We start from the raw sequence: 576,716 nt of genomic DNA on the forward strand, positions 1-576,716 counted from the left end.
GTATTAGAACAGGTAAGCGATATCAATATGTTTTATAGATGACATGCATTTACATGTGAAAATATGCACTTTCTTTGTAGATTTAAATTATATCATACATGTAAAAGTCTCCATTCACTTGGAAGACTAATCCGAAAGGGGATGAGTTGGAGCTGCAATTACAGGTAACACGAACCTTCCCTGTGGTGTAAATTTAAATCTTAAAGTTAAGATATAAAAATAATGATTTCGTGCGCATGGGTATAAAAGCTTGAAGTTATATTGGTAGCACTGAAAAAGAATATCAATTTTCACATTGTTCACAGAATTTACGTTTAAAATAAGAAATCTACCAAGACCTAGTTTTTCGAAAATCCATTAGCTGTATATTATAAAGATTAAAAAAGTACAATTTTAAAGGAGTGCAAGTTTTAGTAAATGTTAGCTTTACAGTCAATATATGCTTTTAGAAATTTCTGAGACGAATTCCGTAAGAAATCACTTATGAAACCAGTCCTTATCTAGAATTGTAGACACATGCCATTCTCTATAAAAGGGTTCACCAATATTTTAAAATCGCTTTATCTAATTGAGACACTTTCGTCTATAATGGTTCATACAAATAAAGTATTATTAGTTGTCGATTTCGATTCAAAACTGCCTATTCATTTCTACCAACATAAAATATAAACTAAGCTAAGATCCACACAACCGAGAAATTTTGAGGTACATACTGATAATATTGATTTAATCAAAGTGATGGACGATAGCCATCATCGATACCCAAGGGGTAACTATCACCGACTTTCATGGGTGGATATAACGACAGTGATAGTAACCTTTGGAGGGTCGAGGATGAAGAATAGTAAGAATTAACGATTACATTTACAAAGAAGTTTTCTGTCGAAAGTGAGGATTACAATTTACTGTTCATATTATTTACTTCAATTCACGAAAGATTGATTTAAACCATCCACTCTCGCTTCATATTATGAATCTTGTGTACCAGTTATTAAAGTCTGTGTCTAATCACAATCTAAAATTCATAGGTTTTAAGTCCGTGTTTTTTTATCACAGTCAAACTTGCCATTCCTTAAAGGTCACAGTAAAGAGCAAAGTACAAAACAATACTTGGTTCACTACACGGCTTGATCTTGTGGATAACAGTTTGACAATGGTCTATAAATAGCACCATGTGCATGATGTTTTAGTGTACACGTCTGAACGTATTTGCAATTAAATTCGATGATATTATCACTTTACCTATGATCCTAATTACCAGTTGAAACTTAGTACTGTGTGTTGCTAAGTACAATAGCTTCAACTTTTCCTCTCCGTCTTCAACATGATCAGGTAGTCAACTTGGCTCGAATCAATAAACCATTACATGAATGAGTACCTATGTGACCTTTGACCCCAAACCTATATACACAACGTACAATATAAAGGTATATATGACCACTAATACTTAAGTACGATACTTTATAATAAAATAAGCTTCCATATTTGTTGTTGTATTTTCATCAAATTATAAAATTCTAAAATTAAAATACCAGACATGCATTCTAAAGTAATCTGAACAGGATAACATATTATACACAATGTGTAATGTTTCAAACAAGATCACTAACGATCAGCTGGAATTTAAGCTTCTGTCACGTTAACATGGGGTTTTAGTGTACTACATTGTATTGTATTTATTGTATGACTGAAACCAAATATTCAAAATTAATGCAAATTTTAAAACAAGACTTACCAAAATTAGAACGATGTTTCACACAGAACATTCATCCGGACACTTCTGCTGTATGCATTGATCTTATATTAATTAATAATATCCATTAGCGATAGGTACGCGTGGTGATTAACCAACTAAATGAATACCAATAACGGACCAGTATATCCGGACAAATATCCTTTGAAATGCTGCAGGGTGGATCACTGGTGTGCATATTTAAAAAAAAAATAAAACAGGAGGCGACAAAACATATTGTTTTAGTATACTGCAATTGTATTTCTAAAATGTTAAATAAAAATATTTGCTTATTCAGAAACAATTCAACATTGATATTAATAAGACACAAGAAACACCCAAATCTTTGATTTGTACGAAATATTATTAACAACAAAAATAAACAGAACCAGGAATTCCAACATCATTCAAGACATTTTTTTTAAAAAGCATATTTTTTAAAGTATATGGTTTTTTTTTAATTATTTCACTGTTAGTAGCAATCATACACAAACAGCAGGGATTTGTATTAAATAGGGAAAGTTACATTACATCTTTGCTTTTCCGGTATGGAAAACCCTGGAAGTCACAAATATGCATATAATTTCTCTCACCGTGCAAGACCTTCCGCGGTAGGGCGTTAGAAGTGTATCTATTGCCCCTATTACATGATCGTATAAGGCGACTAAATGTAGGATCCTTATTTTTTACTTTTAACTTACTTTCTTCTTTCTAACCCATTAGCACCACCTCACCTTTGGCCTTCAGTTGAGCGCTCGCTCATATATATGGGTTTTGTCTCTCGGTTGAGAAACACAATACTCTATAAAAGTGGTAGTTTCTGATCCTGCTAAGCGTTCAGCATAAAGGTTGGAACGACTGGTCTGACTATTGTTAGCATAATGTGACCGGTTGAGGTGTGCTGCTTGGTGTTTTCGGCTGCATGCTTCAGTAATATATAGCGCTATGAAAGGCAAGAGTCCCACTGTACAAGAAGACACAACACGATTATATCGCAGTGTCCCAAAACACACACCACACACTACATATTACCTTTTCCTACTATAAAGTCGGAATTATGCAGTGTTTTTAACATAATTTGTACCAACAAACGCAACCAACATTTTGGAAATTGCAATACTTACAATGCATAGGTTTAATTTCACCCATATAAATAAGAGCTCAAAATCAAAATGGATTTTGGCAGTACTGTAAAAACAATTTACGTCCACAGTGCAATGAAATAAGTATATGTGGTCAGACAATGCTCTACAATATCATTTAACTATTTTACAGTGTTATTTGTAACTCTAAAGTGACTTCTGCAGATATGTAGTAATTATCTGAGCATTAAAACTTAAAACCATTTAATGTCAAAAATTGTGTGTTATAATTAACGTTTATCAGGCACCATGCATATTTTATTAGAGCTTCATATTTCGCCCTAAATGACTATGGCTGTCGATAGGCCAAACAAAAGATTTGAGCTTCACAACTTAATGCAATTCATCAAAATATTTCACTTAAAATGTTTGCCTAGGAATGGCAAAGATAACTTTAAACAGTTTTAACGAATTCTGGAGGCATTGAGCAAATAACATTAATATTTGATGCTATCACTTATAAATCACATCACATTATACAGATACTCTCCTTTTCTATTCACTATAGTGAAGAGGAAGGCAAGGTATCGTCTCTCAAAAAAACAACAAACAAAGTCTACTAAATTAAACAAAATGCATCTAATATTTATGTTGATTTCTACCATACCGTAATTACCCCGTAGTCATTACCGATGATAAGATGTGTCAGAATTGTGTCTGTCCTTTTTTTAAATAGTCTAGAATTAGAGAGTTTATCTAGGTCTTCAAGATAAAGAACACACTGATACTTTTTTGTTTAGCCCCGAGATAAAGCGTTACAGAATACTTTATAAGCTTATGTTAGTCCTAGCTGTGACATTTTAAAGAGTGTGAACTGTTTTTAAATTTTTATAGCATTTTATAATAAAATGAAGTACAGCTTGTAAAACATAATTTAAATAATATTACAAGATTTCTATGATAGGGTTTATATTATTTTTTTATTATCCTCTAATTGTGGGATGTTATGTTAATTAAATCTCTCAAACTTCATGGCACCAATATCAAATTTATCGTCTTCAGTTTCGGATTTTTCTATCTTCAACTGAAAATATCCACTAATTTTATTTACACCATGTTACAGTTTTGTTAATTTAGTCTCAATGTATATTATCCACATAATTATTGTGTATTGTGGAGCACACAACATGTTTCATGAAATGATTCGGTTGAAGCCTGCACGTTCATATTCTGTTTCACGCTAACTACAACTGCTTGTGTCGAGTAACACTTGCAAAAAACAAATATGGAGTTTGTTATTGTGTTGTATATATACAGCCACGTGTACAGAACCAATGCATTATTTTCTCAGACTAAAATCCATTTGGGGATTCAATTGGATACTCGCATAGTCTTAAAGTTGTATTTTGCAGTGAAACAATGAAGATACTAATCTCATTTTAAAATGTCAGATTCTTTGTTGCTTTCTCACTTACCAATACCAGCTCGTTTTTGTGATTTCGTTCGATACATTTTCGAGTGTTGCTTTAAAGTCCCCTTCTAACTACACTTAGTTAGATCTTTGTCTTCATGGTCGAGTAATAACTGTACAGAACAATGTCAATTAACTTTGGTTCTATAAGCATGAACTTTGGTTCAGAATGGCAGTCGCATTGAACACGCTTGACTGCACCCTATGTCTAGTTTACATTAAAATTTAGTCGATAATCGTACGAGTTACCTCCCTTACAACAGAAAAAAAGCAAGTGTAATTGCATGTGATAAGGTATCATGAGTTCAAATTGATGATAGCAATGTACATATTTAATGTTATAACGTCATTTACACACTGTGGGAGTTTAAGTGCAATTCCAAAAATCTGCATGTTTGGCCCAAATACAGCAGTTGAACATTTTTTTCTCAAAACTAATCTTGGTTTCATTTTCAGTGTATCTAAAAGTATATAATAGGGGTATTTGAAATTATTGAAATACCTTCTTATATGCTATATCTGTATTATGAAATTTTGCATGACAAAGTAAGAAGAACTCGATATGTATGTTTTGCAAACTCGAATCCGGTCAAATCAGCACTCCTACTACATGTTATAGACACTAATAAATAACATGGCTATTATACTGAACCTTGTGGGCTTACTAAACTGAAATGTACATTTTTGCATATTTTGCCAAAATTTACAAGCAACACAATAATAGATGAGTCAATAGTAATAACTAAGGTTAGACCAGATGCATGCACACTTTTTATGAACTTAGCTCTGTTCAAGCACATATAAAGTGATATATAGGATAAGATATTAATATTTTAAACAGGGACCTGAATGCTGCGACCTTTAACATTATATTTATGTTCATCGTACATTAATTTGCCCCGGGTAAAAATTAGGTCGAGTTTAGAACAAAAATGTAATGTATGGGATTGAAATGATAGATGCATAAAACTAAAGTAAATATTTCCATGATATAAAAAACAAAGATGGAACCATCTTTTTGAGCAATTACTTAATGTGAAGTACAAAGGGTTAAACATGTGCAAACATTCAAGAACAAATAGTTACATGTGCCGTAACTGGGCGAAACTTAAGGCATATTATTTTTTCTTCAGTAATCTATTGAAAATCATCAAGTTTGATTTTTTAAGATGCGAAAGTCACTTAAATGGACAAACAAACATGGTTCCTTATAAACATTAGTTTCATCATAGAATTTTGCACTATAAATATCTTGTTTATGTATTATGTATGTTAAAATGGTAACTCACCAAGAGAAATCACTTTAGAATTACTTATAACACTGTAAAAATGTGAAATGAAATTGTAGACCACAACTTGGCTTCATGGTCTGGTAGCAAGCGCTCATTTAATTGAGGTGTAGATGTAAATATATTGATTTTAGCAATATTACTAAAAATCATTTCGGTTCTTATCTGTACTTGTAAAATTAAAACCTATGCATTGTAAGTATTGTAATTCTCAGAATGTTGGTAATGTTTGGTGGTGAATTAAATATTAAAAGCTGATGGAAAATGCATCACAAAGAATAACGTATTCCTAAAAAAATAAAACAAATAAGCAATACAAATCGACAAATGAATAATATGGGCCAACATGTTTTCCAAGATTTTTCACCGCGATTTCTTTTCGCGATAGACACAGGCAATATGTCTTCAGGTATTATCAGGGCAATTTCAGGTGACATTTTTAGGGCAAATTTACCTGAATAGAGCAAAACAGTTCTTTCATGTCAAAAACTTGACCTGAAATGGACTTGATATTCATATGAAATTGACCTGGAATTAATATGGAGAACTATGGAGAACTTTTCACGTGAAATTTGATTTGATATGAAATTGCCTGAATTTCACACAAAAAATATTTCAGGTGAAATTTACCTGAAATTCATATGAAGATTTTGACCTGAATTCACATGAAGATTTTTTTCAGGTCAATTTTATCTGAAATTGGCCTGATATTGACCTGAAAAAATTGACCTCAATTTCAGGTGAATTCATGTCAATTTCAGGTCAGGATTTTTTCAGATCAAATTGACATGAAGCCATATTGCCTGTGTACAGTTTGAATGTTCCATTACATATACAGTTTGACGTTTTCGCGGCGAGTATTTTTCGCGATTTATAACGAATCCGCAAATGGAACGCACGATATAAAAATATTTTAAATGTCTGAATTATCAATAGGAGACAGAAAAAAAACTATTGAAAAAAACAGTGATTTTTTGTCTTTTCAATTTTTATTATTTTATCACATTGACATTAGCTGTTCAGGTTAAATAGTTAAAGCGGGAAATTAAAATGTTCACTCGCATTTGAATTATACTTAGAAAACAAGATGTAATATATAACAATTAAAGGATTGTTAGATTACATTTATTGGAGATATAAATACAATCTAGGTGGCAGATAAATAAAACAGCGCCCATGAAATGCAATCTAACAATCCTTTAAATTTTATTGTTAAATAAGTTGAATTACAGTATAATGTATCATATAAAAACATTATATACACACTGTAGACAACGACTTATGCTATAAGCAAAACACGAGATCTAAATTATCCTTTAACCATTCGGCATTCACTTCATTGGACGTCAACCAGTCACAACAGTTAATTGGAACATTTTTGTATCATTAACATTGAGAGAAGAAATTCTTTGTTGTTCCTCATCCTTTTATCACATTGGACAAGGTATAATAAACACATGTTTTATAATTAGAAATTGATAGGTCTAAGGTGTGATACATCCGTGTAGTGGCACGCTATTGTTTTTACGTTGTATATAAAATTAAGATGGAGGTTGTCAAAAGTAACAATATATACAATGTAAAAAGCCAAATGAAAAATGTATTTACATGCATTATTTTTATAAAATAAATACTGATGGAATTCGAAATTAAACCTACAAAACATTCAGAGCTAGATTGAGTTATTATTTTAGGGGTCACGATATTCGGGTTCATAGGCTGGTGGGAAAGGGAGCACTAGGTTGGACTAGAGTAGCTTCATAATGCTTATTATCAAATGTTTGTCGGCGGAAACGTAAGTAAATACAAAATATTTATATATCCAGGGCTATTCTACAAAAAGGTTTGTTTCCTATCATAACATTCATCCATAGCCATGATATATTGATATTAGGTATTAATTTTACTTTGAGAAAGAAAACCTTTTATCGTAGAGTAGCCCTTGATATAATACATTGTTGTTGGGGTATGCAGTTACCAACAAGGAATAAGATATTGAATTCAACATGTTTATCATACTGTTTAGTAATTTGCTTTATTTTTGTACATCAATTTCATAGAAATTTATTTTAAAATCGAAAAAAGATAAAACAACATGCATTGCGTATTTGTTTTCTTCGTGTAACAAAGAGTATAATACAAGATTTAACAAAATACTGGTTTCAAACTTATTCCCAAGAAAAAAAATTGTTTAGGTATTATTGATTAATATTTAGATATTAAAGATGCTCCACCGCCGACAGAACATAAATTAATTTCATCATTTGAACAATAATTGGTGTTTAATCGTGTATATATATATGTCTAATTAACAAAAAATAATACAAAATAATTCATTTTGCCTTTGGTGCATGCGCAATCAGTAATTCATTCCATATAGGATATAGTGTCATGGAATTTTTTCGGAATGCAATTAATCTATTTTTTATATTTTTAACTTTAAGTAAAATTAGAAGCTCAAACATTTCAATGGTGGTAAGTAACTTTTGTAACTGAGGTAAAATACTAAATCGTCTGTTCCTGTTTTTATAGTGAAAAGTTACCATTTGTCAGCGGAGGAGCATCTTTAAGGACAAAAGTACAGATTTTTTACTTTGATGGTAGGTTTATATTACTGTATTTTATAGATTAGAGAATAAAACACATATGACTGTTGATTCTGTTTAGAAATAATATCGATTGGTTGAATGTCCTTTGTTTCCAATTTCTATGAAATTCTTGTTGAATTAATGTGAATGGAATTGTCGATAGATAGAAATGTTACCTGAGAGACAAAACATGGACAATATACTTTCAGGTAAAACAATGTTCAATACTACAGACTCCTGTTGCGATCAGTTTTACGTGAATTCATTTAGTATAAGAATAATTATTCGACTTACTCAGGTACCGATAGGAAAGCTTCTGAAAAAGACAAACAAAATTAAATAAATCAATTGTTAAAGTTATATAATATAAAAGGTGAAATATGATACATGACAACGGAATGCTTAAAATCGTTCAAAATACAATGTATGTTTCTACTTTGTCGTAATCATCGTCCGGTGACTGCACAATATTATAACGTTTTCCATCGTTTTATATACAAAAACGTGTTAATTAGAAATATATGGAAAAATTAAAAACCCTTCTTAACGAAGATATCGAATTCATTTTAGCATCTTCCGAATTCCTTAACGAATGGTCTCGTTTAGATATTTCGTTCCCTTTATACGTATAAACATTGACCGTTGGTCCCATGTGTGCTTTGTAATAATTCGATTTCGAGATACATGTACAGCGTAGTGTCGATTAGTCCCACCTTCCAATGATTGAGACGTCACATTTGAAGTGCATTTTTTGACGACACAATCACCGGAAGCTGGAACTATTCGACGGTCAATCGTACTTTACCAACTTCGTTTATGTATCAAGAAACACTCGTATTGATATTGGAGATACCAAATAGCCCCCCCTTCCACGTCTAAAATACTGATTTTCTTCACAATTAATACTGTGTTGTGTTTCCTTTCAAGTGTCTCCTTGCCATTTATCCACTCATGAGTCTGAATTTCATTTCCAATCAAAACTAATTCAATCTAATTTAGCAGAATATACGGCTTTGTTATCTTTGTTTTAGTTTTTTCTTCAAATTAAATCACTTTTTGCATCAAGAAAATTATGTAGATTTAGTAAACGATGTCAAACTATGCCCTTTCGTTTGAATATGGACAATCGTGGACATAAAGGTCTCTTCCCCTTTGTGTAGCGCTTTTCCTGTTTTCGTAGGTTACTTGCATTTCTTTGCTGCATACCGTATTCTTAAGTCGCTGCAAAATACAGATGTAATAAAAACAGGTATTTGTACAAATCATTGTATGGAATATTATAGTATACTGTTTGTCAATTAACCATGGCAGCAGTACAATAGTTGTTGAGAAGCCAACTTTTTTCAAGATAACATTGATGTTATTATTAATACCACTGAAGGATATAGATTTCAAACGACCATGCCATTCATCTTTTCCAAATTCGTTCTCGTCAGACGAGGTCTTTCTGTTAGGTTACACCTCGTTTGCCAATTTGTCTGTATCCGTGATTCACGATTTGTCCTATCAATCATTTGTCAAAAGTTGGTATATTGCCGAATTTGCCGGGGATTAGATGATACTTGACAAAAAGTACGCGTGCTTGTCAAGGAAAGAGACACATCACTTCAATGGTCTTTCATCTAAACATAGAAGCCACTTTATAGATCCTCAGACGACAGGCGGATAGCTTATATCCGGAGCAGACGACAATTGCCCTGAGCTAACAGACGTGGCGGGAAAATGGCGTGTTTTGTAATATATATATCCAACAGCGATCCTTCATAGTTGTATCGATTCCGAATGGCGTCTGGCTTCAAACGGGGGACTCCGAGGGGAAAAGACAAAAATAAATAAAATATTGAAAGCACAAATTACGTATAGTAAGTCGCGTCTGCTTTTCAATTAAAAATGTCTTGAGGGACGACAGATTGTTTTATTCTAGATTAAAATTCACGATTTGTTCATTTACCTGGTACTGGAAATTATTTAGAAACTCGATAGGGAAATATATTTGAATTTATGCCTCAATTTTGTCACGGCTGCCTTCAGAAGAAGTGGTATTAAAGTCAAAAGTCGGGGCAGCTACTGCTTTTTGTGGACAAATGACACACCATTGGGAAAAGCTGGAGACATCTATATGCAGACGAGCTGGAAACAGTGCAATTTATAACTCCGTTGTGGCAAATAAAGTCTGTATTATTTTTCCACTGCCTAAAGATATAAATTCTAAATCTGTTTGGTTATATACAATCCTAAACCCATTGAAGGTTACAAAAAAAATGTTATTTCAAAACTACGCCTCAGCTGGTCCGAAGCCTGTGTAAAGAAAGGGAGATGGGTTCACTAAAGGTAGAAGCATACAACTGACTGAGTATAGATAAAAATTGTAACAGAACCGATCGTCCAATGTGTTTCAATACGAATCAATTTCTGGTTTAATTTTTGCAGTGTGAGATAGAACTTTAAGGATTTCGTTTGATTTCGCATGAGAGCACGAACGCGAATTCAGATATACACAGGCAATATTTCTTCGCGCGAACTTCACGTCACGTGACATTAACGTGAAAAATTATCGCCTGTGTATGACTGCAGGATTCTCAGTAAGTTCGTGTATTAGCGAATATGTTGAAAATAAGAAAAACGTGAAATATTGAAAATGCGAAAATATTCCGTCTTTGCATAGTACAGAGTTAGCTCCCTTGCAGGTAGGTATCGATTGTTACGATATAATATTGTAAGCAATTCACGTCGTAAACACATGACGTCACAATCAATACAGTGTACCTTCCCGAAAGGGAAGATAACTCTGTAATATACAAATACAGAATAAGTCGTTTACTGAACTAAAACCATGTAGTAAAGGCGCTTGCAAATAAGAGGTCATGTTCGCAGGATCTGCATGTTAGTCAATTGAATTGGAACCTATGATTTTTTAAAGGGACACTGACTCACGACACTCCTTTTGAGAATAGGAGAATAGAATTGATGGCATGAACTTCAACATGCTATCAATGTATCGGTCACCGTTAGATCTTCATCGCCGTAGTGTAAAATGATGATGTGTCATCAGAGTTTGCACGTATATACCAATCACGAAGCATGGAAGTCTGTCCTTTAAACCGACTTTAGCCTTTAAGGGAAAAAAAGAGAAAAGACATTGGTACATGTATGATGATAAGCATAATCCAGCCAAACTTAGCACTCCTTTTTCACTTTCTGAACATTCTTTACACCAAGTATTTATTAAATGCTATTAAATTTATTTCCAAGTGTAGTAGGTGTAAATTATATAGGAACCAAATACGTTGCATATCCAACTATTGATAGGAGGTTACACAACATCCACACAACTGACTTCAGCTTCAGTTTCTGAGCATTCAAACCTTCTGTTCACTGCTTTCGAGGGTTGTTGTTAATATGTTAATACGGACAATGGATGTCCCAAAGGTGGATTTCTATTTTTAAGGAATCAACCAGAAAATGTTCTATAAACACGACAACAAACAGGGGGTAGTTTCTAGCCAAGTTGGGTTATTACTTTATATAATTAAACTCTAGGATTGTACCTACTGCCTTTCATCATGGTATTATACAATATAATCACACTACTGCCAATTAATGAGAGCGAGACACGTAACTGACTGATATTTGTCAGAGAGCAGACGGATTGTGTATCTGTTGCAGGATTGTATGCCAAGTGCAGAAAGGTCAATTTCTTAATAGAAAGATATTGAGACTTGCACGTGCAGCCACTTTAGGACGGATCGGTATTAAGAGCGTCATTCAATCATCCCAGGGACAAATGGACAAAAACGATCTGTCGTCAAGAGTACAGAATTGGAATCGGTCATTAACGTATATAATTGTGAAATATGTTTACAATAAGTTACCACAGAATAACCGAAATTAATGACTTGTTGATTATCTTAATCGACCAAATCGCCTTTTTTAAGAATGAAAATAGAGAGAACATTTGCTGTAAATAGCCTCCAAATGAGGAGGATGGATTGGGTTGGGTGAGGAAAGATATGGGGATTTGTTGGTTTTGTTTCATATGTTTGTTTGCTGTTTTGTTTTGTATGTTTGTTTGTTGTTTTGTTTGTTTTTTTTTTTAATTTTCATGGTTTTTTTTTATCGGAAGGGGATGTTAGTTTGGAATGAAGTGATTTTTGTTCACATGTGGTCAAAATAAAGTCAAATGGACATCATTTCTCTATGTTTGGTGGGTCAGAATTGACTTCGATGGGAGTTCTCACTTGCTCAGTGTTTTATATCGTTGTATTTCGGTTAACATTGGTACATTTAATGGACGGTTAACATTGGTACATATAATGGACGGTTAACATTGGTACATATAATGGACGGTTAACATTGGTACATATAATGGACGGTTAACATTGGTACATGTAATGGACGGTTAACATTAGTACATATAATGGACGGTTAACATTAGTACATATAATGGACGGTTAACATTGGTACATATAATGGACGGTTAACATTGGTACATATAATGGACGATTAACATTGGTACATATAATGGACGGTTAACATTGGTACATATAATGGACGGTTAACATTGGTACATATAATGGACGGTTAACATTGGTACATATAATGGACGGTTAACATTGGTACATATAATTGACGGTTAATATAAGTACATATGATGGACGGTTAAAATTGGTACATGTAATGGACGGTTAACATTGGTACATATAATGGACGGTTAACATTAGTACATATAATGGACGGTTAACATTGGTACATATAATGGACGGTTAACATTGGTACATATAATGGACGGTTAACATTGGTACATATAATGGACGGTTAACATTGGTACATATAATTGACGGTTAATATTAGTACATATAATGGACGGTTAAAATTGGTACATGTAATGGACGGTTAACATTGGTACATATAATGGACTGTTAACATTAGTGCATATAATGGACGGTTAACATTGGTACATGTTATGGACGGTTAACATTGGTACATATAATGGACGGTTAACATTGGTACATGTAATGGACGGTTAACATTGGTACATATAATGGACGGTTAACATTGGTACATGTAATGGACGGTTAACATTGGTACATATAATGGACGGTTAACATTGGTACATATAATGGACGGTTAACATTGGTACATATAATGGACGGTTAACATTAGTACATATAATGGACGGTTAACATTGGTACATATAATGGACGGTTAACATTGGTACACGTATAATGGACGGTTAACATTGGTACATATAATGGACGGTTAACATTGTACATATAAACGGTTAAATTAGTACAATATGACGGTTAACATTGTACATATAATGGTACATATAATGACGGTTAACATTGGTACATATAATGGACGGTTAACATTGGTACATATAATGGACGGTTAACATTGGTACATATAATGGACGGTTAACATTGGTACATATAATGGACGGTTAACATTGGTACATATAATGGACGGTTAACATTGGTACATATAATGGACGGTTAACATTGGTACATATAATGGACGGTTAACATTGGTACATATAATGGACGGTTAACATTGGTACATGTAATGGACGGTTAACATTGGTACATGTAATGGACGGTTAACATTGGTACATATAATGGACGAGGGGAAAGCGCATTGAAAGCACTCCAGTTACGGTTCCCATAGTTACAATATATCGTTACTAATTTTAGATGACATTGGGAAGCGCTGGTGATAACCATAAAACAATAAGTGCCCATATCAAAGTGATTTTAAAAAAATGTGTTAGGTAAAATGACAGCAGAGCGAACTAATTATAAAGCTTAGGACTGCGTCGGCCTTTCATTCTTTGAGGAATTTCCTATCCATATCCGTCGATCAAAATCTCTTTTGTCAGCTTGGAAATGCATTTTGTAACATATTACGTCATTTGTATCAGAGGGTCGGAATGATTTAAATAATCAATATAATTTAACCTATCTGCACCGACTTTCCTTATCGATTTAATAGATTGGAACATATCACGTAGAAAAGTCGTTATTCAGATTAAATATGGCGACTGGCATTTCACTTACGATCACTGCACACATATATGCATCTTTCATCGAGCTGCAATAGATGTTTCGCTGCAATATGAATATTTATGACTGCTGTCCGAAGGCTGTCTGCCTATGTTGCTTCTTTATGATCCCAGACGTTGGGTTCGATAATCAAGGAAATGATGCTACTGCTATTAGATCACCGTTATCGTTTTAGACACACATTTTACTTTAAGATAATATATTATGTGGTCTTGTATTCTCCGTAAACTTTCGTCTCCCAGCGTCTTTTTTAAAATCCGTTTGAATCCTGTGCAATGTTCGACCTGTTGCTCGTCAGTCTCCTCAGCACTGGGCGATTATGCCACAGATCGGATACTTGTGTACGACGCTGCTTTGATGTATAGCTAGCGTGATTCATGATAAACTTATTGACTTTTTTTTAAAATCTAGTTTATCGGCTTCCTACCACTGCTACTGTGAACGACACCCAGTTGGTATTGCTGTACTTGGGCAATGTTGATCAATTGTAAACGATCGCTTGTAATATCTATCAAAGATATTGCAATTAGAATCAAAATGTCGGAGTTGCTATGTTGTTATAATTAGTCAGACATTCTCCAGTTGTCATACACTTTGCTAGTTTTATGTCTAATTATTTTAGTTTAAACATATTGTTTTTTTGTGTCAGAATTTAACAACGAGTATTAGGCACAAATTTTCACAACTTAGAAAGCCGTCTTCAAATCTTCTAAGGAAATCGCTATAGTCTCTGATCGTACTTTGGGTGATGTTTTTTACTTGAGCATCGCCGGATTTTTTCACAAAAAACTTTCATGTCCCGATATGTCGACAACACATTACATATGCATGTTGATACTGAATCATAGAGCATAAAATGGATGTATTATGATATCTCCACATACATAACTAATGATTGGTTTCCCCCTGTTTCTTAAAGTAAAGGTTTACAAATGTAACTTGAATCGTTTTTTATGTTATGGAGATATAAAACAAAATCTGTGTTTACTCTAAATAAACTGGGAAGCGATTTATGATGAGTGTGCACTCAGACTTTTGTTTTTCTGGGATTAGAAATAGAAAACTAGAAAGAGAAAAGAGCATTTAACTGTAAAACGTGTAAATAAATCGTAGTGAAAAAGATTTTAAAGTATGAAAACGCGAGATGAAGTAATTGCGAAAATATTTTGTTTTACAGTGCATGGAGTAGCACGATCTCGTCGTTTAAAAACTTTTTTTCAGTCCAATTTCTTATTGGCCAGACAGATATTTCAGTGTTAGTTGGGTTAAATAATGAGTTTTTGTTTGCATGAACGAATGATGAAACGACACCCGGAATCTAGCCAGACCTTGTTATGGAGTTTACGTCAGATTTGTCTTGACTGTCTGTATACATACAGAAAAAAACACATCTATCTTATCTAGTCTTAATAAATATCATACTTCCTTCTTATTGATGTGAAAATGTGACAAAACATAGACACTAATGAATTTATTAGTTTTATACAAACACATAGAGCAAGTTCTTGGTAAAAAGGTGGCCAAGCAATTTTAAAAGAGATATCAAACATCCTATCTTAAGCACATATTCAGACCTTTCGCTTCCCCAACATCTAGACAACAAGATTGGTATGGTCGCACTGTAGATCGTTTATTTTTCCTCCGGGGAAATCGTCTTTTCTCCATGGTTACAACTGAAAGGGGCGCAGACGAAAATAAAACTTACGTACACTAATTTTCTTTCGCGGCCACAAAATGTCGCGATTTTGACCTTTAAACAAATTCGCGAATATTAACTTGAATTTGAAAATTTAATTCAAATATGCATTCGCGGAAATACACATTTGCAAATTAGGTCTACGAATTAATTGTGATTACGAAATTCGCAAAAGTAAAAAGTAGGTTAAAATCATTCTCTACATGGTGTATGATATGAGAATGGTGGAAAACTAACCGAAACGAAAAATCTATTTCATCTTGCTTTTTTAAAATCATATTACTTTCAAAATCACTCTACACAACTTAATATAAACCATGCCGTCACTAAAACGATAACAATTCCGTTTCCAATCGAATTTTGGATTTTTTTTGGGTGTCCCTGGCGTTTCGGTTATGCCAACGAAATATAACGATGTGTCCCGAAATTTGCAGTCAGCCAATGAGATTAAAGTGATTACCTCATATCTATGAACACTCTGGTGTGTCGATGGCCATGGAGACCTTGTACATAATACACTGTCATGTGACATGCGACCATGCTGACCTTGACTACAAACCGCGGTATAATCAACCGAATTAGGTACAGTTCATTAAATGATCAGACAATAATGTAGTATCGTGTCTAACCACAATTTACAGCTTACCACGAGTTCACTTTAGACTGTCGTCTGCCGATTGATTTGGGTGATCAGTAGTGCGCTGTAATGTTATATCGACTACAAGATGTTCTCATTTCCACGACCAGTGTTCAATCAAACAAAGAAAATAAAAGTGTGATACCTGAGAGATGAAAGGAGAAACAAACACGTATGGTAGGTAAATATACAATATCATGGTCTCGAAAAGACTTTACGCAAGTAATGACTATGCATACAGTAATAAGACATCATTTCATTTTGTCAAATTATGATGACATCGGTGTCTGTTTTAACCAGTAGACATTTACATACAGAAACACCATGATTTGGTATGTGAATTCTTAACATCATATTAAAAGCTATGATCATTTGAAGCCGGTCGTGAATTTTTTGTGTGTGAATGTGTATGTTTTAGGAGCAGCATAAAGTGGAGCTCTTGCCCTTTCTCACTGGAAGCGTGCCGCCGAAGACTCCGCCAACTGGCAAACCAGTCGTCCTACTCCTTTTACGCTGAACGTTAAACAGAAGCAGAAACTATCCCTTTTAAAGATTATGGCGTGCCATTGCATGGAACAGAACCAAGCGTCTCCCTTGAAAAGGTACAAATGAGAGACACAAAGAGGTTTACATCTAACCTACCCAAAAAGATGATAAAACTTGGTCTGCTGCCTTATAGTATAGACGAATAGAAATGATATGAATGAAACTTATAAAATATTCAATGATATGGATTTGGTAGACAAAGATAACTTTTCTCACTCTCCACAATCAAACACACTAGAGGTAATAGCAATAAGTTGTATGAGACGGGGACCCTATAAGACACGGAGCAGGACCCGACTAACTCCAGGCACCTTTGCCAGAGTGTGCTTTCTCTTTTGCTCCATTTGAATATTTGTTATTTTTCAGTACATGTATTTTAGAGTAAAAATAAAAGTGCTCAAATTATCATTAAATGTAAACATAAAGTGACAAAAGTGTATCATGTCACAAATTAATGCTCAATATCTTAATAACCACGAACCCATTTAAAAATTTACAGCAAAAATCAGCTCGATTCAGTTAAAAATTCTGGCGCAGTATTATATTAAAAACAATTTCAGGAAAAATTGGTAAAACTGTGGTTCTACTCAATGCGAAAAAATACACAATTTCAAAATGCCCACCAAATGGGCGATTTCCTAAAATCCTCGTATAAGAAATCTATTAAAAATAGAAACGTAATTTTTGGAAAAAATTTCCAACTGGCAACTTGCTACAGATATTGATAGATTTTATTTGAAAATCTCATAACATTTTTTATCTATGTTGCAACGAGACTTCAAGGGGACTGAAACCTCAGAAGAACACATCCTTAAATTCACGTGATCAAAATTCACCAAAATTAGCGAATAGCTAATAAAATGAAAAAAAAAAAAATCATGCTAATCAGAACACGGATTCAAAACACTAATGAAATGTGGTCGTATGTGACTTGAGCTAAAACATTATACTGCCTGCTAGTCCTTCATTCCAGAGGCCAATTTGCACCTGTGGCATTTGCTAGTGATAGGTTGTCGTTGACATGTCTGGATACTTTGGTTTCTTTCAGAACCTCGCCCATCTTTATAATGACCATCATATTTTTACAAAATCACGTAAATGTAGAACCAACTAAAGGAATCCGACTAAACCCTAATTAGTCCAGATCGTCTCGTTCGTGTTGTCATGGATACAGATATAAACGTCAAACTCCTTAAAATAAAAATGGAAACAAATTGCCTGGAATTATGTGCATACAGATTCCATTTGGAATCTTAGGGGATTTAAAAAAAATCTATTTTTGTTTGAAATATTGATTAAAACTTCAGTCTGTATCAGGACCACATGCACCACTCGATCCCATCCAGACTGTTTTTACTTCCGCCGGATCATAAACTCCTCATATAGACGTCCTTATAGAACCGTTTTAATTTCCCCACGCTATCTAAATACGAGTTTTACGGATTAAAGCCTATCACTAGTCACGTCCGCGAACGCAGAACCTAGACACCTATATCGGATTTAACATGTGTACTTTTCTGGTTACACAATTTTGCCGGCTTCTGGTAGATCTAGAGGAGTTGTGTGCTGCTCAGCTTCAAACCATTGCCATGATTGACAATTACAAACATTGAGGTATTTCTGTATGCCACAAAGGCGCGTGTAATCGACATATCGACAGATATATAATCGACACGTTCATTTATTTTCCTAAAGTGCTTATGAATATTAAGACAGGAATACAGAGAATAATTTGTAAAGATTTTCCTTCACTTCCGGTTTTACTTCCGATCCGGAAGTGGTTGTCACGTGACCAAACTACGTTCCACATCAGATGAATCAGCCTCAGACGTGTTGAGGACTTTGATCGTCTGTTTTCGTCTGGGTGATAGTTATTGAAGAAGTCAAGCCCTATTACTCTTGTCGAACGTAAACTGTCAAGGCGCGTGCGTGCGAGCGGTTTTCTTTCTTAATACGAATTAGACTCTATTGACTAATTCATAACATGTTTCGTCAAATGCGTCCCGACATGCAATTTGATAGTTCCTTTCCGTTATCTAGTTATCCCGCGCAACCACGTGATATGTAAGTAATAAAACATCATCCTTTGTGTTGTGAATTTATCGTAAACAATAGAGGTAAATCATGTTCTTCCATGATCTAAGCTGCTGTGATATCAGTGTATCATACGCCATAACTGTCGTCTGCTGTACGTATGGCAATTTGTATGAATTACTGTATGAGTTATTCTATTCTGATGTGTGTCCGGCTAAATAACTTGTCCACTGGTTTACAGCTCCTCCTTGCCATAACATGATTCACTAACATCAGAATAAGTATTTTCGGAAGCGCGACAATAGTTATAAAGGTTCCATGGCGTTGCCATGTCCATATGTTTCTTAGATCTCTATATCATTCCCGGTGCATGCATCTCCGTATTTCATAACATTGGCACGCTGGCAGTTTAGTTGGCGTTATCAGGATAATCTCTTAAAGATGATCCAAACTGTTGATTTGTGGTGAAACTTAACTACGTAAATAAATAATCTACCAATCAATGAATGTTGTCAATTCCAGAACTTTGAAAAGATTCGCCGCTCCTGCGAAATTCACGTGTCCCAATGGATGCTTGCAATTGTAATGCCATTTTTACAGGGAATGCTGGGTCGGACGTGATAACTAGGATTTACTGTCGTTAAATCTCGCATCATTAAAATGGAAGAGACAGAATTTGTCTGGACATCACACACACAAATAATCTTTTAGACACACCTATAGATACGACGTCCACTCAAGCTCTTACATAATATACATGTAATTGTTAATTAGAAATACCTCGACTACAGTTTCTTGTATGGCTTCCGTTCAATCCCTTTAGTGCGGGATATAGGCACATAAACCGATGTATCTTCGGCCATTATCAATTATTTACATGTGAATAAAAACACCATAATTACATTAAAGCTGTATAGAATGTCTGTAAGACGATCTCTTGTCGAATAGTGCCCTCTGTGGTCTCGTAAAGCACTTAGAGAAACACAAACCGGCGCGGCTATCAATCCTAATTTTAACTCGGGAAAGACCGTTACATGTCTGGGAATAAACGACACGAAGCTCAGTCGGAAATTCTAAATTCTATTTCAAACTTGATACTGGGAATATCGAAACTGAATTATTGGCCACATGGCGAATGATTTCCTAGCTTGAGGGCTAGAAAATCACTCCTCGTAGCCCCGACGTCCCGATACCCTTCCGCCATATATTCTCATTTACATCGCGTAGGAAAACAACATTAAACTGTTTTTTCATAGTTAAGTTAATCGGAATGGTTTGGTGTAGAATTCCCTACTGAGTTAAAAAGATTTTAGACTGGTGTAAGCTATGTAGATAAAGATCCCTATCAGATGGATACTGGGGCTCTAGGAGACCTCGTCTTGAGAATGTGATTGTACAGTTGAATGTAGATGGGAGATTTTTTGGATTGTGTAAAAAGGCATCTTCGATCCGTTCTTTCTTCGAAATTTGCTTCTTGTATTTCAAAATGATAAATCATATTAGTGTGTGTTATTGCAATCTTGGATAGGCGGACGAAAGTCGCCATGCATCCGATTGAGTCCCACTAAATTCGGCTGTTTCCGACAGTCACAAAGAATGTTCGATTCGGATTGCTGTTGAGTAGTAGCCGGTGACTACCTCTCTTAACAGTTACAAAGTATTATAAATTGAGAATGTAGAACATCTAGAATGGTATTAAATACAAACATGAAAGACACGTACATGCATATTCGTGATTTCATCAGCAGAACAGGCCTTTTTAACCAATTTAATTAACTAGTTGTATATAAAAGGCAAGACATTTTTATGTTAAAATGCTTTCATTGTTATCATGACGAGTTAAGGTGTAAGACTACTGTATCTTGTTAAAATGCAGTATACATAATACATATAACTTCGGTCAACGTTTTCCCCCCTTAAAAGCTTTAAATTATATTCGATTACAGAAATTGGCATTGCATAAAACACTTGTAATCGATGAGCAGAACATGCTTTACTTAAAACATTTTTAGTGCTTTTACGTTAACTGTTCGGGAAAATCGATACAAATATAGCGCCGAGTCTAGTCGTTCATCAAACTGGGAAACAGCTCTGGTCTCTATCAAATAAGTTAGTCTGTCTGTGGCCCAGCTGATAACTAAACTAGACAAATAAACTGGAAATTTGTGTCAAACGAAATCTAAAAGTGAATAGATGTCGTTGTACTATATGAATGCAGAGACAAGAAAGGTCTCCGATAGGTGGCGGCTTAATCGCTATTGTAGAGTCCGCATTTGGCTGATAGGGCGTCTAGACAATTCTCAATACAAGCACAAGTCCCGTGAACTGTTTGTCCTAAATAGCACAATAACCAGTACAAAACACCAGAGGGTCAACTGGACATTATAAATGATGCATGAGAGCACAGGATCCATAAATTGGTATACTTAGTATGAACATGTATATGCAAATACACTGCATACTATTCTAGTCAAGTGTGCATGTTGTGGTAATTTTATTTTGGCAGTTTATTTTTACGATAACGATGATACAACAGTAAATTGTTTCTAAACTGTACATTTGTTTTTTAAAGATGTTCCACCGCCGATGGAGAATAACGATACTCTTCATTTGAACAATAATTGGGGTGTTTTCATTTAAACGTATGTATAATTAACACAGAAAATAATGCAAATTAATTTATTTTGCTTTCGAGTAAGTAACTTCAGTACTTCATAACATATAAGGCATAGTGCCACGGATTTTTTTATAGGGACGCGATTAATTATTTTTAATATATTTATCTTGAAGTAAGATAAGAAGCTCAAACTTTTTCAACGGTTATTTTGCTTTCGAGTAAGTAACTTTTGTTATTGAGAAAAAAAAATCTTCTGTTCCTGTTATTGGTAGAGAAAAAAATACCATTCGCCCGCGGTGTTGTATCTTTCAATGTTATTTTCAATGTATCCGCCAATGTGCAGAAGTACATACATGTAAATATAAACATTTAAAGGTTATCTGTGAAGTTAAGAGGTGCGCTCTATCATATGTAACTATAACGGCTAGACCTTTTATTTTCGATGAACCACTTTAAAGCAAAGCTCTCTCCATTAGGGGATGCGAACCTGAAACTGGACAATTTCCTGAATAGTAATTGACTTTGAATTGGATAACGCCAACACAATGGCGTAGAACTTCTGATATGTAAAGTGCACCAAAGTGATTCAAACGCCTTACTCCGATACAAATGGTAGATGTCAACGTTTCCGCCATTGTTATCGATAGAAAGCCTCTATTTAATAAATAGTTTATGAAATATTGAGATATTCAGTAAATTATTCATATTAAAAATACACGATTATAGTACCGCTTTCATCTCTATTATGCATTGCTTAAAGGGGTTTTTGAGACACCAAAACGACGTGAGTAGAGTACGATTTACTGTCGATTAGTCACACCTTTCGGTGTTTGTGACGTTACAAAAATCACGTTAAAATATGTCCTCACAATCTCCGTAAGGTGGACTAATTGACGGTAAATCGGATTTTTTCAACGTCGTTAAAATACAAATATAATAAATATTGCCACACCAATTTGGTTTCTCGTTCGTTGTTTTTTCTGACAAGGAATACAAATGTTATTCACCACTAGAGTTCAAACAACCCGGATGTTTTTTCAAAGGATTCAATTGGTGTTATCGCCCATTCTTGGTCACTCGTACGTTTGAATTGTGCGTCTTCAAGTGCACAAGCGTCTTCTGAACCATTGCAACAACAGAAGTAGACTGGCTCCCGCCCAAGTTGCATGTACCTCCGGGAGAGAACAAGAGTGGAGAAGGAGCTGTTACACTTACCATTGAATTTTGCCCACGAACCAATTTAACAAAACCCAGGTGCATTTTGTAGTACTATGACAGAGAACCTGTAAGATACCTTTAAAAAATTCAAAAGGCCCCAAACACAAATTCTTCGGAGCTGATGTTCATTATTAACACATTCAACAATAAATAAAGTTTCTTGTATCTTGTATTGTCTTGATCTTGTATCTTTGACTTCTCTACTTTTTTCACACACAACACTTCTGTTCACGGTGTCTGGATATGGATAAACTAACCTTTGAGATTTGATCTCTATCAGAATCGATGTGGTTCTGCTGCCTTGTAGACGAACAGGTCCAGAAAAGCATTGTTAATGGACTGGACCAGAAAAGCATTCTCACGGACAGAAAAGTCGAAAATCGGTACAGGGAAATGATGGCGCACTACGAGGAACGTATATTTTGGACTGCCGAAGTAGACTCGAGTGATTAATTAATTTAAGACCAATCGTGAAATGTCGGAAATAAAAACCAATTGATCGTATCGGAAATCAAGGACAGAAAACATCAGGAAAACAACTTAGTGTTATTCAGAGTCTCGGATGGCAGAAAATGTATGGAAGCCTACAAAACGGGATCAGAAAAGCGAAAAAGCCAAGTTATTCTCAGCTGTTTGGAATCTCCGGAAATCAAAAACAAAATTTACAGGAATATCATAAAATTCAAGGGTAACACGTAACTTCTCGAAAATTCAATTTCGTCGGTTGAACGTCAAAGGGTCAGAGTTCGATTCCTTTCGGAGGCAGTGATTATGTATATGTAAAAACTATGCTCTCTGTTACACAGTCAGGCGAACAAAGGGACGGACGCATGCACGTGGCAACACATTGTCAAAGTCCTTGGTACAGTTTATCCTTAAATTGCCATTCTTTGTCTGATCAGTTGAACACAATCATTGATATTTTTAGTCCATTTGTTTGTCTTCAATGTTCTGCATGTTTTGCACGTGCATGCATTTATCAGTCTCCTTTTAACGTGCATTCAGTTACCAATTCCTTTTAAGTACCTGTACATAGGACCAATAGCCCCTCTTTTCGCGTTCCATTATGAGTCTATTACACGAGAAGACTTAAATATGTACCAATGCGATGGTTTTGAGTAATGACAAATACCATATTATGTTAAAAACTAAAATTCTGAAGTATTACTGCAGGCGTATGTCGTTTTAACATTTCATATCATGATAAACTACAATTTGTCATCGTATCCGCACGAGCGCACGCGGCGCCTGTTGTGCAGTTATTTCGTAATTAGTAAGCAATCTGTGAGCGCTCTTGTTCGTGCGTAAGAAATGCACACGGCAAAAGTGGCAAATCCGTGTCTCTGAATTATCGGTATATCTGTTATTTCATCAGCGTCAATAGTTTCATTTGAACAAACATATCATTAAGTTTCCCACGCGTAAAATTCACCCGGAGCGCCGGTTTGAGAGTTGGATTATGACTTTTGTATCCGGCGGATAAATCAATGCAATATCGGAGAAAAGTACTGCACATCGACCAGGCGCTCATAGTCTGTGTACCGATATTAAACTATGCTTTGGTCACAACCCCTTCCGATCAGGCTGTACTTCCGATTTTTGCCATTTTGACAATAGTGGCGTATAGTATTGTATAAGATTTAAACTCTTTGGGCACCTCTCGCGGTAGTCGGCGCCCACTATTGTATATAATCTGATTGATATTTAACAACGAAAAACTAATTATTTTTACATTGAAGTAAACAGCTGAACTTATTCAGAGGTAAATCCAGTGACTTTCTTACACCATAATTTCAGGCGCAAGTACCTTAATTGGAAAAAACTACATGTACATTTCATCATTCTTGAAACCTATATGTTTTAGAGAGTTTTTTTTGTTTATATGGGAAAATATTTGGAAAAAAAAAGTAATACAGATTTCTTTTTTTTTTTTTTTTTTTTTTTTGGGGGGGGGGGGGGGGGAAGGGCCTTTGTTCGGCCCTAAATGTACCTAAAATCACTGACACCCGTACACTCGTGTATTATTTAGCAGCAATTATTCATAGTTAAACTTTCATGGTGTCTGTTTCAAATTCACGAAATGAAGATAAAATAATAGCTTAACGTCGACAACTAGACTTTGACATCGAACAATTTGATGGGCTTTTCACCTTAAAGAATTATGGTCAAGGTCATTCATATTAACAAAGTTGATAGTCCTACATGTCCAACATCAGGTCTCTAGGCTTTTCAGAACTAGACAGGAAGTAATTTAAAGATTTAAAGATTTTTTTTTAATTACACTTTCGAACTTTGACCCTTATTTCCAACCGGATGTTGACATTTTGCATATCCAAAAACAAAAGAAATACGCCAAGCCGTCGACGAGACATAAGTTCAAAACCAGAAGTGAAGTGATAGCGGCAATATTGGATTTTTGACCAACATAAAATGCCTTTGTCACACCTTCAACTCATGTCCTACAATATGGTGACTCGTTCATTGGCATATCTCTTACCATTTCGAAGATCCTTTGTATATCACATTCTGTGTTGAAGAATAATAAAAAACAGAACAAAAACAACATGTAATTTCATCCAAAGGTAAATAGTCCTAATTGCAAGCGTGTACTTATAATCCACAAAGCTTTGTTAATAAGTTTTTTCCAATTGAGCTTAAGTTAGCCTCATGTGTAATGGCCTATACTGCAGGTATCTGTTGATGATAGTCTGGTCCGCCAACATCCGCTATCGGCCAGGCAGCTGAATGGTGAAGTATTTGGTTTGCAGAAATGAGGCAACATTGATGAATTGATGATCAAATTTGTATTCGGTTATTCATTTTGATAAGCTTAGCATTAGTTCCATTCTAAAGAGCATTATTTTAATAAAACTCTTTAAATTGAATAATTATCGTCTCTCTTGAACCAATCTATACGTGGTTTTGATTTTTCAGTATGTCTAAGCTGTACGGTGACTGAGACCAAACTTTCATTTTTAACATCATGGATGACTGGACAATATTATATTTCCTTGTCACAGTTTAAAGCTTGATATGTTAGAACCCCATTGATGATACTGGTGACGAGGGTAACAACCTATACAGCTCGATCTCATTTAAAACTGGGATTAGGGTCGGACCCGACATCGAAACACCGGTACATGTAATAGAGGAAACGATGCTCAACGTAAGTATATATGTTTTCAATTTTATTCATGCACATCTATGTATGATCATACTCGATATTCCAGGAGTAACTATCATCCTTGGAATACATAGTCAAACTGAGGACATTTCATGAGAAAACAAGAGATTCCAGAGGGATAATAGCGCCCACCAAATAAGGATCTATGTCTGACAATGGAAAGAGGGATCTTTTATTTGCTTTTCAAACTTTTTTAAAACTTACTACATATTAAATTTGAGACAGATGACTGTAGTACTTTCTGAGAAATACACGTGTAGCGGTAACAAACTTAAAATTATCAATATCCAAGATGGCGGCCTGTTGGCCATTGTGGTCTCCGTTCGGTCCCAAATTGCAATATGCAAAACTAAGGCCCTTGGGGAACCTGGATATGAAATTTGAGAATAATCCATTCGGTACTTTCTAAGAAATAGCGATAACGAACTTTAACTATCAAAATCCAAGATGGCTGCCTGGTGGCTATCTTGTTGACCGATCGGTTCTTAAATTCAATATGCACATCTAGGACGGACGACGCACCACGAACGAAAGGCGATTTGAATAGCCCACCATCTGATGAAGGCCAATCAAAGGAGAGACATCTCTTGAGGATTACGTAGTGAGCGACGCCTAACTACACACTCAACCGCTGTGTACCTCCTATCTACCTGGTTCATCTGCTGTCACACACAAGGCCTTCGGGTTTGCTGTGACATAATGCAGTTGTGGATATTATGACAGTGATAGTAACTCCTGAACTATTGAGGATGATCCATAATTCATAATCTATTTTTAGTGTATTTTTGTATTGTAGTACATTTTGTATATATGTTTTTACTGCACATTCAAGAAATAACAAGAAATTATCGTGCATGTTGTGGTTAATATTTTCAAAGTTTTTTTTATGTGTATTGCATATGGAAATGTGTTTGCTATAGTGTACAAGACAAAATCAAATTGTTTTTATCGTGGTTTCACAGCACCCGAGAAAACAACGACGGTTTTCTACAAAACAGATATACAGTTTGTCTAAATTTTCTGTTGTCTTAGTCTAAATGGTATACCTGGTAGTTATTGTCTTGCAGGGCTATATTCTGACTTATTGAGTATAAACCTCAGTCAATTTTTATTATTATTTAACTTTTTATGTTATGGAGTAATCCCACTCTCATCATACAACACTTAAAGTCCCATTATGCTTTCACCATACTTTGCTAAAATATACATTAACATCCCTTATGAAAGGTTCTTCATTTGGTTTGTTTCCAATGAAGATAATTACGCAATTATCAATTAGTAAAGAATTCTTAAAATAGAACGGGTTGATTTGCATAGTTAAAAATACCTCGTGTATACGTATGTTCGGTACCCGGATAGTAAACAAAAACACGCATGGCCGAGAGAGAGGGCAGTTTTGAGCAAACGGTGAGCAATACAATGTTCTTTAATTGTTTTAGTATATGATACATATCAGATTTCACAAATTATAAATGTGTCCTGTCAAAGGTTACTTATAGTTTATATAAAGCTTAATACAGAATACGTATTAATCGAAAAATAGTGGATGTAAATAGTGAAATGCGTACATGGGGCACCGTATGGGGTATTTTATCGTACCAATATAAACACGTGGCCGTGTCAATTTTGGTAATGATCGGTTGATTTTAACTTTCCTCTCGTGTAATAATTTGAGATAAATACAGTATTTATCCCAAACTATATATTGATAAGTAAATATCATGATACTACTAATCTATTCATAATTTGAGAGTTAGGAGAGCACAGTATATCTAAAATACTTAGAACATACGTAAAGAGGTGGACCAATAGCTTACTATATACATGTATAACTGCTTTCTATTTCTTCTTTGGGTATCTTATAACGATATTCTTATGTATATGAAATATGTGATAGTACATGTAGATGAAAGATTACTGGAATCGGTGCTAGTCGAGATACGTCAATCTGTATGTTGAGACATGTCTGTATTATATATATTACTTTGCTCGTTATCAACACGGTTACTGCACATACATGTATACAGGGTGTACCAAAAAACACGTCCCGACTTTGACGGGTAATAAATTTTGGAATTCTAAACTTTTTTTGAAAATTTAAAATAATCTGGAAAGCAGGAGTATCCAAATTTAACTTAATTGGGTAAAAATGTACAGATTACATTGTCATTATGTGTGATGACGTCATAATTGAAATGACATCATCGATGATGTCACATTTTGATGACTTTCTAGCACCATGAAAATTCAGGCTGAAGTTATTAAAATCACATAGGCCTACATGTGGTTTATTCACAGGTGTTTGGCTCTATAGACATTTTTCTCTCTTTATATACTGACACAGTATCACACACATATATAAATATATATATGTGTGTAGAAAAAATAGAGCCAAACACCTGTGGTTCATATACATGTATCTTTACATGTAACATAAACATAATTATGTTTCTGCATGTAGTAATTTTAAAGTTCATACTAATAATTTTATGCTGCAATGTGGATTGTACTCAGTTAGTAATTCATGTTCATGATCACTTGTCATGGATATATCTGATAATGCCGATACACTGGTCTAAGTTTATGTTCGGTCTTCGATGGGGTAGAACATGTGGGCTTACCAGATGTATACATCGCTGTATTGTTAGACAAAGAACCAAAGTGTAAGATCTATATAGCAGGTAACGACATGGCGTGTTTGTGTTTACTTTCATTTGTTTACCAGTTTTGTCGAGCCACCCCATGGGAGGCCTCATCAGGTAACACAAACGTGTGTTCGGTTTCGATGTACATTTCAATAAAGCCAGATTAGGTCATATAGGCATCTATAAATCGTTAATACAAAATACATAAGATCAGCAAATAAAATAGTAATTATAATTTTGTTAATTGCTTGCTTTCCATTCAAGAACAAACACTTTTTAAATAGTTTTAGCCTAGTTTTATATAGAAACTACATGTAAATACATAAGTTACATGTACAACATGAATTTTAGGTCCACGCGTGGAATGCGTGGGTTCGTAACGTGCAGTCGATCGCGATCGAGCAACTTGACCGCTAAATTGTCGTTGTTTGAAGAATTGGTCTCCCTCTTCACCACGTTCCAACAGACGCATGTGTGTTCGCTGACACGTATAAGTTTGGCGAGTTGCGTTCGCCATGCATGATGTTGAAGTTTGTTAGGGAAATCCCACTTTTTATGTGCCTACGCATGCGTACTAGATATTTTTGGCTCTGGGGCCGAACTACGGATTTCCCCCTCCGAAGAGGGGTTTTCTATTGTTTTTGAAAAACATGGAAATGTTGGGCATTTTTTATTAGCGGATATTTTCATAAGGATATATGCTCTAATATTCAGCAAAGTTTGGTACTTTATGACGATATTTTTTTCACACCAAAACATAATGGGGCTTTAAAATCTATTCAAATTAATCCTTATAATCCTAATACTACAGATAATGGCTTCAATATTCCAAATTCATTTTAAGACTCTTTTATTTCTAAGAAATGATGATGCCGTTTTATCAGCCAATCAGAAGCGACGTTACAAATGACGACGGAACTTTTCCTTTTTGGGCTGATAAGGTATTTTTTTAGCCGTTGAAAATACTGTTGTTTTTTTTCGTTTTCGCGGCCATCAGATTTAATGTTCAAATGAAAGACGTTTTTTTCATTTTTTCATTCCATCTAGAATACCAGGCAGTTGAATAGGATCATCTCTAATTATATACGTATAGAAGAACATGTTTGAGAAGATCTCTATGGTTTTGATGGACAAAGAAATTTCGTAAGGCACTGTCAATCATAGTGATCAAGTATCATCAGAATCACAAGTGTCATCATGTTTTACCAGAGAGAGGAAATATGTCTGACGTTTTATGTCACGATTTACCCTATATATGTAACAAACAGTCGTACGACAAAGTATGCAATAATGCAAATGGGTCTCAGTTTTGTTTTTTTTGTTTATATTGTTTTTTTTTTTTTATTTCTGAAAACATACCACAATATATCCTCCACATCTATGATGTGCTTGTAGTCTTCCGGACGCTTGGTGTTCTGAAGCATCTGGTTTTTAGTAACATATTTGGTCGATTGTGTTCGCGCAAAGCCATTATTTGGTTATTGATATTTATTATTTGTTCTCATTTAATTATTTTAAGGTCACTTGAAACGAGGTCTCAAGTGACCTATTATAATCGCCTTTTGTCCGTCGTCGTGCGTTGTGCATCGTGCATACTGTGTTCGTAAACAATTTACATTATCGACTTCTTCTCCAAAACTGCTGAAGCAAAGTCAATGAAATTTTGCACAAGTCGTCTAAGGCATAAGGCCAATCAAAATTGTGAATTATATGGTCCTCACCTCCCAAGGGGGCTGTGGGAGGGGCCAAAAGGGGTAAAAATGGCTAAATTTTCAAAAATCTTCTTCTCCACTCGCAGATGTAATAGAATCAAATACACTTCATGGATTGAAATGTCTCGAGGCCCTCTACCAAAACTAAATTTTATGACCTGGGGTTTCAGATTTTCCCCTGAGGAGGAAGTCAAAGGTCTTAACAATAGTTTATATAGGGAAAAACATTAATGAATATTATTTGCTCAATATTGATAGGAAATGAGTCAAACATGGTTAGAATTATTAGTCTGAGATAGCATTTTAACATCATATCCATATAGGTTCCGGCTGACCCCCAGGGACCAGAGGGAAGGGGCCAAAAAAGGTCGAAATGGCTAAAATTTAAAAAATCACAGATTTGGAACCAAATACTCTTCATAGATTGAAAGGTCTTAAGCCCCTCTCCAAAATTTGTGAATTTCTGGGTCTCAGATTTACTATAGTTTAGGAAAAACACATTTATGGGCATTATTTGCTATTTTTTCATTAGAAATGTATCAGATGTAATGTAATCGAATACTCTTCATACAAAATGTAGATTCCGAACTCAAGTGACCGTTCAGGCCCATGGGCCTCTTGTTATATTTTTTTCTTTTCATGTGATTTCGACAACTATTGTTTATATTTGATCTATTTAATCTTCTGTTTTCAGATTTCTGAGGTAATGAATGCATTCAAACCCAATTACAATCGATTATAAGGTAAGTTTAGATTTTTTTTATTGAATTTGTTTCTGATAAATAAAGCTTGAATACTGCAAACTCGGTTAGGACAAATTTTCGTGCGTAATGAGATTAAATCTAATCCCAGACTAGAAATACTAAATAACATTACTAATATGTCCATATATAAAACGTTATATAATGAAATTTTGTTCATAACTAACTCGTTCTTGCGACTGTTCATCACATTGAATTTGATTTCCATGTCCTTTTTAATTCGAACTCTCTGATTTCCTACTTTCTATTTTTCCCATTCCTTTCCTTTCATTATAACGTTCATAGGTCATATCACCAGGGAACATAAAATTTTGACCCTATTTGTTTTACTCCTTTTTGTCTACCATATTTGTATTTACAGGAATAGATATACCAGTTATGTTAATTCAAAGCAATGTGATGGGCAAGAACGCTCACGCGACCGAAGGATTTGGTTCGTTATATTTTTTTCAAAATCATTCTCTAAAGCTTAGTTTTACTGACGAAAACAAGTAACTTAAGCAATAACAAATAAATCATTCCCAAAACATTTGAGATTTCAGAAGCACCATAATACAAACTGTCTGAATTCTGAATTATTTTTCATTTTCTTATTATTTTGAAATTATTGATACTAATATAAAGAGTATATTTTCTACATAAGTATTTCGGTAGAGACGTAAATATGTGTTGCGTTGTGTATCTGTGTTGAAGATATTTTGATGAAGAACAATTGTGATCCTTTGAGGTATTTTTCTTTTAGCGCGACCTCTACCGACAACTTCAGTTGGAGAGAAAGCTCTCGCATGACCTTGTGTCAACCTTGGTGAGTTTAAATATAGTAGTGTGATCAGAAATGTGTTTGATGTATGGGAAGTTTTAACACAATGATTGAAGTATTTTGAAAAATATTTTATTGACTACGTACTTAAACTTTTTAAAAGAACGAAAAGGAATATCCTTAACCAAAAATACCTATTTACAATAGATTTAACAAAAAAATCATAAACAATTGCGTCTTTCTTTATAAACAAAACTAGACATTTCACCACATTTATTCATAAATAAACAAATTTATGAGTTACACTCATTTCCACGGAAATAACTGGAAGACATCTTTGGCATATAATGATATAAACAACTTTGGTGAGTTTTTCTACGTCTTTTCTTCTTTAAAATGTCAAACCTTTTGCGGGCGGCGGGAAAATAATAACCGCGCACCGCGCTATGCTAGCTGGCTGACGGCCATTTTGAAAGTGTGCAAGACTACACAACTGCATGCTGGGACAGTAGAGCTGATTGGTTGTCAGGCTAACCTGGAAAGAGATTAGTTGACGGGAAGAAGCAGCAAAGCTGCAGTGATGTTACAAGCCCAGTCTAGCGCAGCTGTTCATCCACCGCGATCTTCCAACAAAAACTACCAAGTATTTATAGCAAAGAACGTGGTCAGTATATATATATACCGCGATCTCGATTTTTATCTTTAACCTCAGTGATCAGATCTCATGCAGTGATTGCAATATGACAGATCCTCTCTTCTTCCAAAATCATTGTACTACGTTACACATGTATCTAAAAAGTATACGATATCCATTATTACCATTACAATTGTATTGATGACTTATAATAAACTTGTATGTTTCAGATCATTGGAAATTGTTCATTTTTATCAAACAATATGTATATATAAAATATCAAAAATAATAATATTATTACATTTACGTTCGTACTTGTGAAATAACAAGGGATTAGTAAGCCTATTATCATAAAATAAAAAAAAAAGATTTAAATTTTTTAACTAATGTAAGAATATGCCATTACACTGGGTTCACTGTAACGTTAATCAGAGCACTGAGGTTATAGATTTTGGGTTTTGTTCTATCATCCTTCCTTCATCTCCATTGGCACATAGGAAATAGTTTGGGAAATAACTAGACCAAATTACTCCTAAAAATATTGAGATCAAAAGTGGGGGGCAAAATTGTCATAACAAATGCATGCTGGTTTCTTTTAATAAAAGAGGAAACATCGTAAGATATAATAGGGTCTGGAAAGAAAAAAGTATGGTAAATATTATGCTAATTTATAGTTTTGTTGTTCAGTTTGTAATTAATGAAGAAGAATAAAAAAACATAATTAAAATGAAAGTTATTGAATAATTGTTAAATTTTCGGTGGGATGAAAACAAACATTGATTAGCACCATAAGAATCATGCATTATTATTTCAAGAGATTTTTTTATGAATTAAAAAAATGTTAACATTAAAGTATCTTTGAATTAATTCAAAACGAAAAAAACACAAATTTAACAAAGGCAACTAATGCCGATCTAAGAAAACAAAATCTAATGAAAAACAAAAACGTACACTACTTATAATTAATTACCTGCGTTAATTAAAGCACCTGTAAAGCCACTTAGTGATCGGAATATAATAATAGCCAGCAGATTTTTAACAAGCAATCTCCCAAAGTACCTCCTAGTGCCAGAGGACAGACCAGCGACCTTCACGAATCAAGATTTTATTATCAAACTATTAAAACACCAGTGCAGGTATCAAATTGAAACAAAAAGAAGAAAACAATATTAGTAATGTCAAAACAATCTTTGACTCAATTTTGGAAAAAAATCAAAACGTTCGTGATTGGTGTTTTAAAGAAGATATGTCTTCTATAGTAACTTTGGTTACGAAACTGTACTGGTGTTTCAAGATTTGATGATAAAAGCGAGACCTCTGTTGCAAGAACACGAGCCCTTCTTCACTATCCTGTTTTTATGTGCTGCAATTTCGTAATCTGCTGATTCTGACCATTTCATTCTTCTTATCAAAGAAATATCTTTCTGTTGTTATTTTCATTATCTGCAAAGACTTTTAAGGATACATTTAATGTTACTTAAAGATCAAATATTAGATTGAAATTCACCAGAACCAGCAGTGTTAAGGCTACCTGTAGGATTCATAGCGTACGGCCCTCGATATACATAAAACACCACAAATATCTGATTATATGCAAAGTGTAAATGCGATAAGAAAAATTCGGGCGATGGTGAGCAATTTTCTGATGGTTTGAATCTTTTGAAGATTCGTAGTACTACAGTTAAGGATAAATAAATGCATGAAAATGTTTGTAATATTAAAAGTATGATATTCGACAACATTTTGGAAAACCCAATAGTATCATTCCTGATTAAAGGTGATCTTTTTATGAATGGCGTATATGCACTTCATCAAATCATGCCGTTTTATTTATTTCATTGGAATTGTTCGCTGTTCGGTTAATCAACCAACGGATTATATAAGTTTCGGAACATTTTTCTTTATAATCACTATCTATTTTTAGAATGACAAAAACTATTTATACCTAACTAAATATCTTCCATTTACCACGGAGAGTAATACGGACATGATCATGTAAATCAGTAAGATAAGGATGAGCTTGGCTCGGTTGTAAAGGTTTATAGCACCTAAGTTTATAATGCAATGTAAGATGTTTCAAAACGAAATGATGGCGCACAGCTAATCAATCTTATTGATGTTGTGTGCAGTAACATTACTGAAATGTCCTTGACCTTTCCCAGCACCATAGTTACCGTTTTCTACTTCCTTATATGGAACATTGTTCATCTGCTCTGCGTTGAGTCCACATTGCGTGTATAACATTGTTTGTTTATGCCAAATGCGTTAATGTTAACTTACAATTATTGTTCAATATCAAAGTGAAAATATATTAAGTTAGCAATTAAATTTCAGTTTATGAAATTATCTACTTTTTGCTCAAGGAAAGCAGTATACCAATATAATTGGTGTAATGAAATGTATGTAAAGGAACAAGCACAGGAGTTAATGTAAGTTAGTTCTGAGACTATCGCGAAAGTTCTGAGACTATCGCGAACTTGTGCTATATAAAAAGTGGTTATTGTGCATCGGTCAATTGGGATTTGATGTAAGGCAATAGCCAGCTCCGCCAATTTCTGAAGCTTATTATGCTAAATGCAGTTGCAATACCATCTCTGAAAAAGCTTATTCTTATAATTCTAATACGACAAATAACAAGACCTGTACAATAAATCATTAATTGGTAAGAAAAAAAGGTGAACTATTTTGGACGGTTCCTTGTAGAAAGATGTATTTTATCTCCTTAAATAGCAATGGCAAGATGGTTTATACATAACGTTTAGAGGTCAAATCAATGACCTTGACACATATTAATTGTACAGACATACTATGGTACAATATTGCTAATGTGAACATGACTCCCTTCTCTCTAAATGCTTGTGTCGGTACATATACATATGGCTGGCAGAACGTGTGTAAAACAGGTGACCTCAACCCTGTATTCAAAGGTCAAGGTCACACTGAAAGTTGAAAGGTCAAAGGAGAAGTGAGATCATGCAAGGACAAATAAGCACAACACATTTGTTTTACAATTATGTATATTGGATTATACTCCGAGGTTGTGTTTATTGGGCGTCTCTTAAAGAGTCAGAAGCGGAGGCAGACATGACACAAATATAAGCATGGTTGGACGACTTTATAATGTCGTCTGGCGAAAAGCACAAGCAAATCTACTATAAAGATATATAGGAGGCGATTTCAGTGTAAGGTCATTTCAACCATTGAAAATCTACATTGAATGTATATATTTCTATAAAACGAATCTGCTAGTCTCTGTTGCTTATAAAGACCTTCACCGGAGAATATGGTTTTGGAACCATGGTTACTAATGAAAAAATTTACAACAGGTGAGAACTAACCATACTGTTTTTGACAATTTATATCAATGTTAAACACAAAAAATGAAAAAAAGAATATGTATCATACAATAAAATCCCAAAAATAACAATGTTTCCCAATCATTTTAAGAATGATTCTGTCAATTCTTAGCAAGAACTTAAATATTCCATCATTTTCAATAAATCAATATTTCCAATCTTTCTTTTGAACAATCTTTTCTTTCGTTTTTTTTCTGATCTTAAACCACCATGACCTCGCTAATGCAGTTTTAAACTGCTTTCAAAATAAACGTAATTTGAGTTCAGCTTTTATGAAAATGTTAATTCTAAAAGCTACAATCCGGTATAAAAAGTTTGTGTCGCGCTCGCATGTTTTATATAAAACAAATCCAATAGTACTGAGCAAAGCAAAAATCAATTTTACCTTTACAATCTTGTTGTAAAAAAATTGCTTTTAAACATTTTTTTGTCATAAACTATGGACAACAGGGATTGGACACAAGTTATCCCAACTTAGTGACGTCCACTTCCTTACCAAAGGTAATAGAAAATGAGTTCATCTTAGTAGATATTCAGGTACAAGTTTTAAATGCTGAAAGCATGACACAGACTTCCTATACTCGATTATAGTTAAGAAATCAGCTGTTTTAAACTCAGCAATCCGCATATGGCATTTTGGGCACTTTGCTCAGGGTTGTTAGACAACCCCTTTGGTTACTAATTGACGGCTCACACAAAAGCTTACAAAGCGAAAAATGGGTGTCATATTATCCCCAGTCACCATTACAATCCACACACATGTGTGACATGTGTGTGTCGCCCACACGTGTCACATGTTATCACATATGTGACGTCCACACAATCATCATACAACTAAGATATATCTCGCCCTTCCCCCGGGCATAACATAAACAGCATCTACTTCTATCGTAACATTCTATATATAGTAACAGGATCGTTTATCGTACTTTTTTGTGACTCCGATATCATTCTGACTAAAATAGCTGTGACAACATCAGATATCGTCACGACTCAATATCTAGACTTTAAAACTGAACGCTTTAACTAATAACCAATATATCTAATACAAGAAATACTATCATTCAAGATTTGAACCATTCCAAAAGAAAATGACATAATCAATAAAAAATGTTTCTTTTTCGTCAAAGGACATCAACCATTTCACACACAGTAACGTGTCACTATTTAAACAACAACAATACAACAGAATATGTGACTATGTGATAGACCAATCGTTGTGTTTGACACAAAGACTGTTCGGGTTTTGTGATGGACAAATCACTGTATCTGACACAAACACTGTTGGTTAGTGTAATGGACCAATCATTATGTCTGGCATGAAAAGTGATTGGATTCATGAACCAATCACTGTGCACGACTCAAAACAAGTTGGACCAATTGGTGACCTAACACACAAACAAATCTGGTTATTCGTGTGTTGAACCAATCGATGTGCCGGACACAAAGGCTCTTGGGAGTAAGAACTCTCTCATCACAGCCCTCTGGCATGAAACCACAAGCAATACATACTATTTTTATACAAAAAGTCATCAAACACATATAACATGTTCTTAATAGATGTCTAGTTTATAGTATCCTCTGCCCAAAGGTCAATCATTAAATGTCAAAAGGTCAAATATTGAATAATATTTACACTCACACGCATACATACACATATAATATAATCTTTTAGCACTTAAAATATGGCGTCTTATACCAAGAAGTAATAGTATAAGTTTCAATATGGCAAAATGGATTTCATGCAAAACATCAATGTGAAGCACTTCCAACTGACTTTGTATAAGTTTTGTAGTTTTTGTGTAAAGGGGTGGCACTAGTTGTTTTAAGAAAATTTACTTTCCACAAAAGAAATTTCCTTTTAAAACGTGTTAGTAGTACAGTAAGACATATGGCACTTCATGACTGAAAAAAAATTCGATGCAATAGAATTGTAGTCGACCTCTCGTTACTGGATTTCTTGAACACATTTCTAACTGGAGATTATTTTTAGAACAGGGGCTGAATCCAGCTTTAAGAGTGATTCGAAAAATCAAAAAGAATTTGTCCGTTGTTTTTTACCGCACCTAAACAATCAGTATGGCACTTCAACATACAGAAAAATCTTCCCAATCTTCATCGTAATCTAACCATCACCTTATTTCATCTTATCTTGTCACTAGTTTAAAACCTAACAAAAAACTAAAATCTACATAACATTAGTATCTACTATATACCGTCGTATCCATAGTAACAACCTCATTACATGTTTTTTTCTATACAACGTAAATTCAAAACTTTGATAAAACTAGCACACTTAAACTATCTTCTATAGAACAACCTTATAGAGTGTATTTGAAAGAACAAATATTATTTGATGAAATCATTAATATTAGGCCCATCCCTCAAAAATGTAACAAGTTACAATCATGCTATTGTCTTTTCTTGTCAACTGACAATAAAAATAGTTGCACTCTCGAATTAAAAACGAAATAATTATTCCGAAATAGTAAGATATTTAAAAAATGTCTGGGGCTATTTTCATCTGGCGATAAGAAATATCACAATTATATGCACGTTTGGGCAGAAGGTACTACAAAACAAGAGATAAAGAATGTGATTCCACAGAAAATAGTATTCTGTAAAATCATGTTGATATACTACAGATATAATAGTTTTGTAACATACATAACAAGATATTATATCACAAAACCACACCGATAAAATGAAGTAATGAACACGCCGCATGTGGGCTTGAGTGCCTTTCATAAAAACACCGCCTATCGCTGCAAACACTGAATTTAGTTGACAAGAGAGACAAATCAAGGTAATTAGAGAACAAAATCAATTAAGTAAAATATTTCTCAAAAACACCTTTTCCAATAAAAGGATTCTATTTAAGAGAACGATAGCGAAACTGATTGGGTAATCTGGACAATTCCATATGGTACTGTGACTGCGACATAGTAATAACCGTGCGTAGCTGTGGACGAGCCGAAAATGCTATTATGCTATGTAATCGTCTATCAAACAATATATATAGAACGAAATGAGAAAATACAAATCGCATATCAAAATCCACTGAGTAAAAGAAATGAAAAATAAAAGAGATAAAAATAGCCCAAATGGCGAGAATTTAATTCTCAAAAATTTGAAAAATTTGTTGGAAAAAATAGTCTTTCTTGCATATTTAATTATTGAATTTAATCACATTTTGGAAGAAATGATGGGTTCAATATTTTCAATGCTACCAGCAGATGGAAACCTATAACCGAATGGGAAAGGTCAAAGATTTTATTTGTTTTGTAATTTTCGTTAAAATTAAGATTAATATGAGAATAAATGTGGTAAATATTTCAACAACTTCTAAAATTACTAATATTTTGCTGAATTTTTAAGACATGAAGAAAAATGATTTAATAACGAGAAGTCGGACCAATTTTAGTAATGCTGATAATTATATTGTTTGTTGATCAGTGTATTTGACCTGTGCATGACCTTTCCCACCGTCTCTTGCAAAGGTCTAAACTTCTCCTACGAAATCATCGCCCGTTTCGGGTAACGACTCGATAAATGACAGTGATATGTAGACAATCAATCAGATGAATTAAACATATTTGGTTTTTCTTCAATTTGAGACATGTAAAATATATATACACAAATTCTATAACAGTCCACATTCTCCGATCCATCCAACACGCATCTCACTCCAAATATGGTATGATAATCCACCAAAAATGACATTTGTACTAAATGGATATAATCAGTCACATGGCATGCTTAATTGGCCAATCAAAATGGCTGTAACAACATGTCTAATTCAAAATCACATACATAACAGTTAAGGCTACATCGTTTGTCTCTCAAAAACAAAATTGAAAATGGCCGCCACCCTGTCTAACCCCAGCTTTCCTTATTAGTTCCTCCCAATTAGTGGAATGGAGGATTTCTAGTAGGGGAGCTGGGTCGACAGGGTCGTACCATTATGTAAGTGGGGAAGAAAGGTTAAATACTACTTATATAACTACCACCGATAATGATCCTCTAATATATAAGAAAAATATTGTACATGTAAGGAATTGTATGAACAAAAAGCCTTTGTCTAGTCATATATAGTGAATAGTTTAGTAACACTTTATGTTTTGTAACATGGATTTGTGACAATTTCTCCATCGACGACCTTACTATAATAAATATAGCCATCAGTAAAATAGTTAACAAAGTTTATCTGAATTTGTATTCATCAACTATCACTCACAATCGATAAATTTAGAATATGAACCTTAAATGTCTGGAACACGTGACCTTGGTTTAGGTCTTTTTATACATACAAATCTTCAATTGGTTAAAACATTGGAACAGAGTTGGTTACAACCTTCAATACAGAAGGATATACATACATCTCCCTACCACAATCAGCAGAGAAAACTTTATGGCACAGGTTTGGAAAAAAAATACAAAGAAAAAAAACAAACAAACAGTTGTTCATCATAACAAATTAGTTTAGTGTGCACCTTGTAGAAGAAATTGCACCTTTTTCATCAAAATATATAATTTACAACAGTATCTTTAACTAAAAAATTACACTCATATAACGAACATCATGTACACAGGATATATTCCTGTGTAGATGGGGGAGGGTACTTCAAGTCAAAAATTTGCCTAATATTTGGCATTTGAATTATTTCAATATAACCCATACACTAGTCTAGGTGGTGATGCCGGATGATGTCAAGTTCCAGAGGGATATTTCAAATATCCGGATCAATCTACAACTGGACAATATAGATTTTTAGGCCGAACATAAACGCCTATAGTGAAACAACTAGGACCATCTCCCCTCTACACAGGTTAAGTTTACCGAGTACCATGTTGAAGTGATAAAGGGACATTACTCTGTTGTCTAACTGTGTCGCAACGTTCCACTGTTCCTGTAACAGTCATGCATTAAATGTAAAACATGTGTAATCTATACATATCAAACGCAGTATTTTCTTGTCGTGTGTGCAACGTGCATCTCCATAAAAGGTACAAAATAAACACTTCAAAAATCGTAGCTGCTAAAACTCTTGAAGGCTAGCAGGGTTTCACTCCGGGTCGCCATATTGAATATAGCATTATGGGGGGAAAAAACAGCAAGGAAGTGGCAGGCTAAGCAAGGATTAAAAAAACAACTCAATCCGTTACTAATGCCCAAATTTCAAAAATTAAAATTAGGCTAAAAGTTAGTTGCGTAGTTGTATAAAGGTTTCTTTTTCGCCTAGCAACTAGGGCAATTACTTTTAAAAACTTATTGATGTTATTAAATAACAATACTCATCAATAGGGTTTTATCTTTGAATTAAAGGAGTAATACAACAAAATAAATTGAGCAATATTCAATATTGTGGAGAATATCGTTTACAAGTAAAACTGTTTTTAAATATTTTTTTGTATAACCTACCACTTAAATGTTAACAAAATTGAAAATTTTGAAACCTGGAAAATGTATTATCGTTTTATCGGCGACTTTTTCATCTCCTCTGCTGCAAAGACCGTCTTGCCACAAAACTCCTTGAAGATGTTGTTCTAAACTTGACAACAGGCCTTCCACAATTCTAACATAATCACTTAACTATGATTCTTTCACATTTTATACACAAGTCAAGGTTATTGTCAAAGTCAGAGAAAAGGTCATCACCGGATTCCTTTCACGGATTCATTTCCATAGCACCATGATTCCTTGGACAGGAATCATTTGTAGAAACATCCATTGGCAAGGAAGAATACAAGGTCAAGTTCACGATTTCAAGATCACTGTGTTATATCAGTATATTAAATCGTCCCAGCGACTGCACGATTATCCTACAAAAACTTTGTGGAATACAAATACTTAAAATCCATTTGTATTAAAACAAACATATAGAAAACGCATTGACCCACTTTTTTTCCTCCTGGTTGTCATGGCAACTAAATGAAAAAGAATCATAATGCAATGTGGCCCTGGTTACTTGGAAGGAGGAAGTGGTATTGGGATGTGGTAATATTTACACATCGCACGCGTACACTTTCCACGGACTGCATCACGACACACGGCGGCTCGTCCGTCTTTCACTTCAACATAATCTGAAAGACATTGCATCGAAGAAATAATAAACAGATATACACCTTGTCTGAGGTATTGATTAAATCAAATCTCATGCTAATGAATAACCATGGAAGTTCGTAAGATTTCAGCATTTCACAGTCAATGTTGTAATTATTCAACAATCATTCTTGACAATACTTACCCTCCATAATATGCACACTCTTGCATTCAGGCCTGTTACACCGGCCTAATTTAAAATCGCGGCAAACTGGGAGGGTGTCCAGCAACTGGAAGTGCAATAACCAATCAAATCAGATCAATTTAGTGCAGGGTAAAAGGAGAAATCATGAAAATAGTACATATAATTTGATAAATTCCTTTTAATGAAACATTTAATGCGTCATAAACGCCTAGTACTTGTTAAACTGCTACCTTTATTGCAGAAAGACTTTAAATGAAACAGAGATATTACAATAAAGCTTACAATGAGAAGGGTAGAGTGGCACATTACGGGTTTCATTTAGACGACTAGCTCTAGACAGCTTTATCAGTATCGTGATTTAGTTACAAGCATTAACTGATAAATCTACAATGTATTAGTAGTATATAGCTATGTTAGACGTTTACTTTAATGTATATGTTGGTATAATTTCTTCTTAAAATGCCTGTTTGTTTTAACTTAATTTGATCAAAGCGGGATAAGCAACAAGAAACTTTGCTTTCTAGCCATATCTTCCAAAATGCTGCCCAGGTGCGGATGCATGAACTTCCATGAATGATACAAATGAAATCGTAAATACAAATCCACTCAATAACGAATCACAGCTTCTATTGACATGAAATAATAGCAGACCCACAGTCAATCGCTTCTCTCTGTCTACTGATGGAAAACACCAAAAGAGCAATGGTTTCTTGCCAAATAGTATCCTTGCTACGTTTAGTCCTGATGAATTACCTCTCTATATCAATGACAGACTAACGTTAAATGTGGTTAAATATATACCACTTCATTCATTATTGTCTGGATCAAACAACTCCTTTTCCTAACAACTCGAAAACTAAAATAACACATCTACCTTTTCAAACCTAGAGAAAGCCAATACATATACGTTTTAAAGGATTTCAACTTCAAAATTCAAATCAAAGATTCTTTATTTGTCAGCAAATGATCCCATCAGATTTTCATCAACCACCTATTAAAAGACTATATAGTTCTTGAACAATGGGACTAGATAGTTTATATGAACGATTTCAGCATAACCAAATATAGACGTGAGACAAGTTTAATGTGAACAGCACAAGACGTTTCCTTAGAATATCGTTTGTTTCAATGATTATACTCGATACAGACCAGTACAGACGGTATCTACAACATCCACAGAATGACTGATCAAGGCTTGACAAAACAAATGCTTCCAACCGATTTCTGTCCTAGAATGAGTCGTAGCGTAACACATTGCATTTAAAGACATATTACTTGAAATAACAAGTACAGTTTGGTACGTTTAATTTTGGTAAGATATCATTATCTGGGTGCTATTTTCATTCGTTAAGATGTTTAGTTTCAGGGGTATGACCTGCTGATTAAGAAAGCTTCTGGCTGACAGAGAGGAAAGATATCCGTTAACTACAAGGTGCACTGGGATGAGTGTGAACTAGCTGTTAAATCTGCCTCTAAGCTGGACCGGCCTTAATACCTCACCCTATACAGGAACAGGGGCATAAACCAAAACATTTAAGTCCTGATTCGGTCTCTGCTTGTCAAAGAAACGCATTAATGATTTATTTTTTAAATGAAAGTTTGATTATTAAAGGTATTATATAACAGAATTGGTGTTATTTTTTTCACATTACGTACATTCCTGTCAAAATTCTTTCAAATTTCATGCCGATGTTATTCCCCTTAAAAACTAATCTATCGTATTCTTATTTCATGTTTTGATTGTATATAAACGTAAATGCGTATTTTTACACATGTACAAACTAATGAAAACAGTAGCTAAATTACAGCGCTTTATTTTAATTAACATCTGTTTGCTATCACACGTTTCATCTACCATGTATCTAAGATACAATATCTAAATAACACATTAGCAGTTGTCATAGTAACCATGGAGCACTCTACCTGTTGGTTGCTGTCAAAGTAATTTACGGTATAGGCGTTATTAGATGGTACGCCTAGTGGCGCCGTCACCATAGCTGTGGATGCAGCGGCTTCAGGGGAGACAACCAATGGCACTGCTGGCATTGAGTTGTCATGGCAACAGTAAGGGGACCAGTTATTGTGCAGATGTTGTCGAAGCATTCGAACACCACATGCAGGTGACCAAAGCATATTAAAAGCACACAGGAGTTAGAGCATGAAAGAAATAAGACAACAAAAAGTTTTAAAAAATACAAATTAATAATGGGTTAATTGTGCTGAAAAGGCAAAAAATGATATAGATGTTTGTTAATAATGTATTTGACCTAATGAACAAGTAACCGTGACCTACTGGAAATTATTGTCCTTCCTATTTTGTATAAAAAGCAATTTGTAGGAATGGACCCAATTGATTACCCAGACAGTCCATCACCCGATTTGCTACTACAATGTACTTAGAACTATCGTTTTCTCTGTTCATGACATAGATCAATGATTTCCTTAGAAAACTTTTGTGATATTAATGCAGTATGACAAAATTAAGTCTAAATTATTGAAATAACTCTGATACCCTACCCCCCCCCCAAAAAAAAAAAAAAAAAAAAAAAAAAAACACCTACCAAACGACTACAGAGATGATAAATGTAGGTCACTGTATGTTAATAAGGTCAAACACGTGTTATACAACTACAAAAATAAAACATACGCAAACCAGATACAAATTATATGTGATGCAATCTAACAAACAACAAAAATAAACCCAAGCAACCAAAATTATAAATTGCATTACCAATAACTGTTAAGGGAAGATAAAATATGTTAATATCATGTATAAATACAGTGACAGTAAGCCAGTACCAGCCATTAACCGTGTATAATACAATATCATGCCATGATGCCGTAAATTTATCAGACCCGCGACCCGCCTCTGTCAGTGTGCTCCACCACGTGGGAATCTTCAGAATATATATCCGTCATCATGGAGCACAATTTCCATTCACTGCCTCCACAGAAAAAACGTTTAACAAACTTGTTTATTCTTTTGTTTTCTGACTTCACGATAATTTCAGATTTGACCATCTTTTTTCGGATCTTTAAGCAGAATTATTTCTCGCAAATTTTTGATCGTTATACATAATACGCTTTGGTCATTTTCAACATTATCCACATTACCGTATTTTTTGTTTGTTGTTTTTTGGTTTCCTTAACCGCCATGTAATTGTCGGATTCCTTTCATGACCTTTGAACGACGAATATACAAGTGATAAATTGTCGATCATTTTAATTATTTGTAATTGGATAATACTGTAAATTTGAATAATATTTATAAATATATGTTCTTCCCCGTCCTTTTTTATTTCTTTACCTAGTGTCGATTGGCTTCTTTATAATCTGCAAACAATCTAACATTTGAACAAACATTGAGGTAGACCATATCTATCATCTTCGCCGATAACTCGATAACACACCAACAGAGGCAGGGATATACAATCACAATATAGAATATTAACACTGAAGCATTCTAAAACATTCAAAATATAAATCAACCACCAATATTCAAATTTATACAATATTCTTGCATAACAACTTTAAATGTGTTGGATTTAAAAAATAACATGCAAAAAGAAATAGATATAATGATTTTTTTTCTCAAAGAAAAAGAATATTTAGCTCCATGTAGTAAAGTAAGTTTTATTTCAGTGCTTGAAAGTCTACAAATGTGGATTTGTGAAGATTGTTTAGGGTAATTAACACAACCTGTCATCCTACAAACTCCAATGGGATGCACCATTTCTTTCATCATATAGACAACCCATTGTTGACCATAGGGAAAGCAGGTTAGGAAAAGCTATGTGCAAGAATATGAAGTTTTACCGTAGCAACAATTTAAGACTTCTTACTAGGGTAAAACTTGTGTATTAGTACTTAACGCTGAAAAAGCATTATTTTAACCATATTTTCATGAGATACGCCCAGAACACATTTTCTTGAAAAAAGTAAATTGATTCTTCTTTAATTCCAATTTGCATTTAGAGGATGTGATCGGGGCATATCCCATACCAAATACAGCCATTTCCCAAAATGTTAATTTTTTTCTTTTCTATAATTTCAATTTACACCAATCCTTCCCCATCTACACAATGATGTTATTTTACAGGAGTGATTAAGAAAGAGAAGATCTAAGGGAGATAACTGTGGCCTAATTCACTCACGTGTTACTGGTACTAGATGTTGCTGGGGAATCTGCATGGTCTGCGGCAGGGGACTTGACTGGGAAATCTGGGTAGGAACTGGAATGCCACTTTTATTTGTATCTGAGGAATCAAAAGTGGCCATATTCATTCTCTCTTACAACATATATAAATTTCAATATGATTTTCCTTAGGTGTATATTCTATTCTGTGTTTGCATGTTACAGAGTTATCTGTCCTTGCGGGTAGTTATTGATTGTGACCTCATGTGTTTGCGAGCGTAACTTATACTTTTCAGAGAAAACTATGTGGCTTTTGCTCGCAATATAATGACGTTGCAATAAATATCTACCAGCAAGGGAGTTGACTCTGTAATATGCAAAGACGGATTATGTGACATATAATATCAAGATCAGTTGGAGAGTAATTGCCACTAGTTTCAAAAAACAATCCATTGAATACTTTATGGATTTAAATTCTGAAATTCAACTGTCATTTCAAGTTGTATTTTTTTTTCGAAACGACTACAATGAAATGATTAAATTGATTTCTGTTTGGGAATTAATGGGTTTTATCAGACTTCATAGCAAGCTACATCCCAGAATTATCCTCTTAATTACTTGTCATCGTATTTTATGTTTATACAGAACAAATAAAAATACAAATACATATGAAAGATCAAAGACAAAGACTTCATTCATAATATCCCAGGATTGAAATGTACACTACTAAAACTAGACTTCTTATTTTTTTTTTCAAAAGTACTTATTTGACATATAATGACGATAAAAAATGAAATAGTTAAAAATTAGCAGCCAAATACTTGATGATCAAATGCAATGACGTTTTCATAAAAAATATATTTCCCTATAAACAAACAAAATATATGTTTTTGATTTATCATATATTATTCGATAATTTTAAACAAGTATTTCAGTGTACCTTCATAATCCATAGATATCTGAAATCATTGTTAAAAACATTGACCTTCAAGTCTGGATGTTTACATAATAATATGTTTTGACCAGTTGTCTGAATCAGGCTTACTTTAAGTAATAACCAAAGAAGCCAACGGTTACTTTTTCTTAAATAGTTTTTTTGTCACGTATTTGCTTTTCTTCGATGATAAAAGTTTTATGAGAGTAATTTCTGGGATTATAGCTTAGACATGAATGTTTATCTTCAAAATTAATAAAAACTAATCAGTCAACCAACATGAACTTAAAAAAACGTATCAGACAGTCTAACAAAATGTTCTACTAAAGCAAAAGCAACGCATGCTCTATGTAATGCACTGACTGTCCAACATATAAGCAAAGTACCAATCATTGAAACTGTGGAACATTTCCATTGTTTTATTGTATAACTTATAATCATCTCTTTCAACGATATTGCTAATACTCTAAATAGAGTAATAAAGTAAACTATAGATACAATGTCTATTTAATCTAAAGAAATCTAGAATGGAGGAAATATTTATTATTCTAATCGATGTTGTAATAATTTACTCAAACACATTCATCCTGATAGGAAAAAAGGTTTAAATTAGAAATAAAATGTTTTTGAGGTTTTGTAAACTTTTTGTCATCGAATTTTGAAAAGAAATTTTATTATATTTGAATTTTATTTTGTACTTATTGTGTCATGACAGTTTCGTTTTTGATTATTTAAAGTTGTAATAAATGGTTTCTACAGATCATTATAGTAATTCAATTTAATACCAATTAGTTAAACTTGTTCCATTTCGGAGCGTTTGCAATTAATTCACATCTTATTAGCAAAAATGAAAATGAAATCGAAACATAGCACTTGGAAATAATATAATGTAATACATTTGGAATTAATGTGAAGCTATATGAATCAAATTAATAAAATATTAAAAGTAAAACTGAACCAGGAAATGAAAATGATCCACAAACTCAAAATTGGTCTTTTTATCGCAATCATGTGTGTCAACAATAACATAAACTCTACATAACATATAGATTCAGCTGTAATATAATGTCATTTATTAATGCGCTGTAAACAATGTTAAATCATAAAACAAATCTCATAACAATGCAGATAGTGTATGCATCAAATAGAAAGCGAAGGAGTAGCCAACAGACATACAGTCATAATAAGATGCTATTACAAGCACGTACATGGTAATAGTTTACTTGACAGACCTACAGGGCAAGAAGTGGTCTGCAGAAGGGTGGGGCTTTCCATACAATAGAAGGGGCTTTAGATATAGAGAAGGGTTGAGAAGTGTGATGTTAATATTTGAGGGTGGCAAACAGGAGGTTAACTCGTCAAACAAGAGAGGAATTGATGAACTAACATTAAAAGTCATTTAAAGACACTAGGAAAGTATTCCTGAAACCAGAGTGTCAAACGCATAACCATGTTACCTGGGCGGATTTCAAACAAATCAGACAATGACGATAACATAATATTTTCCGTATAACCAGAGCTAATTTTCAGCACAAAGCAGAAAATAATAACAATACATTTCCTTCAATAAACAAGGAGATTATGAAATGAAAAAGTGTCAATAGATCTTTTTTAAAAGAGAATGAGAACAATGAATAAATAAAGCTATGGTTAGAAGAAAATAGACGAATTGAACATTGTTCAAGCCGTTAAATACAAATGCGACACAAGACAGGTATACAGGCAATATGTAGAACGTCAGTCAAGCTTTAGCTTGAAGCAGAATTGCTTGGAAGCTATACTTTCAACCAGTGACGTTTTACTTTGAAAGGATGCAATCAACCTCTTATTTGAAGGAGACTTGTACAGGGTATTAAAGATCATTATCAAATTGCAAATCCTACTAAATGTCTATATATTTCATTGATACTTGTTTCTTGCAAAATTCTTTCTGATCATTTCTTATAATATTAGTCCAGGTGTATCCTTTACTATTCACTTATTGCTCGTTGTAATTTTTTATTTGAAAACCTGCTAAACGTAATTGGTGATAATGTGCAATATGAATAAATAAATTAGTGAAATACTATGTATGATTTATGTATTCTAGCATTCGGTGACATTGTAACCATGTTAACAATGAAGCAGTTTTTTTTTCTATGAATGAATTTGTGAAAAAGATCATTTACACGATTTGCTTTCGAAAGGGTTTACATGTATTGTAAAGGGTTCATAATATTTCTGATTATTTCACAGGTATACATTCTATATCTTGTAATTTGAATAATGATGATATTACGTGTATGAGACATTTTTTAAATTACGTAGAGATAACACAATTTTTGAAAAATATATGTTGTCGGATACAAATTAATATTGCAACTACCTGATTATAATTCAAATTTCCATTAATTAATCTCAACTTAAGAATGGAGCACAAGTTACATAAATAGCAGATGTTTATACTCGCAAGCTGCAACAGTGGCATTCACCCTTCATTTTCCTTGACGGTTCGCAATAAATAAAAAAGAAAATGAAGGGTAATCAACTGAACAGAAGCAAGAAACTCAGGCAACACATTGTTTCTACAAGATAAGAATATGTACCAAATTGTTGATAAATAGCCAGTACTTATCCTAAGAATTTACATTGTATTGATCTTGAAATAGTTATATTGAAAATAGTGTACCAGTTCACTTTTTGCTTTAAAATATCTTATTGTTCTATATTTTGAAAAAAATACATCAAGACCTCAATGTCTTCAGTCAATGTTTTAGAAGAAGAACTGAACATATTTTATTATAAGTCTAAATTAGTTTGATTTCTTGAGAAGTTTGAATGATAGAACTTGATCTCTGAATTATAGCACTATTAGCAAACAAAAAGCTTTCCCAGTGACCGCTGTTTGATTTGAATATGCCATTTTTGCGATAAAATTTCACAAAACATATAAGGAAATTTAATAAGAACGATACTTGATTAAACACCATATTATCTCCCCAATCAATTTTAGCAAAAGCTGTACATTTTAGACTTATTTTCTACAGTTGGAATGCTTAAATTGTCATATTTTATGAGGAGATAATAAAGATCAACTTACCTGAAACATAAACTAAAACAACAAAAATTACAGAAATTTGAAAGAAAGCAATAAAAATGATGGCAAATTTTGGAAGCAGGTGGATGAACGAGATATAAATTACTCCGACATATTGCTACATGTATTCGACAAATGTTTTTTTTACGCTTTTTGTATAGTTTCATAGAGCTTTACATATTTGAAGCATGCTTTCAATACATTGTGCTGAAAGTTAGTACTTTAGGTACTTTGATCTATCTGATAATGTGAAAAGTACTTTCAGTACTTTGATTTATACTGTCAGCACTTTGATCTGCCTGATAGTGGGGAAAAGTATTTTCAGTACTTTGATCTATCCCCGATCGTGAAAAATCTCTTATTTTTATATTATCTTTGAGTTCACTAATATTGCTGCCATAATTTCATTTCATAAATAAATGTTGATTTAGAAATAAAAAATAACATCAAAGAAAAATGATGTGTTGAATGAGATATAAGATCTAAAATGTCAAAGTACCTTGGGCATTTGAACGTGATTTTATAGTAATACCAAGATCAGTTCAGTTCTTTATTTCCTTAAACCATTCGGTTTATCAACACAGTGCATATATATATATATAGTTAATTTTATGTTACATGTATCTTGTTTAAATATCACTTAGTAATTAGTAAATATATTCTCGATTCCTAATTATTAAAGAATTGCTTAATATAGACACTTATGTCAAGACAAGACATTAGTATTTGGACATGTACATATGAAACGCGTGAGATTGATTCCACTGATTAGGTTACCCTGTACAAATGTATTTGCTTGTATATGAAGCAATCATCTGTTTATTACAAACAAGCCTTCTATTCCTTTCTATACAAGCCGACCATTACATGCTTTTGACTCCGAGAAGGGAGGGATGGATAGTAAGAAAAAATATAGAAACTTTGGATGCAGGACACAATACCATACTTACTGCTAAATTGTAAAGGAGTCATATCCTTGAACTGTGACCTTGAAATCAAACAAATGAACAAGAGACGAAATGTTTGTATACTTACAACTAGTTGCAGGCATGTATTGCTGTTGTAACTGCATGGCTGTTAGTGCCTGTTGGTAGGCAAAGTTAGCGCCTGGATGATACATAGGTAATCCGCTCTTTCCATCAGCAACCGCAACACGTTTGTATGGGATCACCCCTGGTAATGCACCCTGCTAGAGGAAATCAGGAAAAAACTGCCTTGTAAGAAAGGGCTGCTGGATTAGGGCTGGTGCAATGAAGATTAAGCATGTGAAAATTGAAACCAAAAATAGGATAAAAGTTTTTGTTTTGACTTTTCAGCCAATATCATGCCAATTATAAGAAATCATTTGTTTAGATATAGAGAAAATTTGCAAAAAAATAGCAAAAAAAAATATAATCAAAAACCAAAAATATCCCCTGGCCAAAGAAAAACTGCATTCAAAATATTTTTTTTGTGTGTGAATATTTTTTGTCAAACCAAATGGTTAACTGTCTATACAATCCCCATTCCCATGATGCATTTTTCAGAAGTAGACAATCACCAGAAGTGATGTAAGAACTACATATCTACAGAGTTGACAAGCAAATCTAAATAAGAGTTTATATACACTCTACAAGACTGACAGTTTTGTGAGACACAAGCTTCATACAAGACATTTAGATACTGAATATATAGTTTTGTATTGAATTACACCAAGGATTAAGTGTATAATGTATGTAGATATAGTCCGAAAGGTCCTGATAATTCCGAAAAATGTATTAAATATAATAAAGTTTTCTTTATCTTTATCATTTTTGTTTAATTTTGGTAACTTGCAGAATCACATGACATGAAGTTGACCTAATTTACATCACAGAAAGTCCAAACAAGCATTTTAGTGATTTTGGAAAGCAAAACCAACAGAATTTCTGCAGTTTCACATGTTATTTTTGTCCTAGGTCAGGCAAATTTCCCACACTAATAGAAGTAGTAGATATATGTACCATACAAACATGCACTGCACAGCAGTAAGTGAGGCCAAAACAAAGTGTTGGAAAGAAATCCGTTCAGAGTTCAACAGATATTCAAATTTGCACAAATAGACATCATCCAAATTTGACACGTGTTGAACGCGTTATTATAAACATAGAAAAAACAAATCCAATAGTGTCACAAACAGGCTTTAGAGCACAGACCCTGTAAATAGTTACAATACTGGAAATAGGGGTGTGGGCCGTCATTGTCATGTGACATGGTCAAGTGACAAGGTCATGTGACTGTCATGTGACTGTGCAAAGTTTGTCCTTAAGCAGACTACAGCTACATGCAAAGCTTTATGGGATATAGTACCAGAACGAGGTCATCGGCATGGTCACGAGGTCGCTTCTTGCCTGGAATGACCTCAACCACTTGCGGCTAATTAGTATGCAGAGCACATGGCGATCGGCCAATGAAATGGCGGCATGGCAGGGATGGCAGCACATGACAACAGCAAGCAGCAACAAGGCATGATGGGAGATGAAAATAAAAAAGAAATAGCACCATCGGTAAAAAGTTCAATCAACATGCATCAATATATTTTGATCTTTACAGACTAGTTGTGAATTAATGGTGATAGTAGTAGTTATAGTAAATAATAAATAAAAAAACATAAAAATAAAAATAAATAAAAAATAAAGAAACAAAAAATAATAAAAGTTGTATTAGAAAACAAAATAGAAAGCTGAGTTTTGTTTAGATTCATGCATTTTAAATGCATAAATATATGTATATTTTTAGAGTAAAAATATATTATACAAATATTAAAAGTAGATAAATATTAGTTACTGTCACACCAGAGCTGTGATTAGATATATATACAATATACAGTAAATCCTTTATTAGAAGCACAAAGAAAGTGCAAAAGATTTTACTAGGCTATGTGAGCGTATCTATATTTTTTTCATTTGATCACTCCAAAACTCTAATGTCTATAATTTAATATTGATAGTTTTAGTAATAAAATAAATTTGAATACAGGAAAGACCACATGCAAAATATTCACATCATCTTCATTTTTCAATATTTATGGTTTTTATAACAATGATTTGATATTTCGATTTTCAATAAACACATATAAATCATGAAAAAATAATTTTAAGATAATGTTAGGTGTTAATAAAAAATAAATGAAAATAAATAGAAAATAAAAAAATATAATGTAACAAATATTTTCTACATAAATAAAAAATCTATGTATATCTTTTCAAAACCATAACCAAAAACTGCACAAGTTATTTTATTTTTGAACTTGAAAAAAAAAATATGCACAAGTTATTCTATTTTTGAGCTTGAAAAATTTATGTTCTATATTTAAAAAAAGGGATATGGGGGAGGTTTGCTGTTGAGATGTGTTAAGCCATTGGCAGTCTCCACAAGAGTATTCAAGGAGTAATAGGAGTAAACTATAATGCTGAAACAAACAGAAATAATACGAAAATGTGAGTTGATTTGTTTGACTAAATATGTATATAATCTTGAGGAGCTGAAACGTAAAGACCATGTAGGTAGGTATACTGGTGGTAGTGATACAGGCTGCAAAATAAAACATATGTGCGTTTAGTACTGTCTACACATATAATAATTGTCTACACAGTTCTACCATTCACATAGCCTAGCTTACATGGAATCATGCTTTTGTCCCAGTCGACCGTCACATATTCCCCTCACAGGCGTCCAAATTAAAATATATCTCTATATATTTACAAGGGGCATGCGACACAGTATCTCTATACACTAGCCCTGACCATCAAATTCTACCATATAAATGCTAGCTTAGGTACTGTTTCTTTATTAACAAGAAACGCCTTGCCACATTTTCTTCATGAACTTCCTTTAAGCCTTCTTCAGTTTCCCTTCACGTAAAATCACTACTATTGCAATGAAAGGAAAAAAAGAGACTTCTTTAATCTAAGTAGTGATTTTTCTGTTTCCAGCAAAGGAAGGTTCATAAACATAGTGGCATTATATACATTTTCTTTTTAAACTTTATTAAAGTTAAAATTTCCAAAGACATCCAATACCAATTGTAAGTCATGACTTTAATTGGATGAAGATATTTTTTGTTTTAATTTCTACATGAAATAATAAAGTTTCTTAAATAAAACAACGAGAATGTTACATGTAGTATTGTTTCTCAAATTTCGCCATGGAAACCAATTTAAAATTGATTTTTTTTTTTGTGAGTTTAACACAAGTTTCCTGGTCTGCTATAAACTTCTGCTTTATGTCAAGGTTAGATAAACAAAGCCACAAGAAGAACTCATTTTCACCACAAATGTTTCTCAGTGTCAAAACATTTCTGCAATAAGCCTGTATCTTTGTAACACATACAACACTCCAATTTCATCAGAACATAAATTAATGTCAGATTATTGACTTCCAAACTAAAATAATCAAAACTTGCCCAACATTTCAAAAAACATCATCTGAAAAGACAACATGGTGACGATTTAGGAGAATTTATGAAGTTTTGTGTTAGAAGGATAAGGCTTGTTGTAGAAGACATATGAAACACCAGTAAAGTTGCTTCTCTGATAAAAAAAAACCCGACAAAACGTCCACTGTAACTAGAAATTCACTGTGTTTAAAATTTAATTTCTCTAAAATTCATACTAGATGAAAGAATTTCAAGTGGAATCGTATGAAAGTGTGAGTTTATGGTAAAAACGGTGAAGATAGGAAGACAATAGTGAGAATTTGATGTACCGTTCAGGTACATGGTGAAAGTGAATAACAATATCAGTGATTTATGACAACATCAACAAAGATTAGCCAAATCCATCTGAAAGACAAAGGGGCTCATATCGCTCTTCAACTTGGTCTTTAAAATAAAGTTTATGCCATTGCTTTAATGTTTCTGTACCAAAATCTACTTTAAACATTTGCTCGTTTTTTTAAAACAAACTTTTCCTGTAAAAAAATCAACATCAAGCTCAATGATTAAATTCACTGATTTTATCAGAAAAGCAGATGGTATCATTACAAGTAAACAAACTTTTTTTTATTCAAATAAATTTTGATTTTCATATTGAGTCCACGAAAATGATACAAAACATTTATCATAGTGATCCGTCATTGCTTTATATCAAATTTGAATTAAACAAATTATTACTTATTTATCTATTTCACTTCAAGTTAGATTGTCATGAATCTTTGTAAAATGTTTTGCTGAAATTTGATTTCATAAAAAAAAAAAGAAAAAAAAAGAAAAAAACCATTTTGCCAATTTTTGATCTCAGAAAAGCATCTTTACCCAAATCACATTTCGCATAATAAAAAAATAACAAGGCAATTAAAAAGTATAAATATATAGAACACATTATTGTACATACAAGTCGTCACGAGCCTCAGGGTATCTCCACAGTCGGGTACGACCAACCTCTAAGCACATACCCGCGTTGACCTTTTCGTCATATAAGTAAAACCAGGCAATAACCAATCAACCGTCAGACATGCGATATGGTGTGAGTCACTGACTTGACCCCCCTGGTACAAACCAATATTGGACTAAGAGCGGTCTGTAACAGTCGAGATTTGCATATGTCAATCATGGCTTTCGTATTTTCCAGTATTGACAGAAGAATCAATTTTTTTTTAAATTTTTCCCCGCTGTATTTACTTGGATTTTCAGGATATTTTTTTCTTTTCCCTTCTAAAATTCCAAAATCTGCATATCATATCATATGTTCAGTTTTCTTCCTCAGAAATTCAGAACATACAACAGATCACTGTAGAATGTACACGTGTTTCGTGGTGTGAAAATTGCAAAGGGTTTCGCAAGGAATACAGTGAAAAGCAATAAGGGCAGATAACTCTAGGAGGCTGTTTCTGTAGTTACATCTGAACAGAAATTTCTGTTAAAATGGCAGCATTATGAAGCAAAGAATTTTGAATATAGAGAATCAGAAAGTTATAAATTGATATATAACGCTACTATTTAGTTAGAGTTTACACAAAGAAGCGAAAGAGAAATCTACTTTGCTACAACAGCGCGACTAAATGGGAGCGCAATGACTTGTACTCATCCCTTGACCTACAGAGGTCAAGGTCAAAGGACAAAGAAAAGTATTATGAAGCAAGGTGTTGTATTTCTCAAATCTCTTTTTTGAATTTATAGTGAAATTAGGAAGCATAAGAATAGCATCTGAAAGGGAGGGAAGAAATTTGGCAGAATATTAAGAAATTAAGATATTGTAGGATTTTGAAATACTTCCAAACATGGAGGAACAGGTTGACTTACAAGGGAAAGATTTTCAGCAAGGACTTCACGTGGGGTTACAGAGGGCAAGTGGAAGTGACCCGCTATATCATGTTAATATTGGCTGAAATATTGAGGCAGAGTTAAAAACAATCTACTAAGGCAAAACAATACATGATCATGCCAAAATATTTACTGTATATACAGTGAAATGACCAATGGCACAGTTGTGCTGGACAATGGTCAATTCACTGTCCATGTCTAGTAGTGTCAGCAGGAACTAAACACACCAAAAAAAGGAAAAATCCTAAAAGTTTATCTCAATTGCAGAACTTCTCAAAAAGAGAAACTGAATGGTTTGATATAAAAGAGTGTTTGTTTGGTTTTGGTTGTTGTTGTTGTTGTTGTTATAATGAAATAAAAACATATTGCTTTTAATTTTGATTTCGTAAATCCTGATATACTAGACATGTCTATTATAGGTAATAATTCTCTTAGAATCAGTTTTACTTGTAAATGGATCAATCAAAGTTTGGAAACAAGTCTTTGAAAATATAAATCAATACATATATAATTCAATTATTTTACACAACAAAGATAATTGTTCACTTTCGAACATAGATGTTTTTTTTAAATTTTTTTTTTCAAACAGGTTCTAATAAATATCATTTTATGATTGATAAAATAATCCTAGAAGGAAACTCCAATTTTTTTTATAAAATAAAGAGGCAGATATAAATTGAAGTTAAATGTTTTCTCATTTGAAAAAAAAATCATAAAATTAAAAAAATAAATATAGTAGTAGTATTTTTTTTAAATTTTCATTTTTTCAATTTTTGCTTTATTTTGTATTTCAAAACCTTCTAAAATGTACTTAATTTCTCTTACAAATTTTACCAATATAAATATTGCATATATAAAATAAATATTTCCTTCTTGGTTATTTTACTATTTTTTTTCTGGCATGATCATAGATAGAAAGGAAAAAGTTATGTGAGGAATTCAAACCAAGGTGAGGCACTATAATTATACAAAGGAATAGCACAACAGAAAAGAAACATCTAGCAATATGCAAGTTTTACAGGAAAAATAATAATCTAAATAGATTTTCAAATAATTGTAGGATATTTTTGATAAAATATTTTAGAATTTAAAAAAGAAAGATTTTATTAAAAGACTACAAGAGAAATAAAAGAAATGAATAATGAAATAAATGAAAATAAAAAAAAATAAGTAAATAAAGAAATAAATGAAAATAATGAAATAGAAAGATTAAATAGAAAAAAAAACAAAACAAAAAAAGACTTTTCTAATATTTTCATTCAATTCCATTGTTGGAATGAACCAAAAAAAAATCCTTGATATTTTTATACAAGTGTACAAAAGAATAAGGATATTTTTCAATTTTTTTTTTCTTCAACTTTAAACAAAAATTAGTAAAACATAACAAAATTAAAAAAAAAAAGCAGAAAAGGTCCAAAATAACAATAATCAAGCAAAAAAAATAGTCAGTTTGAACAATCATCAAAAAAGAAGAAAGAATTGTTAAATAATAAACAAATCAAGCAGGAAAATTTGTTATTTTAAGTAAAACAAAATAAACATAAAATGTTTCAAGGTATTATATTGAAATAGAAAACTAAGCAGAATTAGAGAGAGGTAGCGAAGAGGAGAAGTAGACACCCTACCAGAGCTTGAGCTGCAGTGGTGTTAGACCGCTGTTGGGTGGCTTTGATGAGAGCCTGGAGGTGAGCAGGTGGGTGGAAATATTTACACGAATCCCGTGTACACTTCCCTTTTACAAAGTCCATACAAACAGTGACCTGATTCTCGGCTGTGTCGACTGTTACATTATCGGGTGGGTGTGCATAGCGACACTCACTAGGTTGTCGCGTGCAAGTACCTCTTTGATATTCACGACAAACCTGAAACCAATCAGAGTATGACAGAAAAAAAGGGAAGAGGAAAAAAAAGAAAGAAAAAAGGAAAAGAAAAAAAAGAAAAAGTGCGAGCAACGCTGATTTTGTTAGATTTGGAGTAGTGACTCAAATGATTTTTCAAAGAAAACTTGTTAAGTAAAGATATGATTGAGAGATGATTTTTTTCTTCAAATTTTCTGAAACTTTTATATAATAATGCATTTTTTCAATAACTTTCCAAAAACTGAAAAAAATGATGTTTAAATATCTTAATATTTTAAATACTTGATGACTGTTAATGGAAATTCTATCCTCTCTTGAAGCACAAAATCACAATTGTCTTTGGGGGGACAAACCTTTAGTTTTAACAATGGATACAGTTTAAACCATTTTAATAAAAAAAAAATTCAACTTGTTCAAAGCTTGGCAAATTTCAAAACATGATTTGCTATTCAGATAAGAAGAACTGTTGATTTCCACAGCTGTTAACAATACCAGTATCAGGAGCAGACAACTCTGTATATTCTCGCAAAATTGTAATCCACTTAATGCTTCAAATATTAAAACAAATGTCAGAAAAACACTGTTGCTTCAGTGGCCGTTTGTCAGCAAATAACCTGAAAAAATGTTTTTATTGTGAAATTTAGTGCATAATCCCAAATATCTGCTGCAAGTGTGCTTTCTCTTCTCAACAGGTAGTGCTTTATATAGTTTGCTGCACTGTATATAGCAAAAGTACCAAACTGGTGATCATTATTTTCTTCATTTGACAACAGGATTTAGACTATTATAGCATTTACCAGTGGAACTATTTAAAATCACATTTCAAGAGGTGTAAAATTTAAGGATGATAATATAATTTGTGGCTGTTTTTTTAATCTTTTGTTATTAATCTATCATATGATTATATTTGCAAAAGAAAATAAACAAAAAAATAACAGAATAAATAAATATATAAATATAAGCCTTTGTGACGGTCTCTGAAATAAGATGAATTAGATGAATGTGTGGCACAACTCAGCGTTGGTTTTCACAACCGACTCCACATGCAGCCTACAGAAAAACAACACGGTCATTATAAGATATTTGCAAGGACGGCAGGACAAATCTGTGTATATAAGAAGCTTTCAAGCCTCTAGACGACAGTGATCAGGCAATAATTCTGATTTTGGGAGCTGGTGTATAGTTGCCATGTAAATATAAAATATTAGGTTGCGTTGTACACTAATGAAAGCTTCTAACAAATCGTCGGCCAAGAGCAGCTAGAAGCTGCCGACAGCGGATCTGTGAATCAGCCTCGCTCTGAAGCTAAAACTCGCAGAGTAAACGAACATGTTATATAGCGTTCTTGGATTAAAATTTTAGCTTCATGACCACATCACACATTCTGGAATCTGGTGAAAAATTCCAATAAAAATTCCTTTGTTAAGATTATAAAAGCTATCTACCAATATTTTTGGCCATTTGTAAACATAAGAGTTTTAGTTTCGCTAGTACTGGCTGCATACAGATTTGCTGGTGACAGCTTTTGGCCTGGTAATCTGCTAATAAATTCAAAGATTTGAAACAAACCAATAAAGTGAAAAATCTGATAAAATTCCAAATACTAACATTATTCTTCAATTTAAAGCAAATATTTTATAATTTAGTCTGCAGTACAATTAAAGCAGATTACCGTTATGGCCATCATTTTACAAAAATATATTTCATCTCTTGTATGAGTTCAAAGAGAGAAATGAATAGATGTAATCATCTGTCTATTCACCTCCTCCGATGAAATCATCCAATAGATGTTACTATATATAGATGTAAAAGTGAAAGCTGACCTCGGCGACATACACTCATTATGTTGTGTCAAAAAAGCAGCACCCCTTCAAGCCTACTAAAAACTGTATATTATACATACGTGGCTCAAATATCACTACTGCAAGAACCTGTGTAGCTAGTCTCTAATTATAAGCCTCACTTCCAGCTTTTCTGGGTGATGAAAAATGTCAAAATTTAAATCAAACATTTATCATTCGCTCGTTTTCCATCCCCCAAAAGTTCAAATTACAACTTATCATCCACATTTTCACTCCCCCAAGATTAAATTACATCATTGTATTAAGCAAATTCACATTAAAAGTATTTTATTGTGAATTTTTCCATTAAACTACATATTTCATAATGTTGTGTGCAACAGTAAGGTAGTGCTTCTATAGGAGTTTTACTGTTAATGTTTAAGTTACATTGGGTTAGGAGGAGTTACTTCCCCTACGTCATATGTTGATGCAGTCTTTGGCAGGGTTAGATGGGGTGCTGTATATATGTCACTGATTGGTCAATGTTGAAAATTGGGAATTTTGGGAAATGGTGTCGGGACGCGGGCTTAATGATAAACAAATTAAAGTCTATAATAGCTGTTTATCTAACAGCAACAGAAATAAAAATGATAAATACCTACCACATACATGACATATCAACTCTCAAGTAAGTAATCATTTGTATAAACGTATAACACAAATATCACAGGCTAACCTATACACAAGCAAATAATAAAAAAATAATCACTTCTTAATTCAAAGCTGATGTAATTCATCGGCTGTTTATGGAATTTATAATTCTATCGTAGAAATTTGACATTTTTTGAAACAAATATGCAATTTCACGAAAGCAAATACTTACACATTGAAAGTGTGAACAACCATAGCTATATAGAACAAATTGGATATAATGAAGATCACTCTTATAGCAAGATTTAAAAAAAAAAGATATTCATAAGCCACCTCATCATCATAATAGAAGTCCAAAACAGTAAAATATTAATAAAAAGATAGTTTTACGCAGGCTTAACAATGATATGCAGACTTGTAACCCTTCGACCCCTGGTTTTCCACAGTGGACTAATCCTCCAGTGTCCTGGTAGAGTCGACTGTAGTTGGCGGGGGTGAGAGGGTTAAAAGATATAAGACATTAGAAATATAGGAGTGTGTAATATAGGTTGAAAAAATTGTGAGTGAAAAATGGAGCCAATCCTTTCACGAAAATATAAATGAAAGAGGGAGAGATGTCATTTGGTAAGAGTTTGGTGTTAAAGGATCTCTTCCTACCTCAAGCCTGTCTGGCCGGGACGAAGCCAACTTCTGTTGGCTGGATGGTAGCGTCTGGATGACTCCTTGGAGTGGACTGGTCACCATGGTAGCATCCCCACCCCCGGGCACAGCCACGGTCTGAACGTTGCCTTGGTTTATTGTGGCGTAAGGGTTGAAGGCCACGGACGTTGGTATTGATCCCAAATAGGGGTGTGCCTAAAAAGGTCAAGGTCATTTCATTATATACTCTTGAAACAAAGCACAGCAATATACATCAAGAGTATTTATAGGTTTCTATAAGAAAGTCTGTCTTTAAAGATTCCGAAAAAAAAAAATAAAAAATTCCCCTCTAATTCTATGGTAACATTGATTTTTTTTTTTTTTTTTTTAAACTTGAATTTAACCTCCAGTTTAAGCCATCAATTTAGCAGGGTAAAAAATCACAGTAAGGTAAATCACAGAGTGTTTACCTCTCTCTCGTGTGTACAGACACATTGTCTTTTTATAGACCGTAAACCTACATATCTCTACAACTATTTACTTCTTTAGGAATTCTAAATCCCTGAAATAGTCAGGGTTACTTGAGGACGCGACTGCTTTTATCGAAAACCTCAAAGCTTAGAACAGGAGGATAAGGCCCTGCTTTACCAAAAATCTCAAAGCCACGAACAGATTGATTTATCTTGTTTGTAATAGAATGTTACCCTTAAATATTTTCAAAATTCAAATAAGTTTCAAAATCTACTTTAATGTGATTGTAGGCAGCTTTGACAAATCTCGATATTGTGAAGTACAGTATAACCTGTGTAAACCGAACATTGTCTTATTCAGATCTAGCTAACTGTCTATTCTAGCCAATTATGCTGGTCCCGACCAGTGACATCCGATTAGACAAGTTATACTGTATTCTTAAAATCATTGAGACAAGTTCAACATATAGATGGCCAAAAGCAAGCTTGACCAGGTTACATCTGAACATTTGAGATTTATCATTAAAGCAGGGTTTATATATTGAGTATTCAAACATTTTATATAATTGTGAACTGATCACTTGGTATATCAGTAATGTTTTGTGACATTAAATATAAGAAAACAAGACTTATTATAATATTGCTCTAAGCCAGGGGAGCAAGCCTTGGGTAGATGGAATAGAGATTTAAAACACAAAACATTTATATTTTTAAAAAAATGTATTTCACAAATAACGTGATTGTACAAGAGTCTTCCAGCTTTACGAAACTTTGAAAGCTACCATTGTAATATCAAATCACAGAGTAACAGGATTTTTTGTCACATATATCAGATAAGAAATGCAGCCATCAACATTTTTTACCCCATTAAATATTGAGTCATACAAAGTAATGGACTCAATTAATTAGCTGCGGTAAGATGTTTTGGCACAACACTCGAGTATTAAGCTCTGATGCATCGGTAGTATGTTTTGTTAAACAGCTGTATTCAAATGCAGTCTTAATTCATGTGCCTCAAGTATGCATTTTGTATTTCTCAGTTATGTAACAACAGCCTCAATAGCGCAGCTGTTCCTGAGCCTGCAGAGATGGAAAGGAGACAAAAAGGTCGGGAGTTTGTTAGACAGACAAAAATGTCTTGAAGCTGTGAGCTAGGGGAGACAAAAATACACTAAAGGTGGGAAGGGAGGTAACACATATCAAAATCACAGATAAGTGGACAAGGTTGGGGTTGGGGTCGGGGGTGGTGAAATAGTAAAATTGACAAAAATTTGAGGAGTCAAAAATAGCAATGGAAATAAAATACCCAAAGGCAGAAAAGGAGACAATGATATTTGAGGAGTAGGAAGAGTGACAAAAATATCATGATGCCAGAATTATATTTAAAGATCAAAATGTCCAATAATAATTAATAGACATTACTTTTACTGTTATTGAACTCATTCCTCACTGAAAATTCATAATGGACTGGTCTAGATTTGATTTAGAAGAACCTAAATGTGTGTATAGGGATGAATGAGTTAAATAAAAGGAGCAAATTTATTCCCCCTTAATAATTTGTCCTTGATTAATAATTTAGAAAAAAAGTTAAAGTGACATACAAGTCCTAAAAGAGGATTGAAAAAAAAAAAGATTCATTCACTTTTTGATGCTAAACTTTATGAATGAAAATTCTAGTTGGAGCCAATTTGCTTTTTCTAGGCAATTAGGTTCTGAATTGGCCAATTAAAACATCATTAACATGCATGCTGTAAACTCAAATGTTAATTAATGCTGTGCAGCTAATCTTATGCATCAATTAAAATTTCCTACATATTTGTATCTAATTAAACCAATGTATTCAACATGCAAATGGAAACATTTGGGCATGTCATTTAAATCAGAGTAAATTAGCGAATCAGAACCAATTGTTAGAATAGAGCATATGTTCTTTTCAGATTTAACGCAATTGAGAAATATTACATTCGAATAAAATATTAAATGTTCTGAAAATTAGAAATCATTTAAATGTATCTATAAGGTCAGCTGGTTGCAGCGTAAATGATTAAGTACCGAGGTACGTAGTCTGTTGTGTATTTATTAATGGACAGTTTCACAGTGACATCAAAACATGGTAAAATCTATTTCAGTCAATCAATTCTAATTTAAAATATCTCAAAATAATATCACAATGTCAGAATGATGACAATAAATTCTGGCTCAATTTAAAAGTTTACAAAATAATATCATTGTCACAAAATGACGTTATCATTTTTTTTTCTACAGAATTATCAAATCCATAAATTTTCATAAAATTTCATCTCTTTTTTTTTCATATTTCAAAATCTTTTTTGACTTCCAATGATACTTTGAAAAAAATATCAATTGAAGTATGTGAACAAAGACTAATTTTTTGTTTTTAGAAATTATAACAAATTCAAAAAAAAGGCATGTTCACGACCATCACTGTATGGCATTAGTGTTGAGAGATATGGGAGAAAGACAGGTGCTTTGGGCACGTTAATTATCCTTTACCATTTCTCTCTCTCATTCTTCTAACGAGGTGATTTATAGAAAACTGATCTTATCATTTCTATATGCAAACATAATGACTATGTTGCAGAGAAGAGAATTTTTTTTAGCCGTCCACGATTTTAATGATGCCAATAACTTTAATGTACACGAAATCCTGACAGATCTATAGAGTCAAGCACCCTTGGTTTCATTCCGATAACATGACAACGTCCCTTAATCATTCAGACTATAGTAATCAGGTGCAGGAAAACATTGTTAATTTATCATTTTAGTTTTAGTCTTATTTCAATAATTGAACTTTGAACACCTAGGCTACAGATTTGTAACGGTTATTGTATTTTTCAAAAAATAAGAAATTAAGACAGTTTAGAATTCACAATGATCAAAATTATGAAAGAGCCCAGACAAATAAAAAATTCTCATTGCATGCAGAATCAGAGCTGACTGTTTTTTGGTTTTTTTTAGAGTTGCTATGAAAAAACATTAACACAATCGACTAATTAGGTCCTAAGTGAAAATTGAAAGGATTTTACGATAACAGGGGAGAAGTTCATGATGGCTTGGGCTTTAAATGGAAATTGGAGACGATTCATATAAAGGAGGCAAACACATTAAAAGATTTTTATCAAATAAAAAAAATCAGAAAACTATTCCAATTTCTATGGTGGGTCAGATTATGGGCAGAATAAAAAATAAATTTAATCCATTAAGATTAGTATCGGTTCGGAACCTGCTAATCTGACGGGTGGGCCTAATGAGCTCTGTCTCCAAATGAATCTCGTTAAGGCTAGACATTCTGAGGTTGAGGCAGTGGTTGGGATGTGACATTGATGATCAATTAGCATTTCTGCCTCTAAACAATGACAATAGATAGACATAGATGCATGAACCAAATGACATTTATAACCTATTTATCACATAAGTCTTTTTAAATGAAGATCATTAGCATTTCAGTATCTCAACAAAAGATGGACAAACTAGATTGCATTTATGCACCAATATATCAAATGGGACTTTTTAATGAAGATTATTACCATTTTAGTCTAAACAATAGTTGGATGGACCATATGGCATTCATTCACCTATACATCACACTAGCTTTGTTTTACTTTCTAAATTGTATCCAGATGGAGTATACCTATAAATCACATAAGATTTTTCCCAGACTGATGTTGTTTTTTCTTGATATCCTGCCACAAGGCAGTGGGAAATTCCTTAGCATATCATCCGATCCCTGGAGAATAGCTGGACAATGTTGATTATTGACACATAAGATTTTTTTTTTCTTCTATGTAAATTTCATCTGAATTTTATTTATACAACTAAATATCCCATTAGATTCTCTAGGAAATCCTTAAAGCAGGTGAAACCTATTTACAATAATAAAATATAAAGAACAAAATTTATATTTTGATCACTCACAATTGTCATCAACTTTTTATAAAATTTGTTTTACTTTGTAATTTAAACAATAATATAAAGGGCTTAGTCTGTTTGTTTTTCATGCATCTTGTTGATTGCTAAAGTGCCCTGAGTTTCTGTAGTAAATGGAAGCCAGAGAACCCATGGAAAAACCATCAACCAGCCCAGGATGATCAAGAAGTGCAGGGCTAATAGAAAGATGTCAGAATGAAACAGAGCTACCAGGTATATGCTAACAGTTCTTAGCATTTTTCAAATAACAGTATACAATTTCAGTAAAATAAAGACTTTTTAAATGTATTTTTTCTGCTGAAGGATGCTTTCAAAGCTGCAGGTATCCCATATCCTAATTTTGAATGGAAAATTAAGTTTTAAGGGTAATCACCTGATGAAGGCATTAGGTATAAAGCTGAAATGTATTGGAAAAATAATCTATAACAATTTGTATAGTATCACAAGATCTGCTAACAGGAGTAGGAGATGGTTACAAGTGTGTAAGTCACGTGTGGACGAGACTTGGACGAGATTAGGCCTTCCTTCGCGTTCTGATGACGAGTCCGAACCTAATGTTATCTACAGCTTCACATCTGATGTGTCACATGGACTAACACATAAAAAAACCATTTGTTGTACAATGTTGGCATCAGATCCATTCATCCTGAATGAACCGTGTCGCCATTTAGATGTAATGCTTTGATTCCCGTGGTAACGACCCCGCCAATCACTGATACAATTCTGCTTCAGCAGCCTCAGTGTTTCATCTAGCCTTGTCATCATAGAAATCACAACAAATACACAAAGTCCATTCTTTGCCATTTCAGTGATTTCTCGTCATGTATTCTCTTATTTTATTCACTGATTCAAACAGTCACATTGTGTCTATTGGTCCATAGTGTTCATTGATCTGTCAAAGCTTGTAGAGTTCTCTCCCTTCATTAGCTTTTGTCATTAAATACTAGCACATCTATTCGCTGTAGTTCTTCATAAAAATGTTGTTTCCTATTACGAATGTTCCCTTTAAAAATTTTGTCAAATTCAAAAATTATAAAAGAATTGGGGTTACCATGCATACAATTATTATACATCAATTTAAAATTTATAGTTTAATTTTGAGGTCTTTCCGTTCCAGAAAAAACACTTAGCAGATTTTGGATGATACTGATTTTGATCAGAAAATTGATGGGGCTAGGATTTTTAATGTGACTCCTCCCTTCCCTGGTAACTGTGGATCCATATTTTCTATCTTTCATGTGCCGTTCACATCAATCAGGCCCATCAGGTGTAACATACGACGGAGTTACCTGTAACTTGTAATTAGTAAACTAAATATAGCATGGTCAGACGTTTCTCATCCTCTATAGACGTGATCACTGACCCGTAACACGGCTGGACAGGTGCGACAGATGGTTTTTTTAAGCCCCCAGGCAAGCTGATGAGGTAGTCCCAAGACTAATTGGTTTAATTACAAAGAGATATTCTCCATTACAAAGTGATCCGTGAGAAAGGCCATATATACAGTACCATTGACCAGGATGACTTGTTATGGTCCTATGTACGGAAGCAAGCGTTGATGAAAATGAAATACCAACATCATGACGAGGACTGATCAGTACCGACAACAACAATGTGTGATATCACGTTTCCTTGACTACTAATGTCAACTGCAGTGTATGTGAACATAACTGCCATGAATTCTAGTGCCAGGTAGAAACATTTGATTCCACATTGTTAGGGTATTACTTTCATATGCTGAGGTGCTCAAAGGTTATTTCTTGTTACACATACTGTACAATATTTTCTATTCATACCAGGGGGAAAGCCTGAGTACTTGGAGTTAAACCAGCAACTAAGAACATATACAGTGTATTTTGTGAGCTTGTACACCCAAAAAGTGAATTCAGGGGCAAGTGGTAGAATGTCATATACCTTAACCACTAGGCCACCCCATCTCTCTCCCTATACATGCAGCTCATGTATAAGTATATGGCATTAATTCCTATATCCCTCTCAATGAATTATATTTTTTGTACTGAAATTGTTCTTAAATCACTCTGAGTTCTTTTAACAAATGTCTCTTTAATTTCTAAATTGTGAAGAATTTTTAATTTTTGTTTTTCAGTTTGACGGCAAAACCTATTATTTAGAAAATGGCTAAACATTAATAATTAACACTTTAATGGGCACATGTCCATGTTGTACCATTAATGACCTCATACGTGTTTAATTATTCACAATTAACGGTTTGTATACATGTTCTCTCACCCCCGACATCAGTGTAATATCACATATTACGGCCCAGCTAGGACAGAACACTCGCGGTACGCGGGACGAGGGCTTGGCTTTTATCACTCTATCATTATATCATCTATTGTGTCTGATTCTGTTAAAACACTTAATGTATATTGTGATTGTAAACATAAACTTTCTATGAAACTTATGAATTATTAATTTGTAAAGAGTTGAATGCCATAACTTTCAGCATGCCTGTTTTTATTATAACAATTTACACTTTTAATGCTCTTTTTGAGAGGATATTTAAGTGCTCATGCAGTTACCTATATCAAAACCTTCAAATTTAGAGGAGTCTTGGTTAGCTTTCTATTTGAGAAAAGTATATCATTTTAGATGAAAACTTATTTTTTTATTCTGGAACAATAAATAGATGACAATAAAAGATATTTTTGTCTAAAAATAACACAAAATATCATGATTCGTGGTTGCATGCTCACAAATGGGATAGGCTTAAAATCATATTTTTTTTTTTTTTTTTTATATACAACATTTTTTAATGCTGTAGAAGAATCTACTTAATTGAACCTATCCTAAACATTTTGTTCACAAACCTTTGTAAAAAATATTTCTGTTTTAATTATTCAGAATAATTATAAATATATTCACTGTTTAATTTCTGGTGAAGATTTCATCCATTTACAGATCAATTAAAAGACACCCATATTGGTTTTTTTATGTATACAAAATCATCCCACCAAAAGGACCTACATGTATATTTTACATAAGACCGTTGATTATGTATGATTCTCCATATTTTATCTAAATTTTTATCTTGAAGGACAAGCCTAAATACACAATTCATTTTTGGTGTCAATGGCATGGAGACAGACATGCACTTATAGCATACAAGTATCATTGAAATGGCTTTTAAATTCACTGACATTCAAATCCAATATGGATATGTCTAGATTCAAATTGGCAAACTTAGCTGGTGCAGCCATTTAGGCAAATTATAAAATGAATTTATATCCTAGTTAAATGCTTAATCCTTATCTATTCTAACTTTAAGTGCATTATATACACAAGTACTCTGGTGAAACCAATTTATCCACACACGACGTATCTCATCTTTTGTATAGTATTTGAATAGTGCTATATGTATTAATGTAAAAATATATAATGGAATCAAATAAAAATTGAGTTGAAATTATTTTTAATATAGTTATACTTGACAAGGGCAAAGGGCATAGAGGACTACTAAAAGATTATCAGACACAATAATATACACTGAAATCCTGTTTTCATATGAAAATCTTATGATTTTTTCCAAGTCACCTTTTAAATTACAATGGTCACGGACCAGGTGTTCCTGTGGCATGAGCGTCTCCTGTTTTCTTTGCCCATACTCGTTATCCCTTTTTTTTTTTTTTTATTTATATAGACTTACCTGTGTTTCTAAGACAGAAGCTCTTAGACTCTAAATCAAATAGAACACATGTACACCTTATTAACTCATTCGCCCCTTAAGACACATTTAGACTCTTCTAAATCAAAGATTAGACCGGTCCTTTATGAAATTTCAGGGTTGAATGATTTAAAGTGTAAATCTGGAAGACTCTTGTATCATAAAAATAAAATTCAGTAACATTTTTGACTGACTGAAAATGAGAAAGACAAAATTATTGATAATTCATTTCTATCATGTATTTGAAGAAAAAAAACCATTTTAAGAACAATTTTAATACCAATTTTAATGAAGCAAATAATCAAGAAAAGAAACAGTACATAAAATACTACCCAAGCCCTGGGGTGATGCAGGCGAGCTAGTGTTAAAGCATGGAAAGCAAAGAGGGAGCTCAAGCAATGTCAAATATAATATGAATATACCACTACAATGCTTTGGGGGCGTGGAACAACGACGCAGATTTATCGCTAACAAATCTTGCCATCACAAGCCAAACAACTACATTGCTCTGGGCTCGAAATTAATTCAAAATGCAAAGTAAGGTAAGTATATATCGATTTACAATTTCAAACTGTCCAGGGCATGAAATATAAACATCCAGGTCCTATATTCACCAACTGTTAACCACGTTAATGATTATTCTATCATTCAAAATAAAGAGTTATTTGCAACTGTGTGAAAACAATGGATTGTGATCAATATTTTGCTAGAGAAAATAATATCTCTCTCTTAACTTTTTTTTTAAGTTCTGAATATTTTGCTTTTTGGAGAATCAATCCCACAAGAGCAGATAACTCTATATTTTGAAGACTGTCTGGGAAATCGTAACCCAAATCTATCCTGATAGTGTGTCTGCAGGCTTAAACGGTACTGACCAACGGCTATCATTGAAATGTCATAACAGACAGGACAATAATTGGCCATACCTAAAGAAACCATCTAGTCCAAACCAGACACCACATGCTAACTCTAGAATACCACATGCAGACAATGCTTGCTTCATGGAGCAAGCTAAATGATGAAAGAACATTACAAGAATGAACAACGATTTTCTGTCAAGTTTTCATAATGTTGATAATTAACCGAAAAGTGTGCTGAATGTAATGGGAAACACTTCTGGGAGCCAAGAATGCCAATACAACTGTCTGATGCAGTGTCCAGTCTTTCTTAAGGATTCCACTGTCATATTATCTCAAGCCACATGACCTCTTATAAATGTGAATTGCTCTATAGTTGCATAAGTGATATAGCATCACTTACATCAGACATAACCTTGTCAAGATTTCAAGATTTTGCATGTCCAAGCTTCAAGATTAAAGATCAAAGGTTAAAGGTCAAATATACAAACATCAAATAACTCGTAGTTAAACCCTTAGTAGCTCTATTCTAGGTGACTTTGTTCTGACATTATCTTGACCTTGAACTCTCTGACATTTACTTTGAAAAATAATAACTTTAAAATGTCATAGCAACCTTGACCTTATAATCTTAACCAAGAATTTTGATTTCTTCAGAAACCCAGATGAACTTTGACAACAAAACCATTTGAGAGACTTTGATCATTTTAACCTTGTATATCAATGACTGAAATGAATGTGACCTTGAACTGTACAACTTGGTTGTCCCTAGCGACAGTTTGTTCCACGCCTCATTGTTATTGGTCGACCACTAACCACAATTGGGTATTGTCCCGGCACGAGAGTAGGATATGCCGTCACGGTTGGCTTGTTGCTGCTCGCAGTCTCATACAACAAAAATAAAAAACATGCAAACAAATTAGTATCAATCTCAAACAGTGGTGCACACACAACCAATCAAATGCTTTGTTAGAACTTACACAACCAATCAAATGCTTTGTTAGAACTTAAAATGTAAAGAATATGTCAATAGAAAAACCAGCGCCATCTAGCGAGAAAAAAAGAGTCTAGGGTACATAATATAGTAGGAAGGTACATCTCACAATAGAAAGTATCTTGAGTACTATGTAATATGTGTTTTAGTATAGAAAGAACAGAAATGTGTTTTTACTAGTGGGTATTTTGCTGTAGATTACAACTGTAATCTGTTGTGAGTGCTTGCTTCTTTCTGTATATAATCTAATTACTAACTTGAACTTTTTGCACAGAGGATATACTGCAATTATATACAGAACATATTGTTTCGGGGAAAATTTGAATTGGCAGTATAGTAGCTTGTTACTAATTATTCAGAAAGTAAGGCCTCATGAGGAATATTTGTAATCTACAGCAACACATCTGTGTATGTTTAGTCTACAATTCTATTAGCATGTATTGCTTATAAATGGTATGATTATGCTGTACATTTCAAATGCTTATTACATTTATTGCTTAGTCTGTGTGTTGTTACAAAACGACTAGCAAAAAGCTTGGAGCCTTGTGAGGCAAGATATTCTTAAATTTAATTAAATAATGACATACATGTATCTTAATTAATAAAAAAAAAATTAATAAAAGAACTAAGATGTTTAACTTTTTGGTGGGCAATTCAGGCAATTAAAAAATATTTTTGTATGGAGTTTTTGTTCGAAATAAATTTCTGACCAAAAAAAATACCACAAAAAACAGCAGAAATTTTAAATATCATTAAAATGAAAATGAAATTATTCTTGAAAGTTAAACTTTTTTTGATGAATTCATGTTTTCATTTTTCAATGTGCTAAGTGGCATGATAGTGACAAATCTGAACACGTAAAGAAGTTGTGTAGGCTCAAGTCAAAGCTCCTGTAAGGATATGTTAATGCCCTGAGATAGTTCACAAAACAGGTTTATTTATAACCGTCAAACGCACATAAAACCCGAGCAGGATTTCACGCTGACTTGAAAATAATTCATAGGTTTGAATCACTCATTTAATTGCTATTCACCGAAAGATATAAAAAATCCATAAAGAAAAACTGATTTTTTAATCCAGGGATTGAATTTCAAAGATAATGTTTCAATTTGAATTTTTCTTATCATAGAAAGTTTCGAGCCATATATGGTCATAAATGTTGGCCATTTGCAATATGTTGTGTAACGATGACACGTGTTAGTTTGCATCGATCATTATATATTCTACAGAACTGAATTAATAACAAGATGGTCCGAGATATTTGACAGTGATGTACTGTATAAGATAAACTTAGACATGACTGTAATGGAAATTATTTCTGGTTTTTACACTCATGTAACTATTTTCTTCTAATCAGTGCACATATGAAGGTTGCTGGTTGTAAACACATTCTGAACCCCCAGCTTGCCCAAATTTCACTGAAAGGCCATATTGATGTAATTAAAGCACAAAATATGTAATCTGCTGAAAAATGATGGCTATTAATATTTTTAAAATTACATTATAATCATATCAATTTAGGAACATTACTTTTGACTTCTAAGTTGAATTTCATTAACAATTTCTTATTTTAAAAAAGTAGTTTTTAGAGAGGCTATCAAGAAACCAGACATAGATCTATCAAGATTAAGATCTTCTAAATGTCACTTTTTACTTATAACTCAATTAAATGTAATTTCCCCTATAATGAGTGGTGTTGACACGAACACTTTAGAATTCTAAAAACCTGACTTCCAATCCTATTATGTCTAATTTTACATATCACATTTTTAGAATTTCACTATCACTTTTAATAACCTGTCACCAAATTTTGCTTGTCTCACCAAAATATCATCAGTTTAACTAAAGTGTAATTTTCGTTTTTGATACCTTCATACAGATCAGATAAAATCGGTGATCACTTTCAGCTGCAGTCAGCTGTTGAAATGCATTACAAGACAGTTTAGAGAGCAAACATTACAACACATAGAGCGCATTGAAATGCACATTTCACATTATATAACAATACCCATCAGGTAAGCTTGGGAGATTTCACGATGATTTACAGCCTTGTATACCTCTGTGAAGGTACATATACATGTAAAAAATTCTTATACCTGCATGTGTTTTTTCAAATTCGAGAGATGCTTGATTTAGAATTTTCAAATTTTCCAGACAGAGGCGTTTCTGGTTAGTTTAATGCAGAACACCTGTCATATAAACTTTTCTCTTTTATTCATTTTAAGAAATATTGCATTAAATGTTCATCAATTAAAAACGTTTTCTTACATTTATTTACAATGCAGTTCTTTTGAATTTGCTCTGCTCGTGATATCAATCTTATGTTCGGCGCATTGTAATTTGTTTAAAAAAAATTGTGTCAAAATGATTTCATAACCTGAATATGATAATTTGAATTTCGAAAAGAAAATTTTATTTTGATTAATTGAATCAAGGACAAGAAAAATATATCACAAGGTTGTTCTGTTGAAATTAGCTTGTAAATTTAACGAGATAATAGATCACAGTAGAGTGTTTACACCTGCCATTCTATTTTTAATGAAATAAATTTGCTCATTCAGTATGCACCAAAGCAAAATCATAATATGTATGATGAGTTTGTGATTAAAGTATTATCATGAAGATGTTTTAAAACGCTTTTAACAATTATATCCGACATTATATTATTATTTATTTGTTACAACAAGTTAATCTGGGTTTACAAGAACACAGTAACGGTTTCATCTGCTAAACAGTACGTCACGAGAATGGCTTCCACAAAGTTTGGTAAGTTGCTATGGAAACACATTCTCTAATTTTATGATCATTAGCTAAGCTGCATTTGACAAACACATTGTTTGACACACACAAGGGTAGGTGGCTCGACAGGCAACATTTTTTTAAATATCTCTATAGGTTTCCCTTATGACCATCCGCTCCGAACCTGTCTCCACAGAAACTGCTGTAAGGTCTGTATATTGTTGTGCTGGTAGCCATCTCTACGGCGACGAATCTCTTTCACTAGCCGGTGGGTATTTATAGTTAGATTTCCGTTTTCATTTGCGTTTCTATATTAGATTTGAAGTGTAGGATGATGGAATTAAAGTGTCGTTGTAAACTGTATATGGTGTTTAGCGGGACACTCCCAAGACATCCAAGTGTAATTCAACATACATATGACCAGTTCCTCCAAATTAGAGTCCATCATTTGCCGAGAGAAAGTTAATTATATCTGATCGATTAAACACAATTAGGTAATTATTCCTCCTAACTACCCGCGACATAATGACATTTTCATTTGGCAATTTAAGATGTTATGTAGGATCTTTTGTAATTTGAGTTTTGTATGAGTTCCAGAAAAGATTTGTTTACGTCTATTTTTGCCTTAATTACTGTGTTGCTGTGTATTCTGATTTTTTGTGTAGAGGATAGAAAAAAGGAAAAAGAGTTATAGAAAGAACAAAAAGAGAAATTAAGCCAATATATTTGTGTTACTCTACACCATATATATAAACAGAATGACCCTATCGGCACATGTTGTGTGAAAAATATACAAACTACTAAAACAAAATTACATAATAGTTTCTATGGTTACCAAGTACCAAAAAACTCTCACGTTAGTTTCAACAGTGTCAACATTTAAAGCTTATGAAAATATGCATGTAAATTACAGCCTCAAAATAATTTTACAAAATCATAAATTCACAAATCAGCTTATTCCTAATCTAATATTAAGGCAAAATCTCAGCGAAAACATTAAAAGGTAGGCTGTAAGCTGAAAAATAACTCAAGCTTGTAAGCAGATATATTTATGAGATAGCATCTTGAAATATTTGCAATGAAAATAATTTTTGTGAGAGTGGAGGTTGTCTTCAAGAATTCTTTAGCTTTAAAAAAGTGCTTAAAAAACTTGTTACAGATTAAAGAACAAAGAATTCATTTTACTTAAAACTCAATACAAAGTTTTATTTTTGTCTTATTTAAATCAAATGTCTAATTTTTGTAAATAAAAAAAAATCAAAATATCAGCTAACAAAAATTATAAAGTTATCTCTCCTTCCTCATCACAGGGAGATAACAGGACTCAATTCAATCTGCATTATCTAATCTGAATTATCTCCCTTCCCTTTCATCCTTGAAGACAACCAATCAAAAAATAGCTTCCATCCATCCGTTGATGAGCATCATTACTTTGCATAAATACAAACTGCCATATTCATTAGCGAAGAAAACAAAAACAGCGTAACAAAGGATGAAGGGGATGCGAAGGCAATAGAGGTGACACTTACCATTGTTTGGATAGGCATCAGGGGCTGAAGGGCAGCTTGCTGGGCAGCCTGCATCTGAAGGTTACGTAATATCAGGTTGTTCCTACCATTCTGTAACAACTGTTCCCGAAGGTGTTGTGGAGGGTGTAGATATTTACAAGGAGGGTCCTTCCTTTGGCATTTACCCTGAAAAATACAAAAATATCACAATGGTAAGTGCAATGTTCAAAATTTTCATGTAACATTCAACAAGTATATTCTTTTTACAAACGTAATGTTCTTTTGAAATCGTAGTGTCTAAACCAATGCATGCAGATTTGGAAAGACAATTTAGAACATTTTGTTGTCCTTCCTCCTTTGCAAAATTGATATAAAATTTTAAGTTATCACAAAATAGAAACCTTATGATACTTAATTCAACATCAAGGATTATAGCAAACATGTTTTGTATAATTTGTATAACATTTTGAGTTATAATGATGTTTCGGAAATTGATTTCGCTCAATTCAACATCAACAACTGTAGCAAACATATTTTGCAACAAAAACAGAAAACACCATCTAAATGAGGGATTGAACAACCAACACATTAGTAACTACAACAAAAATTACTCCTAAGAACATATGGTCATTGTTTAACGAGAATTAAGAGAGTAAAATTGGATACGATAGAAAGCCATTGAAACATTGAGTCCTTGTTACGCAGAACAGTAGTGCTTTATCCGATATTCTTTTTTCCAGTTGACCCACTTTCTCATTGATAAAACCATAACTGGATTGATTTTATGCCATATATAGGGACCCTATCTATTTCCAGCTGTATAAATGGCTTCGGCCAAATCACTGATAAATACAAACGATAAATACACCGCTGATTCAATCTTCAAACCATGAACAACATTTCCTGCTTTATGTTTAACTGTACTATTGTAATCAAGAAAGAATTATCGTGATATCTATAATTGTGCGGGATAAACTTTTACAAGCAGAAATATGATCCCTTCTAATTATTAAAAGGAAACTACCCCATTACATTAGTCATGTACAGCTTCTGCCATGTTTTAAATTCATTTGTATTTATAAATAACTAAATCACGATCATTATATATATGTATATCTAGTTTCTATATTATTTAATGACTTGACAATATCAATCCTAGCGTATTATTAAGTTAATTTTCTCTAACTTGATATTTGGTGTTCCCATGAAAGAAAATTTAAGGAATAGAATTTCAAATTAATGATATTTGAATTATTTGAGATTGTTTTATGAAGTAAATTGACTTATAGTTACTATTTTTTTTAACTTTCCAATCACTGGTATCGAATTGTCTGATGACTCGGATGTACCACGTACAATAATGTAAGATTTATTTGCCGACTGCTGACTTCCAATCCCCAGATTTGCCATTTGATCACGGAGATAATTCCGACATAATATGATTTATAGATGTATCCTTATCTAGAAATTCTTTTAGCAAATCACAACGCATGTTCTGCTACGCCAACATCAAAAGCACTAATTTCTACATTGGGGCTTTCAACATTGGCCGTCATTGACTTGTACAATTAATCCGCGACATTCGGTCCCATCTTCACGCCTGTTTTGTTTTAATCCTACAATCAGAACACTTTCGTTACAACATTATGTAACCTCTGAGGACATCTAAAATCTCCAGCTAGTATAATGTCGCCGACATCAAGGGAAAACGGTCGTGGTGAACATATCAGAGTACATTCGATCTAACATATCGTTTATTTATTTTAGTAGTTAAGGTATCTGCATTGGTTTAAATAGTTTGTCTGGGAGATTTTGTATTTTGTTGACAAACTCGGGTATCATCTCCCTCTGCAATCATGCAATCCCGGTATATGCATAAAAAGTTCCCCTAACAAAAGCTTAGTCCCGGTGTCATGCATAAAAAGTACCCCATACCAAAAACTCCTGATACTTTTTATACAGGAGGTGCATTTTATGCATGACACCGGTCACATCACTACAGCACTAAGATGACTTTAGACCTTCTAAAATACCTCTAAACCATGTTTTCTGACATGAGCTATCAGTACATATGCAGTGTGTGTAATTCTGTGTTTCTCTCTTTACATACAAGTGTTACCTATACATGAATTGACTTCTACCAGTGACAAAAAACCACAATAAGATATCTGGTGACACTCATCGCAGTACACAGTGCATCTCCATATAAGGAAATTTCTTTTCTGTCTAGACTCTTTGACCTTTTGACCTTTAGATAACGTCCTTAGTGACATCATTATTTACATACAGTGTATATGTGTGTGCCTCTGTTCGTAATGTAAAGTTGTACTGCCTGCAGGAATCCTCGTTTAAACTTTCACCTCCTTAATCAAGTTAAAAGTGAAACAGAGCGCAATATATTCATCATTGTAGGCCACCTATTGTTTCCCTACTACGCCCTTGTCAAGTTCGTTGATTGGACAAGAAATGGAATAAAAGATTTTCCAACAAAGTGTAGAAAGAAACTGTGCTCTAGACGGCAGATTTAAAGACCAACTAATCTGTAATTCATAGTTTATAACCCCCAATCTTACACCAAAATAGATTTTTCTCGAATTTCTCCAAAAACTCTCTTCTTCTACACAGTACTAATTTTATTTTTTTGTTGTAAAGAAAGCTCCATGAAATCACTTAACAATAACTACAGAAACAGTGAAGGACACCAAAAATGTTAAAGATCAGTACAATTTTTTATGTTTGATGCTATCATTCACATAAGCAGAGGTTGTCCAACTCTACAAAAACGCGACCTTGAGACTAAGTTTTATACAAAGAAAGACAGAACGGCTTGTTACCGTGTCAAGAAGCATGCGTCTTCTCCCGACAGTGATGACAGTCTCGATTGTAACGTTTTGTTGACGGTAACTGTTTCAAGACAGAAATTAAATGTAACGACCACTGTTGGGTTATTCTAAAAGGTCTAGAAACAAAATTACGACAAAACAGTCCTAAATTAAAGACCCCCATAATCTATTACAGTTGCACAATTCTGTACTTCGAGGCAGTAGCCATGGAGTACCTATTTAATATCCGCCCGTATAGCCGCCATCATACCGACCGATCAATATCGAGACAAGGCAACAGCATGCCTTGTCTGGCTCCTATGGTAATCATGTGCTAGGTTTTTTTTGGTTTTTTTTTAGAAGATTCTGCCAATTTCATCTCATGACACTGAATAAAACGACATCCCTACATGTGTGTGACTAGGATGAACTACAGTCGTCTGTATTACTCAACTTAATGGCAAAACAACAGAGCAAGATTTCATTTTAACATTTCCTCTCCCATTTGCAACATTGACCATCGAAAATAATAGACCAGAAAAAGACTACGATGTTTGTCATCAAATTGAGGTGAATTCATTTTCCATAAAATGTAAAAGAGGATTGGAGACTATAGACCAGCTTGTTGGCGCCTCCACATAGCTACACACTTGGAAAGTGTACAGATTGTTTGATAATATTTCTATTCTGTTTATCTAAACTTTAATTTCATTCCGGAAAATGCTACCAGTAAAATCCTCCTTGAAAACTGTAATTGGATTTATAATACAGTGTATACATATTTAAATTAAAACCGAAATCATGGTTGCTGACAATTTTGATAAATCAACATCATTTGTGTGTTTGCTGTTAATGCTGTGGTTATAGCATACTGTTGTTGGCAGGTTGATGTCCTATAAAAAATCTTGACTACTTATGAATTCACAGCATGACAAAGATTAAAATTTTCACAAATAGCTAGGCACTATATGGACAGACTGGCTAATGTTGGTGTTGTTTTGAAAGTCAAATCAGTATGCAGAGTGCATGCAGTCGCAACATAAATCTGTAAAGACATTTATATCCCAATTTCATATTTTGTAAACGTTCTCCATCTGCAGTTTATCTAATTCTTACAAAAGAACTATGTTTATAAATTGCCAAATTTTCTTTTTTTGATAGTTTGAAGTTTCCATTAAACACTTTTTTTTTCATATTTAACCTTTGCATGACCTTGACCTTGGAATTGTATACACAGTCTGACTTTATGCATCATCAATCTATTTGGTGTTTTACAAGGGGCCCTCATAATACAATATTTATTACCTATTTAATAACAGCTACTGGTTAGAATACAGATGAATAAGTATACAGCTATGCTATCATTTATAATTTGTTTTTACGCTTCAAGGATATTTTGTTCATTACACTGTATATTCTTGATTTTTGACATCATCTCAAACTAAATGACATTGTGAACACTGGTGTTATTATTATCACATAAGAAATATTAAACAGTCTAGCGGTTTGCAAAAATAAAACTTGAAAGGTGCATATAAAATAAGGTTCATCAGCAAAGATTCTGAACTTCCTCTTTAATTTCAAAAACACATCATTAGCTCTATAAGTGATTTCTTGTTATCATCAATTTGTTATCACTAGGCATTTGATGACATAAAATATTTTCCTCAAAATTCAGAGTTTCATTGGAATTAAACTGTTGCATCAAACCTGAAATTCAATATGTTCATTGCATGAAATAATTTTTAAATGAAAGCATGCATATATCACATAAGTTGATTAATCAGGAACTTAGAGGGTTCTGTTTCCATAGACAATTTAATAACTATTTATCTGCCTAATATTTTGTGATACTTGCAATTGCAATTCCTTCATATTTTGTACCATCTGTATTTATCTCCCCTTGCCAGCTATAGCTAAAAGCCAGCAAGACCTTTTAAGTGTTAGCATTTTATTAATACACCCTGGTTTGCTCTTTCACTATTAACAGGAAGCTACAGAGAAATGTCTAAAGAAGAAAATAAAAAAAAGAGTGCGCCATTCATGGACCTGGTATAATAGGCGCAGCGCAATCAATAACAACGTCTGTATACACCTTTATCCACAAGTGATTTCCTGGCCTGATCCGTGTCAGACGAAGGCTTTTACTGTGACAGAATCAGAGAGAAGCTTGCAATATCTCGACCTGCTAATGTCAGATCAGCCGAGTACACTTCCAACCATGTCAAATTAAAACCCATACACAAAATGCAATGCATGTTCGTTAAACCAGCAGAAATCGATGGGAACATTTCAATAAGCAAGGATTTAGACATCGACAATGTCAATTACTACAACTCCGAGACGTTCTATTTATTAAGTATTGATCATTTGTCGTCTTCATGCTTGACAGCATCTTGCCAGCGGAAGACACCCAGCCTTTCAGGGTTATATTTTGCAAACAAATCTCTTTTATCAAATTATGCGCGAACTTCCGTTGGTGGATCACTTGAGTATACTGGCTAGGATATTGGTTGTTACAGCATCCCAAGCTATTATGCACTTTGTCCTTTTTTATTTTCTAGTCAGTGAGTTGGCTTCTCTTCAATTTAAAATCATTCATCAACGTTTTCACTCTCCAACGCTTTGGCTGGTCTAACCTGCGATTACTCAGCTCAAATTATTTCAATCCATTTCATTTCTGTCAAAATTGAGCTGTGCCGCTGTCAGATCTTTGGCTGTAGTATCAGACAGCTATCGATTGCCTATCATGCAGATTACACTGTCCAAAGCAAATATGAATATGTAACTACATAATTAAACATGATCTTACACTTCGGATGCAATCGCATGATCTGCTGCTTCAACCGAAACTCATCAAACCCGGCCAAGATCGGGTCATTTTTTTACCTCTGGAGAAAAGAGCCTTGGAACCCGAGAATTTTGAGAACACTCCCAACACTCAAGTGTAAGGAGGAATATTGAGCTTGTCTAATTTTACTTGCATTCCGATAATTGAAATGACAGCTATGTGAACAAAAATGCCAATGAAATTCCAACATAGCACTCAAAGTGATCTTAAATGAACCTAAATATAACAAAGAATATGACAGTAGAGTTTTGTCAGAGGTACTGTAATGCTGTGGTAATTCTGAATCGAGCCGAACCACTACGACAAAGAACCGGAAATGTTTATTTATATTTATAAGAGCAAAATTACAGAAAACATTTTCAAAAAATTATAAACGATTTATACAATTTTTAATTATTTTTATGAAAGAATTTTTACTTAGTCAGAACTTCTGTTCTTAAGAATCTAATTAATCCATATACATGAAAAATAATTGCCATCAATTTAATGGAGTAATGTTATATACAGGCCTTCAAAGGATGCAACCTTATTATGTGCCTCGTGATGTATACATGTTTATAGACATTACAATCATTACACCTTCAGGTAAGATTGTCATATTCACACATCATTACAGATGCTAATAACATAATTATGATATAATTTCCACAAACACCTTCTCGTGTCATTCAATTTATTTTCACCAGGTAGCACACAACCTTCCCTGAAATGTCAAAGTTTGGTCTATAAATATCTATCTCGCTGGAAGCTCGACATAAAAGGTCAAAAACCTAATATTACCACTAATCTATCACACCTTTATAGATAACCTTCCACTACCATATCAAAACTTCTGATGGGAAATTATATTATTAATTAAAATGTGACCGATCTGTCGCCTCTAAATGGGTGAGTTTTGTAACATCTGTTGCTTCTAAAACCTGTGGTGAAATGATAAATATAGAAATGGCACTCATATTTGCTTTTCAATACAGCAGTATCAGATTGATATCCATCCATATTACAGCTGTGTTAATAGTTCTTCTTAGTTATAGAACGATCATTGTATAACCAGTGTTTAGAATTGTATAGTGGTCACCAGGAGGTCCCAGTGGATGACTACGCATAGCTCAGTAGTCTTTCACCAACAGGACGGGAGTTCAATTACTTCCCTTTTTAAAAAGGCATTAGGTCACCTGCCGCCCTATTAAGGTACATGGTGTCACCTAGGACCATGAAATGGTATGGGGTCACCAAGCCATCCCCTCATCTTCAGATTTTTCATCACCTGTCAGCTGTGTTCTCTTCGACAGTGTCCCATGACCACTTAACATATAAACCAATTTGATGATAAAGAACGTTTCTTTTAAAGCTTCCAAACACAATTGGTTCTGCTCATTTTAAGTTAAGTTTTTGTTTCATCAGTATTGACCCTTGCTTATACTCCTAAGTGTTTTTATTTTTTTTCTATTCAATCCTTTCATCTCATAGATATTCCAGTACATACTTGCTTCAACTCACTCCCTCCCCTTGGCCTCCACCCCCTCCCAGTATTTTTCCCCTAACGACCCATCCCATCATCAATTGATTTCCTGAAAGTTTTGCCAACAACATGTGCGTTTAACAAACAAGTATAAAAAGCATGTTGCAGCCTCATTTTCTGCTGTGAGAATGTGGATTGTGCAGCACAACTGTATCGCATGCACATAATTTGCAGCGATGTACATGGGAAGTCTGCATGATCAGAGCGCCGCCTGATTTAGAGTGACATATTGCACAGAAAGGCAAGATAAATTCAATAATACTAAACAATTAGTGCAAATAAGTTAATAACAGATTAGTACACAAACTAAGAACGAAATTGCAAAGTATTTTCTTTTAAATTCAAATTATATTCTCTCCAAATTCCCGAAATGGATTTTCTGAAGACATTTGAAAACAGAAGCCAATATTTCTGCACTGTTCTTGGAATCATCCAATAGAGTTAAGTCTCGCTTGGCGCCCAAATATGCAAATGATATCGCAGTATCCCAGGAGAAGCCTTTAAAGTATCAAAGTTGGAATTTGAGGGACGAAAGCACATATCTCTTTATTCTTCGGGGGACAATTCCGGAACGATTAGCTAATTACATAGGAAACAAAAGACCAGTGCAAAGCAAGCCATTTCGACTCAGACGCTAATTTGCATGTGGAAACGTATTCTGTATCTGACAGCGTGCTTTGTCTTGTTTAAACTAAACGGCTCATCATTTCTGTAAATGTGCTGTCACTTAAACTCAGTCCGTGGCTAGGTATGCAAGTTAAACCCCAGGGAAACATAAACTCAATAAGTTGTGTGGTTTTTACTTCCAAATTATCCTTATATACATTAGCATGAAAGACTGATTTATAAGGATTAGTTAGATAGAGAAATGGACATGCAATTGTAATGAGTTCATTTTTTGTGTTCAAACTAAACTAAAAGATAGTGTAACACACAATGTCAATATACCTGGTAATAATTCCAAAGCCATATTTCAAATTCAGTTATAAGAGTACTTCTGGAAGCTGAAAGTATTTTTGAGCATATGATTATGAAGTGATCCAGTTATTCTGTCCATAGTTGAATATTCTGTTTACATCATACGTTAGGCTTTTTGCTGAGAATTTGTTGCTACAATACCTGGAATAGTTTGAAGCAATGAATATGAAAGGCAAAAAGTTATTTTTTACGTCACTGGTTGCATATATTTCTAATGATAAGGCTATAATTGTTTTTTTTCCCCTTAAACTAAAATTTGTCATTTATTTAAATCAAATCTTCAGAAAAAGAATATTTAAAATCTTCAATATGAAAAAGAAATTCTATTTTTGACCCTATTATTAGGCCCAATCTGAGAAGCACAGCGAATCTGACAGTACCAGATGATACAGGATACACGTCGCCTGCTGTCAAGGGGGATAACTCTATGCTGCCTGGCGGTTAAATCTTGCTAATTAGAAGGTGCAGTCTTGTTACAACACTGTTACGCACAATCAATTTGTGATGTCAATTAGTGCAGGGGAAAGCCGACCAAACCACGGGTGGTAAGTGGGATTTATGTAGTTGAACTCAAACGAGGTGATGCGAAGGTCTCACCCAGAAGGTCTTTATTGTAAACTCGTAAAATGTTTCTTGTAAAAGTTGCTGACATTACTACTCCGCAGTGTAACAAAATCATCACTTCTACTCGTGCAATATCAAACAGCTTTCCTCACTTACTCTCTAAAAGCTGTGCTTTTAAAACGATTGAATTTTTTTTAATCCAAAAGTAGTTTTTATTATGTGAACACTTAGAGCGGTTTGTGTGTATATGTAAGCTCACATCATGTTGAGTTGAACACATTACGTAAGTATTACCACCTTTTTAGGTACAGCAGTAAACTTCATCAGTTTTTTAAATCCTTTAAAAGGTTTCTGGACAGCTTTATAGCATTTGCCGTGATATATATACGTTCTAAGTTTCAGTGATTAATGGATATTAAACAAATAAAGCCGCTTTAATTTGTGAACACAGAATACATCGTTGCAATATGCATATATATCCTAAGTTAATTATCTCGCCTCTCAAAGTGTCCATCAAGTGTAAATTTAGAACTTGATTACCTTTGATTCATTTTAAACTTTTTGAATCAACCCCACATTATCTGTAGTGTTGTATATTGAAATAGCACTTGGTTTATAAAATGAAATGAATCTGTCTTGATATAATGGTGGATATCTTTTCCAAGTTATGATAAAAAAAAAGAATAAAATTGAAACCATGATTTTAAAAATATTTTGAAGACTTGAATGTAACAGGTGTGACTGTAGTTCTTGTCTCCAAAATGAAACGGTGAAATTATTTCTTTTTCAATCTAGTACAGATTGTATTCGTACAATCTTAGTCCAACAGATTTTGAAACATAAAACACTAAATTCATCTTTTTCATCATAATTATGATAACTCCAATATGTAAGCTTATAAGTAAAAAAAAAAAACTTTGCTAGGAGTTAAACTTCATGTTTAATAAATATGAAATGAAAACCCCACCAAAGTCTTTATTAAGTGCACGTCTTTCAAGTGGTTTGTCCTATTATAGATGGACGCCTGTATATAACTTTGCATGCCGTACATGTTTGTGGACAAGTGCTACATACAAATTCAGGGCTAGATGCTATCTTACTGAGAATCTGTCGCTGGACACTTAAACAAACAGTAGCAATTATAACAAATATGCATAAATATTTTATCTTAAAACACAGCCACTGTGTTGAACTAGGCCAATTCAGGGACTTACTGAGCTAGACCATGTCACAAGGACCAGCAGAAACTAAGGCCAAAGCATTTAATTTGTCTGTTATCATACTTTACAGCTTAAGACCAAGAATTCCCAAGCAACTATAATTAACATGTTTGAATTCATTTGAAAACGGTTTTACATGATTCAATGCATTTTAAAGTGATTATAACGAAAGATGAATAAAAAAATTTTGCTTGCATGGCTAAAATTCAACCTCATCATGAACGAAAGAAGTTGTTATGAAATTTGACTTGGAGATCTGCATTTTTATAGATCGAAGCTAGCAAACAGGATGTAGCCCTTGAAAGTCCTTTTTTTTTGTTTTCGTAGTTTGAAACAAAATGCACAGAGCTCCGCCTACTGTGAATTTTTTTTATACTTCTCCGTACACTACACAGACATTTTCAAGCTAGTGATTTCAATTATAACAAAGTGCTTTTAAGCTAACTGCATCTTCTGTAGGCATTATGAAATAGGCTAAATGTTCGGTCTTTATATACCAGACAATGTGGGGAATGTCAAGGTTTGGTAAGGTTTTCTTTGTAAATCATTCGACATGACACGCACAAAACTTTTCCACCAACTTTTTTGGACGTCTGCATCTCGGAGGAAAGTTAACCAAGAAACCTAATTAACCCGCCGCGTTTGTCAGTTTACCTTATTTCACGGAAGGAACTTCTTTCTCGACTTGACAGGAGCTTTTAAATCGGCAATATCAGCAGACTATACAACAACACTATTTACATAAGAGTTCCAACTTCCGCAAGTAACGGATCGCGCTTAATTGATGAATCAAATCAGAAATTCTTCAAGTGGATGAACATTTTTGGTAGAATCTTGATGTACTTTATCAGCATTACATTCAGTCAATTCAAGGCTGTTCTATCACGGGCTACAAGCCAATAACAGAATTCATACAGAGTTTCCAAAGATTATCTCCCCTTAGTTATGAATTGAAATAAAATATAAAGTAAAATCATGTTAATTTAAAGTTGAAGGGAATACTGTGTCATTTTGAATTATACTTAAAATAAGTGTTCAAGTCAAGTTTAGCTTAATATAGAATAGAAAAATTATTATCTTAACATTGAATTAGACTGGATATCTAATTTTCATGAGTTTAAATTAACAAGTTTCAATCATATTTTCAGAGTAAAAAAATCATTACAAAAGTTCTTTCCTTATTCCAGAGGCTACGATTTCCACTAATAAAACCATATACTATCTTGGTGTTCTATTTCCAAACATTTGGTCAGCCTGTATCCCACTGTGTGGAGATATCATGAGACTGACATTATGGCCAACAATTAATTAGTCTAATATCAGCCTAATTTCCAGTATAAACATAGCAACAGCACTAATTTAGTGTAAACATACAAAGTCTGCCATGTGTTCCTGTCTGCCCCCTCCCCCCTCCTATCCCCTCCCCAACATATGTAAACCCTTGTTTGTTAGCAATGAGGAACTACTCAGCCTCTAGTCTGCCTGGAAACCACTTCCTTTGTAGAAAACAAGCATTTTTGCCTCAAATCCCTAATAATCATTTTCTTTGTATGTTTTCCAATGGAAATATAGTTTTGCATTGAAGAGGAATTTCAATCTTGATTATTACATGAAGCATGTTTTTGCTTTGCAGCCTAAATATAAACAAGAAGTGCGCTATACATGCCTGATATTTGGGTTGGTGCAAGGCATTGACCGTGATTGTAAAACTACAAACAGAAGCTGTTTATTAACTAAATAGGCTTCTTGTGTTTACGAGAGGTATGTTCAAAAGAAATTCTGGTTTTGAAAAAAAAAGTTTTGCTCTACGAAAATTCTTACAAAGATTTGTAAAAATACACACATTCTGAATTCATTTATTATCTTTTGGTGCAAGCATTTACTTGGAAGCTCAATCACTATGCTATAAATTTAGCAAGAAGCATTTATTCAATTTACTTAATTGGGTATGGTTTTTAACTACTTGTAAATGAATTAAATTTATATGTTGAAGTTGATCAATTTGATGAAATCAAGAAATCATCACAGTTTGTAACATTCTTTTCCAATTATATCTTTTAGCCAAATTCCACCACTCATTCTTGAAAATATCGTGGACAGAAAATTAAAAGCTTATCCATAAAAGTCATATGACTTTTTAAATTTTGTATAATGTTTTAAATTCTTCATAAAAAATTCTTCCCAAAAACAAATTCTTCCAATAACAGCAGGGAGCTGTACTGATTGAGTGGTTAATACCTTCTGACCTTTTACCAATAGCCCTCCAATTTTATGTTGTTATTTCAAAACTTTGGTAGGCATGAGCAGTTAAATGTTGGTGATCGGAAGGTGCAGTGGTTAAGCCGCTCGCCTTTCACCTAGCCGGCCAGGGTTCAATCCCCGGCATGGACGTGAATAGGTTAGGGGTCACCTGCCCAATCACATGGGTTTTCTCTATGCATTCCGGTTTCCTTCCACACTAAGACCCCTCTCACGCTTACATCCGGGCCATTAGAGTGATTTGCATGAGTTGTATAACTTGTTTTGTAATCGATGTAAAATAAATAAAGTTTAATATTTTTTTTAAGTGTGCAGTTGCCAGGTAATTTATAGAGTGATGGTTTTACTCCAGATACTCTGGCCTACCTCTTCCTCATAAACCTGGCATGCCATGATACATGACCCTGACTATTCATAGATGTAAAGAAAATAGACCCCATAACACATCCAAAGTAGTTTAACAAAGCAGTGACAGTTGGTCAGATGTAGTCCCCATTGTGCCCTATGGTACACATGTGGACAGAAATCATTAGTTGTGGTCAGGAAGTGTGAATGACCTGTGGAGCTGTGTATAATTATTGACTGACCATTGACTGACTATTGTCCACTGTAAGCAGAGTACAACACCAGGATAATCACTGACCACTTAGCATTCAACCTTCACTTAGCTGAAAATCCTTTAAATATTGACTCAAAGTGTGGAAATAAAAATTACAAATATTTATCTTTAATTGGTCAAGGGCTGCCTTAGGGAGTAGACAAATTACTTAACAGGAAAGGTCAGGTCTGGAATATGGCAAATATTGAAGGAAGCACTACAGTTAGACCATGCTGGCAAATATTTCAGAGAGCAGTATGGTAAAATTGTACTATGTGGTAAACTTGGTATTGGCAAATTGTAGTAAATGTAGACTGGCCATCACCCTCCATAATATTGAAAGCATCACTAAAATCTGGCTTCATTATCATTATCACAAGTATATGTCTGATTCTAAATTTCTATGTTTCAAACTAGGGGGAGATCATCGAGTATAGTACCCTACTGAAAAAAAAATCTTTTCAACAATTTAGGACCTGGTGGTCACTCTAGTAAATTTGTATGTGCAAATATTTCAGGGAGCAGTAAGGTAAAACCTGTATGGCAAATATTTCAGGGAGCAGTAAGGTAAAACCTGTATGGCAAATATTTCAGGGAGCAGTAAGGTAAGAGCAGTAAGGTAAAACCTGTATGGCAAATATTTCAGGGAGCAGTAAGGTAAAACCTGTATGGCAAATATTTCAGGGAGCAGTAAGGTAAAACCTGTATGGCAAATATTTCAGCAAATATTTCAGGGAGCAGTAAGGTAAAACCTGTATGGCAAATATTTCAGGGAAAGCTTCCATATTTCTGGCAACAACGTAAAGAAAACTAAGTTAGACAGGCCTGATAAATGTTTCAATTACTGTCCAATCAACTTTGAAACCAGCTCATTAAAATTCTGTCGAGATGGGGAAAGAAGTAACCCACCATTATCTCTCAAGTCTGACACTGGGCTCCTAAACAAGCCAATCATTTTGTTCCTGTTCCTGTATTTTTAGACATATTGATTTTCAGTTATATATATTTTTTTGTCTAGACTCGGGAATATTAGGTCAGAATATGATATATGACCAGGTATTTGTTGTTGGGGGGGGGGGGTTGGGGGGAGGGGAAGGATAGAGATGGGAAGGGAAGCATACATAAGGAATTGGAAAAGAAGGAAGCGAGTGGTGGAGGAGAAAGAGAGGGAAGGTAATCAGGTGGGGAGGAAATACAGGATTAAAGATTAGCGGGGAGAGGGGTAAAATCTACTGTGTATAGACTATAGTGCCTTAATGGATAAACCAATCTAAACCTTGACGAGCTACAGCTACTGTTAAACACTACTGGAGTCTGTCTTTCAACACAATTGTTTGGAGGTCTACATTGAGGAATAGGTATCAGGTTAACAAATACAATGGATTGAGAGAACATGGGAATACATTACATGTAACTTTCATATTTCTATAAATCATAAGTGATAGTTTTAATGAATTCCTAATGTGGTAGAAAATCTATATAATACCTTATGCAGAAGCAACTTCAGACTAGTAAAGTTGACAAGTTTCACTCCAATACAAGACTGGGTGTAGTGACCTTAGTTTGACCTGATGACCTCTGTTTGACCTGTAACAGCTGAGCCATTGGATCTTATCATGTCCTTTTCAGTGTAATTGGACATATCCATGTCATTTCACATTGGTGTTAGATATTCCTGATTTACTCAGCCAAGATAAAGAGTTTTAACAAAGGCAGTATGTTACTATAGACATTCTACACTAGAATGGAAGTTGTCCTGTTGTAGTTGTGTTAGCATCTTGACAACTGTAGTATCTAGGCTACAATAACAATTTGCCTAACTCTGGAATCTTTTAAGGACATAATCTGCCTAACTCATGAGTCAATAAGTTAAGAGTTTAATCTGATTATAACCTAAATAAACCTGCCTAACTAGACAGGAGCCTTAGTAGGGTAAAATTTACCTATATCTTGAAGTTTAGGGACATAATCTGCCTAACACATGAACCAAGCAGAATTAACATCTGTCTAACTTTGGAACTTGAAATGACATAAATTGCCTTACTCAGGAGACTTATAGAGGTAGTTTGTCTAACTCTGGAAGTTAATCTGCCTAACTCATGAACCAACATCAACATGATTCCCCTGTCTGCTTTCAACTTTGTCATTCCCTCCAGGTCATCAGCCTCTTTCCTGCCTGGTGTTCCCTTCACATTACACAATTACCTGCCCCCCCCCTCCCCCTTTAACCTTCATGCACATCCCTTCATAGTAATTTCCTCCTATATTCCCTGACTCCACTAACCCCCCACATACCACCCCATGATTTTCCTCCCCTGGTTTTCCTCCTGTTAATTCCCCCACCTCCTTCCTTTCCCATTAACCTTTCCACACTGACTTTAGCCTGACTGTAACTTGCCTATCATCCCAGCAGGATTTTAATGATATCGTTACTATCCAATTTTTCATAATTAACTTTTACCTCAAAGTACAATTTCAGAGGAATTTTTTTTCAGTGAATTTCAGACATGGCAATAATGGTTTGAAATGTGTGACGGCTCGTCATAACTGAACATTGATAGGCTTCATAGTCTCAACGATCGATATTTTATGTCTGAATCTAAACGCACTGTAGACTTGATTGTTTTTATTGGAATATAGACGAACACGTTGAGCTTGAATAGCCCTGCAGGTTTAAATAAATTCCAAGTCAAAATACATAAATATGCTAATTTAGCTTATATTGCATATTTTGTCAAGATTGTCATCAAAGTTATCTTTTATATATGTCCATTAACATGGATTTATATCTCTAAGAGAAGAATATGAAATTGGAAACATCACTTCCATACATTTAACTATACAGGTGCATGAACATACATCTAGAAATATCAAATACATTATAAACATTTCTATAGCAAAAGAATTTTTAGATGCATTTAAAATCTGAATATGTCTGCTGGCCCCCAGAGGTCTGAATATATATACAAGTTCCATAACAAAATCTATAAATATGTTGCCTTCAGATTTGATTTGAAGTCTTTTCCAGACAAATATCATTACCATATTTTACTTCAGACGTAAAGAATTTCTTTGACCACAGTCAAAGGTTGATGATACGACCTTGGCCATTTCATATGGTAGATTACTTTTGGCTGAGCGGCTATAGAAAGGGTGATGTTTTTAACACAAATATTAACTTCAAAGGTTTCTTATGGCAATGTAAGGTTAGGACTATGTTTGAGTGAAAACTGTGCAATAACCAAACGCTAGTCTGATGATCATTAGCGGCAGTAATAGGCGATGGTTGTGGACAACCACAACACAGTAAGCACGCGAAACATTATTGATGGAAACACATAATATCGGCAGAGATAATTCTCACTTACTGACGATAATCTATCTCAATTTCGGTGATTTACTGGGAATAATTCTCCTGTTCTTATCCAAAATGTCCCATTACTGGTCGCTGAACAATACAATTGGTGCAAAAACAACACCTTCTTTTGGCTGATCCATCACGTGTCTATACCCCCTTGGTTGGCCGATCTGTCACTTGTCTACCCCCTCCCAGTTCAAGATAGCTTTGGATACAACAGCTTCATCTATCAATCTTTTTATTTTACTTTACCTACACTCAAGACATCTCTCAACTTCCAGTATGTATACAGTATAACAATAGATGCCTTGATTACCTGACCACCCCTGAGTAAGCATTTGAACTCCTCTTTTCTAAAAGCTGGATCAATTCATTACGAAGTTTTGAGGGGGTGAATAGATTAAATATTCAGTATTTCTAAATGAAACTTTGTTTTTGACTTCGATGACTCATCACCATAGTCTAAATATACCACACCAAGCCTCTTTGTCATTGCTCAATCATTTGTGTCTTCTTTGAAATTCAATACTTCCAAAAAAAAAATCAAATACTTGCCTCAGATCGATAAATGATTCTTGCGGTCTTGAACACTTATTTGTATTGATAGATGAGTTAATCAAATTCTCTTTAAGTATAGACGGTTACCATGTCATGCTCTATTGGCACTGATGAACAGACGCAATTACATAACCCATGTATACACACAAATGTTCTAACAAAACCATATTCCATTTCAACAGAATTGAACATTGGAATTTTATATGGTACATGTCCTTGGATGAAATTGAATTATGTCATCGTTGGGTGACTGAATGGTAGATGTGTGTCTGTGATTCATGTGCCAAGGTCGTTAAAAGACAACACAGAAGAAAAAGTGTCCATGAGATTTATGAATATATCAATCAACTTGACTCAGATGACAGACCGTACCTAAAGAAAACAAAACTTCGCTATCTTACAACAATCTGGGGAGTCCGAATTACATCCCGAATTACACCCCGAATTACACCCTGTGGCTTTGAATCCAATTAAAACTCTTAATTGCTCTCTGTATCAACCCCAGGACCTTGACCTTCAATAATGATTCCTCTTTTAATTAATTTGTGATGTCACTATATTTTGTTTTACAATACAACTGATCCCGACTATAGTTAACTAAACATGAATAAATGACAATGTCTGAAATTTTCTATCAATCAAAATTCAAAATACATTTTGTGCAGTTTTTTTTACCAATTAATGGCAGTTAGGGTATTCAATACAATTTAAATATGCTCTGTACTTTTTATTTTGTAATCTAAACATTATTCCACAATTAAAAACAACTTCAGACAGGTAGATCTTGTTTAAATTAATATCAGACTGAAATTCATTGATGTTCTAATTAACAATATCTGTCATTGAAATATAAATTATTATAAAATTAAAGTGACAACTTTTATGCATACTTATTTTAACAAGTTTTCTGTAAATGTAATTAGTGTGACTATAGTGAGGTTTTCTGTAAATATAATTCAAATAATGAATAATTGTAACATTCTCAACCTTTGTCATATTGTGCACTCACAAATGTCCCAATTTCAAATTTTACTCAGTTCCAAAAACAAAGACCTCTGCAAATTACGAGAGATTCCAAAGTTGTAAATTTTGAAGAGTTGAAATTTTAATTTCTAGAATTAATGGATTTATATATATAAGTAGCAATTCAAAATGAAGAAAATGTATAAATTTTTATGTTTCAGTACATTGAAATGCTATCTATCTCTATAGTGATCTCTATATGCCATGCTGGAACAATATAATAAATGAATTCTATATATAGTAAATTTGTTGAATTGACCAACATGACAGTGACAGTAACCCCTACATCTAGAAAGGCTCCAGGGTTGCTCTTTGATTCTGTATACATACTACGAAACTATCCAATGACATCCACCGCATCAAACCAAAAAACACAATGGTCATCATTCACTTCACTGAATTTGTGGTCATGCTCTAGAGTTCTCCTTTCATGGACCGTCTGATGGACGATTTCTATACTGAGGGACTGCACTAGTCCACCGTCCTATTGCTGATAGGTTCTGTATATTAGCCTGCCCAGCAGAAAACCACTTCTATCCCTCAGGGACACGAGGATAAAACATCCAGAGCTCTAATTCAATTAAAGCCCTATCATATTTGGAAACCTCCGCACTAGGTCAAGGCTAGGACGGAGCTGTATTAATAATTCATTCTATAGGGGAAAATCTAATGGATTAAAATAGCTGAAGTGGTCATCACTTGGTGGTCAGTTGGGATACAGGTGAGTCCCTATTACACTGGACAGTGACCAGACTTTGACTGGTCAGCGACCTCATTTATAATGACCAATGATGACCATGCATACAAAAATGTCCTTTAGCAGTACTCGGAGAAATGATGGAAAGCCTACAGGGGCCGCTGGCGTATCTTGTGGTTAAAATGTCACTGAACTTTATAAACTGACTTGAGGACTGAAGTTAGTGAACAATGACCGCAGGCATGGGTCAGCGAGCAGGAAAGTAAACACTAATAAGGGAGAGAGTAAATATGTTAGGAATCTCAACATAAAGGATGTATATAATGTTTGACATTACAAAATACATCAGGGTTTGTTTTGTCATCTCAAAGTTCTTAATGCATCAATTACATGAAAAAAGAGTGATCTGAAATGCAATCAAGTGTTTGTTCACTTGATTGAATTCTTTTCAAAAAAATAAACATCAGAGTTCATATTCTGTGTATTTGTTTAGTCTTCAAGACAGACGTTAAGATTTTTACCTGATACCGTAATCATTCTGTTTACGAAATTTGATACGCTTCAATTTTCCAGCTCATATCCTGATTTGATTGGTGTATTAAGTGAACAAACCAACACCAAGTTTTTATTTCAGGGAAGAAAGTTTTTTAAGTTTGCAATAACAAGTTTCTCAGAAATCTTGATAATTTTACATGACCTACACTCTCAATCTTCCTTTCTAAAATGTTACCAGTTAGGCTATATTGTTCCATATAAGGACGAGTGGAGTTGACCTTTCACCCTTGGGAGAAAGAGATGTCAATATTTATTACAATAAACGGGACAGATGTAATCCTTACTTTTTCGGGATACAGATATGTATACCCCATAAGAATTGATAAATGTCAGAGCAGTGCAAAGATGTAGCGCGTGTGTGGCAATTTCTGTCAGCATTCAATCTTGACAAATGAAATCAAAAGAAATAGATGGCTCTTCACCGTGTCTGTGTAATGCAATAAAATGTGCAATATTTTTCATTAATATTATATATAGCTGTACAGCTGTGACTCGACAAACACCAGAGCAGCATGTAATGGCTATCAATATTTTCTCTCTAAAAAAATATTAATAGCATTAAAATAGAGAGTAATATGGTGAAATCCCTTTGGAATTGTACTTGTTCGGAATTTAAAAGTCATACTCATAAAAGCGTTGATAAATTTGTCATGAAATGTTTAGTACATGATGTTTAGGCATCACAGAAGATTTACAAATGATTTTGTAACATCAGAATTTTTTAAAATTATGTATTTGCCCTTTAAAATTCATTTGGAGCTTGATTTACGCAAAATGCTGACACAAATATTCACATAGTACAAGATATAAGATCATTCATTCACCCCCGGAAATTCATAATGGACCCTTCCAGCCTTTTAATTAGAATAGTTCAAATGTGTCTTCAGGGATTAATTGAGTTAATTATATTGCAGCACAAAGAAAATTCATCTTCTAGATTTGTTTTTATGAACAACAGAAAACATGAAGTGGGCTTATTACCAGACATGGCCTAAGATTGATTTATCATAACAAAGAAACAAAATATCTACAAACCTATAATAATTACTCAACATACTGTTTTCATCTCCTAAGTCACAGATAGATCTAGCCGCTGCCAGAAAGCATCAGTGATTTTGTTTATTTATATAAAAACCTCGGAAGCCTATCACCCATTGGTGTTTTCACAGCACCTGGTGTTCCTATCAATGTCAGACAATTATGCCGCCGTTTCAGAATTCTTCACCTTCAGTCAACAAAAGATAAGATCCTAACTCTATACCTGATACCATTCTACCACTTCTTTACACCAAGACATTAACCTGTCAATGTAGAAAGCACTACAGCCATGGAACACGAGAATTCAGACCTAAACTTAGATAACGAAATGTTAGGGATTATAAATATACCTTCACTTTAGGATTTCTGTCACAGCTGCTTCATTTGCCCAGAGAACAAATTCCTTCGGTCTAAAGTAAAACGTATATATATATATATATCTATTTTCGAAAAAAAATAAAATAAAAAAATTTCTGAGTCAGGCAAACGTTTGGAAGTAATGAAAGGATCAGTAACGCACATGGGAGATGTGTTAATTGAATCAGATGTTACCGTCAGTGACCCGATAAATGCTGATAGTATAATCTCTACAATTGATGCTGAAACGAGCCTCACTTTTACCAGCCTCAATTTCACTTTAAAAGTCTATCTGCCACCGCCGGTGATCTTCTGTTCAAATTTGAGAGAGATTGGCCTGTCATCTATTAGATTTAGAGTGTAAATTTCACTATAATACAATAAAATCATGCCATTTCATCATCTGTCTTACCTAGTGTTCGATTAAACTTTTTTTTCTCGTCCTTTCTTTTCCTGTTTTCTAAGAGCCTTAAGATCTGCCAGTGGTTTAAATCACTTTCTGACGGTTCATTCCTTCGTGATACAGTTACCTTAGATATTGAAAAAAAGAACTTTCATTGGAGTTGCCAAGGACAATCTCCGTCTTTGGAAAGGCCACGAAAACATATAAAGTCTATGTGCTTCTTACAGATTTGGTAGCTTCTTTAAGCAGCTTTTTGTACATTTTTTTCATGCATGAAATCACATACAAAATTTTCATATTTTTTCTATCAATTTTTTTTTATTATTTTCAACAAACATACTATTTGTAAAACCTTCACTCAAACTTTTCGAAAGGTTCTGAAATGTGAACAAAATTAGCACAGATTTGGCAATCATTTTCACTGATTACTTTTACCACAAGTTCTAAAAAACAATATAAAACATTTCAGACAAAATATAACCACAAAAATCTGTTGTACATCAGATTGGTGATAGACACTATAAGAGTATATTTTCTTACCCAGCCCGGACTACATATAAATCAATCGCTGTGCCAGTTTCTCTCTCTCTATCTCCCCAGGGGCAACAGATCATATCTGCCATACAATTCTAGACAAACTCTGTAACCAAGCAAGATTACGATTCTTTGTCTTTTTCAATTTCTGGTAATGTCTGTCAGTCTGACTGCTAATGCCACCGGGATCATTTGTCTCCCGCAACTGTCTGCTCCCTCGATGTTACAAATATCATCTAACAATGCTTAACCCGTCTCACTTTCTCTTAAAGTAGAACGCTATTTCAAAACCAAATTATTCTTTTCTTTTTTTTTTACAGTGAATTACCATTTTGCTGAAAAACATATAAGTATGGTATTGGCTAGGTTTATCTTTGAGATTGTTCTCTCATTTAACGATTCAAGTGGGTTTGATAGGTGTTTGTAAGCAAGGCTCCATTCATAATCCATGTGGGCCAGTTGCCAGGTACTGACCAGCACACTGATCAGAGGTTTTTCCACAGGTACTCCGACTTTCACCTATAAACCAGGCACATCCTTAAATGACCATCTGGCTGATGATAGGATGTTAAACTAATGAATCAATTAACCTATCAAAACATATCTTCAAATATCTTTTCTATTTAATTTCTACACATATATATAGTTCACTCTTGCTTACATGTAGCTAAGTCTATTAAAGTAGTTTTGTGATTAAAGCTTTTTAAAGTGTGCTATGCCACTGTAAAATACCCTTTATTAAGACTTAAAAGTCTGCAGCGAAATGAAATCTGTATTTTAAAGTTCATTTTGATCATCAAGGTTTTTAGCAAAGTCCCATAAAAAGGTTGATGCTAAACAGAATGTACGTGCTTTAATCTCTAAATTACGATTTTCTTTTTTTATAGAGTTTTTTCGTGGAAGTCATCAGAAAATCAAACACTTAATGTTGATGCAAAAAGTCTGCTTCAACTACTAAACACCACGTTAGTTTTAAACGTTTTTAGGTCTTTTCTTTGCTCAGTGATTTACGACGCCTTGTTTTCCGTTTAACAGCCTTGATACCCATAACAGGTCATTGTTTATTTAATGCCAGAATGGTAGTTCTAAAGAAAACATGACGAAAATTTTTTTTTGTTGGAGTTTAAAAGTCTGTAGTCTGACTTGAATTTTTTAATCTCGTTTCAACTCGGAAATCATGAAAGACTTTTTTCTATCGGAGTGAAATTGAGACACATATTCCAACTTTAAAAGTACCAGGTCAAACTGATTTAAACAATCAGAGTGATTGTCTGCGGTCTTTTAAATGGAGATGGATTTAAGACTTCCGGACACAAAGCTAACAAGAACAGTTTGATTTGTCAGACTGGGGAACCTTCAGAACATACCACAACTATCGATAGTTAATTAAACGAGCCTTAAATAGGAGAGGCCTAACACAGGGGAATTCGGCAAATATTTCCGAAAATAGATTTATCAAAGAAACAATAACACTCTATGGTGTTCCGATACTAGCTAGATTATGAGATCATAAGGGTGACAAATGACAGTGCTGTATTTATCATTGTCATGAGATCTGTTGACAAAGTTATTAGGGGTGAAATAAATGGTTTTATGTCATGAACACGAAGGGCGTTTTCAGACAACATTACGATAAATGCTCATCATGTTGGCTAAAATCCATTAATTTTTGATTCGGAGAAACAAAGTACAAAGCCATTAGATAATTTACCTGTGAATACCTGTCTGTCACTGTTTTCACTTTCTAGGTCATCTGCACAGACCAATAGCATATATGTCACATGACACAACACACAGTTATAGAAAACGGCTGCATTCAGCATGTGTCATATGAAGAAAAACTACATCTGTCGTAATGAATACTTGATATTTCCTAAAAGGAATACCGAACTATGACACATCACCCTGTGTATTCATTACAAAACCAATCATCACTAGTCATGTTTCAATTGCCTTCACATTTATTATTTCAAAATGACGGGAAATCATCAAAAATTTACGATCACAGTTTTACAGTTTGATAACAGCATGAAAAGTCAAATGATCTAGATCTTATCGTGCGTGAGAGTATGGTTTATTTTAAGGTTTCGGTGATTAGTCGATCAGAGTCTCCGATTGACATGTATAAATACTTCATGCATATTTTGCACGAGTTGTACCTCAATCCATATTTAATTTTTCTGACGCAGACTTTATGGTTTGAAATAAAACATCTTCCATTCATCTTACCCATAAAAGTTAATTAATCATACCTGTAAAAGTTAATTACAAGGATAATTATGACTTAATTTACCTGTAGAGACTTCAGTTTTGAAGGATAGCTATCGATCATACCTGTTTTGTAGCTGAGTATGATAGATTACCACAACTTGAACTTCTCAGTTCCAATCGTCTCTATAGCAGTTTTTTAAAACAATAAAATATTTGGTAATCAATCAATTACATCTAAGGTATATTAATTTTTTTGATGTACATGCCATATTGATAATTGTTATCACAGGATCGCAAATATTTGTGTATAAAACATTTCAATTTTTTTTATAATTTTTTTTTCTTTTTTTGTATGAAATTCCAACAAAATAGCCATGTGACAAAATTCACGCAAAATTGGAAAAAAGTTTTAAAGGGTTAAAACGGAAACAGATGACCTTGACCTTGATGACATTTGTGCATGACATCACTAATGAGACATGCGACCTTGACATTAGTGTTGGGAGGGAAAATACCTATGTTTATTACCTAGCACTTAAGCGTAGAATTAACACAACACTTGATAGTAAGTAGCTAGCTCTTGAGGATTTCCTCAGAAAAGGCTGCAAGTAGGAGTTGCGATAGCACCACAAGACTATACATATGAGCTTCACTCCCTAACCTGTTTCCAGTCCAATTGATGTACTCAAACAGTCTAGAGAGACCAAGAAAATGTCTATCTCTATTCTGTCTTGAACATCACAGTTTCTTAGTACTTAAACAATCTAGAGAGACAAGAAAATGTCTGCCTCTATTCCGTCTTAAATATCACAGAGTTATCTCCCTTGCGGAAACATATGGATTATGACATCATTATTTTGTGAGCAAATCTCATATTTTTTTCTATGAAAATATCATGTTACGCTCACAAATTCATCCTAATTGATACCTATACTACATTGATCCTTGATAAATTTTGCCTTACAACATGTCCAATTCTAGTTGTTACTGTCTAAGTATTAAACTAGATCAATAAAATTATAACATACATGTCCTCAAAAGTCACCACCAACACAATTGCCTGTTAAAGTAATCATTTTGCTCACATCATCACTTATGACAAAAATGTCCACCTTAATTCTATAAACATTTACTAAATCAACAGATATTAGATAGGCTGTCTGTGTTGATCTCCCAGTAATAAACAAGTGAGCAGACATCCCCATCACCTTCCAGCATCTGATGTACATATTTCTATAGACAAGCCAACAGGCTATAAAAACACCTGATTATTTTGGACCTCAGACAAATGGTGATTGCCTTTCTGAGAAGAATTCTACATGCACACTGACAGGGGGAAATCTCAGCCATTTTGTTAGAACATAAGCAAGGTGTTGTTTAGGTAATTAGGTGTCGTTTGTGATGATTCACCTTCACATAGATGGGGATGATAGCTGTCCTCTCTAGATCTACAGTCCCTGCAGCGCTACTCCTACAGTCATAGTTCATAATGGAAATGTACAATATACCTAAATTAATCAGCACTGTTATGGAATATCATTGAATAACAGTGGCAATAAACCTGCTTAATGATAGTTTAGGCAGCCCTCTTTGTTCTACTCTGCATTGCTTATTTAAATGTCATGGTAACATCCATCACTGTAATGTACATAGCACATTGATGTCATATTCAGTGTCACCAATTGCTGTTATGCAAACTATTAATGCTGCAATGTACCATGTCAATGTTATAATAAGATGTTGTCAATAAAATGCAAAATGTCATTGTTACAATGTTTGATGATACTGCCGTAAATGAAATAAGTTTGCAACATTGTTACTGTTGGTCATCATAAGGCAGCATGGTTGCAATGTAAAATATCATTGCTGTAATGTAAAATGTCATTGCTGCAATGTAAGATGTCATTGTTTGGATGTAAAATGTCATTGTGCAATGTGAGATGTCATTGCTGCAATGTAAAATTCATTGCTGTAATGTAAAATGTCATTGCTGCAATGTGAGATGTCATGTGCTGTATGTAAGTAAATGTCATTGCTGCAATGTGAGATGTCATTGCTGCAATGTAAATCATTGCTGTAATGTAAAATGTCATTGCTGCAATGTAAGATGTCATTGTTTGGATGTAAAATGTCATTGCTGCAATGTAAGATGTCATGGATGCAATGTAAAATGTCACTGCTGCAATTTAGGATGTCATTGTTTCAATGTAAGATATCATTGCTGCAATGTAAGATGTCATTGTTTCAATGTAAGGTGTCATTGTTTCAATGTAAGGTGTCATTGTTTCAATGTAAGATATCATTGCTGCAATGTAAGATGTCATTGCTGCAATGTAAGATGTCATTGCTACAATGTAAGATGTCATTGCTACAATGTAAATTGTAATTACTATAATGTAAGATATATTATTGCTGCAATGTAAGATGACTCCATGCTGCAATGTAAAATGTCATTGTATTGGATTTGTTAAATCTGTACTATGTAAGTACATCACCTTGCAATGTTTTACAACATTACTATAACATCATCAGGGGAATGTAAATGTCATCTCTACAATGTTATATGACACTGATATATTCTTGGTGTCATCGCTGCAATGTTGACTACAACGATTCTAATTGTTCTGCCACGTGCACAGCTCTATTTACTGCCAAGGCTTGGGCTAAGTCATCGCACCTTATGCACCAGGAAGGAGATCATAAATAAGCATAGTTGCCATAGTATACCTCTAGATTTACTAGTGCATCTGGATCCTATCCTAACATACCTACCTCCCTACCTACCTACCACGCAATACACACAGTGATAACCAACTTATACCGAAGCCTTGGACCGCAAATATCATTTTCAGAGAAATATAAAAAGTTACATATCTTAACATGTTCATATTTCATTTCCTACATTCTGTATCAGGACCATATCTTTTTTGTTGTTTTATGAGAGAGATAAAGAACTTATTGTCTGATATCAAATTAGACTGTGACAGCGCCAGACTAACCAGGAGCTTACTGACACAGTACCACAGTTAGGCGTTTGAGGAAATATCTCTCCCCACAGTTAGGCGTTTGAGTAGTATCTCCCCCTGCAGTTAGGCGTTTGAGTACTAATCTCCCCGAACTGGTAGTCCTTCTGATTAAATATACATCTATTACAGCGCCAATTCTTCAGCGTCTGCAGTCTGCAACTTCCTCTTACAGCGAACAAAACACCTACTGCATGCCAACTGCAGAAGCGTCCATGTGTTCTAGTCACTCAACAGACATATCCAGTTTTCAAAACACACAAAACTCAAAAAGAGAGAATCCTGCTTGATTAATGAGTCTCCCTGTTCTATCTGGCAGCTAAAGATTTTTATCCTCAAACCCAGGAATTCGGATGGGAAGTTCGCTATTTTTCACTAACATTTCCTTTATTTTCTTTATAGAAAAGAGAACTCTCTATATATAATTACACATTCTGTGCATGTCTAGCTGAAATGGACTTGGCATACAGTAATATTTATTAATTCCTTGTTCCAGCCCAATTTGGCCGAACCCCAGTGTACAGAGATAGCTAGAAGTTGAACTCAGAAACATCAACAAAAATTAATTTGGACTTCTAACATAAACAGTTAAATGACTTTACATGTTCATTAATTTCTGGCATATTTTTGTGTAATAATAATTGCCAAGTTTGTTCCAGGAGTTAAAATATGATAATAACGAGAAATTAATGAAAAGAGGTCAGAATACTTTATAGTAAAAATTATATATATATATTTGAAGATACTTGCCAAACTATAAACAAGTAAGGACTACGTATATATAGCTAGTTACTTCATGCTCGATCTTTAATTTCTTACTTGATAGAGTATTATTCAATTCATGGGTTGTTTTTTTCTTATTCATTTGAAATATTTTATATATAATGGTAAAAATCTTCGCTATTGTTTTACTGATGTCTGGTGTATTGTCTATATGATTGTCTCCAATACACTGACTTCATAGGTGATATTTACTATAGAGGTCATAGGTGATACAAGGTCAGAGGTCATCCAATGTTTACATGGCCCAAATGTGTACACTTCAGTGATAGGATTCATACTGGGCACATAGATAAGCACAACAACAAACATACACACATATGATATCTACCAGTATATAAACACATTGTATTTCTCTTCTCATAAATTTTGCGTAATATATCAGCAAATCGGGACCATTTTTCAATACAACAAAGTCGACTCTTAAAGCCTTTTGTTGCCTCTGATTGCGACAAAATTCTACACAAAGGCGCTGTTCCTCTTGTATTATGTGCCAATCCATTTGACACGTCTGAGACGTATTATCGTATGTGTACATGCAGAAGGACCACATGTTATCGAATGTTGTTCTTCGGAGAAGCTTACTTAACTAGATTTGCTGAGTCGACAAATGGCTACATTGTCTTTTGGTCTTGTTATAACGGCTGAATGCAGTGAGTGACAAAGACAGTTGGGTCATGGAAAAAAACCAAGCGTCTATCTAACACCACCAACACAACAACAACTTGCATCGTTGCTCAGCCGAAACTTAAATTAGATATCCACACAGCATATTGTTCTTATCAAATCTCATTGTGTTTTAAAATTGGGTAGGGAGAAGATTTTTCTGATAACTCGAATCAGATGTACTTTTATCTTTCTCCTGGTTGTCTACTAGATTTCAATTTCATTTTCCAATCAAATACCAAAGAAAACCTAACATTTCTTTGTTCGTGTCAAATCTTGATCAATAAGATGTTTGGGAACACCTTGACTTAGATTGTATATGTTTACACTCATCACACCACTAGTTGAGTTCATAAAATACAAAATATTTGTATATCGCTTCCTGCAAGAGACAAACGGATATGCTAGTACCCCCTTCCGACTCCTTCGCTCAAAAAGGAACAAAAAACAATAGACTAGCCCTCTTCCAAAACCTATAAATAATCCAACAACGAAAAATGTCCAATGGGGGCAGCATTCACCCTAAAAATGATAAAACATTTCTGACAGAAACCTGGGGCTGCCACATAGTTTACAGGCCTCCCATGCCATGGTGATATTTATGAAATACACCAGTTTTTAGGTCATCATGGGTAAATTGTCAATCAAAGTAAGCATCCTGTTACTGGAGGGAAAATTCATGTGAACCAGCATGGTGGGAGAGACTGTGGTGTGAAAGATACAGTGAAAGGGGAGATCAGGTTTACTGATCTCAACATTCCTCATAAACAGAGGGATATAGATACTATATGTATCTAGTGGTGAAATATTGATGAAGTTCTCCATCAAAATCACGACATTCATGGACACAGAAAACAATTTGGAGTGAATGTATATCAGATGTAAAGGAAGACAAACTCATTCTTTTATGTATACAGGTGATCTGGTATTACATAATGTATGTTTTGTACAGCCCAACTGACCATGTTTCTTTACATTGAGGCCAAACACTATGTGTAGTACATTGATAGGGACCAAGGCATAATGCTAAAGGTCGCTGAAGGTCTGAGAATGAAATGAGGGTGCTGACAATTCTGAAGGGAGATTCCTGGGATCTGAAAGAGAGAAGTGAAAGAGACAAGTATCAGGCTGGACAGACCTACAAAGTTTTTAGTGTCAAGTTTGACCTTAGAACGACCTCTGACTGATCCTGATGATAGACATCACCCAGATTCCATCATATAACAAATTACAGTCAAATCCTAGCTTACTTGGTGAATTTCCCTGTATCAAAATGTTCAGTAGTCAGTTGTACTGCAGTACGGCTTTCAAAGCTAACTTTCATAAGAAATAGGATTTGAACACCCCCCAGCCATTCATGTGCTACTTTATTCCATGAGCAATTACAAAAATATTCTTCACAAGATCATAGATACTATATCCTCCATATAGCTCTTAATAATGATACAATTTTCTATGCTGAAATACATCACATCATAGGCCCTTATACACTAACTAGCCAAAGACAAACATGATATAGAAGCAATTTTCATTGAGAAATGTGACTGCACATGTGAATTTGAAAGAGAACATTTTAATATGCAACACATATTATCCTGCAAAGCTTTTGATTGGACTCTTGAACTGAAAGAATCATCTAATTGATGAAAGGGATGTTACATAAAATATGCTGCTGTATGTTGCAATCATAATATGTTATGAAACATAATGACAATTTTCTAATCATCAGCATTTATGGTAAAGATTGGGTGAAACACCATTCTGCATGTACTGAAATAGCGTCTTGTTTTATGGTCACCATTTAGTATCAATGACCATAAAGGAAATGAAGGCGTAAGATAAAAGCCATATAACTGATTATAAATATTGCATAAATGTCATGTTGGTAGGCGTCCCACGGTGATATATCTCACCTGTAACAGGTAGAGTGATACTGACAGAATCTCGTCAGCGACAGGTGAAAAAAAAAAATATCATGCAGTTATAGTAGCAATCAGAATTACAAAACACATGTTGGCAATTTATGAGGAGAGGTGCTGTGGTGACTTCAAGCAGATGATAAAACTTCAAAACAATATCAAAATCTTCAACAATATGTCAAAGAAAATCATAGACCTCTTCAAAAATTACATGAGCAAATATCAAATCGAAGTTCTTAAATGAAGGTGACTCTTGAATTCAAATTTGAAACAAACTCCACAATTTTGACATTGAAAAATATCAATTCCCCTTAGGTACCCCATCTTATAGTTATAATCATAGTTATATTTAATAATTTTATCAAAAAGTTGCCTTTATATCCAGATTGAATTTTTTCATAATTGATTCATATGCCTTTAAATATTTTTTGGTGTAATTTTTGTGGATAAAATTTAAGGATGTTCTTTCAAAAAACAAAAGTTGTAAATGAATTTCAATTCAAATATGAAATGAACTCCTCAACTTTTGTATGCCCCTGTGGGTGCCCCACTCCCATCTTTTTAAGCGACAAAAGCTATAATTTTTTTTCCTGTTGATGATGATGGCCCTTAATGACCAGCTCCAGTCTGAACTTGACCAGACTGTACACACATGTCCAGATGGTGCTGAAGTAGCCATTGACCAGCGGTCACTATAATTACTTTATAATAGGACAGAATAGAACCCATTTACGGACCATAAAGCTTTATTATCATACAATAATATCAAGCTAATTCAGCTGTAGGGAACAGCCTGCCAGCCATCTTAGGACATGTTCGGGGAGACAAACACTATGCTGTGAAAGCATGTAGGCTCAAAAACATCCTAGTCGTTATCAAACATGGCAAAAATATGGATCCATAACAGAGAGAGAAATTTCTGCTGATTCAGCAATATCGGAAGAGTGTCTGAGGCAGAGGACTGATCGATGATTATGTGTAGTTTTGTCTGGTGGATTGTCCCAGACAGTTCACGTTAACAATCATATCAGGGATATGCTGATAAAATGACCCCAAGGTTCCAGCAGTCATTACCCACAATAAAATCGGTAGCTCTGACAAAATGTCTGGAACTATACAGTATAAATCATGCTAACTGACAACTTTCTAATTAAGATCAATATCCGAGGTAATTCATTTGTAACCAATGTTTATGTCATTCAAACCCAGAAAGATGTTCAAATATTCTGACATAGACAGAAAATCATGTAATAGGAGATGTTTTCTATTGGTACTTGTGGAATTTCTGAAATTAAGGAAGCAATATGAACAGATCACCAAATTTATAGACCGAGTGATTTGTCACAAACATTAGACCTTGAGACATTTTAAACTAGAATAGCTTTGTACTATAAACAAAAAATGATGATTAAGCATTTATCTCATTGATGGAGGCTATGACTTTGTAGTTGGTACGAATTGGATGGTTCCAGGAATATGGCAATTATTCCTAATCCTCACCATGGGACAGCTCCAGCTTGGCAATCAAGGGCAATAACTCTGTATATTGTCATCCACTTCCATATTCATTTGTTCACCTCTAATTCTTGAGCGCACAAGCTGAGGAATGTAACTTTATTAAATGATGTGCAACCTATATCTTTGAATTCTCAAAAATTATTCCTGAGCCATATTGGATATGAAATCAAAATAGCCATGGTACCATATGAGGTCAAGACAGTCAGTAATTTGAATTCTGCTGAATTCCCTGTTCTTTGTATCTCTATCGCTGATGAGGTACCGTGTCTTTTAGTGGAAAGTGATTAGTCTGTTGTGTACTTCAGCAACAAGATATTAGAACCATCGACCTATAAATCACCATTACCCATCATCCTTCTGACTAAAGCTAGGTGTTAAAAAAGCTTGTATGCCTAGCAAAGAGAAACAAGATATCCACTTAACAGAAAACATGTTTGAGACCTTGATTTACTAGCAGCACTATCCTGATATACTCCTGGGAAATCTTAGTCAGGTTTTTTTAGGGCAGTCACGAAAATGTTATCCATTGAGTATGTGAAATGTTATGAATAAATTGAACCAGATATTTACTCCTGGTGGTAAAGTCTATTCTATAGAAAATACTATTTCGGTTAATCTATCTTGTAGAGCATTATCATACTGAGGCCTATGCCAGAGCCCAAATTCTATTAACTTGAGTTTGAGACAGTGGAATTTTAGATAAAGATATGAGTAAATAGAGAACTTGGGTCCAATCTTATTAATATTCAAACCATTTGGCTGCCTTGCCAGATTAGCTACATCTTGGTGCAGCACGAAAGTAGAAATTATTTGACAGTTTCCACTGTAAATGTACCGTAAGTGTATCGAGCAAACATTTTGTATGTAAAAATGCAAATAAATATCTATGAATACAAAACTTTGAATTTTACCCATCTGACAAACAAATTGTATTAATTCAGTAAAATGCTAATATCGGAAGATGAAATGTATTCCATTATAGCCTACTCCTCCCATTGATAAACTTTGTGAACTTGATTTTGATCCGAAATTCCGTATTGTATATATATATATGCCTGGCCTGAATCAAATCTCCGCATGAGGAATAATAAATGCTATAAAACTATTCAGATTACACTTTGTGAGAAACCCAAATGTTACTGGAGTGTAAAGGTAGCAGGATTAAGGCAACAGACTTAACAATGGTTGTGGCGGGGACGATCAAACGCGCCCAGATACTCCCCACATGTGACTATAGCAGTAACAGCTCAGAAATACCCGCAAATATGTTCAAATAAAAGTGCATCTGAGCGGCATAATCCTCCATACTACAGCTGTTCGTGATGTTAAAGGCCCGCTATTTTCCACCTCATGTGCAATCAAAACGCGGTAAATCTTTCCTAAAGAATTCTTACGTAAAAACGCCATATTCCACTGGCAGAAATGTAAGTACAATAAATTTCATGCATGCAGCAAATCATTTCCAAAGAATTCTAATTTGAAATACCAGTCTAGCTGGCAGTATGTACATTTATATTAAATATCATGCATTTGCGCCGCTGGGTTAATTTCTGTATTACTTGGTTTTAGATACTGAGCTGGGGCAGAATTGTGTACACAACTTCAGAGCCAACAAGCAGCAAAAAATAATGTCTGGGAAATACAGAGAAAACAGATGCTGAATACCAGTACCTTGGCATTGCTAACATGTATTTTGTATATTTAGAAATCGCATATTTATAAACTCCAGAGATATATATCTTTGGAAATTTAAAATAAAAGTTCCATATGTTTTATTTTAATCATCCGTGTTTTGAATCCCAAAGTCGGGGCTTTAGATATTCACCAGAGCTATAGATCTTTATCTATTTTTATAGAGCAATATTTCAGGGAAAGTTTGTTACTGTAACAGAACAGAATGAAAAAATCAATGAAATGAAATAAATACCTAACAACGAAAGGATGTATTGTACATGAATTACTCATACTTAATAACAAAATATTGACCAGTATATACAATACCTATACAGTTCACTACATAGGGCCATATGGCCATGCAGAGGTTAACGTAGAATCAATGTTCAGTGATAAATCACCCTGTGAATGTAACCCTTCCATGTTTTGTTCAATCAATATGCCTTTAAAACAGTGTTAAACATCGACAGGTTTTACTTACAGAAGGTTCTAGAGAAGGGTCAGACATTTTGACTGTAGTTCCAGTGGATTATCGTCAACGGTCAACAACTACAGGTGGAAAGTCACACTCCAAATTTATAGTCGACAATCGCTTACAATCTTGGGAGAATTCACACACTTCAGAGATATGATAATCAAAATTTTCCTGTACAACAAAATCCAGAAAGATTCTCCCCAATTTTTTTTTTTTTGAGAAATAAAATTTGATGACTTGTGGCCGAAGTGAGTCCACTAATGGCGGGTTGTATAAGTACTGAGGGCTTGATCAAACCCGAGTAGCTGTGCTATAGGTATCTGGCCTTACTCAAACACTTGATAACATTCACCAAGCCACTATGGCTTGGTCACATGTTGACAAGTTTTATGATATGTGTAGATAGCCAATCTCCAACTCTGGGATTATATAATGGTCAAGCAGCACGCATAAACAATAGCTAACGTGATAGCAGGTTAAGTTACCTACATGTTGAGCCGTATCAACACCACATGGTAACAGACTTTGAGATAGTAACTTGGCAAAAATTTACTTTATTTTCCTGCCTTCAAAAATGCTTTGCCAATTTTATACAATTGGTCCTTACATGTTAAACGTCCAGGGGGTTCGATGGTAACATGTACAGACCGGAGTTTGGCAACCACATTGTCAAATGTTTGGTGATATTTAACATCTGACTCAAATTTTTTTTATCATCTACAGCAAAACCTGCCTATAAAGACCAACTCTATTAAGTGTAGATGGATAAATGGTCGTTATAGCCAGGTGGTCTCTATACACAGATCAAATTGTGTTGACGTTGGCTATCTAGGATGTTGGCTATCTAGGACGTTGGCTATCTAGGATGTTGGCTATCTAGGATGTTGGCTATCTAGGACCTGAAGAAAACCATGTCTCATTAAGCAGGTGGTATTTACACAGAGGTTGTCACTATGAGAGGTTTTACTGTAGGATAAACACCATCTCTACCAGAAGTCGCCCACTTGCTTGTGTGAGAATTTCCTGATATATTAACCTTGAAACAGACTTTAAATTATTTTTATAATTTTTTTTTTTATTTTTAAAAGTTTATCTCTGTGAAATGATGCAGCACTGGTCCTGTGCTTTGTCTGCACTGTTGGTTGCCATGGGAACAATAGGAACGGAATCGTGTGTGAAATGATACAGCACTTTTGTGAGAGACTGGCTTTTGATGCTGTTTTTTTCTCCCCTCAATAAAAGAATGAAAAATGGAAATGTCTGCTGCATTCTCTGCATGTGGGATTTGATGAAAACCGATAAAGAATTTTATTTCAGAGGCATATCTCATTACAAGTGTGAAGCCGAGATTGTTTATAGTTCCCTGCTTGTATATTTATGCAATAACTTTTCCCCAAATCTCACTGAACTTTAGTCACAAAATTCAAAATCACACAAAGATAACACAAATATTCCAGACCGAGGTTGTTGGAAAAGCATGTGTTTCCTGTAACGAGTGCATTCAGCTTCAGGTTAATAACACAGGCACACACAAACAGACATGGCTACAGATCTTCTAATTATACGCATCATACACAAAGCTAAACAGTTTTTTTTCTGCAGGAACAGAAGAAATCTTCTTGCATTTTTCCAGAAAATATCGTAATGTTCTGACAATCATTGTAATATTTACTGACTTATCCGTTGCCAGTTATACAGTAGAGCTCTATATAGCTTGGTCTAGTTTTCAGAGAGGAATGTCCTATATTTTTAGAAGGATCTCTAGATTTACCATAGGATAAACTAATACAATGGTGATTGATAGATTCACAATGCTGTGGTTTTCTACATCCCTCCCCCCATCCACAAGAAAACAAAAAGTTTCTGTGAGTTATCTACATATTATTTCATCTGTATTCAAATAAGAACAAAAGTCCTCACTTTGAATATTGATAGAATGCTGGTCGCGATTCTGAAATCGCTCACATTCTGATCTCTAACGAAGCTGATGTACCATGAGAGTAAAACTTCTTAGAGATACAGATCAAGAACAGCACAATCTTAAACGAAGCTGATGTAACATGAGAGTAAAGCTTCTCTGAGATACAGATCTAGGACAGCACGGTATGTGTGTTTTATCTACATAACAACAGAGGAAGGAGGGAAAACAAATGTTCCCGAGAGTGTCTAGATCTGGGAAAAGCTTGTTTCCTAAATCAGAAATATTAACGGGACTCGACTATAGATTCTGACAGGACCTTGTAGATGTCTCGAGACTAATGGTGCAAAACACTACGGGCGACATGGGCAGACATCAAGATCACAAAGATGCTTGAAACTTTATGACATCAAGTGCAATGCGATGGAAGTCTGCCAATGGTATCTGAGGAAGAGATGTCGGTTTGTCAGTGACACAAGAAGTACTATAGCCTAGACTAGAACTATCTGTACATTAGTAAAATAAACATATAAATATATACTCAATCCAACTGCCAGTTAGCCAACTAGTAGAATAGACACATATCACCAGTAAAACGTATTTATATAACTTATCATATCTGGATAAATCATTTGCATAATATTACACTTGTGTATGAATTAAACATAGAGAGATACATAAATTTGCGTACAATATCTATCATAACGTTGTAAATTTACAGTTTTTCTCTATATCAGACTTTTAAACTGAGTGACTATAAATTTGCATACCGTTTCAGTGAACAGAGGTCAACGCGGGGTTAATAGCTTGTTTTGTTTAAAATTGTATATACCTTTACAACAGCTTTTAAATATCACACCATTACATAGAGCTGACAATGACGATTAAGTTTGATCAACTAAGGATCGAAAAACTGGACTACAGTCATGTACCTTGAATTAGCATGTGTGATCGAGGAGTTGGAACTAGACAGACATGCAGTTATTTGTTACCATGACAACATGACAATACAAATAATAAGAACATTGTTTAAGCTGATTTGATACTTTGACCAATTACATGTAATATCCTCTATCTCAAAGTTTCCAGAAGCTTAAAATTAAGTTATCAAAATGCTTAAATAAGAACAGTCCAAAGGTGGTTTCAGGGTTGAATGAGAAAATTTCGATCTTTGAAATGCAAAAAAAAAAAAAAAAAAAAAGAAAAAAAAGAAAAGAAAATGAGATTTTATATAATTTACTAACTTATATATTTTAAATGAAACAGACAGATATATACTCTTCCAACAATACAGTGTTAACAGCTTACATTGATATATATATATATGTAAGGCAAAAGTGAAAATAACAGAGAAAATTGTGAAGGCAGTATGTAATACCACGTCTCTCCTATTATGACAAAGTGTCTATAATGATGTTGGTGAATCATGGTCACGACACACCCCGAATCTGATCACAGATCAACTCTACAGTTCTTGTATGTACCACACATCACCAAAGTAGTATGTCTGACAGTGGTCACGCCCAAATATGGTCAGAGGAGCAGAGTGGATAAGTAGGGTTACAGGGCAGTGTTAAACAGCAGAAAATATATTTAGTTAAAGATTTGTCATCCAGAGGTGTAAAGATTTGTCATCCAGAGGTGTAAAATATAGTCTTAAGTCTAGACTAATGTCATCCAGAGGTGTAAAATATAGTCTTAAGTCTAGACTAATGGTACAATACACTAAAATAATATTATATCGCAGTTTGTTCAAAGGGGAAAATTGTCATCTTGCTCATTTACATAAACTCATTTACTGATGTTTTGATTCATTGATGCTATCTATTTTCTATTTGTATAGTACTGAAAATGATTTAAAAAAGATAAACAATTACAAAATTTGTAATTGTTCACCCCTAAAATTTCAAAATGGACCAGCCTAGTCCTTGATTTAGAAGAGTCTAAATGTGTCTTTGGGGTAATTGATTGAAGGCTATGCTGTACAGGTTTTATCATTATGTCATTATTTTTTGTTGTTTTGCACAAGTTAAGGGTCTATCATGATGCCCTACAGATGCAGAATCATTGGTGTTGTTAAAAAGAAGAAAAAATAACAAATTACAACCAGAATGTGCTTATCTGAATTGAATATATCAGAAATGTCATTTTCAAATGTCTAGTAAAAACCTCTTACTATTCTATTTCTGGAAAATTGTGCAATGAGACAGGAAAAGCTTTAGGGCCTCCATTACGAAGGGAACACCGTTATTATAGAGGGCGCTCAACGACAATCAACAATCAAGTCTAGCCCTATTAAGCCCCCAAGGAAAGTTTGGACTATTTTAGAGATATAGTGTAAGCAATGTTATCGCATTTGTTGCTTTTTACTCCATCTTACTCTTCCGCATCCCAAGAAAGACAAGTCTGTAAAGCCTGGTTAGCATACAAATTCAAATAACATTTTTTATTAAATGTATATATATATTTTGTTCACAAAAACCATACCTTAATCCTCAACAGATGCTGGAGATGAATGAAGAATGTAAATACGATCATTTTTCACAAATTAAAAAGCATATATATTTTTTCCCTGAGTTTTATTCCTGTTTTATTAAAGCTGACCAGATCTAGCGCGGCTGTGTGGGAAGATGATATATAATTTGTGTCAGGTGTTGTAATTGGCTGCCTTGGATGGTAGTCAGGCCAGATTTTTGTCAAGATGTAATCTGTTTTAGGGAACAGATTGATGAGTATCTTCACTCTCTCTGATCCAGTCTTAACTGTCTAGCTGGTTAGGTCTCTGATATGTATCAGTACCCCTCAAAGGCTTCGTACAGTCCCGACATGGCAGGTCTCTCTCCACTACTGATCATATCACCATCATATCATATGCCAAGGTAATTCTATTGTTACCAAGGAAATCTCACAATACTGTAGCCATAAGTAGTGATACGTTATGTAATCACAAACAGTTGAATACATATTGGATTGTTCAATTTTAAGTCGTATTGAACATCAGTTTGTGAGTTAGGTTCATGACTACCTTTAGGGTCTACTTCTAAGGTTCTGAAATTTATTTCATAGAGAATTTGATTCCCTATAATGTTCAACAATATAAGCTCATGTCTGGTAATAAACTCATGTCCAGTAAAAGCCCATGTCTGGTAATATATTTTCCCCTTCACACATGTGAAAAATCATCTATCTGAGAAAAAACAAGAATTTCTAGAAAAAGAAATGAAACAAAAATCACTCATGAAGAATTTCAAACTGGCAACCACAACATCTGGGCTAAATTCTACAAGATAATCTCCCCCTACTTTGTGAGCATGGCCTAATCTATAATTTGAGTGTTGCAGACACAGCAGTTAAGAAAGTAGTCTAGACTGTGAGAGCCTACAGATACCTGCTAATACCATTATTGTTATTAGTGATATATTTATTCTAATCAGACGTACACACAGATAAAGATCTACCTCCTGATGCTGCCGCGGCATATTAATGCATGTTTATCCTGCCACTTATCACCTAACAAAATAGTTCCGAGTCAGTAAAAAGGCTAAAAGCTCCGTGGCAGACCCTAATTCCCAGTCTTATCTTATCATGTGTATACCGACATGTAGGTACTATAATGAAATCATTAAATGAAATCAGATAATTAAGGAAAATTCAGGGGAGGTAAATCTTGTGAGATTTATTTCTATCAAGTTTAATTTCTTTTCACACATGTATTTGATAACTAACTTCTGTATTGTTTTAAAACAGCAAAGCTTTACTGGTAGCTACATTTCCTAAGGTTTCATTCCATTCTGACCACCTCAGCATTCTTCATAAAGTTCTTCAAAATTCACACTCCTATGACTTTACAATTAACTTTTGTGTTACATTTCAGAGCAGCTATTATCAGATGAGTATATATGCCAACTTTCGTCCAAAATTTCAAACTTGTAACAAATATTCAGCTTGCTATGAAATTCTAGCCTAATTTGAAACTATATAAGCTTGCTAAGAAATTTTCCAGATTGCTATTATGTCTAAGTTTTCTCCAGTACTAAGAAACATTTTGCTATGTATTTCTAGACTACGACAGATATGCATGATCCATCACATCATACTCGAGGCGTTTTAAACCTCGACCATCATTCATAACGATCACTGTTATAGCCCCTGGTATTATGTAAGATGTAAATTGTTTCTCCACCACAGGGCAGTTCAACCAAGAGCAAATCTTAAACCAATCAAATTAGAGAAATACAAACACCATCGACCAATCAAAAACTTGAAGTAAATCCCATTTTTTACTTCACTTCACTGTACTAAGAATTTTGTTCACCAGTCCTTACTTTAACATGTTACTTAAGTGCCTGAAGGTGTTTTAAATGTAATTATTCCTATTTTCAAACTGTCATTTTACCATAGTCCAGAGACAAGTTTTGATTTAAATTTGAAATTATGATGTGTGGAATATTGTACGGAACATGCTGACTTGATTTGCTCTGTTGAAAATTATTCACTACAAACTTATGGCATATCATTCAAATCATATGGGGTGCTTCAGTGTAGCCACCAGGTGTTTTGTGTTTGTTTTACAGGAACCCTAAAATAACTTCCTCACAAACTCCATCTTTCCACAATTCAGAAATATTGTTTTTTTTCTTCATTAGTTTAACATCCCATTAAGAGCCAGGGTCATTTAAGAATGTGGCAGGTTTAGATGGTGAAGGAAAGCCAGAGCACCAGGAGAAAAACCACTGACCAGCAGTCAGTACCTGGCAACTGTCCCACATGGGATCCAACCTTGCGACCCAGAGGTGGAGGGCTTGTGCTGATATGTAAGGACATCTAAAACCACTCGGCCACTGAGGCCCCATGAAATAGTGGAGTTGTGCTTTTAATAAGTTAGTATTTCAAAAGTGGTACGGTTTAATAAAGAACTTCAGCTACAGTTTCTTACATCTGTTATTTAAGATACTGCACTGTGTTTTTTTTAACAGAATCTCTCGAGAACCTTGATGCATGAGACAATGAAGAGACAATTAAGGGTCTTGCACATTATATTGAAGGACACTTACACCTTTTTATACAATTTCTAAACCAGCATGATAAAAAAAAACCTGTTTAATCAAAATAAAAAGGATTAATCGTTATTTGAATTGGTCAATTACCTCCGATTTCACTAATTATCACCAAGATCAGCATTCCTAATTCTAAAAGCCCTATATGCAGAAAACTTCTGTTAAAATCCTCCCTAATGATTGTGTTTCAATAATGCTAACAGACGATTCGCTTCCACAACCTAATTATCAGATTTCACAATTATAATTAAACATTAGAGGCCCAATCCCCAATTAAGTAATGTTATTGAAATCTTGATAACCCAATTTATGGTATTACATGACAAAAATCTGTTTCATTTTGAGTATGAATTTGGAGTTACCAATAATCGCTTTCCAAAATTGTTACTGCAGTTTTATAGTTCATATTGAACACCTAATTATTCAAGCTGCCATAGAAAATGTAGTTGTAATCCCTATCGCTGATATAATCCAAGTTACACAAGGGATGCACCTTCCCCTATGGGATTATTCTGATCGCGTGCATCCGAGATTAAAATTCCATTTGCAGACACAAACGTGGAGAACTCTCCTACTGAGCGAGGGAGGATGTGATTGGTTAGGCGAGTTTGAATTAGACCATGCTTGACTTGGTTCTATAATTAGAACTTCTGTCTGCATTAATTATTGATGAAACTCGCCATAAACAATGTACAAAGGTGCCTCTTGCTCTGACATGACGAGACAATTTTTTTTATATCATTGCAAAAAACTGTCTGCCATTGAAGATTGAAGCAGTTCATTGATTAATGTCCTACGTCATTCACAATCTAAAATTGATTATAATTGACTAAAATGCCCCTCCTACACACACAAGGACCCTAAGACTCTATCAGATCAGAAATGCCATCCCCATTTATTATGAATTTGATTTCATCTCATTATCATAATGCCCCAACATATTGCATGCCAGGTTGACCTTTACCAAACAGCTTTTGTTGTATATATCCTCATCATAAATCGTCCATTATGATCTGCATCCATTATGTTCAACAAGACTGATAACCTTTCAGATTAACTCACTCAAAACTTTTTCATGCAAGTAAATAGCTTCAACAAACAAATCATTCTTCTGCAAGCAATATATTGCGCATTCAAATTGGCATATTTTGTTGTTTCATTTTCCACAGATAAACGAGATGGTGTTTATTTTTAGCCTAAAAATGTCGGAGAATTTGAATGAGTGTGCATTCTATGTTTGAAACGAGGGGGTTAGAAGGAAGTGGGCACTTTGTGTTTATGCATTTTGTGTGTGACCATTTGGGTCAAGGCGGAAACAGGTCATCATGGATAGGAAGCCTTAAGTAAGAGTGATAATGAGTCAAGCCACTCGACAACCTAACTATTTTATAAGTACCCACCAGTAAGAGGACAAGAATTCCATCATTTCACACCTCCACTCTCAACAAACAAACCCATTCTCCCTCGAAGTTCATTACTATTTCACCTACAGACAAGGTTTGCACCGATCCACATCAAAGAAAGACTAGTCCATTATTGAACTTTAGGTAAATCCCTTTGCCAACATACAGCTTAGTGTATTTCCTATGGAGATTTAAAAATAAAAGTAATACATATATAATGATATCATGTGCTTTAGAATTCTTATTTAGACCAAAAGAGTTCAACTATACTCTTTGAATTTTAGCACTATCTCGATAGTGCTTTCGGTATACCCTCTAGATTTCTATTTAAATAACATTTGCTGCCTTTTGATATTCTCTAGGATTTTCATACAGTGCTAATAGCTTCAATATTTTTTAAAGTGTTCTAAGGTTTTGGAGGTAGGGGATAAATCACCAACTTATTGTTTTACCTGGAAATTTGTCCCATTGAAGATTCAAACTTATGACCCACAAGTTGTGGACTAGAGACGATATGTATGAAAATTATAGCTCGCAGCAACACTGTTGTTTTATAATGCAGAAGAGAAAATGATTTAAACCCATATATAATAGTTTCCCTTTGGCATTTGTAATAATATGTTATATCAAATTACACACTGGAAAGTTTATGTGTGGGAAAATATTTTATTTCAAACAGACAAATGTGAATGATTAAAACGAAAGGTTGCCATGACATTTATTTCCAACAGGAATGTTTTTTGTCACCCTGGCAACTTATCCTGCTAGGGTCTGATCAGTGTATATTGATTGTATATGTGCATATGTATAGTTACCTACAACAGTTACCTACAAAGTCTATCAATAAATGTTAGAATATATAGTTATCTACAACAGTTACCAACAAAGTCTATCATTAAATGTTAGAATGTATAGTTACCTACAACAGTTACCTACATAAGTCTATCATTAAATGTTATTATGTATAGTTACCTACAACAGTTACCTACATAGTCTATCATTAAATGTTATAATGTATAGTTACCTACAACAGGTGCCTATATAGTCCATTATTAACTTTGAAATGTATAGCAACCTAAAATATTGTTGTCTTCATACCTGGTGCCGATTTCTCGAAACAAAAAAACAGACTTAAGTCAAAACTTAAGTTTTTCTCCTTCTTTATTACCTTATATGAAAAAATATCAATTTTTGACTTAAGTTTGTTTCAAAAAAGAGGAGCCAGTTTATATAGTCTTGTTCAAATTAAAATACAAAAACATTTGGATTGGAATGTAAATGATTATACATAATGAACAGCTGGTGTAAATTGTTTAGTTATAGATTTTATTTTTTATTTTTCCAAAAATTAATGTATTCATTCATTCATTTGATTGATCAGTTCAATCTTGTATCAATGTATAATTAATGCTTCATATGCTTACATTACACCAAACAACACAAATAGAATGTCTATAGGGGCGTGTTGATAAAAAAGATCTTGTCAGTAACTTGTACATATTTATGACAATTTCCAAATTGAATTCCAGATCAGAAGTATATATATTACGTAAGTTAAAATTATTATCAGGTTTGACACACACAAAATTATGTGAGAAATTCCAGTGGAATAATATACTTGTCAGACCGATTCAGACAAGACCATCTATAAAGTACATGATCTATCAATTAATTAGATCTTACACCGATAAATCGTCACACAATGGAAGGTCAAGGTCATGTTTGTACCCCTGTGTAGAACTGATTGTCACCCGCTACTGACAATGGTTCCACAATGGACGCCGGAGGACGGCAGCTTCACACTGTTACACAGACCTATTCAAAATGTCTACTCAAGCTATCTAAAGGGTTTTGATTGGATTTTTAGATTATTTGAAATTCAATTGCAAAGTTAAAATCAACGCCTTAAAACCTAATAACTGTTCGTCCATAGGATCTATTCCGATACGGAACCAATTCAATACATACAGCGTGAATGATTTTAATATAAACCCGTCGCATTGTCGCACTTGTGAATGTAGATTTCTGATTTTGAATAAATTAACATGTTGTCTTTGACAAATGATAACAAGAAAATACATATACATGAAATGTGATCCACTTGAGAAAAGATAGATATAGGTGCTTCATTTTAATTAATTCAATTATACTTTGTATATGATGGTAGCAGAGAACATGTTTTACACTTTTATTGTTTGGAGAAAGTTGACCTCTTTTCTTGAATTTTATATCAAATACCAAATAATATCTGTATAAATATACAATTTTTTTTATTACGAAACGTATGTATGACCAAGGAATAACATCAATTGTGAAAATCTTTGCTGAAATTTGGTGACAAATTCTTGGTAATTGAATTATGAGTGTTGTCCAGGTAGCTATATCATTTACACAGCTGAATTTTTAAGTCTTTTATAAGACTATACGGCGGAACTTACTGCAGAATGACTTGAAGTGTTGAGGATATTACAGGAAGGTGATTATGACAATCACAGTGAGCCATTTTGATTTGAAGTGGCTGCTTTCCTACTTATTCCTATATAGCTACTATAGTGCAGGCCGTCATTAGGACGATAATATTCTGGTAAGGGCCCTAATTTTGCAGGCATTTCTGATGGTTTACTAGAGCTTGCGGAAGTAATGTAATGATGCCTTCATTACACCTATCATAAGGTACTAGACATACTCGGATAATGAAAAACAGTTGTGCCAGCTTGTAACTCCCATATGCTACAAATCGCAGGCTATATGACTTGTAAACTTGCCGTAACCCTGACCGAAATAAGTACACTGCCCGATTTTCGTTTACTAATGAAGTGTCATCAGCAAATCTTTCTGCAATACCTTAGTATGATCATGGGCATTAAAGTAACTAGTTTCTGTGTGGGTGATATGAAGTCCTGTTGTTCCAAACGAGAAGTTTTCCTTAGTAAACAATTATAAAACAAGCTGCTAGGCGATGGTACAGACAGGCTAGATAGTGCTTTCTCTTCATCATATTTACCTTGTATAACCTAATAACTAATTACGAAAACTTCCTAGACAAAATACCAGTCAAACTGAAGAGTTCTCTTTAAAGGGAGATAATCTCTAACTATTTGCCAAGAAATCCTTTTCATCTGAACGTTTTACAGTGTCTAATGACAGTTTAACAGTTATAGCTGCACCGCAGGTTCTGATGCGATTTACTCTCCAATCAACAGATTTCAAATCCATAAATTTAAAACTTGAATGTGATGTACAATTTTAACAGCATATTTCAATTTTAACTAACTTATCGTTTATCTGATCATACACAAACCTTGCAGTATTTCCTATTTTGAGTTATAACACTCATGCCCAGTATTTAATCTTTTCAATTTTAAGTTTATTTAAAGTTAATTCAATAGTAAATATGCCATAATCTTCATTTGAAACATTGGATGATATCTGATTTTCTCTTCCAGTGCAAGTAAACCTAACTTTGAAATCTGTAAATACATTAAGGGAGACAACTTTCTTTATTTTCGCCTAAACTCTCGCAGACAAAACAATATTACCAGAAATGTATGGTGGTCGTAATGTACTAACACAGATTTGTCTGACTTAGTACATTAAACAAACTCTACGTAAATCTACCTGAGTCTTTTATCAAACTACAGACAACCAAGCTTCCTCAGCTAATCTATCTAAACTCTTATCTCTACTAAATAAACAGTCAACCAACCATATTGTAGTCGGCTTAACACTCTGACAAAGTATTTATAGTACAGCTTAACCAGGCCGATATGGTCTGGAGAGTAAGGACACAACAAGTGACTTTCTGTATATAACATGGGGAAATATGCTGGAAATCCCTTCAAATAGGATAAAAGTCTACCACGAGAGGTGACTTTCTGTATATAACACAGGGAATTTATGTTGGAAATCCCCTCTAATAGGATAAGAGCCTATAAAGAAAATACCTTTTCAAAATTAAATATGGATGTTGTGAATTGTAGAGATTAACTCTGATACGTTCAATTTAAATATGATTTGATCCCCTTTTATATACAGTGGTGATTTCTTACATCTAACTATGGCCAGGTGTTACTGATATTTGAATATGGCAGAACTCTTGCTTTAACTTCTACAAGAAAAAACTTGAAAGCGGGAACCATCACCTAGCTAAAGTGAAAGCTCACAATGTACCCATTTGGATCTTCGAGATATGAAATTTCGTTTTTTTAAGTGGACCCTATTGGAAAAGATTTTTTATTTACAACTTTTCATTAAATGTATGATACCAGTTTTAAGTTCCCAGCTGGTTTTTGCTGACAATTCAAGGTTATTAGAATAAGCCAGTAAACTTTGTTAGATGTAGACATGGTGGGTTTTTATTACGTATAAGTGCCATTGCACATTATGTATTGCGGGATGTCACTGTGTGAGTTACTTGATAATGTGTTAAGTTCTAAACACAAAGGGTACAACTACAAAAAGTGTCAACTGGAAATCAAAATCTTGGATACAAAATACACTAATAAACAATGAAAAATTGACCTACCTTTATGGAATCGAAGCAAGCCGTCACACGACCATTTTGGACTTCCACGTGGGGTGGAGGGTGTGCGAATTTGCATTCATTTTCTGTTCGTGAACATTTGTTGCGTTGGTATTCACGACATACTTCAAGAGTAAGCCACCTCGAGTCCTTCACCGCTGACGATAGGTTGAGCATCGTATTCACCATGGCCATAACAAAATCAACTAATACATAGAAAATCCGAGATCTCCCCGATAAAAAAAGCTCCGTAAATATGAAAGACGTTGGTTGAAACTTGTTTGTTACAAATGATACAAAGTTCCTTTTTTTACTCTTCTTTTGAAATATTTCGTAAAAAATATTATCACGAAAAATTCACAAATATCTTCTTGTACCTTCTCCTCAATATAATTAACAAGAATATTAAATCTAAATGAATACAAATATAAACGATTATAACTATATATTAAATGTCCCACTCAAATGCGTATTTGTATATAAACACGCTAGTCCCTTGGTAAATATATGATAACAAAACAACTTCCCTCAGAAGCGAACCATTCCAGGAAATATAACACCAAATTTTTTAAAAAAATCCAAGAACCAATGGAATTGATACGCAGACACTTGGAGATGTGAAAACGAAGAGGAATTTATAATAGGCTCCGATGTTTAGCAGACGTGAACAAAGCTAATTGGTGCTCTGCGGTGTTGTTCTAACTCCCTAAGTTCAAGGACAACCTGAAAAGACAGAAAGAGACACGATTTTGAGTAATCATGAAGTCATTATAATTATATATGGTAGAAATAATGTTCCTAAGAAACAGATTGCCAAAATTTACCAAATCAAAACGATGAAATTCATTTTTTTCAGGTCATATTATAAGTACAAGTTGATTGAAATGAGTATTTGTTGATAAACTGTGTTTTATAACATTTGTTTTCTTTGAAATTTGTTATACCTTTTACTAAGAATATATCTATTTTCTTTCTCAGAAAACAAATTCCATACAATAGATTATCTCCCCTTAATTTATGAAGATTATGAAGGTCAATCTTAATTGGTGAATTTTGTAATCTTATAACTTATGTACCCAGAATGAGATGTCTAACAGACTAAGAATAAAAATAAACATCAGTGATGATAATTAAATAAGATAATTATGTAATCAGTCCATTATTCTTTTAAACATCAGACACTATGAAAAATCATCTCATAAGAAGAATCACAAAACTTACATTAAAGTATACTTTTCATAGATTGATTATTTTCCTAAATCAAAATGTACTTTAAATACCTAGCTGGTAATACGATTAAGCTACAGGTAAATATTGAAAACCAGTAACAAAGGTGTATAATGAAGCAATGACCCTGCATAAGCATTTTTTAATTTTTTTTTGACGAAATATTTTAGTTTCAATTTGGCATCATTCTTTTGTTCTACATCTGTGAAATATGACTTGAGATTTAATGTTTCAAATTTTTCAGACTCCCAATACCTTTATTTTTCCAACATCGATCAACTTAATACTTTATGTACACATAAACTTTAGAGACATCTTATATTTACCCAGAGTATCCAGAAACTGTTTTCATGGCTTCTCATTTTTTATTTCCAAAACTGGATATAAAATTGTTGATTTGTTTCTATGTCTCTCAAAGGCATGCATTGTTTACTTTAACAGATAGATTTCTATAAATCTTTTAAAATTTGAAATCCTCTAAGCTTTTACAGTTCTCGTAAACTGTTCACCAACACCTTAAAGAATTCCTTTCAGCTGATGAAGTATTTTGATATGAAGCATTTGTAAGAACTCTTGTACAGAAAACGAAAGCCTACCAACTAGTGAAGATGCACAAAAGAGTGTTTTATTAGTGGAACAGCATTGTGAACTAGACATCTAATGTAATAAAGAGTGTTTAGGATGTTAGACTCTTCTAGACAATCTGCTAGAGGGACAACTTGGGAGAAGCTTTCTCCGTTCTCAATCCAATCAAGATTTTAGAGGAGTGTGTGCTGTACCCGGTGGGAAAAAAAGGCAAAACCATTTACGAAAACATCAGCACCTTTCCTGGGATTTGATGTAACACCAATGTCTGGGTTATAGGGTGATCGACACAGTTGATAAGATTAGGAAACCTTGGGTTAATTTCTCCTCATAGTGTGAACAAGCAATCTTATTTTCTAAGTACAAACTGGCATAACACATTACAAGTCTTAGACACTTTAGTAGTAACTCTTTCTACAATTAGTGACTCGGAGTTTACACTTAGAGTAGAGAGCAATACACAACCCTTACTAAAATTAGTGACTGAGCACTTCCTGTTCTGAGACAATGTCCAACTTTGTTAATACAAGAATCCGTAACATATCAAGATCAATTAATTCCGATCAATTAATTGATTTTATTTTTTTTTCAACTTTGAAAAACAAATTTTGCAAAAGACGAATTTACACTAAAATATTGTGTAATTTTATCAATATTCTATATAAAATTACAATAACAACAACTACTTTGTGTGTTGTAGAAAACAACAGATTTCTCACCTTAAATTGTGCTGGGAAAGATATATATAAATCCTGAATAGAAATCGGTTCTTATACCAAACACAGAAAAGAGAAAATGAAATAAAATTCACCTCTGATGGCACATATCTGTACACAACCTCTAAAAACTGAACAGTGTGAGATCACAGCACTATAACATATATCCTTGTATATAACCAAGAAACTTGAACATATATCCTTTCTCTAATGTAAACGCTTAACACTTCACAATTAAACTTACTTCATGGCAGCGCAAGCATTGCATGTGGTGACTGTGGGATAGAGCTTACGTGTAATGGCCATTGGAGAGCAGTACAGTCACCGCCAATTGTAGAAAGACTTTTTTCTTCTTGCATACTTATATTGCTATTCAGGCTTCCAGGATGGAAATGAGATGATGGGAGGGGGGAGGGGGGCAGGCGCAGGAATTTCTGATACTTGGCCTCCTACTGGCATAGTTTCGGCAATAAGCAGCCTGTTTTTGTCATTTCTACTTTCCTCACTAGCAAGCATTTATCAGATAAGAAGTGAAACCGACCCCCAGCCTTCCTTTTCATCTGTCAAGTTCCACCAGTAAAACAGTGCAAATGTAAGCTGTGCTTGATTGAGTAAGACAGTGCTAGAGGCACAGACCTTTCTTAGCTTACACTCTCAGACACAAACATTCATATCCACATACTCTTCACTCCCCCCCTTAATTTTAATGAGCCGAGCAAATGCCAGCAGGAAGTATATGGAACAACAAGGAAGGAGGGGGAGGAAGGTACACAAGGGAGCAATGGGGAGGGGGAGTGTGGAGCTCCTGGAAAAACAATAGGGAGGGAGGGGTGCCTTGCTGTGCATATAATTTTTTGGGAGGAATTGGCAACAAGATGGCCAACAGGCAGCCATCTTGGATTTGTCGGCCATTTTGGATTTTGAAGAAAAACGGCTCAAACTGACAGAGAAATAATAATAGGTAAATGGACAACTGTGTTGAGAGGAGGGATTTCTAGCAGAGGAATAAATTCTATATTTAGAATCAGGAAATAAAAGTTATACACACGATAAAAATATATTTTGGTAATACAGTCTTGATGGACATTTTTGGAAATTGCAATAGTCTTTCAGCTTCAATAATACCATCAATGATGTAAATATGATATACATCATGTTTCCATTTCATGAACATTAAAGATTTCAGGAGTCAAGGCAACATTTTATTATTTTAAGTTTGAACAAAATTATCTGTCACATTTTATGATCTCTCTTGAAGACAAACTCAAAGGCATAACGTTTTATTGAACATATGAAAAAAATGGAAAATTCGGAATATTTTCTACAATTTTCGTGTTTGAACAAATTAATGTGACATAGTTATCTCCCCTAGCAGACAAACTTCGAGACGACGCGGTGTGTGTTGTGTTGATTAAGCTTGTTAGTGCCAGGAGAATTACACCAAGACAACGTAATCAATCATACTACGACACAAAAAATACAAATCAAACTTCCCAAGATTTGCCTGTCAATCTCTTAGCCAGGTCAAGAAAACATCCTGGTTGAAACTTAAATAATGTTCAACAAGATTGATAAGAAAATTGAATACCGCATAAACATGCTGATCAACCCAGGACATTATTTGATGTGCATACACACATTACCTGTACAGCGTTAAAAGGACAGGTATACAAAGAGGCAAGTTAACTCCATTCATTTCCAGCAAAACGATCCGCACCGCCCTACTTAGGCAAACAAATCTGAAAGGAATGAACCACTGAACGTGATCTTACATAACATTAAGTGTAGTCCATGGAAAGATCTCAAATCTGTGCATAGAGTAAATATCCTATCTAACTTGACATTCTCCTCAAGTTTGGGGTTTTCTCACTTTCCTAAGGCCCTTTATAGGTGGGACAGACAGACGGAGACACTTGAGTACATGTGCCCAGCGGGAGACACATACAGACATCATGTGACTCACATGACCTCAAGTCAGTACGAAGGTTTAGGACAATGAAGTAGGATGAGAATCTCTTGAAAACACCGAGAAACATTTCATTTGCATAATCTGGTAGAAGACCTAATCTGAACAGACTAGTTTTAATCATCGCTTAATGCCATGATGCAACTTTTAATGGACAGGCCAGCAGTAAACATTGTCTGATCAGACACGGAAAAAACTATATGAACGCAGTCAAAATAAAAAAAATAAAATGTCTTCTGCCCTTATGCAGTATTCAGTTTAGAGAATAACGATCATCGAGCTTGCCAATCAAATCCCTCAAGATGAATTTTCAATTTCAGAATTTGAATATGTGCCCGCATGCATCATGAGTTTTCCAGTTTTTAATGTGTCTTGTATAATGAAGCCTATTAGAACGATATGACGAATATTTTAGGATCCATACATGTACACCATTTCAAAGGATACATTGACTATAATTTGAAAACAATGAAATTTATTTGAATGGCTCCATGTCAGTACCTTCATTATATATAAACACTGGATAAATTAATAGTTATGTAAACATACAGTAAAACCTGCCTTAGTGACCACCTCTGTATAAAGACATCCTGCTTAATATGACCGTCATTTCTCAAGGTTCCAAAATAACATATTTCCCTTCTGTGACCTGTGTATAAACTACTTTATTACAAAGACAATTGTTTTTTTTTCTCTTTATTCCTAAGTGGTCTTCATTTATAGCTACACTTTATAATTATAAAATGTATACAATCTGTCAGCCCTATAGCAAGTTGACAATATACAAATGTCAATAAAAACCAAACAAACTATAAATATAATGACATATTAGAACAACACCCATAAATGAGAGAGCTCTCGTTATTTCAAATCTGTGCACCGGTGACACATGTGTGTGTTATCGAAGTAGAAAAAAACATCTGGTTGGAAGTTTTACTCCCATAAATGTGTTCTACATCAACCTGCAGAATTCCACATGTAAATTCCTGTTACCTAAAACCACAAATCTCTGTAAAAGTCGGCAAGAACATTTTCTCTACAAGTGAAAACAGATTTTTAGCAACAGAATGTTCAGAAATAAGATTATCTAAAGATTTTATATAACGTTGATGTGTTTCATGTTTTAAAGTAAAGAACTACTTTTAATTGTCCTTGTGTGTCTTGGTTTCTAACAATGGTTTGATCTGAATGAGAGTAGAACATGTACAGTGTGTAATGCATTTGTGCCGCCAAAAAACCAAAATGCCTAACACAGTAATCAATTTGTATCTTTTTGGCAGAGAATGTAAGTCACTTTATTTTCCTGAAAGCTTTCTTGCTTACAAAGTTTTAAATCCCCAAGATAAGCTCCTCAAACCATATTCATTACCACCAACCATTTATCAGCAGAAGGCCATGCAAATGGCTGCACGTTACTATGCTTCATCGAAAATATCAATCTTTTGTGGTAACTGTACATAAAATGAACAGCTGATGCAGGCGCTAAGCTCACTCTCTTATATCTGTAATCACTTTCAAAGCCGTTCTAAAGACTTCCTTAGCGACATGATCGACTCCATTGTATGTAGTTGATTAGATATCCCACGCCATAGAGGGTAAAGGGTGACAGGCTTCGCCTCATACAAAGGGGGCGACACTAGCAACTTCTGGGACACAATCCGGCTACTCTAGAGTATGGTACACAGGAAGTGATGACAGGGCATTTACATGTACACTAGAAGTGATGACAGGGTATTCACATGTACACTAGAAGTGATGACAGGGCATTTACATTGTAAATGTACACTAGAAGTGATGACAGGGCATTTACATGTACACTAGAAGTGATGATATGGTGTTCACGTGTACACTAAAAGTGATGACAGGGTATTCACATGTACACTAGAAGTGATGACAGGGCATTCACATGTACACAGGAAGTGATGACAGGGTATTCACATGTACACTAGAAGTGATGATATGGTATTCACATGAAGTGATGATATGGTATTCACATGAAGGATGATATGGTATTCACAAAGTGATGATATGGTATTCACATGAAGTGATGAAGTATACATGAAGTGATGATATGGTATTGACATGTACACAGGAAGTGATAACAGGTTATTCATGTACACTTCAAGTGATGACAGGGTATTCACATGTACACAGGAAGTGATGACAAGGTATATATTCACATGTACACTAGAAGTGATGACAGGGTATTCACATGTACACAGGAAGTGATGACAGGGTATTCACATGTACACTAGAAGTGATGATATGGTATTCACATGTACACTAGAAGTGATGATATGGTATTCACATGTACACTAGAAGTGATGATAGGGTATTCACATGTACACAGGAAGTGATGACAGGGTATTCACATGTACACTAGAAGTGATGACAGGGTATTCACATGTACACTAGAAGTGATGACATGGTATTCACATGTACACTAGAAGTGATGATATGGTATTCACATGTACACTAGAAGTGATGACAGGGTATTCACATGTACACAGGAAGTGATGACAGGGTATTCACATGTACACTAGAAGTGATGACAGGGTATTCACATGTACACTAGAAGTGATGATATGGTATTCACATGTACACTAGAAGTGATGATATGGTATTCACATGTTCACTAGAAGTGATGATAGGGTATTCACATGTTCACTAGAAGTGATGATAGGGTATTCACATGTACACTAGAAGTGATAACAGGTCATTCACATGTACACAAGAAGTGATGACATGGTATTCATATGTACACAAGAAGTGATGACAGGGTATTCACATGTACACAGGAAGTGATGACAGGTTATTCACATGTACACAGGAAGTAACAACAGCTATGGTATTGATATGAACATATGGAGTAATGACGATTGTCTCATATATAAAGGGAATGATCAATAAAAACTAAAATTTTGCAGAAATACAGGAAAAAGAAATATGTTGAATGCAGAAGAAAGGACAAAGAAGACTGAGAACCTGGCAATACTAATTGTTATAGTAAGAGCAGACGATACACACATGAAAGGTTAAACTACTGAAATCAGAAGGATAATCTTGTTGAATCAAAATCAATCCATGCATGGTTTATAGCGATCTATGTATTGGTTGAATGCGACATGACAGGTGTATGGGTCTGTACAGATAGCCGGAGAATTGATGGGTATATGTACCTTTCCAGTCAATGCCCTCACAACCATATTATGGTCTGTGATTACTGATGCATGATGATTTCTGAAATTTCTCCTGAACCCATATATTCATATGATTATGACAAAGAAATGTACCATATGCTCTGGAGATGAAATCCTAACTTTGGGGAGGGGGCAAGACAAGTTCTCATGGGGCTAAAACAATCCTACTATCCCGCGGTTGGGAAATAAATGTGTTAGTGAAACCTGTATTGAAAAGGATGCTGCCTACATTTATGTATGGAGAAAATACTGCATAAAAGTAGAGGGAAGAAAAAGTCGTCAACAGAGAATATTAGCATATCCTCCTCCTGGTAATGACTGCCTTTATACTCCATGTACTCCCTTCCATAGTTTGGGCCTGATCCATCTACCACTTTCTATGCCTGGCAGACATGGCCACACAAGCGTAGCCAAGTTTTATTGTATAAATGCAAATTCAAACTGTTTTACATTTGCAGTAGTTGTGCTGCTATTTTGCATGTCTGCTGATCGGAGGTGATAAAATTGTTTCTCTGCACAACATTGTATATCTTGGCTGTGGTTCCATGGGGGCTGCTAACTAGATCTAACTACCTGGTACTCACTGTACTAAAGTACTGTATAACTTCCCCGTGTTAACACATGTCTGTGGCTCCCTTAGGATTCTAATAGTTCTATCTCTTTAAAACCATTCACAAAAAGTAGTCAAAATAAGGTTGCCTTTAGAAACAGTCAAAGTTGGACCAAGCCCACCTGGTCCTCTAGGGACCCAGTCGTAACAAAAGTGGTACTGTACTATTCACAATGTCCCCTTGAGAATTTCATAGTAACACATGCCCTCTTGCTCTCTAGGGACCTAAAGAGAAAGTACCTGTTCAAAACATCCTCCAAGGACCTTCATAGTACCTATATTCCTGTTCCCTAGGGACCCTCAGAGAAGTACATGTTCCCTAATGTCCCCATGGACCAACCCTCACAGTTGTACCTGCATTCCAGCTCCCTAAGAGACTCCCAATGGTGCCTATAGTGTGGACCCACCTGCCCCAAACTCATTTCCTGGGGTCACCCTCACAGTGATACCAATAGCCCACTTCCTGCCAAGCCCTCTAGGGATTCACATAGCAGTCCCTGATCCACCTTTATCCTTTTTAGCAGTAGGTGTTCTGTGATACCTTGAAGGCTGTAACCATGAACCGATTCCATCCTAAAAAGAGTGGCGACCAATACCTCCATGATGCATCCTATTCAATTCAACATTGCAGACAAATTCAGTCCTATTCTATTTAGCATAGACAGATTAGAGACAGTTTTTCACTTTGTGCAGTAGACAATTCAATTCCGGTTTGACTTTGCAGACAAATTCAGTTCAACCTACACGTCAGACAACTCGATTGAGTCAAGCCTTTTCTGTCACGCAGACAAATTTTCTAGCTTCTTCACACAACCATCAGCAGGTCAGCTGCCCCACCAAGTCTTCCTCGTAAAATGTAATTTTCATTAATGTTATAGCATGGCTAGACTTGCTACCATTATTCAACCACTTTCAGCATTAAGGGTGGCCTATAGCAATTAAACACTTTTTATTCGGTAGTAAAATTTCACCAATACCACGATGGTGTGTATTGTCTCACTGGTCCAGACTGATCCTCTTCCTGATAACTGGCCAATGCCAGGTTATCAAAAATACAGCTCCCCTGGAAATTTCCCCGTTAAATACTGGTGTTTTTCGCTACATGCAATCCTTGTGATGATACTGAACAGATCTGCCGACAATATCCTGAACAATTATAGGCTTGAATATGTGTCATAACACCTGTTGATCTGTTCAGGTTACCAATTGTATCAACTTTCATAAACACAGAATTTTTTTTTCTCACTGGTATTAAATTCTACAAACAATCATACGCATATATATTTGATAGTCCTACCCGGATTAGATGATTTATTACTAGGAAATAAGCCATTTATTTTGTTTTTGTAACAGGAAGCATTTATTTTTATTTGAACATTAAATGAAAACAGGCGATTTGCAATTTTTTTCAGAGTAAAAATGATAATTGGAATTATATAAGCTTTCACCATAACTATTTTATCAGAAAATTCGTACATCAGGTACTTGATAGAAAAAGTAACAATACCGGATAACTAGACATCTATTTTGAGTCCAAAGAAACAAGCTTTCTATTGCACGACTATAAAACGACAAATATGCATGATTTATAATTATGTCAAGCTACATGGAGCAAGACATTCAACAAAACGTATTATCTGATACGGTAATTTATGCACAGAAGAATATTTGATGAGAAATATGAAATAAAGAAAACTGCAATTGGATGTTCTAATGTATGCTGCCCATTAATCCCTGTGATCGTATTCACTATAAGGAAAGACGATTTAAACTCCCCAACTAAAATGAAAAGCCTTTTGTGCGAAACCAAGTACCTGAATAGAAAACTTTCTGCGGCTAATCAATGGCATTTTCACATTTTATGACGGGAAATCGTAAAAGTTCTATCAATTATTCAACAGCCGTGGAATTCTTTCAAATTAATTCAAACGTATTTTCATGTGTTGATGTGATCTCCTAGCCAAGTCACACGTTGTGTCTGCACACTGCTTCGACCCTTAAAACAATACGATATTAATTACAATAAAACACCACAGTACGACCTTCAATTGTAACTGTCTGAAATAATTACGCAAAATTAGACAGCAGCATGCATGATTTATACACTTTGCCACATGGCTGATCGTGAGCCGATTCCACTAGTTGTAAATGATGTACTTTTAACGTAATAATGATATATCTCCAAGCAGACCATGCAGTTTCTGTTATGGAATATCAGCTCAATTAGGATAAGAAAGGAATTCACATATTTACTGTCACATGTTTTTGTTTTTTGAGGTTTTCTTTTTTAAGGTATTTCTTGTTTTCATTTTGAAATAAGACAATTTAGAAATAAAATCTTGTGTATTAAACCTTAAGGCTATGTAGTCGAAAATTTGAAGTAAAGACTGTTTAAATTATACGAATTATAATTTTCTAGTTTCAATACTTTTAAATAAATTTTCTTTTCTTTTTTAATGTTGATATAAATATGATACTGAAATATCATAACACAAGTCACAGAAAACTAAACTACCTGTCTGATTACAATGACAATTACAATGTACGTCAGCTAGTGTATATAATGGATGGGTATTGTTCCCCTTAAAGTCTTTCTACCCTATAACTAGGTCAAGATATGCTGGAACCTCGACATTACTCACCATATTATACCTGTCATTGTATCTCTTAGGTCCCCGTACAGGTGTGAAAATTCAAAAACAGTCCTAACATTAAAATTTAAATTTTGCTGAATGCTATGAATAGGAAGGGCACAACAACAACCCTGGATAGGACTAGAGGGGAAGGAGTAGAGACTATGTTGTACTACAAAGGTAGAGGAAACAGACGTTACGTCATGTCACCTCGTCAGGTGAGGCGACCGACCTCAGGTGTATACCAAACCTATTATGTTACCTGAAACTTTACCTGTACATCTTTACATAACAAGTTTTCATGTGTAACACCTAGTTTATGTTAAATAAGCATTAAATTATCTAGGTAAAATGTGTTGTTATATTTCTGTTATAGATATCAACACCAATAATGATTAACCTGGATACTTTATTACATTGATTTTATGATATAACATAGATTTCAAATGTTTCATAGGAAACATGATCTATTTTTGGAGATTATGATTCACAAAATTTCCATTACATCAGCATTACTTAAAGATGCTGCACTTGTCATATTTTCAAATTGCACAAGCACATCCTGGTGCATGACTATAACATTTACTTATATCATATACGTGTGTTGACAAAATTTACAATTAATTCTTGTTCTACATTCTTACAACAAACAAGATTATACATAAACCCTAGATACAATAACTAACTCATTCACCCCTAAACACACATTTGGACTCTCCTAATTCAAAGTCTGGAACAGTTCATTTTGAATTTTCAGGGGTGAATGAGTGGTCTTATATCGAAATACCGCAACAACAAATCCAAATTTATGTATTCATATAGGATAATTAATGTATAATATTTTATTACATGATGATATTAGTAATTTATCGAAACACTTCTGTTGTTTGTAGCAAAGTCCAAAGGAAATGATATAGCGGAAACACTGTCTCGGCTTTTCTGAATAGAATAAACCTAAATTTTGATATTCAGAAGTAATAAACAGAAATTTGCATGAAATATGTCAGTGATAATTTGGTTTGATTGTAATATAGGAGATAGCGGATTAGTGATATAACGACTGATTTATAAATCATGAAGTTTTAACTAATAAGTCAAACATTATACGGGTATGACTGCATTATATAGCTCATTAATTAGTTTAATATTACACAGATATAATCTTAATTAGTTATATAATAAGCATTTAGAACTAATTTGTAATATTTTTACCCAGAAATATCTTTAACAGTTAAGTTACATTAAAAACATGAATATGACGTATTGCATATTTCACAAATAACACTTATTTGCAAAACTTGCATCTACACAGCATGGTTATTTATAGATTAATGATATGTTACACGTATGAATATGATTATAATCAACAATTTCTCAAACATATGTTGACTTTTTATCCGCTCAGACAAAAAAAGAAATACAGCTGACATTTTTTCTTAACTGATTTCCAGACAGAAGTTGCGCACATTTAAGCGTTCATTATTACAAGTTTCCTGCCGACATAAGCAATGCGTCTATGTTTGTCTAAGTGCAGACATTTACAAGTAACAATAGTATGTAATGCACTTCCACGTCGCCTGTTAAGTGGACGGACAACAGGTATAATCGGCTGTTTCACTTCACTAATGGCTGACTTCATCATAATCCAATAGTGTCTTGATTCCATCAGCGGGTCGCGTCCATGTTCACCACGCCGTATATATCGCTAACTTCTACATCTCACAAGCTCTTAGCTTTTAACACGAGTCAATTGTTGTCGTTTAGATTGTATGCATTATTTATTGACAAACATTAGTTAATATTTATTCGCTACATAGAAAACCTGTTGGGTAATGTTAACTGCGACCTCGACTATCGCCTCCAAGGATGTTCACAGATATCAGATAGCTGGCTGAACGATGAACATTACCACTACACAATATCTACATCCAATATCTATTTCACTTTTAAACGTTTCGTATAATATCTACATTCTATATCATTTTTAAACGTTTATAAACCATCCAATGGCTGAAGTACATTGTATCACAGTCATTTTTCTCACTGCATGCATAAGCTATTATCTGCACGATTAGATCTTAGACCAAATATTTTGTAAATCATTACTTTGATTCGAGAATACCGGTATGTTCTTTAAAATATATCTGCCATTATTTACATCTCAAGGCATAACAAATACTTTCAGCAGGAGAAAATATAAAAGTAGCAAACATCAAGATGTAAAGATGTTATCTCTCATAAAATAAATATTTTGTTCTGATAGCTATATCATTTTTGTCAAACTGATAGCATTTTTAAAACATTTTTTTTTCTAGAATAACTTAGATCTGTTACATTTTCAATATCATCCGCAGTCTTTGAAACAACTGTTTAATTTTCACCTTCCTAAATCTTCATCCTCTACCTTCCTCATCCTTAACCTTCCTCATCTTAAAGCTTCCTCATTCTCCACCTTTTTCATCCTCAACCTTCCTCATTCTCCACCTTTTTCATCCTCCAACTTCCTCAATCAACATTTCTCTGATTCTCTCCCTTCCTCATCCTCACCCAAGCTTTCAACACCCTCCATCGCCTTGATCATACTCATCCTTATATCCTAAAACGCCCTTCAATTCTTTAACCCCCAAATCCTTAATCTTCAACGTTTCAACCCCCTATATCTCCACAATGCCACACTTCACTATTATAATTCAACATCCAGATCCTCGAAATTGAGTATCCTCAAAATCCAATAACATCAGAAAAAATTGCCTCAAAAACCAACATTTTAAAGTTCACTCTCAAACACCACAAACTTTAAGTCCATCATCCTAAAAATCAAATATACATTAGTTGCTAAACCCGCAAAAACCATTATTTTCAAATTTAAACATTTCCTCAAAATCTCATATATCACTTTCTAAAAACTCTTTCTTCAAATTTTTACACAGTTATATTAAAAATCTGACACATCCCACAAATCCCAGCATCATAATGAACGTTTTCCGCAACCTTAAATATGTATATCATTTTCCGCAACCTAAAAAATGTATATAATATCCTCTAATTCTTGATTTGCATTCTAAAATCACCTGTATTTCCTTCTCCACTTAACATCCCTATAAATTTCATATCCGCACGGATTTCCTGTCCTCAAATCCTTATTTCTTACACTATACACTATTCACTTTAAGAATTTTAAAATTTTCAAATTCCTTAATGATATGTTTTTGATGGGTAAAGTATTCCTTACCTTACAGGTCTCCCTGTCGGTTATAATGTGTCTGTCTGCCGGTGAAATGTCTGACTGTTATGTACCTTGTGTGGCAGACCGCGACAGTCAAACCATCATAAAAAATTCATTACGAATAATGTGCTGCTCGTTTCTTTAAAGCTTATATAGGTAAGGAAGATATATATTTTACAGAAGCGAGTCCCCAACAGTACTATCACCAGCACACACAGATATATATATTGATAAGTAGGCCTGCCTAGCCAGATTAATTTCTGTCATTGATTTTTGGTAGCGCAAACTACAGCCATAGATAGAAATACCATAAAACTGAATGACACTATGTTAGGAAAAAACTAATTAGCTCGGGCTCTAGTCTCGATGAACTCAACAGACAATGTTGTGATATCACAATTGTACGGGAGAGGGACAAAGCCCTCCAAACCTCGTCATCTACAGCCGAAACACCTGCCCTAACGAACACTGATAGGCAGGATGAACAGGTAACAACATACATGTGTGAACTTACCTTTACATTTTCTGCAGTGTATTGATATTCCTTACAAAGTGTCACTATATTCCCCGAATCACAATGTGTCATTATTACAAAGCCTGGACGAGTAAAATGTATTTAGTGCGGGGAGTTTGTGTCCACCACCACCAGGCTGTGTAGCTGAGTGCTATAACACGAGGTTAGACTGAGCACAGACACACACCGTCAAACACATGTAGTCTGGTCTACTCGTCACAAACACACTAAGCCCACACTGTACAGCCACGACTTACTCAACCATGCGGTGTGGCAGTGGTATAGTGGTGGTGGCTGTGTCGTTTGTATTCTCAACAAAAAAGTCCCAACATTCTAATTTCAATATGGCTTCCCCCACTGTTTGAGTGTGTGTGTTGGGTCACACATGTGTCTGACTGTGTCTGTCAAATGTGGCCCCAGTTTACCCCGAGAGGCTTCCAAGGCTACCATAAAGTTATCTGTACGACTCTAATCTCAAACTTTCAATTCACGGCCAGCATAACATGTGGACTACACCAGCATACCAGCAAAGACACAGACCTGTATTGGATTATTTATCTTATATTTTTGGCGGATAATTTTCTTTTATCCCCATATGCAGACCATATTGGAAAAGGAGCCTTAGGCATAATAACCCCTATACATGGATACTTTATTCAACGTCTCCCTCTGTATAACAACCACCTGCATTATAAGACCACTTTACTGGTATCCCAAATGTCTGCTACCAATAAACTGTGACCTGTGTATAGAGACCACCTGGCTATCAACACCATTTCTGTCTTTGTCCTTTGGGTGGTCTTTATAGACAGGTTGAACTGTATAATACTTTGCATACTGTTTGGTGGCATCAAAAATTAACGACAATTAGTAAACTAATCTAAACTAGTTTAACTCATAAAATGATGTACCAGGTACACAGATTGTTTGACTTTACTTTAATGCCTTGAAGTAGTCAGTCTAAATCTGCATGGAGGTCTCTTTGACTGGCATGCCTGTAGTTAATTAATGGGGTTTCCAAAACATATTAGACTAGTAGCTACAAAGATTTTACAGAGGTGGTTTTTAGACAGGATGGGCTTTTTACACAGACTGGACTAAACTTTTAGACAGACTGGACTAAAATTTTAGACAAAAACTAAACTAATAGAAAAACTGGACTAAACTTTTAAATATAAGATCTCTATGACAAGTTTCATCATATCAACTTTTTTGCAGGTTTGACTGCGGTTATTTACATTCAGTCTCTGTATCAGTTTTTAATCTATTATTAGACATAGAGAGGGTTTCTCTTAGACAGGTGAACTGCACTTTACCTTTAAAATTCAATTTAAAATATAATGTTTTAGGTAAACCCCACCTGCTTGCCCTCAAAATTTATTGTGTCAATCTATTTATAATTTCATGTTATATAACTTAAATCCCCCAATTAGATTATTTTGTAAGCTTCATATCTGTTGTCCAAGTTAATTGGTTTCAAGCAGGTTTGAATAAAATTTAATCATCTATATTTCTATGACATTTTTTAATTTCTTTACACAACCTGATGAACATTTATCGGTTAGATAAATAACCTGTCTACAGAATTACCTGGAAAGCTAGTGATTCATATAGCTGTTTTGTGATCGGGAATATTTAAATTCAGATTTCTAAATGTTATTGTGCCTTTTGAAATTCAAATTAGATGAAAATGAATAGAAAACGCAGGAAATAAGTGACTCTGGATTTTATATGTATGATAGAGGGAACAAGATATGTAAATTATCTCTAATTTTCTGGGATTTCATAGGCAAGTCTGCCTTGTTGTTTGAATTTCATAATGAAGAGATTTATATGTTGTCGGTATTGATCGGTTTGTCGCTGTGCTCCGCCCCCTTGTAGCTTCTTGTGGCTCACAGGGCAGGCAGATAGACTGATGGTCTAAATTGAACATTGCTGTCCTCTTCTGGAAATGACAACCTTACTGCACTAAAAACTATTTACAACAGGGATTTCAAATGATGAATAAATACATAGCCTGTAAAACAAGATCTGAACCATGACTTTACGGTCTACACTCCTGAAACACGGGTATAATCTTGTATTAAGGAGGTACTGATCATCCCAGTCACAACACAAAGATATAGAATATATTAATTTATAAATAACACACGTCTGCCTTTATTGGTTCAAAATCCTATAGCAACAGCCATGGTCATTTAAAGGATATGTGGCTGATTTTGGCCTTGGAGAAAAGTAAGAGTTCCTGGAAAAATAGTCCAAACACCACTTCCCAATAGTTTATAAGGTAGAATAATAGACACCTTTACCACTACACCACTGTGACACAGAGGTGGAGGTCTAGCGATAGAATGTCAGACACCTTAACCACTTCACAACTGTGACCAAGAGGTGGAGGTCTAGCGGTAGAATTTCATTTCAGACACCTTTACCACTCAGCCAATGTGATACAGAGGTGGAGAGCTAGTGGTAGAATGCCAGACACTTTAACCACTCAGCCACTGTGGCCCAGGGGTGGAAATATAGTGGTAGAATTTCAGACACCTGTACCACTCAGCCACTGGGACCCAGAGGTGGAGGTCTAGTGGTAGAATGTCAGACACCTTTACCACTCAGCTATTGGGACCCAGAGGTGGAGGTCGTGTGGTAGAATACCAGACACTTTCACTACTAAGCCACAAAGCTCAAGGTAATAAACTAATCATGGTGATTTAAAGATAGCCTCCTTTAATTTTACAATAAAGTTCATTATTTAGCTTAATTTGAACCCAATTGGCAGACATATTACATTTGTATTTGAGATAACTATATAATTATTGGATACCTGCAGCATGTAACCAACTAAACTGCCATGTTTGGGTTGTCAACTCTTATTGACAGTGATTTATTTATATTCAGAAACTTTTTAAAAATACCATACTCCGCAATCCCTAAATTGCCCAGGCTATTACACACTTAGATAAGGACAGGTGTACTAAAACCTGACACCACACATAGTACCAGACTTACCAGGATCCATACTGGGTGTCATTAGAAGGTCCTGCTGAGGTTTAACTCAGGAATGGAAAGTTCTGGATTGGAAACTCAGGATTAATGAGTTATTATAGGGGAGGCGAAATAGAGGGGGTGGGGGTTACACTGAACTAGGTCAAATCCTCCCTGGCTGACACCCCCTCCTGTATTGTAAGTGTTGATGTGTGGGAAAGACACAACTGACCAAAACTTGGATCAGCATCATCAGACAAGATCCATAAATCTTCCTCCCCAGGAAACTGTCCATCAACAGGTGTCAGAGTGTTCACCCTTCCTGACCACTACACTAGTTACAGCTTCTGTGGATCATGAGTTATCTCCCCTTTGGCTTTATGACCTGGCTAAATTGTCCCCTGAGGATCACCAGGTAACATAAAAGGGGCTGTGTGTCAACAATCTTATCATCCTCCATATCCTGTCCCCTGACTCACAGGGTGGGATGCTGTAGGTCAGCTTACCTTATACTGGAGTAAAACGTCAACATCATTTGATCACAGGGAGGGATGCTGTATGTCAATATAGCTTATACAGGAGTAAAAAAATCATTTGATCACAAGGAGGGATATGCTGTACCTTAACATATAAAGTTTAAAAAAAAATGTATCCAAAGGAAGGAATACTATACCTCACTATAATCAAAACATGAGAATTGTGTGATTCACAGGGAAGGATGCTATATGGCACTTTTCTAATAAAGGAGTAAAAATATGCATGAGCACAGGATAGGATTTTATACATCTTTTTTATGTCAATTTACCTATGGATCTAATAATCAATTTCATGAGTTAATGGGAAGTATCAACCAATTCAAAATTTACACATTCCTCATTTTGTGTCTTGTTGTAGCAATTAGTATAAACTTCCAAACTTTCCTTTTGTTTGTTTAGAATGTATAACAGCTTTTGAGGGGTGACAATTCCTGCAAGAAGAAATCTAAAATACTCTTGTTGCCAGGATCTGAGGTGTGGGTGTTTAAAAATGACACGACAAGTCTGCTTCGTTAATTTTGATTAAGCGAGAACTGACAATCTCTTACAGGATACAAGAAAAAAAAAGTTGAAAATTTCCAGACAGATGACACGCAGATATGTGGTGAATCGTTGTCAACCTGAGTACAACCTACCAACTAAGGATTACTAGGTATACATATATCTATATATCACCGATACCATCAATATATATCACAGGAGATAACAGACAAGTCATGTCGGTGTTTACTTTTGGAAAGTGTGAGGTTTTCTGCACTTTCTTCTTTTAGCACTATCTGTTCAAGGTCTGAATACGTAATATATCAATCAAGACAGGTAAAACACAGGTAAAAACACAGGTAAAACACTGGTAAAACATAACGTTCAGAGGGCCCATGACAACAGAACCCAGCCAATCCTTCATTCCAGGGAAATCCACATTCGACTATAACACTGTATGCCCTATCTGCCAACTTGGTCATGGTAGGGACACAAAAATGAAAAACCAGGACAGACTAGAGTTAGTAATGAATATCATCCAACATAAAATCTATAGTGAATATCTCCAATGTGGACTTATGAAGAATGTATTGTCATTTTTAACCTGTGGAGAAATGTACTGGTCTATGCTCATGTGGCTCACTAAGTGTACTTTATTGGTAACGCAACAACATACAAAATCAAACAGTGATAATATGTGAAATACTTCCTAGTATAGTGAAATGAAATCACATTGTATCATACAAATTCATCCCAGATAAAATGTAAAGATTGCATGCAAATCCCATTCCACATCAAACTGAGATGGTTGAGGTTGTCCGATTCATCTGATGCATCGTACAGACCATCTATACAAAATGACATATATTACTGATTAAATATGTATGGTTCCTGCGATATGAAATCATGTGACTGAATTTCATCACGAAATAAAAATATCTGATGGTGTTTGGAAACCCTACAATTTGATTGGACGGTGGGAGGTTTACAATCGCGGATGATTGGATACGAATTGATCGGGATCAGAGGCATGGCACTTGATATTATCACTGATGTACCCACATATTGGAACATTGTGATTAATATATTAATGAGCAACATAAAGAACAGATATTCTGCTGAAAACACGAGATTTTGTAACATTTAGGTACATGTTTACAAGTTTTAATCAATATTTTTATTTGAATATATTTGAGGTAAGAACCGTTAAATTAAATAATAATAATGATTAAATATTTGATTGAAAAAATATCAATTTCTAATAACTTTGTTTTTTGATTAAATTCAGTAAAGGTTTTATCTTTATAAAATCGCCTCATTTAAAAACCTTAATAATGCTTATTCTATTTAACAGGGAGACTCCTAACTCAAACCCAGATATCTTCAATCACATATTTGGTAGATTCTTCAATGGCCAGCTACTGTACATGTTCACAACTCTCAAACCCCATTACCCTTTTAGGAATTCTACTACCTCCAATTTATTATACCTTTCCTTGTCCACACTCCCATTCCCATTCTACCACTTTCTATCTATTGTCATTACTCCCCCCTCCCCCCATCCCTATTCTACCATCATTGCTTGCTAAGTAACTTACCTGTGGGCTGACCTCCATGTTTAAGGCATGTTGAAAATGTAATCCATGATAGTACAACCAACACTGACCATTGTCCAAACATATATAGGGCAGAAAATCATCACTGGACATTTTATCTCTAACCTTCACCGACAGAATGGAATGATCTATCTTTTCGGTGGGTTAGTCTATCTCTATATTATGGGGGATTATGGGTTTATTATTTCCGATGTCAGCAGTCAATTGAAATGTGACCTGTGGCCGAAGGTCAAAAATAGAGACTAAAGGAGGGAAATCTAGGAGATAACCCTGTCTGATACCCAACAGTAATTTCCTGGCGTTATGTGTGAATCTCCCTGCACTTATCTCCCTTTGGATAAGACATTATCTCCGGACTGGATAATATTCCAAACAAAATCAACCCCTACACAGCGAACAAGGGATGCATGGACGCAAATGTCCAAAGTTTCAAATGGATGATGTTTTAGTATCTGAATATAACAAAATTGCCCAAAAAAGGCAACTTTTTTAAAGACTACTTTGCAGACTGAATGACTCTGCATGATTTACCTGGTTTTTGAAGATGGGGTAAATCAGGGTCATCTTATAAAGTTCCTGTAGGAAAAGCATTAGCAAATTAAATTTAGATTGGTAAAAGTTGAAAACAGAAAAAATCCTCATCAAATAAGATATAACACAGTTACTGATATATCCTTAATGTTTTCTGATACCCCTCTCCCCCACTCAACGTACATATCCACCACAGCTATCAATCAGGACACACAGATTCAACTGGAGCAGAACAAAAAATCTGGGAGGGGGGCGGAAAAAAGATGGATGGTTGAGTCAGTCTATCCATCAAACACAACCAAATTTTTTCACACCGGAAAACAATTAGATAAACTTTCGAGTAATTTTTTAAAGAACGTGTATTTCTTGAGGATTGAGATAACCTATATGCTCCCAATCAATTATAATAGGACATCAATCAAGGTGCTGGACTACTGGTGTCTCCTCTTCAATAGATGTTACATCATCCCATATCCCAGCCATTTAAATATATCTTGTCACAGACAGACAAATAGACTCGTTTTACGCTTTTGATTACTTGTTTCAAATTCTTCAGGAGTTTTCATTTCCTTTTTTGTTGAACATTTGTATCTTTATCATTTTTTTACTAACATCTTTTCAGATTTGTCATTTATGAAATTTTAAGCTTCATGCCCAGACAGTTGTATTCAGTATAGCCAGCAGACGACAGGGAGGGTTTAACTTAACGAACAAAAGCAGAAAATTTTCAAAATAAAATTTCAGCAATTTATACATTAAATTTCTTGCATTTTAATGAAGTTGACCTGTTTTACTACAAGATTTATTTCATTCATACAAATATAGTTTTATCACTTTTAACAACATCTTCAAAGGAAATGTTTATTATTGTTATCTACAATTTAACCATGTGTGAAAAATCCCGACTTTGACCCTTGACCTCTAATAAATCCTATATAAATGTCATAAGCTTATGTATATAGAGAGTGGGAGTATATAAATTATTAGACTTAGCCATAATACAAAACAATGGAAAGTGTTCACCCAGAAAATAGATGTAGATGATAATAAATACACCTCATGTAAATTTAAAATGGAACATATCTTTATTAATGGATATATAAAGCATCAGTACATGACCATTGGACAGGATCTGGCGGTTATGGGGTAATGAATGTCACTGATGAACAAGCATGGATCGAGTCGGACAAGACAAAACAAAAACAGAACAGTTTGATACCATCAATAGACTGATAGATACAGTGGTACATGCCATACAACAATAAAATCCTTCTTCCTACTAGCCAGGACGTCAGTATTGTCCATGGATATGAAACACCTGTATTGATATGTCAACTTCACCACATTTAAAGGTCAAATTATAACTGACATATGTTTCAGTCAATTTTTTTTTAATACCATGTTGTTGATTTTTCTTTTCGAATGTATTTTTTTTTCTTTTTTTTTCAAACCGCTCTGTGAAATTCTCTTGCTATGATGCACAGGAATTTTTTATAAGACATCAAAGTTCTTTTCCATTTTGAAATCTAGACAGGATGAGAAGAAAAGGATGGGGCAGGAAGGGACAGACATGTACCAATAACACTACATATATGTGTTATCACTTCAATTTCACGGCTGGGGACTATTTTGTTCAATATCCTATTAAAAGCCAGGATCATGCAAGGACATGACAGGTTTATGTGGTGAAGGAAAGCCGGAGTACCCGGAGAAAAATCCTCAACCAGCAGTCATTACCTGGCAACTGCCCCAGTATGGGATTCAAACTCATGACTCAGAAGTGGATAGCTTTAATTGTGGTAACATGTCTGGATAACCACACGACCACCACAACTAAAAGGGCATATAGTGAAAATTTACAAAGTGAAACTAGACATGTTGTTTTTCTTGTTTTGTTTTCTCGGAACCAGAGGTCATATAAGGACAGCTTAGTGTCATGGCGACAGAAGAAAACCATTAAATTACAAAAAGAAATAGCATTAAGACAGTTAAAGGCAGTGATGATGACGTTGGTGAGACCTTTTGTTTGATCTGCAGATCCGAAACACTTGACAAGTCACAGAGTACAAAAGATATATTACCTGGGCGATACCTGACCGATATCTGTAAGGTTGTGTGCAGTCCCACATTTACATACATTCACAACCAGCATGTTATAATGCCTAAAACTTTCCCTGCAATTACAATTCACAGTGGCAGCCCGATGTTAAATATATATGGTCGTTAGTTAGCGGTTAAATACCTGTACATTTAAAACTTAATTGTTTACAGTTGAATATCCTTACTGGCACATTCATCAGTGAATTAAAACATTCCAGGATATGAGAAAAAGAAATTATAAACGTTTTTGTGTGTGTATCAGCAGTAGTGACACATTCATACACAATACAACCTTAAAATGATCTCATGTGTACAGTTACTCATATTAACAGCACTCTCTATTGTCGATTTACACAATGGACAATACTGCTACTGTTTAACGGGTGTTATTATATCGGACATTAAACAATACATCCCTTTACCCCTCCAACTCACAGAGTTCCACCCATACCAGTCAACAACACAAAAGTACTTCATACTTAGATAAACACATGGTTTTCACACCACATGGCGCGCTGCACTGCACAGCAGTCTAAAGTGCATTAAATGCACTATTGAGTACATATAAAAGTCACCTACACTCAATCCCGTTCCAAACCAGACTGTGGTTTAAGCAAGTCACTCAATTTTTTTTTTAAATTCGGTCTCTTTTAAATATACTTTAAATATGATTTTATTTTTAACTTTAACCACAGCAACCTGATCCAATAGTACCTAATTTTTTGTGGTCAAACCAAATTTTAAACTGACCGACTAGGGTAAACTACATCCAGCGAAAGACAAAACCCTGGCCCCGATTTCTTCTCTTAATCAGTAGTTGCTTCAGTTAGTTAAGATCAAACTTTTTAAAAAATTTTTTTATTCAACAAGACCTAATCTAAAGGTATGGCAATCCTATAGCCGAAGTCTTGACGGACATTTTGACAATTCATAAATCTATTTATAGACATGACATAATATGTTGACAGTGGCGCCCCCTGTAGTCAGATTTGGTACAGTCATCATTGTTATATACCAATGTAAGGAGGAAAGGAACCGCAGCAACATGTGCACTTACAAATATTCACAGAATTCTGACCCTTCTCACGCAGTCGATTCACCTAACAACATGTTTCTGGTGCAAACTAGCTATATTATTGACTCAACAAACCATGTAGCACTCAAGTTCCGTTATTTCAAAACCATGATCAAAGGCGAAAACGAAAGGGAAGTTATAGCAGTCACATTAAGGAATTGCTGAAGAGAAACTTATGGACAGAGATTCTAGTGATCATCATGGCTGTCAATATCATATACACATTTGAACCATTTGAAGATGCCCCATAGCAAGAATTTTCACCTAGCTACGAATCAAATTTTTCACTAAGGCAATCTTTAGTTCATATTTTGATGGATCACATACCAGACACAAATTCCCAGGGGCTGTCTTTAATTCATCTCTGTCTATATAGACTGAATATCACAAAATTTCCCCAATGAAAGGGTGGATGAAAGTTGAAATATAAATTGTGTACAATAATTTGTGAGCTCGCTTTTAATGAATCAACATTGACCTTTTTTTTTACCTTCTATCATTTCCAATATTCCACCATTATTCAAATTTTCGAGATTTAATCATTGAAACTATAATCATATTTTATACGGTCAGAATTTCAATCAAAATTGAATCAAATTATCTCCCCTGAATTGACAAAAGTCATGGTGTTCACTTATCATATCCAACCTTCAGTCCCATTAGATGTGAATGTTTTTATGTAATATGAGGATAACATTCAGACAGGCTTTGTTACAGATAAATTGTTCTTTATAGACAAGTTTTGTTATATTGAAATGGTTTTTATAGACAAGTTTCACTATATAGAGCTCAGGTCTTAATTAATTTATTATGGACTTTTTTAGGGATACCATGGATAATCAGTAAAAATTGTCTTCTGGGTAAAAGTATAGGTAGAACAACAGCCATAGCCCAGAATCACATGATGTTTTTTTATTTGCTATAAAATTGGAGTACATTCTACGGGCCATAATTAGCATCCCTCTAAGTATCCGTCCACCTTTCTTTGAAAATATATAAATTACATTAGTTTGAATTCATGACTCACCTTAACGAGGAATATTAATTTTTACCTGCATGGTGTTTACAGTCCTATTAAATGCTGCTTTCAACAAAGTCTTGTAACCTATGCAGTAAATATATTATAGATAACCTATGTTGAAGGTTTTCTAACACAGATGTTTTACAGCAGTTGTGATTTTGGTTATAGACCAATGAAATAAAATAGGAAACAAGATAGTTCATCCCATAACCAACTAGTACATATAAATACACATATCATATTAGATAGATAATAGGCTTTCACAGATTGGAAGCAATGCAATTATACAAAATATTCCTCTAATTAAGAATTCAGTGTTGTAGACTTGGGTGGCCACTAGCTGGATCAGGAGAACTCTTCTCTTTTCCCCAGCCCTGGAGGAGGCCAATTAAGCATCTAATCAACATGGAATACTTTAGAAAATTTTCAATCAGTTTTATTAGCATATTATAGACTTATAGTTTTACATAATGATATGTTTTATATATTGAAATAGTGAGTATATATATCTATACAACTAAAAATGATAGGATCTATGTAGATTCTTGTGTGTTAGCTATTAATACAAAATTCATATTTGAATATTTAAACTCCATTCTGCCAAAAATACCATCAGAAATCTAATTGCTTTTAACTTTACAGGTAATTGGATAGAAACCTGCAGACCTGCATCAGATTCCAAGGATAAAGAAAGTGCTTGGAAATGATAATACATTAATATTTTGTGAGAAACCGCTATGCGGATATGTGCATAGCTGTACTTTGGTTTGGAATTCTTGGAATAGCTTTAGAGTGCAGAAAGGCAAGTCACAATAATAGCTAGATGCAAAGTAAAGGGTGTAGAATGGTAAGAGAGGCAAGCAATGGAAACATAATTAAATTTTACTGGAAATCAAATTTCTGGAAATGTTATGTGATTATTAAGACCATGTAACTTCCAGAAATAACATAGTGAAAATGTCTATAATTGTATTTCACTCATTTTCCAGCTAATAAATCAGGTTCTGAATTCATATTGCTAATAGTATTTTGTCAATGTTGTAATGAAACACATTTTTATGAACAAAATATTATGATAGTTTTCGTTGCAAAATAAATGCAATATCTAATGTTACGTAACATCGGCTGGAAAATATAACGAGGATCCATTTCATTTTATACGTCATTCTTATTCAAATCAATACCACAACCCAAGAAGCTTAACATATCCAATTCCATTTCAATACTTTGTGATAAAGCATACAAAGTGTACTTCTCAGTGAATGTCTTGAAAATTCTCATTACCATCTTTGAAGAAAATACAAAAACAGATTTAATTATCTTATGAAAATAATAATTTTTAAAGTACAACCGTCAGTAGTTTTGATAGAAAATAAACTCAATGCATTAACTTCAATTAAACAGCCGTTCTTTTATATTTCCAAAAATTAAGATATTGTGTAAATGATTTTTTTATAATTATGATGAATTATTGGAAAAATTATCTATATTTCAAACCGGTAAATTTTCCATATTTACATGCTCACAATAACATAAAATTAATTTAACTGAAGCGGAACTCATATATAAGGCATGCTGTATAAATAACAATTTTCAAAAAACAAAAGTTAAAAATAATTAATTAACTTTTATTAAGACTGATTTATAAGTTAATACGTTTAGTAGTGGTTGAAATAGCACATTTAAAATTCCTATTCCTGTGAAAACGTGTAATTTTTTCAGATATTTGTGTGAAAATTCGTCAAAGTGTATGAAAATTTGTCAAGCTTTAAGAGACTAAAACTGCACACCAATCTTACCTTGCAGATCTGCACAAGGCCATTAAGTTTCCTTATCACAAGTTTTATAAAAACGTCTTACACAGACAATATTTCGATGCACCTTTCCTCGCACATGTCTGTCTGTCTTATCAACTGTCCCAGTTCAAATCTCGCTGTTCAGGTGTGGACAAACGATGACGTCACAGTCAATATTCTTTTAAGAGGGTAAACTTTCTTGTAAAAGAACACTCATTTGTGATGTCAGTATGCACAGAGTTATGTAGATCCACTCGTAACCAAGGAATAAATATTGAAACGAAGCAACCGCCAAGCCCTGCAAGAATGATGACAAGGTCCCAAGACGGCCTGATAGCTCCAGACAAAACAGCATGTGACTCAAACGCTCAATAGACTCAGACTATATTTTTTAAAACCATCAGTGACAAGCGCGGCTACAACAGCCTACCTATAGTCATTGCCGTGACTCATGCTGCATATCTATAGCCGCGCACAAATCTAACAGTATATAATAGAAGATAAATATCTAATGCAGGTACCTGTAACTGGTGCTCAGCACAGGTATACATCTGTATCGCTATCTCAACCTCGTCCTGTACGCTTATAAACCGAACATCTTTTATCTCTATGTCAAATATACATATATATACTTATGTTCTGTGTTCCTTGTTTGAAAACATTTCAAGTGGCCTTCGACTCATTTCTGACGACCTCTTGAACATGGCTGTTGATCTGAACTTGTGAGTAATCTATGAAGATTCACATGGAATTATTGGATGATCTAAGGTCTATATCTAGCAGGGTGTATTAAGTATAAAGGGATAATCGGCTGTCTGTGTGTGTTATCATCAAACTTAATTCTGATAGCTACCGTTAGTCTCAATCACCGGTGATTCAACAACTCAGAAATCCCATCTCGTATAATAAACCATTATCAAAGTTGAGTTTTGTCATTTGAAATTCAAAATTTTAAAATTTGTTCTAATAAATACTGATTTTTTATGGTAACATTTTGGTGTATGTATTTAATCCATGAGAAAATGTGATACACTACTGTGTAGGGAAGCTGCTGATACACATAGTAGGAATTAGGGCCAGGAGGCTTCTTATCTACATCTAATAAAGTCATTACAGCACACACACATACAGCAGCCTTTGATACAGAGAAAGTAAGGCCGACACTGGGGTGGGTCTGATTGGCCCCAGGGTGAGAAATGATGGTCCTGAGGAGAGAGGTGAGATGTGGGGTCCTTCAAAGGGCTGTCAAAGGAGCAGGAAGTTATCACTAGGGCCTATATATAAAGACACTTCGAGGAAACACCGGTCTTAATTTACAGGTGTAAAAAGAGGTGGCTACACACAGTACTATATGGTATAGGGACATATAAATTTTCAGTAAAACCTGCCATAGTTACCACCTCTGTAAAATGACTACCTGTATATTAAGACCACTTTATTTTACAAGTTTATGAATACAGTAAAACCTACATTAGTGACAACCTCTATAAAATGACTACCTGTATATTAAGACTACTTTATTTCACAGGTTTATGAATACAGTAAAACCTTCATTAGTGACCACCTCTATAAAATGACTACCTGTATATTAAGACTGCTTTCTTTTACAAGTTTATGAATACAATAAAACCTGCCTTATTGACCACCTCTGTAAAATGACTACCTGTATATTAAGACTGCTTTCTTTTACAAGTTTATGAATACAGTAAAACATACATTAGTGACCACCTCTGTAAAATGACTACCTGTATATTAAGACTGCTTTCTTTTACAAGTTTATGAATACAGTAAAACATACATTAGTGACCACCTCTGTAAAATGACTACCTGTATATTAAGACTACTTTATTAGGGTCCAAAATGGACACTTCCACCAGAACTTGACACATATATGAAGACATTACTTGGCTATATAGACTATACTTGTCCCTTGGGAGGTCCTTATATAGGTTTGACTGTACTCTCTATTATACTATTTCAGTTGTGGTTTTTGCTACTTGAATTTATAAATTTTATCTTAAGGTCAATGACATGGCTATGTTTTGCTGATGAACAAAAAAATCTGAAGGAAAGAAAAAACTTATACATTTTGAAGCATTAATTCATAGATGGGAAATATGGTTATAGGGAAAGGAAAATGAGTTTATTTCATATTTTTTGGTGGAAATGGAGTCAGATTAATGATTTCCAAGGAATCTACGAGGACGGGTGAGCCATAACTTACCTATAGCCTTATTAGGCAGAGTACGGTATGCATGAGAGTGTACTAACCCTATATTTTGGTGTCGGAAAGACTAGACTCCCACGGTGCTATATATCACCGCTAACAAGTCACATGATTATAAAATACAGCCTCACCATGACAAGACAATCTGTCCTTCCTATATGTCATTGTAATCCGTTCTGAACATTAATTGTTACGTTTCTCTCAGAGTTCCTCTCTCTCTCTCTCTTTACCCTTCACTACCTTACGTTCCCTCTCAGTTCCTCTCTCACTCTCTACCCTTCACTTCCATACGTTCCTCTCTCTCTATACCTTTCACTTACCAGTAAGCTGGCCTTATAATTTAACATATTTGAATTTTATCCCCGAATACGGACATACATATTTTTGGAACTTAAAGGAACATGATCCTAAATAAACCATGTAAATTTGAGTAAAATACATATTTACGATGTATCAGATACTTTCCTAAGTAATATATATCAGTTATTGTGCAAATGTGTCAAATAAAATAATTATAATGGAAATTGCATCTTTCTGTATTTTGAACCGGCCCGGTCGAATTTTGTAACGATAGTATAGCAGTGTTGAACTTTAGTGACCTCCCACAATGCACTGCACATATGTAAATATAATGGTGGGTCAAAAACGTGGGTGAAGCGAACACAAACGAATTCTGATAGAAAACAGTGTACGTCAAGAGTCAGTAACGTGCGCGATTGGGAAAGTAGGTAAATATAAATGGATCGCTGAAATGCAAGAGACGGGAGCAACTCCCCACTTTATACTTGCGTGATGTACATATGTGCAATAAATCCTCCCTTCGGGGTGCCCTGTCGAATGAAAAGTCTCGTTTGACTTTTGACTTATCATTCTTATGCTATAAATACAAATAATTTTATAACATATGGCTTAAACTTCATTTTTCAACCATCGTAAATTAGAAAATAATCTTAAAATGTGGAAAACTAATATTCCTTGTCATGTCAGCAAGTTTGTTATTCAGTATAACCTCGCTTTTGACCAGCTTTCGTTTTATGTTCCAAATATAGAATATGACGGTCTATTTTTATCATCTTTGAGGTAGGTATTCCCCATGTTTTTCTGTCGTTTTAGATAACCAATCATTGTAATAAAATATTCAATAAATATCTGAAAACCATATCTAAGCATACAGAACAAATTATTTAAGGTTCATGTCCCTTTAATAACCCCACATGTAAGGTGCATTAAATTGGAATAATTATATCTAAATTAATTGCTAAAAGAGTAGTAGCCGCTAAGAAATGCCAAAATTTATAATGTGAAGTTAATAAACTTCCATTAAATCTTTTTAATTTGTATTGTGTCTTTGTTTTATTGTATAAATTAACAAAATAGAATTTGTGACCCTAGAAAAATGATATTTCAATTGAGTTTCGGGATGAATTAATCAAGTCTAATAAAGTAGAAAGTTTTGTCAATGACACCAAGAACAAAATGCTTTAAATCAAATTGTTTAATGTTCAAAGTTTTATCATTTTAAGTTTTAGGACTCGAAAATTGTATGAATCTAAGTATACAAAGTTAAACTAGAATAAATAAATTTGTTTTAAAAAATTGACTTACGGAAATTTGTTTAATTCTGTTTAGAATGATGAGGTGTTATTATAGATATAATATTGTTAGTTTGGGTGATTGATTTGTACATGATTGAAATGGAACAAAACAAAATGTTGTTTACCGTCTTTCCGTTCAAGAAGGACAACTTTTCTCAAAAATTTACAATAAAATGTTGTTCTTTTGACAGAGTAATGTCTTGCCAACAATGCATAAACAATTTATTTTTAACCCAAGCAGGAAATCTCTTCCAATGCTTTTGTGTAAAGAGAACCAGAATGACCTATAACGGATTTGTGAACAAAAACTGCCAATAAATTTCAAAAGTATGATAAAATGTTTTTTCGTACAAACTATGATTACTAGCTGTACCAATGATGATCTGGTATTGAAATTATTCTTTATGAAACATCAAACATGACTAAGACAGTCATATATTTTGTTTTACACCTTGAATATACAGTGAATAGACTTTTTGGGAACTTTTTACGCAATTCTTCCGTCTTCTAATAAATATCTGCACTTGATGCTTTATTTCCTTAAACACTCCCATTGTGTACTCTACGGCTTGAATTGTAAAGACACGGTATAATGTACTGTTGTATTACGTCCTTCTATCATCTAGTCCAAAGTTATACCACGACATACAATCAGAAAATACGGAGACTATATGTTAGGTCAGAGAGCAGTCCCGCACTTACAATGAAAATATTCATTACATTTAGTCAAAATTTACATGAAAATAAACAGGAAACTGAAATGGAAGGATTCAAATCGGTCGTCATGGTAATAAAGTTTTTTTCTTTGATAGTAAAAGGGAAATAAATGTACTGGGACACAGATCCAATAAAAGTTTGGACAGTGTGATGTTGTGTACACTATTCCATGTGCACTTTAGCGAGAATAGCTAGTACAGAGTGTTTAAGTATTGAATCAGTGTCCCCCGCGAAATAGCCAATTTCATTTCAGAAGTGTTATTTTCTGCTTAAATTACCGACGGTGGCTTGTACTTTCAGTGTGAAACCATTTGCCTGTTTGGAAAAATCTTTCGGCAACCCTACGCATTTTGTAGGACTAAACGTGTACCTTTTTTAACGCCATTAAGTAAAGGTGATCTGTGTTGCTGCTGTTAGCTTCTGTGAGAGATTAGAATTGGAATAAACCCTTCCTATTGCATTGCAAATATGTTACAAAATTATCTGGAATTTCAACAATTTTAATCCATCCGCCTTATCGATTATGCAGCAGTAAAATTATAGATCCATGCAGCTCTAATTAATTAGCTTTCATGATGAATTATTTTTAATATCATTTTTAACTAAGAGTGCTCAGAATAATGTAAACAAACCAATACGCTATTTAAAATTTCACAAACAAAAGATTCAAAACATTTCAGAATGCAAATTTCTTTCATTATAATTGCCTAAAATTTTCCGGCTTCCAAGTATGAAAACTGCAACATACTGTATTTAAAAAGAAAAGAAATTGTCGTTGAATTCAATTAGGCATCATTTTTACTTAAATTACAGTAGTGAAACACTTAAAATATCTCAGATTAATGTTTTAATGAACTTTTACATCTTAAAGTTTCCTAAGAAAATGTAGCTTGTGAGCCGAGCGACTGCCAGCCGGCACATTTTCCACGGAATAAAAGTATTTAGTAATTGGTTGAAATCAATTGCTGACTAATCAGGAAGAGCACTTTGAGTCATTAAACAAACCACACAGATTTCTTAATTACATAATTTACAATACATTTCAAGATTACATTCAATGATCATCATCAAAGGTAGCAGTTCTCATTGATCAGAATCGACTTGTATGACTGAAGTGGGCCATTTTTAAAAGATGGCAGACGTAACGCGGTACCACACGCTAACGTGCCTCTTGGTCATACCTCTAGCATTGATTATGCATGCAAGTTTTTCATGACCTCTCCGTCGTATTTTCACTTGTGAAGTCTGCTTCATTAAACTGGCGCTTAGCGGACAAGCAAGGTTCTTACAGATCTTACATATTCATGATCAATTCAGCACTCAAGTGGTGGGGAATAACTTATTGATTTCATGATAGTCCAAAAATTTACTTCTGTCATATTATTGGCTCAGATCAAGCTGTTACCTGTGCTGGTTTTAGAGTCATTTTATCATATAAACGTATTTAAATACATTTGATAAGATTACTATATGAACATATCCAAGTGAGTTTCTTTGTGGAAATGTTACGGCTCTATAACAACTTCTGGTAAAGCAGGTGTGAATGATACAGGTACACGCCTCGTTACCAGGTGTTAGGAGGGTTCTGAAAAAGGGCTACGGAGGCCTAGTGGTGAAAGTGCTCCAGCATATTAACACTAGCACTTGATCTCTGATGTGCATGTTTGAAATCCTCTTGGGGCAGTTACCTGAGGTACTTGTCATAGACTGGTATTTTTTCTCCGTGTCCTCAACCTTTCCTCCACTCCCTTAACAAGTAGCAAGTCCTTAAATGACCCTAGCTGTTAATAGGACGTAAAACAAAACATACTTTAAATGACCCTAGCTGTTAATAGGACGTAAAATAAAACATACCCATCGCCATATATCATCCCTCTCCAAAGATAATTCAAACACTCTTCAAGCCTCAGGGTCAAAAACTTATGAAGATGACAGATTATCAACTATTGGTGTGGCTGATATTGAACTTTAATAGAAGTAGTCTTTCAGACTGATAAAATTTCAATTAACTAATTACCTGCAAGGACTTATTAAGCCTGGCCATCAGACCCTAAATTGTTGATAATATTCTTGGAGTCAAACTCTAAATACTAGATTATCTCCCCTTAGGCTGAAACTTAGAATCACACATGTTGCAAAAGTTATCAAGAAATTTTTTAGTGATGATTTGAGTTTGATATCCTTGAGACTGCATGGTGGCCAGTCTAGGACTTAATAATGCTAGAGAGCTTTTTTATAGAAGATCTAGAAACAATTTTAGTTAGACCTAATATTAATGGTTATTGACCATTCCTGAAAATTTGGAATCGTTCAACAATTTGTAATGGGAGAGTTGGTAAGGACAACCACCTGAGATTGTTTGCTTGACTTAAGACATATGGTCACACTCTCTAATTAGCTGAGAGTTCCAGGTGAGTTACCTGTCTAAGTCAACGTCTCCTAGTCAGAATATATAAATCAGCAATAATGTCAACATACTTATCTGACCATCATTGGATTAGGTCAATATGTCAGCAGAATATTTCTACTACACATAAGGGTGTTACATCATAAAGATGAATAACACAAGTGTATCTGTTACAAGTACAGGGTGAAAACACCAGCTAGGGCAAAAAACATAAGGTGAAAATAAAGATGAAAGCATGGAGTTGGTTTTTTGATGAAAACAAAAGGGCCGCTTATGGGTGATAACACCAGCTCAGGTGAAAACATCATTTTTGAGCTTGGATAAAAACATAAAATGGTGGATTTTCAGTAGAACGTAGCACAATTATTCATCCAACATATGGCTTATTTTTTAACAAAAACATACAAGTGCCATTATAGGCTAATTAAAGCACAACTTTGAACAAATTCATTGAGTCATTCAAATATGTCTTCAGGTGTGAAAAGGTTGTGTTGTATATGTTTTCAAAACTAACCAGAGGATGTATGTATAAGTTCAGATCAATGACCTCAAGCTTCTGAAGGTCATCACTGGGGTTAAAGGTCAACGTTGGCCATCTAGGTTTCGTTTCTTCACTGCCTTAGGAATGTGGTTTTTATGTGACCACTAAAACCATACTGACCAGAAATTGATACACCGATAGATTCCTAACCCCGGTGATTGTCTGCCTGGACACTCGTTCACCTGTACAGGTATTTAACGAGATTTGGACAATATAAGGATTTAAAAGTCTGCCATATAAAGACATTTAAAAGTCCACTGCCTGCCCTGTAAGGCACGGTTTAAAGTAGCGGTCAGTTTCTTTGATGGATTTGTAAATAAGATTTGTTACATTTATGGGTTTATCAATCATCATCTCAAAATTAGATGATTTAGAAAATCTATTTAGAATCTGCTTTTACAATTCTCAAGATTATAGATTCCAAAACTTAAATTTACAGTCAACAGATGTTGGATCTTCGTATCACATCTGTTAAAGAATGCATGGACATACTTAAATTATTTACTGATTATTCTAATTATTTGAAAGGGCTTTTTAAATTTTAATCATGTACTGTTGTGGTCATCTTTTGAATTATGATTAATATTTTTAAAGGATCACAATTAAACAAGAAAATTTCTACTTGACGATCAAGAAAAATATTGTTCAGAGCATCAATGTGAAATAGCAAAAATATGCATTGTCTTGTGGAAGGGTTTAGTTTAACTTAAATATTATGCTGACATTATGGAATGTTTTGATACATTTTAATGTATGTGTTCAAGAGAAATATCATTCTTTCTAAAATGCAAATGGATGGACATGACCTATAATGGAGGCTGATGATGCAGATAAATAAATATAAGTACTCACCTATTTTCTTTTGGTTATAATGCCATTTCTCTTGGAATCCTGACTCAACTACAGTGGTCTCCTGCAAAACAATAAATAGAAGTTAGGATACGAGGCATACCTGTCATCCTAACGAGGAAGGTAAAGATAAAAGAGTTTCACAAGTTGATTTCCCAGTGTCATTATACAGGTAGAACAAAGTAGCATTTCTGGCTATTAGTCCTTATACAGGGAAGGTTTCGGTTTCTCATTCAAACAAAGAGGATACAAATATGACCTACAACTGATGTTCGGAAGTTTTTTGTCAACGGTGGCAGTTTCCACTTCCTGTTTCAACTGCCATCACCTACACTTGTGGTTTGTTTATGATTACGAGGTCAAAATCAACAGTCACTGTTACTTAAACTCTTGTATCCCATACTGTATACTTGAAAATATTAAGCTGATCGTAACTATCTAGGTCACCTAGACTCTTTATAAGCTGTTGTGCAGATGCATTTTTTCCCATAACGGCAGATGTTACCAATCCAAATTGTATATAAATGAGAAATTAGAATAGACTATCTCAATACTATGTGATTGTTTTTTTTTATTAATTTGATGTGTTAACAGCCAAGGTAATTTTAGGACATTGCCAGATTTAGATGGATCAGGAAAGCCGGAGTACTCAGAGAAATCCACCGACCAGTGGTCAGTCATTGGGATTCAAACTCCCGATACAATATGATTCTTACATCAAAATTAAAAGACATTGTTAATATCACCTGAACTCTTGATTTAAATATGAAACATCTCCATGGTGCTCAGTGAAACAGTGACCCAGACATTAATGTATCACAGAAATATATTCAAAATCGTGCAACTTTATACTGGAAACAGATATTTTTATACTAATTTTGTGATATTTTTATTTATTCTAGTTTTTGAAACAATTTACACATTTTGTGGGGCTTTTTAACTGTTATATGTCACATCAAATAGTTCCAACACGTTGTTTTATAAATTGAGCTCATTGCGATGGATACTGCTGTAGCCATATATAGTTCTATCCGATGACGTTATCAGGTCCCAAATGCCTTTGCTTCTTCAGATGTTCATCGGGATCAGAATGAAAAGACAGCTCGAGGGACCAATACTAGACTGTAGTTTTTATCTTTGACTCTACTGACCATAATTACTACAAAAGGACACGGAGAACTTTGATATTTTTAATAATATATGTTATATTAGTAATAAAACAAAATAGTATCAACTACGAGTGTCCACCGGGATTGAACCTATGACCCCACCGTCATTCCAGGCCAATGCTCGACGACTGCTGATGAGTGTTCAATGCAACTTGCCTCCAGCCAGAGACATACACAGTGTACATATAGTCAATACACATTTTATACATCGATAGGTTTTTATCATTACATTGGGACAGATTGCGCATCGAGAAAAGGTTTAAAATATTCATCCTGTATCTGTTAGAGATACACATTTTACGAGACGAGGATTACAGTCGTAGCTAGGTAGCTATTCTATATTGCAGTACATCTATAATTATCAGACAACGGTGAGACAATCAGAAGGTTTTTTACATTCTTAAAGCACATCATCCTCTATGTTGTTTACGACAGTCAAACCTGCTAAAAAATACATCTGTCTATAAAGGACACCTGTCTATAATGGACACCTGTCTATAATGGACACTTGTATATAAAGGACACCTGTCTATAATGGACACCTGTCTATAATGGACATTTGTATATAAAGGACACCTGTCTATAATGGACATTGTATATAAAGGACACCTGTCTATAATGGACATTGTATATAAAGGACACCTGTCTATAATGGACATTGTATATAAAGGACACCTGTCTATAATGGACATTGTATATAAAGGACACCTGTCTATAATGGACATTGTATATAAAGACACCTGTCTATAATGGACACTTGTATATAAAGGACACCTGTCTATAATGGACATTTGTATATAAAGGACACCTGTCTATAATGGACATTTGTATATAAAGGACACCTGTCTATAATGGACATTTGTATATAAAGGACACCTGTCTATAATGGACATTTGTATATAAAGGACACCTGTCTATAATGGACATTTGTATATAAAGGACACCTGTCTATAATGGACATTTGTATATAAAGGACACCTGTCTATAATGGACACTTGTATATAAAGCACACCTGTCTATAATGGACATTTGTATATAAAGGACACCTGTCTATAATGGACATTTGTATATAAAGGACACCTGTCTATAATGGACATTTGTATATAAAGGACACCTGTCTATATAAGATTACATAAAATTACGTACATGTAACATGAAGGATGTAATTTATTATTTTAGAGAAATATAACACATCAAAGCAATGAAAGCCCAATAATAATTTCATATGTAAAAAATTGTATTATAATATCTGATAATTTTCTCTGGCTTCAAATGTTCGGAAATATTACTGATTCCAGTATTACGGATTATCTTTGTGTAATCCAGCATTACACTCGTCACTATATATATAGCTAAGTCAGATCAATTATCTGTTAACAGGAGCATATTATTATTAATACTTATTAGGCTTATATGTCAGTCCCCAATATTTATTATACACTGTAGATATATATAGGTATTAATTCTCACTTACCAATATTCTGGGACATTACAATACTAATTAGTCCACATATATCTATAATTAGGATACATTGCATTGTCAACCACTGAGCTTTAAACTCATTCACCCCTAACGACACATTTAGACACTTCTAGATCAAAGATTAGACCAGTTCATTATGAAATTTCAGGGGGGAACACTTTTTTATATCAGCCAGAACCATGCATTCTGATGATCCAAATCACTGTCAATCCCTGTACTAGGCCAGACTTTAATTAACTAGAATAAGAAAATCCTGATTATTTCTGCTTCACTGTAACAATTACACTCTTGCTCATGAATAGGGTCACCCTCTATACTGGACATTTCTGGAGAAATCCTTGACCGTAACTATAAAATTCCTAGATATCAACTAATTATTAGCCACAATGGCCTAACTTATCCTTGGTCACCCTATCAATAAACATCTTAGGGTGTGTGTATGTGTATACAGCTCATTATTTATATGACCGCCTCAATAAGTTATCAAATTCAATCAAGTATGACCACATACACAGGTAAGGTACTCATTGACCAGTTAAGTATGACAGGCTTAATACAGAGGTAATACACAATGGGTGTTAAATCATGCATGACAAACCTGATACACAAAACAGATTTAGTATTATTATCCAATCAACAACTGGACCAAATACACAGGTAATGTATTAATTAACCGGTCAAGTGTGAAAGCCTTACTGCACAGGTAATATACAGCTGGTGATCAGCAAAGCATGACTGATCCTGTAAAACAGGTAATACACAGCATTGGCTGGTCAAGCATGTCTAATTACACCTAATCCACAGGTATTCAGTCCAATCATGATTGACCATTATACAGGTATTATCAATAGTGGTCATTCAAGCATGATAATATAGGTAATACACAGTAATCTGATTAGCCAAACATGACTGATCACTCATAGGTGATACACAGTAATGGTCAATAAAGCTTGACCACTCTGCAGTACACAAAAGGTCACCCAAGGACACCAGCATAGAGGTCAAATTGGGTCAGTTAGGAATCCTTTTGATGAACTTGTTTACATGTAACCATTATGGGATAATCAATGTCATTGAATGTGGATAACTTGGTAAAGATTTGACTGGTCATCAGGTAATCTGTGGTATAGATTTGACCAGTGGTCAGATTTGACCTTAGACTGTTTGATGATTGTCCTCATCAGGACACAATTATTGTGGTAATGTGACATAATGACCTAGACAGAGTGACCACTGGGAGTCATTTGAGGACTCAGGACACACTTATTGTGGTAATGTGACATAATGACTTAGACAGAGTGACCACTGGGAGTCATTTGAGGACTCAGGACACACTTATTGTGGTAATGTGACATAATGACCTAGACAGAGTGACCACTAGGAGTCATTTGAGGACTCAGGACACACTTATTGTGGTAATGTGACATAATGACCTAGACAGAGTGACCACTGGGAGTCATTTGAGGACTCAGGACACACTTATTGTGGTAATGTGACATAATGACCTAGACAAGTTACCACTAGGAGTCATTTGAGGACTCAGGACACACTTATTGTGGTAATGTGACATAATGACCTAGACAGAGTGACCACTAGGAGTCATTTGAGGACTCAGGACACACTTATTGTGGTAATGTGACATAATGACCTAGACAGAGTGACCACTAGGAGTCATTTGAGGACTCAGGACACACTTATTGTGGTAATGTGACATAATGACCTAGACAGAGTTACCACTGGGAGTCATTTGAGGACACAGACACTGACCACTCCAGCAAGATCAATACTACTGGCCAGTAGGACCTGTGGCTGTGTGACCTGTTAGTCAATATCAGGATATGATGAAGAGATTCCAATAGAATGTGTGGGTATTACTTGATAGATAGTTAAACCTGCTTATAACGACAAGGAAAAATAGACAACCAGCTAGGTGTCTTTATCTGTTTGTTTGTTATTAAGGTCAAAATGTGTTTATATTTGTGTGTCTAAATTGGACTGCAAGGAAGTGGTCTTATTATTCAAGTGGTCTTTATGCAAAGGTGGTCATTTAGGCATATTTACTGTACTGGTATTATGTCTTTATACAGAGGTGGTCACTAAGGCAGGTTTTCTTGTAGTGGTCTTATTAAGCTGGTGGTCTTTATACAGAGGTGGTCACTAAGGCAGGTTTTACTGTAGTGGTCTTATTAAGCTAGTGGTCTTTATACAGAGGTGGTCACTAAGGCAGGTTTTACTGTAGTGGTCTTATTAAGCTGGTGGTCTTTATACAGAGGTGGTCACTAAGGCAGGTTTTACTGTAGTGGTCTTATTAAGCAGGTTATACAGAGGTTGTCACTATGGCAGATTTTTATTGTAGTGATATTATTAAGAGGGTGGTCTTTATACAGAGGTGGTCACTAAGGTAGGTTTTCCTGTAGACTGGTCTTATTAAGCTGGTGGTCTATATACAGAAGTGGTCACTAAGGCAGGTTTTTATTGTAGTTGTCTTATTAAGCAGGTGGTCTTTATAAAATGGTGGTCACTAAGGCAAATTTTTACGGTACTTTTGTTGTAGTAAATGATCTAGGTTGGCTATAATACAGTATGCATGTCTGATTACTAATCAGATTATTAATATTAATTATTTTGAAAATATTACAATAAAACACATTTATAACAAACATGCTTTCAACGAATTCATGCTTAAGACATTGTAGTTTTCATTCCCTGTCAATGTCCCTGAAAATGTCTCTAATAAGTGTATAATGAACTATGCTTATAATGAAGTGATTTTGTTGGTCGCTCGAGATTCGTTATAACCATGTTTTATTGTGTATTTTTAGAAACTATAAGAAACCTTAAACTTCAGTATTCACTATAAGGCAATCTTTTATTTTTATTCTGATTGTCATTGTTTCTCAAGCATTAATTAAACAGGTCAAATAATAACAAATAATCAACGAAACAGCCTCAATGTGACATTCAATTTCTTTTATTTACGTCGAGCGAAGTAAAGTTGACTTTCAACATTCATTAGCATTTCGTTTCAATTTGGAACAAAAATTAATGAAGCACTCACTTAAATGAAACATCAATGACATCTTGAGATGAAATAAAAATAATACGGAAATATACATCTCCTGAAAATGACAGACTCTCAGAGATGTCACTCACCTACAGGAAGCTACTACAAGTCCTTTTTAGCATTCTGCTGTCACAGAGTACCAGCTACCATAATGCACACAAAATAATCTGTGAAAGTTTAGAATATATAGTACTGCTGAAATATTATTGTTCAATATCCAATGGAGTTATTTTTGATAATTGGTTAATTAATATGTTATATATTCCAACAATTGAAGCACATTTACATTAAGTAATGCCTGATGTTTATATTCCATAAATTAAATGAGGACTTTTTCTATATTATGTAGCCTTCATATTATTTGAGGTAAAAGGAATCCTCTTGTCTGGGACGAAGAGAAATTTTCTTTTCATACATTTATCTTAGAGATAATCTGAGGTCACAGGAATTCCCCATATATATTTAGCCTACATTCAGATTATCTAAGGTTAGCCTACATGTTACCTCCGAGGAATTCCTTTGTCTATTTATAGACTACATATTCTCTGAGGTAAGAGGTATTTCCTTATATATATATAGCTTACAGATTATCTGAGGTAAGGTATTTTCTCGTCTATATAAAGCCTACAGATTATCTGAGGTAGGAGGAAATCCTCTTGTTTATATATATATATATATAGTACAAGCTTTGTTTATTTAAAGATCATCTGGTTTGATTTGACCACTGTTTATTTGCATATCCCCATGCAGGGTCAGGTCAGTCTGAATGAGAAATAGCCAGCAGACATTTTACTACAGTAAGAGAGGTCACCTAAGGACATGGTCTGGACTTCTGGCAGACAGCTCAGCCCTAATAGCTCATACATCACTGACCAGTCTCACACTGACCACTGTCTGACCAATACACATCTGGTGAGAGCTATATTGTAGGTTATTTACCTATCTGAGGTGTACATCTGTTTTACTTTGCAAATTGTAGTTCTAACTTATCATCTCCACCAATGAAATCCATATGCCAATTAGGAAGCAATGATACAGTGTATCTCAATCACACAGGTGTCTGACTAGCAAATAGGCTGTATACGGTTCCCTGTATACCATTCAGGTACCCTGTATACCATTCATAGTACATCTTGCATATCACCTGACAATTTTTGAAAAATGATGAAATAAAAATTCTGACAATTAAACTATTCAATGATTTTTGGACTGTTATTATTGCATAATTAATTATATACAGTTATAGTTATATTTTGACAATAGATGCTTTTACTTTGCAAAATTTTAAAATTTAGAATGCTAACAATGACTGATTAATGCACGCTGTGTTAATGAGGAATCAATCAACACCCTTGTTTGTCTCATAGGGAATAGACATATTAAAGAATGACAATGCATTTGACCTACTTGGAATAAGAATAAATCATTTCTTTGTATTAATCTATACTCCTCCAAAATTCTGGGCCAGCCATGGAAAAAAAATCAAAATGAATTCTCACTCACAACTGTACATGAGCAAGCAGTGACGCTATGGTATAATTTCCAAGACATTGAACTGTACATGGACTCGGTCTGGCCGTGATTAGCTCTAAGCCTCTCGTATGGTGATGAGAATTGACGCACATCATTAATATCTCATAAATATTTGAACTGTTTCATGTTGTCGGAATACGAAGATATGGCCGGTGTTGTACCAAAGTATTGACCAGTCTGGCTGAAGGTCCCACTGAGACCAATCCGTGTTAGGATTCTCACCTGGACGGTTACAGGTGTATACAGGAGTTAACACATCCCTAGACAACACTATATACCTTTAACGAGTTATCTACAGGTATAAATAACACTGTGATACACAGAAAACCTGTTACAGTACCATATAGGGAACACCTGTCTATACTGACACCTCTTACTGAACCACACTGTGAAATCTTGTCTATTCTGACCAATATCAGAAATCTTGTCATTTCTGATTGTCCTTTCTGAACCATACCATGAATTCATTTGATGAATAATTATACACAGCTTATAGTAAACTAAAACTTGCTTTCTTATTTTCCGGTAACTTCATAAATATGCTGATCAGTTTAACTCAATAGATCAATTTCACCAATATTTAGTTAGAAGTAAAGATAAAAAGCTTAGCAATTCCAACATTGATTAAGACAAAAATATTCAAATCAAATTTTTGAAAGATAATATTGAAAATTTCATTACACAAAACTAACACTGCTTTATACTTTCAAAAAGCATATCAGGAACTTTTAAGTATTATTATTATTTTTTTTCATAGGAATGCGACCCCGTTTGCCTCAGTGTTATATAATACTATCAAAATTATATATTCACAAAAGGCAATTAAAATTGGGCTGATGTGTGTTTAGTCATTATATATTCGTGAATTTGACACTTACAAACTTGGACAATAAACATTCAACACCTACGTGAAACTTGTGGTCAGGTGTGGTAGTGAAAAGAAACAAATAAACGAGTGATTCAGCATTATAATTAGATCAGGGGACAAGGAGAAAACAAGAAATACTAGAAAAGTCGGTACAACATTAAGCAGGTAACACAATATTTCTAATTCATCACTAAAAACAGGATGACTGGTGGGTGGGATTTAAGGTGTGGGGTGAACACAAGGTTTCCTAGTTCTTATACATGGAAAAAACTACCTGAGGAATCGGTTGATTAGGTTGAACATCGCAGGCTATTACAGTCATAGGCTTGTACTCATTTTGACCTTGAAAGATTAGTTAAATAGGTCAAAGACCAAGGGTAATAGGTCAAAGACTAAAGGTAATAGGTCAGACACCTTAACCACACTTATGTATACCAAGTTCTTTCAATATCCCAATGCTTTCCTTTGAGATGTTATTTTGTAGGAAATATAATTTTTTTTAATCTAGTACACATTCAAATTCACCAGACACTTAAGGAGGATTTCTATAATGAATTTTGAGATCTAACAGAGTAATCCCCCCTGCAATTATGATCCTCTAACTGTGTTTCAGGAAAGTTACATCTCCTAATAAATACATAGTTACCAAATTAATTATATTATTTTCAGCAGATCCATTATATAACAAATCTTAGTCTAGCCAGCCTGTCACATTCTCTCGCTTGGAATACAGACTTGGGGACTTTAAACTCTAATTGATGGGACCATTATGAGGACTACTTTGTAAAGGAATAAATCCTAGCCTACAGACAACTCTTCTGATTAGGTTTTATTGAATGTGCATAAATCACGGCTGCTTACCAAGACACAGGCTCACAGCCAGAGGAAACATTCAGTTACCACGGTAATCAACATTGGCGACCTCAACATCATTAGAGAGTTCTAAACAAGGGCAGAGAACTGATCCATCACCAAACGCCAATATCACAGATTGACCTACCGGAGATCTTTTGTGTGTAAGGAACAAAAAAGACAATGCTTGCATACGATATATCATCCCAGCTTTACTACATGCCAGCAGTGGCGAGCAACTTTCTAAGGCTAAATCATGTATCATTTCACAATGTCACTTGCGTTCTCGCGCTGGGATGGTTTAGGCTGGATATTTCAGACACTTTCTGGTGTGTAAATTCCAAACTTAAACTAATGATCTGCTTTGAGATATTGATCCCTATTTTCACCAATCTCTACGCCGAGATCCTTTTAGCCTTGTGACAATTGCTGATCAAGTTCCCTTAGGTTTTCAACTTGGACTCCACATAACTCCACTGGTGTCAAATTTTGCATAGTTTTCAGCGGAAACAGAAAGCAAGTGTAGGATCAACCCCGGCAACGACACACACAAAAAACTCATTATTCCGCAATAAGCTGATTGAAAAATATCAATTTACTTGCGATTGTTATCCCAGTCCATAATACTAATGTGCCTTTCTCCTTTGACTGTACATAAAGCAAATCACTCAGGTCGATCTGGGGATAGCCGATAATCCAAGTGATTTATGGCAAATTACCGTAAATGGAAATTTCACGACAATGTTGTAGAATGTCCACAATTACAATCAAACTGCTAACATGTCGCTGGATGATTCACCTTCTACCGATTTTTATTTTTATCTTTTTAGATTTTTATACTTTTTTTCTCTTTTTAGATTCATCCGGACTATTTCTAAAACATTCTGCATGATTCAGACTTTTTTTTTTCGTTTCACCAGTCTCTTGCTATCACCAATTCATTAATTTTGATAAAATTCATTTGAGCGTTAACGATCAATGCGACCTATGTTTTGATGAATGTATGCAGACCATGTTCAGGGTCCTGAATCATGCAGCCATGATAATCACCTATGTTTTACAAATATAAAAAAAAAAAGATGTTAGTAATCAATGAATCGATGAAGAATTAACAATGCACTCTATTCAATAAAAAGGTCTTGCGATGTCAATATTATAGATTGATGTCAGTTGGACCAGAATCCAGGTTTTTGCACTACACTTGGCAGGCACTGAGGGTCGCTAGACATGGGGCCATAATTCTCACCACGCAATTTCCTGAAAATAATAATGCACTGTCGCAGTTGCAAATATATGCAACAAAGGATTGGCCAGCAGTTCATGTAAATGGGCGTCGAGTGTTTCCAAATGTTCCCTTGGAGAGTGAGGGATGAAGAGGGCATTAAAGGGTGACAACTCTGTAGACACATTTGTTATATGCACGTCAAAATCTTGTTTGTAAAGGAAGCTAGGTTTATTATAGGCTAGGCGCTCCTTAGCTTGGTGTGTGATTATGTGTGCAAGCATGTACATTAAATTCTGTTGTTTTTTTACACAACAAATTAGCAAAGAAATTATGGTACTTCACATGGTTTTATGGATCTTGGAGAATATTAATGGCTTTAAGCTTCCTTCTGAAAAAGACAAATGTCTGGTCAGAGAGATGTTTTCAATCAAGCATACATCCTGATGACTTGATTAATCTAAATCAATTGGTTACCATGGAAACACATCTTATGCAATGGACAAGTTGGTAGAATGAGGAGAAGACTTTATTAGACGCCATCCCTGATTTTATATTTATATTTACCCAGACAGATCGACATTCAGACATCTTAATTAATTACAGATATTAATAATGGAACTCCTTTATTTTCACTGCAAAGAAATATTTTTCTTTGGATCTATTTTATACCTTAAATGTATAAAATTACTTCATTAATGTAATAGATATATTTGGTAATAATAAATATAAAGTTTCCATATCTGCAGTCGTTAATTAAGTAACAGGAGTTGCCACAAGAATAATTATACTGCTTTCTCTGTAGCTGTCTCTAGAGTACAGTGGCTTAGTAGTTAAGGTGTCTAATATTATACCACTAGCCTCCAATCTCTGGGGTACAAAGGAGGAGTCATGGTCAAGTACAATGCTACTACATTGACCTTCTACTTTCAGATTCCAAGTACGTATCAGGTTGCTATATTTAAGGTACTGACTGAAGGTCTGTGATTTTTCTCAGAGTACTACAATTTTCCTCATCATTCAACGTCTATAAATTACTTTTGCTATTAGGAAACAGCTAAACTTAATCTTGATTTCAATTTGTTGGGTCGTTAAAGATAACAAAGCTTATATGTTGGTGTTAGTAGATCCTCTCAACTCTGCCCCAAAGTTTTAAAGAATGTATGTACAAACAAAATGATATAAAACATTGCCAGAAACAATTTGTTTCAAGTCGATCATGATTAAGATATTTGTGAATTGGAGAGTCTATGAGCTACTTATGTAGACATAGTGTTTAATGGTGATCAGATCACATAGAGCTATGCTAGCAATGTGATTTTGATGTTTCCTAGTTATAAGGATATAAAATATTCACCTGATATTAAAACCAGCATGAGAGGCTGAGATGATAACACTGAGGGATGTGCTTTAATCCTGGTATATATTTTTTATTAGTGGACTTGGAAAAATAAAAGTGTCGTTAGATAGGTAGAATCCAGCTGTGAGAGTGGGAGATACTCTCCTACAATGGAGGTAAGAAAAAACCCCAGAGTTGGGAAATCATGGGGCGTTTTAATGAGGATGCCAGCGTGCTTCTCATACTGCCTGGGCCTACTCTAACATCAGTCAAATTGTTATGTAGCAATGACATGAGAAGTGAAGCTTTCAGTTCAAACACTTTATTCCAAAAGAGGTCCGCAAAGGGGGATCACTCTAAATAAATATTAACATAAAAAAATAATTTTTATATTACGTTTTCTAGAACTACTGATTTTTTATTATGTTTATTTTATTAACGAGATATAAGGAATGGATAACGTGACAATTTTCAGCGCTATGTGTTTTTGTCAGCCGATATACATTTTCAGGGCCACTAGTTGTCATCGCCCCCTTGAATGCTGGGTTAGATAAAGACCGCTCCACGATTACAGAAATGGCTAGCTAGAAAGTTATGGGGCACATTACTCAACCTAATTCAATATGCCACAGGCTGCACATGAAAAATTCCTCACGAAGGCTCCCTCCACTCAAAATGTCTGCGTAAAGAATTCCGAATATCCCTCTTATAGGTATAGCAGTCGGCCATGCATGGCACCTCCAAGATGTTTTTTGGCTGCAAATGTCATCATTTTGGAGAGAAAAACTTCACCAAGTAAATCTCTCAGACATGTATATGTTCTCCATATGTAAATAAAACTCTAAAACAAATCGTTTAAAGCACCAGAAAAAAAAATTGCATGTAACTCTTGCTTTTAAACTTATATGCATATTCAACTTGGCACAATGCCTCTCCTGCATTTCAGGTTCCCTGCAAACAGTAGACAGCTGGACATATATATCTCTATTATACTCTGTGTATTTGTGAATAATTGGAGCAAGAAAGTCGAAACAAAATTAATTCTTAAAACTGAACGAAGCGCCTCTGACTGGAGAAATCGTTCATAAGGTCAAGTGTCTCGGATCCCTGCAGCTGGGTCCATAACAAAATCAGTTTAGGATCAAGATGTAATTTAACTGCCTGTAAGCTGTTAGTGTAAACGTCGGGTATTAATTAACTTTTCGATCGTGTTAATTTGTTTTTTATGTTCGGGCTGCGACAAAATACCAATCTGTCGCTATACAAGCTAGTAGCTAGGTCAGACATTTGACCTATGATATGTACTTGATGTAACTAGGCAGTCACACAATGGCTTTCCAATGATATGCAGAGCTATTAATTTGATTTCACAATATTTACATTAATATTTCCATCATCAAAAATGATTTATCATAACAATATAGGTAAGGATCAATAGCTCAAAATGATTGATATTAAGTATTAAGCATCGACAGCATGGATCAGAACAAGAATCAGACTTCAGATATTGACAGTTTGTTCTAAAGTTGAAAATGGAGGACAAGAGAGGAGTCAGAATTAGGACACTGACTATCCCTTCTACAGTTCAGGATGGAGGACAAAACTGTGAGGAGTCAGAATTGGGACACTGACTATCCCTTCTACAGTTTAGGATGGAGGACAAGAGAGGAGTCAGAATTGGAACACTGACTATCCCTTCTATAGTTTAGGATGGAGGACAAGAGAGGAGTCAGAATTAGGACACTGACTGTCCCTTCTACAGTTCAGGAGAGAGGACAAAACTGTGAGGAGTCAGAATTGGGACACTGACTATCCCTTCTACAGTTCAGGATGGAGGACAAAACTGTGAGGAGTCAGAATTGGGACACTGACTATCCCTTCTACAGTTCAGGATGGAGGACAAAACTGTGAGGAGTCAGAATTGGGACACTGACTATCCCTTCTACAGTTCAGGATGGAGGACAAAACTGTGAGGAGTCAGAATTGGGACACTGACTATCCCTTCTACAGTTTAGGATGGAGGACAAGAGAGGAGTCAGAATTAGGACACTGACTGTCCCTTCTACAGTTCAGGATGGAGGACAAGAGAGGAGTCAGAATTAGGACACTGACTATCCCTTCTACAGTTCAGGATGGAGGACAAGAGAGGAGTCAGAATTAGGACACTGACTATCCCTTCTACAGTTCAGGAGGGAGGACAAAACTGTGAGGAGTCAGAATTGGGACACTGACTATCCCTTCTACAGTTCAGGATGGAAGACAAAACTGTGAGGAGTCAGAATTGGGACACTGACTATCCCTTCTACAGTTCAGGAGAGAGGACAAAACTGTGAGGAGTCAGAATTGGGACACTGACTATCCCTTCTACAGTTCAGGATGGAGGACAAAACTGTGAGGAGTCAGAATTGGGACACTGACTATCCCTTCTACAGTTCAGGATGGAGGACAAAACTGTGAGGAGTCAGAATTGGGACACTGACTGTCCCTTCTACAGTTCAGGATGGAGGAAAAAAACTGTGAGAAGTCAGAATTGGGACACTGACTATCCCTTCTACAGTTCAGGATTGAGGACAAAACTGTGAGAAGTCAGAATTGGGACACTGACTATCCCTTCTACAGTTCAGGATGGAGGACAAAACTGTGAGGAGTCAGAATTGGGACACTGACTATCCCTTCTACAGTTCAGGATGGAGGACAAAACTGTGAGGAGTCAGAGGGGAATGGAGACACTGACTATCCCTTCTACAGTTAGGAGAGAGGAGGACAAAACTGTGAGGAGTCAGAATTGGGACACTGACTGTCCCTTCTATAGTTCAGGATGGAGGACAAAACTGAGAGGAGTCAGAATTGGGACACTGACTATCCCTTCTACAGTTTAGGATGGAGGACAAGTGAGGAGTCAGAATTAGGACACTGACTGTTCCTTCTACAGTTCAGGATGGAGGATAAGAGAGGAGTCAGAAGTGGGACACTGACCATCCCTTCTACAGTTCAGGATGGAGGAAAAGAAAGGAGTCAGAATTGAAAGACTGACTATCCCTTCTACAGTTCATGTTGAAGGACAAGACATGAGTCAGAATTGGGACACTGACCGTCCCTTCTACAGTTCCGGATGGAAGATAAGAGAGGAGTCAATTGGGACACTGATTGTCCCTTCTACAGTTCAGGAGGGAGGATAAGACAGGAGTCAGAATTGGGACACTGATTGTCCCTTCTATAGTTCAGGATGGAGAACAAGTGAGGAGTTAGAATTGGGACACTGACTGTTCCTTCTATATGTCATGATGGAGAACAATTGAATCACGGATCAGAATTGAAACACAGTCACTATTGTAGTTTGTGCCACAGAACAGACCAGAATCAAAATTGAGACCTAAATAGTGACTTGTGTTATATATGACAGAGTACGAAATTTGAGGCTTCACAGTTTGGGGACAGAGCCAGAAATGAGAAAGTGTCCCAGCACGACTTCCCGCCATCATGCCATAATGTCAGAAGACCACTGCTGGGGGTCATCTCAGAAAGCATAAAGTCTCTGCTGGGGGTCATCCCAGAAAGCATAAAGTCTCCATTCTGTATATAATTTAATGTTTTGGACTCATTGTACTGTCCATAAGTCACACAAACAACCTACTGAGAGGGATATATAGGGTTACCAGGCAACCATTACCTAAACTAGAGTAAAATACACAAAAGTTTTAAATCAAATCAAAACGACTGACTGAAGGACATGAGATGGAATAAACATTTGATAAAAGATACATTAAACCTGTTTGATGAAATTTTGTATTAAGTTCAAGTAGAAATATCTTGAAGAATTTGAATAATCAGATAAAATATTCTCTGTGAAAATTTTTATATTTATTCAGTCAAACCTTTGTAATCACCTGTGTATAAAGACCACCTGCTAAATAAGATTATTTTCTTGGGTTCCATATTCGTAATGTTCAACATAATTTTCCCTGTGTATACGGACCACTTGACCATAAAGTCGTTTTTTTCTTAATTCCTTGTGTGGTCTTTAAAGACAAGAAGGATTATCTATCAAAAAATATTTCCTTTTATATGCAGATACAAAACATTGAATTTCTAAAACTTGTAGGATGATCAAACGAATCTTTAATATCATACAAGAAAGAAATCGCATATCACTTCAAATAAATTGTCCTATCAAAAGTAAAGCAATCTATTTAAATTCAATAAAAAATTAAAAAGTAAATTAAAAAGCTGTTTACTGATCAGGATTTAAAACTTCATCGTGACTGAGATCATGTGATGTGGTTGCTAGGTAATAAATAGAATATGAACGTGCTGTGGTTTCCGTTTTACAAGTGAGTCATCGCCATGCCTTTTTACTATTATCTTCCAATATACACGTCTGCTCTGAAAGAATCCCTCTCATTTGTGTTTTTTTTTTACCAGAAGAAATCCGCACTAAAATAAATGGCACATAATTGCATTACTTAAGACGATAAACATATTTCAAATATGAACATGCGTAACTGATTCACCTTACGAAAAAACCGGATAGTCCAGTTCAAGAGTTTTTGGTTGGAGGCTATACATGTATCTTTTTGGTTGGAGGCTATACACTTTACTTACTCATAATGATATGATTTCATTGTTTACAATTATAATTGAAAACTAAACTGTAAACCTGTCAACATGTCGAGTTTTATTGCTCTAACATTAACTTAAAAACTCCAACAAATTAAATACTGGAGGAGAAAGACTGGTTTTTAGGATGATTTCAAGTAATATGAGATCTAAGTGAAATTTCAAAAACCAACTGAATCATTTTGTTATTTGAATAGCATACATTTAGTCCATCCTCCGTCAAATGTCAAGGAGATTTGTCATGGTAACTTTATTTTGTAAAATGAACGCTTCAAGCTCATTTCAGATTATATGTTTAGTTTAATTGGTCACTTAAGGACATACCAGATTAAGGAAGAATTAAGAGGAAAGCTGGAGTATCTGGAGTAAAACATCCAACCAGCGGTATGTACCTGGCAACTACCCGACATGGGATCTGAACTCTGTGGAGGGCTTGTAGTAATGTCATAACCATTGTGATAATAATGGTATGAAATCAGATGCTGCTACCAAAATAAATGAATATTTTTGAAAGATAAACAATCATAGATAAAAATATCATCAGTAAAAAATGTGTACTTATTATGTTTATGAAGACGTCATGACATCACACTATGAATTCATTTTAAAATCTTGCAATCTTCTTTTCTTTTTTCCTTTTCTTTCAAATTTAAAATTAAATCTCCATGTAAATTGTAATTGATTTTGAGTAGATAACGAACTAATTTTACGATATGGATTGAGCCGATAGAAGCTACATTTATGGTGACGTAATATACAAAACATCTACATATGCTTCAATTTATTTGTTTGAACAGTGACTTTAACACAAACTTCTCTTCTTTTTATTTCAAAATATTTTAATAATTTCCATGTTATTTAGTATCAATTCTGAACTTTCGAAAAAAAATTCATACAAAAATGTTACAGTGTGGTCTATGTTTTAAAAGTCATAAAAAAAATTCTTCAATTTATTTATGAAATCCTGAACTTCCTAACAAGAAATTTTTGTAACATATATTTAAGATATACGATATAAACATTACCCCTATATTATCGCGCTGGTCGTTAAGATGTAATAATGTTGGTAAGATGAGCTCTTCGCTGCATACCAACAAAATTTGTGCAGCTGTGTAATTTGAAACAAGCGTCTAGCTGAGACATCTAGTGTATCAGTTTTTTGTCCTACAGCAGGAAATTATTTTAACTTTTTTATGAGTTAAAAGTGAAGAGAGACACTTTCGCCGACATTTACAACTGCTTCAAGTTTTAAATTAGAAAACGGCAATATCTACATGTTTAACCAAAGTGATTTCACGTCTGTGGTTTTAGAATTTGAAACAGTTTCACAAAGAACTTTCGACAAACAAGTATTCGAATATGGAAAACAGGTTTGGTATTTTTTTTTTTATTTTGTTGCAAGATTGAGCAATAAAAAAATCTGTCTAGACAGTGAAAATGGTGTTTAGTAAATTTGTTTAAAAACAGAGAGAGGTTATATATAAGAGCTATTGAAAACCTGATGGCATTTATATCGCTTGGTAAAAGAGTTAGAAATTACACACTTTGAGAAGTATAGGAACTTGATTATTTTCTAGTGTCTTTAAGTATTGAGAGCTGAATTTTCTGCAAGAAATACAAAATCATACAAGAGGCCCAAAGGACCTTAACGGTCATCTGACTACCTTGGCCATAGTAAAATTAATTATATATGGTGTCCCTTTGTCAGGACCATGTCAGGATCATTTTCAATTTCTTTCAACAAATTTTATTTCAAACAAGAGGCCCAAGGGCCTTAACATATAGGAAATTAATTAGATATATATAGTGTCATGGTAGTCATCTTCGATTTGGGATCAACCAGATCTAGATGTAACAATACTTTGTCTGGACCATATCAGGATCATTTCATGCAAGTTTCAGCCAAATCGCACCGGCAGAACTTGAGAAGAAGTTCAAAATGTGTTTTCAAGATGGCCGCTGTGGCGGCCATCTTGGATTTTGGATCAACCCGAAAAATAACAACACTTTGTCGGGACCATGTCAGGATCATTTCATGCAAGTTTCAGCCAAATCGCACCGGTAGAGAACTTGAGAAGAAGTTCAAAATGTATTTTCAAGATGGCGGTTGTGGCGGCCATCTTGGATTTTGAATCGATCCGAAAAATAACAACACTTTGTCGGGACCATGTCAGGATCATTTCATGCAAGTTTCAGCCAAATCGCACCAGTAGAACTTGAGAAGAAGTTCAAAATGTGTTTTCAAGATGGCGGCTGTGGCGGCCATCTTGGATTTCGGATCGACCCGAAAAATAACAACACTTTGTTGGGACCATGTCAGGATCATTTCATGCAAGTTTCAGCCAAGTCGCACTGGTAGAACTTGAGAAGAAGTTCAAAATGTGTTTTCAAGATGGCGGCTGTGGCGGCCATCTTGGATTTTGGATCAACCCGAAAAATAACAACACTTTGTCGGGACTATGTCAGGATCATTTCACTCAAGTTTCAGCCAAATCGCACCGGTAGAACTCGAGAAGAAGTTCAAAATGTGTTTTCAAGATGGCGGCTGTGGCGGCCATCTTGGATTTCGGATCGACCTGAAAAATAACAACACTTTGTCGGGACCATGTCAGGATCATTTCACGCAAGTTTCAGCCAAATCGCACCGGTAGAACTTGAGAAGAAGTTCAAAATGTGTTTTCAAGATGGCGGCTGTGGCGGCCATCTTGGATTTCGGATCGACCCGAAAAAATAACAACACTTTGTCGGGACCATGTCAGGATCATTTCATGCAAGTTTCAGCCAAATCGCACCGGTAGAACTTGAGAAGAAGTTAAAAATGTGTTTTCAAGATGGCGGCTGTGGCGGCCATCTTGGATTTCGGATCGACCCGAAAAATAACAACACTTTGTCGGGACCATGTCAGGATCATTTCATGCAAGTTTCAGCCAAATCGCACCAGTAGAACTTGAGAAGAAGTTCAAAATGTGTTTTCAAGATGGCGGCTGTGGCGGCCATCTTGGATTTCGGATCGACCCGAAAAATAACAACACTTTGTCGGGACCATGTCAGGATCATTTCATGCAAGTTTCAGCCAAATCGCACCGGTAGAACTTGAGAAGAAGTTCAAAATGTGTTTTCAAGATGGCGGCTGTGGCGGCCATCTTGGATTTCGGATCGACCCGAAAAATAACAACACTTTGTCGGGACCATGTCAGGATCATTTCACGCAAGTTTCAGCCTAATCGCACTGGTAGAACTTGAGAAGAAGTTCAAAATGTGAAAAGTTAACGCACGGCGCACGGCGGACGGCGGACGGCGCACGGCGCACGGCGCACGGCGGACGACGACGGACGAAACATGATGACTATAGGTCATCCTGACCCTTCGGGTCAGATGACCTAAAAAGAGTAAAACCGTAGCCTTAGCAACCACTTCTATAAAAAGACAACCTGTGTAATAAGAGCTCTTTCTTGGGGTAACAAATGACCAATTTCAACACATTTTAACCTGTGCATAAAGACTCCTTGGTTGTAAAGAACATTTTTCTTTGTTATATAGACAGGTTTGACTGCACATGGGCTGGTATGATTATGTATATGGCTGTTCAAGCACTATAATGGCTATCTCTGGTTGGAGATTTTTTTTCATTTTTCTTTTCAGTTTTAAACTTCAAACTTCCATCTAACACAATGAACTTAAAAACAAAAACATTGTCTATAATCAGAAAATTTAGAGTGTATTAAATCATGTTTCAGAAAACTTTGGACAAGAGCAAAGAACAATGGTTCTCCATGTCAGTGTTTTGATGTTTTTTGCACATTCGAGTCAAACGACATGGCCGTTCTGACAGCACAGCATGATGGGACGTTATTTATGTCGTTGAAAAACATGGAAAAGACATCACCTGCTTGTGCAAGGAATCAAATGCATATAACAACAATATTTATGCATAATTTGGGAGTTAATGTGTTAAATTCATTGCCACCTTCACACATTTGATACAATAAAACTGCAGAGTTCAGCTGCACATTCACAGACCCAAAGTTCCGTGTCGTGAATGGTGCTGCTTCTCACAAGGGTCAAAGGCCAGCCTTGAGTTAATGCGTCAATGTCTCCATGTTTGTGCAGTGTCAACAAATAGCAGTGCTCTCTGTTGGGAATTAGAAGCTTTCTATTTGTCAAGATTTGGGTTGCCTGTGCAGATTATAAGGGAATGATCAAGATGTCAAGGAACATTTCTGAGGTGTGGTGTTTATCATTATACAATGTCACTAAGGGATGGGAGGAGAGGGAGGGACAGCGGAAAAGGGTTACAGAAGGGGAAGGGATGTGAGGAATGGGAGGGACAGCAGAAAAGGGTTACAGAAGGGGAAGGGATGGGAGGAGAGGGAGGGACAGCGGAAAAGGGTTACAGAAGGGGAAGGGATGTGAGGAGAGGGAGGGACAGCAGAAAAGGGTTACAGAAGGGGAAGGGATGTGAGGAAAGGGAGGGACAGAAGAAAAGGGTTACAGAAGGGGAAGGGATGTGAGGAGAGGGAGGAACAGAAGAAAAGGGTTACAGAAGGGGAAGGGATGGGAGTAGAGGGAGGGACAGACAGCGGAAAAGGGTTACAGAAGGGGAAGGGATGTGAGGAGAGGGAGGGACAGAAGAAAAGGGTTACAGAAGGGGAAGGGATGTGAGGAGAGGGAGGAACAGAAGAAAAGGGTTACAGAAGGGGAAGGGATGTGATTAGAGGAAGGGACAGCGGAAAAGGGTTACAGAAGGGGAAGGGATGGGAGTAGAGGGAGGGACAGAAGAAAAGGGTTACAGAAGGGGAATGGATTTGAGGAAAGGGAGGGAGGGACAGAAGAAAAGGGTTACAGAAGGGGAAGGGATGGGAGTAGAGGGAGGGACAGCGGAAAAGGGTTACAGAAGGGGAAGGGATGTGAGGAGAGGGAGGGACAGAAGAAAAGGGTTACAGAAGGGGAAAGGATGTGAGGAGAGGGAGGGACAGCGGAAAAGGGTTACAGAAGGGGAAAGGATGTGAGGAGAGAGAGGGACAGAAGAAAAGGGTTACAGAAGGGGAAGGGATGTGAGGAGAGAGAGCAACAGAAGAAAAGGGTTACAGAAGGGGAAGGGATGGGAGTAGAGGGAGGAACAGAAGAAAAGGGTTACAGAAGGGGAAGGGATATTGTGAGAAGAGGGAGGAACAGAAGAAAAGGGTTACAGAAGGGGAAGGGATGGGAGTAGAGGGGAGGAACAGAAGAAAAGGGTTACAGAAGGGGAAGGGATGGAGTAGAGGGAGGAACAGAAGAAAAGGGTTACAGAAGGGGAAGGGATGGGAGTAGAGGGAGGGACAGCGGAAAAGGGTTACAGAAGGGGAAGGGATGGGAGTAGAGGGAGGGACAGCGGAAAAGGGTTACAGAAGGGGAAGGGATGGGGACAAAAGGTGATGGGGGAAGGAATAGGGGATAAAAGGTGGCGAGGGAAGGAATGGGGGGGAAGAAGAGTATTGGGATAGGGATGGGAAAAAAAGGGATGGAAGTAAGGATGGAGGATAAAGGGTGATAGAGTGGTAGGGATTGAGGGACAAATAGATGTGTATGGGTAGGGATGCAGGATAAAGGAGTATGGAGGCAGGGATGGGGACAAAAGGTAATAAAATGGCAAAGATGGAAAGGCAAGAGGTTACAGAGGGAAAAGGTGGTATTTAGGGGTAGGGATAGGGGAAAGGATTTATGGAAGGGTAGAAATGGAGGCTGGGACGTTATTGATGATGTTATTGATGGAGAGTGAAGGGGTTTTGGAAGGGCAATGAGTTACAGAAGGGCAGGGGTGGAAAGCTGAGAGTGAAAGGGCAGGTCATAGATGGGCAATGATTAAGAAGTTTGTGGATTTAGGAATAGAAATGGCAGAAATAAGGTGAGGTGAAGGGTAACTCACAGTACATATAGGGAACAGTGGGTAAAGGTGATAGGGGACGGAAGGAATCTCATAGTGAGACATTAGTGGAATGATAAGGAAATTGATCTACCATGAGTAATTGTGAATATATATATCATTGTAGAACTTGTGCATGTGCAATTCATTCCATTGATACAAGAGAAGCAACATTATTTTTATTCTGATCATTCAGCAATAAATACTCATTTTATTTTAAAACTAAGAAATAAACTATAAAATAAACAACAATCTTGAATTTCAAGAATTCAAAAAACTAAAATGTTAGGTTAGTGTATAAAAAATCTTTTCTGTGACTTCAGGAAGTTCTCCAAATGACAAGTTTATATCAAAACCTTTTAAGCTACTAAAATGTTCCTTTCCCATGTGTGAACATGCAAAATGCACCGTGACCTTAATCAAGAGTTCAGAACCTTTAACAATATATCAACAAGTTCTGCGACTGATGTGATCGAAACCAGATGATTTAACTAAATAAACGCTGCCAGAAGTTTCCTGTTTCCCCCTTCCTCGTGTAACTAAAAACTTCCACGGACTCGGCACTATGTTACAAACACTAGCGTGACTAACTCATCAATTCATATCCATTCTTTACATAACTTCTTTGAAACCAAATCCATTGATTCTAGGGAATGATTGGAAACCTCTCTGCTTGACCTTTGGGGTTAGGTACCATTAGTTTCAGGAGCAATTCCTTTCAGCAATTTTAACATATTTGCGCCATGAATGCTGCTGTATTTTGTCTTCTGGTGTGTTGATTTCATCCCTTACTTCACTCAACGTTTATACAGCTCCAGATAAGCTGGCAAGAAAGTCGCTCACTTCCAAAATGGCTGCCAAATTGGAATCATTAAGCCCCAAATTTATCAGAAACCATCAAGCCATCAATAGCTATTAACCTCCCAAGATGATTCAGTTCCCTCCTCTGTCTGAATAGTGTCTTGTCAATATCCATAAGGCATCCATTTTAGACATTTATGACCTTTGACCCCTTCATAGAATCCAATAAATAGCTTTAGCACATGTGATGACCAAACCTGACTGTAGTGTCATTAACGATGGATATCATTTTAGACCTTGGTGACCTTTGACCCCCAGGGTTTGAATTGCCATATAAAAAAGCAACTTGATCTTAGATGTTTCTGTGACCTTGACCTTGTGGTGATTAACATAGGGATACCTACAGCTCCATCAAATATTTGTCTTAAGAAATCATTGCAGATACATCTATGAAAACTATTCCTTTGTGTATATATTGATCAATTAAGAGAGAATAAAAGTTCTAAATTATGAATAGTTGCATGAATTTTGAACAAATGACCTGGAGAATTTTTAATCTTTCGTGAAACATTAAATAGGAAGAAACATGTTGATTGACGATATCTAGAAAGAGTAGAGATTATTATCAGGTTGAAATCTTTAAACATGATCGAGGTAATCTTAAATGTTCCTGTGACTTTTTGTACAACATTTCATAAACAAATTGGTCTAAAACAGTGAATTTAAGCTCTTGACAAAAATTGTTGGCAAGAATACTAAATGAAATAAGTTCAAAATAAAAAAGAACAAAAAATTATCATTTTGAAATTTGAAGTTAAGCATTTAGAAATATCATTGGCAATGTATGAGGTATAGAAAATACAGGAAATAAAAACTCAATGTTATTAAAGTACACATTCCCAAAATCAGAATTGGCATGGTTTGAGTAAAGCGTGAAATACATAGTTTTTTTTCTACTCACATAGCCCATACAGACCTGTAATTAGAAGTATAGTCCTCAATGGAGTTCTAAATAAAAACCATTCTGCCATTGATGTATGGGCAAAAAGCTTTATTGTATTCACAGTACAAAGGAATAATTAAACCGCGAAACTGTGATCGGTAATTTACCTAAAAACGATAATGGCAAATAAAATAAATTTAAAAAGAAACGATCTACAGTTGCATGGTTTTTCTCACACAGACCACTGGTTGGAACAGATTTTTACACAGAGAGTTTGTTGTGTTTCAACGTACAATGATTGAACAGCTTTCTTCACATGTGCTGGTAACCTGATATAAAAATAGTCGTTTATCTTTCATTGGCAGGTAAGTTTTTGGTCTGTCCCAACCTATACTTGTCAAGTGGTATCAGGAGGGGGTGGGAGGGGAGAAGGGAGGGAACTTTACTCACAGGGGGAGAATGTGACAATGAAGTGGGGGAACAGAATTTTACCCACAGGGGGAGATTGTGACAACAAAGTGTGGGGGGGGGAGCAGAACTTTACCCACAGGGGGAGCTTGTGACAATGAAGTGTGGGGGGGGGCAGAACTTTACCCACAGGGGGAGATTGTGACAATGAAGTAAGAGTTATACACCTGGATAAGATTTCAGTCATTTACACTTACTGACAACCTCTGACCACACCAGTCATTTGTCGTAAGAAAAAAACACAATGAATAATCACTTATTATTTTTAAATGAGAAAACCCAGAACATTACCAACACAAACAATCTACTATATATAAGACTGTATAAGATCCTGGTTTAGTTTTTCAGTACAATCATTGAAATATATGTCTTAGTATTGTTTACATCCTGTTTTAAAGGATAAGTCTCTACAGTTCAAATATCATATTCCACAATATTGTTACATGGATCAGATTTACATGCTTTAGTTTCATTAAATGTATAAAAGAAAATTGTATCAAATGATACTTCACAGAGGTGGTCTCCTCAAAAAGGTGGCCTCTTGATAGAGGTGGTCTTCTTACAGAGGTGGTCTTCTTATAGAGGACGTGGTTTCTGTACAATGGTGGTCTCCTTACAGGCTGGAGGGTAGCACGGTTAAACTTTCACATAATTGTTTAATTACTGATTTTAATGACTTACAAACCCATTATCATCGTTGTTAGGGTGAAACACGCCTCTATCTATTAATAGAAGGTCGTTCATTAAAACATGAACTTAACCAGGAAGTAACCATTGACACAGATTTATAACAGATAGGTGAATTATCATTGATTTATTTCCTGTCAAGATTTCTTTTAAAAAAACAACAAAAATTCCTCGTTCTATTTTCAAATGTATTAAGATACAATGACAAGATTCCTCGTTCTATTTTCAAATGTATTAAGATACAATGACAAGATATTTTTTTCCTATTCTGTTTCTCTGAACAAGGACGTATTTATAAAAAGACAGAATGCAGCTATCACTTTACAGTAGGAAGGGAGGTAAAATTGTAAAAACATCTTTCTGAATTCAAAGCTGGATTCACTACAGTGCATAATATATTGTACACAAACAGAATGAAATTACATCACTTTGTCAAGACGGTATCGCTTAAACAGAAAAAAACATGCATGCATTTAACATGGATTTGATGACGGATTGCACAAACGATTCCAGTCATCAGCTCCCGTCACTTGGCGTCGTGACCCCTGTCGTCACGGCGACCCCTGGTATCACGTTATCGTGGGCACCTGGTATAATTTATCTGTACAGCGGTGACACGTCTATACCTACAGCTGATGTAACACAATGCTCCGCCCAGGTGCACGGTATCAATAAACAAAGATACATTTCAATTATACCTGGAGTTATCTCCCATGCTTGAACAATTCAATAAAAACCTATCTTTGCTTTACCATATTTTATGTATTTGAATAAGCCTTTCTTTTGGTTATGAATGTGGTACAAGATTACCAGGAATACTAAATCTGCTGTAAGCCCCCGCCCCACCCCTACCACCACCATTTTAATGGTAAAGCCATATATTTTTTTTATATGACTCTAATTCTTACGAGAAGTGACCACTGAATCCTTGGAGACCACATGCACGTGTTGTGACTTTTTCCCACCTGCTGTTTCCATGGTAACTAATGAGTAAATGGACATTTTCCAGGTAAACAAAGTGATTGGAGAGGAGCTATTAAGCTTAGATGCTGATGTCTGAAGAGGCCACTAGGTGGCGCAAGTTATGGTCGGTTAGGGCGTAAGGACACTTATCCACACCCGACGATGCAGATGTGCAAACACGGTATAATCAGTCTTCTCAGAAAACACAGCATGGTGCCTAACACCTTCTGTTCATATAACACTATAAAAGTATTGTTCTTCAATACAGTCATCTATTGTCATGAGAGAAGCGGTAACATTGCATATGTTTGTGTTTGTTTTATGTTCCTTTTTATAAATGAAACAGTTAATATAAAGGTTCAATATTTGACTTAAATCATAGTGATATGCTAGCAAAAATGTATTGCAAAATGTTTATACAGAATAACAATTTTTTTTCTTTAAAAAGTGTATTGTGGGGTAATATTTGAAAGTTTTTTTTATAATTTGGCTTATATTTGAGGTGAAAAATACAATAGTTATAGGTTAAATATGAAAACGTGATTTTAACTAGTATTATTTACATATTGAACACATAGCAAATCTCAATCACTGGTCATTGAAGCAGGTTTTAATTTAATCACCCAGTATGTGACATCATTAAACACAACACATCAAATTTTGTAAAAAAATTTTAACAGGGGTGCAGTAGCTCACATATTACGGTACCTTTGACTACTGACTCAAACCAATAAAAACAAGTAACATCAATGGAGATCATCAACTATGATCAACACAAATGGTATGGTTTAATATTTAGCTTCAATCATCTCCATCAAAACATGGATCCATAACCTTTAAATAGAACAAAAGAACTGCTGCCCTTCAAATAACTGTTTAAAAAACAGGGTTGAATAAGTCGTTTGAGCGGATATCCACGCAGGTAGGACAAAAGTAGAATAGCATGTTGCAGATACACGAACATTACCAATATCCTTTGAACATCAGTTTCAAAGTCTGACCTCTATTAAGGTCACGGAAAAGGACAAGAGGATTGCCATGGCAACACCCACTAGTCATGTTGATACAAATGAATATTGCAGGTCGCTTGCTTTGATCTATTTCCAGGTGCGCATTTTACCTCAAGGGTTACAGTTAAAGCAGCCATCAAGTTTTAAACCAAACAGGTTTTTCCAGTTTCAATAACAGTAAAAGCATGTTTATTCCAGACTAACAAAATGAAAAGCCAAATTCTATAAATATATTATAGGTAATTCATTTATAAGTCCTAATATAACTGTTTATAAGACGAAGGCTTACATTTCATTCCTTATTTATCTTTAAATAAACCCTCAGAGGAAATAGTATAAAAACTTTTCATCTGTTTTTGTTGACTCCAATCAACAGTTTAGGGAATTTAAGGACACATCAGGTTCTGGTGATGAAGGAATGATGAAAAATCTTTGCTAAATGGTCAGTGCTTTGAAACTGGCCCTGGTATTTGCCCTAAACTTGCCATAAAGTATAGAGAGCTTAAGTGCTACCATGCAATGTCAAACTTCTTAAACACTTAAAACCCAATACGAAATCAACCAAAATAAGTGAAAATATGGACTAATTTAGGGTAAAAGCTAGGCAATGATATAAAGTATCTTTCAGAATATTCATGGAAATGCAATACGTACTGTAAAACAATACACTATTGTCTATGTTATAGATGTTGACAGGATATTACCAGGCATGCATAAGGTTTCCCGGATATTGTTTTATAAGTTTTTACAATAATTACCAAGAATAGGCTAATTAAACTTCATAAAAGACAATCCCATAACTAAACAACAAGTGCTTCCCTCAGGCACCTAACATGTATATCTAAAACAACAGTAGGTAAAACTGGCACAAAATAAATTCTCAAACAAAAATCTATATTTACAAAACCTAGTCCCTCCAGCCAGTAAAGCATGTATAAGGGAAAAACATGCATGACATTATGTTCTGTACATGAACAATTATTATCTTGTCTAGAAACGCAGTATGCATATAAATTGGTCTCATGAAGTAATTTGCAAACACATGAGCAGTACTTGGCTGTCGTTTGTTGTGTTAATGCAGGCTACTATTCATGCAGGCACGAAGGGCTTCAGTCTGCTTCCTATTTTTGTCACATTTATTGAAACCTTCCAGCATTATCATTGGATAAGAGTTGTAATTTTTTTGTCTAAATTACTGAATAAATCCATGCATAATGATAAAATGACAAAACAAGCACAGTACTGATGATGAGAAAGTTTCCCTTAGTCATCCAATTAAGTCACATGATTTTATGACTCTGACCTTCATACTTCTGTGACCTTTTACCTTTGACACCAGAATACATTGACCAATTTTCAATATTTTTTTCCATTGTACTATGCCATCAATGAAACAAAAGCAATAAAATATTGATTTTTCAATTTTTTGATTATGGCATTTTTTTATTTGTTAACAATAAATATTTTGTTATGGCCTTTGGTTGCTTAATTTTATTTCAATTTCATTTAATATTTTTAATTATTTCTCTAGCCTTATTGCTTAATCCCACCACAAACTATTACTGTAATCATCCTATCAACATTTCCTCCAAACAACTGAATTTATTTTATTGTCCTCTGTCCCCAAAAATAAATTTTTCACTCAATGCTTTCTCCAACAACATCCCATGGAGCCCCCTAACAATATCCCATGGAGCCCCCTAACAATATCCCATGGAGCCCCCTAACAATATCCCATGGAGCCCCTAACAATATCCATGAGCCCTAACAAATCCATGGAGCCCCTAACAATATCCCATGACCCCCTAACAACATCCCATGAGCCCCTAACAACATCCCATGGAGCCCCCTAACAACATCCCATGAGCCTCCTAACAACATCCCATGTAGCCCCTAACAACATCCCATGGAGCCCCTAACAACATCCCATGAGCCCCACCACATGAGCCCCTAACAACATCCCATGTAGCCTCCTAACAACATCCCATGTAGCCTCCTAACAACATCCCATGGAGCCCCCTAACAATATCCCATGGAGCCCCCTAACAACATCCCATGGAGCCCCCTAACAATATCCCATGGAGCCCCCTAACAATATCCCATGGAGCCCCCTAACAATATCCCATGGAGCCCCCTAACAACATCCCATGTAGCCTCCTAACAATATCCCATGTAGCCTCCTAACAACATCCCATGGAGCCCCCTAACAACATCCCATGGAGCCCCCTAACAATATCCCATGGAGCCCCCTAACAACATCCCATGTAGCCTCCTAACAATATCCCATGGAGCCCCCTAACAATATCCCATGGAGCCCCTAACTCCCATGACTAACAATATCCCATGGAGCCCCCTAACAATATCCCATGGAGCCCCCTAACAACATCCCATGAGCCCCTAACAATATCCCATGGAGCCCCTAACAATATCCCATGTAGCCTCCTAACAATATCCCATGGAGCCCCTAACAAATCCCATGGAGCCCCTAACAACATCCCATGAGCCCCCTAACAACATCCCATAGCCCCCTAACAACATCCCATGGAGCCCCCTAACAACATCCCATGGAGCCCCCTAACAACATCCCATGGAGCCCCTAACTATCCCATGAGCCCCTAACAATATCCCATGGAGCCCCCTAACAACATCCCATGGAGCCCCCTAACAACATCCCATGGAGCCCCCTAACAACATCCCATGGAGCCCCCTAACAATATCCCATGGAGCCCCTAACAACATCCCATGGAGCCCCCTAACAACATCCCATGGAGCCCCCTAACAACATCCCATGGAGCCCCCTAACAATATCCCATGGAGCCCCCTAACAACATCCCATGGAGCCCCCTAACAATATCCCATGGAGCCCCCTAACAATATCCCATGTAGCCTCCTAACAACATCCCATGTAGCCTCCTAACAACATCCCATGGAGCCTCCTAACAACATCCCATGGAGCCTCCTAACAACATCCCATGGAGCCCCTAACAACATCCCATGGAGCCCCCTAACAATATCCCATGGAGCCCCCTAACAATATCCCATGGAGCCCCCTAACAACATCCCATGGAGCCCCCTAACAACATCCCATGGAGCCCCTAACAACATCCCATGGAGCCCCCTAACAACATCCCATGGAGCCCCCTAACAACATCCCATGTAGCCTCCTAACAACATCCCATGGAGGCCCCTAACAATATCCCATGGAGCCTCCTAACAACATCTCATGGAGTCTCCTAACAACATCCCATGGAGTCTCCTAACAACATCCCATGTAGCCTCCTAACAACATCCCATGGAGCCCCCTAACAACATCCCATGTAGCCTCCTAACAACATCCCATGGAGGCCCCTAACAATATCCCATGGAGCCCCCTAACAACATCCCATGTAGCCTCCTAACAACATCCCATGGAGCCCCCTAACAATATCCCATGGAGCCCCCTAACAACATCCCATGGAGCCCCCTAACAACATCCCATGTAGCCTCCTAACAACATCCCATGGAGCCCCCTAACAACATCCCATGGAGCCCCCTAACAACATCCCATGGAGCCCCCTAACAACATCCCATGGAGCCCCCTAACAATATCCCATGGAGCCCCCTAACAACATCCCATGTAGCCTCCTAACAACATCCCATGGAGCCCCCTAACAACATCCCATGGAGCCCCCTAACAATATCCCATGTAGCCTCCTAACAACATCCCATGAAGCCCCCTAACAACATCCCATGGAGCCCCCTAACAATATCCCATGGAGCCCCCTAACAACATCCCATGGAGCCTCCTAACAACATCCCATGGAGCCCCCTAACAACATCCCATGTAGCCTCCTAACAACATCCCATGGAGCCCCCTAACAACATCCCATGGAGCCCCCTAACAACATCCCATGGAGCCCCCTAACAACATCCCATGGAGCCCCCTAACAATATCCCATGTAGCCCCCTAACAACATCCCATGTAGCCCCCTAACAACATCCCATGTAGCCTCCTAACAACATCCCATGGAGCCCCTAACAACATCCCATGGAGCCCCTAACAAATCCCATGGAGCCCCTAACAACATCCCATGGAGCCCCCTAACAACATCCCATGGAGCCCCCTAACAACATCCCATGGAGCCCCCTAACAACATCCCATGGAGCCCCCTAACAACATCCCATGGAGCCCCCTAACAACATCCCATGGAGCCCCCTAACAACATCCCATGGAGCCCCCTAACAACATCCCATGGAGCCCCCTAACAACATCCCATGGAGCCCCCTAACAACATCCCATGGAGCCCCCTAACAACATCCCATGGAGCCCCCTAACAAATCCCATGGAGCCCCCTAACAACATCCCATGGAGCCCCCTAACAACATCCCATGTAGCCCCCTAACAACATCCCATGGAGCCCCCTAACAACATCCCATGGAGCCCCCTAACAACATCCCATGGAGCCCCCTAACAACATCCCATGGAGCCCCCCTAACAACATCCCATGTAGCCTCCTAACAACATCCCATGGAGCCCCCTAACAATATCCCATGGAGCCCCCTAACAACATCCCATGGAGCCCCCTAACAACATCCCATGGAGCCCCCTAACAATATCCCATGGAGCCCCCTAACAACATCCCATGGAGCCTCCTAACAATATCCCATGGAGCCCCCTAACAACATCCCATGGAGCCCCCTAACAACATCCCATGGAGCCCCCTAACAACATCCCATGGAGCCCCCTAACAACATCCCATGGAGGCCCCTAACAACATCCCATGGAGCCCCCTAACAATATCCCATGGAGCCCCCTAACAACATCCCATGGAGCCCCCTAACAACATCCCATGGAGCCCCCTAACAACATCCCATGGAGCCCCTAACAAATCCATGGAGGCCCCTAACAATATCCCATGGAGCCCCCTAACAACATCCCATGGAGCCCCCTAACAACATCCCATGGAGCCCCTAACAACATCCCATGGAGGCCCCTAACAATATCCCATGGAGCCCCCTAACAACATCCCATGGAGCCCCCTAACAATATCCCATGGAGCCCCCTAACAACATCCCATGGAGCCCCCTAACAATATCCCATGGAGGCCCCTAACAATATCCCATGGAGCCCCCTAACAATATCCCATGGAGCCCCTAACAAATCCCATGGAGCCCCCTAACAATATCCCATGGAGCCCCCTAACAACATCCCATGGAGCCCCCTAACAATATCCCATGGAGCCCCCTAACAATATCCCATGGAGCCCCCTAACAATATCCCATGGAGCCCCTAACAACATCCCATGGAGCCCCCTAACAACATCCCATGGAGCCCCCTAACAATATCCCATGGAGCCCCCTAACAACATCCAATGGAGCCCCCTAACAATATCCCATGGAGGCCCCCTAACAACATCCCATGGAGCCCCCTAACAACATCCCATGGAGCCCCCTAACAATATCCCATGGAGCCCCTAACAACATCCCATGGAGCCCCCTAACAATATCCCATGGAGCCCCCTAACAATATCCCATGGACCCCCAAACAACATCCCATGGAGCCCCCTAACAATATCCCATGGAGCCCCCTAACAATATCCCATGGAGCCCCCTAACAATATCCCATGGAGCCCCCTAACAATATCCCATGGAGCCCCCTAACAACATCCCATGGAGGCCCCTAACAATATCCCATGGACCCCCAAACAACAACCAATGGAGGCCTCTAACAATATCCCATGGAGGCCCCTAACAATCTCCCATGGAGCCCCCTAACGACATCCAATGGAGCCCCCTAACAATATCCCATGGAGGCCCCTAACAATATCCCATGGACCCCCTAACAACATCCAATGGAGGCCTCTAACAATATCCCATGGAGGCCCCTAACAATCTTCCATGGAGCCCCCTAACGACATCCAATGGAGCCCCCTAACAATATCCCATGGAGTCTCCTAACAATATCCCATGGAGTCTCCTAACAATATCCCATGGAGGCCCGTAACAATATCCCATGGATAGCCCTCTAACTGTTCTCTATAACTTAATTTATATATCCATTTCTCCCCTTGGACCATCCCCCATGCCCACTCTAACCTCCAATGTACTAACTTAGATGTCCATCTCCATTGGGCTGGTTAGGGGATGCTTACCTTATCATGAAGCACAAGTTATGACCATACCCTAACAGGCCTTCCCTATATGACGATTAGAAAATGAAGACTTGTTGTAGCAAATCAATATCCATATTTCTTTTACAATGCTGTGGGTAAAATATTCAGTAATTCCAGACTGTCACATAAGTGCCTTTCTCCTTACATCTTAGTTTTAGTCCTAAGCATTAAACATCCCTATAGGAGAACTATAACTGGGAAACAGTCTAACATGTCATGATCTCACGCCTCTAATGTTTGGCCTATCAACCATATTCTTTGTAAACCTAGAATACAGCAATTATGTAATATAAGATATTTGAAAGACAATGTGTGCTGTAAATTCTTCTTCCAAAATTATAAGGTAAACATATAACTCTAAACTGACTATATAAAGAAAATACATTTTGGAGAAAAGAATCTGGCCAATAAATGCACCTTTGAAGAATGAACCTAGCAAATGATTGCATCCTAGAGGAATGAACCTGGCCAACGAATGCACCATGGAGAAATAAACTAGCCAATGAATGCATTTTGGAGAAATGAAACTAGCCAATGAATGCACCTTGGAAAAAATGAAACTAGCCAATGAATGCATCATATAGGAAAGACCTGATCAACTGTACCATTTTGCCTCCATAGTTACTGATATCAGTTGTATAAATAGTTAATAAGTTATTTATGGAATATACTCCTATAGGATGTACCTCCTCCAATCATATTTCTTAATTAGGTCATTGGTTAATTAATCATTAGAGAAACATGGACAATAACTATCAAATTTATATGTATTGTGCTATATATTTATTATTGCCAATATTCTTTATGCAACACAAAACCACACTGTGACTCTGAATAAGTGAAATTCAACATCCTGTACTCCATAACATTTTTAATTGCTATAAAAGGGCAATAACTCTATATATATATATTGGAAGAAACTATATACAGCTAAAGGGTGTTCATAATTTGGAATAACTGAAGTCCCAGAAAAAAGATGCAAATGTATTACCAGAAAGAACAAAATAAATTTTCTATGTAAAGCGACCAAGTAATATTTTTAATTGGGTAACTTATCCAAAGGGAAACTACCCTTGGCAAAGCTTTAAATGGATTGATGTATGCATCTTAGTAATATCAGGTATATTAACACATTTGTCACAGCGTAACTTTTGGTATAAACGTGGAGTTTGATCATTATAAAGTTATATAATTTATCCTAAAATGATGATCAGTTGATGAGATAGACACTTTATCTATAAGATTGGCTCAGACATTTAAGAATAAATACTCTAAAAATACCAGTTACTTTTAAAAGATAGAGTAAATCTTTCCAAAACCTGTTTCTTTGTTATCTTTAGTACATATTTTTAACATCCTTATGCGGTACATGTGGATGATTTGTCTTTGAAAGTTCATAACAAGCTATTTCAATTTGAATTATATTTATGTGAATGATAGAAAGACTACACTCAAAATTTAAAAGTGAAGCCCTCGTTTGCTGTCAAGTTATACTAGATTTCGTGTGGCGATAACATCTGTTTAATATTCCACCCAAGGTCTCGTTGTTGACTATACATGCAAATTAGTTTTTTATTCCAAAAGTGATTATGTAAGAGGGATAAAAATGTATATAAATAAAAATGCAACGATGCATTTCAGTGGAAATGGCTAAGCATATGAACCTTATGAGAAAGTGTGCAACATTTGAGTGTAAATAAGGCACGTTATCTGTCTGATCAAACAGGAAGTTAGACCAATAACGATATCACAGTCACACACACGTGGTCTAGGCCGAGATTAGTCTACTCAAATTAATGAATTATTTTAAATTGTCTTGGAATATAATGTATTATATATGTCACAAATACTAAAACCAGTTAAATTTCAAGTATTAAATTCTTAAGAGAATTCCTGATGCCTATTAATTTTCTTTTTAATTATCTTGAAATATCAAAATGCTGCATTAGAAATCATAAATAATTTATGTACTGAAAATTGTATTAAGATATTATTATCTTATCTCTTTAAAATTGAATGATTTTTATAATAGGATGTTCAAAATATCCATTACCATCACAATATTCTTGTTAAAAAGCTTTTGTTATTATCATGATTTTCTTTTATTCTTAATTTCTTAAAATTTCAAAAAATAGTTTTAAAAAAATTTGTAAAATCATTTATCTGTATAATATTATTCTTTGGTATTATATACAATAATTCTAAGAAATTTGTAAATTTAATTGTTTTGCTAATAGCATTGAACGATGTTAATAACAGCTTGGATAATAAAATGCAGATAAAATTCAATGAGTTGTCCCTCTTGAATTTTCTTGTAAAAATAAAACCTAAAAATTTTGCCTTGCGGGTAGACAAAATTGATAAAAGATATTCTATGTCCGGATAATAGTATTACATGCAGGTTTTGTTTCCCTGTTCGCAAAAATGAAGATTTCTATCTCGTAGAGATAGTGGGTTTCCCCTAGTGTCGACGCCACTGTTGAAAGGGTAGCTGTGCATTTGGTGTGCTTAAATTACAGCATTTGGTATTTTACTACACTTACGCTGCATAAAATTATCTCCTCTCTGGATCGTACCTTCAATCACAGTCAATGAATCTAGCCTGTGGAGCATTATGTCTCACCGGCTCCCCTCCCCCCTTTCCCTTGGAGTTTCCTCCCTTTGTTAGACGTGTGGAACCATGTAGGCGTGAACTATGCAGAACTTCACAGGGGAACTACATGTGGGGTCTGAATTATGTCTGCCTGGGGCGATGCACAGGATTACAACCAAAACACATCTCACCAAAATAAAACAAGCCCCGATTACTGGATGGAATATTGTTGTTAAAATCTACTTAATCATCAGTGATTGTCGAGCAAAAAAATCGGGTAGTAAAGCCTTATTTCTTATCGTGGGTTGTGAAGCTGTAAATTATCTAAATATGATAAAAGCCGTCATCAAAGTTGTTAGTGAGTGATGGTGGGAGCGGGAGATACTGAACTGCTATAGGGATCCACAGACATCCAATCTGTCTGTGTAGTTACATTACATCTCCAATCATTCTATACCTATGTAGAAGATGGACAGAGATTCTTTAGGAGCAGAGGAATCCTATCACTTATCACTAATTGGTCATATTTCATACAGAGTTATCATATTGATATTTTTCTCTAGTTTTCATTTTTTTCTCTTCATATTATCAGACATAATTTTATATAATGTCACCTTATCAAACTGAAGTTCACATTGGCATTTTTCCTTTAGTTTGCCTTTTCCTATTGATTTGACATCATTTTTTCTTTAATTAGAAAAAAATAACAATGTAATTAATTATATAAAAAGAAAATGCAATAAAAAAAATGCAACTAAAAATTTACATGAAATGCATACTTCACATTGATTTCTAAAATATCTAAATTTAAAGAATTCAACAGCTGCAATGTTTTTGCATAATTTTATACATGCTGCTTAATTTGATAATATTTTAAGAGAAATTCTTGAAATAATTTTAATTCAAGTTTTGATATGTTCTCTCAAGGATAGTATACACACTGTAAATAAACCACTTATACCGAAGGTTAATTTTCAAAATATTTTATTTTAATGAAACACCATTGATTGAAAGACTTCTCCTTATTAAATACATATCATTGATATTTATTTAAACTTTTAGAAATAAATCTAATTCAAATTTATGCACTCATGTATCATAGATAAAGCACTTGATTTCTGAGTAAAAATATCTTGACATGCCAAACTCAGATAGAACACTGATTGGTCAAACAAAACACCATGAATTGGAACTCCCTAAAAATGAACGAGTTTGTACTTATTGACAGAAGAAAGGACATATTTCTGTTGATAAAGTTTACTTTCACAGACAGATAACATTTTTTTTTCACCTGTGATGGCAATATTTAGTCCTATCCGGCCACGGATGACGCATGTCGCACCAGACATGCGCGGATACACCCACACCACCATTGGGTTATTAACAACTGTTACAGTATAACGACAGAATCACCACAGATCGTTTATCATTATACCTATAAAAATCTTTTATTAATTTAACTGTTTGCCTTTTTCTCATGAAGTGTAAAATATATACAGAGATTCAATAACTCAAGCATTTGAGCCGACGTACATTATCCAGCAAACACTTGACAAAGTCAATAACATTGGCCACAAATGTCACATGAAACACTGCCAAACTTACAAACCAATATTAGTTGATGATAAATTTTAGAGATCCCTAGAACTGCAACAATTTTTGAAATTCCTAATCAATAACATCCCATCCAATTAAAAACAATGTGTGCCAATTAATAATTTGAAATGAATTTAGCGCTGTATCTCTGACAACCAAAATCTATTAAATTTGAAACTGTGAAATATGTGAGGATGGTTAATGTGGTAAAAATGTCTTCTCGTATTTGTTTTATTTTACAAAAATGTGATAACTTTTCACATACTTGAAATGACACCAGTAAAGAAACATACGTTTTTATACTTCTGTCATTACGTCTTTATTAGAAAATACATTTATCTCCATATTAAATGGAAACAGTTTTTTTCAGAATGATAAAGTACTGGTAGTTATTCAGTATTTCTATGTGTTTTCACCATGTGACCTTGACTGATAATTGTCTTGCAATTTCAGAATAAAGAAATGTAATATGCATGTTACTTATGAACTAGAAATATCATGTATGTGACTTGTGGCTGGAGAAATATCATGTGACTTTGAACTAGAAATTTGATGTTCTGAGCCAGCTGAAGGGATAAAAATTTTAATTCAGAATAATGGAAGACATAATTTAGAATTTCCTTGTTATTTTTGTTTGTCATGTAAATTTGACAGATATTCATGGATTATACGACTTTTAAAAATAAAATCTGAATTTTGGCTGGGAAAATGTCATGTGAAAGATTCTAACATTGTCATTCGAGGTGTAACTGGGGAAATGACATGAAGCTTATGGTTGGAGAAATGCTATATATGACTTTTGGCTGGAGAAAATTTCATGTGACTTGTGCTTTGAAAATAGCATTCAACTTGTGGTAAAGAAAATGTCATGTGATGTTTGGTTGTGGAAAATGTCATGTGATGTTTGGTTGTGGAAAATGTCATGTGATGTTTGGTTGTGGAAAATGTCATGTGATGTTTGGTTGTGGAAAATGTCATGTGATGTTTGGTTGTGGAAAATGTCATGTGATGTTTGGTTGTGGAAAATGTCATGTGATGTTTTCTTGTGGAAAATATCTTGTGACGCTTGGTTGTGGAAAATGTCATGTGATGTTTGATTGTGGAAAATGTCATGTGTCGTTTGATCATGGAAAATGTCATGTGATGTTTGGTTGTGGAAAATGTCATGTGATGTTTGATTGTGGAAAATGTCATGTGATGTTTGGTTGTGGAAAATGTCATGTGATGTTTGATTGTGGAAAATGTCATGTGATGTTTGGTTGTGGAAAATGTCATGTGATGTTTGATTGTGGAAAATGTCATGTGATGTTTGATTGTGGAAAATGTCATGTGATGTTTGGTTGTGGAAAATGTCATGTGATGTTTGATTGTGGAAAATGTCATGTGACTTGTGGTAAAGAAAATATCATGTGGCAGTAACAACAACTACATGTAGTTACATGTCCTGTACATTTGATATAAGAAAAGGGAAATGCCAAATGAAACACTACTCATGGGACATTATTCTACTCCATTTGACTCTATGCCATTTTTGTAAAAGGACACAATGTTTCACATGTATGTGTAATATGTATTTTCCTCATTTATGTCATTACCATATGACAACATATCATGGCATGTTTCTCACCTCTATCCATTTATATCATTAAAAAAACACAAACAGAAGTGTACAGCTAAATATAACTCCCCCTCTTCAAATATACAGGAGTAATTTTACCATACCTGGTATATAAAGTCAAGCTTAAAGGCCCACTACCTTTCCGAAACGGTTTTTGATTTTTTTAAATGGGAATGTAAAACGAGATTAATAATTTTGCCGAGTGGCAAAAGTTATTAACTTAACATTAATACTACACTTATTATCACCTCCTAAACAATTTAATTAGAATAGATAAAATGTTAATTTTCATAATGCGGGTCGTCTTATGTTTTCCCCCGTCGTCCTAAATACCGCGGGGTAGTTGACTATCACTGCGGCAGACGGTAAAACAGCGAAATGACTCTCCATTGTTATCATATATTACGCAAGAAATCTTGCATATGTTTGGTGTTGTAACCTCATCTTAGGCCATCGGTATATATTTTCTGAGGTAATTAATGTTTTTAAGAAATCTTTATATTTTGTTCCAGAAAGGTAGTGGGCCTTTAAGAGCATGCTAGTCATAATTAATATAAGTAACAAACGGCTCAAAACTCAATTTTCCTCAGTCTGGTCTTATTTCTACTAGTAAAAACACATGTAACAAAGATGTTAAACCATCAAACATTATACAAATCAACAATTTTTTTTTGAAAATTTAACAAAATGAAAACTTAAGTACCATTGAAATGTATGGTACAATAGGTACTGTAGTCGTTAGTGATATGACAAAACACTTGTCTCCAAGCTCCTTACACAACCTGGCGGCATCTTAACGGGCAGCTGTCACCCCAATTCCTAAGTTAATACTCTGACATACAACTCTGATGAGCTTGTTTGTGTAAAAATCCAAGTGTAAATCCTAAAGCAACGTACCATATGGTTGAATACATTATCTCAAAAATTTCAAATATTGCACCACATGGTGAACTCAGAATTAAACGTGCACTCAGGTAGGTAATTATATTTCTGTATTTAGTGGTGTATATGGTAATTAGAAATCTACAGCAGGATCTTTATTTATATGTATATAACCGAACCATATGCTAAGATCTAGCTTATAGTAACGAATTGAACACATCATCCATTAATGAAAAGCTGCGATGCAATGACACTCGAGATATCATTATGAGAATCTAACATCAAGGGATATAATAAAAATATGAAATACACTTACTGCGTCGATATCATCCTCGGTGTCTCTTAATGAACTGTCTAACGATATGCATCAATCAAAGAGAAGCAGAGTGTGTTTTCAGGCTTACTGTATTGATGTGAGTGCATGTGAATGAGGAATGAAAACTCCTGTCACGTAGTCTGTGTGTGGGTCTGGCCGCAGATACGGACACACATATGTCCTTCCCCCTACACGTGTGTGCAAGATGATCATTCACAGATTTGTCCCTGGGTGAAGTGGTCTTATTAAAACTGCTTCGGGAAACTCCACATTCCACAATCTTGTCACATCACTTGAAAAGCCCCTGACAATATCTTACAAGCAGTCAATTTTCAGTGCGCATGTACAAGTGTTGTGCCACAGTTGAGGTCACATGGAGAAGAAAGGCGATCGAGAAAATTTACCTGTGTCCCAAATTTCCTCATCAACGATGGGTCACTCAATATGTTGACCACGGGTCATAAAGGCTTTGTAACTCTGTCAACCCAAACCAATTAAGCCAGACAAGAAATTCAATCAAACAAAGAATTTTAATAAATGTATGATATTGTTTACCCCTGAATGTGTGTGAGGCTAAATGTACGCCTGTAGATGTTTAGGGTGATATTTATACCTGATGTCCTCTTTTACACCTGTATATACACATGGTCAGTATACCTGTGGCCTGAGATGACCCCAGCCAGCCTGAGACTACCATTGATAAGTACACAGACAGACCCGGAAGGAAATAGGTCACCTCCTAAGAAGTCGGAGAAATCGAGAATAGACCAAAATTTCAGCTTACCTTGTCATAACCAGACCATGCTGATGTCCACTTGGTGTTGTCCAGTCTGGCTGACCAGTGAGGGTTGTGGACGGTGTGTTGTTGGAGGGCAGCAGTACAGGGGGATAGCCTTGTGGACACTCAGTACAGAGAGCAGACACTCAAGTAGGGAAATATCTCACAGACAGAAAGCATGGATGCAATCGGTTGTTCCTCCTCCACCTAGACACAACGTCAACAAACTATAAATAGTACAGGCATTCTGATTGGTCCTACCGGTTTTAAAGAATACATAGTGCATCGGAATTCGAGCCACGTACTCTAGTATGTGCATATGATGAAGTTGTCGATTTTAAACTTCTAAATTAAGCTGGTGCCAGCGGTAGAACTATATAATCAGCCGGAGTGAGCATTAACCCCAGGCAACCTTAGTAATATAGTCGGAGGACAGTAAGCTGTATTTACTTTCTCTACTATTGTCAGTTTAGCTCTATCATGAATAGGTGACATGGGCAGTATTTTTAAGCATTGTCAGCTTGACCCTTCAAAATGGTAGTCCACTGCTTAATAGGCTGCTGCTTGATTGAGAAACTCACAGCATTGTCATCTTAACACTACTGAGATTGTTGGTGTCTTAGGATAGACACTCACAGCATTGTCATCTTAACACTACTGAGAATATTGGTGTAAAGAACTGAGATTGTTGGTGTCTTAGGACAGAAACTTACAGCATTGTTATCTTGGTACTACTGAGAATGTTGATGTCTTAAGACACAAACTCACAGCATTGTCATCTTGGTACCACTGAGAATGTTGGTGTCTTGGGGATAAATCTTACAGCATTGTTAGTTTGACTTTACTGACTTTGTTGGTAACTTCATTAAGACAGAAACTTATAGCACAGTAAGCTTGACTCTAATGACAAGTGTAAATGGTATCTTAGGGATGAAATATACAGTATTGTCAGTATGAGTACAGTAAGCTTGACAAGTGTTGGTATCTAAGGGCTGAAATGTAACTTCATTCCGGTAGAAACTTAAAGTATTGTTAGCTTGTCTCTAACACACTGGACCTGGGGCAGCATTCACTTTACCATTGAAGTGACAGTTCTTTTTAAAATTTAGCATATATGATACCTGAGACCTTCACGAAGGTCAAGGTCATTCCAACATGCTAAAAGACAAAGCTATTGGTTGATGACAACAAAATCTTTTTTAATTTTTTAGCATATTCATCTCAACAAGATTCCTTGTACCCAAACTAACTGTCACCCACTGATTATGGAAGACTATTAATTCTGTATTTAAACAGGTGACCCACGTTGACCTTGAAAAAAGTAACAAAAACTTTAAGATATTCATTTTGTTTGTTTATGTTAAATGGCCCACCATCAGCCAGGGTCATATAGGGCCAAATTTTATGACTAGACAACTTTTAAAATGTATTAATGTAAAAAATAGGAAAGCACATTCTCAAAAAGAATTTGGTGTTTCTATGGGTGTTTAAAAGATTGTAAAATAGTTTTCCAGTAAAAACAAAACAACAATCATATGAGAAATGGAAAAAGTGATAAACAGATAACATCAGATTGTTCATTCTGATAAACTGCGCGACCTCAATATCAGCAGTGACAACTGGGCAAATATAAAGTTCAAAGATTTCTCTGGTAAATTGTGAACACATTCACCTCACCCCTGAAAACTCAATTAGACTCTTCTAAATCAAAGACTAGACCAGTCCATTATAAAAATTCAGGGGTGAATGAGGTAATGATGACATGAAGTAGATGATCACCATAGAATACTACTGTAAACCATGTTATTTTGCCTAATTTTATTTCTTGTCTAATTTACTTTCAACATATTCATGATCACATAAATTCACGATCAAGGACTGTAATATGTACATTTTGTAATTACTTTTTATACAATTATGCCCAAACCTATGTATTCAAGTTTGAGCCTGCTCTCAAAATTACATGAATTTGCATCTTGGGAATATTAAGTTTTTACAGTATGTAATCTCATTAAAATTTTCCTGTAACTTTGTTAACATTACAAAAAAAAATATTTCATCTTGCTTTTAATTTTTTAAATGAAATTATTTTCGAAGAAAATCTTGTCATCAGGCCACCTAGGCCAATTCCATTTGTGCTGGGTTTCAAAGGATAGACGTCTTCACAGAAGATCAAAATTTTATAGGACACCGGTATATGAATGAAAGATCTTCTAGAAGCAGCAAAGCTACAAACTAAGTATTAGTCAAAAGTTATATTCTAGAAGGGCAAATTGAGCTTGACTCTAGTTACCATTACTAAGAATCAGGAGAATGATAGACAATAGAGGCTAATTTATCGTCATGCTTAGTACAGTCAAAGCTGACTAACCTATTACCATGTGGGATGCTCAAGATTACACAGTTTTAGGTATCCAAAAGAGTCCTGCGTTATCTTCAGCATTAATTTACTTCTAAAATGTCCTTTCATGGAAACAGATCCTAGAAAATCATTAAGAGAAAAGACATTTTGTTCTTTTTTTTCCTTTTTTTTTTGCATGAAACTGTGTAAGGCCTAATTTGCATAAAGAAGAGAAGTAGGGGATTAAGTTTAAATTTCTTTCCATATATAAAGTGTACATGCAGTCTGCTTAGCTTAGAATCTCCACAAAAGAATTTATGGGAAGAGAAAAACAAATTGCACATTAAATAAGACTTAATTATCATTCTATCCACCAGGCTAGGTCACATAATAGAGAGGGTTAGATATATGCATGGAGATCGGACCCAAATCAGGCGAAACGTCTGGGAAAAAAGGGATTTTTTGTTGTAATGGAAGTGAAGATGTTTGGAAAGTCATTAGATGTTTTCTCTATTTACAGGCTTGGTCACCATAGTGATTACAGCGCTGTTATGTACATCAGTAACCGTGTCACTATACTTAGGAGTGCATAAAGGTCACATTTAATAATTAAATTTGGAGGTCACATATAGCTGTAGGTCAAATAAAGGTCATTTGAAACATGCCCTTTACATTATATCTCCTCCAAACCATCTTCAATGACAACACTTCTTTCTATTTTATAGATAATTACCTTCAATTTACCAAAATCTCCCCTTCTCTATGATCACTATAATTATAGAATTATCTCCCCTTGATATCCTCTAAAAACTATTTTTTTTGTCTATTTTTACATCCTCACTATAAATAGAATCCACCCCTTCTTACTCACACTGTTACTAGAATCATCTTCCATACACACAGACTGCATATTTGGATTTAAAGTTCTATCATATAATATCAGGTTATATCTTATGAAACCCCACGAAAAATAATTGTTGTTATATTCAAGTCGTTTAGGAGGAACTCTCTGGACAAATTTGTGACTACAGACAGACAGACAACCCAATTCCAGTATACCCCACTTGACTTTATTCGGTGTGTGTGTGTATGTGTATAAGTCGAACATCTCCTCACTCTTACTAGAATTATCTCCCTTATTATGATAATAATTATCTCCCCAACACACAGGCTATAACAAGAACATATCCTCACTATAACTAAAATTATCTCCCTTCATTATAATCATAATTATCTCCCCTACACATAGGTTTTAACAAGAACATATCCTAACCATAAATAGAATTACCCCCTTCATTATTATCATAATTATCTCCCTTACACATAGGCTATAACTAGAACATATCCTCACTATAACTAGAACTATCTCTCTTTATTATAATAATTATCTCCCCTATTCTGTATTTGCATATTACAGAGTTATCTACCCTTGCGGATAGGTATCGATTGTAACGACACATGTTTGCGAGTGTAACGTCATATATTTCGGAAAAAACGAGGTAAATTGCACTCACAAAATAATGACGTAACAATTGATACCTACCCGCAAGGGAGCTAACTCTGTAATATGCAAAGACGGAATACACAGGCCATAACTAGAACATATCCTTACTATATTAAGTATAAAGTAGAGTTATCTCCCCTAATTATAATAATGATTATCTCTGCTATACACAGGCCATAGCTACAACATATCCTTACTATATTTAGTATAAGTAGATTTATCTCCCTTTATCATAATCATAATTATCTCCCCTACACATAGGCTATAACCAGAACATATCCTCACTATAACTAGAATTATCTCCCTTTATCATAATAATTATTATCTCCCCTATACACAGGCCATAACTAGAACATGTCCTTACTATATTTAGTAAAATAGAGTTATCTTCCTTTATTATGATAATTATTATTTCCCCTACACACAGGCTATAACTAAACATATCCTCACTATAACTAGCTAGAATTATCTTCCTTTATCATAACTATAATTATTTCCCCTACACACAGGCTATAACTAGAACATATCCTAACTATAACTAGAATTATCGCCCTTTATTATATTAATTATCTTCCTTATACACAGGCCATCACCTGATGTATGAATTCAAGGACCTCAAAAAACAAACATCGAGACTTCGAATTATTCGTGGTTGAAATTTAGACCGATGTTTTTTTTTTTACCATGACCAACTGTAGTAGTTGTGTACATGTCGTCTCTGTTCCGTAAACTTTATACACATTGCATTTACCACAAGCAAAAGAAAATAAAAACGAAGTATGCAATTAATCATATGTATTGCTATCGTTAGCAATACATACGTATATTATAAACAAGACTTACGTGTACTAGGCCTAACCCATGTACAAGTGTTCGTTTGGTAACTATTTAAGCGATGGTTAATATTACGGAATGAATATAAAGACGAAAACACGTTGTAAAAACGAAACTAAAAAGGAGGAACCGAAAGCGTTACAACACCTACAAAATACTTCGATTTAGAATGATCGATTTGCTCCAGTATTTATGCCAAAGTTGTGCAATGTAACAGTTTTTAGTATGAGTTTATTAATAATGTGGCTCGCTATTTACCGTTCCGTAAATTCTATAAACTGCTACCAATGGCGGCGGCGAACATCAAAAACGACTAACTGTATCTTTGCCGTACTAATGATTTAATAACGCAGCTTGTAAAAACAAAGCACCGGGTATCGGCCTGATTAGTGATATTAATTATCTTGATGATATCAAGCAAGCAACACAAGCTGTCATAATCCCTATTGTCCGGCGAAGGGCCGTCGCGAGATAGCTAACGTAGGTGTGACAGCATGCCGCGGGGTATCGGCGAACACCTGATCTGTACAGGTAAATTTTTATTCGAATCATCGAGTGTCAGTTACCTATGATTCTATAACAAATGGTCCATGAAAAAAGTTCGATACATCGAGAACTTCGATTCATAAAACTTCGATTCATACATGGGTTAGTTAGTAATGTTATATTGTGAAGAAATTCGGGACCAGACAAAAAGTTCGATACAGGGAGAAATTTGATTCATCGAAGTTCGAATCATCGAGGTTTGACTGTAATAATTATTTCCCCTACACACTGGCTATAACTAGAACATATCCTAACTATAACTAAAATTATCTCCCTTTACTTTATTAATTATCATCCCTATACACAGGCCATAACTAGAACATATCCTTACTATATTTACTATAAAGTATAGTTATCTCCCTTTACCATAATAATAATTATCTCCCCTACACACAGGCTATTACTAGAACATATCCTCACTACATTTACTGTAAGTAGACTTATCTCCCTTCCTCACACCAGACATAATCAGTCTACATGTCACCAAAGCAATAAACATCTTTTTATGGAATGTTCATTTGGAAGTATTGAAACATATCAGCGTCAGCTTGTGCTGATAAAAGGCTCTAGTCTGGCACCAGGTAGATTTAATTAAGCAGACACAGAATTACATGCCATATTTTCTGATACAGTTAGGGTGATCCTGTCATTATCTGTATTTTTAGAATAATAATTACTCCTAGCTCATTTTCAAAGTTCTCAATCTTGCCGTAAATCTTTGTAAACATGCATATTCATTGCATATATAATTTGATTGTCTGTGGAACAGCAGTAACTATATAATGATAATCCTCCACAGTAGATAAATCCAGATCACCTGTCCTTCTAGTAGGAATATTCTTAATAAAAAAAATCTTCCCAATCCTAAATTCCAGCTCATTCCAAAGGTATTTGATGTATTTCTTGATAGTCTTTTTAAACAATGGCTGAAATAATTGCTCAAGATCTTCTACATAACATTGCTAAGAATTATCAGTTATTTGCATGACTCTCTTTTATTTATGTGTGAAAAAAAATTAAATGTATACAAAGATAAGAATGCCACAAAAACGTCTTTTGAAGTCAAATACACCAATCCTATTGATGTAACACTGATAAGGTCACATGCTATACCACATGGGGCAGCAGTCCCAAACCCTAGGGCCCTATTGACTGCAAAAACAAATGATTTTTATCCCGTGAGGGGTGGGGGAGGGGGGGAGGTAAGAGAAGAAGATGTCCTGACATATTACCACAAGCCCTCTAACTCCATGTAGTACAGTTGCCAGATACAAACCACTGACCAGTTCTCTGGGTATATTCCAGCTTTCTTAAACCTCCTTAACTTAAATGACCTTTGATGACCCTGACTATTTATAGGACATTAAAACTAAACCCATGTTACCTCAATTTGACATAATGCCTAGAATTTCATCTAAAAAGAATGATCAAGATGTGTTACAATATTTACGGTCAACCTTTATGTAAAATTTTATCTATTTTACATCGATTGAGAAACAAGTTATACAACTTACGCAGATCACTCTCGATGGCCCGGATGTAAGCGTGCGAGGGGTCTTAGTGTGGGAGGAGACCGGAGTGACCGGAGAAAACCCATGTGATCTAGCAGGTGATCTCTAACCTTTTCACATCCGTGCAGGGGATCGAACCCCGGCTGGCTAGGTGAAAGGCGAGTGGCTTAACCACTACACAACCCGTCCACCCTTTATGCTTGTTTTATGGTGAGGCTTAGGAAAGGTCTGTTTTTTTGACTCAGTTGAATTCAAGTATTTGCTTAATGCAGAATTTTTATTTTTGTATGAATGAATATTTAATTTCAAAATCCAGGAAAGTGTTTATATCATAGGAAATTACCTAATGACAAGAGACATGAGAAGAGACAGGAAATTCATATTTATGCAAAGCCTTGATCAAACTCAACACAATATCTCTGTGGTTGTTGGGAAAGTCTGAAAAAGAAGTCAGATGATTCCAAAAAAACATCTTGATAATCTTCATATTACTAAGCATTTAACCAACCCAGAGTCTGAAAGAATCTGAAAGTAAACAATTATGGGGTCTGCCACAGCTAAAAAATAGAAAAAATTAAATATTCAAGAGAAATTTTAAGGTAGGAAACTAGGTAATTGTCATAGATAGAAAATAGTTTTGAAACTAGTAGACATGTTTCCCTGACAATTAATTTACAGTGATTCTGAGCTCTAGACTTACATAAATGCCAAGCTGTGTAAGAGTGCCATCATACGATATAAGACATTAATATTGGGGATAACATGGACTGGAATGGGAGGTAGAATCCTATTAAGTAGCCAGTAGGGATTACATGTGCCACAGTGGATCTGAATGTCAGACTAATAAATACCCTATCAATTCTAGGCTTCAGACATTGCAAGTCAAAGATGGAAATAACTCTGGTCATTACCTATAAAGTGTATTTTGTTACCTCTCTGTACTGATTCAGATTTACCAAACAATTAAAAGCCTGAAGTCAACTTAGTATTTTGGATAAACAAAGCAGAATTCAACAGTTCATGACCTTGACCCAACCTTAAACTTTTGATCAAGGAAGCCTATTTAACATTACATAATGTTGACTAAACCTAAATGTTTAAAAATAAAGCCTAATTCAATATTTTAAGACTTTCTCTCAACCCTGACCATAAACACAAAGGATCTTGACTCAACCTTGAATTTTGATGAACAATGCCTATTTCAACATTTCATGATAAATAAAACATCACATTGTTTCCATCTTGACACAAAGCCATGACCATTTTATAAAACACTATTTTGTGTTTGTTGAAGCTCCAGTCGACATTAGATAGGCTTGACATGACCTTGGTTAACATCTCGTAAGTTTTTTGAGGTCTTTGTCATACCCTACCTTGACCTTGACATGACCTTGGTTAACATCTCCTCAGTTCTTTGAGGCCTTTGTCAGACCTCTGACCTTGACACTCCTCAGTTCTTTGAGGCCTTTTCAATCATCTACTCTGACTGACATGACCTTGGTGAACATCTCATCAGTTCTTTGAGGCCTTTGTCAGACTCTGACCTTGACATGACCTTGGTGAATATCTCATCAGTTCTTTGAGGCCTTTGTCAGACTCTGATCTAGACATGACCTTGGTGAACATCTCATCAGTTCTTTGAGGCCTTTGTCAGACTCTGACCTAGACATGACCTTGGTGAACATCTCATCAGTTCTTTGAGGCCTTTGTCAGACTCTGATCTAGACATGACCTTGGTGAACATCTCATCAGTTCTTTGAGGCCTTTGTCAGACTCTGATCTAGACATGACCTTGGTGAACATCTCATCAGTTCTTTGAGGCCTTTGTCAGACTCTGATCTAGACATGACCTTGGTGAACATCTCATCAGTTCTTTGAGGCCTTTGTCAGACTCTCTGATCTAGACATGACCTTGGTGAATATCTCATCAGTTTCTTGAGGCCTTTGTCAGACTCTGACCTAGACATGACCTTGGTGAATATCTCATCAGTTCTTTGAGGCCTTTGTCAGACTCTGACCTTGACATGACCTTGGTGAATATCTCATCAGTTCTTTGAGGCCTTTGTCAGACTCTGACCTAGACATGACCTTGGTGAACATCTCATCAGTTCTTTGAGGCCTTTGTCAGACTCTGACCTTGACATGACCTTGGTGAATATCTCATCAGTTCTTTGAGGCCTTTGTCAGACTCTGATCTAGACATGACCTTGGTGAATATCTCATCAGTTCTTTGAGGCCTTTGTCAGACTCTGACCTAGACATGACCTTGGTGAATATCTCATCAGTTCTTTGAGGCCTTTGTCAGACTCTGATCTAGACATGACCTTGGTGAACATCTCATCAGTTCTTTGAGGCCTTTGTCAGACTCTGACCTAGACATGACCTTGGTGAATATCTCATCAGTTCTTTGAGGCCTTTGTCAGACTCTGACCTTGACATGACCTTGGTGAATATCTCATCAGTTCTTTGAGGCCTTTGTCAGACTCTGATCTAGATATGACCTTGGTGAATATCTCATCAGTTCTTTGAGGCCTTTGTCAGACTCTGATCTAGACATGACCTTGGTGAATATCTCATCAGTTCTTTGAGGCCTTTGTCAGACTCTGATCTAGACATGACCTTGGTGAACATCTCATCAGTTCTTTGAGGCTTTTGTCAGACTCTGACCTTGACATGACCTTGGTGAACATCTCATCAGTTCTTTGAGGCCTTTGTCAGACTCTGACCTAGACATGACCTTGGTGAATATCTCATCAGTTCTTTGAGGCCTTTGTCAGACTCTGACCTAGACATGACCTTGGTGAACATCTCATCAGTTCTTTGAGGCCTTTGTCAGACTCTGACCTAGACATGACCTTGGTGAACATCTCATCAGTTCTTTGAGGCCTTTGTCAGACTCTGACCTAGACATGACCTTGGTGAATATCTCATCAGTTCTTTGAGGCCTTTGTCAGACTCTGATCTAGACATGACCTTGGTGAACATCTCATCAGTTCTTTGAGGCCTTTGTCAGACTCTGACTTAGACATGACCTTGGTGAATATCTCATCAGTTCTTTGAGGCCTTTGTCAGACTCTGATCTAGACATGACCTTGGTGAATATCTCATCAGTTCTTTGAGGCCTTTGTCAGACTCTGACCTAGACATGACCTTGGTTAACATCTCCTCAGTTCTTTGAGGCCTTTGTCAGACTCTGATCTAGACATGACCTTGGTGAATATCTCATCAGTTTTTTGAGGCCTTTGTCAGACTCTGACTTAGACATGACCTTGGTGAACATCTCATCAGTTCTTTGAGGCCTTTGTCAGACTCTGATCTAGACATGACCTTGGTGAAATCTCATCAGTTCTTTGAGGCCTTTGTCAGACTCTGACTGACATGACCTGGTGAACATCTCATCAGTTCTTTGAGGCCTTTGTCAGACTCTGACTAGACATGACCTTGGTGAACATCTCATCAGTTCTTTGAGGCCTTTGTCAGACTCTGATCTGACATGACCTTGGTGAACATCTCATCAGTTCTTTGAGGCCTTTGTCAGACTCTGATCTAGACATGACCTTGGTGAATATCTCATCAGTTCTTTGAGGCCTTTGTCAGACTCTGACTAGACATGACCTTGGTGAACATCTCATCAGTTCTTTGAGGCCTTTGTCAGACTCTGATCTAGACATGACTGGTGAAATCTCATCAGTTCTTTGAGGCCTTTGTCAGACTCTGATCTGACATGACCTTGGTGAACATCATCATCTTGAGTTCTTGAGTAAATCTCATCAGTTCTTAGGCCTTTGTCAGACTCTGATCTAGACATGACCTTGGTGAACATCTCATCAGTTCTTTGAGGCCTTTGTCAGACTCTGACCTTGACATGACCTTGGTGAACATCTCATCAGTTCTTTGAGGCCTTTGTCAGACTCTGACCTTGACATGACCTTGGTGAACATCTCATCAGTTCTTTGAGGCCTTTGTCAGACTCTGATCTAGACATGACCTTGGTGAACATCTCATCAGTTCTTTGAGGCCTTTGTCAGACTCTGACCTTGACATGACCTTGGTGAACATCTCATCAGTTCTTTGAGGCCTTTGTCAGACTCTGACCTTGACATGACCTTGGTGAACATCTCATCAGTTCTTTGAGGCCTTTGTCAGACTCTGACCTTGGTGAACATCTCATCAGTTCTTTGAGGCCTTTGTCAGACTCTGACCTAGACATGACCTTGGTGAACATCTCATCAGTTCTTTGAGGCCTTTGTCAGACTCTGACCTTGACATGACCTTGGTGAACATCTCATCAGTTCTTTGAGGCCTTTGTCAGACTCTGACCTTGACATGACCTTGGTGAACATCTCATCAGTTCTTTGAGGCCTTTGTCAGACTCTGACCTTGACATGACCTTGGTGAACATCTCATCAGTTCTATGAGGCCTTTGTCAGACTCTGACCTTGACATGATCTTGGTGAACATCTTATGAGTTCTTTGAAGCCTTTTTAAAACACTAATCTTGACATGGCTGTGATAAATATCTCATCAGTTCTTTAAGGCCTAGCTGTCAGAATCTTTGACCTTGACATGACCTTGATAAACATGTTTTAAGTATATTATGGCCAGTCAGATCATGACTTTAACATGACCTTGCTAAAAAGCTGTGCTTAGGATCTCAGTCTTTAACACAAACTTTCAAAAAAGTTCTGAATTACTGTCTGCCCAATTACTCTAGGAAAACTGTTTGGAGACGTTTTCCCTATGTAGAAGATCTTATTTCATCCAAAGCTCAGCATTAATGTCAAAATCAAAAACATTTTTGTTCAAATGTACATTTAAATCTTGTAAATAATTAGGAAACATTTGTTCACATATCCTTTTGATACTGCATGTGATTCTACAGCTAACATATGAATTCTCAGAAATAACATAACTAGAACAGATGGTGATTTTCTAGACAGAAAAAAAACGATATGACCTTGACCTTTGTGCAGATGACCTAGACTAATTTGTGCATATCATGCATCATATTGATGCCCTAAAACATCTCCAAATGTCTGAACAATTATATAACAACTGTTAATGTTTTTGGAGAAGGATTTGTTTGTGTATGATGAGGAATCATTTGTGAGTGTTACAATATGTTTGTAAGTATCAATATACATATGATACATTAGGTAACTTACCATATGCTTTAACTAGTGGCCTTGAAACAGATTGTTATACATGCCCAAAACAACAACGTAAAACAGAACGTGTTTATTGGATCCTAAGTACAAAATCTGTATAACATGATAAAACACTATAGATGTAAAAATGATTTTAGTCTTTACATACAACTACTTCTAAAGTCATGGTGGCTGAGAGGATAAGGTGTCTGACACTTGTCCTTCACCTTGTCTCAGTGGTTTAGTGGTTAAGGTGTCTTATATTCTACCACTCGCCCTTCATCTTGTCTCAGTGGTTTAGTGGTTAAGGTGTCTTGACATTATACTCGCCCTTCACCTTGTCTCAGTGGTTAGTAGTGATTAAGGTATTTGATGTTCTGCCATTTGACCTTCACCTTGGCTCACTGGTTTAGTGGTTGGTTTAGGTCAGTGATTTAGTCGTTAAGGTGTCTGACATTCTACCACTTGTCCTTCACCTTGTCTCAGTGGTTTAAAGGTTAAGGTATCCTTCACTTTGTCTCAGTGGTTAAGTGGTTAAGGTGTCTTGACATTATACCACTCGTCCTTCACCTTGTTCCAGAGGTATAGTGGTTAATGTGTCTGACATTCTACCACTTTTCCTTCACCTTGTCTCAGTGGTTTAGTGATTAAGGTATTTGACGTTCTGCCATTTGACCTTCACCTTGGCTCACTGGTTTAGTGGTTTAGGAGTCTGACATTCTACCACTTGACATTCATTTTGTCTCAGTGATTTAGTGGTTAAGGTGTCTGACATTCTACCACTTGACCTTCACCTTGTCTCAGTGATTTAGTGGTCAAGGTGTCTGACATTCTACCACTTTTCCTACCACTTTTCCTTCACCTTGTCCCAGTGGTTTAGTGGTTAAGGTGTCTGACATTCTACCACTTTTCCTTTACCTTGTCCAAGTGGTGTAGTGGTTAAGGTGTCTGACATTCTACCACTTTTCCTTCACCTTGTCCAAGTGGTGTAGTGGTTAAGGTGTCTGACATTCTACCACTTTTCCTTCACCTTGTCCCAGTGGTTTAGTGGTTAAGGTGTCTGACATTCTACTACTTGACCTTTACCTCTTAGTCATGGTGAAAGACATGTTAAAACTCATTACAAAATACCTCCAAAGCCCTTTCACTCTATCATAAGCCCTCCACCTCATCCACATTCCCTTAAAATCTATCACAAGCTTTTCGAATCAACCACAAACCTTCAACTCTATCACAAACCTTTTACTTCCACCACAACACCTCAAACTCTACAACAAGCCCTTTAACTCAACCATAATTCTTCCAACTCTACCACAAGCCCTCCAACTCTACCACAATCCATCAAACTCAAACACGGGCCCTCCAACTCTACCATGAGCCCTCTAACTCTACTATGAGCCTTCCAACTCTACCATTAGCCTTCCAACTCTACCATGAGCCCTCCAACTCTACTACAAGCCCTCTAACTGTACCACAATCCCTCAAACTCAAACACGAGCCCTCCAACTCTACCATGAGCCCTCCAACTCTACCATGAGCCCTCCAACTCTACAATCCTTTCAACAACTCTACCATGAGCCCTTCAACTCTACCATGAACCCTCCACTTTGAGCCCTGCCCTCCAACTCTACCATGAGCCCTCCAACTCTACAATCCTTTCAACAACTCTACCATGAGCCCTTCAACTCTACCATGAACCCTCATACTCTACCATGAGCTCTCCAACTCTACCATAAGGTGTTTGACTTTGTACTGATGTATTAGAGATTTTACCAGTATCTTCTTCGTCTTTATATGTATGATGGTCGAGTGGATTCAGACCCTCTACCACTAGCCCTTCATCGCAAGGTCACATATGGTTTATGGCTTATAAGCTTCAGCTTAAAAGCTTGTGTCTTAATATTACAGCAATATAAAATTCAAACAACGTGAAAAAAAACCAAAATCAAAATTGAAAAAAAAAAGAGCAATATACGACCGTCTGGTGACACCATAACCTAAATATGTAATGGATATTTCTAGCATCAATCAGCGATCAGATCCAGCGAGATTTCTATCCGATATTCCACATCTGCCATTTCCACTGTCTATCATGTTAAAGCAGCACTGTATAGATGTGTCTCCATTTATCAAGCTAAGTGAAAAAGCTTGTAGACAATCATCACGTTTATTTTTTCTGTAATCAATTGAGAAACGATTGTAGACAATTGTGACAAAACGTATAGGAAAATAACAAGAGATGAAAGATTACACACAGTGAAATCAATATTACAGGCTTTTAGTGAAATGAATTCTCCACGAAAAAAAATATTTTAGTTGTTTCTGACACCAGTAGTTTATTTTGAAATGATAGATCGTCATCTTGTCTCTACTAATGATGATGACCTTGAACCTCACAATTAACCTTCTGGATTTGTATAAAATGATGATCAGCGATTTCTTATATAAATTAATGAAATCATCTGATGATGTTATTTTCTAATTCAATCTATGAAATGCATAAATGACTTTAACCTTTGATTAATTTACCTAAATATCTTGATACAAAAATGATTGATGGATTGTTCATTTTGAAGAAATTATAGTTAATCACACCGTTATAAACTTCGTGAATCATGCATCATGAAATTAAACACTCTTTGATAAGATAATGTACTTACATAGGGAATCGCAGTGACAATTGCCTCAGCTGTTCATATATTTTACTATTAGCTCTTTAATCCAGAGTCACAAACACAACTCTTTCACCCCTGAAGACACTTTTAGACTTTTGTAAATCAAAGACTAGACCAGCCCATTAAAAATTTCAGGGGTGGATGAGTTAATTGACATATATAAGTTATTTTCCGGACAATAAACCGCACCTGTGTATAAGCCGCAGAGGCCTTTTTTACGGATTTTTCAGGTTTTGTACACGTATAAGACGCACCGTTAGATAAGCACCCAAAAGTTAGGCCCATGCACCCACGCAACCATCTGTGTATACGATCAGAAACATACGATCAATCTCTATTGAAGTATACAGTAATGCTTATCGATCGTTTAGAATCACGAAAACTGTCTGTAAACTTGTACTATTTATATAACAAATAAAAATAAAACTCACTATGATGTAAACATCTTTAGCAAAATGGACTTGGTCATGTTTCTGTTCGTTGTTTATTCTGCCATTACGTAAGCCTACTTTATGTGTGTAAACAAACATGGCGGCCGTACGAATTCACGCTTACTCTCTCTCTCTCTCTCTCTCTCTCTCTTCTCTCTCTCTCTCTCTCTCTCTCTCTCTCTCTCTCTCTCTCTCTCTCTCTCTCTCTCTCTCTCTCTCTCTCTCTCTCTCATATTTCAGCATGCCGGTTAAAATACTTTCTTCAGTATGCATATGATTTTATTTTATCTCTATTTTGATATATTTCGCGTATTTATTATATTGATGTGTAAAGGATTACTGTATTATCAAGGCTTGTATCATTAACCTAAAACTGACTTCGTTTAGAGTGTTCTCGGTCAATTTGCCATCCCATGATGCAATTCACCGAAGCCTTATTTTTGTAAACTTCCGGATATTATTTCGTGGTGTTTGCCGCTACAGAGATCGATTAAATGATTTTAATATGACTGTACGATGTTTTACACTCGGTATAATGTTCTAAATTACATGTGATTTACGTGTATAAACTTGATTGCTGATTATTTCATTAAAATCACGGCGACAGGATTCCGGGAAATTCCCGTGTTGACCGACATATGTGAAATATGTGTGTAAGTTCATGCTTACTCTCGCTCATATTTCAGTACGCCAGTAAAATACTTTCTTCGGTAACGTTATGCATAGGAATGGATTATATATCCTTTTTGATATATTTTATGTGTTAAATATATCTTTGTGAAAAGAGTTACTGTATCAATCGACTTCGTTTAGAGTGTTAAGTATCCCAAGATGCAATTCACCGCAGCCTTATTTTTGTAAACTTCCGGATTATGACCTCGTGGTGTTTGCCGCTGCATAGATCGATAAAATGATGTTTTATAGACTGCTTGATGCTTATAACATTGCTATAATGTTCTATATAACATGTAAAACACGCGAATCAACTTGATTGCTGATTATTTCATTGAAATCACAGCGACAGGATTCTGAGAAATACACATGTTGACCGAGTGTAACACGTGTGCAAGTTAGCAGTCATTCAAAGATCGTTTTCTTGCTGTCTGCGAATATCTTTTGCACACACATAATATCTAAATAATATTTTTAACTTATTGTTTGATATTTGATGATTTTTGACGTTTCGGTTATTATTTTCTTGGTAACAATCCTGCAGCAAATCGATAGCGAAATCTGTCCGCCATTTTGTTGTGACTGTAAACAACCACGCTTCAGTCGGCCGATTTTCCGTGAATTGAACAATTTTACGATTGAACATGTATCTGGTACGCGATTATTTTTATCTTTATTATATATTCATCACATATTATATAGTTTAAACACTTTTACAGTGATTTTTTCGATGTATAACTTTAATAATCCGCCATTGTGTTGTGACTGGAAACTTCCACGCTTCAGTCGGCCAATTTTCCGTGAATTAAACAATTTTACGAATGAACATGCATCTGATACGTAATTATTTTCATCTTTACTATATTTTCATTGCATATTTTATCTTTTAAACACTTTTACAGTGATTTTGTCGATGTATAACTTAACAAAACTGGCGAGAAAAACTAACGATTTTCACATGTGAATCACGACGTAATGATGCAAAAACATCATCAGATTTTGGTTTTCGTCCACGGATAAGCCGCACTGGTGTATATGCCGCACTCCCGATTTTCAGGGAAAAAAGTAGCGGCTTATACTCCGGAAAATACGGTATATACCTTAAGTTATAGCCATATTTTACTTTAATATAAGCTGTTACTAGATTTGGACAATAGGCAATTATTCTTTGCCCCCAATGGCATAATACAGCAACAAAGATGGCGGCTAAGAAAGGCTTCTTGCAGACGACATTGAAAGTTAATGTTGATGACACCACCAAACGAAAATGAGAGCTTGACCAGAGTTATTTCTAGGATTATTTAACAGAAATGGACCAATAACACAAGGCTATGTAAGGTACATAATGGGATTCGAACCCATGACGCCTGAACACTAGCCGGATGCTCTACCAATTGAGCTATCTGATCACTGTCATTATATCTACCAAGTCAAACATGTGAATTCAAATGGTTACAGAAATTACAAAACTACATAAACCGTTTTGTCCTCTACCTAACCTCGAAGCTTCATCCGTCACCGGCTGTTACTTATTCCATCACTTTTTTTGTGTTGGGATCGGAATGTGGATCTTTAATGTCCCTGTAGATGTGATGGGCCATCTGTGGAATATTACCTATAATTGTATGTAAATCTCAAAATCAATACAGAGTGGCCTAGTGTACATGTACAGTACTAGGATCACATATATATCTCACTCTAACCACACCTTGTATAGTCAACTTAGACTGCTATCACCAGCCAAAGGAAAGGATTCAGTCCGCAATGTCTAGGTCACTGATTCTGATCAAAGCAAATAGGTCACATGATCTGGTCATGATCAAGTTTTGAGTCAGTACATCGGAAGGATTTTTAACTTCAGTAAAGTCACAAAATCTTATCAAATTATGATAAAGGTCTAAAAGACAGAAGAAAACAGGACAGTATAAGGTGTGTGAGACAAGCAAGACACATGACACACATACGTTACCGTAAGATAAATGAGACATATGAGCTGTCACAGGAACAGACATGTCTCAGCAGAAGCTGTTATGACTGGACTATTTACGTTACCGTAAGACAAATGAGACATATGAGCTGTCACAGGAACAGACATGTCTCAGCAGAAGCTGTTATGACTGGACTATTTACGTTACCGTAAGACAAATGAGACATATGAGCTGTCACAGGAACAGACATGTCTCAGCAGAAGCTGTTATGACTGGACTATTTACGTTACCGTAAGACAAATGAGACATATGAGCTGTCACAGGAACAGACATGTCTCAGCAGAAGCTGTTATGACTGGACTATTTACGTTACCGTAAGACAAATGAGACATATGAGCTGTCACAGGAACAGACATGTCTCAGCAGAAGCTGTTATGACTGGACTATTTACGTTACCGTAAGACAAATGAGACATATGAACTGTCACAGGAACAGACATGTCTCAGCAGAAGCTGTTATGACTGGACTATTTACGTTACCGTAAGACAAATGAGACATATGAGCTGTCACAGGAACAGACATGTCTCAGTGAAAGCTGTTATGTCTGGACTATTCACATTACAGTAAGACACATCAGACACATAAGACACATGACACACATAAGACACATGAGCTGTCACAGGAAGACATGTCTCAGTGAAAGCTGTTATGTCTGGACTATTCACAATACAGTAAGACACATCAGACACATAAGACACATGAAACACATAAGACACATGAGCTGTCACAGGAAGACATGTCTAAGCACAACTTGCTAAGTCTGGACTATTCACCCCACACAACACTGATTGTGCATGTGATAGAGAAAACCAATTTCCTTCCACTGCCTTGTAATCAATAATATGGAAATGTATATTTAGAAAACAACAATGCCGACCAGCCAAAGAGTCTATTAGGTGTACTACAAATATAATCACGTCTTGTCGCTAGACATGCTTAAAAAGATGACAATTTTCTGGGAAACAGAAATAAAACCAACTCAATTGGAAGCTAATTTTTTTAAAAAGACAGCAATTTTCTATGCAACACAAATAAAAATAGCTCAATCTATAGAAATCATTTTTGTCCTGAAGAGATGGTTATCATCTGTAGAATAAAAAAAAACTGTATAATGGAGGTAGAGAAACATGATTGCTTTTGACAAAACCAATTTGGAGTTGTTTGGATAAGATCCTGATTTATTTAAAAGCTTGCGAAATTTCCATGGTATTTTGGCTTCCAATCTAAACTGCTATCTTAAGTATCGCTGCACCTTCTAATGAAATCCTAGCAGTGTCCTACGGGTTTATCGTCTCCATCAAAACTGGATGTCACTCATGTCAATGGTCCAATCAAATGCTGGAGTCAATTCTTTATCTACAAAGCGTATTGTGTTTTCTTTGTTTTCTCATTTTTTTTCAAAGTTTAGTAGAAATTAAGAAATCTGTTTTGTTGCCCTCTTTAGTAAAACGACAGGGTGGGGTAGCCTGGTGGTTGCCTTCTAAAGAATGATTCAGTATGACAACACTATAAAAAGCCATCAACGTTATAACTGTACTACCACAATAAAACACAACCTAAACATTATTAATTTTATGTCCTATTAACAGCCAGCTAGGGTAAAGTAAGGAAGAGGAAACCCAAAGTACTTGAAGAAAACTAATAACCAGTGGTAGGTACCTGGCAACTGCCTCACATAGGATTCACATTCACAACTGAGAGGGGAAAGGCTTGTGGTAATATGTCGAAACATCTTAACCACTCGGCCACTGCAGCCCCTCACAAACCAAACAGCAAAACCTCAGACTCCAAGCCATACCCACTTATCATACCTTTTATGACATTAAACTGACCAGGGAGGTCGACCCAAGGTGTTTGCAATGCATGCAGATGCCCGTTTCTGAGAAATTTGATACCATATGCCTTTATTTATAGAATACCCCTCAGTTGCTACAGGATAGATACAGTGATATGTCAATACTAGGTAGATATGGAGTCCGAGACTGATATGACATGTTCCAGTTCCTTGTCGTTCACAAACACTGAACTCCACATTGGACTGTCCAGACAGCAAACGGTTGTCGTGACGACGGGGCATTTATCACTGGTAGATGTCACTGGCAGTTAGACAACCCAATACTGCAGGACAAATCTGTAACCATTTATATCGTAACGTGGACGGGCAAAAAAAGCAAATTATGACAGGCAAGTGGCTGCTGGGAAGACATGCCTCGCAGTGTAATAACGCAATTATGGCTCGCATTGATACTCTGATCAACTTCCTGTCACAGACCTATACATAATGTAGTCTAGACGATAGAATTTCACGTTTTCAATGATTTTTTTCTTTCTGTAACAAGTCTATAAGATGTCTCTTATTTACAGCATTTCTATCATTACTATATATGGACAGGAGCTGTCCAAGCCATGCAGAAGATATTTTCAATCCTAGACAGTATTCGATTGTATATTGTATATGCATTCAATTCTCTATGGATTGTATTAGGCAATATATATAATTCAATTCATTAAAAAAAATTTTTCGATGCCCATGCAAATTGTAAAGGGCTCCGTGAATGCCACCATTTTTCAGGATTCTGTTTCCAGCCAGACCATTCTAACTGCCATAACTTCAGACTTATCTTACAAGACATTTGACCAGAACTGTCTGTTATATCACAGCTGTAATAGCCCTTCAGGACCCAGTCTGTACAGGAATGGGCAGTTCATGTCACAAGAATATATGACTACTCAGTAATCGTATAGGTACATTTGTCTGGAAGCTGATTTTTTTTCATCTTGGTTTTCTGAGAGTATTAGAGATGCTGGGCTTTTTGGCCTCAAAAGAAATCAAGAGTTTGCATTTTTGCTGTCCCCATATCCTTTTTCAGCAAAAAAAGGCACCACATTTTCTCCGAAAGTCTATTCCAATTACCCAGATAGAGTCTGCATTTTATCTGAGAAGAGCTCAAATTCATGGAAAACCCAGCACAAATCCTGGGACCTCTAGTGTTATTTTGAGATGGTGTTTCAGCTGGTTGCGCTCTAACTGAATAACATAGGTCCATCATATATCATATGTCACAAAGAACGGTTTTGATGAAGTTTGCAATTGGAGTTTTATTCAACTGAAATCAATTTGTAGAGAAAATGTTTAAGCAATACACTGTTCTCAAATCGTAGTTTAAGTGATATGAATGCAGTTTGGGTAACAGATAAATAGAGTTGTTTACTAGTGTCCCCCTAAACCATCAGTATCTAAAATCATCAAAATTTGGCTGGATAATTTTGTGTCTGTACCATGTCTGTTTCCTAGGTTTTGAAATTGGGAGGATAATCTAATATTAAAATTCTGTTGAGAAAATCTTATCAATAACTTCGGGTCTGATGACCAGTCCAGTGTCCCTCATTTTGTTTCATTCAAACATCAGAATTCCTACTCCTTCTGTTCTCATTGAAAACTATATTTCTTTCCTATAGAATATGGTACTCCGCCTAGGTTTATCTACATGTACCAGCTCTACAGTTATTGCAAGTTGATGGACCTTGTCTGGAAGAAAATGAAATAAAATTTTAATATCAAATACATGTGTTGAGTAAATTAAGACAAATTGTGTCTATGTACTTTTCAACATATCACATTTAATTACCATCAAACCATTTTCTCTGAAAAATCTACATTTGGGTAAAAGTGAAAGTATTTCCATGACAATCAAAGTACTTAAGGTAGCATGGTGTATTAGATGGGCAGGAGATCAAATTACCTCCCCTTAACACTTTACACTCCATTCAGGCAAAGTGCAAACGGGATAGCTTTTCTGGCAGCAATGTCAAAAGGTAAACTGTTTATCACCGCGGCAGACGACAACAGAATGAGCGGCGGTGTCATGAGACACCTGAGAGTATAGACTATAAAGGATATCCACTAAATCACTTCCTAAGCCCTCCAATGCATGTCTCACAAAAGTTCGATTTTCTTGTGTAATATGCAAATAAAATGGAATCAAGAGCCTATCAGGGTATTCCTCAGAGTCGGCTGGCTATTGTTGATATACTCGCATTTCACCCGCCACACCGAAGACGAAAGCTTAGAGGTTCATTTGCATACCGTCGTTTCCCGGAGACGGGGAGTGGTCTGGCCGAGACATCGTACTACACAGGAAATGAAAGGAACTAATTCAAAAGAAAAAGACATATTAAAAAATAAGATGGATCACCACTGCGTTTGTTTTAAATGGCATTCACTACAACAGGAGAATGCACTTCTCCAGCAGAGATTTATACATTTATCCCACTGCCTCACAAGTCTGACTGATGATATTAATTATATTTTTACACACAAACAATTAACACTTATATCCTGATAATCTAACCACAAACATTTATAGCTTCAAACACTAAAACCTATCATATTGACCACCTCTATACAAAAAACACCTGCTCAATAAGACCTCTTGCTAGAGGTCCCCCCACATGGCCAATTTCCATTCAATTTAACCTGTGTATAAAGATCACCTTGCTATAATGATCATTTCCTTTAGTCCATTGTGTGGTCTTTAAAGACAGGTGTGACTGTATTTGTGTGGTCTTTATACACAGGTGTGACTGTATTCTTTTCATAATGTCAATTTTTTTTATCATTTTTCCACCCTAAGATTTTAGAAGAAAAACTGTTTTAAATTTCCGTGACATGATACTTTATCTAAAGCACACTGCTGTTAATTGTAAATGGCATACACATTATTTTTTCTGCTTATTTTACATATTTCTATTTAAAAGCAATAATTGAATATGACAACACAACATGTCGTTTCTGTTAAAACTTCCTTTTTCCATTGACCACAGCAGGATGCCTGACAGACTCGATTGAATCTGTCTTAGCTGTACATTGTTATCCAATCATTACCTTGGTAACAAAATGATCACCATGGCAACCTAGACTTCATTTTAAAAGTACATGACAACTACATAATCACAACCTACTTTACTTCTGCTATGTACTGAAATCTGAACAATTTTTCAAATGTATTGTTTCAAACTGATATCAATTAATTTTTCTCATTTAAGCATTGATGTCACTATTTTTTTTTTTAATTTATCCGGTATGAAAGAAATTTTGTTTGCAAACTGTGTGAATCCACGTATAAGATTCTCACAAAAGTTTGAAAACAAAATTTATTACTTATTGAAAAATATGTAATTAACCCTGAAGTGACTTTGACCATTGACCTCAAGACAAACACTAATGGCATCTTTCCTGTTAAGATGAATGTACAAGAATTTTATTTTTTTGTAATTCCTAACTAATGATTTAAAGAATCTACCTAGCTCTATGATCACGATCAGCTTAACAATTATAGCTGTACCATGTCAATAGCGTGTCAGTTCACCCCTTCAAGAACCCTTCGCGTATACAGAGGTAATACTTTTCTAACTCCATGCACAGGAGAGTTCAACAGATGTGCATGATTCTTGACTTTGCAGCATTAGTTGTGTTTTTTGTCTGTTGATTTGCTTTTGGTATTAAGGGGAGATAATTGAAATATATTGACAAGGGAAATCAAGGTAGCTACAGATCAAATATTCACACATCTTATCAGATTATGGAGTTTTTCTTTTGTACACTTAATCAGATATTGTTATTAGCCTTTGAAAAACAAAAGCTGAGTGTACTGTAATCTTACAGGCCTCTCTCTATCTTTGCTACACCATGTACCATCATACTGGGTATAGACAGGGATACACTCTGTATGCACTTTAAGTGACTCATGTATATAGTACAGGTAATATTGAAGAAGTTAGGGATCTGTCATATGGTTCATCTCCAACGATCAGTTACTGTTAACCACCTTTCTTTCATGTGGAAATTATTTTCGCGAATTTCATGATCCAAATACATTTGAGAAATTTGACGGTCGCAAAGTTGGTTTAGAGTATAGGTCAGTTAATGTTTGGTTGTGGTCCAAAGTTTGAACCTGTCTGGCGCAGCATTTTTATAGTTATCTTTCATTGTGTCCTTGTCATCAAATCTTGTTTCAAGATTAATATTTAGAGGTCCTTAAGGTTTTAACCCAAGTCTAGCGGTGCATTTTTCCACTAAACTTTCATTTTTGTTCCTGTGGCCAAATCTTGTTTTAAGGAAGGGGATATTGAAATCAGGGTTAATTTTGTCAAGTCTTTGGGTTAATTAAAGGAAGGAAAAATGGAGCATGTTTGGATTGGGTGATTCAGTGGCAACCACGTAGGTGGCTTAATTGGTGAAGATAATCAGACTTCTGTTCCGAGGTCCAGGTTGGAACCCTGATCTGCCAATTAATACATTTTTCCACTCCAAACTACACAACAGGAAGTATTAAAGACATCCTGAAATTCCTTAACATTAAAGCGCGAAGCTCATCATTAGATTTTGTAAATCTTTTTTTTTTTTGTGTGTACAATAATTGGTGTCTTTGTTATTTACAACATATTCCCTAATATATAAATTCACAATCAATAGCTCTTACTGAAAATTGTGCAATCACATATACATTTTATACAATCATGTCACCAAATATTTGAATTCACATTCAAGATCTCTCACAGAAATACACAAAATTTAATATCTCGCGGAAGTAAGATGGTATACAATAGCATTACCAGTTTCTGTCATAACAGTAATGTACAAATCTGACACATTTTAAAACACAAATAAACACATTTTTGAAGAGAACATCTATATGATTGCTAACATTTCAAAACCAGACTAATCTGAATTCTAATCTGGAGGGGATTATTATACTTCTCATAACATACAGAATCAATACCAAGATGCGAGTGAAGTTTTTGAAAATTCAAAACCCTGTTTCAGATGTTTTTAAAATTCCAGAAATCAATCTCAGAAAAGATTTTCAAAAGCAGACATTTACCATGAACTTTAGTAAAATTTTAATTTTCAGAATAGTAAAATTTTAATTTTCAGAAATGAATCTCTGACGAGTTATATTTTTAGACTGGATTTCAAAATCAGATACCTATTTTACTATAATGTAAGGAAAGTTTATAAGTTTAGAAACTAAACTCTGATTAGAAAAATACATCAAGAAACCAATCCAAGAAACCTATAAAGAAATTATTTTCTCATAAATAGATTATCTTAATAAACAAATGGGAGTTCCTGATCACTGAGAAAATTAATATCTCTCAAATATTTTGAGAAAAACATAAATATATTAGAATTTATAGAAAAATATTTTTCTGTTCATAATCTTTTCCTTATAGACCAAACATATGTAAAAATTCAATAGGAAATATTTAATTCCTCTTTTGAACTAAATTCGTAAAAAATATATATATAGTTAGAAGTTTGGTGTAAAAATCATCACTAGTCATCCAGTAATTTGGTTTGCTTATCTGAATCAATTTGCAGGTCAATACCAATTAACACTGAAGGTTTATCTTACTCTATAAGCTTACTGGTCCATGAAACACAATTATTTCAATTAAAGTAATGATTGAGACAATGTAATCGACAACTGTTTAAAAACAAAACAATTCCAAATAATCAGTGATCGGGCCGAAAATACTCAACGCTTGTAAAATATTCAGATACCTTCAATTAAAACATTCATGACAGCGTCATTATGTATGCATTTATGCATTAATAATTATCAATGTAAAAGATCTCTGTGGATTAGAGAAATTGGAGTTCTTTCCGTCGTTGAAATACTTGCAGACAATCATCTGTCAGATGTCTGCAGCGCCATATTGACAACTCCAAACCTGGGGTATAATTAAGTAATAGCTGGCGTGCTGAAAAAGTGCACTTAAAAAAATACTTCATTTCAATGCAAACTCTATTATCTTTGTTATTCAATAACAAAGGGAAGTAACTCCCACAAACTGAGAAATGGCTTGATAAAGAGAAAGTGTGAATCATCCGATGAGCATATCAATTTGAATGTGTAATCAAACCCTCAATGTCTTGTCAGTTTACCAAGAATTTCATTAAACTTGTGGCTAGTGACAATTTATATTGGCAGGAGACCTACATTACAGCATTGATTCTGGCATCTGAGTTTAAACATTGAACTGTTATCAAGATCAAGATAAACACACATATATATAAATGCTAAACAAATATAACCAGGAAAAATATAAACATAACTCAGACAGATATACATAATATATATTTTAATGACTTTGTCCTTGGATTACAAGATATAAATAAATAACAAGTAAGTACATTACATTCATAGAAATGACCTTGAGTTAAATGTTCTTGACCTTGACGATCCTCGTCTCAAGCTCCTTAGCGACAAAAAAAATGTACCTGCTGTTTTCTACTTTGATTGTGAGAACAATCATGGTTTTTGTAGCTCGTTTTCAGTGGTATTATAGCCACAGATTATTGTGTGTTTTTCAGTTTTAAATGTACAAAAAAGTTTTTAAAATGTGGATTGATTTCCCTAAGGTTTTAACACACGTTTATATAAGCAAAATCAACTAATATTGATGCCATTAGTAGCTTCAACTTTTGCATCAGTTGAAAATGAACACTTCAAATGTAAACTTCATTTTCACACAGCATCAAATAATTGTAAATATACAGTCAAACCTGGTCCATAGTTAATTGTCTGTAAAGGATATGTCAATTTGGCACAATCTATTATATAATTGACTCCGTCTGAGGTAAAATTTCAATAAAGAACAGTGTCCTATATAGACAGGTTTGATTGTGTCCTTTAAAGACAGGTTTGATTGTGTCCTTTATAAACCGGTTTGACTGTATCCTTAATAGACAGGTTTGACCGTGTCCTTTATAGACATGTTTGATTGTGTCCTTTAAAGACAGGTTTCATTGTGTCCTTTAAAGACAGGTTTGACTGTGTCCTTTATAGACAGGTTTGACCGTGTCCTTTATAGACAGGTTTGATTGTGTCCTTTAAAAACAGGGTTGACTGTGTCCTTTATAGACAGGTTTGACTGTGTCCTTTATAGACAGGTTTGACTGTGTCCTTTATAGACAGGTTTGACTGTGTCCTTTATAGACAGGTTTGACTGTGTCCTTTATAGACAGGTTTGACTGTGTCCTTTATAGACAGGTTTGACTGTGTCCTTTATAGACAGGTTTGACTGTGTCCTTTATAGACAAGTTTGACTGTGTCCTTTATAGACAGGTTTGACTGTGTCCTTTATAGACAGGTTTGACTGTGTCCTGTATAGACAGGTTTGACTGTGTCCTTTATAGACAGGTTTGACTGTGTCCTTTATAGACAGGTTTGACTGTTTCCTTTATAGACAGGTTTGACTGTCCTTTATAGACTTACATGTGTCCTTTATAGACAGGTTTGACTGTGTCCTTTATAGACAGGTTTAATTGCATCCTTGATAGAAAAGTTTGACTGTGTCCTGTATAGACAGGTTTGACTATGTCCTTTATAGAGAGGTTTGACTGTGTCCTGTATAGGAGATTTCAGAAAAGATGGCGTGACGTCACAGAAAATTTACATCCGGGTCCTCAAAGGTACAAACACTGTATGTCGACTAATGAAAACAATAACAGATACGTACAGCCCTGCTACACAATCGATACTGTGGCAAAAGTATACACTTTCATACTTGCAAATTCTGATTTTAAAATGGTTTCTTATTGTTTAAGAGGCTACAGACATTTATATTTTGATATTTACAATTGTTAATTGCTAAATATATTTCTGTAGATTTAGTGTTAAGCCAGCTTGCGAAGCGGTGCCGGGTCGTCACATCACACGAACCCGTTTTTTTGTTCACACGTAGAAATCCATGTTGTGAAAAAGTTATGAACAGATAATTGATTTTATTGTCATGTTTCTGTTGTACATGAAAAAGCTGCTCACAACACTATATAACATAACGAAAGGTGGACCATATCTGGCTAGACCACGGCCGCTCGTGCATGGCTTCGTCGCTGGTAGATCACCGCAGGCCACAGCATTGTTTGGAAAATAAATCATATTAATAATTACCAACACTTTTATCTCAATAAGGACTTGTTTAAGATATATATTTTGTTATTTAATATGTACATGTTGTTTTAATGGAATGCTCTTGTATCGTAACAAAATGACGAATAGTAATTAAACTACTGTGTTACACGTACACGTATGGCTGCCGATCTCGAAAAATAAAATGGTGAAATCGTTCAGTTTTAATGCTGCAGATTTCATTTTTAATATTTCATTTTCAGCCGCTTTTATCCCATAGACTGCTATGTTAAGTCTCAAATTGAAGTGATATTACTTTTAGAAAATTTGAAAACATATTAGTTAGACTTCATTTAAATTGATATAAATTACAGATCGTAGTACTGTAAATGCCGACCAGGATACATTGCGCACGGCTTCGAGAATCATAAATACTCTAGTTTTGTTTAAAAATGTGATAAAATGAACCTACAAACTGACTCATTTGTATGTTATAAACTAATTCCCAAAATTGATGAAAAAAAATTAACCAGAATACGTATTTTTTTGACACTGAAAATGGACGAAATTCGGGTTCTCGGCTGTACTGTAATGGCTGCCGTGGGCTTGGGGTAATCTACGAAAGCAAATGTTTAATTTTGCACTAATCATACATTGTAAGGTGTTTTATCAAGTAACACTTCGAAAACAGTAATAACTTATAATAATATTTTGGGGGACTTTGAATTTAATTTGTAATTTCAAGTTGATATTTGCAATATGTCTGTCAATGTTATACGTAATGGCGACCGTGTTTTCTCGTAGCGGTCGAAAATGGAGTATAAACAGAGTAAAATATATGAATACCATATGTTTAAATTAGTGCATTATTGTAAAATATTTTTATTTACACTTTTTTAAATTAAAATAACGCAATAGTTCTCGGTTTGTCGTACTATTTATTACAATAAAATGTAAACAAACATCGCAAGCGGCTGTGTTCCCACCATGTTAATGTGTACAGATATACGGAGTTGTACCTTTGAGCGCCCGGATGTACCTTTGTGTGACGTCATCGCCATCTTTTCTGAAATCTCCTATAGACAGGTTTGACTGTGTCCTTTATAGACAGGTTGGAATGTGTCCATTATAGACAGGTTTGACTGTTTCCTTTATAGACAGGTTTGACTGTGTCCTTTATAGACAGGTTGGAATGTGTCCTTTATAGACAGGTTTGACTGTGTCCTTTATAGACAGGTTGGAATGTGTCCATTATAGACAGGTTTGACGGTGTCTTTTATAAACAGGTTTGTTTGTTCTGTGAAATTATATCCTCTATCTATTTATTCTCTATTCTATATTCTTTTAGATCAATTGGCACAGGCCAATTTTGTTTTGCCAATCTTAACTGCCATATTGCAATCAATCTGTTTTCATTTGACAGAGTTTGAGACCTGTAAAGTAGTTGATTGCATGGACTTGTCGATCATGATTATTGTTTGTTCTCAGAGAACTCAGGTTTCCCCCAGTCATCATGTATTAACATTTTTTTAATGTAAAACAAAACATCAAGCAGCAATATTTCTATTCATAGTGTCAAAATAGTGTATAAATTCTTGTTCTATACAACTTTTAATAGATTCCATAAGGAATACTTGTTGACCATATCTTTTACCGAGAATGAGTTAAAACTATTTAAACTCCTAGCATAAAAAATCAGGTCATGATCTTTGATAACAAAAGGTGAAAGGTCAAAATAAGAAAAATGTTTCCTAATGAAATGTTCCTTTTTATAATCAATACACAACAAGAATAACACTGCAACCTGATAAGGAAAACCAGCATTTAATAACAAGTAAGAATTCAGCAACAGATCCAGAGCTGGATGAACAGTATTTGCACAACAAACGATTATCAATTTATAGTAACAGTGACCAAGATGTTTGACCTTCATGTTTTAAAGGCAACCAATAAAAACAAGAGGCCCATGGGCCTTAACGGTCACCTGAGTTAGAATATATAATGAAACAAATAATGAAACAAATTTTATAAAGACATATAAACACTATATGCTGGGCCTTGAAGTTGGTCAGTGATTTATAAATTTGACCTTTTTAGACTATGAAGAGTATTTGCTTCCATCAAACCTGTGAACTTAGAGGTATTTTTTGAAATTTTAATCAATTTGACCCTGTTAAATTTGGTCCTGCCCCTCTGGTCCCCCAGGGGATCATCGAGGACGGATATGGATGTTAAAATGCTATATCTTAGGCTAATAATTCTAATCAAGTTTGACTAATTTCCTACGAAAATTGGGCAAATAATGTTCACAAATATGTTTTTCCTATATAAACTTAAGTAAACTTAACCCCTCCCCAGGGGGTAACGTGAGACCCCAAGGTCATATAATTCACAGTCTTTATAAAACACCTGAAGACCTTTCCATCTATAATTATTTGATTCTACTATATCCAGAATTTTAGAAGATTTTTGAAGTTTTAGCCTATTTGACCCTTTTTTAGCCCCGCCCCTCTGCCCCCAGGGGGTCGGCCAGGACCAATGTGGATATGATATTAAAATGCTATCTCAGGCTAATAATTCTAACCAAGTTTGACTCATTTCCTATGAAAATTGAGCAAAAAATGCTCATTAATGTTTTTTTCCTATATAAACTATAGTATACTTGACCCCCTCCCCAAGGGGAAACAGGAGATCCCAGGGTCATATAATTTACAATTTTTATAAACAAACTTTAAGACCTTTTCATCTATAAAGTGTATTTGATTATACCATTTCCAGAATTTTAAAGAAGATTTTTGAAGTTTTAGCCTATTTGACCTTTTTTGGCCACGCCCCTCTGCCCCCAGGGGGTCGGCCTGGACCAATATGGATATGATATTAAAATGTTATCTCAGGCTAATAATTCTAACCAAGTTTGACTCGTTTCCAATGAAAATTGAGCAAAAAATGCTCATAAATGTGTTTTCCTTATATAAACTATAGTAAACTTGACCCCCTCCCCAGGGGGAAATGTGAGACCCCAGGGTCATATAATTCACAATTTTTGTAAAGGACCTTAAGACCTTTCTATTTATGAACAGTATTTGTTTCTACCATTTCCAGAATTTCGGAAGAAGATTTTTGAAGTTTTAGCCTATTTGACCCATTTTTAGCCCCGCCCCTCTGCCCCCAGGGGATCGGCCAGAATCACTGTGGATATGATATTAAAATGCTATCTCAGGCTAATAATTCTAACCAAGTTTGACTCATTTCCAATGAAAATTGAGCAAAAAATGCTCATAAATGTGTTTTCCCTATATAAACTATAGTAAACTTGACCCCCTCCCCAGGGGGAAACGTGAGACCCCAGGGTCATATAATTCACAATTTTTGTAAAGGACCTTAAGACCTTTCTATTTATGAAAAGTATTTGATTCTACCATTTCCAGAATTTCAGAAGAAGATTTTTGAAGTTTTAGCCTATTTGACCCCTTTTGACCCCGCCCCTAAGGCCCCTGGGGGTCAGTCATAGAAAATTTGTTAATAGGATTAAATGGCCATCTCATACTGATAATTCTGACAACATTTGACTCATTTCCTATTACAAATGACCAAATAATGCGCAAAAATGTGTTTTCTCAATATAAAGTATAGTAAACTTAACCCCCTCCCCAGGGGGAAACTAGAGACCCCAGGGTCATATAATTCACAATTTTTGTAAAGGACCTTAAGACCTTTCTATCTATGAAGAGTATTTGATTCTACCACATCTGTGAGTGGAGAAGAAGATTTTTGAAATTTTACTCAATTTTACCCCTTCTGGCCCCTCCCACAGCCCCCTGGGGGGTGGGGACCATATAATTCACAATTTTGATTGGCCTTATGCCTTAGAAGGTTTGTGCAAAATTTCATTGAAATTGCTTCAGCAGTTTTGGAGAAGAAGTCGAAAATGTAAATTGTTTACGGACATACGACGCACGACGGACGACGCACGACGGACGACGCACGACGCACGACGGACGACGGACGACGACGGACAAAAGGCGATGAGAATAGGTCACTTGAGACTTCGTCTCAGGTGACCTAAAAAAATGTTTTGAAATAAAATATCTGTATTTACTTCTTAAGCAAGCACTTTTTAGTAATCAAGATATGAAAATGAAGTTTGGCTGGGAAAGTCAGCTTGGAAACTGGATTGAATTTTAGTGACAATGATAATAAGTAATCACATTAAAAAACCTTTGACCAACAAAGATCTGCAAAAGGTTTGAGTTTGAAATTTCAGAAATATTACCCTGAAAACAACAGGATGATCTGGCTTCTCAAACACCTGTGCTGCTACCAATATCACCATAAGGTAAATTGAAGATGGGATTGTCAAGACAGAGAGGAACAAATAATCAAAACAAAAGAAGAGATGATGTTGATATCACTCGACAGATATGCTAGTTATGTACCTTTCTTGTTGCTCACTCTGGCAGCTGTTTCTATATATAAACACTTTTAATAAAAACAATTGAGAATTTGTCTGTTGCATCAAATGTGTAAATAAACAAAATGTCAGAAATCTTGTAGGAATGGTACATCCCCTGACAAAGTCTGGTATACGACTTACAGGCAATTGGATCTCCCATGAGGAAGTGTATGATGGCTGACAGACAAACTGTCACTGTTTACCAATAGATTACATAGATGTTGAATTTCCTGTTTTGAAGAAACTTGGAGAAAACAAATCAAGCAAAATACAGAAGGGCCTAATTGACCAGACATCACATCTTTTATTTACCCCATTGACCTGATATCACCTGTCTTTATTTGTCCAAATGACCTGATATCACATGTCTTGATTTTTTCCAATTGAACTGATATCACATGTCTTGATTTGTCCAATTGACTTGATATCTCATGTCTTAATTTGTCCAATTGACTTGATATCACATGTCTTGGTTTGTCCAATTGACCTGATATCACATGTCTTGGTTTGTCCAATTGACCTGATATCACATGTCTTGGTTTGTTCAATTGACCTGATATCACATGTCTTGATTTGTCCAATTGACTTGATATCTCATGTCTTAATTTGTCCAATTGACTTGATATCACATGTCTTGATTTGTCCAATTGACTTGATATCACATGTCTTGATTTGTCCAATTGACCTGATATCACATGTCTTGATTTGTCCAATTGACCTGATATCACATGTCTTGATTTGTCCAATTGACTTGATATCACATGTCTTGATTTGTCCAATTGACATAATATCACATGTCTTGATTTGTCCAATCGACTTGATATCACATGTCTTGATTTGTCCAATTGACCTGATATCACATGTCTTGATTTGTCCATTTGACCTGATATCACATGTTTTGATTTTCTGCTCCTCACCATAACTAAGAAGCTCTTTGAAAAACACAAGCTATTGCACCTCTACAGTCAAACTTCAGCTGCCTATGCAAACCTACATATATCAAGTTTATAAGAACCTGGGACAAACATGCTTAACAATTTTGAAGATTTGGAATGATTGAGTCCAAGTACCTGTGACTTTGCAAAAAGACTTAAAGGTCATCCATTCATAAAATTTGGAAGCCCTTAATTCATTGTTAAATAACGTATAGACCAACAGCAATTGAGATTCAAGCTTGTTGACATAGAAGATTGTTTCAAATGATGTCATCATATATTTTATGTCTTTTGACCCCTATGGTATTAAATAAAGGACATGGCTATCTTTAAATGAAGGTCAAGTTTATTTATTCAACAGCCTTGGATGTCATTCACTACAACATATTGCTGGTCTAAACTCACACAAGAAGGATCATTGAATGTACCACAACATGATACAAACTTGTTTCCAAACCAAAAGTGTTAATTCCTCAGAGATATTGTAATATAAGAAATATCATATACCTTGATATGTAGTAGCATTACCATTTGCAAAATAGACTCAAGGCAACTACAATAAACTCAAGACAACTGTAATGAATCCTTGCCGAAATCAGTTGATCAAGACCTGCCATATATCGTAATGAGACGACTGTTCTCTGACATATGAAATGGACTGTGAGTCTGACAGTTAATGCCTACATCCCTTAGTCGCCTTATATCTGGAGATCAGTCACCCAGGGAAACAGAAACGATCATAGGTACATCTCCCTAACGTGGAACTTACTGCCATGTCTAACCCGTCACATCACTTCCTCCGTTGTGATGTTTGTGGCCTTCTGTCTTCTCCCTCCCCGTCTTAATCACAGTTTACGGTCACTGTCTGTCTACCCTGAATAATTGTTTGTTTTATAATGTCTCCAATATCAAAAGTCGTTCCAACAATAAACGTTCAATGTTTTCCACCTTTGAACAGTGAAATTAATTACTTAACGCTTGTTCCTATATCAAACGATTCCTGTAATTTTGATTGTCAGGTTTAATCGTAGTATAAATCCCCCGATGACTAACAGCAATACGATGTGTTGAATTCAAATATTGAAAAATTTCCAAATATCTCCATTTTCTTCCGAGTCATTGAAGTGACGGTAGTTATTTGATATGCAGCTAAATCACTCAATTAACACATACTTCAATAGGTTTTTATTCACTTGTTAATACTGAAATATGATACTTATGAAATACCTATTTGCCTGCGAGCCATATGACATCTAATTAAAAAAGAAATTTATGATAGAATTAGATTTATTGGAAATTGACAATAAACTAATATATCTTGATTTGTGCATTAACTACTATAGGCGATGTAAAAGTCATATTAAAAGGCAAATCTTTTTATAGAACGTCTTCATAGATTTTCATGAAATTTTATCAAAATTGAATTTTTAAGTTCCTCTCCTATGATTTGTTGGTTATAACCTTGCCTCTTTTAACTTTAAGCGCCTGATGCTTTGTAAAATTTCTTCCAGTAAAGTTCAATATTATTATATTGTATGTTCTTGCATGAGCAAGTGTTCATTCATTAATGAGATACTTTTTTTGCTGTAAGAAGGCATAATATCATTCCAGTGAAAATTTTTAACTTGACACTGGATTTGAACTTGGTGATAAAAACTCTTGGAACTAACCTGGGAACTGGCCCAAATGGGACTCGAACCCATGACCTAGAGGTGGAGAACTTGTGGTAATATGTCAGGCCTTTTTAACCACTAAGCCACCAAAGATCGCCAAAAATAAAGTTGAAAATAAAATCTCACCAGAAAAACAAATTCTTTGAATTTATGTAAGTCTAATTGGTATTTTGTTTTGATTCAAATGTTTAAACTTACTCCTTGATATCACATATACCATATTCGACCCAATAAGCGCCTAGGGTGTTTAAAAAATTGAAAAAATGAAAAGGTGCTAATAAGACGAAATTATTGCAAATCTAGACAGTTTTGTGTAGTTTTGGTATTTATTTATGCGTGCACAATTGAAATCGAGGCCTCAAAAAGGGGGAGGGGCGCTTATAGGGACATGGGCGCATATTGGGTCGAATACGGTATTCTATAAGACAAATACATGTTAATAATTAAAGGCTCGAAATGAATCAACACAATATATTTCTATTTTTTTTTGTTATATTTTCCTGTGAAACAATTAAAACTCCAGTACATTTCAGATTCCACCGTGACAGATAACTCTCCACATGTTTCTATCAAAGCATCAACAAGGTGTCGTACTTGAAGCATATGGTGCACTGACGAGCCCCCTCAGGCCTCAGAAGTGATACACGAAAGACAATCATTATCGAGTCTAGCACCATTCTTACAGTAGATAGAATGTTGTCCACAACAATGCCGATGGTGCCATTGTCTAGACGACACAAAGTCTGGTTTAATTAAGGAATGAGGAGTCACCAATATAGTAAGATTAAAGTGTACTTATAACTCCAATTATTATCATAACCAAAACACATTCCTCTTCTAAATAAAATAGGCAAGATCTTCTCTTTTGCTGATCTTTAGAAATTTGGTATAAAAAGTTTGTCAGTTTTATTGTGTTTTAATGAATTAATGTAACTAATTTTGCTGCAAGTAAAAGCAGAGTTCCTGGAGATATAAGCACAGACCTAATTCCGTCTTTGCATATTACAGAGCTATAGCTCCCTTGCAGGCAGGTATAACTCCCTTGCAGGCAGGTATCATTGTGACATCATTACTTTATGGGCACAATTCACGTCATTTTCTCCGAACAGTATGACATTCTGCTCGTTAACACATGACATCACAATCAATACCTTAAACCCGCAAGGACAGATCACTCTGTAATATGCAAATACAGAATACCAGAACCTGGCAACTACCCCCTTGGTAGCCTTTTTTAAAAAATTAACACAATAACTTTAAAAATCAACAAACACTGCTTTAATCAAGTCCATCTCTCCTAAGTCTCTTTAAAAAACTTTGAAAATCGTTTTTTGGTATAGAAATCTGTTTTTATGAAGTTCTTTTGAAAAATCGTGCATCACTTAGTGACCTCAATCTCAGCATTCATTTTTAGCTTAATATCTATGTTTAAACCTACTGGATTTCTAATTTAGGACCAAGACGTATTTTCACAGATAATAGGCGTTATTTAGAATCTCCTTAACATTATAAAGCCATTTATGGCAATCATTGAGACGATGAGGACTCAGTGAAGGAGACAGGTGCAGCGTGGCACGGATCGATACAAAATGCCGCAAACATACGGTGCAGCAGCGCTGCATCATCAATGCACTGCATATTAAATTTTATGGGAGATAACTAAAGGGCAATTTACTCTGTACCTGTCCTGCCTCGGGCCGAAAATATCAAAATACAAAGGAATCCCCATGGCTGGCCGATTTTCTAATGGACAGAGAGCCTCCTTATCAAAGCAAATCACAATGAACTTAACGACAATCAACTCAAATCATCCCCGACTTGATCAGGTATGCAGGTATAGATATTGGCCAATACCCTCGTCATTAAGTGTCATTAATCATGCTTCAGTAGCTGACACATTGCAGCCCAACATCAAAAGACTGTAAAGTCGACCACCGTGAAAATCGCTAAATAAAACTCTGGGGTTTTTTTTCAGTATTTCTTCATTTCCTTGTCAGGAAAATAAAAGATCTGAAGAAATGTGTTTTATTAAATGTAATTATAATGAAATTTTTTTATTTGTTATAAAAAGTCTTCCTTCAAAGTTCTCTTTTGTATTTTTTATGTCAAATTTCATGAAGAACCTTGAGCTTTTCTCCATGTACACAATGATATTACATGGCGATTTTGTCATAACAAATTTGGTTTTTTTATCAAACAATAAAAGAATTCAGAATTTTATGTTGAGAGATTACATTATCATTCTAGTTGATGAAAGATGGGGAGGGTGTGTGAGTTTATTAATAGATTACAATGCAAAGAAATATTCACGCTTCCTTACCATTTTGTTCGGTTTATAGTTTTATTAGTTTAACATCCTATTAACAGCCATTGAAGGACAAGCCAGGATTGGTGGTGGAGAAAAGCCATGGTATGTCCCAGTAGAAAAACCATCAACCAGCGGTCAGTAGCTGGTCAGTACCTTACAACCAACCCCTTATGGGATTCAAACTCACAACCGTGATATGGACGACTTGTGGTTATATGTCGGGACATCTTAACCACTCGACCACCGTCACCCTCTATACAAACAAAAATGACTGACAAGGATTCAAAGCAGTAATCCCCACACCAGTGAATATGCCATTGTCATTCTAATATTCTATATATATTTGTATGGAATATTTTTGCCAGATAAAAAATATATATTAAAGCTCAAGGTAATTGAAAATTTTGAAAAAACTCTGTTTGGGAAATAATTTTATATTTCATTCCTTTAAAATATAAATGACTTAATTTTGTCTAAAATTACATGAAAAAAAATAAAACGCTCATATTGACAAGTGTCCTATTTCAATATTGCCAATGAGGTGGATTTGTTATGAATGCATGAAGAAGGCATGTTTCCTAACACTCATTTGTATTATCAATGAAAATCTGAGTTGGAATTGAAACTAGATTTTGATTGATGTCAATAGTTGAATAACCTGTGCGATGATAACAATAGGCATGTCTGACTCACAAAATTCACCGATAATAGAGCCGCGAGATAATATCATATGAATATGATTAGAACGCAGATCCAATATACCCATTGAAAAACTACAACAATGTCGAAATAATAAAAAAAAATCGTGATTTTTTAAAGTTAGTGTTTCTCTTATTCAGCATAACTGGTAGAAATTAGTATATCAAGAGCCAATACCTAATAGAATTTACAAATAACTTTTGATATTGACAGAAAAATAAACAACAATTTGTCACAGACTTTAAAAAAATTAATTATTAAGATTATACTTGAATAAGTTACAGATCTATGAGCTTGAAAGTTCCAAATCTATTAAAAATTATCACTGATAACCAATGTATATACATTTTCATATCTAATTTTATGATTGTAAGGGCTGTGGTGCCTGAGTGTTTCAAAGATATTACCACATGCCCATCACCTCTGAGTTGTGAGTTTGAATCCCATGTGGAGCAGTTGCCAATTCCAGATCACTGGTTGGTGGTTGTTCTCTGGGCACTCCAGCTTGGCACATCCTTAAACGACCTTGTCTGTTAATAGGATATGTTAAACACTGTCTGGTTTGACAGTGTGATATTAAAGATCCTGAAAAAGATCCTTGGATATACATCATATTAAAATTGCACCCTGAAAAAAATAATTATTCTGTAGTATTTTATCAACACTTTATTTTATTCCAAAATATATTTTTACACAAAATCAATATATGAAACCCAAACAAGTCAATAAAGCGTTTTTATTATCATTCTAAACTATTGAAGTTAATCATATTTAATAAATATATTAAAGTTAGAATAAGTGTTTTCATAAATTCTTTAAAAACTAAAGATTTTAATACACTTGAAGATTGTAAAAAGAAATTACAGCAATGATTAATGATTAATGTTTTTCAGAAAGTTCAAAAGATGATTTTTTTAATAATTTCAAAAGACTACCACCATTTTTAAAAAGTTCTAAAGATAAGTTTTTAATAAGTTTAAAAGACTGCAATATCCAATTATTTTTTAAATTATTCATAGATTAATTATCGAAAATGTTCTCTTAGCCAACAACATCAGTAAAGGTATCCGGCCAAATTTCTGTTGGAAAATCTCCAAACTCTTATGGAAGAAATAATGAATACCGTATTTTATTTCAACTTTAAAGGAATCAAATCCTCCATTTGTAATTAGTCTTTTAACGAGCCTTTCTATGTTGATAGGCCAACATGAAAATAAAACTAATAATCTGGAAATAAACCATTTCCTCGACAGACCTTCCTGTGATTCCACCACACAAATTCGCACAAACTCGGAGTAGTTATCGCGAAACATGTGTCAATGGCTATAAAAATATTTAACCGACTTTCTGCGATGCATTTAGCTCTATCAGCCTGCTTCAACATTAACCTATTTAGCTACAGGCTGGAACTGAGTGTAAAAGGCTAGACCGAAAGCAGATTAAAATGAGGTTTGATCAGTAACATATTCCATGAAATATTGGGAAATACATTTCTATGGTTATAATCATACATTAAGGAAATTCAAACATTTCTCCACAACCAAGTCTAATCTTGTTTAGTTATAGGACGGATAAAATTCTTCACATACTTCTTTCCATTATTTTTCTGAATTTTTTGTCTTTTCATTTTTTTTTTTTTTAAATTTCTTGTAAGTGCAGATTTTTATACCTTCTTGACAGAAGGGTTTTCAAATCAATTTGATTCTTTGAAAATGTTTATCAAAACATTGGTATAGATTTAGTGTAGCTTTTTCTATCCATTTAAACAAATTCTTTGATACTTGAATGGAGATTTTGAAGATTTTCATAATTTTTTTTTTTAAATTCTGTGATAAATAGATAATTTCGTTTTGTTTTTGAATATCGCAAAATACCAGTAATGGAAAATAGTTAAAAATGAAATATGGGGGTTTCGAGATCCAACTATGTGGGTAAAAATACAAATTACTGTCGATTAGACACACATTTGGTGATTATGACGTCACAAAATGCAAGTCAAATGATGACATCACAATCACCAAAAGGTGGGACTAATCGATGGTAGATTGTATTTTATCAAAGTCATTTTGGGATCTCAAAATTGCCGTATTGAGATCCACTAAACATGTAAGTGACCTGCTGCAGACTCTGGCTTATCAATATATGATTCTTCAACAGAGCAGAGACGTCTACAATATGTCATATAGAATAGAGGTCAGGCAAATTAAACTAATATGGAGGTGATCATATTTTTCTGTTGGTTATTCCACAACTGGGGAATCAGTCATCTTGGAAACCAGTAACCTTAGTGATGACCTTTGCATAGTGACCTTAATGACAGTTTTATCTTTGTTGACATCACAGTAGCATACAAAGGTCACATTGTCATCTAATTAATTAATCATTAATCAATTTCTAGTAATTTCTATCTTACATTAAATCTCTTTTAACAAGATCAACCTATTATGAACTGTACTGTTAATCATAATACATTTATTACAAGTACAACTTCAAAGACTTTTGACACATTTCCAGATTTTTTGTTAATTTATACATTACAAAGAGCAAAAATACTTGCAGATAATACCATTATCAGGAGAAATAATTCTAACTGTATTAATTCTGTAGTGATTCAATGGGATTCCATTAACCATTCATTTACACAAAATTATAGGACAAAGTTTAAACTTTGGAAAATCCTTGATTACTGACATACACCTTTGACCTTTGCACCTCAGATTTCAGATGATCCTTAATCTTTTAAACTTTACCCCTCATATGATGATCAGTTAACTTTGACCTATGCTCCTCAAATTATGCCCATAACGTTTTACCTTTGTCTTAAATATGACAATCAGAATAATAATTGCCCCTTAAACCAATAACCAATAATCTTACCTCTGCCAGTCAGATGATACTTAATAATCTGACCTTTAACCCTAAGACAATAACCATTAATCTTTGACCTTTGCCCTTCAGATGATAACCAATAATCTGACCTTTGCAAGTCAGATTACTCAGACAATGGCAATATCTTTTGCCTTTTCTCCTCCGCTGACGACTCGAATGTCTTCTGTTTCACCTATATAAGCCCTAACCCTTGGTACTTTCGCCCTCAGACTATAAACCTATCTTTGCCACGTTGACCCTGACTTCATCCTTAAATTGTTGGAGGATGATATTGCTGTACTTTTGGTCTTTACATGATTTGACTGTGTCTTTGTTGTTTTACCGTCAGACAATAAACCTTTGTTTCCAGACAGTGTGGATATGTCTCCATCATAAAATAAGCATTACATTTGTGACAAGGCCTTGCTGGTACATAACCTGGTCCCATTATTGGTATTCTACACATGACTTACAGGAATACAAAACTCTACTGACTAATGCTATTAGCGAATGGACGAGTTCCTGTGACCCGAGTTTTGTTTGATTCTGTTTGATCAGCTATGGACAGTAAAGCTAGACAAGAAGCTTGAGGCCCCTAGATTTTTTGACGGGCCAAGGACCCACTGGGCCACTGATTTTTTGGACTGTTTATATTATGTTTTGGATGATACTTTTGTTGTAAAGCCAATATACTATCATTTGTTGCATACATTAGTTAAACTAAACTTACATCTGAACAGTGGTCTTGTAAGACGAATGAACCTATTGTCAGCTACAAAATTACTTGGTGTGTCCATTGCCATATGTTTTGAGTCCCCAGATTCCTACCAGGGCTCTCATTTTCTTTCTACTTGAAGACTCCATTTGTAACAGTTAGTGTCTATGTCTGTCTATGGCACAGATTATCATGTCCAGCCATCAAAACTATCACATTATTCCAAGCATTTGCACAATTTTCGCTAAGTCAACACCTGAATCTCGGTTAGCATGACAAAAAACATATGTAGAAGAACAGGAGTAAATTCACATCCCTGTCAATGCCCTGACCAGGAATCGAACCAGGGTCTCCAGTGTGAAAAGCAATGGCTCTTAACCGACTAAACAGAGCCAAAGAAGCAAGTTCCATCAGCTGAGTGACAGAGATGGTAGTTAACAATATGTACAAACCTAAACGACCCTCTCCTTTTACATATATCAAACAAAATCCAATTTACAAATTACCGTAACAACAAGTAGAATAACTCTATGATATTGTTCAAGACATTTTAACAGCAAAGACAAAGGTCTACTCATTTTCATGCATCATACTAGAAGGAATTTCCCATTAGTTTTTTATTGCTGGTTATTCAATAGCCTGGTACGTAAACTGATGGTCATGGACTTGGGTTTCAGGAGGAGATACATTTCTGGTATTCCTTCAGTAACAACTATGGTCGCTTTACATGCATGCCAGAAGAGATAAACCAGAATGCCAGGAGAAAAACCATCACCTGATCTTTATTGTCAATACCTGGTACCTGCCCAAATAATTTTGTTTCAAATTCATGACTGAGAAGCACGAAGCTAGCTACTAGCAGATGTATAAGACACTATAATAGCTCTGACTTGATGAGAAGCCCTGAAAATGACAACAAAAAAGGCATCCTTGATCCTCTGGGGTGGGGTTGGGGGTGGGGTACGAGGATGGGGACAGGATGCACCAGAGAAATAATGTGTAGGGAACTCCTGCTTCTCAATGTAAGCCTCTGATAAATTGAATTTTGTAATATGGTTCTATTCATATGCTGCCATATACTATGGAAATGTTGAGGAAATAAAATTCATCATGCTAGAATTGGTTTGTCTAGATTTTTGTGTCATGGATGAGAGTGGTAATGAAACCATAAGAGTAAAACAAAATATATATGTATATATACAAGTATTTGATACAAGGGTTTGAAGCTTTAATTAAGCTTAATTTAGAAGTCGAGCATTTGAATCAGCTACTGGCGCCCCCTGGTTCTGAAACTAGGTTGACACAAAGCTTTCCATTTTGATTAAATCTCACTGCAAAGTGGTTTGTGATTTAATATGTACAATGACAGAAATAAAATAAAACATATGACGTAACAACAATCCAATTATACTGAGATTGAAATTGGTACGACAGACACTAGACACAATGTTAGCTATTTACTCCAAGGTCTTTTGGTATCCAAGGTCATAAGTCAGTTGGACAAGCCTATAGGGATAGGCAGAGATATTTTTTTCAGGTTTCAAATTGATTATATTACCCAGCAAATCAGAGGAATGCCAGGGTTTTGAACCTTGAGATTTTAGAACTTTGTTAGAATAAAAACATTTTAAACAGTTTGTGTAATGAGGAGACACTTTTGTTAGTATTCAAGTTTTCCTTGTTATAGCCAATCCCTGTTAAAGATGATAAACACAATTAACTTCTTTAAACCCGAAGAATTTACTTGATTTTACCTTCTATTCTTTATAGCAGGTACACTATCTCTTTACTGGTAAATAACTGACTTTGATAAATGGCCAATACCATTACCTACTTACAATTGAGCATAGTATATCACTTGGTAGATGGGGAGACAAAGTGAGTGCAATGAGTTTCTAAAAGTGTTATAATAATCATTTTATGAAAATCCAAAACCAAATTGAATTCTAAAATGTAAATTTCACTTAAAAAAAAAGTTTTCATGAAAAATAATCTTTAAACATTTATAACACTAAAAGCAAAAGAGAAAGAAATTAGTATTATCGCTGAAAACAATGGCCGTAAATGGTGAATTCTCTATAGTATACATACAGAATCTAAAGTCAAATTGCTACACCGTGTAATGGGTTTCTGGGCCGTAGCTATTGGTAGTCGTCACTCAGACTTGTGATCGCTACGGTGACGGCCTAATGGTACATTGCCTTTTTGCACCCTTCAACAGCTCCAGTGTGTACTACACAAACAGCTCGGTGCAGATCAATCTCGTCAGACAGACAAATCAAAAACCTGTTGAGATAGAATGCTGAGATACTTCAACGATATCTTTACAGCCTCCTTCCCGTCCGGTTCTTCCGACTGATCTTTCCGACAGTTGTCCATACCCTGACAGAATTACTGTACCAGACATATTGTTTACTGAGCACCAATAGCTATCTCCGGGGACGTAATTCGTCAGGAACTCATTTGGAAGTGTTCAGACATTTTTATGAATCCTGACATAAAACAGAAAAAAAGATTTACTTTTAGCTGATATTTAAAGATTGTGTCAAAATGGACTCTACTGTAATGTAGGAGCTATATGTCATCAGCATAGATGCAGGACTACGCTGGATATCTGTCAGTGTTCTACAGATGGCCTTCCCAATATTTACACTAATGTGTCTTTATACTTGTTTGTCACTGCACACACGCTTTATTGTGTTCTTTTCTGTCTGAACACAAAAGTGTAACACTCATCTCAGGGCACAAGTGTAACACTCATCTCAGGCAAAGGTGTAACACTCATCTCAGGCAAAAGTGTAACACTCATCTCAGGGCAAAAGTGTAACACTCATCTCAGGGCACAAGTGTAACACTCATCTCAGGGCACAAGTGTAACACTCATCTCAGGGCACAAGTGTAACACTCATCTCAGGCAAAAGTGTAACACTCATCTCAGGCAAAAGTGTAACACTCATCTCAGGCAAAAGTGTAACACTCATCTCAGGGCACAAGTGTAACACTCATCTCAGGGCACAAGTGTAACACTCATCTCAGGCACAAGTGTAACACTCATCTCAGGCAAAAGTGTAACACTCATCTCAGGCAAAAGTGTAACACTCATCTCAGGCAAAAGTGTAACACTCATCTCAGGGCACAAGTGTAACACTCATCTCAGGCAAAAGTGTAACACTCATCTCAGGCAAAAGTGTAACACTCATCTCAGGGCACAAGTGTAACACTCATCTCAGGCAAAAGTGTAACACTCATCTCAGGGCACAAGTGTAACACTCATCTCAGGCACAAGTGTAACACTCATCTCAGGCAAAAGTGTAACACTCATCTCAGGGCACAAGTGTCTTATAACTAAGTGTCTTATAATTAAGTTTGCTGTTTTTTTTACACACAAATGACTTTTAACTAAGTGCCTTGTTATCAATCAAGTGTCTTATAATCAAGTGTCCTGTTGTTTGTATAGACACAAGTGTCTATAACTAAGTATCTGTTGTATGTTTGTAGACACATGTCTTATAATCAAATGTCTTGTTGTACATATTACACAAATGTCTTTATCAGTGTCTATAATCAAGTGTCTGTTGTCTGTGTATAGACACAAGTGTCTTATAACTAAGTGTTATGTTGTCTGTTTATAGACACATGTGTCTTATAATCAAATGTCTTGTTGTACATATTACACAAATGTCTATTTATCAGTGTCATATAATCAAGTGTCCTGTTGTTTGTATAGACACAAGTGTCTTATAACTAAGTGTCCTGTTGTCAGTATTACATAATTAATTGTTTTTTGGATTAGAAGACAAATTAGTGTCTTATATTAATTAATAATCAAGTGTCCTGTTGTCTGTATTGCTAAATAAGAATGGGTGTCCTTTTAGTTTGACAGAAAAAAAATGAAATCCTACATGTACCCTTGTCTGTTTGAAGGTATCGTAAATCTTGCATTTTGTCTCTTTTTCCATATATAGAAAAGGTACCAAAATTCCAAAAACCTTAGCTACTTGTTGTAGACCTTCTTGGCATCACTAATATGTTGTTATTTCGTTTACTAAGCCCATCCTCTAATTGTTGTGTTCTACGATTGATTTACATTTCCTCACTACAGATGTCTACATTAGATCTCTCCTGTAATCTATTTCTGTGTGTTACTTTTATGTGGTTTTGCCTTTTCCACATTATAATCTATGGATGCAGTTATAAAAGAGGTCAAGAAAAACAAAGATTTGTTATCGGTGAAATTTTAAAAGTTTTACCAAAGTTTGTCCCTGTCTCGAAAGCATGCCGTTTTTACTGTGTAAACATCTGATAACAGTCAATCTGTCCGATTTCATTACAGTCGCAACCATATCTTGGTCAGAGCAATGTTTGTAAATTAAAACTCTGCAGATAGCATATCTACTTGAAATATTCGAGAATATTTGAGAAATTCTCCACATTTTCAAGCTTTTTGAAATATTTGTTGGTAACTTGCCACATCCGATAAGAGATGTTAATGTTAAGCCTTCATTGCCATGATCTAATTCTGGATCATCAAGACGCTTGAAGTGTGACAGCCGAAACTGTAAGTGATATGCATTGAGGGTTAAGTCTACTAGGATGCATAAGAGCAATTTCCATGTTGTCAAAGATTATTTCCTGTACATTAAATTATCTCTTGGTGCTAAAATTTACAATCTATTTCAAAACCGTTTCCCAAAGGAATGGCAAAAACCGCTCTACTATATGTTTTACACTGTTCTTATTTCTAAATAGACACTCAAAATTGACAATGATTTCAAAGGAAGCTAGATAGGGTCTATGTTGGTGCACATGAGTTAAGTTACAAAGAGTATAAAGGACCGCAGAACCAATCCAAAAATAGATTCCTGGGAATCCCCTTTTGGGCAGCAGATCAGAGGCTGCTGGAAGGAAAGCATCAGTTTAAATATTTTAATGTTTGGGTTTGGCAATACAAGATAGATAGAATACTTTGTAGATATAAAATGTGCATTATAAAGAAATTTTAGAATTCTTTCAAGTCTGTTTTTTGTCAGCGCCTGGGCTGATAATCAAACAGTGCAATTTGTTGAAAATGTTGGTCATGTTTTGATGTGAAATCCAAACAAGATGGAATTTGTTGAAAATGTTGGTCATGTTTTGATGTGAAATCCAATTCAAGATGGAAGTTTTCCATGTAGTAGATTTTGAAAAACGATTTATTTACAGGTGTGCCAGATGGCCTTTTTCAACATAAGCGCTAAATGACCAGAGTTGAAAACTCCATTTAACCTGGACAGTGTTAAATATTAACATTGTTGTTTTTGGAAAATCATTTCAATATGTGGTCCCTATAAAGAATCAAATACTGTGGACAAGGGATGGAAGCATTGAGGCTATATATAGTGTTGAAATGTTGTATGTCCTTAACTGTCTGACTTCCAAAGCCCAAATGTACAAGGCTAGTGAAAAAACATCAGACACCTTAACCACTACGCCACTTCTAGTTGCAAACTACTATGGACAAGAGATGAAAACAAGGCTAGTGGTGAACTGCTCGGCTATCAAAGCTCAAAGGAAGATGGCTATTGGAAGAAGTCTGCCTGTAATGACCATTTTCTCCTATCTTCTTGTGTGATCTTTATAGATAGATTTGACTTCACATTCAAACCTGTCTATAAAGACCACCCAAGGAATCCAGAAAATATGGTCTTTTTAGCCAAGTGGTCATCATGCAAAGTTAATTTAATTATGTTCAAATTAACCATTTGGAACCCAAATAAATGGTCTTGTTATGCAGGTGGTCTCTATATAGAGGTGGTCTTTATACAGAGATGGGCTTTATACAGAGATGGGCTTTATACAGAGGTGGTCCTTATACAGAGATGGTTACTAAGGCAAGTTAGACTGTAATCAATGTTTGTTTGTTTCTTTATTTGCTTTAGTTTTTAGGGCAGTACAATTATCTTTAAAACCCAGGAATAAAATTGTATAAGCAATGTACCACCTAAATATCCAATGTAACAAGACTTGATGTATTCCCCAGATATTATTGTGGACCTCAGAGCCAGCCAACCTCGAACACCAAAACAGAATTGTAAATCTGGAGTTTATTTGTCCACTATAAATGACTGCGGCTGAATTCAGGATCTTAAGGGTCCCTTATATGGTCTTTAGGAGTCGAGTTTCAGCAGCCAGCGTACTGGTGTTATTTTCATAATCACTGGTTACTGTGACGACCAAGAGTGATTGTCAGGAAAGAAACTGTTTTCAGATGATTTGATTGTTGTTTTATTGACATCTCAGTCGTGGACAAACCCAAGTGTGACAATCTCCCGTGCTTCATTTCAGTTCAAATCTTTTATGGCCAATATTTTGTCCATTTCAATAAATACAAATTTTACACGTGAAGAGAGAGCGTTACTGTCAAACATGAACATGACCTTACTTCAAAAGATCGAAACATCGTAAGTCTTCATCGGGATGACAGATCTTGATTGGATATCAAAACAGATTGAGGAGGAGGGTGGAGGTTTTATGACACATTACGTAATGTCCCAGACCCATCTGCATCAGAGTGATGGGCTATTTTCAGGTTGGCTGGTGCGTTTAACACATCTCCTGACACTGTTCAAATTTGACCTTTACTCCAGACATATCATTTTGAAACGGTCTCATTAAGAAATATTCAATACACTTTCAGAGTGTGAAAAATCATCATAAATATTTAATGGCTATAGAAAAGGTCAAATAAAACATTACTGCATGTATCTGTTTAATTTTGAACAAGAATAAAGGTCAAAGTTCAAATAGACCCAATATACTGTTTGAAACCATTATTTCATTGTGTGATTTTGAATATTGCTTAATACGTTGGTCATAAATTTTGGTTAAAATTATTTAACACAAAATAGTTCAACTAAAAATCTTTTTAGCCTTTTTTTAGCTTTTAATTTTTTGACATCATAAAAGAAAGCAGTGGTACATGTAGGTGTACTTGAGCTGGTGCAATTCACTCCTATTTACAGATATGGACTCTCCTTATCTACGACATGAAGAGTGCATTATTAATTTTTAGGGGTGAAAGATTTATTTTCCATTACCTAGTCTAATGTTTCGGTGATTGATTGTTACGTCACAAAATTTTTGTCAAAATATGAAATCACAATCACACAAGGTGGGATTTATATACATACTAAATTAAACTTTACTCAAGACGTTTTGTTATCTCGAAATCCCCTGTTTTTTTCAATGCAGACATGTAAGTAAAACATAAAGTCAAGGTAAAAAATTTATATCAAAGTTATATACGCTATAACTTAAAGATGCTCCATCGCCGACAGAGTATAAATGACATTCATCATTTGAACAATAATTGATGTTTAATCGTATATATTTATGTCTAATTAACACAAAAACTGTCATAACATAATTTATTTTGCCTTTGGTGCATGCGCTATCAGTACTTCATTCCATATAGGGTATAGTGACACGGAATTTTTTCGGGATGCAATTAATTATTTCTTTATATTTTTAACCTAAAGTAAAATTAGAAGCTCAAACTTTTCAATGGTGGTAATGGTGTAAAGCAAGTAACTTTTGTAACTGAAGAAAAATAAAGAAATTGTTTGCTCGTATTTTTTATAGTGAAAAAATACCATTTGTCAGCGATGGAGCATCTTTTAATGTACACATCTTTTTACATCCAATCTGTATCATTACAGTATAATTACGTGCTGGTGGATTTCTACCACATTCTTCATTAATCTACTATTAATACATGTAGTATTCAAATTCAAAATGTCACCATCTTTTTATTATTTTTTCAAATGACTTAAGGCCAAATGATTTTCATACACCTGGTTATTTTAAGTGATATTTTCTTGTGTGCAATTACCTTATTCAGCATGTCCTGCCAAGGGCTAGATCTCAAAAGATTGTAAAATTAGTTTTTCAGACCCTAATTCACCTCAGATATGAAAAAAAGTTTTCTTTCCTAATATGGTTACACTAAGAGTTAAAAAGGATATTTTCCTTTTTTCATTTTCAATATCATGTTAATCATTTTCAAAATTTTCAAAAGCATGCAAAAATGAAAGCGAACAATTTCTACTTCCCAAGTTTAAGTTGATTGCAAATCAATTTTTATCTTATCAAAGTCATAAACATGTATTTTTAACGTTGACAAGCCCATTGCATCTATATAGTCTCTTATCTAAGTTTACCATGCTATATTTGTGTGCATGTATTGTTTTTTTTAAGTGTCTTTCCCTTGTAAAACCAGAGCAAAATGCTACCTGAAAACCTTATCTGTGCTGCAATGTTTGAGTCATCCCCGTCATCTGTCGGCATTCACATTCAGTTTTTGTCTGATTTCTCTATCGGTGTTTCAACACTATCAGGGGACACACTGGCTTAAATTCACTGATTACTTTTCAATCAGTAGTGATAGCAATGTTTGATGCATTTTGCAACTGCTTTGTATTCAACTCATCATGGAAAACTGAAGTGAAAATTACGCAAAATGAAAACGTGAATCTGTCAAGCATAGCAGATTTCTGATCAACGAGTATTAATTGTTGTAGTTTATGGGCCGTTCCTTTCCACTTGAGTAATTTTATGGACTGCATTATTATGATAAGATTTTAATGGACGGCTTTATTCTGTTTGATGAAAATGGCTGATCTTTTTTTAAATTTTTTTCACAATAGACATTAAAGCAGCAGACAGTTGTTGGCAGTTTGATAGACTTTATCTCCGTGTTGACTGAGCTTATCAAAATCTCATATGAAATCTGCTGTTGCATGCTGGGTAAAATTGATATATCTACTGTTGCATGCAGGATAAATTGTTTATATCTATTGTTGCCTGCTGTGTATATTTTGTCTTTTATCTTATTTAGCAGTACAGGCGTTGATTGTTAAATCATGTTTTTATGAGTGCGACATGTTTTTCAGTGAAAATGACGTCATTTTTGTTCACAAAATAATGATGACACATATTGATACCTACTCACAAGGACAGACAACTCTGTAATATGAGAAGGCAGAATATGAACAAAATCTAACCTAATGCTACTAGTGGTATCATCTAGTTTGCAAACAAAAATGGCATTAATGAAAAATACTCTGTTATTTAATCATAGTGAATAATGGATTTAAAACAAAAATTTAATCTAGCTTCCATTAAAAGGTGTTACATTACTATAAAGTACAGTTAATCTTATCTTCAAAATATTTTCAGGTCAACATGAAAGAATCAAAGTTGTACCATCTATACAGACCAATTTCAATATTGCAATGTATCTATGTAAAAAGTCTTATTGACTATACTTCCATTCTTCATTTATTTTTTATTTCCATAATTCTCCAAAAGAAGCGTGGTTTCCATGGTAACATGACATTTGAATGCATTCCTGATTACAAGTTTTAGTCTTTCTACAATTCACCAGTGACATTTCCTATATAGAAAATGTCACAAATATTCTAACCCAGAAGTATGTGCCTCGAAAGTCCTTTTTTTCTAATCAAATGCCTCACATACATGATCTGTTCTGAGAGCAATATGTGGTAATCTCACGGGCAATATGTCATAATCTCTCAGCTGTTAGAGACAAATTACATTTTTGTTCCGTTTAGAGAGTATTTTATGTCATACAATCAATGTAAACCTTCCTGCAGTCACTCAAAACTACTAATTATAAGATGAAAGGCACAGGATTTGACGTAACCAGGACTAATAATAGACCAGATTTATTGCCGATAGCTCCAACGACACTCCGGCCACTAGGGTATAGGAAGACGAACAGAGGTTTGTGTGAATTTAATAGTGTCTGGTGATGCGGTCACCAACTACAGCGCCCAGTCTTTATATGGATCAGCTCTTATCTTTGTTAGACATGATCCTTCATCGAAAATTAACGCCCGCGACACAAATCTGGAAGTCCCCGTAAATCGTTTGAGAATATGTCTTGTTTAGGGGGTCGTTACTGGTACCAGTGGCCTTAGTTGTTAACCTTAACCTGACCAGACAATATTACAATATACATCAATGACATCCCTGTCAACACAACGACTTGTCTGGATATTTCACTATAGTGTTTTGTTACCAGTGATCATTCTTCACATATATCCGTTAATCCATCTGAACTAATTAAGTAAAACCTGCATTCATTGAGAGGGCCACAATGATATGGGAGAAAACAGAATGGGCCTCGATCATATCTACAAGTCACATGGAATGTTTTAATTGTTTCAAATATATAATTGTTTCCTGGAAATAATATTGACTGGACACCCCCCCCCCCCTCCCGAGATTTCATAATGGACTGGTCTAGTCCTTGATTTAGAAGAGCCCTCATGTGTCTGTAGAGGTAAATGAGTTAATAAAATAATTAAAATTAGTAGTTTGTACAAATTATACTGACTGTTTTACTATTCCGATTACAAGTTCTTTGTTGCCTGGACCAAACTAAACTTTATGTCACCCATAAATAAGAATGTCTATACTGCTTACATAGCAATCAAACTGATTTCTAGTCAAGATAACCTGTGTCTAGACACTAAGTGATTGAATTGTATTGGTTACTGATTTTGGTAAAAAGTGAGGATAATTTCATTTTCATTATTGTTTTATATTGTAACTAATACACAGAATATTCCTTTCAACATTTCAATTATAGATTTGCTTTTTGCAGGATTTTTATTCATGGAACGTGGCAAAGAATGTTTTTTCTATAATAATTTTTTAGATTTGTAAGTAAAGTGCTTAATTTCCCAAAGATTATTTTCGCACATAATTAATGAATAGATTAGATTTTTAAAGGATTGTTAATTTTTGTACAAGAATTTACATCCAACTCAGCCCTGAGGTAAAGGACTTGTAATAGAATTTCAGACCTAGTCAGACACCTTAACCACTCAGCCATGTCACCCTAGTCAGACACCTTAACCACTCAGCCATGTCGACCCAATCAGACACCTTAACCACTCAGCCATGTCGCCCTAGTCAGACACCTTAACCACTCAGCCATGTCGCCCTAGTCAGACACCTTAACCACTCAGCCATGTCGCCCTAGTCAGACACCTTAACCACTCAGCCATGTCGCCCTAGTCAGACACCTTAACCACTCAGCCATGTCGCCCTAGTCAGACACCTTAACCACTCAGCCATGTCACCCTAGTCAGACACCTTAATGTCGCCCTAGTCAGACACCTTAACCACTCAGCCATGTCGCCCTAGTCAGACCTAACCACTCATCCATGTCGCCCTAGTCAGACACCTTAACCACTCAGCCATGTCGCCCTAGTCAGACACCTTAACCACTCAGCCATGTCGACCCAGTCAGACACCTTAACCACTCAGCCATGTCGCCCTAGTCAGACACCTTAACCACTCAGCCATGTCGCCCTAGTCAGACACCTTAACCACTCAGCCATGTCGACCCAGTCAGACACCTTAACCACTCAGCCATGTAGACCCAGTCAGACACCTTAACCACTCAGCCATGTCGACCCAGTCAGACACCTTAACCACTCAGCCATGTCGACCCAGTCAGACACCTTAACCACTCAGCCATGTAGACCCAGTCAGACACCTTAACCACCCAGTCAGATACCTTAACCACTCAGCCATATTGCCCCAGTCAGACACCTTAACCACTCAGCCATGTCGACCCAGTCAGACACCTTAACCACTCAGCCATGTCACCCTAGACAAACACCTAAATCACTCAGCCATATCGCCCCAGTCAGACACCTTAACCACTCTGGTTTGGTTTGTTTAGTTTTACGTCCTATTAACAGCCAGGGTCATGTAAGGACGTGCCAGGTTTGTTGGTGGAGGAAAGCTGGAGTACCCGGAGAAAAACCACCAGCCAGCGGTCAGTACCTGGCAACTGCCCCACATGGGATTCGAACCTGCATCCCAGAGGTGGAGGGCTTGTGGTAATATGTCGGGACATCTTAACCACTAGGCCACCGCGGCCCCTCCCTTAACCACTCAGCCACCTTGACCAGGAAATGATAGAATTTCCTACAGATTAATTGCTCAGTCATGTTGACCCAGTCAACATAACAGCTGACAATCACCTTGACCCAGAAGTGGAAGGCCAGTGGCAGAACAGCCTTCACCACTTGACCAACCACGGATGAAAGGTTGATGGCAGAAGTATTGTCAGTAACCTTCAATACTTGACCACTGCATGGTGCATGTAAATCATATATGTGTGCACAAGGTCATCTTTACAATGAGGATTAATTACTGACAATTCACAGGGATTGCAGATCACCAAAAGCATAAAATACTCCAGCAAATAGTTTATAATCAAATCTGTCCATAGCAGGTTCTATGATATAAAGTCTGCTACAATTGTTGGTGTGTATTCAATAGTAAATGCAAGGGAATGTACAGATGTAATATAAGAATGCAGCAGACAAAAAATAAACATCTTCCATATCTCCAATTCCACAACATCAACACATTGAGGATTTTAAATTATAGCTGATTGGAATGAAAAGGAGAACCAATTTTCACAGATGCAAATAAGGCAGACAAGTATAACAGGGATTCTCACCATGCTTTCTGTCGAATCTGCGACTCAATCAGAAGCCATTTACAATGTAAAACAGGTTTATTACAAAAAGTGTGGTTAGTTTGCTGATCCAGAATTCAATTAAAATATGGTCTTCCGAGGCATTTAAAATCAAACTTGTGGAAACTGAACTCTAATTGGGATGTTCGTCAAATAATTAAAAGATAATTGCTTGATAGAAAATTGTCTATGTGGAATTTTAAGGCTTGGTTCATCTTTTATCATCAGCTTATGAAGAAGATCAAGCTGACAAGGTCTTGGGACATTATACTCTTGAAGATGTAACTCTATATAGTAGTCAATGTAACAAAAAACTTGACATTTCAAGATGAAGCCTTCTGGTCTTATAGAGCAACGGCACACAATAGTCTCGTATACAAAATTAATTATATCCTGATAATTTGCATATTTGTCTGAGAGTATGCATTTGTATGTAAATATGTATAACTCGTTACAACTGATTCTATCTAGAAAGCGTTCTGCAAGACGTTCCGATAGATCCCAGTATGTATTACCATGCCACACGAAACTTTTCCAATATTTCTCAGCTTTTCACCAGCAAAAAAGTACGTTCTTTGTATATATCTCAGGCATGAGTAGCTAGCTCTTACACAAAATTCAATCTAAAGACTTTTAATATATCTACAGAACCAGTTTTCACAAATACCAGCTGATGCTTTTGTCTCAATTTTCTAAATGCAAATGGAGTTATTTTAAAATTCTGAAATAATTGTGAATATTGTAATTTACTTACTTGTGATATGTGAAAAGTAAATATAAGACCATGACGAGATACTGTAAAGCGTGTTAATTATAAGGGTTTAAATTTTTGCAATTTTAACTTAAAACCAGGAAATTAAATTCAAGTGGTTTTAAATGTTTGTGACAAGCTGGCTTTCAGGGTACATATGTTGCAACCATTTCCCAATATTTTTGCAGATCAAATTTTCGCAATCATCAAAATTGTAAAGCTATTATTCTGAAATCATCCAACCAAAAACAACCAAATATTCAGTAATATTTATATCAAAACATTCCAAATTATTTTTGCATATAACATCAACCAAACCTTAGAAACTAAACATCCAGATTTATTCTTGTCAGACAAATTTAAAAAAAAATCACTCACACAAATTTTTTTATTCTGGCCCTCAAAGATACAGATATGAAATAATCATATTCTTAATCTTATTGTTAATCCCAAACAATCAGTTCATACATCTTATAAATGCAGTCAAACTTTAGTCTATAAATAGTATACCACCCAAGACACAAAGAAATAATTTTTTTGAAGTCAACATGGCAAAGTTATTTTCATACGCAGGTCAAATTGTGGTTAAAATTGGCCATTTGAGTCTTGAAGAAAATAGTCTTACAAAGTAGATGGTCTTTATACACAGGTCAGTATTGTATTAAATGGATCCTAAGGAACCAATAGAAAGACTGTCTTTAAGCAAGTGGTCTTTATAAAAAAGTCAAAATTGTGTTCAATAGGTCTTTTGGTACCTGTGTAAGGTAATTTTATTGAACAGTTGGTCTTAATACACAGAAAAAATTGTGTTGAAATTGGCCTTTTGAGACTGAAAGAATATGGTCTTATTAAGGAGGTGGTCTTTATAGAGAGGTGGTCCCTTATGCAGGTTTCATGTACTTGATGTTGTTTCTACAACAGTCAAGAACCTGTCTGTTACGTATATAGAGTAGTACATGCAATACAACAATCATTAGAATTCCGGGAGAGAATATCATTCCTCGACCATTACCTCATTCTGTGTACATTCCAAATCAAGGTTTTTTGCAATTCTGGTTATATATTTAATCTTTAATTTCTGACTTTGATAGTTACGTAAGATGCAGGGGTTTATCAGACAATTGTATTGTGGTATCTGATAGGGGAGATGGATAACTGCTATGACCTGCCAAGTAATGGACATTCTTAATCGGTGCCAAAATAACCATTCACTAACAAGGCTATGACAGACACATGCCATTACTATGGCAACCAAAAGTATTTGTCAGACAATCATGGACAATGGAAGTACCCAAAAACTGATAGGATGGCACTCAGAATGTAAGCAAGAACTGTGAGATAAGTATATAGTCTAGACAACACAATCTCATTAAAGGGGCATAATCCTGAATCAAAAGTACAAAACTAACAATTTCCTGAACAGAGTATGGTACCAAATTTCACATTAGAGAGCCAAGGAGATTCAACTACATTTATTCTATTCCAGCAATCCAAAAGATATAAAAGGATTGCTGTAGCCAGGGGAGCAAAAGTGTTTGTCTCCTTCATATACTGAGCCAATGGCATGGAATCAAGGTCACAAGTTAAAGGTCTTGGCTCAAGGTTGTGTTTTTAGTAAAAGGATTTAGTTCAATGTCAAGAGCTTAAAGGCCTTGAACTTGACTCAAAAAGATCAATGACTAAAGGCCTTGGCTCAATGTTATAAGCTAAATACCTTGGCTCAATGTCATGAACTTATAGGCATGATCCTTGACTCAAGGTCAAAGGGCAAAGGCCTTGGCTTAAGGTCATGAACTTATAGGCATGAACCTTAACCAAATGTCAAAGGCTAAAGGCCTTGGGTTAAGTTCATGAGTTCAAGACCTTGTATCAAGGTCATAAACTTCAGGCCATGGCTCAAGGTCATAAACTAAAGGCCTTGGCACAAGGTCATGGGCTAATGCAAAGCAGGAAGAGCAGTCAATGCTAAATATATACATAAAGGACAAAATGTATTTCCTTCGAACTGATAAAAAAACCTTTTAAAAGTATATATATATATTAGACCTAGATGAATGTCAAGGTTATTCATTGGGAAAGATAAATTAATGGACAAACAAACAACACAATTGTTGTTGTATGCAATGTGATGTGTGTGTGTGAATGTCTGTATGTTTTGGGAGGCTGCAGTACACCATATTCATGTTGTGTCTCCTTTGAATAGTGGTACTCTTGTCTTTTAGTGATACCTGTATGATTTTGTTAGGTGTTTGCTAATTATTTAGTTGTGTCTCAGTACCTCTGCTTCCCATTACAAATGTATGTACCATATTGTGTATATTGGAAAATAAAGTCCAGGAATATCATCAGTCCTCAACACATAACCAATAAATCACATCTGACCTTTGTGTAACCTCTGTCTGACCTTTACATGACCCTAGAATCACATGACTGACAGGAATTCCTGGAGATGCAGACACAACAAGAACTCAGCCAATCGATGGGGCCGAGACATCCATTACCTCAACCATAATCCTCTAAGATTCTTGCAGCATCGTTTTTTTGTTTTTTTTTAACATTTCTAAATTATATCCTGATGCATGTGCACAGAAAATTAATCATTGCAATTTCTCCAGCTTGAACTCGATATCTGTCCCTAATCAATATCTGAATCTAATGTTTGTGTTAAGACTATTTTTCCCCGGGCGTATTAGTGATAATGAAGGTTCCTTAATTGAAATCTTGCTATATGTTACAGCATTAGGCTGACTACTGTTTATGTAACAGGCAGCGGTTCAATGTAAAAAAGCCCAGCATGCCTCGTGTATCTACTGAAAACATCTTTGGATGTTCAATGGAATGTGTCCACAGCATGCAATGCTGTGAAGGACTAACCTACAGTGCTCGCGGTGGTAGTCGTGAGGTGACTAATCAGGTAATACTGGGTCAGGTGATCAAAGTCATCGTGGCAACCACCTGTCATCTTAACCACACAGGTTAACACTTAATTGTCTACGAAAATAATCCATCAATGATCTAAACGTTAAAGACCTGGTGTTTTGAGGATTTAATAATATGCTCTGTTTATTTCTGATGCCCGAGTTCATAAACAAAGTAATAATAATATACCATACTAATATCGTGTAATATGAAGCTGACTAGCTGTCAGACGGCGGAGCGGCTGAAGATGCCTGCTGTACCTGAGGGAGAAAAGCCGCCATTGAAATTGTCTTGACGTTTAATCAATAGATCAATACTTAAAAATACCTGTTCAGCCAGACAGTCTCATGATTCATACAGCATTTTTTTACTTCTATCTTCTCCCCCTCCCCCTATCTTTTACTCCCTTCCTCCATTTCCCATATTCCTTAATATGCCATAGTCCTATCCCTCCACCCTCAACTTGTCAACCCCATCCATGTCCCTTCATATTCAATAAAGCACATGGTTTATGGAGATGAATGCCCCTCTGTTCTGTTTCTTCCATTAATCCCATGCATAAAACCTTCTTATCCATATATCCATATGCTAGCTACAATGCCTCTCCCATACCTAAGATATGCCCTTCACTCCAATGTATACATGCTCTAGATTTTAACTCTTCATTAACACCCTATTTCATTAACATCCCCAACCCCCAACACTTCCCCTCCCCCCCCCCCTTTTATGTCATTCCTATTTTGTATTTCGGGTTGCAGCGATCACATGGTTAAGGTAACCCCTAATTTCAAAACCCACAGGGGCAGTTGCCAGGTAATGTTTTTCTCTTGGTACTCTTCTTTTTCTCCACTTAACTTTCACATAGTGCAGTTGATCAGGAAATTCACAAAAGTAAATCACACAGGAACAAAAGATGGTTTACAGTATTCAAGGTTGGCATATGAAAAAGTGTTTTCAATATTGGGCAAAAAAAAGTTTACAAAATTGAACTTTGGTTAAAGAGTTTAGTACAGTCTTATATGTGGCCACTAAAATCATGTTCCAATTACGATTCTTGCCTAATAACAGCCACCATTCGTCATCCTGACCTTCATTTTGGTCGTCAATTTGTCTAGAACTTAGACCTTGTGATATTGTGGCTTAAACATTATGCTTTTGTTACAGTCATGTTATTTTTTTACAATAGCAACTATAAGTGTCACGTTCACGTACAATGCATGTTTGAATATTGACTAAGATACTATTAATTATTGTCTATTTACTTCACATAACATAATGATGTTATCATTCAAAGTACATTTTAATTTATTATAAAGAAAGCTTGCAGCATCACTATATATTTTAAACCTGCTTTAAGCAGCTAATTCTTGTCAATCTGTACAGTGACTGCTCGATACAGATATTCGCTATTTAAGGAATAAGTATTTCTACATAAAAATGGAATACCAAGGGGAATAACTTTCTGATTTTTGTTATAATGAGATTAAGTTAATACTACCCGACTTAAACGGTGAGCTGGAGTTGTTCTAATATCGGTCACCTGGTGGATGACTTTACTAGTGATCCCATTCATCGAATAGTTTTAACAAATTAAGAATCTTCAATTTTGATTATAGTAAATTTATTTTTCATGAGATTGCCAAAGCATTTTTTTTTTAATTTCATTGGACGTAAGTAGGTTGATTTTGACCAATCAAAATAGGGTATGAATCATTCTCCGGAGTTTACATGTCATGCAGTTAAGTCATTAGTCTATCACGGCAGTTAACTAATTAACAAATGTCTGCCGATACTAAAAATAGATTTATCGGAAAGCCGTCAAAACAACCAGCTGATGATTCAGCAGCCACAGAGCTACGTAATTAAAAACATGGAATACGAAAAAATATAAAGTCGTGATTCTTTTGAAAGGGGATTTTTCTATGAATCATGGAAATAACAATGCATCATGCAAAACAATACAAATCCCATCTAGTAGCAGGTAAATCACTCGATCCAATGAATGGATTGTAACAAATCTATTTCTACTTTCTGTCTGGGAATGGACATGCAGGATGCGAAATTATGTCTTGAAGCCATTTAATCATTTTATGATACAGACAAGAGTAAAAGCATTACCACCATCAACTTTTAATTTAAGGGTGCTATCATTTTTATAGACTTTTAATATCATTGTAAGCCACAGTTATTAAAAACTTGAAACGTAACTTGATAAGAGGACTCAGAACTCTTGATCTGTATAAGGACTTTCCATTGTAAAATCTACATAAAGTCAAATGACCACCTCTATCACTGCTTTTCTTTTCTTAAACTTACATTTTCCCAATTTAATAACAAAAAGAAGATATATAAAGATGTCATTTTTTTAATTTTTCTATTATTTCTAATTTTTATTGTAAAAACGGGAAAAAAGTAATGCAATATCCTTAGGTTCTTACAATATGTAATTTTTCTCAAGAAAATACATGTATATAGAAACTAATTGTTGACAAGGTACACCAAGACACAAAGATTAATATAAAACTCCTGCATCAGAACTGCTGGGTCCAAATTAATATATTTCACCGCAGGAACATACCAAGAACGATGCTTGAAAAAGAAACTATAAATCTGATCTTGAGCTTATACGAGTTACTGTAAAAGTGGAACTATTCTTGTGCAGCAATTTTCGCTAAACCTCCGGAAATTCATATTCACGTGGGAACATATAAACAAGTGTAAATTTTAGATGTAATTTTTTTATAGCTGCTTGTTGCAAAAAAAACTTAACTTACAGTAAACATATAAAAAAAAATATATTTAAAAAAAAAAAAAGCAAACAGTTTGAAAACCGACTTAGCGAAAATATCCACAGACAAAAATATCCCTGTTTCACAGTTTTTAGTTTGTTCACTGAGCTGAGTCACAAGTAAATATGCTACTGATATTTTGGTCTACCAGATACATTAACATAAAATGGTGATGACAGCTTCATATATTTATGTTAAAGATTATATAAAGACTTGGTGGCGATTTTTAAGGCCGCACCTTCACTCAAAAAAACAGTTTTTGAAAAACCTTACTTTATTCGAATAAGTGAATTTTAATGACTATTCAACTGTCATCCACCTTTTTCATAAAGATGAACCAGTTATTAGCTATATCCTTGTTACATTAAGTCAGTGCTTTATTGTTCTTTGAAGATTTGTTATAAAAAGAACAAAAAAACTGGTATTGTCTATATGAAAAAGTGGGAAAAAAAATTTGAAATTTATTTTGTAATGTTAGGAAACAGTTTCAGTGCAGGACATCAGAAGAAAATCTAGCAGAACTAAATAACGATTCATAAAATTACTAAAGAGCATCGGGACAATATGGAATAAAAGAATGATGTAAAAGACAGACTATGTTGATAACAGTGGGGTTGTTTTTCTTCTTATCTATTTTTACAAGCATAATCAGAAAATCTGCAAAGTTGTGAGGAACGGAGCAGAGACGGTTTTTGTGTTGTTTTTGTGAAATACGTACTAAGCACGACGGTGATGACAACTTGAGTCACATAAACATTAACTATTCATTATAATCTATGAGGTGTAATCTCCACATCTATCATCTCCCCCTAGCCGTTTCCTCTCTGTAACCCCAATGGATGCCCTGTACAACGACGGAGTGCCACCCTTCAGTGCATGTACAACAACGCTAACTAGACAAGAATACGACATACAAGTTACAAACATCTTAGGAATGTCTCGCATTCTATAATGCCAGAAAAAAAACTGACCCAATTCCTCTATTCCAGCACGACCTTATTTTCCTGCATAATTTTTTTTATATGTAAAAGTGGTATATAAATTCTGAAAACATTTTTGTTGTATAATTCTTGTGATTTTTCCCACCAGAACTTTGACAGCTATTGTTTTTGGAGGCTATTTTGAAAAAAAGTGAATTTTAATGACTATTTAACTGTCATCCACCTTTTTCATAAAGATGAACCAGTTATTAGCTATATCCTTGTTACATTAAGTCAGTGCTTTATTGTTCTTTGAAGAATTTGTTATAAAAAGAACAAAAAAACTGGTATTGTCTATATGAAAAAGTGGGAAAAAAAATTTGAAATTTATTTTGTAATGTTAGGAAACAGTTTCAGTGCAGGACATCAGAAGAAAATCTAGCAGAACTAAATAACGATTCATAAAATTACTAAAGAGCATCGGGACAATATGGAATAAAAGAATGATGTAAAAGACAGACTATGTTGATAACAGTGGGGTTGTTTTTCTTCTTATCTATTTTTACAAGCATAATCAGAAAATCTGCAAAGTTGTGAGGAACGGAGCAGAGACGGTTATTGTGTTGTTTTTGTGAAATACGTACTAAGCACGACGGTGATGACAACTTGAGTCACATAAACATTAACTATTCATTATAATCTATGAGGTGTTATCTCCACATCTATCATCTCCCCCTAGCCGTTTCCTCTCTGTAACCCCAACGGATGCCCTGTACAACGACGGAGTGCCACCCTTCAGTGCCAGTACAACAACGCTAACTAGACAAGAATACGACATACAAGTTACAAACATCTTAGGAATGTCTCGCATTCTATAATGCCAGAAAAAAACCTGACCCAATTCCTCTATTCCAGCACTACCTTATTTTCCTGCATAATTTTTTTTATATGTAAAAGTGGTATATAAATTCTGAAAACATTTTTGTTGTATAATTCTTGTGATTTTTCCCACCAGAACTTTGACAGCTATTGTTTTTGGAGGCTATTTTTGGATGTTGTTAAGGTTTACGGTTCCTTCCACATCACTTACATTCCTCCCACATTCCTCTCTACATCCGAGGTTAGACATAATGTCACCAACAGTACATTTATACCCTCATCACAAGTTCTATAGTTTTATTACTATATTGCCCATTTGGTTTTTATCAAAATATAACAGCATAACTGAGAACATATCTGAAGACTATATAAAGATCGCCCTGACAAACCAGCATTCTATTGTGTCCACTGCTGAACCGGACAAGTAATTACAGTGACCTTAACCTATTTTAAGTAACATAGATCTTTTTAATTAATTTTTAACCCCAAAACTGTATTACTTAAGTTACCATTGTACAAATTTTCAATAAAATCCATCATTGATCTCTTCTCAAGTTATTCTCTGGAAACCAATATCTGGGCAGACAAACAAACAGACAGACAGACAGACTGACAGACAGACAGACAGACAGACAGACATACAGACAAAAAGACAGACAGACAGATATATACACAGACAGACAGAAAGACACATGGACAGTCAGACAAATGTACAAACAGATAGACAGACAGACAGACAGACAAATGGATAGACAAATAGACAAACAAACAGGTAGACAGACAAATGGACAGACAAACAGGTAGACAGAACAAGAGGCCCATGGGCCTTAGCGGTCACCTGAGTTCAGATACAGAATGAAACAAAGACACTAAAAAAAACTATATATTGGCCCATCAGGCCCTTGAAACCAGTCAGTGATTTTATAACTGACTTTTCAATCTATGAAGAGTATCTGGTTCCATCAAATCTGTGAATTCAGAAGATTTTTTTTCCTTATTTTAGTCATTTTGACCCCTTTTGGCCCCGCCCATCTACCCCTGGAGGTTGGCCAGGACCAATATGGATATGATGCTAAAATGCTATCATAGGGTAATAATTCTAAACAAGTTTGACCTATTGAAACTTAAGCAAATAATGCTCATAAATGTGTTTTTCCAATATCAATTAAAATAGATTTGACCCCTAATCAGGGGAAAGTCTGAGATGCCAGGGCCATGAAATTCACAATTTTTGTATAGAACCTTAAAAAGACCTTCTAATTTATGAATAGTATTTGGTTCCATCAAATTTTTAATTCAGAAGGAGACTTTTGAAATTTTAGCCATTTTGACCAATTTTGGCACCACCCTCTGGCCCATGGGGGTCGGCCAGGACCAATATGGATATGATGTTGTTAAAATACTATCTCAGGCTAATAATTCTGAACAAAATTTGACTCATTTCCTATTACGAATGACCAAATAATGCTCAAAAATGTAAAGACCTTTTCCCTATATAAACTATAGTAGTTTGAAATTTTGACCCCCTCCTCCAGGTTTCAATGGGGGCAACGTGAGACCCCAGGGTCATATAATTCACAATTTTTGTAAAGGACCTAAAGACCTTTTAATCTATGAAGTGTATTTGATTCTACCATTTCAGGAATTTCACAAGAAGATTTTTGAAGTTTTAGCCTATTCGACCCCTTTTGGCCCCACCCCTCAGGCCCTGGGGGTCAGTTGTAGAAAAATTGTTAATAGGATTCAATGGCCTTCTACGATACTGATAATTCTGACAACATTTGACTCATTTCCTATACAAATGACTCAAGAAATAATGCTCAAAAATGTCCTTTTCCCTGTATAAACAACTATAGTAAAATTGACCCCCCCCCTCCCCAGGGGGAACGTGAGACCCCAGGGTCATATAATCCACAATTTTTGTAAAGGACCTCAAGACCTTTTAATCTATGAAGAGGATTTGATTCTACCATTTCAGGAATTTCAGAAGAAGATATTTGAAGTTTTAGCCTATTTGACCCATTTTGGCCCCACCCCTCAGGCCCCTGGGGGGCTGGGACCATATAATTCACAATTTTGCTTGATCTTTGGCTATGAAAGGTTTCTGCAAAATTTCAACAAATTTGGTTCGGGAGTTTTGGAGAAGAAGTCGAAAAAGTAAATTGTTTATCGCCATACGACGGACGACGTACGACGCACGACGGACGACGCACGACGACGGACAAAAGGCGATTAGAATAGGTCACTTGAGACTTCGTCTCAGGTGACCTAAAAACATAAACAGACAGATGGAGACCCCTATAGTTCCCTTTGATATTCACCACCATGAGACTTGTAATAAACCAGGACCATATTTTATTGGAAAAAATCTTATCCATGTGACAATGGCCTTGATAGAAATAAAGCAAAAAACGACCTCTTGTAGAAATTAAAATGTTTTTTAAACCTTTCATTTCAACATATTTTAGGAACTGACCATGCAATCATCTTGTGGTTGGTCTGTATATATATATATATAGCCATGCCCCATGCTCGCACACAAACATGTACCTAGTATTCAATGTCAGAGCAAATGTCATAGCATACAATACAAGGTGCAAACTCATATGCTGTTTTATTGACTTATAATAGATTACTTTGTTAACAAGGGGATATGTATTTTCAACAACATCAACAATATACCAAAGTTTGAAATAAATATATATTTGCAATCATGAAAAGCTGTCTTACATCAGATTCACTGTATTTAAGCATTGTTTGGTAGATAGGAAGTGGATATGTGGTAAATAAGAACTTGATCATCACTGGCAGAGAAAACATGGAAACACCTTGTGTAGGAATCACTAACTAGGATTGTTTTAGTATAGTAATGTCAGGATTCACTGACTTATATTTAACCAAGGGAGCAATGATACAGAATAGACGATTCATTTTAAGAATACATCAACACAGAGATCATGAGTAGAGCTCAATATAAATACATACAAAACATCTGCAGTCATGTCTTAATCCTTGTTTTTATTCTCAAAATATTACATTTTACTTGTACAGTTCTCTTTGCCCTGATTTCTTGAATTCTCTGGAATTGCTGGAAAACATTGAATAATCCATTATCCAGCCATGGCCAAATATAGAGCATGCCCAAGCTACCAAATCACAATATAAATTCTTTTTGAATATTTTTATATTCTTTAAACTACAAGAATATAAATCAGATTGTGTTGTCAACTTCTTGTGGATTTCTGAACTAAAGCCTCCACCCCAAAACCAAATTTATATTTCCGTCTATATCGCGCATCTCCATTAGCCTCGCGATTTTATGGTAGGGTTTTAACGACAACCCTAGTCTTTGGTAAGTGAGGACGTGCCATGGTAATGCGCAGTATAAGGACAATATGGCTGCCATTAATTCTGGCCATATACCATTCAGTGTAACCGGTTGCCATGGTAACATGTTTTCCATGTTTTGATATATACATGTTTTATGGCCATAAGAGCAGGATGAGGAAACAATTGACTTGTTTACAAACCTACTTATCATCAAGATACGAACCATAAAAGAAATTGTTTTTCAGCACAAGCCTAGCCATTATAAAACCTCTGTTTCATACACATAATCTTCCATCAATTTTTTTTCCGGTTACTTCCCAGACAGCAGAAAGCCAGAGTATTAGATTTACTGGGGTATTTGCTTTCCTTCAATAATAATATGTCTGAGCTGTACATGTAACAGTCATTGTTCTCAGGCTTGGTCAACAACAAGAGGTCCATTGGGCATGTATTACTCATCTGTGACTTCAATCTATATAAATGCTGATTTGGATACTAATACATCAACAGAATTCCTCTTCATTTTAACATGAAAAATCTCTTGAGCAGAATCTGTATAACACATTTTCATGAACCATACAGTGACTTTGCGAGTAGGTCAAGGTAATACATTTAGCTCAGAGCTCCAGATAAAATTTCAGGTCAAAGGGTTTTACCCCCTATTTTTTAAACTCACAATGCTGACTTTACTCCTTGATTTTTTTTTCCCAATGCTGATTTGAAAATTCCAAAGGGTAATTTACCCTTGTGAGTACTTTAAATGCTGATTTTGACCTGTTTTTTGTAAAGGTTTTCAAACTATAGACTGTCACTGTGTTCATTAATATTTAAAAACACAAACAGTAAAACCTGTCATAACAACCACCTCTGTATAAATACCAACTGCTTCTGAAGAGTTGAAGACTATTTTAATTGGGTCACAGCTGACCAAAATCAAAGACCACTTGTCTATAACCTTTTTCTCTTTGTCCCTTGGGTGGTCATTATGTAGGTTTGACTGTACATGTTATATAGATATATTTGGTTTCTAAATCGATTTCTTTTCTTCTAAAAAAAATTGCCAGAAAATAATAACAAGAGATCCCAGAGGGATCTTGGCGCCCACCAAAGAATGATCTATGTCTGACAACAGAAAGAGGGATCTTTTCTCTGCTTTTCAAACTTTTACTACATACTATATATGAAACTTTAGAAAGATCCTTTCAGTACTTTCTGAGATATGTACCAGTAACAAACTTTTAATTATCAAAATTCAAGATGGCTACCTGTCGATCATCTTGCTGACCGATAAGTCCGAAAATGCACAAAACTCCTTCAGGAATCTGAACATGAAATTTGAGAGAGATCCCTTCAGTACTTTCTGAGAAATAGCGGCAACAAACTCTAACTATCAAAATCCAAGATGGCCGCCAGTCGGCCATTTTGTTGACCGTTTGTTATCTGTCACAAAATGCAATATGCACAACTAGGGTCCTAGGGGAACTTACATATGAAATTTGAGAAAGATCCCTTCAGTACTTTCTGAGAAACAGCGGTAACAAACTTTAACTATCAAAATCCAAGATGGCCGCCGGTCAGCCATCTTGTTGACCGATCGCTTCCAAAATGCAATATGCACAACTAGGGTTCAAGGGGAATATGTATACGAAATTTAAGAGAGATCCCTTCAGTACTTTCTGAGAAATAATGGTAACAAACTTTAACTATCAAAATCCAAGATGGCCGCCGGTCGGCCATCTTGTTGACCAATCAGTCCCAAAATGCAATATGCACAACTAGGGCCCTAGGGGAACCTACATATGAAATTTGAGAAAGATTCCTTAAGTACTTTCTGGGAAATAGCGCTTAATCCCTCTTTCCCTCTTTTTAATCCCTCTTTTCAGATAAACATAGTAGTTAAATCTTGACCTAAACAAATATTCATCATCTAAAACTGCATGATCAGAAAATTTGTCTTTGTTAGGACCATCATTGCTTCATACAATTGTTTCCTTAGGAAAGCAATATGTTTTATTGTGATGGATGTACAACATCTTGTACTTATAAAGATTGGAATCTCCACCTACCTTCTCGTTAGTGACTGCTGTTGATGTCTCTCCGAGGTTTCTTACCACATCTTCGTCCTCATCCAATCACGATGTAACATATCAAGTATCAGTGTCAGGTTATCTGGAATCAAAGTAAACAGTGTGTATCTCGTGATTATATTGGCAACGCATGCAAACACGAAACATAAACTAGACTGCTCAATATGTCACATCGAAATTCTTATAACAAGCCCATCTTCTATTACACCACTGTCAATGTGAACCTAACCTGATAATGCTTGGATGCCTAACTGGTTTTTCTACTGAATATATCTGGAATAAATCTGAGAAATTGATTCCTCATTTATAGCAAAGCTGTCACTTTCAGGTCAAATATTCAGTACCCTTAATTGGCAATGTTAAGAGGTGACATCATTCCCTGAATGTGAAAAGTTCTTTTTTTCCTATTCATCTTAGATTTTTCAATCTCTCATATCTCACATCCATCCTTGTGGAAGAAAAATAAGAGAAATCTGTGAATGAATAAATGAATGATAGAAGGAGTGAGCAAATGAATGAATGAATAATCTGTATCACTGAGAGTAGTTGTTTTTTTAAATATTTTGAATTTGTTTTATTTTTTTATCTTTCCTGAAAAAAGACACTGTAGTACAAACAAAGTTAGAAAAATGCTCAAATTAATCATGCATCCATCTTCACCTGTGCAAAGTTTGAACGAAGGCTAATGATAGATTCTTCGACATACTTTAATCACTCAGCCTTCACATGCCAAAAGTTGGAACAAAGGAAGTGATAGATTGTTGGACATTTTAAACTCACAGCCATGGCAACAGTTTGCCAAAGCCTAGTGATAGAATGTTGGACATTTTAACCATGCAGCCATAACAACAGTTTGCTACAATATATCAATATAAAAAAAAAAAAAAATTCGAATTCAAATAAGAGATCTTCGGATTCTTTATATTACTTCAATATCAAAATGCGATTTCTATAAGAGGCGCCTCCGAGGATCAATATGGAGCTATATAGTAGATCCACTGCATTCAATTTTATATCCTGTCTAAGATCCAAAGCTCAGTCACTTGAATGATGTGTCTGGCATTTTTTTTTTTTTTTTTTTTTTTTTTAATTTTCATTTTCAAATCGGGTGACATTGTTATTGTATGGATTGGTCGTCTGCGTCTTATGTAACCAGGCAGAGATTAGAGGCGATGAGACTACTAATGAGATTATACCAGGGATAGTGATGATCGGAAGCTTCACAAAGATAAGGTGTCTGAGCCAGACTTTATTTAGTTGAGTCATTATCGTCTGTCAGGACACTTTTGTGCCCTGGTCTGTAACAGACATTCTGTTGGTAACAGTGACCTTTGTACAACAACAGGTTTTATATCAAGAAAGGTCAAGAAGCAGCAGGTCAGGTCCAGTCAAGCTACTTAAATAGGTCAAGAAGCAACAGGTCAGGTCAGGTCCAGTCAAGCTACGTAATTAGGCCAAGAAGCAACAGGTCAGGTCCAGTCAAGCTACTTAAATAGATAAAGAAGCAACAGGTCAGGTCCAGTCAAGCTACTTATATAGGTCAAGAAGCAACAGGTCAGGTCTCCAGTCAAGCTACTTCAATAGGTCAAGAAGAAACAGGTAAGGTCCAGTCAAGCTTCTTCAATAGGTCAAGAAGAAGCAAGTCAGGTCCAGTCAAGCTACTTCAATAGGTCAAGAAAAAATGGGTAAGTTCCAGTCAAGCTACTTCAATAGGTCAAGAAGCAACAGATCAGGTCCAGCCAAGCTACTTCAATAGGTCAAGAAGCAACAGGTCAGGTCAGTCAAGCTACTTCAATAGGTCAAGAAGAAACAGGTAAGGTCCAGTCAAGCTACTTCAATAGGTCAAGAAGCAACAGGTCAGGTCCAGTCAAGCTACTTCAATAAGTCAAAAAACAGGAGGTAAGTTCCAGTCAAGCTACTTCAATAGGTCAAGAAGCAACAGGTCAGGTCCAGTCAAGCTACAATAGGACAAGAAGCAACAGGTCAAGCTTTTATATAAGCTACTTAAATAGGCTGGTAGACAAGAAGCAACAAGTCAGGTCCAGTCAAGCTACTTCAATAGGTCAAGAAGCAACAGGTCAGGTCCAGTCAAGCTACTTCAATAGGCCAAGAGGAAACAGGTCAGGTCCAGTCAAGCTAATAGGCCAAGAGGAAACAGGTCAGGTCCAGTCAAGCTACTTCAATAATAGGCCAAGAAGCTAACAGGTCAGGTCCAGTCAAGCTACTTAAATAGGCCAAGACAAGAAGCAACAAGTCAGGTCCAGTCAAGCTACTTCAAATAGGTCAAGAGGAAGAGAAACAAGTCAGGTCCAGTCAAGCTACTTCAATAGGTCAAGAAGGAAACAGGTCAGGTCCAGTCAAGCTACTTCAATAGGCCAAGAAGCAACAGGTCAGGTCCAGTCAAGCTACTTCAATAGATAAAGAAGCAACAGGTCAGGTCCAGTCAAGCTACTTCAATAGGTCAAGAAGCAACAGGTCAGGTCCAGTCAAGCTACTTCAATAGATAAAGAAGCAACAGGTCAGGTCCAGTCAAGCTACTTCAATAGGTCAAAAGGTAAACAGGTCAGGTCCAGTCAAGCTACTTCAATAGGTCAAGACAGGAAACAGGTCAGGTCCAGTCAAGCTACTTCAATAGGCCAAGAGGAAACAGGTCAGGTCCAGTCAAGCTACTTCAATAGGTCAAGAAGCAACAGGTCAGGTCCAGTCAAGCTACTTAAATAGGTCAAGACAAGAAGCAACAAGGTCAGGTCCAGCCAAGCTACTTCAATAGGTCAAGAAGCAACAGGTAAGGTCCAGTCAAGCTACTTCAATAGATAAAGAAGCAACAGGTCAGGTCCAGTCAAGCTACTTAATAGGTCAAGAAGCAACAGGTCAGGTCCAGTCAAGCTACTTCAATAGATAAAGAAGCAACAGGGTCAGGTCCAGTAAAGCTACTTAAATAGGCCAAGACAAGAAGCAACAGGTCAGGTCCAGTCAAGCTACTTCAATAGGTCAAGAGCAACAGGTCAGGTCCAGTCAAGCTACTTCAATAGGTCAAGAAGGAAACAGGTCAGGTCCAGTCAAGCTACTTCAATAGGCAAAGGAAACAGGTCAGGTCCAGTCAAGCTACTTCAATAGTAAAGAAGCAACAGGTCAGGTCCAGTCAAGCTACTTCAATAGGTCAAGAAAGAAGCAACAGGTCAGGTCCAGTCAAGCTACTTCAATAGGTCAAGAGGAACAAGTCAGGTCCAGTCAAGCTACTTCAATAGGCAAGAGGAAACAGGTCAGGTCCAGTCAAGCTACTTCAATAGGCCAAGAGGAAACAGGTCAGGTCCAGTCAAGCTACTTCAATAGATAAAGAAGCAACAGGTCAGGTCCAGTCAAGCTACTTCAATAGATAAAGAAGCAACAGGTCAGGTCCAGTCAAGCTACTTCAATAGGTCAAGAAGCAACAGGTCAGGTCCAGTCAAGCTACTTCAATAGGTCAAAAGGAAACAGGTCAGGTCCAGTCAAGCTACTTCAATAGGTCAAGAAGGAAACAGGTCAGGTCTTCAATCAAGCTCACTTCAATAGGCCAAGAGGAAACAGGTCAGGTCCAGTCAAGCTACTTCAATAGATAAAGAAGCAACAGGTCAGGTCCAGTAAAGCTACTTAAATAGGCCAAGACAAGAAGCAACAAGTCAGGTCCAGTCAAGCTACTTCAATAGGTCAAGAGGAAACAGGTCAGGTCCAGTCAAGCTACTTCAATAGGCCAAGAGGAAACAGGTCAGGTCCAGTCAAGCTACTTCAATAGATAAAGAAGCAACAGGTCAGGTCCAGTCAAGCTACTTCAATAGGTCAAGAAGCAACAGGTCAGGTCCAGTCAAGCTACTTCAATAGGTCAAGAAGCAACAGGTCAGGTCCAGTCAAGCTACTTCAATAGGTCAAGAAGCAACAGGTCAGGTCCAGTCAAGCTACTTCAATAGGTCAAGAAGCAACAGGTCAGGTCCAGTCAAGCTACTTCAATAGGTCAAGAAGCAACAGGTCAGGTCCAGTCAAGCTACTTCAATAGGTCAAGAGGAAACAGGTCAGGTCCAGTCAAGCTACTTCAATAGGTCAAGAAGAAACAGGTCAGGTCCAGTCAAGCTACTTCAATAGGTCAAGAAGCAACAGGTCAGGTCCAGTCAAGCTACTTAAATAGGCCAAGAAGCAACAGGTCAGGTCCAGTCAAGCTACTTCAATAGGCCAAGAAGCAACAGGTCAGGTCCAGTCAAGCTACTTAAATAGGTCAAGAAGCAACAGGTCTACTTAAGAAACCAATGATCAACCATTATTTATCGCATAATCGACCTGATATATCTAATTATTTAGCCCATCTAATATTTTGGCATATGCCACTTGTGTAGTATTCACTGTGACAGAAACAATAACATGACGTCAGCAAAACAAGATGAGACGTCAGGATGGCGGGAAAAACAGGCAACTTCAACTGGATTTTTGCAATACATAATTGACGTGAGTCACTTGGAAATATAGGTTGTTGTAAATTTGTGATAAAAAGTATCTTAAATTTGTGTTCATTTCATGTAGTATTTTATTAAACTTGTCTCCAAATCTTAATTTTGCTTGCCAAGGCTCGCAATAATAAAAACTTCTTAAGACTAGTTTCATCCAATTTCATATGAACTGAGCACTAATAAAAGATCCTATATATAATGTTTGTTGTTTTTCTCTGTTCTTTAGGTTTTCTGTCCCACAATAGTCCAATATCCGACACATCCAGTGGATAGGATGTAACAAACAAATGAATCTGAACCACCATTCACTACCCATACTTCAAAGTCGTTTGTAAACCTTGAATTACTAATCGTTTCGCAAATGTAATACCTTTTATCTTCTGAATATCCAGTGTACCGCATTGTTTCAGACACTGGCATCAATTGTCTTTATTTTTATTAAAAAGATTTCCCCAGGCAAGTAGAATAACAAGGATTTGGTTCATTGTTTCCTTTCAGTACTTTTTACAATAATGGCGAAGTCATGTTACATCCCGATCGGATAACGGTCCACCGTTCCACCTTGTGTGTCATCAGAGACGAGATTGCACCAGGGTGTAACAGTCGCCAACTAAAACCTTCATTGTACATGATAAAGAGGAATCCAGCAGGACAGGGTCTGCTATCCGATCCACTGTTCAGAGCATGTCCTCAGGGTGGCAGCAGTGGGATTAAGCCTCGGACGGAGATGGTGTAAAGATTAGATCCATAGTTATACAAAACCAGGATTCTATCAATTTTTTTTTATTGAAGACATTCCTGAACTGTCTCAAATGTTTTTTTCTTTTGCAATCTTAATTTCTAATTGCAAACATTAATTAGTTCTTGAACAGTAATCAAGATTTTTTTTTTTTTTCGAAATGATAATACATTTTTTATTATTTTTTATAAAGAGTCATTCCATCTAGCATGCCAATCTAGTATTCCAAAAGGATTTGGTTGAAAACAAACAGTATTGATATGGTAAATCAATGAAATACCAATTGAGCTTTAATGTACAAATCAAATGCAGTGAAACTCCCTTTGTTTTTTCCAACATTTCCAAGAGCTGAGCTATGAGTACTACCGGATCTCCAGAAATCTGGCTTCAATAGTACAATTCTTACATCAATGCACAATACATTTACATCCAAAAAATCTAATTATGCTCAAATAATTAAATTAGCAGAAAACGTCAGTTTTAAAATCCATTACTAACACATTTCTAAACCATCAAAGAAAAATCTGGTGTTTTCTCGTGACAATGAAAAATGTTCTGTAGACAAAAAGAACAGTACACAACATCCCAAATAAACCCAGCAATCTTCATATAATTACTCTCCAGAGTGTAACACATTGAATTGGGGTTTTATTTTTTTCATTGGTTAATTGTATACAAATATTGCCACAGAAATAAGACAATAAAAGTCAATGTCATCACATTTTAGTACCAACTTGGACAAAGGAATTGCTTTGATATGACAGAAATGTACGGTTTATAGTAAATGTTGATGGGTTTGGAAAGTTGATATTTGAAATGTCAAGAGGTTAATCAATTATGAGAAGAACTTAAATATTGACAAGTCAGGAATCGAAGGACCCGCTTCATGAATAACCAACCAAAGTATTACACTCTACCACAAGTATAAGTCCTCATGGTTTAACATCCTATTAAAGGTCGAGGTCTTTTAAGGTCATGCCAGGTTTAGCAGGTGGAAAAAAGCCAGAGTATACAGAGAAAAACCATCGACCATTGGTCAGTCTTTGGCAATTGCCCCACATGGGATTCATACTTGGGACCCAGAGTTTGACAGCTTGTGATAATATTTCAGGATATCTTAACACTTCGACCCATTGGAAAGTGCTGAAAATCAAAGCCTGTAGCTTTTCTCCAGTTACTCTTACTTTCCTTCTAGCTTGCAATTGTCATTAAATGAACCTAGATATTACTAGGAAATAATACATAAATGAAGTAGCTTTCTGCAGCCACCTCCAGTTGCCTTCTTCTGCCCTAATTCATTACAGGGTTCAATTATAGGAACCACAGACTAATCGGCAGAGGGAATAAGATACTTTGCAAATATTCAGACTTACTAGTTTGTACTTCTGAGGTATAAGTGTCAAGCACTGGTACTGACTAAGCTGGTGAACCAAACAAGGTCAGCTGAGCTCTTGTATGCTGACCTTAAAATCAGTGTGTTCAAGCGCCTCATTACAGGGAAAAATGTCAACTGACATGGAAAGTCAGAATAACGGAGTAAAACTAAAAGAACCTCGTTCCAAGTTATTCACTGAGCTTTTAATAGCGGTGCATGTACCGTTACTTATGGTGGAATTTGAGACAACATGTCCTCAGACTTAAGGAAAATCACCACAACATTTCTAAAGTTATGGCCTATTGATCCAACAGTTACTGGCGGTTTTCAAACAATTGGCCGTTTTAGAGTAATTGTGCTGCTCTCTTGCAAGATTAACCATACACAGAAGACAGTTTCTATATATATATATATATATACAACAACAGGATATTCCAGATGACATGGGATCCCATCAAATGTACTGTGGTATAATTGTGAAAATGTCTGGCTGAATAGCTAGAATATAGTCAAGACTGAATTCCCACACCGCCACTGCAAATATAAAGGTGATATTGAAAAATGATTTTGTTTTTTACCAAACTGTCTGTAGAATTGATTAAGGTATCACTTCATGAGATTTTTCAATTTTGTTGTTACCCTTTTGTGGAAGATTCTTAATCTTTTGTGGAAAATGTACATGTTTCATCAGCCCTTAAAGGAAGTATATTTTTTCAAAACAGGAATTGATAACCTTGGCCTGAAAAGCGGTTTATGATTTTCAGTACAATTTATAGAATTCTTTGACATATTTATTTGGAAGCATAATTAATCCTTAATTACGGAAAATTCCTTCATTTAAGATTGATCTCTTTTATTTTAAAAATTATGTTTGGACTTGTTTTTTCTATGTAGAATTTTATAATGAGTAATTCCTTAAAGAATGTTGGTGAAATCTGGGCCATTTTTTATTTGTATACAATTAACTCTAAGGGGCGATAATCCATTAAAGTGCCATTATTATAAAGATAGGACAATCAAAACATCTATTCATACAATGTAATCATAACACTATTAATTTTTCATCTTATTCTATTTCTGGAGAAATTTGAGTCATTGCTGACATTTGATTTTTGAAATCTGTTTTGAAGTTGTGAAATATTTGCAAAAAAAAAACCCCAAAAAAACATGTTGCTATTCAGCAAAAAAACAGAGTATTTGAAGAATTTTCAAACATTCAAAAACATGCTTTATGCATATAGCCCAATACAAGAAACGTTTTGGGGAAAATCTACTTCCATAATATAGGAGTGTGAAAAGACATTAAAGTGCAATTTTGACTGACCTACAGTTCAGATCTCAAGATCATGTTCTTGTAGTAATTTAAATCAGAGGAAAAGACATGGCAGGCATCTAAGTTGTTTACAAAACAAATTGATTTATAATGCAATACCTCAAATCTCATGAATTTCAACTCATTAAATCTCAAGGTCATCTCAAAATCAAGTTATGCTTAATGTATCTCAATGTTCATGTAAATGATTTGATATTAATACTTATTCATAGTACATCTATTGTGGTTTTTTTTAAATTGTTAGGAATCAAAGACTTTTCAATGCATTTGTCCTATATACCATAAGATGAAGCAATATATCTGACCTTCAACACAAATCTCAAGGTCAAACGCACATTAACACACATTACATGATCAAAGTAAAATAGGAAATGTATCTTACTTAGTATTAAGACCGTTATAAAACATTGTGTTTCCTCTGTGGTGTTTTCATAGTCTCACCTGCTCCACATAAAGACATACAATAAGTAACTTTGTTTGATCTTGGGACATCAAAGCTTTTAAAGACGTCTGTTTCAGCTTCATCATCTTTGTGTTTTGTAATAACACGCTAAGTAGAAAACAAACCTGTCACATATACTTGCCGCTAAAAAATCAATTTTTTGTGGATATATCAAAATTAACCGATGATAAATTCAAGAAATATTTACAACCTCAATAAATGCTTCTTATAAAATTCTTCAAAGCAAATGAGAGCCAGACAGTTTGGCAAACAATTATAAACAAAACATTTTTTCCGGACAATCATTGTGAATTGAAGGAGACAATGTTAAAAGCATGTGTTTTGTATTATTGGACCGTTGTGGATTCAGATGACTTGTTCAAACCAGCTAAGACTGTACATGTTAGCCTGATGATGGGGAGTGCCACCCATAAACTAAACTACAACCATCACAATGCCGAAATGTCAAATTAAAAAAAAAACAGACGAGCACTGAGTAAATATCTCAGGTCAAAGGGCTTCCATAGACATGCAGTAAGCACTAATAAAGTTTTTTGTTGTCATGAGGTTTAACTTATTTACCCCTGAAGTTACATTGAACTCTTCCAATTCAAATATGAGGATAGTCCATTATGAATTTTCAGGGGTGAATGAGTTAATTATAATTCCATAAATATTGTGAAAATTACAGATTTTGTTCCCGTTTAAAAGCAGCAAAAACTTCACTAAACAATTTTCCTGACATGTGGCATAAAAGTTGTTTTGATTACCTACAGAAGTACTGAAGTCCATTTCGATTAGGAGAAGTGATAATTTTATGTTGATGTCTTTTATTTGATATTAACTTTATTCCATAACTCTTTTTATACATCGAATATAAACATGCAGTATACATTCCTTCACTATTTATTGGCAAATAAATATGATATGGAATGACCGACTTGTGTTTTCAATGTATATCAACATGTACATTTTATACATGTAATTAAACTCCATGTGTCTATATATTTTTTTTACCAATACATGCACTGACGGCCTTAACGAGACAAGTGAAATATATGACTGGATTTTCTGCAAAAGTTCTTGTGGAGAAATCAAATACACAACAACTGTAAACCAATAGCTAACATTACATCTACAGAAACAAGAGGCCTAATAGGCCTTAACGATCATCTGACTATTAATTAGACAATACACCATATAGTAGACCTGGAAGTTCACAGTAAGATGTTTAAAGATGTTAGCCAATTTCATCCATGTGATTTTAATTGAAGGTCAAGGTCATTCATTTAGATGAAGGTAACCCTTTACCCCAATATGTTATAGCCCCAATATCAGGTCCCTATATGCCTCTTACTTACTGACAAGAAGTTGCTTTAAAATTGTAGCATATTTGACCCGATGACCTGGAATGAAGGTCAAGGTCATTTATTTGAAAAAACTTGGTAGCCCTTCATCCCATCATGCCACAAGCCCAATATCAGGTCTCTAGGCGTCTTAGTTATTCACAAGTTGCTTATATATTTTAACCTATTTGACCCCTGTGACCTTGAATGAAAGTCAAGGTCATTCATTTGAACAAACTTGGTAACCTTTTATGCCAGCATGTCACAAGCCTAATATCAGGTCTCTAGGCCTCTTAGATATTCAAAAATAGTTTGTTAAAGATTTTAGCCATTTTTACCACTGTGACCTTGAATGAAGGTCAAGGTCATTGATTTGAACAAACTTGGTAGCTTTTCATCCCAGCATGTCACAGACCCAATATCAGGTTTTTCAAGGCCTCTTAGTTATTCAGAAGAAGTTGTTTAAAGATCTTAGCCATTTTGAACCTGTAACATTGAAAGAAGTTCAAGGTTATTTATTTGAACAAACTTGGTAGCCCTGCATCCAAGCATGCTACAGGCCAAATATCAATACCCTGGGCCTTTTGGTTATTGAGAAAAAGTCGTTTGAATGAAAAGTTTATGCACAGCGGACAGCGCACAGCGGACTTCACACAACAACGGACGATGTATGATGACAATTGGTCATTCTTACAACCTAAAATTTTTTTCATTTTCTTTCCAGTCTTTCTTAAAGACATTTGGGTACACATGTCACAGTTACAGGTATGGATAAATGATGTCACAGCTCTAAGTACACATGGTGTGTGATGTCACAGTTCTAGGTACACATGGATGTATGATGTCACAATTCTAGGTACAAATGGATGTGTGATGTCACAGTTCTAGGTACACATGGATGTATGATGTCACAATTCTAGGTACAAATGGATGTTTGATGTTGCAGTTCTAGGTACACATGGATAAATGATCTCACAGCTCTAGGTACACATGAGTGTGTGATGTTACAGTTCTAGGTGTACATGAATGTATGATGTCACAGTTCTTGATATACATGGATATGTGATGTCACAGTTCTAGGTATACATGGATAAATGATCTCACAGCTCTAAGTACACATGGATAAATGATGTCACAGCTCTAGGTACACATGAATGTGTGATGTTACAGTTCTAGGTACACATGGATAAATGATGTCACAGCTCTAGGTACACATGGATAAATGATGTCACAGCTCTAGGTACACATGAATGTGTGATGTTACAGTTCTAGGTACACATGGATAAATTATGTCACAGCTCTAGGTACACATCAATGTGTGATGTTACAGTTCTACAGTACCATGCCAAAAGTATTCGGTCACAATGGCGGCGTGTTTACATGACAGTAAAAATGAAACGAATTCCAAATTAATTTTACTTATATACTACACAGTCGATTGCAACGGTATTACACACTTAGCTTCAGTATTTTGTAAGATGTCCTTTCAATCTGATTACATTTAAAATTCGTTTAGGGATCGTGTTGTACAAGCTTTGAATGTAGCAAGGTGTGATCTCCGTCCAAATCCTCTGAATCTCGGAGAACAAGTCATTTGCCGATTTCACAGCTGCTACTTGAGACTGAAGTTTTCTTTTTATTAATAACCAAAGATTTTCAAATATGTTTAAATCTGGTGATTGAGCGGGCCAACTCATTCCATTAATTCCGTTCTGGGCGATGTAGTCTTGGGTGGACCTCGCACGGTGAACTGGGGCATTGTCGTCTTGGAAAAAATAGCCACCAGTAGGAAAATGTCTGGCAAGAACTGGCCAAAGATTTTCCTCCAAAACCTCCTGATATTTTGCAGCATTAATATTTCCTTCCACTCGAGCTAATGTCCCCACACCGTTCCAACAAATGCACCCCCAAATCATAACCTCGAGTTTGTTTTGGGTATTACGCGGCTGCACAAGATCCGGTCGCCATCCTTCACCCCGCTTTCTCCATATATAAACTCTGTGGTCCTGTCCAATAACTATTTTGCTTTCATCTGAGAAAATAACTCGCTTCCAATTATATATTGTCCATCTCCGCTTTTCTCTACACCAAGCAAGTCTCTTAGTTCGGTTACTCTGCTTCACGACAAGTTTCTTCCTAGAAACACACCTGGTATACCCATGTTGGCTCAGATGTCGCTGAAGTGTTCTTTTAGAAGTCGAAACATTACTTTGCTCATTGTATTTAATGGTAACATCAGTAAGGGAATCCCTCCTATTGTTTTTAACAATCCTCTCCAAAGAACGATAATCCCGCAAATTCACTAAATTTGGTCGTCCGCTTCTCGGCCTGTTTTCCACTGAACCACATGTACAAAATTTGTTAACAATGTCAATAACTGTGGACTTGGGTATTTTTAACATCATACCTATCTTTCGTCGTGAATATCCACTCCTAAACATCCCTACGATCATATTTTTAACGCACATTGATAGTTCTTTTCCTTTTCGGCCCATCTTGGCAATACACGTCCACGGGAAAAAAACAGAAAGCAGACGACAACAAAAAAAAATTGTGTGACGTAACATGACGTCATACGCAAACCTAAAAAATGACGCACGTCATCATCAGTGACGTTTACAATGAATGCCAAGGCCATTTTCAGCGATGTTATTGACACGACGTTAACATGCCGCCATTGTGACCGAATACTTTTGGCACGGCACTGTAGGTACACATGGATAAATTATGTCACAGCTCTAGGTACACATGGATAAATTAATGCATGAGTTGTCATATTTCTGGATAAACATTAAAAAGTGATGTCATATATATATAATTTTTTTTTCTTAATGTTTATTGATGATCTCTATATTTTTTACACCTATCAATGTATAGAACCATAGTTGTGAGTATAAATTTTCTTCATGTGAATCCAGGCTGATTTATCTAAACTCCAGAACTGAAATCAAAAGTGCAGTTTCCTGAACATTGCATGATAAATGTGCAACATTATCTGAGTGACATTAATGTGTTAATTTCTCTGTTGAGAAGTCGGTGAGCGACATTTAGTGCCCTAATCTAGTGTACTACAAGTCTTTTGGATATTTCCCCAGCTCCCACACGAGTTCCTGCAGTACAAAACTATGTGATTTCTCAGACAGATTAGCTAGTCTCGCATGCTTCTTCTGACAAATTAATATTGAAATGAAATGTTACCTGTTTTAGCTATTTGAAGTTATTTGACCTTTCAAACCTTAATTCAATAATGTTGTACCTAAATACCATTTGAACAGTCCTTAAATTGACCTAAATATCATATTAATTCCATGCCAGTCAAATACTGTAAATACACATATTTTGGCAGTAACCTTATATTCATGCTTTTCACACAATGAATTGTGCGCTAAAATATGATTGTGCTATTATGTTTTCTGTATATCATTTATATAGTTAATTATATAGAATGGGCAAATTTATCATTACACTAAAATATTGCAGTCAAATTTGATTGCTCTGAATACAAAAGTACACTGACATTACCAGAAATATAATTTTACAATTGAAAAGAACAAAATTCTCTAGAAAAAGGTCAGAAATTAAAATATATGTAGCAATTCAGGGCCATGGTTGCAGAATGTTTAGGTATCCCAACACATAACAATTTAAAACCCTCCACCTCAGGGTTGTGAGTTTGAAACCACATAGGGCAGTTGCCAGATATTGAGCACAGGTGGATAATTTTTCTCCACATACTCAGGCTTTCCTTTACCTCCTATCCCTGGCACATCCTTTGTGGTCCTGGCTGTTAATAGGAAGTAATACAATACAAATAAAGCACAGCAAAATAGTGGAATAGATGTTGGAAACTACATATATATAGACATCACCACAACAAATAGAGAGATTTGTTCATGGTATTGTTATTACCCATTCAGGCCACTGATGTCTGTCTGGTTTCCATGGCAATCAACTTCTACTACAGACGTGTCAGACAGACTCAATTGCTTTCATATCAGGGGAGATAAGTCATGGTCTTTGTCTACGACAAGCTGGAACATTAACGAAACATTATCCTAGTGACAAACAGTCAGACACCAGGGTATGATAATCGTCCCACTGTGACGAGGGCAGTGTGATGAACCTTGCACCAGACATATTGTTTTTTCATCTACTGTAGACAATTCGGTTCGTGGAGCTACAACTTTGTGTTGTAACAGGACTGTTAACACTTCTGATACCAAATTCACAGATATGGAGCACTGGAGGTCTCGTCAGTAACAAAGTGGAGTCTTTTATTAACATGTAGGCATCTTTAGGTTTATCAGCTGTTAATTCATGATTAATTTGTGTTTAGATGTAACAAGAGTTATATAAGTATAGTAGGTCTTCTCTTTCATTTCTGTTGATGGGAATTTGTAGAATGTCCTCTTTGCGCCAGAGGGTTGTAAGTTTGAGCAGCAGTGATATTGCAGAGGTTTTATTTCACTACTGTCTTCTGCTTGTTTGGTGCCATCATCTTTGCAATTAGATTTGCTACACCAGTTTCTAGAATTTTCAAAATTTTCAATAAAATTTGGCTTGATTATTTTTGTCTCTATACACGTCCGATTCTAAACTTCCAATTTCCAACTAGAGGAGATAATCTAGCAATAAAATCCAGTTGATAAAATTTCTATCAACAACTTGGAGTCTGCTGGCCAATCTAAATTTCAAACTAAGGGGAGATAATCTAGCAATGAAACTCAACTCAGAAATTTCTATTGACAACTATGGGTCTGGTAGCCAGTCTAAATTTCAAATTATGGGGAAATAATCTAGCAATAAAATTTAGCAGAGAAATTTGTATCAACAACCTAGGGTCTTGTGGCGGGAAGTGTATAAAGGTTTGATTGTATGAGGACTTGTAGAATTGGGTAGTGGTTGGAGGTCCAGGGTTAGATATCCAGTCTGGTGTGCAGTCTTCTGCTCCTCTTACATTGATACAGATACACTGATGAATTTTGTTTACTTATATCATTGTGATATTGAAAGTTTAGGAAAATAACAGCTGTACATAATTACCTGGGGCATCAGATATAGAGGATCAAGGCCTCATAGTTTTTGTAGATCATTTCCACTACTTATACTGAAGGCATCTGATAGAATCAGCCACTGAAATGTCACATAGGAACATTTACTATATTCACTATGTAACATTAAGAGTCCTGCAGCAAACCTTTACTGCTTGGCTTTTACATGAACATGTTATGTTGCTATAGTTTACTCTGTCAAGATTATAGTTTTGAGAAACTGCTGATTGCAACAGATATCAGTCTCATCCATTGATTACCGTCCTATAAGCATTATTGAAACCCCTTATTCTCCCTAGTACCAGAGTAGTATAGATGTCCTGACATATTACCACTAGCCCTCCACCTCTGGGTCATGTTGGAATCCCATGTGGGGCAGTGGCTAGGTACTGACTGTTGGTTGGTGGCTTTTGTAAGGATACTCCGCCATTAGAACCTGACACATCCTTAGAGTTATTTAGAGGCTGTTAATAGGACCTAACCACACCCTAATCCCACCGCTGCCACCAATTCAAACCACCATCAGGGTTCATATATTAAACTAAAATCCCTGCGATTGAATCTGAGACAGACAATGGGACATAACCCATACAAATTATTCTGTTGAACATAAATTGATTTTTTAATACTTTCAAACAGTTTAGATAATTAATTAAAACATGTTTTTTGTTTTCTAATAACCATTGCTCTTCAGGGGAAAATAAAACATGTATACAATTACTACATTTTTGTTTGTTATATATCTAAAATGAAAAATTGTCAAGATGCATGAACTAATTATTCTCGTTGTACACTAACTCTTATATAATTATCTTCATTCATCAAGAAAATCTATGTTACTATAAAAAGAATGAAATATTTTTATCATTTTGTGGAAAATTTTAATTGTGAATAAATATGTTCATAAAACATTGAAATCATTTCTTTTTCTTTATGCATTATTAAAACCATGAGAATTTACACACAATTAATTATCTATAATTATCTAGGCCTGCAACCATGCTATCCTAGATTTCAATAGATAGCTTCATCATTAATTTAGCTGATCAAAAGGAATATAGGATGTAAGTCATAATAAGAATCAAATATGTATGTATACCTGTAATTTATTTCTAAACATATCTTAGCCAAGGCCACAAGCCATTTACCTAGGTAGTATGGAAACAGGACAATAGGATTGGTAAATAGGTACACAGGTACTGAGTCATGTACACATCAAATATTTATTATTAATATAAATGATGCTATTTTACAGTAATTTCATAAATATTCAGGCAGGAAACACGTATCAAAAATACACAAAAACTCAATTACTTCACCATGAGCGACATAAAAATAGCGTAATTATTTTAAAAACCTAAATACTCAAGGTTAAAACAGAGAACATTATAATAACAATTTGCATAAATATCTAATAATTCAGTACAAAATAATTGAATAAATGAAAAGAATTATCATTGTGTATACATAAGTTTTGATACTGTAAATTCGCAAAAGTTTATCACCACAAATTAATATCTACATCAACTATATTGATCAGAAATATAAATCAATTGTTAATTCTGCGAATGCAATGATACTAATCTTCGCGAACTTGTTTTGAAATATAAATTGTAAAATTCCACAGCCAGAGAGAAAGTTTGTTAACAGTATACCTAAACAATAGGACAGAAATATTAACCTCTACAAAATAAAAGCACTTTACAAGAAACAACTAATTCCAAAATAAAAGATATAGGTTTTTGTCTTTAATGGACGACAGATGGAGGACACATTTTCTCTTTGTTGTGTCTTAAGTCCAAATGACTTCTATTTATAATCAACTTCCAGGATCATGAAACAGTCTTAGACTTCAGTTTTTGCTTAGCCAATCCAAAATGACGTAACTTTCAGGTTTACTTCCTTAAGTTTTGTAATTTACTCTTTAGAGCAGATGACACAGATTGTGATACTCTAAACAGTACAAGGCATAAAGAAGCAGACGGTCAAGTCAAAATGTGGAGCAGACAGCCAGGCCAAAATGTGGAGCATCCGAAATTCTATGGGGTCATTTGTGTTTTTGATTAGGTACTACAGAGTCAGGTCAAACAGTCTGGAAACTGTTCTCCTAATGTTATACATTTACATTTGTCATCAACACAGAAATGGTACATTAACACAGCCATGGAAATTCTCAATTTATAAACAGCCTTAACCTATAGGGAAATGTTTGTAGGATGACTGGGAGTCCTCCAGGGTAACCAATTTGGTGTAAGTGACAACTATCAAGTCAGACAATCTCAACTCAAAGTTCTCTGCACTTCTTGTCCTATTAGACACATTGACATTTCCTTAATTGTCTCCATCATAAAAGACAATGATTTTCTAAAGAGAGCAATGGTGACATTGGCCTTCACCTAACAATCATGAACTCAATTGCATCCTAGATGCTTTAATTCTTTATGATATAGATTGTATGCAATTTGGTAGAAATCAATTAAGAAATGAAGGGATCAAAGTGTTAATTGACAATGATTTTCTATAAATAAATAGCAACAGTGACATTGACCTTGAGCTCAAAACCCTGGAAGTCTTATAAAAGATGTTCCTTAAGCTTTATGTGTGTGAAATATTGTTTGCTTGAAATCAATCTATCTGTTCTTGTCTTGAAAACACAAATATACTTTAAGTAACAGTGACGTTTATTACTGACCTTATGACCTCAAATGCACTCCTAGATTGTGTTACCTAATAATTAAGCTACAACTGTATAAATTTTCAACAAAATTCATCAATCCTTTTTCACGGTATCAGCTCAAAACAACAATTTGGCAAACAAGCTATTTTTTAACATTTGTAGCTGTTGTTTTGACTCCAAATTGGACCCAAAGCTGTGTTACCTCATAAGCAACCATTTTTTTTTTTTTAAGTTTCAACAAATCAGTCAATCCATTCTCAAGTTATCATCTGGAACTAATTGATAGGCAGATGGACGGAAGGATGGATGGACAAACAAAATGATGAAGACAAACACTTATATACCCTTTGGCTTCACTGGCAGGGATTCATAATATTAAAGACAGTGACAGAATTTTATATCAAAATCAATCTTACCATTGTTAATAGCTTTCTCCATATCACCAATAAGGATTCCTAAATCGTTTCAATCAGTATTGTAAACCAGCCGTCTTTTGCCTGTGTTTTAATTTCCCTAATCTTGCAATCCAAATAAATTCGCGAAAGTATATCTCATCTACATCATTGATACTAATAGGAATTTCTAGTCATTCTTTTTAAATCTGTGAATGTTAATCCTCACGAATGTGTTTTGAAATGGAAAACACAAAATTAAGTAGTCATGAAAGACAGTTGGTTTACAGTCATGTTCTTGTGTTTCTGCAACCTTGACATTTTTGGCAGAACCTTGTCTGTGTCCATCAGAGTGGGAGATATGGGATGGGACGTGACTCAGGGAACAAGATACAATGTACAGGGCTGGACAGGATGGGAATGCCTCCCACAACATGCCTGCCTCCTATTTCATACCAGAGGCATTCAATACCTCTCAAGCCTGAACTGTGCACTCAGTGGTCATGAACTCAACACTTCACAGAGGTCCAGGCAACAAAATGTCTGACTAATAGAATCTTACATGGTTCTGTCAGGTGGACAGGGATATCTCAACCCGAGTGAAAAATTTTGGCTGTTCAACTCAAGGCTTGCCGAGGGTTGATGGTCAAAATCTTTTACGAGAATTAATTTTAAAATCAATGACGTCGCCGACAATAGACACCGCATGTATTGATGATGTCACATCATTGTTTAGCGCATGTGAGCTGTCTTTTCCCTACCCCGGAAAAAGACAGAGTTATCTTTTCCCTAGCAACCGCAGGATAACCCTGTCAAGTAGGGAGAAAACCTTGTCAAGTATGGAAGAAACTTTACTCTCCCATTTCACACTCCTAAATCAATGTTTTTTGAGAATTACCAGCATATAGGGTAAAGTGATCGTAAGTCGGACACCCTTTGTGTTCAGAACAGCAGTACGTCGAGATATGAAGACCACTATTAATCTAATGGGTACCGTCCGAGAGAGCACACTTTCTGCATCATATTTCCATTTCGATACTCTCGTTTTTTTACCTTACAATACAATACAGAGCAAATAAAGTACCTAACCTGCAATTCGATCGAGAGTCGGACGCATTTGACTATGAGTCGGACAGTCCAGATTGCTTTGATATTACGTCGGACAATCGGATTAAGTTAACATTTTATACAATTCTGAAGAAAAAATATAAATAATATATATATAGAAATAAGAAATTTGTTGTTCATATTACTTTCGGTAATTGACATATCGCCAGTTGTCAAGCAAACTGCACATGACTAAAAATGCATTTTGTATTGTGTATGCTACAACATTACATTTGCTCCGATATTGAATAGATACACGTGCGTTTGCGGGCACGAGATGTGGCTATATACTTCACTTTAAAATGTTTCCACCTTACATACAGTGTATCTCTGGGAAATCAATAAATATAGCTTGTATAACAAATGAGCCTGACGAAATAGTTGTAGATATTTCATGGACTGAAAAACGAAAGAAACTGCGGTCAATTTTAATAAGGGAATGTATATTGATTTTGTTTCATACAATGCTTGAAATTGGGTTGTTATATGTTTTAACATAAGATGTTCCTTGAAAGTATATTCAGTTATTTCTAAGATTCCAGGGAAAAATTATCAATGTTAGTAAAAGTTTAGAACATGACGTACCAAACCACGAAAGGGATCTGCAGTTCAAACGCGCTATGTATCGATGTTACGTGGTCAGACGTGGCGAGCACACTGGCCTTATCATTAAACAACTACATGTATTTGCCTAATCTGAGTTTGTGTTTTATCGTGGTTGCATAAGTTGAATAAGGAGAAATGCCTGTCGCTCTAAACCCATTCTGAAATACACTGTACATTTTTTGATGCTAGGAGACTTTGTCCTTTGCAAAGCACAAACATTTTCAGGAATTGACGATTGCCAATAGCAACTCCGGTGTTCCTAATAAACACATGCAGAACCTGCTCCAATTACTTTAAAAAGAATTGAAAACTATACAACCAAAAGTGCTGTGTCCAAATTCCATGATGGCTGGATGGACAACATCCTTTTCCCGCGCTAATCATGAGTCATGGCCATCCCAAATTAAAGTTTCTGTGTCTACATTGTAGCTTGTGTTGCCGATATTTTAGATAAATGATTCAGAGAATGAGTTTTGATATATATACCATTGATATGTCAGAGAAAAATGTCTATTTGATGGGCAAGTAAAAATATTCGTGTATTGCGTACTCGATATCACTTCTTTGCTTTACAAAGTACATTATGTAACTGTACAATCAACAGGATGGCACCAATAAAATATGAGAAATCTTGTTGTATATATATATTTAAAATTTATTCATTGGGCTACACACGTTTTTCTACTAAAATGTGCGCTGCCATACATTCTGATTAAAAATTAAAGAAGAATACCAATGGTGACCTGAAAGGAAACTTAAAAGACTGATTAGAAAATAAAAAATAGATAAGTAATATTTATAAAAAAAATAAGGGATGAAAGTTTCAAACTTATATGATGAAAAAAGGGTAATTACAGCACCTCTTTATGTCTATATATCACATATATTCACTGGTATAATGTTAAAATTCACTGTCCGACTTATGATCGTTTTGGACATTTTTGGTGTCCGACTCAAGATCAAATCACGTTTGCGACTTTGAACCAAATTATCAGATAAAATGCTGTGTCTATCGGCAAATTGAAGATAATTCTGCATTTGTTTTACACAAATCTTACAGCTAAACTTCAGCTTTAAGTTGCATGCCGTAATAATCAAAAGAAATGACTTCTCATATCAGTTTGAAATCACAAAACTTTACCCGCTCTCACAGTGAAATGTACCGCTTTTGCTACTATTCGCGATCGGCCTTGGCAAAATATGTAAACGAGAAAGTTATCAACGGGAGACAACTCTAGAAAGTCAATACTTCATTTAGCATGTAGACAGCGTTTTTTTGTAACGTGGTAACCGGAATAAGGGCGGTAAGACGTGTTAAAAATGTCCGACTCTAGATCGTGTCCGACTTAAGATCACTCTACCCTAGCCAATTATCTTCGTGGACCAAAATTTTCGTGATTTTTTACCTAAACAAGAGAAAATCATATGTTTGCGATTTTTAAATTTTCACATTAAGGATTTAAGGGTAGATATCATTCAACCATTTCCAATGATCATAGCAAGGTGCTGCGAAATCGCGAAAATATCATCCCTGCAAAATTAACTGGTTATGCGATATCTATCCCCACGCATGACAATGATGATCTGTGATTGTATAAAGTGCACGTAGACATGACGAGGACGCCAGTCCGTGTCAAGTGTCCTACAAACCCCGACCAGACGGTATTACAGATGTACTTAGTGGTCGGACAATTACAGCCATCCCACCAGATCTGATTATTATACAGGCAACAAACACTCATCAAACTTTAAACATACACTTTGTTAAGAAGATGTCTGGGCTAGCCTTGGTGTAATGACAGGACACATACAGTCCAGATTTATCTGAGATTTTAGTCCATGTGAAATAATTCCTCAAAATCTATACTTGCCACTTCATATTTATAATGCCCACATTTAAACAAGTGCCCATCATTTCCCCTTTTCGAGGCCTCAAGCTCAATTGATTTCAATCTTTATTGAATGCAGAATGAAAATACGATGAAGTTAAATAAATAAAATAACTAAGATTGCAAAAACTGTCTACCATACAATTGTTAAGTCATAGGGCCATCAAATATGTTACTTAAATATTATCTTACTTACATTAAGACTAGAAAAAACTAATAAGATAAACAAGAGTCAGACAAAAAGGAAATGTCACTCTGAGTATCACAGATCACCATTTTTCCTGGCTATTTGAGAAACATGTTGATATCAAAGGAGAGCACCATAGATTTTCAACACCGCAAAAAATGCCAGAATTGCTACCCCCGCTTCACCCTATATACCTATATACCCATATACCCATATACACCCATATACCCCTCACAAACATTGGTAGGAGAGGGGAGGGGGTGTGGCAAAATACGTACAACATGAAATCAAAACTTTTTCTAGTATTTGATTAAAACAGAATATTATATCAAGTTGTAGACATACTGCAAAAAATCAGCCAAAGACCAAGATGAAACAGCACAAACTGGATACCTTTTACAAAAATAACAGAATGATACGTAACTGTATGCTATATAACTTTGCAAATGAAAATTTATAGATGCATGGTTGTAACATCTTAAACCAAACTTGAAGAGTTCCAGATCAACAATGTCAGAATAAACTTCCTCACTCAATCGATTCATATTCAAGGCCAATCATTTTTGAGTTATTAACTTTTTAGAAGACAGACAGCCCCACAAATGCACCGACTTTTTGGAATCTATTAAATTTTGTGTGTAGACTGCACACATAAAGCTCCGGTTAGAAGATGCTGAGGATATGGGACATTGCAGTGTTGGGGCCTGCCAATCTTGATAAACAAGCCCATTTATCAAAACTAATGAAACACAGAAAAAACCCCGTAGAAATGCCTTCTGACTCTTTTTTTCCTTCTCCTGATATTTTTTCTCTCATCTGACAAATTAGCCGCGCTCCTCTGACAGATGACAGCGGTGGTGCGATGTTTCCCCATTGGGTGGTGTCAGCTAATTAGTATATGGCTCCACAGAGTAGAGCCTACAACAAATGATTTCTCCCCGTCTGGCTACAGGAGGGGAGCAGTCATTACTTGTTGATTTATATCGTTAGATGCGAGCTGCTGTCAGTGCCTTGTACTGGTACCTAATTAATTACTAAGATAATTATCGTCTGCAGATGAGGTTAAAACAACAATTTAATAAGTTAGTTAACACCGCTTCACCCATCAACCATAAGAAATCAACAATACCGCTGACTCCAGAGAAAGGAGAAACCTTATAGATACATTTTGTATTATCAACCCACTTAAACCCAGATATATTTGATTGACCATTACGTTAGTATTATGTTCAGTCTATGCACTTTATTAATGTAAATAGATGACCCAGATAATCAGTTAATTTAAACTCCAATTTATTTGATATACATCTCCTACATACCTCATTTCACAACAAGTTTACTCAATGTCCCTCTGGTTAATTGATAGGAATGGATGTTCAAGTTAATTAAAGCAAATTAACTCCAAAAGTTCATCAATACTATAAGACTCTTTCATATGTGGATATGAAGGATAGGTATATTCTACCAGAGGGTCAAAAATGTTGTAAAACCCGAGGCTTGCCGAGGGTTTTGCAACTTTTTGTGATCCCGAGGGTAGAATATCCTTATCCCTCATATCCACTTATGAAAGAGTATTTTTCTTTTATACCTCGACGTTTTATTTTACAATTATAATATCCCGCCATTTTGAAATAAATTCCAAGAAATCCACGACTGGTCGAAAGTCAATTCAACAAAAATTCCTTTGTTTGTATCTTTTATAGTAAAACCAGTCAAGTTTGTTTCTTTGATACGAAGCAAAATCCTAACTAAACCATCTCACTGAATAAGACACCCAACCCTGTTATTTTTTCTTCTTAATCACGAATGATTCACATCCTGATGACAAATTTGGAGTTCAATATACTACAACTGTTAGTAAGACACATTTGGTCTGATGAGACAGACAATATGTGCTGTATTTCGCCTTTATTTGTTAAATCTGTACAGATGCTTTTAACATTGATGGTATCTCTAACAAATATCTTTGTCATTCCATTGTTAAATTTGATCTACATGATGAATTCGTCAGTTCACGCCACCATAATATAACGATGAAATATCCCGAGCATATTTGCTATATTGATGACGATTCTCGAGCCTTCCTGATATCTACATTATCATGTCTATATAGATTAGGTTCGCTTGTACTCGTCTACACTAGCTGTCTGACACACAAGTGACTTTAATCCAGCAATTATTGTGAAATATCCCATTTCATTCTGTTCTACCATTGTCCAGAAACATGGGCCTATATGTAACACATTGACTTACAGAAACAAACGCTTACTGGTATACATAACTGCCCCTATTCTGACTTACAGAACTGTACATGTCACCATGAGCCAGAAATGAGGTCCTTTTTGACACATCCCACGACCTACCATTATAAGCTCTGATTATCATATATATAGACAAGAAACGAGGGTCTACACTAATTCTCAAGCCTGGTATATATATGAAGCTCCTATGATATTACAAACCAGAAGCGAGGGTCTACACCAACCCCTAGACCTGCTATATAGATGAAACTGACCCATGACATCACAAACCAGAAGCGAAGGTCTACACCAACCCCTCGACCTGCTATATAGATGGAGCTGACCCATGACATGACAAACCAGAAGGGAGGGTCTACACCAACCCCTCGACCTGCTATATAGATGAAGCTAACCCATGACATTACAAACCAGAAGCAAGGGTATCTACACAAACTCAGGCCCAGCTATCAATATTAGAAGATCCTCAGTACACAAAACCAGACCTGTTCTACTCAGCCCCTAGCGAGGTAACAGACCAAAAGTAACACTCTTCTGCCCTCAACTTGACATTTTGAGCCACCATAACAAGAGGCATATTGAGCTGTTAACTGGTCATCCCCACCCAGAAAGGACTTTACACACGCCTGATATATTAAGTCCCCATTGTAAACAGAAAACAGAAAGGATGTCTGGCCTTCACTGTGCACACACACACACCCTCCCTCCCCCTTCCCACCGGCATGTACATATTGAGCTATCCCCACCCAGAAAGGACTTTGCACGCCCCTTAGGCCTGGTATATTAAGTCCCCCATGTATTCTGAAATCAGAAAGGATTGGCCCTATACACACCCCCAGACCTGCCTGATATAGACTATCTCTCTCAGACATCATTTAATGAAACACAATAATAAATCTAAATGCTTGGCCGTAATGACAACAGCAAAAGGACCAAGCCTATCACCCTGTGATAATTTTCACTGATTTTCATCTAAATTCATTTTCACATGTATCACCAATGATTAATCATATCAAAATGGATATTTTTTTTTCTTAGAAAGCTCATCTGATGTGTAATGTGAATATCACCGATGCAGCATTTCTGACTGTACATTGCCGATAACCATTCTATGGATCTATTAAGAGCACAAAAGGCTAGACACATTTAAAGTAATGCTATCTACTCAGCTATGTCAAGTTTTCCTACATTCAATAGTACAGAAATTAATTTTCTGTCAGATAAAAGAAATCACCTACTATTGTTTCCTTTGTATTTTTCTGACAATGACAAATCCTTTTTGTTAGGGAATCTCGCTTTTAACACAAGAATTTTCAACAAACGAGGACAATTTCATCATTTCTAATGCATTTTTTGATATTCTGATATACGTATTACTTCCATTGGGTCTTAACAGTCATCTGACTATAAATACAATACCACATAGTGGAGAATCTCGCTTTTTACACAAGAATTTTCAACAAACGAGGACAATTTCATCATTTCTAATGCATTTTTTGATATTCTGATATACGTATTACTTCCATTGGGTCTTAACAGTCATCTGACTATAAATACAATACCACATAGTAGAAAATGAAGCATGCAGTTAGTCATTAACAATTGTAGCCTATTTGACTCCTGTCACCTTGAATGAAGGTCAAGGTCGTTCATTTAAACAAATTTGGAAGCTCTTGATCACAGCATGCTACATACCCAATATCAGGTCTCTAATGCTCTTAGTTATTGGCAAGAAGTTGTTTAAGGTTTAAGCCTACATACCCCTGTGAACTTAAATGAAGGTCAAGGTCATTCATTTGAACAAACTTGGCAATCATTGATCCAAGCATGATACAGTCTGATATCAAGTCTCTAGGGCTCTTTGTTATTGACAAGAAGTTGTTTAAAAAATTTAAGTCTACTCTACCCCTGTGACCCTGAATGAAGATCAAGGTCATTCATTTGAAGAAACACTCCCGAATATTCAACATTGATTAATAAAAACTCCCTATTGGTCTCATAACAGAGATAGTATAGTTAAATGTATTAATATAACCCCATGGCCACACTTCTATAGCATCAATCTATTATACCATTTTATTGTCATGGGTACATCATCATTAACGAGAGAAAGACATTAATTATAATGATCTATAAATACATAGGACTATAGATAAAACCACTTGTTTATTGCTTGACAAAAAAATCAGTTAAAAACCAAATGAAATAATAACAAAGACAGTAAGAAAATTGTTGACCAGACCTGAGCAGATTTCAATTTCAAACAGTGATACAATTTCAACAATATTTGTTTCTTCTTGGAATATATTGTTGTTTCTGTAATGAATGCATCCCGTTCAACAATTCATTGTAAAATGACAAGATAATGATAAAAGAAAAACTGTACAGATATCTAGATCCTGGTAGATTCTGTTTGATCTGGTGCAGACATGAAATTTCTTTATGATTAATCAAGAATACTGCTTATTCTAACTCTTCTTTAACATGAAATGTAGGGCAAAATGTGAAGGTCTTTAAAAATCAAAAAGACAGAAAAAGAAATATCAATAAATGAAAGTCATCAGATATTAGAAAAAATCCTTTTATATCTTATGGCTGATAAACATCAAATTGTTTCGTAAGAAATGTTTTTTGATCTTTCTTTTTTTAATGCAAGCAGTAACAGAATGACAGCATCCATGAGTAATTTATAAAAACAAACGAACTAAAAACCAAAGCATTATTATCTTTCAGCTAGATGATTTATCGGAGAAATTTGAAATTTGTTTATACATGTACAACAAATTCATATGATTTTATCTAGCTGTAAATAATCAAGTTAAACATGTGTGGCTGTTTGTTGATGAATCTTGAATTGATTAAATCTTAAGTAAACAAAGCATCGCCCCTACTCTCAGGTGCAACACTTTTATCTTGCATAAGAATGCTAGTAACATAAACAGCTTACCATACCCCAGTTCTTTGGTAGCATCTGTAGATTCTAAACTTATTCACCCGCATTTTTTTTATTATACATTAAAAATTTATTCAAACTTTAATTGATTGTAAAATAACTAAATAGGACTACCCTGAAGGAATGAAATGTTAAAGTTTGTTTTCTTAAAATGGTTTCCTTGTGTAAATGTGCACAAAAACATTACAACATTCTCTGCTTTTAGTTGATGAAGTTGAGTGCCCAAACAGTCTTATTCTTCTTAACACAAATCTGATTTTGAAATAAGGTTAATTTGAATTCAATTCACTGACAAGATGGTAAGAGATTATTCGGCCATTTTTTGTCATTATTTGACCAAGTTGCTGCCCAGAGGTTGAGTAGACTAGAGTTAGAGAAAGTCAGACATCTTAACAAAAGCCGGAGTTCCCAGATAAAAATCACCGCCAAGCAGTCAGCACTTGGCAACTGCCGAAAGGGGGATTCAAACTCAAAACCCACACACCATAACCAGTCTGTCACCACTACCAATGTGGTACTGGAAGATTTAATACATGTAGACAAGTCTAATGGTAGATCACCTGTCAGAGTATAATGGTAGATCACCTGTCAGAGTATAATGGTAGATCACCTGTCAGAGTATAATGGTAGATCACCTGTCAGAGTATAATGGTAGATCACCTGTCAGAGTATAATGGTAGATCACCTGTCAGAGTATAATGGTAGATCACCTGTCGGAGTATAATGGTAGATCACCTGTCAGGGTATAATGGTAGATCACCTGTCAGAGTATAATGGTAGATCACCTGTCAGAGTATAATGGTAGATCACCTGTCAGGGTATAATGGTAGATCACCTGTCAGAGTATAATGGTAGATCACCTGTCAGAGTATAATGGTAGATCACCTGTCAGGGTATAATGGTAGATCACCTGTCAGAGTATAATGGTAGAACACCTGTCAGGGTATAATGGTAGATCACCTGTCAGAGTATAATGGTAGATCACCTGTCAGAGTATAATGGTAGATCACCTGTCAGAGTATAATGGTAGATCACCTGTCAGAGTATAATGGTAGATCACCTGTCAGAGTATAATGGTAGATCACCTGTCAGAGTATAATGGTAGATCACCTGTCGGAGTATAATGGTAGATTACCTGTCAGGGTATAATGGTAGATCACCTGTCAGGGCATAATGGTTGATCACCTGTCAGAGTATAATGATTGATCACCTGTCAGAGTATAATGGTAGATCACCTGTCAGAGTATAATGGTAGATCACCTGTCAGAGTATAATGGTAGAACACCTGTCAGAGTATAATGGTAGATCACCTGTCAGAGTATTATGGTAGATCACCTGTCAGAGTATAATGGTAGATCACCTGTCAGAGTATAATGGTAGAACACCTGTCAGAGTATAATGGTAGAACACCTGTCAGAGTATAATGGTAGATCACCTGTCAGAGTATAATGGTAGATCACCTGTCAGAGTATAATGGTAGATCACCTGTCAGAGTATAATGGTAGATCACCTGTCAGAGTATAATGGTAGATCACCTGTCAGAGTATAATGGTAGATCACCTGTCAGAGTATAATGGTAGATCACCTGTCAGAGTATAATGGTAGATCACCTGTCAGAGTATAATGGTAGACACTGTCAGATATAATGGTAGAACACCTTTCAGAGTATAATGGTAGAACACTTGTCAGAGTATAATGGTAGATCACCTGTCAGAGTATAATGGTAGATCACCTGTCAGAGTATAATGGTAGATCACTTGTCAGAGTATAATGGTAGATCACCTGTCAGAGTATAATGGTAGATCACCTGTCAGAGTATAATGGTAGATCACCTGTCAGAGTATAATGGTAGATCACCTGTCAGAGTATAATGGTAGATCACCTGTCAGAGTATAATGGTAGATCACCTGTCAGAGTATAATGGTAGATCACCTGTCAGAGTATAATGGTAGATCACCTGTCAGAGTATAATGGTAGATCACCTGTCAGAGTATAATGGTAGAACACCTGTCAGAGTATAATGGTAGATCACCTGTCAGAGTATAATGGTAGATCACCTGTCAGAGTATAATGGTAGATCACCTGTCAGAGTATAATGGTAGATCACCTGTCAGAGTATAATGGTAGATCACCTGTCAGAGTATAATGGTAGATCACCTGTCTGAATATAATGGTAGATCACCTGTCAGAAACTGTGACTTTATGTTGCATAATGATAGAGGTATAAAGTCAGATACCTTCACTTTTAAGCCATTTATTTAGAATTTTATTTATTTTTAAATTGACTGAGTATGAAGTCGCATAACTTATACAAATAACATTCGATGGCCCCAGTGTAAACATGTGAGAGTATTGAAACAGAGTTAAATCCACAGTGCCTGGAGAAAAGCCATCAGTGTTCCGGCAGATGACCCTTGACCTTTTCATATCTATGCCGGGGGACCAAACCCCATTAAAACTGTTTAATTTGAAAGAGATCTTTGTAAAAAATCTTGATTGAAGCTTTACAAAAAGCTATCTCTTCATAAATCTGAATAGACAATCTATTTAAAAAAACACAGCTTTCTAATCTTGTTATAAACTTTATATATTGACAGCCAGATAAACTAATGAGATCACTAGATGATATATAAAAATTTTATCTTATTTTCTTTTTCAAATGAACAAAAAATCAATATCTAAGGGGGGCCGAGCTGATTAGCTGGAACTAGTGTCTGGTAATAAGATAGTTTGTAAGATATGACAAAAAGTTTGTCTTCAAATATCACATCCAAGGATGCAAATCATCTCTGATAAGCAGTGAGCCAGTCACCTCATCATGTATCTCACTCACACATTGGGTTTCAAGCAACTAATTAGAAATCTATTCTTGTCCAAAATCAATTATTTTTGTCTGTATAGCAAACGAGTTCAGTTCTGATAACCTGTATTTATTTTCTCCACTGTATTTGTTTTGCACCAAAGTTTGAAATCTAGAATTCCAGACATTTCAGCTTTTTAACAAATCAATATATTTCATACCAGATCCAAATGTCAAAATCTCATTGATTTGAAGTCAATTATGCAACTTTAAAATTTTATTTTGAATTTCCATACTTGCTTAGATATGACATAATGAATATTTATTGGTTCACTTGGTATATATTGGTTAAGATATGCCGTTTTCATTTCTGTCTGTGTGTTTGATACATATACAGACAGTGCTACAGTGTCAAGGGATAAAGTCCTATATGATTACCAAAAGACCAAATCTTATACTGCGAGTCTTCCTCAAACACGAACGGCTAAAGACCTGCTGTACCGTGCCAATATTGGCGATGCCGAGACATGCTTTTCTAGACTTTCTTGCATGATCATCAGAGAATAAATGACATTATCATTCAGACAGACAACAGAAAGATTTTGACAATTCCTTTATCGAATGAGATTATCTATGCCGCACCGTGAGACGAGCATGTAAATACTCATCTGTGTCTGGCCCCATCAAACGTTTGCATTAGGATTCATCTGAGTTGCATGTACGTACACCAGTAATGTCACTGATTATACATGTCACGTCTGCCCGAACCTTGTCGCTATGGTGTTTCAGACGTACACAACCCACAATCCTTCATCTACCTGTTTACTCCAGTCACAGATCCCTTAATGACTCCAATAGTTACCATAGCAACAACATCATCAAGAAGAAGAGACCAAAGAGCAATCTTGAGACAGCTCCTGTGACAGCACAAATGAAATGCAAAAATCATTAAGACAATCAATGTACATAGGAATACAGGAAACTACAGCAAGCACGGACAGGTCAAAAGGTCAAATTTTATGTCTAGACAGGAAAGGATTTAGAATCCGACTATCTATTTATATGATCATAATCTGACATATGGCTATAACTACCAGCCTGCTGCCCAAAACAATAATTACAACATCTCTTTATCCAATCCTGCAGACAGATTAAGTAACTATACACAATAGCATTCTAACACCACACAGGATTGGTCTACATCTAACACCATCCACATCTAACACCACACAGGATTGGTCCATATCTAACACCATACAGAATTAGTCTATATCTAACATCATACAGAATTGGTCTACATCTAACATCATCCACATCTAACATCATACAGGATTGGTCTACATCTAACATCATCCACATCTAACACCATACAGGATTGGTCTATATCTAACATCATCCACATCTAACATCATACAGGATTGGTCTACATCTAACATCATCCACATCTAACATCATACAGGATTGGTCTATATCTAACATCATCCACATCTAACATCATACAGGATTGGTCTACATCTAACATCATCCACATCTAACACCATACAGGATTGGTCTACATCTAACATCATCCACATCTAACACCATACAGGATTGGTCTATATCTAACATCATCCACATCTAACATCATACAGGATTGGTCTACATCTAACTGCCCAAAACAGGGTTGGTCGCATATCTAACACCATATAACATTGGATTTCCGTATTTTATGTTAACATCTAATGTCTTGTATGGAGCAATCCTCTAACACCATATAGGGGCGCGTTAGCGACCCCATACTTGAAATATATTTAGAGGAATTGCTCCATCGATCTAAGCATTGGTTTAACATAACGTCATCGACATCTAACATACAGGATTGGTACTACATCTAAAGTACATCCACAGTCTGAACATTACGGACTTGGTCATGGTTAATCTCAACTTAATACAGAATTGGTCTATATCTTAACATACGTAATCCACATTCTAACAGTGTCGGTACAGAATGGTCTTACCATATCTAAACTTCATACAGGAGGTCTAATCTCAACACCAAACGGGAAATTGGTACCAATCCAACGACAAAAAAGTTCAATATTTTAGTGTAAAATAAACATGACAAACAAAGTAAATTTCAGAGATAATTTTATTTAATCAGGTCAGAACTTTAAATAGGTATTCAATTTTGCTTAAAGTTCATATATAGCGTAATAACATAAAGTATTTGTTCATGGCCACATGTGTGAACTCGGTGACCGTTATTGTGCAGCGAGGCGAGGCTGACGCACGCTTACACACACTGGAGTTTTCCGAAGTTGTCAAAACACCAGTGTTCAAGTAGCTAAATTTGTTTGAGATTGTCACAATATACACGTAATGTTGCGTCAAATGTAAACAAAGCCATGTGTTTCTTTTTTTTTTTAAAAGTAGTCCTTTTACGTTGCACAGAACATTTTCATACACGCAAGTTCAAAGTTCAATGTTACCATGTTGTTATGGTAAACAAAATCGGCTAGTATTAGAGTATAGTGACCAAGCCTAGCAAGTGTAAATATAGAGGATTGGTCTACATCTAACACCATACAGGATTGGTCTATATCTAATATCATCCACATCTAACATCATACAGGATTGGTCTATATCTAATATCATCCACATCTAACACCATACAGGATTGGTCTATATCTAATATCATCCACATCTAACACCATACAGGATTGGTCTATATCTAATATCATCCACATCTAACACCATACAGGATTGGTCTATATCTAACATCATCCACATCTAACATCATACAGGATTGGTCTATATCTAACATCATCCACATCTAACATCATACAGGATTGGTCTACATCTAACATCATCCACATCTAACACCATACAGGATTGGTCTATATCTAACATCATCCACATCTAACACCATACAGGATTGGTCTATATCTAATATCATCCACATCTAACATCATACAGGATTGGTCTACATCTAACATCATCCACATCTAACACCATACAGGATTGGTCTATATCTAACATCATCCACATCTAACATCAAACAGGATTGGTCTACATCTAACATCATCCACATCTAACATCATACAGGATTGGTCTACATCTAACATCATCCACATCTAACACCATACAGGATTGGTCTATATCTAACATCATCCACATCTAACATCATACAGGATTGGTCTACATCTAACATCATACAGAATTGGTCTACATCTAACATCATACAGGATTGGTCTATATCTAACATCATCCACATCTAACATCATACAGGATTGGTCTATAATCTAACATCATCCACATCTAACACCATACAGGATTGGTCTACATCTAACATCATCCACATCTAACATCATACAGGATTGGTCTACATCTAACACACATCTAACAACATACAGGATTGTCTACATCTACAGAATTGGTCTACATCTAACATCATACAGGATTGGTCTACATCTAACGTCATCCACATCTAACATCATACAGGATTGGTCTACATCTAACATCATCCACATCTAACATCATACAGGATTGGTCTACATCTAACGTCATCCACATCTAACACCATACAGGATTGGTCTACATCTAACGTCATCCACATCTAACATCATACAGGATTGGTCTACATCTAACACCATACAGAATTGGTCTACATCTAAAATCATACAGAATTGGTCTATATCTAACATCATCCACATCTAACATCATACAGAATTGGTCTACATCTAACATCATCTAACACAACAGGATTGGTCTACATCTAACACCATACAGTATTGGTCTACATCTAACACCAAACGGGGGTTGGTCCATATCTAACACCATACAGGATTGGTCTACATCTAACACCATCCACATCTAACATCAAACAGGATTGGTCTACATCTAACACCATCTACATCTAACATCATCTTACAGGATTGGTCTACATCTAACATCATCCACATCTAACATCATACAGGATTGGTCTACATCTAACATCATCCACATCTAACATCATACAGGATTGGTCTATATCTAACATCATACAGAATTGGTCTACATCTAACATCATACAGGATTGGTCTACATCTAACACCATACAGAATTGGTCTACATCTAACACCATTCACATCTAACACCACACAGAATTGGTCTACATCTAACACCATTCAGAATTGGTCTACATCTCTAACACCAAACAGGGTTGGTCCACATCTAACACCACACAGAATTGGTCTACATCTAACACCATTCAGAATTGGTCTACATCTAACACCAAACAGGGTTGGTCCATATCTAACACCACACAGGATTGGCCCACATCTAACACCATACAGGATTGGTCCACATCTAACACCATACAGGATTGGTCCACATCTAACACCATACAGGATTGGTCCACATCTAACACCATACAGGATTGGTCCACATCTAACACCACACAGGATTGGTCCACATCTAACACCATACAGGATTGGTCCACATCTAACACCATACAGGATTGGTCCACATCTAACACCATACAGGATTGGTCCACATCTAACACCATACAGGATTGACCCACATCTAACACACAGGATTTAGTATGGGAGAAAAAGAATCAAACATGGATCTGTTAAGTGGACTGGGAATTATCTCAACCCTCGTGAAAGATTTTGGCCGTTAACCCTCGGCAAGACTTGAGTTGACAGCCAAAATCTTTCACTCGGGTTGAGATATCCCTGTCCACTTGACAGACCCATGTAAGATTCTATTAATCATAATACCTATAAATATAATTCTTTTTGGATTGGATTTTTTATATCTACTAAAGGAAAGTTATCAAAATCAGTAATAACTACACATTCTGCAATTCCAGAAACATGAATCGATCTTGCATCAACCTCTGAATAACATGCAAAATTCATTCCAAGCCTGTGCATATTACATAACAGATAATGTAGATTTTTTGCCGTTGCTTGGATAATGAAGTCCTTTCTACATCTAATTTGATCTGCTAGACATTTTCAATCCTTCATAGCATGTTTCTTTCAGAGTATGATATTTTGAGTGGGTTTGCATTGTATATCAGGTAACAGAATAAAAATTAATTAATGTATTCTGAAAATGTCATCATCATGAAAGTAAAGTCTAACATTTGTATTTACGATATTGACCTGAGAAAAACACTTTTCAAATGATCAGATACAGGAAAACCTGCTTTAGAGGCCTCCTAAAAAGTATTAAAACCACCACTATTGATAAAAACAATTTCTTTAGGTCCAAAGTGGTCAATTTAACACATTTGGACCATGTAGAACTTAGCTATGAGAACCACATCTCCTCATTGTATCTTGAGTGGTCTTTATACACAGGTTTGACTGTAAACTCAAAATTTGTTTACAGATATGCTATGGTATAACATTTTCAGTAATTAACAGTTCCCCAACTTAGTTATGTTATAGAAGATATAGAACACTATTTATTTCCTAAATGTTGTTCAAAGTAAAAATATAGGTCACAGTCACCTAGAGAAATCACATTTTATTTGAATGAAATAAACAAAAATGAAACCATGAAACCTCGTTTAATGGCCCCTCTGTATAATGACCACCTTTTTAACAAGACCACTTTCTTGGGGTCTTAGATACCCTATTTCAAAACAAGATTACCTGTGTATAAAGACCACATTGCTACAATGACTAGTTCTTTATCTCATGGATTTAGTTTGGTTGAATTAGTTCAACGTCCTTCAATAGGCAGGGGTATTTAACATATACTTGATTGAGATTGGAGAAAAAGCTGGAGTACCCAGAGAAAAACTATCGACCAGTCGTCATGACCTAGTAGCTGCCCCACATGGGAGTTGGACTTGCGACCCAGAGGTTGAGGCTTGCAGTAATATGTAGGGACATCTTAACCACTCGGATTGCAGTTGTGTCTTCTTAATAGGCAGGTGTGACTGCATAAAAGAGTGATGACTGGTCAAGGAGGCTGCCCTCATCACAATATATTCTATCTGACTTAATTCTCAACCTATCTGACCTAATTCTAAAACCTGTGACAGCAGGGTATTAAAGATCACAATTTCTACACAATACAAATTTACACAAAATTGAAATTACAGGTTGGGACTGATTTCCCTTGATGCAGAAAAACTAAAACAAGCAATTTTCATTTTGTATTAACACAGGCTTTTATTGAAAAGATTTTTATTGAAAATTGGCTGACATAATAACTTTCCTTATTTAGCTTCCAATTATATTTCAGATCAGTCTAACGGATATACTGAGCCACAATAATCTCGGAAGCAGAATCAGACTCAAGGTTGTCCCTATATTAATATTCATGTACAAGAAATATTGGAAGCAGGAAGTCAAAGGCTTGTCAATGTTAATGTATATTTAAGTCTGGTGTTGCACACTAATGTATGCAAATAAAATAAATTCATTTGTTCTTCAGCTCTTCCTTCAATTTCCTGAAAAACTGTAGAGTTAGAATCAAATAGAAGCAGTGAGCTAGAGGGAGGTAGAGGGGAGGGGGAGGGGACGGGGTAAATGGAGGAGGTAGAAGCCGTTTATGAATAAATGAATATCTAACTATATAATGAAGATAGCCAAATGTTATCGTTCAGGAAGCCATTAATCATGATGACATTCAACACGTAAACAGATGACAGGTATGATTCAATCTGATGAATATTTTCATAACTAAAGGCAATTTAATACTTCGATCTCCATTGAACAAGCCCCTGGACCTTACCGGTTTTATAAGAGATAAAATAAAGACAAAAACTACAACTCAGGGTAGTATTCGGCAGCAAGTTGTCCCACCTAACAGGGACATTACAACTTATAAATTCCAGTGACAGCTAACCCTGGGTTATACATGAACAGCCTTCAATAGCATTAAAAAACAACTAAATTACAAGTACAACATGTCCAAGCATCCACTCATTCTATCATACTGATACAATTAGCGTTAGGACAAAATACTCTTATATATAGTATCCAGGGACGACTAACGCTGATTGAGTATCCAAGACAAAAAACAAAAGCACCCAGGGATAAATAATCAAAGCAACCAGAGACAAATAACCCAAACACCAACACCCGGGATAAATAACCCAAGCACCCCCGGATAAATAACTCAAGAACCCAGGGATAAATAATCCAGCACCAGCAAATCCAAGCACCCAGGATAAATAACCAAAGAACCCAGGGATAAATAATCCAAGCACCAAGGCATAAATAATAACCCAAGCACCCAGGGATATAAATAACCCCAAGAACCCAGGGATAAATAACCAAGAACCCAGGGATAAATATAATCCCAAGCACCCAGGGATAAATAATCCAAGCACCCAGGGATAAATAACCAAGCACCCAAATAAATAACCCAAGCACCCAGGGATAAATAACTCAAGCACCCAGGGATAAATAACTCAAGCACCCAGGGATAAATAATCCAAGCACCCAGGCATAAATAACTCAAGCACCCAGGGATAAATAACCCAAGCAATTAGGGACATATAACCCAAGCACCCAGGCATAAATAACTCAAGAACCCAGGGATAAATAACCCAAGCACCCAAGCATAAATAACCCAAGCAATTAGGGACATATAACCCAAGCACCCAGAGATAAATAACCCAAGCAACCAGAGACAAATAACCCCACCCAGCACCAAGCACCCAGGCATAAATAACCCAAGCAACTAGGGATAATCACCTCTAGCATCCATGAACAATTAGAGGTAGATTTCAAGGACAACTTGGACTTGTATAACAACAATCCGAACACAATTTTATGGTAGAGTCTCCTACATGAATCTGCATTCATATTTTCAGATTCAAGCTATAAAATTATGTAGGAGCTGTCAGAATCATAAGGCATTCAGGGAATCGCCATGGAAAATCGGTAACGTTGCACGTAGCCCCAAGGGGGATTTACGAGCTACATCTCATTTGTTCTGTATACATCCTAACGCAAACCCTCAATGTCATAAAAACATAACAAATTGATAATGCATGCAGGCCTGTGCTACGACTCAATCAACTTAATTGTGTAATGGATACAGCAGCCTGTCAACCTCAATATTTGTCTGAGCTCACAGTTTTGCATCCTCAAATCTCAGGGATTAGCATTGTAAACCGGACTTTGAAGCACCCTTTATAAAAAATTCTAAGATGAAATTTGAAACGTAATCCTTGCACCATGGCAGTGACACGCAATGTCAGGCAGCCAAAAAGCCAATTTAATTAGATCCCATTCTGAAGCTATGACAGTGGAAAATCATTGTCATTTGGATGATTTTAATTAATATACTGTTGAGCTGCTTCTACAAGCAGACAGACGATCCGGACTGAATGTATTGTCTCATTAAACAGGAATTATGACTAACCATACCTTGTTGACAAAGTCAACCCCGGGAGATTTGTACGGCTGTAGTCAGCTTCATTACCTAATCTATCAATATTGAAATTAACATTGCAGCACTTAGAATCATGGAAAACATTCATAATCATAAAAAATGAATTTCATAACACATATTCTTGTATTAAAATATTATGACATATATAACACTAACTAAACAATCTTTGTTGTCTTAATATAATTACTATATTGTTCTAAAAGACTATTTTTTGTGTATTACTTTTCCATATATTGCAAGGTAAAAATGAGAAATTTAAATACTAATATTAAGGATGTTTCTTGCAGGACAAGATACCAATGAACAGGAGTTAAAATATATACTCCCCCCGCCCCAAAATTTCTCACCCTTAAAGCCCCTCCCCCGTAAATCTATGGAAGGAGTATACTCAAATGTCATATATTTTAGTGAAACCCTTGAATGCCCGATGTGTTTATTGTTTGGTATGAAGTATCATCTGGAAATGTTACAATAGATATGGACCAAATGTCCTAAATACCCATATGTTTGGTACATTTTTTTTATTATAACTCAATGTACCTTATTCGACCCAATAAGCGCTCAGGGTGCTTAAAAACTTGAAGCAAATCAGGCAAGAATTTGGACTAGCCTTTCATAAAATTATTCTACAAAGTAAGCCATACATCAATTTGCAAAAGATATCGGTAAGAAAACCAACAAAGATTTTCATATTTCCAATCAAAAGTAAGTGATATTTAAGCCTAAATAGGGGATGGGCGCTTATAGGGATGGGGGCGTTTATTAGGTCAAATATGTTACCATCCAAAATGCAAATCGTGTCATTCATACCAAGTTCAGCCATGTGGAATAACAGTAAAATATGCCATTTTTAGTAATATAAGGCCTGTAGCTATCCACTTCATTTATATATGTATATACCATATATAGCCCCTACAGTACATAGTGGCATTCATGCCTCCATAAATGTCCAGTCGATATGCGACTTTTTTATGACTATCTGAATATCCTCTTATTGATCTAAAAGCCTTAACAAACTATCAAAGGAGAGACTTGTTCTCATTTGTTGTGCCAATAAATATTATTACAGAAATGCATCATTTATGAGATTTCTTGTCTCACCGCGAACCAGAGGAGACACAGCGAAGGTCATGTGGGACAGCTCAAGGTCAATAAAGGTCAGGTAAGGTCGCCTCATAATTATGGTGAGGAAACTGTTGATACAGTGATAATGTTATCAATAAACAGAATAAAATACAAGGCTTTCCTACCATTGAATTAATACAAGGGGTCTTTTTCCTTCATTTCGAGATATAACTGATGATTTTTAGGGAAAACTTCAGGAATAATCTTGGTCTATTGCCAAAGAATTTAGACACCACGGTTAGACTTGTACAGGATATTGAACTACAATTTATTTGTACTCATGAGTTGCACAAAAATGGCTCCTCATCCAATCAAATCAGTGATCAATTAGGTCTATTTAATGATAATGATTACAATGAACAAACTCAAAATACAAGTTTTTAAACCAAATTACGCGACATGTTTTGCATAAAGATGTTTTATCATTGTGACATAAATATCTCATTTCCAAGTGAAATCAGAACTATTAAAGAGGACGGGACAGGTAGCTAAGGACAAACACCGGTACCTATAGCGAGTACATATATATGGTAGCTAAGGACAAACACCGGTACCCATAGCGAGTACATATATATGGTAGCTAAGGACAAACACCGGTACCCATGGCGAGTACATATATATGGTAGCTAAGGACAAACACCGGTACCCATGGCGAGTACATATATATGGTAGCTAAGGACAAACACCGGTACCCATGGCGAGTACATATATATGGTAGCTAAGGACAAACACTGAAGCCATGGCGAGTACATATATATGGTAGCTAAGGACAAACACGGTACCCATGGCGATTACATATATATGGTAGCTTAGGACAAACACCAGTACCAATGGCGAGTACATATATATGGTAGCTAATGACAAACACCGGTACCCATGGCGAGTACATATATATGGTAGCTAAGGACAAACACGGGAACGCATGGCGAGTACATATATATGGTAGCTAAGGACAAACACCAGTACCCATGGCGAGTACATATATATGGTAGCTAAGGACAAACACCGGTACCCATGGCGAGTACATATATATGGTAGCTAATGACAAACACCGGTACCCATGGCGAGTACATATATATGGTAGCTAAGGACAAACACCGGTACCCATGGCTAGTACATATATATGGTAGCTAAGGATGGCGAGTACATATATATGGTAGCTAAGGACAAACACCGGTACCCATGGCGAGTACATATATATGGTAGCTAAGGACAAACACCAGTACCCATGGCGAGTACATATATATGGTAGCTAAGGACAAACACCGGTACCCATGGCGAGTACATATATATGGTAGCTAAGGACAAAGACTGGTACCCATGGCGAGTACATATATATGGTAGCTAAGGACAAACACCGGGACCCATGGCGAGTACATATATATGGTAGCTAAGGACAAAGACTGGTACCCATGGCGAGTACATATATATGCCCATCCTCAACATTCCAGCTAGGATAATTTACTGTTCTGTATTTATATCCACCCCTGGACTATGTCATAGCAAAACTGAAGGCTCTGTCTACAACAACTGACCAGCTAGTAGTTTGGTCTTCTGATTTACATCAAAAGAGGTGGCTTTCAAGTTGGGTACCATTCTCTGTAATCTTTAAAAGAAGTTTCTGCAGGACTGTGATTGGTCAGTTTTTTTTTCCTGAACTGCCTCCATTTTAACTATCAGATAATCCAGGTATTGATACAATATCGGTGGTGATAGTATCCCCTAGAGTATAAAGGATGGTATATACCCAACTCTAATGGTTTTACATTCAGGTGGCAGGGGCATGAATATACGGATGTACTGGTTATAATAATTGTGCTTTTTTTCATTAATTCCAATCTTTTTCTCATTCACTAACTTATCCTAACCTAGATATCCAGTTATTTGACACTTCTTTTTGCCTTGCATTCATATAACATTGTGTCGAACATTACTTCCTTTTTAATATCAGCAACCCCTTTCATATCTAATTCCATTCTTCTGATAATATTTGATTAAAATTTCCCTAGTGCTACCGCAACATTTTATATTTGGCAACAATGCATATTAATAATAGAGATGTCTGGATTCTGCAGATCGAGCTTACAGCAATTCCTATGTCATCTCGATCACGATCCTCTCGTGTAGATAGACCCTATTGCAGATCTTCACCAACGCTAGTGCCATAAATCTCTAACCTTGTGCATTATTGAGCAGTTTGTAGGGACATACCATCTAAGCATAACAAGAAAAACGTAGACAATTTAATAAAGGATTTTAGATTGATCATGTTATGTACAACAACCCATGCCAAATACAGCATTACGATTGGATTTCTTTAGTGTTAGAGATATGGCCACTACGAGAAAAAAAAAATAAAGTCTGTCATACAAATATCAAAATATTTTATTTAGTAGTCTAGCTGTCTTTTATAGACAATTGACCTAAAAACGGAAAGGTCATCGGCTTAGAATTAATTCCAGAAAAAGTTTCTTCGAAACACAAAACTGATAATATACATTGTATACAGACATATGGCATTTGCTCTGTCAGTGAAATGAGATTTTAACCGAAATAATGGCTATGAATCTAAACGAAATGTTCGCAGGAAATCGGGAACTCAATACAACAGTAACGCTAATGGTGAAAAAACGATGTTTAGGTAAAACACATCAAGTTTCATTTTCACAAAACCACTCAACTTATTTTTTTTTTTCATTTCCTTTGTCTTTTTGTCACTATCTGGCACAGGACTTTTCTATCTTCTGTTTCAACAAATCTCATTGAAAAGGTATTCAGAAACAAAATGCAATTGACTAGTCCGCCACAAGGATGAAATTATATTTCAAACAACCTTTCATCCACTCAAACTCCCACACATAAACATTAACCTCGCCATGAAGAATTCAATTTCCCCGAGGTCATTTCATGGTAAGGAAATTTTAAAAATGATTTCACATGAATCGTTTATGAAAGATTATTGTGTAATCATGTTGACAGTCTACTCTGATAAAAATTACCTTTAAAAGATAAAACAAAAAAGAACAATTGACCTTTGGATACCTAAAGTTACAGAGAGCTTATCATTTCAGGCAATGTATTCAACTCAAAAAACGCCCACATCCCTTAAACACTCCTTTAGCATTTAAGGCCTCATTTTCACTTATCACATTTAAATACTGAAAATATGAAAACTATGTAGGGTTCTTCATTGATTTCTTTTGCAAAATGTTTTCTAAATTACTCTGTGCAATAATTTTATGACAAAGCTAGTCCAAATGTCGTTCTATTTATATCAAGGCTTTTTCTCGTTGCTTTGGAAATGGGACCCGTGGCATCGAGAAAACTACACGATTTTCATAGCTTTAGTCTTTAATTAAGTCAATGTAATTGAAATTGAAGCCTCAAAAGGAGGAGGAGCACTAAGAGACTGGTGGCGCTTATTAGGTCAAATATCGTATCTCGAACTACAGAAGACACTACCTATATATTTTAATGTGTTTTCTAATTATAGGCATAAAGTTTCATTCTTTGAAATAGGATTTGTACTTTTCTAGCGCAACAATAAATTATAAACATGTAATGCCAGATTTATGATGTGGCGTAACAAAACGGCAAAAACTCCGGAAATAAACCTACATTTTAGCATCGAGTCTGACTTAACATCTGCCTATCATATATCTTATGACGAGAATAAGGCGGAAAAAATATGTATAAACTCCAGACAACTTGTCAAGGCTTTCCAATAGCAAAGCTTAAATGGTGACAGCTAACGTCATCTTTAAGCCCGGACAATAAAGTGCCTGCCGTTTTTGGCTCAGGATCAACATATGCATTAGACAGACGCAGTAAATTTTAAATTTTGAGTCAAGATCTCAAAGGTCTGTTGTTTTTTTGACAACAAAGGAAAGAACACAGGAGTGAAATTTGAAGTCATCAGATATCTATAAACAGTCTTTATATGCTTACTAGATCAACCTTGAGATAATCTAATGGTTGAAGCAGAATATTTTCAAAAAAGAGTACATTTATCAACCTTCTATGTCTAGCACAGGTGATACATTGTTATATAAACTCTGTCAAGAATTTTTCTAAATTTCAAAATTATGCCAACAGCAGAAATTACATATCAGTATAGAGACAAGAATTATCAGACTGTGAACCGTCTGCAACTGTACAATTTTATTTCCATAAGCAAGGGTGAAACCTGCAACATCAGTATTTTCTCAATTGGTTAAAGACCAATACATATAGCCTTAAATGCAGGTTAGATCATTCATTTGAACCAATGTGAGTGCTTTTCCAAAAACAAAACCCAAACACTCAATTGCCAGATGTAATTTAACTCTGAGATTCTTTCATTTTCATAACTGATTTTTTTTTATATATATCAGATTATTTGACCATGATTTTAGGCTCCAAGCTTGAATAAAAACTTCATTTATTATTTTCTTATTTTGAAGTTTCACAACAATGGTTTCAAATTAATTGTCAATGAGATTCCAGTAAATGAAATATGACAGCAATTTAGAAATAATGTTCAAAGGGAGGTAACTGCCACAGTGTTAAGAGAACAAGACTTGTGTAGTGACCAGCAGGTTTTGAACCTCGCTGGGACTTGTGGACATGAGCTATCTATCTGATCATGGATTATGATTGACCAAGTCTATTTTCATTACTATTCCACCAGTTAATATAGGTTTGACAACTAGTAAATTATTACATTAAAGTGAACAGTCGGGCAAGGATGGCTAAAGTCGGTAAAAATGGTGTGAATGTATCCAGTATAATTTCTTATGAAATGGAAAAATAAAATCTCTCGTTAAAATCTGTCTGCGTACGAAGAAATTAATTTAAAGTATGGGAATTCTAAATCTTCATCCCGGCTCACTATGTCCTTGGTTACATTTCCACACAGCCTCGCTTTCAATGCTTTCAACTTTTCTTTACTTTAATGGTCAGAACTGGGAAACTAAGCAGAACTTGACCGTCGTATTAATATGTGAGAACTTTTGGAAGGCCAATGAACGCATTTAGACTGGTTTTCTTTGCCCGACTTTTCACTTCAATGGGGTCTTCAGAAATAAAATTTCACAAATAATTGATGATATTTCCAAATTATAAAATCTGAGCTAGGATTTTTAAACAATTTTCAAATCTAATTAATAAATTTAATTAATACTTTCTTTATTTTTGACATAATATACATTATGTACCTTGATAAAGTGTATAAAGAATATTCTTTATTCTTATAAAAAAATCACTCTTTATATCTTCAATAGAAATAATTGTAAATAATTGCTCCAAAAAAATAATACATACTGCTGCATGCATCATAATTCAATTTTTAAACATTGTAGCAAAATATCAAAGGTCATTAATTTTGATAGACCCAACCCTAGACATTAAGTTATAATACATAACAAAGGGCTAAGACTTTATACATTATAACCAGAAACAGTTAAAGGATTATACATTATAACCAGAGACAATTAAGGGCTTATACATTATAACCAGAGACAATTAAGGGCTTATACATTATAACCAGAGACAATTAAGGGCTTATACATTATAAACAGAGACAATTAAGGGCTTATACATTATAACCAGAGACATTTTAAGGGCTTATACATTATAACCGGAGACAATTAAGGGCTTATACATTATAACCAGAGACAATTAAGGGCTTATACATTATAACCAGAGACAATTAAGGGCTTATACATTATAACCAGAGACAATTAAGGGCTTATACATTATAACCAGAGACAATTAAGGGCTTATACATTATAACCAGAGACAATTAAGGGCTTATACATTATAACCAGAGACAATTAAGGGCTTTATACATTATAACCAGAGACAATTAAGGGCTAACATTATACATTATAATTAACCAGAGACAATTAAGGGCTTATACATTATAACCAGAGACAATTAAGGCTTATACATTATAACCAGAGACAATTAAGGGCTTATACATTATAACCAGAGACAATTAAGGGCTTATACATTATAACCAGAGACAATTAAGGCTTATACATTATAACCAGAGACAATTAAGGGCTTATACATTATAACCAGAGACAATTAAGGGCTTATACATTATAACCAGAGACAATTAAGGCTTATACATTATAACCAGAGACAATTAGGGCTATATACATTATAACCAGAGACAATTAAGGGCTTATACATTATACGGAAATTAAGGCTATACATTATAACCAGAGACAATTAAGGGCTTATACATTATAAACAGAGACAATTAAGGGCTAATATCAGAGAATTATATACATTAAACCAGAGACAATTAAGGGCTTATACATTATAACCAGAGACAATTAAGGGCTTATACATTATAACCAGAGACAATTAAGGGCTTATACATTATAACCAGAGACAATTAAGGGTTTATACATTATAACCAGAGACAATTAAGGGTTTATACATTATAACCAGAGACAATTAAGGGCTTATACATTATAACCAGAGACAATTAAGGGCTTATACATTATAAACAGAGACAATTAAGGGCTTATACATTATAACCAGAGACAATTAAGGGCTTATACATTATAACCAGAAACAATTAATGGCTTATAGTACATTATAACAGAGACTATAAAGGCTAAATATAATTACAAGACAATTAGGGCTTATACATTATAAACAGAGATATATTTAAAGGACTTATACATTATAACCAGAGACAATTAAGGGCTTATACATTATAACCAGAGACAATTAAGGGCTTATACATTATAACCAGAGACAATTAAGGGCTTATACATTATAACCAGAGACAATTAAGGATTATACATTATAACCAGAGACAATTAAGGGCTTATACATTATAACCAGAGACAATTAAGGGCTAATACATTATAACCAGAGACAATTAAGGGCTTATACATTATAACCAGAGACAATTAAGGGCTTATACATTATAACCAGAGACAATTAAGGGCTTATACATTATAACCAGAGACAATTAAGGGCTTATACATTATAAACAGAGACAATTAAGGGCTTATACATTTAACAAGACAATTAAGGCTTATCATTATAACCAGAGACAATTAAGGGCTTATACATTATAACCAGAGACAATTAAGGGCTTATACATTATAACCAGAGACAATTAAGGGCTTATACATTATAACCAGAGACAATTAAGGGCTTATACATTATACCAAGACAATTAAGGGTTATACATATATAACCGAGACAATTAAGGGCTTATACATTATAACCAGAGACAATTAAGGGCTTATACATTTATGAACAATTAAGGGAGACAATTAAGGGCTTATACATTATAACCAGAGACAATTAAGGCTTATACATTATAACCAGAGACAATTAAGGATTATACATTATAACCGGAGAATTAAGGCTACACATTATAACCAGAGACAATTAAGGGCTTATACATTTATAACCTGAGACAATTAAGGGCTTATACATTATAACCAGAGACAATTAAGGCTTATACATTATAACCAGAGACAATTAAGGGCTTATACATTATAACCAGAGACAATTAAGGGCTTATACATTATAACCAGAGACAATTAAGGGTTTATACATTATAACCAGAGACAATTAAGGGCTTATACATTATAACCAGAGACAATTAAGGGTTATACATTATAACCAGAGACAATTAAGGGCTTATACATTATAACCAGAGACAATTAAGGGCTTATACATTCTAACCAGAGACAATTAAGGGCTTTATAAGGGTTATAATTAACCAGAGACAATTAAGGGCTTATACATTATAACCAGAGACAATTAAGGGCTTATACATTATAACCAGAGACAATTAAGGGCTTATACATTCTAACCAGAGACAATTAAGGGCTTATACATTCTAACCAGAGACAATTAAGGGCTTATACATTATAACCAGAGACAATTAAGGGCTTATACATTCAGACTCAGACAATAAGGGCTTATACATTATAACCAGGGACAATTAAGGGCTTATACATTCTAACCAGAGACAATTAAGGGCTTATACATTCTAACCAGAGACAATTAAGGGCTTATACATTCTAACCAGAGACAATTAAGGGCTTATACATTCAGACTCAGACAATAAGGGCTTATACATTATAACCAGGGACAATTAAGGGCGTATACATTCTAACCAGAGACAATTAAGGGCTTATACATTCTAACCAGAGACAATTAAGGGCTTATACATTCAGACTCAAACAATTAGGGCTTATAAATGTTATAACTAGAGACATATTAAGGGCTTATACATTATATCCAGAGACAATTAAGGGCGTATACATTATAACCAGAGACAAATAAGGGCTTATACATGACAATCATTAGCAATATAAGGCTGATTAAACGAAAGACAAATCACAAAGAGCTCATCTCTCTGGCAACTTTAATCCAAAACTGATCCAGGATACTCATCTTTCAGCAATACCAAACTTAATTTGTTTATGAAATCATCATTATTTTAGACTCTTGACAACAACCTACAACAAGGATACACCAGAATACCTGGTCTCCATCAATGTGCAGTGGTAATGCCTCATACATTCTAAATGAAATGTCCATTTTGTAAAACAAATAACTTAGAGTCAGGTCAGATCCTTGTTAACAAATTATTGTATTAAGTTACAAATCAAAATCTTAAATCTACTATTAACAATGTAAAATGGACAATACCATATATGTTGTCATATATGTTGATAAACATCGAATACGTAGATCAAAGCGTTTTACCCAGCTTCAGATTAAATTTGCGTGACTGGAATAACGGGAAATGCAATTCTATCTTGGATATAAAATGGGCAACAGAAAATTCAGAGTTTAGAAAGCATGCCAAATGACTTACCGAGCAGTTGCACTGTCATACGGCTCTGTCCAACAAATGCTTCGAGGGTTTTCCTTACCAACGAAACCAAGGAAGCTGTCCTTTGCCTTTCACACGTTGTCAACATGTACGTGTTGTGCACACTGCTAGGCATGCGCGACGGAAAATGACACGGCAATTTTTAAAATGAAAGTGAAAGTAAAATTTCACAAAATTCTTAAGAATGATTTTAATTTGTTCCGGGCATGTAATTAATGTTTTGTCTATATATGCATAGCAATAATGTTTAAAAATCGAGATTTTCACTGTTCGAAATTTGCAAAAAAAAGGAACATCACGTTACTTTGTATAGAATTATCATACATTGTATAACGTTCCACATTTCGTTTATAGTGTATTTTTATGATGAAACTTTACTACAAGTACTTGTATAATACATTGTTTTTGTTTCTATCATGAGATATCGATGCTATCAACTAATGCTGTAATAACATCCTCTCGTAATTTCGGTTATTTACGCAACTTAAAAATTTCGCTGATTTTGGATCACTAAATATTATGAAATATGAAAAGAAAAAATATGTTCTGTGAATTACTAATAATTTTACATTTTAGGTAGTGTTATAATTACTTAGCGCGATAATATTTGGAGAAAGCTTGAAACAAAGAATTACTAGGTGTACTTCATTGCGTGTGTCCCACAGGGTGCTTCTTTATATCTCTTTTTTTCCTTCCAAAAATGCAACATCGTGACTATTTTCATAAACTCGCAGTAATTTTTTTTAATTATTTTTTTTTTCAAAGCTGCATTTTTACCTTTTCTTTGACGCATTCATACTAAACATGCCAGTAATTTGTTTCAAAATGATGTCATGGAAACTTTAAACAAAATTGATTTAATTAATGTGAATAGACAACACTTCCATTATACACGTAATTCTCCAAATCGTAGTGATGTTATCTTTTTGTGAAGGGTGAATAAATCCGTCACATCCTTTGTAACGAAAATAATAAATTCATACTCAAGATGACGGAATAAACACACTCATCAGCAATTTTGATTCTCTTCCTTTCCACTATCATTTTATCTTCCATCTTGTATTGAAAAAAACTGTGTAGTTACCGATCCTAACTATTTTTTCGCCTTTTCCTTCTCGTATTTCCGGTGGGGAAAAAAGATAAAGCCTAGTGGGCAATTTTAATGAAGAGTTTTAAAGATCAAAAAGATCAAAAGAACATTTCTTAAAATTTACTTTTTATATATATTTTAAAAATGTCTGTTGAAGGAAAACAGTTGAGGCTAAAGGTCCAAAGTGCTGCCGCTGAGACGATAGGAACCCTTTCTAACGGTAGTAATCGTTTTTGTGAAGATTTACTAGAAATATAAATCTAGGTGGGGTAGATTGTTTGTCTTGTTTGTCTTGGTGAGCTTTTCTCCCTTCTCAATATAGTAAAAAGTAAAATATGATCTTACCAATTTATTTTCTAGACTCCTAAAAGTCTATTCTGTTTTTGCATATTACATTATAACTGATCTATGGACACTCTGATGTGTCCAAATTGATATAAAACTGTAACTAATTCTCAGATCCCTGTGGTCTTTTCGAAGTTAAAAACCATACAGAAAATATATCGGTAAATAAATTAGCATTTCACACCAATTATACAATGTCCCAGGAAACTTCCAACTCTGAAGATTGCTAGAAAGGACCTCTTTCACAAACAACGGAAAGGACCGACTTCTTTCAGGAACAGTGTAAATTTGTCCAAGAACCAATTTGATTAAAACTTAATGTTATATGTAGCAACATTAATACAAACTCTTGTAATACGTTTAAAAATTCAAAAGGTCCAAGGGGCCTGTGCTATGGCCAAATCAAATTTGTCCAGTAGAGGTTTATGATAGAGTTCCATTTTATTTTTATTTTTTTTTAATCCAAAACGGTACCCAAATCATGTTTTATGTCGTCAAACTGTTTTATTTTCTGAAGAGTATAAATAATTACATGTTATGATCACAAATATGTAACCAAAAAATATCAAATAAAATTTGAAACACGGAAAATGTCGAAATATTTGGTGCTATTATCGGCAATTATTAACGAAGGTGATTCACCCTCTTCCAATTTGAGTAAAATGTCTATAGAGCCAAACGCCTGTTGTCTACCTGTTGTTCTAGTGTCCTTCGCTCTTGCTATTCAAAATTAAAGTGTATCCTAAGTGAACTTAAATCGAACAAAAACAACACTGATTGTCTTCGTATCATCTGCGAATAAAGAAGTGAAGACATTGTATTTCTGGGAGGTCGGTATATATTTCAATACAAATTGGTCCTAGAAAACTTTCTTTATGAATACTGCTGATTACTTACTGGGTTTCGCTATTTACAGTCACACGCTGGCATCTATCACTTTGAAACCCCTCTATCCACAACTTTTTGGCTTTTTCAATATGCTGTCAGATTTTAACAACCGTTTACGTAGAACCTTATCGAGTACTTTCCTGAAGTGCTACCTGTATCTCGTTATCTATAACCTCCGCCCAATCTTCCAGAAAGTAGCTGTATAAGTACAGTACATGTACTTCAAAACAGCCAAGGTCATGTTTGTTATTGTAACACGTCTTATTTTTAGTAATCAAGGGCATAAGCTAATACATATTTCATAGCAACAGGCTCAAATGGCCTTAACGATACAATTCTTTTAACAAAAGGAAATCAAGATGATCAATTTTTATACGCCGAATGTAATTAATGTATTAATGGATTTACCACAGGGACCTGACACAAATTTCTAACCAACAGTATTAGATATACACTGACCTCCAAAAGTTCTGTTACGCATGCAGTTTTACAAATATACATAAAGTACAGAAATATGTAAACCTTTTTAATACATGCATCAGTATATATTATTTATCAACCTATTTATCGTCTCTAACTCATTAATTGTTTTTTTCGATAGTTTTCTCAGAGATAAATTGCCAGCAAATTTTAATATATGTAACAGAACTTTTGGAGGGCAGTGCATATCATAGTGTCTTATATTCTCGATTAGAAATTTGTGCCAGGTCCCTATGGAATTTTACAGGCAGGCTGTTTAGCCTTTTTTACCACTGTGACCTTAAATAATGGTAAAGGTCATTCATTTGAGCAAACTTGGTGGCCCTTCATTCCAGCATTCTACTGGCTCAATATTAGTCGTTTAAAGATCTCTTGACGGGTGTGGCCTTGAAAGAAGATCACAGTCAAATACTGGTGACCCTAATCCCAGAATGCTACAGATCTAATATGAGATAAAGACTAGATATGATAATAAAGATCAAGGTCATTTATTTGAACAAACTTGGTAGCTCTTCATTCCAGCATTGCTACAAACTCATTATCAGGTACATGTACATGTATGCACCTAGGCCTCTTAGTTATTGACTTTTAAAAACTATATTCTTTACCTTTGTGCTGATTTAAGTGAAGATTTAATCACAAACTTTACAGCAAATGAGAAATTTAAATTTCACTAATCAGGCCAAAAAAAACCATATGTCTGTTAATTATAAGGGTTACATTGGCAAAAAAAAAATAGGGTTGGCAGGTCGGCATGTTTCTTCTTTTTTTTTTAAAGTGTCTTTCTTTCTAAAATAATGGCCAGAACTGGAGTCTGAGATCGAAATCGCGACTTTTATATTTTTTTTTCATAGAAAAGTGGAAAAAAATTAGGGTCGGTCGGGTAACCCTAAACAGACATATTTTTTGTTTGGCCTCATGAGATTAACCAGTTATTCACAAGAATGAAGGTGGTCAAGGTCAATCATTTCAACCAACTTATTTGCCCTTAATCCCAGCATGCTACAAGTCCAATATGACTAACCTACACCTTTCGGATATTGAGAGGAAGTTGTTTGAATGAAAAGCACACGACAGACAAAGCATGACATAAAAACATCCATCCTAACATGATGATCTTTGGTATGTTTGGGCTTCGAAGTAGTCAAGGGGATCAGGATTGAACGTAATTAACTTATATAACTCTAGGTCATTAACTGAAGACTTGTTAGTAGTCTTAAGGCCTTCATCCAAACCCCAGACTATCTGACTCTCGCATTGGTTACGGTAAATCAACTTTCTTTCGGGACTTTTGTGATAAAAGTAAATTCTTAAAGGTTTCCCTCCGCTGTTGTATGTAAATCTTGCTTATAGTGATATAAATGTAGATATTTCTTAACCTTTTCTAATAAAAATTACAAAATTTAGCTGTGAATAAAAGTTGTTTCACAATAATTAGAAGGACAAAGATGCTATTTGCAATAGCTCCTTTGAGATCTTTTCTCTAGTTACTAAGAAATAAAAGGGATCCATATTTTTCAATTTGAAATATTTTAATGTCATTTTCTTTGTATATCTTTCACAAAATAAGACTGATCTCTTTCATTCAATATTTCAAGAAAAGAAAAACCTTGTTAACAATACATGAAAATGATATTTGACAAAACTGTAAAGGTTATGTAGCTATCATAGATACAGTAAAATCTTGTTTCCAATTTATTTTGAGGGCTTTTGCCTTGTTATACATACAATACTTGATCAAAATAACGGATGAAATGAGCTTGGAATAGCTAAGAAAAATACTTTTGTCACAAGTGGGACACTGATGAAGAACTTACAAGGTTTTACCGTATCTATGTACACACCCTTGCTACAAAATCAATGTCTGACCGGACGGACTACTGAATGTTTTCTAGTACCTCATATACAAACAAATGATTTATACCTTTCATCCATTTCAATGTTAACAGCGCTGTTAAAACTTAAAACATGAAGCATTGTTCAATTTGTAATAAAACAAAACTTAGATTGTATTCTTTTATATGTCTTATTATTGTTTTATGTTAAAATAATTATTATGTATCTAATTTCCTGTTTTCTGCTGAATTTAATTATTATGTAAAAAAAAAAGCTGCATTTTCATACATTTCAGATTCTAGAGTTATATAACGATACATCCTTCACTGTAAATAAACATTTCAATTTCTTCTTAAATAAATATATCAAATATCCATCCTACATTGTACAAACCATGATTTTTAATGTACATAATTATGTATCTACCTTGAAGAATACTGAGCAGTCTTTCACAAAAGACAATGGCCTGACAATATGACAAAGGCCTGAGTTTCTTCTCATACGGACACTTTACATAGAAGTTCTGGCCACACATACAATGTATGCATCTTTCTGTCAGTATGCCAAAACCTAATGTGAAGGCAGAGGAAAACTCAGGCCTGCTCTACTCCAGAAAATTAAAATTCTGTATCAGATCATTTACTTCTTTCTCTTTCACACAATTCACTCACTAACAAAGATCACAGAAGACATGTATAACTAAAAAATTTAGTCACTAACATTCAAACACGTATCAATATAAAAATTGTACAATTATAATACATTGTATAAATAAGAAAATATAGTACACTTGGCATATCAACACCTGGTGGCTTGTTTATACATATAAGGAGGACGGATTTCTATCACAAAGTTATCTTCTTAATCTATTATCATGGTCCTAGGTAAGCCAGTCATTCACTGGGGAATGTTTTACTTAAAATATTAGCAAACCATTTCGATATATTTCAATTATATTTCTCAAGTCCCCTCCCTAAAAATTTCTTCAACCAAATTGCTTTTCTCAGTATGCAACATACAATAACATTCAAAATGCAACGAGCCACGATTTTTACCAAAATTCAGCTCAAATTCTCTGTCTTTTCCCCACATACACTGCATTGATATTGAATCTGTATTTTATAATGGCAAACATTCTTACTAAAATAGCACATTTTCATGTAAACCACCTGCATTTTGTGGCAGTGTTCAAATATATTTGAAATACCAAGATTAGAGCTAAAGATGGGTTACTGTGAACAACTAAATCAAAGCCTGTTGTGCATGAAACAAATTGTAAATGACTGCAAGTATTCCTAAATGTTGCTGCATTTATGAGACAGTAAAATAGCATTCCAGGCATAACAATTTTTCTTTACATTTGTAGTTCTACAAATGTAACCTTGTAGCTTACGAAGATTCTATAAAATAAACAACATTCTAGATTCATCTATTTGAAATTTGACCTATTATATCCTATACTTCTTGGCGTTACTGTTGATGCTGGCCAGTCCCTGATTCTAGATTCACAAATTTGACCTATTATTTCCTATACTTCTTGGCGTTGTTGTCGACGCTGGCCAGTCCCACCAGTTCCTGCTGAAGATGACGACGTTACTGTTGGGCGTTCACGCTCCTTTTGGTATTCCATCTCCATCTTCGCTTCAATTTTCTCCCAGTCTACCTCAATCTGCCAAAATTCAAATAAAAATCACTGTCAAAAATTCAAAATATTTCTTAATCTACACATCTATAAGCAATAACAAATTAGCTGAACAAAATTATTGTATTTTGTATTTCATATAGATACATACCCCATCCATGTACTGTAGGTAGCGTTTGTTGTTTTCTTTCTTTTCAAACCGGACCAGATATTTCTTTCTGTACCCTAGTACTGTGTCCACATGTGTTTTATGTTTAACAGCTAACTCCAACGCCCTGTAACACAAACACATATACACTCAACACTATTCTAAAGACTTGCAGGGGAGTGGGATGCATAAAATCTCCAATGAAAATCATATATAACTACCTACAATCTCATGGTAAGATTCTAGTAACCCGAAATTAGTGTCAATATAAGATTGAATTATACATTGCTAAAACTCAAAATGTTCCAAGCAACATGCCATAGTGAAACAAGATGAAGAATACCTATATGAGAATAACAGTTTCTAACACAGTTCTGTCAGGTAGACAGATATCGCAACTTGAGTGGGGGATTTTGACTAATCAGCAGAAAGTTTGCCTACTGCTGACTAGCCAAAACTTGTCATAATGGTTAAGACATATCCCATCATACTTTGCTGACCAATATGATTGGTTTCTTCAATAGAGAAAATACAGTTTAACTATTGTTTTCTTTTTAAGAATTTTAAAGCAGAATTAAAGCCTGTTGCAGTTACATCACAAGTTATGACATCTGTCAAGATTAAGCCTATTGAATCAACAATATTATAAATTACACAATGTTGTAACATCAATTCTCAACCCTAAGGCAAGGTAAGAAATAAATCACATTGGTAAAGAAAAGGGAATTGTCACTGTGGAAAAATTGTAGATATTTCTGCCCAGAGCAAAAACACATCATCATTAAAGAGCCCAATTGACCCCTTTTGACCCCTCCCCTCAGGCCCCCCGGGGGTCAGCCCTATCATTTGCACAATTTTGAATCCCCACCCTATAAGGATGCTACCATTGCATTATGGGTGCTATCCCATGCTTGGCTTCAGAGAAGAAGTCGTTTATATGGAAATAGCCAAATTGGCCCCTTTTGACCCCGCCCCTAAGGCCCCAGGGGGATCAACCCCATCACTTGTACAATTTTAAATCCCCACTCTATAAGGATGCTACCATTGCATTATGGGTGCTATCCAATGCTTGGTTTCAGAGAAGAAGTCGTTTATATGGAGATAGCCAAATTGACCCCTTTTGACCCCACCCCTCAGGCCCCCCCCGGGGGTCAGCCCCATCATTTGTACAATTTTGAATCCCCACCCTATAATTATACTACCATTGCATTCTGAGTGCTATCTCATACATAGTTTCAGAGAAGAAGTCGTTTATATGGAAATAGCCAAATTGGCCCCTTTTGACCCCGCCCCTCAGGCCCCAGGGGGATCAACCCCATCACTTGTACAATTTTAAATCCCCACTCTATAAGGATGCTACCATTGCATTATGGGTGCTAACCCATCCTTGGTTTCAGAGAAGTCGTTTATATGGAGATAGCCAAATTGACCCCTTTTGACCCCACCCCTCAGGCCCCCTCCGGGGGTCAGCCCCATCATTTGTACAATTTTGAATCCCCACCCTATAATTATACTACCATTGCATTCTGAGTGCTATCTCATACATAGTTTCAGAGAAGAAGTCGTTTATATGGAAATAGCCAAATTGACCCCTTTTGACCCCGCCCCTCAGGCCCCCGGGGGGTCAGCCCCATCATTTGTACAATTTTGAATCCCAACCCTATAAGGATGCTACCATAGCATTATGGGTGCTCTCCCATGCTTGGTTTCAGAGAAGAAGTCGTTTATATGGAAATAGCCAAATTGACTCCTTTTGGCCCCGCCCCTCAGGCCCCTGGGGGGTCAGCCCCATCATTTGTACAATTTATAGTTAGTAGCCCATAAGGATGCTACCAGTCAAATTTTGTTGAAATCCGACCAGCGGTTATGGAGAAGTCGATTGTTGACGGACGACGGACGCCGGAAGCTGCGGTATCCCATAAGCTCACCTCGGTCCTTTGGACCAGGTTAGACAATATTATAAATTACACAATGTTGTAACATCAATTCTCAACCCTAAGGCAAGGTAAGAAATAAATCACATTGGTAAAGAAAAGGGAATTGTCACTGTGGAAAAATTGTAGATATTTCTGCCCAGAGCAAAAACACATCATCATTAAAGACAATCATCATAACTGCTCCCTGTATAACGTACCTGTCCCAGTTGTACAGCTGGATATTTAGCATGATGGCTCTGAAGATGAGTCCCGCCTGTAAAAGGATAGCCTCCGCGTCCTGCTGATTACCACACAGTAATGCCATCTCAGCGTTCCTTGCCTCCTTTACTGGGATATCCTTGATGTTCACTATAAACTGTACTTTTTCTGCCTGTAAAATGATAAAGGTATTGATGATATTTACAATTTATAGCTTTACGAATAGAAATTTTTGCTTGTTCATATGAATTATTAAAGTTATAGTATTTAAAGAATTTATAACAACATTAAAATATGAGAACAAGTTTTTTTTATGATACACATGATCAAGCTAAATGTACAAGAGCCTGTTTATCAACAGATTTAGTAACTCCAATGATCCGAAACTGTATTCAAATTGGATTCAATGTTACAGCAGTATAACTGATTTATGCATTTTATTACTAAAGTCTTTGGTAAAGCTTTTTTTACAGATCATCATATGTTATAAAACGAAAGTAGAAATCTAATGTCACACCAAACATTTAAAACTTAGTCGTCTAATTAAAATATCTACAAATTACACATCACCTCTTTGATGGCAGCGTAGGCGATCTCCGCAGTGTTTAATTCCTTAGCATAGGCTGACATGGCCGCAAGGCACGACCACAAGGTCTCATCCTGCAAATCAGATGTTAGGTATTTTCAAATTAAACACACGCGCTAAAGTTCCAGATACATATCAGCTCATAATCTCACATCCTAACACAGGATTTTGATGGTAGCAAAAATACGGAATTTGGTGAGAGAAATATCACACTGTTAACAAACAATACCTGCTTTAGTAACTGACTTTGTATAAATATATAATGACACAATTAAACCTGTGTAAAAGACCACTTGTCCTTTGAGTGGTCATTATAGACAAGTTTGACTATATGTAATAATCATGCTTATAGCATTTACCTGTTGTGGTGAATGGAACTAATATCACCAAATATACATACTATCATGTATATTTTGAATCATGTCACTATTAATTTTGGAAACACAAATAAATATATAAAATAAAATAATATTACAGATTATGCATTTTATTACTAAAGTCTTTATGAAACGAAAGTAGAAATCTAATGTCACACCAAACATTTAAAACTTAGTCGTCTAATTAAAATATCTACAAATTACACGTCACCTCTTTGATGGCAGCGTAGGCGATCTCCGCAGTGTTTAATTCCTTAGCATAGGCTGACATGGCCGCAAGGCACGACCACAAGGTCTCATCCTGCAAATCAGATGTTAGGTATTTTCAAATTAAACACACGCGCTAAAGTTCCAGATACATATCAGCTCATAATCTCACATCCTAACACAGGATTTTGATGGTAGCAAAAATACGGAATTTGGTGAGAGAAATAATCACACTGTTAACAAACAATACCTGCTTTAGTAACTGACTTTGTATAAATATATAATGACACAATTCAACCTGTGTAAAAGAGCCCACTTGTCCATTGAGTGGTCATTATAGACAAGTTTGACTATATGTAATAATCATGCTTATAGCATTTACCTGTTGTGGTGAATGGAACTAATATCACCAAATATACATACTATCATGTATATTTTGAATCATGTCACTATTAATTTTGGAAACACAAATAAATATATAAAATAAAATAATATGACATAAATGTTGATTTAATTAAAAAGGGACACTATGTAAGAATAATGATATCTTTCGTCATCAAGATGTTACCACCCCTTACCTGTATTAACCACAACCATGTATATACGTTTCTTTTTTTTTGTCTTTTTGATTGTACCACAAATATTACGAGATGACTAAGATATGCTTTGCCTTATGTCCAATCCTACTGACAGACTTTTGTCAAAAAATATTTGGTAATTGAAACTAAAATTATGCTTACCTTGACAAAGCGACAGAGCCGGACGGCATCGTTCCATCGACCAGACTGTACATAGGAGTGAAGTATACAGGGGTGAGGAGATATAGAGGTACTGACGATTGATCCTTCCGCTCGTCGTATTATAACATGGTTACCATTGAACTGTGTAAGCTGAGGATTCTTACCAAACTCACTGTAAAATGAAGTTAACAGATGGTGATACATGTACATTGTATTTGTACACTTGCAATATTTTTAAAACCAAATCATGCTATAGCTTTTGTTTTTCATTATGCACAGATACAGTATGACTTGTCTAATCTAAATTCCTGTGTATTCGACAGTAATTCTATGGTACTTTCCTTTTCAATTTTTAATAATTACAACCTGTGCAATCTGATAACTCAAGATACTGCTTATATTGGTTTTCTTTTTTTTCCCAAACACAAATGGAATCATCAGATTATTAAAATGGTTTACAAAATTAAATTAATTTTGTTTAGTAATTGATAAAATTGTCATCCAGAACCTTTTAACTTATTCACTCCTGAGACACATTTAGGCTCTTTCAAATCAAAGATCAGACCAGTCCATTATGAAATTTCAGGAATGAATGAGTTTATTTTCTTTTTTCTTTCCTTACTGACCTTGCCTCCTTTTCAAAGATGGTTTTAGACGCGAGGTCTCTGTCAACATAGATGGTGTTAGGGTAATACCAGACGGTGAACTTGCCATCAGCCAGAGCTGCCAGCATGTTAGAGACATCGTTCCAGGCTAAAGACTGGATCATATTACCTATAATTCATATTAGATTACAGTACAACATGGTTACATAGCGAACCTTTGGGGAATTACGAAATCACTTGTTATAAAAATAATTTGTTGTAAAAGTATTACAGACATTGTACAGGAACATTGACAAGGAATGAATGACAATTAATACATGATAACTATGAATACTTTGTAAGTGTGCTCATTATAAACTACAAAACGTGATTTATTGTATCAACAAATGTAAATTTCAAGACTCTATAAAAGTATATTGCTTGACAATCAAAATTCTAATCTCTGGATAAGGCAAAAGGTTGATCATTTGAACAAGCTTTTAATTCAATGAAACTGTACTTACTTGATATAATGACCTATATTGTACACTCTAACCATTAGCCAATATTATTAACTTTTAGGGGTGAAACCGTACAGATACTTCACGGTTCGGTACGTATTGCGGTATAGAGCGTACGGTTCGGTACATGTAAAACTGATAAGAGATGAAAAAGGCAATGAACTCAGTGTAAACTGTTCAACTCCCAAGTTTATTGAATTCAAAAATCAAAATTTTACTGCAAATCGTCCGGAATGACATTTTTTTTTTAAGAACACAAGTTTGTCTACGTTTTCACAAGAAAGGGAGGCCTTTTGATGTCACGCGATATCCCCGGCTGTTAACACTTTCTAACTTTCCACTGATGTTTTCAACAATGAAGTATGGACGCATGTCAACTGCAATAAAAAACCCAATTGCCTGTGTAACTTTTTTGGATTTACAGTTATTTATTGGGTAATTTTTTTTTAATATCTCCGATATCGTCGTCTGGCATTGTGAGTTTTTGGCAGTACTTGCGGTCGAAACTTGTCCAACTTGGACTTGAGTTGAGCATGTGTGATGTCAGTATACACGTTGCCGATGTAGTGTTTTCTAACTAAGTGTGTTCATATTTGATGTATTGCCATGCTTATACAAAAAATCGACATAACATATATACGGCATGTAGCTGCCGTAGCGTCCTTCGTTCTAAAACCAAATTGTTCTAAAACTGCAGAACGGTACGATGCTCTATTGCCGGAGCATCTCTCAAATGTACAGACGATGCCTCCTCCATTTCCTGTCAAAACATTGACTTTATGTAAGGCGGTTTGTGATTGGGTCACAATGACGGCCGCATGACCAATCAGAGACTCGTTGTTATCGGACTTGTGTAACCGGCGTAGAGTGAAAAAGACACCCATAGAAAACTTTTCCACTCACGGTGCATGTACCGTACTTTGTGTTAACAATACCGTGTACCGAACCGAGCACGTAATACCGCGGTTCTACTACACCGCGGTATACCGTTTCACCCCTATTAACTTTTGACACTTTGATTCAATATTGACTAATGTGTGCACAGAAATGCACACCTTACCTAATTTACTACCCTTACGTTCAGTACCAGATATCTTACCTAATTTACTACCCTTCTACTCTTGTGTTCAGTACCAGATATCTTACCTAATTTGCTACTCTGACGTTCAGAACCAGATATCTTACCTAATTTGCTACTCTTGGGTTCAGTACCAGATATCTTACCTAATTTGCTACAGCTACGTTCAGTACCAGATATCTTACCTAATTTGCTACTCTTGCGTTCAGTACCAAACACTCTAACTGGCGTGAGATACAGGTCCCTATTTTTGTCAATGATTGCTAATCGACGTTCTGTGGCAGGGCCGCACTGATCCAAGGCAATCTCCATCACCTCTAGCTATAAATAGCAACATAACATTCAGGTAAAATGATTACCAGAGTACTGACCAATGCAATAACATAAATAAAACAATAAAAGTGAGAAATATCCTGTCAGATAAGATGGCTATTTAAATGAAAATACAATATGGAACAAACCTATTTCCATGAAATAAACAAATATATTTTCAATTTTATTTCTCCATTTACTTGAAAATTTAAGTTTTATTCTAAGGAGTGGTAAATGATAATTTTAAAATTGTTCCAACAAACTGAAGAAATCCAACATCTTACCTTGTGTGTGATTGGTTTGCCATCTCCAAGGGGCTTTCCATTTTGAGCATCAAACACATAAATAACTGAAATCGAAATTGCTTTAATTTTCAATTTAGTCTTAAACCTCAAAATATAGTCACCACCTAAAGATTTATTGACTGAACAATTAAAGCTCTAACTTATAATTACATTAACATAATAAAATAGTTAAATATACATGGTATGTATTATTTAATACTATCAATATAATATCTGGAGTTTCCTGTATTGTGCATTATATTACATGTATTCCATCTCCATATTTTGTTTTCTATGTTAAGTTGTTAACTTCCATTTTCCAGGAGAATAAATGGAAGTGTTGTCATTAATGTATCCTCTAACATCGCTAAGTCAATACAAAAGCATGTTGTAACTACAGAATAGTGTATTTATAACACAAATAAGCTATTTTATTTTAAAGTTGATAAGTTATCATACATAATTCTTCATTCTGTTTCTATCAATAACAAAATAAACTTTTTTTACCTTTTTCATCGGCCTTGTCTCTGATAGCTATTGTGTCATTACTGATAGACACTGTCTGATAGTTGAGGATGTCTGCTCTCATGCCTGTGTACCGCGGGGAACAAACGAGTCGGCCATCATACGAGTATACATACAGACCTGCACTGTCAACTAGCAAGAAATGTCTGAAAATAGAATGGATAAATTATAAGAGTAATTTCTTCAAGTAAAATAGTTTAGGTCTTTCTCACTAGACAAACAATTGTTGTTACTGTTAAATCTTTTGACAAAGATGGAGAAAACTAGAACTGTAAGTCATGGCCAACTAAATTGACTCCCTACCCTCCCACTACAGTTAACCCAAATAAAACGAAAACACATGTAGAATCAAATATGCTCACCAAGGATCCATACATAAATTTTGTTTATGTTCATTTTGACCTAACTATTAATTAGCAAAACGATAATTAAATCATATGACTTTACAAGAGAGTAGCCATGAAATAATCAGAACATTAATTATCATGAAATCATGTAGAATACCTACTTTTCTGACTGTAGGATGAGTGACACATTGCCTTCCTTCAGGTCAAATATCATCGGAGTGTTCCAGTTTTTCACACTATAACAATAGAGGTATCATTAGTTAGAAATTCATTCTGTATACATCAGATACTCCGTTTTATTCTGGGATATTATTTAATGGCCAAGTACGAACATTGAAAACTTATCATTTCTATTGGTAAAGCAAAGTTGGAATAACTTTAAGAAAAACAACAGACCTTTGGCAGGACCTGAGCTCCTGGCAAATGCCATATAAAAGACCTTGAATTATAAAATGTAGAGAAGTAGTAGAATGTAACACACCTTAATACACATGCTGACATTATTGGGGTCCTGAGTTGTTTGTAGAGTATTTATCATATCCAAAATTGAAATTTGATATATGACAACTGCCAATACTGTTAGGTTTTTATAAAGTTTTCTTCAGCTAAACCTCCACAATCTCAAGTTTAAACTTCAAACCATACATCCACTACCGTTAAAATAAAAGTCTAATCTATAATCTGGTATAATTGTATAGCATTTTCTAAAATCTTTCTTATTCTATAGAAGTTAAAACCTGTATAATCCAGAAACCTGGCAATACTGGCCAAATATAATGGACTTGATAACATCCAGTCTAGACAAGTTAAACTGTATGTTGAAGAGCACAAATTGTATCAGAAATGAAGTTTATGTATGTTTATAACATTGAGGAGAAATTGGAGAATGGCCATGAAAATAATTCAGTAAAATATTTACTGTCCTATCTGCAATTAGGCGTACCTGTATATGTAACATTGTGTAGATGTAGCGACCACCAGGTGATTAAAAGCTAGAGACAATTTGATGATCCTGTCCCGGAAGTCCAGAGATTCTACAGCGTCATTCATAACATTTCTTACGTGGACCTGTTTACCTCCTGTAACTGATGCCTCGAAATTCTTCCACTCCAAACGTCTACAAAACAAGATTTGAAAGGTTGTTCAGCTCTGCAACCAGATCTCTCAACTGTTCATATGTATTATTGTGTTGATTTCTGATTGGTTAGAAATTTGGTCATGTTTATATTTTGATGGTAAATGCAAACACAGGTGGTACTTTTATTACGTGATATAAAGCCAGGAATTCATCGATAGTCAAAATGGTGTCCAGAGTCGCTTGTATCAAGATAATTTTTGTGTGTCCAAAGTGGCTTACATGGAAAAAGTGCAATGACATGAAAATTTGCGTACGTGTGACAAGGGTTAAGGCATTCTAGACACTTACATGTGGCAAGGGGTTACGGCATCTAAATGTCTGAACACGTTTGTACATAAAACTGATGCTTCAAACTGATGAACTATTGATTTAAAAGCCTACCTGATATCAAGACATCAGATATTGATTTACCCACACAATATACCATTATATACCATACAGATGGTACCTACTTTTCTATGACATGTGCGATGAGGACTTGGCCGTTCCCTCCAGCTCCAGCCACTTGAGTTCCATCACTGGACCATGCCAGCTTGAACAGACTGCCAGTATTAGGCTTCTCCAGGGCATATGACCACTGTTAAGAAAGAAATTGTTTCATAAAATCAGAGTCATTCACAAAATTACATCAATCAATTATTATTTGAAATAATTATTTATTATACAGCTAGCTACCAGATACTCTCCTGTTTTAGCTTCTGCTTTCCCTGATGAATTGAAGGATGAAACAGCAGCATAAAAAAAAGTTAATTTTATTTAGTATGCTACGTCTTTAAATTAAGTTTTAGCAAAATTTCCATAAATATTTCATGTAAACTAAATGCAAGACATTTTACATTATAAACATATGAGTTTCCTCCCCTTCACAATATATATTAATAATTCAATGTTGCTTGTTACGAGCATTTCCATTGGCTTAAAAATTTACTTTATCAGCCCATAAAGGAAAAAAATGGCGTCGCCGTTTGTAACGTCGCTTCTGAATGGCTGAGATGACGGCGTAATAATTTCATAGACAAAAGAGTCCCAAAATGAATTTTAAATGTTGAAGAGATTATCTTTAGTAAATTGAATTATAAGGATTAATTTGAATAGATTTTTTATGTTATGGAGATATAACACAAAAATCTGAGTGTACTCTCATCATAAACCGCTTCGCGGTTTATTAGACAAAATTTACATAAATACTTCATGTAAACTATATGGAAGACATTATACATTATAAACATATGAGTAACCTCCCCTTCATATTATATATCATAATCACCTGCCATAATCAACTGCCTTTTTATAGATGATACTTTAAAAATTGATTCAATGTTTTCTTTCCTACATCCCTTCATTTATCCACTAGATGTCTTTTGACAAATTCTGTTGCGATAGCAAAGTTTGCTGTGTTTGCTAGCTACTCACCCCAGCCTGGTCACAGAGTCGAAGTGTGTTGAAGGAGCCGACGGCGAACAGTTCCCCGTCTGGTGTCCACGCTAGAGATGTGATGGGGTAGTCGTGTTGGAAACTGTTGTACATCACACGGCCATAGGTATCCCAGACCTGGAAATAGTCATGATTAATTAAACCTCTTTTTGTTTATTTAGGGCTTTATGTATTTAGCTAAAAAAGTTTTTTGTAAAGGTATGGAAAGAAATATTAGAAATTCTGCATGTACATATGAAAATAGAAAAGTATCACAAATGACAAGGATACATTTTCATCAGAACATGAAACAAAACAGGCTTCATAGCGAAGCTTAACTTTGTTTCTATTTAAAACAATAGCAATGTCTTTTTTATTTTAACTTTTTTTCAAGCGTTCAGATGACCTTTACATCATCTGTACTTCAGTCTGATAGGGAATATCTGCCTGGCTACACATGCTTGTTTGTGTTATTTCATACCCTTCTGGTAACTGTAGGTTATTAATTACATGGCAAAAGTGTAGGCTACAGGACAGGAGATGATTTTGGACACAAAAAGAATTTTGAACTTTACCAAAATCTATTTTGGACATAACATTAACTTTTGAGATTCTGTAAGAGGTCATTTGATTGCTCATTCTAAAAAGACACCAGAATGTAAACCCTTAATTGGATGTAATGATCTTTATCTTAATCCAATTAGATCAAGTTGATATTTCCATCCCAACAAATCATATCCAATGAAACTTTGACATGTCCATCGACCCACCTTGTAACGACAATCCTCAGCCCCTGATATAATGAGGTTATTGACAGGATTCCAGTCAACGACCAGTACAACACCATCATGGGCTCGCCACTGTAATATAAACATTGTTCCACATTGCGCTCATTTAATACTGCCAAAACATTTCATAAAACAAGAGGCCCAGAGGGCATGTATCGCTCACCTGGTTTGTAATGCCAAGTAATGTTCTACATACAGGTTCATTGTTTCTTTTCTGAAGGAATTCGAATATTTACCTCTAATTCCCCTACTTGGGCCCAGCCATCCTGCCCCCAGGGGGGTCAGAACCAAAATTTATATAAGTTCTATTCCCCTTCCCCCATGGATGTTTGTGGCAAAATTTGGTCACAATCCATGGAGAACTCTAGGACAAGCAGCGATTTATAGGATTTACCTCTATTTCCCCTATTTGGCCCCGCCCCTCCTGCCCCCGGGGGGTCAGAGCCAAAATTTATACAAGTTCTGTTCCCCTTCTCCCAAGGATGTTTGTGGCCAAATTTGGTTACAATCCATGCAGAACTCTATGACAAGTAGCGATTTAAAGGAAATGTTGACGGACGGCCGGACGCCGCGCCATGACATAAGCTGACGGACGGCCGGACGCCGCGCCATGACATAAGCTCACAAGCCCTTCGGGCCAAGTGAGCTAATAATTTTCATAGAATAGACTTTCATATTAATGTTCATTGAATGAAATCTGTAAGTTTTACTAAAGAATAAAGGTATAATTATCCTGACATAATTAATTATGAATACTGCAATGAAATCTGTAAAATCTGTAAGCTCTACTAAAGAATAAAGGTATAATTATCCTGACATAATTAATTATGAATACTACAATAGGAATCATCGACTTTGTTTTGACACCTTTAGAATATACTTTCATCTGTTATCTAAATAAACCTTTTTCAGTGTTCTCCCCAGGCCCTTTCCGCATAACGGTCCTGTTACGCGGAAATTTTGAGTCGTTGCACGGGAATTTCTTCCGTAGCGCACTTTCGGCCTCCCGTTGCACATCAATAAATCAGACCCCCATTTTCAGTAGATACTGAATATAAACCTCATAATAATCCCTCCTGCTACCTGACAAGTAGTATGCTTATAAATTTACGATGTCTGTCATGCCGCTGTGCCATGTGATTGGGTCCATTTTTACGACCGTGACCGTGTTGATTACTTGTGATCCGCAGGGGTGTCCTGCCAGATTGTACTGTTAAATTGCATTAATAAGTAAACAAATGAGGTGTGACTAGTCCCTAACCAAGACCTCATTTGTTCTATTTAGCAGTCTGGGGATATAGGTCAGCTAGAGGAGAAATCACTGATCAAATCACTTTCAATCATGTAAGCTACGGCGACGTAACTGAAGTACAGCACATCGGCAGTTTAGGAAACAAACTGACACCTTTTCAACAGATGTTTTGATTATAGCTAGTGAGCATCATCCCAAAAACAAACACTGCCTGCAATTGTAAATGATGTACTCACGTTTTTAATGTCATATACTGCTGAAAGATACCACAAACTTTGCAACCGAAATGGCCGCCATTTTGGTGTTAGGTAATTGTAATAATAGAGCCAGATGGGTATAAGAAATCCGGATTTGAAAAAATTTCCAAAATTTGATAATTTGTAAATTTTAAGCATAATTGGATGATAACATTTGGTTTGGTTTGTTTATTTTTACGTCCTATTAACAGCCAGGGTCATGTAGGGACGTGCCAGGTTTGTTGGTGGAGGAAAGCCGGAGTACCCGGAGAAAAACCACCGGCCAGCGGTCAGTACCTGGCAACTGCCCCACATGGGATTCGAACCCGCTTCCCAGAGGTGGAGGGCTTGTAGTAATATGTCGGGACATCTTAACCACTCGGCCACCGCGGCCCCCCGGATGATAACAAACATGTCATACAATTGTACAGATATGTGTTATAAAAGACTTAAATTTTATCAATATTTTTTTTATCTCTCTCAAAAGTTACATTTACAGTACCATACAGTAACTACAGTCTGTTTTAAATATTTTGAATACACAAATAGTGATGGGTGCATAATCCCATTAAAATCTAGAATTGTGAAACACATTAAAATAATTTTAATTTAAAAATGAAAATAATTCTAATAATTTTTAAATGCAATTAATCTGGATTCATTAAATGTGACAGTGAGATCAAAATGTTATTATTTTTTGTTATTTTTATTTTAATTGTAACACTAGGCCATTATAATTAAATTGTGGCACAAAAAAGATTATTCGCGTTGCGCTGAGTAGTTTGCAACGGGAAAAAATTACCATAGCGCAGTGAAAAAATCCTGGGGAGAACACTGTTTTTTATAGAGCTATACTACTGAAGCATGTCTCTGAAGACACCAAACATTAAACAAATCTTCACTTGTCAGAACAGCTCCCCAACTAATGATTATTTTAAGAAACTGTTGGTTTATAGAAGACAATAGTAAAGAAAGAGAAAGAGTACTTCTATTTACTATAACCGACAGTGATAAATAAATAACCTATCACATTTAACCGTACCATAGTTGGCTTTGCATTAGCCTGCATGGACTTGATGACTAACTGTTTCCCATTGGTAAACAACACCGAGTCAGAGTCGGGTCCCCATGCTACACCATACACAGACATACCTGTAAACAAACAAACAAAAAGATATCAATAAAAATTTTATTTTACAATTTCCAGCTGATGGTCAAAAACAATTATAGTTTTGAAATGAAGCTCCATGATAAAAGCTACTGTTTCTCACTAGTATAACACTATTAATAATCGGGATGGCAGGTGGCTTTCTGAGTTTCCATAAAATAATATGAAGAGTCGAAGACACAAGTGTTTTTTTAATGGGTGGCAGGTGGCTTTCTGAGTTTCCATAAAATAATATGAAGAGTCGAAGACACAAGTGTTTTTTTAATGGCTGGCAGGTGGCTTTCTGAGTTTCCATAAAATAATATGAAGAGTCGAAGACACAAGTGTTTTTTTAATGGCTGTCTTATTGTTTTAAAGTTAAAACAGTTTTTGAAATAGTCATACAGATATCAAAGAGATAAACTGTTGATTTATCTTGACATTTAACAAATAGGTTTTCACTTCTCTAGTCAGTGTTTCCACTTGACGTCATTTCTCGACTGTAGGTCTGACCATTACTCAACAGTAAATGTAACCTGTATATTATTGTTATTTTCTAATGGATTGATAGTCAGGAAGGTTTACTTACTGTTCTGTGTTAGTGTAGACCTCAGCATACCACTCCTAGACCAGATCTTTACAGCACCATCTTCACCAGCTGAAATATCCAAAAAGTTTATATTCAAATCAATTAATTGAATTCAATTTAAGTCCAATTCAATTTTTTCTAAACTCTACATAATACAAGAATATGTAACAGGAAAGGAGAAAATGTAGCGGCAGACCGGGATTCGAACCCGGGACCCTTCGAACACTAGCTGAGTGCTCTACCGGCAGAGCTACCTGGTCACCAATGATCGACCAAGTCCAATCCCGCTACACTCCTCCCTCCTTTTTCAAAGTCTTCGACCTTGAAGACATACAAGACCCTTCCAAACACCACCACTGTGGGTTATTTAGTTGGGCGCTAATTCTGTAACAGGAGAGGAGAAAATGTAGTGGCCAGACCGGAATTCTAACCCGGGACCCTCCGAACACTAGCTGAATACTTTGCCATTTTGTGATAATGCGATCGGATGTTAGATTATAAAGAAGTAGCTTATAGGTTGATCCATCAGCTTATAAATACCACTTGCTTAATCAAACCACTTCCTATCCCATCTCAACACATTTGACCTGTGTTATAAAACCACTTGGCTAACTGTAGTATATAGACCATTTTTAGTCTTTGGGTGATCTTTATAGACAGGTTTTACTATATTGTACCTGTTACAAAGGCTGTTCCATCAAAGCTCCACCTCCCAGCCAACACAGCCCCTTTGTGAGCCTCTATGCTCTTCTCCACTCGTCCAGTTTTACTGATCAGATGAAACTTTCCTGTTCAAACAAATACATGTAATTCTGAATGTCAATGTTTAAAACAACTTTCAAGCTACAAAGATTGGTTCAAATTACATCCACGTAAGATTTCAATGGTTACTAATCGTTAACTACATCAGAGTCCGATTTTATCTTCGTAGTCACAACAAATTTATCGAAATACATATACACAGTAGAATGAATTAAGACAGTTACATTTTTGGGGTGTATTTGGGGCCGAATATATAAAGAACCCTTACTCTAGAGAAATTTTCTTGAATTTTCTAAATTTTATGTGATTTCGATATACATATTTCATGCAAAAAATGAAACACATTATTTTCCTAATTAGAAAGGTACAGGCCCCTGAAATTATCTAGATTGGAAATCACTATAAGAAAATTATGTGATCGATACTTTTGACAGGGTATTGTACTTGGCTTTAATTACAATTTTGATAAACATTTGTATATTATATACCATCAGTTGATGTAAGGACAAAAAGATCAGAGACTGCCTTTTTGCCTCCCCCGGCAGCCTTAGGGAACCAGTGCATATCTGTAGGGAAGACCTCATCTGGTAGCTTGACCAGGGTTGTTGTTTCATTTGTATTAAGATTCCATTTTAGCACCAAGTGGTCATCTGCTCCCGAAAACAGTTCCTCAGGAGTAGTCCATCCGACACAGCTCACCAATTCTGAGTGTAAGCTTTGTTAAAGAATTTTTGACACAAATGTTTCTATACATTTTATAACTATACAAGTAACAGCTAGGGGAGAGGAAAATGTAGACTTAATATGGTATGACTAAATTGGAGCAAACATAAATGTTTCTTAAAAACATTAATAACATTAGAAAATATATACCGATGGCCTAATATAAGGTTTCAACACCAAACATATGCAAGATTTCCTGCGTAATATATGATGACAATGGAGGGTAATTTCGCTGTTTTGCCGTCTGACGTAGTGATAATCAACTACCGCGCGGTATTTAGGACGACGGCGGGAAACATAAGACGACCCGTGTTATGAAAATTAACATTTTATCTATTTTAATCAAATTGCTCAGAAGGTGATGATACGTGTAGTATTAATGTTAAGTTCATAACTTTTGCGACTCTACAAAATTATCAATCTCGTTTTACATTCCCATTTAAAAAAAATTAAAAAGCCGATTCGAAGAGGTAGTGGCCCTTTAATATGGTATGACTAAATTGGAAAAGGGGAATAAAAGCTAACTATATGGCATCAGTCATATAACAACATTTGTCACTCATCAACTGTACGTGAACATGCATGATATCACCATATGCAGAATGCCCCTCTCCGTCTTCTTTTAAGACTGAGAAGGGAAACAGTTTCAAACCTTCTATTAATTGGACTGGAAGTAAAGCATGCTTAATACCTACTACACTTAAATTTTCTGACAAATATCATGAAACATATCATTTATGACTAACTTCAGATAGAAGCGAAAAATCAATCTAGGCATTTCAATGTTTACAAAATGTTTATCGTCTCTACAACCACCTGCATGTGCATATGAAATCGTTAGAAAAATTCGGTTTAAATAAGTACTAAAGTAAAATCGAACAAGAATGACGACTTTAGATTGTTAGAAAAAGGATATGTTTTGTTTCTCTCTGTAAATTTGTCTTCAATCTCATTTTGCCGGCACTATCAAAGACGATTCCAAAACATCACTTTCAACTTCAAACATTAGAGCCAGGAATGTTCCTTTTGCGCATGCTTACAGGAAATTTGAACTGCATTGTGGGATATGTTTCTACGGAAGTTCGCCATATTTGTTTGCACTGGAGACGGACCTATGTATCGGGGTTTTTGTCATAAGTCGTTGTTTTCTTAACTTAAAAATGAATTTGTCTCCAATTCGTCGGCATTCTGTGTAAGTGTGATATTGAAATATGCATTAAAGCTGTTATAGTGCTTTCAGATGAGAGTATTACACTGCTTAAAGGAGGAATTCACTTTTTATACTTGGACGAAGTGTCTTGCCATGATTTTCTTCTATTTACTCTAGTGTGAATATGGGACGAAACGTCTTTGAATTATCACAACACCAGACTTTCCAGATTTGATGTTCCTATGAAAAGCGAACACATCATTATAGCCCTAAAGGCTGAAATTAAAAATGTCATTTCCTTATATATTTTCTTAAATTACTGTAATTACATTTCAAGATATTAAAACGAAACAATGTGGGTAACAAGTAACGTTACAGTAAATATAAGTTAAAGATTTACTGTTGATTATTTCACATTAATTGTGATATCATGTTTTTGTGACAGTGCAATCACTAGATAGTAGGGCTTATCGATTTTAAATTGTTCTTTACATATGTCGTTTATGTATCATAAATCTAGTTGTGGTCCGTTATTTATTAACCTGCTTTTAAGTGGACCATGGTTTTATATGATACATAAACGACATACTTCAGCGGCATATTTCTAATATATCGTCCATGCAATGCCGGGAAAACGTACACATACCTATATATTGGGATCTATGTACTCCACTGCCCCTATGTTACATCCATTTATGAAATTAAACAGCTATGCACACACAAAAAAAAACTAATAATATAGACAGGATTAGCGGACTAATAAAACCCCAGAGGTATGAAGGTCTTAATGTTGCAATCAAACTAACTAGCTAGAAGTGTATAAAAACCTCCAAAAGACATACTTAGCAAGATAGATATATTACATCTACATTTTCGGAATTGCTATTACATGTATAACATCAGGTTAGTAAAGATAATATGAAAGTTGTACTATTAATAATTGGTTGATAGATTTACTGAAGTAGAGAAAATTAGTCTTGATCTTAAAGTTTTAGCAATTGATGTTGGCTTGGTTCAAAATAGTGATCCCATCAGCAAAAGAGGAGATGCTCTACCGATCACGATTCAGCTGTGACCTACAGGTGCCCCAATGTTTTTAACGTGGTTCATTATACATGTATCATTAAAATGTAGGACCCAATCCAACTATTTCCGAGTAATGTTCCCACTCAACTGTCTACAGCCTGAACTTACATATCTCTTTGCCAGTTGAATCTGTACTTAATGACAATCTCTATTAAGTGACCCTCTCATATAAATGACCACCTCAATGCCTCCCAGCATTTTCACTACAATGTATATATTTTTTTTAAAAATTAACTCTGTAATAATTATTATAAAAAACCATCTCTTACCCGACCAGCGACCACATCATTTCCTGAAATCTTTCAAATGAATGACCAAGCACAATCAAACTAGTTCCACACCATTTGCAATACAAATTTGAAATAAAAATGCTGAATTTTTTATTAGCACTTTCCAAACCCAAACCCTAATTCTAACCATATAGTCATAGAATGTTACAGTAACAAATAATGTTTCAAATTGTTTATCAAATCTTTCATTTCAGTCTGTAATTGAGACATAAAAAAAACAAAAAAGGGAAAATTCAGACAGCGAACATGCAGTCTCCAACAGGAAGTGCAGATTCCAAAAGTGTCGCTAGTAAGACTTCAATAAACGTTAAACTTCCTGACCACGTTCCCAGTCAGGAGGAGCTACAGCGTACTCTGTCTACAGCGGAGAGTCAACCAGCGCCACCTGTACAGGAAGATGCCTTTCCATCACACACCCCTGATTACGGAATCCGGCCACTCACAACCACCCCGGTCAGCTCAAAGGAATATCTCGTCTCGGGGTCACCAACCAAAATGATGCGACAACCTAACCGATCAGAAAAAGAGTAAGTATTGTAATCTGATGCCGTCTATATCTTTTTATAAACACTGGGATAAATTCTGAATCATTTTTAAAGATTACACTGTCACAGGGTCTCGTTGAAAGTTTAGAGAGGCATCGTTGATCGTATGGATGTTTGTGACATTTAGGGGTTTTCCCCCCTTCTACACCGACTTTTTAGGTCATCTGACCCGAAGGGTCAGGATGACCTATAGTCGTCATGTTTCGTCCGTCGTCGTCCGCCGTCTGCCGTGCGCCGTCCGCCGTCCGCCGTGCGTTAACTTTTCACATTTTGAACTTCTTCTCAAGTTCTACCGGTGCGATTTAGCTGAAACTTGCATGAAATGATCCTGACATGGTCCCGACAAAGTGTTGTTATATTTCGGGTCGATCCGAAATCCAAGATGGCCGCCACAGCCGCCATCTTGAAAACACATTTTGAACTTCTTCTCAAGTTCTACCGGTGCGATTTGGCTGAAACTTGCATGAAATGATCCTGACACGGTCCCGACAAAGTGTTGTTATTTTTCGGGTCGATCCGAAATCCAAGATGGCCGCCACAGCCGCCATCTTGAAAACACATTTTGAACTTCTTCTCAAGTTCTAACGGTGCGATTTGGCTGAAACTTGCATGAAATGATCCTGACATGGTCCCGACAAAGTGTTGTTATTTTTCGGGTCGATCCGAAATCCAAGATGGCCGCCACAGCCGCCATCTTGAAAACACATTTTGAACTTCTTCTCAAGTTCTACTGGTGCGATTTGGCTGAAACTTGCATGAAATGATCCTGACATGGTCCCGACAAAGTGTTGTTATATTTCGGGTCAATCCGAAATCCAAGATGGCCGCCACAGCCGCCATCTTGAAAACACATTTTGAACTTCTTCTCAAGTTCTACTGGTGCGATTTGGCTGAAACTTGCATGAAATGATCCTGACACGGTCCCAACAAAGTGTTGTTATTTTTTGGGTCAATCCGAAATCCAAGATGGCCGCCACAGCCGCCATCTTGAAAATACATTTTGAACTTCTTCTCAAGTTCTACCGGTGCGATTTGGCTGAAACTTGCATGAAATGATCCTGACATGGTCCCGACAAAGTGTTGTTATTTTTCGGGTCGATCCGAAATCCAAGATGGCCAGCACAGCCGCCATCTTGAAAACACATTTTGAACTTCTTCTCAAGTTCTACCGGTGCGATTTGGCTGAAACGTGCATGAAATGATCCTGACATGGTCCTGACAAAGTGTTGTTATTTTTCGGGTCGATCCGAAATCCAAGATGGCCGCCACAGCCGCCATCTTGAAAACACATTTTGAACTTCTTCTCAAGTTCTACCGGTGCGATTTGGCTGAAACTTGCATGAGATGATCCTGACATGGTCCCGACAATGTGTTGTTACATCTCTGGTTGATCCCAAATCGAAGATGGCTACCATGACACTATATCTAATTAATTTCCTATATGTTAAGGCCCTTGGGCCTCTTGTTTGAAATTAAATTTGTTGAAAGAAATTGAAAAATGATCCTGACATGGTCCTGACAAAGTGACACCATATAAAATTAATTTTACTATTGCCAAGGTAGTCAGATGACCGTTAAGGCCCTTTGGGCCTCTTGTTTGACTTTTCACTCTCAGCTCTGTATACTAATTTTTGTGCTTAAAAAAAAGAGCAATTCAGTTGTTTTTTTCTAGTAATCACAATACATATTGTTTGATATAAAATTTTGAATTTCTAAATTCCTTAATATCAATACTTTCAAAACAGATTATTCTATAATGATATGAAGTGTGTTGCAGAAAAAAGGGAGAAGATAAAAAGAATTAGCTTTAGGTCACAAACTCAAGTTGAAAAATATATTTGTAATCTGAAATACTTTTTAGGCTTTATAATACTTGTCATATGAAATACAAAAGACTGAGATTTTCCGAACAATAGAAAACCACATTGGGTAAAGGTTCAAGTTTTTAATTAGGAATATATTTACTACAATTAATAAAGTATTTTATATATTTTTGCATGTTTTTAACCAGATTTTATTTTCCGTTTTGGTATATTTTGTTTTTTGTTTTTTTGTGTATCTATGTTTATTTGGTATATTTGATTATCAAAAGGGAAGAATTAGCTGAAATGAAAAAGGCAGAGTGTCCAGAGGTTGAAAAAGAAAGTAAACAAATGTCTACAAGTGAAAAAATGTCGGAACCTGATAAACCAGAAACAGTGACTGGTCCTATGGCTAATAAGTCTGATAAAACAAAGTCTGATCCTGAGACAGAAGATATAATAGAGACAGTAGAAAAGTCGTTAGCGGAGTAAGTTTAATTTGGTATCCATGGTGATAGAAACATGGTGTCAAGGCTTCTATTAGGTGAAAGGTCATCTTTATGAACATTTGCGTATCCAAGGCCATGCTGGTGATAAAATGCATGAGGTTTTGGTTGCTTTGCTATTTTAAGCTGTTGATGAATATTTTGGTAACCATGGTGATAGATGCATCCTTATTTGCTGAGGTGAAAGGTCATCTTTGCGGAAGTTTGCCTTTGCAGATTACAGAGTTATTTGCCCTTACAGGCAAATATCGATTATTACATCACTTGCAAACACATGACATTTCCATGATCAGCCTTACCACAAGGGCAAATAACTCTATCAAAATAAGATATAATCAAATGTATGAATCATAATGTCTTATGGGTTGAGGTGATTAAAATTTTACTGAACAAAATGTATCATTTTACTTGATTTCATATATATTTTTTTTTTTTGCTTGATTTTGATTTTTATTTGTTGCTCTTTTTTTCCAGTTGGATTGCTTTTGTGGAAAACTATTTCTTTGGTACATGTTTTATACATTCATGATTTAGTTAAAGATGCTGCATATCAAAAAAGAAAAACATTTTGATGTCTTCAATAATACAATATCAAAAAAAGATTTTTAGATATGTAATAATTCTGTTTCAGAAAACTAATTTCTGATTTACATATGACACTTTATATTCTAATCAACACATATTATGGATGTTTTATGCAATTTTTTGCAAACTGGAATAATGAGTTCTTGGATATTTCCCTCCTTTTCATTCTTAAACAGGAATATACAAGTACAAATAAGACTTTGAGAAGACATTTTCCTGACACATGTAGTACTTTTTAAGCTGAATTTTTATATACATGTATTGTGTAAATTATTCCATCTTACTAGCTCTACTAATAAAAACTATGAAAGTTTTGTCGAAAATTATTGCGATTTTTTAAAATAGTTTCTGAATTTTATGAAATATTAAGTTTTTATCATTTCAATTTACTCATTTCTTCATAATCATTTTGCAATGTAGCTTGTAAACATTTTTTCATACATGTGTTTCTAAATTGCTATAGATATATAGTTGATTTACTGCATTGTTTCATTCATTGCTATAACACTATGATGAAATAAATTTCTTGGACGATAATTTTTTTTCAAAACTTTGAAGAAAAATAGTATAATGTTGTTTAATCATTTTTAAAGGTATAGGTTACAAGAAAAACCTGCCAAAAAATCTCAAAAAGAGTGAGTACAACTATGAATGCAAGGAGGAGGGTTGCTTCTGTTTTGGTTTAAGCTAGGGAGTACATGTTGGTTCAGGTGTTTCCATGTTTTATATGATACTTATATGTTCACTTCGTTTGCTTGATTACACTTATTGGAATATTTTAATTATTACTTTTAAATGTTTACCTTTCAGGAATGTCTTCATTGTGAAATTAAAAAAATGTGAATATTTTGTTATTTCCTGTCAGAGTGATTTTGAATATGGTGGTATGCAACAATGGATCTTGCTCTGACTTCCAATTTCTGGTTTTAAGTTTTTTAGCTGTATCTATATACCGGTATAAGGAATTTACACTGATTTATACTACATATTCTGATGTCTCTACCACAATAGTTCACTTCACAAAACACGAAGAAAATAAACCTCTCGTTAGCAAGAATACATTACAAAGTGTTGACATCCGAAATATTTTGATACTGTGAATACAGATTATTATTTTTATTATCTAAGTTTAATGTTACATCATTACATATTTAATTGACGAAATTATCTCCCCTAGTACGAAAATAAGAATATATATTAAACCAAACAAATGCAAAAGAGTTCAAAGTAAAAGAGGTTGGCATTTTGTTTATGATTTTAATGGTTGAGGAATCTGATAATACAACAATTGTAAAGGTTGTGTCAACTTTGTGAATGCTGGTTTTGAAATGTATGCTTTTGAAGTAAAAATAAGTGTTATAATATGTTTGTTATATGGTGAAAGGTACAATCATGAATACATTTCAAAGTTAATTCCTCACACATGATCTATAGCTTTACCAAAATAATCAAATAAACTTTGAATTGGTTTAAATCATGGTAAATCTAATGGACCTGCAGACTTTATTTCATCTGGTTGAATATTTTTCTCAACTTTTATTGCAGAAAAATATTATTACATAATTAACTCTATCCCTGAGACTTTCCTGAATCAAAGATTAGAACAGAACAGTCCATTATGGAATTTTATGGCTGAATCATTTAAATCTCTGTATAACAAACTTTTTATTGTCATTTCACTTTAATTTATACTAAAATTTTAATTTTTTTGTTTTGTTCAGATTAATCCGGCAGGCCGCTGCAACAATAATAGAGCGAGCGTGGATTGCCTATCGAGATAAACAGATGTTCCGGCTCCTCAAGCATGCCGTATGTGCTGCAGTAAGTATACTGTTTTTGTAGGACAATCTTTGTATCTGTCACTTAAATGTTGTAAATATTGACTATGTATTGAGATTTACATTTTGATGATTATTTTAAATCATTCACCCCTGAAGACACATTTAGACTCTTCTGAATTAAAGACTAGCTAGACCAGTCCATTATGAAATTTCAGGAGTGAATGTGTTAAAACCTGAACAAATAAAGAATTGAATTTGTTGTTTGATTGGCAGAAATCTGAATTCCCAGAAAGTTATCTGTAGTGGTATGAATTCGATATATGTGTATACAATTTGAATTACTAGTTAAATACAATACAAATAGATACAATTTACATAGACATTAACTTACATGTTTGGTGATTTTGTTTTTAATTATTTTTTTTTATTAAAATTATTCTCTTTGAAACTTTCAGGAAAATTCTTTATCAAAAGAAATTTTGAGGAAAGTCTGTCCTAAAGAAGCAGAGCTGTTGAGTGATAAAAGTGTTCAAGTACGAGTTAGATTCAGGTAAATGTCAAAATTTATCAAGCACTGTAAAAACTTAAATCTTGACCTAATTTCAGTGTTCGAAAATTCCCTACCTTAATTGTTGTATTTTTCGTACACTTGGTCTAAAATAAATATTTTCTCTAGAAATACAGATTTAAAGTTAAATAGAAGTAATCTTTCTTTGTTTTTGAAAGTATGTTTTAAAATGATTATATCTCTATATTTACTGAATTTTGTAACTTTTACTTGCTGGAGATTTTCTTCTCGTCTCTAGAGTATAAGTACATGGATTATCTCCCCTACCTGTTGAATATATCATGATAGAAAAATGTTTCTATTTCAGATTTGGTGGTGGAGAATTCCCTCCAATGATTTTCTTTAAAGTATTTATACACACGGCTGGAAAGGGAGTTAAGTACATGAGTGGTCGCAAACTCATCAAACCTGCGTCAGAGGTGAGTAGCGAGGGTTAACCTTACATGTACAGGACCATGCATTAGTTTTATTATATAATATAGTATTTTACCACTTCACAGCAAAATCAAAATACAGTGGATCTGCTATATTCTAGATGCTGATCTCTAGAAAACTTGTGATCCGAATGGAAATATCAGGAAACTGATTTCATTATTGACTTAAAAAAACCGGAATTCAGCAACTTCGAGAAATTAGCAATCCGGATGAATTGGGCATCATCCATGGGATGCAAGTGTTCAGATGATTGAGGGTCTGACATAGTAGTCTGTATTCTGTTATCAAAATGGATGTAGAATCTGCAATGGTGAATCTGTAATATTATGTACATATTAGTGTAAAGTTTTAATTTTTCAGGCTTCCGAGGATTCCCTGCGGTTGATGGGTAATAGGCAGTTTTATGATCAGATGTTGAGAGATGCTATTTTTCAGCAACAATACAAAATCACAGACGAAATAGACGTAACAACTCTCAAAGATTACATGCAGGTAAACACCTACTATGTTTGACTTCAGAATGAAATGAAATGGTTTACATCGGCCTATAACTACATTACAAAATAGAAAGTTTTATTCAAAACTTTTTATCATTTTTCTGACCTGAAAAATAATACATGTATTACTGATTTTTTGTTTCCTTTTTAAAATAAAACACAGTTACTGTGTCATTTCTTAGCATTGTGTAGATTATCTCCCCTGGACGGCTAAAATCTTCATCCTTTTAATATTAAAGCTTAAAGCTTAATAAGGGTAGATCATGTTATGTCTGAGCCTGATGGATATCAAACACAATATATTTGAACTTGTGCATTATATAAATGAATAAGAATGTATCTTCTTTTACAAATTTTTGGCCTCTTGTAATTTCTCCGTCAGGAGGATAACTATTAGAAATTTTTGCACATTATAAACTTCTTCACAATTGTATACATATGCAGTACACGGATGTCTGTTTTCTGTGTAGTACCTAGCTAATACAGATGAAACTCCAGCCAGTATGGGAGGCAAGGAGAACTACTGGAGGAAACTTACATTGGATGGTGAGTGATATTAAATGTACCGAAGGTTATTACAGGAAATTCTTTGTTTCAAAAAATTCCAAAAATGGTAATTTGTTTCATTTTGAAATCATTACATAATATTCATATAAATACTGTTTTTAGGAAAAGGGCAGGTATAGGTATGCTGCTTGTTGTCCAATGTCCATTGTCTTTAACATCTAACAATAAGATATTTTGAAATGAAAAAAATATAATAATATGTGATTTAAATATTTTACTTTGTGGTTATCTTTTTTGCGTACTTTTCATGACAGAAGTATTTTACTCAGATTCCATTATCTTTAATTGTACTATTTGGATTGTGTGAATTCATCATTCGTTCACTTGTTCAAAATCACTTGCACTATTACAATTGAAATGATACAAAAGTGGCAGAGTGGTAAAGATGTCTCAACATATTATCACAAGACCTCCATCTGTGGGTTGCAAGTTTGAATCCCAGGTTATGACCGCTATTCGGGTGTTTTTCGCAGGCTTTCCTCCACCATCAAATCTGCCATGTCCTTAAATGACCCTGACTGTTGGACGTTAAACAAATAAAACCAAAAATTAGATGCTGGCCTTTTACACCTTGAAATGAAGGATGTTTTGTATGATGTTGTACAGTTTAAAACTTTTTTCATGTTTTGTATGGTGTTTGTACAGTTTTTAAAACTTTTTTTTCATATTTTAAACCTCAGATCTGTCTCGGAGGACCATTTTCTATGACATAGTCGACTTCCTGTACAATCAACGAATCAGTCCTCGACTGGCGGGAGAGATTCCGATCCTCATACAGCGTCCTCTATCACAGGAAATAAAAATTCAGCACATCAGGGCTATATCACGACTCAGGTAAATTACCATGCCAAGTTAACTTTGCTGCGTTATTGCTCACATTGCGTGGATGAGCCTAAATAATGACTTCAGGTCAGAACCCATTCCATAATTACGGTACGGAAAGCATTAACTGATTATTTTGATTTGGGTCTTTATCTTATTTTAGCACAATAAACCTATTCTTGGTGAAAAGTAATTGATGAAATATTACGATTGAGCTACATTTTTTTCGACATATAAAACCGTTGTAATAATTCATTATTGCAATCATAACTTGACATATGATATGTAGTTTGACTGTGAAAAAATATACTTGAGTATCAAAATTATAAGAACAAAAATATGAAAGGATCGAAGGACGCATATTTCTATTTTACTTACTTATTTGTCAAACACGTCTCTGTATTATTTATAGAGTATCACACAGTTTTGAATATGTAAATGAATATTACAGAGTTATCTGCCCTTGTGGGTAGGTATGGATTTAAACAACATGTGTTTGTGAGCATTACATCATACGCGAGTTTCTTTACCTCACAAAATAATGACATCACAATGGATATTTACCCACAAATGATATGTAAAGATGGAGTAGTCTCTAATTCATACATTACCTGTGTTTATATAGGTCCGAGACAGTCATACTAAACGCCCCTCTCCCTACCCCCAAGTCTAAAATGTCCGGACTCATCAGTGGTGCCAGTCAACTGTCCAGTCGGCGGTCACGACAGGCCAAGATCAGAGCGATGAAGATGAGGAAGATGTACGGCATGGATAAGGTGAGATTTCTAGATTAATTAAAACTCAAGTTTAAGTTCCACTGGTGTATATTTCAGGATATTTTGTCCTAAAGTTCTTTCTCTTTCTGGTCCCATAAGATACACATGTAGACAGAATTCCCATGAGAAGTGAGATTTCACATTAATATGGAACTAACATTTTGATTTTTGTTTCATGTCTTAAAGGAATATTTCACAACCCAATGCTTTTTGTATAAAAAAAATAATTTCAAAAATTGTTTTTCTTGAAATGAAAAGTGTTATCAAAAATGGTTTTAAAAACAAAATTCAAGGCTTTTCAGGGTTAATATTTAGAATTCACTTCCGAATTCAATTGCAGTGTTTTCTATGGATAAATTTTTTCCCAGTGATGTTTTGATACATCAAGATATTTTTTGTGTTTGCATATCAGTCATTAAATTATTGTTTGAACTTTGACCTTTAGCCACCAGATTACTACTTCGAGGTAAGAAGGGTGACCAACTATACACAGCACTTTACTTACCCCCACTATCATATACTTAACTCATTTAACCCTGAAGTTCCAAAATGGACTGTTCCTGTTCTTGAAGTAGAAGAAACCAAATGTATGTTCAGGGGTTGAATGAGTTAATTATACACATGTACTTAAAATCAGGTTGAATGACTCCACTATATTTATATATAGAATCCCTACCTTTTATCCTGAAAAAATCTTAACATTTCAACACCCCATGACATCTTGATAATCAAATTATACAAATTGTTAACAGAGCTATTTTGAAATCATGATTTGCTTTTAAAAGTACAGAGGACTCCACATAATCGAATAACGGTTATTTGAATATTTCGGTTATTTGCATAAAATTCTGCGGTCCCGATTTTTTCCTTCGTTATCTTTGTTTTTCAACTCCATGTATTTGAATAGACTTTTACATGACCTCTGGTTATTTGAATAAAATATTTGGGAAATTCTAAAAATAAAATCGAATATTTTTCAATTTTGCAATATATATTTTTAGCGAAATTCGCCGATATATGTTTCAAGATACTCCCTCTCTTAATTACACAGGTGTGTGTCGGATATATACAAACACTGTACATTTGTATTCACCTTAAGTTGGTTTTAACTTTGATCACCTATGTATTCACCCACAGTTTCTTTTAACTCAATAATTAAAGAAAACATGAGATAGAAAACATATAATCTATCTTTGCTTATTACAGAGTTACCTCCCTTGCTTACAATAGTATCCATTGTGACGTCATTATTTTGTGGGCATAATTCACGTTGTTTTCTCTGAACGATATGATGTTATGCGTGCAAACCATGATGTCACAATCAATACCTACCCGCAAGGGCAGATAACTTTTACTATGCAAATACAGAATATTGCCCTTTTTATGTTATAGAAATGCAAGCTAATGTCAGCTGCTGAATGTAGGACTTATTTATAGTATAGTGTATAAACATATAAACACAAATACATTAAACACTTAGAACTTAATGTCCGTATTTCCTGGCATGGGCATTATACATTAAGCATTGGTTATACGATATTAACGTACAGTACACTATTCCATCTTTGCATATTACAGAGTTAGCTCCCTTGCAGGTAGGTATCGATTGTTACGTCATTTTTTTGTGAGCGAAATCCACATTGTTTTCTCCAAAACGTATGACGTTACACTCGCAAACATATGACGTCACAATCAATACCTACCCGCAAGTGCAGATAACTCTGTAATATCCAAATTCAGAAAACATGGATATGATTACTGGACATGGGCTTATTATGAAGCATTGAAATAGGATACCTGATATGTGAGGACTTATTGAGAAGAATTCATATGATACCAGACATGAGCTTATTGTTAGATATATGATACCAGACATGAGCTTATTGTTAGATATATGATACCAGACATGAGCTTATATTGTTAGATATATGATACCAGACATGAGCTTATATTGTTAGATATATGGTACCAGACATGAGCTTATTGTTAGACATATGATACCAGACATGAGCTTATTGTTAGATATATGGTACCAGACATGAGCTTATTGTTAGATATATGATACCAGACATAAGCTTATTGTTAGATATATGGTACCAGACATGAGCTTATATTGTTAGATATATGATACCAGACATGATATTGTTAGATATATGATACCAGACATGAGCTTATTGTTAGATATATGATACCAGACATGAGCTTATTGTTAGATATATGATACCAGACATGAGCTTATTGTTAGATATATGATACCAGACATGAACTTATTGTTAGATATATGATACCAGACATGAGCTTTATTGTTAGATATATGATACCAGACATGAGCTTATATTGTTAGATATATGATACCAGACATGACTATTGAGATATATACCACATGAGCTTATTGTTAGATATATGATACCAGACATGAGCTTATTGTTAGATATATGATACCAGACATGAGTTATTGTTAGATATATGATACCAGACATGAGCTTATTGTTAGATATATGATACCAGACATGAGCTTATTGTTAGATATATGATACCAGACATGAGCTTATTGTTAGATATATGATACCAGACATGAGCTTATTGTTAGATATATGATACCAGACATGAGCTTATTGTTAGATATATGATACCAGACATGAGCTTATTGTTAGATATATGATACCAGACATGAGCTTATTGTTAGATATATGATACCAGACATGAGCTTATTGTTAGATATATGATACCAGACATGAGCTTATTGTTAGATATATGATACCAGACATGAGCTTATTGTTAGATATATGATACCAGACATGAGCTTATATTGTTAGATATATGATACCAGACATGAGCTTATTGTTAGATATATGATACCAGACATGAGCTTATATTGTTAGATATATGATACCAGACATGAGCTTATTGTTAGATATATGATACCAGACATGAGCTTATTGTTAGATATATGATACCAGACATGAGCTTATATTGTTAGATATATGATACCAGACATGAGCTTATTGTTAGATATATGATACCAGACATGAGTTATTGTTAGATATATGATACCAGACATGAGCTTATTGTTAGATATATGATACCAGACATGAGCTTATTGTTAGATATATGATACCAGACATGAGCTTATTGTTAGATATATGATACCAGACATGAGCTTATTGTTAGATATATGATACCAGACATGAGCTTATTGTTAGATATATGATACCAGACATGAGCTTATTGTTAGATATATGATACCAGACATGAGCTTATTGTTAGATATATATGATACCAGACATGAGCTTATATTGTTAGATATATGATACCAGACATGAGCTTATTGTTAGATATATGATACCAGACATGAGCTTATTGTTAGATATATGATACCAGACATGAGCTTATATTGTTAGATATATGATACCAGACATGAGCTTATATTGTTAGATATATGATACCAGACATGAGCTTATATTGTTAGATATATGATACCAGACATGAGCTTATTGTTAGATATATGATACCAGACATGAGCTTATTGTTAGATATATGATACCAGACATGAGCTTATTGTTAGATATATGATACCAGACATGAGCTTATATTGTTAGATATATGATACCAGACATGAGCTTATTGTTAGATATATGATACCAGACATGAGCTTATTGTTAGATATATGATACCAGACATGAGCTTATTGTTAGATATATGATACCAGACATGAGCTTATTGTTAGATATATATGATACCAGACATGAGCTTATTGTTAGATATATGATACCAGACATGAGCTTATTGTTAGATATATGATACCAGACATGAGCTTATATTGTTAGATATATGATACCAGACATGAGCTTATTGTTAGATATATGATACCAGACATGAGCTTATATTGTTAGATATATGATACCAGACATGAGCTTATTGTTAGATATATGATACCAGACATGAGCTTATTGTTAGATATATGATACCAGACATGAGCTTATTGTTAGATATATGATACCAGACATGAGCTTATTGTTAGATATATGATACCAGACATGAGCTTATTGTTAGATATATGATACCAGACATGAGCTTATATTGTTAGATATATGATACCAGACATGAGCTTATTGTTAGATATATGATACCAGACATGAGCTTATTGTTAGATATATGATACCAGACATGAGCTTATTGTTAGATATATGATACCAGACATGAGCTTATTGTTAGATATATGATACCAGACATGAGCTTATTGTTAGATATATGATACCAGACATGAGCTTTATTGTTAGATATATGATACCAGACATGAGCTTTATTGTTAGATATATGATACCAGACATGAGCTATATTGTTAGATATATGATACCAGACATGAGCTTTATTGTTAGATATATGATACCAGACATGAGCTTATTGTTAGATATATGTACAGATATGTTAATATATGATACCAGACATGAGCTTATTGTTAGATATATGATACCAGACATGAGCTTATATTGTTAGATATATGATACCAGACATGAGCTTATATTGTTAGATATATGATACCAGACATGAGCTTATTGTTAGATATATGATACCAGACATGAGCTTTATTGTTAGATATATGATACCAGACATGAGCTTATTGTTAGAATATATGATACCAGACATGAGCTTATTGTTAGATATATGATACCAGACATGAGCTTTATTGTTAGATATATGATACCAGACATGAGCTTATATTGTTAGATATATGATACCAGACATGAGCTTATTGTTAGATATATGATACCAGACATGAGCTTATTGTTAGATATATGATACCAGACATGAACTTATATTGTTAGATATATGATACCAGACATGATTTTATTGTTAGATATATGATACCAGACATGAGCTTATTGTTAGATATATGATACCAGACATGAGCTTATTGTTAGATATATGATACCAGACATGAGCTTATTGTTAGATATATGATACCAGACATGAGCTTATTGTTAGATATATGATACCAGACATGAGCTTATTGTTAGATATATGATACCAGACATGAGCTTATTGTTAGATATATGATACCAGACATGAGCTTATATTGTTAGATATATGATACCAGACATGAGCTTATTGTTAGATATATGATACCAGACATGAGCTTATTGTTAGATATATGATACCAGACATGAGCTTATATTGTTAGATATATGATACCAGACATGAGCTTATTGTTAGATATATGATACCAGACATGAGCTTATATTGTTAGATATATGATACCAGACATGAGCTTATTGTTAGATATATGATACCAGACATGAGCTTATTGTTAGATATATGATACCAGACATGAGCTTATTGTTAGATATATGATACCAGACATGAGCTTATTGTTAGATATATGATACCAGACATGAGCTTATTGTTAGATATATGATACCAGACATGAGCTTATTGTTAGATATATGATACCAGACATGAGCTTATTGTTAGATATATGATACCAGACATGAGCTTATTGTTAGATATATGATACCAGACATGAGCTTATTGTTAGATATATGATACCAGACATGAGCTTATATTGTTAGATATATGATACCAGACATGAGCTTATTGTTAGTACATATATGATTATTGTTACATGAACTTTATTGTTAGATATATGATACCAGACATGAGCTTATTGTTAGATATATGATACCAGACATGAGCTTATTGTTAGATATATGATACCAGACATGAGCTTATTGTTAGATATATGATACCAGACATGAGCTTATTGTTAGATATATGATACCAGACATGAGCTTATTGTTAGATATATGATACCAGACATGAGCTTATTGTTAGATATATGATACCAGACATGAGCTTATTGTTAGATATATGATACCAGACATGAGCTTATTGTTAGATATATGATACCAGACATGAGCTTATATTGTTAGATATATGATACCAGACATGAGCTTATTGTTAGATATATGATACCAGACATGAGCTTATTGTTAGATATATGATACCAGACATGAGCTTATTGTTAGATATATGATACCAGACATGAGCTTATTGTTAGATATATGATACCAGACATGAGCTTTATTGTTAGATATATGATACCAGACATGAGCTTTTGTTAATATTGTTAGATATATGATACCAGACATGAGCTTATTGTTAGATATATGATACCAGACATGAGCTTATTGTTAGATATATGATACCAGACATTATGAGCTTATTGTTAGATATATGATACCAGACATGTAGAGCTTATTGTTAGATATATGATACCAGACATGAGCTTATTGTTAGATATATGATACCAGACATGAGCTTATTGTTAGATATATGATACCAGACATGAGCTTATTGTTAGATATATGATACCAGACATGACTTATTGTTAGATATATGATTCAGACATGAGCTTATTGCTGATTACCTTACATTGTCTTGTTTTGCAAGTGAACTTCCATGTGCTTATTTATATCATTTCTATAATTATGGCAACATTACATCAATGTATTTCACTACGTGACTTATTGTTAGATATATGATACCAGACATGAGCTTATTGTTGATTATGATACCAGACATGATTATTGTTAGATCATGTACCAGACATGAGCTTATTGTTAGATATATGATACCAGACATGAGCTTATTGTTAGATATATGATACCAGACATGAGCTTATTGTATTAGAGCTACTATGATATATACAGACATGAGCTTATTGTTAGATATATGATACCAGACATGAGCTTATTGTTAGATATATGATACCAGACATGAGCTTATTGTTATATGATACCAGACATGAGCTTATTGTTAGATATATGATACCAGACATGAGCTTATTGTAGATATATGATACCAGACATGAGCTTATTGTTAGATATATGATACCAGACATGAGCTTATATTGTTAGATATATGATACCAGACATGAGCTTATTGTTAGATATATGATACCAGACATGAGCTTATTGTTATATTACATATGTTCATCAACATGAGCACAATTAGCCAACATAGTCTGAGCATACTGATAGCTTAAAAACAACCAGATATAGATATGATACCAGACATGTAGAGCTTATTGTTAGATATATGATACCAGACATGAGCTTATTGTTAGATATATGATACCAGACATGAGCTTATTGTTAGATATATGATACCAGACATGAGCTTATATTGTTAGATATATGATACCAGACGTGAGCTTATTTCCATACATTGCTGATTACCTTACATTGTCTTGCTTCCAGCAAGTGAACTACCATGTGCTTATTTTATAACATTTCTATAATACTATGGCAACATTACATCAATGTATTTTACTACGTGACTGCTTTTATAAAAGACATCAAAACATCTGTTTTATTATGGCTAAGTCAACCATGTTTATTTTCACTACCATTTTGTTGTGTTTTATTTTCAGTCACCAGTTAGAAGGAATGAATAACGTTTTTTATTCATTTGAGTATTTATTTCAGCAAAGCTTTTGTATTTTCATAGCTACCGATAGTTTCACACATACTGACTCAGCATTCCAGCAGTGATCTGTTTGCTGGATCTCCCTGGCCTTTGAGTTAAAAACACTTGATATGATCAGTATGGGAACACAATTTTATGTCTTTGTAATCTGTGCCTCAGTGGATGTTTCCTTTTTACAGCTGCCACCTGTGTCAAAATTACCACAAATGGTACCACAAATGGTACCATCACAACAAGCAGTTCCATCACAGCCGATGGTGCTATCATCTCTGATTGTACCATCACCGCTGGTGATAAAATCACCACAACTGTCCCCGGCGGTGGTAATATTCAATCATCACAGTCACAATTAGCCACATAGTCTGAAGTTCTGATAAATAAAATCAACGGCATAATGTATCATCAACTTTTCATTGATATTGAATTAATCTGCTTTGTTATTATTTACATAGTCAGCTGATATTTTTGACATAACAAAATACTGTTTTTACACTAAAAGTAAATATACCATTTTGATAACAAATACATTAATCTGCCAAGGGTGGATAACTCTTAACCAACAAAATCAATTAAAATCTATTACTAAACTACAAAGTTATGGACAAATGTAGAATCCTAAACATTTTTTGCTTAAAAAAGTAAATAAAAAATGATTTTGAAAAAAGTTTGCATGTTTTGCATCATGTAAATACTAAAAGTAGAGATTAATACATGGTAGTAAATTAATAATCCTAAATTAATGCATGTGATGAAATAAATAGGAAATGAAAAGAAAAAAAAAGATAATTTAACAGCTTAAATGTAACTCAAAATAATAATCAAGTAATAAATCAAAAATATATAAAAAAAAATGTGCAATTAATAAGAGGCAGGCGTGTAATGGTAGTATAAAAAGATTTTCATCAATAAACTTGATACATGAACGGAAAAAAAACTACTAATAAAGAAAACTTGTAAAAAAACTTACAAACAATGAATTAACTTGATAAATATGCATGATGCTTGCTAATCATAGAAAATAATTTCTGTTATATCAAATGAATTGTCAAATTGCTTAAAAAAGTAATAATAATAACTTTGTAAAAACTAGCCAATAAAGTCTTAAATATTGCATTTTAAATTTTGACATGCAGATCTGTTGTGAGTCAATGGTTTTATATTAAATAAATGTTATTAACTTTCCAATCTTTTCAATTACCTATGACATTTTTATGGAAATGATATCTGATAAGTGGTTTTTGTCTGTAATGCTAACAGAGAAAAGTTTCCAATTCATTTTTTTTCCAATTTCCATTATTTTTTTTCATGAATTAGCAATTTTTTTTTACAGATTAGTTCTTGTACAATTCCATCGCTTGGAAAGGTAAATAGACACTTTATGAAAAAATAAAAGACTGGACATATATATTTATACGTAGTGAATATTGAAAAAAAAAAAACATGTACATCTATACATTGTGTATATTTAAAACAAAAGAGAAAATGTTTACATTTTTTAGCATACAGTAACTAAAAAAAAAAAAAAAAAAAATTATTTGCAAATTTCAAGTAATCATAAAAAGAGGTTTATCATCATAAAAAAAAATATTTATGATTTTTAGGCTAGGTATAATCCCTTGAATATGAGATGTACCATGTAGTATGATTTTATCTGATTACAGTTTAAAGAAAATGACTGAAAGTCTGAATTTAAATTGATAATTTTATATATACATGTACAAGAAGATCCTATGTCCTTTTCAGCTGAGCCAGTTTTCATCTCGTGGGCAGGTATTTGTCTATATATCTTATACACTGACATGTTTATAAAAAAATAACAAAGATTGTAATTGTTGGTTTCCATAAACATTCACAACTTTATTCCATATGACTGGAATACGTAATAAAGAAAGTCTTTGTATGATTCACCATATTTTTATATATATCTCTTTTCACAGTACTGAATTATTTTCATTAAAATAGATAAATTTGTATTTAATAAAATTAAGTAATGAATGTCATATCAAGGTAATGGACTATCAGAAAATAGACTGTAGAGAAAATGTGTACACTGATATAACCACCTTTAATGAACATTTTTTTACTCTGCATAACTTTACAGCTGTGCTAGCTGTTTTGAAAAAAAAATGCGCCGACATTGCTCATAAAATGTAATATTGTTATTGTTTTTTTTAGATAAGTTCATTCTCATCCCCTGAAATGGTAATACAACTGCTTCATTGGTAACCATCTAAATAACTCAACAACATTCTAAATATGTTTCTCGGAATAAGAACATACAAATGTATCAATATATTAATGCAAATTTAATGTATTATTATTTTAACTATTAATTTCTAATCCTTTATTATGATAGTTATTGAAAGTTATTAAAATTGAAAATTATTCATTTCTAGAAATCTAGCTGCCATCATGATTGAATTCAAACTTGAGTTAAACATTGCTTTTAAAATTATTCAATAATAACTGCTTATTATAACTGAAAGTTGCAACTGTCTTTGAAAGTCAAGCTAATGACATAATGATTTTATGGAATTTTAAATCGTTATTTCTTGAGAATAGTCCATAATAATTTATTTGCAAGATTTGATTAAATACAAATGTAGACTCAACAAAATCTAGCCTAAATAATGTTTCTTCCTCAAAATATTTAAGAAAGAAAATGTTTTGCTACAGATAAATCTTTCTCCTTCTCCAATGCAGGTAAGAAATAGATGTAACCCATATGCATGCCTAATTAGACATATCTTACTTATATGAATATCATAAATTTCCTACTAGGGTTATAGAGTATATAATTTTTTGAGAAACGGAAAATTAATAACATACATATTCCTTCTTTAAATTAAACATTTATACTGACTTTAAAATTAATCAATGAAGAAATTAAAATGTTTCATTTTTTGTATCAGAAAAATGTTTTTATATTAATCAAATGATAAGATATTCAGAAAAAAGGTATAAACAAAATCTGAAATATATAGTTGTGATTTTTTTAATGTAAAAATATCTTCTTGCAGTTTCAAATAGAAATAAAAAAAAACATATACACTGGTATCTTTTTACAGTTGAGTGCATTTTCCTCTCCAGGCAAGGTTGGTTATATAAGATTAATATTGAAATTAAACAGCATTAATAATTCATAGCTTACATAAATCTATGGATGTTATTCTTACCTACATATTATATATATAAAAAGTGAACTACAAAATTGACATTTTTGAATTTTGAGTAAATATACCTACATATTGCAGAAGAAAATTTTCATGATATCGCATCAGAAAATTTTCAACTTCGCTAAATACATAACCATCACACATTTCAGATGTAAAAGTTAACATCTATGTCACAATAAAAGATAGGTATCTGTTTTTCTTTTGTTAGTTTTATTAACATATTGGAAAACAAAAGATTTTTTTTTTCAATTTGATCATTTTAAATTACCTTTTATACACATAAATGAGCATGCATAACAATATAATCAAGTCCAAAGATGGCATGACACTTTTCCCAATTTTCATTTTCAGATGATTAGTCCTTTCTCATATTCCCCTCAGGTAAATTTCTAATTGGTATAAAAACAGCTCTGGAAAAGGATAGAAAAAGAAAAAAAAGTACACAGAAAAATGCAGATAAATGATATAATAAACATAAATTTATATGAAAATAGAAAATAATTTCCTTAAGGAAAAAATCAATGTTAAAAACAAAGAACATTAAGAAATGATTAATAACAATTAAAATAAATTCCAATGAAATATTATTTTTTCAGAGCAGCTACAATTTTTCTTCACCCACAAAGGTAATTGTTTTCAGTAAAAATAATTTGTATTTTCTATGAACAGACATCTATTTTATTCTATTGGATTAATTAATAAGTATAGAGCTGGTAAATGAGAAAGAAATGAATTAAATAAGAAAATAAAAAAATGACATAGATAAAATATGTAACAACTATGAAGGAGATGACATTGTCTGAAGTTCAATTTATATGATGGAAATATAATTTCAACCCTTATGAATCAGTAGAATTGTATAAAATGATAATTTGTGTTTCAGACTATGAGTATATTCTCACCTTCACCATCAAAGGTAGTTTTTGATGACATATTTTTTCTAAGAACATAACATTCTTGTAAAGTTAATGATTTAAAGGAAGAAATAATGCTAATCATTAAACAGTGATTTAAAACACTAAACCTGATGTCAAATAAGTCAACATTAAACCTGATGTCAGATAAGTCAACACTAAACCTGATGTCAGATAAGTCAATACTAAACCTGATGTCAGATAAATCAACACTAAACCTGATGTCAGTTAAGTAAACATTAAATCTGATATCAGATAAGTCCATACTTAACCTGATTTCAGATATATAATTTCGGTCTGTTGTAATGCTGATAATTGAACATGATTGATAGAGAGGAGATATTTGAAGACCAGTAATATATATATAATGCTTGTCATAGAATTAATATTGTCTCATTGAAAATATACAAAACTGTCATTTTTTTAAACTGTCAAACGTAATCCAATATAAGTGTACAAATAGGTTTTGACATTTTATTTTTTGTTTGTTTGATTTTAATTCTTACACAGTTGGGTACATGTATCGTAAGTCCAAATTTCATATAATTATGTGCTTACTTTCAATGTTTTACCAAATGCTGAATCATCCTCTACAAACATGATCTCATTACTAATGTTATTTTTCTTCCAGATTAAATTTGTTCCAGAAGTAATAATGGTTCCAAATGAAAAATTGGCATAACGTTCTTTGATATCTACATGTAGCATACAATTTTAATGGACGTTTTATTCTAAAGGGAGACAACACCTACATACATTGGATAGATTGATACGAATTTGTTATATTGGGTTTTTTTTCTAATTGGAAAGTTAAGTTCTCTCTTTGGTAGGTTATTGATGGTTATGTTAAAGAGTGAAAGATGCTGTTTTCTCACCAAATAAACCCCCTGCTTTTTTGCACAAAAAAGGGAAAGACAATATTGCCACCAATCAATACCATCTCAGTGAGGAGACACCTCTGTTAATTTCCTATCTGATCTAACTGGTCCCTTGACCTTTTCAAACATCTTATGTTATATTTGTCCTCCACAGACTGGCAGTCGTCTAGATTCCAGGGAGCCGACGGCGTTATCAGAGGAGCCGGACGATTACCTCGACAAGTTGGGGATAACTGGGGAGGAAGGAGAGGAAGAGGGTCAAGTGGGGGGAGAAGAGTGGGAAAAAGAGGCAGAAAAACTGTACGAATGGACACAAGAGTTATCGTTTAATGATGACCTCATTGGGACCCCCTATTTACCGGTGACAACATAGCACGGTCACTTCATGGAGTAAAAACAAATTATGATACACAGATTTAGTGGGGTGGAAAATTGAGTGTTTTCCTGCTGCTTGGATTCCATACTTTTCTGAGATAATAGTTCTTTCTGAGAATGTGGATAAGCGAACACATTTGCACAACACATTATATACTGTCAAGTTTTACTTTGTTTGAGGAACACATGGATTTTTGAATCGAGAGTACTTTATATGAAACATATCAATATTCACAAAAAAAAATATATTAATCACAATGTCGCAATAACACAGAGGTGACTGTAATGTTATACTTTATCTATTCCAATAATTGATCCACGGGCATGAAATTTTTCAAAGAGTCGGCATTTAACAACGTAAAATTCCAGACTCAGAAGTTTGCCATGAAGTCAGTTTAAATTTTAATAGATATTTGTTGTGTTTTTGTAACTGATTTTCTAAAAATTTAATCTGAGAGTTAAATACTGTGATATTTGATATTCTCATGTCAAGTTTTGTGAGAAAACAAGTGGGGATGTCTATTAGAATTGGACCATTTATTGGAATGAATACGGTAGTTCTTCTAGAGAACAATTTTTTTTCAAAAGTGCTGAAGTATGAAATATTAATTATTGAATCTGGTTTAACAAATTAAGTTTTACATCAGGATGTGGACAGTCCCATTTTCAATGTTTACATGTATCATGTCATTACAAGCTCACTGTTTTTATATTAATATCATAATATTTTTATTACAAATCTTTTTTTTTTCTTCCAAACTTTTCAAAGACTTATGTATGCATCATGATCAAAGATTTGTAATAGAATACTCTGATAGTGTTTCTATGTTGTGCCACATGTTTGAATTATAAATTTTATTTATTTGGATATGTATTGAACACTTTTCTGTTAATCTTTATGCTATCACGGAGAAAACACTGGTTTAAGATTGGTGTTTATTTATCATTTGTGTTATACATGCTATTGGAGGGTGAATAGGGCTTTAATATATTCTGATGTGATCATTACTTGTGCAATCACTTTTCCTATTTCATGTTCTCTTGATACTGTTCATTACTTTATTAATATGAAGATAAATTAGCATGTTATCGAGCCCTCTACATGCAGTAAATAAGTTTTGTGCAAGGCCATAAGGTTGGAAAGGCATGAATAAGTAAGGTTTGGGAAAGGCCATGAGTAAATAAGGTTTGGGAAAGGCCATGAGTAAATAAGGTGTGGGAAAGGCCATGAATAAATAAGGTTTGGGAAAGGCAATGAATAAATAAGGTTTGGGAAAGGCAATGAATAAGTAAGGTTTGGGAAAGGCAATGAGTGAACAATGTTTTGTTTAATTTAAGTCCATGCATCAATTTTATAGTATTTTGATTAAAAACATAATACAATGTCAATTTAATGCTTTATTTTTAAACATATATCTGTACACAAAGAAAAAGAAAAGCTTTGGCTTCGTTGATAAGGTACTGTATAACAAGTAAGTGTCGTGGAGGGGATATTGTGAGAATCTTAATCCAAATACAAAACTTAACAATACAGCCATATGTTGGCATCCACATCAGTGTAATGTAAAATCACGAAGTACCGTCCCCATACAAATTACCTGTTATACTCTATTTATAGAATAATACTGTAATTCACTAATTGGTAAGAAAGTAAACGCTGGTAGTTAATGATCCAGATATAACATATGTACTACATGTAGTATAAGTCGGTACCAGAAATGGTAAACAATTGAATTTGTGACTGCGAGATGTGTTAAGCAGGTTGATAGTGTGCATAAATACTAGTGTTTGTATTTGTGAACACACTCTTATAACAAATAGATATAAACCTAATGCTTACTGGCCCCAATTACAAATAAGCCTTTATAAAGCTTCAATAATAACAAACAGTTCTTAAGGCAAATACCGATATTGATACTTTAACAAGCTCCAAGAACAAATTATCAGACCCGTGCAAACTCTGTTCACAAAAACGTTTAACCATATTGGTCGTTATTGAGTCGTTACAAGCTTAAATAACAATCAGCCATATCCTTTCGAAGTCCTAATAACAAATAAGTATACACATTCAAGCTTCTATAACAAACGAGTTAGCCTATGTAAGTTTAGAAAATAACAATACCCTTTAGAGAGCTTATAACAGATATGTATACCCATACAAACCTCTATAACAAAATAGTACAAGCTAAACAATACACATGCCCATTCAACAGATAATAACAAACACGTTTGCCCATGCGAGCTTAAAGAAGCTCCCAGACTAGTAACAAATAACGATGATATCCGTATGAGTATAATCATGTCTTAATAACAAATTATATACCCATACAAGCTCAAATAGACAACGAGTAAGTATGTTCTTATAACAAATAAGTTTACCTATTCGAGCTCAAATAAATAAACGAGTACAATAATTCCTTTACAAGCTCTAACAACAAATAAATAATATACTAGTTTGTTTATTTATTTGAGCTCAATGGTTTTATACAATATGTAACCATTGAACTCTAATAAATAAACGAGAAGTAAGTCATAATAAGAAAAAATGATTATCTATATAGACTCCAATAAGACAAATTCATTCTGCTTGTTGTGATTGCCGATATTTCAGCACACCGATCGAAATAACAAACATAATCAGTATATTCTCATAAAAATCAACATTAAAAATAGATTTTACAACAAATATAAAAAGAAGATTCTCAAAAATACCATATAGCCGGTTACATTTTTGTATTTTCGTTAGGATGATAAAATAACCGGCCATACGGTAATACTGAAAGTAGTGTCAGCTCTTAAGCTTCTACTATTCACCTTACATTCATTATTGGTTACACCAAGTAGACATTATCTGTCTATATTATCTACTTGTCATGATCGTTGTAATACGATGGGAAATATTAATTTGTTACTATCAAATATATCTTTGTTAATGTTGATTTGTCAAAAAAAAAAATATAAATAAACAATTTATATACATTCTAAATCGTGTTTGTTATTTTTACAGAATTACATTGTAGATATTAAAAGTTCCATTGATTGTTTATCGCCATTATCATGGAAAGTGTGAGCATCCGTTCAGAGTATAATAAATATTTTATTAACGTGTCACACATTTAAAAAAATACATACATAATAGTATTAAACAGTGCATGGTTTATAAAAAAACAACTGCCCAGCAAGTATTTGGCTTACGCAACATATGTTCATAAATAATTTCGTTAGTGGTTTAGATCTTTTAGATTATCTCTTGTTGGAATAATTTTTTTGAACCATAATCACATTGATTGCTATACATTATCAAAAATATAATAAGAATTCATGTCACAAGGTGTATTTCAAATTGGTACAAGATAATTATGAATAAACAAGTATCAAATATGAAAATACGTTATTTAAAAAAAAAACATGAATAAAAACAGTATATAGATTCGTTCAGAAGTAAATGAAAGTTGACAGCGGAAAGAGGCTAAGAATATAGGTGATATGTATCTTTTAGCTGATTTAAAACTCGCTTATTTTCATGAATGAAAATAGGAGTTTTCAAACATAATAAAATATATACACGTGTATGAAAATCTTCATTAGTACATGTACCGAAATTGCATTATAAATACCGAGTTTAAGTGTACTTTTTCTGTGTCATATTATGAATATCATTTTAATTGATGGTAAAACAATATCTTCATTCTACAATCATTCAATAACGCTATTGGTTCATTATATTATGTATTTATCTACATAAAGAAACGTTGACATCAGATTCATATTCAAAGGCTTAATACTTTTTATCAAAGTAAATATGTTGCAAAAGAAACCTTTAAATTAATATACGTTGAAAAATCATATTTGAAAAGGTATTTGACAAAATTAACCTTAACATTGCTGATCATCAAAATAAATACATGTAAATGCATAATGATGATAAAGAAATAAACCAAAAAAAGAATGTAATGAATTTTGCTGAATGCATTAACAATATTAAACAAATTAGTTTGATAGGTGCCTATTTTTATCAATACCTATTATACTGTTGATGCGGCTGTTTGAGCGAAAGAATAATTTACACTGAATATGTGTAGAGCTGAAAATGTCTTTCTTTTAGGTATATCTTTATAGCTTTTTGCATATATAGAAGATGTGTAATAAAAGAAGGATGGAATGGACGCGAAAAATAACTGTCATATATATACATTACCAACCAATTAAAAACTTACCTGTCAACATTTGGCCCTAAATGATCTTAGTTGTCGATGGGCCGTAAACCTCAAACAGACAAACTTGTCAACATAGCGTAATCAACCTCCGTGCAAATAGTCACAGTTATATAGCACCATTACATTATTATACAATATGTATATATATATTATACACACTTATAATGTAGTCTATAATTAGTATCACAAAGATAACTTTAACATATGAACCATCTAAGGTAAACACATGCATGATTTCATTTTTATATCATACTCTAAAATCTAAAACAAAAGTCAAAAACATGCATTGTGTCATTTTAGTACAGCATTACTCTATACCATTCACCATTTTCGTGAAATGATGGGAGAAAAATAATGTCTAGGTGGGAAGAGATAAGAATGAGCTCGACTTCTAAAACAAAGCTTGCCCATATGAACACCACTGTCATGATAATACATATATATCAATTTGCTTTGCTAATTTTTGCTCTTTATGCTAAATATCTATACAGTGTATACATGTATATATATTTTTAGGTCATCTGACCCGAAGTCGTCATGTTTCGTCTGTCGTCGTCCGCCGTGCGTTAACTTTTCACATTTTGAACTTCTTCTCAAGTTCTACCAGTGCGATTTAGCTGAAACTTACATAAAATGATCCTGACATTGTCCCGACAGAGTGTAATTATATTTCGGGTCCATCCGAAATCCAAGATGGCCGCCACAGCCGCCATCTTGAAAACATATTTTGAACTTCTTCTCAAGTTCAACCGGTGCGATTTGGCTGAAACTTGCATGAAATGATCCTGACATGGTCCCGACAAAGTGTTGTTATTTTTCGGGTCGATCCGAAATCCAAGATGGCCGCCACAGCCGCCATCTTGAAAATAAATTTTTGAACTTCTTCTGAAGTTCAACCGGTGCGATTTGGCTGAAACTTGCATGAAATGATCCTGACATGGTCCCGACAAAGTGTTGTTATTTTTCAGGTCGATCCGAAATCCAAGGTGGCCGCCACAGCCGCCATCTTGAAAGCACATTTTGAACTTCTTCTCAAGTTCTACCGGTGCGATTTGGCTGAAACTTGCATTAAATGATCCTGACATGGTTCCGACAAAGTGTTTTCACATCTCTGGTTGATCCCAAATCGAAGGTGGCTACCATGACACTATATCTAATTAATTTCCTATATGATTATTGCTAAGGTAGTCAGATGACCGTTAAGGCCATTTGGCCTCTTGTTTTTTTTTTACAAATGTTTCCATTTAATTTTACAAACATGCTAACAATACAAATTGATAAAAAAATCCCAAATAACAGCACATATGTCATGTTATATGAATTTGATATGTCTTTAATATTTGAACATCCCTGTAGATCAAATGAAATGACAATATTAATGGTATCATGCTATTTAAGAAGATGGAAACAATGATTATGTTTCTTAATGAAAATGACGAAATGTAATGTTTTCGAGAATGTATCTAAAAAAAGTAATAAACTGTTACAAAAATATCAATATTGCTAGCTGCCCGTTTTCACACACACTGTCAAAGTCAATATACAAGCACAAGGAAAATTATAGCTAGAAAGTTACAGTTGACGGAAATCGACCGCGAAAATATTTACAGAAACTGTTGGTTTTTTTTTTTCATTCCAATATTACAATTGACCCCGGAAAAAATGACCATAGAACACTGCTCTTATTTATGTATACATACAAGTATTTTTCTTGCTACTTGTTTCAAATTTCGAGATACAATGTCGAATCTCCGCTCCGGCGATTCCGCCGTCTGACCCATGACGTCAACAATTCAAAAATGCTCAAAATCAAGTTGGCATGATATTTTATCTCACTGAAAGAGAAAAAAGACTTTATCAAAAAAAAATTTCTTACGACAAAAGTTGTTGGTTATTATCTGTCATTTTACAGCATGCAAACAGTATCCCGATAGCTCAACAAAATAGAGACATGTTGCGATTTTTCCAACACCGACATTAAAATGCGCAGAAATGCGTAGTTGGGAGTTAAGGTGTTAAAAACACGATGCTATCATGGTGCGTTTAAAAATTAAAAAAAAAACAACAACATCGTTTTCTCTGCAATAAAATGACATTACAATTAATACGTCTGATAACTCTGTAATATGCAAATCGAAAATGTGTTTCGCCTGTTAGATCACTAACATAGTATATGAAAATTAGACTTAGTATCGACAAAAATGAACCTTTCTGATTGAATCTTTACGTTATTCACAGGTATTTTTGGTTCTTTTGTCTATCCTTATTGGTGTATCCTCTCATCCATCTTTGAGGCTTTGAAATCACATAGAGACACTCCACTCCTTTGTATTTTGCTTTTATAGGCTATTTTATCACATATCTAATGGTTAGTTACGTTGTCTATGTTTATGAATGTATTTTTTTTGCAAATTTTGCCGTAATTAACTATATCACCTAGCTGCCTTCTACCTTAAAACACCGAGGTCCAAGGCTGCACCACGTACCATATTTGGCCAAGTGTCTATTAAATTGTGTAAACATTTATAGGTGGGGGAATCATCACTGGGAATTATCACTCTGCATTATGTACACAACATGTTATACGGCCATTTTTTGTTATTATCAAAAGTCCGAACTGAAAACACGACTGACCCATACTTTCTTGTGGTGGCCTTTGCGGTAATGGCAACCCGTATTGTGTCGGAGGAAAGGGACCTCTTTACATGCTTACACGACAGAGACGCGTACGCATGTTGAATAAACAGGTCTTCTAATTTGCTAGAAAGAAAACCTAACACCATTATACCACAGGAAAAACAACGAACTCGGTCCTCTGGCCCAACGTAATAAAACCCAGCTTCAGCAACATTTCTTCTGAACGTTTCCACGTTTGTGTGCTTACATGGAGACGTTTCCAGTTTACCATCAAGAGTTGACTTTCTACTCTCTACTGAGGCATAGTCAGTATTGCCGGCTAGTCTCTTATTTAATACTGATCGACGTACCTCCTTAATTTGTTCCAATGACATGTTCGCCTTTACCAAAGGACATTGTGGAAACCCTTCCGCGTGATTAACCCAAGGGTCATCTGATTTCTTCCAACCGATCCTCGCTCCTCCGCAGTGGTAGCATCTTGCACGATCATACAATCCATCAAAAAAGAAACCCGCATCAGCCATTGATTCGGCCTTGCCATGGAAAACTGTACCATAAAATGTCTTTGTCCTCTTCTTTTCATTGGAGTATTCTGGGAAGTTGACGTCTTCAGAGAAGCTACTCTCTACCATGGCATGTCTAACTGAAGTGTAAAGCTCAGCTATCGACTTCCTGTCAAGAACTAGCGGTCCTTCCTGTTTGTAAGTTAATACCCAATCACGAAATGTCAGACCTGTAATGTCAAATACACAAACACAGACTGTCGAAAATACCTTTTCGAGACATTCACTGATAACGTTGATATTTTCTGCTTCGGTGTCGATTCTTAATTCTACTTCTGTTCCATATGACCGTAGGAATTGAAGTTGCTCCAATATTTCGTCTGTTTTGTACTTTATATGACTTGCCTCATTTTCCATGAAGTAGTGTAAATCCAACACAATTTCCTTGAATATCTTTATTCCTAAAATGTTCAAATCTGTGAAGCCATTTTTGATCAGCCCATTATTGAAAAGAAAGTCTTCAAAACATGTTGCATCCGGGACCTTGAAAATTATTGCACAAGGAGGTTCATGCACGACCGGTGCTGGTGACGACAAGCGGTGCATGACCTCGTCCAGCCAACTTGGCGTTCTGGAAATACCTATTACGCGCGAATAATGATGATCGTCATTGAATGAAATGTAAATGCAGCGTTTTGACGTCAGGGCTAGAGAATACATAGCTAGTCTCAACGATAATAAGAGTTTTTCTGGAACTGGGAGTATGATCAGGATAGCCAATGAATATTTCAGTAGGCTGAATATACCTTCCAGGATAAGCTGTCCAGGTATGATATCCCACTCTGTATCACAATAGCTGATTCCTAGTTCTACCAAGGCAGACAGGACAGTCTCATTTACTTGATAATAATTTCGGTCGTCAAATACAACACACAAGTCATACTTGTAACTAGCTCTTTCATCAGCCATGGTATCTTCTTTTTTAATCTGAAAACAAAATAGGAAAGATGATATCTAGTTTTTATTGAACAAAAAATCCATATTTTCTCGAAGACACAAGAAAAATAATTATGGACCCGAATAAAGCATAATACTGTATCAGTGAATGAATTAGGATAGTAGCACAAATGCCGTTTAAGGTATGCATATCTATTTATGCTTTACAAGATTTTATTTGTGATACTCTTAAGGTTATCTGTGGTTTTTAAATGTGTGTATTGTTATTCATATGTGAAACAAGTAAACGAGCATTGTACCGAACCATATTTATTGCTAGTCAATTGTTCAAATACTTTTTATTCGTGTTTTTAGATTAAAATTGTGAACAAACTTGTATTCAACATTAAAACTATTGTTATCAGTTACCATTTAATACTCACATTTTGGTATAATGCTCTTTCATTCTGGATATTCATTTTATTGGTGAAAACTCATTGCATCTTAATTTATTTTTTACCCTTTTTATACATTTAACTGTTGGTTACATGTATTTAAATGTAAAATTCTTTAAGAATAATATTTGGAAATGTGACATTTTGAGATTACATAATAACCTCTGTAATGGCGGATACTTTGAATTAATTTAATTTAATGAAAGTACACTTCATATATGAAGCTTACCAACTAGCTTGAACTATTTTAGAGTTATATTGTACAAAATTACTATTAAAATTTCCGGAAACGTTTTGTTTTTTGACACTTTACCCACCTACATCCGCCCATAGTTATTGGCTTATTTTATAATTTCGATATTTTTGCATGGGTCAAATTTTGGTAAACTGCATTCATGTTTTTCAGTATATTCTCCATTGCTTCTGCTGTTATTACAATGCCACATTTTTTCAACTGATTGAGATAATTATAAAATTATTCCGCCAGACCATCTTAAGTTATCGAAAGCATTTGATATAGTATATTTAGGGAATTAAAATTTGATATATATTTTAATAAGTGATGATAATTCAAGCGTAGTTCTAACCATGAAATGTGACTTTTAAAACAGACCAAGTTACTTCATTTCAGACACACAGAATCTGTTCCATTTCACCATATTTTACGACATGCTGTCATATACATGCTGTCATATCGTATTTAGTCCCAGACTAAAATTTGATTTAAATCGTCATTGTCCTAGCTATTGTGCCCGTTACGAACAGTTAGGTATGTAACAAGTGTGTAGTTATAGGGATATGCTAAGAACAACACTGCGCTTACTGCAGAGTACATATATCTACAGTATATCTAATTGTAGATGTTCTGTATATACATGAATAATAATATTCCTATCACTCTAATAATAATATGATTCATGACAACAAAATAGTGCATCCAAAATTAGATCCGGAGTCATAATGTCGAAAACGAGGCTAAGCGAGATTGTCTATGTTAACAAATATGGCGGCGAATAGTACTGACTGCAATCGGAACTCTGTCAACCAAGTAGACCTACAATCAATTGTGCGCTTAATGTCTGTAAAATGCATACTTTGCCCGACTAATAATTCTAGTTATTTCCTAAAATGACATGAACTGTACTAACGAGAGTTCGTATACATGTGCAAGATTAACACTTCCCAGTTATCTTTATACGTATTCCATTAGTGTAGAATTTCCTAGTAATCATTTAGTATGCACATGACCCATCATTTAGTATGCACATGATCCATTTAAAATAAAACATAAAACATATCAATACATATGTGTCAGTTAACGAATACAATCCACATGGGCAATATCCATTATCGTAAAAGCAATTATTTCATTGAAATTTTCTTAAATCTGTATTTACTACATTTCACCTTACTCTTTCATCCATCGTTGTAAAACTGTATTGCTGACTTGTTGGTTAATTCAGATTTTAGTTTTTTAACTCTATAAGATCTCATTTATGACTTCGCTGCTTGAATGATATTTCCCATAAAATACAATGTATATGTAAGTTGTAAATTTGGCTTCACTGTTTTCTTAAAAAGCATAATCATTATATACAGCTTTGATATCAAAATAATAAATTACCTTTGGACGTTTTCATTAACCTCTTTCACTGAGAACAACCTGTATAAATATCCTGGTCCGATTAAATAGTCAATAGTACATAATACTAAACCGAAAGTAGAGCGCTCGAAAGATATACTAATGGTTACAGACATTGTTTATATGTAAACACACCTGCATGTTTCTTTGTTCTTATGTTCTACATATGTTTGACCTAATTTTACCCAAATGGCATCCTATAATTTAATATTATATTTTACCTCATGCTGACTGCCTTACAAATATTTACAATAAAACAGAACTTTTTTTTCAATGTAAACAATATCAGTTTCCATGTATACGCTGACAACGCACACATCTGGATTACCTATATATTCAAAGGTATGATAAATTTAAAGAAAAATCTTTACGGACGAAATCTATAAGAAATGAAAACAATAACGACTGACTAGTGAGCGCTTTCGCCCCATTCAAGGGTAACATATTCTATTTTAAGCATCTCTCTTCCCGGGACACTTACGTGTATAATAAAGATAAAAAGCTATTAAAAGGACAACATTATTACACATAGCACACATACATGTATCTTAGGTATACACGACTCAGCACAAAATGGACATTCATAATACATTAGATATGTCATTTCTCGATTTTTAATCAACTTAATTGGTCAGATGTATTTATTAATAGAAATACCTAATTAACCCCATCGACATTAACTCATACTAAAATTAAAACCAAATGTGAAGAAAAAATGTTTTAAGGAATATCTTGATTAGATCTTTGTACCATAATATAAAAATGTATTCAAACCTATTTTGATGAATCAACTATATATATTATATTTTCTCCTCAAAATTTAAAATTTATTGAGGCACTCTTTTTTTCTTGTAAATTGATAAGGCATAAAAACACAAAACAGTTTTAAATCCTTGAGGATTAGAATAATTATAAAATGATACCACCAAAACATCTTCAATATACAAGCCTTTGATTCAGTTACTGCGATTAAGATTTTATTTCATATTATTATAGTTTAAAAAGTGGTGATACTTTAAGAGAAGTTCTAACCATGAAATGCTAACCGATTTTTAAAAATAGACCAAGTTGCATCATTTCATATAAATAGAGATTTGTTCTATTTCACATGACATATTTTACGACATACTGTCATAACATATTTAGTACAAGACTAAAATTGTATTTAAATCGCCATTGTCCTATTGTGCCCGTTACGAACAGTTAGATGCATAACATGCAGTTATAGAGGTACACTTAGGACAACATTACTGCGCAGTACATATATCAACAGTATAACTAATTATAGATGTTTTGTATATAAATGAACAATAATATTCCCGTTACTCTAAATATAGATGCAATATGATTCATGTGAATAGATATACTAAAAAGGCTAAGCAAGATTGCCTTATGTTAACACATATAGCGGTTAATAGTTCTAGTGCTGTTGGATGACTGGTAACGGCACTGAAAACCAAGTAATATTATTGTTGTGTTACATATTGTAATGGTACTGGAGTTGCATAACGACATTTCATATTAATCAAATAAAGTGATAACAGTGTGTATTTTTATATCATTCTATCCAGTAGACATACAATCATTGGATGTCTGTAGAATGGATACTTTGCCCGATTATTCACTTTAATTTCAAAATCTAATTATAAAATCTGCAAGTCGTCAATATCATTTTACAACGATCGAGGAAAAAGTATAGTAAACACTTATTTATGAATTTGTCATAATATATTTTCAAAGAGCTTTGCTTTTACGATAATGGGTATTGTACATGTATTCGTTGTTTTATGATGTGCTCAATTTTAAAGGGGTCATATGCATACTAAATGATTACTTGGAAATATTACATTGGCTGATGCAATACGTATTAAGATAACCAGGAAGTGTTAATCTTGTACGAACTCTCGTTATTAGGTTTTATTTTTTAATTAGGATATAACACGAATTCTTCTTAATATTCACAGACATGAATTTCCATACAATATTACCGATGACTTCGTTGTTTGTTTGATATTTTCAATAAAATATTGTGTGTATATATATATAAGTAGTATGATTGTCTTCACTGTTCTCTTCAAAAACATAATCATTACATACAGCTTTGATATCAAAATTATAAGTTACCTTTGGACGTTTTCATCTTTTACAGAGAACAGCCTGTTGACATATTTTACTGAGAACAGCGCTAGCCCCCTACCTCTTTCACTGAGAGCAGCCTGTATGAGTGTCCTGATTACAAATGTAGCCAATAGTAACAATAGTAAATGTTACTAAACCGAAAGTAGAGCGTGGTATTGTTAATATGTAAAAACACATGTGCATATCTTATGTATGTGTGTCTATATCCTTTTGTTCTTTAAGAAAGTTATACATATGCTTGACCTAATTGTACCCAGAGTGGCATGCTATAATGTAATATTATTACCACACGTGTTTATAATTCTTTCAAAACAAAAAACAAAAAATTAAAATAAATCAGAACATTTTATTTCAATGTAAACAATGTCAATTCTAGGTAAATGCTGATAACACACGAATCCGGAAAAACCTATATAAGTCTATATTTAGTATGTGTTCTATTTTTAAACATCTCTCTAGCCGTGACACTTACGTGTATAATGATATTAAAAATAAAAACTATTTAAAGGACAACATCATACAAAGCAAGCATATCTTTCATAAATACGGTTCATGATAAGCACAAAATGAACTTTAGAACTTTCACCATATACATGTATTAGATATGTAATTTCTCGTGTTTTGATTAACCCAATAGGCCATATGTGTTAAGGAACACTTAATCTATCCAATTGATATTAACTGCTACTAAAATTAAGACAGAAAATTAAAAAATAAATGTTTTAAGAATTAACCTAGTTAGATTTTTGATCCACAATATAAAAATATCTTCAAACTACTCGTAATGAACCAATATACGATATATAATCTCTTCAAAATTTAAAATTTATTTAGGTACTCTCTTTTCTTTGAAATCAGTACGCTGTTATAACAGCCAATGTAAATCGAGCTTGTAAACTGCAACATCATTTTTTTCCTTTATTGGCCTCTTTTTACCTGGTATGCTGCATATTCTCGACATTGGTGCCTATTTTTGTTAAAACATATCATCAAAAGTCATCGTACGTCATCGTACTTAGCAACATATTTTTATCTATGTTGTTTTTTACGATGTCACTAGCTTCAGTCTCAATACAGTGCACCTAGCTACCAAGTCTAACCGGAAGTAATAGAAGAAGACTGATATAGGCATTGCGCCTGTTGTCTAATTCTTTTAACAATACTTTGTAATTTTCTTTATATTTGTATTGTCAATAAAATATTTCAGAAATGAAAAAATGCACCTAGCTGCCATATATTTATTCTATTTATCATTGTTTTTGTCGCAATAATAGCTCTACAGAGCTGGTGTAATTAATTTCTCAATATACGACGTTAGATAACAATACTTATATCTTGTATCTTGGTACAATAAATACATTTATGCACTAAGGAGGTAATGCTACATATTAAATGAGAGAATTTATATATATGTGCAGGTATATAGCTAATAAATCGGAGTCCGGTGATTTACCATAGGGTACATTCAATTACAAGTTTAGGTTGGTCTTGCTCTCAGATGTATGGTTAGTTGAACCCTTATAATTACATGATCACCGTGTGATGCTTGACGATTAGAGGGTCAGTCAGCGACTGATCGGTTTTGGTGGACCAATCAGCGTCAGGACCTATCAGACTCCACGTTTTTCGACTCTGCTTTGTTTCAACTCTATATCTAGCTCTCCAAAACCCACCCATCTCCATCCGTTTTTTGCTATTTGCTTGTATTTATTTTTGCATTTTATGACTATTTTTGTGCTTAAGTTTTGTTTACCATCTGAAACATGTTATCAGAAGTCATAGTACTTCATAATTATGTGTCCACTTTTTAGAGTCACAACTACTAATAAAATGATTTTAACAACATTTTCTATCTCTGCTGTTTTTACGATGTTCATTAAAACTAGCTGCAGTCTCTGTACAGTATACCTAGCTACCGTAAATGACATTTTATCAATAACAATAACTAGACTATATACGTGTATTGTCTTTGATTGCAGTAAGATAGGCAGGGACAGTGGTGGCCGAGTGGTTAAGATGTCCCGACATATTATCACAAGCCCTATACCTATATGGGTCGCGAGGTCGAACCCCATGTGGGGCAGTTGTCAGTTTATGACCGCTGATGCGTGGTTTTTCGTACCCGGGCACTCCGGGTTTCCTCCACTATCAAACCTGACTATTAATATGACGTAACACTTAACAAACCAAACCAAAAGATAGAGGCATTGAACGAGCTGTAGGTTTTGATCAGGGACTTGCTGATATAAATTCTATATTCCAAACGTTTAATACCCGTATTGTCCACTTTTCGTGAAAAGTTAAGGTATCTAACCCCGGGCTATATCGTGCATGTGTCGCCAATAGGACGTTGGACCAGAATCAAATTAAAACAAACGTTCACATGTCATGTCATATACAATTACAAAGTACATGCAATGTCTAAATCCGTGTGTTCTGGGAACATTTGATGTCGTCGCCCCGAGAAATGTACCTCTATTTCTATTTTGAAGTGATATATCAGAGCGTCAATCTGATCTAAATAATCTATTCATGATTTCATGTACAAATCCTACGCTAGGTAACAAGGGTAACAATTAAACCTTGAACAAGTTGTTTCAGACTGATACCTGAATCAAAGGGGAAATCTGGTTGATTATGAATTGCAAAAAAAAAAAATGTTTTCTGACAGGTAATTATTCCTAGATATTAACATTTACTTGCCACTTCTACTACATAAACTAACCAATGCTATGAATTTGGAAATTCAGATTGAAATTTAAGTTCAAAATAACAATCTTGAGATACATGTAATAATTAATGGAAAGGTAAAAATATCAGAATTTCATGATGTTTAGTGCAAATTGCACGTATTTCAGAATGGCTACCTTGGTTGGAGTTTGAGCTGAAGGACCCAAACTTTGTTGTTATATCTATTGTTATATGCCAACCTAGACTTTAAATATAGCACACAGTAGTTTGGATGTTTTAATATTACATTACGAAACTTAAACAAACTTTAACACTGTGGCTTATGTAAAATTATTTAGTCGGTTGGTCTCTATAAAAAAGCACGAATTCTACGAGTAATGCTGAATAATAGCATGTTATGCATGTGCCTTTTGATTGATTGCTTGTTTTATTTCAATTCTCAACTGAAAAATATTCTTAATACCATCCAATCATTACTAGGCATTGATTCAGTTTAAGATAATGAAATAAATAAACATTTTAATAATCCGCTTTGATGATTCGCAAGTATTTTCATTGCCTTATACTGAGAAAGTAGATGTTTTCAAAATAACTTTAATATAGAAGTTTTTGTTGAGTTTTTGTCTCCATGATTGCGCTAATTTATTTTTAACCTCAATTTAATTTCTTTGTAGCTTTTTATATCAGTACGACCAACAAACAGTTTACGCGTCATTGATTCCTATATAGAGTTCCGCTTGATTTGTGATTTTTCCCTTTCACAGTTCATTACATTAAAGGTCACATACCTCCCCCGTGCCGAGTAGACACGTTGTCATCACACGATAAAATGATACACACTCGCCAGAAAATATACGTACATAACTAAAGAGTAAACATAGAGTGAACTAGTTTAGGGACATCTCTATTATAATTTGTATGTAATAATTCCATTTGCAATTATATTCCTTTCTTTCTTGTGTTATTTTGATCCTCGCACAAGATTTACGAAAGACGATACGATATACCATTAAAAACTGAAAGAAAATAAAAAATTAAGTAGATGCAAAGATTACCGACTGTTTATCTGTTGTCATACTTTACATCTGTAATAATCCCATATGTAAGATAGAGAACCTTAACAGAGGGCGCCAAGGATGAACGAAATAAACTTCCTCATATAAATAGTCCTTTGAAAAAATAAGTGTCTTGTGAGGACATATCTTACTTAAAATTGCGCTTACAGGACCTACAAAACACACGAGTCCTATAGGAGTCCCTGATCAAACCCGTCAGGGATCAAAGATTAGCAAACTGGAGATGTTCTGAAAACCAATCTCAAACTGGCGATTATATGTGTCTTTACATTGGTAAAACATCAATATAGCGTTGATATGTACGTAATAATATCATATTGTTATGTCAAATCTGCAGTAGGCCTAGTTGAGTAGCAATAAAAAAAATAAGGTACTATAAAAGTACTTATTTTCGTAAATTTTCTCACACAAGCGCCAGTAAACTATTATTGAAGGAAATACAGACGTGAAAATAAAGATATTATAGATCTTCCCGAAAAAGGAATTTTTCGAATCAAAAGGTGAATATGTCAGAACTCACTTTTCAATAAAAACAATTGCAGCGTTTACATGAATGATATATTTTCATATTGACACTTTCACTGCAGTCTAAAGTTTGCTTTCATCAGTCTATGAACTGTCATCCGCTTATTATTACGTCGTCATTATCATCAAAAGGAAAGTTTCGAAAAACTGTTTCGAAGCCTGTGACTTGTCTCCGTATATTCCCGACTTTCTGCAATTGTTAATTTCTAAAACATTTAAAAAATACTCTGTATGTGTATAAGGTATGAAAACAAAAATCAAAATATTATTCTTTAATCTAATCTTTTTTAAAACGGGATCACGTTTTGTGTTAGCAGTGGTATTCATTACAGATGCATTAGTTGAATAGTATCACTTGGCAATCACGCAAGAAGACTTTCCATTTTAAATCGAAGCGGGAGACAACAGTATCACACAGTCAAGACATTATCCTTCCGCAGCTTCGGCGGACGTTTTTTGCAATCATTTCTAAATTCATGGTAAATGTTTTATGTTTCATCTGGATTACATTGAAAATAAAATTGTTTCTGAATACATGTATTACAAATGGTTATATTTGTGCTATCTATTCTAATTAGTTGTATTCTAATAACGGAATATTTCCTTACGTCACTCGTTGTAGACTTGCACAATCTCAGATCTAGAGAGACTCGCAAAACTTTTTACTAAAAAAATAATAATAAATCAATACATAAACTTGACAGTCAATTCATCACCCCTATCAAAGCAAGTTTCATAAGTAAACATGTAATTTCAGGGGAAAAAACCTGACCAATCACATGCCTACAATAACATTACAGAGGTTTGATACTCGCCTTTATAGTGTATCTTTATACCACCTATCTCCCGCTATCATCTGTTGTCGCGCAGAGAGCCGTTAGCTTTTTATGAACACATATCAAATAACTCTTGGATTATCGAGGATGATGGCCAAAATAATTGTATTTATCTTTACAGTGCATTGAAATAAATATATAAGGTCAGACCATGAAGCAAAGTTGTGGTCTACATTTTCACAGTGTTATAAGTAATTCTAAAGTGATTTCTGTAGGTATATTTTTCATCTCAAGATACATAAGGCATACATTCTGCACTGTAACTGATGTTTATAAGGTATCATACTGTTTGTTGGTCCATGTGGATGATTTTTACGACTTAATTTGTCAAACCTAATGGGTTTCAATAGAATAATGAAAAAAAAACATGTCAAACTTTTCGCTCAGGTATGGCACATATTACTTAAACAAGGGTATTTGTCACATTACAATAGTCAAACACGCAAGGCAAACGTTTTTTTCAACCACGTACCGTATAGGATGTTGAACGAGAATCAAATCAACTGAGAGGTTAATATTATTTAAATCTAGATACAGGCAGACTTGATATTAGAAGCTCTTTTCGTATTCGTTAAGTTTGTAATTTTTTATAGACTAGCAAATAATGCTCAATTACTGCTATTAACGCACTATACCCTTAATGAAATGAAGTACTGATTGCGCATGCACCAAAAGCAATATGAATCATTTTTTATTTATTTTGTGTTAATTAGACATATATATTTTTCATTTCATTCCAAAATATTTTTTTATCAAATCAAAAGATTTACTTCTGGATCGGGCAGCAGGCAAAGCCTATATATACCCTCTCCACATGATTATATGTATTTATACAATTTAGAAACATATTACATCTATTAAAGCATACTTGCACTTGACTAGATCTATAAAATAATATTAAATCATTTTTAGGATTAACACAAATCATACGTATTACTGAAAATACTAGTAAATAGTTATTTACATATATATTTAGAAGATGTTACCTCTAACGATAAATATCATGCATAGCTCTCTGTTCTATTAAATTTTAATTAATAGCGGTAAGGTATACATGATTAAATAGTAATTACTGTTCAACTGGTGAGTATCGTTCATGCTCTGTTGGCGGTGGAGTATCTTTAAATGCACATAAAGTTTTTGATCAATAAATTCTTAATTTCAAGTCTCAAGGTTATCTCTATTTAGGCCTATATATGTTGTCAGTATGTGTCATTTCAATAGATCGACATATCCCCACGTGTCTACCAGGCACGTGGCCGTTGTTTGACTCTTAACGCAATTGGCTGTGAAAGAAACATATATAAAATGAAATAAAAGTGAAAATATTATTTAAAGTGAATAGTCGGGCAAAGAAAACCAGTCTGAATGCGTTCATTGGCCTTCCAAAAGTTCTCACATATTAATACGACGGTCAAGTTCTGCTTACGTTTCCCAGTTCTGACCATTGAAATAAAGAAAAGTTGAAAGCATTGAAAGCGAGGCTGCGTGGAAATGTCACTACGGACATAGTCAGCCGGGAGGACGTTTTAGGATTCTATACTTTAAATTAATTTCTACGTACACAGACAGATTTTGACGAGAAAGTTTATTTTTCTATTCCATAAGAAATTATACTGAATACATTCACACAATTTTTACAGTCTTTAGCCGTGCTTGCCCGACTGTTCACTTTAAAGAGCAATGAGCAGTTTGTGCGGACGTATTGAAATTTAAACAAAAAGTTACAAAGAAATTTAATTGGAATTAGGAATATATCAACGTGATCATGGAGACAAAAACTAAAAAAATATGTAGTGATACCGTGACAATACCGGAGGGATCTGATATGTCCTGTAAACATGGTGTAAGTGTTGTGGACATCGAGTATACTCAAAATCACAACACTCTTAGTGATGAAGATGAAAAGGAGGACTCCAAAAAACTAAACTGAGTGATTCTGTTGATCATGGCTGGGCATGGGTAGTATTATTAGGTAAGTCAATTGTACAATACTGATATTCTGCAAGTAAATGTTTATTTTCTTGGTATGAAGAATGTTTGCTTACAACGTCAATGAATATGAATCAACATACACAAACATAGCGGACTTAGATATTTGTATCCCCTTTAACACATATCAAGAACAACTCTACAAGTAAATGAAATTGAAATAGCAATCCAAAAAGGGTGATATTTAAATTTATTAATAATAATCCACTGTGTGTATTAAAACGTGAAAAAATACATGTATTGTCAATTCAAAGAAGTTGCAATCATACAATATTACCAACTACAAATCAGTATCAAATAAACAATAAAAACCAAAATTATGCTAGCCTAAGTGGGGTTGACTCAAACACCGCCACAATGACATACATGTTATAGAAAATCATGAAGGTGTTCTTCACAGCTGTTACCATATTACACAGATTCGTAATAACAAAGAAACGCCAGTTACAACGACGGGATGGTTTTAAGTAACGAAACGTTTCCACGTTCTTAGAATTCATGTTGTTGTTGTAAAATAAAATGAAGACACCTGTCTAGAAACAAGGAACTGTATCAGAACAATAAAAAGATCATTATTAGCAGTAATTTAACTAATTGCAGTATTTCTGTCCATTTGGCAGTCTATAAAGATAAATAAAAAGTAAAAACCCATGAATGCGTAGAAGCAAAAGAGTTTCCAATTTTTGTTACGCCTCTGTTGAAGATAGAATATTGCAATTACTGCTGACAATATCACACTTTATGTACGATGTCAGTGATTAATTGGAGATTATTTTCAAATCAATACCTTAAGTTCATCTCTGTTATTTTAATGTTTTGTCATGTTTTAACTTTTTGTTTGACTGACTAACTTAATCAGAACACTGCAATCAAATGCTAAACTCTATTTCAATTACAAAATTGGTACAAAATTGGAAATTTGGTGCACCATGAAGCAAACAAATAGTAAAAAGAAATCCCGTATTTCCATTTTGATTCAGTCACCGATTAATTCTCTATCAGTCTGATTAAAATCACCTGCTCAACCTGGGATAGTACTTTGTTAACGAAATCATGAACATATCTGTAATGGCCAATAAAGACTCCGCTGCCAAATGCAGTCCCCATGAATGGTTTTAAGATAGTCATCCTAGAACATTACACATATCGACAAAGTAACATTGTATATTTCAATTGCACGCAGAGTACCGTCTTTTTAACTAATGTTGCGAGGAATTTTGATCAATGAATAGATACTTAATTTCAAGTCCCAAAACTTTTATTTTAGGTTCACTCAATCGTGTTCGTTTTTGTGTGTCTGGATGAAGGGGCAGATCGCCTTGAAAATTTGACATTTTTTGTTGGAATTACTTCTTTGTTTCATATAAATATATTATATATATATATATATAAGTTTACTAATCAGTGTGTTTCATTTCAGTACAGCGGTTTCGAGATCCCAAAACGTTGTGGGTAATGTACTATTTGCCACCAATTGGTCCTACCTTCCGTCATCTTTTTATGTGAATTTTGTTACTTCATAATCACCCGAATATTGGACTACTCGTCGGTAAAATGTACTTTATCAACGTCGATTTGGGATCTCAAAACTTTTATTGTATTAAACGCTTTAAGCACAATGGTGGATATAATATAAATGATAGTAACCCCTGGAGTATTGAGGATGCAAGTCAGTGTGTATCATTTCAATTGATCGACTTATCCACACGTGTCTATTCTGCACGTGGCGGTTGTTTGACCTTAAACCCAATGGACTGTGAAAGAAAAATAAATAAAACAGAATTTAATGTATAAATTTAAGTCCATGAGCTGTTGGTTGGGTGTACCGAAAAAAAGGCGGCGCAAAGAAATTAAATTCGGGATCAAAATACATCAAATAGTAAAAATAAATCAAGCGCTTCTATTTTCAGTCGTTTACCGATGAACTATCCATTCATTGAATTATAATAGCCTGTTTAAGGCTTATTTGTCACCTTTTTAGTCTGGCATAGCACTTAGTGAACGAAGCCATGAAAAGATTGACACTCTACAATTTGAAAATATAAATATAATAATTATGTTCAATGTAGCGCGTTAGCGCTACATGTAGAATATGTCTGTATCCCATTGCGTTCATACCACCTTTAACGCAATCAAAACATTGTTCAATCTTTATATTTACATAAATAAGTCTACTTTTACGTCAAATTTAAAACGGTGATGGTTGGGTAACTGCGGTAGTCAGGATGACCGAAGATATAGTTCCGATTGTTGAATGTTATAGCTTCAGTTTGATTTGAAATATAACAATGACACATTTAAATTATTTTTAAATTATGTTTTTTTTTTCAATTTGATAAAGTATCAATAATGCCCATTTCGAATAAAAATTGAGATAACTGAGGAGGATCGACTACCGGTATATTATCTTAGTCAGGGTAGTGATGCGGTCCGAAGTGGAGCGAGCCGCCATATTTGATTTTCAATCGAGGAAAGTAACTGTGAAATAGCATGTTGATTAAATGGTATGACTGTTGAGCTGCTGAATGTTTGTAATGTATGTATCGGTCTACGTACGCGATATAGACTAAATTCTTCATAGCCACGACTTTTATTTTATTCTACGGATGATAGACAAGTGTTTGTATGGTGTGTGACTGACGTAAATATGGAATTTCTCGAACATTCCTGAGGAAAGCCCCCGGTTGTAGCCTCGACCAGCGATTCTTTTTGTTGTTTATTACAGTTACAATGCTTGAACACATATTCTGTTTTGATGTCAAATACAATTTAAATTGATTTAATAACAACTCTTTATTATTATTTTGTAATCCGACAACGAGGAAAATTTGTTTACACTTCATACAGTAGGCCAACCGAGTAGTCTAATGACCAGCATGATATTGTCTGTGCCGCCTAAGGATCAGTCTTGAGACAAATAGAAGACCGAAATCGTTTTTTAGTTTAAAATTCAAAGCAAATATGTCATCTGTGAAAAGGTAAAATGTAAATTAAGTAATTAAAATTTATTTATATTATCATATGACGCAAAATCTTACCGAAGCGTGAACTAGAAGTAGTCCGATCCTACTCTGGGTTTGTATTCATACGTCGTTGCGTTTACGCTAATTTGAACGCAACTCCCCTCCCGTTGACTATATAGGGGCCTATGTAAATATATCCAAATAAACAGACAGCGTTATGTTCTGAAAATTAATGATTGAAGGACGTCGGATCCGGAGTATCCGGAGACTCATCAACGACTACAAACCAGTTCTTCGAAACTGCCCTATGACAACTATCACCGACACTCCATTGGTTACTATCACAGTGGTCATTTCAATACTGCAGGCTTTTTGTGCGACAACAGATTAGACCGGTTGTTTGTTATTTTATATATGTTTACCAAAAGCATCGAATAACGATACATTGTATGGCGTCACTCTCTGTAATCTTCAAAGGAAGGTACCCTTGACCGGTGATTGGTCATATTTTCTCAAGCAATCCCTTCAGTTTCACTGTAAAACAATTCAAGGTATGGAACTTCTGATAGGCTGGTAGAATGGTTCAATGTTTACACATATATGCGGTCCTATTCTATAAAAATAGAAAAGGCATACAACTGCTATAACTAGTTTTATTGCAAGATTAGTTCTTCAAATATCCCCTACCATACAACTGCTATAACTAGTTTTATTGCAAGATTAGTTCTTCAAATATCCCCTACCATCTTTTAATTCGGACTTTTCTGTTTCAGGGGGATTTCTGATATCATTTTTTGTAGTTGGGAGTCAAAAGTCGTTTGGGATTCTTTACGTCGACTTATCAGATAAATATGAGACGTCCAACAAGGCCTTATCTGTCACTCAATCACTAGCGGGCTTTCTACAGCAGTTTCTAGGTATGTTTCCATTTGACTGAATTTTTTTGAAGAGGATGCATGTAATAAATTTACTATATTTTAAAAAGTTACTATTAATTTACTTAGTATGTGCTTTCAACGTTTAACGTATAATGTATAATGTATTGTGAACAATTACATTACAACGGCTTATTGTGCGTTAGCGCAATAATAAAATACTTTTAATTGTAAGGGTGAAATTTAAGTTTTCGCAGTGGGGAATTTTGCGTAAATGCTGCAGATTTTACTTGATTATTTTATTTCATATATATGAAACGTTATAATGATTTTACCCCAATGCTAGATGGGAATGTGTTGATTTGGTAAAAATGTTGTCACACGTAATTACCTATTTTATAATTTGTAAAATGGAGATTTTAAAACTGGAGATCTGATTCTCCACGTGTATGATCGGTGACTCGTCAAGGATTCTATACTTTGCAGGTCCTGTAAGTGCAGTTTTAAGTAAGAGATATCCTCACAGGACTCTGATTTTTTTCGGGGGACTATGTATAGGAGGAGGTATTGTACTCTCATCCTTGGCGTCTTCTGTTCAGGTTCTCTATCTGACATATGGAATTGTTACAGGTAAAGTATGACCAAAGATAAATTAGCAGTAATATAGCATATAATTACAAAATCCATATTTTCTCCAGTTTCTTGCATAAGGGTAAATGTAAGCATTCAAGCGCAAATGTTGCTGTGTGTCACATTTCATCGCGTTTTCGTAAAATCTTGTCAAAGGAACAAATTAAGAGAGACTTTCTTGTAAGACTTTGACCAATTTTTGATATTATCGATAAATCTAAATGTAATATAGTAATGATCCCATTTTGTCAATATGTTTTACAATTGTTTTCCAGGTATTGGTTTCGGACTTTGTTTTTCACCATCCGTCGTGATCATAGCCAACTACTTTAACAAATATAGAGCGATCGCTTCTGGTATATCCCTTGCTGGAGGAGGCCTCGGAGGGATGGTATTCCCCTATCTCATCCAGTATCTGCTGAGGGAGTATGGACTAAGGGACGCTTTACTGGTATATGGTGCTATCATGTTGAACATCTGCCCATGTGGCCTTCTAATGCGTCCAATACAAGATAGCACAACAAAAACAAACAAACAACTGTCAGTTTTGTCTGTAAAGCCAGCAGATATCAACACAAAAACAATAATTGATGATATGCTGACTTTCATAAAACAGATTATGCGCGCTGTTCATGATTTAGAATGGTGCATGTTTAAACAATGGAACAGCATTGTTTTATTTGTTGTTGTGTTTTTCGCGATGTTTGGATATAACAGTTTATTCAATATAATACCCGCTTTCCTTGACGAAATAGAGTTCACAAAAGATGACGTAGCATTTGTCCTCTTTATATTCGGACTTTCGGATCTGATTGGAAGAATTTTGTTCGGAATGCTCATGAACGTATTTCCAAAGCATCGTCATCTTCTATTCACTTTAACAGTTTTTCTTTTTGGTTCCGGTATCGTCGGAACGTATTTTATTCATACAAAAGTTGAATTTTGTGTTCTTTTGGGATGCTATGGAGTGTTCGCCGGTGGATACAACGGTACTCTTATGGTGATGGCCGTGGAATATGTCGACCTTGACCGCCTACCTAGTACATGGGGCTTTATGTGCTGGTCAGCAGCGATGGCGTTTTTGTTAAATCCTGTTGCAACAGGTAAGATTGTTTTAAATGATAAGAATTCCATTAAAGTGAACAGTCGGGCAAGGATGGCTAAAGTCGGTAAAAATGGTTTGAATGTATCCAGTATAATTTCTTATGAAATGGAAAAATAAAAATCTCTCGTCAAAATCTGTCTGCGTACGAAGAAATAAATTTAAAGTATGGGAATTCTAAAACGTCCTCCCGACTCACTATGTCCGTGGTTACATTTCCACACAGCCTCGCTTTCAATGCTTTCAACTTTTCTTTACTTTAAATGTCAGAACTGGGAAACTAAGCAGAACTTGACCGTCGTATTAATATGTGAGAACTTTTGGAAGGCCAATGAACGCATTTAGACTGGTTTTCTTTGCCCGACTATTCACTTTAATTTTATTACGTCTTTGATTTGTTTAATGCAATATACAGTCAATGTAACAACACGGAATAGAATATCTCGTTTTTGCTGTTCGAATGATCTCGAAGCCTTACATTGAAACTGGTAATTATTTTATTTTAACGTTATTCCTAAAATGATTGTTTTAAGCAAGGGTAAAACAATAATTGTGAGAACTACTATATAGCCGTCTTTTTTTTAATTTTCTTTTTTAATTTTTAACCTTTCCGAATAGATCACCATGTGGTAAGAGATCCTTGATTAATTATCATTTCATGGATAACATTTTAACAATCAATTCAATGTCCTTCACATTAATACAATACCTAATCCCTGTCTGACCTCACCACTGACCCTCAACCAATGACTGGATTGTTAGAACTACAATCAAGGACGTGAAATTACGAGAAAAAAAACAGTTTCGCCTGATATCATTTTATCAAATAAATACTAATATGACAAAAATGTGTTCTTAAAAAAAAAATATTTTCTTGGTGTACTTTGATAGAAATTTCAACGTCGTTTTGATTTATAAATGATCTAACATTTGTATGGAATTTTGAAAATGACATATTTTAACTGTTACAATACAGTATGCATTCTATCCATTGTTAACAGTGTTTTTTTTGTAATATTTCAGGCGCTCTCAGAGACAACACTGGTACATGGACTCACACATTCCTGTTATCGGGGACAATGTCACTCACCGCAGTTCTAATTCTGATTTTCAAATCATTGAAGGACAGACGAAAAACTGTACCCAAAACTGAGACTATTACTGTGGAGAGATATTAGCTAACCACAAATATCACAATGAGATACTTGGTCTGATTCAGGTGCGTAAAGATAATATCACGTCCATTTTGATCAATTTAACGATTAAGAATTTCCATTTCTTAAGATTGCATACTTACATGTAACATTAAGCTGACTGTAATAAATTGTTAATATGTTTTATGATTTTGTAGTTTCTGTCTTTGGAATTATCTTCCACAATGAACCAAGTGGATGTTCACAGCCTGTATATTATCATTTTCCTCTCTCACTGGTTCGCCGTTGTCGGTATAATGTGACCAGGTGGGGTGTGTTGCTTGGTGTCTTCGGCAGCATGTATATCACTTTAAAATGACAAGATGTCCACAAAAACTCACACCTGGAAACGATTACGTCACAGCATATTAAACCCACTCAACTCAACTCACTATACAAGAGGACACAAAACGAACTCACACACGCTACATACTATATACATGAGAGGCCGTCCGTACATGACCCTGGCTGTTACTGGGAAGCTTGATTAATCAAACAAACAATCTCCATAAATTAATACGCTTATGCATCAGCTAATCAAATCTTTACAAATGTCAGCGAACATAATTTTCGAATGGGGGTGATAACTTTGTGTCACGTATTGTTCTGCTTCTGCCATTCGGGTATCCCCAGTCAACGTTCTGACTATTTTGATACCTTGGGTGAGTGCGCAAATTAAGTGCCGTGAAAATTTAAAATCTTAATGAGAATAATTAAAGAAAAAACAATGTATTAGATAAATAAATAATTATCCACAATTAGAATACACTACTTGCAGAAAAAAAGAAATAGCCACATAGAAATAAATAGGGTTAAACACATAATTGACGTTTACAGCTTAGGAGATGAGAGAGAGTTTTTGAAGCTGTCTAAAGTTTTGGCATGTAAAGTATTGAATGTGAGGTTGTTCCAGCCTATGATCGTGCTTGGAAAGTATGCAATTTTCCTGTACTGAGTTTTGCAGTATGGAATAGCAAAGCAAAGATCATGATGGTTTCTAGATGGACGTGCAGAGGGGAGTAATCTGTTACTAGGATCAATAGCGACTGAGTTGTTTTGGATTTTGTATATCATAGATAGGCGGGCATTTTTCCTTCGGGTTTCTGAACGAGGCCAATCTAAAAAAATCCAGCATGTCGCTAACACTAGATTTATTTCTATGACGATTTAGAGTAAAACGTGCACCTCTACGTTGGACCATTTCAATTTTGGAGATGTCAGTTTCGAGATAAGGGTCCCAAACGGTACATGCATATTCAACAGATGATCTCACTAGTGATTTAAAAGCCTGTTCTTTTATGCATTTGGAGTTTATTTTAAGGTTTCGTCGTAAAAAGCTAAGAGTGTTGCTTGCCTTGTTACAGATGTTGTCAATATACTTCCCCCAGGTCAAGGTTAGGAAAGCGACTACGTGTACTAGATAGAACATTACAGTACTCGGGTGAAAGGACATACTCCAGTCTTTTTCCCATGCCGCCAACTTATCAAGGTCAGACTGGAGACACTTTGCATCCTGCTCAGATAATATATACTGTTGTCAGGTATACTATTGTATCATCAGCAAATAAGCGTACTGTAGATTTTAAACCAGTAGCCAAATCATTAATATAATGTAGAAATAGACTTGGTCCCAAAACAGATCCCTGGGGTACTCCGGCCTCTGCTGGCATCTACGAAGAGATTTCACCTTCACACAGGACAGCTTGTGAAAATCCTTTATCCACTGGTTCATTTTCCTACAATTTACACTACATAATTTCAAAGCCTCACCCGCAAAGCATCAAAAATATGTTTACTATAAGTATTGTTTTCAAAATATACATTATTTGCGTGTGTTTTTCAAAGTTCTTTCATTGACATGACAAAAAAAATAGAATATGACTTATTTTACATATGAAATACACCCCGTTTCCCATCCAAAAAAGAAAAGGCAATATTGCTTTAATACATATAAAGAGACAAAAAGACAAATTTCTGTCTCCTTTTCACTAAACATAAACTGGTATAATACCAGTATGTAAATTATTAAGATAATACAGCAAAATACATTTCGGAGATACACCATCCAAATACAATATCCCGGCATATTAAAACTATCTGTTACTTTGTTACCTTATTTTCAACAAAATTATTTATTAAACCAATAGAGAGAGATGTCTACACAAACGACATATAGGCAAAACGGCTTTTCACTGTACTGGCTGTGGACGTTGATTAGTCACATTCGTTTATATTTAGAAGAAAAAGAAATATATAACAATATTACGTATCACAAACAATTTTGTAACCATTACATAGTCTGGGATTTCAACTCTTCAGCAAATAACCAACTATGTTCCAATTGATTTTATTGATAATTCAAAGTACATTTGTTCAAATTCAACTTCAAATAAAACAAGATTTTTATTCGAAGGTTTATTAGAGGATGTTTTCATATCAAATATGCCAGAGATGAAAACTGCCAAATTATGCTACATTTACAAAATTTGTACAAAAATTCCTAATTTTGTGCAAAAACAAAAGCAAACAAAAAATTGAGAAGGCACAAATTGTATAGAGTCGGTTGGGTGTCCTGAAGCAATTTTTTTGTATGGCCTTAGTACGGAACTATTTTTCTATTATTGCCTGTTTTAGAGGGCATTATTGCCTCATAGTATTGTCGAGGGATGGAGTAGTGCGCGAGCCGAAGCTAACCCTCGACAACACTATTAGGCAATAGTGTCCTTCTCAACCAGGCCATAATGGGTTTAGTCCATCATCCTCACATGTGTAGGCCTATAACCCCTTTTTCATTTCATCGTTATAAGAAATGTTTCCATCCCCTTACACCACACCCTGCCTGCCATCTTGACATCCGGATCGAAGCGCAAAGTTATAATGACGTCATGTAATAGTGACGTCACAATAAATTCACGTTCAATGTCGCGCCATATGTGTGTAGCCAATCAGAATCCATTGTTGTGTCACGTGATGTACTAAAGCACAATATTGCCTCATAGTTACGCTATATTTATTCCAATACGTCTTACATACGACTCGCACAGATATTTAAAGTTATGATATTAGTATACGTGTATATCACATAACAATACGTGTCAACATAAACCTTGAAGTCGAACAGTTGTTGTTTTGCAGACATGACTTAGATTTTCCCTGAAATAGTCTTCATTTAACAACTCTTAAAAATTTCACATAGTCTGGCGTCTCTACTGATTTGATTAATTTTAATGTCATAAAATTGAAATGCAATTCTTATTGCTCTTATAAATAGATATATCAAAGTAAAAACATATTTGTTTCTACGACAATTGAAAATAGTAAATGTCGGTCCATCATTGTTAAAATTACTTTTCTTTTCTAGCATCAGCTGTCAAAGCCATGCCACTGGAACAAATGTTATGATAAACAAATAAAATATAGAAACAAAATAGATGTTATAGCGCTAATACACAGCATGTTATGTGCAAAGTATAATAAAATTGTTGTGTAAGAGACGTGACAAACTCGAGATAGAATAGTGCCCGAGCCGAATTCCATTCCTCGACAATACTATGAGGCAATAGTGCCCGCTCAACCAGGCTATAATAGATATTATTATACCCCATCTTTATAACAGTGTCTATAATTAGCTGAAACGCATCGCATGACAGGGATATAATATAAGCCTCTTTTATATGTGCATAATACCCTTATCCTTCATATCCACTTATGAAAGAGTATTTTTTTTCATACCTCGACGTTTTATTGCAATTTTACAACTATAATATCCCGCCATTTTGAAATAAATTCGTTTATGAATCCACGACTGAACGTCAATTTTGAATTTACATGAAAAATTACGTGATATTTTCAACACAAATTCCGTCGTTTGCATCTTTTATATTAAAACAGTCAAGTTTGTGAAAAAATGTTAAAATTTTACCCAGGAAATAGAAGTTTTGTTGACGTCACGAGGCTTTAATGCATGGGTAGCCATTCTACTTGTAGTACAGCCTCAGATGACAAGACTGCATTGCCCTTGAACAGCCAGTATTACACCCGTAGGTATGAAAGAAAACGTCGTATTTCCCTCTAGGGAAATAAAACAAAATTAAACATGGAGTTATCTTCCCTTCCGATTGTACAACAATGACGTAAACAGTCATTTTTCACTTATCGCAAATTTAAGAAATTATTAACACAGACTATCGAATCTGCGAAATTTCGGTATAAAACAATTTATGTCCCCGGTGACAGTGTAATATGAAGGTTTATTTACCCTCAGATGTCATATTTCGGGCAAGCCCTCGGGAAATATCACATCTTCGGGTATATAAACCTTTGTATCAAGCTGCCAGCGGGGCCATAAATGCATATCATTATACCTCATGTTTATTACAGTGTCTGTGATTAGTTGAAACACGTCATATGACAGGGAAATAAAACATCGTATTTCCCTCGGGGGAAATAAAACATTGTTTTTCCCTCCGAGGGAGAAATAAAACATCGTATTCTCATCGGGGGAAATAAAACATCGTATTTCCCTGGGGCGCGTGCCCCTATAGTGACCGCCCGCCTTTCACACGTAGTTATCGTCCCTTCCAATTGTACAACAATGACAGACGAAGCGTAAAACGTCATTTTTCACTCGTAGCGAATTGAAGTAATCGTCAACGCAGAGTAGCGAATCTGCGAATTTTAGGTATAATAAACAATTTATGTCCCGGTGGCAGTGTGATATGAAGGTTTATTTACACTCAGGTGTAATATTTCCCGCGGCAAGCCCTCGGGAAATATTAAACCTTTGGGAAAATAAACCTTCATAACACGCTGCCACTGGGGCTATAAATGCATAATATTACATGATGATTACAGCATGGTATCAAACTGCAGCTGGGACTACCTATGTTCTATGGCGACAGTTGTCTTGACAGATGGGCCGTGAATCAAATAAGATGTTAACATTACTATCAAAACCAAGGTGTTTTGTCATATTTAGCTTTCCTTCATACAAAATTAATATGTAAATCCCAATAATTTAATATTTATTTGAATAAATTATTATTATTTTTAATTATTATTACATTGTATTTGAATGATGTTTTTTTTTATTTGAATAAATTACAAACATCAACTGTCGAGATGAAGATTAATCGATCACAGTTCAGATGTTAAAATTATTTCCGCTGTCTCATCCATGTTAGCAAAAAATAACGCATTCCATATAGGAGGAAGTATTTGAAGAATCATCCTTTCACTAATTTTGTCAAAATCCACGGAATTCTACACACTCAATAAATAACACAGACTCACCTTGGCTGGAAACATTGGTAGTGTTTTCAGTCAAAACCATTCGAAATATTATTCAAACCATTTTATGTACTCGGTATTAGTGATGATAGGATGATAGAATAACTTGTGCCTGATCCTTTTGTGTTTTACAATAAAATATGTTTAAAGAAAAGTAAGATGATAGGAAGAAGATGATTTCGCCAACGTCATCGATAACTGGTGCTAATCATAAATGTCATGATATTATTTTATTGCAAACTATCTACGTGAATGTAATCATACGCAATTATAAAATGGTTTAATCGTGTATATAGTCGATTTATGTTTTTATTAAATATATATAATAATTAAGATACAAATGTACGATGACTTTTAATGGCAGCACAATTGCACAACATATAAATTATGTAAGCAACGATGCAAAACAGAACAGCTTTTTTTTTACATTTAGAGTATACTAGATGCCTAGTGCCAATACGATTAAGGATCTGGGATACTGAAGGGCAAACAGACGAACATCTAAATGACAATGCTTATAACAATAAACAGCCTTACATATCACTATACATTAAATTTGTACATTCTATTTTTACTTGGTGCCGGTGACAATTTGTCTTTTCGGGAAATGAATTCAGATATGGACTTAGATAATCTTAGACTGCGTTCATAACTGGTACATTTATTTCTTTAAATACCGGGTATATCATTTCGCCTCCTGTTTGATTAAGCATTTCTATTGTTATTCAAACAGCATTATTTGGGGTTCAAAATTATCATTTCAAAACGCCATGTATGTTTGTATGTAACAACGTAAATTCCTCCGTTTATTTTTATGAGCACTCGCCTATATGACGGTACAACGAAGTCATATACACGCACTCCACAAGAAATTACTGGGTTTAGTGTCTATGGCATCCAACAACCAACTCTACCAACACAAACTAACTATAATGGTTCAACATAAAACAAACTGTCAGAATTATGCCTTGAAGACTTGCCACATTCCTGAATGTAATTAAAAACATTTCAGATCCATTTAATATCGCAATATTTTCCAGAAACCACACACACGTAGTGATCAACGTAATTTCCATCAGGACCATCAGTTTCGGTTCAGTTGCGCTGGATAGATCTGGTAGGGAGTTTTCGGACATGTAAGAGATGACACGTGCATACAAAATTCTGGTTCCATTTAAAACACTCGATATTGGGATAATGAAAGCAAGAAAAAAGACAGAAGAGTTAGAAATAAAGCACATTTCACCGCCATACCAACATTCCGACGGATTTATATACAAGTTCATAAGTTTTGTACATGACACAATTACGGTAATAATGCTCAGGCCGGCACAAACATATTTCATTGAAGCCCTGATATTATCCGATTTATCGGAGGCTTGTGGATTTATCACGTTTCCGTGCAAACGGAACGAGCAAAGGAACAAAAATACAAACACACCTAACCAAGCAAAGTGTTTGAGCATGCCAAACCATTCACAGCTTTTGTCGGTAATGTAAAACCTTGTAAAGAAGTCAACTTGGGAAAGAAGTAGAAATGAAATCAACATACACGTAAGATCAAATTTACCATTCCTCACGAAAGGAACGAAGCAATACTGTACAATACAGTAAACCAAACATACCATTGACAAACAGTTGGACACGAAGTCAAAATTGATCTTCCTCCTGACGGTTCGATATTTCGAAAGATATGTTTCGACACACAGATAAAATGTATTACTATCATATACGATATCTGACGCATCAATGATTGTTCCACTGAAATCAAAGTACACATTAGTCACATTAAACAGATTTCTATCGATATCATGTAGGCCGGACCTGTTTCCTCCGAGGAGGCTGACCTTTACAGCTGAACAGGGTATATTGTTTCCACTCCAATATTGGTCAATAAAATACACAGGATTGCTTATAGTGATATTAGTTTGACACGAGGCTCTGGTGACGTCATGTACATGTGTAATTGTAATTCCATTGGCAAACGACATTTTGTAATTCGCAGTTTTAAGAACAAAATCACCTATTTGCTGTGGTTTGCAATTTTTGTTCATTGTCTTTTTTATTTGATATCTGATCCGAACCATAGAACATGTATTGTTTGTAAGTATGTGTTTACCCAGTATGACTTCTACTGATGCTACATCCATTAGATTCACATACCCTGAAGATAAGACACATTCACTTGGTAGAGACAATCTATCTCTTAGCAATTCGTTCATTGCTGATTTCATGGTCAAATTGTTCCCATCAAATACAACGTTCACTTCAAATAACAGGTCCAGGATTTTCCCATCAGTGGAGGATATAACTTTCTGACATCTGCCATCAAACGGCTCCATGTTGATTGGACAGTACAGTCTCGTACAGAAATCCTAAAAAAAGAAACAAAAGAGAACATAGACACATTATAACTGTGAAGATATCTGACGCCGGTAAATGTTTCATGAACTGTCAATACAGTAGCTTGACAAAAGATTTCTATAGGAAATAGTATGTCTCACTAAAATTGGTAACTCTTCTGTAAATATCATACAAAATCCTATACCCTAATCAATCTCTGTTTGGTGTGACACTAAATGATGTTTCAATAGTCAACTTGAACACCTACACAATGGTAATAATTAAGCTAGTTTAACTTTGTTTTATGAACACTAATACACCATGTTAATAATTAAGCTAGTTTGACTTTAGTTTTATGAACACCTACACCATGGTTTTAATTAAGCGAGTTTAACTTTAGATTTAAGAACACCTACACCATGGTAATAATTACGCTAGTTTAACTTCAGTTTGATGAACACCTACGCCATGGTAATAATTAAGCTAGTTTAACTTTAGTTTTATGAACACCTACACCATGGTAATAATTAAGCTAGTTTAACTTTAGATTTATGAACACCTACACCATTGTAATAATTAAGCTAGTTTAACTTTAGTTTGATGAACACCTACACCATGGTAATAATTAAGCGAGTTTTACTTTAGTTTATGAACACCTACAACATGGTAATAATTAAGCGAGTTTAACTTCAGTTTGATGAACACCTACAACATGGTAATAATTAACTAGTTTTACTTAGTTTTATGAACACCTACGCCATGGTAATAATTAAGCTAGTTTAACTTTAGTTTGATGAACACCTACACCATTGTAATGATTAAGCTAGTTTAACTTCAGTTTGATGAACACCTACACCATGGTACTAATTAAGCTAGTTTGACTTTAGTTTGAATGAACACCTACACCATGTAATAATTAAGCTAGTTTAACTTTAGTTTTATGAACACTTACACCATGGTAATAATTAAGCTAGTTTAACTTTAGATTTATGAACACCTACGCCATGGTAATAATTAAGCTAGTTTAACTTTAGTTTTATGAACACCTACACCATGGTAATGATTAAGCTAGTTTAACTTCAGATTTATGAACACCTACGCCATGGTAATAATTAAGCTAGTTTAACTTCAGATTTATGAACACCTACACCATTGTAATAATTAAGCTAGTTTAACTTTAGATTTATGAACACCTACGCCATGGTAATGATTAAGCTAGTTTAACTTTAGATTTATGAACACCTACAACATTGTAATAATTAAGCTAGTTTAACTTCAGATTTATGAACACCTACGCCATGGTAATAATTAAGCTAGTTTAACTTTAGTTTGATGAACACCTACACCATGGTAATGATTAAGCTAGTTTAACTTCAGATTTATGAACACCTACGCCATGGTAATAATTAAGCTAGTTTAACTTTAGTTTGATGAACACCTACACCATGGTAATGATTAAGCTAGTTTAACTTCAGATTTATGAACACCTACGCCATGGTAATGATTAAGCTAGTTTAACTTCAGATTTATGAACACCTACCATGATACACCATGGTACTAATTAAGCTAGTTTGACTTTAGTTTTATGAATACCTACACCATGGTACTAATTAAGCTAGTTTGACTTAAGTTTTATGAACACCTACACCATGATAATATTTAAGCTAGTTTAACTTTAGCTTTATGAACACCTACACCATGGTAATAATTAAGCTAGTTTGACTTTAGTTTTATGAACACCTACAGACAACCTCCCTATTGTTATCAGACTGTGGAGATGTGGTAGTAACTGCCGGTGTATTTAGGGAGACTGCGCTATTATCATGACGTCCTGTTGTGTTGGTTGTAACAACAAGCACGGGCCATACGGTCACACTACATTACTTACAGCGGTCAAATTAATTATCAACTCCCTTATTTCGCAATAAGCAACTAGTGTTTACTTTTGGTATATTTCGGCAAAGGGAAACAACCCAAACCCTTCATTATGGTAGTGAACAAATATGGCTGGTAGTCAAAACTGACATTGAGAAGGAGCATTTCCGTTCGTAAGTGACATCTATCGAAATTCGAACAAGTGTAATTCCAAACATGCAGGGTACATGATAATGGTTACATGGCAGTTATGAGACAGTTATGAAATTTTCAAATATATGTTATGAATATCTGTAGCAAGTTGCCAGATGTAAATTTTGTCAAAAAATTACATTTCTATTTTCACTAAATATTTTTATACAGGGATTATAAGAAATGGCCCATTTGGCGTCCATTTTGAAATTGTGTCTTTTTCCTCTTTGAGTAGGGCCATAAATTAATCATTTTTTTACTGACATTATTTTTACTTAAATCATCACTGCACCAGCATTTTTAGCTATATCGAGATAATTTTTGCTGTTAATCTTTACTAGGTTCTTGGTTATTAAAATATTGAGCATTATTGCGTGAAGTGATACACTTTTGTCACTTTATTTTTGCATTTAATGGTTATTTGAGCACTTTTATTTTTTACTCTAAAGTACTGAAAAATAACACTTATTCAAATGGGGCAAAAAAGTAAGCACACTGACCCCCCATTTTCTGCCTAATTTAGAAAGAACAACCCATTCCCTATTGATAAGCAAAATATTAACAAAAGTTTAATACCACAACTGTTTCTATAAAGGGCTAAATTTGGCAAAAATGGCTGGAGATGGTGCATTTGGTAGCACAAAATTAAGGGGTAGGGGTAGCATATGTTGTTATTCTGAGAAAAAATATGAGTCTTATTAATCAAAACTTGTATATTTTTAAAGAAGACTACAGGAAAATATATTCTTCAAACTTCCATATATATCAAACATCTCATTAGGAAATTATGGCTTTAAACTCTTGTGTATTTGGTCAAAACGGCAAAAATCCCAGAAAATCCAATATTTTGTCAACTTGGTATCTTTGAGTGAAAATAGCTCAAAAATAAGCACACCGACATATGTTTTTTCTTCCATTTTCTTGTATGGTATGAACTCCTATTTCCAAAAATCTATATGAGAAAAAAGTTTAATATAAGAAAATTTTGACTTCTCAGAGGTGTACATCCTTAACATAAAAATAATATAAAGTAATCTATTTCGCCTTTGGTGCATGTGCAATCAGTACTTCATTTCATATAGAATATAGTGCCACGGAATTATTTTTCATATTTTTAACTTGAAGTAAAATTAGAAGCTCAAACTTTTCAATGGTGGTAATGGTGTAAAGTAAGTAACTTTTGTAACTGAAGAAAAATACTAAATCGTCTGCTCCTGTTTTTGATAGTGAACAAATACCACTTGTCAGCGGTGGAGCATCTTTAACCGATTATGTTATTTGCTCCCTACGCCTTTCAATAACTAGATTTGCTACTAAGGTAGAAACGATGGATGAAACGATGGGATAGCTCTTGTAAGTCACGAATGGATTTCATTACGTCAGATGGAATGTCATATTATGTCTTGTACAATATATATCATTTCCCTCCTTGTAAGTAACATGGATAGTGTAGCATTTTTGTGTAAATAAGTGAGGTAAACTGAAATTAGCTTGGACACTCGTAACAAATCATGGATTGTGGTAAACGTACACATGAAAGGAAATTTGCTTTGACATTAAAAACACACACAAAAAAAAGGGGGGGGGGGTCCTGGGCGTGGAAATTTTTGCAGATTTTGCTTTCGTATGGGTTCGCGTGTGAATATCTATGCAGAAGTAGTCGTCAAGTTAAAATATTAATATGCAAATAATTAGACAATTATTTTATAATAATAACGCCGCGACTAGTTTGAAAGTTGAAAACAAAATCCAGAAAGAAAATTAGTTTTGACATTTTAAGATTTATAATGTTAAAAAGTTTATTTTTTCCGGTGGAAATTTCACTTTTCGCAAACATACCACCAGATTCAATTTGTATATGCAAATAATTAGATAGTATAATTATACGCATTATTGTAACACTGCGACTAGTTTAAAAGCTGACAGAGCAAAAATATTCACGCGCGAATTTATCCATGTTTACAGCATATTTTCCTTACCCTACCAGGTAAAAGTATTCTGTCATCACAGCTAGAACCTTTTTTCAACATTGAGGACACATCAATAACGGTAATGAAAGTAAGATATCCCAACTGATCGCGGATATTGACAACTTGCTGTTCCAGGAAAAACAAAATATACTTTGACATCGTATAATTCATATTGGAGACATCACCAATACAGTCTTGATTCCTGTATATATTCATGTTAACAGCATGTCTGACTTACCCTATCAGGAAGAAGTATCCCATCATTACAGCTAGAACCTTTTTTAAACAACGATGATACATCAAGAACGGTTGTTATGGTATGAGTTTCCATCCGAACGTGGAAATCAACAATTGTCTGTTCCAGAAAACATAAAACATATTTTGACATCAAATAATTCTGATTAGAGGCCTCAATTATACAGTTTTGATTCCTGTATATATATTTTTTTATATGTAACAGGCTTTAGAACACGATTCTGACATTTTGATTCAGTTTGTGGAGAAATTCTCCGTACATTATATGTAAAATAATGGTAATAATGTCTTATGTTTGTGAGTTTCGGAGGTACATAGCCGTATCCACAACTTTTATCGCTGATGACACGACTCACAGATTCGGCCAGAGAAAATGACTCCTTGGATCCATAAAACAAAAATAATCCCGTTTTGCAATGTGTCTCCAACAACCAAGGAATCCAGTTTTGTACGTGATGACAGAGTGCACAATGTCTGTTTTTGAAGGTTACACTGGTAGCGGTGTCAGTTACAGGCACAAGGTCTGTAATATCAATTCCAGACATGTTGTTTTCACATTTCTCTCTCAAATCAACATCCACGTTATCCGGGCAAGACGAGACCATAAACACTCCCTTATCTTTGTTGGCGTTCACCAAATTACTATGTTTGACTACTTCGCATGAAGTCTTATCGATATATAAAAGTTGCTCACTATCCTGTTTTTGTGTTACCCCGGAAACATTCCTTGCATCGTAACAACAATCATCATAAAATTCACATAGCGAATCACACTGGCAAAACATATTTTCCTTCCCATTTTCACAAGAATGATATTCACTATGGCATCTTTCAAGATTTCTATTGTTCATTTGAGATTGAGTAAAGATTGCAAATAATGAGCATACAGTTAAATGATACCCTGCATGTTTCATGTTGATCAAATCAGAATTTGAACAATGAAGTGTCTAAAGACATCTACAACATCCCAGGTTATAATAGAATGCCCTTCAGCGACCCAATATTTATACAGTTCGTTATTCATGTGATGCACCCCATTATATGAGATATTCTATTGATTTTCGTACATAAGTATTTGATGTATTGTATATAACGCCAATAACAGCTATTTATTTTATTGATGAACAACATGGCAGACATTGGTGATAGTTGTTTATGTGCTGTCATTAAATGTAAGGAATGAGGAAGATTTATTCGACTTTAATCTCCTAAAATGTCTGGCATTTTCAATATATGAGAAGACTTAACGAGGTGTAAATGTATCTGAAAATTTATTTGAAAATAAAAATGAGAAAGGTGCATATTTTTCACCTTGTCTCACTCCAGAATTACATATATAATTAAATATATTGAAACTGAGTTACCTGTAATGTTTAATCCCATTAGACATGTTAGAGGATTAAGACCTAATGTTTTCGTTCTGTTTTTTATCATAATTATTATTATTAGACGGCATAGAAAATTGTATACAAAGAAAATGGTTAGAGATATGCCAATAATTGTGTCACCATATTGCCGGACATGATTTCAAGGTGTGACAGCAGCATTTTTATATTGGTCAAAAATCCAATATGGCCGCTACGACCTGACTTCCGGTTTTGAACTTACGTCAATATCTCGTTAACGGCTGACGATTTTCTTTCTGCTTTGAATTGGTTATGTAGAATCAAAATTGGAGCAGACAAGTCATGTAATACGTTTCTGTAAAACGTCAACATTCGGTTGGAAATATGGGTCAAATTTCAAAAGTGCAATTTTTCGAAAAAATCGATAAAAAATCTTCTGAAGTTCTAGAAGGCCAGAGACCTAATATTAGGTCTGTAGCATGCTGACATAAATGGCTACAAAGTTGGTTGATTTGAATTACCTTGACCTTCAGTCAGGGTCACATGGGCCAACAATCATTTGACGAAGCATTTCAGTTTTTTGAAAAGCATTAATTGGAAATGAAAATTACATTTTAATTCATCATGGTTTAACATGAAGCAAACTGTGAGAAATATGCCAGATTCATTTAATATAGGGATATTTTCGAGAAACCACACACACACGTAGTGATCAATGTAATTTCCAAACAGTTGGACACAAAGTCAAAATTGATCTTCCTACTGACGGTTTGATATTTCGAATGATATGTTTCGACACACAGATAAGATGTAGTATTATCATTTACGAGGTCTGATGCATTAATGACTGTTCCACTGAAATCAAAGTACACATTTGCAGATATAACATTCCGACATCTGCCACCAAAAACTTCATGTTGATTGGGCAATACAGTCTCGTACAGAAATAATAATAAAAAAAGAAAAAGAACAGAGACATATTTGATAGCAGTATAACTTAGTATGTCTTACTAAAATTGGTAACTCTTATGTAATTATCATACAAAATCCTATACCCTAATCAATCTCTCTGTTTGGTGTGCCACAAAATGACGTTTCAATAGTATATAGAAACATGGTAATACTTAACTGGTTTGAATTCTGTTTCATGAACATCTACAAACAACGCCCAATTAGGCTGTGGATACTGTCGGTGTTTTAGGGACACTACGGTATTATCATGATGTTCTGTTGACACTTGCCACTGCGAGGAAGGCTCTGGGTTCTGTCCCATGGCCGAGACACACCAAAGTCTTTAAAAGTGGTAGTTTCTGTTCCTGCTTAGCGCTCAGCATCAAGGGAGTGGGATGACGGGTTCGCCCGTTATCAGTATAATGTGACCAGGTGGGGTGTATTGCCTTGTGTCTTTGGCAGCATGTTTCAGTGATCTTATACAAAAATAGCATTTTGATGAGGTCGAAACATGGTTATATCGACCTTAGAAAAAATATTGACCGAGGACGTAGTCCGAGGTCGATATTTTTTCTGAGGTCGATAAAACCATGTATTTACCGAAATCAAAATGCTACAATTGTTTTATTATTTTCTGGAATTTTTTACATTTTGAAATGAGTGTGAAACTAAATATGCATCGCATTGTATATTCTGCTTCATGATGACATATACAATCTTATGATTTCGTAACAAGTTTAATTTAAAAAAAAACATATGAAAACAGTATCAATTGATGCACTTCACGCTTTTATTACACCTGGTGCATGCGTACTCCATTATACCTGTAGCTCCATGTCTTAAGTAAAAGCAAATCATTTATTTTCTGCATGGTATCGTGCAATTGTGTGAATCATTGAATTGAAAAATAGCGACGAACAGTGGCCCCGCCTACTTTCCAAACTACTAGCTATATAGTCAATCAATGTACATCTGTATTACATTCAAACTGATACTGTTCATTGATTGGTCAGCCAATCAGATACGTTTTGCATACTGATCGTCACCGAGCTGTATGGGAGTTCAAAGGGATAAAACTATTTACTGTTATAAGTATTAGCTTCCCAAAAAGCTAAGTGGGCTACGCGGAAGCTTGACCATTAAGTTGGAAAGAATATGGAAATTAAACAATGATATCAATGATAATATTGCTTAGCAGTTTCAAGTGTTGGAATTGAAAGCATGATCCGCGGGGGATTTTCCCCATAATAGTACAAAACAAGCTTTCCTTGTAGTAAAACGTAGTAAAACAAGTCACGTGCTTATACCTCATTCATGCCATTGGTCGAAATATGGAAAAGTGTTTAATGGGTAACTACAAATAATAGAATGTAGTGATTACATGATTGTGTGTTTACATGTACTTCCAGATATAATGATTTCTCTTACCTAGTATTTAGTATAAATAAGTTGGCCTCTTGACGGAGATCTTATTTTCTTTGTGTTATATTTATCTGTTCTTAAAATTAAACCTTAAGCAGGTAAATATATATAAATTTAGGATTCTACGAATGTAGCCGGGAGTAGCCGATTTTCGTTGATCCTAGATTAGACGGTTAGACCGATTGAATTCGTCAATTCGGATTATAGATAAAACATGGAAATGACAGCCTCATACCTCATTTCAGGGCCAAGTTTGTTTCATGAACATTTCTTAACTTTAAGGAATTTCTTAACTTAAAATTCTCAATAGGAAAACATTACAGAAATTAAGGAAAATTTTAAGTGAAGGAGCTTTCCTTAAAATCTGTAATGCTTTTCTATGGCGAATTTTAAGTTAAGGGATTCCTTAAATTTAAGGAATGTTCATGAAACTGGGACCTGTTCATTATTTTTAGTAAAACAGTACATATGTGCAAGTCAAAATGATACGCATGCAATATATAATAACATTTTGGAGTCTAAATATTTTCAAATAAACCATTTTCCGAAAAAAATGGCAAGCAAACTATCACTATATTTGGAAGTAAACACACAATCACGTGATCACTAGTTACTCATAATACATTTCTACATTTCGGCCAATGGCATGAATGAGGCATTAACACGTGACTTGTCTTACTACATGTATATATATAGCTACGGACGTGTTTACTACAAAAAAATAGTTGTAAAAAATATATTTATGAATTTCAATGTGGATTTCGACTTTGGAGGTAAAACCACGTCCCGGAAGGGTTTTAGCCCATTAAGACCGTAATGAAAATTCGTTATGCCTTTATATGAGTGCAGCCACAGGGACATGGCTCGATTTTTTATAACCAACAGTATACATATGGCGGATACTGTTTATGCTCTGTCGGCGGGGAGACATCTTTAAGCATTGTTTGTAACGATAACGCCTGTTGAAGGTAAGTATAAGAACCATATACACGTACTTGTTTAATGTTTTAGCAGCTATACGGTCGGTTGCTTAACAATAAAAATGTCGAGTGTTCCGACATTAAGGAAAAACAAATTCTCAGCTAAGTGGAGTAATCGGGATATCTCGAAGAAGCAAAATATCAAGATGACATGAAGATGATATGATTTTCTTATATGATTATGGAAGGTTTAGAGAAAACTGATAAAAAATGATACATAACTCGATTTAACGATCAAATGGTTTTTTGTCATCCGATTTTGTTTTTATTTTTAATCATAAACATCAAAAAGATATAGCTCTTTTTATTAGTCTAGTTTTAACGAATTTAAAAAAATAACAAAAAGTATGTTGGATAAGGAAACATCTGATAAATGTATTATGTTATGGGAGGTTAACATAAAGTGATGGTGTTCTTTGTCAACTCATCAACTTTAGAATGCTTCATATATGGTTTCCGAAGCTTCACATTGCCGATCGGTTTTGAGGTAATGAGGTTCCATATAATAGTCAGTTTAAAGAGTTTTTTTCTTTAAACTCTTGCATTCGAGATATTGAGGTTTCATAAATGGTTTGTGAATGTAAATATTTACTAAAAAAACATAATGATAAGTTTTACTAAGTATTTTCGAAGTTTTACATACATCTATTGACGTTAGGATGGCGATGTGCTTTGAAGGCTTGTAAAGACCAGTTAACTTTGGAATTTCAAATAAGGTAATATCCGGTTAACAAGTTTTACACCAAAGCTTTTACGTTGGTCCCTAATCTCTGGTATATTGTAGAAGCTTGACATTTTTCGTGCTGGTTGTGTCCTCGCCAAATCCTGCCCATATGACGCCTTTGGTGTCGACACATAAAGCCTGAGGTCTGAATGTGTCTGTATGTAGCAATCTCAGGTATATTCCATCCCCACTCAACAGATGAAGACATCTGTTACTGTAATCAGCAACTATTAACTGTCCCATTGAATCGTATGTTACGTCATACGGGTCAAAAGGTCGTGATCCAGGCTTGGTCGCGTGCTGCGATCGTCCGTATCTCCAAACTTCCTGTAAATGTATGTCTAGTACTAGGACAAGTGGTTCGTCCTTACCACCATCGACTGACCAATCACCATCCCCCACCGCTACGTTTTTACTCACCTGACACTCTGTCAACCTCCATGGCGAAACAACTTTTTGTTTCTTAAACAGTGAAGCTTTTGTAGTATTAACCAGTTTTCCAGTTTGAGTGTACTTTGTAATTTTCTGTTTAGATCCTACTAAGACTTGGTCGTCTTTAGTGACACATAGGCTTAAGGGTTCGGATTTGGTACTGAATTGCCATTTCAGTTCGCCTGATGTGAGCTTCACAACACTGTTGTCTTTGTTTGAGCAGGCCCAAAGTGCATATGTTTTCGGTACCACACATATATCTGTGATTCTAACAAGACTTTCCTTCAGCTGGTAGACCTCTCCTGTAGGGGTCCAATCGGTAATAGTCTCACTTGACATCTCACAGGACCACGCTCCTCCTCCAATAGTTGGGCAGATCGATTTGATGTTGTTAGTAGGTGCCCACTCTGCCAGAACTTTAGCTTTAGGTAAGAGGTTTGGACGATCTGGACTTGCTCCCGAAGCTGCTGATGGTTGCGTCAGACTCATTTCTCCCAATGCAGTCAGTAAAGAGGGACATAGATTGGGGGTGAATTTAGCGGTACCCATGATCGGTCGAGTAGGTAGTGTAGTTCCTGTACGGATTATCTTCATTGTGTCGAACACTTCGATGTCGGATCCAGTCTGAAGTGACTGTTTACACCGCTCTAAATTCTCTTTAATGTCTCCAAGCCTCTTTTCCAATTCATCCTTGTAGCTGATGATGAGCGCCGTGTTTTCATCTTTGGAACATTTCAACTGAGATAGCGTTTGAGCTATCATTGTATCAACATCTTGTTTCAGCTTAGTGCCTTGGTCTTCCACTTCCAGCTCTACACTTTTGTAATGGCTTAAATGTTTCTCCAATATATCTTCCATAGAGTTGATTTCCTTTCGGATTTCCATCAAGTCATTTTTCTCGGTGTCACTGACGAACTGTTTAATTTTGTTCTTGTTGTCAGGAGTGACGACACTTAACTGGACAATGTTGTGACCTTTGTGAGTAGTAGAAATACAACTGACGCATATGAGGTCTGCGCATGACTCACAAAACCACTCGAATGTCTTCCCTTTGTGACTAGGATTCAAACATGTCCTTTGTCCAAGAACTGGTACTTGTGCTGTCATCTTTTCTCTGTAACCTACTCAAACGAAGGTCATGATTTTTTGCTCAAGTACAACGCCAGTACGCTTTGAGTGTTCACCTTGCGTCCATAGTAACTAAACAACGACATTTCTGTAAAAAAAAATGATAATACTAAGATATTTTCGATGCAATAAAAACAATTTTTGAATTCATTTGATCACATAAATTACATTTAAACTTTACGTCTAAATAGTGTCCTCCCTTTGATAGCGTTTTGAAAATATTACTTAACAACTGAGTTTTCACATTTCGTTAAAGTATGTTAGAAAAATAATCAATCATAAGTGGACAGTGGTTACCTCAACCTTTGTTAAAGATTTCGGCCGTTAACCCTTAGGTTGACCAATCAAAATCTTTCACTTAGAATGAAATATCCCTATCCACTTGATAGATACATGTGATATCATATAAATCTTAGATTCAAGCATGGAATACCTAGGCATACTGTACGAAATTATCCGTTAAAGAACAAAGGACAAATAGTTACTGTACATATAGAAAGTAATCCAAGAACACCAGAAGCGAGTTTCATATGTTCATAGCTATAATTTATCCGATTTACTGTGTATTTATTGTACTTCAGCTCAATAATTTATCCGTAGTTGATTTCTTTATGTTAGTAATAGGAAGAGGAAGAGTGCAGGCATTAGGTGGTTAAGATAGGGTGAATAAGGACAAAACTACCTGTCGAAGAAACACTCAGCGACAAAACTGACACACACAATTTTACCTGATACTAGTTTTACCTGTATATTTTACCTACCAGGCTATATGTGTCCGTTATATTTAGATATGAACTTAACACAATATTCAAGTCTAACATGCTTCATAATTCACATATATGGTAAATTTCATCTTCGATATTCCAAGGGATACTACCACTAGCTCAGTATCCACAACTATAAACTATGTCATATCAAAACTGATGGTCCTCTGCGTGACACCAGGTAAGACAGGTAATTTGGTTTTTTGATGTACATCCAAAGAATGGGATAACGTTGTGTCTTCAAAGGAATCCTCCATAGGTGAATGGTCAGTTTTTATATCCCTGAAATGTCTTCATGCTGCTATGACATAATCCTGGGGTGGATATAACGACAGTGATAATAACCCCCGAAGTAAAGAGGTTATAATAATATTTATAAATTATAAAATAACTGCCAATCAAAACACAGTGTACACATCTATATGAAGCATTAAAATACTATTTTCGACTTCACATTTTACGTAGTTTGCAATCCAAGATAAATATATACAATAATCCAAGTATAACATAACACAGGAAATACTATGTTCTAGATATGGCAGCATCATTGATACTTCAGGAATTAATATCACTGATGATATACCATCTTCTGGACGATTGTCATAGTAAAACTAAAGGCATTTCCGGAGACAAAAACCAATCACATATATATATCTGGGCTTCCTTTGAAGATGACAAAGGAGCGATGTCCAACGTCAAAGCCATACAGTCTACTGTTAATCGATCAATCAAATCAGTTTGATATACAGCAAATATTAAAACTACTCTCTATCATATTATATACAAGTCGCCGCACACAGATCCTTCAGTTTATCAGCAGTGATATGGTAGCCCCTGAGCCTCGAGGTACACTGTAGGAGATAGATACACTGTCACCATTCTCAATAATAATAAAACATACCTGTTGATATGAAGAGGTAGTTTCTCCATCAACGCCTTATTGCTGTGTGTAAAACACATATATGTACCAATGCGTCCACTATAAGCACGTATTTCCCATCAACAATGGCGGGTATGTAATGTGGGTGTGTACTGGGTTTCCCGAGAAATGTAACGGTTCAGTGGTTATACAACCCGTTATACATACAGCATGTTCCATTTAAATATATGTAAACTCCTACTGCGTTATCAATAAAAATGTTATTACTGTGTTTTAGTTTGGTTATTCTAGAACTTACTCGGTGTATCTGAATAGGAAAGTATTAGTTCATTGTGAATACGTATTATTGTTAATCTGTATATAAATGAAGACCATAGGCTACATATTAGCATTTATTAGGTCAGATGCGTGCTATATTAAGCGTGTGTATACTTTCCACTTCAGTCGTCAAAGATATAAATAGCTTAATGGAAATTCTAAAAGAAACACAAATAAATTTGTGAATACCCGTGATAATCGTATAATATGGATAAGTTTAGTTTATGTGGCATTCAAGACAAAATATTACATAGCTTAAATCATTATACCTTGTTGAAGCTGTGATATTTTGCACATTAATAAATCACATTTGAACAGAACTAAAAGGTGTGCATTTAAATATTTAAAAAAAATGAAACTTGGTCAAACGTCAAACACATGATCACTAGTTTGAACTAGGGAGCTTGTCAATTAAACCAAGTAACTTTTATATTTTAGGATATCATCATCATTAAATAAAAATAGCAATCGAGATTATTTATGTATACATATATATTGATTTGTATGTACTGTTAATATGTAAGGAGAGGGCGTGTACAGGCATGTTGCCTGTTGCCCAATTCCGATTGTCTTTAACGTCCGACAATAAAGTATTCTGAAATGAAATACCTTTGACAAATAGCTTTGAATTAAAAAGGTGCAAATAAATTTATATAAACAACTTAAAATACATTTATCACTAATCATATTTTGTAATGCTTAGATACTACTAGCATATCGTCTTTAGTTATACAGAGTCTTAAGGGTTCAGGTTGGTACTGAATTGACGTTCTAGTACACCTGATGGTTTGAATCATAATTCTATTGAATAGACTTTTTTCGAACAAACCTAATGTGTTTTGGTGCTACACAGATGTCGCAGGGAAATAAATCCGGAAGAAATCAGAAATTATAATGCACTGCTTTCTAGAACAAGCAATGACAGCCAGGTACAAGTAGTGGAATAATAACTCCACATCCTGCTTAAATATTGTAACAATGCATATGTTTATACGATACATGTATAAATAACCTGAACACATTATCAAGTATGCATATCAAATAAATGATCGAACACCACACCAGACGGCTAATCTGGCTCCAATGGTCTCATCAGTGACGCCAAAGGGCCAACAGAGTTGATGATAGGAGGCAAACAGACAACGGAAACAATGCTAATGGAATCCTTTTGTTATACCTCATATACCTACAAAAGGATAGACATTATGTGGTAAACTTGTCCCGGTTGATATGTTTCAACATAGATGTTTTGCCTTGAAAATAACAACGGTATCAAATTAATTTTCGTAAATGAATTGATAACATGATAACCTTGTCTGATTTATAGAAAAATGAATGGCTATAAAGTAAAGCATAGATATTTTTTGTTTATCATCTAATATTTCAATGAACTTACAAAAATAAAAAAAATATGAGATACACTCAATGTAAATCGTTTTGACCATATTGTATGGAACGTGAAGTGTTAACATTGTCCGACAATTTAGAAAATTATATGTATATTGTATTGAAGTACAAACAATGAAACTGGCGAATCGGATGTTTTGATCTTTAGCTAGAAATATTCAAACTATGGATTGTTATGTAAATAAAATGATTACAAATGCAGATAAAACACTCAACTTTAATCAAATTGATACGGTAATGTTTTTATATATTCAACAGATAAACAAAAGAAATTAATGCATTTTTTTTTAATATTAAATCTTACATGGCAATGACATTTACGTGTTATTGAGTCAACACTTTTAAACCTCAAATGAAGTGGTTGGCAAGGACTCGATTTCCGACGAATACAAAGACATTTATGTTTTAAACAGATTATTTTCCTTTTTAATTTAGCGTGTTTCGAGAAATGCTAATTAATCTGCCTGCTCAAGGCAACATTGTATTTTTATGTGTTTTAAAAAATTCGTATGAATGAATTAAACGATATGTTTTTATATTTTTTTTCATAGCCGACAGAGCATTTACGATACTCATCATATGCTAATTGGTGTTTACTGATGTACTTAATGTATGTCAATTTAGCACAAAAAATAACATTTTGTTTTTGTTTGATAATATTCAGTACTTCATTTCACATAGGGCATAGTGTTGTGGATTTTTTTCGGGACGCAATTAATTATTTTTTTAAATATTTTAACCTGAAGTACATATTGTAAAAGAAGAAACTTATTTTTTTTCAATGATGGTAATGGTGTAAATCAAGTAACTCTTGTAACTAAGATTTTTTTTGTCTAATGTGTTTTTGATTGTGAAAAAATACCATTCGTCAGCGGTGTAGCAACTTACTTAACGTTTTTGTTTTGGATGGCAAAGACTATGTTATAAATATCAAATTACATTTTAGAATGACTGCAAATAAGATTTAAAAACCTGAATTATATCCATTTCTCCTCCCCTCTCTTTCGTCCTCTCTTCTTCCCTCCCTCTCACGTTAATACAATAATACTGATGATATCTTTTATGTATGTAAATAAAATGATTACAAATGCAGATAAAACACACAACTTTAATCAAATTGATACGGTAATGTATTACATATTCAACAGGTAAACAAACGAAATTAATGCATTGTTATTTTTTGTTTTTTTGTTTTTAAATATTTTATCTCTTACATGGCAATGACATTTATGGGTTATTGACACTTTTGGACCTCAAATGAAATGGTTTGCAAGGACTCGGTTTCCGACAAATCCAAAGACTTTTGTGTTTTAAACAGATTATTTTCCGTTTTTCAAGGTAGCGCTTTTCGAGCAATGCTAATTAATCTGCCTGTTCAAGGCAACATAATATTTGTAGTGTTTAAAAAAATCATATTAATGCATTAAACGATATATCTTATACTTTTTCATAACCGAGAGAGCATTTACGATACACATCATATGAACAATAATTGGTGTTTACTCATGTAAATGTATGTTTATATAACACAAAAAAATGATATAAAAATAACTTATTTTTCTTTAGGTTGATCGCAATCAGTACTCTTCATTTCACATCAGACATAGTACCATGATTTTTTTCGGGACGCAATCAATTATTTTTAATATTTTAACCTGAAGTAAAATAAGAAGCTCAATCTTTTCAGTGGTGTAAAGTAAGTTACTTTGGTAGCTACAGAAAATACTAAATTGTCTACTCCTGTTTTTGATAGTGAAAAAATACCATTCGTCAGTGGTGTAGTATCTTACTTATTGGCATTACTAGATGGCATAAACACTATGTTATAAAAATCCAATCACGTTTTTAAATGATTGCGAATAAGATTTAAAAAACGGCATTATATCCATTCCCCCTCCCCTCTCTTCTTCCCTTCCCTCTAACGTTAATAAAATAATACTGGTAGTACCTTTTTATATCTAAAGCTATCTGAAGATGTTTATATTAATCGATTGTAAATTGCAACGGGGAGGGCGTCTATAAGTTAGATATAATTGACTCCATTTGCTATTTTTGTCAATTAAATGATTTAAAATTTGCTTCCACGTTATAATGTGTATTCGTGATCTGAATGTTGTTAAACAACTTATTTAATTGTCCCTTTAATATTTATTCAATTATCGAAACCATGAAAAAATATTCCCAATTTTGTTTGGGTGAAAATGAAAATTCGCAAAATTTGTTAGCCACGGAAGAAGGTCGAATTAAACGTAGAGTATACATGAAAATATCACACCTTGTTAATATTTATATGTGTGGGTTGTGGTATTTGTTTTACATTTCTCTATTTCATCAAATGTGATAATCGAGCGAAAATACAGCTTACAAATGTCACAGCATCTGGTAAAACTAGAGAACCAAACACAACTCCCATGACTACAGTCCCTATCCATCCAATGGTCGCCGAGGACTGCCTGTCATCCTTAGCACACATCCGGGTCCTTATCGACGACGAAAGCGAGGTTGTGTTAACCTTCAACTTTGCTGTTATATCTTCCATCGCTGACCTGACATGCGCTTCCAGTGTTGCTTCGTCTGATATGTTAAACGTGAAAGGCACATAAGTACCGCAGGTGCAGACTTCACAATTGTCAGTACTGTTTTCAGAAGCTTCGGCAACCATTGTTGCTGGTGTTGACGACGGTCTTGGTGTCGTTGTTGTCATTGAACTAGTTTCTGTAATTTTAAATCGAGTTGTCGTTTTTTCTTGTGATGTAGTTGTTGATTCGATTGCTATCTCTGTAGTCGGTAAAGAAGTCGTTGTTTGCACTGCTGTTGTCGCTGGAAACCATATATAGATACAAAGTAAGCGCTAAAACAATACAAACTAATATGTAACTAATTACTGATTGATCATTTTTAAAGTTAACAAGCCAGTTAGTGGAGAGGCCTTACAGTTAAATTAATCTTTATCAGCCAATCACAAGAGACTTCACCGTTATTTTATCTTTACCAGCTGAATATGTTTTGAAAGCAGCCAAAACGTTTGTACCAGATGAAACTTACGACAGAGTCCACAACTGATCATACAGGAGACCAACATGTAGCCTGGGTTAGCACTACACTCGCCGGCTGCTGCCCAGCTGGCACAGTTGTCGTGATAGTCACCGCAGTCTGTCCAAACATATGAATTATTTACAAATGTTAAAGCGAATATAAAGACTATAACAAGTATTAGCTTCCCAAAAAGCTAAGAAGGCTACCATACAGCATTATTTATTAGGAAGCAATAATAGGAAAGCTTGACGAATTGTTCTCTTCACAGTTAGCTGCCATAGTTCTTATGACAATTTATTTTTGAAGAACGATAATTTAAATGCTTTCATATTCATTGTAAAAGATAATTCAACTTCATGATATTCATGAAAGGGCCTCTAGGCTACCTGTCCGAAACAAAAAAATAAAAGTATCTTTAAAACAATTGTAACATGATAAAATTGATGATGATGGCCAAAGATGAGGTTACAACACTAACGAAGTTGAAGTTTTGCCGTCCGGCGAAGAATTAGTCGACTAACACGACGTCGGGAAACATAATACGACTTGCGATATTAAAATTTATGTGATAAATAGAATCGTACTCTTCAATATGCCTAAAGGCTCGTGGCATATAAATTATTGAACTCGTTTGCTAAATTTCATATCACATAACCACTCATATAAAATCCCTTTTTTACAGTCATCCTACCTGGGATATGACAGTTACCACAGCTCAGTTAACAGTCATCCTACCTGGGATATGACAGTTACCACAGCTCAGTTTACAGTCATCCTACCTGGGATATGACAGTTACCACAGCTCAGTTTACAGTCATCATACCTGGGATATGACAGTTACCACAGCTCAGTTTACAGTCATCCTACCTGGGATATGACAGTTACCACAGCTCAGTTTACAGTCATCCTACCTGGGATATGACAGTTACCACAGCTCAGTTTACAGTCATCCTACCTGGGATATGACAGTTACCACAGCTAGTTTACAGTCATCATACCTGGGATATGACAGTTACCACAGCTCAGTTTACAGTAATCCTACCTGGGATATGACAGTTACCACAACTCAGTTTACAGTCATCCTACCTGGGATATGACAGTTACCACAACTCAGTTTACAGTCATCCTACCTGGGATATGACTGTTACCACAACTCAGTTTAAGTAATCCTTCCTGGGATATGACAGTTACCACAGCTCAGTTTACAGTAATCCTACCTGGGATATGACTGTTACCACAGCTCAGTTTATAGTAATCCTACCTGGGATATGACAGTTACCACAGCTCAGTTTACAGTAATCCTACCTGGGATATGACAGTTACCACAGCTCAGTTTACAGTAATCCTACCTGGGATATGACAGTTACCACAGCTCAGTTTAAAGTAATCCTACCTGGGATATGACAGTTACCACAGCTCAGTTTACAGTAATCCTACCTGGGATATGACAGTTACCACAGCTCAGTTTACAGTAATCCTACCTGGGATATGACAGTTACCACAACTCAGTTTACAGTAATCCTACCTGGGATATGACAGTTACCACAGCTCAGTTTACAATCATCCTACCTGGGATATGACAGTTACCACAACTCAGTTTACAGTAATCCTACCAGGATATGACAGTTACCACAGCTCAGTTTACAGTAATCCTACCTGGGATATGACAGTTACACACAGCTCAGTTTACAATAATCCTACCAGGGATATGAAACAGTTACCACAGCTCAGTTTAAAGTAATCCTACCTGGGATATGACAGTTACCACAACTCAGTTTATAGTAATCCTTCCTGGGATATGACAGTTACCACAACTCAGTTTACAGTAATCCTACCTGGGATATGACTGTTACCACAGCTCAGTTTATAGTAATCCTACCTGGGATATGACAGTTACCACAGCTCAGTTTACAGTAATCCTACCTGGGATATGACAGTTACCACAGCTCAGTTTACAGTCATCCTACCTGGGATATGACAGTTACCACAGCTCAGTTTACAATAATCCTACCTGGGATATGACAGTTACCACAGCTCAGTTTATAGTAATCCTACCTGGGATATGACAGTTACCACAGCTCAGTTTACAGTAATCCTACCTGGGATATGACAGTTACCACAGCTCAGTTTACAGTAATCCTACCTGGGATATGACAGTTACCACAGCTCAGTTTATAGTAATCCTACCTGGGATATGACAGTTACCACAGCTCAGTTTACAGTCATCCTACCTGGGATATGACAGTTACAACAACTCAGTTTACAATAATCCTACCAGGGATATGACAGTTACCACAGCTCAGTTTAAAGTAATCCTACCTGGGATATGACAGTTACCACAACTCAGTTTATAGTAATCCTTCCTGGGATATGACAGTTACCACAACTCAGTTTACAATAATCCTACCTGGGATATGACAGTTACCACAGCTCAGTTTACAGTAATCCTACCTGGGATATGACAGTTACCACAACTCAGTTTACAGTAATCCTACCTGGGATATGACAGTTACCACAGCTCAGTTTATAGTAATCCTTCCTGGGATATGACAGTTACCACAACTCAGTTTACAGTAATCCTACCTGGGATATGACTGTTACCACAGCTCAGTTTATAGTAATCCTTCCTGGGATATGACAGTTACCACAGCTTAGTTTAAAGTAATCCTACCTGGGATATGACTGTTACCACAGCTCAGTTTATAGTAATCCTTCCTGGGATATGACAGTTACCACAGCTCAGTTTACAGTAATCCTACCTGGGATATGACTGTTACCACAGCTCAGTTTATAGTAATCCTACCTGGGATATGACAGTTACCACAACTCAGTTTACAGTAATCCTACCTTGGATATGACAGTTACCACATCAGTTTACAATAATCATACCTGGGATATGACAGATACCACAGCTCAGTTTACAGTAATCCTTCCTGGGATATGACAGTTACCACAGCTGTTTAAAGTAATTCTACCTGGGATATGACTGTTACCACAGCTCAGTTTAAAGTAATCCTACCTGGGATATGACAGTTACCACAGCTCAGTTTACAGTATTCCTACCTGGGATATGACAATTACCACGGATCAGTTTACAATCATCCTACCTGGGATATGACAGATACCATAGCTCAGTTTACAGTAATCCTACCTGGGATATGACAGTTATTACAGCTTAGTTTACAGGTACTACCCAGAGTGGTCCATACACAGTCGCCTCCGCCAGCTACCAATGCCGGACAATTTACGTCAGAGTCTGCGCAACCTGAAAACAGATTAAAAACAGGGAATCTATATTGCTTTTTCTCTCTCTAAATTTTGTAGAAAAAAATAAGAAAACACTTACCGTAGCTAACCATTGACCAACAGATAAAATGGTGAAAATGAACAACTTATTTCATCGCGTCAATATAAAAAGTATTTTTTTGGGAAGGGCAGTAGCTCATCCCTTACCAACAGCTACTTGAAGTATCCCCCTCTCTTACAAATGCAACTGTCGCAAGTTCAAAATAGTATTAACTTTAGACTTAGCCAATCACAGATGACGTTACATAAAACATTTTTACTGACAAAGCAAAAGCTAAGATTATTTCATGGTCCTAGGTTCAGGTATCATGTCGGTTATAGATTTTTCTCCTCAAGATCATAATAATATCTCACTGTCGAAGTTAAAAAATATTGTTTTATATACAATGATAAAGACACCAAACGGAAAATTGTACAATAGAAATGGTATATATGGAAATTGAAACTGCTTTATTCCTTGTAGAAATGCTCATTCTACAAAATAAATGTTGATCTATCGTCTGCCCTTACCCATCCCAAAAGTGTATTGTTTACGTGGTACTTAATAACGTTTTCATAGATTTGCCATAGAATTAAAACTGAAAAAAAACAATTTTTTCCTACTTTGAGGGAAACCGGAAGCGACATATGACCTGAAAGGATTGACCTTAAAAGATTTACTGTTTGATCAATAAAAAATATTGTATACTAAGTATATGTTCACTTATTTTGTCATATTTTGTACAGAGGAGGATAGAATCAGTGAAAGGCGAAATCAAAGCACTCGGTGCCAAACAAAGACGGGGGTCGCGAACCAATCATAGAATCCAATAAATCATTAAAAAAAGATGATTCAAGCGAAATATCATAGATCTCATTAGTTATACCTAGATTGATGAAATATCTAATATAGTGGGTTCATTGTAACATAAATAGAGGAGACAGAAGAGAAACCATGACTTAGGTTCCGTCAGGGTCACCCTCATAAGTCAACACACGGCAGGATATAGCAGGCGCCAGCCCATGGCGTTTATGTACATTGAATGAAAACATTGTAGAAATAACGACATCCACATAACATCTCGTTTTAATTCGATTCGGGAAAATTTTGACCCCTGTTAATAACCGGCTCAGTGGGAATCATGGGCCCAGTTTTTGAAAAGGTGATACAGTTTAACGACAATTTTTAAATCCAGATAAAATAACTTCTTGCAATACTAACTTTACAACATTTTACAACATTCTTAAGAACCCCATTCTTTACCAAATTTGTGATTATAGTAAAGATATAATTACAGGTTTTGCAACAAATGAGAAATGAAAATTTCAATTATCAAGTGATGAAGCTTATCGCCTATTGAACAACCATGGTAGGATGCATGACGGAAACTTGGTATGACACATGTTTTAATTGCCAGTAAAAAAATATCATACATGTATGTGAAAAATCCTAAAGGGGTGACACTGTTCATATATGTGTGCTACCTTATATAAATGATATTAAAGTGAATACTGATAAAAACATCAGTCGCGGTGAAAAATAAAATAATTCTAAAGTCATTTTGAAAGTTAAACATTTACAGAGACTTTGACAACAGTTAGTTTTTCTTTATAAGTTTATAAAGAACATGAAAAGATAATGAAATCGAAAATGTTGAGAACAATTGAAATCATTCATATAGATGATCACTTAAGCAATGCTCTTAAGATAACAAAATGACATACCTATTTGCTGACAAACATGTTCCGAACCTTATGGATTCCCCCATCTAAAATGTACATATTTTAGCATATGTGTTTTAAAATACAGACTGCACCAGAATTTATGAGTCAACATGATGCAGACACACTTTGGATCAACTTAGCTCTGTTCAACTGCACATGAGAAGTGATTTATAGACATGTTAAATACCACTAGTTATACTTGTATCTAACAATGACACTTAGATTGGTAATAGAAATATTACATTATTTTATCTTATTGCCATACTTACCTGAAGTTTCTACGACAAAGTATACAAAGATAAACGCAAGTGACATTAAATGCCTGCAAGTTTCCATCATTGTAAGCATTTCCAGTATACAAAGCGCTGTGGCATCTCAATACACAAAACCTGCTATCTCCTTCTTTGCAATCTATGATACTCAAATCTTTTATGGTAAATAGCCCTGGATTACCAAGCCATTGATTATTTTGATATACCCAATACTAGTAGGTATAAATATAGATATACCTTTCAGTGGTTTCTAAAGAGGTTTTACTCATATAAAACATATCAGGCGGACTGCCCATGACTACTCAACAACACTTCACATATCTATCGTTTAAAATATTTTAAATATTACTATGGGGGCAAATTGACACATTTTTATGCTTTGAATAGTTTTCTTTTTTCAGAAATATAGGAACTGACACAGGAAAAAGGTTTGACGGATCAATATGAAATATGGCTTTGGTGATTTTCTTCTTTTCATTATCAGTTAATTTACTGTCTATATTAATGAATAGAACACATTTAGTCATATGTTTATGTTAAAACAATATTTTGTCATGAGCATCGTCTAGTCTGTCGCTAAACGTTCTAATGTTAATATATATTCACAGTGCTAATGTACAGACCGTATTTGTCATAAAACAGACAAAAAAGACCCTTACATAGATATCCTTCGGAAAACTTAGATCCAAATCGAATTTATTTATGTAATTATTGACAATGGTTTATATTGTGAGTCAGTTATAGATTGGCATTAGTAATAACACGCGTTGGTCGTTCTAAAATGTTGTAAATCATATTTTATATGGTAAACTTGACATATTTGAAGCGAGATTTTCTAACGACGAGAAGTATTATGGCGGCCAAGTGAGCCGTATACGAAATGTGAGTCATTGAAATGCGCTTACAAAACAGTAGACATGGAGGTGGGTAAGATCAGTTAATGTTAAAATAATCTTTAAAAATTGCAAATTTACTTGATGCGCGTCACTCTAATCATTTTCACCGCTGGATGTTTTACAACGTTATGGTACACAGGCAATATGTCTTCAGGTAAATTGAGGTCAATTTCAGGTCAAATTTACCTGAAAAGAGCAAAAATGTCATTTCAGGTCTGAAATTGACCTGAAATTCATATGAAATTGACCTAAAATTGACATGAATTTCATATAGAGTTTTTTTCAGGTCAATTTCACCTTAAATTTACATGAAAAAAATCTTCATATAAAATTGACTTCAATTTCAGGTGAATTTCATGTGAATTTCAGGTCAATATCAGGTCAAATATTTAAGCAATAAACTGTTACCAGATTGGACATACAGTTGATATGAAGCCCATTCGAAGGAAGATAAATAGAATGGCGCCCGTTAGGGCGCCATGAATATTTATCTTTCGGACGGATGGGCTTCATATCAACTGTATGTCCAATCTGGTAACAGTTTATTACTTATATTTCCATTACGATTATTAAAATCCAACACAATACATGTATATCCTTTGAATTTTCCCGCTTGCGCTAGTGTTGACGTCACCAAGTTTAATAAGCGGAACAGCCATATCATCAGCTTCTGAATATAGTTCAACACAAAACGGTTTGAAACAAGCGAACAAATGAAAATTATGCGAGGATATTTTTAAAAACATGCTGTTTTGTAAACATGATAATACTATTAGATTGCATAGACCACATAACTTTAAAATGACTTTTTTAATTATTTGACCGTTATGTATAGGCGTAAGTATATATTGTATACACTATCCGTGACGCGGCGGAAACGTTAAATATTCATACGCTTGACCAGATTGGAGTTCATAGCGTGATATTGCCCATCTGGTTTAACATAGATCAAACGGGAAACTGAAAGTAGAATGGAAATATAACCGAAAACATATTGCCTGTGTAACAGGTTATTGGGACGGCGTCGTAGCACTGACATCTGCCGTCCGTCGTTAACGAAGGCTGGCCATTTTTGACTTATAATTTAAAACAATGACCTCTATGTACATGTACATTTGTATGTTCGCATATCATAATAAAAAATACAAGCTGTGCCACTATTTATGAGTCAACATGATGCATACACACCTTTGATCAATTTAGTTCTGTTCAAGTGATTTATAGGCATCCTAAATATCACAGTCAAACCAGAGGATAATTATATGACACTTAGATCACCAAATATTATTATTAAATTGCCATACTTACCTGAAGTTTCTATGACAAATTGTACCAAGATAAACACAAGTGTCATTAAATGGCTGAAAGTTTCCATTTAAGGTAGAAAAAGCGTTGCAGCATCTCAATACACAAAGTTATTTCCTCCTCTGCAATCTCTCAAATCCTTTATGGTAAATAGCCCAGGGTTACTCTGCAATCTATGATACTCAAATTTTTTATGGTAAATAGCCCTGGGTTACTCTGCAATCTATGATACTCAAATCCTTTATGGTAAATAGCCCTGCGTTAATCTGCAATCTATGATACTCAAATCCTTGTGGTAAATAGCCAAGGGTTACTCTGCAATCTGTGATACTCAAATCTTTTATGTAAATAGCCCTGGGTTACTCTGCAATCTACGATACTCAAATTCTTTATGTAAATAGCCCTGGGTTACTCTGCAATCTATGATACTCAAATCCTTTATGTAAATAGCCCTGCGTTAATCTGCAATCTATGATACTCAAATCCTTTATGGTAAATAGCCCAGGGTTACTCTGCAATCTATGATACTCAAATCCTTTATATAAATAGCCCTGCGTTAATCTGCAATCTACGATACTCAAATTCTTTATGTAAATAGCCCTGGGTAACTAAGTCATCGATTTAAATACATCCAAAACTAGTAGGTATAAATATAGATATACTTTTCAATGGTTTCTATTTTAGAAGGTTTATTCATATAACACATATCAGACGGACTGCCCACACTACTCCACTCCAAAGTTCATTTGTTTATCGTTTAAATTTATATGTGCCGTGATTTTCTAACTCACTAATCAAGAGGAGCTTTTAATATTTTATTCACAATCAAAAATTATCAACATTTTGCGAATATAAAATATGAAATTACTACGGGGACAAATCCACACAAAATTTATGTCTTCTTTCATGAATAACGAAACTGACAATGAAATTAAAGGTTTGACGGATCAATTCGAAAATCTCATGGAATCTTTCATTAAAAAAAGTTCGTATTTTTGTTTCACGGAGTGTCATGATACTTATCATCCTTTGACCTCGTGTATTTTAATACCTTTGTGTATACTTTAAATGCATTTTTCTCTCTTCAGGAAGCCGTTTTTCTAGAGAAAATTATCAATAAACATAAAGACGTGCGAGCGGTTAGTGCCACACAAAGACGTGGCTCATGAACCACTTACCAATAGCAACGACGAAAGAAAGAACCGAGAAATGAAAGGTAAGGCGGAAAGGATCTCTCTCCGATACTAGTGGTATTGTTATTAACCTGTACATATAATACCAAGACAAAAATGCCGATTAATTAATATCCAATCCAGCTACCATTTAACATATCTGTGATATCTCTGGGGTCACTATGACTGTCGTTATATCCAGTGCTGAACTATATCGTAGCAAAACTAGACATTTCAAGAATAAAAACTTCGACCAATCACAGGCCTGAAGAGACTACAAATAGCAAGGATACATATAGTTTCCCGTTGTTCGATTCTTTTGATGTACACCAAAGGACCAAACAACGTCAACTCTATTATATAATTGTTATCCTTGATATATCATGCTAGGGGTTAAATCAAATACGCAAATATAAAACGATTTAAAGAGAAAATCCTGAAGGATTATAAAGAGAAATGTATACACGCAGATATAGCAAAAGAACAAACATCTCGATGAAAGAGTTTAAGTAAGGTGGCATGCATTATACTATAGGGTTTTTGTAATTAAGATAGCGTTTACATGATTGACACTGATAGAATATTAAAACGGAAATCCTTATATTTACTTTCTAATGAGGCTTAGACTCGATGTATCTGTTTGTTTATTGAACATTAGATCGGATTTTTCTGTGTCTATTATGTTATTTATAGCTCTATCGTTTTTTTCTTTTTGTTTAGCCGCATCGATATCACGGCTATTTGTTTACATTAGTCATACTGCGAACTCGCATCAAGGTGTTTTTTTTAATTATTCAAATAAATTGACGACTATCATTTTTGTGTACTAATAAGTGTACTAATACTAACGCCCTGTCGCCATTTCTGATGAGAAATCGGTTAGGTCAGAGCGTATACGTATTCGCTGTCATTAGCGACGCTCCACTTTTCTGGAGAAGAATTTGAAGTTTTATAAACGCCCCGTACCATTGATTTAACGATGTTTTACAACATGTGATGCCTCTGATATCATCACTGTATCCTAATTTACATGAACTTGCGAGTCTTTTACATGTGAATCACGACATAATAATGGATCTCAAAGGTTAAAAGTCACATGCATGTTTACTTTAATAGATTACGTGTCGTGAGTACAGAATGAGTTAAAATATGGCCGCCAGTTTTCGTCCACAACTTACATATTTTGGTTTACTAATAAGCAGCCCCCACCCCCTGTTTTAATTTTCAAGCGCCCTGTGAGCTAATCACGGCGAATATGGTATAGGAGATCGTTCAGAGATGGGTTTGTGATATAACACTATTAAAACAAAACCTTGATAAGCAATCCACAACCTCAAAGTGTTCTATCATTTAGCCAGATATATAAATTCCACATGAAAGATCTTCTTCAGAGATGTTTTCAGTTTCGTGGACGTCTCCTTTCAACTTTTAAAAAGAGTTCTTGTACCATGTGAGTTTCTAAAATTGTTGTCTCTAATTATAGTATAAGGTAGCAAAATATCAACTTTTGTTGTTTATAGAACTTTTTATACGATAGTTAAAATAACGATTTGGTGCCGTTTTGAAAACTTCTTTAAGTAGACAAAAAATAATGTGTTATGAACATTTATTTTTATTCTGTAGCATCAACTTCATTTACATTTATTATGGTTTTTTCTTAACACATCTTCAAGTAAAGAAGCACGTAACTCTTAATTATGGCTGTGTGTTCAACAAAATCAATGCATATATCCACAGCCTAGTTTCACAAACATTCCTTATTTTTCTATTTTTTTCTTCTTTTTTTATTTTTTTTATTTTTTTTTATTTAAAAAAAATCAGTTAAGGAGATTCCTTTAGAAATTTATGAATGTTGGTGAAACTGGGCCCAGATAATCCTCTATTAGTAATTGAACAGATCATGATTGTTTCAAACTGTCCTTGAGCAGTGAACACGTGATTATTAGTTTTTAGTATCAAACATGAAACATGGATTTGTTTTCTATACCATACACATTCACTCACAAATATATCAATAATCCAGGTATAAAGCCATTTCACGTGAGATTAATCAGTGTGCTATATTTCAACAATTACAAACAAACTTTACGTTTTCAAAAGAGGTTTCATTTCAAAATAGATGTTTTCTCACTAAATATAGTTGCCTACAGAAATGCCTTTTATAAAAATGTTTATTCGGACGGAAAAGACAACAGAGGAAATTCAATACTTATGCTAACAACGTTAACGCTAACATGTTACATGCTGAGATTGATTTTTTTTTTTATAAATTTCATAAAGTAATAAGCCTCAAAAATCTTTACAAAATAATCCAATGTTGGATCCAAGCAAAGGCTGCCATTTTGTTTACCATCTATCAGGATTACAATGTGTCTAAAGCACGACACAACAACAGCTAGCTATGTAACATCCGAGAATATTTTACAGTATGCTGGTATCCAGGTAGAGGGAGAACAAAAATGGCTGTTTTTACCTTTGATACATCAGGTCACGAATATGTTTTTAATTTTTGTTTTTTTTTCAATCTCATTTATTTGTTTTAACTCAAAATGATAACTTAACCCATTTCAAAATAAGCCTAAATTACTTCAAAAGAAAAACATCCCCAGGAAAACGTTCATAAACGTTCGAATACTGTTTTCAATATGATCACAAAATAAGCCAACATCTTTAAAAACTTTTTAAATGGTATTAAAACCTCAATTGTATTGTTTATTGTATTAAATAACTGATTTCATATGGCTAGCTTTATGGAAGATATTTCATTAGGAGAAAAAATCACATCATCTATTTAGTTTTGAAAAAGAATCCATCGGATATTCTGATCTTATTTGTAACATTATGCATGTTGTTCTTTTACTGTACAGCCAGATATTTTTGTGTATTCAAATATTCGCGATTTACTAAAAGTGAAAAAAAAAATTGTAGCAGTTTTACATTTTGTGTACTTGCTGTCACTGTTTGACCCAATCACTTTTAAAAAATTTCGATATCAAATTTTCGCGATCACACCAATATCCCGCGAAAATATCATCCGATGGAAAAAGCTGGCTATACAGCATCAATTTGAAGACAACTGAAGGCACACTCTATAACAAAGCTTTAACGCTTTTTGCACTCTAAATATAATATGAAAATTCAACTTTTTAACATTATAGTAAACATATACTTTATACAAACATATTATGTAAGCTTCACAATAGACGATAGAATTAAATATACCTTCAGACATTTTCATCACAACTTCCATTATACAAGGACGTATACGAGTCTCACTTATAAATCCTTGCATTATATAAAAACTTCAAACTGATTAGAAATACTCCATTCACAACCTATAACAAACATTAGATATCATTTCATACCTGTCTACATCTATGTATAAAACACACTTGTATATTATCTGATCTAAAATCTAAAGGAATGTCTGGTTACTTTAAGCACCATCAGTTGATTTCTAATGTTATGAAAAAATAGTAGTCATGCTTTGAAGAATTTTATACAAATTCAGTGATAAAAGCCATCAAAAATGTAACGTGTATCTAAAGAAAATTCAAAATAATTAATTAATTGATCTTAAGTTAATTGGTCCTTTGAAATACCTGTAATTATTTCTATACCAATCCATGTACATAGACTTATTCTAATCCACATAATTAATCACTTAAAGCAAAATATATTATTTTAGAATTAAATTATGATTATTTGTGATAAAGATGCTCCACCGCTGACAAATAGTATTTTTTCACTATCAAAAGCAGGAGCAGGCGATTTGGTATTTTTTCTTTAATTACAAAAGTTACTTACTTAACACCATTACCAGCATTGAAAAGTTTGAGCTTCTAATTTTACTTCAAGTTAAAAATATGAAAAATAATTAATTGCATCCCGAAAAAATTCCGTGGCACTATATCCTATATGGAATGAAGTATTGATTGCACATGCACCAAAGGCAAAATAAATTATTTTATATTATTTTTTGTGTTAATTAGACATATATATACACGATTAGCACCAATTATTGTTCAAATGATGAATATCATTTATGCTCTGTCGGCGGTGGAGCATCTTTAAGTAAACAAATATATACACGATCAAACATCAGTTATTGTTCAAATGATGAGCATCGTTTATGGTCTGTCGGTGGTGGAGCATCTTGAATTCTAATCCCTATTATTATTCATTTAATTAACCAGGTCATTCAAAAGTTTAGGTTTAACAGGTATTCAAAGTTCAATCCTTAGAGACATTGAGAAACTTAAATCACATTTCCTGTACGCTTGTGACATCATTTTCACGATTAAAAGAAAGATATCCCTGTAAATTAAAACAGAATGCAGAGCAATCAGACAAACACAGGTACATGTAACACTACATATCGACAGCCCCTTTCAAGGCAGATGGACATTAAATTCAAATAATATTTCAGGGAACTAGAGTATACCCTGTCAACACTTGTACTAAATAAACATGGAGATTCTTTTAAAACCATTCATAATGATATAAAATATCGAAATATTTCGCCTTTACATTCTCAATAACAACAATAAAAGACAATGGATGGTAAAATAATCTCACCTGTAATCTTTCTACAGGTAAATCATTAAGAGGATGAATGAAATCAAATCATTACTTAATGAACCATTTGTACAATCAAACAGACAGGTTTTATTTTATTTTAGAGTATGGTGATATATGACTATAACATCACAGACAATCATGATTTTTCTTACTTATATAGATACATTCAAATTTGATGTAATGAATATTCACAAGGACGTACAATGTACATGTATATTCATGACCTATGACCTTTTGAAGTACACTGGACCCATGATAATCTGAACAAAAACCGTCCAGATTGCGAATTTTCCAGACTGCTGTATTAGTTCGTTTGATTAGTCAAAACCATTCCTTGACATTTCCGTTCGTATTGTGAGTTTTCCGGACTATCGGCGTCCAGATTATCGTGGGTCCAATGTATATCGTTATGTAAAAAGATTTAAGAAACAGATACAATATTATCTCTAGATAATTTCAACAAAATCAATAAACAATTTGGACCCATGAAGTTTTTAAATACAATGTTATCAATCAGTAAATCACAGTAGCATATTAGAAGAAAAACAAAAGCTTTTGCAATATGTCGACAAGCGTAATATATAAATAAATTTCAAAAATAGATAGCCGAAAGCACTCAATAGACAATAATGTATAACTAATCCAAAACCATGAAATTGATATGTAGAAAGTAAATATTACACACCAAACCTCTAACAGCAAATACACATTTAAATATTTCAGCTCTATTAATATTGTAACAAGGTAAGGATGAATGAAATAATTTAGACAATGTAAAATATACAAATCGTGGAGAGAATGAGTTTGATGATGAACACATTAAATGCAAAAATAATTATTCATACAAGAGATAAAGGGAAAAAAAGATTATTCTAACTATAAAATACAATTAAACCTTGTTAACACATAAACACTCTATATTAATCTAAAGTCTTTTGTTGGTCCTAAATGCGTAGTTATTTTATAGTGGCACCTATTTTTTAATTACTAGCTGTGATTATTCTACAATTTCGATTTTTATCATTTTTACAGTAGTACTTTGGTATCTACACCTTTCAGAAAATAACAGGTGAGTTATCTGCCTTGATTTCTTTCAAGGCTCTTTAGGAAATAAGAAATAAATAAATCCATTTTCCTGATTATAAGACAATATTTTTGTGACATACTTATGTTAAGATTAATAATGCTAGGTTTGTTGCTATGGCAATTTTTCTGCCATCTCACTGGTTATGAGATGCATTATTAAGGAATCAATCAAGACTGAATAATTCCAAAAATATTCCTGGGTTTTAAAATTAAAACAAATCTAAAATCATCTATAAAACACATAAAAGCTATTAACTTTTCTTTCAATTGGTAACATACGAGTCTACCTAACGAGTTGCCTTCCCCATCTTGCGGTACAACATCTTAAGATTATCCTGGGTGTTTAAGGAGTTTGGTTCTAACTGAAGGGCTCGTTTATAAGACTTTTCAGCCAACTCATATTTATCCCATCTGTGGTACAGTACACCAAGATTTGAATGAGCCTTGGCAAAGTTAGGGTCAATTTTGATCGCTCGTAGAAAGTACTGCTCACTCTCCTTGTATCGGTCAGCCTTGCCCATTACATTGGCCAGATTGATGTACATTTGTGCATCTTGACCGATATACTTCAGTGATTCTTTGGCCACAGCTTCAGCTTGGTCCACTTGGTCTGAGATACAATGGTAAAAGTTGAATAGGTCGCAATACATAACACATGGAGGTCATATTTATACAAGTCGTTGTAACATTTTGTGATCATATTTGATCTCTTAACACACTGCTCTGATCTGGTGAACATGCTGACATTGCACATAAAGGACATAGTTCAACAGATAATTATAATATGTAATCCATGTCAAAGTTCAACAGATCATTTCAACATATTGATGTCAAAGTTCAACAGGTCATTTCAACATATGGATGTCAAAGTTTAACAGGTCATTTCAACATATCGATGTCAAAGTTAAACAGGTCATTTCAACATATGGATGTCAAAGTTCAACAGGTCATTTCAACATATTGATGTCAAAGTTAAACAGGTCATTTCAACATATGGATGTCAAAGTTGAACATTTCAACACATGAATGTCAAAGTTCAACAGGTCATTTCAACATATTGATGTCAAAGTTAAACAGGTCATTTCAACATATGGATGTCAAAGTTCAACAGGTCATTTCAACATATGAATGTCAAAGTTCAACAGGTCATTTCAACATATGAATGTCAAAGTTCAACAGGTAATTTCAACATATGAATGCCAAAGTTCAACAGGTCATTTCGATATATGAATGTCAAAGTTCAACAGGTCATTTCAACATACAGATGTCATAGTTCAACAGGTCATCATAACACCTTAAGGTCAAATGTTTGATGTGGGGTCCTAACACTATTGTTAAGTGGTAAAGGAAGAAGTTGAAAATTCAAATTAACATTAAGTTATTTATAGTTTTTTTTCCTTTTGTATGACCAACCATTTCAATAATTGGTCAGAATTTTAATATGTACAGATATGATCTGGAAAAAGGGCTGAAGGTAGCAAATGCAAAGTTTTTTTTTTATTATTATTTTTTTGATTTTCATCATCACAGGTAGTGATTCTTTTATTGTACATGTTTTTCACATTTGTTTTTATTTTAATCAATTTTTTTTTTTTTTTTTTTTTTTTTACAAAATTCGAACCATTGCTATATTTTCTGACTAATGCAATAAATATCAAATTAATGCAATGTTAAATATTATTTGATATTGTTATTAAGAGACATACTTAGGTTGTCGAGGAGTATGACCATGTTATTCCATGCATTAAAGTGTGCAGGTTTCTGTAATGTAGCATTCCTCCAAGCCTGAATAGCTTCCTTGTGTCTCTTCTGATCCAGGTACTGTGAAACACAGTCAAAAAATGACAAAAAACATGATCAGTCTCATACAATATTAGCTGATCTAATCAAATGTAAAAATAATGTATAATGTAATTGTATATTTTTTCCACCAAGTAGAGTTAATCATTAATATGACAAAATATCTGCAACAGCATATATAGTGTTTTTTTCGTAAAACATACATAATTTAGCACTTTTCACCTTTCAGCACTTTAATACTTTTTTGCTAATTTAATTACATTCCGTTGATGTTGTATGTTACAGAAAACGATAGTACTCAAATTTATTGTTGTGCAATCATTTTCAAGTTACAGCCAGAGAATTATACCTTACCAGATTGCCGAGGTTGTAGTAACAATCAGGATATTTCCTACGATGCAGCAGGGCTCGAAAGTAGCTTTTCTCGGCCAAATCGTTCTTCTGTAGGTTTGCTTGGACAATGCCAAGATTCATCCATGCTGCTGCAAACTCATCTCTAAAAACATGATAACTTCGAAATGAACCTGGGGAGATGCTTTATATATTGATATTAAAAGTAAAGTCAAGGTAGTTTGTGAAGAAATAAAGTAAAAAAAGTTGGGCAACATGTCCATGAGCTTCATGAAAGGTAGTTTATAATTTCATATAGGAAAAGTTCTTGTAAAGAACATTATAAGAAAATTTCCCATGTTTTTCTCAGTACATATATACCTTATGTGGACAGCCTTAAGGAGGAGCTCTTCAGCTTCATGCAGCTGTCCTCGATCTTTTAGAATATTAGCCAAATTATTCATAGCCTGGTCATATTCATGGTTCAAACTGAAAGAAATTTTGATAGAATAATTTATATTATTCAGTTGTGAAATGAAAAGGCATAACTTTTGCTTTTGTGAAACATTTTGATAGGTTTGCACTTGGCAAGCCTTGTGTTTATCGGCCAAAATCTTTCACATGGTGCAAGATATATAGCTCCAGGTATCAATTTGTGAAACCCAGGTAAAATGTTATTATTATTTTTCTTCAAAGATCGGCTAGATCCATTTCTTCCAAAGGCAAGGTAAAAACTCTATTTAACAGTTCCATTTTTCTTAATTGATTGTATATAACAGAATTGTGAGATCTTCCTACCTAATGGCGTCTCTGTATTTCTCAATTGCATATTCCACATTTCCCTGGTCACCATTCAGCTTGGCTATATTATAGTGTACCTGACATGTATCAACAAACAAAGATGTCAATAACATAATATCCTTAATTGTAAAAATATAAAAATAAAGTGCTTTTCGTAGTGCCTTAATTTAGCGTATTCATGGCCAATTCTTTTTTTATAGCCAGTTAATTTCGCATTTATTGCATTTATTGCTCATACGATTCTACTGTAAAGCAATTTTAAATTTATCCGAACACGAAATTAAGTCGGTTTACAGTCCTCCGAAATCTTCCTTGGAGTAGTAAATTTTCACAAGTACGAGACTTTTTTCATTAAAACTGTCTAGAAAACTGTTAGTGTATTTATTTTTAAGAGAAAAATTTAAGGAAATTAGCATTATCTTTACATACCTTTGCATTAAGTGGACAAACATTGACCCCAGCAACAAATAAGGACATCTCCTTCCTCCATTTGTAGCTTCGGTGTATGCAACGAACCGTGAAAATGGCTACCAGGAAAACTAATATATATTTCACAACCTGTCAAATAAAGTACATCTTTGTGTTTATTTACGGTAGAGGAAAACAAAATACAAATCTGCTGCTGCATGCAATTTTGATCACTGGAATTACATTTCATGATTCATGATTTTCTTTCTTCTTAAAAAACCCCTAATTATCTCTATTTTCTTTACTGGATAATATGATGATGCATCAAAATTAATGTTTACAACATCATAAATTGTTTGTTTATGCAATAGTAAAATAAAAGCAGTACAAATATGAAAAAAAAAATAATGTGACATAATGGAACATCAGTAAATAATATTTGTATTTTTGGCATATGTTTGAAAAATTAAACTTTAAATCTATCGTTAGATATGAACTGTTGTCTTACCTGAGGAAACGTGCCAGTTGAGGCAAGTCTTTGGATACCCAGTACTATAACAACACAGTAGCCCGCCGTGGACAGGTATAGTACACGCTCAGCTATCACAAACCCAACACGGAACAATAGATTGGTGGCAGGTAGGAACGGCACCACAATCAGGGCTAGACCCATCGACAGACAGCTACAATGTACAATATACATTATCAGGGCTAGACCCATTGACAGACAGCTACAATGAACAGTATATATTATCAGGGCTAGACCCATCGATGGACAGCTACAATGAACAATATACATGATCAGGGCCAGATTCATTGACAGACAGTTATATGTACATGTATATACAATTTACATTATCAGGGTAAAAACCATCAATAGACAGCTACAATGAACAATATACATTATCAGGGCTAGATCCATTAACAGACAGCTGCAATGAACAATATACATTATCGGGGCTAGACCTGTCAACAGACAGCTGCAATGAACAATATACATTATTGGGGCTAGACCTGTCAACAGACAGCTACAATGAACAACACACATTATCAGGGCTAGATCCATTGACAGACAGCTGCAATGAACAATATACATTATCGGGACTAGACCTGTCAACAGACAGCTGCAATGAACAATATACATTATCAGGGCGAGATCCATCAACAAACAGCTACAACGAACAATACACATTATCAGGGCTAGACCCATCAATAGACCACTACAATGTACAATATACATCATCAGGGCTAGACGCCATGACAGACGGTTACAATGTACAATATACATTATTAGGGCAAGACTCAGCTTATATTTAATGAGTGAAATTTTTATAAATGTGGTAAGAGCACAACGTTTCTTTAATTCCAAAATGATAATAAATACCGTTTTTCGTGATCCATGGCACCGTTTAAAGCTGTGAACAAGAGACCTCCTAGTACCAGCCAGAACACAATAACAGCTAGGACACGGGGGTCAGCGAGAGACTGAATAACAGGTATACAGCCCATCGACCAATCAAAACAAAGCCACCAGGGATTCACCAATAGGTAACTGTTGATGGAATACAGGTAGTTGTAGTTGAGCACCTGTAAAGAAATATAATTGTATAATATATATTCTGTGTATTGTAGAGTGCTTTTAATTTGTGGTGTCAATATTTTACGGTTTATTCTACGGATTATATTTGCTGAGGTTATAAATTTCGTGGTTAGCAATTCCTTTTATTCTATGAGCGATTTCTCTTAGGTACATTAATGAATTCCTGAATTTTTCGCTGATGTTCAGAATTTGCAATTTTCAGTGAAATAAACCATCCACAAAATTAAGTCGCTATACGGTATGTTTCTGAACTTATGACCCATGAAGTGGAGAGTTATAACCCAGTGGTAGAACGTCGGACACCAAGAGGTGGAAAGCTAATGGTAGAATGTCAGACACTCTAGACTTGACTACAAGACAAGAGCTGTTGGAGATCAGCAAAGCTCGCCTATTCAGAAGAAGTTGATGTTCAAGTATTTAATATTTAAACATGGAAATATGACAAATTAACAGACTCAAAAAAACCCTAAAGGGCCCCAAATTGGTTGTATTATCACGTTCAGCATCCTTACACATTAGGAAAATAAAATCATAAACATTTATGATGACTTATGCTTAAACAATTGACAAAATAGAAACTTGCTCAAAAACTTTAACATGGAAATATGACAAATTAACAGACTCAAAAACCCCCTAAAGGGCCCCAAATTGGTTGTATTATCACGTTCAGCATCCATACACATTAGGAAAATAAAATCATAAACATTTATGATGACTTAAGCTTAAACAATTGACAAAACAGAAACTTGCTCAAAAACTTTAACGTGAAATGGGACGCCAACGCTGAAGCCGACCCCGACGCCGGGGTGACAACATTAGCTCCCCCTATTCTTCAAATAGGCGAGCTAAAAAAGGTAAATTTAACAAAGGTTAATTTAACACATGCTATTACTTTTTGTTATACTTACCCTTGTAAGTGTTCCATTAACAAAAGAGTGTGGATTGTCAAACACCTGGAATGTAGGAGTAGTGGAGCCCATTATTCTCCACCGTGTTACAAGGATGCTCAGTCCACCCACCAGCAGCACCAACTGACGTTTGACAAGGGAGTTAACCCAGGCAGTTTCCTGTTAAATATAATCATTTTAGATATCAGAGAAATTGTCATCAAAGAGAGTGGTCAGCAAAATCAGTGCCTGTTACAATAGTGTAGCAGGTCAGGATTTAGCATCTTTTATTTTCTAAGTTCAATGATTTTACAGGTACATACACGAAGATATTCTTCATAATATACCTAACAATTCTAAGAAATGAATTAGCAAAACATTCAATTTACCAAAGACAAAATTTGGCTACGATTTGCTGTGATCCAGAGGATGATCATGTGATGCCACATATTTAGTGAAATGAACTGATTTTACAGAGCTCAAGCACATAACCCATGGTATTGTTTTAAGATAAGTCTCACTATCTGCGTTATATATATGTATAACTTGGCTGAACTGAATCTCCTATTTGGCTAGAACGTTAAGAAGGTCTCCATATTCTGAAGGTTATAATAACAATAATTAAGAAGGTAAATATCATACAATTATATAAGCCGTAATATCAAGGTTCCATATTATTGTTCCGGTATGGACAGGTTACACTGTATAATTTAGATCAAAGCAATATGGGTTTTTTTAATTCCTGTATATGTGTTAAGGGCAATCAAACGCTATGGACACTATAACTCATAAGGTCACCTGTCTATGTCCACTTGCTGAATTACTGCCATTAGAGTGACCATTGTCCAGTGTTTTTGGAACCTTCTTCAGTCCAACAGCTGCCAAGAGGTCCACTCTACATATCATGATTATGTCAAAGGCACTACAGATGCCCTGTAATAAAGGAAATTCAATTTAGTTGGTTTTAAATCAATGAAATTGTTTTACATCAATCATATTTTAGTGCTGTTCATGTTCTAGTAACTGTTGTACCTTAAAATATTATTGTGTTAGTGCATAATAAGGGTGAAAATTTGTTTGGGTCGACACCAGCTTTATTAATTTCCTATTTTCGGTATGTAAAAAGCAGCAAAGTATTATAACCCATATTTCAATGGGTTTGCAAGGATAATGCCCTATTTTGCCTAGTTATCATAAGTTTGTAGAAAAAAAACCTAAGAAACTAATAGCTTACTTAAGATTGTCTTGTATTAAGAGTAAATATCAACTCTTCTTTATTGTCTTCCATTTAGACTTGTATAAGTATTATATATTTATGGAAACACATAAAACACTTTCGGAGCAAATTATCTCAATATTCATTAAGACTTCCTACATCTTTTACACTTTGCTTGATAGAGGATGAAAGCATTACTTACAATGACTGTGATACCGGTCTCCTTACACAGAACTGACATGCCACACAGAGCAAGGCTGCAGAGCATAGTAGGGAGGGAGAAAGAGGTTGGGCGGTACAGGACACTGTCGCCATTCTCCGCAGCTGCTGTAAAATGTTAAACTAGGGTCACATTCCAAACAAAGCAAGGATTGGGAAAAACCCCATTGCTGTCATTCTCTTAAGGTATTGTAAGATTTAAAATTAAGGTTACATTTCAAACAAAGCAAGAACTGGGAAAGAACACATTGTTGGCATGCTCTGTAAAACGTCAGAGTGACTAGTTATAGTCAATTTAAGCCTTGAGCAAGGCAGGCAATTCAAACCTTGAGTCAGGAAAATGGGTTAAGAAAGCATATAAACACAATTTGTTGACACAAAATGTATACTATATAATATACCGTGCTATTATAGTTAGTAAAGCATGCATCAGCATTCAACCTACTATCATACATATTGATAGGCAACAAATAGAAAGCTTTGGCCAAAGAGATATCATGGATGGGCTATGGGATATATTATGAGGTTAGGCAATATATATACTGAACACAACTTGTTTATATGCAATAAATAAATGAAAATAATTTGTCAACACATAAATCGCATATCATTATCAAAAGCATGCACTTGTCCTTTGAGTGGCATATAGAAGATTATCTCCCTGATTTGAATACCTTTGGGTGGCATGTAGGAGATTATCTCCCTTACTTGAATACCTTTGGGTGGCATGTAGGAGATTATCTCCCTGATTTGAATACCTTTGAGTGGCATGTAGGAGATTATCTCCCTTACTTGAATAACTTTGGGTGGCATGTAGGAGATTATATCCCTTACTTGAATACCTTTGGGTGGCATGAAGAAGATTATCTCCCTTACTTGAATACATTTGGGTGGCATGTAGGAGATTATCTCCCTTACTTGAATACCTTTGGGTGGCATGTAGGTGATAATCTCAGACTCCCTTATCTAAGTTCACTTTGTGGCATGTAGGAGATTATCTCCTATACCTAAATACATTTGGATGGCATGCAGGAGATTATCTCCCTTACTGAAATTTTCCTTCAAGTCTTCTTTGTGTCACACTAAGACCATAGAATTCTACTCGATTTATCGTTACCATCTCTGGCATTTCCAGATATATAAGAACATTCTGATCTATCACCACAGAGATCATCTCTCTGATGTAATTACACAAGAAAATTACAACAACAAACACTTAGAACTAACCTTGGGAGCAGCATGCCTTCACATAAAACTTGAAAGACAGAATGAATAGTAAGGCACATAAGAGGTCAGCCCGTCCAACAACACCAGCAACCTGAAACAAAATCAATCTGCACATTTATTATAATCCTTTTCATTCATATCAATATACATTTTAGTAGTCTTTAATTTGATCTCAATGTGAATTTGAAGACCCTATCAAATTTGAAATATTTTGTAACAAAACTTGGTCAGGATATAAACTTTACCATGTCCCCCAATGATTTGTTTAAATGATGTACTTAGTAAGTTTCACTGAGATACATGTGCAACTCAATTCATAAGACAAATTTTAATTCAATATGTCCTACTTATAAAATGTGGTTAAACATCATATATATCTTTGTCCCCATCACCTCATTTTGCTTTAACATATATACACATAATTGCATCCCTAATGTAAAAGTATTTCTACACATTGAAAAGGGAAATAACTTGTGACAAATGTCTTTTCTAAATTGATTTACGGTTTTAAAATATAATTGTTGAAGAAGATAAGTTATCCCCCTTCCCAATTAAGGTAATGTCACAAAATAATCTCATAACAAAGAGCTTAAACCCTAGAAGAATAATGATCCAGTAAATGTTATTGATATGCAAAATCATACGTACAGACTCTGTGTGTATTGGATGGACGGCAAATAATATTGCACACAACAATGAGGCCCGAGGAGAACTGAATGCTAATGTCCCGGTCTCCTTGGAAACTGTACACTTAGAAAATAATGTAGAAAATACTGATAGCATAAGCACTGATACGACACTGTGCAGGAGGATGTTCACGATGTGGAATCCCTGAGGAAATAGTCCTCCTGCTAAACTGTGGCTCCATCTGAAACAAAAACACTTTCTCTTACTGTATAGCATAAAATCATTTTCTGTTTAGACAATTTTGTGATATGTAAATTTTCAATTATTTTATGATTGTCTATGAATAAAAGATAATTTCATTGTTTTTTATTATTGTTATTTGTGGTATATAGAAAAATCACAAAAACAATGCAAGTTTCCATTAGTTGTTCCAGAGAACGAAAGTTTTGTCAGTACAATGTATATACGTACAAACGGGTATAGTTCACAAAGTGATCTATGATAGAATGGATGCATAAGGTTACATGAGTTACAATATAACAAAATTTATATTTATCTATATATTTGTACATGTATATTGATTAATCTTACACATATAACTGCAAAATAAGTAAATTATACATATATAAGCATGCATGGCTCAACTTTTTCTAAACTCTCTCAGGTGACCTAAAAATTTATAATAAAATTACATTTAAATTCATATTAAATTAGATTGCAATTCTTTATCACTAATATTTCAACATTTTACAAATGACTTCCAACAAGAAATGAGCAATGTCAATGCAGCCTTTCTTTTTGTAAGAAACAGCAATATTCAAGTATATCCTTCACTCAGAAAATGCATGTAAAAATGACATTTTATTTGACCCAATAAGTGTTTATAGGATGTAAACAAAACTGAATAAAAAATCCATTTGAAAAAAGAAAAAGAAAAAAAAAGAACTTTAAATCATTATTAATAGATTTGATTATAAATTAAGTAAGGTAAAGCAAAGATCATGTAGCTTTGAAAAGGGGGAGGAGCAACATAGTTCAGATAGCTAAATAACAGGGGCGCTTATTAGGTTGAATATAGAACATATGGATAATGAAAATTATAAATTGATCTTCTGTATAATCAACATACCGTATTTGACCAAATAAGCGCCCCGCTTTTTAGGCTTCAATTTCACTTACTTCAAATTATATGCAGACTGAAAATATTAAAACTCTCCTTTAATCGTTTCCTTGCTGATATCTTTAGCAAAATGATTTATGACTAAATTACTCTGTAGAATAATTTTATGAAAGGGGAGTCCAAATTTGTTTCTATTAAGCACCCTCTTATTTGCTTCAATTCTTTAAGTGCCCTGGGCACTTATTGGGTTGAATACGGTACCTGTATGTAAGAACAGTAAGAGGTCTGTAAGACTTGTGACTGGTTTTGGAAGTAAGCTTCTTCCCCCAAAAGTCATGGAAAAACAGGTCTGTGACAGGCACATCTGTTTGTAAATCTTTGTTGTTAAGGATGGCCTCACTGTCATCGAAAACAAAGTCGCCATCGTAGCTGTTTACGAAGCAGATCCCAGCTAGAATGAATACAACCACAGAGGCGGAGGTGACACTTAGTTTGGGGACGGGAAGGACGTCGTCCCAGCTCCTGTGGGATTCTACATCCTGGCTATGGGCATGACCGTTGGCACCCTTAAGGTGTGGTGATGACCCATTTTGGTGTACCCTGTTGTACATAGTACTTTGTTATCTGTAAGTCATCCTGAAAGTGAATTGTATTACATTTAATTTACCAACAAGTCTTAACTATAAGGCATAAAATAAAATTTAACTAATGCATAAATTTAAATGACATATAGCTTCACTTTTAAGATAATACAAATACCTACAATATGTCACAGCTATTGCTATAGGGTTTCAAAGTTATACTTATAAGCACTGGTTGTCATATTTTTGACATGCATTGGTGTGTAACATACATTGGGTGTTTTAGCATAGCCAATATGGTGCATATTAGCACACCATGATAGGATATGCTAGAACACCCAATGTATGTTACACACTAATGCATGTCAAAAATATGACAACCAATGCTTATATTGACATTTATACGAGTCTAACAAGTAAAACCAAGAACTTGGTAAAACCAGAGAGCCTTTGTATCGGTGATTATTCGGAACTACTACCGGTTCAACCTGCAGCTTTTGATCATAAAGGACAGTGAGCTTTGTAAAAACTCATTTGTAAACAATATAATAACAATAGATCCGTCTTTTATTCATAAGCGAACAACTACATACAACTAGGTACACGTTTTTCTTGGTGGAATATTTACCGCCGACATCAATCGGAACACCTCGTCATTTTCCTATGTTCGAAGAAGTGGCCGAGGTGTTCCGATTGCCGCCGACATCCGTACCAAGGACGTAAATACTCATCATGAAAGTCTCTGAAGATGATATATCTGAACAGGATATAAACAACGATGTGAATGATATAAGTACTATGTTTATGAAAACCTCAACAAAGGTTTTTGGGACCAAAAAGGTTATAAAGAAAAAGTTGAGTAAAACTAATAAAATATACCAACCATGGTTTACCCACGAATGTGTCGTAAAAAGGAAAGAATTCCATGAAGCAAAAAAAAAACAACACATAAGATGTTAAAAAGTAATGCGAACTGGAAAAAATACATTCCTGCTATAAAAAGAAAAAAAATATGATATGTCAAATTCTTTAGTGAATTCTCGTACTGATGTAAAACCCAGTCTTTTCTCGACCTTTTGAACTCTGATTGTGGTATTTGTACACCAGAGCCTAATTAACTACCAATGTAAATACTGGAAATTATCCTCATGGGCTTAGTAGCAACATATAGGACCAAGTACTGTGCAGTGGCAATGTAAAAACAATATAATGTATATATATGTGTACCAAAACAGCATGGGTACAGCTCTAGCATAAGTGTTTTGACCCTGATGATAATGATTGAATGGTTTAATTATGCTCGAGATTTTACATAAATTGTTATCAAGTATATATATCATATATATAAGTAAATAGAATTAATGTACATGAATGTATTAAATATTCAGTTTGCAATTATATATGGAAGTATGTACGCATCACTGAAAGATGGGACCTATAAATTTTCAATAGACGGTAATTACAAAATCTTTCTTTATACTGTACAATCCATTATCATTTTGGTAATCTCGAAATCAATCAAAATACATGTAGAATTGTAGATAATATTTAAAGGATGTCCTGTAACTGACCACTAATTGTTGACATTGTTTAGTTTTATCAATAAAATATTTCTAAATTTAAAAGATACTTTATTATGCGTACATGTAATATTGCTTTTAAACATATATGTACACATATAAGTAATAATTATAACCTTAAAGTTGCATATGAAACTTTAACAGAAAGCATTACACTCACAGGGGCCTGTAACTACTGTTTATATTATAATATATATTTTCAGTCACTGGGTACGTTATATCCCAATATAAGAGTAAGGGTTATATTGGGATATCACGTATCCAGTAACTGAAAATATATACTATAATACAAACAGTAGAATTTTACGGGCCCCTGTGGTACACTACGTACGTGTACCTCGTCCTGGTATCTGATCAATAAATGACCAAGTTAAAAAGTGCTCACAATGTGATTACTCGTGCATCTGAATCGTTACAATTAACTCACAAACATTGTTTAAATTAATACAAATTATCCAAAAACCTTTTTTTTGAGGATTCATTTAGCTTTCGAAAACTGGTTCGACTGACTTTTTGTCGTGCAGCCAAGCGTGTAAACAAACCATTGCTAGAGTTAAACAGAATAAACAACGAAAATAAATAGCTTTTATGAGCAATTTAAGCCCATATATCTATGTCATGGTTTCCAAAGCAATCCTGAATAAATGAACACAAACTTCTAAAAGTACAATCCAATGTTTACCTTTCGTGTACCTGTTTAGTTGGTTTTGCACCGTATCACCTGGCGAGGCCGCTTACATCAATGACAAATCACAGCATTGAAAATAAAATCCAAATAGGATAGTTTGGTGAATTATTTTGCTGTATTTTAATGGTTTTAAAATAAAACATATTTTTCATATACATATAGCATATATATTTATAAAATATAATCAAACATGATAAACTTTATATATATTAAATTAAGTTCAAGGGAGACAACTCGCGATCGAAAAATACTGTCACACGTGTACGAGTAATCACACTACAGTACACTGTTAATTACGAGCGTAAGTGTTACGGTCTTCGACAATGATAAAAACTGATATTTCGAATTTTGGATAATTTAAATTCTTTGTTGAATACATGTACTTAGGCAAAAAAATGCCTGTTTAGGGTTACCCGATCGCGACCGACCCTAATTTTTTCCCACTTTTTAACCCCGACCCTAATTTTTTCCCACTTTAAAAACAAAATTAAAAGTCAGGAATTCGATCTCAGACTCCGGTCCCGGCCATTATTTTAGAGTGAAAGAAAAAAAATGTAATCCTAAACAGACATATTATTTTTTGGCCTTTTAAGTTGACAAGTCTAGTCAAAAGAAGTGAGGTCTACCAGTACGTAGTGGGCCAAGCTAGTACAGTATCCTCGAAATTCCAGGGGTTCCGATCACTCATGATCTACACCCCTAGACTATCTCATAGTAAAACTGAAGGTAGCTCAGAAAAAAAACAACAACTCTGAAGCAAGATCACAAGCCAACAAAAGTTTTCCTTGAATACAGAAAGAGTGACGCCCAACTTCAAAGCCACTCGATCTATCAACCACAGTGTACCGTACGAGATAATCCAGGGATATACATGTAGAAATCGTAAGTGATCGGAACTCGAGGGTGAGTAGATAGCCTAGAGTAGACGGTATCAATCGACATTCATTCACTTGTTTTACAGTAGGCCTAAGCTTAGATATCTCCTAACTCTGTAGCCTAGCACTATAACAGTTAACCTGAAATTTGTTAATATAAAGATATTTACGAAAGAATGTAGGACTTATATAACCAACCTCATGCCTTCAACTGTCCAACACATACACTGTTAGGCCTACTGAACATATTGTACATAGCATGTGGTTTTCAACATAAAATCATAGCTCAAAGTCAAATTCATATGAAGGCCGCCATGCAACTCTTTGAAAGTGCGTTTTAAGGGGACTCCTGTGACCTTTGACATTAATATGCGGCCTGGCCTCAACCGTAGCTACCGAGGGGAGATAAATCAAATGTGTAATGCCCGATAACGTTCAGGTTGGCCTGGCCTGTTAGCTCATAATGTCGTAATATTAAGAACCGATTGTTTCAAATGGGTTTGCGTTTTGCTAGCGTGGAATGGCATAAGTGAATCAGTCATTCCGCGAAACATACCCATTTTGATATATTTGTCATTCAGATCTAAGCAAAACCAAAAATCTTGAAAGATATCGTTTGTCCGCAACCACAGATGAGCGTAAAGATGATGACGTTTCCATTGACGACGTGTTCATGCAACAGAAAATGATGACGTCATGATGTTGATGGGGATTTCGACAACATGATCGTCAATCTAGGCCTGTCAGTTTCTTTGAGATGGATTCTAATGGGCTCTGTTTTTACACCCGGTCCACCCCAACTGCGAATGATAAATATTATGAAGTTCCTTACCGTCAATCGATTGATTTGTAACACAGCGAGAAATTCTGTACCGTGTAGCGATAAACGCTAACACTCTACCGACACAACGTGGCTATTTTTAGACTCGAGTACTGTCGCCAAATCCACAGGTAAATCGCGGGGCGCTCTGGCTACATCAGCTATACCAAACACAATCGTAAATGTTACAAATACCGTAAAATCTTGTGTTACTTACACACCAGTGTACTTTGCACATGTATTTTTTCTTATGGCTTTAAATACTGAAAAAAATCTACTATCGGTATATTTTGCGCATTCAAATTTTGTGGAAAACGATGTCCGGGGAACCACAAATTCAGTGTTATAAAGGTGGTAATTTCATTGCAAAACATTCACAATAAATGCTTGACAACTTGCACAAAAAGTGTTGTATTTAGAAGAAATAACATAATATAATTGCACTGTGCTTGTTTTCTTTTATTGGCCACCGTAACTGAAACAGTGAAATATATCTTGCAGAACATGTCAAAAACATTGGCAGTCCGCCGTATTCGATCCGTACACATGTCAATGTCTGGAGATATTACACATGAATAGTTATCAGAACTATTTGAAAATATTATAATTTAGTTACTTTAATATTGCCACAATAAGTTATAAGTGTGTTTGAGATCATTAACAAACTTTAAAGAGCATTCCGATAGCATTTACGTTGGCTTGCAATAATCACATCGTGAGTGAACTCACTATCTGTACGGCACCAGATCCAAGCTGATGGCTAATTATATATAACAGTACGGTTAAAATGCCACTAACCTTCTAGCTTGTCAGTTTTGCTGTAATAATATTACAAACCACTTATTGAAAATCCTAAATATAGGACAGTTTAGGACTCGTCTTATAAATCCCACGTGTGTTTTGACTTTTTGCACACGGCCTGCAGCCGGGACATGTTATGGCGGTTCCCTACGTAATGAGCATAGCTAGATCTAGCGGACTAGAGTTTCATATGCAGTTTTACTAGAAATATGAAGATTTGTTAAAATATCTAAAATAAAGAAATACTAGTCAAGTGAATTTTTATGCAATTTGAAGAATATTTGTTTTGTTTTTAAGTAGATACAGACGCATTGTTGATGATATATAGATCGGTTAAGCTAACTAGCCATTCAGTTTCGTTAAGCTGGATGAGAGGCCCGAGCGTAGCATCCAGTACCAGTTTACCTGTGGAAATAACTACACTCATTCAATACATCGATACAAGTCAGCGGTAGAGCGGTAGGGGTTTATATACACGCATCGTTCTAATGGGCTCTGTTTTAACAACATCCATTTGGTTTACCTTCTTAGCCATGTACAGAACCAAACGGTTGGTATTTGCATACATTTATACAGTGCATGATCGGGTTTTATTTTGAACATAACGTTTTACTTAGATTTTACCTTTTTTGACCTCATAATTCATCAGTTGTGTTCTCGCAATGGCAATTATGTGCAAGCGTAGATCTTACAATTAAAGGGACAATTCAGTCTAAGAGAACATTAAAATTTGTAATTAAACAGAAAAAAACAGTTCTAATGGAAATTAGATCAGTTGGTTTTACTGTGATATGCAAGAAAAGCCAATGGTGATGAAATACGTGTGAAATGTTCAAACTCGCTCACTGTCTGCCATTTCACATTGTGGTCGAACTACTTGTATGCCCAACCCTGTCCCTTGCTCGTAGAGTAATGCAACTTTAGTTTAGAACTGCTCAAATTGCTCTGACAGTAGTGTATTTACCTTATTAGGTGAATTATCCTGCCTAAAAATCATTTTACCTCCTCCTCAGTGGTTATGTAACTTTAATTTGTTTAACATGCGCGACTTCGGCTCGGATATACATACATATTGAACCTGCTTTATCATATTGATCAACGATTTGTAATTACAACGGTCTCAATTAAAATACTAAACAATGGCATGGAATTTGTCAATATTTTATGTTATATGTTGCATAAGAAATGTAGAACAATACATTTATGCCATATTTTGCTTCGTGGTTATGTAAAAGAATTAGCCTGAGTGAATTGTCTCATTATTTGTTTTATTTTGATAAATTTTTAAAGCAATATTTACAAATCAAAACCGACTTTTGTAATGACGACATTTTTATCCATGTGCACCTGTTGATCTAGTAGATCTAGGTTTAAATAATTTTGCACGTGAATTTCACGTGCTTCAGCAATGTCAGTGATACATTGGCATAAACAAATGCAATAAAATTAAAGAAAATCATTATCTATACACAAACAAATTCATACAGTATGTGTTATAGAAACTACATGATTAGAAGATAGGATAAGTTGGTATCAATTATTTGTTGTGTGTGTATAGAATAGCCGTGTCCGGGGTTAGTTAAAAGTACCCGAAACATGCAATGTATATTTTTGGCCTAACAAAATGTAGTAGCGGTATTTAGCTTTTAGATTATCGTTTCAAATGCAAAAGCCCTTGATTTAGGCCTAATATGTATTCTCGATATTCAAGGAGTTACTATCACTGTCGTCATATCCACCCCTGGACTATGTCATTGCAAACTCGAAGGCTCTGTGCTGTGCAACAACATATGAGACAGGTAGATCTAGTCTAGTCCTCTCTATAGCTTTAAAGCGGGGCGTCGCTCTCTGTAAGCTTCAAAAGAAATCTCTGTATGTGTAACTTTTGAAAAACATTCAGATTTATACAGTGTATATGACCAGAAAAAAGCGACAAGACATTGAAGACAGCCTAGCCAATACCAATCTATCCCGACGCTCTGTTACCGTTGCGTTACTTTTTTACTAGTATAGGTTTTACAACGCGCAAATACAAAAACAAGGGAAAAGCAATTTTAAATAGCATGTTTCTCAAGCGTTTTGTTCAGATTACGTAGTCATAGATTCATCTCATTTAATTTTGGCAGATTTATTTTATTGACCTGCATATGTTTCGCCACAGGTTTTTCCAGCCACGACACAGAAACCTTTACGAATACGATTCATTCTCTACAATACCAAAGACATCACTGGAAAGAATGCATGAGTATCTTCAATATACCGACTTCGAAGATTACCTTTTATTGGCAAATATTTACACATCGGAGGCTAGCGTTAAAAAGACTGAATTCAAAGTTGGAGATGAAATCAAAGTTGATATAGTGCTGTACAATGGAAGAGGAGAACGTGCTACAGTAGGGGGTGACATGCTCCGAATCTGGCTCCGGGAACGCTCTCTCCGGGCCTCAGTCGCCGGATACGTCATCGACCACGGAAATGGTTCATACACCGGTATTGTGAAAGCTATGTGGACTGGTTGTCCAGAACTCATGTTTGCTATTGGAAATACAAAAGAGCATATCGGAATTTTTATGAATATTGTTCAGAAATACGGGGTGATAGAATTTCTACAAGCGGGATTTAGAAAGAATAATGTGACCGTGTATAAATTGTGCAGCGTTATTCCAAATATTCCCGATGTGAAAGAGTACTGCAACTTCACTGCGCAGAACTTCAACATGTCCTTTTTCTGTAGTAAAGCAAAAGACTTCACTTGTGAAGACTGGATCTTTTATTCAAGATCGGGTTATCGTCCATGCAAGAGAGAACACGAATCTTTTTTTCGGTAAGTACAGTAACGTATCGTGCCCGTCTGGCTGTCGTTCGCAAACCTTGTCCGGACATTTCATTCGTTACATGTACTACGAATTCAGTTTCATCGAAACTTCACAGTAAAGTTGAAGACAACTTGCAAATGTGCTTGCACTTAGATATTTTTTCCTTCATCGAAAACAGGTGTCAACGTTTTTTCAATCTGTTTAAAAAATACATGTATATAGCTTTCATTATTCAGCGCACTTCGTTTGTGAGCGTAGTGTAATCTATACGTAGTGTAATGATTCTACATAATGTAGTTAGATTCGAGTTACATGTATGTGTATCGCTCTTTTAAGAAATTATAGGTATTTAAAGAAAAGAGTTACAGTGTTGAACGTATTGAAGACAAATAGTAAGTATATTTTTTTTTATATGCATTTTTAAAGTGAATGTATTTCTCTTAACGGAATTCATTTGTACAATGTACATGTACATTTCATTTTAATATTACGTATCATTCCGTCTCTATTACTCGCGGATGTTTAAGTTCGCAGAAATTGATATAATTACTTGACGGTGAATATAGCGTTAATCTCACGTGAAGAAAAGCAACTATACAGTAATATACAATATATATGTGTGTGTGTGTGTGTGGACTGACAAGGAAATCAAAATAATTGGGATTATACTTTAAACGTTAAACAGACTGTAAAGCTTAATTAAGTTTCACTGTGGAAAAATTGAAATTGCTTTTGACACTACCAAAATATTTGGGGTTGGCATTAAATATTGGTATTATTTTGTTTTACCATAGAAACGGGCTCCGTGCGTTCCCCAGAAATATCCTGTCGTGACGTCAGCAGTGTGGTCACGTGGCATACCACCAACCCAACAGGTTACTTCTTACATGGTCGATGGCAGTCTTCTATCTGCAAGTCCTCGCTGACGCGGTATTACAACACCTACCTTGAGTGCCTGAAGGACCGCCTAGTGCTCATGACTGGGGATTCTACAACGCGCAACTGGTTTGTGCCTCTAGCAGGGTTATTACGTTTGAAAGTCATGAACGGAGAGCATGAGATAAAAGACAAAGCATGGCAGAAATTCGCTGAAGCCGTGAACTCTAGTTTAGGAGTACATCTGTATTGGACGCCTCATGAAATTCCCTTTTACAGCCATGAACAACACAAGGATAACCTTCGATCTATAGCTTCTAGAATAGACGAGCTGCCCAGTAACGCAAGTGCTATTGTTATATTACATTGGTTCGGACATCTAACCAGAACGACGCCCCAACAATATAGAGAGCATGTACGAAGTGCTAAAGAAGGTGTACTTCGACTTTTGAAGCGTTCACCTAGGTCGGCCATTTTTATTAAGGGCCCTCACTCCTTCACACATAGCTTTTTTGTGGAACCTTTCGATTATTTAAGTAGAGTTTATAGACAGATATTGTATGAAGAGTTGATGGACTTACAACATAGAGTGTATTTGATAGACCAATGGGACGCCACTGTTGGGAATGAAAATCTTGACATACATCCAACTTTCCCTTCCTTTAACGAGATGATGCTAAATTTTGTCTTTTCTTTCATATGCTAAGTTTTAAAAATGTCTTTGACCGATGATAAAAATAAGCCAACTGGATAATGACACCTATATTAAATGATTGATTATAATCAAAGGAATGATGGATTCTTTTTCTGTTTTTCTATATTCATTCGAAACGTTTGATAATCACGCGGAAACTACCATTGTGGTCATACTGGTCACTTGGGTCACTATCACTATTGATGTGGTCGCCATGATTATGATATGATCAATATGGTACATGTAGCTATTGTCCTTGAATTGAGTGCTCGCCCCCGCGAGGAAGGCTCTGATTTTTGTCCCCTGGCCAAAACACATCACAGTCTATGAAAGTGGTAGTTTCAGCTCCGGATCAGCGATGGGGAAGTGGGCATTGGTTCTTCCGTTGTCAGTATAACGTGACCGGGTGGGATGTGCTTTTTCTTTGTCTTTCAGCATGTTTCAATAAGATAACACTACACACACACACGAACATACCGCAGTCTCCCAAATCACGCACATACGAAACACACCGAAACACATACGGAAGTCAGATAAAGACATTAATCTAACTAACCAACCAAACAATTAACATTATGGTATCAACCTCTGGTACATTTGACATGCATGTTGAGTTCCAGACTATGCAGTAAATGTTCTTTTAAGCCTTAAACGTCATCGACAATTGAATAAATAAAACACGAAATAGATTGGCTGTTGCGTCGTCGCATGCTTGGAAGTGAGGCACGTTTTGGATTTGTTTTCCCCTTTACACATCACGATACAATGTAAGTATTAAGATTACGATATCCGAATGTAGCTTCATTCTGATATTCTGAACAGATTTACCCGGTATGTTGTTATTATATAGTCTACATTAGTATAGTAACTATTGAATAATTCTGTAAATTTAGGTTTCAGTAGAGTAGAAGGAATATAATTCAAAACGTGTCGTGTATCATTTGGGACTAATTGATAATGGAAATTTTTTATAACTCTTTTCCTTTAATATGTTTGAGCAAAAAGTTTTTTCCCTTTTATTTCAACAACAAACTCATTCTGAATAGCATTACATGCACGCCATATCTTAACAGGATAAATACAACTACATAGTTATATACGATATCATGACATATTTGTTGTCCGGAAGGATGCATGACGTATCACATGTTTGCGTAGATTGGCAAGTGATATGTGTAATATGCTGTGCTTTGCTTGCGCCTTCGTCTCAACCTACGATGGAATGATCGTAAATAAAAATGAGATGATTTGGTTTTTAAAAGCTCATTTGGTAATTAATCAACACAGACAAAAGCAATAAGCCGCGCGTCTGATGTCAGACACACACATACAATAGTGACTGGTATAAGCATGGCGCTCTGCATTCTTGTAACCACTAAGAATTTTGTGAGACCAATAATGTGGGAGGGATCCTCTACCCATACTTAGTCCGTTCAGCGTGTTGATGTTTAATGCATTCACTTCATTGTACCTTGGACCTTTCGACTCATCGGTTAACGTCATATGTTTAACGCCATGATTTTACTTTTGAACACATCTTCACAAATATCTATGTAGCGTCCATCATCTATCCACATCCATTCTGCTTGAGGTGTCATTAGATGGGAAAGTTGGCTCGGTCGCTACTGACCCACTTGTGTCCGAAGGAGACGACTTTCTTTTGAAAAAGCCAAAACATCCGCCACAACATCCTTGCCTTTCTTCATCCTCGAACTGGTCTATATTAGCACTAAACCTTGGGGTTGTAGTTTCGACTGATAAACTAGAATCTGATCTCATTCCAAATGGTTCTCTTACTACGTGGAACAGAGTAGACACAGGGATAGATTTAAGAGTTGCTCCGATGTCTATTCTTGGGTTGTAAGGCTTTACGTCCACCTCGTTCGTCTTCGGGTAGTACTGGAGGTATACATCTGAAATATGACAGCATTTTTTCTCTTTTAATTTATGCGAGAAAATACTTAAAATATTCGTTGGTCAAATGAGTATTTGATGCATTGAAACAAACTATAAACACATATTTTCGGGTCAATGTTTGATATTATCTATGTTGCAAAGCATTCGTTTAAACAGTTGGTAGGATGCCTCTCTTTCCCTCACTTTGAACATACAAAAAAAAATGTATTTATTTCATGATTTAAATCAGACGAATTTCATATAACAAAACTATTTACATAACTGAAATGAAATTGTCTCATCAGTAGTTGTAAGTCAAAGTTATATTTCATGCTAATTTCACTGTAACGATATGTCATTTAAACATTTGATATTTGAACATTGGCATGTAACTTGATGATTTAGCTCCCCAAATGAATTATCGGCCTATTAGAAAGCCGAAATCTAGGGATCATATATTCCTGGTTCTAAATAAAGCGCCTTCAATCACCGCCATGTTCAGTGACTTCGGGTTTGGTCGGATTCCGAATCGCATCACGTTATCACGTGACTGACGTCGACACGACCTGCACGTGGTGAGCCAGGTAACTAGCGTAAGCGCACATGCATTTGTTTACGTTTTCCTTCTGGCTAATATGAGCAAATCATACTGGTACATGTATATGTCCACAGAATGAGTATTTGAAACATCCAATTCACACATTGCCGTAAAATATACAGTCTTAAGCGCGACAGCATGATCTACATATGATCCGATCAACTTGAAACATATCAATTCATTTTTTTAAGAATAGACCTGCTGCATCTATTATGGTATCAGAAAGAACAATCAGAAGAAAAATAGTAATTAAAATATGACACGAATATAAGGTATGCTTGGCTATTAGGTTTAACATTCTTTAAACAGCTTAGGACAATTAAAGACGGCCTGATCTCCCCTGTATGCAGAAGCGGAAAAGATATGATCCGAAGTTTAGTCGCCTTTCGCGATCATGCAATGGGGCAGCAGGTACAATTCAAACGCCTTACCTGCTGGACAGGCAACACGCAGAAAGGCCGCAAAGACATAATTTAATCTAACAATAATTGTTTACTTTTAAAGAGAAGGCACTCAAAACCAGTTCCATATCGTCCATCAGACTTGAGTCGTCGTTTGAACACAGTCGTGTGATCATCCGCATCGTCTTGTGTCTGGGAAAGATAGCAGAATCTTCAATGAGCAATGTAGACGATGTAGTCTTGTAATTGAACATAATTGATTTAAAACTAAAAAAAAAAGATATAAAAAGTTTGTATTCGTAAACCTCAGTCTGTGTCAAGAAACAAGTGTTAAACTTGTGATCACATTATTATTATAGAATACGTATATTACAACCATTTTCTAATGCATTAATTCATTTAAGCAATACATTCTTTAAAATAAAAAACAAGCAAAGGTTTTTTTTTATTTGATTCTTTTTCAGAATTTTTTTGTTATATTTCATATCCTAATGTAGAGATTCATTTGGAATTTCCATCAATATACTTCCATTTTAAACGATTTTACAGAGAATTAAATGAAAAATAGACATCTATTTCACGATATCAGGTGGAATATGTGATAAAGAATAGTATTTTTCCTTTACCAGTTCTATTTCAAAGTCGCCATCACTTCCCACGCTCGTTTTCAGCCAGTAAGATTTCCAGCGGAGTTTGCAGCATAGTACTACCTTCGTCCTAAACCGGGCATATTTACTGGCGTAGGCGGCACGTGCTGGTACCAGGTCAAATAAAACTGAAGCAGAATTACAATAGAAATTAAAAATTGTGTGTTATACTCTAATCTTCAAAGCATGGTATTGACACACAAGTATTATAAAACGGTTAAATGAAATTTTATTAGAATTTAAGAAGGCAACATATGCATAAAACCACAAAATCACATCATGGTTCCTAATACTGGCTTTCGTAAGTCAATATTGTGCTGAAGATTTGGAATAAAAATGGAAATAAATACCGGATACAAGTACATGTATTCTAATAAAGTATTTGTTTAACTCGTAGAGTTCATAATGAACAGACTTATATTTATAAAAACCAGTTTATAACAAAACCTTTTCTGGTAATATGTACAATACATTCTTTAGTATTACCTAGATTTATATCGAGAGTAGTTTTGACCAAACAGATACTAGTAGATATTACCTCTAAATAAAATGTTTTTGTTGTATTTTTTTTATTCATTTCCGTGAGTCTTTGTACAATGTGATAGTGTGTTATTTGTATGTCATATTAATTTTGAGTTTATTACATATTTTTCTTCGTTGAATTTCTGATTGATTTGAAGTGTATGCAGACACGGTTAGCCGAACCTGAGCCAAGTTGTGCATAAGACAATTAGTTTAATCACAATTTAACGACAATTTTCAAATCAAGATAAAATGACATGGAAGAACTTCACAAAATGAGATAAGTGCTGAAGTTATAAAATATAATTCACAGGTTTTGAATCCACAAAGAAATGAAATTTTCTCTAATTCAGTGATTAATTATAAGTTAATCAACTTTTGCACAACCTGGCCCTGGTACTCTGAATGTTGAACAAAGGCATAGAAGTGAAGTGTAGCGTAACCAATTAAGGTCAGTTACAATATTGAAAATGCAAGTTTTTAACCATGACAAGTGTAATATTGCTGGTAGCAAATGTTTTCCAAAATTTTACAATTACATAACAAATTGTAACTCTATACATAGGGAACGATTATAGTATCGTTAGATATTAATTAAATACCAAAAAAGAGGAAATTGCATTATAAGCGAATTGATCAGTGAACATGAATTTTATACCGTATATATCTGGTTATTTTGGCGGGTGAAATAGTTTGCTATAGGGACTAAAACGACAAAAACTTTAGAGATTTGACTATAGAGTATACATCATTCATCAAATTATCAATTATTTAGCGGATCAAATGTTCGTCAATTTAGCAAAATCCGATATCATAATAACCGGCTATACAACATTACTTACACTCTCTCCTGTTGTGTTCATCCAACTCGGCCCCAACAACGGCTCCGTATCTTACTGTGAGGAACTTCCTGTTGTTAGTTTGGATGAAGACTTTCTGTGTGTTTTGTGGACTCTGTTGTACCCACTGGACACTCCGGATCTGGTGCCGGGTCCGCGTCCTGTGTCTCTGACGTGGGAGAACAAACCGTGTCTGTACCCGACTGGCATGTTCGGGACTAATCATCGTAGTTTGGTTAGTAACTTCCTCGTCAGCGTCCTCCTCCTCTCCATGATCTTTCCGTCCTATTGTCTAAAGCAAAAAGTATAAATATATGAAAACATCTCAATAACCCTATATGGACTTGTTATATTCATGGTATATATATTATTTTACCATCAATAGAATATCAGGATTTTTTTGTGTGTGTGTTTTATGTTCCGTCTCCGTATCTTGTTTTCTATGTTTAGTTGTGAACTTCCGGTTTCCAGGAGAATAAATGTAATGTTGGAAAAAGTACTTTGTTTGGATTTCTTCATATTTCTTCATAACACCGTCATCCTCTCGCATCGCAAAGCCAGTACAGACTCATATTTACAAGCACTAGTACTTTCGCACTTGAGGAGAGGTTGTTGTCTGATACTGTTAACCACCTTACGTGGATTTCGCGGGCGTAAGTAAGTGACCGCGAAACTGTTTAAATACAGATTAAGTGGAAATCCAAAAGTTTAGATCGTCTAATCAAATCCCAGAGAACGTGTTTAGTAGGTATGACACGAAATTTGGTCGCCGCGAAAATCATTTTTTCTTCTGCTTCGTTTGCCGACCAGTATCAGTATTGATGATTATTTGGTCAATAGTGGTCCACGTGGATCCTAGCACCTTACCAAAACTATTGTTAATTCAACAGTATTTCATTGGTTTTTTTTCTTTTTTTTTTCTTTATTTATTTTCTTTTTTTAAATTTATCAACCATAACCTGCCCGACAAAATTTCATAGTTTTAACAATTTGTTTAAAAAAAATAAAATTAGATATATTAAAAGCTATATTCACGGGAAGCTATTATCATGTTATAATATGTGCTATTGGAAAAACAATTAGCCGACCTAATTTTGCTAAATTCCATAACAAATGGGGCTCTGACAATCAGAAAGTTATGCAATCAAACAGTTAAAGGGATTGTTATGGTGCTTTTTAATTAGTTTAACGTCTATTAGCAGCCATGGTCATGTTAGGACGTGTCAGGTTTGTTGGTGGAGGAAAGCCAGAGAACCCGGAGAAAAACCACCGATCAGTGGTCAGAACAATGTACCTGACAACTTCCCCACATGGGATTCGAGCCCGTGATGCTTAGATACAATGTACATACATCTATTTATAGCTTAATTAGAAGATGAATATCATTTTATTTTATCAAATGTCCGAAATTGTCAGATATTCAGAAGAAAATAAACAATTATTTCAGAAGGGCTATATATAGCTTAAAAGATCTTAATCAACTAGAAAAACGCGTTATTGAGACAAACGTCTGAAGAATCGTTTAACCATTTTTCAATTTTAAATGTGTTTATTTTTAGAATCGTACTTAACATACCTAGGTATTGTACTTTATCTTGATACTGTATTGTTTTCATGTTGATACTCATACACCCGGTATATTTCATTATTCCAATAATAATGTGTAATAATGTAACAATTGTATTGTAGATTATATGTGAAGTAATCTTTAGTTCATTTCAAATATTATTAACCATATCACAGTTGTGTATAACATACACATGTAGATATGGTCACAACAAAAGAATGTGCGAGATCCGTTAGAAGCGATACCAAATAAAAAAAACATTATTATATAACAGTTATATAGTAATTAAACCTTACCACAACTCAATTCCACTCGCCATAATCATCTGTAACATCCGAGAACCGTATTCATTTGCCTACAGTTATCGTTTGGACAATACATTTCCCTCTATATAGGTTAGTATGATCATCACCGGGTTTGAAACAGCAAATGCTCTACACACTACAACACACAAACAAGACACTTAATACCCTATAGAATGACAGATAATATCATGTTATACACCCATGTACACCGAAACAAAATCATCCAATTGTAACCAGACTAAACGTAGGTGGGCCGGGAGATTGGTTAGCTTTATAAACACGCAGAAATACACTGATATATTGTTGATACGGTAGGTCGTAAAGGTGATTAAGCTTTGAATAAATAGGACCTACCCGACAGATCTGTTCGTGTGTCCATATGTTTATGAATTCAAACCGGGAACACTCGTACAGTGCTACATATTGTGGTCCGGAAAAATTAACAGTGGATATTCATGAATTAGTTAAGGATATTCAAGATGATTTTTTCTTTGAAAATAATTAACATATGGGTTGACTTTTAAGTAAAAATATTTAATCTGTTGAGTTTAATTGCATCATCAAATTTGAAATTTTACAGGTTGGAAAAATAGCTATTATTATATCAACTGGTTTTAGCTTCTTTGATCGCTGGTGTATTTTTTTTGTCATTGTGTTTTTGACAACGTCAATCTTATCATTTATTATTTCCATCAAATTGTTTAACATATTCAGATATATAAATTGCGATTTATTTGTGACATTGTCACAATTATGTATGTGTTTGTATATTTAATTGCTATAACAACACATGTATCTTTTCTATGGTCTGTTTGACATTCATTAGCATGGCTGCATGTACACCTACAGTATCGTAACGCATTATAATCATATAATCAATAGCCATATGGAATTCCCAAGTAAAATATGTCGTGTTAAGCGTATTTTTTTCAATTAGTGTTTATGATAGAAATTTTAACGAGAAACCTTTGGAGCCTGTTAAGATACTTCCTCGTTGTTCCAGAGGTTACTATCACCGTTGTTATATCCACCTCTGGGGTATGTCACAACACCTATGAAGGCCACTAGGTAAGCCAGGTGTTTAGATCGTTTGATGTACATCAAAAGTATTAAATAATGATACACTGTGACTGAATGTGAGGTTTTTTAATTCGGACTTCGCTCTCTTGGTAATCTTGAATTCTTGAATGAATTCTCTACAGGCCTTTGATTATCGTAGTTGATGTAATGGAACTGCGTCGAATTGAGATAAAAGTAAATTGCACTTGTGCTATGTTTAGAATATGGACTTTCCTTTTTCGTTGATGCAGATTATGTAACTAGGTTTCTGCACCAATGGCTATAGCAGCATAGCTTACCTATGGAATGGGCATACCAGTAGGATATGTGTATGATAAATATTGATGAAGATCAATTTGATCCTACTTATACGATGGGAAAACAATTCATACTTTCATACATGACTTGCACTAAACTGCATTTGTTTTGTTGTTTGCTCGCAAAGGTCTTAATCATTTTTTACCATGAATTGAAAAAAAAGTTAAACAAGTCGACCCATATTGAACATATGTAACAAATATTGACCTTTTGACAGATGCATTGAAACAGAACGTCATATCGGTCAGATAACCATTATGATATACTATACTTGCTTTCCTTCGTTTTACCACATAGGCTGGAAAATCAAGGGATTTAACAGTAATAAATCAGAATGTCAGACTCTACATTGTATGTATATCGTGTATATTAGTAACTCTCTTGAATTACCAATAAAGGGGTGTTTACTTTATCATTATAATATACAGCTTTATAGATATAATAAATCTGTATACAAAATGTGTCTTAGTTTCAAACTTATATTGATTTAAAAATCCAACTCTAAGCAATTAAAAACGAAAATTAAAGAAATCGCCGATGACATGGATAAGTATTTTTCAATTGGCTATTTTGCTGACAGAATTAATATTAGTTGTTATTAAATACAGGTTAAACGCATTTTCACACCACAAAAGAATATCTTTTTTTTTATTAAACAATAATTTCATAATCTCGAGTCTTGTTATAAAAAGAACCAAATAAACGATTTTCCATACACTACAGTTTTCAGTTTTGTTATGTATTAAAACAGTATAATCATATTTGGTTATTGTGTTATGAAATTTAAGTGTAGGTTTTTATATAACACAAGCTAGAAAAAGGATGGTATTTTTAAATTACACCACCATACATGTAAGTAGACATTTTGAAACAAAGAACACTTTGCACTGAAAAATCTTTAATTCATATATTTTGAACCTAAATTTCAATCTGATATTTCAAATATGTTATTGTAACTTAGGGATTATTACCTGTCAGAAAATACCTTTACTTTGGTAATTCATAATTAACCAGCCAACCAATGAACCGGATAAAATTCTATTCAGGTTCACACGTAGACCTGTGCGCAGGGGTCATTTCGAAGGTCTATTTTTCTTGTAGTTGGTTGTTCTCAATAAATAATTTAAAAAAAAAATACCAACACTTTATTTTTTTTAATTTTATGTACAAAGAAATTAACACTAAAGTCTTTGGAAAAGCCAGTGACTCGGCGCGGAATAGCCAGTTTACTACAGATTCTCAGTAAACAGTCGTCTACCTGGTACCTGGATTATTGAGCTTTAAAATCAATATGAATTGGATTTTAAAGACCGTCATCAATATAGTAAAATACTCTAGGTGTATTTGAATGTATACGTGACTTTGAAATAAGTCAAAATAGGTTAACAATTATAGGTGTGTTTGTAAGTCTATTCATTATAGGATACTATTCTGAGTATTATTTTCCTGTCATTTCTTTGGGGAAGGCCATTGGAAATTCCGTAGTACACAACAGTTGTTGATGCTGTGTCATTGCTATAAATAAGGAACAGACGTATACGGAATTTTCATAGAGATCGTACACTTTAGAAGATCGGCCAGAATATAGAGGTAAGCTTCTGTATTTGTTTTAATCATTGGATGTCTGATTTATACATTGTTTAGATACGGTATTGATTTCATCATCACAAAATGGACATTACTGTAGTTTATTGTTGTTATCATGGATACACTTAAGGTGATAATGTATGTGTATCTAACATAGAGGTGGTATGGCTGAGGTGACCGTTAGCCCGCTCGCTGGTTGGTAATTTTTCTCCGGGTATTCCGGCTTTCCTCCGCCTTCTTGAGTGTCCATGTATGACCATGGCTATTAGTAGGACTTCTTACGAATCAAACTGAAATATATAGATATTACGTCATATTAGCATCATTATCATTGTAATTCATTACTGGATAAGTATTTCTATAACTAGCTTAATTCGTTCGAATTGAATCATTTAATACATATCTTGAAGTGGTCATTACATATTGAATGCACATCAGATGGTACTTATACGATTAGCCTTTCTCTACACCACAACACTTAATATCTCTCCATCACATCTTGATTTTATTAGATATATGATGTATTGTTTTTACGTTAACGTTAAACCTTTAACATATTGTTTACGATGGACTTACCCGATTGTGACTCGTAAATACTATACACCAGTTGGAGACCTATCGATTCGTATACAGTATATAGAAAATGTGTGAAGCATTTAAATACGATACTAATAGAAATCAGTGACCTATTTTTTGGACAATCAAAGGTATTTTTGGGGGTATCAAAGTAAACACAGTTGGATCGGTTCCAAGATTTAAAAAATCTTGTAGGACTAAATAGTTAATGCACGGAATATTTATATACTATTGAAGAGGAAAGTACGTAGACACAATGTACTAATACAGAGGCAAGTTATAGCGACATTGTCCGGTGTCAGAGTCTCGCCAAAACAAGGCACTACAGAATTTTTAAGATACAACTGGCGCAAAGCATATTGATATTTATTACGAAAGTTTGAAATCCGTTCTCCTACTAGCATCAAAAGAATGCATTCCGAAACGTAAATTCAAGAGCCATTTGAAACCCTATTGGAGTGACGATTTGACAAGTGATCACAAGCTTGTGCTTCGTAAAAGACAACTTTGGAAAGCTAATGGTAAACGTAGAGGAAACGATGTTTATTTCTTAGATTACAAATCTTGTAAAAGTGTGTTTAGAAATAAGTTGAGATGTGCCTTTAACGAATACATGAGACGTCAATTTGAAGAAATTGATCAATCAGGCGAAGTTGACCAAGCTCTGTTTTGGCAATTATACAAAAATAAATCAAGTAAACCCAAATTGGTTCAAACAGAACTCAAGTACAACGGACAAGTCTTTCGTGATCCAAAAGCAATAGCAAAAGCATGGGGTTCTCATTTCAGCACACTTTTCCAAAATAAACCTAATGAATTGTTCGACACGGAATTTTCAAACCATATTCTTAATCATGTAAAAGATATGTCTGAAAAAGCGAAACACGACAAAGATATTTTTCTAGACAGAGAATTCGGTATTAAAGAGGTTTCTGATATTTGCAAGTGTCTTAAGACAAACAAGTCTGGTGGATCAGATGGCCTTGTATATGAGCATGTAAAATACTGCAACAATCTTATGTTAAAACATATCACGTTTTTATTCAACCTTATTGTAAAGTACGAATATATTCCACAATCGTGGAAAGTTGGTACAATAGTCACTTTATATAAAGGTAATCGGAAACCCAAAGACGACCCTAACAGTTATACAGTTATAGAGGTATTACATTAATTCCAATATTTTTTCAAAATATTTGAGTCACTTTTGTCTTCCCGTTTGAGTCCAGTTTTAGAATCACGGACATTTCCTAATAGACATCAATCAGCATATCGTAAAAAACTGTGTAGTTTATGCACCTCTTTTAACCTGCAGGAAAGTATAAATTATAACCTAGATAATGGATCAGATGAACTCGTTGCTTTTTTAGATAGTAATAAGGCTTTCGATTCTGTATGGCAAGAAGGCTTATTCTATAAACTTTATCAAATGGGTATCAATGGAAAGGTATGGATCATTCTAAAACAGATGTATTCCCGCTTCTCCAGTAATGTTGTCTTTAATGGTTTTATGTCGGAAAAAGTAATAATGGAAAGAGGAATCTTACAGGGTGGTTCTTTATCTGCAAAAATGTACCTCGTTTTCATCAATGACTTGCTTAATGAAGTAGAATTCAGCGGGAAAGGTTCGGTAATTAATTCATCGCGGGTAAATATACCAACCCAAGCCGACGACATATGTGTTCTTAGCAATAATGTAGCTAACCTTCAATACTTACTTTCTATCTGTGAGAACTACAGTAGAAAATGGAGGTTTACATTTTCCGCTTCTAAATCGAAAATTGTCATATTTACTTCCAAAAATAAGCCAAATGTTTCTTGTAATGTTACAGTTTATGAAAATAAACTACCAATTGTTGATAGTATTGTTCATGTTGGTATAACATTGAATGGTAAAAATAACAATGTTCAACGTACAGAACGTGCTTGTTCTAAATTAAAGTGTGGTGTAATGTCTCTTATTCGTTCTGGTGCTCACCAGTGTGCCCTGAATCCGTTGACCACTGCTAAGATTATTAAATGCAAAGTTTATCCATCTGCACTCTACGGATGTGAGTTGTGGCAATTAAAGAAAAATGAAGTAAACATGCTAGAAAAAACACAAAATTTCATTGTCAAATCTATACAAGGTTTTAATATAAGAACGAGGACAGATATGTCCACATCATTGATTGGTTGGTTTTCTATTGAAGTGTATATTAGTATTAAAAAATTGTTGTTCCTTGGTAGAATATGTTCCATGGATATAGGAGTTTTAACTCGCGAAATTTTCATAAAACGTCTTTTCGATTTTAAATTGTGCAGTTTTAACAGAGGATTTATCCCTGACATTATCCAAATTTTGAAAAAATATGATTTGTATTTTGTACTGGATGGATTTTTAAAATGTGGTACATTTCCAAACAAATGCAAATGGAAACATTTAGTAAATACCCATGTTAAAAAATATGAACAGTTTCAACTTTGTGAAAGGATGAAAGTTGATAAAGATTTTCTCGTTTTTCTCTTTTACATGAAAGAATAGAACCATATGCAATATAGAAACTTGCTTTACGTTTTCCACAGTATAGTTCATGCATTAAACGAATTGTTAAAATATGCGTAGAAATGCGCGATAATGAAAATTCATATTTGTGTCATTTTTGTGGTCTAATGTATAATGATCTCATATTGCACAGTGTACTTGAATGTAGCCATACTGAGAACTTGCGAGACCAACTGTGGTGTATTATCAGTACTGTGAAAGATATAGATTTTTTTATCTCAATTCAATGTCAAAATATCATCTACTGCATGTTCTTCTTGGTGGACTATTTAACTACCATTTATCTCAAAATGAAATGGAAGACTTTAGACTAAACTCAATTATCATTGTTAACAAAATGTACAAAGTGGTATCCATAACTGACCTTTTTTCTTTTTCGTTTTTTTTTTTTTTTTTTTTTTTTTTTTTGGCAAATATTTGATTGTATTAACTTCAACTGAAGTTATATGTATGCTTAATCTTGTGAACTCCAGAGAATTTGTATTATGTATGTTTTTGTGCTGGCCTTATATATAGACTTTTGATACATATATATCTGTTATTACAAACTGTATGTATCATTTGTGATGTCTCGTCTACATATGTTTGTAGCTAATTATTATAAGCATTCTCCGCTATTAGATAATGGCGAAATGTAGTCGAATATCTAATAGTATTTTCTTGTATTGATAGATATGTATATATGTGTGTAACGTGTGTATGTTAGAATGTTTCTTTCTTTATTTATGTATTATTTTCTGTAAACTCTTCAATATTGGAGGAAATAAAGGAAATAATAATAATAATAATAAAAGAATCTAATAACAGTACACTGACTTGGAAGTTGGACATTGCTCATTCAGTTTCTGTAATTGTGTAAGCCCGTGATTTGCTAGTTTGGTTTTCCTCTGAAATTTATACTGTGACATATATAATATAATATTAGGGTTTATGATGTATTTGAATAAGAAAGTGCAAACATTGAACTTTTTATTAACAATCCAATTTGAAACTGTTTTATTCGGGATAATTGGATACATACTTGCAATATATAAGGGTTAATTTATGTACATTCGTTTTAATAAGCATAGTCACATCCAGTATATATGTGTTTTAGTGTCTCGTCTCATAAGTCGGTTTAAAAAAGTATTTTATTGGTTGATTGCTTATTGATTATATAGTTCATGCCTCTGGATCACGAAACAGACTTAAGTTTTGACTTAACCAATCACAAATTTTACATTTTCACTGCAGTCCCACTATATAACCTTAATTCCCAAGCGCAGTTGGCAGTCATATAGACTATGAACTTCAAGCGCTTACTATGACGTCATTATCATTATGACGTCACAATTGTCGTGCCAGCGATCACGGAAAACGACTGTTCAAATGGCTGTTCCATCCATGACGATTACGAATGATTAATTCATTATAAATGCAAAATCCCTTGGGATTTCATCATAAAATTGCAACCAAATGTAAATATAGACATTGAACGTCTTTCAGTTGGCATTCATAGCGTTAGCGCTTCATGTTCAATTTGCCTCTGTTCAGTTGGCATTCATATTGGCTATGAATGCCAACTTAAAGACATTCAATGCTTAAATGACATTACAAAACGTTATGTTATATTTAATTGGCTAACCAAAGTTTAAGTCTGAGACTGTTTTATGGGTATCGATGATTAGTGTGTTGATCGTTTTATCTTTGATATTTTCAGTCTGCTATGATGAGTATTTCACAGCAGATTCGCGACTGTTTTCCTAACTTAAGTGCTGAGACACGATAAAGTAGTGCACAAAAGCAATGATTGTACAACATGTGTTTATAAGATTTTGCATAATGCCTAATCATACTTTTCAAAAATTGGTGTATAGACGCAAAATGCTTACACAAACCGCACGAAATGAAAATTTCACTAAAATGTAAACAAAAATTAAGTGTTTTTTTATCAAGGCCATACGTATGCATAATTTTTTCACAGACTACTGATAATGTGTACCATTCATGGAAACGAATCACAAGCCACTCTGTGTTGACGCATAAGTAAACTGATATTATCGCACCTCGGACAGAAATGTGCCCAAATGATTGGCGGAGAGCCGTCACGTGGTGACCCCCTAACACTTTATAGGGGGTCAGTATATTTTGTATATGTGCAATATGGCGGCCAATGCTTGCCGCTTCAAAAACAAAACCCGTCTCCAAAGCATAATTATGCCATTCTAATACTCTCTGACTGCCGCGATCGCCCAATGGTAGACGGGGTTTTAATTTTTGTGTAACAGTTGTCTCCCTTACCCCAGTAAATCGTCAATATATTCAACGAACAGTAGTAGCCGGCGATGACGTCAGCCTTACGTAAATGTAAAAAAAAATGACGTTGTGTTGACTTGCGATGACGTCATGTATGCGTATTTGTAATGAAAGTGCGAAGTGTTGTTGACGCTGATTGTCTAAGAAAGCATGGAGCGATTTGGACGGACGTCTACTGACGACTTAAACAAGAAAAGACTAGAGTCTCAGGCAACAAAAACGCTGTGTGCAAACAAGGCTTCAGCCAAAATTCTAAAAGATTATCTTCAGAAAAAAAACCAACCCAAAAACAACAAGACATCAATTTCGAGGAATTTAGTAAACAAAGACTGGATGAATGTCTCTCGCATTTTTATGTCGATGCTCGAAAAGTGGACGGTACACATTACAAAGGAACAACTTTGGAAGCAATTCGACATGGAATCAATAGGTATTTAAAATCGCCGCCATTCAACAAATCCTTCGACATAACAAAGGATGCAAATTTCAGAATGTCTATGTCCTGTTTTAAGGCAGCCAAGTCCGAGATCAAACAAATGGGGAAGGGAAGTATTCAGCATTACAACGTCATATCGGCTGATGATCGACGCGCATTGTACGTACAGTCTATGCAAATGAATCCATCTACCCCCCTCAGGATTTTACAATAAAGTTCAATATGACATCAGACTGTATTACTGTATTTTTGTCGAAGAGGTGCAGAGAATACACTGTGAAATGTGACTCTGAAAGTGGACTTAAATACGTAAAGAAGTCTGTAACAGGAGAGGAGAAAATGTAGCGGCCAGACCGGGATTCGAACCCGGGACCCTCAGAATACTAGCCGAGTGCTCTACCGACTGAGCTACCTGGTCACCGATGATCGACCCAGTCCAATTCCGCTACACTCCTCCCTCCTTTCTCGAAGTCTTCGCCCCGAAGACATACGAGACCCTTCCAAACACCACCACCGTGGGTTATTTAGTTGGGCGCCAATTTTGTAACAGGAGAGGAGAAAATGTAGCGGCCAGACCGGGATTCGAACCCGGGACCCTCCGAATACTAGCCGAGTGCTCTACCGACTGAGCTACCTGGCCACCGATGATCGACCCAGTCCAATCCCGCTACAAGTCTATAGACGAATTGTCAAAAAACCATCGGGAAAATGATAAAGAAATAACTTCGGGACTAATGCCAGAATCTCCAGGTACGTTTGCATATTTTTGTAAATGTCTGATTTGTTACTTACTGGCAGCTTTTTATGATTAGAAATATCTATAATTGTAGACTACCTACAAAATACTAACTCAACTAAATAGCATTGTTGCACGTAAAGTCTCAATTACAGATATAATTTAGGAACACTTTATCCGCAGATCTACAGATTCATTTTGATTTTATTTTTCAAGGATCCCTCTACTGTCCAGTTGCATCCTTTGAGAAGTATATCACTAAACTTCATCCAGATTGTGACAGGTAAGTTCATGGAGAATCTGTTAACTTACACCCCCTCCAACTCCAAAAAAAATATTATTTTGATATCTGTTTTCGTTATTTTGTTCAAAATGAAAAAAAAACTCATTTAAACATTACAAAAAATAACACATTATGATTTTTATATGTTATAGATTATGGCAGCGTCCAAGAGAATCATTCTCAGACGATGAAACCACTTGGTTTTACAACAAAGGTGTAGGAGAGAAAAAGCTGAAATCGTTCATGAGCGATCTGAGTGTTTCCTGCAGACTTAGTCAAGTAAATACAAATCACTCGATCCGTGCCACGGGAGCATAGATTTTATCCAAATCCAAGTTTGGGGCAGCACAGATAATGTCAGTTACCGGACACAAATCAGTGCAGTCTTTGTCTGTGTACCAAAGGGTTGATAAAGAAGAAAAGTTCAAATGGGTCAGTCAATATCTGCTTCTGTTCAACCAGCCGGACAACTTGCTCTGCCCCATGTCCCTACACAGAGTGTGCTCCCAACTAGATCTGTCCCAATGCAACCGGTACTGCCATCTACAGCTGCGCGACCGGCGCTACCACCTGTAGGAAGTTGATACCCCTCGGCAAAATGAGGCTTCGGTACCCTATCTAGAAGGCATCGATATTCAAGACCTCTTTAATGACTTTGGACCTATGACAAACAACTCTCTGCAGCTGCAACGCACCGACCGTCCTCAAATGTTTAATAATTGCCAAGTCACAATTATTCAGAATCTTACAATTAACAAGTAAAAGTAGACACAGAAATCGAAAAAAAACAGCCTAAACTGTATTCAATGAAATTGTGGTAATTTTGATTTAACTGCATATCATTAATAATAGATTTCAAATGGACGAAGTGAGTCTGAAATAATGATATACATATAAACATGTAGACATATTTGTGTTCAGGTCAAGGTAACAAACAAGTTATATGTTATTTCACTTAGTGTTATACAATAAAGTTGTTGAAACAATCTCGGGTATTCTTTAGTACTTTGTTTGACTATATAATTAATTTTAAATTTTCATGTAAAGGTCCTCGATGCGATAAATTCGTTATATAGTCAGTTACTGACCCCTAAACAGTAAAGGCATAGAGGGTTAGTAAGAAGTATAGGAGGCTCGGGCTACATAAATCTTACTGACCCTCTATGCTTTATAGGGGTCAGTAACTGACTATATAACTAATATTATAAACCAAAATATTTTCGTGTGAGATTAAATTTTACGTATTTCGCATATGATAAGACATGAAAATATCTTTCTCCATGAAGACGCTAAATTAAGTCGGTTTACAGTATGTATTTAAACTATTCTTATCTATTTATGATATATCGATATGTACGGATTCCTATTCATACGGGGTTTCGTCAATGATGGTCACGTTACAATGCAAGTCATCAGGTTTCCGATATTACCCGAATGTTATAAACAAGACGTTCATTCTTTGAAAATGTATGATATTTCTTCCCGCTATCTGAATGTTATGTTGGTGCTTTTATGAATCAGACACACCATATGAAATACATCTATATTCACACGTTAGATGTTTTATAACAGTTTTGATAGAGTGAGAATAATATGATATATATCTTAGCAATAATGCAAATGAAATATGATGTTTATTGTTTCCAGATGTCGTGTATCCACATCTATGGATCCACTTTGGGGCGGAATGACCGGTATTTTATCCAATGTTATAATTACGAATATCTGAAAGTCGAAGGAGACACTTTAACGGGGTCGCATTTAGGGAACAGTAGCTCTCAATTAACAGGTACGTGCCTACCTATTAAACTGGGGATATGTATTTATCACATAATGTACCTGATATCCAGTGAGTTCGCCCTTGGAATATGTTTTGCTTATGTCACTAGTGTACATTATCATTATCATTACAGTCCTGAGTGATTGTCATTCGCTGAAATTTCATTTTGACGTCATTACTTGACTTGACGTCAAGATTCGATGAAGTCATGATAAAATGGCGGCCCCGTTTGATTTTTGCGACACATTTTGAAGATAAAATGCGTTATAGAAAACTATCCTGATCTATCTATAATACAGTTTCTGTTCTTTTTATGAGAGATACAAAAAATGTTATGATACAAACGCCATGCTATGGTTATTCCTCGAATGAGTATTTTAGTTATACATGGTAACAATAAAGGAAATTAGCAAATTGCGTTAGCCACCAAAAGCAAGCATCAGTATAAATGGAATATCTAATTTGTTTCAGAATTCGTTGCTGGGGTAAGACAATTCAGAATAAACATAGAAGGAAGATATGAGATGTGTTACACTCTCGCATTCAATTATGAAGGACAGTCCTATTTCCTAGCTATAGGCCGAAACAATGCCGTAGAGTTACTGGTAAGTACTAACACACATCGTTACATTGTCAGTGTGAAATAATAAAAAAAAAATATGGTTAAAATATATGTGGTACTTTTAATCCGAGTGAAAATATCAGATTTGATATATTTTGACCAATCAGAACACAATGTTTACTATCAAAAATATAAATGATCTCTTTTGGCAGGAACACCTTTTTTAAAATATCAAACAACAATATAATATCAAGTGCATTTTCCTATTTTTTTTTAATTTTAAAATTGCAGCATAAATGTGTTTCATAAGATATTCTTGGATGTTATTTTTCCTCTAAATTTATGAGTGGAACTAAATTAGTAAGCGGGAAAATCGCGGCTAATTGAAATACTACTATCAGTTTAGACCTAAAATAGAGACGTAAAAATGTAATAACTAGAACCCAACTGAATGAAATAAAAACAGTTATTCATCAAAAACCAAATAATATCTTCTATTTATTACATTTTTCAGCGTACAATGACAGATTTAACGATAATATTACATGTAGTATATTTCAGCCGAGTTTTGATATTATCACTGAATATTGACAAATCAGAACAAAACATTCAAGATGCTCCACCGCTGACAAATGGTATTTTTTCAATAACAAAAACAGGAGCAGACGATTAAGTATTTTTCTTCAGTTATAAAAGTTACTTACTTTACACCATTACCACCATTGGAAAGTTTGAGCTTCTAATTTTATATTGCGTCAAAAATATGAAAAATGATTAATTGCATCCCGAAAAAATTCCGTGGTACTATATCCTATATAGAAGGAAGTACTGATTGTTCATGCACTAAAGACAAAATGCATTATTTCATATCATTTTTTGTGATAACAAGACATATACACGATTAAACACTGATTATTGTTCAAATAATGAATATCATTTATGCTCTGTCACCGGTGGAGCATCTTTAACATTTACAGTGGAGATATTGTTTTTAGGGGAATGCCTTTTTAAAATATAAAACGAAAAAGATAAGATCACGTGCATATTTCCAATTACATTTTCATTTCTAATTGTTGGATATGAGATTATTAGCTATTAGATGATCTTATGTTAATTTTCTTTTCGATATTTGTGCCCCATGTGTGAAACTAAATTAGTAAACAGGAACATAGCGACTGACATATACATGTACATGTATATTACAATATTTAGACATAGAGTAAAGATGTAAAATGTCATAGAGATATTACTTCTTGTTTCTTGGTGAATAATAGTTATATTTTATCGAGTGGTTTGGAAACTTTGATATTTTTCACGGCTGTGACGTACTGGTGACAAACATCGAAGTTTCCAACCCTATCCATGGAATGTACATGAACATTTGTAACTGCGTTATTCATCAAGAAACCAGGAATATCCTCTCTATAATTATATGTATCAAAAAAAATTATCATCTTCCATATTCTTAGGGGTTACTATCACTGTCATTATATCCACTCCTGGAATATACCATAGTGAAGCTGGAGGCATTTTAGGAGAAAAACTAACCAAACACAGAAACTTTTTATGAAGATTACAGAGATATTGACTCCCAACTTCAAAGCCACATAGTCAACCACGTTGTACTGATGTTCAATTCTTTTGATATACACCAAAGGACCAAATTACCTGTTCACCCGTTTTCACACACATAGCCTTCAGGTTTGCTTTGACATATATCCCAGTTGTTGATATACGACAGTGATAGTAACCCTGGAATATCAAAGGTGTGTTTTGGATGACTAGATAATAATGACATTCATGATTACCAACTAGTTCAGGGTATGAAACATTATTCAATAACCGTAATGTATTACCCAACCAATTTAAAGAATGTGTGCAATAGCTAATTTTAAACACAATTTGAAAATACATTTACTGCTTATATAGTAAATGTTTAAGACCCTGTTTTTGATTTGTAATATTGGTTTGTATAATTATAAATAATGTCCGTATATTCTTAGTTATAAAGTTAGTTCTAGTTTGTTTATTTGTTTATTTATTAATTAGTCATATCATTGTCTACATTGTCTATTTCGTTGTAATGCGTGATTTGTGTCGACCCCATGAGGGATGAGTCATTGGCTTAATGGATCATCGATGTTCAGATAAGGTTATAAGTATTGTTATTTATTAGTAAGTTTCTATACAAATTGTCTTCCATAGCCGGCTGTAGGTAACAGAAGTATCCGCAATAACAGTGAGCAATACAAGAGATGTTTCCTAAAATTACACCTGCTAGGGCAAGAGAGATGGAAAATAGAAAGTGCCTTAGTCAGAGGTAAGGACATTAGTTATTTTGGTATTGCAATCATTCAATATATTGGTGATATATAAATTTGAAATATTTTTAGGGTTTAATTTTAAAGTGTGAGTTACATGTGTTTTTAGATAATGGTATTCATACATTAAGACATGACATTTCAAATACTTTTTCTACCTCTTTTAAAATTAGCAATCAAGAAATTGAAAATATATCCATTGGACATGTTCTTGTATGAAACCAGTCAACTCAAGTTCAGCACCTTGCAAATGCCCCCATGTTTTTTTTTAATTGTTGTGCAGAGGTGGTTACATTATTTAAGTAACTCTTGGGATAAGCTTTATTTATATATATATATTGATATGTACTTTAACCCAGAAAGTGATTCTGTGGTGGTATATTTTAAACTTTGTAATTCCAGGTGTATTTCTTTCATACAATGGCGACGGCAAGGTCGAGTTTCGTCCAGGGTCGGGATCAGACACACAGCTCTTCAGAATGCACAGACCACGATACCAAAGCTTCTTCAATTCATTAGATCAAATCAAAATAGACATTTCTTTTTACGACATTGATTTCGGGACTGAGGAATTAGAAGTGTCTCCGAATTTATTTCGTGACACAAACTTACTGTAAATCAACGTATTTTCGTGAGATCGAATTTCGCGTTATCATGTCTTAAGACTTTTTAACGGCGAGCAATTTCACTATATTGACATGAAAAAATCAGATACATTTTGTATTTTCGCTGCGATTCACTTTCGCGATTTCTATCTATTTACATGAAATCACACGCAAAACCAGTTATTTTACAGTTATCTGGGAGTTGGTAAATGTAATGTGATATTTTTTCATGCAGTAAATTCCGTTTTTTAGTTACCTTTAATGTGGGTAGGTACCCATTATGACGTTCTTATTCTGAGAGCGAAATTCACTTGCTTTCACTGAAAATAATAATAAAAGTAAGACAAGCAAATTTATGACGTCACGATCATACCTATCCGCAAGGACAGGTAACTCTGATATTCAAAGACAAAATAGAGACGAAGGATTGGTAATGTAAATGTAATTAATAAGCATCGCCATATATATATTTTTCATCATTTGACGTGAATTGACAAAGTTGGTCTCACAAAATGAAATATAAGGAGAGAAGGAGACAGTGAATCATTGAAAACCTTTATCATCGAATACCAATGTAATGCTTAAATCATCACATATTTCTTCTGATTTATTTTGTTATTTCTGTATTTTTATATATTATCATCGATTACCTTTATCATCGAATACCATTAAAATAATCAAATACTTTTATCATCATAACTTTCAGTTTCTTATTTATTTGGCGGCGATTTTATGTATTTTACATGATTTCTTTCAATTAAGTTACGATAACCGAAGGAGCCAATAGGTAATTTGATATTTTAGATTAGCAGAAGTGTTTCACCTTATGTAATAAAGGTATTGCAGTATTTAAAGATTTAATTAACTTTAAAATAATTGTCAAAGCAGGATCGAAAAGTAAACAAATGTATATATTGTACGATCAAATTTCTCTATAATCGTGATCAAGTTAATTTCTGCTGACCAATGCGTACTTTCTATTAATAAGATATTGCTTTCATGTCACTTTTGGGCCTATGACTTTTTTACACCCCCGTGTAGAAATTACGTCAAAGGATATACTCGAATAAGTTCTGCCTGTCTGTCTGTCTGTCTTGTCGGTCTGTCTATAAGCAAGTTTGTCCTACAATGTTCCTCGTCAATAATTTTGGAACATTTCTGTTCGATGAGCGATAAATAGCATTAAAAACAGAGAACAAGAAACTGCTTGACGGAGTGTTTTTATTTCAATTTTTACAAATCTGCTTCTGCTTAAGAAATACAACATTGGTCAGAGTGCCTGTTAAACGTGGATATACATGTGTTTGCTACTGGAGGAGAAATCCTGAAAAGGTTGTGGTACCTTGGCTGCCAAATATAGTTCCGGACATATGCTCCCCTACTCGTACAAACACAGTGTCTCCCTGTAAAAGCTGTAACACCACAGTGTTTCCTCCGGACCCACTATACTGGGAATCTCCGGAAAACCCGTTCCCGACCACGACTCCATTTTTCACCAGTTCTATGTAGGAATAACGCGGAACAACATGCACCGTCCATGAGAAGACATATATACCTGCACGTGTACATGTAAAAACTCCTGTGTGCGTACTGTAGGAACCTCCAATGTTAGTGGTCACTTTGTCAAAGTGGATTTCCATTGAGTTTGTCACTGGAGAGTACGAGTGTGATAGCACAGCATAAAATGCAACTATTCCTCCATTGTCCGACACACGTTTCTGACGTTGAATATTAGACTTATTTGACGGTCCTAATCTACGGTATCCTTTGGCTTCCATTAAAGGTGTTCTTTTGCTCGACACGTTTGATGGGTTTGTAAATCGACTCGAGTGTTTATGGAAGATATGCTTTGCAGGGTTAATTGATGACTTCTGATCATGTTCAGAAATACGGCTTAGACCACGTTGCTTTTGAAGGTCAGAGATACGACTCTGAGCATTTTGTAGTTGTGTCTCGAGATCGGAAATTCGGTTCTGGTTATTTTGTAGTTGTTTCTGTAGATCGGAAGTACGGCGCTGGTCATTTTGTCGTTGTTTCTCAAGGCAAGATATACGGCGCTGATCAATTTGTTGCTGTTTCGTGAACGTGGCTATACTGCTCTGGTCATTTTGTTGTTGTTTCTCGAGTTCACTGATGCGCTGTAACCCTTCATTGTGACGACGTTCTAACTCGGATAACCTTAGCTGTAAGTTCAGTATCATATCCATGTTCGGTTTAACATTACTTTCCATTGACTGGCCTCCAGTGAAGGAAATAAGACAGACTGCTGAAATCACTATACACGTACCACAAATCATATTCGGACACACCGTTCAGATTTCAATATCCCTGTATTGAAGACTAGACTTGAATTGTTGATAACGATTCATTTGGAATCTAGCGCCACGGAGCCTATAGATAAGATACTACGTGACATTCTGCGTAGCCTCTTTGTGTACAAGATAAATAAGGTCATACATCTTAATGCCGTTTACATATGAAATTTGTCGCGGTGCGGGATGGTGTAATGTACAACACCGCTGAAAACGAATTCTGCTCGACATGCGATGTGACCATGGGCTGTTCGGATCGTGCGTGCAGGATGTACGAATGGAAAGGTTTATGTGCGGCAGTGTATGTGTAAATATGGTTACATTTACATAATATATGCTAATAAGGGCGCAGCCCTTCGTGCCAAAAGGGCACGAAGTGCAAGGCACTTCTAAGGTAACACATACATGAAAATATAAGAAAAAACACAATCTTCAAAATCCAATTATACACACTGACAGCTTCAGTTTGCGGTCGCAATTTTTTCATACATATGGGGAGGGGAATCATGGGTATTCACCATAGATATGATGCTTTGAAGTAAGCTCATTACATAATCGAGTTGTTCAGACGCTCTTATGATCTGACAAAGGTAATCTTCATGCGGTAGAGGCCCTGCTGGTAGGGCGTTAGAATTGTACCTGCTGCCCTTATTGCATGATCGTAAAAGGCGACTACATATAGGGTATTATCTTTTCTGTTCTTCCTAACTGACTTTATGTTTCCTAATGCCTCCCTTGGCACCGCCTCACCTTTTGCCTTGAGTGGAACGTTCGCCCCTCTGAGGAAGGATCTGGGTTCTGTCCCCTGGCCGAGACACACCAAAGTCTATAGTAGTGGTAGTTTCTGCTCCTGCGTATTGCTCAGCAAACAGGAAGTTGGACGACTGGTTCGCATATTGTCAGTATAATGTGACCGGTTGGGGTGTGTTGCTTGGTGTCTTTGGCGGCATGATTTAATGATATAGCACTATAAAAAGAGCAACAGTTCCATTATACAAGAAGACACAACACGAACATACCGCAGTCTCCCAAAACACGCACCTTGCACTTCACACACACTACACACTGCATATATGGGATGCCGTCCTTACATGACCCTGTCTGTTAATAGGACGTTAAAATAATCATACAAAAATCATCCGATAGAAGCTCCGTGCTATCGCTCTTTATTTGACCAAATCTGAACAGCATTACAGAAATTGCGTGTTCCTTGGCAGGTATTTCGAATTCAAAGCAAAGAGGAAGAGGGGCATGTGGCAGAATCTCCTGTTCTGACTTTGGTATGGTGTTCTTGTTTGTTCTCTCGATAACATTACCTGTCAATTCCCGAACAAAATCTGAAGAGAGAAAAAAAAACATTATATAAATCTATACATTTATAAAAAGATTTTCACTGTAAAGCTGCTGTTAAGTAATTTAATGTATATAACACTTTTTGTTACTCACTGTAAGTTGGCTCCGTCATCACTTCTCTAACAGTGTAGCCTCCTTTCTTGTTTTTTGGGAACACTATCTTGTATGTGAGATCCACATTGCTGTTAACAGCTTGGTCTCTACCTACATTTTCATTAAAATGCAACGCAGCTAGTGTCAGTCTGAAAAAATATCAAAAGGCACAATTAAAATTGCATTTAATATTTATTTACAATATTGACAATATTGTGGCATATTGAGTATATTATGGTTGCAATAAAATATGGTATGGATGCAATGAAATATTTTATGGATAAAATGTAAATGGTATTGATGCAATGATATATGGTATGGATACAATGTAAATGGTATAGATGCAATGAAATATTTTATGGATAAAATGAAAATGGTATGGATGCAATGATATATGGCATGAATACAATGTAAATGGTATAGATGCAATGAAATATTTTATGGATAAAATGTAAATGGTATGGATGCAATGATATATGGCATTGATACAATGTAAATGGTATAGATGCAATGAAATATTTTATGGATAAAATGTAAATGGTATGGATGCAATGATATATGGCATGAATACAATGTAAATGGTATAGATGCAATGAAATATTTTATGGATAAAATGTAAATGGTATGGATGCAATGATATATGGCATTGATACAATGTAAATGGTATAGATGCAATGAAATATTTTATGGATAAAATGTAAATGGCATGGATGCAATGATATATGGCATGGATACAATGTAAATGGTATAGATGCAATGAAATATTTTATGGATAAAATGTAAATGGTATGGATGCAATGTAAATGGTATAGATGCAATGAAATATTTTATGGATAAAATGTAAATGGTATGGATGCAATGATATATGACATGAATACAATGTAAATGGTATAGATGCAATGAAATATTTTATGGATAAAATGTAAATGGTATATATGCAATGAAATATTTTATGGATAAAATGTAAATGGCATGGATGCAATGATATATTTTATGGATAAAATGTAAATGGCATGGATGCAATGATATATGGCATTGATACAATGTAAATGGTATAGATGTAGTGTAATGATATGATATATATTACGGTTGAAGATGAATAGTAAACATTAAATATATCGATATTAGCATATTTTAGAGTTATGTTGTTTTTGGAGTGAAGATATAATGTAACATGTTGACATCTTTTGTATGATTTGATTTATATTTACGGAGCAAACTGGTTCACAACTGAGTGATACCCCTCCAACTCTGATGTTTGGTGGCCCGTTGACAGCATAGGAATATCCAGCTTCATTTGCTTTGAGCTGATCAGTCCATCCAGTTTCACCATGCTTTTGCTTCCTTATAACAAAACAACGATACATTTAGACCATGCCTTGTATAGTGAACTTATAATAAAGTATTGAGTAACAAATCAACTGAAGAGAGCAAAGCTGTGACTGATAATGTTTTCTTATAAAACTGTATTTTTAAAATCTGCTGAGACTACTTTCACCTGAAGTTGATAACATAAATTATACACATATGCATTTATTGAAATTTCATTCTTTGTTTCTTCTATATTGCCTATATCCTGTTTGTGGATAATGTTACATCAAGCGTGAGACAACACTATTATAAAAAGTTTATTTTTCTAGGCCATTACAGGTGTACTATGAATATACCTGATTTAAGCCATTTCCGTCGTCATTCTCCTCCACTGAGGTCTGGGTGGAGGCATCGAGGAAAACGACTTCCGTGCCCTTCATGGATGTTTTGGACATGGTTTTCTAAGGAGGTTCACTTCTGCCACATCACTTCTGGGTCAGCACCAGATGTCTATACACAGGGTGTCCCATTGATTATGTTGCACTATCAAAGTTTCGTATTTTGTTCAAGTTAGAGAATAAGCACATGGCTTTCCACCCACAGGGACCTAGCACGAAAATGTTTAACCAACAGTATACATATATATATATTATAGTTTCAAGGGTATGAACTCGGCGGTCGAGAAAAACGGACGGATTTTTTTAAAACCATGATTATTTTAATAAATGGGCTCTATAAACCATTGACGTATATCTTACCTTAAAGAGAAATAATTTATTTTTCCATAGAGTGCTTGATGAACAAAATTGGCCAAGTATTGACGAAGTTATGGTTTGATGAATCAGGAAATTTACGAAAAATATGCTAGGTAGACATTTGCCTGTCCGGTTGAAATGTCGTCTCGCCTCTAATGGGTACCTCAAAAACCAAGCCAAAATCACAAAATCTACGCTTGTGGTGGTAAACAGTACTCATTCTTTGTTCATACACAATCTCCTTTGGAGGTGTCATGACCCGTACTTTGAAGAAACCCCATTTAAACATCGTGTAGCTCTTTTACTTTAACAATCACCGCCATGTTCATTTGTTCTTCGGAACAGGTAGATGCGGCTGAACGAGTTCCGGGATATTATCTCTTTCTCAAGCTTTGTTGTTCCTTGATTTTCCGTGTTAACAAGAACTAGGAAATCTTCGCTCTTTTTTTATCGTCTCATTATCGGCAAATTTATGTCTACCGGGATGAAGACTCAGTATCTTCCCATTCTCAGTAACATTTCTTCTCTCGGAGAACCGGTTTTGTTTCTTTATACTATGGTAAAGCATACCTGTTGTCAGACGAACAACCTCTTGTCTACGATTTTTCATAATACTTCGCTAGGTTGTCTCCTGCTGGTAGTGTTACCCGACTGTACTTGTCGAAGGAGGTTATAAACATGTGCGGATGCTGCAACCTAGTAGCCTCGTGACCTGATCATCTGGAAAGTTTAAGGCTATAAGCTCCTTGCTATGAACTGGACACGGTCTTTTATATCCACAAAGTTCATGGTTTAGAAGTAGTTATGCCGCCTCTGCTACTTTTGGATGGTCTCATTCATTTTTTATGGTGAGTAAAATTGAAAATGTTTAGAAAAAGAAAACCTATTCAATGGTCATATTTTGATGAGTATCCCTCAACTGTGTTTCTGTGAAACAATATCTGTTCCTTATTATAACTATACAAATGATTATATCCACGAAACATTCCCAAGCAGTGCGACTACAACTTCTGATATTTTCCCAATGGCTGCACTTCAAGGATCACCATGATTAAGCGGAAAATTTACCAGGAAATGACTTTGACAGTAAACTTAATCTGAAATAACCTGAAATGAAGATCAATTTTTCAGGGCCAAATTGATCTGAAACGAGAAAAATATTCAATTTCAGCGTCAAATTAAGGATTCAATGTTTTCAACCAAGTCATCTCATTCCCAAAAACTCTGCTTCTGTTGACGATGAAGCCTTAATGAAGTTCCAGAAAATATTGGTTTAAGGAGATTGAGGAAATATATCATTCAGACCATCTACTATTCGTCTTTCGATGCCCTTCAAACAATTTCAACGAAATCATCTTATTTTCAGCACCTCTGTTTCAGCTGACAATGAGAATTTAAGAAGGTTTAGAAAATATTGGCTTATAGAGTTCCAAGAAATATATCACTATCAGCAGACAACTTAGTTTATGTACGTGATGCGGTCTTAATGAAGTTCCCGAAAATATTGTATACGGAGTTCCAGAAAGTATCTCATTCACAGCATCCCCGTTTATTCTTTCGTTGCGCCCAAACAAGTTAAACAAATCAGCTCATTTTCAGCAACTGTCAATGTGAATTTAAGGAAGTTTAGAAAATATCGACTTATGGAGTTCCAAGAAATGTCTCACTCTAAGCAAGTCTCTTTCTGTTTGCGATGCGGTTTTAATGGAATTCTAGAAAACATTGGCTTATGGAATTCCAGGAAATACCTCTCTCACATCATCCCCATTTTTTTTCGATGAGCTCTAAACAGGTTCAATGATACAATTTCATTTTAAGCATCTTTTTTTAGCTGATAATGCGGATTTCAAGATGTTTAGAAAATATCTGCTGACGGAGTTCCAAGAAATGTCTCATCCTCAACAGGCAACCTTGTTTCTATTTGCGATGCTGTCTTAATGAAATATTAGCTTATGAAGTTCCAGGAAATAACTGATTCACAACATCGCCTTTTAATTTGTTGCGCTCCAAATTTGTTCAACGAAATCATCTTATTTTCAACATCTCTGTTTCAGTTGGCAATGTGGATTCCAGGATGTCTCACTCTAAACAGGCAACTTTGATTCTGTTGGCGGTAACGGTCTTAATGAAGTTTCAGAAAATATCTTATTCACAACATCACTATGTTCAACGAAATCATCTCATTTTCAGGATCTCTCTGTTTCGATGCGGTCTTAATCACGTTCCAGAAAATATTGGCTTGAGGAGTTCCAAGAAATTTTCTCTTTCTTAATCTCTCTGGTTCTCCTGGATATTCCGTTTAACGAAATCTATGAAATCATCTCATTCTCAACGTCTAGTTTTTCCTATCGATGTGTGTATCGATATATTTTGGGTGGCGATGCGGAAGAGTTTGTATATACTTACATAGCAATTGTAAAAGAAAAAATAATGTACTTTAAATTATATGTCAACACCACAATATTGTTTGTAATGTACACATGTACATATTAGAGATAAAGAAACTTGTTATTTTATGAGATGGTGAACCACCCGAGAACTAACAGCAGATTATATAGATTCTTAATATCCACATATATTTCAGTCAATGGAACTACCTTTTCTATTTTAAATGCAATGGATCCCTAAAATTCTTTCCGAGAAATAGCATAAATATCAAAATCCTAGATGGCTGCATATGCGTATTGACCGAAAGGAACCTACCAATGCAAATTTAGTACGATCTCTTTTTATTGCTTTCTGGTATATCAGTAACAATCTCCAATTGACAAAATTCAACATGACTGCCTGCCCTCGGGGCATACTGATGTTTTTGTACCACAACACTTCCGGAATGATATACGACACATCAAGTTACCAAGGGAATCTACCTACACTATATAGTACTCATTCCGATGTAATGCTTTGACATATCTTTAGATTTAAAAATGAACTGTGTTTCTGCTGCTTGTGCCTTTTCCCATTACGTGCCCGAAAATGATGAAATGTTATTTTTCACATTTAAATGTGACATTTCCTGTTTCTGTTTTGAGGAATCTGGATATGCCTATTCAGGCTGGTGGTTCGGTAAGCTAATTCCATGTTTTACAGCGGTACAATGTTCGGAGAGATGGTCCATCAGCAATGGGGTTTTCCTCCAATTTCATCAAGCACCACCTACATCTACATCTTTCAGGTTCTGCAGGTTTACACAATTATATATAGCATGTAAATGTTCGTGTTTTAACTATAGCCGCACGATTCTATGCATTAACGAAATCCTTCGTCTTTGGGGTTCTCTATTTAAGTTGTTTTTGCTCTAAATTTAGCAAACTCTGTTCTAAACGAGTTTGGTATGGTTTACAATCATTTTAGAATTTTGAAATATGCTAGAAGAGGGAATTCCTAATGATTAGAACGGTAGATGAATGATTGGAAAAAGGCAATTACGTTGCCTTGGTAACGTTTGTGACGTACATACATTCCCTATCTAAATATAATTACGAATGAAACAACGAACGAACAATAACCTGCTGGTGTTTTTAAAGATCGATAATACCAGAACTATTTTCTTGCGATATTAATACGATAAATTGTTTTAAGTAAATATTTATCATAAAAATAATATTCAGTTCCATTGCCAGGGCGATCTTGACATTATTAAAGCTGACATCATTATGGCAAAAGATTTGTTTCGAAACTGTTTATCCTATCTAAAATCCAAATAACACGATACTTTTATAAACTTTAATGTAAATTGCAATGAAACACGGAGACAATACACAGTACAACATGGCGGGAGTTAATGACAGATGCATGCATATGCATTAATGAACTTTGAAGCATTTTTGATACTATTTGTTATTATATTGTAAACATGTAGTATATATAATCTTACCAAAGTCACTAGTTTGATTTGCTGTGATTTTGATATCATGTTTTAAAATCAAATTTAATAACAACATATTATTTGATGTTTTGGTTTACACATGTGTAAGTCTCGTACAAAACCTTGTTGAAATTTCTGAATTACATAAATTATGTAAACACACGTCTATTTATATTCAGACATCAACACATTTATTGGATTTTTTTGGGTTTTTTTATAATCTTTTAAATTTCCAATTATACAATGTGTTAACATTTTAACTATACACTAATTAAGTCTACAGCAATAATCAACTTTATTTTAGACGTGTAGACGTGATTCCCTCTATCCGTTCCTGATATGTATATATTTCGTCTAAAACGTCCACAGTGAAAACATAACATTACATCATTGTAACACAGCTGAGCAAAGAAGGTTTCCTTTCGTCGAGTGTCGAGTTGCGTGTTGAGAAATGCGAGTTTATATCTTTAGTTTTATTCCCAAACATCAGATACAGAACTGTAACAAGAGGCCCAGAGGGCCTGTATCGCTCACCTGGTTTGTAATGCCAAGTAATGTTCTGAATACAGGTTCATTGTTTCTTTTCTGAAGGAATTTTAATATTAACCTCTAAATCCCCTATTGGGCCCCACCCCTCCCGCCCCCAGGGGGTCCAGAGCCAAAATTTATACAAGTTCTGTTCCCCTTCTTCCAAGGATGTTTATGGCCAAATTTGGTTACAATCCAAACAAAACTCTAGCACAAGAAGTGATTTATAGGATTTACCTCTATTTCCCCTATTGGGCCCCACCCGTCCTGCCCTCGGGGGGCCAGAGTCAAAATTTATACAAGTTCTGTTCCCCTTCCCCAAAGGATGTCTGTGGCCAAATTTGGTTACATTCCATTCAGAACTCTATGACTAGTAGCGATTTAAATGATTTACCTCTATTTCCCCTATTGGGCCCCGCCCCTCCTGCCCCCGGGGGATCAGAGCCAAAATTTACACAAGTTCTGTTCCCCTTCCCCAAAGGATGTTTGTGGCCAAATTTGGTTACATTCCATTCAGAACTCTATGACAAGTAGTGATTTAAAGGATTTACCTCTATTCCCCTATTGGGCCCCGCCCCTCCTGCCCCTGGGGGATCAGAGCCAAAATTTATACAAGTTCTGTTCCCCTTCCCCCAAGGATGTTTGTGGCCAAATTTGGTTACAATTCATGTAGAGCTCTAGGACAAGTAGAGATTTAAAGGATTTACCTCTATTTCCCCTATTGGGCCCCGCCCCTCCTGCCCCCCGGTGGTCAGAGCCAAAATTTATACAAGGTCTGTTCCCCCTCCTTTAAGGATGTTTGTGGCCAAATTTGGTTACATTCCATTCAGAACTCTATGACTAGTAGCGATTTAAAGTATTTACCTCTATTAGCCCTATTGGACCCCACCCCTCCTGCCCCCGGTGGACCAGAGCCAAAATTTATACAAGTTCTGTTCCCCTTCCCCCAAGGATGTTTGTGGCCAAATTTGGTTACATTCCATTCAGAACTCTATGACTAGTAGCGATTTAAAGGATTTACCTCTATTTCCCCTATTGGGCCCCGCCCCTCCTGCCCCCTGGGGACCAGAGTCAAAATTTACACAAGTTCTGTTCCCCTTCCCCCAAGGACGTTTGTGGCAGAATTTGGTTACAATTCATGTAAACTCTATTACAAGTAGCGATTTAAAGGATTTACCTCTATTTCCCCTATTGGGCCCCGCCCCTCCTGCCCCCGGGGGACCAGAGCCAAAATTTATACAAGTTCTGTTCCCCTTCCCCCAAGGATGTTTGTGGCCAAATTTGGTTACATTCCATTCAGAACTCTATTACAAGTAGCGATTTAAAGGATTTACCTCTATTTCCCCTATTGGGCCCCGCCCCTCCTGCCCCCGGGGGATCAGAGCCAAAATTTATACAAGTTCTGTTTCCCCTCCCCCAAGGATGTTTGTGGCCAAATTTAGTTACATTCCATTCAGAACCCTATGACTAGTAGCGATTTAAAGGATTTACCTCTATTTCCCCTATTGGGCCCCGCCCCTCCTGCCCCCGGGGGACCAGAGCCAAAATTTATACAAGTTCTGTTTCCCCTCCCCCAAGGATGTTTGTGGCCAAATTTAGTTACATTCCATTCAGAACCCTATGACTAGTAGCGATTTAAAGGATTTACCTCTATTTCCCCTATTGGGCCCCGCCCCTCCTGCCCCCGGGGGACCAGAGCCAAAATTTATACAAGTTCTGTTCCCCTTCCCCCAAGGATGTTTGTGGCCAAATTTTGTTACATTCCATTCAGAACTCTATGACTAGTAGCGATTTAAAGGATTTACCTCTATTTCCCCTATTGGGCCCCGCCCCTCCTGCGCCCGGGGGACCAGAGTTAAAATTTACACAAGTTCTGTTCCCCTTCCCCCAAGGATGTTTGTGGCAGAATTTGGTTACAATTCATGTAAAACTCTATGACTAGTAGCGATTTAAAGGATTTACCTCTATTTCCCCTATTGGGCCCCGCCCCTCCTGCCCCCGGGGGACCAGAGCCAAAATTTATACAAGTTCTGTTCCCCCTCCCCCAAGGATGTTTGTGGTCAAATTTGGTTACAATCCATGCAGAACTCTATTACAAGTAGCGATTTAAAGGATTTACCTCTATTTCCCCTTTTGGGCCCCGCCCCTCCTGCCCCGGGGGGGACAGAGCCAAACTTTATACAAGTTCTGTTTCCCCTCCCCCAAGGATGTTTGTGGCCAAATTTGGTTACAATCCATGCAGAACTCTATGACTAGTAGCGATTTAAAGGAAATGTGACGGACGGACGGACGGACGGACGGACGGACGACGGACGCCGCGCCATGACATAAGCTCACCGGCCCTTCGGGCCAGGTGAGCTAAAAACAACTTCCTGTGCGACTATTAAATTTGCGGTTCCATATGTATGCATTTCAAAATAAGTTCGCGAAGATTGATATTCGCGGATTTAACAATTGAATGCTAATTCCTATCAATATAGATGATGTTTATATTAATTCGTGGAGTTCAACTTTGGCGAATTTACATGAATCACGAAATTCGCAAAAGTAAATCGCACGCGAACGAAAGTTGGTTTACGTGTAGTTCAAAGAAGTAAAAATAGACACTTCAGTTTGTTTAATGTTTTAGCTGCATATTTATTCCTCATTATTACTTGAAAATGCCTTAAACATTCCTTAAATTCTAAATGAGTTAATTTGACCGTATATCCACTGACATTACTTTATGGTTCATATACGATTCAAATGATTAAGTCACATACATCACTACCCATGCTATGCGGACAAAGACACGGCCCCATAAATCGTCTCCTTGTCTGACACTTGGTCGGTTATTTCCAGTGGTGCCATCCTTACGATGTGGTTTATATTAGGAATATCTATCGGACGAATCACTGATTCCAAATCCTTTCTGACCAGCTTCCTTCCAAATTGTCCGTTAGGGGCACAAACGCTTGGAATCATAACAAATCCAGCAAAAACAATGCAGGCACCAATGAAGAAAAACTCAGCTCCAGGGAATGACGTCATTTCCGCTACCATGCCTATATCATTTGAGTTATCAGAAAAAAAAAAATATTTTGAAAAGTTATTTTATGTGCATTTTATCATACATATATTTCCGATTACTTGTAAACAAAATGGACGTATTTGTAGCATGAGAATGGTGAGATGTGTTTTCGTTTCATGTGTAGGAATTTAATTAAATGCAACATTATCAATCAAGCATTCCACGCATACATTTATTTGAAATATACATGTACCTCACATATTTATAAATCATAAAGTAGGGCGCTTAATGTAGTTACTGTTTGATAATTATAACCTTTACATTTTCGTTATATATATAGCTGACGTTGTACGGCATTATTACTAACCATATAATATATCGCCAACATCAAAAAATATTATATCACCACTACTATTAATATAACTTACTCAAAAGGATCACATTCAAGTATACGTACCCGCCAGAGGGTTTCCTGTGAACGATGCAAGGGTATATGACATATAAAGCATTCCGAAACATCCCGATACTTTGTCTGGTCCGAAAAACTCAATGAAGAGCATACTGCCCAGGTAGTGAATGTTACCTGTATTACAATAAGTAGTCATTATTTTTATTTGATCTAATATTTTAACTGTTCAACACCGACACGTTATTGGCGTAGTCTGGCGTATCTGGGAGTTAAGTGGTTAACAGTAACCACAGGGATCTGAGAATTAGTTACAGATTATATAATCATCGGGTTAGAAATTTGGAGTCTAAGGCTTTCCACCCTTCTCGTATACAGTACCATGTAGAGTATGATTTTTATCGTTTCTTTTAATCTAGACCTCTTAAACGTCTAAAAATGGTCTTAGGGCACTCTGCTGGGTCCATGATTATATAATCTTTACCTAATTCTCAGATCCCTGTGACAGTAACTAGGTTATATGTGTAAACAGCTAACCTTAATTATACTCTACAAAAAAAACGGGCACTCCTATATAAAAAGACAAACATGGCTAGAGTTAAGAAATTGCTTGTGACGCCTTGAAAGAAAGGGTATGATATAAGGCATCTATTCCACAGTTTAAACTTCTGTTACTTCCCTTCGTTTCACTTCCGTCAGTAAATAATTGATAAATTTATTATTAACAATATTAGAAATAATTGAGAGATTATAAGCAAACTTTAGAAAATATATACATGTTTACTGTATTTGCATATTACAGATGTTATGTATTCTTTGGGTAGGCATTGGTTGTTACGTCATGCCTTTATGGATGTAACGACAATCGTTTGTTTTGCCCACATCACAATAAATACCTATCCGAAAGGGAGATAGCTCTGTGTTACCCAAACACGGAATGCTAGGCTTACCGAAGAAGAATCCAAATCCAAAGGCTGCAGCATAAAATTGGGAAACACCCTCACACACGGGCATCGTCATCAGAGATCCTCCACTGAGTACACATGCACCAATATAGAAGAAACGAGTTAGTCGGGGGATTTTTTCTACAATAGTCATACCGACAAGTTTCCCGAAGGTGTTTGCGGCACCGGCTATTATCAGGGTTGTCGAGGCTTCGTCCAGTGAATGCGTGAGACTGGTCATGTGGTCAGGCAGACGAGAATACGTTACCGTGAAGCCAATCACATAGAAGAAAGAGGATGTGATACAGAGGTAGAAAAGTATGTTACCAAACAAGTACTTGTCTATGTACACCCTGTAGGCCTTGAGGATGTTTGGTCTCTCGCGAACTTCTGAAACACATTGATGACATATTGTAACACAATGTTTTTGTTTGTTTGTTCTATTATCATTTTCCTTTGTACTTACGAGTGAACTATTTTGCAGGATTAAAATGTAATCTTGTGAACACACGATGCCCAAAGCACGACAGAAAATATAGTGTTCGTGAAGCAATACTCGGATACATTATGTATTATTAAAAACGATAATAAATGAACATCTTTTTTGGGCCATTAATGTTTTAAATTTGTTCCACTCAACACATCATCTTGGTAATAATGAAGGATCCACTTGCGTTTTAATTAAATGATAATAAAAGAAGAAGAATATCCATGAACCAGGACATACCTATTTTGTTCGCCCAGGGTAGGTAGAGTGATATCGGCCTAAGTAGAGTTCCACCAGCTACACTATGAAGGTAGATACCAGACATCACCAGAAATGTCCCATCGAGTCCAAACTCATCCAATAGGGAAGTTATGATTGGCGGTCCAATGACACTTCCGGCTCCGTTAGCAACCAGTATTAACGCAAGGGCAATATGCCTTTTCATATCGAAGTAATTTCTGATAGCCATCAGACTGGAAGATATTAAAAGTCCACCTCCAACACCTGAGAGAGGGAAATATGTAAAACCTCGATTTGGTTGGTTAATCAAAATGTTAAATCATATATCATCTTGTCCCATGTATAGCGGAACGAAACTACAGATTTCAAAACCTATAATCGTGAATCAAATAAGTACTGTAAAGGCACGTTTCGCGTTAAACTAAGATTGCTCAAAATGCAGTACACCATGAAGTGAATATTTAGAATGTATTCCGAAAGAGCGAATTCCTCATTCCGCTAATCGATTTAAACAAGTTCTGAGCTAAAATTGATTGCATCAAAATAAGAAGAGTATCTTATAATATTAGCCAATTCAGTATATATTACGTTTTTGTATCGTCGAATATGTTAGTGATCTGTGCAGGTAAAATTTTCTTAGAATTATCGAGTGTCAATTACATATGGTTCTATTACAAATGGACCATGAAAAGTTCGATACATTGAAAGCTTTGATTTATAAAACTTTGACACACATATAAAAGATCTTACATGAATGTTCATTTCATATGAGATTTTATGAAACGAGTCAAAGAAGATTTCATTTTTGCGAGCCTTGGCGAACAAAAATTAAAACTTCGAAACGAGTTTCATAAAATCTCATATGAAATGAACACAAATTTAAGATACTTTATCACATGATTACAAATACCTACATAACAAAGAATCTCACGTCAAAATGTATTCCGAAAATCCAGCAACGGCCGCCATTTTATTCCGCCGTCTTCATAATCCTGACGTCACGTCATTTTTCCTGGCGTCATTTTATTGTTTCTGTCTGGCGTTATAATGAATTTCCAGCCAATGAAAATCGCTCCAGGTCATTTTACACGAGTGACATACGCAAAATTTTACACGGGTGAAATCACTGGATATCAGGTGGATTATGTGATAAAGGTTGGTTAATAATGTTACCAGTTACAATTCCTATAAACTTACCTGCTATGGCTCCCATACACACAAAGCTATAGAAGGTTAGAATAAAATAGCCGGAGAAGAAAGCTCCTGCTAAGAGGATCCCTCCCGAACACATGATAGCCCGGCAGCTCACGATACCGCATATAGGGTTCGCCATAGTCACTAGGGAAAAGGAAACATGATGAAATGACAACGGCAGGATAAAGAATAAGGACTCGGGAACTGTGTCGAAATATATATGTGGGTGTGCGGAACTGAGTGTTTGTAGTGACTCGTTGTACAAAATTAAGATAAAATAACATAACTGTGTCGAAGTTGTCTCTCAGTTTAAAGGAACGTGATTGATTTCTGTTTGAATAACTATTCTGTCTTTACATATTGCAGAGTTATCGCCCTTGTGAGTAGGTATCCATTGCCTTGTCATTGCTTTAGCAAAGTTCTCGTTGTTTTCTCTATAAAGCATGAATTTACGCTCGCATACAAATGGCATGTTATTAATACCTACCAACAAGGAAGGGCAGATAACTCATATATGCAAATACAGAATAACTCGACGAAACTATTTTGAGTATAGCTCTTTCTAAGAGTTTTTGATAAACGTTGACAACAGTCCACAGCATACGAGAACGGGAAGAAGAGAGACACCCATGATATCCAATACACCCCACGATTCCTATTTCCCAGTGTGATAGACGATGCATGTCTGGCCTTTCGAACTCCCATTATCTTAGAGATAGATGAACAATTCATGATTTGTTAGCACTCTAGTTGCTATACTTGACAGATTTAGAAGGTCGTATCAGGTTTGCATTTGGTGAGAGGAAACATTTGGCCCCTGTGGCAGGGTAATTCCATCTAGTAATGCCTCCTTTTCCATAGTTAAAGATACTAAGAGTATGTACATGTAACCATACGAAATTTGGGTATATCGTGTTATATTTTCAATTTCGTAACAAATGTGATCAAAAAATATCACAGTAATTATTTATAATGAAAAACTACGTGTATGACAAGAATGTTTCTTCCTGTGATGGTTTACCTGCGTGGTGAATGTAGGTGATGCACAATCAAGTCGTTGTCCAGTCTGCAAAATAAATCTCACGTTCCAATGTTATCCCTAATCGCCTTTCAGGGGAATTCCCTTACGACAAAAATAGTCGTAATGTAATAATTGAAATATCTTTTTTTTCTCAAATTCTAAAAACTTACATATTTGAAGCACACCGTATTAAAAAAGAGTGGGCAAGATGATTGGGTTAGTGAACACTATCTCTCCAAATATTGCTGCTAATTGGGTTGTTTCTATATTTAAAATCAGATGTACACATGCATGATTTAAATGCACATTGATGAAAACAATATATTATATGAAAAAATAATTTGACCTTAACATATACTATCGAAAATATAAAAGTTAAACAGTAAAATTTTATACATTGAAGATTTATTTGCTATAAATCCAAAATTCATTCGAAATATCGACTCCTATATATGTTAGTCCAACCCAAAGTCTGCATCAATTTTTGAATGATTTGGTTTTAAAAGTTGCTTTCATTCTCCAAACCTCGTACTTTTTATGTTCTTAATTCCATTGTAAGCCCCATTGAAATAATATTAAGTGATAGGTATGAAACACTTTATAGCATCGGACCTAACCATATGTAATATTACCCGCTGGTCAGGCGGTTCTGCAACCTATAATTAAAAGAAACATGTCCATGAAGAACAAATGAAAACCATTGTATAGCAACATCATGTCAGTTGATATCAAAAGTAAAAAAGAAACTGTCAATATGACTTCCAGATTCCAAATGTACTAAATCTAGCCAATTGAAATTGATCACAGACAAAAATTAATAACTTCTCATACTTTTATACATTTAATTGTTTTCTGACTATTTGGTATATCATTGATTCTGCTTCTTGTCCAACATGCAATAAAATGTACTCTAGTTTTCAAAATAAAGTTTAATAGTTAATTATTTCAAGTTACAATCATTTCTCAAGACAAAACCAATCTATTACTAATGGTAATTGACCATTACAACCCCCCCCCACAATATAATATCACCATCGTATCATCGATATTCCTCAAACCCTTACATACTAATTTTAATCGAAATAGTGAAATAAAAAATTCGACCAATCAGAAGCAGCTATTTTTTTATCATGATATGACAGCAAATGTTTTCCAATGTACTACAATTGGCGTCCCTTAAGCACCCACATACCAATTTTCGCTGTTTAGAGCGGATAATTGATACATTTCACGACCAATCAGAAGCGAATGGGTTGATGGGTTGGAAAATTATGGGTTCTTTGCACTTCTCTAGACAATAATTAATATTCATTAAGATCTCTGCAGTGCAATAGTTTTCGAGAAATGTGTCGGATAAAATTATGTGGAAGAATAAGAGACAGTCTAAATCATTAGGTCCCCACCAACTTCTTTAGGGAAGTAAGGTAACAATGAAATGCTTCTCAACAATGCTATATATCGTCTTTGCATATCATAGAGTTACCTCCCTTGGCCTAGGTATCAATTTTGACGTCATTATTTAATGAGTGAAACTCACGTTGTTTTCTCTGAAAATTGAGACGTTTTACTCGCAAACACATGACGTAACACTTCAATACCTTCCCGCAAGGACAAATAACTCTGTAATGTGCAAATACACAATTCCACCTAGCATGTCACAGAATTATCTGTGTGGCGGATAGGTACCCATTGTGCCTTCATTCGTTTATGAATGAATCTCACATCGTTTTCATTGAAATGTCGTCACAATCAATACCTACCCATATGGGTAGGTAACTAAGTGTTATGCAGATACAAAATACTTTGTCTGCAAGCGTTTGTTAAGCAAACAACTTTTTGAGATGAATCCTAAATGGAAGCTTGTAATATGACTTCCTGTTTATATTTTGTACCAGTGATATAAAGGACCTTGCCCAATGATCACGAAACAGTCTTTTGCATAGCCATTTAAAAACGACGTAATTTTTTGTAACGTCATCTGTGATTGGCTAATTCTAATCTTGAGACATTTTTAGACCGTTAAATGATCCAAGGGTCACATTTATGTAGTACCATAAATAATGAATATATTGTACCTGTAAAGTATGTCGCACCATACATAATGTTGCTGACAATCGTAAGGTCGTCCAATGTGGTGCCCAACTCCTCAATAACTGGTACAAACAATATCCCAAAACTGGACATCATCATTATCGCCAGCATGTGGCTGACAGAGCACCCCAGCACGATCATCCACGCCCATCCTCTGTCAATGTGATCTGGTTTTACACGTGAAGGAAGCAGACATTCCCGTTCAACCTGTTGGAAGTAGAAAAGCGAATAATACAGTATTCTTTATATATTTTTTTGTGATTCCGCAGTTAAAACAGAAATGTGTTCATATTACTATTTCGTACTTTGTATTTATTCCTCAGGTAAAACAATATTAACGGGAATATATAAATTGTACTATATCTCTATTAAATGTTAATCGTTTGATAAAAAGAAATTTACAGAATTTAATTCACTATAAAAATTCCTGTGGCAAAACGAAATCAACTTACTTTACTATATCTGTATTTAATGTTATTTTTCTGAAAAATCAAGTGAACGGAAATACATTCATTTTCTTATATCTTAAATCAAGTGAACGGAAATACATTCATTTTATTATATCTTAAATCAAATTAACGGAAATACATTCATTTTCTTATATCTTAAATCAAGTTAACGAAAATACATTTAAATGTAATTTTTTAAATGTTATTCCATTGATAAAACTTTGTGCATTACTTACACTATTTCTGTCATCAATACCATTCCATTTGTAAAATTATTCATTTTCGTTCATTTGTGTTTCTCTCAGCCTCAATTAAAACGTACCTACTTTTTACATATCAACCTATATAATACGGGAGTTTCAAGATCCAAAACTACATGGGTAAAGTACAATTTATCGTCGATTAGTCCTATCTTCAGGTGATTATGGCGACACGAAGCTCACGTCAAATGAAGACGTCATTGTCACCGGAAGATGGGACTAACCCCCGTTTTTCTTCAAATATGAACCATTCTGCACCCGCCCATTTACAACACCCAAGAAATATAAAGCCATTTAAAAAAAATACTAAAATCTGCAATCTGCAATGTCTACCGGGATAAATATCTTTTCTAAAGCCCTTTTCAAAATATTGCTTTTTTATATATCAAGAAGGATCATGTTAGTATTACAATTGTACGTTGAAGGTGGACATGGAATATAAAAGCGGAAAGTCTGAATTCAAGCATCCATGACATGCATTACCTTATGTTCACTCCGTGGCATAGTGACACCCAACAATAAAAACAGATGGAAACCCCAATAATGGTTAATATAATGGATAATACACCACACTATCGACGGGAATCTATGGCAAAACTATCGTGGGCATTAAAAGGAGGTTGATTTCTTTCCAATTTAATTGGGAAATGATTTTGTTGAAATTGCAGAAATCTATATATAATTTGACTTAAGATATAAGGAATAATATATTTTGCAGGGGCACGTCTCTTAATTTCCAATATATACACTTAGTAACCAACATGTTTTCCATCAAGGTGCTACACCGCTGACGATATTTGGATTTTGCTCTATCAAAACATAATCACGCGAATTAGTATTTCCATCAATTAGAAAATTTACTAACTTCACACTGTTACCACCATTGAAAAGTTTGAGCTTTTTATTTTACTCCAAGATAATATATATATATATATATATATATATAAAAAAAAAATTAATTGCGTCCCCGAGAAAGTCCATGGATTATGTCCTATATTGAATGTCGTACTTATTGGGCTCCACTAAAACCAACACAAGATATTTCATATTATTTTTGTGTTAATTAGACATTCATTTACAAGAGTAAACACCAATTATTGTTCAAATGATGAGTATCGTTTATGATATGGCGGCGATGAAGCAACTATAAGCTCGAAATGTATCCGGATATCGTGTTACAAACCTTGTTTTTGGTGTCACGTGGTTTGTAGCCGACTATCTTCACTGATAAAACTCTACCCATCGGATATTACTTATACGCTAAGAAGTTTTCTTCTTTAAATCCACAAAGAATTATGTACGTAGTGTATGGTAGAAGGACGTTATATATAAAGTTATTTTGCGTCGTGGCAATTGGTTTAAGATAATTCATATTCACGACGATACATGTACCTGATGTAAAATAAGTTTCTGTCATTAAATCTCCATGTTCTGGTAAAATTATTTGATTGGTAACGAACGTAAACAACTTATGATGCATATATGTAAATCAGACATGTCTTGTAAACAGTTCAAAAAATTATGTATGTCTATATATCAATATCATGGGATTACCACTTTTTTGTTTTGGAAGGGATGGGGTTCTGCCATCGTACGACGTGACGAAGTATTGCTTCACGACTATATTTCAGATACCATTTTGTGATAAAACCTGGACATATAGCATTTTGAAGCAAATAATATAAATTTCTTTTAGTCTTGTAAGCAGTTCCAAAACTTATACTTAATTATATACCACTTTACTGTCGCAAGATACAAAGGGCTCAAACGCGAATTCAAATGTAACATAAAACGTACTGTAACAACAAAAGGAAAATATATTAGATGCTCCACCGCCGACGAATAGTATTTTTTCTCTATCAAAAACAGGAGCAGACGAATTAGTATTTTTCATCAATTTTAAAAGTAACTTACTTTACACTATTACCATCATTGAAAAGTTTGAGCCTTTTCTTTTAATTCAAATTAAAACATTAAACTTTATTGATAGCACTATGTCCTATATGGAAATAAGTACTTATTTCGGAACCATCAAAAGCTAAATAAATAATTTTTATATGCATATTGGTGTTAATTAAACACATATAAACACGATTATACATTAGTTATTGTTCAAATGATGGATATGTTTTATGCTCTATCGGCGGCGGAGCATCTTTAATTGGTGTAATGGTGTAATAAATTAACGAAGATGCAATATATAGTAAACCCAAAAAATTGTTTAATTTGGTTGTTATGTTGGATTTTTTTTTATTTACGTTCTATTAACATCCATGGTCACTAAAGGACCGCCTCTTGTGTGTGTATTGTGTTGCGATGTGTGATTGTCTGTACGTTTTGGGAGGCTGCGGTATATGCTTGCTGTTTCTCTTTGTAATAGTGGAACCTATTGCTTATATTTATATTTACATCTGTATAGTGCTATCACGCCGAAGCGAACCACCAAATAACACACACACACCACCCTAGTAAAAAGATTTACAGTACTTCTGTCTATCAAATAATTCGAATACTACAGTTATACGTATCCTCTTTTCAAGTGAATCTGTTGTATAAAAAAAAATGTCGATAAAGGTCTCTTGAAGCAAAAACCTCCAAATTATCTCCACTGACTTTTAGCGAGAAACATGCCACCTTACCTTAGATCTACTCGATATGGAGTTTTGTCTTCCTCTTCGGTGGGTTTGGTAGCACTGGAGTGGATATCGCTCTCTGGAATGTAAATGTCCCAAATATGGTAAGATAATTGACATAATAGAGTTTAATTAAAACATATAGGTGTAAATAGGTAAGGCGAATATAGGCCCATTTCGTTCTAAAGATGACTGTTTTCAAAATCCAAAAATGGATATCAAAATATGAAGGTTCTGAATTTATATATTTCACATGTGATATCTAAATGATCTTATTTGGGAAAAAGTAATTTATTGATTGTAGCAAATAGTTCATTATATGACAGAATAGCATCATCTTGCGACTTGTGACTTTTGTTGGGGTTTTCCCGTATTAAAATCCACTTTTATTATAGAAAGCATTAAATGGCTAACATTTATTATGGCTCATTTTATGCAGCGTAGTAAAACAAAATTTTAATCCTATATACAAAAAGTGGTTCTCCGATGCGCTCTTGCTGAAAAATGAGAAAAAACGTCAGTGATAAAATAATTTAATTCAATATCATACAGAATTATTGTAAGAACAAGCCGAAGTATCAAGTTCGTGTAGCTCAGATGGTTGAGACGTGGCACCTTGTGCTGAAGTTTGGTTTTCGAATCACTAAATGGTCCGATTTTTTTATGTTTTAACAAGCAACATAGATCCTTTATTTTGTCATAACAAATAGTTTAATTTAATTGTGACATCCATAAATCACAAATAAAGATAATGAAAACAAGTAATTGGAAAAAATGTCCTCATCTATACACTTTAAATTTCAGATCTCGTGTAAATTGTATACATTGTGTGATGTCAACCATAGTACATGAAGTGAAAGAGTCAGCATGGTTAGTAATTATAATTGATACAATTAAATTTTGCAGCGATCACATCTACTACAATGAATAAAGTCGTCGTTTATTATGCGAATGATGATATAGACTACTAGTGACAATTTATTTTAGACGTGAGCGACCCATAATACGTCATGATATGGCATTTTACCTGTAACAGCTGTGTAGTGTATTTTTAGCTTGAGCAAGAGCTATGCGCGGCCTAGGTTGTGACTGGCGGAAAGTGACTATGCCACAAATTTGAACCAGAAACGTTTGACAAATTACACTAAAACTATTTTATGATGGTGAATCTGATATCAACATAACTGGTCCTGAAAACATGCAATCAATTCGAAGGAAAGACAAATGAAAAAAGTCTGATAAAAGATAGAAACTGATCAATCAACTTAATATGTAATCGAAAGTATTTTAATTACGTTTTGTAAAATAATTGATTTTAATCGGTTACAGGTAAATTGTACCTCTAATCGGTTATTGATTAAATACATTTTGGAGTAATTGTGCTTATATCTGGTAAAATTTAGGTATTTAATACCTATGATTTAACGTATTGAATAATAATGTTAAGTATGTGTATGTGTTGCAATCAAATGAAGGCAATCGAATATGTATTGCCTTATTACAAGGAAAGCCGGAAATGTAGCGGGATCTCCGAGCACTGGCAGGTGCTCTACCGATGGAGTTGTCTGGTCACCAATGATCGATCCTGACCAATTCTGGTATAATACATATTTCTGTAAAATATGAAAAAAAAAACAAAAAAAGTAAAATTAATAAGTAATCATTATTTATCATAAATCAATCATTGCATTTTGTGGTATGATACGTATCTAGGCTTCCGTGACTAATAGTAATCAGTGACCTACTTTGTTTCAGTCTATAGCAGGTATGCAGACCAGGTATTGTTTTTGTACTTTTGATGGACTGTTTATTGATTTGTATTACAGACTACATAACAGTAGATTTCTCCCATTTCAGAGTACACAGGAGTTTAATGTAGTCATTGATTACTGGGAAATCCACAAGGGAAATAATTCCATATCACAAACAATTATATAAAAACATAGGAATTGTCAAATTATCTAAATTGCTGTTTGAAATCATTAAAACAGGACATTGTTTTGATAATATGTTAATTATTTATAAAACTTACATAAATTTGTTTATGGATATCGTGACATTACAGACTAGAAATGCCGATGTCGTGAACAAGACATATAAAATGGAGCGTGCTAGTAAAACAGATTGTTTACCGTACGGCGTCAGGCTATCCGATTTTACACTGCAATTGACGGGCACATAAAGACTTTGATAAATTGGTTGATACAAAATGTTGTACTCGTTTATAATTAACGTGGATCTGTTCCACCTGCTACAGAAATATTTCAAAATGACATTGAACTTTGTCCTGAAAATGTAACGTAAACGTAACTAAACAATCTAACTATAGCTTTTGATGAAGTCATACGTACACTCACTAGTACAAATGTATAACACTCACTTTTTACAACAAAAAGACCCGATATATTCTACGAAGTTCTTTGTTAGAAATTACAAATGTTTCACAGCATTTCATTTCTTATCATAGTAAAATTACACTCTGAATTAAATTTAACCAATATTTTTTTTCGAATGCGTTCTAATATTTTCCTCGTTACTCTTATATATGCTGGTCTTACGAATGGATTCTTTATTATTTTTGACCAACAAACAAAACACATAACAATTGATCGGTTTGCTTTAAATGTTGTCTGCATACATATTGTTGAAAATAACGAAAATACATAGGAAATATCTTACAATACCAAATCAGCAGTTTTCAACACTCCCTATCTCGGCTTTCACAAGAATCGGAAGATACTAAACATGTGAATTCATGCAATATTACTATGAATATGTACACATATACATTTCACTTTCCTAAGTTTATCTGTGCAAAAGTATACTTTGGTATGCGAAGCAAATACATGTATAGCGTCGAAAGCTCCGCTTCAGGAATTTAAGATTTTTCATACTCATTAATTAAGAAGAGCTTTTACTATTCTATTCATCACCAAAATTACCAACATTTTAAGAATTACAATATTTACAATGCCCAAGTGATCATTTTACAAGTACAAATAAGATTTGAAAGTGATTTTCGGCGGTACAGCCAAATATCATGATATTTACATCTACAGTGCAATGAAATGAGTTCAGGAGGAAAAACTGATCAATTACAAGACTGCAGATAATTTCAGATTTTAGGAAAGATTACAGAGAAAGCGATGCCCAACTTCAAAGTCACACAGTCAATCACAGTATACCGTTAGTCAATTCTGTTGATGTACAGCAAAGGACAAAACTACTTCTCTCATCTGTTATCGCTCACAGAGCCTTCAGTTTTGATATGACATGGTTAAGCTGTGGACAATAACGACAATGACAGTAACCCATGGAGTATCGTGGATGGCGTAGTCGTTGACATCACCGTGTTTGTTTGTTTGACTACCATTTTAGTATTTGAAGTACCGCCCTTATTAAAAGACTAGTGTGATGAGTCATCGCTTGGTCCAACAAGCAATGTATCAAGCTGTAGCGAGTACGCTTGACAGTATTGGAGACACGAACACAATGTCCATTATTAACAAGAGGCCTTACGGGAAAGAACTGTCATCCAATTATAATTTGGTGTTTGTTTTTATAGGTAAAGGGAGATAATCAACATGCAGTCGACTAGATTAAACATGCATGAATAGAGGATCTTAGGCCAAAACAACGTCTGTTTAGGGTTATATTGGCAAAGAAATAGGGTCGGTTGGTAAGGATTATTTTTTATATATTTAAATTTATTTTGTCAAATTCAGATGCGAGCTGTTTCAAAACAGATATTTGGTTCCTATTTATCAACAAAATGATTAAACATTATTGTCTTTCACTCTTGACTCTTTATTTAACAATGAAAAAATGGAGATTTGACTAAGAAAGAAGGTATTAACAGCTCAGATTGACCTAGAATAAAACTATTAATAGGAGTATCCTTTTAGGTTCAGTAAAAAATAAGGTTCGGTCGAATAACCCTAAACAGACATTGTTGGCCTTACATGAGTGGTTATGTAGTATGAAATCTATGAAACAAGTTCATTAATTTAATATGCCACGTATCAAATTATTTAACGAGTTTGATAAATTTCATATTACATAGTCACGAGTGTAAGATTATATTTATCACATAACTTTTATTATAGAAATTTAAGTGAAACTTTTTAATTTTGTCTCTATAAAACAGTAGAAATCCGGCTTGGATGTGAAGTTAAACAATCAAGTAACGTCATAAAAAGATTATGACGTCAAAACTACCTCTGACGTCACAATAGTATTATAACACATGTGTCGTGCCGTACGATATTTATGACATGGTCGTATGGAATGGCTAGACGGGCCAGTTACGTGATAAATACTAAGAAACTGAAGAAGTTGTTAGATTCTAAAAAAAACACATGTATTTTACCAATATAAACTTGAAAGAGTGCTCCATTTTTAATAATTTAGGCCGGTGTAACTTGAGAGGTAGTTTAATGTTTTCACCTACATGTATTTGAACCATGTGATCTTGAATTAAGGCCAATGTCGTTCATTTAAACAAACTTGGTAACCTTCATGCCAGCATGCTACGGCGCCAATAGCAGGTACATTTGTATCTTAAACTTATTAGTTATTTTTAAGAAGTTATTTAAATTTTTTAGACTTTTTAGCACCTGTGACTTGAATGAAAGTTCATTCACTTGAGCAAACGTTGTTGCTCTTGCTATAGGTCGGACATGAGTACCTGCGTACCATGAGCCTTTCATAGTCGTCGCTCGGCGACAGAAGAAACACGATAGCTGTACCTGGTCCTGAAACAGTCAGAGGTTAAAATAAATGATGCATGACCGTACTTATATCAGCGTAAACGTTTCGGTGAATTATACTTGTCTATGTGACTTTGTTCCGTGCTTGTTTATGTATAGCGCCTGAATAATGATGGACATAACAGTTATAGCATTGCCTGAATTGTGTATAGGTTCGCCGTTAGTCGAATTACGCTGATTGGGGACAAATGCGATCGACTGATTCAAGGATGGTATGCATCAATAATCATACCATTAATTATACATTACATAACATTATTTTGCATTTCAATCATTATAGCAGAGTTATTGCAGGTGTATAGCGTTAAAGCATGGCTACTGATAGACGCCTCGCTTTTTCTAACAGAATGATTTGGTTTATTCTCATATATTTTCAGGGGATTGTCTTCGCGGATAGTCCAGGTAAGTGAAGCACAAGATGTTATCATTGTCTTTCACCAATATCATTCATTGTGTTTTTGTTTCCATTTATTACCAGCAGTGATATAGGTAGATACACGGAATAGCTATATTTGGTGTAACCATTGTCATCATTCAGCATTGATGCATCCAGATGGATTTAAAGAAAATCCACTCTCCAAATCCTTAGAAACAATGAATAGTCACCATTTTCCTATATGGAGTTGTGCAATTTCCCTAGGGAATTGGAACCCTCTTCTCATCTCCATGATACTTTTCTGGGAATTGTTTGGAAAAGAATGTATTAAAGTTATATGTGCCGTAATATTCACACTCACGAATCAAGAAGAGCTTTTAATAGGTTATTCATCACCAAAACTTAGCAACATTTTGAGAATTACAATACTTGTAATGTATAGGTTATTATTTTACAAGCTAAAATGATTTTTTGGCAGTACTGCTAAAAAGTATTATATTTATATTTGCAGTGGAGTTATGTTGAGCTGCACACCATTATACAAACATTGTTTTTTAAATGATATGAGGATAAATGAAAATGATATAATGATTACACCAAATAAAACAATGAGAGGTGTAAATCAAATATATATGTCACCGAAGCTAATAATGATGAAATCGATTGATAGATTGATAAAATGAAATAATACCATGACAAATGAAATTGAAATAATGATAGAAGCGAATGACATATTAGTCAAATAAAATATTGTGGTGTACACATTCATGTCGTATATTTACAGTGTTATTTGTAATTGTAAAGTAATTTCTACGGGTGTATTTCCATCTAAACATACATAGGCATAATATCAAGATATTTATAGTACTTAACTTTGGTGTTGTAACTAATGTTTATAAAGCATCATACATTTATACAATGTTCATTTGAATGGGTTTCACAGCTTCATTCATCAAACCTGGTGATTTCAAAGGATTGCTAAAGAAATAATAATATGATAGAATTTTCCCCAAGTAACGGCACATATAACTTGTGAAACGAAAATATTATACTGGGAAAATGTGAAAGTTTCCTAAACCATGTATATTTTAAATCGTGAAAATTATAATAGATATTATAATAGTTCATTGTGTAAAGAAAATCATTTTATTTACTAAATTCGAATTTACTGAAAGAAAGTGTGAATATTTTACCGAAAGATGTGAATATTTTATTGCAGTATGACTATGCGAATACACTGTACAATAGTTCTTTAATACATAAATGCAATGTGTTATGTGAATAATTTACTGTATGATGTGAAGGTTTTTTTTAAACGCTTAACTGTAAATTAAGAGAGCTTTATTGTGAAATGTTGAATGTGCAGGAATTCGAGTGTATCCAGCCTTTCAACTGTTGAACTTTAGGCTGTTTCATTTTTTTATGTTTTGTTTGTTTTCTAATTATGTGGTCGATTAAACTTCAGTTTCCTACGCAGATTTTTTCGTGGTTGGGCTATTTCGAGTATCTGTGTACCTGTATTTTATGTTAACATTTGCTACACTTTAAATAATTTATAGTCTTATTGAAGGTTTTCAGAACATTAAATGTCTCATATGTTACATAAATACAACGATCCACTATTGAATATTTCGCGATTCCAGGCAGTTAAAACCAATGAAAATATTGGACCAAATATTTGTTATTTAGCTGCAATATTGAATGATATACTTATAAACGTTTTGTAATTACGTTCGGTTAATTAGTACACCAAAGTGCATGATATAATACTTATATATATGGTGTACTAAAATAGAATATTTGATATTTTGGTAGATTGATGAAAAAGTAATTAAAGAAAGAAATTAGTTTGTTGGGCGTTGTGTTTGTAATGCAGTTAACCTGTATTCTGCCCACATAGTTTCATAGCGGACACTAAGATATTAACAAGTTCATTTGGAACATCTCGATTTTTTCTACCTAGGGTTCAAGTTGACTTTATTTTGTCATACATTATGTTATAATTCAATCTTACATGTAAAGAGTATTTTCACTGGTTTATAGGTGCCATAAGTGGACGAAATGGTTAGTTTTCCTTCAAATATCTATTGAACACAATAAAATTTGATGAATCAAGTTGTGAAAATCATTGAAATGGACAGACGAACATGTATGATGACTTTTAAACATTAATTACAAAACATAACTTAAGCACAAGGTCTTTTTCATGCCTTATGCATGTTTACATGAAAACGTACCTGTAGAAGTCACTTTAAAATTACTAATAGCACTGTAAAATGTGAAATGAAATTGTAGAGCACACCCTGGCTTCATGGTCTGATCGTATACACACATTTCACTGCACTGTAAACGTTAATATGATGATTTTGGGAATACTGCCAAAATTCATTTGGAACTCTTATTTGTATTTTCTTATTTAAATTAAAACAAATGCATTGTAAGTATTGTAATTATCAAAATATCGGAAACTTTTGGTGGTAACATAGTATAAGCTCTTCTTGATTCATCAGTATGAAAATCACAGCACACGTACACTGTAACCTTAACAGCCCAAAAATGGAAAAACAATTTTGATTGGTTGATACAACGGCAAAATACTTTCACAGAAAGACATCCTTCAGTAAATTTGGAATTTTGAGGAGAGAATCTATAGATTAAATTATAATGATTGACTTGAATGCATTTTTGTGTAGATATAACACTTCGCGTTTTATTCAGAGTACACTCAAGATTGTGTATTATAACTCCATACACAACCATAACACAAAACACTATAGTCTAAATAAACCGTTCTTACTTAAACATTAAACATTTACTAATTTTGGGGCCCCTATTCTCTAACAAATCAATGTTTAAAGACAAACGGTGACATTATGATATCATATACGATATGAGATGATAAAACAAATTTAAGTAAACTAAAATGCTCGTATAATTGCAAGTGGCAGGTGGTATTTTACAACTTTTTTACGTAGAGAAATGTTCGCGGATAATTCCTCTCTGATAGTTATATGAGCAGAGAAACGTTCGCAGATAATTCCTCGATGATAGTTATCTGAGGAGAAAATTGTTTGCAGATAATTCCTCTTTGATAGATATTTGAGCAGAGAAATGTTCGCGGATAATTCCTCTTTGATAGTTATTTAAGGAGAGAAATGTTCGCAGATAATTCCTCTTTGACAGTTATTTGAGGAGAGAAATGTTCGCAGATAATTCCTCTTTAATAGATATTTAAGGAGAGAAATGTTCGCGGATAATTCCTCTTTGATAGTTATTTGAGGAGAGAAATGTTCTCGGATTCCTCTTTTATACTTATTCGAAGAAAGGAATATTCGCAAATTCATCTTTATCAGTTATTCGAGGAGACAAATGGCATGAATTACTCTTTGATAGTTATTCCAGGAGAGAAATATTCGCAAGTTCCTCTTTGATAGCTATTCGAGGACAGAAATATATTCGCGCAATTGTCGATTTCTCATTAGCATAAAAGCTTTGAGGCTAACTTTCTTGTCGTTATTTCATTTTATAAACTTAATCGCAAATATAGCTTAATTTAATGTCCGCCAATAAAACATCTGTATGGTATACATAAAAAGGTTTTGTTTTCTGCAAACTTAAATACACTGTACTTATACATTGTATGTTAATAGGTACAGAGACAAGCAGAATCACGACATCACAGACGGATATGTCTACATCACAGACAGATGTGTCTACATCACGGACAGATGTGTCTACCTTAGTGACAGATGTGTCTACATCAGTTACAGATATGCCTACATCAGTGACAGATGTGTCTACATCAGTGACAGATGTGTCTACATCAGTGACAGATATATCTTCATCAGTGACAGATGTGTCTACATCACGGACAGATGTGTCTACTTTAGTGACAGATGTGTCTACATCACAGACGGATATGTCAACATCACGGACAGGTGTGTCTGCATCAGTGACAGATGTGTCTACATCAAAGACGGATATGTATACATCACGCACAGATGTGTCTACATCAGTGACAGATGTGTCTACATCAGTGACAGATGTGTCTACATCAGTGACAGATATGTCTACATCACGGACAGATGTGTCTACATCAGTGACAGATAAGTCTACATCAGTGACAGATGTGTCTACATCAGTGACAGATGTGTCTACATCAGTGACAGATGTGTCTACATCAGTGGCAGATGTGTCTACATCAGTGACAGATGTGTCTACATCAGTGACAGATGTGTCTACATCAGTGACAGATGTGTCTACATCAATGACAGATATGTCTACATCAGTGACAGATATGTCTACATCACGGACAGATATGTCTACATCAGTGACAGATATGTCTACATCAATGACAGATATGTCTACATCACGGACAGATGTGTCTACGTCAGTGACAGATGTGTCTACATCAGTGACAGACCCCGGAGACACAGTCTTACTGCACCCTTCCTTTACCAGTGCTGCCGTATCTGATTCCACCTCAATGATAACTATGTCGAGTACAGTTATAGATGATTTGGCTGAGGCGGTATCGACATCTGATGATGATAACTATAACACAGCTAACGGACAGCTACATGATACACCTTCTTTTGATATGCCATTCACAGGTAGGAACAGTGATGTTTGGAATTATCGACAACTCAGTAAAGACACAGACAAGTTTGATACAAAGGATATGCTAATAATAAGTAAATATCACGGGAAAAGATATTCAAACATTACATACACAAGTTATCTCTTTGCTTTCGCATACATTTAACTTTTGAACATTCATGATTTACTAAGGTTATGACCCAAAAACACGGCTATAGTTGTAGATAGTTTTCTATTGATGATAAAGACTATACATGTATTATCTAAATGATTTATTTATTTTACTTATTTATTTGCAATTCAACAGACCAGAAGCTCCACTTACAGAATGGATAACAAATTAATACATTTAACAAATAAATTTATTTCACAGTTAAATACTAGGTAAAAGAGAAACAGAAGTAAACATCCAGTTACAAACTAATGTAAGATTGTCTTTAAACGGGTTTTAAATGGTTGAATGGATACAAAAACATATCACAGTCAGGCGCAGAGTTAATACCATAACAACTAGATTGTATTCGGTTTAAGATACTGTACTTTCTCACATTACTGTAACTCTACTACGCTAGCAAGAAAACTGATTGGAACGACTTCAACGTTAATTGAGATTACGGACTTAAACACAATTGGTTGACAATGAAAAAACAATTAAAAGTACTGTTGACACAATTATAAAGAAAGACCATGTCTAAAATGTCCGTCTACTTTCGAAGATTAAAATGTTTATACAAATGTCAGCGTCACACAAAGTTGTAAATTTACTTACTACTAACATCCAAATTGATTTTGTAATACTAATAATCACAATTGCAAATTGAAATTTCAGACACAACGACCACCATGGATCAGCAAACGACCCCACTAAAACAAACTGGAAAATATTTTTTTTGATTCTATCGTTTTACAAACAACACTCCATCAACCAAACCATCATGCATACGTAACAATGACAACCCATTATACATATGACACAACACCAACCCATACAGACGATACAACACCAACACATACAGACCATACAACACCAACACATACAGACCATACAACGCCAACACATACAGACCATACAACACCAACACATTCAGACCATACAACACCAACACATACAGACGATACAACACCAACACATACAGACGATACAACACCAACACATACAGACGATACAACACCAACACATACAGACCATACAACCCAACACATACAGACCATACAACACCAACACATTCAGACCAACACACCAACACATACAGACGATATAACATCAACACATACAGACGATACAACACCAACACATACAGACGATATAACATCAACACATACAGACGATACAACACCAACACATACAGACGATACACAAAACACATACAGACGATACAACACCAACACATACAGACCATACAACACCAACACATACAGACCATACAACACCAACACATACAGACCATACAACACCAACACATACAGACCATACAACACCAACACCTACAACATACACACCAACACATACAACGATAACACCAACACACAGACGATAAACACCAACACACTACAGACGATACAACACCAACACATACAGACGATACAACACCAACACATACAGACGATACAACACCAACACCTACAGACGATACAACACCAACACATACAGACGATACAACAACAACACATACAGACGATACAACACCAACACAACATACAGACCATACAACACCAACACATACAGACCATACAACGCCAACACATACAGACCATACAACACCAACACATACAGACCATACAACACCAACACCTACAGACCATACAACACCAACACATACAGACGATACAACACCAACACATACAGACGATACAACACCAACACATACAGACCATACAACACCAACACATACAGACCATACAACACCAACACATACAGACCATACAACACCAACACATACAGACCATACAACACCAACACATACAGACGATACAACACCAACACATACAGACCATACAACACCAACACATACAGACGATACAACACCAACACATACAGACGATACAACACCAACACATACAGACCATACAACACCAACACATACAGACCATACAACACCAACACATACAGACGATACAACATCAACACATACAGACGATACAACACCAACACATACAGACCATACAACACCAACACATACAGACGATACAACACCAACACATACAGACCATACAACACCAACACATACAGACATACAACACACACATACATACAACAACATACAACATACAACACAACACATACAGACCATAACAACAACACAACAACACATACAGACATACAACACCAACACATACAGACCATACAACACCAACACATACAGACCATACAACACCAACACATACAGACCATACAACACCAACACATACAGACGATACAACACCACACACATACAGACGATACAACACCAACACATACAGACCATACAACACCAACACATACAGACCATACAACACCAACACATACAGACCATACAACACCAACACATACAGACGATACAACACAACACTACAGACATACAACACCAACACATACAGACGATACAACACCAACACATACAGACATACAACACCAACACATACAGACCATACAACACCAACACATACAGACCATACAACACCAACACATACAGACGATACAACACCAACACATACAGACCATACAACACCAACACATACAGACCATACAACACCAACACATACAGACGATACAACACCAACACATACAGACCATACAACACAACACAACAGACATACAACACACACATACAGACAACAACACACACATACAGACCATACAACACCAACATACAGACCATACAACACCAACACATACAGACATACAACACCAACACATACAGACCATACAACACCAACACATACAGACATACAACACCAACACATACAACGATACAACACCAACACATACAGACGATACAACACCAACACATACAGACCATACAACACCAACACATACAGACGATACAACACCAACACATACAGACCATACAACACCAACACATACAGACCATACAACACCAACACATACAGACGATACAACACCAACACATACAGACCATACAACACCAACACATACAGACCATACAACACCAACACATACAGACGATACAACACCAACACATACAGACATACAACACCAACACATACAGACGATACAACAACAAAACATACAGACGATACAACACCAACACATACAGACGATACAACACCAACACATACAGACGATACAGCACCAACACATACAGACGATACAACACCAACACATACAGACGATACAACACCAACACATACAGACGATACAACACCAACACATACAGACGATACAACACCAACACATACAGACCATACAACACCAACACATACAGACATACAACACCAACACATACAGACCATACAACACCAACACATACAGACCATACAACACCAACACATACAGACCATACAACACCACACACATACAGACCATACAACACCAACACATACAGACATACAACACCAACACATACCGACGATACAACACACAACACATACAGACGATACAACACCAAACACATACAGACGATACAACACCAACACATACAGACGATACAACACCAACACATACAGACGATACAACACCAACACATACAGACGATACAACACCAACACATACAGACGAATACACAACACCAACACATACAGACGATACAACACCAACACATACAGACGATACAACACCAACACATACAGACGATACAACACCAACACATACAGACGATACAACACCAACACATACAGACGATACAACACCAACACATACAGACGATACAACACCAACACATACAGACGATACAACACCAACACATACAGACGATACAACATCAACACATACAGACCATACAACACCAACACATACAGACCATACAACACCAACACATACAGACGATACAACACAACACATACACACATACAGACCATACAGACATAACACCAACACATACAGACCATACAACACCAACACATACAGACGATACAACACACAACACATACAGACGATACAACATCAACACATACAGACGATACAACACCAACACATACAGACCATACAACACAACAACACATACAGACATACAACACCAACACAACATACAGACGATACAACACCAACACATACAGACGATACAACACCAACACATACAGACGATACAACACCAACACATACAGACGATACAACACACAAACACATACAGACGATACAACACCAACACATACAGACGATACAACACCAACACATACAGACCATACAACACAACACATACAGACCATACAACACCAACACATACAGACGATACAACACCAACACATACAGACGATACAAACAACACATACAGACGATACAACACCAACACATACAGACTATACAACACAACACATACAGACGATACAACACCAACACATACAGACGATACAACACCAACACATACAGACGATACAACACCAACACATACAGACCATACAACACCAACACATACAGACGATACAACATCAACACATACAGACGATACAACACCAACACATACAGACGATACAACAACAACACATACAGACGATACAACACCAACACATACAGACCATACAACACCAACACATACAGACGATACAACACCAACACATACAGACGATACAACACCAACACATACAGACCATACAACACCAACACATACAGACGATACAACACCAACACATACAGACGATACAACACCAACACATACAGACGATACAACACCAACACATACAGACCATACAACACCAACACATACAGACGATACAACACCAACACATACAGACGATACAACACCAACACATACAGACGATACAACACCAACACATACAGACGATACAACACCAACACATACAGACGATACAACACCAACACATACAGACGATACAACACCAACACATACAGACGATACAACACCAACACATACAGACGATACAACACCAACACATACAGACGATACAACACAACAACAACAACACATACAGACGATACAACACCAACACATACAGACGATACAACACCAACACATACAGACGATACAACACCAACACATACAGACCATAAACACAACACATACAGACGATACAACACAACACATACAGACGATACAACACCAACACATACAGACGATACAACACAACACATACAGACGATACAACACCAACACATACAGACGATACAACACCAACACATACAGACGATACAACACCAACACATACAGACGATACAACACCAACACATACAGACGATACAACACCAACACATACAGACGATACAACACAACACATACAGACGATACAACACACAACACATACAGACGATACAACACAACAACACATACAGACGATACAACACCAACACATACAGACGATACAACACCAACACATACAGACGATACAACACCAACACATACAGACGATACAACACCAACACATACAGACGATATACAACACAAACATACAGACATACACACCAACACATACAGACGATACAACACAACACATACAGACAGATACATACAACAACACAACACATACAGACGATACAACAACACATACAGACATACAACACCAACACATACAGACACATACAACACCAACACATACAGACATACAACACAACACATACAGACGATACACACAACACATACAGACATACAACACCAACACATACAGACGATACAACACCAACACATACAGACGATACAACACCAACACATACAGACGATACAACACCAACACATACAGACGATACAACACCAACACATACAGACGATACAACACCAACACATACAGACGATAACACACAACACATACAGACGATACAACAACAACACATACAGACGATACAACACCACACATACAGACGATACAACACCAACACATACAGACGATACAACACCAACACATACAGACGATACAACAACAACACATACAGACATACAACACCAACACATACAGACGATACAACACCAACACATACAGACGATACAACACCAACACATACAGACGATACAACACAACACACATACAGACATACAACACCAACACATACAGACGATACAACACCAACACATACAGACGATACAACACCAACACATACAGACGATACAACACCAACACATACAGACGATACAACACCAACACATACAGACGATACAACACCAACACATACAGACGATACAACACCAACACATACAGACGATACAACACCAACACATACAGACGATACAACACCAACACATACAGACGATACAACACCAACACATACAGACGATACAACACCAACACATACAGACAATACAACACCAACACATACAGACGATACAACACCAACACATACAGACGATACAACACCAACACATACAGACGATACAACACCAACACATACAGACGATACAACACCAACACATACAGACATACAACACCAACACATACAGACGATACAACACCAACACATACAGACGATACAACACCAACACATACAGACGATACAACACCAACACATACAGACGATACAACACCAACACATACAGACGATACAACACCAACACATACAGACGATACAACACCAACACATACAGACCATACAACACCAACACATACAGACGATACAACACCAACACATACAGACGATACAACACCAACACATACAGACATACAACACCAACACATACAGACGATACAACACCAACACATACAGACGATACAACACCAACACATACAGACGATACAACACCAACACATACAGACGATACACACACACATACACATACAGACACATACAACACCAACACATACAGACAATACAACACCAACACATACAGACGATACAACACCAACACATACAGACCATACAACACCAACACATACAGACCATACAACACCAACACATACAGACGATACAACACCAACACATACAGACGATACAACACCAACACATACAGACGATACAACACCAACACATACAGACGATACAAACACACCAGACATACAACACAACACATACAGACATACAACACCAACACATACAGACGATACAACACCAACACATACAGACCATACAACACCAACACATACAGACCATACAACACCAACACATACAGACGATACAACACCAACACATACAGACGATACAACACCAACACATACAGACGATACAACACCAACACATACAGACCATACAACACCAACACATACAGACCGATACAACACCAACACATACAGACGATACAACACCAACACATACAGACGATACAACACCAACACATACAGACGATACAACACCAACACATACAGACGATAACAACATACAAACACATACAGACGATACAACACCAACACATACAGACCATACAACACCAACACATACAGACGATACAACACCAACACATACAGACGATACAACACCAACACATACAGACCATACAACACCAACACATACAGACGATACAACACCAACACATACAGACCATACAACACCAACACATACAGACGATACAACACCAACACATACAGACGATACAACACCAACACATACAGACCATACAACACCAACACATACAGACGATACAACACCAACACATACAGACGATACAACACCAACACATACAGACGATACAACACCAACACATACAGACGATACAACACCAACACATACAGACCATACAACAACAACAACACATACAGACATACAACACCAACACATACAGACGATACAACACCAACACATACAGACGATACAACACCAACACATACAGACGATACAACACCAACACATACAGACGATACAACACCAACACATACAGACGATACAACACCAACACATACAGACGATACAACACCAACACATACAGACGATACAACACCAACACATACAGACGATACAACACCAACACATACAGACGATACAACACCAACACATACAGACGATACAACACCAACACATACAGACGATACAACACCAACACATACAGACGATACAACACCAACACATACAGACGATACAACACCAACACATACAGACCATACAACACCAACACATACAGACCATACAACACCAACACATACAGACGATACAACACCAACACATACAGACGATACAACACCAACACATACAGACGATACAACACCAACACATACAGACGATACAACACCAACACATACAGACGATACAACACCAACACATACAGACGATACAACACCAACACCTACAGACGATACAACACCAACACATACAGACGATACAAAAACAACACATACAGACGATACAACACCAACACATACAGACGATACAACACCAACACATACAGACGATACAACACCAACACATACAGACGATACAACACCAACACATACAGACGATACAACACCAACACATACAGACGATACAACACCAACACATACAGACGATACAACACCAACACATACAGACGATACAACACCAACACATACAGACGATACAACACCAACACTACACGATACAACACATACAGACATACACCAACACATACAGACGATACAACACCAACACATACAGACGATACAAACACCAACACATACAGACGATACAACACCAACACATACAGACGATACAACACCAACACATACAGACGATACAACACCAACACATACAGACGATACAACACCAACACATACAGACGATACAACACCAACACATACAGACGATACAACACCAACACATACAGACGATACAACACCAACACATACAGACGATACAACACCAACACATACAGACGATACAACACCAACACATACAGACGATACAACACCAACACATACAGACGATACAACACCAACACATACACATACAACACCAAGATCAGACCATACAACACCAACACATGCAGACCATACAACACCAACACATACAGACGATACAAACCGACACATACAGACAACATACAACACCAACACATACAGACCATACAACATCAACACATACAGACCATACAACACCAACACATACAGACCATACAACACCAACCACCTACAGACCATACAACACCAACAAATACAGACGATACAACACCAACACATACAGACCATACAACAACAACACATACAGACCATACAACAACAACACATACAGACATACAACACCACCGACAATGGAATGGCATCTACAGTAACAACAGACAACGGAATGTCATATAAACAAACAATGGACAATGGAATGTCATCTACAGTAACAACGACAATGGAATGTCATCTACGGAACAACAAACAATGGAATGACATCACACGATAACAACAGACAATGGAATGTCATCTAAACAAACAATGGACAATGGAATGTCATCTACAGTAACAAATGGCAATGGAATGTCATCTACAGCAACAACGGACAAACGAATGTCATCCACAGCAACAAAGAACAATGGAATGTCATCTACAGTAACAACGGACAAACGAATGTCATCTACAGCAAGAACGACAATGGAATGTCATCTACAGAAAAAATGGACACTGAAATGTCATCTTCAGCAACAACAGACAATGGAATGTCATCTACAGTAACAACGGACAATAGAATGTCATCTACACAAACAACAGACACTGGAATGTCATCTACACAAACAACAGACAATGGAATGTCATCTACAGAAACAACGGACAATGGAATGTCATCTACAGAAACAACGGACAATGGAATGTCATCACAGCAACAAAGACAATGGAATGTCATCTACAGTAACAAGGACAAGAATGTCATCTACACAAAACAAAGACAATGGAATGTCATCTACAGAAAAAATGGACACTGAAATGTCATCTACACAAACAACAGACAATGGAATGTCATCTACACAAATCATACAAAACAACAATGGAATGTCATCTACACAAACAACAGACAATGGAATGTCATCTACACATACAAAGACAATGGAATGTCATCTACAGAAAAAATGACAATGGAATGTCATCTACAGACACAGGGACAATGGAATGTCATCTACACAAACAAAGACAATGGAATGTCATCTACACAAACAACAGACAATGGAAATGTCATCTACAGAAACAACAGACAATGGAATGTCATCTACAGAAACAACAGACAATGGAATGTCATCTACACAAACAACAGACAATGGAATGTCATCTACACATACACAAGAAGAAATGGAATGTCATCATGGACAATGGAATGTCATCTACAAAACAAAGACAATGGAATGTCATCTACAGAAAAAATGGACAGAAAATCAACAGAAACAACAGAAAATGGAATATCATCTACACAAACAACAGACAATGGAATGTTATCTAAAAAAACTACAGACAATGGAATGTCATTTCCACATACACCAGAAAATGGAATGTCATCTACGATAATAACGGACAATGGAATGGCATCTACAGAAACAATAGACAATGGAATGTCATCTACAGTAACAACGGACAATGGAATGTCATCTAAACAAACAACTGACAATAGAATGTCATCTACGGTAACAATGGACAATGGAATGTCATCTACAGTAACAACGGACAATGAAATGGCATCTACAGTAACAACGGACAATGGAATGTCATCTACAGTAACAACGGACAATAGAATGTCATCCACAGAAACAACGGAAACTGCAATGACATTTACACAAACAACATATAATGGAATGTCATCTACACAAACAACAGACAATGGAATGTCATCTACAGAAACAATGGAAAATGGAACGTCATCTACACAAACAATGGACAATGGAATGTTATCTACACAAACAATGGACAATGGAATATCATATAAACAAACAACAAACAATGGAATAGGTTTTAAACAAACAACAGACAATGGAATGTCATCTTCACAAACAACATACACTGGACTGTCATCTGCCGAAACAGCAGGCAATGGAATGTCATTTACAGAAACAAGGGACAATGGAATGTCATCTACAGAAACAACGGAAACTGCAATGACATTTACAGAAACAACAAACAATGGAATGTCATCTACACAAACAACAGACAATGGAATGTCATCTTTAGAAACAAATGACAATGGAATGTCATCTACACAAACAATGGACAATGGAATGTCTATTACACATTCAAGGTACAATGGTTTGTCATCAACAGAAACGTGGACCGATGGAATGTCATCTGCAGAAACAATGGACGATGGAATGTCATCTACAGAATCATGGACCGATGGAATGTCATCTGCAGAAACAATGGACAATGGAATGTCATCTACACAAACAATGGACAATGGAATGTCATCTACACAAACAACAGACAATGGAATGTCATCTACACAAACAACAGACAATGGAATGTCATCTATACAATCAATGGACAATGGAATGTCATCTATAGAAACAAGGGACAATGGAATATCATATACACAAACAAGGGACAATGGAATGTCATCCACAGAAACAATAGGCAATGGAATGTCATCTACAGAAACAAGGGACAATGGAATGCCATCTACACAAACAACAGACAATGGAATGTCATACACACAAACAACACACAATGGAATGTCATCTACACAAACAACGGACAATGGAATGTCATCTACAGCAACAACAGACAATGGAATGCCATCTACGCAAACAACCGACAATGGAATGCCATCTACACAAACAACAGACAATGGAATGCCATCTACACAAACAACAGACAATGAAATGCCATCTACACAAACAACAGACAATGGAATGCCATCTACACAAACAACAGACAATGGAATACCATCTACACAAACAACAGACAATGGAATGCCATCTACGGTAACAATGGACAATGGAATGTCATACACACAAACAACACACAATGGAATGTCATCTACACAAACAATGGACAATGGAATATCATCTACAGCAACAACAGACAATGGAATGTCATCTATACAAATAACAGACAATAGAATGTCATTTACACAAACAACAGACAATGGAATGTCGTTTACACAAACAATGGACAATGGAATATTATCGACGGAAACAACAGATATTGCAAAAATATCTACAGAAACAACATACAGTGGAGTTTTTCATACGGAAACAAGCGAAGGAACTTTATCTACGGAAACAGCAAATGCTTGGATAATACTTACGAAAACAACAGATATTGGGATATTACCAACGGAAGCACTTAGAACTGAATCAGCAACAACTGACCAATCACGGGACTATAATTTACCTGTTTCCGTAAGCATCTCCCATATCGATACAACTCCTTTAAGTGCAGTGAGTGTATATCTAAGCCCTACCAAAACATATTCTTCGGAATTTAGTTTGTCTAGTGCATCTATTGAAATCATGAGAACATCGGTCCTCCCGACCAATGACGCCGAGACTGTTGTTTTAACAACACCAAATGAGGCGAAATCAAGCGCTGGAAGTACATCGTCGGGACATCCATCTTCGTTCGTGTCCTCAACGACAGAAACAACGCTTCCTTTATCAAGTTCTACTAACAATCCACAGTGCCGTTCTGCTTCGCCTACTGTTTCAACCATCCCACATGTGGCGCCGTCACAGAGCACGTGTCGACAGCGTCAGAAGTGTTCCTGTCGGCGCATGTCTAAAAGAAGACATGTGAATATTACCAAAGAAACCTTGACGAAGGACATGGAGAAGACAAAGGAAGAACTGACCGTCACCAAGTCGACTTTATCGTCTTCCGTCCGGAAGAAAGTCTGTGCTGCCGATTCCCGGACCTCAGCCTCCATTGTTGGTGTGGTTGGCGGGATGATTCTACTGTCGCTGGTACTGACACTGGTTATAACGGACGTCGTAGGCTTCGTCAGATCACCGGAGAAATATATAAGGACGCGGAAGAAAAAGCGAAAGAAGCGCGGGGGAGTGTGAGTTCAAGATATTTGTGCTTGACTGAAAAACGCAGATGAAATTCTGAACGTAGGTTAAATAATCCGACTTTGAGAATAACTGTTTGGGAATATTTAGCCATACTCTTATGCAATCTAATGAAGATTAGACTTGTAATTCCGCTCCCTCTACGATACTCTACGTTACGCTCAAACATTTTACCTGTATTGGAGCGTAACGTAGAGTATCGTTGTGGGAGCGAAATTACAAGTCTAATTTTAATTAGATTGTACTCTTACGTGAGGAAACACAGAGGAAAATTGGTGAACGTGGACTTAACAAAGTAACCAAATAAGTCACTAATACATATACATAATCCGACTTTGAGAATAACCGTTTAGGAATATTTAGCTATATACTCTTACGTGAGAAATACAGAGGAAATGGTGAACGTGGACTTAATTAAGTAACCAAATGTGTCACTAATACATGTACATAATCGACTTTGAGAATAACCGTTTAGGAATATTTAGCTATATACTCTTACGTGAGGGATACAGAATACAATCATCAATAGACACTGACCATGTGTCACCGCCAACTATCCTACTGTACATTCATGAGAACGCATTGTACTTTATAGCGTTATGTTATCGCGTCTTGGTTACTTATAACATGTACACGAAAACATAAATTCGCGATCTTGAAAGGTCTTTTACTGACAATCATTTCATATTGTATATTTTATGAATAATTCGCGTTCGTGCTCTCGCCAAATTACGCGAAAATGTTTAACGAAATTACGCGAAAATGTTTAACGAAATTACGCGAAAAATAAAATACATGGCGAAAATAACGCGGTTATCAGTAATTTGTACAAAGTGAAGCACATTCTGTATAATATAAAATATCTAGAATTTTGTCAGTAGAATGCACTGAAATTATTTTGTTGTTTTACATTATGTACATACATGTTAATAAAATCATTTTGATAAAAATGACTACTTGTTGATGATGACAGTTCGTAGTGTCTAACGTTTCGATTAAGTTTTTTTTTTGGTATGGATGAAAGTAATTGACGCTCACCGTCATTTTTAGTTTAGTATCATTTATAACTGACCCGCGGATGATTCATTGACTGATAGGGCCTAATGTTCCGGTTATAACCGAGCCTAGACACACTGACTGGCGGGGTGTGCTGCCCAGTGTCTCTGAAGTTAGCACAATGAAACAAGTAGAACGAATATACGTACCCGGCCTACTATACCTTTCGGTCGGGTACGAAATGGTGCCTATGTGTGCTAATGTGCTCCGAAAATCACTCGGGCACACTTTTCTATACTTTTCTGTCGGTTTCCAATTATTGTATACGTATACATGCATTTACATGTATATATTAGTTTTGCCCAGAACAAACATAACAACTATTCTTAATATTTGTCGTACGCTTACAAGACACCAACTTCACAATTCATAGACTTGTCTTTCGAAAAGACCTTGATATGTATATGTAAAGAAATAATGTATTGCGGTGAATTAAATGTTTTATACGGTTCAGTTTTATTGCCTAGTAGGTCAGCGACATAAAACAAGCATGACACACACTGTAAAATGTATACAAACGTTGTAATAATGATTTGCATAATCATTACTTTGCTCCATTAGCAGTAATAGGCACCAATTGTAGCTCTAAAGACGACACCATTTTCTGTCTTAAAGTCATTTGAGCTATAATATTGCAGCTATGAAACAAGAGGCCCAGAGGGCCTGTATCGCTGACCTGGTTTATAATGCCATACAGGTTCATTGGGTTTTTTTTCTGAAGGAACTTAAATATTTACCTATAATTTCCCATATTGGGCCTCACTCCTCCTTCTCCAGGGGTCAGAGCCAAAATTTATATAAATTCTATTTTCCTTCCCAGAGGATGCTTCTGGCCAAACTTGGTTACAATCCATGCAGAACTCTATGACTAGTAGCGATTTAAAGAATTTAACTTTGATTCCCCTATTGAGCTCCGCCCCTCCTGTCCCGGGGCATTACAGCCAAAATTTATACACAAACTCTTTTCCTCTTCCCCTGAGGATGTTTCTGGCCAAATTTGGTTACAATTCATGCAGAATTCTTTTACTAGTAGCGATTTAAAGGTGTTACATCTATTTTCCGTACTAGTAGCGATTTAAAGGAGTTACATCTATTTCCCGTATTGGGCCCCGTCCCTTCTTTCCCCTGGGGGTCAGAGCCAAACTTTATGCAAACTCTATTCAGCTTCGGACCAGGTGAGCTAGCTAAAAAAATGATCAATTACAGGCCTTCAGAGATTTCCTTTGAAGATTATAGGGAGTGCGACGCCCAACTTCAAAGCAACACAGTCAACCACAGTGAACCATTATTCGATTCTTTTGGTGAATATCGAATGAATTTTTTGCAGAGCTATGATTGGTCAGTTTTTTTTATTAGTCCATGGGTGGATATAACGACAGTGAAAATAACCCCTGTGGATTCGAGGATGGAATATAATTTAGTATTTAATATCTTCATTTCGATTTTACTAAAATATAAATCATTGGTTTTGTTATCGACACATAGCTCTACTGATGTATTTATTTTCATTTCGTTTTTATTAAAATATAAATCATTGATTTTTTTTGTATTGACACATAGCTCGGCTTATACATTTATTTACATTTCGATTTTACTAAATCATAAATCATTGATTTTTGTATTGGCTCATAGATCGGCTGATGCGACAGGTAGATTTAGACAATGACGCTATTGTTTTGGCGGTTCCTGTTTTCGGACAATACGTGTTTTCTGATTATCACTTTACCCCGGAGGATGGTGATATAACGTGACTCGAAGATCCGCTTACAGTCCGACATGTGGATATTTCATTTTAATATATACCTTCACATGTCATTGTTGTCATATCATCAACCGTGAACAACATCGTCACTCACATTTAAATATTCATAGGAACCTAATACAAAAGTGATTAGGGGAAATACCAGATCACATTTAATCAATGTTTGTTGTCGGAAATACAAAATAAAACGTTTATTAACCAACCGTAATTAATACAGTAGTTTCTGATATAATCATTATCTTTCGTGCTGATACGTATGCAAAACTCAATAATTTTACATGATTTGCTAACATCAATCTAAATATAAACAAATATAATTTATTACATAATATGCTTACATCTATCTTTATATGAAGAAATATAATATTTCAACTATTATCCCAACCGTTCAATAATACCCCGCACAGTTCGAAGTCATATTGCACGCGAAATGCATGGTTCAAAGATTGTATTGCATAGTTCGAGATGTTACATGTATATTTCACGGCTTTAAGTACACAACTTTCATGGAATCGCACGTCAATTCCGTGCTAATTTTACAGATCGCGAATAAAGCACGTCATAGGACGTTGCTCTCTACACTCGAGAGTCAGTTTTATCCAGTAGGGGACAAACCGACGAATGTATTGAATTAAAAGACAATACAAAATGCAAAATTGAGATTTGAAGGTTTTGCGTACAGTTCATGATGATGTACAGTACTTTGTTGATGATTTTGTATAGAGATTTTCGTATCCATTAACTATTTAACAGAAAAATTGGTGATGAATTTGTAATAAAACAAATATTTCATGGTCTGCTCTACAACAAATGTAGTTCATAATATTTATCCCTTGTTGGTGGTACATACAACAATTGTTGATTACCACCACCCTCGGTTGAATATTATGAACTTGTTGTGGGTATATAATATAACGCCAATACCATTTCGACATGGTAAGGAATAGCTGCAATATTGTAGCTCAAAAGACTTTTTGATAGAAAATGGTGTCGTCTAGGTATAGTAGGCCGGGTACGTAAATTCGTTCTAGGTAAGGAAAGCTTCGTCAAATTAGAGCTACAATCATTGTCCACATAGATGGACGGACAGACACATCACAGTCATTATTTTATTGCAGAAATTAAAAAAAATATATTAATTATTTCCAGAAACTCAATACTAGTGATGTCATGCAAGAGTAGCCTATCACATTACATCAGTCATGGATCAGTGAACTGTGTGTACGAGGCCACACCCTGATTGTGATGTTGCAGCAGTACAACGATGTCAAACATATCCCCATTGGGATGACTGGGTCTGGTCCATGGCATTGAGACATGGAACAAAATATCAACTTCAATTTAAATGTAAACAAGAACATAGTCATTCAGATCCCCCGCCAATGGAAATATCAAAGCTGAAGTAAGTTTGATTGTGGAGACTTATGTGTATGAAAAAAAAACAGGAAAAAGGAAGTTGAGCTAAAGAAAGATGGAGTATAATTCAAGTAGAGCAAGGCTGCAATTGTTGAATCAGATATACAGCCTTGACATTTATATTAAACTATATACACAAAGATGGGTGGAGTTTTGCAAGGTAACATATACCATTTACCATGATATTTTCAGCAATGTTTCCATGGTAACGGAAAAAAGTAGAAAAAATGAAAACCTAAAAATAGCAAAAGGTACTACTAGACCATAAAAAGAATGTGTCTATGAAGTTTCGAGGAAATATCTCTGCTGGTTTTAGAGTTATGCTCCGGAAATGAACCTGCTACAAAAATATGATATTTTCAGCAATGTTTTTATGGTTACAGAAAAAAGCACAAAAAGTGAAAACCTAAAAATAGCAAAAGGCACAACTAGACCATAAGAACAATGTGTCTATGAAGTTCCATGGAAATATCTCTGCTAGTTTTAGAGTTGTGCTCCGGAAACGATTCTTACACAAAAATCTGCCATTTTCAGCAATGTTTCCATGGTTACAGAAAAAAGTACAAAAAGTGAAAATCTTAAAATAGCAAAAGGCACTACTAGACATTAAGATTAATGTGCCTATGGAGTTCCGTGCATATATCTCAACCGGTTTTCCAGTAATGCTCCGGAAACGAACCTGGTACAAAAATATGATATTTTCAGCAATGTTTCCATGGTTACAGAAAAAGTGCAAAAAATGAAAAACCTAAAAATAGCAAAAGGCACTACTAGACCATAAGAACAACGTGTCTATGAAGTTTCATGGAAATATCTCTGCTGGTTTTAGAGTTGTGCTCCGGAAATGATTCTTACACAAAAATCTGCCATTTTCAGCAATGTTTCCATGGTTACAGAAAAAAGTACAAAAAGTGAAAACCTTAAAATAGCAAAAGGAACTACTAGACCATAAGACCAATGTGTGTATGAAGTTTCGTGGAAACATCTCTACTGGTTTTAGAGCTATGCTCCGGAAACCATTCGTACGGACGGACAGACGGACGGGCTGACGGAACCCATTTGTATATCCTCCGCCAACTTCGTTGGGCGGGGGATAATAACTTACCAATTAGCGGTCTATAGTCCCATGTCATCAAAAAGGCGACTAAATCTGGGATATTGTCTTTATCGAATTCTTTCCAACTGACTTTCTTCTTCAAAAAGTCCTCCTTGACATCAGACAAATCAGCAAAATTTTCAGTTCATTTATTGCCTTGTTTTTATTTTTGAATCAATTTTTTCTCAAAATATAAAACAATAGGATTATCATATTCCATGAATAATATATTTATTTGAAAATGCATTACGAACCACATCTCATATAATATAGTAAATATAGATACCGTAGTCGACCCAATAAGCGCCCTTTCCCTATAAACGCCCCCCCCCCCCCCACACACACACTTTTTATGCATCAATACTTCGAATTAAATGCAGACTGAAAATATTAACAAGGGTCCAATGGGCCCGAATCACTCACCTGCTATCTGGTAACCATGCATGGTTCATACTTAACAAATAGGAGAGTGAAGAAGAATTTATATCATGTCCAAGCACGTTAGAGGCCAATTTGCCTCTTGGTTATTAAGAAGAATTCGTAGAAAGATTTTAGCCTATATGACCCCTGTGACCTTGAATGAAGGTCAAGGTCGTTAATTTGAACTAACTTTGTAGCCCTTCGTCCCAGCATGTCACAGGCCCAATATCAGATTCCTATGCCTCTTGGTTATTAAGAAGACGTCATTTCAAGATTTTAGCCTATTTGACCCCTTTGACCTTGAATGAAGGTCAGGGTCATTAATTTGAACAAATTTGATAGCACATCTTCCCAGAATGTAACAGGCCTAATATCAGGTTCTCTAGGCCTCTTAGTTATTGAAAAGAAGTCGTTTTAATATTTTAGCCTATTTGACCCCCGTGACCTTGAATGAAAGTCAATGTCATTAATTTGAACAAACTTGGTAGCCCTTTCTCCCAGCATGTCATATGCCAAATATCAGATCCCTAGGCCTCTTGGTTATTAAAAAGTCGTTTAAAAGTTTTAGCCTATTAAACCCCCGTTTAAAAGTTTTAGCCTATTTGACCCCTGTGACCTTGAATAACAGTCAAGTTCATCCATTTGAACAAACTTCGTAGCGCTTCATCCCAACTTGTCACAGGCCCAATAATAGGTCTCTAGGCTTCTTGGTTATTAAGGAGAAGTCATTTAAAGATTCTAACCAATTTGACCCCTGTGACCTTAAATGAAGGTCAAGGTCATTCATTAGAAAAAACTTGGTAGTCGTTTATTCCTGCGTGCCACAGGCCTAATATAAGGTCCCGAGGCCTCTTGGTTACTAAGAAGAAGTCGTTTAAAAATTTAAGCCTATTTGACCCCTGTGACCTTGAATGAAGGTCAAGGTCATTCGTTTGAACAAACTTGGCGGCCCTTCATCTAAGCATGTCACGGGTCCAATTTCAGGTGTCTAGTCCTCTTCGTTATATTAAGAAGAAGTCTGTTAAAGTTTTTAGCATATTTGCCCCCTGTGACCTTAAATGAAGGTCAAGGTCATTAATTTGAACAAACTTGATAGCCCTTCATCCCAGCATGTAACAGGCCTTATATCAGGTCCCTAGGCCTTTTGGTTATTAAGAAGTTGTTAACAGATTTTAGCCTATTTAACCACAGTGACCTTCAATGAAGGTCATGGTCATTCATTTGAACAAATTTGGTGGCCTTCCATACCACCATGTCACATGCCAAAAATCAGGTCTCTAGGCCTCTTAATCAGTAAGAAGAAGTCGTTTAAAGATTTTAGCCTTTTTGACCCCTGTGACCTTGAATTAAGGTCAAGGTCATTCATTTGAACAAACTTGGCAGCACTTGATCCCAGCATGCCACAGGTCCAATATAAGGTCCCTAGGCCTATTGGTTATTAAAAAGAAGTTGTTTAAAGATTTTAACCTAATTGACCCCTGTGACCTTGAATGAAGGTCAAAGTCCTTCATTTAAACAAACTTGGAAGCCCTTCATCCAAACATGCCATAGGCCCTATATCAGGTCCCTAAGCCTTTTGGTTATTAAGAAGAAGTTTTTTAAAGATTTAAGCCTATTTGACCCCTGAAATCTTGAATCAATCTCAAGGTCATTCATTTGAACAAGCTTGGTAGCCCTTCATCCCAGCATGATACATGCCAAATATCAGGTCTCTAGGCCTCTTGGTTATGAAGCAGATGTCGTATCAAGATATTTCAACCTATTTGACCCCTGTAACCTTGATTGAAGGTCAAGGTCATTCATTTAAACTTGGTAACCCTTCATCCCCGCATGCTATAAGTCAATTTCAGGACTCTAAGTCTCCAAGTTTTGGAGAAGAAAAGTTGACGCCAGACGTCCGAACAACGGATGGACGATGGACGCTGCACCACAGCATAAGCTCACTTGCCCTTCGGGCAGATAAGCTAAAAAATTGATTTAAGGTGCCTGGGCGCTTATTGGGTCGACGGTACTTGAAGTAATTCTTGAAAATTTTGCAATAAGTAATCTGTTAATATAGGTTTGAAGGATCTAAAGCCTTGTAAACAAAGGAGTAGTAGGTTGAAATCAAACATTCAGAAAGCAAAAAATGTATGTGGATATTAATCCTTGTAAATACAAAGGAATAGGAGATAAGGAATTGTAAGTATAACTTTCAGAAACTGAAAAGAAAATTAATACTTCAGTCAGTAAATATTGTGATTGAGAGATGAAGGATTAATTTTATAAACTTTTGTATTACTTCCCCTGATTTCACTCTGCTTCCCCTTGAGTACTGACCGAGTGAAATAAAGGGAAGTAATCAACTCTGATTGAGCATAGTGATACATGATAACATTACAGGAGGAAACTTGTGCAGTCTCAATAAAATTTACATCTTTATTCTCTCTTTATTCATACAGGATCTAACAACATCCAATTAAGAGTGTAACACTCTGGTGACCTTTCTGATTAGCCAATCCACTCTGGTGACCTTTCTGATTAGCCAATCCAATACAGGGGTTATGAGATCCCCAAACAACGTGACTAAAGTATAATTTACCGCCGATTAGTTCCACCATCTTGTGATTAAGACATCATCATTTGACATTGAGTTTTGTGACGTCATAATCACCTGATGGTTGGACTAATATACGGTAAATTGTACTCTACTCCCGTTATTTTGGGATCTCTAAACTCCTATATTACTACATTTACCAAGTGTGTACTTCAAGAAGCTTTTTTTTGGTGGACAAAACAGAATTTGCAGAATCCTGTTGTGTATGTAGTTGTTTCTCTCATAGAGAGCAACTTACATATACTACTGAGTTGTCACATTCTACATACATCTTCATTTTATATTCTATGCAATGACAAAACACCAGATGGAGGATATGCATTCAAACTGAAGTACAGGAGCCATAAAGGTCAACAAAATGTGACCCCTGACGAATGTTGTCAGATCCTCAGTGAAACGAAGCGAGATTAAAGATCTGAATTATAATCCGACAGGAAAATTTTGGTGGCAGTAATCCATCTCCTTCGTAAACATAAAAAAAAATACATATAAATCAAAATTTATTTTGATAAATTATTGTACAAATAAATGTACATATTAAAGGGACAATTCACTCACGCTAATTCTTTTACATAACCAAGAAGCAAGATATGGCATAAATGTATTGTTCTACATTTCTTATGAAACATATAACATAAGATATTGACAAATTCCACGTCATTGTTTAGTATTTTAATTGATACCGCTGTAATTACAAATCGTTGATCAATACGATTAAGCAGGTACAATATGTACGCTGTACCAATATCCAAGTCAAAGTCATGCACGTTAAACAAATGAACTACATAACCGCTGTGGAGGTGATATAATGATTTTTTAGGCAAGACAATTCACCTAATAAGGTAAACACACTTCTATCAGAGCGATTTGAGCTGTTCTAGACAAAAGTAGCATTACTCTACGAGCAAGGGACTGGGTTCGGCATACAAGATATTCGACCACAATGTGTAATGGCGGACAGCGAGTGAGTTTGAACATTTCACACGCATTTCACCACCATGGGATTTTCTGACATATCACAGTAAAACCGACTGATCTAATTTCCATTAGAACTGGAGGTTTTCCGAAATATATACATATTTTAATGTTCTCGTAGAATTAATTGTCCCTTTAAGTATATAGGATCTACATGGCACCGGTTAAACATTCCTACTACAAAATCAACATGTGCAGTGTAGTCTACGTTCTAATTATTTATCTGGGAATTGTAGCAGTGATGGTGTTATTGATACACACATAAATTACGGTAAAGATTTTATTTATTAAAAATAATCACGAAAAATGTGCATAATGAGATCATTTACCTGAACAAGTTATTCAACATTATTTTAGGCAGTAGTACAGTATAAATGGATCCCTTTACAAACATTTCTCTATCAAAATCTGTATCCTTATTAGGTCAATAATATATACTGCTATCACAACCTATAGCTAGTAGCCTATAGTTGCTAGTTTGCTAATCTTATCTATAAGCTAGAGTTACTTCCCTTTAGTACTGACAAAGTGAAACACTGAAAAGTAACTCTCAGCTGACTGATATATCAGAATGCTAGTTAGCTAGAAAAATATATATTTGTGTTGGTTACATTCTGTACCATTATACATGTAATATAATAGGTTTCAAACGGATTCAGATGGTGATAACTTTAGTATGAACAGGAACCAACAGAATGGTGTCAAATGTATCTCCCATACAGGATTATCTCACAGTTATTAAGGAATAATAGAATCTTTCACTCCCATTGGGGTGAGACAGGAGAATCTCAACCTGTGGGGTAAGATTTTTAAGTTGTTCAAACACAATGGTGTGCCGAGTGTTTAACAGCTTAAGAATCTTATCCCAAGGGTTGAGATCTCCTGTTTCACCTGGGTTACAATGGTGTGCCGAGTGTTTAACAGCTTAAGAATCTTATCCCGAGGGTTGAGATCTCCTGTTTCACCTGGGTTACAATGGTGTGCCGAGTGTTTAACAGCTTAAGAATCTTATCCCGAGGGTTGAGATCTCCTGTTTCACCTGGGTTACGATGGTGTGCCGAGTGTTTAACAGCTTAAGAATCTTATCCCGAGGGTTGAGATCTCCTGTCTCACCTCGGTTAAATGTTTACACAAATAGTATCTTGAATAACTGACTAGCTGGTAATTAATGCAGGACCATTTTTTTTTCAATTTTAATGAACAATGAGAGAATTAAATTTTAGCCATTTTAAATGTTCATGATATTAATGCAAATATGATTCAAACATTTAACAATCATAGTGATTAAAAATGTTATCCCACGAAATAACGAAAGTATTATCTTTGTGAAAATAACTTATTATATGGAATCTCCATTTATCTTTACATAGCTCTTGTCTTATCTTATCCTGTTACATTATATCTGTATGTATAACAATATAACAAACCAAAGAATATTATCATCTCGAAATACATTCTTACTCTGAGTATCACAAGACCAATTAGTCAATTCAGACTAAATTTAGTTATTTTATCACAATGTTGCAGATTTTAAGATTTCTCAATCACCATATAACAATCACTCTCATTTTGTGTCTATCTTCTTCGGATTAAATATTAATAATCAATAAACTTAACATGATAGTTATTTCTTCATCTCAAAACTTCCTTCTAAATAAATAAATAAAAAGAATGTTCCATTTCAGTTACAGCATATCATTAAGGATAAACATAACAATTTAGAAAAAGTTCCATCAAAAACTTCATCATTATTTTGATAACTCATCCTAGATTTTTCTCGTTTAAATGTCTCCTAATTCACATAATTTACTATCCCATACATCAGTGTATCAGCTGTTGTCTTCCGTGGAAGGTGTTTCATACTTAAATATCACACTGAACATTTCACCTCCAAAACGGTTGGCCAGCCACTTGTTTTTGAGGATCGCAACTTTTAGGGACTCACAGGAGAATTTGGCATCAAAGTTTGTGTGCACAGCTCTGCCCATTCCTTCTATCACAATTAGATCAGTCTGTTCTCTCTCCATAGCCTTCACAAGGGACTGGTCTATTAACCTAGAAAAGGAAAGGTCATAGGTCAAGACAAGACATAAACATTTCACCAGATCAGTTGATCAACCTCTATCACATACATGTAAGTCCAAAGGTCAAAACAAAAAATAAACTTCTCGCCAGATTGCAATATTGGTTGATCAACCTCCATCACAAAAGGCCAAAGGTCAAAACATAATGCAGCATTAATAAGGGACTCATTGACTGACCTAGAAACAAAAGGTCAAAACCAAAACACACACTTTTAAGGCTCATTGACCAACCTAGAACAAAATAGTCAAAGGTCAAAACCCAAACATACAATTTTAAAGCTCATTGACCGACCTAGAAAAAATAGTCAAAGGTCAAAAAACAAATACACAATTTTAAAACTAACCTAAAACAAAATGTCAAAGGTCAAAACATACAGTTTTAAGGTTTCACTTACAACCTACGAAACAGAATATCAGATATACCAGGGAAATGACCTGTTACATGAAGGGGAGTTACCAGCTGTGATACTTTATAGCTGGCAGGCATGGGTTAAGAGGGGAGGTCACCATTATACCATCATCAGAGTTTCCCTCCTAACCCCCTCCCTTCTTCTGGATCTTTTCCTAGGTGGGGTTACTTGAAAAATATAGACTTGTTGGGTTAAATGCAATATAAGGGTGGGTTTGGGTAAAGTGATAGAAATTGGTAGGGTTATCTAAGATAATTGTCCACGGGTTATTTAGGTTACCGGAGATAAAATACAAAAGTTGGGTTACTTGAGATAAAATACGAAAGTTGGGTTACCTGATATGAGATAGTTATGTTGGGTTACCTGAGATCCAGACAAGGTGATTCCTGTCCTGACTCCATTGGAATCAGTCGATGTTCCTTCACGGCTTTGTCAATGACAGGACAGATCTCGGACACTCTCTTTACGAGTATGTTCAGTTCATTGTATGTAACATCGTTCAGAGTAGGACGGGAGTTGGCACATAGAATCACCTGGTAAACATAAAACATGAGCTCAAACACAAATCCTTTGGAAATAATCATTCAAAGCACAACATGAATGCACAATCATCAGTAAGAGCGCTTGATTGTGAATTTAATATGTATTCATGAATGTGTTGAAAATAACTGTAAGGTTATTCGAAATATTGTATTCAGGAAAGTAAATTGGTTTACAGTAAGCTCAATTCAAGATGTAGCAAAAGATTATTTTGGTCCTGCAAAGCATATGATAGAATCACCTTAATTTAATGTAATGCTACAGCCACAATGATTGGCCGATATCCGGTAATAGGGTGTAATCAGGAGTACATCGCTGGTTTTGGCCATTTTTCCGACATCAGACAACACCGGTCAAAAAATTTGTCACACATCATATATATAAAATGGAGGCTGTGTGGTAAAATCGTACGGTTTCTGTTTCCAAAGAGACTTTTTTGGGGCCAGATATGATGTCCGGGTGATAACCGGCCTATTCACGGGACATTGTTCAAATATTGCCCAAGTATTTTACAGACAACAAGAGGCCCATGGGCCTTAGCGGTCACCTGAGTTCAGACATAGAATGAAACAAAGACATGCATATAAACGCTATAAATATATATTGGCCCATCAGGCCCTTGAAGTCAGTCGGTGATTTTATAAATTTTTAATCTATGAAGATTATTTGGTTCCATCAAATCTGTGAATTCAGGAGAAAGATTTTTGAAATGTTATCCATTTTGACCCCTTTTGGCCCCACCCCTCTCGCCCCTGGGGGTCGGCCAGGACCAATATGGATATGATGTTAAATGCTATCTCAGGCTAATAATTCTAACCCAGATTGACTAATTTCCTATGAAAACTAAGCAAATAATGTTCCTAAATGTGTTTTCCTATATAAACTATAGTAAAATTGACCCCCTCCCTAGGGGAAAATCTGAGATCCCAGGGCCATGAAATTCACAAATTTTTGTAAAGGGCCTTAAGACCTTCCAATCTATCAAGAGTATCTGGTTCCATCAAATCTGTGAATTCAAAAAGAAGATTTTTGAAATTACCATTTTGACCCCTTTTGGCTCCGCCCCTCTGGCCCCTGGGGGTCAGCCATGACCAGTATGGATATGATGTTAAAATGCTATTTCAGGCTAATAATTCTAACCCAGTTTGACTAATTTCCTATGAAAATTAGGCAAATAATGTTCATAAATGTGTTTTTCCTATATAAACTAAAGTAAACTTGACCCCCTCCCCAGGGGGAAACATGAGACCCCAGGGTCATATTATTCACAATTTTTGTAAAGGACTTTAAGACCTTTCCATCTATGCAGAGTATTTGATTCTACCAGTTCCAGAATTTCCGAAGAAGATTTTTGAAGTTTTAGCCTATTTGACCGGTTTTGGGACCGCCCCTAAGGCCCCTAGGGATCAGTCATGGAAAAATTTGGTAATAAGATTCAATGGCCATCACATAGGGATAATTCTGACTACAATTGACTAATTTCCTATTATAATGACTAAATAATGCTTAAAATTGTGTTTTCCATATATAAACTTATATATAGTAAACTTAACCCCCTCCCTAGGGGGAAACCTGAGACTCAAGGGTCATATAATTCACAATTTTCATAAAACACCTTAAGACCTGTCCATCTATGAAGAGTATTTGATTCTACCATTTCCAGTATTTAAGAAGAAGATTTTTAAAGTTTTAGCCTATTTGCCCATTTTGGCCCCGCCCCTCTGCCCCGAGGGGGTTGACCAGGACCAATATAGATATGATATTAAAATGTTATCTCATGCTTATAATTTTAAACAAGTTTGACTCATTTCGTATTAAAATTGAGCAAAAAATGCTCATAAATGTGTTTTCACTATATAAACTATAGTAAACTTGACCCCCTCCCCAGGGGGAAACGTGAGACCCCAGGGTCATATAATTCACAATTTTGGTAAAGGACCTCAAGACCTTTCCATCTATGGAGAGTATGTGATTCTACCATTTCCAGAATTTCAGAAGAAGATTTTTGAAGATATAGCCTATTTGACCCCTTTTGACCCCGCCCCTAAGGCCCCTGGGGGTCAGTCATGGAAAATTGGTTAATAGGATTCAATGGCAATCTCATACTGATAATTCTGACAATATTTGATCCATTTCCTATTACAAATGATCAAATAATACTCAAAAATGTGTTTTCCCTATATAAACTATAGTAAACTTAACCCCCTCCCCAGGGGGAAACCTGAGACCCCAGGGTCATATAATTCACAATTTTTGTAAAGGACCTTATGACCTTTCTATCTATGAAGAGTATTTAATTCCATCACATCTGTGAGTGGAGAAGAAGATTTTTGAAATTTTAGTCAATTTTACCCCTTTTGGCCCCTCCCATAGCTCCCTGGGGGGTGGGGACCATATAATTCACAATTTTGATTGGCCTTATGCCTTAGAAGGTTTGTGCAAAATTTCATTGAAATTGCTTCAGCAGTTTTGGAGAAGAAGTCGAAAATGTAAATTGTTTACGGACATACGACGGACGACGGACGACGGACGACGCACGACGCACGACGCACGACGGACGACGGACGACGACGGACAAAAGGCGATTAGAATAGGTCACTTGAGACTTCGTCTCAGGTGACCTAATAAAATATAGTTGTACCAGGCTCGGCCGAATGTCGGGTGGTGTGATTGCCACTCGTTTCCCGTACAGATATCGGAGGATACTAAACGATGTGTGAAGGATACGTGGCCGATTATGAAAGTCTAAGGGATATGGGAGAATTTTAACTTTAAATTCCTCGGGCACCTCCTGATGCTGCCTGAGAGCCACGCCCACCGTCAGGAGTACATCCTAAGCCTTATCGGAGGATTTTGACCAAAGCATTACTCTCACTGATCAAAGTTGAGTTGATTTTTTTAAATCAGTCATTATCTTTGATTTGATAGTTATAAGAGTACACAGTGTACTTTTCAAGACCTTCAATGCAGTATGCAGATACTAGTCTAATGTCAAATCCTTCATAATAACATGATAAGTATAACCTTTGATTTAAAGTTGTATTTCTTGTAAATTTCACCATCACAAACTCTCATAAAACATACAATGTGTGAATATGAATGCTTTTATGTGATGGTTCAGATCCATGAAAACACCAATATTCTATTGACATAGCGGTAAATGTCGCATGAATTATCACACGTTTTGAAAGAACCGCCACAGTCAACGCCATGTTTCAAACTTTTGGGTAATATCGGAAAAACAAGTTGCAACTTTATAAAAAGTGGTAAAAGTAGAAAGTTTAAACCTCGGACAGACGGAGAAAAATGTGTATAATACTTAAAGAGTTTTCACTATGACAAAAAGAGCGAAAGTGATAGACCATACAACTTTAAATTGATATATAATTTACATATACAAATCACTTTTGATGGCCAAGTTATAAGCACACAAAAGGTCAGAAAGTGAGAGGACACCACAGTGCCTGACAAATCCCACAATTTTTGACATGATCGACAGATGCCCCTGACTCTCCCTCTGCAAGGTGAAAGAATTATATCACTTCACCACCTAACCACCCTTTAACATATAAATGTACTAACCTTAGTTCCTCGTATTAGAAGATCTCTTACAAAGGGGAATAATCCTAGTATTATATCGGCACCACTATTGTCACAAAACACGGCAGCACAGCGATGAGGAGGAGACCTGTTCAGTCTCTCAGACCAGGAGTCAAAGTAGTCACACAACCAAGGACGTGCTTAAAACCCAATCAGAGGCAATATCTAATTAATCATTAATTAAAACAGCATTATACTGTAAATGTATCTATTTTAGTAGTGATCTGATTTTAGTGCCTTTTACCCCAGCAATGCTGTGCTAAAATATGAATACGCCAATTGTGTTTTCTGTATATATCTTATACGTTATAATTAGCTATTATCATACATGATAAAAGCTCAATTTCCTCATTGAGTTCACCTGTTCAAGATCGCCTTTCTGCTAAAAATTCAAACTCACCAAAATAAGTATGATTACTTCACAGTTTAATTTTTAATTTCTCTGTCATATTGATATCAATTAATAAAATATATTTAATTATATCAATACCTTCTACTTTGTCCAGGGCCTGATTGAAGCCAAACTCTTGTCCAGATTCAATCATCTTGACCACTTCCTTAGCCCCCCAGTCGAACACATTACCAGCCAGGACACCTCGGGCCAGATTCAGAGGTCGGTCAGTATCGGCCATACTGTCCAGGAACTGTAGACGACTGGGCAGGTTCCGCAGAGCGAGTTCATTCTCTGTCTGTTTTTGCTGTTTTATTTGAATTTTCACAGAGAAATGTATTTATTACGATCATAATTCATTTCATGAAAGGAATATGAAATATAAATATTACAATAGAGAATAGCTATGTGATATTTACTATAATTATAAATAAATATGCCACAAGTCTTAATTGGTGATGAACCTGCTGACCAGTTTTATTCTATGTTTATGACTGAAGATACTTGTTTACATGCTAATGCCTTCAGTGTTAATTTAATTTAATGAATTGGATACTTAGTAATTATATATGACTATTGTATGATTAGCAACTATTAACTAATTAATATAATGTATATACAGTCGTTTACTCTACACTTACCTGTGAATATGGGTCTGTAAAGAGGAAGTCTCTAAGTAAATGACTGCTAGTGTCCAGTAAAAATCTCACCGTCAGAGATCCATAAGCACTGTTCAATCAAATATTATTATACTATTAGGTACTAACCCATTAACTGACTGTTTTCGGTTGGCAATTATTACAGGATGAATGCTAAATAGACGGAGGAAAATTTAATAAAGTGTTCTAGCACTTCATGCGGAATTTTTAGATGTCCAGTTGCCATTCATCCTCCAATAATTGCCAACTGCAGTTCAAAGCTTATACCAGGTAAATGTTATTTTGATAATGCAGTTCAACGCTTATATACACATTTTGATAACAATTTTACAACAACATTTCAAAGGGTGGAACAGTTATTTCAACAACCCTCTTGATCCCCACTGGCACAATGTTGTGATTCAAAAGTGAAAGTGAAAATGACATCAAAATAAGCAGATGGCAGTTCATGCACTGCTCACTGATATACTAGTTCAGCATTAAGACAAATGTACCATGGATTTTCTTTGAGGCCGTTTAGACGTTCCAGGTAGCTGTCCTTGAATTTATTTGCTCTCTCTTCAACATCAAGTGAGTTTGCCTGACTTTTAATGGCAAGGCCTTTAGTCTACAAGTGGAAAATAGCTTCAGCATCATCGTTTAGTTTCACCATGACAACATTTTTTTTTTTTTAATTATAATCATTAAAGATGCTCCACCGCTGCCAAATGGTATATTTTCGCTATCAAAAACAGAAGCAGACGATTTAGTATTTTTCTTCAGTTACAAAATTTACTTACTTTACACCATTACCACCTTTGAAAAGTTTGAGTTTCTAATTTTACTTCAAGTTCAAAGTTCGCATTCACCAAAGGCAAAATTAATTATCTTATATTATTTTTTGTGTTAAATAGACCTTTATATTCACGGTTAAACACCAATTATTGTTCAAATGATGAATGTCATTTATGCTCTGTCGGCGGTGAAGCATCTTTAAACAATTTAACAGAAAACCTTTCAGTTACATAAAAATGTGTTATAGGGGCTAGTTTAACCTCAGTAAAGAATGTGCAGTCGTATGCCTAGTACATATGTAAGCATTTCACAAGAAAATTCGACAACCAATTTAGTTTTCTTACCCTTAAATGTATATCTGTAAGCCAACTAATTTTATCCTAAGACTAGATCCCAAATACATCAATCCAGCATTTTACTTATCCCAAATATATACTTCTCATTTCAGAAAACAAAAATCAGCAAATTTTCAAGTACCACCTATCTTCTAAATCCCCCCTTCCCACCTATCTTCTGAATCCCCCACCCCCACCTATCTTCTGAATCCCCCCTCCCCACCTATCTTCTGAATCCCCCACCCCCACCTATCATCTGAATCCCCCATCCCCCTACCTATCTCTGAATCCCCCACATCCCACCTATCTTCTGAATCCCCCACCCCACCTATCTTCTGAATCCCCCACCCCCACCTATCTTCTGAATCCCCTACTCCCACCTATCTTCTGAATCCCCCTACTCCCACCTATCATCTGAATCCCCCACCCCCACCTATCTTCTGAATACCCCCACCCCACCTATCTTCTGAATCCCCTACTCCCACCTTTCTTCTGAATCCCTCACCCCCACCTATCTTCTGAATCCCCCACCCCCACCTTTCTTCTGAATCCCCCACCCCACCTATCTTCTGAATCCCCCACCTATCTTCTGAATCCCCCACCCCCACCTTTCTTCTGAATCCCCCACCCCCACCTATCTTCTGAATCCCCCACCCCCACCTATCTTCTGAATCCCCCACCCCCACCTATCTTCTAAATCCCCTACCCCACCTATCTTCTGAATCCCCCACCCCACCTATCATCTGAATCCCCCACCCCAACCTATCTTCTGAATCCCCCACCCCCACCTATCTTCTAAATCCCCTACCCCACCTATCTTCTGAATTCCCCCACCCCCACCTATCTTCTAAATCCCCTACCCCACCTATCTTCTGAATCCCCCACCCCCATCTATCTTCCGAATTCCCAACCTCCACCTATCTTCTGAATCCGCCACCCCCACCTATCATCTGAATCCCCCACCCCCACCTATCATCTGAATCCCCCGCCCCCACCTTTCTTCTGAATTCCCCACGCCCACATATCTTCTGAATACCCCAGCCCCACATATCTTCTGAATTCCCCACCCCCATCAATCTTCTTGAAAATTAAAGACTATCAAAACATTAAACAGTAATCTTAATAAACCTACCTTATCTACAGTATGTGAGAAGCAGTCGAGCCAATACTCGCGAGCGTCTGAGTCCTTGGTCAAGTCGACCATGTCCGGATTGTATGTGTCTGGGTTCAGTAATACAGGACAATGGCTACGGGCATTCACCTTGTCTAACTCCAGCATATCAAACTGTTAATTAGGACAAAAACTCATTCAATAAACACAAATCTTATTTGATTTGTTCTCATTTAATTTGTTTTAATTACTGTATACAATATCATTCTGATTCATGCTGTTAATTAGTAATATTTCTGATTTTCTTTCAAATTTAACAATATAGAATGTAAATTAATTCTAAATTATTTTTTGACATCCCATTAAAGTAAAGTTCACTTGATAAGGATGTACCAGGTTTAGAAGGTGAAGACAAGATAAATGACTTTGGAAAAAAAACACCAACCTTTAGTCAGTACTTGCTAGCATCTAGCCAGGGACCAAGCTATATTCTACGGCGGCGTATTAGGGCCACTACAAACTTTTATTTATCTTGTACGTACAAGTTATTATCTTGTACGTACAAGTTAGTATCTTGTGTACAAGTTAGTATCTTGTACGAACAAGATAGTATCTTGTACGTACAAGTTAGTATCTTGTACGTACAAGTTAGTATCTTGTACGTACAAGTTAGTATCTTGTACGTACAAGTTAGTATCTTGTACGTACAAGATAGTATCTTGTACGTACAAGTTAGTATATTGTACGTACAAGTTAGTATCTTGTACGTACAACTTAGTATCTTGTACGTACAAGTTAGTATCTTGTACATACAAGTTATTATCTTGTACGTACAACTTAGTATCTTGTACGTACAAGTTAGTATCTTGTACGTACAAGATAGTATCTTGTACGTACAAGTTAGTATATTGTACGTACAAGTTAGTATCTTGTACGTACAAGTTAGTATCTTGTACGTACAACTTAGTATCTTGTACGTACAACTTAGTATCTTGTACGTACAAGATAGTATAATGTTGAAACTCTCGGTATTAAAGGCTTTGGCTGGTTTACTCTCACAATGGCATCGCATGCTATACGTATATTACGTAAACTTTGTTTAAGCCAAAGGGAGAAAAGAATATATGTTGTGGAGTTGTAATGCTGTGATAAGTTTCCGAACACTTATATGTAAATGTTTATAACAGAGTATTTACTATGATCATCATTTGGACAATAATTGATGTGTGTATATATGTCTAATAAACACAAAAACACATATGAAATATTTTGTTTTGCTTTTGTTGTCTTTGCAATCAGTAACTCATTCGAATTAGGGCATAATGCCTAGGATTTTTTTTCGGAGACAGTTAATTATTTTCAATACTACTATTCTGAAGTAAAATAAATGCTCAAACATTTCCAATAATGGCACCATTGTGAAGTATTTAACTTTTATTACTGAAGAAAATTACGAATTTGTTTAATAGATCAAACTTATCATTCATCAGAGATGAATTATATCCGTTTTATCACTAAATATATCTTATCTATAAAACAAGCGACTATACAGTTTTCTCGAAAGGAACTATACAGTGTCAGTTTCAAAATAATGCAAGTGACTATACAGTTTCAACTCATAATCCGGCAATTTCAAATTACGATTGTGAAAAAGATATTGTTCTCATTAATATATATTCATATTTTTAATATTGTCAAATAAGTTAATAAACCTGTGATCGTGCTTGAAGCAATGTAAAGTAGACCGACTATCTTTAATTACGAAAAATATCAGGCGGGTGACTCAATTCTGCGGTGATGAACAGCAGTTCAACTCAACTTGTATGTTCAAGATACTAAGTTGTACGTACAAGATACTATCTTGTACGTACAAGATACTATAAGTTGTACGTACAAGATAGTAACTTGTACGTACAAGATACTAACTTGTACGTACAAGATACTAAGTTGTACGTACAAGATAATAACTTGTACGAACAAGATACTAACTTGTACGAACAAGGTACTATCTTGTACGTACAAGATACTATCTTGTACGTACAAGATACTAAGTTGTACGTACAAGATACTAAGTTGTACGTACAAGATACTAAGTTGTACGTACAAGATACTATCTTGTACGTACAAGATACTAACTTGTACGTACAAGATACTAACTTGTACGTACAAGATAATAACTTGTACGTACAAGATAAATAAAATTTTGTAGTGGCCCTAATACGCCGCCGTAATATTCTAATGTTAATGTGAAGGGATACTTTAAGTACAAAGCAACTGGCCATCCCATGGTAAGATTTGAAAGTGAATTAAAGATTCAGCATGTGAAGAAAATCATATGTATTCATGGTTGGTCAATTGTTGTGACCATTACTAAGAACTAGACGAGTATATATACTTACAGTGGTGCTTCTGGTTCGTTTGCAGTCGCGGTTGGTCGACTGCTGTGTACTACTGAGACCGGAACTGCGGGCGTAGTTTTCTCCCCACTGACTTCCTGCAATACATAAACAGTATTAACTACCCAAATAGAGGTACATCATGACGAGACACTTTTGAAACATTAAGTTGTGTCTAACCAACACAGCAAAATAGTGTTCAATAAGAAATTGGTTGAACAGCAGACTCCCATGTTACGGTGCAGTTTTAATACCGGACCTTAAAAACTATTTATTGAAATATGTAGATGTGCATGTGACATATTTACAGAAAGGCCATTGTACGTACTGTATTGTTGCATATCAAAAATACTTTAGAAGTAACAAAATAAACTGTCGTCTAGGAAGCCAATTTATTCTGGAGATCCTAAATCACCTCCCATCCCACCACCACCACCACACACACACACTTCAGATACCTTTTACAAGTCAGAATTTGTACTGACCCATTGAACATCAATTTGTACTGAAATTAGATTTCATCAAAGAAATTTTACCCTATAGACCTGCCCTTTTTCAGATGATCTTTAATACCTACCTGACTCATTCTCTTCAGCCCCTCTCAGAAAGGCACCAATAGCTCCCAGATAGCCCTCATGTCGTAGGAAGAGGGGCTGAATCTCTTCCTGTAAAATATCAATATAACATAAAGTTTAAATCAAAGTTTCAGTTCAAACTGGTCTAGAATTCTCACTGAAAATATTGATGTCACATTTAGCAATACCTAGAGTTCAAACAAAGTGAAGTTAATAGACAATCTTTAATAACAATTATAATTTATTTTCAGCAATAAAGTTATTTCTTAAACTCAAAATCCTATAACACTGTAAATATTGCTATTTAAACTAAGATTCTGCATCTAACAAAGGATTGAATTTTATATATGAAATTGAACTACTGCCTCTGCCAGGGAATGAACTTATAACCTCTGGATTATTAGACTTATGAACAACTGTTCGAGCTATAGAGAATCGAAGTGTTCTTAGCCATGAGGTATTTTGCAGCTAGTATTCACCAGAGTTTACATTCTACCCCTCTTAGAAAGAACTCATCCTCTAGTTTCCACAGGGTTAACAGCCAATGTAACAGAGTCCACTATGACTTTAATATAAATCTCTGAATATTAGAGATCTCTGCCAGGAATCAAAACTCATGACCTCTAGCTTAGAGTTTGACATTCCACCGATCAATGTAAGTATTACTGTAATGGAGTCTGAAAAAAGTAACTACTTTTAAGTTAGAAGGGATACTTTAACCTAACATATTTCCGTAGTGACTTTATTTCACAATTGTCAGTTTTAAACAACTGTACTCTACAAGAAGCTGACAACCTTTTGCTACATTTAATCCAACAAGATAACAAGTTAATAAACAGCAGCCCATGTCTGATAGACAGAACTGACCTTTGACCAGAAGTTGATGGCGAATGTGATAGTTCTCATGGTCAGTGGGTGACCTCTGATAAAATAACCTCCAAAATAGATCTTGGTCAGTTTGTGCATCCGGGCGTGTAGACAGGCGATCTGACCGATGTCGTTACTAATGGACAACAGTAAAGAGCGGGCGATGTCTTCTTCTTTAAATGGTGACTCTATAGGGATTACAAAATCATCAACATTAAATTTAGATTGTATAACAGTTTACCTTAAGGTCCCAATATCGGTATCTGTCTTATATTTTTATGATTTAGAAGAATGTTGAAAAAAATCATGTTGTAAATCACACAGAAACAGAACTAAATCGTAGTCAAGATGAGCTACAATGATTAGGAAACTTTTGATAAAAATCAAATAAATATTGAACATCGCTAGGTGGGTCCCATTTAGTAAAAAAAGCCAAAGGTAGCTGACATTGTAACATCGTTGCCGAGAACGTCATGTGACTACTGTAACGTCTGTCTGAACTCTTCCGAGCAAGGGTCATGAACTTTCCGATTTCAGTTCGGCAATAATCGTAACTTCTATGGCGACCAGTTTAAAATGAAGGCATGTTTACAAAAGTCCACTTTTAACAACTGCGGTACCAAAGTTAATAAGAAATTATTATAAATATTCTTTGGTATATACATTGTACTAACAATATCGGGGTCAAATACCAACTTGACTTTTTGTTGATAGTTATGTGTATTGTGGCTTTAATATAACCTGTTACAAAATTGCTCTACCATAAGGCCAACTCGATTTGCACTCTTCTCAGAAGATCTTCCAGCTTGTGATGAAGAAGCTTTCAGAAGCAGAAGAGCTACAAATTGAGTGGCGTACTGAATTAGACGTCTATCAGTTCTGGTCTAGAATTATCAATATACATTACCCTGGTACATACTTTGGGCTACCATGGTCTATATTATGGCCTATAATGACCAACATTTTTATGTATGTTGCTGTATGACATACCTTGATCTTTATGGGGTTGTGTAGCCTTGCCGAAGCTACTAGCGATTATGTCCCCTGTCAGGCCGATACTCTCATACTCCCCGCCATATATGTCTTTGACTAACATATCTACTTCTCGATGATCGCCATTTTCAGCCAGCTCCAATAGCTCATCAAATGTCTGTCACAAGAAAACAAAATGACAGAAAACATCTGAATCGACTAAAAATCTGACATACATATATGTTCTGTATTTGCATATAATATATAGTTATCTGCCTTTACAGGTAGGTAAATATTGTGATTTCAAGTGTTGGCAAGCATAATATCATACTTTACAAAGAATAATGATGTCATAATGGACATGTACCCTCAAGGGAGGTAACAAAGACAGATTATATATCTAAACCAAGTATAAGCTTCCAAAATATTAATTCCAAGTTCTGCCATACTTTTTGATGGCAGTAATTACACACTGAAGGTAATAGACTGGGGAGCCTTTGGGGTCAGGGGGTTATAATTTTAAGTCAGGAGGTCAGAGGTCAAGAGATTAGTCGATCAGTTGTGTGGGTCTTTGAATTGTTTGTAGGGACATACTTTGATACTGGGAAAATGAGATTCATTATTTCTTCAAGAGTCAGTTGGTCAGTCTTGTCAGGCGAACAAGCATGAAGAATATCAGGTAAGAGGGACAGGAGATTTCAGAGGTCAGGGAGCTGGGGAAAGAAGGGGTCTTTTCATGGGGTCAAATAGTCATGGGACAACTATAGGGAGCAGAACATTAGGGATTACCAAAGGGGATCAGTCGGTCATGCTCTAGAGGCACATAATTTGTGAGGCACATAGAATAAGAGAATTAGCAATTGGTTCAGCGAATCAAGGGTCATATTGGATGAGGGAGTGAGGATTGGTTCAAGGACTCGGGTGGCCATGGATCAGGGAGTATCTAGAGTGAGGATTGGTTCAAGGACTCGGGTGGCCATGGATCAGGGAGTATCTAGAGTGAGGATTGGTTCAAGGACTCGGGTGGCCATGGATCAGGGAGTATCTAGAGTGAGGATTGGTTCAAGGACTCGGGTGGCCATGGAGTATCCAGATATACCTTTGCCTTTGTTAGGAGTGATCCCAGACCCCAGAAAGTTCCTCCTCCATTTGATGTTCCTCCAATTCTCTCAAACTTTGTTTCCGAATCAACCTAAAAAAGCAATAACATCATTTTTATTGGATACAGAACATATTTTCTATTTCTTCTTTGTTCTACGTACATAGCATGCTTTATATAATATACTGATATACATTTTACTCTCCACATCTGGTCAGTGAGGACTGGCTAATGACCACTTAAATGTTATCTGGCCACAGACTTGATAATCCTCATACATTTTTTTGCACATTTACTACATGTATGTTAACCTTACACTTATACACTTTAAGACTGAACACTGGCCCCAATTTTATGGTGACCTAAGATTTGTAAGACTGACCTTGACCTTGTTGTCACCTCTGACCCTGTGATGATCACATCACCTGTATAAGAATGTCCCTGATCCCATGTTTATACCTCCTTTATAAGATATATTGACACCCTAACCCTATAGACCGGCCTCTCCTTCAAAGGACTAACCCCTGACCCTATTTAAGCTTTCAATAAGACTGACCTCTTACCTCATCTCAGATCTAGACCTGCCTACCTAAAGTTGTTTAGTGTAGTTTTTTTGTGTAAAAAGGTTAAGTTTTCCAATATCTTGATCTCAACTTGATAAGGCTTGACCCTTGACCTACTATGACCTCACCTTCATAAGACTGACCCTTGACCTTATCATGACATCATCTTTATAAGACTAACCCCTGACCTTATCATGACCTCACCTTTATAAGACTGACCCCTGACCCTATGTTGACCAGCAGGTAAGGGAAGACATTGTGATTCACTCCCTGGAACTTGTACTCTGGTTTCTCATGGCGATGGTAAGAGAAAGCCTCGTCTGGGATATTTTGTAACAGGAAGTTACAGCCTTGAATCAAACACTGCATTTCATCTTCTTTGTCTATCCTGAGGAAAAACATGATGATATCATCATGATGGTAAAGGTTTTTAATTAGAAGAGACCAAGGGCAAATAATGCATAATCTCCTGTTTAAGTTATTTTACATACAATTTTTTAGTTTTGGATCTGCATTCAACAACTAGTATGCTGTCTACCAATCAAGAGTTGGTAACATGATATCAGCCTTCCTCTTGTGTACTTAATTCAGAAATTCAGGAATGATAAGGTTATATTTATGAGCCCCTTCCCGTCCCCTATATGATATTATACTCACTGTACGCCTAATTTAGAGTTGATAAGGTCACGATATTTATGAGCCCCGCCCCCAGTAGCCTTGATGACCTTGTCCTTCATTGGTGACCCCTTCAGCTGTCTCTGGATGAAGTCTAGACATGTCTCAATAAGTCGTGTCTCAAACTTGACAAAGTGGAGTCTGTTTGTGATCTCATCCTCCTCAGATACTTGGTAGATACAGCCAGGTCCATCCTGCTTTATAACATAAAGAAAACATTACCATAGATCATTCTGATCTATCAAGAGTTATTTCCCTTTGTTTCAAATGAAAAATATTCATGATAGATCGCTAATGGTGTTAAGCAAAGGGAAGTAACTCTAATAGAGCACTAATGGTGTTAAACAAAGGGAAGTAACTCTGATAGATCACTAATGGTGTTAAACAAATGGAAGTAACTCTGATAGATCACTAATGGTGTTAAACAAAGGGAAGTAACTCTGATAGAGCAGTAACTCTGATAGATCACTGATGGTGTTAAACAAAGGGAAGTAACTCTGATAGATCACTAATGGTGTTAAACAAAGGGAAGTAACTCTGATAGATCACTAATGGTGTTAAACAAAGGGAAGTAACTCTGATAGATCACTAATGGTGTTAAACAAAGGGAAGTAACTCTGATAGATCACTAATGGTGTTAAGAAATGGGAAATAACTCTGATAATTCACTGATGGTGTTAAACAAAGGGAAGTAACTCTGATACACCAAAATGCTTTAGACAAACACACAGAGAACATAATTCTATAATTCTATAAAAGCAGGCTAGGGTATGTATATGCCGCAAAAATAATAAATTCTACATAATCAACCGTACATGTAAAAATTCTTTCTTGTCATTGGTCATATTATTTTTTAAACAAACTGTAAAAGGAGAAAGTTGATGTAATTTGTACATAGTGTTAAATATGATTTTTGTCATTCAGTTGACAGGGCATATGTGCTTCTTTGGCGCAGTCAGTAGAGTCATAGTTTTTCACACCAGAAACCCGAATTTGATTCCTGGCACTTGGCGGAAATTAATTTTTCCCCTATTCTTCTACAAAACAATCTACAGTTCTTTCCCTTCACAAATAAAATTGTCTTACAGACAATGTAGACATTGACTGTACACGTATTTATGAGTATATTAAATTTGATCACCTTTTCAGGCTGTCAAGTCATACTACAGATAAAATACTCACCTCAGAGGACTCGTCTGATACCAAGGATGTCCTCCTCTGTAGTGTAGAACTGTAAGCTAGCTTTGCCAGGGAACCACCTATAGAATCAGACAAATTATGATAAAATATCCAAAACAAAGTCTTTTATAACCAAATCCATGGATAAAAAAAATATATCATCCTGGTCTCTATCATCATCACTATTCTTTTTTTTTTGTTGGGAATCGGTTGCATTTTCATGATCCATCATCACTTCCAAGCAAGTGACTAATGATCGACTAATGGACAGTCGATCATTAGCTGAAGTTTACTTCACTTCGAGTATAGATTTCATTTTATTTACCTTTCTACCAAATTACCTATCTACTTTCACTTTTGTTTCTGGGAAAATCTATATGTCTTGATATTGTTGCGGGGATATCATCTTTCACACATTTACATCAGAAAATGAAGATGTTTTATATTATATTTCATTGAAATTGTTTTCCCGAAAAAATGCTAGCTAGCTATAGCTTCCTTGGCGAGAAACACCCGCCGGGACGCACAACATTCTTATCATTTCATGTTGTAAATGTTGGTCAAACTGTGATCAATCATGATGAATGAAGATCGATTAATCAATTTTCAGGTAGAAACGACTAGACATCGACTAAATTGATTAATCGCAACAACACTACTATTCTTTATTGAGAAGTATGTTACAATAAATGTAAACAGATATCCAGCAGTTCAATGAAATAGTTTGGCAATTCTCTTTTTTTTCATATTTTTATAAATAAAGGTCAGCTGAGACACTTATACACACCTATGTCAATAGCAAAATGTTTTGCATTTTTCAAATTCCTGAACACCTGCTCATCCGGTAGCGAGATGCTAACTGCATAAGACTTCTGACTGTCAGCTGCCATTCTAGCTTGATCAGAACCAGTCAAAATGCATCGTATATATAACACACATCCTTGATAAGTTTATAAAGAAGTTAGGGCTTCTGAAAAATAAATAGGTACACTGTAGATCAAGAGATCATATACTATCATTACAATTACTTACTGTTATTCATGAAAAAATTATGATAGATCAAGAGATCATATACTATCATTACAATTACTTACTGTATTTATTCATGAAAAAGTTATGAAAATGTACGATGTACATGTATCATAGACGTACATATATTGTAATTTCCTTCAAATATCATATAATAAATGTACTGAAGGGCTACCGTTGTACATGTACAATAATATATAGGTGTCTGAATTGGTCCTTACAATGTTATGTACACTGTAATATGATGCTGAACAGAATCAAATGAAGGAAAAGTAACTGCGGTCATCCTACATTTATGAATATAATTATAATCAGGTTCATTGTGTGGGCACAATCCTGCATATGGTTAACAGTTATTCATTTGAGTAACAGATACCTGTTTGAGTAATCAATAAATCAACAGAATTAACAGACTTTGATATTTCATGCACAGAAACATACATGTAGAGTCTTAGATCAGTTGTAAGGCATTCTAAAAATTATGACGCCCTTTTTTGATAATAATTTTTAAAACAAAGTTATGTGTTTTCTTTTCATATTAAAATTCCTCAGTTGGGTAACTTATTGATTACTCAGACCAAGTAATCAATTTTAAAGTTATGTTTCAGAGAAAATAAAAGAAATAGTAGCATAAAACAAAGCATATTTTATCAATAAATGATGCATCTTTGGTGTCATCACTGAGAAATGAGGTAAACTTTATCAAAACAAATGTTTCAGCTATTTTCTCAATTGGGGTATCAATTTGGGTACAATGACGTTAACTGTTACCCATAAGCAGGGTTGTGCTCAACGTTAATTACTGCCCCCAAATCACAGGCGTCTGCATCTGGTTTTGGAAAAATAAAATATCCTACCACTATATGTTCATATAATACTGGTAGGTTATTATATTTTTCCAAAACCAGATGCAGACGCCTGTGCCCAAATTAGGCCTAAATTTACATGTACACAAAATGTACATCTGTCACACATATCAATTGACCAATCAGCTTGTCCGCGGTCATTATATGATTTAAAATGTTCACTTATTGTTAAGTAAAATAAAACCAAGCAAAAACAAACTTATTCAAAATAGTCAACTCTAATCCCTATTGAGATTCCTCCTCTAGACTCTTTTATATTCGGACGTCTGACAATGTCTCTCGTCGGGAGACATGTCAGACGTCGGAATATAAAAGAGTCTAGAGGAGGAATCTCAATAGGGATTAAGGTCGTCTCGTGCCTGCGTGCACTTACAGATCAAGTCGACCTGAAACCTGCAGATTGGCCTGCACGTTTGAACACACAATATTTTATAAATCCGACCACGTTTTCAACATTGGATAGTTTAGCACCGTGTTAATTAACCCGGATGTGCCAAAATGGATATGCCCTTTAATTACCTGTTAGCGATAAAATCGAGCTCAAACCAACATTCCTCGATGTAAACAACGTTTTTTCCGTTTCCGGAAGTGAAATTTTCGGTCAAAGGTCAATGCAAGTGAAACGTCTAAATGCCGAATAGGAGCATATAGCTAAATACAATAAATCCGGCCCAACTCAACTCCCGCATACATTTTTTTTTTCAAATGTATTTTCGTAACGTAAATTACATGTATATAAAGTCAGAGACATAAAAAAAAATAATTAAATAAACTACGTCTCTGATAAAGTGTAAGCAGGTACATGTACATTGTACATTGTATAAATGATATTTAAATAGCATTTATATATATAATTACGTTACACTCCACGTGGAGTGTAACGTAATCAGAAGCCTTGGCTAGCGAAGATGGGGCATGTGCGAGAGATCGGTCGTGTTTTTCAGCAGAGCGATATCGAGGAAAAAAATACATATAGACAAGGATTTATAAGTGAGAGAGAACCGTTTTTCGATCGGAAACGGACAAATAACATATATATATCAGACAGTAAGAAATACGTCTGAAGAAGAAAACGTGTGTATGTCAAGTGATTCTACGTCGATTTAGAACAAGTAGAAGACGAAAATCGGAAACAGTGAACACAACTCACCATCATGATCACCGCATATACATGTATATTGTACATGTACGCATACTTTTAGATAAAAACTGTACAGTAGGTTACAAACGCATTCTCGCAACATCAAAGGAAGTCATCAACAAGTGAACTAAAGGACGCAGCAATAGAGAAGAAAAACCTGATATTATAATAATCAGTGAAACAAAATGACAATCTGAGATTTATATGGGCTGTATACTATGGAAGGCCGTTCCAGGATAAAATACCAAAACTACTTAAGTACATAACTTTAACAACTTAAAGGCCCACTACTTTTCTGAAACGGCTTTTCATTTTTAAAATGGGAATGTAAAACGAGATCGATGATTTTGTAGAGCCGCAAAAGTTATCAACTTACTGTTAATACTACACTTATCATCATCTTCTGAACAATATATAATTAAAATAAATAAGATGTTAGTTTTCATAACGCGGGTCGTCTTATGTTTCCCGCCGTCGTCCTAAATACCGTCCGGTAGTTGAATATCACTGCGGCAGACGGCAAAACAACGAAATGAATCTCCACAGTTATCATAAATTACGCAGAAAATTTTGCATATGTTTGGTGTTGTTACCTCATCTTATGCCATCGATATGTATGTTCTTATGTGATTGATGTTTTCAAGAAACCTTTAAATTTTGCACCGGAAAGGTAGTGCGCCTTTAAGTAACTTTTTATGTTCACTTAAAGGCCCACTACCTTTCCGACACGACTTTTAATTTTTAAAATGGGAATGTAAAACGAGATCGATAATTTTGTAGAGTCGCAAAAGTTATTAACTTACAGTTAATACGAAGTTTATCATCACCTTCTGAACAATTTAATCGAAATAGATTAAGTGTTAATTTTCTTAATTAGGGTCGTCTTATGTTTCCCGCCGTCGTCCTAAATACCGCGCGGTAGTTGACTATTACTGCGCCAGACGGCAAGACAGCGAAAAGACTCTCCCACGGTTTTCATATATTACGCAGGAAATCTTGCATATGTTTTGTGTTGTAACCTCATCTTATGGCATCGGCATTGGTTTTCTGACGTTATTAATGTTTTTTAAGAAACCTTTAAATTTTGCCCCCGAAAGGTAGTGGGCCTTTAAGTGTCTCTTTTTCACACTTAAGTGTCTCTTTTTCACACTTAAGTACATAATTTTCGTACTTAAGTGCTAAAATATGTACATAATGTCAATTATGTACATAATGTCAATTATGTACATAATGGTCAGGTTTTTTCGCACTTAAGTGTTGATTCTAAGCACTTAAGTAAAAAGTATACATAATGACATAATTGTTTAACTTCAGTATGTGTTTGCCTTTTGCCATTATGTACCATGTCAACATAATACAAATATTGTACATCACTTTATTGCAAATATTCTCTGCCGTTTCGTCCCAAGTTTAACATGTCTGCTTACATGTTTCTAACCAACTTCTACTTAAGTAGTTTCAAGCCAGCTTCTACCTTAGTTGTTTCAAACCAACTTTTACTTAAAGGCCCACTACCTTTCGGGGGCAAAATTTAAAGGTTTCTTAAAAAAACATTAATAACGTCAGAAAACCAATGCCGATGCCCTAAGATGAGGTTACAACACAAAACATATGCAAGATTTCCTGCGTAATATATGAAAACCGTGGAGAGTCTTTTCGCTGTCTTGCCGTCTGGCGCAGTAATAGTCAACTACCGCGCGGTATTTAGGACGACGGCGGGAAACATAAGACGACCCGCGTTATGAAAATTAACACTTAATCTATTTCGATTAAATTGTTCAGAAGAGGTGATGATAAACGTAGTATTAACTGTAAGTTAATAACTTTTGCGACTCTACAAAATTATCGATCTCGTTTTACATTCCTATTTTAAAAATTAAAAGTCGTGTCGGAAAGGTAGTGGGCCTTTAAGTAGTTTAAAATATCTACTTAAGTACTTCATTGTTTTAACCAACTGTATACTAGCTAATCTCAATACATCGACAGGCTGTTATACGGACACTTAAAGTCAGTGTGGATTTCCACGCTATACTATATATATAAACACCAACATCTCGTGTAAATGACTGTCTTTATCGTATTTTGTTCCATGCTACACCCAAACATGTTCACTCCGTTCATATTTGTGGTTTTACTGGCTGTGATTAGAGACAATGTTACAAACAACAAATTATGGACACAACAACAAATAAACATATGCGCGCTAAACAACAAAATGACATCAGCAGGAAGACGTCCATTCTGTCTCCCGGTAGCCAAAACACCAGAAACCGAACATTGATTATGCTCATTATGTTACTTTCAGCCGACATAGAACAAAATCCAGGCCCGACTACCAGACAAGCTAGTATATATTCCCTTGTGGATTTTGCCAAGACCCTGTCACCTGGTCATGCAAAGGAGTATGCTGTGATGACTGCAATATCTGGCACCATAAGTCATGTATCGAAATGTGTACGGAGGATTTCAGTTTATTAGAAAGATCCAGTGTTCAATGGTTATGCTGCAAGTGTGACAATATAAATCTTAGCTCTTTTACATTCCACACTTTTGAAATCGAAACCACCAATTTTTATGACCTGATTTCGGATGGAAATATCACACATTGTTCAGATACAAGTTCAGATTTCAACCCTCTCTGGACAAGCAGCCCAAAGTCAAACCTGTACAGAGTCAAAATCATCATCAACATCATTGAAATCTCCACCAAAAAGGAGAATGAACAGATCGGAAAGTTCACAAGTGTATGATTTACCATCAAAACAAAATCTGAGAATCCTGTCGCTAAACTGCAGGAGTATAAAAGACAAAAAGGCGGAATTTGCAGCTGCAGTGGAATACACCAAGTCAGACATCATCTGTGGAACTGAGTCTTGGCTAAGAGGAAAGAAACCAGGACAGAACCCGACACAAAACGCAATGAAATCAAGCGAAATTTTCCCAACTGGTTACACAGCATATAGAAATGATAGGAGTACAACAGGAGGAGAAGTGTTTATACTAGTAAATAACAGCTTAGTGTCTGAGGAGGCTGTAGAATTCGTCACGGACTGTGAAATAGTATGGGCTAAAATAAAACTGAAAAAGAACAAACCGGAAAAATCGCGACATGAAAGAATTGGAGAAATCACTATATCAAATTTCTCATTCTAATATCAATAATATTATTCTTTGTGGAGATTTTAACTGTCCAGATGTGAATTGGGAATCACTAACCATCAATCAAACGGCACAAGATAGAGATGTACAAACAACTCTGATAGAAATAACCACAGCGGAACATTTGACACAAGTGCATGAAGAACCAACCAAAAAGAATACAAGAGACAACTTCGGAAAGCAGAGTGGAATTACATCAACCAAACTATAATAGAAGGACTGAAAAACAGGAACAACAAGCCATTCTGGAAATACATCAAATCAAAGAGGCAAGACAACATCGGTATTTCACCACTCAAACACAAAGGCACACTTACAACTGACAGCAGGGGCAAGGCCGAAATTTTGTTAAATAAATTCAAATCCGTGTTCACTAAAGAAGATCAAGGCCACACCATGCCATCAACAACCAAAACAGCAAAATCTCATATTGGAAATATAACAATCAGAACAGACGGCCTTACCAAGCTATTACGCAAAGTGAATCCAGCAAACGCACCTGGACCCGACAACATCACAAATAGAATTCTTAAGGAATGTGCTGTACAAATTTCACCCGGACTATCAACAATATTTCAAAGCTCCCTTAATACTGGACTACTACCGACAGATTGGTTATGCGCAAACATATCAGCCATTTTTAAAAAGGGAGAACGACATGCAGCAGAGAATTATAGACCAGTATCATTAACATCGGTACCATGCAAGCTGCTAGAGCACATTATTTGTAAACACATGCTTAACCATCTAGAGCATCACAACATCTTAACATCGCTCAACCATGGATTTCGTTCTGGATTTTCCTGTGAAACACAACTTGCCGTCACTATGGACGACCTCATGAAATCAAACTATAAAAACAAACAAGTCGATCTGGCCATACTTGACTTTTCAAAAGCTTTCGACACTGTACCACACCAAAAACTCCTACACAAGCTGAACCAATACGGCATCAAAGGAAATCTACACAAGTGGATCTCAACCTTCATGACACAGCGTCAGATGAGAGTAGCACTTGAAGGAGAATTCTCTCGAGAAGCCTCTGTAGATTCAGGAGTCCCCAGGGAACAGTACTCGGACCGCTATTGTTTCTCTGTCAGATCAATGATCTACCTGATTGCGTTAGTTCAAAAGTACGACTCTTTGCAGATGACTGTCTCCTATACCGAGGAATCAACAAATACCAAGACCATCAATTATTACAGGATGATTTTCTACGAGATGTGTGTCACCACAAACTATCATCTGCCACCCTAGAGCTAAAACATCATCTAGATCTACTTCCTGCTTCCACCACTGCACACTCTAGTAACATCTGTCTGCAGAAGATACAGCACTTCAAACATAAGAAGAGAGAGTCACTCAGACACACCCAACAAAACAAATTACAAGGTGACGGAGTAGCATTTATACCATTCACGGAATACATCACATCCAACGCTACTAAGACACACAGAAATAGAAGGTTCCGACGCAAAAGACCAAGTACACAACCATCTACTACACGCAACACAGTTGTCAACCTTTCTGACCATCATCTCACTGTTGGAGAAACTGCCCTTCTGGCCAAAGGCCTAAACTTTTGCCCGGTTCCCAAAGAAGTTAACCACGCCGAACTCTTTGATGACATGGAAAAGTTCTACAGACTACTCAGATTACGTGTGCATTTTGGCAGTGATGATGACCCAGATGATGTTGATGATAGTCCACCTCCTGTTGCACCCCCATCACCCCCTTTAAGAAAAAGAGCACTTGGAACCCACCACCCAGTCAAGAGCCCGCCCTTGAAGCATACATCAAGGCAGTTAGGGAGGAAGTTGCTGCTCACAATGATCGTGCCCAGGTCAGTAAAGACAACCTATCTACATCAGAACGCCGAGCACTTCATTCACTACAACAAAATGCTGAAATTGTCATCAAACCAGCAGATAAAGGCAGTTGAAATAATGAACAGGAGAGACTACATTCTAGAAGCAAACCGTCAGCTCTCTAACGCACAATTCTACCAGAAACTGGATAGTGACCCCACAGAGGAACACACCAAACTGGTCAATGACACCTTAGATAGGATCCTTGACCGAGGAGATATTGACGAAGACACAGCGAGCTTTTTACGAACAGAGAACGCTCAAGCAGGCAAATTCTATCTCCTCCCCAAAATCCACAAACCTGGCAACCCGGGCAGGCCAATCATCAACTCTAAAGGCCAAAAAGATATCCAAGTTTATTGATTTCCATTTACGCCCCATTGTTGAAAAGCTACCACCTTATCTAAAAGATACTACTGATTACTTGAATAAAACGCCTTGCCATGACCTACCAGATGGCACTCTGTTAGTTACGATGGATGTTGTCTCTCTCTACACCAACATCCCGCACGCGGACGGCATTGCTGCCTGTCGTGCGGCATGGGACAGACGTGTGTCTAACCATCCGTCGACCCAGAGTTTAGTAGATCTCCTTAAACTTGTTCTCACCCTTAACAACTTCAAGTTTAACTACTTGTAAATCAGTGGTACAACTATGGGCACTAATATAGCTCCTTCGTATGCCAATGTATTCATGGGATACCTAGAATCTGCAATCTTAATATCAGCCCAGATAAAACCTTTCAGCTGGCTCAGATTCATGGACGATATTGAAATCAAATGGACCTTCAACCGACAGTCTCTCGATGAATTTATTGAACATGCCAACACGTTCCACAATACCATCAAATTCACTGCCGATATATAATCAGATACCAATATATTTCTAGACACTAGATCCACCTTAGCTGAAGGGGTCATTAGTACTGGCTTGTATTCCAAACCTACTGATTCTCATCTATACCTCCGTCTCACCAGCTGTCATCCCTCGCATACCACCAGAAGTATTCCCTATTCATAAGCTTTACGAATCCGTGGAATAGTGTCCGACAATTCCACCTTCGAACGCCGAGAAGATAGAGCCAATCTCCTCATATACCAAACCAGAACTGCCACTCAACGTGTTTCCCTGTGTGGTAACATTCCATCCTAACGTACCACATCTCCCTTCTATCCTTAGGAACCACTGGAAAATCATTGAGTCATTAACAAAACTTAGGCGTATTTTCCGAGAGCCACCTCTACTAGCCTACCGCAGACCAAAAATGTAAAAGACCTTGTAGTGAGCAGCAAACTTCCTCCTCTTGCTCATGCTGCACAAACGGGTTCATTCCAGACATGCAATAATAAACGGTGCATGATGTGTCCATACACAGCATCCACAGACACATTTGAATGTGCTACCAACAACAGAGGATACAACATCCAACAGAACCTGACGTGCAAATCTAGCAATGTCATCTACCTCCTCTCGTTTAGGAAATGCACCACGCAATACGTTGAGGAAACCGGTGGTCCACTCAACGTCAGAATCAACAATCACCGCTGGTCTATCAAACAGAACAAACCTGACTATCCGGTTGCCAGACATTTTAACTTACCCATCCATAGTTGGAAAGACATGCAGGTGATTGCAATTGAGCACTGTTCCTACTAGACACAAACCAAGCGTCGATCGAGAGAGAGATTCTGGATTACCTTTCTACAGACCCGCTATCCCAAAGGCATTAACGAACGTTAAATATACTAATCGACATCAATTGATCACTTGCTTTTCAATCAATTATCCCTACTTCCAGCATTTCCCCGTTCTGTTCTACGCGTTTTTGATCCTTTACATATGCTGCCCAGCAAAAGGCGACTAAATTTGGGACTTTGCTTCTTTGTCAACACATTGAGAAAATAGGCGACTAAATTTGCCTCCTATACCAATGAGCACTATATATAAATTTCGCCACACATTTGACGTCACACGTGGCACGCGTTCCAGTCATCGCTCATATTTTAGCGTTCTGCCGAACAGCATGGATACATTTTTGTAGATCCGGCCTTCGGCTGCCACTTGCCGAAGGGTAAATTGCGCTCCATTGTGCTTTATAGTTTAATATTTGTCTACTTTGTCCCGCATTACTGTTCGTATCCTATTATGTAATCGTGTTCGTTTTGTTTGTCTTGATAAAGGGGCAGATCGCCTCGAATTTGACAATTTTGTTTTGTCCACACAGTTGGAATTACTTCCTCGTCCCATATTTACCATTTGAAGTAATTCGTATCCAACAGACTTACGTTTGCTTGGATCCCGTGTCATCTGGAAAATCCTGTTGATATTACTTCTTTGACCCTTATATAGATATATAAATATAGACATTTTATACAATACACCACGTTGTGATTTTTTAGGTCGCGCGCGGTGGCTGATGAGTGGTTAAGATGTCTCGACATATATGCCTAGCTACGTATATACGTATATATACCTTGTGCTGGTGCTCAAGCCCTCCACCTCAAGGTCGCGAGTTCGCATTAATTCCTATTTTGGGCAGTTGCCAGGTACTGACCGCTGAGTCGGTGTTTTTCTCCGAACGCTCCGGTTTTCCTCCACTTTTAAACGTCTTACATCATCATGGCTGTTTTTATGTGTAAAAATATGTGCAAGAAATATATGGGTTTTTTTTTGTGGCACGATGCATGATGAAAATGTATTGCATTCGAACGAAAATGTTCATTTTGATTTAAATAATTAACTTCATACGCGTATACATGTAGGTACATACATGGGTATATATAAACACTATCTAAGTCATTTTTCGAAGTTTATATAATGATGTAAAATGTACTGTATATTCTTTACACCGCATTGAGTCCATTTACATATATTTTGTAATTACATGTGTCTAAGTACCCCCACTCGATCTATAATTGCTCTAGGCTTAAAGTGGCTCTTCTCTATCTGGATTTATAATGCTGACGATAAATTAAATAGAGTACAAACTAATATCGTATCTACATGTATATATACTAGTATTTAAACTAACTTCATTTTCACCCACTACATGTATTATGTAAATGTTTGTTATAATTTTAGCATGCATTGGCGTGTAAGGTATATTGTGTTGCTACCGACATGATCTAATGTACATATATATAGTGCGCTAGGATGCACCATTAAATATGTAATGGTGCGCGTTAGCGCACTACTTAAATTTAACATGAACAGTACGTAACACAAAACATGAAATTCTATCTTACACAACAATACAGTTTACATGTCAATGCAAATAAAATAATAGATTTCATGTATAATATTTAATACGCAGTTCAATATAATTGAACGAGCCAAACTGAAAATAACAACTTTGTGTGTACTTGTAATCATTGGCATCACTCTTATTTTCTGACCTACATATATATGACATCGCTATTACTATAAAGGTGCGCACGTGTTTATCACACTCGGAACGATTACAAATGACCCCGGCCATCATAAGGTGTAAACAAACATCACGTGCTGACCTTACAGATGTGTAGACGGTAAACACTGTAAAATATTAATTGTGTTTCCTGATTTCCGTCGTTATAAATACTGTCTGGAGACGGACCAGCGACGGACAGCGACACGCAAGTAGATTGGACATAGGACATATACAATGCGTTGTACCTAGACGCTGAGCTAGAACATCCTTACACAGGTTGGCTACAACAGCTCTAATGAGCAGACTTATTCTGTTGGCTGTCTGAAAGATGTCCCCAACGAATGCGAAATCATTAGTTCGAGGTAAGTTTATATTAGAACCGAAATTTGTATAAAAAGACCAAATTGTCTACATGTATAATATAATCAACCGTCTTCTTCATGTCGCACATAACTTTTATAAGCAATACGGAATTAGAGAAATCACAATATGTATGCTAATGGAATAATTTCTGGCGAGAATAACCTGTAGGTTTTTTAATGGTATAATATAACATTGCTGTTGTACAATGTACATTATATGTGTATGTCCAATCGCCATATATATGCCAAAATGTTGACTTACCGTTTAAGTTAATTGTAATTAATAATAAGCAACTACCGTTCACTATTAGAACAATTATGAAAAAAATGAGTAAAGAAATTATTAGGATAAATGTCCGAGGGAAGTGACTATCAGAACTGACATTTATATGTAAATGGACCAAATCCGCTTCATGCATAAAATAACCGTCTCTCTCATGTCGCCACCGTCATTGATGAGCTTTAAATTGGAACAACAACATGCTGGAAAGAAATCTGTAAATTCTGAAGAGAAATCTTTATACAATATTAATATCTAAATGTATAGCACGTGGGATTTTACATTTGTTATGGCATAAAATATTACTGTCGGATGTTCAATCGCCAAATGATAAAATTGAAATGTTCGATTCTCCTTTAATTATCATAATTTCATAAGGATACAGTAAAACATTTGTAAACACCCGGGAATAACAACCATATTCCTTTCAAAATAAACACACTTCATAGGTAAACATACTAAATGTATGTTTTATGATAAAATCACAGCTGTATAGACCTATTCCCGTATGTACATGTATAAATATACCTGTACCTAGAGAATGGATTGTAATAATGTGGCTTGGTCCTTTGATTTAAATGAAAATCGATTCATTAATTGTATATATCACTTATTTTTAAATACTGTCTGGTTGTCTCCAATTCTGATTGTCTGATTCTTGTGAGCTGCATTAATTCATGTTTTATGAATATTTTCCCCTCGAGATTGTGTGATATTCATCAAGAAATTTAGATCAATATTTGCTAATTCTTAGCATACACACGAGTACTAGATTCCATTTACATGTGTATCCATGTAAATAAACCACACAGTCAGCGCCCTACTCTTGCAATTGGTTACCATGGTTACCAATACATCTTTATGACAACATACAGGAAGTGATTGCTCCAATCGATTTGACCAAATGTGGTGTTTTCAGATAAGAACGAACGTTTGTACATTTTATCATAGATTTTAATCCCACGTAGACACTTACCTTTGAGAACGCGAGCAACAGATATACATTGCACACTAGACATCGTGTATACTATATTGTAATATGACAATTACTGGCGGTCACTATGTATATCCGTATCAATTGTTTTGTACATATTATGTACCTTTATACATGTATTCAGAGTTGTAAACCTTTATCCCCCTAATGGGTCCATCACTCCTCTCCCTAAGGGAGTCAGAGTCACCATTAATGCATTTGATCCTCTTCTCCAAACAATGCCTCGATTGGATCAAATTTTGTATAAATACATCAAGTACTCTATGACAAGTAGCGATTTAAATGCGGAATTATGAGCGAGTATATATATATGTCTTTTTTTCGTTTTGTTTTCCATTTCACACATGTAAACAGTTGTAAATAGAAATGTGATTAAAGTGAATAGTCGGGCAAAGAAAACCAGTCTAAATGCGTTCATTGGCCTTCCAAAAGTTCTCACATATTAATACGACGGCCAAGTTCTGCTTACGTTTCCCAGTTCTGACCATTAAAGTAAAGGAAAGTTGAAAGCATTGAAAGAGAGGCTGCGTGTAAATGTAACCACAGACATAGTCAGCCGTGAGGAAGTTTTAGGATTCCTATACTTTAAATTAATTTCTTCGCACGGAGACAGATTTTGGCGAGATATTTTATATTTCTATTTCATAAGAAATTATACTGGATACATTCACACCATTTTTACCGACTTTAGCCATCCTTGCCCGACTGTTCACGTTAACGTTATAGTATATAGTATACGGAATACGGACGATTGCTATCTACTACTCTACCCTAATCCATTAATAATCACCGCACGCACACTTACTTTAACGACGTAATAAAGTGTCCTTTTAATTAAATATTAATAAGACAGGTACTAAATTTCGCGGTAGTATCGGAACAAACAATCGAAATAATTATTGTCACTTTATTGACGTTTTTATTTGTATGTAGGAATTGCACTTTTAGCAGGTGGAGATAATTAATTACACACTTTCATATGGAGTGCAAGTACAGGCGCGGTCCGTAGACAAGGAATTCAGATTCTAGTCGGGACGTTCGCAGTCATAAGTAGATATTCAACCTATCAGATTGTTTTCGAGTCAATACCGGTGTAATATGTAAGTGTATAACGTGTATAATTACCAGGGATCCTCGACTCTTAGATCACCTAGCGAGTAACTGGAGACAAATGTCACTTAGCGTTTGAATTTCTCATACATCAAAATGGAGCAAAATGGACATTTGAATTTAGGCCGATGAACAGTGTGTTTCGTAAAGCTCAAACCATTTTGGATTTATACAATGGATGCCATGTTTGAGTGCATATAATGTCTTCGGCCTTATCCTTGATATTCTGGAAGTTACTATTAATGTCGTTATATATCCATCCCTGCAATGTACCTCTAAAATAGACTTTAATGTGTGTTGGCCATGAGACAAGCTCTTAACCCAGAACCTTCTTCGTGGTTGAACGCTCAACTCAGAGCCAAAAGTAAGACAATATGAAAGGAGGCTTTCGAAGAAGATCATTTAGAAAGAAAAGCAAAAATAAAATACAATATTTGGTTGCTTTTTGTTCTTCTTGGATGTCAACATTTTGATAACCAGCTCTTAGGTTTATATATGACAGTCAGTTCAAAATATGTAGATTTTATTTAATATTTATTCAATGTTATGTAATGTATAAATTAAGAACATGGGAAAATGTTCTATTGTTGCACATACTCTATTTATTGTGAATATTTACAGTTTGCACTGACATGGACTCAATAGCCATGCTTTCTAGTATTCTCATTATCAGTGTATAATGGTAAAACAACATGTTCCCGATTCTATTGTTACGGGAATAGTCGCTGGTGTAGTAACGTGGGGTCATGACCCAATTTTTGGTGGGAACATACATATAAATATGTATGAATGACTGTTCCGACCAGCTGTTCAATCGAATTAGTTGACGATGACGGGAGATAAAACAAAATATGGGTATTTTAATAAAAATATGCAACTGTCGCGAGAATAAATAATATCAACCTGCGTAAAAAAACTTCGCCGGGGTAACATAATTTACACGTGCTCCATTATCATTATACCCTCATAATCTCGACAAAATCAAAATATAAATGTGTAAATAATACTGACACCAATTATCTAATATTTTTATTTGTTTATTATTAAACAGAGAAATCAGAGGGCACCCATGATGATTTCATCAGAAATTCAAGAATTTTGATTGCATCGACAAAAAACAAAATGGAGAGAGTTCAGACGATGTCAAATGAGCTAGGGTATCTCACAAGCCTAATCAAAGATGATAGGAAACAACCAACGAAACCAAAGCACCAGATCGTCGACCAATCACAACGACAGACCGAAGATCTATCAAAACAAATCAACCAATCACAAGCAAAGAACGACAAAGAGTCAAAACACGAGACTGTTATCCAATCACAACGAAAAACTGACAACCAATCAAAACACCAGTTTCCTAACCAATCAAGACGGGACATAGTCAAGCAACCTAAACCATCAACCGTTAACCAATCGAAACTACAGACAGGTAACCAAACAAATAAAGGTATTGTGGATGTCAAGGAGAACCGTGTTGGTCACCAGAAAGACAGACCCGCTCGACAGTCTGTTCCAGGACACATAGTGTCAGATAAACCAAGGAAAAAGGACAATACTCCAAAACGAAGCAGTAAGTTACGGAAACTAAGTGACGGGGGAAGACTAAAACTGATACAAAGTACGCTTCAGAAAGTGAAAGAAGCGGACGCCAAGGGGAAAGAACCACCACCACAGCCAGTGTCTATTGAAAGTTCCTGTGCTAAATCTCATAAAATAGTTATTCCAAGAGACACTTTCTATGACTCTAAAGCTGGTGACACCACGGCAGATTCCGATCATCAGACTGGTGGTAATAACAAGACCGGAAGTGACGTCTTACCTGGATGTTTGTGCGACTGTGGGGGAAACCTCATCGTTGATGAATCGGCTGAGAGAGCCATAGCAGCAAGACACCAAGCTAAATGTAAACCTAAATCTCGAGGCCATGTTTCTAAACATTGCTGTGTAAGTCACTATAGTTCTTATCAAGGCCCTGTCGTACTGGCAGACGAGGACACGGCATTCTCGCGTCTCCCCGCACTACACGTACACAACATCCAAATTCCATCGCCAAGACCAAGATCCAACATTGACATTAGATGTAAAGATTCGATTCAAACAGTAAAAGATTCAAATTCATTTAATTCGTGTTTAAATAAAGACGACATTCGAAACGCTGAGAAACGGAAGCTGAAAAATTGGTGGCATCATAGATGTGCATGCGTACAAGAATACATCCGGCAAAATGAACAAATGGAATCCAGGCGACCGACTTTGAAGCCGAACAAAGTGACATTGCAGACGACTGGATTTTCATCATCTGTGTGTTCAGGATCTGAGACTTTTATGCCGTTTGAGGAAGTGTCTATAGGATACAGGTTAATGGTGGGTGGACAAGCGTCCTTCCCTATTAGTATTCGCCATTTAAAGAAGTTCAGGACACAATTCCGGAGGTAAGGGGAGTGAAGGAGACATGAAGGAGACATGGCTTATTAATACCCAGCGCTGATGTGGACCTATGCAGTGTACTATTAAATACTTTATAACATGTCATCCCTAAGCACATTAAAGTATATCATTTTCTATCATTAAAGTGGTCTATAATTCATTTTGATTTTTTTTCTGTTTACAGCGACTATAGCTAATTATCATCAAGTGCAAGATAATGTGTTCAACGGGGTTTGAACTTTAAAGGATAGAATTGCTGGTGTCAGTGGCGTAATTCACTATCTAAAAAAAAACAAGAAACAAAAACCGAAAAAAACCGCCGCTATACGTGAATGAGTGTTATTTCATGAGATTATATTAAGCTACTAGTAGTCATTTTTATTTATTTTTTTAAAGTTTTTATTTTTACGAGTCTTAGCCTGCAAAAAATTAAAACTACGAACTATTAAAAGTCTCATACAATCTCATATAAAATTGACACAAACAGATACTTTTTATCACATATGATCTCAATGTCAAAATGCGTAATATATTATATATGTACATGGACAATGTCACTGGAGATTAGTTGGAGTGTGTGATTAAAGTGATATTAAATACGATAAAACTGTAATTTATCAATTAGATTACATTAGTTAAGCCCTGTTTATATGACGAGATATGCACTTGTGTATATGCAATTATTGTACTCATGTACGTAAATTTCGTCATGTAAACGCACTTGCACACACGAGTAAAATGGTTCAAATTTGCAGGATTAGGTACAAAAGTATATTTATACTCACAGACTCACAGAATTTCGTCATTTAAGTTTCTGCTTGATAACAGTCGTTAAGCTACAAGGTCAGCCTATTCTTCTTGCACAATACCTAGGTTCAATTTGGATGCAACCCATCCATCAAATGATTGTATAGGATTCTTTTACGTTGATCCCTGTCTTATTAAAGATCCAAGTAAATCTAGTATTTTATGTTATTTTAGAACGAAACATCTTTGTTGTCACTGCAAGAATCAGTTTCGTTTTCCTACTCGCAGTTGGACACACGAGAGTGTTTTATATAAGTATTTAGTAAACCTTGAATGGTACATATCAGTTAAACATAGGAGACTTATTGTCGGATTAGTTGTTTCATTATTCCAGCATAGTCTAATCACTCTTGTTTAGTCTATCATATTCTGGCATAAATATACTATACATAGACTGGAACCAGAGTCATTTCTACATTCACAAACTCCCTTGTAACTTTATATTTCGAACTCTTTATACATTTTATTTGTTTTACTGTTTTATACTACATGTATATATTTTTTGTGTTTCAACACTAGACTCCTTGTTTCGTCTGAATCACTACAAATTCCTACGTGTTTCCTTACTTTTTTTCATGCATTTTCTAAACCTTATCAGTATTGGCTCAGTTTGAATATCGTAGGTCTTTTATTCCTCTATTTTAAGTTCAAAGCATTTTGTTATTCGTGAACCCTTCGCTTATTTTCTTATTTCAGAGCCTGACGGTTTTCCTGCACTTCAACGGTATAACCAAACCTTAATTTTCATTTTCCCCCAGCTCTCTGCTATTCTTAATTACAGTCACATTGTATTTTTTTCTGTCACGTCTGTATATCACAGTTCACATCCCACTTATTTTTCATAGTACAGTGTTGCTTTTTTCTTCCTTCCTTCCGATGAAAGTCTCTCAGTTTAGACACTCAGTATTTACTACAACCTACTTCCTCTTTGAATAATCACTGTTTATCCACGTTTCTATATATCCTATAATGGATAATGGTTTGAGATGTATGATGTAGTTATGACAAGACTTCACCTATTTTATTCATAATTTTCGATACCGATCGCGATATCCTATAATTTTATGATTTGTATGAAATAGGAATTTATTTACTTGTTGCCAGTGTCAAAGGATGTGCAAAAAAACCTGTGTATAAATATGCGACCAGATGTCCAGGTGATTGGAAACAAGAACACTATTGTACACTCTAATGTAAACGGTGAGTTGGATAAGAACATAACGACATTGTTGTGTTGTCGAATTTGACTGGGACGATAACGGGTCACCAAGTACCATAATCGGTAGGTTCCGGGTTCGAGCTCCGCTCTAGTCGTTACATTTTCTCCTTTCCTGTTACAGAATTGGAATAAGTTTCTCGTATGTATTCGAGGGTGAATATTTTGAAAAGGGAAGGAGGTGTGTAGCGGGATTGTACTTGGTTGATCATCGGTAACAAGGTACATAATATATCTCAATCGGTAGAGCATCCGGCTATAATACAGAGTTCCAAGGTTTGAACCCTGGCCTCTACATTTTGCCCTCTCTTGATACAAAACAAATGGTAATAGATAAAAAACAAAACAAAACAAAGAACAAACAGTCGGGATGCGCCAAACACTAAGCATTTAATAAGCCTAATTTCCAGATTATCATTTCCAACTGACGCGTGACATCAAAGGGAAATTCAGGAATTATATAGTAATTTAATCAGCGTTCACTTCATAAAATCTCACGTGAAATGAACACAAATTTAAGATAGTTTTTTTCACATAACTTCAACAACCTACATCCCATTGCTTGGTGCAGCTAATACAAAAATGGTTACAATAATAGTAGGCGATATCACTGGATATCAGACGGTTTATGTGAAAAATGACATAAATTTAATCTGTGTTGTTTTTTCATTATTGAATTCGTTTTTCTGATTTTTGTTTCTTTTTTACATTAGAAGAAGGAATCCGCGATGCAATAGAGCATCCGGACACAAAAATACAAAGGAAAACACGGAACAGACGAAGATTATCACACAAAAGATGAAAGAGTCCGAGGAAAGAGTAAAGGACAAAGTCAACGACACAGGGGGCGAAATTAAAGATGTCATCACCAGAGCGAATGATGATGCAAAAACGGAAATGGATCAAATTAAAAACGAGCAACGCAAACTGGCGGATGAAACGAATTCGACATCTAAAGAAACACAGAAGACACTTAAAGATGTAAGCAAAACAAACATTGCGGGGGTTTCAAAATTGAAGGGTACAGTTGAAACTGTTGAGCATCGCATAATGGAGGAGATGTTACCCTTACAGAAGGGGGTATCATCCATATATCAAACTTTGCGTACAAAGCTGATGACGAAAGAGGATTTAATAGAAATAAATAAAAAACCTCCAAAAACAGTTTCTTGATGGAAAACTGGAGATGCTGTCTTTACAGAAGGAATTGTCAGATTCACGCCAGACCCTGCTCAAGCAGACGACGACGATAGAAGAGTTATTAGTACTGAAAAAGGAGCTAAGATAAGTTTTGTTAGATGTAAAAGAAACGCAAATGATTCAACAATGTTTACATCAAGACGTAAATAGAATGCATACAGACCTTTTGAATCACATGTATCAAGGCCGATCTCCTTCTCAATATCCAATGTATCATGGCCGATCTCCTGCTCAATACCCAAAGTATCGAAGGCCGATCTCCTTCTCAATACCCAGATTCAATGTATCAAGACCGATCTCTTCCTCAATACCCAATGTATCAGGACCGATCTCTCCCTCAATACCCAATGTATCAAGACCAATCTCTTCCTCAATACCCAATGTATCATGGTCGATCTCCTATTCAATACCATATGTCTAACCCCACGACATAGATTCTCATGACATTGCCATCAATGCTAAACGAAGTGTTCCCGCGTATGTAAGTCTGTACCACGAAACTGGGAAATTTATTTTAAAGATATGATTATTCTATGATCCATGAGATATCACACTTCATCTGAATGCCAACAAGGGGTCACGGTATTAAGTACGAATACCAATGAAAGAATTCTTGTGTTTATCTTCTGATAAAATTCAACAGAAAGAAACATGTCCTGCTAGGGAAATTTCTTATGAAAATGGAATTTGCATTATTATAGTCTTAATCGGAGAGTGAAGATGTACATTAGACGGCTGTCTGCACGAATACATGTATATATACATGTACATACATACATACGCGTCTACTCGTTTAGGCGACCTATTGGGAAATAAAACCAATAGAATTATGTAGACAATAAACTATCTACATGTACAGCTAACGAATGGTCTTCTTTATTAAATAAATATATTTATCTTTGATTTATTTTGTCACCCCAAAAGAAATACATCTCCAAGTGTATTGAATGTGCTGACTGTTCGCGATCGGACAATCAATCGGAGCTGCGCGTGCACGTCGTGATGTTATGGTGCATCAGGACACTTTCTGCTCCCTAAGTTTTAGAAATGTTCATATAATATATCATTCAAGAGTCTTGGAACCCGAACCAAAAAAATCAAAAATATTTTGAATTAAAATTTAAATAAAAAATTTGATGTATTTGTGTAAATAGAAACATTTCTTAGTCCGGTATATGTAGCGTTGTACATGTAGCAAATAGTAATGATAGTTCTTACAAAATTATACATTATTGTTTAACTCTAATCCTTCATCCCTGGTGGCCCATCTTGATACAGATAGCAACTTACAATATGTTTGTACTCTATGTAGCCTAATTCTTGGATACTACATATCTTTTTACATACTTATAATATTCAACTTAATTTTAAATTTTATCTATATTTTTTATTTTTTTTATTATTTTAATATTATTAACTGTTGAAGTGAGGTAACTCTTAATATTAATTATAAATAAACACTTTATAAAAATGCTTGTAACTCCACAAATAAAATATATCTCTATTTTTTGAGATTGGTTCTCGATTCCCATCAGTAGATGACTAATTGTGTTATACACATATGTATTTTATAGTCTGTATCTGTTGTGGCGAATAACACCAATATCATCAATCATACTATCAGGTATATATTGAATTATGTCAACATAAAAATGAAAATGAAATGCTAATTTATAGAGTTACAATAAATATAATTAACAGTTATATCTTTCTTCATTCAGGAGATACCTTTCCTTATAATGCTAGGTTTACACCATGTTCCCGGAGACCACGGTAGCCCCGTTTGCCCGAAACGTGGTGCGCCGTGGAATTTTGGCTATTTTTGTATCTGTATTCAAGTTGAGCTAGGTCTTGTGAAGTTTTGCCACGGTCTTTTACGGATTACGTGGTGGACCGTGGATAAAGGTGAAAGTGCTGTTCCCGGAGGTTAAAGGAACACTACGACTTTAGCACGGTCTATCAAGGATACCACTACGTTCTCTCCTGACCTGTTACGATCTGATGAGGTCTGCTACGTTTTACACGTTTTGATCGAACTCCAATACGTTTTTCACGATCCGCCAAGGCTTACTAGGATGGAAGTCTGATGCCGGGCTTTTTGGAGCAACTGAAACAATATTTATTGCCGAAAATGTCATTTCAAACACGTTTTAATTACAAAATTTGTTAAAAGCATATTTGGTATAAATATATAATTATTATAGCCAAGTGTTTCTACGCAAATATTTTTTTTTGTGTACTCATTTAATCTGCTTTTTGCAATAGTAGCTTTGGTAATGACTATTTCTATTTATTAATACAAATAATTCAATGAAGTAGCAAATATGTACCAGGCCAGGCAATGATACTCCATCATATTTTGCTTGCAACGTAAGACCGTAATAAGACGTAACAAGCCGTATCACGTCGGACTTTCAACCGCTACAAGCCGTGAGATGCCTTGACAGAACGCATCAAAACGGTTTTCATCCACCTTGGCTTGCCGTAAAAACCTTGACAAACCTGGACAAAACGGCACAAAACGTGCAGCCAATCTGCATCAACCGTGATAAAACGTGGAAAAAACGCAACAGAACGTCACAAAACTCGAAATCACCGTGAGATTCCGGAGAACGTGCTTGCTGCCCGTTCCACCACGGACCGCCGGGAACATAGTGTAAACCTAGCATTATCTTTATAAACCTCACCATGTATATATGTTTTATATAATTGTTTGTTTGTACCACCAATATCAGGAGAAGACTAAGATGTCTCTACAAGCACAAAGCACTAACCCTGTGTATCAGCCTCCATTTCCACTCTCCTCATCTGTGATAAAAAAATGTAATTTCTACCTTCCAACAAATCACATACAGTTTCTCCTACATCTGAAATCCAACACCGAATAATAGAAAACACAGAATATATATATATATATATCATTTCTTTCTGTTTACAGCTATCTAAATGTCACATACCAAAACGCAACATTTTCTCTGTGGTTGTTCAGGTAAATGTCAGAATCAGTCACGAAGAATTGAAACCATTACAGTATCCTGATGTTATAAACTGTCATTAAAAACAAAATTTTGAATTACATCAATACAGTGTTACAAAGTTTCATGAGCAACATCAGTGTATATACAATCCAAGTGTATTTACTGTTTAGCTTGGTAAATTGATGATCGAGATGAACCTCTCTTCCGCTTTGGACTATTTGAAGTGATATTGATCAATACTCTGTGTAAACTAGTAAATGTATAAAGAATGAATTAATCATATTTTATTAATTTTGAAACGGTCATTTTCATCGAGGAAATCTTCAACAAGAAGATGCTTTTCCTCCTCTATTGCCTAATCTAACTCTTTTTGAAAAATGTCAATCCACCACGAGTTGATATCGATTAAATTGTGTCATACCCAAAACAAAACAATCTCTATTTATAAAAAAGATCGAAAAAATTGTGTTAAATGAAAAGGACCGTTACAGCTACCATTGTGAATTTTGCCCGCGAACCAATTTAACAAAATCCAAGTGCATTTTAATTTTTTTAAACGTATTCTATAGGTTCTCTGTCATAGTGCTACAAAATGACCTGTGTTTTGTTAAATTGGTTCGTGGACAAAATTCAATGGTAGCTGTCCTTTATATATTGATAATATATATGTCCAAAATATTTCCACTTTTATGCATTGTAGAAATATATAAGTGACATTCTTGGGCTTTCACTTAAGAATTGAACTGCATCCAGTCGGCAATTATTGGAGTATGAATGCCAATTTAATGATTATTTCTCTCGTAAGTTGCTGAAAGATATACTTTACGTCACTCTCTACTTATCCATAATGCATTGCGTAACTTGTCCAATCGAGTCAATGAAATGTGGTCACTTACCTGGGCTATCATTGCAGGCTAGTATTTCATTCATATGAGCAAGGCCATTTCTGCTACAAGCACTTCCCCAAACAGCACGTACATTTATATAAAGTGATTGCTTGCATGCCCTAACTTCAGACAAGAACTATTGGGAAATTCAAATATTTAACTACAACTTTGACGCTTTACAAGGAGGATACAAGGAGACTAATCCAAAACTTGCTTTTTGATAATTCTGTGAATATGCAAAAGCCCCCACACGCAACTGCATGTTATGTCTCCTTGCATAAGCCATGTACTTCGTTATATAACGTGCATGTGATAAGTAACATTGTCCAACCTTGATGAAGCAATAGCCTTTGGATTAATTGTTGTTTTCATTTGATTGTAATGCATTTTTCACATATTTCTTGACAATGGCAGGTCTGGTTAAAGTAAATAAATTGCCATTCATATAACATTTATACGGTCATGTTTTCTCCAACTGCCAGCAAAATAGTGATTTCGGATTAGAGAAATATACTTCCCACTGGCAATTCCAAATTTGCCCCCTTTTCGTTTGGATTTACTTTCAAACAACAACGAAAATAATAAAAAAAACACGTGGCCAATATTTAAATGTAATTTGTTACTTTTCAAGTGGGCCGCAAAATATGCATTAAAACATTTTACAAGGTCCCAAGAAATCGACGTCATTTTGTAAACATGGCAGACTGACTGACATACAAGAGTGGACAACTCTAATATGATTAATACAAATAAAACAAATGATCGTGATTTTATACTGGAATGTAATGGCACAATAACCTATGTACTTACCTATTACCACATGACCTTTTGGATCCATATCGTTGATTGTGTCTCAGATAGATAAATTGCTACTGTCAGTATTTGCCGCACAACACATCACTGGATATCACTGCTCATATAAATAGAAACCTAAATGCTATTTATCTTTAAACTCAATGTGCAATTTAACTATATTATGTAATTTGAAAATAACAGGTAAATGGTCTTACCACAAAAATGAAAGAAAGGAAGGGAAAGTGTACGTTGTTCTCACTTATGGTAGTGCCCAACTCAAAACACTCCCACGTATGGCGTAGAGGAATTAATTAGTTAGTTAAAATATCGGAGGCAGAAAAACTGGAAATTTTTGGCAGAGTGTCGCAGAGTAAAACATTGGCTGGTTGATTAATAGTGTCCGTATACTGTATCCAATTGTTGTTGACAGGACCAAAATTAAGGTTAGGAAGTTGTGAATAATGTATGATAGTTGTAGAAATCGGTGATGATTTATTTCTGATGGATATCACAACGCACGGTTAAACCTGCCTCATTGTATTCATGGGTAGTAGCGGCCTCTCGTCTTATGCATGGTCCAATTGTTAATATCTAATGGGTCGCATTTTGGCAAATACGAGCGGACTGGCTGTAGAAGAATATTATAGAAAATTATCATTTTCATAAAAACTACAGCGTTTCATTTCGAATAAATATGAAATTGTGATTCACACAGTTTTTGGAATTACGTGGGATAAATCTCATTTGCTGAAGATTATATTTTGTTTTTTCTCTTTCTGTAGCCCGCAGTTGAGGGATCTGGCGTGTTTTGATTAAAATTTTCACTCGCGAGCAAACAGAGCTTCAACAGCATTAGAAGGTAGATTTAGAATATCTTGCAATTAGGTTGTCATGCAAAATCAAGGCAAAATGTTAATTTGAGAACAAATACAAACACCCTCCGAGTGGAAAAACTGAATGGCTTTATCAAAACGCGTTCATCCTCCAATGTGTCTAGAACATTTAAAGTCGGCATGTTGTATGACTCTATGATAGAGAATCTTTATTCGACGACTACGTATGTCCGTGATATGCTCTAAACAGTGTTGGCAATGGATATGAGCATCAAACCACTACACACTGTGAGTGATTGATTTCCGCAGTGACAGCACTACAAGGGGAAATCGTCCATCGTAAACATGGCATTTGAACAGGCAGGATTGTAAGTACGTCCTTGAGTTTATGGATGTGTATGAAGACGATTATGGACGAAATAATTCTGTAAACAAACCTTTATTCAAATTTATATTTTCTCTATTTTAAAAAGGGAGTTCAAAATGCTTGCAAAATTGTTGTGCTTTGTGTAATTGTTTCTTCTCAGCGTTGTGCTTATTATTTCGGTGGTGTCTAAAAATCGCGGATTTCGGTGGAACCACAAATATCCAATGATAAAAGCCAAAACCTCTCCGAAAACAGCTTTTTAAGTTTTTAGAATGGTAATGTAAAATGTATACAATCGAGATGGGATGGTTTTTAGCAGAGTTCGACTCAATAGTGTAGTTTAACATGAGGGACAAATCAGTTCTAAGATTAACGTGTATAATTTTGAGCATATAACTGGAATAACCCCATTTCTAAGTTGGAAATTTAATGCATCGCTGTTCGCCAATTACACATGTGTGGGTTGGACATCTTGTACCGGCCGAAAACCTTTGTCATTTTCGCCTCGAAGAGTAATGCTACCCTTTGTCGTGAGGAACTTCGCCAATCAGTCAGAAAGTAGTTGTGTTTACCTGATTAGATGTGATTTGATCTTGTCTCTAAAGAAAATTCATTTTATCACCTCCTCAGTGGTTAAGTAGTTTCATTTGTTTAAACGTGTGCACTGACTTTGGCTCGGGTAGTGCGTTACTGCGGATCAAATTGTACCCAGACCTGCTTAATTGTATTGATCAACGATTTGTAATTACAACGGTGAATCGAATTAAAATACTAAACAATGACGTGGAATTTGTCAATAATTTTATATAGTCTCATAAGAAAATGGGTAGAAACAATCCATATTATGCCTTATTTTGCTTCTTGGTTATGTAAATGAATTAGCCTGAGATGAATTGTCCCTTTAAACGTACCGTTAATACTACACGTATCATCCCCTCAGCAATTGTATCAAAATAAATCACAAACGTTAATCGCTTTCATAACGCGAGTCGTCTTATGTTTCCCGCCGTCGTCCTAAAATACCGTGCGCGGTAGTTGACTATCATTGCGTCAGACGGCAAAACAGTGAAAATGGACTCTCCACTGTTATCAAACATTACGCAGGAAATTTTGCATATGTTTGGTGCTGTAACCTTATCTTAGGCCATCGATATATATTTTCTAATGTTATCGATGTTTTTGAAAAACCTTTATGCTTTGCTATCAGAAAGGTAGTGGGCCTTTACCCCAGAAAAAAATCACATTTTTATGAAATCCTAAATCGAATTAAAAATTCATGAAAATAATATTTAAACAGTGGGGTGTAAGTATGCCCTGTTTATTTTGAATGTTGCTTCTTTGTTTATGTATATATACTATAAATTTATATAATGATTTATTTTATCAAAACAAAATAAATGAACAGATCTGAAACATTTAATCAAATATTCCGTTCAGTAAAGTAACATGTTTTTGTATTTACAAACCATAACTTTAAATACATTGTATTATGTAAGTTTATGCATGTAGTCACAAATTTTTATCCTCTCTTACTTTGAAGTCAAGGATTTTCAATTTAAATACAAAATATACACAAATTCATTATGCAGACCTACCAGAGACTAGTATTATTACGTATAAACTCAACCTGGTGTAGTTAGCGCTTCATATTTGAATGTTTTCCATACGAATATTGAATGCCAACTAGGACGGAGAGGCAATTTTCAAGAGAACTGCGTATAGTGCTTTTTGTCTGCGATTTGCCTTACGTTTCAGTTTGCAATGTCATATTTGGCTAGATTTGTAGAGGATGGCCAAAGTGGTAATAGAGCGGTTCAATGGTTTTAATTAAATTTGGTTTACACCCGCCGCCACCCCGACCCCCGCCCGCCTTTTAGAGTGTTGTGAAATCTCAAGGGATTTTTGGCATCTTAAGTATAGAATTTGATTGCCATTGCGTAATACTGTCCAAGGATAAAAACAGTCATTTGAACAGTGCCGTTACCGAGAATAAGCTGGCACGAGATGTGATTGTGAACTTCACCTAAATGATTACTTCGTGGAAGTCATATTAAGCGTCTCGAAAGTTCATGAGACTGTAGATATGTAACGAAGCAACTGCGCTTGGTACGGTTGATAGTTAGTGGGAAGGACTTGGGCGGTGGCTAAAATAAAAAATATGAAGAATAAGTTGTATATGACTCACGCGAAGCTCTGAATCGTTAGACGCATCTCATGTATGCTTAAAACACAAGATCCAGTTGTAAACCTGCCCCGTGCAAAATTGAGCTCGCCAGTCATAACGATCTAACGTATATAACTAATCCGTCGTTTGTTGTGGAGCCCGGATGTGCGAAAGTTTATATCTACTTGTCCGTTGACCCATCGGCAAGTCGGGAAATGTGGCAAGGGTCTATATGAAATGGAAATTCCAAGGAAAACATTTTGCCATTTTCAACTTTTCACACTTACAAATAAATGCAAATGAAGAGCAGTCAGCCAGTCAATTATAACAACGAGACCGTAAAAGTCTGCATAGTTCATTCAAACTAATTGCAGGTAAAGATATGAAAATACTATCGTAATAAAAGCGTTTATAGTCACGAACAACAGATGGTATAATTTTAATTTATTGTTTCTCATGACCTACACGTGTAATATTGGCTGGCGCTGTTATTGCATGTCATGGGTTACCCCATGCAATAAAGCACCTTGATGTCACAGCGTTAACCACATTTGGTTCCAATTTCAACTTTTTCAGAAAAAATCTTTTTTTTCAGAAACTTCCCTGGATTTACTTTTAAAAGATACAAACAACGGGACTTGCGTTGAAAATATCACACAATTTTCATGTATGGGGAATTGACCCTCGGGTTGTACAAACATTTTTGTGACCCTCGGTTAGAATATCCCTATTCTTCATATCCGTTTTAAAATCATCGATGTGATCCATGGGTTGCAGTTTTAGTTTGCAATTGTATTTATTTGATTCTGCCTCGATTTCCCTGTTGTAGAAAGGTCGTCAATATCTGCAGAAGAAAATCAAAATATGATAATAATTAATTCACAGAACCGTCGTTACGTGTTCAACGTACAGACGTAATAATGTCACTTTCATGTCGAAAAACCTTGATACATTAATGAATGTCATAGGAGATATACTAATTTTATATATCGTAGTATAAATGCTTCCAACGGAATACAGTGGAATCAAGCGGCAAAAGAACTCGTAGTGATGGTCATGCTAGAGATATTATAGTCGAATGAAAGTGCTGTCCTGATAACGTATATCCAATTAAAAATGAGGACACAAAGAAGGAAAGAGAGAAAGAGTTCGTAAAGCGAGAAAAGACAGAGGACGCTCGGCACATGAAGAAAATGCACGAATGAACAGCCCTAAGCAGTAAGTCAAGCCACAAGTTAATATCTTCACAATGACATCAGCGGAAACGCCACAAGAGGCCAATCCGCCAGACATAACTAGTGAAGGCTCCAGCAAACTGCCAGACAGCTAGACCAACAACGGTGAAAACGTCCATCTATGAGGTTCAAATAACCAGGAACCATTGTTGAACGCCTCCTCTCAGACGTTTAAGTGATCCTAGGGCAGTAACCGTGAAACGTCACCAGTTGTCAATAGAAGCCATGGAATGTCACTAGTTGATCTGTACCAGAATAGAAACGTCATCACAGCATGTCGATAAGCAAGACATTGAATGGTGAAAGCCCAGATCAGGAAGTCGATGAGTAGAGAACAACAACAGTGAAAGCTGTCAACCCAGAATGTCGAGTATGCTAGACAAGGACTGGAATCAGATTTTAGCAAGTACCAGAATACAGCCATGGACAGTGTACACCAATGTGAAGTATTTCAAATTTTTAATGACTGACATTTAGAAATGATAACATGTTAGAAGTATTTCAGTGATAGGCTATTACTTTAGTACTAATAAGTTGTAACTGAAATTTGTGCTTTAGAGAATTCAATAAATATAAACCTGATTTTAAATCTGGCAATTATTCGATTTAGTCCACTAGAGAGTTCATACTTATTCTAAAAACATTTGTCATTCGAAATGAAATCTATACTAGTCTAAAGAACGAAGTTTTTGTACAAAATTCTGCCTCTGTGAAACTAGTGATAATTCTCGAAATTAGCGCTGTAGAAAATGTGTCGAATTGTTATACTTTGTTAAGAAATACACGTGGTTTTGAGTCTTGCATTTTGAACGGCACAAGTTACATGTAGGAGTTTGTTATGCTTATTGATTGAATTTTGACATGCAGTGAACAAGAATATATATATAAATAAAATTTTGTGAAAATTTAAAAATTGTTATTTTAAGAAAGGGAAAAATTTGTCACCGAAGTGCCAATGAATTTCATTTTTTTAAGTATGATGATGTCAAATTAAAACATTACCGTCGTGTGTCATTGGTCTTCGGTCCTGGCTGAGTCGTTGTGTGGGCGATGGGCTCTGAGACCCATTTGGAATAGGTAATTATGATAAACTTAGGCGTCTTGTGTAGTGACGCTCTTTTCGAGAACATTAATAAGTGTATTTAAAAAAAAAAGTCAAGGAACAAAAAAACAAGCCACCGAGCTTAGTATTTCCAAGTATTGTGAGTAAATTCTCACGTGCCATCACATCACAAAATGCATGGGACATTTTCATTTTATGTTACACTCCAGCATGATACCTTCTTGCTTAATTCTCCATGCATCTCAAAGAAACCACATACTGGTAGTCATTACAATTAAGTCAAATTTTTTCTATATAGCACACACTTACAACCTGTATCCTAACAAAAAAATTCGATCCTTCCAACTACTTTATTTGATGACATCTTTGATATACTCACCGAGAATTGTGAACTTTTCCTTCCGCCATTTTCTTGAAACAATGACAACTTTCAGATAGATAAATGAGCTCTAACAATTTTGATAGGTCTCCTGTAGAGACGACCTCGACAACCCTCACTTATTTTAAAGCCTGTCGGTGGTTAACTTTCCTGCACTTCAACGGTACAACCAGACACTAAATTTTCAAGTTTTTTTTTTCAGCCACAGCTAATTTCTTTACTTTAGTGTATTTTTCCGTGCACGTCTGTATATCACAGTTCACAGTCCCACTTAAATTTGACAGTACAGTGTCGAAAAGTCTGTTTTCTCCCCTCTCTCTCATTTTAGACTCGATATTTGCTGACAATCATACTTCCTCTTTTTAATAAACATGTAAGTAATCTAACATTGAACTTTGAACTTGTGTATAGAAAATGTTGTACGCGCAACGTAAAGAGCTACTGGGTCTACTAAAGTGAAAAGAAACACATGTGCGTCTGTGTTTTATATTTTGGACAGCAATCTCTTACGTGTAATATTGTTTGTTGTTTCAAAGAATTTTGAAAAAATTAAACCAATAAATATATGTTTTATATTATATATGATGATACAAAACAATTGTAAAATTAACAATTGTAATATAAGAAACTGGAAAAAATAATCCCGACTCCCTGCCGTACGATTGCAGTGCTTTCATTTTATTGTAAAAAATGATAGATTTCAAATGTAAACATTACCTCTGTGTCTGTGTATCGTCCTGCGATCGCGAGTCAGATTGGGGTGGACGGTGCGTGAGACCCTTTGACAGACAAGATGTAAAAAAAAAGTCATATCCTCTTGTCTTTGTTTCTTGTGATGAATTTAATCGTGTGGTATTGTAAAATACAGAGAACCGCTAATGAGTAATCTCACGATGTAGACATTTTACGCGTCACCCACAAAATACGCATGCGTAAGCTTAGGTCCTTTACCATCGAACACAAGTTAAGGTTTGTTCTGTATCTATCGATGGCGATGGATCCTAAGTGTAGATTATATAATCCTCATGGCTCCCGAAGGGATGTAATATCGTCAAATTTCATGACGAGCCTATCTCAAACAAATTTAGGCTACTTGATACACCGCGTGTTTTCCACGAACTTCTGCACACACTCAGAGTGTAAGCGTGCGTCACCTGAGTTTACACATGTTGGCCGAGTACAAATACTCTAATGTTATTATTACGCTTCATGTTAACTCTTAAGCAAATTGAATAAATAGTTTTAAAGTTCTGATGCTGATTAAATAAAATTTAACTCTGAAATTTACATTTAGTTATTATGTTTTATTTTACAACAAAAATATTGAACATTTTTGTCTTCGCGGACGGAATAATTCTAACTTACTTGAAAGATCAGTGTTCATCATTCAGCTGGTTCAATTGAGTATGCTCCTAGTTCAATTTGACCGACTTTATTGAAATTATGGTCACTGTATCAAATGACGAATTTGTAGTTGCATTAAAATATAGTACGCGCCCCAATGACATCTGATTCTATAATTGCCCTCACCATACAAGCATGGTTAACATAAAAGCGAACATCCCATCCCCATATCAATTTGTGTATGAAAAATGAGATTAATTAAGTTGTGAAATTATGACTTGTATCCAGCGCCAAATGATGTCCTAAAGAATACTGTGTTTAAAATATTCGTATCAGATGTCCAAGGTGTTTGGGAGACAGAAGAACAATATTATACAACTCCAATATAAACTGTGAGTATGGATTGAATAATAAAGGAATGTTAACAAGATAGTAGCAGTATTTGACGAGGAGGTCGATTATCATCAGTGACCAGGTAGCTATTGGAATGGTCTCACGGGTATCGGTCCCAGTCAGGCCGCTACATTTCCCCTCTCCTTATAACAATAACAAATTCTACTTATAGAGCTTCTTAGAGAATATCTTATATAAAAAAAACTTATCGGGTTGCATTATTAAAAAACCGGGGGTGGAAAAGGAGCAAAAACTAAACATATAATTAGCTTCTATTTTCGGATTTCCATCTGGCGCGTGATTTTGCACAGCCCAAAAATATTAATTAAATCAATGTTCATTATATGAATTTAATCAGTGTTCATTGTATAAAATATCAAAATTTTCGGTTCTATCACATTATTTCTAAGAACTTCAACGCCAAAAATGCAAAAATCCATCTGTTCTCGAAATCCTGACGTCACGTCATTTTACAACTTTACTGATTTCTGTCCTGACTTTACAATGAATGTCCTGCTAGCCACAGCGAATAAACACTCGGTTAATATATTAAAGGCCCACTACCTTTCGTGGGCAAAATTTAAAGGTTTCTTAAAAAACATTGATAACGTCAGAAAACCAATGCCGATGCCCTAAGATGAGGTTACAACACAAAACCATATGCAAGATTTCCTGCGTAATATATGAAAACCGTGGAGAGTCTTTTCGCTGTCTTGCCGTCTGGCGCAGTAATAGTCAACTACCGCGCGGTATTTAGGACGACGGCGGGAAACATAAGACGACCCGCGTTATGAAAATTAACACTTTATCTATTTCGATTAAATTGTTCAGAAGGTGATGATAAACGTAGTATTAACTGTAAGTTAATAACTTTTGCGACTCTACAAAATTATCGATCTCGTTTAACGTTCCCATTTAAAAAATTAAAAGTCGTGTCGGAAAGGTAGTGGGCCTTTAAACTAGTATCATAAGGAAATATATATCAAATATCAAAGAAACACAATTTAACAGGAAATATATTACATGGGCAAATCACTCGATATCCGGCGATTATGTGATATAAACATGATTTCTTCATATTTATTGAATTCATTTTCTGAATTTTATTATTGTTTCATAAGAAGAAGAAATTCGTGATGCAATTGAAGCATCCGGACACAAAAGTACAAAGGAAAACACGGAACCGACGGAGATTATCAAACGAAAGTTAAAAGAGTTCCAGGAAAGAGTAAAGGACGAAATCAACGACACAGGGGGTGAATTAAAAATGTCATCACCGGACCTCCATTTTCAAGTGCGAGTTGAAGATGCCAAACGCCAACCATAAGCTCAAATCACAAAACGAGCCACGTCACATAGCTTGGCTACCGTTCAAACGGTGCCGGAAAATTCGGACATCAACCGAAAACACTACAAGAAGAAATCTTGTTCACTGAAGATGCGCGCAAAAACAACGACCTGGTTCATGGGGAGTTTTTCAGACCATTTAATGTATCCCCGTGGGGAACTACAGCTAGTTGGAGCTCTATACTCACAATAAAAGGATGAGATGTTTACCCTTACCGCCAGAGGTATCCATCCATAAGTCCAAACGTTGCGATAACAAAAGCTGTAGATTAAGAAAGAATGATTTACAATAGAACCAATGAATAAAAAACCTCCCAAGCACAGCTACCCTTGAAGGAATACAAAACGGAAGCCATGGATTGTCCATACATAAGGACCAATGGTATCAACTTTAACGACAGTACCCTGAGCTTACATCAATGGGCGGGAAGAATGGACGGCTTTGGTGTAGCATAACACACCATATAATCGTTTTTGTTTCAGTCTGGCACGCGCACCAGATAATCACCGCCATTTCCGATCAGTACCCACGACAAAGTCAGCAAAGAATAAAACAATGAGCTCCAAGTACACACCTGTTACTATTACAGTCTTATGGTGTGTATGAGATCAGGCAATCACTCTCCTTACAATCTTCAAATATATCAGACGACTGAGTATGATGACATAAAATACTTAATCAAAAGTGTACCCTGAATAATTTTGTTTTACATTATCTATTTTCTTTTTTGTAATGTCCCTTTAATTTTACCATCACAAACGCAAACCAACATACAAAAAAACCCCAAAATCTCTTATATAGTTTTTTGCTTTGCTGATTATTACATTTTTTCATATATATATATATAACGGGAAAGATCCAGTTGGGCTTTGTGGAGTTCTCTAAACTTGTGCATTTTGGAAATATTCAAGATGGCATCCGCGATGGCAGCCGAAATTGAAAATTTCATTAGTTCATTCATAAAGACACATAAAACTAGCATTGGAACTTTATTTATCTCATTTTAAAACTTTTCTGTGATACAATTGGTATCAACGGAAGTAAATTACAGTATATGTATTCATCAATATATAAAAACAATATAGATTGAAAATTTTTTTTATAATTACAAAATTTAAGATGGAGGGACCAAAATGGCAATAAAATCTATAATTAATTCATTTTAATCTGACGCCAACTAAAGAGCTTTGCTCAGACTGACTCAATACCTCTGACACTTTTTTTTCTTACTGAATGTTATTTATTGGTTTGTACATAAATATATAAAGATCCAGGTGAGTGTTGAGCATACATTCTAGAGTAATTTGAAGTACTAAGATGGCCACTAAGATGGCCACTGGGATCATACCATTGTGATACTCTATTAAACATTCACAATAAAAAAGCTTTTTTACACTGTACTTAAGTATCCATTAAAACTCTCAATATCTAAAATTACAAGATGGTGTACGCAAATATGTATGTATAAAAATATATATGTATTTATCCCATTTAAGTTTTTTTTATTACACTGGTTATTGCTTCAGTAATATGTAGTATATATATTGCACATCGACACAAAAAATCAAGGTAGAGGATGAAAATGACAAAATGATTTACCAGATATCCTTGCTTTCAAATGGAAGTAATATCATGCTGGCTGAATGTCAACTTCAAGTCTTAATTCATATAGGAACGGAATTATCCTAATATATATATTTAAAAATAATCCTTGAAAATTGCTGAATTAAAGATTGCACACCGAA

General features: G+C 35.1%; 19 protein-coding genes, 1 long non-coding RNA gene and 1 other non-coding gene across 49 annotated transcripts in view; 9 read left to right on the plus strand and 12 right to left on the minus strand.

Annotated features, from left to right (window-relative positions):
- The window catches only part of LOC138307498 (sodium-coupled monocarboxylate transporter 1-like), a 20,879-nt gene extending 16,382 nt beyond the window's left edge, over positions 1-4,497 (minus strand). For 2 of the 4 annotated variants that reach the window (XM_069248280.1, XM_069248277.1), the window contains exon 1: positions 4,290-4,497. The gene's annotated coding sequence lies outside the window, so the exon portion shown is untranslated. Of the gene's footprint in view, positions 1-98; positions 1,618-1,735; positions 1,930-4,289 lie in introns of those variants that run through there. The other 2 variants (XM_069248278.1, XM_069248279.1) reach the window with 2 other exon arrangements.
- A 27,653-nt stretch (positions 4,498-32,150) lies between these two features.
- LOC138307679 (muscleblind-like protein 1) lies at positions 32,151-313,919 on the minus strand. Of its 18 annotated transcripts, none has more exons than XM_069248506.1 (15): positions 313,789-313,919; positions 265,780-265,882; positions 198,347-198,547; positions 157,488-157,548; positions 122,335-123,054; positions 75,850-76,014; positions 71,404-71,472; positions 61,646-61,843; positions 58,323-58,559; positions 52,746-52,811; positions 51,453-51,606; positions 46,427-46,528; positions 44,196-44,308; positions 42,273-42,357; positions 32,151-42,108 (listed from the first exon to the last, which is right to left on the minus strand). In XM_069248506.1, the coding sequence occupies exons 5-15, from the start codon at positions 122,524-122,526 to the stop codon at positions 41,990-41,992; spliced, it is 1,500 nt and encodes a 499-aa protein (XP_069104607.1). In that variant the 5' UTR covers positions 122,527-123,054; positions 157,488-157,548; positions 198,347-198,547; positions 265,780-265,882; positions 313,789-313,919; the 3' UTR covers positions 32,151-41,989. The 18 variants fall into 18 exon arrangements, 17 of the variants coding, with proteins under 17 accessions (XP_069104607.1, XP_069104604.1, XP_069104605.1 ...); XM_069248503.1 differs by having other exon boundaries at positions 71,404-71,478; XM_069248504.1 differs by having other exon boundaries at positions 51,453-51,603; positions 71,404-71,481.
- A 4,203-nt stretch (positions 313,920-318,122) lies between these two features.
- LOC138307592 (intraflagellar transport protein 80 homolog) lies at positions 318,123-337,021 on the minus strand. Its single transcript, XM_069248395.1, has 19 exons — positions 336,895-337,021; positions 335,745-335,965; positions 335,172-335,282; positions 334,495-334,563; positions 333,801-333,910; positions 331,253-331,342; positions 330,483-330,620; positions 329,522-329,646; positions 328,875-329,048; positions 328,093-328,167; positions 327,567-327,730; positions 327,060-327,124; positions 326,649-326,784; positions 324,907-325,054; positions 324,281-324,452; positions 323,545-323,634; positions 322,370-322,542; positions 320,239-320,362; positions 318,123-320,114 (listed from the first exon to the last, which is right to left on the minus strand). The coding sequence occupies exons 1-19, from the start codon at positions 336,930-336,932 to the stop codon at positions 319,974-319,976; spliced, it is 2,364 nt and encodes a 787-aa protein (XP_069104496.1). The 5' UTR covers positions 336,933-337,021; the 3' UTR covers positions 318,123-319,973.
- An 11-nt stretch (positions 337,022-337,032) lies between these two features.
- LOC138307591 (uncharacterized protein CXorf58 homolog) lies at positions 337,033-361,609 on the plus strand. 4 transcript variants are annotated; one of them, XM_069248394.1, is made up of 18 exons: positions 337,033-337,171; positions 338,700-339,032; positions 341,143-341,340; positions 342,537-342,578; positions 343,665-343,764; positions 344,180-344,274; positions 344,600-344,711; positions 345,088-345,219; positions 345,695-345,770; positions 346,472-346,625; positions 347,239-347,389; positions 347,835-347,855; positions 355,057-355,200; positions 356,208-356,240; positions 356,621-356,647; positions 357,053-357,079; positions 357,554-357,580; positions 357,946-358,568. In XM_069248394.1, exons 2-18 carry the CDS (start codon positions 338,752-338,754, stop codon positions 358,021-358,023), a joined length of 1,698 nt encoding a protein of 565 aa, XP_069104495.1. In that variant the 5' UTR covers positions 337,033-337,171; positions 338,700-338,751; the 3' UTR covers positions 358,024-358,568. The 4 variants fall into 4 exon arrangements, 1 of the variants encoding a protein (XP_069104495.1); XR_011206010.1 differs by lacking the exons at positions 355,057-355,200; positions 356,208-356,240; positions 356,621-356,647; ... (1 more) ...; positions 357,554-357,580; positions 357,946-358,568 and adding exons at positions 360,000-361,355; positions 361,399-361,609 and having other exon boundaries at positions 337,035-337,171; XR_011206011.1 differs by lacking the exons at positions 347,835-347,855; positions 355,057-355,200; positions 356,208-356,240; ... (2 more) ...; positions 357,554-357,580; positions 357,946-358,568 and adding exons at positions 360,000-361,355; positions 361,399-361,609 and having other exon boundaries at positions 337,037-337,171.
- A 2,994-nt stretch (positions 361,610-364,603) lies between these two features.
- LOC138307593 (uncharacterized) lies at positions 364,604-372,873 on the minus strand. Of its 2 annotated transcripts, none has more exons than XM_069248396.1 (2): positions 372,735-372,873; positions 364,604-368,564 (listed from the first exon to the last, which is right to left on the minus strand). In XM_069248396.1, exon 2 carries the CDS (start codon positions 368,544-368,546, stop codon positions 367,002-367,004), a length of 1,545 nt encoding a protein of 514 aa, XP_069104497.1. In that variant the 5' UTR covers positions 368,547-368,564; positions 372,735-372,873; the 3' UTR covers positions 364,604-367,001. The 2 variants fall into 2 exon arrangements, with proteins under 2 accessions (XP_069104497.1, XP_069104498.1); XM_069248397.1 differs by lacking the exon at positions 372,735-372,873 and adding an exon at positions 370,593-370,792.
- Positions 372,874-384,590: 11,717 nt separating this feature from the next.
- On the plus strand, positions 384,591-386,678 carry LOC138307053 (monocarboxylate transporter 12-like). Its single transcript, XM_069247678.1, has 2 exons — positions 384,591-385,440; positions 386,463-386,678. The coding sequence occupies exons 1-2, from the start codon at positions 384,591-384,593 to the stop codon at positions 386,615-386,617; spliced, it is 1,005 nt and encodes a 334-aa protein (XP_069103779.1). The 3' UTR covers positions 386,618-386,678.
- A 16,868-nt stretch (positions 386,679-403,546) lies between these two features.
- LOC138307417 (tripartite motif-containing protein 2-like) lies at positions 403,547-407,363 on the minus strand. The gene is made up of 2 exons (XM_069248159.1): positions 407,205-407,363; positions 403,547-405,627 (listed from the first exon to the last, which is right to left on the minus strand). The coding sequence occupies exon 2, from the start codon at positions 405,516-405,518 to the stop codon at positions 404,019-404,021; it is 1,500 nt and encodes a 499-aa protein (XP_069104260.1). The 5' UTR covers positions 405,519-405,627; positions 407,205-407,363; the 3' UTR covers positions 403,547-404,018.
- A 14,825-nt stretch (positions 407,364-422,188) lies between these two features.
- Positions 422,189-439,416, minus strand: LOC138306872 (protein O-mannosyl-transferase TMTC4-like). 2 transcript variants are annotated; one of them, XM_069247381.1, is made up of 15 exons: positions 439,345-439,416; positions 436,763-437,137; positions 435,403-435,622; positions 434,755-434,845; positions 433,511-433,632; positions 432,891-433,025; positions 432,114-432,272; positions 430,990-431,192; positions 430,114-430,288; positions 429,627-429,755; positions 429,195-429,274; positions 428,778-428,885; positions 428,421-428,562; positions 427,973-428,087; positions 422,189-426,876 (listed from the first exon to the last, which is right to left on the minus strand). In XM_069247381.1, the coding sequence occupies exons 2-15, from the start codon at positions 437,110-437,112 to the stop codon at positions 426,554-426,556; spliced, it is 2,352 nt and encodes a 783-aa protein (XP_069103482.1). In that variant the 5' UTR covers positions 437,113-437,137; positions 439,345-439,416; the 3' UTR covers positions 422,189-426,553. The 2 variants fall into 2 exon arrangements, with proteins under 2 accessions (XP_069103482.1, XP_069103481.1); XM_069247380.1 differs by having other exon boundaries at positions 433,511-433,635.
- Positions 439,417-440,906: 1,490 nt separating this feature from the next.
- On the plus strand, positions 440,907-446,326 carry LOC138307577 (NXPE family member 3-like). Of its 2 annotated transcripts, none has more exons than XM_069248378.1 (5): positions 440,907-440,987; positions 442,330-442,396; positions 444,008-444,670; positions 444,999-445,054; positions 445,457-446,326. In XM_069248378.1, the coding sequence occupies exons 1-5, from the start codon at positions 440,948-440,950 to the stop codon at positions 446,242-446,244; spliced, it is 1,614 nt and encodes a 537-aa protein (XP_069104479.1). In that variant the 5' UTR covers positions 440,907-440,947; the 3' UTR covers positions 446,245-446,326. The 2 variants fall into 2 exon arrangements, with proteins under 2 accessions (XP_069104479.1, XP_069104480.1); XM_069248379.1 differs by having other exon boundaries at positions 445,008-445,054.
- Positions 446,327-447,136: 810 nt separating this feature from the next.
- Positions 447,137-453,172, minus strand: LOC138307805 (uncharacterized). The gene is made up of 5 exons (XM_069248696.1): positions 452,999-453,172; positions 451,139-451,427; positions 449,754-449,902; positions 449,223-449,319; positions 447,137-448,145 (listed from the first exon to the last, which is right to left on the minus strand). The coding sequence occupies exons 2-5, from the start codon at positions 451,359-451,361 to the stop codon at positions 447,796-447,798; spliced, it is 819 nt and encodes a 272-aa protein (XP_069104797.1). The 5' UTR covers positions 451,362-451,427; positions 452,999-453,172; the 3' UTR covers positions 447,137-447,795.
- Positions 453,173-455,671: 2,499 nt separating this feature from the next.
- Positions 455,672-469,298, plus strand: LOC138307448 (uncharacterized). The gene is made up of 5 exons (XM_069248206.1): positions 455,672-455,974; positions 464,490-464,631; positions 465,094-465,227; positions 467,390-467,504; positions 467,908-469,298. Exons 2-5 carry the CDS (start codon positions 464,490-464,492, stop codon positions 468,120-468,122), a joined length of 606 nt encoding a protein of 201 aa, XP_069104307.1. The 5' UTR covers positions 455,672-455,974; the 3' UTR covers positions 468,123-469,298.
- Positions 460,831-463,625, plus strand: LOC138308289 (uncharacterized). Its single transcript, XM_069249282.1, has 3 exons — positions 460,831-462,573; positions 462,776-462,842; positions 462,995-463,625. Exons 1-3 carry the CDS (start codon positions 462,468-462,470, stop codon positions 463,158-463,160), a joined length of 339 nt encoding a protein of 112 aa, XP_069105383.1. The 5' UTR covers positions 460,831-462,467; the 3' UTR covers positions 463,161-463,625.
- Trnat-agu (transfer RNA threonine (anticodon AGU)) lies at positions 462,391-462,463 on the minus strand. Its single transcript has one exon. It is a non-coding gene; the product is annotated as a tRNA-Thr (tRNA).
- A 15-nt stretch (positions 469,299-469,313) lies between the features above and the next one.
- On the minus strand, positions 469,314-470,512 carry LOC138307446 (uncharacterized). The gene has a single exon (XM_069248205.1). The coding sequence runs from the start codon at positions 470,405-470,407 to the stop codon at positions 469,418-469,420; it is 990 nt and encodes a 329-aa protein (XP_069104306.1). The 5' UTR covers positions 470,408-470,512; the 3' UTR covers positions 469,314-469,417.
- Positions 470,513-471,526: 1,014 nt separating this feature from the next.
- On the minus strand, positions 471,527-473,874 carry LOC138307054 (uncharacterized). Its single transcript, XM_069247679.1, has 4 exons — positions 473,536-473,874; positions 473,080-473,212; positions 471,869-472,017; positions 471,527-471,759 (listed from the first exon to the last, which is right to left on the minus strand). Exons 2-4 carry the CDS (start codon positions 473,199-473,201, stop codon positions 471,527-471,529), a joined length of 504 nt encoding a protein of 167 aa, XP_069103780.1. The 5' UTR covers positions 473,202-473,212; positions 473,536-473,874.
- A 3,967-nt stretch (positions 473,875-477,841) lies between these two features.
- LOC138306856 (uncharacterized) lies at positions 477,842-480,785 on the plus strand. Its single transcript, XR_011205924.1, has 2 exons — positions 477,842-478,302; positions 480,689-480,785. It is a non-coding gene; the product is annotated as an uncharacterized lncRNA (long non-coding RNA).
- A 157-nt stretch (positions 480,786-480,942) lies between these two features.
- Positions 480,943-489,754, minus strand: LOC138306855 (monocarboxylate transporter 13-like). Of its 2 annotated transcripts, XM_069247358.1 has the most exons (8): positions 489,616-489,690; positions 488,176-488,205; positions 487,708-487,930; positions 484,615-484,755; positions 483,418-483,681; positions 482,697-483,080; positions 481,798-481,923; positions 480,943-481,374 (listed from the first exon to the last, which is right to left on the minus strand). In XM_069247358.1, exons 1-8 carry the CDS (start codon positions 489,673-489,675, stop codon positions 481,106-481,108), a joined length of 1,497 nt encoding a protein of 498 aa, XP_069103459.1. In that variant the 5' UTR covers positions 489,676-489,690; the 3' UTR covers positions 480,943-481,105. The 2 variants fall into 2 exon arrangements, with proteins under 2 accessions (XP_069103459.1, XP_069103460.1); XM_069247359.1 differs by lacking the exon at positions 488,176-488,205 and having other exon boundaries at positions 489,616-489,754.
- A 10,732-nt stretch (positions 489,755-500,486) lies between these two features.
- Positions 500,487-510,696, plus strand: LOC138307055 (uncharacterized). Its single transcript, XM_069247681.1, has 2 exons — positions 500,487-500,875; positions 510,267-510,696. Exons 1-2 carry the CDS (start codon positions 500,487-500,489, stop codon positions 510,694-510,696), a joined length of 819 nt encoding a protein of 272 aa, XP_069103782.1.
- Positions 510,697-510,840: 144 nt separating this feature from the next.
- LOC138307056 (mucin-22-like) lies at positions 510,841-514,709 on the plus strand. Its single transcript, XM_069247682.1, has one exon. It carries the CDS (start codon positions 510,841-510,843, stop codon positions 513,757-513,759), a length of 2,919 nt encoding a protein of 972 aa, XP_069103783.1. The 3' UTR covers positions 513,760-514,709.
- Positions 514,710-522,767: 8,058 nt separating this feature from the next.
- Positions 522,768-543,829, minus strand: LOC138308317 (4'-phosphopantetheine phosphatase-like). 2 transcript variants are annotated; one of them, XM_069249312.1, is made up of 17 exons: positions 543,731-543,829; positions 542,104-542,286; positions 541,320-541,396; positions 540,120-540,331; positions 539,667-539,850; positions 538,900-538,992; positions 537,819-537,978; positions 536,829-537,016; positions 535,964-536,051; positions 535,390-535,484; positions 533,012-533,164; positions 531,265-531,377; positions 530,753-530,840; positions 530,211-530,418; positions 529,703-529,860; positions 525,944-526,113; positions 522,768-525,141 (listed from the first exon to the last, which is right to left on the minus strand). In XM_069249312.1, exons 2-17 carry the CDS (start codon positions 542,204-542,206, stop codon positions 524,916-524,918), a joined length of 2,316 nt encoding a protein of 771 aa, XP_069105413.1. In that variant the 5' UTR covers positions 542,207-542,286; positions 543,731-543,829; the 3' UTR covers positions 522,768-524,915. The 2 variants fall into 2 exon arrangements, with proteins under 2 accessions (XP_069105413.1, XP_069105412.1); XM_069249311.1 differs by having other exon boundaries at positions 540,120-540,334.
- A 9,093-nt stretch (positions 543,830-552,922) lies between these two features.
- On the plus strand, positions 552,923-558,122 carry LOC138307702 (uncharacterized). The gene is made up of 2 exons (XM_069248540.1): positions 552,923-553,151; positions 556,587-558,122. The coding sequence occupies exons 1-2, from the start codon at positions 553,118-553,120 to the stop codon at positions 557,969-557,971; spliced, it is 1,419 nt and encodes a 472-aa protein (XP_069104641.1). The 5' UTR covers positions 552,923-553,117; the 3' UTR covers positions 557,972-558,122.
- Positions 558,123-576,716: the final 18,594 nt, after the last annotated feature.

The sequence above is a fragment of the Argopecten irradians genome, chromosome 14 (genome assembly GCF_041381155.1).
Source record: "Argopecten irradians isolate NY chromosome 14, Ai_NY, whole genome shotgun sequence".
NCBI classification, from domain to species: domain Eukaryota; kingdom Metazoa; phylum Mollusca; class Bivalvia; order Pectinida; family Pectinidae; genus Argopecten; species Argopecten irradians.

Coding starts and splice junctions, on each gene's coding strand:
- LOC138307679 (XM_069248497.1), bottom strand. CDS start 122,526: ATGGCCATGGTGAATACGATGCTCAACCTATCGTCAGCGGTGAAGGAC. Junction 51,607..52,745: donor ATGCCGATGACCTCGTTCTG/GTACTATATCCC, acceptor GATTTCCTCTAG/CAGGGTGCATTACCAGGGGT. Junction 44,309..46,426: donor ACATCTAGTACCAGTAACAC/GTGAGTGAATTA, acceptor CAATGCCAGCAG/TGCCATTGGTTGTCTCCCCT.
- LOC138307592 (XM_069248395.1), bottom strand. CDS start 336,932: ATGAGATTGAAGACAAATTTACAGAGAGAAACAAAACA. Junction 334,564..335,171: donor TGGAACAGCCTTTGTAACAG/GTACAATATAGT, acceptor TGGATATTTCAG/CTGGTGAAGATGGTGCTGTA. Junction 327,125..327,566: donor AGACAAGGCCGATGAAAAAG/GTAAAAAAAGTT, acceptor TTTCGATTTCAG/TTATTTATGTGTTTGATGCT.
- LOC138307591 (XM_069248394.1), top strand. CDS start 338,752: ATGCAGTCTCCAACAGGAAGTGCAGATTCCAAAAGTGTCGCTAGTAAG. Junction 347,856..355,056: donor CACCAGATTACTACTTCGAG/GTAAGAAGGGTG, acceptor TCCTTTTTACAG/CTGCCACCTGTGTCAAAATT. Junction 357,581..357,945: donor TTTCTCCTTCTCCAATGCAG/GTAAGAAATAGA, acceptor ATCTTTTTACAG/TTGAGTGCATTTTCCTCTCC.
- LOC138307593 (XM_069248396.1), bottom strand. CDS start 368,546: ATGGCTGATGAAAGAGCTAGTTACAAGTATGACTTGTGTGTTGTATTT.
- LOC138307053 (XM_069247678.1), top strand. CDS start 384,591: ATGTTTTACAATTGTTTTCCAGGTATTGGTTTCGGACTTTGTTTTTCA. Junction 385,441..386,462: donor GTTAAATCCTGTTGCAACAG/GTAAGATTGTTT, acceptor GTAATATTTCAG/GCGCTCTCAGAGACAACACT.
- LOC138307417 (XM_069248159.1), bottom strand. CDS start 405,518: ATGACAGCACAAGTACCAGTTCTTGGACAAAGGACATGTTTGAATCCT.
- LOC138306872 (XM_069247380.1), bottom strand. CDS start 437,112: ATGTACAACAGGGTACACCAAAATGGGTCATCACCACACCTTAAGGGT. Junction 432,273..432,890: donor CAGCAAGTGGACATAGACAG/GTGACCTTATGA, acceptor TATATTTAACAG/GAAACTGCCTGGGTTAACTC. Junction 428,088..428,420: donor ACTACAACCTCGGCAATCTG/GTAAGGTATAAT, acceptor TGTGTTTCACAG/TACCTGGATCAGAAGAGACA.
- LOC138307577 (XM_069248378.1), top strand. CDS start 440,948: ATGATCGTCAATCTAGGCCTGTCAGTTTCTTTGAGATGGA. Junction 442,397..444,007: donor GCCATGTACAGAACCAAACG/GTTGGTATTTGC, acceptor GTTTCGCCACAG/GTTTTTCCAGCCACGACACA. Junction 444,671..444,998: donor GAACACGAATCTTTTTTTCG/GTAAGTACAGTA, acceptor CGCTCTTTTAAG/AAATTATAGGTATTTAAAGA.
- LOC138307805 (XM_069248696.1), bottom strand. CDS start 451,361: ATGATTAGTCCCGAACATGCCAGTCGGGTACAGACACGGTTTGTTCTC. Junction 449,320..449,753: donor GCGACTTTGAAATAGAACTG/GTAAAGGAAAAA, acceptor TATCTTTCCCAG/ACACAAGACGATGCGGATGA. Junction 448,146..449,222: donor TGAGTGCCTTCTCTTTAAAA/GTAAACAATTAT, acceptor GTCATATTTCAG/ATGTATACCTCCAGTACTAC.
- LOC138308289 (XM_069249282.1), top strand. CDS start 462,468: ATGATCGACCCAGTCCAATCCCGCTACAAGTCTATAGACGAATTGTCA. Junction 462,574..462,775: donor ACTAATGCCAGAATCTCCAG/GTACGTTTGCAT, acceptor TTATTTTTCAAG/GATCCCTCTACTGTCCAGTT. Junction 462,843..462,994: donor CTTCATCCAGATTGTGACAG/GTAAGTTCATGG, acceptor TATATGTTATAG/ATTATGGCAGCGTCCAAGAG.
- LOC138307448 (XM_069248206.1), top strand. CDS start 464,490: ATGTCGTGTATCCACATCTATGGATCCACTTTGGGGCGGAATGACCGG. Junction 464,632..465,093: donor CAGTAGCTCTCAATTAACAG/GTACGTGCCTAC, acceptor AATTTGTTTCAG/AATTCGTTGCTGGGGTAAGA. Junction 465,228..467,389: donor ACAATGCCGTAGAGTTACTG/GTAAGTACTAAC, acceptor TGTCTTCCATAG/CCGGCTGTAGGTAACAGAAG.
- LOC138307446 (XM_069248205.1), bottom strand. CDS start 470,407: ATGATTTGTGGTACGTGTATAGTGATTTCAGCAGTCTGTCTTATTTCC.
- LOC138307054 (XM_069247679.1), bottom strand. CDS start 473,201: ATGGTGAAACTGGATGGACTGATCAGCTCAAAGCAAATGAAGCTGGAT. Junction 472,018..473,079: donor GTTGTGAACCAGTTTGCTCC/GTAAATATAAAT, acceptor ATATTTTTTCAG/ACTGACACTAGCTGCGTTGC. Junction 471,760..471,868: donor GATGACGGAGCCAACTTACA/GTGAGTAACAAA, acceptor TTCTCTCTTCAG/ATTTTGTTCGGGAATTGACA.
- LOC138306855 (XM_069247358.1), bottom strand. CDS start 489,675: ATGGGTAGAGTTTTATCAGTGAAGATAGTCGGCTACAAACCACGTGAC. Junction 488,206..489,615: donor CACGTGACACCAAAAACAAG/GTTTGTAACACG, acceptor TTGATTTTTCAG/AAAAATAACATTAAATACAG. Junction 481,375..481,797: donor CACAGGAAACCCTCTGGCGG/GTACGTATACTT, acceptor CAAATGATATAG/GCATGGTAGCGGAAATGACG.
- LOC138307055 (XM_069247681.1), top strand. CDS start 500,487: ATGTCTACATCAGTGACAGATATGTCTACATCACGGACAGATATGTCT. Junction 500,876..510,266: donor CTCAGTAAAGACACAGACAA/GTTTGATACAAA, acceptor TGTCATCTACAG/CAACAACGGACAAACGAATG.
- LOC138307056 (XM_069247682.1), top strand. CDS start 510,841: ATGACAATGGAATGTCATCTACAGACACAGGGACAATGGAATGTCATC.
- LOC138308317 (XM_069249311.1), bottom strand. CDS start 542,206: ATGGCAGCTGACAGTCAGAAGTCTTATGCAGTTAGCATCTCGCTACCG. Junction 540,335..541,319: donor TATCAGACGAGTCCTCTGAG/GTGAGTATTTTA, acceptor TATGTTATAAAG/CAGGATGGACCTGGCTGTAT. Junction 536,052..536,828: donor CCATCAACTTCTGGTCAAAG/GTCAGTTCTGTC, acceptor GATATTTTACAG/GAAGAGATTCAGCCCCTCTT.
- LOC138307702 (XM_069248540.1), top strand. CDS start 553,118: ATGTCCCCAACGAATGCGAAATCATTAGTTCGAG. Junction 553,152..556,586: donor TGCGAAATCATTAGTTCGAG/GTAAGTTTATAT, acceptor ATTATTAAACAG/AGAAATCAGAGGGCACCCAT.